The 576716-nt window shown below is 40.8% G+C and overlaps 4 protein-coding genes and 7 long non-coding RNA genes across 19 annotated transcripts in view; 5 read left to right on the top strand and 6 right to left on the bottom strand.

Annotated features, from left to right (window-relative positions):
- The window catches only part of DOCK1 (dedicator of cytokinesis 1), a 259267-nt gene extending 32490 nt beyond the window's left edge, over positions 1-226777 (bottom strand). Inside the window, exons 1-45 of one of the 3 annotated variants that reach the window (XM_038180993.2) lie at positions 226545-226760; positions 214045-214128; positions 210103-210143; positions 208345-208400; positions 206773-206869; positions 203111-203259; positions 199879-200014; positions 198277-198434; positions 197624-197705; positions 197061-197196; positions 196703-196775; positions 194428-194570; positions 192057-192182; positions 190747-190871; positions 190347-190445; positions 189128-189200; positions 187589-187692; positions 186959-187142; positions 182338-182435; positions 179247-179336; positions 178687-178787; positions 176819-176953; positions 173255-173363; positions 165723-165793; positions 164451-164557; positions 157627-157754; positions 155730-155825; positions 90763-90864; positions 84072-84166; positions 50096-50174; positions 49373-49473; positions 46120-46178; positions 39031-39179; positions 29771-29856; positions 29428-29584; positions 26178-26218; positions 24834-24924; positions 21217-21336; positions 12736-12825; positions 10152-10256; positions 6509-6650; positions 6282-6360; positions 5923-6007; positions 4229-4315; positions 586-762 (exon numbers count right to left, since the gene is read on the bottom strand). In XM_038180993.2, coding sequence (XP_038036921.1) covers positions 586-762; positions 4229-4315; positions 5923-6007; positions 6282-6360; positions 6509-6650; positions 10152-10256; positions 12736-12825; positions 21217-21336; positions 24834-24924; positions 26178-26218; positions 29428-29584; positions 29771-29856; positions 39031-39179; positions 46120-46178; positions 49373-49473; positions 50096-50174; positions 84072-84166; positions 90763-90864; positions 155730-155825; positions 157627-157754; positions 164451-164557; positions 165723-165793; positions 173255-173363; positions 176819-176953; positions 178687-178787; positions 179247-179336; positions 182338-182435; positions 186959-187142; positions 187589-187692; positions 189128-189200; positions 190347-190445; positions 190747-190871; positions 192057-192182; positions 194428-194570; positions 196703-196775; positions 197061-197196; positions 197624-197705; positions 198277-198434; positions 199879-200014; positions 203111-203259; positions 206773-206869; positions 208345-208400; positions 210103-210143; positions 214045-214128; positions 226545-226590 — 4692 coding nt within the window. In that variant the 5' untranslated portion in view covers positions 226591-226760. Of the gene's footprint in view, positions 1-585; positions 763-4228; positions 4316-5922; positions 6008-6281; positions 6361-6508; positions 6651-10151; positions 10257-12735; positions 12826-21216; positions 21337-24833; positions 24925-26177; positions 26219-29427; positions 29585-29770; positions 29857-37823; positions 38798-39030; positions 39180-46119; positions 46179-49372; positions 49474-50095; positions 50175-84071; positions 84167-90762; positions 90865-155729; positions 155826-157626; positions 157755-164450; positions 164558-165722; positions 165794-173254; positions 173364-176818; positions 176954-178686; positions 178788-179246; positions 179337-182337; positions 182436-186958; positions 187143-187588; positions 187693-189127; positions 189201-190346; positions 190446-190746; positions 190872-192056; positions 192183-194427; positions 194571-196702; positions 196776-197060; positions 197197-197623; positions 197706-198276; positions 198435-199878; positions 200015-203110; positions 203260-206772; positions 206870-208344; positions 208401-210102; positions 210144-214044; positions 214129-226544 lie in introns of those variants that run through there. The other 2 variants (XM_038180994.2, XM_038180995.2) reach the window with 2 other exon arrangements.
- On the bottom strand, positions 58621-72672 carry LOC140002758 (uncharacterized). The gene is made up of 3 exons (XR_011810179.1): positions 72489-72672; positions 63601-63683; positions 58621-62528 (listed from the first exon to the last, which is right to left on the bottom strand). It is a non-coding gene; the product is annotated as an uncharacterized lncRNA (long non-coding RNA).
- On the top strand, positions 112138-149770 carry INSYN2A (inhibitory synaptic factor 2A). Of its 2 annotated transcripts, XM_027460796.3 has the most exons (4): positions 112192-112424; positions 125207-126275; positions 140823-140894; positions 149201-149770. In XM_027460796.3, the coding sequence occupies exons 2-4, from the start codon at positions 125212-125214 to the stop codon at positions 149382-149384; spliced, it is 1320 nt and encodes a 439-aa protein (XP_027316597.2). In that variant the 5' UTR covers positions 112192-112424; positions 125207-125211; the 3' UTR covers positions 149385-149770. The 2 variants fall into 2 exon arrangements, with proteins under 2 accessions (XP_038036924.2, XP_027316597.2); XM_038180996.2 differs by lacking the exons at positions 140823-140894; positions 149201-149770 and adding an exon at positions 127993-132738 and having other exon boundaries at positions 112138-112424.
- A 62415-nt stretch (positions 226778-289192) lies between the features above and the next one.
- LOC110353201 (uncharacterized) lies at positions 289193-302981 on the top strand. The gene is made up of 3 exons (XR_003498143.3): positions 289193-290466; positions 291900-291965; positions 301654-302981. It is a non-coding gene; the product is annotated as an uncharacterized lncRNA (long non-coding RNA).
- On the bottom strand, positions 292574-295187 carry LOC119717402 (uncharacterized). Its single transcript, XR_011810178.1, has 2 exons — positions 295026-295187; positions 292574-293284 (listed from the first exon to the last, which is right to left on the bottom strand). It is a non-coding gene; the product is annotated as an uncharacterized lncRNA (long non-coding RNA).
- Positions 293063-299252, top strand: LOC119717403 (uncharacterized). Its single transcript, XR_005266862.2, has 2 exons — positions 293063-293129; positions 295117-299252. It is a non-coding gene; the product is annotated as an uncharacterized lncRNA (long non-coding RNA).
- Positions 302982-303550: 569 nt separating the features above from the next.
- C6H10orf90 (chromosome 6 C10orf90 homolog) lies at positions 303551-367792 on the top strand. Of its 3 annotated transcripts, XM_072039908.1 has the most exons (10): positions 304012-304111; positions 305705-305833; positions 334868-334956; positions 336924-338001; positions 351800-352084; positions 354007-354197; positions 355113-355314; positions 365037-365100; positions 365937-366036; positions 366876-367792. In XM_072039908.1, the coding sequence occupies exons 2-10, from the start codon at positions 305788-305790 to the stop codon at positions 366912-366914; spliced, it is 2094 nt and encodes a 697-aa protein (XP_071896009.1). In that variant the 5' UTR covers positions 304012-304111; positions 305705-305787; the 3' UTR covers positions 366915-367792. The 3 variants fall into 3 exon arrangements, with proteins under 3 accessions (XP_021129988.4, XP_005022304.4, XP_071896009.1); XM_005022247.5 differs by lacking the exon at positions 305705-305833 and having other exon boundaries at positions 303564-304111; XM_021274313.4 differs by lacking the exons at positions 305705-305833; positions 365037-365100; positions 365937-366036; positions 366876-367792 and having other exon boundaries at positions 303551-304111; positions 351800-352089; positions 355113-355252.
- Positions 367793-367910: 118 nt separating this feature from the next.
- On the bottom strand, positions 367911-380581 carry LOC119717307 (uncharacterized). 2 transcript variants are annotated; one of them, XR_005266602.2, is made up of 3 exons: positions 380444-380581; positions 375347-375438; positions 367911-371944 (listed from the first exon to the last, which is right to left on the bottom strand). It is a non-coding gene; the product is annotated as an uncharacterized lncRNA (long non-coding RNA). The 2 variants fall into 2 exon arrangements; XR_005266601.2 differs by lacking the exon at positions 367911-371944 and adding an exon at positions 371957-374440.
- Positions 380526-564227, top strand: ADAM12 (ADAM metallopeptidase domain 12). Its single transcript, XM_072039907.1, has 23 exons — positions 380526-380659; positions 397467-397600; positions 426321-426394; positions 481793-481871; positions 485419-485495; positions 496917-497094; positions 501869-501934; positions 502844-502915; positions 503952-504121; positions 505465-505549; positions 510875-511023; positions 530440-530617; positions 535566-535655; positions 537049-537244; positions 544499-544607; positions 544723-544921; positions 547927-548004; positions 550143-550251; positions 553519-553654; positions 554318-554426; positions 554885-555067; positions 560682-560809; positions 563116-564227. Exons 1-23 carry the CDS (start codon positions 380542-380544, stop codon positions 563174-563176), a joined length of 2778 nt encoding a protein of 925 aa, XP_071896008.1. The 5' UTR covers positions 380526-380541; the 3' UTR covers positions 563177-564227.
- LOC113843952 (uncharacterized) lies at positions 394848-397457 on the bottom strand. The gene is made up of 3 exons (XR_011810177.1): positions 397124-397457; positions 396695-397012; positions 394848-396617 (listed from the first exon to the last, which is right to left on the bottom strand). It is a non-coding gene; the product is annotated as an uncharacterized lncRNA (long non-coding RNA).
- Positions 564228-565311: 1084 nt separating the features above from the next.
- The window catches only part of LOC106017930 (uncharacterized), a 15547-nt gene continuing 4142 nt past the window's right edge, over positions 565312-576716 (bottom strand). For 2 of the 3 annotated variants that reach the window (XR_001191707.5, XR_001191705.5), the window contains exons 2-5: positions 574014-574176; positions 568410-568478; positions 567729-567797; positions 565312-565915 (exon numbers count right to left, since the gene is read on the bottom strand). This is a non-coding gene — a long non-coding RNA (uncharacterized lncRNA). Of the gene's footprint in view, positions 565916-567728; positions 567798-568409; positions 568479-574013; positions 574177-575205; positions 575330-576716 lie in introns of those variants that run through there. The other variant, XR_002403418.4, reaches the window with a different exon arrangement.

Below are 576716 nucleotides of genomic sequence, written 5' to 3'. Positions count from 1 at the left end.
TATAGTTAATATTCAAACATGAATATCAGATACAGTGTTTATAGTTTTCCAATGTTAGTATCTTCTCGCATATATCTTTAAAAGCTAATGTTGTAACATGCAGTTAAGATTATTTAGAAATATTGCAACTGACTGTTGTCTCGGAAAGTCTCTAGCACTTCATTAATCCTTAAAAAACTCATGCATTTGAAAGCAAAGGAGAAAATTGCAATCAGTTATTCGGTCACTGAAGTTCACTCAGAAATTCCTGCTTCGGGTCCGTGTCCAAGCGCATGAGAGCACACATTGGAAATGTCATCAATCTCAGTTTGTAATTCTAGCAAGCAAGCGCCTACCACATCCCTACATTAAGTACTCTTGCTGCTAAGCATATAATCTTTTACTTCAAATTTGAAAAGGCAACAACTTATCCACAAATATCAGAAATACACGAAAAGGTAAGTTTTAAGCAATGTTTTACAAAGCATGCATTAGGGGACACTCACATAGTCTTATACACAAACACATACACATATTCTGTAGCACTGAAGATGTTTGGAGGTTGCAAGAGGTGAATTACTGCAGGACAGTTACTTTTTATGTTACCTTCTCATAGTTTGTGAAACCTCCCATGACTGCAGGATCCACAATGCCATTAAGTAGCATAGAAAGAGGGTTAATGGGTAGATTTGGATCATTTAAATGCTGTTGAACCATATTATTGATCTTATCATTTGTTAGTTGCATGGTTTCTATTGCATTTTCCAGTGGACTAATTTCAACCTAAAATAGAAACAAAAGGATGTTTTAATTAAGGAGCAGAGTTCTTGACCTGCCATGAAACTGGCTGTCCACCAAACCACCATGTTTAAAAAAAAAATAATGAATTTCAGAACCAAAGATATTTTAACCAATAATTAACAGAAAGGGTGGTTTCAGGCACTTAGATGTTTGGCATCAACATACTGTGGTAACTGATAAAACAATCAGTACCTGTAGAGAAAGTTAAATACATTTCATTATTGCAGTACATGTTACATCCCAGAAGCACAACAGAGCAAAATATTTAGCAAGGCTCTGACAAGAATCATGTGAGTTTTTTGGAGGATTACGGAGAACATTACAGATTATGGATCGGTGAGTTTTAGCAGTACAAAGAAGAATCCAGCTTAATGTAACAGTAAGAAAGAAATGATAACTTAATGTGGATTTTCTGATGGAAAATGTAATCCTAAGAAGCTCAAAAATCAAGAAGATATTTTTGCAGTGATTGTTTTGGTATATGTCCAAGGAAATGGAGTTTAATATTTTGAAGAGATTGCTTCTATGCTATTTAGTGCGATATTTTTTTTCCATGAGGTCCCATTTTCTTCTTCCAAACTTGGATAATTGAAGTCAGAAATCAACTATCTGCAACGATTATTTATGACCAGATACTGTGCCTTTCAGAATGACAGTTGCTCATACTGAGGAAAACAAAGTATTAAAACTTTTTAAATGTTGCTAAAATAGGCAGATTTAGTGAATGAGCTAAACAGAACTAATTAGCAAGCAACCCACAACATAGACATTCCTTACTGGAAGCCTTAAGTCATAGTCTACTTATATTAAAAAAAATTATGTGGTAGGAATAGAAAAGGAAGGTTAATTGAGGCCTACAAGGAAAAAGCAAGTGTATATTTGATTACAGACTAATTTACATAAATGCTACGTAAACAAAGAAGCTCTTCTACCTGGCTATCAGTTGCTTACCATGTTTCTGAGAACCACTTATAATCAAATCTCTTTAGTTGTTACTCTTACACCTGCCATCTGATTACAAGGGTGTTTTAATTAGCATTTTAAAAAGTCTGCCTGGCGAATTATTCTGGAAGGCAGGTAGCAAGCCGAATGCTTCTGCTGTGCTGCACACCAGAGCAGGCTGAGATATGCTCACAAGCTGACCACTTTTCAGAGCCGAACTTGCTACGAGTGCAATTTTGACAGGGAAAATGACCATGTTCAACATTTCGTTCTGCAAGAACTGTTGTGAACATCATACGCTAAATTTAGGATTCTGCTATTTTTATTAATGGGATTATAACTGTATAATTTGTTGATGAACCACTGCTTTTAAAGCTCTTGAATATGTACAGAAATTAGCACTCACTGACACTTTTTAAACTTTTCTGTATGAGCAATCATGGCTCTCTTTCTCAGTCTCCTTTCTCTTCCTCTTCTTATTAATCCTCTGCTCTACTAAAAAGCAGAGTTGCAGTTCCCACCCTACTATTATATGCTGTACTTTGGACCCCGTTGAAAGCTATTAAACACATCTATTCTTGTAAACTATGAGCTTTGTGCTAAGTAGCTTTCTGGACACTACACAATCTATTTATGGCAAAGAAAAAAATAGTATAACATTGGTGTGTTGGAACATATTAAAAATTAAACATAAAAAAAATAGAGATTAGTGCTTGTGCTTTTTAAAACTCACTCAGTATAACTCAAAATCCAGTTTCTAATTCAGTGGCAGGCCTCAGCAATTTTTTTCCCTGAAACTCTTTGTGGCCAGCTAAACCAAATCAGATAGAGAATAATAAACACGTACAATGAATTCACTGAGAGATAATGAACACATTGAAAAGGTTTAGGTACAAGTTCTCAGAAATCACTGAAAAACAACAGCAACAACAAATAGATTAAAAGGAATGATGTATGTTCCTATTGTTTTTGTAACATAACACACCATATTTATTAAATTACTCAATTCACTCTTAGCACTGATATGATCTCACCTCTTCCTTTGAAGATATTCTAGTTCCATCAATAAAAGATGAATGCGCAAAGCTACTTAAATTCATTGCACTCACTTAAACATCAATAATATTTGTATCCGTAATCAAAATTTAGCATTACAGGCATGTTAACTTAGTGATCACGCTTCCAGCATTTTAGCTGACAGGAATCCTGAAGAAAGTCAATACCAATTTTGTAGTAACTACGCCAGAGCTGGGTCAAAAGTTATCCTTCGCTGTCTTCCCACATGTTATTAAGTTCCATTCTGGTATCATTTTCCAACTATGTGACTAACATAATCCTTACTTACAAAAAGCTTATAGAAAGCACTCTCTCAGGATTTATGCGCATTTCGATGACAAGCCCGGCATTAAAGGTGCATGTATACAAATTGCTTGCATAAAGCAGCCTGTTAGGCTGTGCTCTCAACTTGTAAGGAGAAGAGACTTTCATCAGATTTGCCAGCTTTTATAAACAACACTTTTTGCAATGACGAAGATAAACACAATCTTCTCTATCAGGATTATACTGAAAATACAAAATTCATTAAAAATTCAATGTGTTTTATTCAGTTGCCTATTACTGTCAAACATCACATTCATATTCTGTTACTATAGATACCATAGTAATTTTCTGCATTACTTCTGTTCATCTAAATACAACTGTCCAACATAACCTCAATGGAGCAATGAAAAAGGTTTTAATTAATCATATGCAAATTGTTCTTTTCCTTTAAAAATACGCTTCACAAGAGAGAATTAAAAACTGCAGCAACAATGTTTTTATTGCTACTTAAAAATTACAGCTGCGTAAGAATAATTTAATCTTTAAGGCACTTAATGGATACGTCTTATCTAAACAGTCTAAATGGTAGAGCAGAGAAATGCCTATTTTTGAGTTACTTTGTGGGGTTGCTAGGGTATATTTTAGCTAACTATGGAAATGAAACAAAAACAATCTTTAATTGTGAATGATAAGTACAGAAGAAATGCAGACACACACAGTGCATTCAACTTATGGCATATTTTGAATAAATTACAATCAAAATACCAAAATTCTCATTTCCAAAATTCAATTTAGTTTCGTCTCCATGTAGTAGAGTTCTCCTAGAGCACCTCTTCTCCCTCTTCATTTAGGCACATGGCTGAAGCCACAGGCTTTAATGGCTCACCTGCTGAAAGCTGGAATGCTTTATAAAAGTACTTCAAGTACTTCAGCAGACTTTGCCCTAAAGGTCTGGAAGGTTCAGCATGTGTTTCCTTGTATCAGGAGTGGAAAAGTATTACTTTAGTCACCCTTAGTCAATAATCAGCATCCTCAGCAAGCAAGTTCCCCTTGTCTTAGCATGTCAGATACAGTCACATTGATTACTTGTTCACAGAAGCACGGTCATACAGAAATATAAACTCTCCCTGGCTGTATAAGAGCCCCATTCTTTTATGTAATCTCAATAAAGCCAAATTGATCTTACCATGAAAACTGATTTGACTTCAAACCACCTCAGAATCCCTGGTAATTTGTATGCTGTCACATAGATGGTTCTCTCAATCCACATATTCTGCAAATATAACACAAACCACACTATCAGATTGATAGCTGTTATCTAAAGAAAGCCTTAAAACATCATCAGGCAAAGGAACTGCCATCTGACAGACATTATGAAGCCAGAGGAAAATTTCAGATGGAGTCTGCTTGGGGAGATGATGGAATAGCAGTGATTCAAATTTGTGGTTGCTTTGGCACCGTGACACTGATACATGCTTTAGTAGAAAAAAAAACACAAAGTGCTCTCTTAACAAAAGGAGAACATTATATTAAACATCTACCTGACCATACTGTCATTTTTCCTGCATCCCTTCCAAGGCGTTTGAGGACCATCCTAAATAAACCACATCACCTTGAGCAAGGAAAGCTCTTGCCCAGGAGGACAGTGGAGCAGAGGGACAGGTTCCCCGGACAGGCTGTGCCCTCCTTGTCCTGGGAGGTTTCAAGAGCCACTGGGGTAAAGCCCTGAGCTGCTGGGGCTGATCCGGAACTGGCCCGACATGGGACGCTGTTGGACCCGAGCCCTCCCAATGTCGCCTCTGGTCCTGTAGGTCCCAACCTGAATTTGCAGTTCTGTGATCTCATCCAAGCAAGCTGAAACCTTCAATGGCTTTACTGTAACATGTCCTCACTGGTTTTCAATTAAGGATATTTGATTTAATCTCTTTCCCTTCACACGTGCGCATTTCGTTCTCAACTGATGCCAAACATATTGGCACATGTGAGGCTTTTTAAAACTGGAATTGTTTATTCCATCTTCCATTAACATAAGAGGAGCTTTCAAAGTGAGTTTGATACACTTGAATTTTTATGACTACTCAGAATGTATTGTAAACTGTATTGTCAACACTCTGGTCTAGCATCATCTTTTTAGAAAAGGAGGGTTTCTTACTACTTAGCTAAACCCACACAGATGATGAAATTACCCATTTTTGATAAAGCAGCCAGCTAAAGAGGCTAGAGACATTGAAGGAGTCTCTGGATGAATCTTCAGTCTTAGTTGTAGGAAACCAAATACTCAGCATTGAGTAGCACAAAAATTAGATTGGAGTCTGCTACTTACAGAAAGCGACATTCTTTGCTTAAAATAATAAATTTATGTATCACTTCTTAATTGCTGCTACTACTACTTTATTATTAACTGCATCGACTAGAACTGCGAATAAATTGGTGTCCATAAAAAAGGGGCAATCAAATTGATGTAGCCTGTTCTAAGCATCTTGATGAATACAAGCTGTGCTCAAAGGGAGTTTTATTGACCATTAGATGGAAGACACGGTTTTGTAAAAAAATGCATGGCTGCAAAAAGATCGTTTTTAGAAGATGCCTGACTAGCATCTTCAGAACAAGACAAGTTTTGGCAAGAGACATCTATCTTTTCAGGTGTAACAATTTTGGACTTCTGTCTCAGAATAGTTTTTAACAAGCTTACTACAGATGTATTATTTTTCTTGGTTTAAAATAGAACATGATTTTTTTTAAATTATACTTCTATGAGAAATAATCACATTTAAGCCTAGAACATGTATTTAAATAACCAAAACATAATGGATAGTTGAAATTATCAAAATGGATGGAAATAAACAAGCAAACTCCCCAAAGTATATGTATTTTTTTTACCGCAAATTCATTGTCTGGGTTTTTCTCTCCTTTTCGAACAGGCCGTGAATACTCAAACCGTTGGACTTCATTCACCCTATAGAAACTGAAGTAAGGGAAAAGCACAATCAAAATCAAATGGTATCAATTTAGGAATTGCTGCTACACTACTAGAAAAGGACTTATGTGTAACTATAAAACACTGAATCACTGTTTTCCAGTGGGTTAGACAGAATCTATACTAATATTCAGAATAACCACGAGATGTCCTCCCATTTACTACTCTCCTTGGCTATGCACATATTCATAATACAACAGGAAGAACTAGTTTAAGTGTTACAAAGGAGACTGATAAGCTTGGAAAGATGACCAAAACTCACCTCACGATTTGTTCTGACACTGGTCTGTGAAATTTAGATGGCAAATCAAGCTTCGGCTTTACAGTAAAGCACTGGATATCTGAATTCAGGGGTTAAGAACTGAAAAGAGAATTTCCATTATGCACAAGAAGCATTTCAATGGGAACATGGGTAAAAGAACAAGGTGAGCAGCTCACACTGCCCACAGATAGTCCATCTGCAGGAGCTGCTGCACAACCCAAGGATACACTGGCCAGAGGAGTTCTTAATGTCGTCGCCTGGTGGAGATGTTGTTTTCATTTTTTCTGCATTTGGAAACTGAGTTAATAACCTTGCTTCAAAGTCTTCACGGCGTTCGTACTCCTTTCCCCGGTAAATGAAGACTTTGTTCTGGAAACAAATCGAGAGGCGAGATCCTTAGACCAGAGCTCCCAGTAATGAACCAGGATCTCAGAAGAGTTGACTCGAGCAATGGTCAGTGAGATACTTAACATTCCTAATATTAGGATATAATCAAGAGTTTACAGGTATTTTACACCAATTCAATAAAACACAGATGTCTTCCCTTAACTTCAATTCAGTGCTGACACCCTTAAGCACGTTTGCTTTTAGGCTTATGTATAAACCACGCTGAATTCAATGGGACCTAAAGACGTGGCTGCAAGGACCTATAAAATAAGTGCCCACTGAAAATGTATCAAGACAAATTATGTCCATCAAATCCAAGATCTCCCTCTGTAATTCCTCTCATCCATCTTCCACAGTTAATGGGGGAATGGATGTAAACTACAGAATTAGGTTTTTTATAGGTAAACATTTATTACAAGACACTGATGCAAGCGAGCAAGAGTAGCAGAGGAAAACATAAACACAAAATAATGCCATTTTAGTAGCAAGATCTAAAATCCTCTTTTAAAAAGACCGAGGCAACCTAGACTTCACATTAGTCTATTAGATTCCTGCCTTAGTACAGTTGTCTAGACACAGAGTAACTTTAAAAGTATTCAATATATACAATATTTATTTTAATAATAAAGAAAATTCAGATAGCCTTCATACATTCCATTTATGTAGCGAACCAACACATTACATTCTAAAGGAGGATGTAAAAGACAGCTTGCATATTGTTAACTGATCAAACACACTGACGGGAGTTGTGGTATGAACATAACACATCTGAATATGCTTAACCTCGTGATTCATTTCGGAATGAACGCTCGGGGAAAGAATTATTCAGCACTGACTCGGAGAAGGGTGTTACAACTGGGGGGAGAGAGCCAGAATAATTTACAATTGTCCAATAGGGCTTAGTTCTGCACCGCTGCCTTTTGAAACTCACAGTAGATCAAAGCACGCTCTCTCTGTCTAGAGAAGTGTATATATACCTGTAATTCACGGGGAAAATCACAATAGGAGAACAAGCTTGTATTTTGAGTTGTCTCAGCCTGCAAGGCTCTTAATACGCAAATTTTCAGCGTTTTATTGCTCGTTTATCACACTGACCAATTCGCAAGCCTTTTGTGAAGGATGCTAAGTGTTTTCTTGCACTTACAAACCGATCGCTTGGTTGGGAAGCGAAAAAGCAGCTCAGTATTAATACAGCAGCGTAACACTACTCCGCATTGCATCCCTCTGACTGCGGAGTTTACCACCGTGCTTCGACTGAAAAACTGCTCTCTGCAAATGTACACATACCGTTGAGCTAGGGCCACACCGCTAAAATGTACCCCAAATTGCTGGGTGTTGCCTGGGGCACGCCAAATTTCCCTCACAGCCACAAGCCCCTCTGCAAAATTATCCCCGACTTCACTGTACACTCATCACTCTGGAAACGCCTGTTGATGCAAGCCTTCCCTAGAGGAATATCATAAAGTATTGATTCAATCATTTTCTGCAGGTCAGTCAATCTTAACAGTGACTCCTTCTTCCCAGGTAATGAATGCTTTTTGTCTGGTAAAACCTAAGAGATTAATAAATGTTTTTAAAATTTCTTAATAATGTTTTTCTTACTCAATGCACCACAAACATTTTTACTGCCTGACGCTTGATCAAAGATGCCACACGTACAGTACACGTAGAGTTGTACAACTCTTGTTTTTTCCACATCACATCTCTTTAGCATCAGTCTTGACCCAAGACCCAGAGAAGCTCGTGCAGCATCGTGCCCGTGTGTCTGTCACTAGCATATGGCTGTGTCAGCTTGCAGAACGGCGCTGCAGACGCTCCAGGGCAGCTCTGGCTGCTGATGAGCCTGCCACTTTCCTGGGAAAAGCTCAAAGTTGTTTTGGCAAAGGTTGGCCAGCTGGAATTTGGAGGCCAAGCAGTGGGCTAACATACAAGAGCTCATCTCCCAGTTTTGTTTGATTGTCTGCACGCAATGGATGCTGAAAAATCCAGTCCTAGCCTGGCAGAAGATGTCTAGGGTGGCTTTCTTTCATCTGCAAAGAATTGATAACTTGTGGCACATTGCAGGATGCACAAATGGTACAAGTATACCTGCATTACACCAAGCCAGGGCATGAAAAGCCACATGCTTTTGCAGCTTCTTGGGATGACTCAAGAATTTTTATGTCTTCACAAGATCTTTAGGTATTTTGTGGGAAAGGAGGCTTTTTCCAAACGATGACCTGATTACTCAAAGTAAATGTTTTATTTCTTGGGATTTTTGAAAGTCTTTTCCTTCCCTGAATACTTTTTAAGCTTTGGTCTGGGTACCTGATCTTAAGATTTCTGTGAGGGAGAACCACTCTAAGAGAACTTTTTAATGAAATCATCCTGTACTGCTTTACTTTTAATGCACCATACGTATGTATTTTACATGCACCTTTAATTCACCATGCTGACCACACGAAAGCTGACAAAACCAGCTTAATCACTATTTGTTGGATTTATCTAGTGAGCCAGGCTTAGGTTTGCTGCTGGCATTTATTATGGCATCTTTGGAGTGAGTTGATGTAGAACCACGCAGTTATAATTTGGAACTCATCTCTTCGACAGGCATTTATGGGAGGAAACCTTCCACCAGCCCCTGGCGTGAGACTACATCTCTCTGTCTACCCTGGAGCATAAGTAACCTTTTTCTTCTGTTTCTTGAACCGCCTTAATCTACTGGAAGCATTCCGCAGGGGTTTGGAGACAGACTCTTTCCAAACTGAAAATCCTGAGCTCTTAAGATAGGTATGAGCAGCGAAGCGGCTAAATAGCTAATGTGTTATTTCCATGTCACGGACTGGCAAATGCCAGTGCCCAGATACTCATGACAGAGATGCAATTCAGATGTGTTAACTCCCCATCCTTATTTGAACACTAGTTCAACTCCGTAACAATCCTGACATCAGTGGAAAAAAACTTAAAATGTTATTAGATTTGCGTCACCAGCACCAGCTAAGTGACGTGTGTTTTAAATTGACAAGGCTAATGAAAATTAATGATAAAACACTGTGTTTAAAGGTATCACGCACACACTTTTGATATCAAATTCATTTTTGTGACTGCTGGAAAATGCACTCTCATGAAAACACAATCACATCTATTTGGCTTCTCTGCCGTATATATATACCCGTCAAGCAAAAATTTCTCTGTTTCTGGCGGTGCTGATTTTTACCCCAATTTATGGATTGGGTAATATATCTTCATTACCAGTGATACAAACCCTTAAGACCTATTGGGTATTCTGGAAGAAAAAGCTTCTCTACTAAAATTCTACGATTCCCTATTGGAAATTGAGAATGAAGAACTGATGATTGTTTTATTGAGCTGAAAAACAACCAACAATGTTAGGCAGACTGTAAATAACACACTGACATACCCTCATTTACTGTCACCACAACGGAGTGAAATTTCCAAAGCAAGACACCAGGCTACAGCCTGTGGAAAAAGGTAGACACTTACTCTTATGAATGTCGGAAAGCCCTGGCCGTAGTATCCAACAGCAAAATAATCTGGTTTTGGTCTTATCACTTTCACAATGTTTTCATAGAACTGGGCTTGCTTTCTCTGCAAAATAAACATGAGGAATGTTAATGATCTAAACTTTAAGCAAATTGCCTATAAATCTTTTATATATAGCTCTAATGTAATGACATGAAAGTCTCACTTGCCCCCTTTTCTTCATTCTTTCTTAGCAGATAAAGATTAATATGTTGAGATACAAGCCCCCAGTGCTTTTAAGCTTATCTTGCTGTACCTCACTATTCCACAACTAATAATGAAATTTTGATGTAGGTCATCAAGGAAACCTGAATTTGTGGTTGCAACACTGCTGATGCTGAAACACTGGAATGGTGAAGTGCACGCTGCTAAAGCTAGTTCTTGATGGTGCTGACTTCTCAGTTTTCAGATGTTATATATCATTACATCTTTCTACTATTTCTTTTCCATATTTACAACTATTTATTTGCATACGGAAAGCACACGGTTGAGAATTGAAGAAAAATATAACTTTTGAAATAAACACATGCATGTCAGAGACCATCTGCTTTCCAAGTGGAATCCTTCTTTATCTCAAATGATGAAATAATAACAAATGTGCAGCATTAGACGATCTGTTCATTAACTTATTTTTAGTCTATTACTTTTCATAAGAGAATGAATTCCGATTTCAGAGAGGTTTCTTACTGCTCCCGTATGACAGATAACAGTAAATGGCAAGAAGACTACAAAGACCCAGATCTGCCATATACTTCTCAGTTCAGCTGTAGCAAAACTGTTTTGTCATTTGTGAATTGTCTTAGAATCTAATATTTAATATTGCTTGAACAAAAGAGACAATAGGGATAACAGAAGGAAACAAAAAATCCCTTTTAATTTTTATTGTGGAAAAAAAATATCAAAACCACAAAACTTGCTTGCTAAGGTTATTCAGTAGCACTGGTAAGAAAAGCCCATCAGGTATGCAAGACGTGACTCATGCTGCAGCTTGAATTTTCATCTTTCCCTTACCAGGGATGAATTCCTAATAGATGACATTATTAAAAAAATAGCAGATAAATTCAGTTGTTTGACCTGAGAAGTGGGCAGTTCTGGATTTCCCCTAATACAAGAGGGGGAAACTTCATTTTGATATGCAAACAGAACCATACCCAGTTTATATCACTGCTTCTCCTGCAATTATGTCCCTTAATGTAAGCTACGACATGGTTGCTCTGGGAGAGAAATGGCAAAAGTCATGTAACTCAGTGTTTTTGACCATCAGCTACAAGGTACGAGGTGCAAATTCAAACTTCTGCTGCAAAAAAAGGATGAAGTAAGATAAAGTAAAGTGAGGGCACCTTCGTGGCAAAAGCTGTTCATGTTCCTGTGCGCAAGCATAAAGGAAGGAAACAGAGAATTAAAAACGAGGGTCTCAGAGTATTATCTACTAGCGAATGATTGTACTTGATGCAAGAGAATCATTTTTAGCTCAGGAGCAATCTCTACCTTTGACATTATGCAGAATATTCTCCGTTGAATACAGCCCTACAGACAGCAGCGCAGGCAGCAGGCTGAGGAAGACCTCCTTGCCTATAACAGTGCCTAAGAAATGCTCTCTACTTATATCCTTTAGCCCCTGGAGTAAAAAGCAATGTGGAAACAGGCTCCAGATCCGCTAGGCAGACAACTACAATCAGCTTGGCACTAAAAATAGTTAAAAAGGCTCAGAAACACAGAAAAACGGGAAACAAATTCAGCTCTGGAGAGCTCTGGGCAGAATGATGGACTGCTCAAAAGCGAAAAACACGTAAAGGACTGAAGCAACCATAAAATTAAGAAGAGTGGTTTTTGGCTTCACTCTTTTGTCCCCAGGAGATGCTCCTGTGGAGATGGCTCCTAGCCAGTCTCAAACTGAGGGCTGGTGTCAGCAGAGAGAGAGGGTGCAATGGCACCTTAGGCAGACTGGGATAAAACCAAAACACAATTAAAAGAAATTAAGGACAGTGTACTCTGCTGAGTGCAAAGGAAAAATGTATCAAAAATCTGAAAATCAAGAATTTTCTGAACCTAACTGGAAAGGTCTACCAACTCCTGTGAAAATGGCTGAGAAGTCAGGAGGGAAAGTGACAGCTGCCATTTATCTTGTTGGAGAAGAGCATGAGAAAAATGGTGCAGGCATAATGAATGGGTAGTGTCAAGGCAAAAATAACTGGCTCTAGACATGAATGCTTGTGGATTATTCATACCTAAAAAAAGGAACGTGGATGTGGAAAGACACTTGAACTAGAAAGAATTTTTTTTCACGTTCCTATTTACACTTAAATTCCTAATTTCCTTTTATACTCCAGATAAATCAGCTTAACATAACCGCAACATTTCTTTCAGATAAAAAATAACAATAAAAGCTTTTTTCAGGCCAGTAGTAGCCAGATAATCAACATTTGTCTAGAAAAACCAAAGCAGGCATCTATTTTGGCATTTGACAAGAAAGATTTTCAATATTACTTTAAATAATTAAAAAATATATTCTGGAAAATATGTCTATGTTATTTAACAAACCTACCAGCAGTTCACTGAGTTGTTCATAATCAAACATTTCATTTTCGTACTGTTCTGCAAGTTCTTTACCCAAGGCAATGGCCTCTTCCCACATCTGTCGAAAAAAAAATCACAAAACAACAAAGAACCTGAATTACATACCTTGGTTAAACAACGGAATTGGGATAAAATAAATCTTAATAAAAGACAACACAATGCATTGTGTCACATGCTCGAAAACACTGCATCAGATGTGCCAAATAGCTGTGACAGCATTACCCATATGTCTCTCTTTAATGCAAATCAAGTACAATGTTCCTATTACTTCAGAAATAAAACGATTCCTGCTAGCCCAACTAGATACCCAGTAATGTGTAAACACGGCCTGCCACAAAGCCACCCAGAACCTCGGGCTTCTGAGAAATGTTGTTGGTTGATTATAGTTCATAATCACCTCTCTCTCTCCCTCTAATATCTATAATCTATATTAGACAGGACAGGCAATTTGCAGATATTGCTTTGAACAATTATTCACCATATTTCCATTCGTTCTTTTCCTTCCCTTATTCTTCAACCATGAAATTCAGCAACCGCCTCAACTGACCCAAACTAATTTAACAATATCCTTCAGCTCTTCAGAAGCCAACAATCTCAATGAGCAGTAGCAAGAATGCTTTTAAATGTGTATTTTTAATTTTTTCTACTGTAAATGTAAAGAACCACTCAACCCAAAATGCTTAAATTAGCACACCAGGATACCTAAGATCAAACCTGATAATCTGCCTCTGCTGTTGAAATTTGGCTGGCACTGTTGACCTTACTTTACAAAAAAAAAAAAAAGGGAGTTGGAACGAGTCATAAATCAATTTGCTCCATATTAGCCTTTGTCTTAATTTACATCCCTGTCCACATCACCTATTCGCCTCTCAGCACCAGGCCACACGTTCCTTGCCCTGGTGAAACATGGAAACAGCCACAGCTCCAAAGTGCAGTAGGAGGAAAGAGGACTGAGCAAAAGGGCTGAAAAGTTTCCTTCCCATTGCTCCCAAAGACATCTGCCTCACAGGGAGGAAGAGTTTCAGATGGAGCCCCACAGCCTCCCAGCGATGATGGGAGCTGGGTACTGGGGGCAGAGGAGGGACATGGCACTGCTGGGGAAACCTTCACACGGGACACACTCCTGCAGCTGTCCTGTTTGCTTTAACTCACTGCACCAAGGACAAACAGCTTACCCCACAAAACCACTGCAAAACAAATACCCCCAAAACACACGGATGGGAGAAATCCTCCCATCAAAGCCCCAAATAAACACTGGGGAATTTTGTTTCTTTGTCTTCTGATTTGCAAGCCAAAATCACATTTATTAGTATTTTAGGAAGCTTTAAAAGCTTTCAGGAAAATGCTTTAGTTCTGTAGACGCTGAGACTTTAAAACTAGGAGCAAACCCTTACAAGCGGACAAGATGCACAGAGTTACTGCGCACTGCCAGCACCACCTGCTGCGTGTCGGCTCAGGTGTCCACAGCTCCTCCTGGCTTTGTGGCACAAAACCCAGACTGGGAGCTACAGTATATATTTATTTATTTATTTATTTTCCCCTAGGAAGTGGCAATTTGGAGACCAGGCAGGCTGCACACTCAGCAAGTCTTCCACCAGGAGTAACAGGCCGCTGCCGCAAAGGCAAGACATGGAGCAGGCCCCAGCTGTTTGCTCTTTCTTCCTCCCTACCCCTCGCTGGAAAATAAGGAGCCTGCTCTCAAAGGGAGGCATCTGTCCTGCAAACCAGAGGATGGACTGAAAACCTGCCTCAGCAGAGTAAGAGAGGGAAGGGATGGAAAGCAGCAGCCCAAAGAGCTGCTGATGGCAGAGATGAGGAGCCTCAAAGGAAAGCTCTGTGTAGTAACAGGAACAGGTATGGGATGTGGCAGGCTCTCAAAGCAGGGGAGAAATTTGGGCTAGGCTCCTCACAAGAAGCTGCTGGTATGTCTGGAAAGAATCCTAAAGAGAAAAAAAGACAGACACCTTCCCTCAAATGGGAGGCTGGGGCAAGCAGGGCCTGAGAGGTGATAAACTTGGCCTTGTGATTCACACAATATTTAACCCCTTCTCTGACTTTCTTCTCATTTCTACAGCAACATTCATAGTATTGTTTATCTAAGGAAGAGGACTGGAATAAGCACGAGTTAATTAATGTTTGTAAAGTGCCTTGAAGATGAAAACCACATTGGAATGACTGATTACGATCACCATAACGAGGGACCCGCATCTGCAGGAAATCACGAGGCCGTTCCTACACTCTGCAACACAAGTTTTGCAAATGGCAAGCTCACAATGTTTTTATCCCCGCTATGTATCTAATGCAGAATGATGATACTGAGTGTATTTTTATCTCTAAACAAAAATTACCATGAGCTAAATAGTACAGGCATATTTACAGACAATGGAGTGAGTGTGCTCTCACATACTAGGCTGGGCTAATTTTGACTCAGAGGGGCAACATACTCCTGATTTATAGAAACTAAACTAATATTTGGTTGGTAGGTAAGTCAGCAAGTGAAACCTTTCAAAACCACTTAACCTTTCTTCATTTTGAATGCTGTCTTCTTAACTTCAGTCATCCGTAGCTACTTCTGCACATTTTCACTTCAAAGAAAACAGCGTTACCGTCATTCTCCTTGCCTTGGTTCTCTGCTTGCTCCAGATTCAACCAGTCACTCTCCAAAACTGAAGCAGTTCTACTCTATTTCCTATTGTGAAAATATTTATAGATCATCTCAGGCAAACAGCTTTGTAGCTGAACGAGATTTGAAGTAAATGGAAATCTAAATAATTTTAGATTTACATGAGCATTGTAAACAAACTCATTCAGTTCTTCTAATGAATCCTGAATAAGCACAGACCTTGCAACGCATTTCCAAAGCACATTTGGCAACTGAAAGCCTTGCTTTGGTCCTAATGCTGCATGGAAAACTAACTGCACCTATCTTATTTTTGTCTTTTTTTTTTTTTTCCACCATCCTTGTCAGACAAGTCTGCAGCCACCCCAGAGCAGGGGCTGTGTTTCTATGGCACTCACCAGGAAACGCCTCCCCAGCCCCATCACACCCCTCTGAATACAAACATGAGAAATGAGTTTCATAAATGGCACAGACCAGAGAGCCTAAAAAATGAATCCTTAAATTAATTATGATATAGTTTATCTCCAACATATGTGCAGTAGTCCCACAGTCCTCGCGTTCTTCCATTTTAATAACCATTTCCTTACGTGTAAGCAGAGATGAATAGGAAAAAAATGGGCATTATGAACAACATTTGTTTCTGACTTAAACTACTGGAATTACTTAAAAAAATCTTTAAAAGTTAGTTTAATACTTATACAACACTTCTTTTGTCACATTACTTTAATGGAATACTTTCCAGGATAGCTAAGAGGTAAACCCACTCTCTTTCTATTCTACGGCAGATGCGTGGTAAAACTGCCCAGCTTTGGGAAAAGATTCTTTCAGGTTTTGCCAGTGTCTGAACTGGCACCCCTCCAGCCACGTAATTTGTCTTAGTGAACAGGACTTACTTTTTGTTGCTCCTGCCTCTTAAAAACCCCACTCTCTTCCTGCATCTCTATTCTGAAATCCAATTGTCCAGCTCAATCCTCCGAAGGAATGGCAAGGAGTTGTATTATAAGACTCAATTTGTAAAATGTCAAGTGCCCTGAACTCCTGAGGTCCATGAGTCAATTAACCACTGGCTTTTCTCCCCATTGTTTGTGCAGCTGGACTACAATACCTGCAATGTGGCTGAAAATAAAACTAAATCCAGTATTTTTCTCAACGTCACAGCAGCAGCAGGAACTGTGCATTTAAAACACCCTCTGAAAAAATTCTGTTCTGTACAGAGCAAATTTATTCAGGTGAGGGCAGCATGGCTGTAGCACAGGATTCTGATAAATGAAAACTATACTCCTGAAGGTCAGTAACTCCCCATCTGCTGCCTCACAGATTTCCTGCATTGGAAGTTTTCCCAGCTTTGCCCAGGACATGGCAGGTCTTCTGGAGGAATGAGCTGTGCAGGGAGCTACTACACAGGAGTTGTATGATGTGCAACTCATTAACGCAAGAAACAGTTTCTCTGGATAGTGCACCAGAGAGAGAGGTTTACAGTAGTGGAAGGAAAATACTTCTTTTATAGCATAGGTGTATGAAAAATGTGCATAGCCTAAATTAAGTTGTGCAGACACATGTTGCAAATTTTTACGGGAAAGACTTTGAGGATTCAAGAGGAGATCTTCTTATGGGAGAACAAGCAATTTAATTTATTTTTGAAGTGCAGATTGTTTGTTGTCCAGCATCCAATTTTTTTTTTTGAGGTTCTGTAACAGCAGCAAAGGAGGATCTTAACATACTTCTTAGCTCCTGCTGAGCTAACCATCAATAAAAATGAAATAGTCTAGTATATTATCACGCAATATTCTCAAATATGAGGGATGTTCCCAACACTGTTTATATTTTAGATGGCATGAAGTAACCATCAAGAAGGCTTAACATTTTAAATACGGTATTAAAACAGCATTTCTCCATTCCTAGTGTAGCATTCAACAGGTGTAAGATATACCCATTCTGGTGACTCTTTCAACAACTTTGCTCTGAACAACTTTGTTCTGAAGCCTGCTCCTTTCCTTCACAGGTTTCTGTAAGGGTTTACCGTCTGAAATGGGTACAAGCTGGACACAAGCCTCACACTGATTTTTGACAAAGAGGTGAATTTCACTGCTATCCTGTTAGATGGAAAAAAGGCATTCATTGCCATCCTAGGAACTGGAAAAAGACATTTAAAGGCAAAGCATTGCACTTACTGGGACGTTTCAAACACTTTGTGTTTTCTGGCTCCAGTAAAACAGCAAAAGCTTTTTTTTTTTTTGAGGTGGTAAGGGGGCAGGAAGGGTGGAGGAGTGGAAATGAGTGTGAGCAGTGTGCATTTATTTATTTTTTTTCTCTACAGGACCAACGCTTTCAATTTATGAAGGAGCAGTAGAAAACATTTACTGATTTATAGACTGCGGCATCCACTGGCAAACCTGAAACACGTTGCAGTTCGTAGATTTTGCCGTGCAGGGATAAGCAAGCTGCTGCCTCCTTTATGGCTACAGAGACCATATAAGCCTGTTTAAAAATGAAATCTTATCTTTGTCAACGACAACGGAGCATTTCTTGGCATCAGAAGTACATTAGCATTGACTAACATCAACCACTCCATACAGAAAAAAATTCACCCCTTTTCCTCTTCCCTTTATTACTGCCTCTATTTCTCCTTCTCACTGTGATATACTCTAGCCTAGCAATTTTCAGTAAAGTCCCTGGATTAAGGGCTTTATTGAAAATTACAAGACTTCAGGAAAACACAGAAAGAGCAAACACTTCAGAGCAGTTCAAAGGATAGGTTAGACCGCCGTGATAAGAGTGAAGATAAAGCTTTTAAGGGCAAAAGCCAAGAGAGATGAAAATGAGACTGGAAAGTGCAAAACAGTAAAGGAGAATAAACCAGCAGAGAGGAAAAAACATATACATGTCCTAGGAAAACCCAGAAGTAGCAACTTTTACTTTTGGAAAGAAGGGGCTTGGTAAAGTAATGACAGGTATTACTGATAAGGAATCAGATCCAAGAAGCTGAAGAACAGAAACTGTACCTGACAGCATTAATCACTGGAAGTTAAGGGTACACTGAGTCTTTATAAAAGACTGTGTTCAAGTCCAAAAGTCAAAGAAAAATAAGAAAGCAAGCATGCTAATCTATTAAAAAACAGAAATCAAAATGAGTGCTCTGACAAGGGTCTCAAACCACAAATAACAGGGATACTTGTGGCGAAGGCTAGTATTTTGTCCTCAGACAAATGGCATTCAGTGCAAGCCCCAATTCAGCCCTATTAAATTGCAAATTTCTCAGGCACTTCTGGTCTAGAAGTGGTATGTTTCTGTGTCTGGTGAATACAGAAGATTACGCCTTCCTCTGAATTCACCTCACCCTGCATGCTAATACTTAAGGAGCAAGTTTCATGGGTGTTCTGCACTTCAGAAGTGCCTTGAGCTTTCCTCTTGGGAAATCACCCTGGTAAGAGAATGGGATCTTGATTGTTGAGAGGCTGAACTACACATCAGCCTTTCCAAAATACTGCCGAATTTTTAAGACCAAGCATTGCCTTTTGAGAAATCCCTTTCCCCCATCTCCTCTAGACTATGTATTTCTAACCACAGTTACTTCTCAAGTCAGCCTGGCAGGCTGGAGTGAGAGAGTGCTCACAACTTTAAAACCAAACTATTAAGCTCTGTAAAAGCCTGGAAGTAGTTCTACAGCTGTCCAGGGTCAAAGGACCTTCTGTGGGCATCTCTTCTTAACTTCATGGGAAGAGAAAGCAAAGTGGTAGCATCAACAGAGGAAACTGCCAGGCAGAGGCGCAGCTTACAATTACGGTTTAAAAAAATAAAGAAGAAAAAAAAAAAGAAAAAACAAATTGGTTAGTTTACATAAATACTGTTTCAGAGGTGTTACTGATCATGGAGTCATGATGCCATTAAAGTAGCCTGGAGTAAACTTGCAAACTGCATAGGTAAATGCAAGAGGTTCGTTTACCCTGATGTTGTAACATCCCAAGTGAGAGGATTACCTTAATTCTACCATGGCAACCTTCCACTTGAAAATTTATTTTAGATTTTCATATTCTCAGCATATATTGATTTTTTTTTTCCTTTTTGTTGACTAATACAAAAATTTATCCCAACTTGGGTGACCAGAAAACGAGATAGGAAATGTCTGTAAATGGCAAGAGTGCTTTGAAAATGAATCCTCTGCTCACAAAAATAAATTAAGCAGAAATCCTATGGCCTGAGCTAGGTAAAGAAATAAGTGATCGCAGTGGTCCCCTCAGTATCACACTCCACCAATAAACTTTAAATAATGAAGATTCAGTTGTTTAACTGTGAGGAAAAGGAGTAGACACAGAATTTTCACCGCTGTTTCTTTCATTTCTGGTTGTGAAGCCTGAAAAAAATTAAGAATGGTTATTCAGTCTGACAAAGGTCTCTCAAGCGTGGATGCCGTGCTGTGTAGTGTGGAACAGGCTGAAAAGCAAGCAGCAGGTATTTTGCCTGCTGTTTATATAAACAGCTCATTAGAGCTGTCGGCAGAACTGGGTGGCTACAACTTTAAGGCAGGCTGTTTGCAACACAGATGTAAAGGGCGCTGCAGCTTTTAATTTGCAGCCGAAATGCATTGGCCTGGTGTTGGGAAGAACAATTCCCACGGACTGTATACTAGCACCATAAAAAAGTAACTGCGAACCCATAAACACGTAAAATAACCAAATAAAAACAGGCGGCTTCTGCCTTTTCCTTTCCAGAGGGGAATGTAATATTAAAATAGAGTTTTAAATCAAATCCAACCCTAATTCTAACTAGGTTCTCCTTAGCAGCTGCTGAAGGGTCAGTAGAAATTTCTGGGAAGTGGGAGCATGTTGGGGGACTGGATGCTACTCACTGCTTAAGCACAAAGGACAACTGCTCACCAGGCCCAGCCGCACGCGGAGCCTGCCTCTATCACAATCTAGAAATTACAATTTTTTAGCGTCACTTATTAACAACTTTTAACTATTACATTAAGATAAGGTGTAAGGTTTGACCTTTTAAGCAGTTTCTATCAAAACACTGATCCGACTCCGCTAAAAGCCTACTTGCATAACGTGTTGGATAATTCTCTAATTCTCCCTGACAATAACATTTCTGTCTGCACTACGTTTATGCAACAAAAATTGCTTTTAGATAAATGACCCCCTGCTGGTGTTAAACTACTACAAAAAAACAAGATTGTCTATCCGAAATATCCCGATGAAGAGATATTCACCTCTGTATTTAAGCATTGTAGGCATGCACTTTCCCAGCTCTGCTATGTCCCTACGTTTTGCTGACTCCTGAGCTGAAAACCTTCAGCTCTGTACAGGTGATACCTGCACCCACCCCTTCAGATGCAAATCCACCTCAGAAAACCAGGAGCAATGACAGGGAAGTGTTCTCATTCTCTCCACTACCCTCCTACGGTACGAACCACGCAAACATCCGTCCTCTGACAGATATTTTTTTTTGTGTGTACACAAGAAAAACCAAGGGGAGCTGAAGGACTGCGTTAGCTACTGCAACTGCCAGAAAAAGTAAGTCCTGCAAATTCCATGCATCACTTCTCTTTTATCTTCTCTGTGGCACCATATACGCATACGTTTACCCTTAACACAGCAGTTATAAATATACCATTGATTTTTATTTTTTTTTACTACTTTTTTTTTTTTAAGTATTATTATCTTCAAATAGTGGCAGAGTGTTTAAATAAAACACTCCAAATAATAACTTACAACAAGTTTAAAGCTCCCTGAAGGTCACTTGATGCAAACAATGTTTATTAGTCAACTTATAAGTTAGACAGAAAAGCAATGAAACATATTTGGAGGACTTTTTTTCTTCCCTTTTTACCTTGCCCTTGTCAAAGTAATGGATAATTTCTTGATAGAGCTGCTCTTTCAGCTGTCCTTGAGTAGCAGCCTGGTATCCATCCCGCTGGGTAAGATGTGCTGCACATGCTTCTTCTGACCACTACATCATAGAGAAAGACAGATGGAACAAGTGAAAACAAGTCAAAAGTTACGGACTGTGTCAGTAAAATTAGGCTGTATAAAATAGAAACTTTTGATTTAAAGAAACGATTCACAACCAAGGCACTAACAAAGATTTCACTGCAGCTGTGTAGCGATTCCTCCGGCACAAGGACCATTTATTAGAATGCCGTAATGGGAAGCTAATTACAGATATCAGATGGAAGGAAGCTTCTTGAGGTGGCTTCCTCTCCTCAGTGAGTTTGATGAGGCTGACTTTGCCTTGTTGATGGGTACAACCTGCTGGCTGCATGACGAACACTGGCAGGTTTATGTTGAGAGAAGCCCTGAAGCCAAGACACATCAGCACAAATGGAAGGGACTGGAGGCATAGACGGATATTAATGAACTAAAATTCACTGAGAATGTTTAGAGGCATGCAAAAGTACAACTAACTTCATACAGCCTGTTTGCAAACAGTTGCTCCTGCTATTCCAGCAACTGCCCAACAGACAAGGAGCAAGGCAAAGGCATTACAAGGATTTCTCCCTAGCTTTGAGAGGACCACGTAATTCCCTACGGCTTTTACACCTGCATATCTTACATCTGCGTAAGGGACAGATGCAACTAAAACCTCTGGACTCCACTATTCATACCGTATCTTCTTCCTCTCCCTTCCCTCCTCCCACTAATATTCCCTAGGACCTATCTGCAGATGAGACAATACTGGAGCCTTTTCCCTTGACAGGAAACTAATACTATATCCTACCTTTCCACAGCTATCTATTTTCATGAGGCTAGCAGGAAATTAATGCCTTAGAGACTCACAAAACTCTATCAAACCAAATCAAAAACCTCCATTAAATCAAATAAAATGTCTCATAGATTGAAAAAGAGACAGGGACAGGTGCTTCAATATAGCTTTTGCCTTAAGAAACCAAGTTTAAAATAAATACAGAACTGTTCGCTTTCATCTCTGAAAATCAAAGTTGCTATAGAAAGAGGACTGCCTACAAAAATAAAATGGTATAACTTTCAGAAAAGAAGAGATCCGTACAAAGATCATCAACTCACAGATTTATTCATAGAATCGTTGTTATATCATCTAGTTTTACCTCCTCTATATTATTAAATTTTATCCAGTTGTTTCAGATTTGGCCAAAATGTTTGTGTTTAACTTAAGCACAGCTCATGTTTTGTTACAGGATATTTTACAAAAGCACATAATGACATTGTCTGGAGATGAGAGGGACTGAGGATTACACCCCAATCCCTGGTAATGTGTTTCAGTGCGTACAGACTACCTGATGTAGATACGTCTGACTGCAGCTTTGAACTCTTAGTTCCTATAATCTTTTCCTTAAACGGCCACAGGAGGCTCTTTAATATCATTTTCTTCCCCTTAAGACAGTCATTTGATGCAAATCAAGCTGAGCTCTTTTTGACAGGCCAGCCAGAGAGCACTTCACATTTCTCACTGACAGAACCTTTCTTCATTTCTCTTATTATGGCTCTCTTAAAACCTTTCCTTTTATTTAATCCTTCCTAAAACCATGCAACTCTTCACTGCATTGACAGTACAGCTTTGTACTGCAAAGCCATGTCAATGAAGGAGACAAATTTCATGGAGTCTCCAATGCAATGGTACTTTTGTCAGTATGCTTCTGTTAGTTTTGAGTATCTTAATTTTGAATAAAAAATACAAATATTTTATTTTATTTCATAAAAACTCTCTTTTCCAAAGTTTTTTTTTTCACCAGCTCGCAGTAATATGGAGAAAATTATGGTGGCTCTCTCTCCAGGGACATCCTTCTTGCAAATTTAAAGGTGAAGTTCTAGAAAGCTCTCAGTCTTGACCTAAATGTGATCCCATTAAAATCAACGTGATGCAACATATGCCAATGATGAGTGTCATTGAAAATCCTGTCCTCAAGGCTTGAAATAAAAGCTCAATTGCTTAGAATTACACACACCACAATACTGCTGCTTTTTAAGCGACACTGAACTCCTTCATCCACTGCTAACTCCTGGAAGGAACAGGATATTACATTAGATATATCAATACACTTCTACAATAAAGAATTTCCAAACCATAATGTAAGTCTATTTATAAACAAACATCTGCTTCGTGATAAAAACCCACAATAAATATTACCCTTACATTTGCCATCTTCTATTGATTTGTAGTATAATAAAAGAAAACTGGATATTTATTTCCAGTAAATTAAAGGAGTATATTAAGATACTCATCCAGTCTCTCAAGATACTCTGTAAGAAAAAAATGAAATTGGCTAATCTCTAATTTAAAGTCATACGAAGCATATTGACTAACGTTTTCAAGACATAAAGGGTAGAAGTTAGAACGACATTTTATGGCATTGTTCATTCCATCATTTTTGTGGAAAGTGCAGCACCTGGGGAAGGCAATGCTTTATCTTGTCTAAAAGGCTCATTCATGTAATGCCTGGTAAGCAAGTATTACACAATTTGGCAGTCATGTTTTACGTCCCTAGCAGGAACAAGAGGGATCTTTATAGCCACAGACTCAGCCAGTTACTCGCTCCAACTTCTACCCACAGGCAAGCGACTGCACCAGTCTGCGTGACTGAAGGTGTCAAAGCCTTCTCCTCAAATCTTTAGCTCTCTGAGACGTGTCTCAGAACAGAAAATTTCATTACCAGAGAAGTAACTGCATCCAGCAGGCCGTGTCCAACAATTGCCCTCGCTTTGAATAATGCATAAAGCTATTGCTACAGTGGTTTTACACTCCAGATGAATTTTACTGTTGTTTTCTTTGAGCAATAACCCTATATTTATTTTAAAATGCAGCAAATATATTTCAGTGTCTTCATCTAACTTGTAAAAGTACGCTCTGCACCATACTTAGTCTTAATATAGTTTGGATGCAGTTTTCTTAGTTTTGATGTACAAATAATCATCTGCACATCATTTAGAAGTACTTCACTTAACACCCTCCACTTTTCAACTTTTCAAAATATACATTTTACACTATAGATTCTCTTGGGATTGTTCAGATTAAATCATAGATTGCTAAGAGCAACTCATTGCATTGAATGAGATACATTTCCTTTACAAGAGGGTTCCCATTAGCATGGCTTCAGCAATAATACCTCAGGCTTACAAAACACTCATCACTGGCATATGAAATAGATGCCTCCATATGCTACATAATTTGGATATTTAAAATATATTTATACTGCAGCTTTGCAGTTTATGACTTGTGGTCTGTACTTGACTGTACTTCCGTACATTTCAGATCAAGGTCAGTAAACCACGCTCCAACATGCACCAATGGCAATGGGTTGGTTTCCTGCATAGCAATGAATTAATTACACGTGCAAAAGATGAAACTGAAATAAGAAGCAGTGCACAAATGTTCATCAGTTTAAAGTACAAGTTCCAAGACTGGTGAAAACAAGACTACTACTGGTACTGCTAACATCATCTTCAAAACTTGCAAAGTATTTCAGTGTTTACCTTAAGAAGCTTTGCATGAAGAAGCAACGTGTAGGCAGCTTCTGTGTAGTTATCACATTCTTTGTGCAGGTCACAGAGCTTGTACAGATACCTGCAAGTAAGAAAAGCATCGGGTTCTTAAAACAGGCTGGTTATTAAATGTCACCAAATAATGAAAAATAGTTGGCTGTGGAGACTACAACAGTTCAACTCTATCTTCAAACAGTTAAATATATCTAGGGTTACTTCTTAAAGTTCATATATCTGTGGTCAGGAAACTTTCATGACCGCTTGCATTTCCACCGTGTTTTTATCCCAATGACTTGAGAAGAGTGATGAATCCAGTACAGATTTTGTGCATGAGATCTTGCTCTAAGTGTTCAGCTATAGAGACAGGTCTTCTTCCTTGACTTAAATATCAGCACATCTCTGAAAGGGGATTATCTTCGTTTGTTTGTTGGCTTGCTTTGCATGGCAATTTAAAAAAAAATAAATCTCTTACAAGAGTTTAGTAACAGAAATAGGAGAGAACTTCAGTGGGAGATAGGCAGTGAGAGACAGCTTGTCTTTGTACAGACACTGAACAGGGCAGACCCACGACCCACAACCCACAACTTCATGTGCATGTCCACGGTTACTAATCCTGCCTTTTTGCTAGATTTTATCTATTTTTCAAATCATTAAAGCGATAATTAAAACCATTTAAAACAACAGGAAGTGAGTTTACTAGAGAAAATTCTTCCAAAAAGATAACATCTGAGAACAAATTCACAAATAACATTTAGATAGCTAAAATAGCAGTGAAAGAGAAACTTCATCATTTTAGCACAACAGTCTAGCCAATTTTAAGCCGAAGTAGAAATAGAGGTCTAGGAACCCTGAGGTGTACAAAAACCACAACAACATATTACCATTTTCACTTTGTGTGAAAACAGATTTTGAAGGGTTCCCAAAAGCTTCAAATTTAAAATAAGTGTTAGTCATCAGATTATTTAATAGCCCATTTTACCCCAAGTCACGTATTTCCTACCTCACCAGGAAGTAAAATTATTTCTTTGGCCAGTTTTCTTTTGACTTATTTTCCTCGTGTGACAACACGCATTTGCATTTCCCTGTTCACTGTTATAAAACTTAAGGGGTTGGAGGAGGGGTACAAAAAAAACCTCTCAGGATCTCAGAAGGCCAATTTCTAATGCTTGCTGTTCTTAGTGATGATGAGCTTTTGAGCTTGAAGTTCAGTAGAGGTGTGCTTTTTCATTACTTCTTCCCTTTCAGCCCCCAGCTGACTGCTAAATAAGAGCTTAATTTTCTCCAATTACGCTACAGTCAATCAAGCAGAATTTGTCAGTGGTCGTGTTTACAAACCTTATGTACATTTCTTCTCTCTCGATCTCCTTGTAGAAATTCTGAAAAACAAAATAATTTCCTTACAAAGTCTTTGATTTCACAGCCAGAAACACATACGGAACATGCTAGGAATTAAAAATTCATAATCGGGTAGAATCAACCTCAAAACCGCAAAATGAAATTTGCCTCAAGTGATAGCACACAAGTTATTTAACTTACAAAATCTAATGCTGCGATGTTTCATGATGTAGCATATTAGGACTTATGTCTGATTGGAAAGGTTAAGAATTTGCGAGAGCAGTACCGGTAGAAACTGGCTTCTGGCATTTGCACGTCACACATCATTAACCATTTGCAGCTGAAATTTCGTAATATACAAAAACCTAATTTTTAAGAAACAGTTGTTCTATGGATTTAAAATTCCAAACCTTAGCTGAGCAATACATCACCTGCCCTTGAATTCTAATAGTTTCCTTGGAAATAAAAAGGCAGATTAGTGTTATTTATCTGGTTTCATATGCCACGCATTCTCATCGCTCCCTTCAGAAATGTCTGAATGCCTCTGGTCTTGAGATAAACTAGTTAACACCGCAAATATTGTAAATACAGGTTATGATAAATTGGGCAAGATATTAAAGGCTTTCCTGAATCTTATTTAAAGTTTGCCTTCAAAAGTTAAAAAAAGAAGGAAACAAAATACAAGGAAATTTATCCTTCACTGAACTACAATGTATTTCAGGGCTGAATTAAACCTGAGTAGCCAGGAAAAAATGCATAAGCCCAATACCAACAGATGCATAAGGCCAATACAAAACATTCCCCTTCAAAGAGAACCTAAAATATGTGATAGAATACACATCTGTGATAGAATATGCATCGCTGAGCTGCAAAAGACTAGTTATTTAGGGGATGTATCAGATCAGTTGACATAGCTGCTCACTAGTTCTGAATTTAACCCACAAGACACAATGAACCAGGTGAAACTACACTCCCCAGAAATTTCTAGTCTACTTTCTTTATGTTTGCTTTTTGTTTGTTTGCTTGTTTGTTTTTTACGTAGAATAGACTTCTGAGTTGGGCGATCAATATCGTAAAGCCATTTTGTCCCATCGTCCTGACACTGCTGCCACCTGCTCTGCCCCTCCACAGCAACCTGAGAAGGGGCAAGAAACCCACAGAAAGAGGAGGGGGCTTGGCCAGGAGGCTGGCACTGACCCCACTACGTTGCTCAAGGCTCTCTCCCCCCAGAGAGGGCTCCCTGCTCCTGCCCCACCTTTGGGTGCTCTTCCCATGCTCCCCGTGCTGGCCCAGCCCTGTGTGGGAAAGGTGGGGAGCTTTCGGCAGGATCCCTCCTCTGATCTCCTCTGCTATCTTGTCTGCACTCGTGTTTTGCCAGGATTGTCAGAGGCAGGAACAAGCAGCTGAGGGAGCAGATAGGGCTTTTTTTTTTTTTTTAATATTTTTTTAATCATCAGCACTGGCTTAAATGTATATCAAAACCTCTGACTTAAACTATATTCAACACAGGCAAACTTAATCCTGTGAAAGCCTGTACATTGTTAAAGGCCCAATTAAGAACTCTTTGAGCCCTCAAGTGGGAATTATGCTGAGTATTGGCTCTGGGTCAGACTCCTGTAAAGGCATAAATTTCACTTCAGGTGCACGGAGAATGATGAAAAGACTGTATTGGCCCTGGAGGGCAAATGGGACTTTAAAATCAACTTGAGGTTTTAAATCACGGCTACTGAAAGTGAGCAAAGTTCTGCCCTTTGATGCTTTCATACATTTCCCCTAGACTTCAGTGGCAGGGCGGTGTGTGGATAACTCACAGTGATTTAACTTGACGACAGTACATCACCCACAAAATTTATCACCTACAAATACCTGAAAAATTCAGGTGACAGAATCACCATCAGGAGACGCTGTTAGAGACACTTGGGGAAAACAACCCCCCAAAGGGGCTACCAGTTCCCCTGGGGCTGGCATGGCAAGAGTTACCAGGAAGGGTCTCAGGAGTTTTATAATGAAGGGAAAGAGAAATAACTTCACCGTCCTTCGGAAATTTGCCTACTTTTATATATATTGTTGTCATGTTTTGGAGCGTGTGGTGCATGTGATTTTTTTATTTCCTATCTTGCCTGGTGCGAACTGGCAGGTTTTTCTAACTCCAGCTCTGCTCAGGAGGACACCGTGACTTTTCTGCAGGCAACCAAGGGCACCTGCTAGATCAACAGCCGGTGACAACTCTCCGCGTCCCTCCTCTTTTCCCATTTGCTAAACGTTCTGATGCTTTTTGATGTGCACAGAGAGGAAAAACAAACTAAAAATAAAAACCCAATTTCTGATTTGATGTCTCTGTATTCTCTCCCATTTTGACGGGCATCATTTCATTTATAGCTTACATGATAGCGAGGCATAAAGGCTGCAGTGAGCAAGCTGAGGACATTTGCAGCGCTCGCAAGTGTTAAAAGCTACAAACTATTTACTCAGATCTTTCCAAACCAGCCTGAATGAAATCTATCAGCCATATCACGTCAGGCGATAAGCACAGTCTGTACCCCACACACTGAAATGAAGTAATTTTTGATAATGTTATGGGGATGAAAGCTATGAATGCTTAACTGCTAAGAGTTTAATGCAAAGCAACAAATCTAACTAGGACTATGTCAGAGGTCTCTAAACTTTATTTTAAGACCATTTTTCCATATGCACTGATTTTGTGCTAATAAAATCTCATACTCTAATGCTTCCAGCAAAAAGCATGATGTGTCTGCTGCCTTCAACTCTAGCTAAATGGACAAAGGTTTGTATATTCTCAAATTATTTGTATATTCTGGACCAAAGAGAAGGAAATTTCCTATCAGTGAGGGAAAAAAAAAAGTTTATTCTGCTTTCAATGAAACAATAACTCACAACTTTGTTGAAAACTTCTGAATTCAGAAGTAGAATACAAATGGGTTTGCAAACTGCATATTACTCCAATACTGTGTGTAAAGTGTTTTTCTGTATAATTTTGTTCATATGTAAATTGTAAATGTCAACCAATACCCCCAAAGGTCAGGTCCTGAAACATTCCTTCTTAAATTCTTTCTTAAAATCAATTAAGGAAATAAGAACCCATGTTTCCATAAATTCACTTTCATTAAGAGAAAAAAAAATAAGATGGAATGAAAATCTTAACACATATTCTGATTTAACTGAATTATTTTGTTAAAGGTGTAAAATTAGAAATGCAGTGATCAGTTCAGGTGGGTGACTCCTTGCTTACCAGCACATTGACAGTACAGCTCATGCGGTTCTCTTTGTTCTCGTCGTGCATGATGGTCCTGTAGTCCAACAGCCTCTCCATTAAGCGGACAACAAGTTTCACAAAAGTTTCTCCACTCTTAGCAAGGTATTTGTGTTTTCTGCAGTGCTCTAAGAGGCTGAAAAGCCAATTACATATGCCTTGTTAATCACACACACAAAAAACCTTGACTCAGGTGCAATTTTAAATATCGTGCATCATTAACAGATTTTAATTATTTCTGGGCTACAAAGTTCATTGTAGTCTAATTGCCCTCTCTCCTGACTTCCCCGTGACATAAATCTCACCACTGATCAACACTTACATTTTGTCAAATAACACTTTGTACTGTTCATCTCCTCTGCCTCCTTCCACTTCATGATCCAGTTTCGTGATGATCTCATTTTCAAACTACAATTAAACAAAGCAAGCGTAAATAATCAGATGGCAAATATTTCACTTTATTACTGTAGTCTCAATGGTTCACAGATTGGTTGGGTATCTTGGTGAGATGTTTAGCTACTGTTTTAAAGCTTGATTGACTTTTAAGAGTTTGCAATCTCTGGTATTAGACTATCCACTCTGATCTGCTGCCCTACAAGGGTTTTTTGTTGAAGAAATCATTGGTCATGTTGTTAAATGAAGCTTAAATATTTGCGTTAGGCAAAACTAAATAAGGAGATTAATGACGAGAACTGGGGCAAGGGAAATAAAAAGACAGACACAGAATGTCCCCTGCAATAATGACAACGGTAACAACAGCGATGGAAGCAAAATGCAAGCATGTTGAATGCTCTGCTGGAGACGCGAGGTAACACCTACGGCTGCTCAGCCAGCTGGATCCCTCAGCCAAACGAGCTCCCTGGCATCGTTGCCATCCCTGCTCAGTGCAGGTATCACTCACTTTGTGGCACAACCCAGTCAACCTGCTAATAGGGCAGAGCAGGAGGGAGTTGTTTCAAGCAGCTTAAGAGTAAACATTTTTATTTGGGAAGTAATGCGAACTTAAGTGGGCATTAGAACACGTTTTAAATGCAACCTGGGTAGCTCATTGTATTTTTAATGGCTATAGAGGCTTTTACTGCTGCTGCTTTGACTAAAGCCCAGGTTGGGAACAAACTCGATTAGCAAAGAAAGAACCATTTTGTGTCCACTGCTAGATAAGGAGTTGATCTAGTCGTCTAACTCCTAAATCCGCATTAAATAAGCACAGGCATCCACACAGTGATTCACTCATTGTCAAGAGACCCCAGCACAAGAACCAGGGTGATTAGGGAGGTCCTGCTGCAGGGGAACGGGATCCCACTGCTGACAGAACCGCTGGCTCTGAGTTTTCTCCCCGTCACTGTCACAACAGCACCGAACAGCTCAGAGGAGAAGCGAAGGGCCACCCGCACAAGAACAAAGCGTGCTAACATTTTGTAAATGTCAGGAGATGTTCTTTGCATCTGCAGTTAATATTAACAGCATATAATGTATAAATGGAAGAAGAACGGCCTGCCAGCACGACATGCCTTCAGCCCCAGGGCGCGTTCCCACCACTCAGGCCTAGCAGCAAAGCCCAGGGCCTGCTCCTGCATCTCCACCCAAGCCACTTCTCCATGTCACAGCTCCCCACCTCTAAGTTGTACCCATAACATAACAGCACTTCTTGTTTTTTATAAAATATTTCCACAGCCTGGAGTTTCTACTTTCCAGTGACAACAGCTCCTCTGTTAGAGCCACCTCACACCGGGGCTCTCTGTGACTGGAGGATGTGCTTTTTTGGTGGAAGTCTGTAGGCAAACTTGGACTTTTCTTTTTCCAGGGACACAGCAAGGAGGCAAGAAGCACAGCTTCGAGGACTTGTACAACAGAGGCCACATGCTAGGGATTTAGCTCAAATCTGTGCTGAAAGATAAAATCAAAAAGATCCAGCCAGCACAGCAGCCTCTTCAAAGGCCTCGCACCAGGCACCTGGGCAAAGGGAGCAGCACCCCAAAACAACCCAGATGCCAGTGCAGAGGGAGCCCTGGCCTCACCCACAACATGCCAAGCAGGGTGCCAAGTGCCAGGGCCACAGCACCACCCCAGGGGCATCTGGGGACAACAGGGGACAGGGATCTTCCATGGGGTCAGCTGGGGAAGACGAGCTGTTATCTCCATCCAGCAATGCAGCTCAGACTGATTTAGCTATAAAGAGAAGCTGCATTTTTTTTTTTAATTTTTTTTTTTTTTTTTTTTAGTCCATGCTGTAAAGTTCTGCTGGCATATTTATTTCAGCAAGGAGTGTGAGATCACATATCCCCTGCCAACAGACTTGTGTCATGATGAAACTCTGACGATAAGGGAGTATTTTTTACCACCTTAATTTATATCACTTTGAGGAGGCGTAGCTACGTCCACCACTGGTCTTGCTGCCAAAACATGCTGCATTTTGAGCTCTGCCCACGCAGTCCTCCCTCTGCCAGCAGAGGTTATCACAATGTCTCTATCAAATATCAAACAGACATTTGCCCTTAGTTCTGCCACAGTCTCTTTGTCCGAAGCTGCTGCTTCGTGCACGTGGCAAGGTAAACGTGAGCAGAACAAGAAAAAGCCTCTGGCAATAGGTGTGATGAGAAGCATCGCAGCTACCCCCCCAGCTGGACGTGTCTGCCTGTTCTCCTGGCTCCTCCTGTCCTGCTGAAGCCTGCAGCAGCTGGGAATATACACGCTCCCAGCCAAGGTCAACCCGCATACAAAACGTGGCCACGAGCTGTGGAGATGTTCCTGCTTTGCTAAGAGAAATCTTTTTTAGGCAGAACTATATACACTGGTATAAAGGATTTGTTTGTTTAAATTGTGGCAAAGAACTCCAAACCATGACTCTTTATTAGGCCAACTCAATCTCTGAATATCTTAAGTGGCTCTGCAGTAGCTCAGCTGCTGTTACTATAACGTAAAAACCCACAGGCAGATCCAGGACACTTTTTATCCCCCATTCCAAGACTCCACAATCCTCTCAGCATTCGCTGCAGTAACGTTCACATCTCCTCCTACCTTCACTGGCCACCCCAGATTTTTTTGTCCTCTGCATCTGAGTTGGGAAATTTATTTTTACATACCATATGGCAGCCTGCCAAAATTGTCTTAAGAACAGAGAAAAAAAAAAGAAAACACCTCTCTGTTCTGAGTTGTGTCGATGAGCTATCACGATGAGTAAGTGCAGAAAAGTCCTGCTCACCTACGGCTCTGTGAGGGTTCAGCATTCGGTCTAACAACATGCACAACACAACTGCAAGCCGTCAGGGAACCCCAACCAGAGACTGCATCGTGCATATAGTGATAAATCCAACTAAGTACCCAAACAACAGATATTCCATCTTAAAACAATTTGTATTATGATGTTTGACTGTTCTGAAGATGAAAACCCAAAACATCAGATTAAACCATTTCAAAGATGCTTTTCTGTACTCCAAATGATCCAAAAATTCACAGAAACGCTGTCTGGAAAGAGACCTTGAAGGTCATTCAGTCCAAACTTCCAGGTGATGCAAGAGTATTGCCAACACTAGATCAGGCCAACTGTGACCTTCTTAGCCAAGTACCGAAAATCTCCCCAGATGGATGGCTACACAGCCTCTCTGGGTAACTTCTTCCAGTGCTGCACTAATTTCTTTGTGAAAAAAATGAATGAAAAGTGAAGTGAAATAAGGTTTTTAACACCACGAATCCATTATTCAAAAAATGACAGGAAAATGAGAAAAGGAAGAATAATGCAATCCACCCCCTCTAAGAGGCAAACCCAAGCTGAAACACGTTCCCATAGTAAAAGGACGTGTCAAGTAAAATGCTGAGGCAATACGACGATGAAACAGAGAAGTCACCGAATTCATGTTCTCTAATGAGACCAGAAAGAAATTGACTTTCTATACCAATGTGAAAAATGACACTTGCTGCCAGCAAGAAGCCAGTAGGTGATGTATTTTTTAGTAAGAAATTACTCATATGAAGAAGAGCAATTACATTTGCCATACAGGACCACGAGTATTTCCCGATAACAATTTTACTTAAATTTCTGTAAATCTAGACTTTGTTGGGCTATTTCCGTAACGGCTCTCTTGGGTTGAACAGAGCTAGAGCTGTGACATTTCTGGGGTTTTAAGGGAAAGGACTGTTTGCTCTGCGATTACTCTTCATATGTATCAAGGAGGTGATATCACACAGCCCTGACAACTAAACATTATTTAATACAGTTAAAATTCCTTCTTCTCTCTTCTGAAGAACGTTTGTTGACATGGGGTGTGGTCTTCCAGGAAAGGGGAAGAAAAGGGTCATGGAGTTGCCCAAACTAATGGCTCTGGGACACTGCAGCTAGCATCTGCTGAAAAATTCTCCAACTTTCCTTCTCTTTTTTTTTTTAACATATAAATTAACACCAAGCATGCTTGCAGTTATAATAATAGAATTTACCCTCAAGCGAAGAAGCACCAAATTTTCTGTGTTCATATTACAGCCAGTTACATTTGCTGAGGTTCTTTCTGGAGGCTTAGGGGATATATCTGGCACTAATGATGAGCTAGGTTCATATCTTTCTGTTGACAGTGAAAGCTCAAGGGGTGATGTTATGAAGATAACAGGAAATTATCATCAACTTTTGCTTGCAGCTGATCAAGATCTCAGCTTCTCTTCAGGATGTGTGCTTGAACTTTAGCATGGAGTATATCCACTGCTTCATCTGTCTGCTACAATCTCTCATCTGGAGAAAACGGTGGTTACAAATCAATGTGAGCTATCTAGAGTCCTCAAGTGTCAGCTCAACTAATCACTTTTGGTTTTAGGTTTACCTAAAGCGTTGTTGGGCTACATTTGTAGCACTGAGTGACAATTTAATCAAGCTGTAGATGAGGAGGGCTTTCAATCCTCCAAGCTGCTACAAATTTGTTTAGTTACAGGATAATAATGAATTTGCCATATAAGATTCAAGTGATAGAAAAACACCACTAGAAATTAGCTCTAAAGCAGAAATAGCACACAGATACTGTAAAACTTCGTTCAAAGGCCACTTCAGAAGTCTTTGGTAATTCCCAACAGTTTCAGCTGTTCTGTCTCCTATTTTTCCACAGCACTCTGGTTGGCAAGCAGGTCCAATGGCCTTTTCATATTAAGCCATTTCAGATGTTTCTGGACATGTTGTAACATTAGCTTTTTTCCTTGCTCTTATGTGAGGAAAGAATACCAGTATTCTCTAAACAACCAGAAAGGAAATTAAAAAAAAAAAAAATTAGCCTCAGATAGCTAAAAATATTACCCATTGAAATGAATCCTTTGGGGTGATGATTTATTTGAATTTGCATGCTCAGTGGGATTACAAAGGACAATGTGCAGCGTCACAGAACCTAACGCAAGTCACTGATTTGCGTTCTGTCCTCAAATCCATGGTGTGGAAAGAGGGAGGCTAACACAGGGCTTAGAATTGGTAAAAAGACCTACCAGAAAATTACAGGTTGTAAAAGTTGATGGATATCCAGGTAAAGTAGCTATTTGTAATTAAGGAGAATTATACCAATTTGAAATTCATTGATAAACAAGAAATTACAGAGCAAATAAAAATGCTGGTATGGCTGCCCCAACGATACTAGGATTTACTGGTAAATGCTGGAAGTGAATTAAAAGGGTTTTACCCCTTCCCATCTCTCCTCGTTTAATTCTCTTCACAACAGAACATTAATTAGAGGTACTTTAGTCGCACCCATAGTTTTATTTTCACAATCACATGCATTATTCACTCATTGATTATGCATTTCTATACGACTTTGCACTACACATGCATTCATTATGCAGTTCTCTATCATTTTTCTATCTTTTTGGCTATGGCTCCATTATGCTAAGTGTTGTTGCAATGTGTACAAAATGGGACAGATGCGTTGTTTTGGGGCTCTTTCCTCAGACCATTACTTTTGCACAGCTCCTTACTCTTACAGTGTAAGAACACATGCTGGAGCTTGCATGCTTCTGCCACTGATGCTAACATCACCGGACAACTTTGACAATCCCCCTTAATAATGCTGTTTAGCCTGAAAACTAGACATATGGGACTTCTAATTCCTGCAGGCTCACTACTGTGGAGCGGGAGGTACAGCTCATTTTACTTTGAAGGATAAGGGCTGTTGAAGTAATAAGGCTGCTTCCTTATTATTTGATGAGATGTCATAACATTGGGGAAGAAATAGTAGGGTAATGCTTCTTGCTTAACCCCTTACCTTAATTCATTAATAGTTATTTTGGGTTCTTAAAATAAGCTACTTATACTATTAATTTGTACCAGAACAATTAAATGAAATTGCATTACGATGCAGTGCTACGAGACAGGGAAAAGCCATTGCACATCTCCCTGCTGCCAAAGACAGGTGTCTCCCTCTGCCTCCTCCCATGTTCTCCATGGCCTATTTGGTACCAGTTCCTGCACTCGCACCTCCCTATGAACTGGTTCAACTCAGAACAAGCAGAAAACAGTTAAATCAGCAATGACAGGGCCAGAAAAGGTAAGTTAAAGTTTTGGGTAGGCAAACAGGCACGTTCCTCTGAAAGGGAGCTAGAGGAGGCGAGAGATGGAAGGAACAGGGCACAAAAGCAGGAGGTCGGGGCTTTTAATGCTCCAAATTCCACATTTCAGCTGAATGACTGTTTCATAATGAACTTTCTCTCCTGCTGCCACCATGGGATCCATCACTCTCACCTGACCAGGCCTTGAACAATCAAACCAATTCTCTTTCATCGCTTCTGTGGCTCGGACATATTCCCTTTGATCTGGAGGGCTTGCCAGTAAAACAGGCAAAGGGGAAAAAGCGAGCGGAGAAGAAGGCATTTTCTTCTATAGGGAAGCTTCAGTCCCACACAGACTTTAGCATCAGATTCCTGCTTTGAGGTACGGGCTACTTTGAAGCCCATATAAGGCTTCAAAGCACATTAAAAGGAAGAGGACAAAAATGGGCAACTCCAGCTTTTAATTCAACCGGCCTTTAATTTAGGGGAATTCATCTTCTGCTTCTTCCTAGGGCTATATATATACTGGAAGAACAAAATCCCCATTCTGTTACTGGTTTTACCAGGCAAACCAACTCACACTGAAATAAAACCAGCCACGGGGAAAGCTGTCTGTTTATAACACAAGGCATCACAGCATAGAAGTTCTGCAAAAAAATTTCATTTCCTCCCCCACACATGATGAGGTTTGCACATCTGCTGGAGAAGTGGAGCCAATTTAAACCCTTATTGATGTGACTAATAAGGTTAGATAATTGGATTTCTGGCAGATTAGTTTAACAGCAGCCAACCATTCAGTTTTGAACTCCTCTTTGAAAGCAAGGCTGGACAATAATAATTAGTAGTTGCATAGTTGCATACATACAACATAACGCAGTGCGTTACGTTGACAGATTGAAGTATGAACACATACCCAGGTATCAGTACTATTTAAATAAACTATTTTTTATCTATTTCTATCATTTAGAAGACAAACCACTGCAGTTAATAAACAAGTTCTGGTTTGCAAGACAGATGATACAGTCAAAGTTTGGGAAGCACCTGGGAATTGCATTTGTTTGGTTCTTCGGACCGGTTCCAGTTCTACCTCAGCCTCCATATGGCACCAGACAGCTTTGATTTACACCAGGCTGTGATACTCATGGCACCAAACCTTTAGCTCTTCTGCTTGGCTGCAAACTTTCACAGGCTCTGTATCGCCAACTGGATGCTACAGGGGCTCTGTAGAAGTGGGACAGCTCATATGGGGTCTGCACGAGGTGTCCCACACACCTCTGCTGCTGGCATGCAGATGTCTCATGCACGTCAGAAGATGCGGGGCTGCTGCTGAATGGGGCTGACAAGTTACACCTGGCATCAGGAAGACTGAGGTGCCAAACACCTCCTCTGCCTCACAGATAAGGTCAGCCCCCGCATCCTGGTGCGAAGAAGCAAAAGGGGAACCAACAAGAGCGCACCAGGGTTGACTGCAGAAATTGGATGTATACAAGGCTGTGAGAGTTGAAAGACGGCCAAGGAAATTGGCTGTGATCTTCGTTCCCAGAACACCAATCTGAGAGCCCCAGCATGCACACAACTACATTATCTGCAAAATTATAAATGGATAGATTGATTATTCCATTAGACATAACTGTTCACTCCAAACACACTGAAATAAGGTTTATTACCTCTGTACCTGTCATCTCAATGTTATGCCCATAAAGAAAGAAGCTATACTGACACGAGAAATATATGCCGAGTATCTACAATCCAAGACATCTCTGACTTCAGCATGAAGCATTTTTCTTCTCAAAAGGCACAAAGAATTGTGTGAAATATTTAAGATGTTCATTTATTAAAATCAGCCAACTATTCCACACAAAGCTGGTTTTCTTCTGTCAAGAAAATACAGGGCCATAAATTTAGCTATAAAGTTACCCTCGGATTTTTGATGATCCATATAATTGTACAAATAAAAAATGACAAGTAACAGAGAGAGCATCTGACATGAAACTGTTTAAATGGCATCCCAGTGAGCATTTCAATCTTTACAGTATCATCAGAGTCAAACATAAGAAAGGATGATTACGCAGTAATTGGATAGATCCAAAATACAGTTCACCACCTTTCCATACAGCATCCAGCACAAAACAAATCAAAGTAATATAGCTGATGTCATTTCCCCATGTTTAAGTCTCTCCATGCAGATATTCCTTTATTCTGGCTACAGATTTATTAAGGGTTCGTTATGGATAATAATTCACTAAAAACATATATCATCCAAGAAAGCAAAGGCAAACATGAAGAAAAAAATAAACAACACATTTCAAACTTTATTGCAAATTTCACTAAGTCATATCCTGAACTGACAGACATTTCACCGTGTAAAGGAGCTACTCTGGCTTATATGATGAAACTACCTGGCCTAGCTAGTCTTATACTCAATCCATAAGGTAAAGTTTCAAGGGAAAGAACATAAAATGGATGATGTCAAGAAACTCTCCTCCACTCTCCTTGTCTCTCAAAAGCGGATGCTATCAGGGTAAGGTTGTATGTGCTTATTCAAGGACTTCCTTCAGCATGTTGAAATAAAATAGAAATAAAAATGCTCCAATAGTACTTTTGATTTTGCAGTGCCGATATAGCATGAAGATAGACTGCCACTGATTGGATAGCCTTTTTCCCTCTTAAAAATCCCCAAAATGATATAGAGTATCCAAATTGTACGATAGCACAGATGATAAATTTGTACAGGTTATAGTTTCTTTTGCCACATTATCAGGCTTCCGTTTATGCCCAATTCAGCTCCGAAGCAGGCTCCTTTCCTGAGTCACAGTGAAAATTTAAGACATCTGTCTTTGCTCTCCTGATGTATCATAAAGAAAGGTTTCATTTACTTCATGCAAATTTTTCCTTCAGTAAGAATTTAAAACCTTTGGATGAAAATTCTATAGCCACTCAGAGTTATAGAAAACAAACAATCCATAATTATATTATTCTTTTGAAAAAAAAAAGGAAGTAACAAATATCCTTATGTTTCTGTCAAAGAACAGTTAAATCTTTCCTACAAACTTCAAATATTTGTTGCTTACTGCTTACCATCTGGAAGCTCCTGGTAAAATGGAATTCACACTGCATCATATCAAAGAAGATGGGGATCGTGGCTTTTCGAAGCTCTGTTTCAGGGATAAGCGTCATTTCTAAGATGGGTCCCACCATTTCCGGGATGAACTTGATTTTATGCTGACCTGTAAAGAGAAACAAAGCATTTCAGAGCTAATGAACGGCTGCTGACTTAGCGGATGATAATTGTTTGAAAAGCCATATCAATAAATCCTCGTATAGCCAAAATGCAAGACAAGTCTTTTTCAAGATCTGATCCAACTGAAACGTGTTATAATTTATTCCTCAAGAGGGGAAGTATGTGATACGTATAAACCCGAATTAACGAAGAGTTGTTCAGCCAGTAATCAAGCTGGAACTTGCTGCATTTTTCACAAAGCACCTGTACTCACATGTATTAAATTTCAAGATTTTCTTCAAATACATCTTATGGATAGCAGAGGAGGCGGCTAAAAGGCACATCACTTGCATTAACTTATTTAGACTTCTGTATCTTCTGCAGTGTACAAAATGTTCTTCACGTCACTCTATCAAAATGTCACCACGAGTACATACTTACATAGCCTCAAGACATGAAACTACATCTTAGCCAAGCCGACAATATGTCTTCTTTCTCCCAGAGTCGATCTGACTGGCTAACTTTATTTCACTTTTACCTCCCCAGGAGAAAGCTGCACCTCCCCAATGCTCCCTGCTCTGTGCACAGAACAGAAATTAAACCGTAACAGGAACATGAAGCCTAATAAATATTGGACTAGTTAAGAACATCTAGTTACTGTTCTTATTGTTGAATAAAGTGTAGACAATGCAGATTACACATACTGCAAATCATCTGCTCAGCACCACCAGGGAGGGATGCTCGTGCAGAGCTGTGGGAGGGCACCGAGGAGCTCCAGGCTGAGGACCTGATGGCAGAAGTTTAGAAAACAAAAACCCATTCTGCTCGCAGCAACAGGCTGAGATTACACCATGACTTGGAAAAAGACCAGTTAACCCCTCTGGGTCTGCGCCTTGTCTCCTGTGACCTGGGACAGATGACAACTACCTAAATCAGAGAAGCAGGAGTAGATTTCTTCTCTCTAACATTTCTGAAGTGCAGCAAGATATTAGGAAGAACTTTACTGAGAGGGTTGTGAGGCATTGGAATGGGCTGCCCAGGGAAGTGGTGGAGTCACCATCCCTGGAGGTCTTTAAAAGACGTTTAGATGTTGAACTTAGGGATATGGTTTAGTGGAGGACTGGTTAGTGTTAGGTCAGAGGCTGGATTCGATGATCTTGAGGTCTCTTCCAACCTAGACAATTCTGTGATCCTGTGAAGATTCCTGTATGGAAGATGTTAGGAGTCCAACACTTTACAGCATCGTGTTAAGTCTGGAACATTATGGAGCTCATTTCATTTTATAATAAATACAAAAGAACAAAAATTCACACTGATTTGTATACCTTATGGTGCATTTGAACTTCAGCACATGCAATTGGTGAAGTTTCTCACAAACCTGATGCTATAATAGCCGTACACAATGAGAAGCATGTTTGTGCAGCCACTGCTGCAGCTCAGGCTGGGCTTCTTTTCAGCTGGGCTAATTTAAGGAGCCCTCAGCTTCCTCCACTCCAAGGCTCTTGTTTCCCATTGCAGTTTACCGGTGGTATATGACAGAAACACATTTTAATTCATTTATATTCCACTGCACTACACTGGCATGGCAGTAACTGTGAAAGTATTTAATTAGCAGTTTCACTTTTGACCAGAACTAACATAAATCTGAACAAATGTAATCAAGCAAAAATCCTTTACTGACAAAACACGCTGCTGCATTTTTATTTTTTTATTTTTAACAGATATAATTTAAGTTACTTGATTTGGCAAACTTCAGAATGCCATTAGCATTAGCAATCCTATTAGGGCAAATTAATACACAACCAAAATTGCTGCTTCGTATGACGCTGCACCGCTGGCTCTTGGTGAGGAATATCAAGTAGGAGGAGTGAAGCTTCCCCTGCCTTCCTTACAAGCATTATTACATTCAGCGTCTCAGGTGACACTTTCCTCGTGTTACGCCTGAAAAGTGTCAGAGTCGATATTTCAGAAAACAAATGATAGTGACAAAAGTTATTCGCCAGACACAAATTCAATGTCATAAGGTTCTCCGTGGGCTGCGATGGGTTTTTCATTGCTTCGAGTGCAGGGATCCCCTCAGAAAAGTACCTAACATCTCTGGAAACGTAGATGTGAAAAACGGAGAACGTGCACAAAGTTTCTTGCCAACGCACAGGGCCGGGCCTGCAGCAGGCTGCGTGCTCTCGGCCTTTCTGCTGCTCCCAGGCCGCTTGTGCATTGGGTGGAACAACCACACAGAGCTTTTACATCACCAAGCACTGGGATTTGCCAAATATTATATCTGGGAGGACCTGGGGGGAAATAGAGGCATGTGAGAACTAGAAGAAAGCAGCTGAGGGTTGTGGCACCAATCAGAGGAGCATTGGGTGGTGAGGAACCTCATGAAGTTGTACAAAGGCAAATGCAGGGTCCTGCATGAAGGGCAGAACAACCCCATGCACCAGTATGGGTAGGGGCTGACCTGCTGGAAAGCAGCCCTGTGGAGAGGGACCTGAAGGTCCTGGTGGACAGCAGGTTGACCACGAGCCAGCGATGTGTCCTTGTGGCCAAGAAGGCCAACAGGATCCTGGGCTGCATTCAGAAGAGTGTTGCCAGCAGGTTGAGGGAGGTGATCCTCTCAACCCTGCACAGTACTGGTGTGGCCACACTTGGGGTATTGTGTCCAGATCTGGGCTCCCAGGACAAGAGGTCATGGAGCTACTGGAAAGAGTCAAGAAGAAGGCTACTAAGATGTTTAGGAGCATCTGTTGTATGAGGAAAGGCTGATAGAGATGGGCCTGTGCGGCCTGGAGAAGAGAAGACTGAGCAGGAATCTTATTAATGTGTATAAATATCCGAACTGAGGAGTCTCCTTCTCTGGAGATATTCAAAACCCACCTGTATGCCAGCCTGTGCAATGTGCTCTGGGCCACCCTGCCTGGCAGGGGGGTCAGACCAGATGACCTCCAGAGGTTCCTTCCAACCTCAGCCATTCTGTGATTGTGTGATTATCAGAAAGCACTAAAAGCACAGTGGACTGGGTTAAATCCCTTGCCTGCTACATGAAACCCATCCCTGCACCTGAGGGGATGTGGCTGCTCCCCCTCCAACTAGGTGAAGTGGGAGAGGGTTGGAGCCCAACTGGCACCCGTCTTATACCATGGCATGCAGCGGCAATGTGATGGCACACGCACACACATGCAAGGATGATGTTATCCTGTGCAATGCTGTGCCACAAGACAAAGCATCAGAGTGACAACCAAAGGCAATGATCCTGCTCTGGTGCCCGAGAGCACGCACTGCAGCTGCCTGTCACACGCAGCACTTGCTGATAAACAACCGAACAATGAATTCTCCTTTTTTTCCCCCAGGAGCGCAGGAACTCCCACGCAGAGATTTAATATGTGACAAGTCTGGGAGAAAACTGAGGCCTCTCTTCTGAAAACCAAATTGTGCATCTGCTTTAAAAACCACATTCAAAACCAGTATTTTTTTGGATATGTAAAAACTCCTCCTCATAGTGACTTCTGCCTTGCTGTGAGATATGCTAGAGACCGCTCACACAACAGCAGCAAACTTGAGTTAAAATCCAGGTGCTTTCTTTATCTGATAACCTGTGTGATTTGCATTTCTCAGGTTCTCCTATTTCACTTTTGGGCCACAAGACCCACGAAAAAATTTGCTAGCAACCTCACCTCTGACATGGGCCAGCTCTGAACACGCATAACAAATACAGAGAATGTTATTTGTAATGACTTCTATGTATTTAATGCTCAAAGTTCAGGGCTATTTTTAACCCTAGCCTTCTTTCCAGTGACATTAACATCTCTGTCAAGACACCTTTTCTGACGTCAAGTCCTTGGAGGAACCGCTGGGCCGGTGACCAGCTCGCTGCAGGACAGCACCAGCAACAATTTCACTTCATCATCAGGAATTTTACTCCTCCATCTTCTAGCTGGTTCAATAAGAGCAATGCTTGCTGATCTGTTTTTCCTCCATCAACTTCATCATGAGGAAATAAGTACATTTATATATATTGCTTCTTCAACACTTCACTGTTGAAACCACTAACCATTGACAACTGGTATACATACCCTCGCATCAAACTCTGTTTTTTATATGCTGAACTGCACCACATAACACTTCTAAGTGCACGCTGTTTGATTCCCTGCATTTACCAAGACAGATACCGCAGCTTTCCTTGCGTTCCTACGGCACTTACTGTCTCACCCAGGGCTAAGGTGCCCCAGTGCTAACAGAACAGTGACTCAAAATAATGTATTATTTTAAATTTGAGGTTGTGATATGGAAGGAAAAAAGCCTACCAAGACTAATATACATTGTTTTTGGTGCACACAGGAAAATAAAAGCAATACAGTGCTTTCAGAAAGCCAACGCAGCAGGGGCTCTGCACACTGGGACTACGGCTCCCCGAAGCCGTCCTCATTGCTTCTGCATCAGAGCACTCAAATTTAAAGCCTTCATGATCAAATCTAGCAAGGTATCAGACAGCACAGCTACAACGAGGATATAAGCAGAAAATCTGTCAAGCTGGATCTTTTACACATGGTTCCCTGTTGAAAACAAAAACCTTATTCGTAAATTACAGGTATTTAACGTGTGTGTGCACACCATTCCCTATTGTACTCCACTATATAAGCTCTTTTGCATTAACTGCAGTAGGAAGGCTGGAATATTGCAGCCAACACTTCATCAGGAATACACAGGCAAGAATAACCTTTTGGAGTTTGCATTTTACTATTTAATTTCAGAAAATAAATTATACTCTTAAATGTGCATCACAGCTACTGGACTGTCTTGTTCCCAACGGGAAAGTTTTAACTCCACAAGTGTTGGATGTTAACCACAGCATTTGTGTACAAAAAATGATGAGCTAAAATGAGAATTTGAGGCTCATCCATGGCCTTTAATACATAAATCAAAAGTCAAAGTTATTTGTCTTTATCATATCTTATGCACAATGACAGAGTCATAAAAAATTATATGCTCAAGCATATGCAAGAATTATAGGTTTTCACTTTTGATTTTGTTTCTGAACATATACATTAATAATTTGACTAATGTAGTGAAACTCCTAAGATAAAAGTGTCAAGCACACTACAATCAATTCTCCTGCAGTGGTAAGTCAGTATTATTTCTTAATTGATGCTGTGACATACATGAGATTGGTGAAGAGCCAGAAGTTAAACATGATCAGCATTGACTATCTGTATTACAAAGAAGCGGAGAAAAAGAAAGCTTCTCATTATGAAAAGTACAAAGGCCTTGTTGGATTGGGGTCCTGGCTCCGATTTACCTTTCTCCTGCAGGTTTTGTTGGGAAGAGCAGCAATTTACCACCTCCCTCACCATATGAAATTTCAAAATTAATGATCCCAGTCTCCTAGGGAATCACGGACATTAGAGCTAGAAGAGGACACGGAGACATCTACATAGGTAATATCAGCTTTTAATGGAGAAACCAAAAATATGTCTAAAACTCTATCAAAAATAAAAAGGCTTTCCCGACAGAAACATTGAAGAAAACTTGCACCCCCCACCCGCTGCCAATCAATTCACAAGATGCTACTGGAAACGATTAGCATCTCCCTGTTAGTGGTGAAAAAATGAACCCAAAAGCTACCAAATAACCTGTCCTAGAGCAGCCAACATCAGCAACAGTAGTAAAAAGCATTACACAGTCTATAGCTCCCAGGTTGAGTAGAATAACCTCATGTAACAATAGGCAGATGTATAGCTATGTACACAAACATCCCTTCTCTCAGTCTGCTAAATGCCAGGAAAAGCACACAAGGTTGAAGAATCCGAAGATGCTAGAGAAATTAGGGAAAATAACAGATGAATACAGGGCTGTAAGCACAGAGCAGTGAAGGATTTGGCTAATAATTGACAAAGGAGCTGCTGGAGTCCTGAGCTGGCTGACCCAGCATCAGTCATGGTCCTGGTATCATTATCTGTCTGTCAAGTCCCATATCAGGTGTGCATTACGCTTTAATCTGGTCTCCAGGCACTTAAGTCACAAAAGATGCTTCTAATAAAAAGTGATTTCGGCTGCTCTTGGAAGGCTTTTTTCATCATTCCAGCAGAGTGGATGCAAACTCTGCGATATCAAATAATTATGAGCCCTTGCATTCCCTTCTTTTATATGTGCTGATTTTTTTTTTCCAAGTTTCAGCAACAACAGTTCAGCTAGAGATATAAGTGAAAGGGCAAACACATTTATTTCTGGTAATTTAAGGAACTTTTGATGATACTCAGACACAGCTGAAGTGTCTCCACTGTTAAGCTCAGGAAAATGAAATCTGACAGATGAGTACACTCAGGTCGCAGTAAATACTCAGTTGCTCATGAAATTCAATCCCTGTATAGCTAAATTATACCCACAGAACAGACGCAAAGTTGAGACAGGCAGCTATGCCTAATTTACCTACCAACTCCAGGGATGTCCAAGTTTCCATTCTTTGCTGATCTCCCTAAGTCATTCTGATAGAGCCAAGCAAGACCGAAAATCAGACTTTAAGCTGAATTTCCAGGCCACTGATATCCCTCGGACACGTTCATTTTGCTCTAGTTCCAGTTACTTTAGCTATGTGTATGTATCTGTGCACACATCCATGCATATTTCTGTGTGTGTGTGTGTGTATTTATAGAGAAAAAATGAGAGTAAAAGCCATTCAACAGATATCACCACACCCGCTTCTTTTTATTTACTGTGAGGTTGAATGCCATGAAAAAAAACTAAGATATGTAAACATTGACTAGTTGTGTATGTTGCCAGACAGCAAAATAAGTGTGCAGAGGAGGCTTTATTTCTTAAATCACCTGCTTCCTAAATGCCTTTTGGAAGCCTAACGTTATTTCAAGAGAAAGCAGGCTTGTTTCATCTGCATCTCGGTTTATACAAACACTGGGTGAAAGCATTAAGCAACAGGCGTTCGTGCTACTTACCCAGATTATACCACATGTCCCTGATTTCAAAACCAATCTGCCTTCTCATATCGCCGTATCTTAAAAAGAGAACAAAAACGTTTATTTATTTTTTAAAAATCTGACCAACATTCTCCGAATTCAAATGATATCAATAATAATACATGCCCTCCCTCCCCAGCTCAGCAATGCACCTATAAATGCTGAACCCTACAGAATTCAAACAGGGTGAAAGGGGAATCCAACTTGTTCAGGACACCCCAAGATGCAGCCGCGCAGCAGCAGCCTGCATCCCTCACCTCCTGTTCCTAGCTTGCCTTTGGAAGACCTCAAAATTTAAACGCCTGCACCGAATTTCCACTTACTAAAGGGAGAACACAGAACATTCACCTGTGCAAACCTCTCCTTGCCACATTTTCTGATTACCTAACTGTCCTTTGGGACACGTGGGCGGTTACAGAGATTAATTGCGAGCATTTGCAATTTTCCTAACAGTGATGGCTGGAGGAAGCCTGACAGAGAGCTTCACGGCCTAAGGCCCTATTTTATTTTTACACACACTCTTAGCATCGCGTTGTCCTAGAAAAGAAAACCAGGAGCACCTTGTGACATCTTGTACGATGACGTGCAGAATCACAAAGAAAATGTTTCTGTGCTGCAGACCAAGGGGATTTCTGTCTTGCGGGGCCAGAGCAAAACAAGAGGGTCCAGGCACTCCAGTGGAACTGGAGGCTGCTTCTTCCCCTTGCTGCTCAACCCACCTCCCACCCTGCAGGGACGCTGGTGCCACCAGCACCCCGCCACCCACGTGTCTTAATGCTCTGCTCCCTCACCACATTAATGAAAGGAAAGCTTAATGAATGGGAAACGTCTTATTGACTTCACTAATGACTGGATCAGGACCATCAACCTTCCTATGATTTTATGAAACGAGCTCCAAACAGTTTGCTATCCAGAATATTTGTATGTTGAAGGCATTAATTAAGTAACAGGATGAGCAAAACAGCAGTATCTGGCAACTTGTGGGATTTCTGGGAACGATAGTGAGGTGCCCTGTCATTAGTAAGGATTAAAAATATTTCTCTGTATCATTGAAAGTCTGTTATTATCTAACATTGAAATGCAATGTTTAGCAAAACCTACAAATTACAATAATTAGATTTTAATTATTAAATATTTAACATATTGAAATGTATACTTAAAAAGGAGGGTGAGTGTGATATTGAGTTATTATTTATATCTCTTTGGCACGGAATTAATAGTGGTTTCACAGAGCAATAAAAGTTAGTGCTTCCAAACCATACATTTATTGCATCTGAAGAATTTACTGTCTTGGTTTTTGTCACCAGAACATGATTAAATTGAAAATAATAACTTAGGAAAACATTATAAATAGAGATTTACAATTTAGCAAACTTCATTAAGTAACCACTACAAATGACTTAATCTATTTACTTATATCAGCGGTGAGTAATGTCTGTTTATTTCTTGAAATCCTTCAATGAGATATGCTGCCCCATTTCATATAAAAATCACTCGGAGAAAATTTCCATCCAGGGATCCATCTCATCCTCACAAAGAGGAGCATCAGCCCACATACAGATTTCAGAGGCATTTCCAGTCCAGGCACAGCCCCGTTGGTTTTTGCCCAGATCAGGAGTCTGGCTGGGAATCAAATGCCCACGGAGGTGCACACCAACGTCAGGCAGAGAGACAGGGGTGGGAAAGAGAGGCAGGACCACGAGCAGCCATGGTTTTGATCCCTCTGCTTTCCAACTGATTGTAATTGGAGCACTTTGAGGTTTGTAGGTCTCCTTTAGACACTTAATTATAAAGAAGAGTTTGTATCACTGATCCCATTTCCAGCAAAAGCACTGTTCATAAATTGTAACTCTAATGAAATGAGATTTACCTGGCTGTACAAAAGCATTTTGATTTCCCTTTGCAAAACTGTAACTACAATGTTATTTATGATATTTATATCGCAAGTGCAAAACCCTGAGCTCTGTTTGACATCACTTTTCCACTGAACTTGTAAATATTCCTGTTTCATCAAGGAAGCCCCATGAGTCATATGTATGTGTGCTGGATCACACGGTGCTGAAAAATTCTGTTTTAACACCCAGCGAAAGCACAGCTTCCAAAGAAAGCACCTCAAAACTCCTGATGGAGTGGACAAGTTCAAAGGGCAAAACTTTGCTGCTGGGGAAAAAAAAACAACGCAGGCACAGCCCTGAATTTTCTGGTCAAAGACTGCAACCCACACAGGGCTGCCAGTTAAAGCACAAAACCTTTTAAATCACATTTCACTGCAGCAGTGATAAACTCTTCCCATTCTCACTGCAGTATCTCTTATCATAATAACACACAAAAAGGCTTCCATTTAGGAAGTGAAGTAATACAAAATACACCCTCTCTCTCTACACAGATACATAATATATATCACACGTATAAGCAGGCTGAGCTGGGCTTGCTCGGGGAATCACAGCTTTGAAACTGTCCATTTTTGTGCATTAACTGTGGTAACCTGATTAAACCTGGAAACAAACTGTTTTTGCAGGCATTCGTTACAAATACTAATGGCACAGAAACAGAATCCACGCATGTGGTCGGAAAACATTTTCCTGGCTTTTTTCTGTGCTCGCTGCTTAGTTAATGACAGGGTCCTCAGCACTGGAAGCCCAATGACATGTAGGAGAAATGCATACATTGAAATATTCATGCTCGGGTCTTTTCTCTTTTGACAGGTTTCATTTGCTGTGGGATTTTGAATAGAAATCAGATAGTTCAAGCTCCCTGGTCAGAGGTAGGCAATGTAATCCCTTTTAACCACGCAAGCATACCAGGCTGCAGTTACACAAACCCATTCTTCAGGGATATCACGGGGAAACTGTCTGTAGTTACGAAAATTCACTCTAAAAGGCCGTCAGGGATTAAGCAATAAAGAGTGCACGTAAAATGAGATTAGAATAATCACAAAGCTAAAGTGATTTAAAAATGCGGTTTTATAATATGTTAATACTTCTGAAAAGTCTTGACTTTATGAATATCCTGCAGTATAAAATACTGTCTTCATCAGTAATGAATCATGTAATTTAGATCTTGATTCAAGGGTAGAAACACATGCAATACTTGATTCATGTTTTTAAAACCAACCTTTCATTATACCGTGATTGCATCTCAATTTGAATGGATTTAGCTAAGAAATTAAACTAAAATTATGTTAATAGACCTCAAGTTCTTGTCCATGATTTAGATGACGAATAGGACTTACTTGTTAAGTATTTTTGCTCTCTTAGCACTTGAAAAATTCTCCAGTTGTAAAGACTCTTGCGTGAGAAAAGCAACAGCTAGGTGGAAGTAGTTGTTCCAAAGCTGAAAGGCCCCAGAATGACAAGAACAGATATCATTAATTCTTTGAAACGCTTTTTCTGCCTATCTACAAAACATCCTAGAAGAATCAAAGTTATTCACATACATATTTATAGGTGAAAATAACACAGCCATTGTTTCTTCGTATATTCTCAGTACATCTTCTCATTGCATTTATGTTTCCAGGAAACATTCCCCATCTAGAAACCCCAAATGATTATGTGCTGATGATTCAAGTAAAATCAAATATGAGCACACAAATCTGGATGGTGGTGGTGGGAGAAAAAAAAAGGACCCAGAAGGACCCAGACTCAGGCTGCACGTTTGACTCAATAACTCTACTATAGCAACTGCTTTAGAAAGGGAAGGACACCCCCTTCTTTTGCTGTTCCTGAAGAAAAAAAGGAGTTTTCTGTGGTGCTCTCAGTAAGACTTGGTACTCTTGTAGGATGAGACCCACTTGACAAAAGGATCAGGAATATGTGCTGAGCCTGAAATGCCTTAACTGGACTTCCAGGGTTCACGGTGACATACACACATACAACAGAAGTATACGTTTGGGACAGAAACTTCTTCCAATATTAAGACTACTCCCCGAGACATTGTTTGGTGTTTCTTTTCTTACCTGTAACTCAAAGTTGGCTTGATCAAGAAATTTTTTGTTTAGCATATCTGCATACTGATTAATTGCTCGCAGGAAGACTCTGAAAGATCAAGAGAAAATTACATAATTACACACTCTTCAGTAGCACCTTTGTACGTTTGGCATCCCAATTAGACAAAAATCTGAGTCTGTCTGGAAAGTGAAATTTGTAGCTGTTACTTGAAAAGCAGTGTGATCTCACCACTGGTAAGCATACGGAATTATATGCAGATGTTCTCAAAATTAATCAAGCAAATTAGCATATGCAGAGTAAAGAAACAAGGAATGTTTGGGATAAAATCACTTGTCTTTAAAATATCTCATGATAATCAGGAGATCATTAAAATTTCAGTTTATTAGAAAAAGTCTATTAGTTTTTTTAAAGCTGCAGTATCTTAATGTTGTAGCTAACCTGGGGCTGAAATTGGCTGGACTTTAACTTGCAGGTGAAGCAAAACGTGTTTTTAAACAAATACGAGGCAGACACTGTTTTACTTATTGAACAAAAACATATAAAAATGCTCTTGAAGGACAGCCTTCAAAATATTGTTCAATGTTCTACTTCTCAAACGCTAATTTACTCCCTAGTACAGTTTATTGCTTCCCTGAAAAGGTTGCTTGTTAAATTGCAATAGAAGCTGACTTGACAAGCTTTAAAAATAAAACCAAATGGTATAGCATAAGTAGGTCACTCCATATTCATGGTGCTGAAAAAGAAACATATTATTCTCTGGTATCCTCATCTCCATTCTCAAAATAAACATTAGATTCCTCCTGAAGACTCTAAATTTATGGTAGGAAACTGCCAGCTAATGCCAAACGAGCTTGTCTTTTGAGCAAACTGTCTGTGGTACAGATTGATGCCTCCTGAAAGTACCAGTAACGATAAAGACCACTCATAAAATGTACAACTTTTTTTTATTATTATTTTTTTCCCCCCAATAGCAATCTTTAAGAAGAGATTTGCACTACTGGATGCAAATAACAGTTAATCTTTCTACGGGTCGACGAAAAAAAAATCAGGATTTTTTAAAACAAACCAGTAGAAGCAGTTAAATCTTTTATTGATTATTGAATTTAAGGTACCTACTGATCTTTCCTGGAAATAATAAAAAAAAAAAGACCATTAAGCTAAATGTTTATTAGCCCAAGTAAAGTAAAACCTCTAGATAACACCCAGACAGCAGCATGGTATGAGAGATTATTCATGTGTACCAAGTAAATTACATAAGGCACAACTTCTGCCACCACTGGGATGTGTCTCTGTTATAAAGCTGGATTACCCCCACAGTAGTGCCACTGCAGGAGAAGGAAAGTATCCAAAAACGAAAAGAAAAATTATGTAGATAAAGGAAAGCACAAAAGAAAATGTGAAAGATTGACGAATATGTAAAATAGCATAGCATATATAAAAGAAAAAAGCCCACACGTGTAGGTACATTTATCTATAAATACACATATGAAAAAATCCCTCTCTTTATACACTTTACATACGTTTCACAATATCACTTTTTATACCTAAAGATCTCATTTGCATCCTCACACTTGTGCCCGGCACACGCAGAGCTGCATTTGAGGAACAGCAACTCCGTGCATTATTCACCAGTAACTTTGTCAGGGGATATATTTGGAAACTTCATTAAGGGATTGTGTAAATGCGATGACTTCAGCATACACAAGAACCCGCTGCAGACGGCTTTTAGATCTATGATTCAATTACTGAGCTGTAGCGTATACCAAGATGGAATCTGAAGTTATCCGTGTAATCAGAGTATCAACAATTCGGGATGTAGACTTATGTCCTGTTTTGTTTGGTTTTGAAAGCCTGACAATAGCAGGAGATCCGCAAGGCTTCCCGGAAGGAGCAGTGATTTACCACAGCAGGAAGGGGCTCTCTAATGCTCCGCGCCTTACCAAGATAAAATCAGTTCCAATACAGGGAGGATTATGCCTACAATTTAATTATGTTGCCTCAAGACATCACTGTAATGTATTCAATCTGCTCCATCTAATTAAGCTTTGGAACAATCTCATTACTTTATATACCATTATTTTACTTTAAATTGTAGCTCTCATTTTTCCCCTATATTAATTCCAGTGCCTACAAATAAACAACAAAAAGTGCAGAATCCACTGTACCTTGCAACAGAAGAAGGACTAAACCACGACACACCTGTAACGCTCTAATTGCCAGCAAACACCTTCATCCAGCCCCTTCAGCCCGTGTGCTACCTGTGGTTGGACTGCTCTAGGAGGGTAGGTGTTCCTCCCAGATTCCTGCAGCGGAGCATCCGAAAAAGCGATGCAGAGATTTAAAGTGTTGATTTTTTAATTATTCGAGCCCCATTTTAATTTTCGTTTGATTAGATGATACACTCGCTCCTTCTGTTAGTGTGAAACGAGAAGTTATAAAGCAGAACAACCAGAAAGCAGCGCAACCCCTGCAACATCCTGGCACAATTAAAGGCACCAAAATGACTTCTCTCATGACTGAGCCCACGGAGCGTTCAAGCATCTTTCACTACCTCTGATGTCAAGAGAAAAGAAAGAAAGTTTGATGATTTTATCTCAAGAAGTTGATTTTGAGAACATATATTAAAATATTACCATGAGAAGTAGCAAGTTGTATAGCACTCCTGGACAATTTGGAGGCTTCCACCACACAGCACTCCTCCTTTACCTCGCTGTAAAGTTCTGTTATGGGGCCCAGGGAAGGAAAGGCTGGGTTTAGGTACACGTACTTTGCTGCTTTGTTGGGATCACTGACTCCTGACCACCTCGTGCTCTCTGACACGCTCACACAGAAGCAAGGAGAGGTGCCACCCACACGGCAAGCTGAGCCAGGATCTCAAAAAACAGGAGCAGAAACGGGATCTCAGAGGGTGTGTCAATATTCTGGAAATAATATGGAAGAAAACGCCATGATTTGGTTGTTCTTAGCTGGAAAATACTGATCTTGAACCGGGACAGAAGGTGCTTGAGCATCCTCTGGAAGCAAATTGATGCAGGAGAACACAAAGAACACGACCCACAGCAAACTCTTTCCATTATTTGTTTCAGGAAACTTTCCATTAGGTTGTTCTCCAGGCTTAAACTGAAGCAGACAGATAGGAGCCACCTGCTCTTGCTTTTCTGGTACCACACTGAAGAAGAGTGATTAAAAAAAAAACACGAAAAGAAAAATGGCAGAGAAATCATCAAGTTTCTGGAAAGCATCTTAAGGATGCAGATAAGTCAAATCCACTGCTGACTGGAAATTGTGCTGCAGATGTTGCACAGAAGTATTGAAACCAACTGTCGCTGAGAAAAAAAAAAATAGCATTTTCACCTGGAATATTCAAATACCTTCCTGTGAACGAGCTGCAATCCAGTGACACAGAATCAGAAGAAATAACAACAGACCTGGCAAAAGCACAACGGTCTGGCTGGCCTGCTTCACCACTGCAGTACAACGCTCAGTTGTGTGGTTTCTCAACAAGAAAGATGATTTCTCTGAAGGGATCATGCAGATAGACTAAAATTTTGCTCAGTGAATTCTTGGCTACACTCCAGGAAATGGCACGTTATTACCTGTGAGGTTTGCCACAAATCACAGTTCAGGTTTATGCCCCAATAAAATTCAGAAGTAGAAATTGTTTATGAATAATTCCAGTGTTGGTCCGATACTCTTCCTCTTTCGATGCAGGTACTTGTGGCTTGCACTAACTTCACTGTAAAAGTTGTAGAAACTGGAAAAAAAAAGTGGAAACTGGCTTCTCAAAACAGGCAGAATTAAAACTGCACCAGTTCTGTACTGCAAAATAAGCGGGCTGCTTAAAATTAAGGACATCCTTACGTAAGGGTGAAAGGCGTACGTGGGACTGGCTGGGCCAACAGGGGAGCATCAAAACATCTCCTGTGTTCAATGGAGATCGTCAGTCCGCAGTGGCAAACCTTTCCTTGGTGTAATTAATAACGAAGATCAGCGTCTAGTTGCACGTGCGTAAAGAGGAGTTGTTTTCTTGAAGTTCAGTCTTGATTAACGAAAGAAGTTATCCATGTCAGGAAGAGCCACAGAAGTTGAAACCTTGAGTGAGAGAGAGCTGAGAGCTGGGGACCGATTTTAACATCCCCTGCTACACTCATATACTTGCTGATAAGACGCCTTATCAGTTCTTTATGAACCAGGAGGAATAATCATCCACACTGGCACATGGTGGAAACTGCACAGGGTGTTGGCGAATGGTGGCACCAAAACCACTGAACACCACCGTGCCACCACGCTACGAATGGCTTGGCCTGGCTCTAACAGGGCAAGGGGCAACTGTAATGGGAACAAAGATCCCAAACAAAATAGGAAATACCTTGAGATGTTAAGGACTGGCCACTGAGAGCAGAAATTCTCCTCAATATGCTAGAGGAGCAGTGCTGAGAAGGGGAGCAGGCACAAAACTGATAAATGATGGCATAAAGTACCTCAAAAACATCCTGGGAATTTGCTGTTCTAAAGACATCACTTTTTTGTTTCCCTAAAACCAAAACAGAAGTAAACAGGTGAAGCAACCATCTGAGACACGGCTGGGGATCACGCACCTCGCCCTGCCTAGGGCAGCAGGACGGGTCGGGTCAGTCCTCATTTCTTCCACAGTTTCTCCTCATTTATGGCCCTCACTCCAGAGTCAATAAATCCATTCATGTGCTGCTGCTTCAAGCCATAAACACAACCTCAATTGCAACCACCGTGTATTTATACTGTTATTGATTATTAATCACATCCAGAGGGCTCACAGGTTTGTGGCTGCTCCCCCAAACCAGACAAAAAAAACGCAGACATTTAGGCTTTGACTCTGTAACTTTACCGTTGTAGAGAGGCCCTTCTTCACGTGTACAACCTCACCGAGGCCAGGAGGTTGTTCCTATTTATCAAATCCAGACTTGCAGTGGTAATAATAAATGAGGAAGGGACAAAGGGACTCAATTTATAAGTGTAACAGCAGTCACGGTGCCAAACACCTCTCCCCCGCTTTCTCAGGTACAGTCAGTTTTTTCCTTCTCCCCGTCTTATAATTAATCAAGTGCCCTGATTTGCTTGCTCACTCCTGTTTAAAGATGTTTTATGCCCCATTTTCTTTTCATTCCACACGGTGCTGCGGCACACCTAGCGCATCCCTAACACACAGAGATCAGCTGCCTCTGCAAAAAGGTTGTTTTTTGGAGAACGAACCTACAGAGGTATTCCCAAAACAGAACCATTCTCACAGCACGTCCTGTTTTGTCCATCATCTGATTAGATCTAGCATCCAGGGGCTCAGGTTTACACTACAAGCACAAAATTCTTATGACATTAAAATAGGGAAGCAGCGCGAGCTGCAAGTGTGCTCCCCGCTACTCCTCCTTAAGCGAACATCAAAAAAGAAGGAAAGCACCAAGGAGCAAAGGAATGGATGGATTCCCTAATGACAGAATAACTACCTAAACAAGGATATATAGACACAGCTTAAAATAATTTAGGTTTAGCTGATAATTCAATAAAAGAGAGGGAATTTGAGTGAGGTTGTAAAAGGCACTATTATGATGTCATTTCAGTTAATTTAGATGGAGGGATAATGAATGCTTTATTACAGCCGATCAGCCTCCCTGCACATCATCATGCTTTGCATGCCTGAGCTTTTGCTGCTCTGGGAGACAAATTTACTGCGCATATATGAGACAGACTACTCTTATCTTGTCAGGCTGCCTACGAAACAACAGACCTAGACCTTGAAATCCCAGAGCAAAACCCAAACCTGAGCAAATGCTCACTAAGGCATGAATAGCAATGTCTCCTTTTAAAGAGCAATCACTTCAAATACCTTCACGTTAGTTTTCGGCTTTTCAGTCGCAAAGCACAGGTAAGTTTTAAACAACTTTTCACTCACGTGTGAATTAAAACTTGTATTTTAATATACCCCTACAGGCGCTTTTTCCTTCGCATCACATACGGTATGTGATACTCCAATGACTGGGATCCTGGAACATAGAAAACACGTAATATGCAGGGACTTATTATGGACATAGGAGTCAAAATCATCGAAATGTGTGAGCGTGAAGGTATCTGATGTCTTTGCATCTCCTGCCAATCTTCTCCCTCCCCAAATTCTTTCTTTTCGTGTGCTGGTATTACCGTTCATCCTTTTTCTCACCTCCAAACTTAACAACTGCCTGGCCCCCATTAAGGCTTCCAAAATCCTTTTTGTTTTACACTTCTGTATGTAACAGTTCCTCTGTCCAGCCTACTTTCTTCTTCTTCTTTTTCTTTTGTTTTTTAGCAGTACGTTTAAAAGGTTCCTAACAGTATATTCTTTCTAATTCATCAGGCTAAAGAGCAGTCAAAACGTGGAGAGGGAAAAAAAAGAAACAAAAACCTTGATCATTTGCTTTCTTTTGAATTACAATTCCTGGGCTGACTATGATAATAGCCCAGAGTAATCCCAAAGAAGACTTGCTACTAAATACTCACATTAGCATAATCTTCTCATAATGTCTACTTCACACCAGCACAGGTGCACCGTGTCACTTTATTAACCTATTTTCTAATAAATATTTCAGAAACAGTTTTAGCATATTATCTATAATCACTGACACCTCTTCCCTGATTTATATTCCGGGCTGTGTGTCCTCTAAAACAATGGGGAGAGATGAATGAAAAATAACTGCAAGTTGCAGAAGGACGGATTTGAGGTCTGACTACGAACGGTAGGCACCGTGTAACGCTCACAATGTGTTTTTTTTTTTTTTTTTTTGTTTGTTTGTTTGTTTTTTACAAATCACCTTTTTGGTACAGTTATCTCACATGTTAAGATCAGTTTTTGCAATCAACCCTGTTGGAATAGACAGGCAAAAGTGCTACAACACTGGACAATCAAATGAGAAACATCAACAGAAATAAAGAAATAAACAATTTAAAATAAAGTTTGAACGTAGATTCCATTCAAATGTCCTTGTAGATGTACTGGATCCGTGCTGAGAACACAGTCGACCTCAAATGCCTGCTGAAATGATGGGACTTCCAACAAGAAAAGGATCCTTAGCGTGAGGATGGGAACGAGCAGAGGTAGCAGAAACCCATCGTGAAGACAAAGACGTGGCTGTGAGGCCACACCAGGACGTCCCACACCTCTGAACCAAAAGGAGCCCACGACCAGCACCTTTCTCTTCCTCAGTGTGCCCCCAGCCTGTGCCAATGCTTCCTTCCCAAAGGCACCGGTAAAGTTTGTCTCCTGAAATTCTAGGAAAAAAGATTTAACGCCAGCCATGGATATAACCTCGTGTACTAAATCTCACCTCCTAGGGATTTTTATGACGGAGTAATAAAAGCTCAGAAATGGTGTTTTCTAATGGAAATGCTACAAGACAATTTAATTTAAGAGTTTTTAGCTAAGGCTACAATACCGGGAAGCTGGCGTCCACTGTGAGCGGACAGCATCAGCATTCCTCTTCCCAAAAGTTAATATTCTAAAGAAAGACGACTTACTGAATTCAGAATGACTATTTTATTACGATACCTGGCAGAATTGCAATGGATCTCCTAGTTTAAAAGAAAGGTAATTTGTTGCAGTCCTGCTAGAAGAAATCTGCAGTCGCCTCAGCTATTAAATGAGCAGTTTTCACTTTAATGCACTGCCCAATAAAAGGCAAAAAGGCTTTGCTACGGAACACTTCTCACTGCCTGCCCTGGCCGAGTTTACCTGCTGAAAGCATCACTTCCCAGCAGCTGTGCAACCACAGAGGGGAGCTGCGAGGGCTCCCAGGCACTTGCCCAGGCTGCTGGCCAGGATTCGGCTAGGTGTTGCAGGGGTAAAATCAATAAACCCAAAGATTTTTTTCCCTGTCAAATTATTTTTTTAAAGAAAAATACAGTCTGGAAAGAGAAATAATTTTAGAAAAGGGAATATACTCACATGAAGTGTGAGAAAGGACACTGGGTAAGTTTTCCTGCAAAGGGTGAACGTCCCGTGAATTTGGGGAAAAAAAATAATCAAATACATGACGGTGTCTCAGGGTTTGCAGCAAGGGATCCTCTCTCATTTCCTGCTGACAGCACTGTCCTTTGTTACTTCGGCATTTCTACAGGTACCCTGAATACAGATGAAGGCTACTTCGGGTAATTATGGATAAATCAATAGAATCGATTTGCTACATTTCAAATTCTTTGACATTTTCATCAATCGTGCAATCAATTGTTTAGACAATTGCAGCTGGCTAAATAAATCTCATAACGCTTGGAAAATAATCCTAATTTTTTTCCTGTGGATATTTAATTACTTTATCAAAGTCCATCACAGAATACAAACGAGGAAGAAGAAAGGAATCTGCAGAGCAGGGTGTGCAAAGGTGAGTTGAGCACCACATCAGTGCTGCTGGTGTCATAAATCCAGTGTGCCCCACTCAGTTGGCTGGAAAGGACTTTTTGCTTTGTCCAGTATCCAAAATGTGAAGTTAATCATGATGCCTGATGGCAAAAAACTTCCCTGGAAGGGAAAAGGAATTTAGCTTTTCGCCCTGTGCCTTACCGTTACTTTTGTAGCCTCACTACCAAGAATCCCAACCAGGAGATGCTGCCCGGAGTAGCCAACTCTCATAAAATTAGGACCAACTTTGACAAAATTAGGACCTCCTTCCTCCCCACCCCACGTGGTAAAAACACAATCTTCTGGTGAGAGATGTGAACGATGCACCTGCAGTGGCTGCTCTGCTTTGCTATTCCACGGACGCTTACGTTGCTGGCAGCCTTGCAATGGGATCACTGATGCTAGAAACGTATGGGGGGAAAAAACACAAAAAAAACCTTCCTGGAGCTTTAGGTAAGCCTGCATTTGATCCAAAGCATTGCTCCCAAATTTTGCTGTGACACAGAACATTTCAGGAAGGCAGCGGGGTATGTGAAGGAGTGAAGCGAGACGGGAACAGCGCTCCCATCCCGAGCAGCCCACTGCTCACGTAACCCAGCTATTAACCTCTGGAGAAGATCAGCGCTTTGCTATTCTTCTAATTTCTCTTGCAGGCTCCTGTCTGCAGCGAGGAGACACGGCTGGAATGGAAGCTTTAACACGATGCTTCGATACCTTCAGCACAGCGCCCACCAGGGCCCGTCCCACCAGTGGTGCTCAGCAGATTTGGGGCTCACGTGGAAGGGGGCAGGTTAATAGCAAAAAGGGGCAGTTATGCCCAGCAGTGCTGTTGCAAATTTAAGGGAAGGGCAGGGCTCCAGTGGGGAGGATTTTGGGGAGGCAAGGTGCAGGCAGAAGCAGGAAGGCTGAGAGAAAAGGCTTTACCTAAAGGCAGACACAACAGGAGGGTGCGTGTGGCTGGCAGGGGGAGAGGACAGTTACTCTGGAGCATCCATCTGGATGCTGGGTTTGCTGGTGATGGTTGTTTGTGGGTTTATTTTCTTAGTTTTTCATTTTACATGGTGACTCCCAGCTCAGTAAGGAAAGGGTTTTCGCTTCCTGCCCAGGGTTCGCATTGGAGCTGAGCCTTGCTGCAATTAGCAGCCCCAGGTGATCCGTCCTGAGCAGCCCCACAACGTCCCTCTCATACATAACATTTTTTCAGTTCTGGCGCATCCCTTATTTTGGGGAAGCCCGGAGACGCTGATTCCCTCTGACTGCCTTCAGCCTTCATTTCGTCCTTACGAGGCACGTGCTTTCTGCAGTTTAGAAGGGCTAAATAATGCTGCAGATAAAACAAACCTTCTTATAACAAACCACAATGGAAAGAACAATCAAACCCATTTTTTTCACTCCCCAAACACGCGTGCCAAACACAAGGAGAGCTCCAGGGCAGCAGAGGGGCATTTCGGATGCCGTGAGCAGCCACTGCTGCAGGGAAGCATCGTGCTCTGGTGCAGCATGGCCGTGGTTTGAAGCCTTCGGATGCGTTCGGGGCTCTGGAGGACCTGGCCCTCCCTGTGCCATGCCAGTCCTCCCCAAAATTCCTCCCTGCGATTTTACAACCGGCAATTCGCTGCTGCCTGGTGAAGTCAACACCTCGGAGGCAAATGCAATCAGGGTCACAAAAAAAATAATAAAAATGGCCAAGTGCGTCAATGAGAGAGTTTCTGTTGAAATTGTCAAATTGTACAGAGTTGTGCAATGTAATTGTGGCCACTGAATATGGCCGTACCCCTATGAGTGCAGCCAGAGGTATCTTTTTTTGTATTAAAGACTCTCCCCTACCTCCACACCGAGGATGGAGACTGAAGAGATGAAGTTACCACTAAAGCATCGCCCACCCTCTAGAGAAGGGACAATACTAATAGGACAATAATATGGTCTTCAAATGGGAAACTGGTAATTATTTTAATGCCCTGGCTGCAGGATTCTTCCAACCAGATCCTCCAGCATGAGATCTGCTCCTTTACCATTTCTCTCATGCCATACTTCATTTTCTCTCTCACTGTTAATCTGAGGAAGCTCTTCAAGACACAGAAATACGCTATATAGGGGTAAGGTATTTTTAAACCTACAGGAAACGATCTGGCTTTTGAAATATATATATAGCGTCTTGGAAACCCTTTTTTAGTACACCGTAAGGCTAAACTTTTATTTCTGAGAGATGAGTTTGCACGACTGGGTGATGGCTGTGGTATGTTGAGTCTTCATCTCCGCAGCAGCTGACCCATATCAAAGTTTGGTTTAACACAGAGATAAGCGTGTCCCCAGTACTAGGGCAGCTCTATTCACTGTGTCTGAAATAGGGAATTTTGGATTTGGAAATGACCCGAATTTGGAAAGTTCCTGACTGAGAGCAGAGCAGAGCACTGTGAACCCCCTGTGAGGACAGGACAGACAGCCAAGCACTTCCCACAGCAGTGCCATTGGGATGATTTCCCTGGACGGGGTCAAAGTCTAGTTGGGCAAAAGGCTCGCATAACATTTATGCACCATTTATGCTCCTTTTATGCTCTCCTCCGGCCTGAATTGCATATTTTGTCTATCTCTAGACATGTAATTTATAATGCCAATGGCACTGAAGCCGAGCAGCTTCTCTGCGAGTAGCCTGTAATTATTTTATGGGCTCAGACGGGTGACAGGAACAAAGCGAGAAAAAAAAAAATCTATACCAGCCCCAGTGCTGGGAGTTTTTCCCTTTTCAGTGAAACCAACAAAACATCCACAGCGAAGATGATTTTTTAAGGCGATGGTGGCACAGGCAGCAATATATAGCAACACCTAAAGCTGTCATAATCTTATCCGGCTTAATATTCTGTAATGAAAGAGTATCACTTCGCTGTTCAAAACCATGATGTGTACTTGCCAGAGTAACCAGAGGAGTGGGGCACTCTTGGTATCCAGCAGCCTGTCCCCGGGGGCTGTCCCTGGCCCCCAGCAGCACGTCTGGGCTGGGGAGCCCTGGCACAGAGAGGGGCTGGGGGCTCCTCCTGGAGTGCTTCAAACCCACCAGGACCTGGGGCTGGGCACCCAGAGGGACTGAGCTCCCTGCCCACATCAGCCAGGTTGCAGTTCTGTGGAGTCTCGTGCCAGGACATCTGTATTACAAATCCACACGAAGCCAATACACGACTTGTTTTCTCCCTCCACTGCAACGAGGTTTAAGCAATAATGTATGTCTAAAGTCATACACCACCAGCTCGAGGCCCGTGACACAGTGTTTGAGCATCCCAAACTTGCAGCAATTATACCCACCGAGTGTGGGATGGGCTGGGATGCAGGGAGAGACAGCGACATGCCCCGTGAGGACGAAGACTTGTTTGGATGCAGACGGATTCTCCCCACTCCCAGTAATGAAGCTGCTGTTGCAGCATCGCTCGGGCGCCAGCAGCAATAAGCCAGGAGGGAGCTGAGCAGCACGCCGAGACTACCAATGGGTCCTTCTGATGGAGAGGGATGCTGGCATTACAGCCAGTCATGAAGGACAGGGAAATGCTGCTTGTAGAAAGGATATTGATGCTTACCCAGATGAGACTTGCCAGCGTCCATCTGCAGCAGACATTATGGGAAGGCTGGCAAAGGCGAGAAGCTATATAGGCCAGCACCAAACAACTCCGGTATTTGTCAAAGGTTTATATAAGGTAAGAAGCACAGCTTTCTGGACCTTTTCCATATCCTAGCAGACAAATTAAAGCCAGAACGGGATGCAGTTTGTTCAGATTTTTACATATTTTCAGCTTTCACGTCAGTAGCACACAGACTGCGATCGCTGAAAATGGGTACCCGAAAGATATTAAAAGGGGCTGCAAGTGGCACGCAGAGCTCCGGCAGAATTTATAGCGCCTTCAGTCAAAAGTGGTAGCATCACAGCAGCAACACAAAAGCCTGCACTAAGGTTTTGCTCACACCGACAGCCAAGAAGATGTGGGAAGGCCTGCTGAAGATTTAGGGGATGTTAAAACGGAACGTGTCCTATTTCAGCTTTCCTCATCATCCCCAGGTCTCTGGTAGATAACAGGATTTTATAAGAAAACATGTAACAAGTTTTTTTTATACATTATTGCTAAAATTACTTCAGTACTATTTTCTGAAAATGCCAACTCTGAGATAAAGATTCATTTTCCCCGTATTTTCGGAGCCTTTTCCTTTTTCTCTAGCTTTATGGGAAAGAATAACACCCCCTCCCCTGCTATTTGGGCCATGTAATTCAAATTTTACTGGGAGAAATAATGAAAAGGGTTTTACGATCTTTTTTTAGATATACCTACCTTAATATTTAATCTGCTCTATCACAGTTGTGAAATTCTCTCTTTAGGCATACTTAAAAGTTACACATTTCCTATCACCCGTGCAACAACGTACGGGTGAAAATGAGCCTCGCAAAAAGCCATTTAGCTCCCTCCATAAGAGAGCATGAGCTGAGGAAACCATTCAAGTGCTGCTCCTATAACAGGGAATAGATTCACTTCTGCGGTGTTCGCTCTGATTTGTAATTTTGTATGAAACTGTAATATTTTTATTCCTAAGCCATCATTAAATGTTTAAGAATCAAATGCCAGCAAAAAGGGGAGGAATAAGGACTTCTGAAGGTTCTCCTGCGATGGCAACTCTGAAAGGGTTGACATATTCATCAGGAATAACCCGAATCCCTTTAGTAAGGTCGCTCGCTCGCAGCAGAGGCCAGAAGCCCCATTTGGCCTGTCCTTTACCACGTGCCAAAACCAAGGACAAAACCCCAAATTCAGGGCACCACAGGCTGCACCAGCACCCCTCTGGGGTCATGATGCCACCTGAGGGTCAAGCACCATCAGACAAGCTGCTGACCCCAAACCCGGGCACCCCACACCTTCCTCGCAGGACATCACCATGTGGGGTTCCCATCACCAAGCGCCAGGCAGTGGTGCTCCTGCTGCCCTGCAGGACGTGCCTTCCTGAGCATTTGAATCACTTTACAGGCTCTTGTAAAACATCTCAAGTTTTTCTTTTAAATAACAAGGAAAGAATGATAACAACCCGACTAACAGGATTCTTCGCCCCGAGGGAAGGAAAACCAAAATTCATTAGGAGATGTTATACCCTCTAACATGCTACGGATAGGCTCCGAGTATTTTCACAGCCTGTGCCACTCTGCAGGTCTTGGCATGCCACCTACGTCCCTTCTGTACAAAAAAGAAAATACGGATTGAGTCACAAAATAAACAGAGCTGAAGAATTTCCCCCAAACCTGAGCAGTATTTCAAACTGCCACCCACCTCCCAAACATTTCTCATTACACCGTACCACCAACTGTTGAAGACGCTTTTGCACCTCCATTAAAATACTACGGGACAGCTCAGATACAAATAATTATCGATTATTTTCTCCGTGCCGCAGTTGGATAATTTAATTGTGCAGACACACAAAGAAGAAAGAACAGCGCGGAGTCCAAATTAACCCTCCGCGCATTATTTCTGCAGGAGAATGTCTTAATTGCAATTACGCATTCAGAGACCAGCACAACACTTTGTTCTTAATTTGTATGTCGTATAATGAATAGGTTTTAAATTAGTCAAAAAAAGTAAATATTAGACTGTGACAAATCATAATTACTGCATGATCACAGCTGTATAAATTAACTTCTGCTAAGAAGTTTTCAGTTGTGGTAAACAGGCTTTTTTTTGTTGTTTTTAAGTCAATTTGTGCAGCACAGTGATTTGGGGGCTCGCCTTCTCTCATTCAAAATTACTTAAGAACACATTTATAGGGTCAGGCTCAGAGAAAAGTGGCTCTGGAAAACATAAGAACACTGTAGTGTGTTGCTTTGCCTAAATTAACGTGAAAAGTGCTGGGAACAGCAGTGTGCCAGCACAGCTTCTGATGTGCAGGCTGCCAGCTCGGAGACAGGCCCTGTGAGGGGTGGGATCTGGTGGGGGACAGACACAGCAACCCCACAGCACGGGCTGAAATCTGGGCTGGCTCAACTTTGATGGGGGGGGGGTAAAACCTTGATGGGGGGACAAAAAGGGTGCCTGCAAGTCCCAGGGTGTTGCTGGGACAGCAGGTGTTGGAGCAGTGTGGGGACAGGACCCAGCAGCACAGGTCAGTTTGGGCTGCGGGCCTAAGCCAGGGAGGGCACCTGGCTGCTCTGGAAATAATGGGGTGTTGGCTCTCTTTCAATTACAAAACCTTTTGTGCCCATCCCATTATATACGTCAGATGAAGTTAGCGAGAAGCAAAGGACTTTGTCTCCCAAAGACCTGCCCCATGTGCTGTGCATGCCATATTTCAAACTCTCCTGCTCAATACAGACAACCTGCCCTCAGGTGGATTCTGCACAACACACAAACAAGCACAATCTGTGTTAATCTAGGAGGAAGAAAGTGCAGGTACGATGATGTACAAATGCCAGACAAGGTATTTGTATCTTCTGCTTGGTGTTAGGGAACAGCTAAAGCTTCCCATTCACTCATCTGGAACTGCTGAGGTAATCTTGGTGCTGCCAGTCCCAGCAAGCTCATTTTCTCAGCCTGCAAGGAGTTTTACCACCCAAACAAACATGATTGATCCGGGTGAGAAGCACATCAGTGCTTGCCTACTCCTTCACCAGCCGAATTCACTATCTCCTCCTTTTATTTAACGGGGAGTCAATAGGGTCATCTCTGCATGTGTCCCGGGCACGACTGCTTGGCTTGGCAGCCCCAGGGCTGGGAGGCACACGTGTGGAGCTCCTGAGGGATGGGGAAGAAGGTTCAAAGCCTGGTGGGCCTGGGCTGAGACGTCTGTGGGTGCTGGCACGGTGGCAGGGCTCTGCCAAAGGCTCCTTCACTTCTGTGGGGCCTGCAGGGGAAGTCCTAGGGCCAGACAGGCCTGGTGTCAGGGCTCAGTCTGCATGGGGCTCCTCACACGGCTCTCCCACCAGCATTTGGGGTCCATTTCTGAAGGCAAACACGGCGCAAAAACCTCACAAATTATTGGTGGTTTGCAAGTATATTTTTTACTTGAGACGCTCCTGTAGCGCATTCAAAGGAAGCTTTACCTGAACTAAAGATAACAGCAATGAAGGCAAAGCTGGAAAGCAGGATGGGAAGCAGAGATCTGAAGAAATAAATCATCCACATCCATAGGCCCCTCCGCAGATGACATGCTATCCAAAAACACGGGACACTTGAGAGCCACCCTTCTCCTCCCAGCTGCCCCCATAGCACAGCAAGTGGGGAGGAAGACAAAAAGAGCGCATTCATTACGACAAAGAAACTGTTTTTAGGAAAAAAAACACCTAGATTATAAACGTGTGAAGCAATCCCATCAACACCTGCCTGCTCGGAATAGACAATTTCATGCCACACTTGTACCCCCGTGTGCACGTTCAGGATGGCTCTACAAGAAACCACATCGAAATTGGAAAAGCAGCCTTAAAGCCACAGAGATTGACGTGGATAAAAGAACTGACGAAGCCTGACTACATAACATTTATTTCAAATTAATTTTCTGCCATCCAGCTACAATAGTTCATTTTTCCCTATGAGCAGGATCTAATAAGACCTAATAGGTAATAAATCAGATTCCTAGTTTAGGGCATTAAGAAACTGCAGTGAAATGTTCTGCTAGACCAGCAAGGTCTACGGCACTCTGCTCCACAACAGCCGGGGCATTGAAGAGCCTTAAATCATCAGGCTGTCCCTCTTCAGCTCTCTGACCATTCCTGTGGCTTTGAAATTTCAGCAGAAATCATTCTTTATGGCAAACTCCATAGCTGCGAGCAAAGCAATTTAAAAATCACTTGAGGAGAGCAGTTCCTACGTACTGCTTCTGTTACCAATTACTCGGCTTCGGCATTTACAAAACGCGCAGTTTAAATAATACAAATGGGTTATCAAATTATCGTGATGTAAACAGACAGAGAAGTTGTTTCCAATCAACACATCCATTACAAACCAGCGACAAAGCAGGATTATTTACTCGGCAGCTATTCATTCCTGTTAATTTGGCACAGCGTTGTGAGAACCGAAGCTTTACGAGCAGCACGCTCCAACCTTCAGGATAATGTGATAATGCCGCACGTGTTGCCTGAGCCATCTTCTTATACAGGAGAGGTGAAATAAATGCAAGTGATAACAACATCGCAGTCACTCAGCTCCCGTGTCAAAGTACATCCACCTCAGTGGTTCACCACAGCATGCTCTGACCACTTCCATCAAAACCAACCTTAAATTTGAGTTGGACAGAACTAATCTTGCTCTTCTGGCTTGATCCGACAGGGAAATGACACACCAAGACATTTTTTGGGAGCATGTTGGAGGTGTCAACCTCTAGCATAAAGATGGGAATCCAGGACAATCTAGGTGGGACTTCACAGAAGTACGTAACTCTACGAGTCATTTGGGATGAGAATTTGTCTGTGCTGCACTCAAAGCCTAAGCACGGCATTGACCTTCCTTAGTTTTGTATACAATTCTGAATTGTTTTTCCGTTTTACGCACTGAGGACGGGAACGGTGCTATTTCGGTTAGAGTTATGGGTTAATGTTCATATAGAAAATGTTCTAGTTATCGAAATGGAGCAGAACGCTTCATGGGAAGATAATATATGATTTGAATTCCGGTCTTCGCTGCTGGTTATTCACTGCATGAGCACAGGCAAATTACTTAATCCCTCTATGAATCAACTCAAACATCTGTAAGGTCAACATAACGCAAATGATCTTCCCCAGATGCTCTGAGATTCTTATAGAAATAACGCAACTTAATATTATTGCCGCTACATAAAACTGGCACTATCCATCTTGCTTTATGGCAAGCGAGACTTTGTCGGCAACGGCACCCCTTTAGCAAAAATGAGCTGAACACGTTGGTGAAGTTTCATTTGTTAGGTTACCCAAACTGTTTGGGTAATAAATCCCAAATACAGTTTCTCAGATTAAAATGTGGTAACAGCAGTACATGTGTACATGTGCAGATGAGATTAATTTGAGCCAGCTTGCCAACAACACGTGTGTTGCAATTTGATTACGCGGTGATTTTCCACCTCTGCTAACTCGCAGGAAATAAAATTTTAAGGTAAGCTAAAATAATCAAAATAAATTCACCAGCAAATACTGTAGTGGTGTTTATTTACACGTTAACTTGCTGAGATTCCTTGGAAGAGATGCTTTCGCCCATTACCAAGTTTTCTGCTGCTCACCTACGTGCTGAGGAATGGAAGTGCTCCTGGACCTGCCAGGAAACACCTCTCGCCCTGCAGTGCAAGTCCTCACCACAGACCACAACCCCACTCCCCTTTGTGAGCACACTGCACAGAAAAACACACCACTTTTTTTTCCCTGGGACTTACTACTGCTATATTTAAGATCTCTTACTTTCATGTCAATATAAACCAGAGACATTTAGAAAAATGCTGGCACTGGGTTAATGACGTAAGAGAAGAAAATACCTAAAAGCTGAAATTACCCACTCACACCATCTTACTCATAAATTTGTTTAATTAGCTTAAAATAAACTTTAAACACAAAGATTTAATATGCTTTAAAAAAAATGTAACTGGGAATAATACAAGTCAAATAATTTAATTAGGCACAGTAATTTTTATCTCGCTACCAGATTTAGCTCCTGCTCAGCCCTTTGCAGGGGTACAAGGTACGGGATTCAGGAGCTATTGGGGTTACAGAGCACTGCCAGACAGCCCCTTGCTGTCTATCAAAGAGCAAGAAAGAGAATGGTTTTCCCCTCTTCAGTGATATCTGGAGTCCTGCATTGTGTACAAACTCCCTGTGCTCTTTTGAAAAGCCGGACTTTAATTTCCTCTTTCTTTTTATTATGGGAACTGTCTTGACTAAGACATAAATAACCCAAATACCCAGGCCAGGCACTTCTCCCTTAAATCAGTGGGAACGAGTTGCACATTTTGTGACTCCCCCCAGACCTCCTTGGTGCCCCGCAGACCCTCAGCCCTGTACTCCCCAGTAGCAGATGGCACTCGTAGGGCCAGGCAATTTATGATTCAGGGAGAGAAAGAAATGTTTAAGGGAACTGCTTTGTAAGCTGACAATGGCCAAAGGAATTGCTTACTGCAGTCGAGGAGAGCTGAAGGTACTGCAGGACACCTGGAAGCCAGGGCCCGCTGCTGAATGAACTGCAAAAACAGACTAGCAAAACCTGTCACTTTCATAAAACAGGATTTTTTAATTACTCTGTCATTTACAGATCAGTTGGCAGGATAAAAGCACCTCACAAATTTGTGTTTCAAAAAATCAGCATTATCAAGTTCATGATTAGTGAAGTTAGTTTAGAGATGGAAGGAGGCAGAGGGGCACTCCTGGTGTGCATCCCGTGCACGTGGTGAGCAGAAGCAGCTCCTGGAGGAGCCGCTGCGTGCCTCGTGCCATGGACATGCCCGTCACCAGCACAAGCGGCTGCTCCACTGGATGACAGTAAATACCGGGATTGAAATTTATTTATTTGCTTTTAACTCCAGTGAAATTTCTGAGAGGATTTGCATAGAGGAGTTGAGATCTATGACGTGTCAAACCCCAAATGCATTTAAATGGCTGTGACCACTGATGTCCTGGTAACACAACATCAGTGTTCCGATGGACAAATTTCACAGGGAAAAAAGTTTTCAAAGGAAAGATGAAGTCCTTGCCCTTTGCTCTTAACAGGGCCGATGGTGTCCAGTAGCAGAGAGCCCCTCCTGCTGCTGCACCCCCAGCCCGAGGAGCTTGCTAACCAGTGCGCTGAATTCAGACAAGCACCAGGAGAAAGCAGCATGAGATAAAACCTTCACGTGGTGATTTTCCCTAAGCATATGAAAACATTTACACCTTGCTTTTTTTTTCCTTTTAATCTTAGAAAAGGCTTTTAGGGATTGCTCTTTTCTCAGCCTAAGACTCTTAATAAATTCTGCAGCATCTCCAAACCCAGTAAGACTCGGTCAGATGCCTTATGGTGCTTACACACAGGGTTATTCGCTGCAGGGAAAGAATACCATTAGTAATAAGTAGCACTGGGACACGGGCAAAAATTAAAAAAAATGAAAAGGCTGCATCATTAGCACCGTGATTTCATTTAATAACCCGAATGGGGAGTACTCGGTGGTAATTCTTTCAGTGCATGTCAGTCATCCTCACTAACCCATGCCAGCCGAGGGAAGGCTGCTGCCTCTGCAGCCCCAGGAACCCCTCCTGCTGTCGGAGGGCTCAGACTGGGAGCCAGGCACGTTTACCTCCTCCTTGACCCCATGAACCCTGCTACTTACCAGGTAGAACAGCACAAGCACAAGCCCCACGTGAAATCAAGGCAACTGTTGTATCTCATCTGTCAGGCTTGTGCAGGTAGGGGTTCTGTGTCAGAACAAGAGAACAACTTCCACAAAAACACCTAAGTAAAAGGGATTAAATATTTTACAGGAGAGAGAGCAGCACGCTCCAATGCAAACCTCCACACAGGGCATGGTAAAAGTTTACAAATTTAAATCCTGGGTAAGTACAAATCAGGGGAACAAAAATCCATGTGCCTCAAATGCAGCAGCACTTCTACCACAGCCTCCAGCAGGGGAATTTCTTCCCCCTCTAACTTCCCAAGCAAACAAATTATCAGTTCACATTACAGCTGGTACAAGTTATAAAGGAAATTAATGAACAGCCTAACTGAAACCAGGCCAAACCGATCAAAACCAAACAAGCTAACAAAAATCTATTCAACAACTTTGCTTCCTTTCAGAGATGTACTTTAATTTTGAATGTTGTTGTTTTTTTTTTTATTTTTTTTATTTATAAAGATGCAATATAGAAAGGCTTGGTGCACGTTTGTCACTGGCACTACTCTGTTCTCCCACGTCCTTTCATTCTGTGCGGTTTCTGTCCACAAATAATGACCCTGAAATCCCAACCAACCTGAACTAACCGATGAAACCAAATCTTGCAAATTACGAGTGCCCAACGTCTGAGACTCACAGGAACGTCCCTGTGATGCACGCTGTAGGACAGACCGTGGTGTGTGGTGTGCTTGTTCATACAAACCATCCCCAGACTCAGCCTATTTTCCAATATCTTATTAGCAGCTCTGATGTTGGAAGTTAAAATACATTTTATAAGCCAGATGAATAAATCACATATGCCAGCATAAATTTTTCATGATTTCTTCATAAATTCCTCATTTCTTGTTGTCAGTTGTCTTGGCAGAAACTAAAATATATGAAGCTGTAAAAACAGCCCTCTAATTAAGACAACTGTCTCCTTCCAGTACTAGTTGGCAGCAGACGTGCCATGCATCACCCCCCGTGCACGCCGCAGTGAAATGGCCTTTTGCAAATGCAGAGAATTGAAACAAATGTGCATCACCTTTGTCTAGGTGGTTATCAGCTGAGCCACTCTCTCTGCGACACCTACTCCATCTCGCAAATCCCTCGGGGTTACATTTAATGCTTGTTTCCCACGTAGAAATTCATATTCATTACAAACTGCTTTGTTTCACTTAGGCCCTGACGGAGATTTTTGACTTCTTTGATAAAAAGACATCAGTTTACCAATTTTTTTTTCCTTACTAGATCAGAGAGAGTAACTTCAGACAGGACAAATGAAGAAATGGGTGAAGAAAGCGAGTCCTTGGCCTGTAGGGGAAACTAGAGCTGAGTCCACGCTCCCCAAGAAGAACCAAGCCCCTGTTCCCCTCCTTGGCAATCCTGATGCAACAAAACCCAGCCGTGCTGGAAGAATGACCTACGGAGGTTTGCTCTGCATAGCTAACGGTGCCAGCTGAAGGAAAGCCAAGCTCAGCACGCATTTCTATCACTCCACTGCTACACTTAACACTCCAGCACTGAATTTGGCAAGGAGCAAACCCAGCGATCCCTCCACGCTCCTCAGTACTGACCTGAAAAAGTACACGCGCTTCTTGGCGCTGCCTCCAACAGTTGGGCAACCTGAAGAGGATGAGGAATAACTCCAGAAGCAAATATGCAAATAAAAATATCTGCTGAAAGCAGTGAAAACTACAGGTTTAGGTAGACTAGGTAAACCCAATGGCTAAGAAGTAGTAACTTCTGGGGTACAGTGGTTGAACACGTGTGGTAGACCTTAAAGTGCATGACCCTGAACGAATGAGGGAAGTAAACCCCAGTAGGAATGAATTATTTCTGGTTCTAAGCAGCCGATATCTCTTAAGGAGGAATATTTTCCTTAACACAAAAACATTTCCTAGATAAGGTATGACTGAGGTGTTTGCAGAAGCAGCACCCTGCAAAACACAGTGCGACAAATGAAAAAGCGTTCGGTGCTCAAGCAGAGTTTACACAAAACACTCTTGGCTTTGTCACTTGGCAATTTTACTTTGATTTTTAAAAACTAAACGTGTTTGCTGGGTGAAAAGATACAAAACAGTCCGGCAAGAAGAACATGAGAAAACAACGTGGGAGGGAGAGCAAATATTGCAAGTGTGTTGTAGTATCGTACCTCCTTCCAAAATCTCAATGGCAAAAACACATCTAAAATTCACTCCAGAAATGTTTTTGTTTGGATATCTTTGTAAGTCAATCGTCAGAAAACTATCGACTATCTTCTTCTATATCTTACTTCTTCAATCCGGTATTTTTATTTTGCCTTGCATACCTGCAGACATGACTGGGCTCACGAAAGCTAACCCACGAAGTAACAGGTTTTATCAAAGCCCAACACCGAAGGGAACTGGAACAGCAATTACTGAATACCTGAAGCCTCAGAGGGAACATCTCAGCCTTAAGAAATGAGTACTGTCATAAATATAAATAATTTTAAAGTTTCCTATTAATACAAGATCACCTATTATTCCAACAAAGCCACTCTAAATAAATATTTTCAGCCATACCCTGAGAACAGAGCAGGGGGTTTTGAGGCTCCCTTGACTCGCCACCTGCAGCAGATCAGCAGAAAGCTTCTCCTGGCCCCGTGCACCCCTACATTACTCTCACTGCACCACAATCCCAAGTTTCCTACCCGCCGCCGGCCACAAACTCACTTTGCAAAATCAGCGTGGATGCAAGGAGAGCCCAGGAGGAGCAGCAGCAGCGCCTGCAGGCTCTGACAGCAGCGGGCAGCCCGGGTTATGCCCCATACCCAAGGAGCTGCAGGACTTCTGGAGAAAAACTTCCACCAGGCACTGCCTCTTCTTATTACCACCTCTTGTTTCCCACCCTGCCCAACCACAGCACCTGTGAGCACTGCGGTGTAATTGCTCTCAGCAGCTTTAGCAGCCGGCCAGCTGCAGCTCTTCACAGCGATATCCCCTCCGTCCACCAGGCTGTGCTGGTACCGGGGCCCTACACGATGTACCCGATGTGACCACAGGCAGCAGCTGGGGACATGAACCACCTCGGAGATCCGTGTGCTACCCACACGTTACACGTTTTTTAGGGACGTGAGATCAGGTTGGGGTATACGGACCAGGCTCACCCCCACCGAAGCCACGCTGCCCATCACCCAGAGCTATAAAACAGCAGCACCCTTGGGTCCGGGAGGCTGGCACGGAGCTGGGAACGATCCATGGCCCGGGGTGCAGAGCCAGACACCCGCCTGATGCCAGCCTGATGCCAGCTGCTGAAGGACAGCCGGCACCTGAGCCAGCATAAGGCCTGCCAATACAAATTGAGCTGTCAGAAAAAGAGCAAATTCAAGCAGGCAGATGATTCTGTTCCAAGTCAGCACTTTACTTGCACAGGTGTGGGGTTTTTCACCCCGTGGTGGTAGCTCTACCGGGCACAGGCAGGCTGAGGAGGAAGAGAGGAAGGCTTTGGGTCTGGCTGCAGGCAGGCAGAGGGGGAAACCTCTCCCATACCCGGCTGGACAAAAATCTGACAAGCTGGCAGGTCAAAGCTGCTGGCACAGCTAAAGCTGGATGCATGTACAGAGATAGTGAATTTAAATAAGGAAAATGTTTGTATTGAATATTTTTTTAAATTATTGTTTTGGAGACCCCAAAAGAAAAAGATCTTGTTAGATTAACTTTGGTGGCTTACTCGGTCATTCAAAGCACAGGAGCTCTACGCAAGTATTTGAGAGTATGTGGGAGGGCCAGCACGATTATTTCCTAAGACAAATGATTCTGTGTATTCATTACCTTCATTTCAAGGCTGCTCTAACTCTGATACACATTCAAAACTAAGGAATTTACCTTATCACTCCAACACGACCATGCCAAGACCTGCCCAAACGTCACTGTCACTGGCTGTGGCAGCATCTGCTTAACTCTGACTCCAAAATTTATGATGAAAAAGGAGAAAGATCTGTGCAGAAGGGCCTGCTGTGCCCTCAGGAGGTGGGCAGGAGACTCCTCAGTCCTCCCAGGCAGTGGCACCAACTTCCACGCCGGTGGCCGCCAGTGACCTGGCACTTCTCTTCTCTCTAAATATACTTTAAACACTTCTTGTCTTACCATCGTGCAGTCTGTTATGTCACAGCATGAACGGTTCTTCAGTTTTTCAGCCCTGGTTGTTATTCCACGGGCTGTGTTTTCTCCTAGCCGAACAGTCCCAGCCAGTTTTCTGGAATACAATTGCACATTCCGTACATGAAATACTTGTGATCCTAAAACTTAATCACCCTACAAAGGGCCTCATTGTCTGCTTGCACTCGGAGGCTGCTGCTCGCAGAAGCCAAAGAGCTCCATAATTGTCAGTCTTTAGGAAGACAAAAAGCCAGGAGAGGAACGTGTTGCCAAGGGAAAAGCAAACAGAGGTCTAGGCGGATTTTACAAAAATGTATGAAATCCGTAATTGTGCCGGTCAGTATTCTGGTAAATTGCACTGAAAATTCTTGCGGTGAAGGAACTGGGATTTGGAGAGATGCAGTGAAATTATCACCAATACTCCACTCTTATTTTTGTTCTTGTACAATTCTGTTCTTAAAACGGCAGACACTGAAAGGAGATGATGGAGAGACAGCAGAAATGGTTGTTCACTTTCCCCTTGGCCACTCCAGCGTGGGGCGGCTGCTGGCAGCGGCCCTTTGGCTCTGCCGGGTAAGAAAGCAGGCCCAAAGGGCCCAGCTCTGTTTGCTGTGTCAATCCTAAAAGCCACAACCCAGGCAAAAAGTCCCCTCAATGATAACCTGACAACCCAATGGATGTATTCTTTCCAAGACCTACAGAGCCAGCCGCACCAACTCAGCACGTGAAGGACAAACTCCTCCAAAAGCCCACCAATTTCTGGTTTCCCTCTCCCCTCGGGCTCAAAGCCTCCTGATTTCCTCCACCCCCATCAGAAAATGCACTTCTTGCATTTCTTCACACTGGCAAGGCACAAGGGACAACACCAGAACTTCCACTGTTTGCGGAGAACTTTTATTCCTGTACCTCAACAAGGTGATTAATGAAAACAGCCAAAAACAGACAACCTGGGCCGCTGAGGGTACTGATTTACCTATGGAAAGTAAATCGATAGGGATCAACATGCTAAAGTATTTCCTGGGATGTCTGCACTTCTTGTCTGGGAGAAGGGAAAGGAACGCTAATCTCAGTAATTTCTGTAGTTCTGACACTCTTTTTTTAAAAAATAAAATAGGAGAATTACAGTGCAGAACTATTGATTTCGCTGGGAAAGTAAATAAAACATTTTCTGAAGTGTGACTGACCAGCCAAAAGGTTGTGCTGGTGGTTTTGTTTGTTGGGCTTTTTTTTTTTTGAACACTGAAAGAGGCAAAGATTAATAAACCTCACCTGTGACAGAGCAGCACACATTTCACTCACAGGTATTTTAAAATGTGTGATAGTATTAACCTAAATGAAGCTGACATGGAAAAATAACAACTTTAAGTGAAAATTGCTACACCTTCAGGTTTAAAAATAGGCATCACATGATGCTAGCTTCTACCTTTACCAAAATCGGAGAGCTGCTGACACGCTTTGGGATTTAACACCTTCAGCTTCGTTTGATGACCCATTTCACGATGCTTTTATAAGAATCCAGCATCACGGGTTCTCATCCATGCCATGCACTGATTGCCAAAAAATAAAGGAGCTTTTGCACCTGGTAAGTGATGCGGACAGCATTTCCCTGTTTAGCTCTGCGTGGCTCATGGATCCGGGCAGCTGACCTGTTGGAGCACCTGAACTGGAGCTGGTAACGGGGTCGGCACAGCGGGGTGGGTGCTGGTGTCCTGGTGTAGAGGCAGCACGTCACGGTGCTGTTGGTGGTACAGAAGGCTTTGAAGTATAATTTGTTTTGTTTTGCTTTGTTTTTCTGCTCAAAGAGTGATCCAAACCTTGGATGCTCCCAAGGAACTTGGTGATCCAGGGACAGCGACAGCTCTGGCACCAGGGCTGAACAGAGCAGCCGGGCAGAGCAGGGTAATGCAGCGAGGTGCACGGCCCCGAGGCTTCACCAAATGAGGAGGGAATATCCATATGCAGCTTATCACAAACCCTCACAGACGTACAATAATGTGCCTTCAAAGGTTCACGATCTCACCTCCCCCAGCTTCACCTACAGCTAAAACTTAAAACTAAAATTAAAGGAACTCCTCCACTGAGGGATCCGAATTAAATGAAATCTGCCGGGGGTTCTTTTACTCCTGAAACCAGACCCAAAAAAAAAGTATGTAATGAAATATTATTATCCACTATTCAGTGCAGCATATATTGAGTTCTTCTCGAACTGAACCATTTGATAACTAAAGACATCAGGAAAATCAAACTGATAAATGTATTGTTTGGGAGAATGTGCTTCTGAGTACAATTAGCAGGAAGAATTTTAATGTCAAACCCAGTTTAGATTCCGGGAAGGACATAATATACAAATCATTCTTTTGCATTTGAAATTAATTTGGCAGCGCTTCTTCAGATCTCAATTAGACTCTTAGCAGAGAATTGTCACGATGCACAGCCTAATAGCCACTTGTAGCTTTCTTTCAAAACAGTAGATTAGCTCCAGGAGTTCTTCGCACCGCATATACGCGACTCAGTTAAAAGTAAGTGCAAGCATCCAGAATAATTAGTATCCCATTAAAAGCAAAAAAGCCCATGGACATCCACAGCATACTCTGGATAACGATTCTGGAACTGAGGAAGAAACCACCCATTTGTGATCTTAGCTTGCTTTTGGTTTTTGTAACCGCTAAGCAACGCTGCTACTTGTGCTGGGTTGCAGATAGCTGCAATGCCCTATTTTTCTTTTAAAATATCACATTTCGGAGCCACTTCTGGAAACGACAAACGGCGAGGTGCCTCTCAATTGCTCATTATCTTTTGCAGAACAAATATTTAAGAGTTGATAAAATATAGCAAGGCAGATGACCAGCAGTGCAAACTTTTGGCTTAGCAGCCATCCCGCAGTGAAGCCCCATGCGATGCCTTTTATGTACAAAACCACAACAGAAGCGTGTGAGCCCGCTGGACTAAATGTTATTTCAAGTTCAAATATCTCTTTAAAGTTCTCAGGCTTCATAAGATGCAGGCGGTATTCAAAATATCTTGAAGGGGTTTAAATCTGCCGCCACCCCAAGGAGGACAGGCAGTTAACGAGCTGGAGTGCTTCCAGGTCTAAACCTTGCTGCTTAAGACTTTGCAGGGAGCCACAAACAGGAAAGCCTTGGGACAGAAATAAATAAATAAATAAATAAATGAATAAATAAAAGAACTTCCTCCCTTAACATACAAAACTTCAGCTCAAAACACCAGCAATTAGGATCCTTTATCCCTTTCTTTCCAGTTCAGGAAGAGATGTTCCCCAACGCACGGTTCCTGCCTTTACAGTTGCTCCGATTTTCTCATGATTAATAAAAGGTTGAAATGCCATGAAATGCATCAGGAATATTTTCAGAAGACATTAACTGCTACTGAAGAGTGAACATCTGCATATTAGTCTAATGCTCCAGCGGTATTTCTGAGGCAAGTACTGAAAAAGGATTTATTTTTTTTTCCCCAGCAAGATTAGAGGTGCAGCCTCACTCGTGCTTCAGGGTGAAATACAGCCCCACCAGCCTTCGCCTGGTTTTATAGAGGCGGCATGGGACACAGATCTATGCTCCCAGGAGGCCAGCAAATCCCATGCACACTTTAGGGACAGAAAAGAGGTTTGTCAAGGGAAGCATAACAACAAAACACGGAATAAACAGAGTCACAGTGGATGCACGACACCGTCAGGCAGCCCGAGCCCACCTTCCTAGCTGCAGGATTTCTCTGTCGATAAGCACACGAGTGGCTGCAAACACACGAAACCCATAATTTAGGCCATACAATAACAATTAAAATAGTCACTATTTTAGTACTGGAAATCATTAGTCCACCTCTAGACCCCAGAAGCTAGGGACGTAATTTCTAACTCAGCCTGGGTAAAGTAACCTGCTCTGGAGGATGTTCCCACTGCGGAAACAACCCAGTGAAGAGCCCCTGCTGAAGCACATTCCTTCAAGGAATCTCAGCCTTTTCAGCACAGGAAGAAGCCTCTCTTGTTTTAAGCCTAGCCAAGTCCATTCATTTCATCCCCAGGCCCAGTTAATTTGACAGGTACGATACTAAACCAAAAATCCTGCAAGGTCTTTGCTGAAAAGGTCAGTGCATTATGCAACCAGGTTTTATGGACAACAAAAAAACGCCCTCCGTATGCAGAAACAAATCTGCAGGATCTTCATCGCATTTATCCATGTGCACTCATCTATTTCATTTATAAATGAAGAATGAATTTCTGGGCACACGCACGAGTTCTGAAAACTGGATCCTGAAAAAGCGACATGCACTGAAAGATGTTACCCTCTGCCTGCACATTGCCAGGAGTGGTTTTTGCCTACACAGAGAAATATTTGCCACCAAAGAAAGCAACAAAATTGTTCACATTCAATTGCTTATTTCATTGCATCCCTAAATAAAATTATTTAGTTGTTCAGGTTGCGGGTCTGAGCTCTTCAACTTTCTAAATAAGTAAGCAGAGATCAATGTATAAAGTATATGAATAGTCAGGAAAACGGTGCCAATTCCTTTCTGTTGGAGTTTTTCCAACTGCTCAGACTCTTCTTAAAATATAATTGCATTTCAAGCACTGTCTTCCTCCCAACATCCTATCTGGAAATGTAAACCAGTTTCTATATTCCACAATAACAAACACTGAGTAAATACTTGAATGATCCGTGCCCCAGATGTAAGTGTAATCTTTCACACCATGCCTACCAATAATCACTATGAATATCGTATCAATCCAGGTTTGAACTGTATAGATGCAGGTTTTCAGAAAACGAAGGAAGTTTCACAAGTTGTTTTTGTGCTTCTTTCTCCACCTACCCCATGTGTGATAAAAATCTGGCCCTGTTTTTTTTTTTATTTTTTTATTATTTTTTATTTATTTATTATTATTTATTATTATTTTTTATTATTTTTTTATTATTTTTTTTAGTTCTGTCCAGAATCTTTGGAGTCTTTCCCCCTGTTGTGAACTCCAACTCCACCCATCAGCAGCCTGACGCAGACTTTAAATTCAGGCTTTTTCCCTGGCACCTCATCTGACAGATGCAAGTTGACTGGCCGATTACATAAGAACTAAGAGCTTATTTTCATACAGTTATTAAAAACCAGGGGTGTTTTAGTTTCTATATGCCTGTATAAAGCACAGCCGATTATGGCATGACTTCAATAATTAAGCATAACTTCAGTAACCTAAAAAGCACTTTTATTTTGGCTTTGGGTTACTTGTCAGTGGGAATAACTCTCAGGCGACTGCAGACATCAAGGCTCAGAGTTGCACAAAACTTTCCTTGGTCTGTAAGCAGCCCAGGGCTTGCATGCTGCTGACGGCCAGGCACCCACACGGCTGAAGTTCCTCCCGAAGTCGCCGCAGACATCGGCCAGGTACTGCTACGACAACCACGTAGCAGAGCAGCCCACATCTCCCTGCCAGTTCCCAAAATAAACACGTGCGTTGCAATCCACTCCAGCAGCAGGATACAAAGGTACGTGTTTATCAGACGGATCTCCCCGATCGTCCTTCCTCCTCTTTCCAAGATTATATATATATTTTTTTTATCAGGCAGAAAATTAATTAAAATTCCGGAGTAGGTTTTCAGGAGGAAACCCACCTCCACCTGCCTGCAAAGCCAACGCAGCACTGGAGGAGAGCAGGTAACAGCCTCCAGATTCCTTGGGCAATGCAAGATGTAATTCCTCTGGAAAAAAAGCATGTAGGCACCAGAAACCTCCTTCTCGCTGAGAAGCATCTTATCCCTTTTCCTCCGACTTCAAAAGGCAAAACAACCACGGATTTTATGTAAATGTGGACATTAGACACAAAAAATAGAACAGGAAACATCAAATTCATTTTTCATAGGGAACTCCGCTTCCAGAGGAACAGTTGCAGATGAAAGTAGCAGCTCGAAATGAATATATCATAAGGTCTACCAAAGGAACCGATCGTCTCAAATGCCAGAAGTAAGAGCAAAGATTAAATTATTTTCATTTACAAAAACGTAAAGAGGAGCTGTTTATGTGTTCTGACTTAGCGGTTTTAAGAGGAGCCTAGTTTAAGTTGTCAGCTGCTGACAACAGTTAAAATAATTTATAAAACATTTCTGAATCATTTCTAAATATGATTTAGAGGGGAAAAAAATACAAGCAACCTGAAATCCCTGTTGATGCTTCGACAAATGGCTTTCTTCAAATTACTTGCAGATAAAACTACCGGAGTGCCTTGTTTTGCAGGACATCATGGAACGAAGAAGGTGCCTGTGAAGCTCTCCAGGTCTCCATCCTGACACAGAGGAAAAGCTCCCGACTCTTTGCAACTGCTAAGCACAGCTGTCGGCGCTCGTTGCAGAGATGAAATAATGCAGTGGCTGCAGAGCAGGGCCAAATGTCACTATTCAGCATCCTTTGGGTCAGTACAAAGCAGCTATCATATAGTAGCTGTTGACAGAGCTGATAAAAATACTTTCTTTTAATCTGGTAGTATGATGCCTTTACCTTGATAGGAATAACCCTTCCTGAAAGTATTAAAACACGTAAACCTTGCTGTAAATGTAATTTAAAGGTGTCCAAGTATCTTCAGTGGATGTATTCGTACCTCCCAACAGCAATATTGAAGACGAGTAGCATTTTCTTTTAAAGTTACCTCAGCTCGATCTTATTTTTAGGTAATGCAATCATGAATACATTTAGCAGCTCGCTAACAGTTCACCATGTCTAAAACTTCTTGCTGGAAATGAAAGTTGCAGTCGCAAAGTTCACCTCCAAGTTGCAGCCTAGAATCCACCAGCGGAGGCAGGCGGAGTGACAGGGCTCTGCCAACTCTCGAGAGATCATTTAGTCCATTCCCCTTCTCCCCAAATTATAACCAGCAGCTTAACAGATGCTTGTCAAACTGTTTTTAAATACCTCTGCTGCTGGAGACTCTGCAACCGCCCTGAGCAATGCGTTGCAGCGCTGGCTGCTGGAGTATTTCCCCCAGCCTCAAACCTGAATGTGCCTTGCCGCGCTTTATGGCTGCAATTTCTTACATTCATAATTCCACGTGGCTCCAAGAAGACTGTTCCCATCTGCTCTGCTGCGAGATTTTGTGTATCTGAAGAGCGTTTGTGCTCTTCCAGCCCCTCTGCATTCTCTCTCCTTTAAATTGAACCGAAAGCAATGGCCATTTCAAGTCCACATGTGGATCAAGACTTAATTAAATATGATTTGAATATTCTTTCCACCCACCCACCTCCATGCTATGCCCTACTACGCTATGACCTACTGCCACCCGCTCATCAGTTTTCCTTTCCGGTCATCAATTTTTCTTTCCATCTCTGTTGCACGGGCATTGTTGTTCACTGAACAACAGCAGCTGACCTGGAGCTCAATCCGACGATGAAAGGGAAAGCCACACTGTCACTTTGGAAGGGCTCTTCTCTCCCCCTCCAAAAACTCACGCTGCACGGCACCCGATGAACCCCCGCCTGAGCATCACACACCAAACAATGCCACCTGGAACATCCTGGGGGCAAACCACAGGTCTGCAGCCTTACATGAGATCAAAACCTTTGTCTCCTGATTAACAAATTGTTTTGCTGGAGCATGGGTGCTGTTTCAAATTAGATTAGAGGCCTGTACGTAGAATTAAGTGACACATCTAAAAACAAAAATGTAACAATTATCTCATTAGATATGAAGGTTTCTGTGTTCATTTCAGATAGGAGGTAATGTGGCATGACTACCTGTGTTGCTGAAGCAAAGGTCTGCAGAGCCTTGGAGGCAACCCTGGACATGGCCCAGCACCGCCTGGGACGGGATGGGATGGATGCAGCACTGAGGTCTGGAAGCACCGCACCACAGGCGTAGAACAAAGCAGGATGAGAGTATTTATGTGACTGGGTGCACATATATTTCTGCACACAAGAGTCCTGTTAGGAAATAAGGCTGAGCAAAGCGTAGTACTACATGATAAGGTGTCCCTTAGAAGGTGCAGCCGCTGCCTTCCCTCTTCTCTCCATGCCCACAGAAAGGGCCCCGAGGTCTGACTTCCACATGAGACCAGTCCTGTTCCCTTTGTTTTCTGCTCCCAGATGTACCTCACACAGAGAAACAACCGAGCTCAAAAACATTCTCGATATAATTAAAAATTAGTTCACTTCGTTTGGCTTGTGTCACAGCAATAATTTGCAGAGGTGTTTTGTCAGAGGGACACGGAACGGCGCGCTCCGAGCCAGTTCTACTTAGAGGAGCTTTAAAAAGACAGAACTTGGTCTTAATTTTTTCTCTTTTCCTTCAATAAAAGTTTATAGGTGTGAAAATAAATGGAGCAGATGGACAAAAAGGTATTTTACAACGCCGCTTCCTGTTTTTGGAAACCACATTAACTTCAACAGGAAAAATGAAAAGCACTCAAATCAATTCAGAAGCATTTACCAAATGAGCTGGTGTAATGAAAATGAACTTGTAAATTAGAGATGAACAACCCCCTTAGCACTGCTGCAGATATTCATCAACACCAGAAAGCCTTGAAGAAAATGAAAAACAAACCAAACAAAACCCCAAATACCCTTTAAATGCTACTCAAACATTATATGGGTACTGCAGTTACCCAGGAAGAGAGGAAGAGCCGAAGATTATCACAGCACATCCTGCTTCTGCTTTTCCAGGACTCGCTGTTCAGCTCGGCAAAAAGACCAGACGGTACTCGAAGGATCAGGAAATCAAAGCCCCAAGCCTAACTGAGGGCATCACATGAGTGTTACTCCAAATTTTCCAAGGGAGAAGCTGCCTGCTAAGGATCCCTTTGCGCTTTAAAGGAAAAACGTGGGGGAGAGAAACGCTCTTTCTATACCTTTGCTTATACATTTCTCTGACTGGAATTCCACAGTTTTAAAACAAACAATTGAGATCCGAACTGTGCCCAAATGAACCCTAAGAAGTTATTTGGCAATACCGTGCAGGTAATTTGAGGAATACCCGCCTCCATCAGATCTGGGGAAAGAGCCACCGCCCCAGTTCAGACCACCGTGTGCCTGGTTTGCTGGCACTGGTGTCCAAGCACAGACCTTGCTGCTCATGTTTCAACCTCCCCCAGAACTAAGTAGAGCACAGAGGTGCTCTCCTTCCTGAAGGGATGCCAGATAACATATGCTGCGAGGGTTTCCAAAGCACCTGCAACAAAATCCTCCAGATAGTTGGAGTTCTTGAAGCAAAACTGCTTTCAAAATTTTTTTTTTTAAATAAGAAAGAAACCCAAAGGGCTTCAGATCTTCCTCATCAAGCAATCTCAAAGGGTTCTTGGCTCTAAAACAGCAGGTGCTTTGCGAGCTACAGCCGCACAGGAGCGTGCATCCACAGCCCATGGATGTGATTCAAAAGATGGCTACATCCACCTCACGTTTACTAGGAGTGGATTTTATTAGGTGGTTAAGACAACTTCAGAAGCTGGGATTAAAATTATGGTGAATTTTTATAACGAAAGTAGGAAATGTAGTACAGGATTTTATGTAGGTAAACACTGGCAACTTTATAGCCCCGGTAGCTACCAGTGAGCACATCAGAGATTTCTCCAGGCAACTAGTAAATAAAATGTTTTTCCTTATACTTTCATCACAGCACACATTAAAGCATTTGACGCTCTTAATGAATGTCACAAACATAAAATATTACATAAAGGCGTGTTCAATAATGACAATGCTGCAATTATGAGCAAAAAAACAGGGATTAGAAATATTTACAGCTTGTCTCTTCATTACCAGGCTGATGGAATCTGGGTATAAATGCCCTTTCAGTTCTGTCTTGTTAATACCACTGAAAACATCTGAGAATATAACTCCGTGTCAGCATACAGTAACCACTAGTTTTTGAGGTCATATGCGAAACATTATTTTATTTTATTTTATTATTTTTATGTGTAGTTCCCTACTGAATCTGCAGCCTCTTCCAAAATTTTGGCTCTCTGAATGACGCCACCCTTAATTTGGGGAGCCCCAAACCAGGCCCTTAAAGCATCCTCCTGAAAAGGCAATTTTTAAATAATTATTTGCATCCCAGAAGGAAACGAAAAAACCCTAGCTGCTGCATTGTGTTTTACTGTTTCCAAGCAACACTGTTGTTTCAGATCAAACGTGAAACAGCCATCTCAGTCAGCCACAGAGCTTTTCCCTCTGTACTTACTTATTCTGCATCATGTTCATTATAACCCAGTCGAAGGGATAGACGTTCTTCCCAATGAGATTCTTGAACATGATGAATGTTTCCATCAGAAAATCCTAAAACAAGAGAAAATATTTGGAAAAGACTCCTCTTACAGATCAAAAAAAACACACAAGTGATAGTGTCAGTTATTAATGACTAGATTCAAGAGGTGCTTTATTGTTCTGCTTCATAAAAAAAGCCATTATTCATATAAAATAAATTTTACTAAGTCATATTTCTATACGATGTATATAAATTCTGCAATGATTCCGTTTAAGCTTTTCAGAAATGGTATTAATGGCAATCCTACATCGTGAAGGACTCACTGTATTACTCAGGAAGAAGCTATGAAAAGGAAGCTTTTGCTGAAAAAATGTTTTCTTTTCTATACTGTAGGTGCATGCGCTGAGTCTCTCTCTGTGCACGCAGACTGTATTTCAGCACACACGTAGCAACACATGCCTGGCATATACTTGACCTTTTTGGAGGTAAAAATAGTTAAAAACATACGTAAAAAGCTAAAAAGAGTAAGGCGTTAATTTTAATCTTATAATTAGAGTGAAAATACTTCCTGGCACCAGTTGCTGAGTTTTCCTTCTCTTCAAGTACATCCTGCTGAAATTTTCCCTTGCTGAAAACAAAATTATGTTTTGTTTTGTTTTGTTTTTAAGCCACAGCTCGGAAATGTATTCAGGTGAGTGTTGTGTTACCCACGACCTCGAGTAGCTGGTAACACTGCTTCTGGTTTGGCCATCAAGAAGCTACGAGAGACTTTCTCCCTAAAGGGAACAGCAGTAATTGCTTCTGCAAGTGAAAATCTGACCCAGAACAAAGTTAATTTAGTAGCACAAACCAATTTATTTCTACCCAGATATAAACAAACATCTCTTTGGAACAGAAACCTGATGTACTTTACAATGTAAATCATCTTCTACAATTTGGGAATCTATAATTGCTATCTAACAATTTAAGTGATATCAAATGTCCACAGTAAGATAGAGAGAGGGGAAAAAAAAGGAGTTTAATGCAAGCAGTCCTTGATTCACTTCACGCAGAGATAAAAATGAACTTTTATTCTCGTCCAAGGTTAAAATACTTTTCCTTTGCTACAGCTCCTCGGTAACTGTATTAATATTGTCTATCTTTTAAAATGTCAAATGTCTACAAAAAAAAATAAAAAATTACATTCAGTGGGCTTCAAACTAAGGCTGTTTTTTTATGTAACCTTTTCAGTGAGAAACAAATAAGAAGTTACTGCTCTTACACAGGTTTCTTCATGTGCAAGAGCCAGCGTCTTTGCTAGATATTATCTTATGACTCGTTGTTCTTTTAAAACATTTTTCCTGGCTTGAAATTCATCATTGGTGTGAAACAGGGAGATGCAGAGACCCTGAGGGCACAACACTGGGATCAGGAAGGGATGTGAAGCTCCTGGCTGCTCGGCCGGGCCCTGTGCATGGCGCAGGGTTTGCTGTGGGGCCTCACAAGCACCTGCCCAGGACCAGGCCAAAGAGGGCCAACAGCATCCACAAGGCATGTTTTCCCCCCAAATCTACGACATTACTTCAGTAAACTGACGTGTTCTTTCACCAAAACCACTCCCAACACAACAACATCAAAAAAGATGTTTTGACATTAACAGAACTGAGGTGAAATTTCCAAGTGCTTGTGGTTAATGAGACGTTACCGGTGCGTAAGGCACAGCTCGGCCCGGACACACATGGCTCAGGAGAATGTGTCTTCGTTTAGCAGATCAAACTGCATATTTTGCTGCTCATTTTTCACGAGTTTGGTGAGAGAGTTACATAATTCCTAATAATCACCTTGCATATTTTGCTGCCCAAGTACTGCTTGGTATTTATATCAGGTGCCTGCTCCCTTCCTGCGCTGGGGGTGCTTCACAGCTCAGCAACCCAACGCTTCTGTGGAAGTGGCACCATAGGAAGGGTCATCACCTATCCAAGAGAGATCTGGCTTTTTTTCCTGCTATTTTGTGACTACAGACGCATACTCTCTTGGTTTCCTGCAGCAAACCCCACCACTACTTCATTTGCTGCTGGTTTTGGCTGTTGAACCTCTGCATAATTTGCTGATCAAGCTGCATGTGACACCGGATGAGTTTTCCTTTTTTTTTTTTGGATGATTCCTATTTGTCACTGACCTTAAATGTTGTCCTACACGGGGCTGAGCTGCTTTGCTGATTCAGCCCTACATTTTTATCTACTGATATTCGCATTTTAATAGTCCTACTTTCACCCAGGTACTTTAAGTAATGCACTGTAGTAACTAATGTAATTATTCATCAGCTAAACAGCTTCTGACGCTTACCTGTATTTCATGTACTCTCAATCCTATGCTCTTTTTAATTCTATTTTTCATATAAAAAAGTAAATGGTTTATATGGGATAACTCCTTAATAAGAGCAAAATCCAGCTTTTGCATGGGGAGTGGGAATGGACGGGGGAGCTACCAGTCCATGCTGTGTTGCTGTACAGCCTGTTTATTTTCAGTATACCTAGAATCAGAACAAATTATCCTGAACATTTGAAAGATGATTGAAAAAATGTACTAAAGGAACAAGGGAACTCCTGATGTCTTGCCAACTGCTGATACAGATACTGTTCACTGTCCCAAGGCAGCAGAATTCACAATAGATGGGATCCCTTCACAATTCCCATCCAGTTACAGAAAGAAACCAGAGCAGGCTCAGCCTTGTAACAGGGTAGGATGTGACAGAGGCTTTTTGGCTGAACCCCCACTGAGATCCATCACAGAGGCAGCCCCCAGACAGGCAGCTCTCCAACCCCACGCAGGGGTCCCACCACCATGGGAACTCCAAGTCCTACGCTCACACCACAACTCGAAGTCCTAAGGGATTTTAAGGGGAAGGATGGAGGTATACCAGATGGTGATCCTAAATATTATATGGAGCTCATCTTCCTACTCACTTCACTGACCCCAGGACAAAATCTCAAATGCCTTTAGGAGGAATATTTCTTAAAATATTCAACGGAGCAAAACATTAGACTTTCTTTTTGTCAACTAATGTCACAAATTCCTCAAACAACTGAATCTGAAGTCTACCAAGTAAAAAAAGGAAGTGAAATCAGTTAGCTCCAGAAATAACCCCACTGATCGTGGATGAGGTTTCATCTCAGGATGATAGCAGGCTTGACAATAACAAATTCCTCTTTGAAAAGAAACACCTTAATCTGAAAAGCTTCTAAAATTGAACCTAAACAGTATATTCTACAGGGAGAGATAAGACTGGTTTTATCACATTCTAGCTCATCTCTTCTAACATTTTAAGGCCAAGAAAGACCATTATAATAATCTAAAACTGACACCTACCTAACACAGGCCATAAAGTTTCATCTAGCAGTTCCAGCACCGAGCTTATAACTTCTGGTTAAGCATGAGCACATGCTGAAGAAAGATATAAGGGTTTCAAATGGTGAGGAAGCAACCACAGCTTCACTTAAGTTCATCATTTAAAATGAAAAAAAAAATGAAGAAAACGCTGTGTGTTTGTTTGAATATATTTAGTTTCAGTTTTAAATCACTACTTATGCCTTTGTGGTAAGACGAAATACTCTGTAATAGGAGAGGCAGGTACCAGCTCTGTATGTAGGGACTTTGGGTTCGAATGAAATCAGTTTGGATCTAAACTCTCAAGAGAGGCAAAGAGCACTAGCAGAAGGCTCAAAAATGACAGGACTAAAAAGAAATGGGGAAAAAAAAGCATAAAAAGTTAAAACTAAGAAGGAGAGAAGGGCCTGCTTTCCACCCAAAGCACATGATATCAGGTAATATATACATATAGTTCAGTAGCATCCCACCACTGAAGACAGACAGAAAACAAAAGCGTTAAGAGGAACATGGGAAAATCTGAACCACAGCACCAATAGAGGTAAGGGAGGCAATGCTCCTGGGAGAGCTAGTAAACCCTCCTGTACTGAACAAGATGTAGGCTTTGAATTAACACTGAAATCCCATATAAGAATAAATACTTAAGAGAACTGTAACTCCCTTTTTGCTACTCACTGAAAAGGTTATCTATCTTTTTTCATACAGAGAAATTGGGTTGTATCTTCATCGTTTTGTCCTACATGATGAGTGAATGGGGGTGAGGTTTTTTTTGTGTAAAAAAGGTAGTTTATTCACTGAGGTTTCCTTTTCTCACAAAATTTACAATGTATTGTCATTACACATCTGCCCTTCATTTATATTATTTACATTTTAAAGTCAATTTAAGATATTATTACTTACCACTAGCACACTACCTATTCGGTGTTTCACCAGCTTACTGCATACTTTAGTTTCCACTAACGTGCATCATCATTTAATCAACAGTCTCATTAAAACATTTAAAAGACACATTTCAAGAAAAGGTACAAGAACTATTACACCAACTGACTAAGCTTGGATTAGCATATCTGCTCCTACAAACCACAGTCAGGTGGTGTAACAAGCAGAAAATAAGCAATCAAACAGCATATATGCTGATGGAAAATAAGATTTTAATAATATGGAATAAGCCCATCCACAAAACCCAAGAACACGCAGAACAGGATGAATATACAGGGAGTAAGGACAAAGGAAAAAAGTGATTCATCATGTATCCCAAAGCACTGCATAGCATATAAATCACTCTCTTAAAACAAGCAATTATAAATAGATCACTTGCCAAACTTCAAATGCATAAATACTCTCTTGTTTTCACCAAGAAAGATCTGACCCTAGAGAATCACCTCAGACAATTTACAAAAAAGTGACTTTTAAATAAACACTTTTAATTCCGTTAGAATAATCACAATTTCCTAACCAATTTTCTTTCTCTGCATTTTATCATTACGAGGTTAGAGAGCAAACTGCTTTTACCTTTTCCTTATAAAACCCTGTAATCAGTTCGCCTTTTCCAGAGCTATGTGGCTTGAACCACTTTAAAACTACAAAAATATTTGCCTTCATTAACCAGGAGTGTTAACTCATGCCTTTTTTACAAATAAAAACATAATTTCACTGAACTAGATACATCTAGCTAGGGAATGCTTCGCTGTTAGAGAACAAGTCTTATGAGGAGAAGCTGAGGGAGCTGGAGTTGGTTAGCCCAGAGAAAACGAGGCTCTGGGGAGAACTTTTCACCCTCTACAATTACCTTAAAGGAGGCTATAGCGAGGTGGGGATTGGGCTCTTCTCCCAAGCACCAAGTGATAAGATGAGGGGAAAAGGCCTCAAGTCACACCAGGAGAGGTTTGTGTTGGATATTAGGAAAAATGTCTTTACTAAATGGGCTGTGCAGCACTGGAATAAGCTGCCCGGGGAAGTGGTTGAGTTGCCATCCCAGGAGGTCTTCAAGAAACGTGTATATTTAGGACTTAGAAGTAAGGTCTAGTGTTGGACATTAGTACTAGGTTAAAGGTTGGACTGGGTGATCTTAGAGGTCTTTTCAAACCTGAATTATTCTATGATTATTACTGGAAAACCAAGTGGGGGAAAAAAATTATCCAAGGACGTGCTTAAAGAAGCCACAGCAGACTAACTGGGAAGCAACCATTTAATATCATGATGTTCTTCTATAGGTCTTTGCAGTTGGACTTTGTCTTCATTCTCCTGAATCTTCAGCTCTGTACTTCACTCTTCTACATCAGATACAAATACATTGAGCAACAGAGGCTCTAGCACCTGATCTGAAAATTGGCACCAGGCAAAGAGCTCTAGTCTTGCAGAACAGAAGCAGAGGTAAGGAGAACAAAAATTAAAGGCAATAAGGAAAACTGGAAAGTCCAAACAAAGAAATTACACAAACAGAAGACCATGGGTTTTGTACCGTTGGGTACAGAAGGAAGAAGGCAATCTAAATGAAGGCCACCCTGAAGATTAAAGCAGAGATGAAAGCTGCCTGAAGTGCCGAACAGAATCCCCTGCAGCAGAGTGGGCAATGTAATACTGCTGATCAGACTTCAGGTCATCTGCTAATTGATGGATCTCAGCCAACAAGTTTGGTCACTACTTTGCAGCATGCACTTGCCATATGGCAATGATAGTTTCAGGTCATTAGAGAGTTATCTCCTTAGCTATAAACTCTCTTCTATTATGCTCTAATTAAGTTGTGTTGTAGGATTAGTTAGACTACTGAACGACCACGAGAAGACAAATTTCAATTATTATTGCTTATTTAACAACTGAGGGCATCTTTAAGGTTAAAATGCTTTGTATAAATTTTAAAGCTAGCAGGTCTGCAAGTAAAAGCTATTTAAACAAATGAAGAAAATTGGGACATCTGGGAGATTTAATGCTAGAAGTTCTTTTCCTCAAGAAAGCTTTTTTTTTTCCCCCGCTCTCCTTAAACAAAACAGATTTTTAGTAATGACTTGGAATTACTATTTCCTAATACTTTCTTTTAATTACCTTACATCTAATGTCTCAGAGCTTGCGTTGAAAATATTGAACAGCTCCAGAGATGAGCTGCATTTCTGTGTGCGGCAGGAAGGTTAATTTGGTCCTTTGCAAATTCAGAAAATGTCACAGTGCTTTATTAATTATTTTTAGATTACATTTGTAACTTTAAACATTTTGTCCACACTTCATAAGTATATTTAAAAAACGGGAAAGAAATACAAACACAAACTAAGCTGTCTTGTGGAGAGATAAAAGATGTTACACTTACCACAACATCTGACCTCATCTTTCCAAAAGTCTTGATTAAATGAGCGTAGTGATAGTCCTCCATTTGCCTTAGAATGGCAGTCATGCAGGCAACAAAACTTCCCTACCAAAGACAAAAATATAAACAGGTCAAGGATTTAAGATAGGGCAACATAATACTTGCTGTCAAAACATGCTAGAGAGCTCCATGTAAGAAAGTCAATAGACTTCTATTGTTTAAATTCATCGATATGCAAAATTATGTCAAGAAAACAAAAAAAAAATCTTGAAAAGTTTCGATATCCAATTTCATAGCTTTATCACCAACTTCACTGAAGATTTTGCAACATATTTTTTCATATAAAAATTGCTCAGGCATTAAAGGCTTTGGAAGGTAATAAACTACTGCTAAAAATATCACACAGTATCAGTATTTGCATTTGGGAAGTCAATACTATGCTCAGGGAAGAAATCTCTTAAAATCATTATACTGAGCATCGCAGCCTAAGCCCGAGTTTAAATTTATTGAGTGGTACTTTCAGATACTGTGATGCTTGAATAAATAAATAAATAAATCATCTAAACCCAGTAAATTCCACGAAAACAGGATAACAAACCTCCCTCTCTCAAACCATGGAAAACATAAGAAGTGACAGAGAAGGTTTAATCTTTCTGGTACATGAAAATATCGGTCAGGACTCAAAAGCATATTATTATGAAAAACCCCTTCTATTGCTACTGGAAGCTCCAACCCCAAAGTAACATTTTTCTGTGCTCATGCTCCTTCTGGGACTATGCTAAAGACGTGTTGACTGGTTCTGGTATTACCATTCACACTTTTTCTGTTATTTAATGAAGAAAAGAAAAAAAAGAGAATTATTCAAAAAAATAAACGATTTTATATGCGGTTTGATGAAACTGTAAATTCACCTTTCTGTGCTGTACTCAAGGTTATTCTATATCATGCATGGCACGACACAACATGCAGTAAATTTCTCTTCTTTCTAAGTACAGCACAGAGTTATTGTTTTTATTGTTTAGCTTTAAGATCTTTATTATTTTCAATTTAAAATATTTATTGCTGCATCAGGCCAAGTAATTGAGACCAAATGCAAGATGACATCAGGTTATCCGTGTGCATTATAAGCCCTCCTATTTACTCTCCAACCCCCAAACTCCACAAATTAAGCACTCCTTCAATACGCTTTTCTCCTACGTAGTGGAGTTTATACCTAAACTCCTACAGAGCTGATCATGTCCAGGCAGGAGCATTCGTTTTATTTTACACTACACAACCGTCTCTGATGAGTTTTTAGGCGTATGCAAATGATGAACCTGAAAGGGAAGGGCCACCTGATCCACTGATCCACTACATCAAGAGAATTTTCTACAAAACTACACCATGAACAGAAGCAGTGGCTGCATAAAAGATAATGGTTACTGCTGTGGAATGTAAATAAGACTGGATCATCTCAAAAGAAAAAGGAAAGGCAAAACAATAATTGCCAAGTCCATGTATAACAGGCACTCTACAGAACAGACACCATGAAGAGCCTGTGCCTGCTGGAAGACTTCCAGTAGCCCACTTTCAGGCCTATTTCCACTCACGATGTCATCAGGCAAAGCGATGCTCCACTGAAATTTAGTCTTTTTTAAACTGGCTACTGAAGCCTGGACTCCAGGTGTAATTCAGTCCATTCTCCAAAGGGCCCTTCTCCAAAGGGCCTGGGGATGGCTCCTAAAGGCTCGGGAGAGCTGAAGGCAGCGTCTGTACCTGATTATGGATGGCCTCTCACTCGATGACTCTGCACTGCCCATTGCTTTGCAAACACGAATGTGCATTTCCTTCACATTACAACACTATCCACGTATTTGCAATCTAGTCCTTTTCACATAAACCACCAGTAAATGTCCAACCTCTGCTTCCTTCCACCTGTGTGGTTCCTATAACCACCTAATAGCTTTGATGAGTGCTGTTTATGTGCCCTTTTGAGGTGTAATTTAAGTTACTAGACTTGGCTGCAACAGCCAAACGACAAATTTCATACCTGAAGAAATCCTTATGGCACCCTTGCATATGAAAAAAGGGAAGCAGGGCACCCGTTAAGCTTTCTGACACATTTTAATGAGCTACACCCATCCATGGATGAGTTTCACTGCCGTTTCCTTCATGCTGGATGGCGACCCTCTCCTCTCCATCAGCTAGCAGTGAGGACCATTGCTTGCAAACCCCAACTCCCCCTTGTGCCAACATCTTGCCAAAGGATCACAACCCTTCTTCTATGACTGTCCCCATAAGCCAGGAAAGATGGCAAGTCACTGGCGAGAGAGCTAATTACATCCGAGTGTCTTCCTAGTAAGCACAGAGAGATTGGAAAGGACACATGAAAGTTTAATGTCTCCTAGTTCAACACACGACGTCTACCGAACGCGTGGAAATGAAAATATGAAAGGTTGCTGAAAACCCTGACTGTTTGCTGGAGAAAAACAAATACGGAAATATAAACAAGGTTAGAATTGCACATGAAGCACAAATGTGAGGAAATTCTGTAGCACAATTAAATGGTAGTTTAAAACAGAAAAAAATATATATATAAAAATTACAATAACAACTACAGAAACCTGTCTAATACTGTAACGTCAGCTTAAGCTGAGCCCCCAGACTGATTCCTACCTGAATGTTTAGGATCCTTGACATGTTAATCAACATTATTTTTCATTTCCCTGCATAAAACAATGCACCGTTCCCATCTTCTTAGTATTACCTTGATAACAAAAACCTTTTCTTTCTTTAATATCATATTGTCCCCTTACACCTCCGTTGCACTCCATACACACCTCTCCCCTCCAAAATTCATCTTCAGATCCCCACCTGCTAAAATGTGATTAAGGCCCTGCTGGTTAGGAAAATCTGTTTAATATTACAAAAAGTATACTACCAGTCTTCTGCTTGCTTTTCATAATTGTCTTTGCACTTTGAGGTATCATTTGCAGCCAGCATGCTCTTAATTACAACACTAATAAAAATTTGTAATTATTTATAGGCAATATTTGTATTGTAGGTATTTTAATATGGCCTATTAACTATTTAGCATTAGCTAACAACAGTATTAAATTTTAATCTTTAGTTGATTTTTAGTCTTTAGTTGGATTCAGAGACCGTTGTTGTCTTCTGCCACTCCAAGCAATACAAAGAAGAAAAAAAAAAGGAGAAAAAAAAAACTAATTGTCTAAAAAAAATCAATTTCAATTTTAACTTTAGGAGCAATTGCAAACCTACATTTATACAACAAGTACTGCAAGGGCAACATAGGGGCCTGCCATTGCCCCGTGCAATTATTAGCTATTTATTCATTGAAATAGTGTCAAGGCTTATTCTGAAAACCCTTTCGCATCCTTCCTTACTAGCAAAGAGTAGAAACAAACACTGGAAATGAAGTATTCGAGAAGAAGAAAAAAAGAAAAAAACAATAACAACAACAAAATCAACCACAGAAGCTGATTCTTCTTCAGAAACAATGCATTATTATTCAGACAACACGTTGTATATAAAATGACAGTGTAATTCTGAAATGTAAACTTATTTCTAGTTCCTCTAAAATACAATTCCGAATGAAAAGTTGAAGATGCTCGCGAATGCTCAAAAAGTACTTATTTTCTTAAATTATCTTTATAATAAAATAACAAACGTTTCAGAGGGCCCTTTATTAGACATGGATAGGGAAATTTTAATATAAAATAATCCCCTCAAGTAATAGTAACGCTGAAGATTTTCAGAACGAGGAGAATTCCTTGCCATGGAGACAACATGTGCCAATGCTTCTTTCCAATGGGGTAAAACATATGATTTTAAATAGCCTTGTACGTGTTCTTCCATGGAAATCTCTAAGTTGGAGAGTGGAAGCTCTTTATGTATAGTGAGAAAATCAAAGAGAAATCAAAACTAGTTAAGGGAGGTTTCATTATCACTTCCCCATTACAATGAATCAGAGATCAAATTAAAGAAACATAAGTTAAATTTATATATATATATATATATATATTGCTACTTTTTTCCTTATATGGTTTAAGCAGCTGAAAGAAAAAAAAAAATCCAAGAAGGTTAAACTGAGCTTCTCACTAGGTTTTGGCATTCACAACATTTTCATAGAATTTACTCTGGTGAAAATGCCTGAAACCCCTCACATGCCAGTTTGCAGGGACGTACAAATGAAGTTTTCTCTTTGCTTACACATGCTGTGTATACATGTACATTAACAGTAAGTAAATAAAAAATCAGTGGTTCCCATTTCTAGAGCTGATGAATAAAACTGCCACCACTTCAGGACTCACAAGATAAAAATTTATCTTTTTGTAGCTGAATTTAGCTTTTCAGTGACTCCTGCCAAGACTGGCTGCCACATAAAGCCCCATTATAGTTTCCCACTAACTATAAAACACAACGGGTCTGCAAACAACTCTGGTCACTGAAGTAAAAGACTTTTTTTTTTTTCTTATTGAAAAGATGACACTTTTCCATGGCGGAGGAGTCCCAACCTCGGCAGGGCTCTCGGGGGGAAGCAGCCTGGGCGCTGTGTGTGTGAGAGGCCGCAGAGGAGCTTATTTCTTAAGATACGTTTTTAGTGGGCCAATGCTCTTGAAATTGTTAAAAAATAGACGTTGGGGATGTGAAATAAATGTAACTTGGTTATGTTCTTCAGTTCGTTGCTTCGTGTTTTACCAAGAAGGCCAGTTTGGAAGCCACACAGAAAAGAAAAATACTCTAAACCACCCTAACGATGCACTCGATTGGGAAGGGGGTTATTCTGGAAGGTGTTTTATTTTAAAAGGCTGGTTCAAAGCAACAAGTTTGTGTTCAAAGACATCTGATGTGGGCAGTTCTCCTTGCAGAAAGCCTGGACAAGAGCTACCTCTGCAGCCTCCTGGCACGGCCAGGCTGGCGGCTCCCCATCTCACGGGGCCCCGGCGAGGACGAAACTCAGGCAGCACAAAAAATAACGAAACAACAAACCACCTGTGAAAGCAGAGAGACCTCCTTGGCAAGAACAGCGAAAAGGATCCTCGCAGACCTAAACCTGAACGCAAGACCGCGATAATTTAACTGGAATTCATTTTGCGAGAGGCGTATTTATGGGACTCTTGATGATATGCACACTGACAATACACACAAAACCTTCGTAGCTTCAAAGGGCCTGGCGCTAACTCTGGTAGAAGGCGAGCACAAAATTAATGAGATATTTTAACAACACCATTTATCATTTTTTTTTTCTAAGGCTCTTTTTCAAAGAAGTCCATTTTAACCAAAAATGTTTCATTTTAAAAAGCTCTAAAGAGTCTCTGTTAAATAGTATGCCCTTCAATTGAAATCACAGTGCTTAAGATTTCTGAAGGTCAGTCCATTTATTTTTGGTTTCCTAAATGTGATTGCCTTTCCCCACGCTATGTAACGAATTACTTCACTGAAAATCCAGAGAACTGCCCTTAAATCCGTTTCAGGTATTTCGCCTTATGCTGTTATTAATGCTAGTACAACACACAAAAACAGTATTTATGGGTATGGCCAGCATTCAAGTAGGGGAAAAAAAGGAAAAGCCAAAAAAAAATCTGTTTATATGGAATTTAGCACACACGCCACATATAGTACAGGCTGTAACATCTCCGCAAAGTGGTTCTGGGATCTAGAATTACCAATTTTTAATGTAACTATCCTTGTTCCACAGCAGCCAAAGCTGCCCTCGGCCTCGATAACTCAACCAACAGGGGTGTGAAGGCATCTCTCTGGGGACAGGTCGCTTGCCACTTTTGGTCTTTCATGCCAACAGCATCAGGAGCAGGCTCACACACACCAACAGAAGGAGCAGTGATCTCTGGACAGATTTAATGGGGCAGTAAAAAGGTTCCTGACACCAATACAAACCTCAAACAAACTGTCTTCCTCACACCAGTGAGAGCCTTTCATCTTGTTTACTTTAGATTTCCCAGCGCAGAATGATGTTAGGAAGCTAATTTAACTATAATTATTATTATCGCCATCTGAAGTACTCTCCAAGTGAAAGACGTATGTGTTCTAGCACTCGGTGTTAGATAAATGGCAGGGGGAAAAAAAAACACACTGAACTTTCTTGGAAGCAAACTGAAGTCACCAAAAAGCTAAAATAAAACAGAGCTGGAGAACACAGCCCAGATGCAGACACGTGCACAAAAAGCACAGGATCGTGTCCTCTCCGTGCTTCATCCTCAGCATCCTTCATGCTGTGCTGTGGCTGCTCCTGAGTTATGGTTTTAATGACTTTATGCTGTCACAAGGAAAAAAACAAGAATTTCCAGACTCTTTTTGCACTGTAAGCTTATGGATCCCACACCACGAAATTTTACTGATGGCTAAACACTTCTGTAAGCCTCAATGTTAGCTAAAGCAATCAGAATCAATTTTAGTTATCCAAGACGATCAATGCTGAGAGCCATGGAAATAAACTACAATTAGGTTGACCAGATAAAGAAGTTGTGCAAATAAGATAAGATAATTTAAGTTGAAACAGGCATCCTATATTAAAAATTATTACACCACAGAAACATCAGTAATTGAGACAGCCCTACAGGTAGTAGGGATATTGTCCCTGAAGCAAGCAAATCATGCCTCAGTAAGGTATCACCATGACTTATCATGGGAATGCTATGGGAAGCTGTCCTATTACCTTCTCAATGAACCCCCTCTTCATACAAGACAGGTGACCTTGCTTCATCAACAGACTTCTAAAAGAAACAGCCGTTTTTAAGACAAATTATTTCATTTTTGATGCTTCTCATTTGACTGTTGTGATATAAAATATTTAAGATCTGGTTTATTTAGGGGCTTGGAAAGCTTGAGAGAAAGATCAGAAATATATGCAATCAAAATTTAATTGGTAGGAGCACGCAGATTAGATAACCTTGGGTTAGAAAAGGAACTTGCAAGAAGAGGTCCCTGGGGAAGCTTTTGAGTTTCTGAACCAATTTCTGCCTTTGGTTCATATCCACATAAATCATCACGTCATGCCAGTGGGGCTGTCCTGATAGGAAATATTCAGGACAAAACAAACAGTGGGTATGCAGAGGAGGCTTGATGGGGAGGAGGCTTCACGTGGAAGGCAGTCTCTTATGTTGAACTTTGTTCTCATCTTTTGGTTCAGCAGAAGGTGATGTAGTCCTTGCAGACAGGAATTAGGGCAACTCTAATCAACGTTAAAAGAAAGGCAGGGCTCTTTTTCACATTTGTATGGTGGGAAAATGAAAATTTCATTACAGTCAACTCTCATTCCCTCCTCCACAAAAGTAGGAAATCTGTTTTGATAGAGAAAGATAGCTCTGCTGAAGTGGTCTGCTCCTTTATTACTGCTTTTCTAACTAAGTTTAACTTTCTGTGATATTTCACGGTATAGTAGCAAAATTGGTATTATTCATACAAATCCACATGCCATTATGGTGAATAAGAGAAATACAATTTCAGGAGTTTGCATTTTAAGTCAGACTTTCTGTACCAGTATCGACAGACAAGAGGAGCTGAAAAGATGAATATCTAGTAGTAGCAAATGGGGTTTCATGGAAGTGAAATTGCTCTTCTCTGCCTACAGGAGTCTCTCATCTTACCTCCCTCTTCACTCGTAATTTGGCTCTCAAATCGCACCTGCACCTCTCCAGGACAGATGCAAAGACAGGGGCTGGAGGAGCCTGGTTACTGCTAATCCATCTTGCAACTGCCACTCGAAAGCTAGAGTATGATTCACCAGAGGAATGAGAAGAAGCACGATTTCCATTACAGAGCCTCAAAAGCAGAGCACAGAGAGCAGAAGCGATTTACTCAGGGTCTGAGCAGGGCCCTGGTGGAGCTGTGAGCAAAGAGCTGCCGCCCACCGAGCTGCCACCGCCGCACACCCCAGACACACTGGGCCAGCTTCCCCCTGGCAGGAATCCTCTCCTGGACACTTTTCTCTTTATCATTCGTATACGTAGGTTGTCTCTCATGCGGGCAATCTTACTTCATCTATAATTTGTTCAGCTTGTTATATTTTGCAAAACGTGTGCCAAGTTTGCCACCAGCAGAAGCAAAATTCAGAAGTAATTCCTTTTAGACAATGAAAAGCAAGAAGTTCAGATATAAATATTTTCCTACAGGCAGTGCTGGAGGCTGTCTACAGGTATTTACAGAAGCAGCCGTATCTATATTTCATAAGGATTCGCTATCAAATAACAGAGAACAATTTAGCACTTTGCATTTAAGTAAGAGGGGAATCCAAGGAACAAAAGCAGATCAAGGAGGACTGGAGTTAAAGCAGCGAAGGCCTTGTGCAGAACCTGAGGATGGTAACACGAGGTCGCAGCTCCGAGAAAGATACAATTCTTCCCCATGACATTATTAAATTTGAATGTTATTTCTTACTAATCTCAGAGTAAAACAAAATACTTTGGGGGGATTTTTCAGACTACCTTGCTAAAGAATGTACAGCATCAAGAAGCGTAGCAAGTATCAATCTCTAATATACAGTCTAAGCAGAAACAGCTGAACATTAATATTGTGGAAAACTAAATTCACTTCTTTTTTTATTATTTTTTTTATTACTGTTTCAAATGATGACCACAAAGTTCAATATAATACATCCCAGCAGGACACAACTGATGAACAGCTATACATTTCCTCCTGCAGAAAATAATGCACCAAAATCCCAACATCAGTAGGGCTACAGGGCACTATCAGTTTGGTTATGGACAAATTGAGCCTTTTTTTCTGAGCTGGGGTCAATCACTACCTTCAGGAGCACAAAAGCAGGCATTAAACTGCTGGTGGAAACACAGAACATGGGCAAGACATGGGGCACGTGTGGGATCACAACGCCCAAGCTGAGCAATCCCCTACAGACCTGCCCCACTGCCAGGTCTGCACCAAGGCACCTCCGTCTCCCACCAGAGTACAAGGCAGTGTGGAAAATAAGGCAGCATGCAGTAGGTGTCATTAAGAAAATAGCACTTGTTTGGTTACGGGCACTGGGGGTAATACAAGGCGATTTCTGCTTTCCAATCTTCTTGACAATTCTCAGGGTAAACAGTAAATGGGAGCAGGGCTAACTAGTGGATATGAAGGATGAATTCAAAAGGCGTTAAATTGAAATATATTTCATGTATTCTTAATACTTTTTTAAAGAAGAGTATGACAACTGAAGACCTAATCAGCTGGAATAATCAAAATTTAAAAAGCCATTTTTTAAGAAAGCCAAATCACAGAACTGAAGCAAGTAACTGGCCAGCCTAGTGCGTATATCTTTTAGACATAATGAAACCAGGTTACGGCTTCTGCAGGCACACAGATTTGTAGTTATTTTAAATTCATTCCCTCCCCTTCCTTTCCATTTTTGCTTCTCTTCCATTTTCTCTTCCCTTCCCTCTTCTCTTCCAAACCAGGACATCTCGTTTCTCTTTTCTCTCCCATGGAAAAGCCAGGACAGGGGGCACAATTTCCAAACCCGTGAAGGACGGAGCTCAGGCACCCCATCAGGCAGAGGCAGCCAGGCGATGAGCAGTGCTGCCCCCAGAAGAGGAGTTACTCGCTTACAAAGCTCTCCTGGTTCCAGATGAAGCTAATTCAGGTTTCTCAGTGCTTGCAAGCCTACCAAAACCAACCTAAAAACTTCAATGAGAATGCCTTCTGTTCTGAATAACTCAGTATGATTCAAGTGTAAAACATGTTTTGATAATTTTCCTTGTGATATCCAACACGCTCAATATATTCAAGTAATAATAAAGCCTTTTAAAGTGCTGGTTTTCCACCACCAAAATAAATTTCAATTTATAATTGAATTTCATTTTCCTTCCAACATCATCTTGGCATAAATCATAAGGGAAAAAAGTAAATCCCTTCACAAATAAGAAGTCATTTATCATTTTCTAACACGGTAACACTTAAGCACTAAGAATAGGATTAGATGTATATTCGACTATGTAATTGCTTTAATACACAGGCAGTGTGTGCATGTGGCTAACAACAGCAACTTAAGTCTAGAGATCTTTTTTAATTACTTATCCACACCTAAATGAGAACTAATCTCTCTTTGAAAAAGCAATTTAAATTAAATCCAAAACAAGATTAAAATCAGTGACTTAAAGCATTCCAAAGCAAAAGCAACTTCTTGTGTCCGAGGCAGCAGAGCTGCAGCCCCCGGCCTGGCAGCTTGGGAGGGGACGGGGACGGACATGTCCTCTGACAGACTTGCTCTGCCACAGGCCGTGTCCCCTCTCCTTCATACAGAGCTCGGGACAGCACCCCATGGTGCACACGGTTGTTCTGTACTTAAAAAAAATAATAATTCTGCTCAGGGAGAGGTGCTGCTGAAGTGATCGGTCAGGCAGCAGCGCCTCAGGCCCCTCACCGGGCATCATGGCCTGCAGGTGGGAAGGGCTCGTGGCACACAGGAGGCTGAGCAACCAGAGTCGGCAGGAGCTGGCCCTGGCAGAGCAAGGCTTTCTCCCGTTTTCCTCCCAAAATGCCAGCATTACAACTAAGCAGGACCCGTTCTACATTTTGTGAGGCCCAGCTCCCCGCCCAGGCTCATGCCCCATCCTAGCCCTGGAGGCGGAGGGCCACTTGGCCAACACAAAGTATGTTCAAACCTTCGTATATCAGAATATAAAAGTTCAAAGTCTTCGTATATCAGAATATAAAAGAAATATCAAGAAAGAATAAATAAAAACAAAACCAGTGCAGGTGCTGAAGTGAAAGATACATGGAATGAGTTTAGAAATGCTTTCTCCCCTGTCATCTTTGGTGACTATTCAGTCATTTCATTAAAATTTCCTAATATTTACGCACTTTATACTTCCTCTTATGGCTATAGCATGACAACAAAGATGAGGGCAGAAAAAAACATGCATTTTTTTAAAATCACACAATGTAAGCTGTCACAGCTCGATGAAACCAGTGGTGTTACATTAATCTGTGCCATCTGAGCACTCAGCTTGCTTTTTCCCAGGACACAAAGAGCAAAAGAGATGGTAACCAGGCCAAAGATGGGCTGCAAGTTTCTATTTTTAGATCTGTGTCCAAGTCCAGCTCATTTTTTCTTCTTCGTATACACCCATGAGACGCTATTGAAAACGGTGGGTCTGATTCTCAGCGCTGTATGCTTCCCTACACACTCCCCGCTGCCGGTGGAGCTGCTCCGTGTGAACAGCTCTGTCTCCCCGATACAAGCACTAACAAAATTTTAGTCATTAAACCTGCAGAAAAGAAGCTGGAAGTCAGCACTGATGCGCTCATACTAAGGCTACGAGTATGTAGCCTTACAGACTCGTATGTAAGCTCAGATGTTCGACAAAGTGGGAAAAACAACAATGAAATGTGTGGATAAAAGCATCAAGTTTGTAAATGTTTAAGTGGAAAGTTTGAGGACTATCTCCTTAAAATGTACAAAAGCTAGCAAAATGGAGACAACGGAAAACGTCATTTAAAGTAAAGAGGTTCTAAATGGAAGAGTTTCTCTACTGAGACAGAAAATATATTAAAAGTCTGAAGATGCATTCAGCTCATGCACATGTATACAGCTGTCAGGTTCCCAAGTCCATTCAAAGACAAAAATTAGCTTTTGTTTGGAACATTTTTCTCTACACTGAATGTTAAGAAGTCACTTCGTATTACCATACAAATCTCAAGAGATGCATAAAAAGTTAGACACAAATCATACCCTTCCTGCCTTTGTATGCTCAGATCTGTGCAAAATATTGTGTAGCCTCCACTACTTTAAGATAGTACAAGCTTATTTTTTCTTCAGATTTTTAAAAAATAATTCTCAAAGAGTACATTGCAAACAGGATCTGCTAAATTGTCCCACTCAGCATGTACATGTCAAAAAAGGCTTATCTATTGAAAACTCTCCCTTCTCAAATCACAAACTTGCCGACTGCGGTCCTACCAAACCCTGGATTACTTTGGGAGGCCTGAATCATGTTAGCATTTGGATAACAATAATATTTTTAAAGCAGATTAACTAATCTTTTTGCAAGGAACAGTCCTGAAAAAAGAGCCAGATAGGAGAGTGGGAGAGGAAGGACGGCTGCACTGGGGCAGTGCTGTCAGCTTCTTGGAGAGATGTTCGCTCCCATATTTGAATCCCATGGTTTATGCAAACTAACCACAAATAATTATAGGAAACTAGGGTTATTTTTTATTATTTTCTTGAGAAAATGTATTTTTGATACAGGTATAATCACCTTTACCACATCTTTTCCAATACTTAAAGATAACAAAACTTTAACTGAAATATCATACTACCTAAATATACTAGAAACATGAAGAATAGGAGATAAATACAGAGTACCACAGCCTAGGAAGAAGAAAAAATACCTGAGATCCCCAAATATCCCATTTAATTCCAGGGCCTGTCTTCAGGTGTCAGAACAAAAGTGTAAATATAATTCCTACTTGAAAGTAATAATAACATTACTTTGACAGTTCTTTTCTTGAGAAAGCATCCAAGCATTTAATACCATTGGAACTATTTCCTTTTGGGGCAGAATATTTTAAACCATAGCAGAGAAATAAAGCAACCTTGATTTATGGTGGAGCCTGCAACACTCACATCCACTTTTGCCATTTGACAGTCATAAGCCTAGGAAACAGCAAGTAAATTTTATTGGTATGGCTGAATGCTGCTCATTATGGGTTGAGGAAGTAAAGTTAAGGATATATATATTTTAACAGCTTTAAAAATACCTTAGAAAAACTACTTAAGGTAAGACAAAATCGCTTTCAGGGCTAGGGAAGTAAACCTGAATAAAATTAGTCTATTCCTATAGGGAATATAAGGTATGCGGACATTTTCTGCATTAAAAAAAGTACAAACATTACCCAAAGTCATTAGCCAGAAGGCAGGAATTAATATGTTTATGATTCAAGCCAAGTGATAAATATGCATAAATAAAAGGAAAACACTCATTGCATCCCTGTGAATTATTAAAACATTTTTTTGTTCCCTATTAAACGGAAAAATTAACGTGCAAGTTTTCAGTTTTTTCCAATTACTGGCCAGGCATTTTCACCTTGTGCATTTTGCTAGCAACACCTACAATTAAAAAGTTTTTCCTTCTTTTCAAACAGATCTTTCAAGTTCAACTCTGTTTAATTACAATATTGTGACAAAGATCATGCGGGTAAGTTCTCCACAAAATGAGCTCCTATGAGACACAGAGGAAAGGGTCAAGTTCCTCTGCCAACTGTTTCCTTAGGAAAAAAGGGAAAAAGTAGAGCCGTGACAAAGCAGAAAAGCAACCCCTGAGAAGCCCTAACCCTGCAGGGGGGTTCCCTAAGGAGCCTCAGCAACCTGCACACCACCAGCCATAGCCCCCAGACACGGGGCTACCCTTAGGCAAGGTGTCTCTAGGGCCAGCCCCAGAAATGTCCCCTGATGTGATGTGTACACTGGCAGGAGGCCACTGTGCATTTAGTACCACTCGCAGTCCCCCACGGCTTTCCCCTGGGGTATCGAGCCCCTCAGTTGGATGATGGAGTGCTCCAGAGCTTATCTGTCATCTTCTAACTGATGCGAACTAACAAAATTACACCTCGAAACAAACCTCGTTAGCTCATCTTCCTACGAACGTAGCTCACAAACAAAGCTCTGGTGGTGTTCATTACACAGCGAAGATTGCATTGCAAGGTATCATCATCTCACGGAGGATAACATGATTTCAATGAACAAATACGGACCCTGCAGCTCGAGGGAGACAGAGCAACAGCTCGCTGCAGGTACAGGAAAGGGCAAGAGAAACGACAAGTGGATGGAGAAGCTGCCTCTGGAGAAGGGACCACAAGGTCCAAGAGTCTTTCACGAAGGCGGAGGGGGGATTTGTACAGCCAGAGGTGTTCAAAATCACAGAGGTGGGGGATAAAATGAGTGCACAGCTGCTACTCGCAGCTTCCACAGCATTAGAACCAGCAGACAGCTGTTGAAGTTAATGGGAAATGAATTTGAGGCAAATATGAGAAAGTACTTTTTAATTTATGCATTTATTTTCTAAGCACAGGGAGCGGTGGAAGTTGCAAAGGCAAGCAGCAAAAGCAAGTTCAGAAGGGGACTGCACAAATCCTGGGACAAGATGGACATCTGGAGGATGGATGGACATCTGGGGACAACGTGCAACCAACAACGAAGTAGAATAACTCTAAACGTGGACATCACTTGTTAGAACAGATATTTAAAAAAATAATTAAAAAATCACCAGTTTTACAAAAATCACCCTCAACACTAAATCTCTTCCCGTGTTTTCAGACATCTCCGACTTATAACCACTAGGGACTTCCTGAAGAAGCCCCCAGGGGGTCCTGCTCACCCCCACCCCTTCTCAAAGCCCACCCTCCATAACACGCAGCACGACCCACGCACCCCGCACGCCTCCTGCCAGCCTCCAGCCTCCAGCCCTGCCTCTGCCGGGAGGGCAGCGCCTCGCAGAGCAGGCTGAGGTGCTGAACACAATGCCAAAAGCCGATCCCTTTAGTTGCACAAGCTTAACAGAAAAGGAGATTTTCCAAACGTAAGGAGAACATTTCAATGGAGACCTTGAGATTTCCAGTGACCTTGTTTCCGCTGAGTTCTGTACAGAACGGGGAAAGAGGAGTAATTACCCTTACATTAACACTGATATTCTTTCGTGTTGGAGTTCTCTAAAAGAAAATGAAAAATCCTCTGGCTGTTGGCTGCAGTCCAGTGGCTTCAGCAGCAACATTTGCCCACCGTGGTGGCTGAGCTTCGCCAGCGCTACTCTTCACGCAACCTGTGCTCACTGCACTGTAGCTCTTCAGGAGGATTCCCTTTCATGATAATTAATTCATCTCCCAACCTCAGCTGCTCATGCTGAAACACAAACACCGTGCTCTTCGGGCACGCGGAACCTCAGAGACTCCAAACCAAACCATGCCAGATGGCTGCGGAAAAGCAGCACATCTCAACTTCCCAGAGAGAAAGCCTGGAAAGATGAACTCTGCGCAGCTCTGCCCACAACTCCAGCCCGGCCCCAGCTGCTGGGCTTCTCCTGCTGCCCCTCGCACATTTGTTTCACCCCCTTCCCTGTGGGTTTCACCACAACACTGCCTGGCACCCTCCAATTTAAAGCATGTCCTAATTACGTTCCTCTACTGCTCTGAGTATCAATATTCACAGTGCTGAACTTGCTTGAAAATTTAAAGAAATCAAAATGTGGTGCTGCTTGTAATGGTTTGTATTTAAGTATCCTGGAGATCACTTTTTACAAAGGACAGAGCCATTTTTATTGTACTGCCTTACCAGGAGCCACACAGCCGGGATTAACGAGGACTTCACTTGGCCTTCGCTGTCAATCAGAAATTTAGTTAATGTCATTATTAGGCTTCCCACATTTATAATCAGACTGCTGCATAACACAGCTTAGTCGAGTATTTTGTGCTTGTAGGATTTCAGGACTTTTAAAAATAACTTCTTATATTCCTTTCTTAAGGTAAAACTTAGTCACATACATTTTAATACATAAAAGAATTAAGTCTTTGCAAGCCAACCATGAATTTAGCATATCCTTATTTGCTAACGCTTACATTCCTAGGTTATTTTATTTAAAAAAATATATTCAGCTGGAGCACTGGCACTATTCAAAGCTTAACGTATGATTTTTCTATGTAAATATTTTACTTTAGTACCAGCAACAAAATACATGTAGATATGAGTATTTTGCTCAAAGTTCCTAAATTCCTTCAAGTCTTCCAACGTGACGTGCTCCTATTAGGTACTGTACTAACAAAGTGATGTTTCCAATAATTTTTGGTTGGAAAAAAGGGTTTTGGTTTTTAAAGAAACATTGTGTGCTCCTACGGTAGTTTGCATGGCATGCTATCACAGGAATGTTTAAGCTATTGTTTGTAAGAAATATATAGTGGATAAAAAATGCATGTTTAAAAAAAAAATCCCGAACAGCTCTCTGTTCTTTAACTACTCTTTCTGTAGTAAGAAATGGTGCTAGAAAGGCCACAGTGACCAAGACCCTATGGAAGTTTTGCCTTCCCACAGCAGGGAATGGACTGTGAAATTCCTTATTTTTCAATTTGTATCACATTCGTTCCTAAATTTGTGGTGGTCATTGCAATTCACCGCTAGACCTGAGTTTCCCGTTCCTTTTTCTCAAGATGCCCCTCATTAAATTACAGCATCACAGCTCCTAACTGTGAGTATGTGCCTAAAGGCTTGGGGTGCTCATGATAAAGCAACCTGCCTCTTCATATCTATTTCCAAAAACTGGCCTCACTCCTCTACCATGTCTCAAAATAATTGAAGGTTTGGTGCCTGCGTAGGGATTTTGGAAGCTGCATTGAAGAGTTCATTTCCAACCAGTATGGCCCAAATATTTAATTTTGTTTTAGACTCACGGAACCGCCAGAAATGGTGTGTTCAATTTACTTTCGACTATTTGCACTCTTCACTTTTACTTCTCCTACCTAATTTTGTATGATTTTCATTTTTCATACATTTTATTGTAGCTTGTTTTTTCTGCTAAGTAGTATGCATTAGCACCGAACTGCTATGTGGGCTTCTACCTTTAAAGGAATATGTAAAAGCACGTAAAAGCCTGTATTTTTATGCTTTATTGCAATATTGAACTATTGCAAATTTGAATCTAGAAAACCTTACTGAAGGCTTGGGATTTTACAGTACCTTATAACATTTAATAGTTCTCCAGCTTGACAGAAAAGTTACATCAAATCCTCCTTCTAATGAAATCAATGTTGTATAAATAATATATTGCTCCACCAAAGAGCAAATATGAAGCAGATGAAAGTATTCCCATTATTTGTTACATTTGCCTTTCTTTTGTCAGTACCTTGAATTCTAAGGCAGAATTCAAGCTCGTTCCAGATTTCATTAGGTGCTTAAATCTGAAACCATTTGTTTGAAAGCAATCAAAAGTACGATCGGATTTTTTATTTTTTATTTTTAATCAGGGTATTTCTCCCTTTGCCGCAAAGCAACTGGAGATACATCCCTGCGATCTGCAAAGATAATAAAATAAACAAGGCAAAACAAAATATTAGCCAACTTGGCATCTACTCCTTTAGACAATTTCCCCCACACTTACAGTTTCTCAAGACATCTTAATAAGAATATAATTTCACATTGGCTCTTACTGAAGAAATCAAACACGGTGATTTATTATTCAGATGGGCACAAAGGATTTCTGAAATGCAAAAGGAAGGGCTATAAAAGCACAAATCATCAGTAATGACGACAAGCTAAACTGCCTTTCAAATATGAACAAAATGCAGCCATTTAGGGTATCATACATCACGGTCTCCCAGACCCTCATTTATTTCCTAGCCGTACAGACTGCATGATAATTTAAGCAGTGCAGAAGTCTGCATCTGGTGAGAACATCTTTATTGCGAGGTGATTCAACAACTTGTATGCACCACACGAGACTGTTCCACGATCTCCGTCCTTACAAACCAACCAACCAAAAACCCACCACCACGAGTATTTCCAATCATCAGGTCGGTTCCCTTCCCAAAAACACCTGTACACTTCTCAACTAGAAAGGGTGAAAATATGAAAAGAAGCCTCCCACCCCACTCAGCTTCCCCTTCAGACGAAGAAGGAGGACCTAACATCTCCAGCAATTTGGCCTCCTAACGAGACAGCGTCCAACCAGAACTTGAAATGAAGAGTTTTGGCTGCTAGGGTTTGTTGTTGCATTTTTCTCCCAATGATGCGTAGAAAGGGAAATTAAGAGGCCCAAACCCTGCTCGTATTCATACTGCTGAAGTACAGAAATAATCATCACAGCTAATGATGTTACTCAGCATTTCCCTTCTTCGAGCAGAGCACCCATAAGATGCAGTTCCCTTAATCAGCTGCTTCATATTTTAGCTGCACACGGGTATTAGGGGTGCTGTACACATAATCTTAGATCCACTTCATCTTCAAAATGTTCTTCTAAGTTCACAGATGTGCAATTGCTCGCCAGTTTTTGCCCTGCGTGCCTCCGAGCCCTCCCTCCTCCGTCAGGCAGCCAAGTGGGCCGCGTCCTCCCCCAAAGCTGGGAGTGCCTCTGAGGGCGATGGCAGGAGGACCTGCTTGAAATTCAAGCCGAGTTTGCATTCACCTCAGCTGGAGGAGAGCAGCATACTTAACGCTCCTCCATTTTTCTTCCCCTGGCAGGTTGGAGTAAATAAATAAATAAGAGATCCCAAAAGGAAAGTGACACGGCTATCACACGCGGGCATGGAAGGAGCGGGCCCGTTCATGTGAACAAAGACTCAGCAATAGGAAAGTAATGGCCTTCAGCAAGGGTGGGATGATGGCGCCGGTCCTAGGTGACTATGGACTGAAAAGGCTCACAATTTTGCATGCCTCACTGTCTCGGATCAAGTAAATCTCACTCTCCTTTCAGCTAAAAGGGAGGCAGTGAGGTCCCGCAATAAATTAGACCAGTGCTAGCTGATTACGTATTCCCCGTGACCAAGCTCCTGTATTTACTGTTAGCACTGAAATTAGCTGCCTCTAAGAAAGTCACTTAACCTACAACAAGTGGTAGGCATAAATTATTCAGGTTTAAACAAAGAAACAAACAAACGACAACAAAACCCACACCTCCCAGCGGCAGCCATCCCACTGGAAGGATAGATAAATCCTCTGGGCAGCTTGAGGCATCGCAGCCTCACGGGGACAGAAGCTGAGCAGCACCTTTTGTCACAGGACATGACACCAAATGTCAGTTGTCCCATGTGGAAGAAGAGGTCTGGGAGGACAATGTGGCAGAAGGAAGCCCTGGAGGATGGGTTCCTGCTGTGATGGTGCCAGGCCGCATAGTGCCCTCGATCCTAACTCTTCCAGGGCCGGCATCGCTGCCCTGCCCTCATTCACTCATGCACTTGGCCCCACATTTTCTTTGACTTTTCCCCTTTCAATATAACCCGGTCCTGGGTTCTAGTGCACGACACACATTTTAAACCAGGCTAAGTGTAAATACCAGCCTGCACGCTGATTTGGAAAACGGCTTTGGTGTGGGTTATCTTCCCTTCCGTGCTGGCGTCAGCTGGCACACCTGGCAGAGAAGCAGAGCTCTGGCTGCCACTTGCTTTTCCCTGAGCTGGATGGGAGCGCCTTTCCTCAAGGACTGACAAGAACTTCGCAGACTGTTCCAGAAATCGACATTTCAGCGCTGCACTGCAGGACCTGCACGTTCTGGCGGAGCGTAATCATAGCGAACACCTGCTCAGAGCACACGCGGCTCTCCCAGGCAAGGGACGCTCGCTGCGAGCAGCCTCACGCTCCCCAGGAGCTAAAACCCTCGCAGCTGTACCGAGCACAGGAAACATATGTCCCAAACGCTGGCAGCCAAAAGGGCCCGTGCTGAAATCTCCACGCAAGCACCGCACCAGAATTGCAGTCCTGAGAACCAGCCCCTGAGAGTTACCCCCTCCTGCCTGCCAAACACCAGAAAAAAGGCGATATGGCAAGATAGGACAGCCCGTTAGAACAAAATGGATTTGTACTTTAGAAATAATAATAAATTGTCTTTTTTTTTTTTTCTCTTTGCATCTTACCAGGTTGAGGTCAGAGCTTTCTCTCCCTGTTCCAGCATAATTCTGACCTGCAGCAGTTGCACTCGGCATCTTTTAAAGGCTGAAAAACTGGCAAGGGGGATGATGAAGCATCTCCATTTCCCCCGTGTATTTACTTCTCTGCACTCTTACAGTGATGTGAAGCACGATCATCAGGAATCCTGTCATTTTTCACAAACCATGAGTAACTGAACCCTGTGTACAAGCTACAAGTACTTTATACCAACAGTGCTTACACACATGCAGGACAAGCAGGAATCCAAAGGGCAACAGGAAAGACCTTTCTAATTCTCATAACATCTACGGGAAGCACTGTAGAGTTGCCTAGCCTTATAAATGGGGCATATGCATAATGCTGTGCAAGAATAATCAGCCCTGGGACAGGGTTCTCTAACTATGATGATGGAGAAAAGACTAACTGGAGCAGCAGCTCTTTTAACTGCTGCTTCTGTCGGAGGGCTTTTCCTTGCAAGTCGCTGAGGTTATGCAGCGGGAGTGATTCCTTCCAGCAGCCGCGGTCTGCACGTCGTGTGACGCAGCTGGCATGGTTCACGTGCTCAGCTCGTGAAAAAGTGACTGCATCTAGTACAGGTGATCTATGTCTCCTGTCAAATTAGCACACCTAGCTAAAAGGTGATCACCGCACCATTTCATTTTACCCCTGCTTATATACTGGCTGTATAAATAAACAAGTTTATTTCAGTATAAGAAAACAACACAGAGGTCCTGGGGTACAGCAAATCAGAGCTGCTGAACTGGAAAACAAACCAAAAAAATAAATAAAATTAAATGCACAGTGTTTGTTGTTCTTTCAAGCAAACTGATATTTAAGTTCTTCCCACCTATTTCTTTGGAAAAACATCTCCTCTGAGATACCCAGAGAGATCCCAAATTGCCACCTTAGCCGTGCCAGCAGCTCGTGCCCTCGTGGCACGGCTCGTGGGGCGAGCAGCAGGCGATGCAGACGGCGTGCCCTTGGTCCTGGTGAGCCTGCACAGATGAGGGATGGAGGGCGGCGGGCCAGGGGAGCACCTGGACAGGTAGCAGGCAAGCAGAGCAACTTAGCTGCCCTCTGCTGACGGCCTGCTTTGTGAAACATTCCTCAGATTCAGTCCTGCACGGCTGAACTGCGGCTCAACCGTCAGGGATGCCTGTGAATATCTCCGTGCTCCCACACTGATGCTTTACATGTCGAACGGGTCCGGGAGGATTTCTTCACCCAGCGCCAGGCTCTACCAGCAGAGAGCCCTGGGTAAAGACAGCAAAGCTGGCACAAATCAGGCAGCAGCAGCAGCAGCAGCAGCAGTGTGTGTTCGCTGGCGCAACGATCTGCGTGGTTTGCTCCAGCTATTTCACCCCAGAAAGCTGCCCAGGAGCGGAGGCAGTGCTGCTGCTGCACCGTGCCGGGGCTGGCGATGCACTGACCCTCCGGGCACCCAGCTCGGGCGTCTCGCCCTGCGGTGACACGGCCAAGGCTTGGTGCACCCTCAGCGGGTGGCAGTGGGGTGGTTTTTATGGCAGGGCCCGTCCAGCTCGTCCCGCTCTGTGCAGTCCCTAGCGCAGGACGTGTGGCCCTCAGCATCGCTGGTGGGTGGCTGGTGGCGAGCGGGCTGAGGAAGTTTCAGGAGGCGGTTAAAAAAATAATAAATAAATAATAAAAATAATGATAAAAAACGCTTCTTGAGCAGCACTCGGGCTGGAAGCCTCCCCCCCCACTACATCCCCTCCCCTCATAGCCCGGCTCGGGGCCGCCCCCGGCCCGGCCCCCGGCTCCTCCCCGCGCAGCGCGGGTCCCGCTCAACAAGTTCCCGGCGGCGGGCAGGCGGCCCTCGGCCCCCCCCTTTCTCCCCCCTCCATCCTCCCCGAGCCTCCCTCTCCCCGAAACGGGCTCCTCAGCCCATGAGGGCGCCGGGGGAAGGCGAGGCGGCGGCGGCTGCCTGCAGCCAGCGCTCCCCAGGCCGCCGCTGAGGGGCCGGCTCCGAGCCGGGGGCCGCCGCCGCCGCCGCTCCCCTCAGCGCCCGGAGAGCGATGCAGCGCCCAGGGAGCGCCCAGCACCGCACGCCCTGGTGAGGACGCTCAAGGTAAGGGATGATGAGGATGAGGATGATGATGGGGATGATGATGGGGAAGGGAAGGGGCAGCCCGGTTGGGCCCCGCTGAGGGCAGAGCCCCCCCCCCCGAGCCCCAGGGGCTGAGCGCCCCCCTTGACCTTGTGGCGCTGCACCGGGGGGGACAGCAGCGCCTGGGGGTCGCCGAGGGGCAAGTTTGATAAGAGCTGTCCTCAGCCAGTTGTTATATCGCCAGGGAAGCGATATTTGGTGGTGAGGTGCGCGAACCAGGGGTAACAGGTCTGGGCTGAGGGAAACGGGGGGTTTGTCCCCTCAGTGTGGGTGCTGCTCGTGTCGAGGGCGCTGCCACCAAGGTGGAAAGCCAGCCGCCGGGTGAGAAACTACGAGCCCCAAATCAGGTGGCAGGCGAGCATCCTAAACCCCGTGCTGAACGCCAAGGGATCGGCAGGAGAAATGTCGAGCGTGGAGGACGAGGAGCTTGGCAGCGCCGTACTTGTGGGGCGAAGCCTGGCGGGGCTCGAGCAGCGTGCCCCAGCCTTCCCTCCAGCAGCACCCCTCGCCAAGTGCCAAAAAAAACACGCTCTCAAGTTCAAAGCCAGCTTTTTTCCAGCATTAGAAACGCAGCCGAGCAGCTCGGATGGAAAGGTCTCGGTGCTCGGATAGCCCTGGTTCTGCACCCAGGGGCTGATTCTGCCCGGCCGTGGCACGGAGTCCTTGGCTGCGAGGGAGAGCGATGCTGCACCGTGCTCAGCCCAATATCTGTAACGAGCAGTTACGAAATAAAATCGCTGCCCGGAGTTGGAGTTGCTGTTGCATTTAAAGCATATTGTCTTCCCCGAATGAGCTCATTGCTGAAGGCTGACACTAAAGCACTAAAGCAGCTTTTTTTTTTTTTTTTTGCTTTTTTTTTTTTTTGTGGTGAGGACGTCACGATGCCCTTGGTGAAAAATGTGTTCTTTAGGGCTGCGTAATTATTAATCCTGCGTATTTTTAACGAGACGCTCGAAAGATGTGTAATCTGGAGAGAAATCAGTGCGTTTCCCCCAGATTGATGTGCACACACACAGGCTCACCGAACAAAAAGCCAGCTGGGCAGCAGCAGCACCAAGTATTGGCGACTTATCGGGAGGGACAGCACTTAACATTCACGGCACCCTTCCCGCTAATTAAGCTCACAAACAAGTAGCTCATAAGATCACTGCTGCGTTTTTTTCCCCGGTTAACTATTTCACCGACAGCAGTGTTTTGGTACAGTAGATGCACAGCCTCCGTAATGAATCCGGAGTGAAAGGAGCAGCCAAGTTCCCTGCAGATTAAGAGGTAGGGAGGGAAACGGAGCTGCCGAGAAGCCCGGGAGCCTGCACGAGTGCCGAATCACAGCGAGGCGTCCTCCTGACGTGCACTACCGGGGAGCGAACGCTGTTGGTCACCACAAGCCAGCGGTGCCTTCCTGGGGAACCCAGGCTGCTCACGCCGTTCGGAGGACACGCCGCCAACTCTAACACTGCGTTTCTCCTGTTCTGGAGGCATTGAAAGCGACCTCATAACAGTGCCGTGCAACACCGCTTCTGCCTGCGGCTGGTGGGCGAGCGAGAGGCAGCGAAAGCTCCCGGCTTGCCAAAAAGCTGTGCTGCAACGCAGCCGGGCTGTGGTGGTACCTCAGGGCGAGCGGAGGCAGCCTGGGCAGGGACAACTTGGGAGGTGCAGTCCCAAAATCCACGCGTACCTGAGGGAACTGCAGTGAACCTAGGATATCAGAGAGCGGAGCCGCATACCAAGCTCGCTTAAATTAGCGATTAAAGCGGGATTATTTTGTGCCTTATGACAGGCACTATTTAAAGAACTGCTGAAAATCTGTGCGAGATATTAAAAAGCATGTAAGCAACAAATCTGGATCTGTTTCAGAGTGCAGCACTGCCTTCTATTTTGTTTGCTTAGTTTTCAAATCCAATAGGCTGTAGGGAAAGGAGACTGCAAACATATTTGAAGTATAAAAAACCTCAGTGTGGTGAATTTGGGGGGTATTTGCTATGTAGCCATTTGAAAAGTGCTGTTTGCTTTTATTCTGCACAGAATCATACTGTCTAACCTATGAACGTGCACAGGTGCCACTCATTAGGTACTAAGTTTCAGATTATTCTGGACTGCACAGAATATGATCAGAGCATTCTCTGATTTTAGTGGCACGTCACTTTGAAGTCAATTTACTACAGTGCTACGACGTTCAGGCAGGAGATAGCTCTCTGCTGATCCCTTCATACTTCCACAGCAGTTCAGCCTGTCTACACGTTTGTACAGCATGGGGGTGATCCATGCCTTGAAAGTCACCTGCTGAAAAGTCACCAGGTATACGTACGAGCACAAGTCTCATAGGCAACGATAGCAGGTTGTAATAATAATAATTCAGTGACCCAACAGCTGCTTTTCATGTCCTCCTCTTTGCTTATTTTCCCCCCTTTAGTGGCAGGAAGGCAGCAGGCCTGACTTTACTGCAGCGGTAGTTGTCACAGCCAAAGCCAAGCTGTAAGTACAGAGGCGTACGGAGGAGTCAGAGCCATTTTCCCACTCTGAGTGAAACAGGTGGGCTTCAAAGCCCTGGGTCTGAAGAGCTCTCGGTCCTACAGCACCTGGATGCAGACGTGAACCTCTTAACCCAGCTCTACAGGAGGAGATTTCTGTCCTCACAGGGGGTGCAGAAGTTCCTCCACATCCATGCACTTCGCTGATCATTTGGCCTCAAACTCAATCCATACCGAAACAGCGAGTGAAACATCTCACAAATGCAAAGGCAAATGTTAAGACAAAACATTTGATGTTGCAGCTACTGGAGGACAGGCTGGAGAAGTCCATCTGTAACCAGTAATAGGGTCACACGTGGTCAGGTATGTTAGAAATTCAGCTGTATGGCTTAGTGGGGCCAGGTTGTAGGAGGATTTCATAGAATAGGTTAAAAAAATGCGGTCAGATATGTGGCTTTTGCACAGAATTCACCAACCCTGCAGAAAGAAAACCTGCAGTGCCTGGCACACACTCACTTCTCACAATAAGTGAACACTGGAAGTCCTGCGTGAAGTTTTTTTTCCTGTAGGTGCTGTCTGCCTCAGCTGCATGGTCCCTTTCTGGCAGCAGTCCTGTGCACCGAAGCGTGCCTTCCTCCCTTCCTGATTTCCACCTGGCCATCCTGCTCCTCCAGATGCAAAGCTGAAGTTTTCCACTCATCTCCAGAGAGGCCATTAATTTTTTTTATTATAATTACTTTTTTCTTAAAGCCCAAAGACCTTTTCCTCTACGTGTATTTACTTTCATTTTAGCTGGTACAGTGATTCCTTATTTTTTTGTACTGAAAGAATACTGGCAAAACCCCAACCTCATGCCACCCATGGGGAAGAGAAGCAAGGGGTTCATGTTTTTTTTTGCCTGTGTGTGTGCACTACAGCATGCCTGTGCACGATGCCCACATGGTTACAAAATTAAACCATTTTAAAAACAAAAGCAAAGGAGGATGAGCCTGTATGGTCTGGAGCTAGGAAGTGTTAACAGCTAAGAAAGAAGGATTTACTTGGTTTGTGCTTGCTTTTTTTAAAAAAAAAACAAAATTGTTCCCTGCTTGTTTTACAGCTGCCCTTCCTCACCTCTTCATTTTTTTAACCTCCAGGAAAAACGCAGACACCTAGTCAGTGATTCAGTCATACAAGAGACAGTCCTCTGAAACAAGCCATGGCAGTAAAACCCGTGTTGTACTCCCCAAAACATCCAGCACAGTTTCCAATAGAAACTGTCACCGTGTATTTAGTTTTGCCCTGACTTCTGAGACCCACGCAGGTGAAACACAGCCCACTTCACAGCAGCAGGACTCAGAAGTCGTGTTGGAGTTCAGTGAGACACACGACGCAGACGTGAGAGCCCACCACTGTGACCACAGCGTGGGGGGACAGACCCGACCCGTCCTCAGGTAGGGTGCTGGGGTGGTTTGGGGGTGCCTGAGCACGGCCAGAGCACGGAGCTGCTCTGTGCTGCCCACAGATTCACAGCAGCCAATGCTCACGCCAGAGCTGCAGTGCTGCTGCCTGCAAACGAGTCAGGGAGATCAAAGCTGCTGCAAGTTACAGAGCCCAAGGAAGCCCCAGGCACGCGAACCGTGGCACCAGTGACTTTTTAAAAATGAGGAAAGAGGCTGTGTAATGCCTGATAGAGAAGTGCTTAAGCAGGGGTGCAGTTTCAGGACTGCATGGTGAAGTTAGCACCGTGGAAAGTGGTTTGGGTCTCGTTAGCTGCTTCTGCTCTCCTTGGGAAAAGGAGGAAGAAGAGAATTTAGTCAAATCAATAGCATTTGGACACTCATATAGGCATAAGAACCAGCATTTACAGCAAACCCAATCTCTCCTTCATATCGTTAGTAATTGGGTGTTCATGCCCATTTCGTTGTTACATTCATTATTCCCTCCTGCAAATGCAATCAGAAATGGAGGAGGAGATAGCTGCAAGTGCAGACATTTACATTGGGGATCGCTTTAATACATTTTTGTGTATCAAGGCCATCAGCAAATAAAACGCTGCAGTATCTCTGAGGAGCTGACAAAGGGACAGACAAAACATCCCAGTGCTGAAGAGAGGAATTCAGCGAGAAATGCCGCCCGAACTGCCTGCTGACACCGATAACACTGATCCCTTCTACGGGCTGGGCCTCACTGTCTCCATTCAAGATGAATCTGTGTATTTTAGGTAGCCCTAGCTGAGCAGGCTGGTGAGAAAAATGTGTTATATCTTGCATTCGCACTTTGTGCGAGTCTAAAAACACACAAAGCCACAATAAAAATGATGCAAATTATCTGACTGGTAGGCAATTCTGGTGCCTAGAGCGTTATTCAGGCAATTCCGATTAATAATAGGGGACTTCTCAGCCACAGTCCTACAGTTTCAGATGAGCACGGTACATAACTCAGACTGACAAAAGGGCCATATAAATATCCCCGAGAAGATCTCTAATGATTGTTGTGATGTGCTTCCTGATCGTCCGTGCCACAAATAACGCACCGACAACACCAAGTGTTTGTGGAGATCTTCCTCCACATCGCCTCCCAGGTTCTCAAAGCCCAGAAGCAGTTCAGTTTCCATCTCCGTACCACCTGTGCGTGCTCTCATTGCTCTCCCCTTCATTCTCCACGCAGTTCTTCCTGTACTGAACCAAAAACGTTTCCCCTGGTGACCTGGAACAAGCACTTTCACCTGGGTGCTCAGCAGCTCCAAGCCTCGTCCCACATTGCTCACATGTGAGGAGAAGTTGAGACCTTGGGATTTGAGGTTTGGGACTTTTGCACAGGTGTCTGAATTAAAGACAACTTCACCCCACACCAGAATTCAGCTCTTCCTTCACGTTATTTCAACAGCATTGGAGAACCAGCTCTTCTGAAAGAAATCCTGCAACATTTGGGAATCTTTCTTTCTTGCAGTAGAGCAATTAAATGTCACCCTGCAGGTAACCATCGTTCAGTTTTGTCCCAGCCTTTCCTGTTGCAGAGGTCAGGCTGATGTGTGCACCACTCTGCCTTCCCCACCACCAGCAGGCTCAGGTCTCAACAGAGCCAGAACCTGCTGGAGACTAAAACTGTTCACAGATGCCCTCCTCAAGAGGGTGAAAATCACCCAGCGTTTATTTCCCAGTGGCAGCACTGGAGTTCAAAACTCAGATTTCCTAGAATGATGTTATTCGTCAATTAATAACAATTAATAACCTGCTAAAATGCCTGGTTTGGGCCCGAGCCCAGCGCCACGGTGCCTTCCAGCACCTCCACAGCAAAAGTAAAGCTGTAAGGCTCAAGCAAGGGGCTGGAACCTGCTTCTCTAACTTTTCCTGTCTGTATCCTCCCCATCACTTGGAAAGCCAGGATGCAAACAGACAAGCTGAGCAGAACTGCTTTCCTTGTCATCATTTGGTACTTTTTTTTCCCCCTCTAAACACTCACAAAAACTACTGTTGTTTATGGAGAACAATTAGAGGTCGGTATTAAAAATAACGCAGATTAAGAACTGTCCTTAAGTTCTCGTTTTTACGCTTGCTACTTTAATTATTTAAGAGAAAGTGCCATAAAAATGACAAAAGGCTTCCAGTGAAAGTAGGCTGGCTTTTGGGCTCCTGGAAGACAGCGGAGTAGAAGCAGAGCTATTTGCGATTCTCCTAGCAACACATCCTCAGCAACATCCTTCCACTACAAGTATCAGCTGTAACACTGAAAGAGTTGCCATGTAAATCTGGGCAAAATAATGCTAATAAACCTTTACTCAGATTTTTATAGCAGCAATAGCTGCATAATACATTAAAACCGAGCATAATTCTTGTAATAGCGCCGTGCCATCGTACATTCTAGCAAACGTTTCATATTGTCAGCCCTCTGAATGCTGTGAATTGGCAGGGAGTATTTCTGACACTGTATTTGTTCCAACATGAAGGAAATGGTTATTAACTCCGGCCACAAGGGTCTGTATTATGTAAGTGCAGATCTCTTACTAGTGTGAGTTGTACAAACATTTAGGGAAAAGTAACCCTTATTGTACCAGATTTTATCGCCACCTTTTGATCTTATCTTATTCACCAATATAGGAAGCACCAAAACCTGAGTGCTATTACAAATTTGGGTTCAGAACACATAGCAGATATCAAAGATGTAGAAGATAAGACGTAGCATTTGTGTACTCAGGGAAACTGCATTGTAAGGAAGTTTTAAATAGTTTATCCTGCAATACGTAGCTTCTCTATCTAAGTTTATTAAATCACATATTTTATTTCCAACCACTTAGCTGTAAAGTTAAAGCTCACAAGAGCATTTAAAGGCATTTATTGACCACCTGAGCCATTATCTGGGATGTGACTTTTATATATCATTCGTACAGAGCCTACCAATGGGGGGAGGAAAAAGAAAAAGAACCAAACGCCACGCGATTGTGCTTATTCTGAAGGAAGACTTTAGGGCAATTAAGAATCCCTCCTGTGTCACGCTGCAACTGGCTGATCAATAGACAGGACAGTTCTGTTGGAGCAGACTTTCCAAGACCATCCTGTCCAACTGCTCAACCATTTCTGGAAATCGTACTGCTGAGCATCACCAAACATTTGTGGTTTACAGCACAGTGCATTATTTCTAAGTAATGCATCCCAAAGCTGTTTTTGCAGGAGAAAGTTCCTGAAAAGTGAAACATCAGCTTCAAGTCAGCAGGGTTTCAACTTTGTTTTTGTCTGTGGAAGCTGTAAATTCTTCTCAGGAAGACAGAACAAAGGTGAAACAAAAGCAAAGTGTCTCCAGACCACAGGCTGCAAAGCACTGGGTTGGGCAAAAGGTAGCAGCGCTCTAATTCATGGAAGTGGTGCAAACTTCCCAAAGCAGGGAGATTATAAGGCTACCGCAGTTCGCCCTCTGCTTGATAAAATACAGAATCCATAAACGCAGCAACGAGAATGAATTCGCTATTGAGCAATAAATAGGGAAGTTCAAGAGAGAAAATTCAAGTTCAATGCCTAAGGGTTTCAGAACAGATTTAAAAAGAAAAAATAGTTTGACATTTACCAGCACTGCTAACTTTATTATTCTACATGAACAATTCTGATAAAAGGAAGACGGAGTGGTCTCCACGTCAGTTCGGTGTGTCACTACACGCAGTATTTTTTCCCCTAACAACCATCTGGACTTCGTAACCCACAAAAATGGGGCATACCTTACATGTAGCTAGAGGCCAGATTTCACCCTCAGAGCCGAGTATTAAAAGTCTATACGCATTTGTAACATCGGACAAGTGTCTGCAACAACTAATAACTGGCTAAGATCATTATTAACTTCCAATTAATTTCTTTTTTATCAGTCCAGTTTGTTTATTGGACTTTACTGATTAATCTTTAGGACATTACTACATGATTTTGAGGTTTGTATGATAGAATGGCCAGTTAATCTAACGATCGGATTCCTTCTAAACGACTGACAACGCTCCTCAGAAAGCTGAAAAATGTCTGAAAGTTGGGGAAAAGAATCTACTTAATTCAAAATTAAGAAAAATTATTAGATTACATGTAGAATATCCTCAGCTTGCTGTCACTGGGCTACGTGACAGTATATTGTGAATCTACCTAGAACAGGATTCCATCTCCTATTCCTTCATGGGAAGTGAATCCCAGTTTCTTTCAAATGTCTATTTTTAAAGACAGAAATGGACTATAGGCTATGCATGCATTTAAAAGACAACTTGTGGACATAAAATACTTTTTGTAAAACAAATACACATTACTAAACTTTATGATAATATTTAGGTGCATAAGAACAGAGCTGGATTTCTTATAAGGAACTATAGCCTTGAGAAGCCTGAAGGTACGTATCCCCAGTGGGCTCCCCTTTACACAGTGAACTCCAATCGTTTGCAATCCCTTGTCTTATTTTTCCTTTGTGCTCTTAACACGTGCACAGAAGTTTACAGCCAAATCCCCAACGCCTTTCCAGGCTGGGATCTGGGCCTTTTGTCTGCATGCAGAACTTGGGAAGTTGCACGTGGTCCGTGCAGTTTGCTAGCACGTTTACGCTTTGAATACATTTCTGTGTCAAAAACTGACAGAAATCAAATTCAAATTATGAGGTAGGTTACAAGTCTCCTTTTCCATCATTAAAAAAAATCAATAGAGAAATCCGGCAGCTTAATTCCCTGGGTAGTGCAGTGACTTTGAGCAGTTTGGGCAAGGGGACAGTGAAGTCCTGTGCAGATGTACTTGTGGTCTGCCTACCTCGTAAGTGAGGCACGAGCCAGGTAAGGCAGGTCTTCTTCCTGGCCATGCCCAGCACCACTTCTAAACTGAGAGAAGGAAATCCAGGCAGTGTCAATGAAAATGAAGAACTGAACAGGAGACATTTATTAAGTTGAATAAAACATGCTCCTGAGAACCTGAAATAATAAAGCAGGTGCTTTCCATGGCTTAACTAGGAGATTCTGTACCAACTTCAGGCTTCTCTGTGCATCGCTTTATTATTATTAAACAGTTTATTTCCATATTCAAACATTAGGGAACACTGCTTAAGTTTAATCAGCCAGGAGTTTATAAACAAATCAAGGCTAAAAACTGAAAAATAAGCTCTGTGATCATTACATATTCTGCTTAGCAAATCATGTCACACAATCAGGGTTTATTTAAGGGAGCCACAGACAGAAAGTTTCAATGTGTGCTCTCTGTTGGCATCTGCAGCCGAAATTCAGATCCCAAGCCTTTACTAGCCCCATGATGCGGGAAGCCATAAGGTTTGCAGTGCTCAAGCAAATTGAGGATCTTCATCATCAGGATTACAGATAGATAGTTTGGGAACTGGAAACAAGTGATAATGAGGTTTCCTTTTCCAGTTTACCCATCCAGGTGCAGGCTGTGCCCATGGCACGCTCCTGTTCCCCATGAAATCAGTATGAATTTTGGCACTGAGCTTAGTGGAAAGAGGGGAGAGCTCTAGCACCAGCTGAGCTCAAATACAGGTGAGATGGTTAAGCAGCACTACCAGAAGAGTACATTGTAGTGTCTGTAAACCAAAATTGCAGTCAACACCTTGTCCAAAACATAAATGAAACAAAAAGTATTACGTATTTAACACAGAAAAGTTTATGTAACTCTAAATCAACTCTTGGCTCAACCACTCTGCTTTCCAGCGTGCACATCCAGTTCTCCTTCAACATGCTGAGAACTGAGTAAATCTTCCAAAAAAAATCAGCTCTCGTTCCTTTGGTGGTTGTCAGTCACAGCTGCTGATAAGATTGTTAGTCCAAGCTACCGGAGGGAACAGAAAACTCTAGATTAACTAAATCAATCAGGCCCGTGCAATTGGGAAAGGGAGACGAGCATTTTTGAAGAATCAATTTTTGGCTATTAGAGACACGCTTAAAATTAACTGCAACACCGAATAGAGTGCTGCATTTAGCTATTTCTACTCTGCAGAATATCACTGGGCTCCTGGTTTCATCTAGGTTAGCAGCTCCATTAATAACATTAATGGAGATAACGTAATTCCGCCAATTAAGTCATTCCAAACAGACCCAGTGATCCACATTTCCCAAAGATTGTGGGATAAAGCAGTATCCCAAATAATCTGAGATTGTTCGCATGCATTCTAATAAATTATCAAACCAATACTTTAGCATAAATTGTGTGCTGGTGGAGCCTACTGTCAAATAAAGTGCCAGAAAACTGACTCTGCCAGGAACATTGACAACTCTCAGGTATCCTAAGAGATGTTTGCAGTAAGGGACTTCCAGATCTACCAACCAACTTTTGTGAGCCTCTTTTCTGGGTAAAAATGCATCCTCTTTTCAGAAATAATTCCAATATTTCAGGTGGATTTCACGTTTTTCTAAGGCAACGTACCATATCTGGTAAAATTCCCTAATAGTGCAGGAACCCAGATGAGCAGATTTGAACATATGGGATACAATGGCTGCTGTGTTACTGTATTTTTTCTTTTTTGTTTTTGGCAAACTTTCTGACTTATCAGATCTATGGAAGTTAAGATAGACTTGCTTCCAATAGCTCTATATTTATGGAAGTGCCTTTTTTTTTGACACTAGTTTTTACAACATATTTTATCCATGTGCAGTATATGCCTGTCAAACAGCAGGCTGACGGATGCAGAGGTTTGTATCCTACAAAGCGCTTCGTTATCCAAAGTGTTGTAAAATTCCACCTTTAGATAGCTGGATACATTTTCTACCAGCACAGCTTCTGGAAGCTGGGAACAAATGGGATTCCGTACACAGGATGTGTCTCACGGGTGTAACTTCACCCTGCAAGTGATATAAGACAGCCCCAAACAGCCAGCGTAGGATACTGGTGTTCACACAGCCCAACTGGCCCCTTATTTAGGTTTTAAATTGGAAGAAAAACTTTGTACCATTCCTACGTAGTTCACTTTTCTGAAAAAAATATCTAAACGTCATGTTTTACAGGCGTACAGAGAGCTGAGCGTCCACACCCAAGCACAACATACAAGAGATCTCCGTGATGTAACATTCAGCTTCACTTTTATCTTTAGGCTCCCTTTCAGCAGTTCCTTTTACAATCTTTTTCCCCGTAACGAGAGGGACATGGTCATGCTGCTATCAGACACTCTGTTCATACATACAGACTCGTATGTATCTAAGAAATCTAACTGAAATAGAGTATAACATGATAAAAGTTTAAGTGTTGACACGTTTGCAAGAGATTTTTGAAAGCTGTTGGATAAAGCAGAGGCCCAGCCTTGCAGCGTACAGGTTGTCTGCCACACTTTCATGTGTTCATATTTCCAAGGGTTATAATTACTTTTTTGAACACTGTAAACATTCAGATTTCCACTGAATCTAACTTCTTATCTTGTATTAAATTAAAACTAAACACAGCTTAGTCATAGGCATTCACTTGTACCGCTGAGCTGATGTTATAAAACATACCCAATTGTGGCGCTTAAGTCTTCAAGAGTTTCAGATTTTTTATTAATGGGAGAATTTTTATCAAAAACTTATTCCAAATGCCACGCCTGGAAGTCCCTTTGCTCATTATACCTCGTACTCCCAGCCCCGCTGAAGGTACAGCCGTGTTTAAACAGGAGACACCCGCAGAACACCCGGATTAAGTGAGAATTGGGTAATTCAGTAAATCTCAGCATTAGGGAGGAATTTGCGCAATAGGAGACTAAAAATGACAACTTCAGATGAAGTGTAAAAATGAGGTCTTAGCCATCCAGTTACTCCAGATCCCACATGATCTGCACAGAGATAGAGCTGCTTTTTTCCCTTGCTCTGTGCTAAGCAGTTGGCTTCTTTTCATCCTTGAGGAGGTGCTCGTATTTCAATAGCAGATTAAGTCATTGCTCTGACTCATCACAGTTTTCGTTGTTTTTTTTTCTTATTTTTCAGTACTTTAGGATACTTTAGGATAAGAAGCTCTGTTATAAAGGTATATTGTGCTTCTAGTAAAGGATGGCTTGTTTTGCATTTGAAGCAAAACTAATTTCTGCACTGCCGCCTTCTTCCAGAAACTTTCAAAGACCATAAACTTTATGCACACAGCAGGACCAACGCGTTGCTAAAAATTCACCTACATCCAGATTTTATGTTTAGCTATGAGGTAGATTTCAAAAAAAATTCAGATACTGACATCTGCAATGAGAAATTAGATAAATCTTGTGCCAGGATGCAGACTATAGTGCACAGGAGTCAAGTTTTCTGAGCAAGCATGCTGTAAAAATAATGCCGGTTTGGTATTTCTTGTCCCCAACATTTGCATTAAAGGAGAGTTAAGGATACAGTGCTACAGACTTCTCCCTAAATATACAGACTTTTAAAAATTATTTTCTCTTTTACTTTTTATTAACTGTGAAGTAAATTGAAATAACCCGCTTCCTGAGTGCCTGGGTTCCCGTGCAGCACAGCCTGCGTGGGGAGCCAGCCCCCACGGAAAAACCCTGGAAAACCCCCAGGGTGTCACAAAAATGGGGTTTCAGCCCCCGAGCAGGTGGTTTTGTCACCCTGCAGAGGTCACAGCCTGCTCCCTGAGACCAGGTCTTAACTGATCTCATAAAGCACGGCAAGATAAAGGCGCTATTTTTTAGTAAAAGACCAAGATCTAGTACCTAATACCAAGGATTATGAGTTAATGAAGAGAATCCAGCAAAAAAGGTGGTGAGTGCCAACCTCTTTAGTGAAAGCACAGGAAATGAGCTCAAATACAAAAAGTTTGGGGAAAAACTAGGGGGAAAACCTCGTAGTTCTGTTCTAACACGGCCTTTTTGAACTGTTTTTGACTGCAGGCATCATGGTGAGTAAGGAGCCCAGCAAATGCTTACTCACCACCTCGGAAAGCGAAGTTGAGCCAGCAGCTTCGCTTGCTCTGGAGATGAAATATGCTCTGGATCCCAACCGGCAGATCAAGAAGCGCAACAAGGCCCTGCAGGTGAGATTCAAGGACATCTGCGAGGCCCAGAACGAGCAGCGGGACAAGCAGCTCGCCACCAGCCAGGACAGCGAGAAGCGAGAGGCGAAAGCGCTCTCCTACAAAACGGCCTACCGCAAGTACATGACGGTGCCCGCCCGCAGGTCCATCCCCAACGTCACCAAGAGCACGGGGGTGCAGACCTCCCCGGACCTCAAGAAGTGTTACCAGACCTTTCCCCTGGACCGCAAGAAAGGGAATATCATCAAGAGCGCCTCCGCCGTCGACGCCTTCAAGGGCGAGAACAACGGGTTCCTGGTAGACCTGAAGGACAAGGAGGGCAGGAGCTCGGGGGAGGAGGGCCAGTGGGGCAGGAAGGCCGGCAGCCTGCAGACGGCCGAGTTCATCTCCCACGTGGGCGAGCGGGCGTGCGCGGGGGCTTGGCAGGGCGCCGAGCCCCCCGGCTGCCCCCTCCACAACGCGGCCAAGCCGGAGCCGGGGAGCGAGGAGCCCGGGCAGCCCCTCCAGGGGAGGGTGTTCAAAACGGAGGTGGCCACCCTCTACCTGCCGGCGGGCGGCGCGGACGCCTCGCAGCCCGAAGCCGAGTGGTCGCTGTGCCCGGCGGCGGGCGAGGAGGACAGCAAGAGGACCGTGCACCTCAACGGGGTCCAGCCGCAGGCCGCCGAGGCGCCCGCCTGCCCGCTGCAGGCTCGGTGCCCGGCCGGCGAGCGGCACGAGCGCAGCCCTCGAGGCGACGCCTCGCCCAGCTGCCAGGCCGCCGTCGCCCTGAGCGAGGAATGCCAGCAAATCGTGCCTCACACCGAAGTTGTGGACTTGAAAGCGCAGCTGCAGGTGATGGAGAATCTGATCAGCTCCAGTCAGGAAACCATCAAGGTCTTGTTGGGGGTCATCCAGGAGCTAGAGAAAGGAGAAGCTCACAGAGAAGGGTGAGTACGAGGCTTTTAAGCAACTCTAAGCTGGTTTCTGTGCCTTCGGTTCTGAATTTGCTCGTGTGAATTTGCATCTGCCCTCCTGCAGAGCGCCGAGATGTGCTTTGTGTTATTCCTCATGCATACACGGTTTTGCTGCTTTAGGAGTCCCGGAGAAACCTGCCAAGTGTATTACATTTCCTACCTGCACGTCCCACCAGAACGTAATTAGGTAGTTGTTTACTGAAAGACCTGTAGGAGCTTTTCTGCTCCAAATCTGCAGAGCTGTAATTAATGAGTTTGTGCCCACGCGGGCACCGAGGTACTGCAGTCCCCTAATGCACACAAAGCCCCTCCTGAAGGGGGATTACTGGGGGTGCTCATCCATCAGCAGCCCGAATTAACCACTGTACCTCACCTAGCAGGAAGGACAGGGTGAGTCTTGGGTGAGAAACTTCGCTTTTGAGATAAAGGGATATAACTCTCAATATAATTCCATTAGGAGCATGCGGGTTTTGTTTGCTGTTTTGTTTTCAGCCTTCTGAATTCTTTAAGAAAATGAAAACTTTGAGTATCAAGTCTTTGTAGCATTCGCACTACTCTGTATGTGACAAACTCTCGGGCACAAAGGAAGAAGTTTTGTTTATCGCTAAGTTATATAACTTATCTCAACCTTCAGTGCATTACAAGTAGTGGTTGCTGCAATACAGCATTTAGTCCTTACCCAGAGACTCCAGCCTGTCTCCTGCGTTACCTCAAACACTCTTCAGACTTGTTTGCTAATATTTATTCATTTATTACCCTTCAAAATGTGTATGCACTGTTTGTTAATTAAGTCATAACTTATCAGAAGAAATCTAGATTTTAAAAGCAGAAACCTGTGGCTGTTGCTACTTAAGGCAGGCTGTGCTTTAATTTCAGTCGAAAAGGAACAGCTGAAGTTTGTAATCCTTCCTCTAGGAACATGGAAAATACCTTGTTAACCCTACGATCTCAAAATGTTTTTCAGTAAAAATACTACAAGCAGCTGTAGAACAAACTAAAGATGCTAAGGTTGTGTTGAGAAAATTGTCCAACAGCTAAGATGATGATGATTATTATTTTGAATATTTATTTTATATATTAATTATTAATTATTATTATTAATTTTAAATATTATTTGAAATAATCTGTCAATACCTGGATCTTTAGACTGGGAAGCTTCTTGACCTACCAGAAAGCAACACACTTTCAGATTTATTTAATTTTTATCATTACTCAGAAAAAAGGATTCCTCTGACTGTATTAACTTACAGAATCTCTAAGAGAATCGGGGCAGTGGCATGCTGCTTGTCAAATCACAAACTACAGAAAATTATTTTGTTGTCCTAACTCATCAGCTGATCACCCTGCGTGTGTGACACACTCACACCTACCCAACAAAGTCACCTGCTAGATACAACAGCCTTTCCTCCATGTACTTTCATGCCCATTTTTTTCTCTTTTCCCAATGATACTGGAGCAATAGGTCCACAAATGCTTATTTTTCTTACCCTCACTTATATAAGGGTAATGTTTAAATGAAACCCATTTATCGTATCTGATTTTAGGAGGGTTCCCATGCCCTAAAACACTGGACCCACCTATAAACCCCAGTTCTTTACAATATCTGCATATCCAAGGCAGTACAGATCTGTGTGTCAGAGTCTGCGAGACTATATGATATTTGTAGCACTCCTTTACTTTTTCCCCCCAGGTTCCTTGGCAATGGTGAGATGGCCCTTCCTCACCACCTAAGGACACATCACACGTTTTGAACTCATTTCAAACACGTTCTGGTGCGTGGAAGAGGCAATTAAGATGTTTTACCGAGTCTTTGATGTTAACTGCAAAATCATAACCGGTGGCAGTTCCACCAGCAGTGGAGGTTAATTACAAAAACTGGAGGCAAGATATCTACAAATCAAAGTAAGGCTTCGGATGGGGAGTTGTTTTAAACACAAGGACATACAAAGGTACTGTTTTAAAACTTAGCAAGAGCAGAAAAGAGCTCCTTAGACCTGCTTGCAGCTCCTCCTTCCTATGCTCTAGGCACACCCCAGATGTGCCTCCTCTTGTGAAGGTTACAGAAATGGTGAAGGAGGAAAGGAGAGATGCATATTGTATCTTTCCTCCTGGTTTATGAGTTTCTGTATTCCAGATCCATTGAATTTTCTAGCACCTGGGTGATCTTAAAGGCGACTGCAGAAAGGAGCCCAGCACTACGCCTGGGCCGTTTCTGTTCTCCATTGAGCACATCACAGAGCTGAGGGACCCCTCTGTTCCCAGACAAAGCATCAGCACATCATTAACTCACACCATACCTTTACCCTTACTTCCCTCAAATTAGGCAACTCCTTCAACAATAGGCTGCCCTGTACTTTTATTCTAATAAATCTTTCCAATTATTGGTTCATTTCTACAACGTTTTGCCACCATGACCAACCGTGGTGTGAACTAACCATCACTGATCTTCTCAGTTTTGGCATGTTGACATTTCTGCCTTTACTAGCCCCTGACTCCTGTTAGGTCATTTTACAACAAGAAATTGAGAAATATTACTGCTCCAGCTCTGCTTTCTCTAGCACATGCAAGTCTTCCATGAACCAACCCAAAAAAGTCTTCTGTGTTTGTGGCATTTCCTGCTTTTCTTACGTGCATTAACTACCTTACACACATGGAGAAACAAATACAAATAACACACTGCTGGAAAAAAAATCGCTACCACTCAGTCAGATTCCTCTCCCTTCAGGAAAATCGGTGTTCTCTAAGTGCTGTGGTAGTGCCATGGGACCAGTGCTCAGTGGATTCATTTTCACTAATATGCTGTAGGTCCTGAACTGCTATTACTGCAATTCATCACTAAATGAGTCTATGCCAGCAAAACTGTATCAGCATCTCTGAAGATAGTGGTAGCATCCTTTGGGTGAATATCATCCATGGATACTTTGCAAAGTGTCAGGACTACATTATCGGCAATTAGCAACAACACACAGCCCTCGGCTCGGCTGAAAAGCGACTGGAAAAGCAGGAGGAGGAAAAGAACATCTTGCCTTAACACCTGGCAAGGTGCAGAGGGCTCTTGTTGCCCAAATCTGATGCTTCAAGCATCAGCGTGAACTCTGCTCTCTGACCTGGGGTCAGGCCCAGGTGATTGGTCACAAAATGCAAAGTTTGGGCCATTGGGAAAAAAACACAGGGTGCAGCACAATTATAGTGCATTAAACCTAAACAGATTTGGGGGTAGGTTAGAAAGCCTTACTGCGAGCTTGTGACATCCTCCACGTACTCCCACTGAAGATTATCAAAGCTGTATGCTTCTCGTGCACATCGTTATTTAATAAAACTCGGCAAAATGGTGATTATATCTTACTATGTGGGAGCCTCTACCAAAAAAAAAGGAAAAAATTTTACATCACAGCCAAAGGCTTTAACCAACCTTTGTGTTAAGTCATGCATGGGCAAAAGTAGCAGAGCTCCAGCTTCGATTCAGACTTCCAAGAGGAGGGGGGAAGTGCTGAGTATTACATGCAGCACGGGGCGGCGTTAAAACCCAACACAGGTTATTTACAGGAAAATAAAGCAAACGGAATTCAGAGCAAACTATTAGCAATCTGTAACAGCTGCAGACGCTTGTCTCTATTGAAACACGGTGCCCTCGGTTAAGCGAGGCAAAATTCTGCTCTGTTTACCTGTAAGGAGCCTCACCGAGGCCAGTCAGAGCAAAATCCAAGTCACTGATTTCCAAACCCGGCCAAGGACGGCACAGCCCATGAAATATGTAACAGCGAAGTATTCGGAAGAGGAACAGATAATCGAAAATATTTTGCAGCTGGAGAACACTGATGACCTGCCCTTTAAATCTTCTGCGTGAGAAGTAACAGCAATCACAGCCCTTCTCGTTATACCACAAATCAGTAATTTTAATAAACAAAGTACTCAATTCGCCGTACAAAGCTGAGTCACAGTATTTTGACTCTGCCAGGCCAAACGCTACGTATTAGGCAACAGCTAAATGAGCCTGTTTCAGAGATCATTTATATTCATTTGTTAGCAGGCAGTGGTTGAGGAATTTAAAGAGCTCTCAGCAAACACTGCTGCAAGAAGCAGTCCCAGGCAGCAGCAGCAGCTCAGCTGGCTGCTTTGAAGGGGCTTTGAAGGCAATACGAGCTCCTGGATGGGATCTGGATGTCATTTCACGTCTCCTTGCAATGAATACAGGATATTTGGGTCTCTATTATCATTTTTCAGCAGCCAAACCGTGTTTGCTTGGATGTTTAAACCGAAGAGGAGAGGAGGGCTCCAGGCAGCATCCGCGCCCAGCTCCTGCTGTAGCAGCACTGCCAGCGCCCACCCAGCATCACACAGCCCAACGGCAGCTTGTCCTGACTCAGGAATGATGGCAAATGAAAGTCAGGTAGCCGAAGCAATTATCGCCCAGCTTGTTTGCTCTCCTCCTTTTCCAGAAGCTGCTCTGAGCACAGTCCAGCCGTGCAGCTCAGACGAAGGGGAAAGAGCAAACACCGGCAGTGACAACTCTGCTGCCGGCCTCAATCCGCCTACGCACGAGCCAACACTCTTAAAAACTGGCAAGTTCCTTATGTCACATAAGGAGAAGGGTAAGCTCAAAAAGCTTACAAATACAGCCCTGAAAAACACAGCCTTTGGAAATAATGGAGTAGCGGCAGAAATGATATGACATGGCTTTGTTCAGGATTGTTTTTGTTTTTTTTTTTTCTTTAACCTCTCTGGTTTTGTTTTGCTTTTTCAATTACAGACATAGCACAGGAAACGTTTAAGAAAATTGTTCCTAAGAGAAAACCTGGAAATGGAGGAAAGCAATCTGTAGATAAGCTTAAAGGAAGACAACTGCACTGTAAAGTAAGATACAAAAACCCAGAGAACACAAGCAGCTTTATCTGTGATGCCCAAATGACATCACGTTTTGCATCGTGGTAGTGCAGCCAAGTTGCAGGACACGACACCAGCAGACCTTTGAAGTGCAGGGGCTGCAGTGACTGGACTTTCCCCTGGGGGATCTTCACAGCCATCCCTTTGGTCTGTCCCGGGGAGCTGCCAAATCCATTCTGGCCATTAGTCTGCCTGAGACCACCTCCTCAATTTCTTGCTAATCCCTTTACTGTAAGCACACTGGTTACAAACCCTTCCTGAACTAAACGTACTGAGACATCTGGGAGGCTGTAACAATTCACCTTCCTGTGGCACACAGGACATCTCTTCACCTTCATCCTCCATAGCCAGGGAAAAGGAATGATTTCTGCACAGATCAGTGCTTCGTGGGTCTTGTGACTCCAACCGATTGCTCTGACTATTCTGCTCTATCCGTGTATCATTCATTGCTGTTTCCACCAAGATCAGCCTCACCTGGAGCATTCCATTACTGCAGTGCAAATCCATACTCAAGTAGCATTTTATTTTCTGGCTCCAACAACTCCCTCCCCCCTTTCCTTGCAGCCATCCTATAATTCCTCTCTCTCTTTGGTGTAAGCATGCAGATATTTCTAATTACGAGGAGCTAAACTGTCAGCTCTCTCCTGTCATTGCCCCACAGGTGCATCACTCCCTAAACTCTGAGCCACACTCAAAGGGCACTCCATGAAAATTCCTATTTTTCCGGGGTTAGTTCATTAAAGCAGTTTTAAGACCAACTCTTACACTCACTAAAAAAAAATGAGAAGTTGGATATGAACAGCTCCCAACTTGTATTTCACAGTACAGTGTGTCAGAGATCGTCCAGATTTGATGGGATTCATACTCTGTATACTTTTTTTTTCCCTTCAAGAGTTGAACAAATGTATTCCATTGCTCGTAATCAAAGCTTCAGATCATACTGGCAAGGAGGATAAAAAGCAAGGGCGAACCTTTAGGTTTAAACCTTTAGGTAAAAGACCTTCTGAAACAAATTTATTGGGGCTGAATGCTTACTCCGTGTGCTCCAGAAACAACAGGAGGACTGCTCCCAGTCTTGGGGCACAGCAAACTAAACATACCGGCTGTTAGCTGCAGGTACCGCACAGCACAGCTGGAGAAAACAGTTTGGTGTGTTCAGAAAAATTATGTGATTTGTATCTGCTTGCTATTCACCAGGTTATACAAGCCAGATGAAGGACCCCACCTGATTCAGGGGGGTCACCAGCCCTCCAGGAAGGGAAATCTCCGCTCCACTGTTACATGGGGGCAGCTGCACTAACACAAAGGGCAATAAAAGCAAATTTCCACATTCAAAAACAGAAACACCGGTGAAGTCTTACAATGAATGACTGAGAAAAAGTGTAAGCAGGCTCGTGTTCATGCTAAATATATCCCTGTGAGTTGCGGCAGATCATAAGGGAAGCTCTTCCAACTGTCACCGAGCTGTCCAAATTACATACCTGCAAGGAGAGCTCTGCTAAATCAGTCTTTTAAAGAGGATGTTATTTAGGTACTGAATTACCAGTTTTCGCTTTACACAATTAGAGTAATCCTTTAATAACGGCATTTTGAATGCCGTAGTATTAGATTCCAACGAGACAGAGCGGTGAGCCGCATCTCTACCCAGTCAGGTAAAAATGAGCAAAATGAGCTTTACGGCCCCAAGTTTCTCGCTGCTGTTGGTTCTGCAAGAGATTCATCCCCAGATTTCTACCTGACACCTGCTTCTGAGCCTTATGGGCGTGAACAGAGTACGTCTGGCGAAAAATGGATCTTGACTATGGGCAATTTCAGTAAAGAGGTTTGCCCTTAAGAGGGGCTTTTTGTTTTTAAAATGCTCCTGGCTGCCCCCGCTCCAGAGCTAAGAAAGAAACGTGCAGGTCAGTCCTGCGGGAGGACACCTTCACAGAGCTGAGGGACAACGAGGAGTGGAGCTGGACTCAGATATCCACGGCTTGTTTCAGAAATGGGAGGGAAACACCTCCTATGCCAAAGAGCTCCCAGACACACGTCTGTTTGTCTCCCCCCCAGTGTCACTGCTGGCTTTCTTCCTCTATTACAACACCCAGGTCCTGTTCTCAGCTCAGATCTTAAAAATCCCCTATCACACTGCTTCGTATCTTCTTGTTGTGGCTTCGTTTTGGACATTGCAAATACAGAGAGATTCTGAAGATGGATGAATCAATAGGTAATGGATTTAAGGGACACGGCACAGCCCAACACGGGCACGCCTTTGCTGCCTGCAGGCAGTACCAGGTTATTCTTCCCACTCACCCAACCATTTTTCCACGTTATATACAAGCACTTAGGAAAGGAGCACTTTAATAGATCACAATTCACACGTTTTCTGCAGCAGCTTATTGTCATTGCTCCTTTCTGCCTCTCGCTCAGCAGTAGGACAGGGATCTGCGGGGTCCCAGGGCAGCTGTGAAGGCAAAGTGCCCTTCTGCAGGCTGCTGGAAGCCTCTCCAGCACCTGGAGCTGTGCCTGACCCTCTATTAACAGCATTTGGGCAGCAGGATGATACAGGGGGTCTCACCACATCACTTGTTGCATGAATAAACTTGAAGAGAACAGCCCATTAGATGAGGTATTCTGCTCTTTGTTTCCTACTGGTTATCGGTAAGAAGATGAGAGAGGATCTGAGCGTGGTCTAATAACTCAGCCAGACTGGGCTGCGGAGATGAGCAGAGGTATTTGGACATCAACAAGGCAATTTGCACTCCAGAATACTTCAGCCTGGCATGATTAGGACATCGCTGTGGTAAATGAGATTTGTTCCCTCCACTGCCATCGACACGAGCCCGGAAAGAACTTGTGAGCTGGGACCTTGCTGAGCATCTGTGTGCAGAGCCCTGGCAGATGCAGAGCTGCTTCTCCACCGGTTCTCCTGCACTGCAGTGAAATCAAACCATCAGGTAGGGAAATGAGAAAACAAAGTGCTGGGGCCTGCAGAGACCTGCTTCCAAGGGCCTTCCTGCTGCTCCTTCCTGCAAGTACTAAACTCCTTGGAAGCACCACTCAAACAGCAAGAGCACCGGGCAGCAGCTGTACTAGGCAGAAGTTTGAGTCCGGCAGGAGCCTGGCACCTAGAGAGGTCTGAGGGCACGAGCACAGCACGGGCTTGCACAAAGATCAGCCCTGCAAACCCCAGAAGTTACATGCAGAAGGCGTTCATTTTAAAATAAGGTGGATTTGGGGCTGAGAGAGCAACAGGGACTTAGAATAGGAACGAAACTACAATAAAGGGGGCTGCAGCACGAGGTTCACAAATCTCGCAGCACCCAAATGATGATGCTGAGGTCCAGAGCAATCCACGAGGGGCAAAGCCAGACCTCGGGGTGTAATACTGAGTAAGCTGTGTGACAGATAACCAAGCACGCCCCCAAAGAGCTGCCAGCCAGAGATAAAGTTGGTGCTCAGCCAGAGCCAACAAATTCCCTGAATTATTGATACACAAACTGCTGACATTTTAATTATCCTTCTCATTTTTTGGTGATATGACAGAGAAACAAAGGCGTTCAAGAGAGATGCCAGACCTCAAACACTCGTAATTCCTACAAGATTTTCTGATTTCACTTGAAATGCCTTTTTAATTCTTTTGATTCACAAGGTTGGGGTTTTTTGTTTGCTTGTGTTGTTTGGTTGGGTTTTAATCACTAGGCAGCCCTACTGAAATATGGTGGTTGTTTTTTATTGTGTTTTTAGCTTTGTTTTTTTTTAAACCCTCACTCCCTAACTAACCTGAGTACAATATAAAAATGTATTTACGGGGTGAAAGCACTTGAATTGCTGTCTTGGGAGTTATGCCACACGCCCACAGCGCAAATACCTCAAAAAGAAAATTAGTCATCTGCTTCCAACTGTCAGGACTGGGGAAAAAACAACAAACTACTGTCTTGGAAACAGCCTAAAAAATCTCACCATTGAGCTCCGCTACATTTCAAAGTACTTTCAGAGACCAGATGAATAATATGAGCCCTGTAATAACAAGAAAGATAGGGGAAAAAAATCTGGAAAATGATTCTGCTATTAGAGCATCACGCAATTTCCACTTCCATCCTCCACCATCAGTTAAAAACAACTTTCAGAAATGAGTTACTGAATTTGTGCGTAGTTTCTTTTGCTTTTTTTTTTTTTTTTTTTTTTTATCGTTTTGGCTATGTTTTTAATGTTAAAACGTCCTGGTACCCAGCAGGATAACCCTGAGTACCTACAGCCTCCCTACACACCCCAGAGCCAGGACAGCTTCTGCCTTCCCACCTCTGCACGTGTGCTCTGATCGCACAGGCACGGAGCTTTGCAGCTGCCAGGTATCGTGGCCGTCCCCAGGAAGGTGCTGACAACTTCAGAGCAGGATGGGAAAGCTCCACCACAAAGGCAAATCCCCACTACAAGTCCACGAGATTGCTAAAAAACGGGGCAAGAGCTGCTGGCTGGGTGGAGCCGATAGTGCTGGAGGTAGCAGGGAGCTCACGGCCCTTTTGGGGCGCTGCAAAGCACAGCTCTAACAAAGAGTGGCTTCTGCTCACAGCTGTAACACCCAATCTATTTTAAGTGCAATTAAATTCCACATAAGACAGCCAAACCTGAAGGAGGACACACTAAAGCACCCCTTTCTCTAGCTGCTCTGAGTGCTCCAAGGACCCTACGCTGCTCGTCACAGCGCTGTGTGCACCAGGATGCTCCCAAGGCTTGTACTAGGGAAGAAAATAAGGTCAAAAAAAAACTCCAGAGGAAAAAAAAAATAAATTTAAAAGTAATTAAAGCTTCAGGTGAAAGCAGAGGAGAAAAAAACGTAACATCTGAGATGGAACAATTCAGTGTTTGCGTCCAGACGTAGGCGAACTAAATGTTTAAGCATCAAGTCAATCAAGTCAGTCGCTCTGGGCTCAACGCCGCTCTTCTGGAGTTATTTATTCTTTTGGCTGTAGCACTGCCAGCTATAAATGACAGCTGTTGACTGCTGGTTTTCAGCGTAATAAGAACACGGCACCAGGAGGGCTGTGTCAGCTTTTCCACTGACCCACGGGGCCGGGGGCTTCCCAGCAGAGCTGGCTGTGAGCTTGCTGCCGGCCCAGCTGCAGCATCCCCGCACGCGGCTCCTGCTCTGAACACAGCTTATAGGGCATCCAGAGGCAGCTTAATCCAGCAGGAACAGGACTTTGCTGATAGAAGGGTGTTTATAGGATGCAGCTTTCCATCCCGATACAATGCCACATCTTTCCTAGGTTAGACTAAGACCATGGCTAAGCAGGATTTAGCTTCATCGGCCAAACCTATCGAGTGATCTTCCTCTATTTATGCAGCTAGAACATGGTTATTCACACCACAAGGACGACTACAACACACAGAACATCGGGAAGTCATCTGATTCTGCCAGAAGCTGAATTATGTTAATAATAAGGGTGGACAACTCCCTCCTGAAGCCTGGTTATCAGCCACGTTACCCTTCAGCGCTTAACAGTAAATGCAAGTTTTGAGAAGTTCACCACTACGCTGTTTATTTTTAAGGCATTATTCTGCAAACCCAGGTAACGTCAGAGCATTTAACTCTCTGTGCTCTGTGTAGTCCCAACAGGAGGATGTAACAAAACTACTCTCCAAACCACTCTGTAAGATTTTCTTCGTTTTCAATACTTGCTCAGGGTACTTGGATTAGTGCCCCCTCCCTCGCCACCTCCTGAACCACAGAAGGATTTCAGTGTACACAGACCTAAACTTCCCTCTCAGCACAGCCAGGCCTCCAATTTATATTTTCAAAAGCCTACCCAAATGCAAAGATGGTTTTAAGGTGCTGCAGTTGGTATTTTCAAAAGACGCCTCAAGCAGGTGCACAAATTCGGCATTTCTCAGGGGTTTTCGAGGTGTGTGTAATCCCTTCGGGCTGCTCTGAAATTCCTGCCTATTCTTAGCAACTGCCAGTCCATATCAGCAAATGGCTGCTCTTCATTATCATATTTTCCTACTTGGAGGTGTTAATTGAGGTTAAGCTCCGGTTGTGCCAAGAATGCTAAAAGAAATGCAAGCACGTAAAAGCCTCCGGAAAATAACACGCAGCGGAGCTGGCAACCACACGTGAAACACCGAGCCTGGAGAGCCCTCTGCTCGTTTACCCAGCTAATTAGAGGCAGACACAGCCAGCAGGAACCTCCATGGATGCTCCTCTAGCACCTATATCCCCAACACATGGCACTGGCCAGGCCCATCTGCACACATCCACATGGAGGCAGAAAGACGAGGCGCAAGGTACCAAAGCACGAAGCTGCTGGATTTTTTGTTAGGGGAGATTGAAAGCAATGTAAGCCAAAAGGGCAAAACCAAAAGCTGGTTGTTCAACAGCCACAAGTTTTGTCCACCAAAGTTCTGAAACCTAGCGATTCGTACACATAAACCAGTGCAGCATTCCCAAACCCATGATGGTAAAAGTGGGCAATGAAGCTGCAGGGCTAATAATGTAAATAACAGTAATAAAAAATATAAAATAAAAGTAATAACTTTATGTAAAAATAATTTTTACATAGAAAATGTAAAAATTTACATAGAAAATGTAAAAATTATTTTTACATAAAGTGCATTGCTCACAGGAGTCCCAGCTCGAGGGAACTCCTGGCTCCCAGGCACCCCATTTTGGATCTCAGGCAGACCAAAGCCACTCATCAGTTCGCTAAAAAGCAAACAAATTTTCTGTAGGACCCTTTGCAAAAAAATTCGCATTTACACATTTAAATAAAAATTGAAAAATACTTATGAGTTTATACCAATGAAGAAAAAACTTACTGGTCTATAGCCTGAACTCTTCTAAATTATTGCATAAGGGAGATAAGAAAAACACTTGAAATACTCCATCCCGTACAGAAAGCACAACCCGAACATGGATGTGAGCCCAGCACCCAGAGCGTGCTCACAGAGCGGTCGTAGCAGTTAGCACTGAACCTCCAGCTGCTCTGTTTCTCAGCAAGTTGGTTTTTACTTCCCTGGGTAAGGTCTGTGTGCAGAACCACTGTGCTAATGGTAAAATCTTTGCTGGCATGAGGTAGGTAAATTCCATGCCAGCATTTCTGTAGATAATTATGTGAAAACAAGAAAGTGAAAGCCTGAAGCCCTGGGGTAAAAACAACAAATTTTTTTTTATAAAGAGTTTAATTTGTAAGTAATTGCATTTGTGCTGTACCACCTCTGGTACAGCACAGCCTTGGCTAACGAAGCAGCATCACCTGAACCGGAGCTTGAAAGAAAAGCCCTCCCTGAGAAAGCTGAAAAGATTTAGGGAGGAAAATGATATTTTAAGACAAGTTGATCATAAATTGCCAAACAACTAATTGTGAACAGGTCGGTTTGGGGGTGGCAGTGAGGCTAAAAGCAACAGTGCTGAACCGGGCAGCTGGGAAATGGGGATTTCAAAGCGATCAGATCATTTTAATGCTGATATCAAAGGGCCAGTTTTTATCAGGTTGAGCCTGCCTTATACCATAAATTAAGAAATATGGTTTTAAGAATTAAAAGATCACCATATGCTTCAGAAATTAATTTGGATAAAAGTCCTGAAAACAAGATTAAAAAATAAATAAATCAAAATTGCAAGTTATGGAAGCAGGACCACAGTTCATGACTGACCTGGCACATCCGCAGTAAGACCAAACGAAGTATGGCTTTTGCTAAATAAGTAAGCAGCCTACTAACTTGGGGTGAGCTTTTCACAGCCAAAACATTTTGTTACGATGGGCACGGTGCTGGTGGGAGCTGGCTGGATGCCTCAGGGACTAGGAGCGCCCACAGGTACACTTCTTTGTTACGGAGCATCCAGAGAGGGCGGTGATTCAGAGACACATCCAGTTGCTCTGAGAAGCACGTTGCAGAGAGCAGAGAGCCCGGCACGAGCAGCACAGACCAGCAGCACGGTGCAGGAGCAGCACAGGCTGCTGGAGAGCAGGAGGTCATTAGTCTACAAAGCAGCTAATTACCTGTATATTAAAAGGTACTTTGCAGGCTTGCACAGAGAAATAAAAACGTCCCAAGTGACATCTAATGAAAAAAACTGGCACCCAGCACGGCGCGTTTATGTCTTTATCTATCGAGAGGCATTCAGCCACCCGTGCTGTTCCTCCCAGGGTGGTTATTAACTACCTGCGGGAAATCACGGCTTCCAGACACGGAGCTGTGAAGTTCAGGGGCTGGGTCTTTCAGCGACGGGTTTTAGGATTTGATCAATAGCTTGGAAAAATAATTTTACAAGCCCAAGTTTAATGCAGTGGTGCCGAGCCGAGTGCCTGCCTCCAGGAGAGTCTTAACGGGGAACTGAGAACAGGAACTACTTCAGGCCTCCAAGGACCAAAAGCAGCATCCCGCAGTGTCTCAGTGCCAGAGATTCCCTCGCTGCCTTCAAGGTCACACGGAGGGATTTCTTCTCTCTTAAAAACATAAGTTTTAGGTAAAATATGTTATGTCCTTATAAGGAGCCTAATAAGCTTCTTAAACAACACTCAAGGCTTTTTAAATAGTAAGGAGAAGTGACGCAGCGTAGGTATTTAGGAAATGCTCATCTTCTGTGTTAGGGACAGGCATATAAACAATTTGTGTATCATTTTTCATTAAAATTGTGCATTAGAGAGGCCTGATATTTTGTTAAGTAAAAATTAAATCAGTATTTCCACAAACACTGTTTTTTTCCAATGACTGTTACGGTGCCAGGGAAGCAAGAAGCAGACCCTCCATCCCCAGAACCTGAGCTCAGCAGCATTCCCTTAAATTACTGCTAACCCGATCCAAAATCCTCAAACTTCCAGAGATGAGATATTTCCCCGTTTCTTTTACAAGTAACTAGGAGCAAACGGCAGATACCAGTCTGCATTTTACACAAATTGGAATAAAAAACCTTAAAATGATTCTCTAGTTTAGATATGTAAGTCTATAAAAAAAAAGGAAAGTGCTACTATGTAAAAACTGACTTTGCAATTTTCATTTTAAAATCTTTTGCATGCAAGAACATTTGCGTTGATATACAGGCTGCTTTGTTCCTTTTAATTTAACACATTTATTTTAATGAAATTTCCGTCTGCGTACAGACAAGTCCTTGCAGAGGTGACAATACTTAGGGAAAGTAAGAGCTGGACCGTGCCTCAAACTGAAGGGTGACGAGAGAGGTGCAGGCTAGGTGAATAAGGGAAGTGTTAGTTAAATGGGATGGTCTTCCTCTGAAGATATAGACATCACCACAACCAACCAGATGCCATTTCACATTATTATGCTCTGTAAGTCCACCAGTACCTAGGAAAGCTCTATGTATTTGAGAAGACAAGCTTTATGTAAAAAAAACAGGCTCACTTAACTTCATTTCCTTGTTGTTTTCCCTCTTCATCGCTGCACAAAGTATTACTGAAATAAATCTGGTATTTTCTCCTCCCAATCACTAATCACCTGTTTTCCAACCAGCAGCATCTCATGGCTCAGTGAATCCAAACAGGCTATTTTTGATCCTGTTTTCTTGCTAGACTGGTATGGTCAATACTAAAGTTTAAAAAAAAAAGTTCTTATTTCTATGAAAAGCAATGACAGAAGGCAAAGACATGTTAAAATAAATCGGTTTTTAATGACCTCGTGCTCTTATCTTTGTAGGCTTTCGTATCGGACTGGTCAAGACACGGCTAATTGCGACACGTGCAGGAACAGTGCGTGTATCATCTACAGGTAGGTTAAAATCCTCATCTTCCCACTTCGTACTGAATGAAAGTAACAATTTTATTCATTAATGCAAGATGAAATGGTAGCCTTCATTAAAATGGTGTGGTTTTTTTTCAATACACAGAAGCAGATTAAAAAACAGAAAATAAATTTACCTTCACTAAATTACTTATATTAACTGACATCTGCTTTCAAGCCTAAAATGACACATAGATGACTGTGGTCAGTGCCCTGCTGCAGCTCTTGGATGTGGAGTGCTACAAGTTGTGAGCTTCATTGTCACGTTGCTAGAGATACTTCCAATTCCTGTCCAGCAGCTCCACGTGCCAAATTGATTTCATAGCAGTAACAGCCGGACTCAGGAAGCAATTTTGAGATTTCAGAGCACAGATAACCAGGTACAGATTCAATTTAGGTAGTTTAATCAGGGAAATGACATTACTACCCAGGCTTTTACATACTCTTACATTTGTAGTAGGTAAGTTTTTAAAGCATACAGGGCAAATACGTCCTGCTCAACACGAACAGCACACATCTGCCTTCTTCAAATCAAACCTGCTCAGTCTTCATGCAATGCACAAGTGAAGACTCGCTGCATGCATACAAAAATCCCCTTTAACAGACTCGTTTTGAAGGTGTACGGTTCTGGAAGGTGAATACAGGTTGGCTCATTACTGTCAAACCTTCAAACATGACAAAACTGCTTCGTGGCTTTGTTAAAGATGTGTTATACCTGCTAGAATTTCTCCTCCAGAAGGAAATAGTTGGGAGTTTACTCGCTAGAACAGAATCAGGTGCAGACGGTGAAAGAATACGTTTCTGTTTTCTCTAAAGCAGAGGTTCGCCTCCTAAAGTTTATCAGCCAAGAGACCCGTTTTGCCCTGTACTATGTAATGAATAACAGATAATCAGTGGGCATGACACGAAGCCATCAGGAGTTTGATGATGTGTTTCATACTGACAGCTTAATTATCCTCCTCCATTACAGAGAGTCTTAAAGAAAAGCAACTGCATGTTTACATGTGGTGCAGGTAAGATGGAAATAAACGTGACTCAGATTATCATTCTACCAGGAATTTCTTCTCTTTTCTGTACAAAGGGATGAAATATTCTGAGAACTTATTTCTAGATTTCCTTCTGAAACGTATCAGCAGGTATTTCAGAAAATCAGGCAATATAGTGCAGATGAAAATGTATAAAGACTGTTATTAACTAAAGATACAACCTAAAATGAATGTACAAAATGCTGTCTGGGTCTGAAAACCACTTCCCACTTTGTTTGTCCACTCGGTTTCTGATTGAGGTGGAAGACCTGCACCTATTCATACATTACACACAAGCTGCCTAGAAGTGAAAGAAGGAAGGATGGAAAGCTTCAGCTCCATCTTTTCTCCTTCCCAGCTACCTAGGAAAGAACAAGGTGCTGTTCTGTGCAGGGGAAGGACCCAATTTATGTATTTCTCCTTTAGACAGGCATTTAGCAGCAGAGAAATAACAAAGGCCTCTCCTACTGCCTGGCTTGCTCATTCCATGCGATTTCTTTCCCAGAGCAGACAGGGAAGTTGCAACACAGCACTCTGTCATCAGAGGTGCTCTTTTTGTTTCGAAAACAATTTTATGTTATTTTTAAAGGGCTTGATTTCTAGTCAGCAGGTTTAAAAGGAAGGAACTTACCCGTTTCTACCTCTTATATGCACTGCAAATGAAAAGCACGCAGCCATGCAGATTTGAAGGGCTTCCCTCCACGCGCATTACCAGCCGGCTCCCCAGCATTTCCCACCAGAACAGCCATTTGGACTGAAGCTGTCGATGCAGGGCATTCGCCTAAAGCAGTGTTTCCAGGGGAAGTTTTAGCAAAAATCAGCTCAGCTTTTTGACACAGTAGGAGAATACACGCTGCAGGCAAGAAGTCTAAAAGCAGAAGACAGCGCAAAACAGGGGAACTCTGAGAAGGCTGAATTACTATGACAAGATAAGCAGCCAGAAAGGATAAAAGAGAAATTCGCTGATAAAACCACCACTAAGACACATTGCCTTGTAGGATCTTCCCCAAGTCAAATACCACAGTGCTGGAACCTCCGAACAAAATGAAGCATCTCATTAGGGAGGATGCGAAAGCTGCTGGTAAACCTGAACTCTGCGTGCAAGGATACAGGCAGCACCCCTAAAGGATTGCAAGACAAACCTTGCATACAGGTACAGTTAAGAAAGAACACGTTTTAGGGACAGAAATTAAAGCGCATTCTCCAACTGCTTTTATGATACTAGGAGAAGTATTTTTACCCAGCTTGGACCCACTGTCCTCCCTTCACACAGGCAGTAGACAGGGGAGACCAAAGAAAATGTAACCAACCCCCTTACGGGGCAAGTCAAGAGCTCAGAGAATTCTTAACATTGTCCACAATTGTCTTTGCTTTCGAAAATGCAATTCAATTTTTAACACAGTAACATTAAAAAAAGACACTTCGGAGGTCTTTCAAAGCTCTATTTTTAAACTGAAGCATCTTAGGGGAATGAATCAGTTGCCCTACTGCCAATCCAGCTACCTGCTGTGGTGTCAAGTGTAGCAGAGATGAGGAGCTAGAATGCAGAAACAATCACTGTAATTAAATTCTGCTCCTCAAGATGACTTCTCCGAATATTAATACGATCTAGCACAAAAGCTGAAGACAATGTGGAAGACACAAATCACTGTTGTACTCTAAGCTATTTTTGTTGCTTTTTATGTGCAAAGATGCTCAGACTTTTAGTAAACATTTCAAGTAGAGGATTTTGAAAGGAGTTATTTTGCATATGAAGTATGTATTTTTTTTACTAATATTTCAAATCTATTCTTACATTGTCTTAATGTTGAAAAGAATACATACTTCTTAGAATTAAAGAAAAGTGGGAAACCAGGTTACTTTTTCCTTTTTTGATAAATAGGAAACTGTTCAAACATGAAACTGTTAAAGATAGAAGGTCCCAAAAAAATTAAACTTTCCTACTCCAGGAACCAGCAGGAAAAGAACCATCTAAATTTGATTCCCCATTCCCTCAAAAATGTCCTTGTTGCTGCCATAGGAAACAGGCTCAGGAACTTGATGAATTCTAACCCAGGTCAGATTTCTTCCATTGCATGAGATGAGCAACATTAACTGCATCCTCGTCCTGCAGCACACATCAATTCGCTGCTTCCACTGCCAATTAAACACCCATTTAGCTGCTCCCATGAAGGCTGGGAAAGGCTGGAGCAATTACCCCAAAGGTTTCAGCAGCCTGCTGTCACCGGGATCCTAATAGGGACAGGATCAGTCGTGCCACGTCTCCTGGAGCTCTAGGCTCAAAGACAGCTTCAAGACTCTTTAGCTGCAAAGTTATCAACAGAGCTTTTAATGACCAAGCCCCAGCTACACGACAACAGTCTAAACTAGTAAAAAGAGTTTTGCAGCATGTCTTTGTAGTAATTGCCGGACAGCGGTTAAATTAGTAGTCAAAAAATGTCATCTTTAGTAAAAATAAGCCAACTTTTAGTCAGGTGTTGATGTGTCAAACATTAACCCACCCCATCAGTATCCACATCTCATAACAAAAGGCCTCAAAATGGTTTCAAAATCATCCGTCTTTTACAAACTATAGAACAAAACTTATAGAAAGATACAAAAAAAATTACCCGTGTATCCTTTCCAAACTCAATGCAGATTCACTATCATTTTTAAGGAGAAAGGATAACCCTTATTAGGGTAAATTGTCAGCACAAAGTCAACTTAATACTGAGGTCTACCAAGATCTTGTTATTAAGAAGAAATCGCATTGATATGCAGAAATTGTACTAAATCTATCACACCCAAACCCATGTGCACTCAAATCTTCACAGGCTGTTTTATTCCGTGATTATCTTTTAGTGGAACTGCCCTTTCCGTTTCTATTTAAATTACCATCCCTCATGAATTTTAATCCTCAGAAAGGAATCTTTATGAGAAAATGAGTCTTCTGTTTAATATTTTTGTGCATTATTCTACGGCCTCTATCAGGAATTATCTCTGTGAAGGAGCATCTTAAGGAATTCATGCTAGGCTTCCCTCTGGTCAGAGAGGTCACAAATACTCTGTAGTTTTTACAAGGTTACTTTAGCTGCTGGAAATGATCAAATCTCTAGCCAATTTCTGCACAGGGGGAACAAACAAACTTACATCAGGACTGCACTACTGGAGCTCCTGGGAAAAAAAAAATTATTCAGAGCTGCAGCAACCATTAATTTGGCTGTTTTTTAGTCCTTCAGGATTTTGCAATCATATTCGCTGTTTTACAGTATTTAATTTTGTCAGTGACATTTTAAGGCACGCTCCAGCTATTTAATTGAAAACCTATTATTAGAATCTGTGCAATTTAACACTCACTAAACCAGCAGCTGTTACAGGTTAAAATCACGGTGATGCCAGTCAAGCAGGTAGCACAGAGGCCACGTGGAAGTAGTTTAATTGTAAAGGTTCAACATAATGATAATTATGAAAATACGTAAATATGGCATGCAAAATGAAGTAAGACAAGTAAACAAATTCCTAAGATGGTATCAGTATAACAAAATCAGATAACTGAATAACCAGACTAGGAATTTTCACCTTTTTTTTTTCATTTCCTACCCACAGTAATTAACTTACGTTCTTTCTCACCTTACTTCTAAGCCTGTGAGATGTTTAGTTGAAGATTTTGATCTTTACAGCTTCCCAGCACTGACAATGCTTTGGATCCTAGGCATCTGCGATATTCAGGTTGAAATGGAAAATTTAAAAAAAGAGATTGTTTGCAAGTGTATTGAGCTATTTCTCAAGTTATTAGTGCTTATCTGGATCCTGATCTTCCAAGACATGGCACACACTAACTCCATGGCATCCTATTAATGCAACCCAGAAGCAGAGGCAGTGATGTTCTTTAATTCCAACTTCGCATAGCCTGCTGTAGAGCTAAACCTCTTGTCAAATGCTTGTAGGATTTGGGCCTAAACATTACAAACTAGAGAGTAAAAAAGGAAACAGAGAGAGTGTCAAGTCAAAGGAGAAGGGTTGTGGTTGAACAGGAGAAAGGTTGGGTTTACCCTTGAGGGGGATCGCAGCCCCGAGCCTGTGCAAACTCCATCCTTGGAGATTTCAAGAGCCAACTGGGTGAAGCCCTGAGCAACCTGGTCCTGAACCTGAACTGTTCCAATTCTGCAACCTTACAGAGCCGACATACCAGACTGTTAGCATCCAGCACCTTAAACTGATGCACATTAATAACGTGTGACTATGTTAGGAAAGATGAAAGCCCATCCGAATCTCCAAGCTTGTTGCTAGATCCGCTCCCACGTCCCATATGTTTAAAACCAAGTGGTTATGACTCCTCAAACTGTTTTCAATCCCTTACACAGCAACAAAATTAGAAAAAGTTCACTCTCCTGCCAGCATGCAAAAAATAAACACTCATTAACATAAATTCTCAAAATCATTAGAGAAGCCACGAAGCCAAGAAGAGAAAACCCACCGCACCAGTCCCTAATCACAGGGCTGGGATTCAGCAGATGGGGTTAAGCAGAAAATAAAGCAGGATGAGCGAGTTGGCTGCTCAGAGGGATGACAGCACTTTTCCAGGCATCACTCAAGCATTGCCCGCTACCTTTCTGCGGTGTGCCTCAGGTGTGGCAAGCCCAGCTCCCTGACACTTGCGTTTGAGTACATCAGAATCAATTCCTCCAAGGTCTGCTACTTCGGTTTACAAGGTCTGATACTATTTGTTTTGTTTTTGTAGGGCTTATTCATTATTGTTGGTGTTCATAATTGTTGGCCTAACTGTACTTATCACAGGGAGGCCTCAACACATGAAAGAGGCCATTCGGGAGTGAAACAAACCACATGGCATAAAGGAATTAAAAAAAAAAATTGTCAAGGTCAGTGAGAGGAAACCTAGAGATGCTTAGGATACAGAAGTATCACTCAGCAAAGCAATATCTTCAGCTGAGCCGGGTGACAAGAACTGGTTCTCCAATACAAGGTTTGGGAAGATGGGAACAGGCTGTAGAGAACATCCACTGAAATATAAAGAAGCCACAGAGATCTGTGACACTCTCTGAATTTAATTGTATTCCATCTGTTGGATAGATAGAAAGTTAGAAACCCAAAATAAAACCAGCTACAGCTAATTTAGACAAATCTGAAAAATCACAGAATAAGGTTTTTGTGTTCTTACTGCAGCACAAACAAGTCGACATGGAATTCTAAGTTTGCAAGCAAACAAATCATTTGCCTCAAAGGAACAGTTCCGTTAGGAAACCTGCAAAGCTAAATAAATTGATCCTGATAGATAACAGCTCTCCTGCAAAATGCACACAGTTACAAGAGGTAAAATACATTTCCTTTCACGCTCTTTAGGGTTTTCAGAAGAAAAAAAAATATTTATTTTGATGTAAATAGATAAAACAGCCTGCAATGAGCTGCAAATGGTTTCATGCAGTAAAGAATGACAGTAACGGGGTTTTTGTCATACGAACAAGAATTAGCAGAGTTCTTCTCTTGCAGTCCATCTTTAATAAAAACTGATTGTGAAAAAAAGGTATTCTGCTCAGAAAGTTGCTTTGGCTTTTACATTTTTTTTTTACATCAATTTTGAGTAGGTCTTAAGAGAGTTACTGAGTTGAAGACTGCTCTGCTCTGTCCTTAACGAGGATGAGTATTAGATGCAGGGCTCTTAGAGCGTGCCTCTAGTAACAGCAGATCTGATGCTGTTGTCTACAGCAAGTTCAGTGGTCACGGGGCAGTTCTAAGGTGTACCTGAAATTTAAATATATATATATTTTTTCTTTATTTTCAAATGTCTTTTTACCACTTAACAACATGGAGGCAGGAAAAATATTTTGAGTATTTCAACTCTTATCTAAAAAACTTCCCTGACTATGGGGGAGTTTCTCCAACCACTCCAGATGACTGAAATGCTGTTTTACTCATTATGTGTTTAACTATTAAACTAGGTTTAACTAGTCTTACAGCCAGATTAAAAATAAATAAATAAAAAACCCAACACCTTTACAGCACCTCCTTCTAGGGACTTCACTGGAAGTCCTCCTGACAGGCAGACTGTTCACCAGCTCTGGGAAAAGCCACCCAATAACCCACCTCATCCTTGCAACATCCCAAACATTTCCTACCAGACTTCTGATTTCTTCTCCTCTGATCCAAGAGGAAAATAAAATCCACCTAAATCCCCAGATGGAGTAAAGCAGCATAGCTTCTCTGATACCTTACTCCAAAAATGCAACATCAGAAATGACTCAGAAAACAAATTTAATAGCTATTAAAGTGAGCTGACATCCAGGAGCACTGACCTCGGATGTTTCTGCAGCACTGAGGTATCCGAAGCAGTCAGTGCAGAGTCAAGGGCAGCCTCTCAAATGCCTCAGAAGATGCACTCAGTCTCGTAGTTTTAGAATATCGAGCAACACGTAGGGAAGGAAGATATTACACTATTCGTTCCATAAAACTTCCCTAATACCAAACCATGACGTTTAAGGTATTTGAATGTACATGGCCTAGATTGGTTTTTTGAGGATCAGATAAAAGTAGTATTTTGCTGAAGTTCATAATGTGATTTGTTTTCTGAGCTAACCTTGAATCTGTAGCTCTCTATGTTGAAATAAGGGTTATAATTTCATCGTTATTATGTTTCTTAATTGCTAGCAGGATTGTGTAGTGGAGAGTCCTTAGAATTCAGGAGGCGTAATCTGGATCTTAAGTATGTTTTTTGAATGCATGCTTTAAGACTAAACAAGTGTTTCCCTTATTGCTTTTTTAATATTTTTATTTATTTAGCAATTATTATTGCTATTAAATTTTAAAAGCAAATGAAACAAAACAAATACACACGAGCTATTACTGTAACACGTCCTTTCCCTGCTACCTACAGATCTGATCAGCTACATAAACGAGCCTACAGCCCCAGCTGTTTTTGTCTCAGCACTCATTCAGAGGCTGAGTAGGTCGTATTTTACTGTCCTTGTTACAGGGCTATGTGTATATGCAGCAGGTTCGCAATGTAAAGGAGAATTAGGTTTTTAACGTATTTATTTTTCAGAGATGAGTACGTACACATGGTGGTAATTTGGTGAAATTAATCTAACGGTGAAACTTGCAAGAAACAGCTAAGGTATACGAGTGGCCAGGTCAGCCTCCTTACCTCTCGCCAACTCGGCAGCTTTTTTCAGAAGAAAAAGTTCTCTGCATCTAGAGAGCAGCAGAGCGCCCAGGATGTGGGAAGTGCCTAGATTATCCTATAACAGCTAATTGCTTTTTTCTTCCCAATTTTAGCGTGGAATTGGATTTTAAGCAGCAAGAAGACAAACTACAGCCAGTTTTGAGAAAACTTCATCCTATCGAGGAAACTCAGGTTGCACCTTTGCCTTATTCTCAGGAGAGCTACTCCTCCACTCCCAAGCAAAAATCCAAAACTGAATCAAAAAAGCACGGAAGATGGAAACTCTGGTTCCTTTAACCAAGTCCGTCCCATGTGGAGTTCAAGGCCTTCTCTGAAGAAGATGTGGGGTTGTGTCCATCACCTACAACGGGATCTCTGCAGGTTGATCCGTGCTGCCGGCCGCTGCTGTTGGGAGGTGGCCGGCGGCGTTCAGCTCTCACCGTGTGTACCAAAAAGGCCTTTGTACCTAGGAACTCGTGCTCGGGAGCAAGGCGGTCCCTGACCCCTTGCCAGCTTTTACTTGCGGTTCACCAATGTGGGATGTAAAACCTGAATTGCGATTTGTACAAAACGGAAAGTAAAACTATTCCCCCCCCCTTAGATCTGAGAGCATCACATTCTAACCCGTTCAGTCGTAGGCTGTCATCCTGTGCGCAGCGCAATATCACTCTTGTTTTAAAGCCTTCTGGGGGTTTGGTTTGTCGTCTTTTAAACAACGAGGGGAAAAAAAAAAAAGCGAGCAAGCCTTACGTTTGCAATGGTCTTCAGTTTTACAAATCCATGTTGATCGGGGAGTGCAGTTTTCAGCACATATATCCTGGACAAAGCACAATTTTTCATGTGGTCCGAGACCATGAATACTCTCTAAGACGTGACTGTGTGTATATTTGCCTTCATGTGTTGTAGACTTCAACCAAGCTATCACATTTCGACAACGCACCGTCATTTCTAACCTAGCTATGTCCTCACCACCAGAAGAAGCCTGCTGCTCTCCTCCAGCAGGCGAGCGGCTAGAAATCTCCCAAATTCAGGACGAGCCTTTAACCACACCAAGCTGACAGGGTCAAGGCCACAGGACAAACCGTCCTAGATCTCACTTTTAATTTTTTGGTACCCAAAAGGTCTAAATGACACATTCTGGCACAGGAAAAAAAAAAAAAAAACACACAAAAAAGAATAACAAGCTCTACCAATTGCTGGCGTTTGCCATAACGTAGGATCTTTTTCTAATGCAATCTTTGGAAAACCTCTCCATTACTGCAAAAGGCACCATAAATTTTATAGCACGCATTACGCTTTGAAACCTGCTTGGAAGAAGCAGCAATTTTAAGAGCTATTTATTTATTTATTAATTTATTTATTAATTTATTTATTTACCAAGCTTCTCAGATGGGTTTCCCAACCACCACATTAGAGTTTCTACCTACATCTACTAATTGTACTTAATAACCAACGCACTTAGGGAACAAATGTGAATCAAATTTCTTTTTTTTTTTTTTTTTTTGACACTTAAAATTTTGCTCAGAATTATAAACTGGAACCCTTCCCCTTAAGTATTTGTTACTGTCATTAAAGTCCTACCAAAAATGATGATTTGTGGAAAAAAAAATCTCCTGCTGGAAGTGGCATGGGACCAGGGATATCTTTTTTTTTTCTTTTTTTAAGGAGTTAGGATCATTTGAATCATACAGTGTCAGAAACTGGGTTACTCTAAGTTGGTTTTGAAATTGCACACCCTGCAGCAGGATTAAGATACAAATTCTTCAGTCTTTAGGTGGAAGAAAAGTAATCACAAGCAGAGGAGCTTGCACGTAGTAGCAAACTTTAAATGCTTTCACTTACACCTTTTCTTAGCTCGACATAAAATTTGGAAAAAAAAAAAAAGAAGGAAAATCACATGCTATTTGGTCCGGGGAAAAATAAGAAAAGGAGGTTAAAAAGGAAACAGAAATGCAGGAGATGTTTATGTCCACCTTGAAGTTACTTTCAGCGTGCTTCAATGAAAAAGTCACCTTTGTAGTGACTTCAAGAGGGCTCCGAGTTCTTGTACAAACACAGACACTGTCCCAAAATACGGCTGTGAAAGCTGAAGGATTAAGAAAAGGTGATTGGTCCTGTGTACCAGGAAGGAAGTGCAATTGTTTCATCTGGAAAAATGTGTGTTCCATGTATTTTATAGTGTTTTTAATTAAATACATAGAACTGTTTACAGGGCAGCCCACCTTATGCGTTCTAGAAACCCAAATATTTCCGAACAAGAAAATCTATTTTTTTTTCCTAAAAAGAAATATCAAATATGGACATGACAAGAAAATACAACAATATTTAGTATTTCAAAATACCAGTAATAACTTATAGACTCATACACGCTACCATGCCATTTAGTTTCAGTAATTAAACCAAGCATCTCTCAATGGCAATCAATTACGAATCGTTACCGTCACCTCATCAGTAGCTTTGCCCATAAATCTATTCTTAACGTTGTCGTGTGCAGGGACTCTGACACCAAACTCCACTATTTCTGTGCGGTTCCTGCCCCATCCGGAGACCCGTATCCTGTAAGCAGTTACTGTCAGAGGGGAAGTCACTGGTGAAACACACAAGAGCTAAAAGTGGAAGCTCTCACGGCGTGTTCTGTACATGTCCAGGCTATTTTCTTAAGAAGTTGCAGATTTTTAATTTTTTACATTTTTTTAACGATGGAAAAGCTAACATACATAGTCTTGCTTACAATTACATACCGTGTTATATCGTACCATACAATGTAATTTGTAATAAAATGTTTTTGCAAGTGTGTAAGATGTATCATATTGTATTGCATTTAGAATCACTCGGGCTAGGCACCGAGAGCCAAACCTGCTTCAGGAGAGCTTTTAGTTAAGCGTGACTGACACGGAGCTATCTCCACCCTAATGTAGGGGATCCTATAAACTGCAGGTATGAGGTTACAGCAGAGAAAATGCATCTTCACTTCCAGTGTGGCACGTAACATGGCTTTGCTGAGTTCCCTGAGAGCACCACACACTTTCACACACTGATTTGCTACAGGCACTTCTCCCTGAAAATTATTTTTAGCCAATAGATGCCGCAGTGATTTTCTACTCCTTGTTAGTTTCCAAGTCCGTCTAATTTCCATGAAGCGTCAGCTCCATTCTTTGGTTTAGAAGCATTAGGAAGCACCACTCCTGTAAGTATCACTTGTTTTCTTAAAGGAAAAAAAAAATCACTGTAAAAATAGCTTAAAAATCAGGATAACATGAAAAAAAATCATGATTAAAACTGGAAAATCCTACCATCAGTACAAAGTGTTTGCTTTTTCTTACCTCAGATGCAGAGGTGTCTATGCCGTTAATTTCACTCAGGGTTTTAATGGCTGATCACTTTTTCTAAATCAAATGGATTCGTTTTCATGAACCCTTCCTACCTACAGTTTGGAACTGCCATGCATTGTAACCTGCGGAGTTGAGAGTCACAAAGACAATTTACATCATCTAGCTTCAGCCCATCTACAAGGTAAGCTCCAGAACTCTCTCTTGTGACCTCCAATTACTCAAGTTTCCCTTACAAACTCCTTCTGGGAAGGCACGCTGCCTTGGAAATGCCAGGAGACAGAGAATCCACCACTGTCTTTCACCTGTTACTCCTGTCTCTCCTGCGCTGTCACCAGCTCTTCTTCCTGCCTCTGACAGGCGTCATTGCCACCCTACAGAGATTCTCTTCCAGCCCTAAATCTTCCCTGAACTTCAGGTGGCTGGAGGCTCTCACATCACAAATCACTTTCTCGGCTTTCTGATCATTTCTGCAGCTCCTCAATGTTGGTCTCACTGCGTTCTTTCCCAAAATGTCTCATGGGAAAAAAAAAAAAGAAAAAAAAAAGCGATGTGGGAAATATTCCACTCACTGGTAAAGCCACCAAGTCCTCTCCTACCTGGTCACACATCCCAAGAGAATTCACAGGAGCCTTTTTTCTGCCGGGGGTTTTCAGCTGCCTTTTCCCCACAGACCGCGAAGTGATTTTCAGAGCTCCCAAGGACAGAGGCTGGCAGGAGCAGAACCACTTCCCACCCCTCTGCTCTTAAATCCCAGCTGTATTTTCTCTCTGGAAACAAGGAATGTGATTTGTTCTACAATACAGAGGAATCGAGATGGTCTACTCAATAGATTCATACACCTGCCACCTGAAGCATCTGGGTTTACCGGGGGCTGCAAAACACTGAGGAGTTGGGAGCACAGCGCTCCTCAAACAGTGCCGGGCAAGGGAAGAGATTATTTCAGTTATACTTAGAGAAAGAGCCAAGAAGTCTGCTCAATTTACTTTTTTCAGACAGTGCATCTTCCAGAAGGGAAGGTCTCGTGATCTGGCTGCAGGTGAATTCACAGAAAAAATAAAAGTATCTGAATCTCACCTTCACTGAGAACGACCTGCACAGCTTCACTCAGCAAACAGACCAAGGGAAATCACCACCGTGAGACTTCCAGAAAAATCTCGCCAGAAATAACAAGTAGTTACATGGTGAAATGAGTTTTTTTAATTTTAAAACCTCACTTGATCTGGCAAGGAGGGAACAAACGCTAATTTCCAAGCACATAAAGTCACCGCTTTCACAGAAGACTGAAAGCCTTTAAAGGGTTTCTGCCCCTTCTCCAACATTTGGATTGAGATACAGTACGAGTTACCAAAAATCCTTTCTCATTCCCTGGACCAAGGTGGAATACCGACAAATTGTACACAAAAGAGGCAAATTCTATTGGATTTCTGCATGGGTGCTGGCTCAGCACCGCGGGGCCGCGCACCCACCTTGCACCAAAGGTCAGCACCTCCAAGCAGGTACGCCCAGCACAGCCATCTCTCAGGGATGTTTTTCCAAAGGAGGCTGACCCGCTAACACTTGTATCAGCATCACACGTACAAAACCCCATCCAGATGTTGTAACACAGAGCAAGCTACTGAATTATTTACAGCGTCTTTAGTAGGCTCTAATTATACATTCTCCTGTAACAGCAAATTTGGTGTCCCGGGCTCCCCTTACACTAAGGCACAACCCAGCCTAGCTCAGGAGCACGTCCAGCTCAGACAGAGGGATGGAGAATACGATGGAGACTGAAATAGGAACGGGAACAAGGTGGAGAAATGCTCCCTGCAGGACACCAACAATCGGCTCTGCTAACACAAGGAGCAAATCGCACAGGCGCTGTAGTTTGCTACTTCCAAAGAAGTTATTAGTTCAACTGTGCCTCTCTAAAATCACTCATTTTTAAACCTCCTTCCTTCTCCTCATCCCTTGTGATTAATTCTCTACTACAAACTCCAGGTAGAACTGTTCTAGCGGCAAGAAAGGAAAAGTTAATGCGTAATTCCTGCCTGATGCTGATCCAAGAGGGGTCAGGTTCTGCCTGCTAATTAGCGGCTGCATTTTAATCTCCGACTTTGTTGACACCACAGAAATGAATCGCTACCGGTTTGATCACAGGAGGATTCCTTCAGCACAGGACTGAATCTTAAGCTAGCAGTAAGTACTCCTTGAAGGACCCGGGCCTGTTTATAGGCATCACCTAATTACAGCGTGCACGGATCGAGTGACTTCACGGTGTGCTCACGACCACCACGGGTATTTCTGACACAACCACACTGAGCTGGAATACGCACAGGAGAAAGTTTCAAATCTGATTAAGTTCAAAAGGAATAATTAACATTTTAATACGGTATCTAAATAACGTTCACCAAAAGAATAATGAATTCACACTTGAACTGCACCGAAGAAATTTCCCATGCGTGTGTCTTAGAAGACTGACACCTACTTCACAGCTGGGGACAAAGAAGAAAGTTTCGTGCCCTAGCACAGACAGATATTTGAATATAATCTGTTCTGCATGTTATTAATAATTTCTGGGGTAATACAGAAAGTTACAACATATAAATCTTATGATTTTTTCACTGTTTGTAGAATCCAACCTTATATTCTGGAAGAACGAGAGCCACTCGTAACTGGGTTTTGCTCTAGCGAAGGACTTGGTGATCCATTATCACTTTTTACGACAAAAACTATGATTGCAAATCAATGTGATGAAAGGTAAGACAGGAAATAAAAGCTAGTGGATGAAGCACAGAAGACAGAACTAACATTGTAGTATACCTGAAGACACGAACATCACTGTGCCAAGTAAATGGGATGGCAGCAGGTAAGATGTGAAGAGGAAAGAACTCTTTGTAATAAGAAAATATCACCATGTACAATTACACGGAAATAAAACAGGAAAAGGGGAGATCAAAAAGAAATAAGTGCTAATGGACTTCCCCATCTGACTAGCAGATAAGCACTTTTTTTTAAAGGAAAATTCAGGACTTCAGGTGGGCTTCACGACAGCAACAAGTCCGTGCGTTGAACTGAACCAGATTCACGTAGATTCTAACAACCACTCAGAAAGATGAAAACCCTGGTCCGATGTGACCAGTGCCCCCACCACCACCACCTATGAAAGCCACAGAAAACCGACAAGGCGATGCTCTCCAGCTTACCGAGCACACGCAGCCAGTTGCAGAAGGATTTGATTGCTTTGGATCACTTGGGATTTAAATCCTATTACAGCCTGGTTGACAAAGATGCGACAAAGGTATTTAAGTTTTCATCAATAGACACTTACAATGAGCTCCGAATCACGTCCCATGGAAATGACTGTTCTATTTACTGTCCTCAATAGCTTCTCCATGATTATCTGGACATGGCGTTGTGTTGGCCCCTAAGGAAAAAGAATAAATGAATGGTAACGAGGTACAAGAGACACCAATACAATTCAAATATTTATGTTTGCCTTTAAAACCACCTTTCTTGTGAAAGTTAAATAAAGCAGCACTTACTGCTACTGATCAAAGGCAGAAAATTAGCCTCTGATTTAAAGAAGACCGTGAAACGTCTTATTAATACATGTTCCTAATAAATTTATTTTTGCTGTTAAGAGTTATCTAAATTAAGAGCAAGTCCCTGGAACTAGCAGCAATAACCATGACACTTAGTTACTTAATTTTATTTTCCTAAGCCATTTTTCCAACATCATAAGTCCACAGTCATTAGCAAGTTCTGGGGGCTGATTCTACAACAGCTCAATTAAAAGAAACTAAGAAAAGCAAAAAGAAAAAGTTTAAGTAAGGAACTTCGATTTCAGTCAATTATGTCCAGTTATTTTTTGTCTTGTATGTAATCTGCTGTTATTTTTAGAAGAGTTGAAAATAGGGTGTTTGGCACAACTGGCCTTTAAGAAGAGTTCAGAAACCTCATGCAGGATGCTGCACACAGGGATTGAAGCCAAAAAAAAAAAACCTGACAAGGAGTTAAAACCCATAATAAATGAACATCACTCCCAGCCTATACTTCATAAACGGATTTATTTCTTAGTTTTCCTTAGTCTGAAGGAGCAGACTTCAAAAGGGGAAGGTGGGAAGGTGAAACAATTCTACAGCCAGCACTTGGAAGCCTTCTCCCAGATAATTATCTAAATAAAGCAGCATCTTCGTGGTGCTTCTTGGCTGCAGCACAAACATTTTGATGAGCCATTCTCTTCCTTGCCCTTGGATCCATATAATAACCCCCAGCTTATCATCTCATTATGCTTAATTAGCAAAGGCAGACATGCATATATGGAAAAGGCATTTGCATATTTGAAGAGCGATCCATCACCTGTGCAGACAGACACAGCTACTGCTTCAATACGGGTTTTTCTTCCCCCTGCTGACAGAGCTGTCTTTGGGATAAAGCACACAATTCTGGTACAAGGAGCATCTTCAGGGCTAAAGGCACCTCGGCACCCTGCTCCTCTCCACCCTTCAGCTCTCCCTAATCTCTAAGCATCTCCTCTAAGCATCACCCACTCTCTGAAGTCGTGGCACAGAACTTCTTCCAAAAAAATAAAAAAAATAAAATCAGATATCATATAAATAAAATAAAACCAGAAATCCCCTCAAAATAGTCAAATAGGATGTCAGGTGTTATGTGAGGAGGTGACCCCAGCGGGGTCAGAAGCAGAAGCAGCCACCTGCTAATCCAGGTCATTTCTTGCGGGGTGGAGAACCCTGGTGTGTAACCTTAAACAGCACTTTAAACAGTTAAATTTCTGTGTTTACAAAAGCAGAAATTCATGTATCTGGCCTCATGGGCCAGCATCAACACATCTCAAATGTGTGTTTCCCAGACTGTGGGGGGTTGTTGGGAATGGGGGATGGAATCAAATACTTTCCAGCAGGCAGAGGCTAGACACTGTGTGAGAGGTTGATCTCCTAAGTGGATGCATCCTACTCACTGTGCAACCAATATCTGGAAGAGAAATAGGATTCTGTAACTGGAGCTGCTGCAGATACAGTAAGAAACATCCAAAGATGTCAAACCACACATCCCTGTTGTTGCATACCTAAAAAAGAAGTCTTCCAAAAGACTGGTAAGGAGGAAAAAAAAAAACATCGAAGTGATGAGGAGCTACCTGCTGAATGGGTTCTACCACCATCCACCCCTTTTAGATGCTAAGCACCGCAGCAGCGCGAGATACTAACCACATCTTTCTTGTAGAGCACTTCCAGGATGTTACTCAGCAGCTGGCAACAAGCCTCCAGATCTTCTTGTCTTTCCAAGTGATACTTGAGCTGATCTGTCATGGTTGGCAGCAAGATCTCCCTGCAGTCTGCACACAAGACACAAGGTTACACAAGTTCAGGACCTTCCCCGCATCACTGACATAGCTGAGCTGCTCTGGTGCTCACACGAGACAAAAAAAATTAAGAAAAAACTTCCAGACTCCCAGTCACCTGCATTTCAACCCGGGAATAGTCCCGGACAAGGGAAGTGATTCAGGAAGCAGAGATAAGGGGAAGATAAATCACAGAGTGAAATAATTCGGCTCAGTGTTTCAGCTCCAATCAAGGAGGTTTGGGAAGCAAAGTGAGGACTGAGAACTAGAGCAGGTATCACCATGACACTGATTTAATCAATGTAAGGAGTGTACAAGCTGCAAATTGCCCTGCACAGACAAGATGCAGGGACCTAGCACTCAGTGCCCCTGGGCCACTCCTGCCCTAAGGACACAGCTCCCAGCCCGCCGGCAGCGTCCTCACAGCGGGGAGGAGCGGAGGTAAAACCCCTCGGCCTGTCCCCATGCCCACCCCAAATAAATCTGAGCCCAAAGGAGAGGACTCCTGTTTATCAGAGCCTGGCTTACTCCTAAAGGAATTACGGTGATGAAATTATACCACGAATGCAGCCTGCCTGCTACCAGCCTACATTTTGGAGGTGAAGGAAGGGTGAGCACATTTTATGCCCCTACCCTACATAACAGAACAGGCACAGACAAAAAATGAGGCTATTCCAGATCCTTTACCCTACAAACATCAGTTCCCAAACCCCTTTCCTCCCAACCCGCCCACCTATCTCCTGCACATCAGGTCTGAGCACCACTCAGGCTCCTGCCCTTTAACCCGGGGGGCCGCTCTGCCCTCGGAGGACTCCCCAGGAAAGCTGTCCCCACAAAAAGCCAGGAGCCTCGGCTCAGTAACACGAGGTCACCCTGCAAGGACCCACAGAGGTCCCCGGAGCGGTTTCAGGGCTCCCAGCCCGAGCACAGCCAGTCCCGGCAGCTCGAGAGGTGACTGCTGCGGGTGGGTGCTGGGCAAGGATGCACAAGTGGGATCTCCACTCACAGAGCACCTGGAAGCGTTGGTTTCCTCCACCTGGGAGTTTGCTATTTAATTAGCAACCTCCTGGGGCATTAGGTCAATTTTTTCCCACCGAGAAGCAGGCACTAGTCCCTGCATATTATTGACATGGAGAAATACATCCAGCTGTAGCTTCGCATCCCCTCGTACCTTTTTCCTTGAAGACTCACCCAGTAAGCAGCAAAAAAAAATGGATTACAGGAGAAAATCTAGTAAGAGAAACATCACCGCAAGCCCCCGTTATTTGTTTGCAGCTGCACTATCCATAAATCTGTAGGGGAATCCAACCCCCAGGTCTGTTCCCTTCCTCGTTCAGCTACCTGGGGCATTCCTACACGCCGGGAGCCACCAGATCACCACTGACTGCTCACTCCATGGAAATCGGGAAGGCAGAACTGCAGCTCTGCCCCTGGGGGTTGGATCACGGGGATCTGATCCAACCCTGTGAACTGATTTGTCATACTCTTATCTGGGGTCACACAGCCTGCACCAAGGACCAAGCTCTCCTGGGTAGCAATTCTGGGTGCCACCAGCCCAGCTCTGCCTTCCCCAGCACGGACTGGTGAACATCCATCTGCCCCTCGCTGGGTACCTGCTGCACCATGCAGGCTACGGGTGGATAAAGCCAAGTGCCAAGGTGTCCCGGCTACTTCACTATTCCATAAAAAAGCCAGATCCTTCTCAGTTCAAAACCAAACTCCTTCGTCCCGCTGCTTTCCCATCGCACGATGCTTTTAACGCTGAATCACCCAACGCATCCCGGCATCATCTTGAGCAGAAACCGCTACTGAAACTGTTCCATAAACTATGTTGAGGTTTTCCAGCTACCTCCAATGAAACACACAAGACCTGGAAGGCAATAAAATCCTAAGAGGGAACCCCACCAAGACACAAATACCTTTATTTACGCACATATCCATATAACACGTGTATTGCAGCAAACCTAGTGCTATCGGAGTAGAATCTTATCTCCACTTAGCGCATCCTTTGCCATAAACCATCTTGACAAACTGCGGCTTGGTCAGCTACGTCCTGATTATTTATAGGTACAGAACGGGGAAAAGCTGCCCTTCCTCAACGTGCCGGTCACAAACACCTCCAGGTACTGATTAATGGGAAGCCTTGATACACCCATAGCCTGGGGGCTCCTGCCCAGAAGCCAGCTGTGAAACCAGCTCAGGAGCACGATGCGATCCCACAGCTGTTCATCCTCGGCTGCACAAGTCCAGCCCACGATGATGAATGTCACAGCAGCGTGCGGCGAGAATAAAATATTCATCTTTATAAAGGGACACTCAGGAAGCATTAGCAACTCCGGAGCAGCCAAGCACAGCTTCGATGAAACACTGACACGGGATCCATGCTGAAGCTAAACACAGGCAATAAATTTGGGTCAATACGAAGCATTTCATTTGGAGAGACGCTGATGAATGTCTTTCTTTCTTTTACGGTTCATTTTGCTTACGTGGACAAACAAAAAAACTGTGCTTAATAACTGTGCTTCTGCTACACAGCATGCAGATAAAGACTGGAAGTTTAGCCATAATTAAACAGTAAGAATTCGTATAAATGCTATATGCTCTCTCCTAATATTTAATAGGCCAGCGGTTTCCTAATGGAGAAATCACTTGTTTTCTTCCCTAACTATTTAAGGATACAGCAGCCACACAGCTCACTTGGTAATTAGCTGCAAGTCATTTGTAACGCTGAGCAACAGAGAACGCAAACATCTCTACAGGACAAAACAAATCCGATAAATCACTATTTATATAAAGCTGGGGTTTTGAAGCTTCCAAAGATAAGACGATTCACTTAGCTACAAACCAAGTATTTATACGTTTAGAGCTGAAAAACTGCACTAGGTTATTATAAAACTGCTGCCATGAAAATCCAAGCCATGAATTCCCATACACATTTGGGCAGAGCCTTACAGGAGACACGTAGGACATCCAGAACTGTTTCAGGTACTGAAATCAAGAGAAACGTCCCGTGTGTCAGGATTGATGTGGGGGTGTTTGTGGAGGGGAGAGGGACACGAGAGGAAGAAGAGGCACAGGGCTGGCTGCAATCAGAAGTTTGCTACTTTACAAAAAGGGGGTTTTTTTGCAAACCATAAGAGGTCTACATAAAATACTGTGATAGCAGTAATAAATCTTATTTATGCATGCATTTACTTGTATACAGCCATACATATACATACAATTACTGTATATTCACATATCTTACATTTATACAGATGTATACATAAGATTATGTATGGCTTATATAAGGACACACTGCTAATATATACCCAGGTCCTCGTTGAACAAGGCGTATCCAGATTTCTGAACCAGTACATTTGAAGCTCTGTTCAAGTCTGGTAATTAAACGACTCGCTGAATCAGAGCATTAACCACTGAACTTAAAATCACTGCATGCAAGAAGCTGAATTCCAGTTAGCTGAGATGAGCGCTGGGGTTTTCAAAGAAGCGTCCAGCCCCTATGCAAGAGATTTTCTATTAATTTATATTCTCTGTACAACAAATAAACAAATTAATAATTTATTTTTTTAATTAAATTTTGCTTGACAAAAAAAACAGCAAGATGCTACTTATGCTCTTCCAGTGGAAAACTCGTACTTATTTTGCTAATGCCATGCTAGATTATTGGTAAGAACATGGAGAAGGGAAAAAGGCAGGTCCTATGTACAAAACAGACTTGGAGCTTGGTAAGTATAATCCCTGAAAATAGGCAGAAGCAGCTGTTCTCGCATCAGCTTACATCGCTGGAAAATCTTTTCCTCTTGGTGGTGTTCGAATATTCAAGGACAGGAGTCAGGAGCACGAAGATGTGGTACACGTGTCGCCTATCCAGGGGGCTGATTCCTACCTGAGGGCCTCTGTAAATAGCCACGAGCTTGGAAAATATGCTCCTTGAAGTCACCGGGCTCTTGTTCTCTCATCAAACACACGTACACAAACAGACACACACACATGCTCTCTCTCTCTCCTTAGCACAGCTTTGACTGCCTAATCACACGCTGATTTTCCTCACTCCCCTGGGTATAAGGGCTCGATTATGAATCACTGTTAGGACAAAAGCAATGGAATGGAAGGAACGTACAAGACTTGCCTGCCAAGGCTGAAGAAAGCTTAATAAAAGTAAGTACAAGCTCTGCAGTGGAGAGAAGTAACCTTGAATTTCAGAAGGGAACAAACGAGACACACAACGTAACCAGAAAGCAAGTGAAATTTTACAAAAGGATTCAAAAATACTTTTAAAGACACACAAACCACAATGCAAAAGTAGATTCATATCAAAAATCCCAAAGCCTTGAGATTTTAATGACGACCACCGAAGCATCCATCACTCAAGCAGGATGCTTTATCATTCCTCACACCCCTCTCGTCCCCACATCCTCCAAAGCCTCCCGAATTCATGTATTTTGAATTTTTATTCTCCTTGAGACACCACAAATCAATCTTCCGTGACTTCTCAGGGCACAGAATTAGTGCATTTTCTCCACCTACACTGATGAAATGCTGGTTGGTTTTTTGGTACGTTTTACAGCTTTCCATCAACTCTGCAATCTTGTGCTGCATATTGCTTTTAGAAAAGAAAATCTCGTTCCTGTGACATGATACAGGATCATACAGCTACTGATATGAATTTGGCTATCAGTTTAAAAGTATTGAATAAATGAGGAGGAGGAAAGGCAGCAGAGCTCTGCTTCAGTAACACGAACTCAACCCAGCAGAGCAGGGAAAACCTGAGCACAACAAATGCTGTGGCTATTCATTTAATTTATTTTCAAGTGAATTTTTATTGTTTACAAAAGCTTCCCGGTATGATTGATTCTCCAGGCTTTACGCAGACCTATCAGCAGCACCAGAAGCTTTGACAAAATGCTGTGTTTATTGACAGAGAACACCCGAGGCCCTGCACAAGCACACGCAGCCGTGCCAGCACTGCACCCAACTCTGCAAGTCCCCTCCTGGGCCAGGCTCCATCCCCCTGCACGTGGCACTGCCCCAGTATTGCTGGGCAGCAGCTGGAGTGAAACGAGTGCCCCACGCAGCCCGGATGGGCCACAAATGCCTGGGCTGCACTTGGGGTACACGTGCCTTGAATCCCCATCACACCTCAACTGATGCATGTTAGACTTTGGATGCTCTTACCCATGTTATTTCAATGTTTCCTCCTCTCCAGAGCATCACTGACTTCTACCCTGAAGACCTTGCTTTCTAAAGGCAGCTAGAAGAAAGAAAATGCGCTGCAAAGAGCTGAGAAGGCCAGAAAGGACACACGTTACAGTAACATTACGTACACATCAGGGAGAGCAAACATTACAACAGCCTCAGGGAGACTTGAATTATTTTACCCAAACTCCAATCCTGTGATTCAAATTAGATAAAATTATGTCCCTCGTTTGGTGTGGCTCAGAAGGGTTGAATAATCTCAAATGGTCTCAAATGTGAAGGTGAAGCTGAATTGCATTTGGAGTTGCTGGTGCAGTGTGTTGTGATTTGTCCAGTAGCCTGTTTTAAGAGAGCTTTACCCCTACTTCCTCACCACCCATAGCTGCAGGAAGTAAATTCGCAATTTTTGTGCTACAGACCCACCTGAGCAACAAGGGGAAACCCTGCTGAAGGAAACTTCAAGCGGCAAGAGAGAGCAACAGGTAGCACTTGTTTCTGTAGTTGTTAGGACCAGGTCCATACAATACTCTAACTTCCAGCAGTGCTGCTGAACGGCACCAGGTGGGAAAGCACAAAGCTTTGTGAAATTAAGGAGCATGTGCAGCACAGACTGTGTTGGCCTTATACTTTTTTTTTTTTTAAACTAACCTTAAGAAGATAAAAGTTACAGGTACGGTCAGACATTAGCTGATCTATCAGTACAGAGCCAATACACCAAGACTTCTTTTTTTTTTTTTTTTTTTAAATTGGAACCACAAAATTTTGTTATGTCAGCACTTTGTGTCACGTCACCAGCATTTTTGATCCACAGAAGACTCAAATTTCCTTTATAAAATTATTTCCTTTCCGATTTCCTTTATGGCTGAACCATTACCTATTTGCTCCCTCATTAGCTTCTTCTGACAGCTCATAAACATTTAGTCTAGGTTAGTTTAACTTGTAGCTATCTAAAAAAGAACAGAAGGTTTCACTTCAAACGAAGCAATCTGTAGGACAACCACTTGAAGTCATCTTCCACAATGTAAAGGAAGAGAATAAGGAAGAACGGATGAAAGGATTAAATGTTGTGATAAAGGCTTTATATGTTGTTTTACTTCAGCTAGGGTACAGAGTGATGGGAAAGCAAGGTGTTTCAGAAAGGATGGCCAGCAAGAACAGCCATTCTTTCTGCCAGACTTCACTGAGCACAAAAGCTTTTGGCGAAATTATCACCATTGAAGTTATAACGCATGCCAATAACACCAGATACTGAGTGCCCTCTTAAATGAAAAATTACAAGTTTTTCCTTTCACTTCTTTATGATCTCTAACCCGCAGTAAGTGTCAATTAGCATCTCCTCCCTGATTTTAAATTTCCTTGTCCTGCTAATGGAACAACCCTCATTGGTTACAACCTCTGCTGCTTTCGGTAGCAAGGACAAACCTTACAGCAGCAGAGGTCTGGAGACAATGAGTAATGTGACAGCTTCAGAGCTGCACAGGCTCTGCTTACCGTGCTGCGTGAAGAGGTCACTGTGAACTATTTCTATCAAGCAGTACAGCTTCTGAATTGTCAGCCGGCTCACAGGAACGTTCAGGATGAATTCGGTAAAAAGTTTGCTACATGCAAAGACACAGGCGAAAACATATTAAACATACTGCATGACCATATAAGCCACAAAATTTTAAATGTGGAAAAAAAATATAGTTCATATTACAAGTACTGATTATGGGTAAAACAGGGCCGAATCCCAACATGTCTCATTTGGTGTATTTTCAACAATATTTTTACTACCACGTTTCAAAATTATGATTTAGATCAGAAACTCTACACTAGATATTTTCCCTAGGGCCAAAGAAAGCATAAGCGTACACATAACTAAGCTGAAAGCTCAGGCAAGCAGAAGCTAGACTCCAGCTTCCTCAGACATTTGGAAAATTAGTTTATAGTTATATAAACTAATGTAAAAGTAATAAATATGAAAAAGTTTTTAAAAGTTTATAGTTATGTAGTTTATTTCTACTTTATCTTTTCATCCTTTTGACAGAACATGGAAAATATACAGTTTGCACATTTATACACACACAATATATATTCGGTAACTGATTGTGCAAATCAAATCAGGTAAAATCTACATTGCTAATTTTTATTTCAATGTAGACACCTTGAGTATCACTGGGAGAAACTCATTTTTTTCCTCCCTCTGAGTTAAAAGTGGTCCTAAACAAATAGTTTTGCTTTATTATTTTTTTTGTTCTTGCTGTTCTAAAACATCTTCCCATTACGCTTTTCTATTCATTATTAAGAGCACTCCTGTGTTTATATGATACTGAAATGTCCATCCATAAGTAAGGCTCACTGAACCAAAGCAGAGTTATTATTTACCTCACATAATTCAAAGAATGATGCATTAAGTATACAGCTTTGAGTGTTTTGCAGTCCGTTACTTGACTGATAATTGTTGGTGTCTCATTATGTGGTTTTACTAGTCAAGACTGCAAAATTTATCAAGGCATTTATCAAACCCTAATGCCCCACATTACTTTATAAGCAGGACATGTGTGTAGTCCTGCAACTACTTGAAAAAAAAAAAGGTGATAACTGAAGTGATAAAACATCTCAGGTGCTCATATTTCATTGCCTTCATGCTCCAAGCCACCAGTATACTAATAAAGCAATACATTAAATATATATATATTATAGATATATATTTATAGATATATATTCATATAAAATAAAATTCCAGATGAGGTGCACAGTACACTCAATTCTTTAACTACTTACCTAAGTTCTTTAGGATCAAATACTAATTTCACATCATTGACAATAGCTGGCAAGTATTTAAGTGCTGCCCCCTAAAAAAAAAGAAAAGAAAATAAACAGGACTGAAATTCATGATCCTTAAATCCAATGGGAAGAGAACGAGAGCAGAATTACACGTGTAATTGCTTTGGCTGAACGATCCCCTCTGCCTTCAGCTGAACCCCACAACTTGCTCTTAGCCTGTTCTGTTTGGGGTAAAAGTTTCCTAACCTCCAAACTCCAGGAAAATTAAACTTTTAAGATTAAACAGAAAAGAAGGATGAGGCAATTCCATGCTGTTTCATTCTCCATGCTGTTTGGGTTGAATTTTCCTTCCACTAGGTCAAAAGCAAACAAAACCCCATACTTGTCATCCTTCCCTTCTCTGTAGCCAAACGGTGGGCCCTCAATTCGCCCTTGGGCTTGCGGTAGCCTCCCCATTTCACAGTACAAGATGGGAGGATACATAAGAGCCAAGTCCTACTGACACAGATGTTAAATGTTTGGACTATTTCAACTGATTCTGTTGTTAAAGCAACTATGGCCACGTAACTTTCTGGTCAGACTGTAGTAAATGGACCTCTGGTAACCCCAAAGCCAAAATTCAGTTTGTCATTTAAATTACTGTTTGTGTAGATGAAGTTTTTATTTCCTCTTCCATTTGCAAATGGATTGAAATGTCTCATTTTAGCACCAAAAAGATGAGATATATTCTGTGTAAGAAATCCTCATTCAGAATATCATTTATTGGTTTTAACCTCAGCTGTAACAGCTTATGAACACACCCAGCTTTTACTGAGGTCTCGCCGGCGCTGAAAGGCAGTAATTCAGACAGAAACCACAACTGCCAGACACTTATTTCGCTTTGCTTTGCATTTTATCGATCCTACCCAACGGTTTGATTACAGACATCATTTTGCTGGGGATGATTCACTCCTCGTGCGGCAGCCGGGTGCTGGGTGCTGAGCCCTGGCAGTTTCCGTCGCTGAGAGCCCCGTGTGCTCCCCGGCCTCCTGCACTGGGAGGCAGACGATCCCTTACACTCTTCCCTTTTATCAATTCCTTTTCAGCCTCAAGGCCGTGGTGTGATGAGTTATTACGCCGTACAACTCCAAGGTTGGAGGGATTGAAGAGACAGCAAACTTCTGCCCGGCTGTGGTTGCTCGCAGGAGGAGGACGAGCCCACCAGAGCAGGCTGGAGGAACACTGCCTGACAGGCACATCAAAACGCCTTGTCTGTTTTCCCAATAACCACCCCTTTCTGCCACAACACCAGCAATTTTAAATCAAATGACCCTGCTCTTGAACGCGCTAGGTCAATTGGTTGATTACAGACACAAGGCCAGCTCGGTCCTAGCTGTTAAGCAAAAGGGGAAGAAAATACTTTAAAACCCACCATCAATCAAGTATTTTAATCATCTTTCCAGCTAAAAATACAAGTACCATTAACGATTAATAAGTACTATTTTAGAGTAAAGTTCAGGTATATTATATAGCATAATTATTTTAATTAAATCATTTGCATAGCTTAAGATTAGAAGAAGTATCAGTGATACAAAATACATCTTTTCTTGAATAATGCATGAAGCAGCTATTAATTTGCATATTCCTCAATAAAAATGCAGATTAAAATGATTTTGGTTAGACGGCTGAAGGAGGAACATATCCGTGGCCAAAACCACGCCCCAAAAGGCAAGTTCAGGCAATTCGTTTCTGTTCATAATGAAACAAATTCTTGATGAATCTTATGATGCTCTTCCAAAATGGGCACAAGTGGCTGGAAGCGAGCAAAGCGCATGGCCCTGGCCCTGGCAGACACCCTGGAGGAAAACACCAGGTTGTAGCAGCTAAACAAAATTCTAATTAAACCGTTGCATTATGAGAACTCATGTGCACGCTATGCCCATCTTCAGATCAGCTCATATCCTCTCCTGCAATGTGAATGAACAAATTTGTTTGCCACCGAGTGTTCGTTATTACAGAAATTCTGCTGAAACTGAAAAAAACTTATGAAGTGAAGCTTTTATAGCCCGTGCTGTTCCCAAATTCTGTCCATCAACCAGAACTGAGTCAATACCCAGCATTTCCCACTGTTTGCTCAAATAAAAGCAAAATGTATGTTTCTGCCGCGCCGATACAATTTTAGTGTTTGCTTTTTGTTTAAGAAATGTAGTATTATTTTTTTTAACCTGCAGAAGCATTCACAGAAAAAGTGGATTGAGTGGGGAAAAAAAGAGATTTGAATTCCGAAGGCACCAGCAGGCTCTGCTTCTACAGAATGAGCTCTTCAGGAGAAGATGAAATCTGTCAAATAGCTCCGAGTGACAAACAGAGAAAAATTGCCACTGCTTGCTGACCACTTCTACCTGAGCAAACCTCAAACATGTCACAGGTTAGCTGCGAATTTCAAGGCATTCCAGCTCCTATTGGCAGTCCATTTGAACAGTCGAGCTTGATTGTCAAACGTTTCCACGTATGCTTAGCGGACTACTTCCATGCTCAGAAATCAAGCTCATAACTGTAATTATGCAAATAGTCCCATTATGCACAGGCTTATGTGTTTTGATGGATGAGGACTCTAATGACCAGTTATAAACCGCAGCCATCGCTGTGTTTTTATTTGCTTATCATTCAAATGCATGTAGCAATAAATGTTTAGTAACACGCTAAAAAGGAGCTTTTATTTTACATCTTGAATTACAATTTCACACTGCGCTGGCACAATCATTAAAATTAACGCTTTAATGACTTAAATGAAGCACTGTCAGGTGAAACTCTTTAAAGCATCAATTTAAAGCCTGTACTTACAGCAACTATCAGCCACTTCGGTTCTGCTTTATGGGCAAACCAGATGAAGTTCAGTATCTTCAAATTTTAACAAAATTGTGCAATTTCTAATGTCTCCAATCTCTGATCTCAACTAAATGAGTTATAAGACAGGCAGCTTGGTGGTGCAGCTAGGGTCTGTAGATACAAATTTATTTATGTGGCTGTGTAGGAGAACTGCAAAAGTAAAGAGCAAGCTTCACTTATTTTTTTTGGAGCAAAAGAAAGAACCCCCAAAAATGCAGCACTAACTTTAGGATGTCATAAGCTTGAACAAATGACACTTGCAAGATTTTAAACAAAATTTATTTTGAATACTACGCTCCAGGTTTTTGTCTTGGATTTATATTCATCTCTTTATCCTACATAAAAGCAAAAATGTCATTTTGTCAAGCCTTTCCTTTCACACAGCATAGCTAGTCTCACAATTAAGCATCAAATTTCTTTGCCAAATACAGTATGTTCTAATGAACTCTTTTTGTTTGATGAAGCAATAAATTTGTTTTACCTACACAATCTGTACACGACTTTAATGGTAATTTCCATCTTTTGTACCACTCACCAGAAAGCACATACCTTCTCCACAAGCATTATCCCTGGCTGCAATCCTATTAAGCTCATAAACCCAGCCAAATTAAGCCTTGTCAGCAGCTGGATGAAACAATTTCCAGGAATGCCTACACGCTAGTTTTGAATTGCCCCAGTCTGCAGCAGTCCTTTGTTCCAAATCACAACTGAACCGATGCCTGTGGCACAAAATGCAGCGTAAAGCATCATAAAGCGTCATCACGGGGAAAGAAATTATTCTATTAGTTACCAGCGTAACAACAGACTTTCCCATACAGGTCCTAAGAAGCAGAAACCTCAGTCCACGGACGTATTTTAGTAGTCAGCTCATCTAAATGGAGTATATAAAACATTCAACCTGTTGGAGAAGCCCTGCAGACTACTGCAGCCCGTTTTGTTTTCTCCTGCTGATGAGGACGACCTGAGCAGCTTGTAATGTATTTCTGTTTGAGTACTTTTCTGTGGTTTAAGCAATAAATTATTATTGTGTATTGTTAGAGGAGAATAGGCGATGGATACTGAGAAACACGCGTTGTGCTAGAAGCGACAGGAGTTATAAATCCAGGCACAGAAGAGAATTCTCATTAGCGAAATGTTATCATCTTCCCTCTGGTTCTCTGCGGTCACATTACCGGATCGTTTTTATACGCACACCTCCTTTATCAGGATCATTTAAAGCGTACCAGCCTGCCTTTCCCCAGCCCTGCCGAAGCGCAGCACCAAGCCACGTGTACCAGCAAACAGCCAAGTGAACTGCAGGAACCCTGCTGAGAACAGTTCAGCTCCCTCACACAAACACAGCCGAAATCAGACAATCCTCAGAAATTCGATGCAGCTGGCTCAACTGCCCTTGTTTTTCAAAGAGATGCAAGAATAAATTACCAGGAAGCATTTGCATTTTTATCTAAACTTGAAACATCACGCTAGGCTTCAGCTGAGCTCGGGCTTAAACAGTAAAAGGTTAGGGAAATAATTATCATGCACCAATTAGCAGAAAATAGGAACAAAATCAGGAGAGCTCACGACATGTGTAATCATCACAAACACGTATACGTGCTGAATGCTGCACACCTTCATCAAATAATTCTTAAAATCAAGCTACTACCTGAAAAAGCCAACAGTTCAGTCTGCCTGTGTCTCAAACCACGACCACAGCCCCCCACCACCGCACAGAAACACTTCTCCAAGCCCCAGGCCAGCTCGAGGCTTAGGACAGCCCTGGGCAAGAGATCAGCTCGATGCCCTCCCCAGCCACAGCAGCCTCAGCACTGCAAAGCCTGGATTTGGGGGCACTGGAGCACTTGGCAGGCAGACAGGGGTTTTGCTTACTTCCTTTTCCCTTTTAAGTCCCGAGAAAAATGTAGTCAATGCGGTGTCCCTAATGCAAGTTATCCCTACTTGTAGTCAACAAAACCTCTAAATGCCACTCTTTATGTGCCCTACTCAAAAAATACTCTGCATTTTGTTTCCTCAAGACTAAGGTCAGGTTTGCAAAGTACCTTAAATCCTCACACAACTCCTGCATTTTTCTTCTGATGCAACTTTTCCCTTTTCAAGGCTTCGGGTCCGTCAATAAACAAGGGGTGGTTTAAATGCAAATTCTCAGGTAACTGAAGAGCTGAGCAGCAGCCTGCAACAGCTCATCGGCTTCTGCAAGGACATAAATATTTGAATAGATAAAGAGCAATTCTTGCTAGGAACACAGGACTCCAGTCATTCATTCTGCCCCTCGCAATGTCAGCTCGAAGGCTACTTCCTTCAGATATGCTGGGAGAAAACAGGCAGCCCAAACAGGAGAGTTGTAAACATCCAAACTTTTCCATGGCAGCCCTGCTTCACGCTGATAAACTATCCCGACACATCACGGTTTCTGTGAGGAAATAAAGCAATATTCTAATGTGTGAATGAAGCACCTGCCTCTTTAATGTGAAGCACCTTCATTTTCGGGGTAGGTCTATTCAGCGCCTTATCTCTCCGAACAGGCTGATGTTGTGTACATTTATTTAGCTTCCCCAGTGTAGGGCAGAAAGAAAAAAACTGGGACTGCTAAAGCTAGATCTACTGATCTGAACTGAAGGACACCCCCAGCAACTTCCCAGTGTGTCACCCAGCCGTGCACTGCTGGGGCTGCACCTCTTGGGCAGCCGTGGACTTTCCTAACCTCTTCCTGACCTACTGACACCGCCTGCCTCCGTGATCTCCTGTGAAAACAAGCCTCAAAAGTGAAAAACTTTCCCTTTCAAACCCATATCCTCACCTGTTTACTGACACCTCACGGGTTTGCCAAGCAGTTTTCTCTCCAGAAGCCATCCTCACTCCTCAAAACCCACCTCACAACAAAAGCACGGCATTATACCCCTACTCCATGATTTCATTCTTTGTAACAGAAACACAGTTCTGGTTACTGAAAGAATTACAGCGCTTCAGTGGATATTTGAACACAATAAAAGCAATCTCACAAGCTGCAAAAAGCCAATACTAACAATTACATATTCTAAGAGCGAGGTAATTAGAGTCCAAAGGAGATGAAAGTAACGAATGAATAATGAATGAAAGGTTGGGGAGGCTTCTGAAAGGCACACACAAGCACACTTCTCAGGCAGCCTCACACGCTCAGCTCTTGCTTCACCTACCAGTGTATTTATTTCATGTAGGCAAATGCACACAGGAGACGTGCTCTGCACAAGTTTGCAGAGATCTGGATGTAAAACGCCAGAGACAGGGACAGACACTGCTGTAGTGTGATTTCTCTAGCCTTTGCTAAGAACTTGGTCGTCTTTTCCTGCATCTCAGGTGAATACAAAGTTAATTTCGGAGGTACTTTTTGACTTTTTTTTAATGCATAATGCTATTGAAAAATTAATAAAAAAAAAAAAATCTCATTCGTCTGCCTTCCTGGAGTAGCCCTCACAAGTGAGTCACAGGAAAATAAATCTGAAATTTGGATCCTCAATCTGAAAACACCCAGGTTGCAGGGCATCAGAAGGCATACTGGGAGTCCATGGTTCCAACTTAACAATTTCCCTTCAGGATGGCTGCATCTATTCCAGCTCGGCAGCTTTATTTCCCAGTACTTTTGCTGTGTGCCCAGCAGGATGCCACCACCCTGTGACCTGTCTGTACTCGGCTACAAAGGATCTGTGGCTTTGACTTGGCTGTTTTCCCACTCTACACCTCCCAGCTTCCTGCAACAGGAGCCTTCTGCACAGACTTTGTACTTTGCCACTGCTTTCTTTGCCTCCCAGCTGCTATATTTTTTTTTCCCTAATGCATAGACACATCCTAGCAGGAAGAGTCACCCTATTCCCACACCAACCCCAGTTCTTAGTCCCGTTCTGCCCATCTTCCAGCTGATTCAGCACGGCTGGGTCAAGAGCTGTATCTTTCATAAATTCTCTTGGGAATCACAAGGAGAACAATAAGGTGCATCTTACCAAACGTGTGTTTACTCTGGTTTCTATACTTTTTCCTAGTGAAAGAGATTCATTAGAAGAGCGTGAGACTGACACAGTGACCTCCTACTGCTCTAAATGATAGGAACAGTAGATTTTGCTCTCTAATGCTTCTGCTCTGTGATATTAGCAGCCTTTTCATTAGAGGTCAGAGACCACGTTCCCAATTCCATGAGTCAGCCAACTCTCCCAGAAGTTGACACCATATTAAAGAGAGAAAAAGTGGAACACGAGGGGGTGGGGATGGAGTTTCCATATAAAAAATATGTGCTAGGGCTTAAGATACTATGTTGAAGTTCCTGAGAAGCCTAGGATATAAATAATTGCATAAGGACACGATCTACACTGCCACCAGCATCTTAAACGTGGTATCTTAAAAATCCCTTATAGATAAGGTTATATGAATTAAATAAGTGAAACATCATTTAACACCTAAGTTCCCTTTAAATAAAAAAAAAAAAAAAGTGGGGCATTTACAGCAAGGAAGTCAAGTTGCTTGTTTGAAACACGTTCTTTAGACAGTCAGAGACCCTGCATTAGAAGCATTAAGTATTAACCGTGTTTGGAGATAGAACACACGTTTGGGCACAAATACAGCAGATGCTTTCTCAGACACCTGATTAGGGTTTAGGATGCAAAAATAAAGCCAAGCTGGAGGCCTCCACATACCTTCACGATGACTGTCTGGTCGGAGATGCTGCTCATCATCTCATTGATGGACTTGAAGAGCTGCAGTAAGGACTCCCTGAAGTCTGCCTCCCCCTTGTTCTCATAAAGTCTGAAAAATAATTGGGTGTCATAAACATGAGCTGGCTGAAAATGGAAATACATGTTTAACATTTTGTTCCAGTGACAGATGACAGTTCATTGTGTGACTTTATTTTCATTTTTATTTAAATTCACAAATGTTTCTACACTGAACTAAGAGTTGTCTTTCACAGGAATCTAAAGAAAGACTGACCAGGCTGGGCCAGCAGTAACTAAAGATTTTTATTTGGGAGCTCCCTATCTGAAATGCCACACTCAGTATTGCTCCTTACGCCTTCACGGCACCGCGAATCTCTCTGGCGACCCAATTCCATGTGCCCACGCAGCAGCAGGGCAGACTCCTCCACCCTGCACAAGAGCTTGCAGATGTCTGGCAGCCCCGATGCCAGGCAGCTCGGCGATGTGGAAACCAGAAAGCACCCGGACAACTTGCCTGCAGTCATTACAATCTACCAGGGGCCTAAGGCGAGCGGCCTCAAACTCTGAAAGGATGTAGATGCATCAACCCTCTGCTTCCACGATACTCCGTACAAATGGGAGAGGGCTTAATGTGTTTCACCTCTGATTTCTGGAGAGCTGACACAAATCTCGTCTCCCTTCTCGTTCCCTTAATACACAAGATGAGTAACCCACGGTCTGCGAGGCGCCTGCAGGCAGGGTTTGCAGAGGAGTGCTGTGCTCTGTCAGCTCGCTCTGCTGGATGATTTCAGGGGAATAAAACTGCCCTGGGATACCTCAGGAACACAGAAGGGGAAAAAAGGAGCAACCAAGCTAAAGAACTTGGTACCCTCGTGCTCCGCTGGTTCAGTACAGCATAGGAATGAATATCTTTGAAGCTCCTTAGTGTTTAAACACAGTAGGATTTGGGGTTCAGAGGTAGGATGAGATCATTCTCACTACAAAATGGAAAAGAAAGAGGAGACCACTAGCTCCATACAATTATTTTTTTAATTTCTTTAATTTTCCTCTTTGGCAATAGGTATGATGGACTCACATAAGAGCTGTTGACTTGTATTTTGCACAGGCTGTTTGGTTTCATAAACCTCAGAGTAATAAAATTATGCCACACGTGCTTAACGTGACCAAAACCCAATCACTGCTTTTAATCCAGGTCAACCCTTAATTCGTCTTTGTGCACATCCGATGGATTTTCTCCCTTAACTCCTGGTTACCCACTCAGCTTTGATTGCCTCCAGGTGCCCCAACCTTAAAGCCCTTTGGACTTGCAGCAGCCCCACCAGGCTTCCCCTCTCTTTTGCTCCATTTTCTTCTGTGGTCAAACCCAGCAAGAAAAAACCCTTGAATGTGATGTGCAGCTCAGAAAGAGCACCATGGGCACTCCATGTCTACAGTCTTAATAGGATTTCTTTGTGTCTGAAAATAATTAAACTGTAATTAAAAGTTCCTGATGGACCACCTGTTGCAGAAGGGAAGGGGCATACAGTTTTAAAATGAATGTGGAAAACAGGATGCTCTCGCTGCTTTGCACTGAACCCAACGTTTATCATTCCTAATGCTGTGATCATAACCCTTTTGGAGACACAGATATTATTAAAAGCTATTTAACTGCTACACAGGGGAAACACGTGCTACAGAAAAATTATTAAATTGTGTTATTTTGTTGTGCAAACTTCTATTCCCCTTCCAGGCTAAAACTGGGGGTTGTACAGGACAAATTATTTGTTAACTCCCAATTTCAATTACGGATTTCCGTGTTCTCCTGAACACACTGGAGAGGGGGAACTAATACTAATAAAAGGAGTAACTAAACTTGACAGTCCAATAAATCAGAATGCTCCAGACAAAAACCTCTGTGATTCAGGAAGGAAAGTAATAAAAATAAACAAGTTACAGTCACTAATATGTTTCTATTGCCAGTTATTTAGCATACATTTAATACACCTGGTAATACATAAAAAACCATTGCAGTTTACCATTATTGTACCAAGTTGACACTTCCACCACTGACTTCAAAGTTTTAAGACTGCTGTATGTGCTACATTGCCACTGGAATCCACTGAGTGAACCAAAAAGGTATTTCTGAAGCTCACAATATCTTACCTTTAAAAACCTCAATACACCAAACAACTGGACTTGCCATCAGGCTTTAATTAGTGAACCAGGTATTTACACATTTACCCAGACCCAAAGCTTGCCTCACGTTTCTAAAACGTTGCATTCACTCAGTCTACTTCCATCTTAAGGTTAAAAATACGTATTTTTTTTAAAAAGGTTGTTTGCTTGTCAAGATTTCTCAGTAAAATGCTAATGATGTTTCAGAACACTTCTACGTTATCATCATTTCAATCACACACCTCAGGCAGGATTTCAGTCTCCCAGCAGAACAAATTGTGGTGCCATTCAACATTCAGCAGCTTTGCTGATTAATCCCCAGTCATTGAAAATTGCATCTCCCCAATGCTGAAGTGCTCTGAATTAGTGCTTAACAGGAGAAAACCCAATGGCCAATACTAAAGGGTCATATTGTCTCTAAATCTAATCTGCAGCAAGAGATAATTATTTTTTTCTTTTTTAAAATGATTTGTAGGACCTCCAACAGTATAAGTGGCATTCGGTATTTTACGAATATCACAGCTGGAATCTTAAAGAAGCAAATTACATCGTGTAATTCACGGGAAGGTTGATGGAGCTGGTGACTTCAGAGCTCTAAGTAAATCCCTTGTAATAATTTTGCTACAGTCTGTAACAAGTAGTAAAAGGATGAATCTAAATTAAGAAGAACAGGTAACTTGTTTGTAACTTCTTTTGTATTTTGTGTATCAGATAGAGTACTGATTTCCAAATTAACTTTGGGTAATTATTTAGAATTGACTTTATGGGCAGACACTCGTTGCAGAAGGCCCAGGGAGTTGTGGTGCACGTTACCATGTGGGAAATGGGCTGAGGTAGGAAAAACCCTCCAGGAGTCCCCTTCCTTCTGCTTCTGCTACCCTGACAAGGGCACTGTAGAAATCCAAGTGATTCTTTTATTTAAAAACAGTATCACCATGCAGACTACGCCCATCTTTCTTTCCAATTTCCCTTCTTGCTCACTGACCCTGAAGAAAATATCTCAGAAGATAATTTCTCAGAACACACATCTCCTGAGTAGCTTCAACTTCTCAGTCACGATACCAGACAATTATTAACCACAGTTAATTATTAAGTTAACCAAACACTGTCAAGTGCTACTCGTTAGTGATCTAGCCTATAGAGAGCTACAACACAGCAAGGTTTTACTACTACAATGCTCTTTATAATACGTGTTTCAGATACACATTTCTTCTATTTACTACTTCCCATGCAGCTGGGTTCAGGATTAAGGCAGTCAGGCTCACTCAGGCTGGTTTAAGTGTCACCTAAACCAAATCCTAGCAACTTCACATACTTCTTAGAGCAGCACAATATTAAGCAGGTGTATATCCAGTCAGAACTGCAGGTATTTTCAGCATTCACCATACTTACTGATTGAACAGTATCCTGGAGCGGACTATGAACTTGAAGATGTACTCCAAAGCTTTCATGGCTTTAAAAAGCTGGTCAGTGATGCCACACTTCTCAGCGTTATCCACGTATGTTTTTAAAACTTTAGTCAGTTTTCTGTTTAAATACACAAACACAGAGATGTTAAAAGCGTATTCACAACAAAAATGTCAACACTGAGAGACTGGAAGGAAAATTATGTTTGCAAATAGTGCCCTCCAAGTTTCAAAAGTAACTATGCAACTAACACACCCATATTGTGCTCTTGCTTTTGCTGATAATCAGCTGCAACCTGGTCTTGGGGGTGGGAACACAGACCATAATGTCATCCAACATACATGCAACACAAAGTCTTGCTAAGATTTATGTTATGCTGGATATACAAAGATGTTCAGGTTAATAGCCAATTATAAAGATACAATTACTAGTAACAGTCAAATTATTAAGATTAAACACAAATGCCTTGTTAAAATTAAAACACTTAAAATAGGAGTTTCTTCTTTACTCAAGGATTTCCCTTTACATAGCGTTGCCCATGGATTTTAGGCTAGAATTTGTGAAATTTATTTCTTAAAAATTGCTATGGCAGCAGCTGGAAGTTCTATTATTCCACATTTTAAAACATAAACAAACTTGGAAGCAATACAATTTTTAAAACAATACCATTCTGACTACATCATTCCTAATGAATATAAACCTACCTCCTATTCAAATGCACGAACAAGTAATGCTGCTCTAAATCCTTCCAGCTACGGCGCATGTTTCAACATGCACGTTCAAAGTAAGTACAACATTATGTATCACTTACACAAAACAGCGTGTAGACAGACATCTTGTTACGTGTGCATTTATTTTGGTAGGAGTAAGCTGCTTAAGAATTTGAGGTAGGCACCTACATATTCTCAGTGCGACCTCTCTTTACTCAACTTGTGCAATAAAACACAAGTTGAGTAAACCTGGCAGGGAAGGGACAGGGATCTGTCAAGCCCACGGTCACAAATTAACCCAAAATTGTAAGCTCTTCCAGCATCCCCAAGCATAAACCTGCTTCTACACCTCTCCATGTAAAGAAGGGTTAGGTGCCCGCCCTGTCTACCAGCAGAAAGGCCAGCTTAAAGCTCTTGCTGAGGAAGCCAGACGCTGCAGGATGCTTCATCCTTGATGCGCTTCGCACGAAGGCAGCAGAAGTAGCCGTAGCTCAGTGAAGTGAATGGAATATCAAAGATGTGACTAAAGGCACAACTTCTTTGCTATTTTAAATCAATATTTCTCAAACATTTCTGCTCACATAATAGAGACTGCATAACAGCAAAATGCACAGCAGGTTTGCTTGTCTGTTGTTTTTTTTTCTCCTCCCAACACCAAAAAGATATCCATTATGTATTTTTCTCCAACATGAGCAGCAGCAAAGGAGCTATCTGCCAAGAAATACTTAAGACAGGAAAAGTAACAGACCTTTGTTCTTCACTGCTTGCTCTCCAAAGTGACAGGAACACAGATGATATAGGGTAAAACATCAATTTAATGCACCAAACAGGACAGATTTGAAGAATCTTAAATGGACGCTTACTTTCTCAAGTATGATGGGAATTGCTTATGAATATTTTTATTACAAAATATTATTGAAATAGTCAATTACCCCCTCCTTCAGTACAAGAAAATCAAGACTTCCTTCTTACAAATGTTTTATTAGTATTATTTTAAAAGAGAAAGACATATAATATCCAGTCTTCTCCAAGAAGCTCCTACCCCACAAGTTCTGTGGGCAAATTCCTAATTAAACAAGTAACTAAATTACTGAGCCAGTTGTATTACACCCCCAATGTGAAAAAATAATTTTTAAAGCTTACGTGTAGGCTAATGTAGCACTGAAATGCTTCTTAATGTAGGTTTCCAGGACTGGATTAAAATGCTGAAATTTTCTGTCAGCTATCAGCCCAATGATAAATACCTGAAAAATTAGCATAACTATGGCATTATCCTCAAAACACTTGAATTCTGTACATTCAGTCACTGTTTTCAGATAAGTATAACAACATGCAAAACAAAGAGACTTTGGTTTTTGATTATCCTCCCCATGTATTCATATTCTCCTTTTCTATTCCAAACCAAGTTTTCTGCTCCAAGTAGAAACTTGCTGTTTCTGTCATAAATTCTGCTGTGAAATCACTAAAATACTTGGACGTGATTGCTTCCATCCTGTCTGGGAAGATGACAGGATACAAATACTTGTCAATCAAGTGCATCTGAAACTTCAAATATAATGAAAACTTCCCGTGTGTTTTTAACCAAAACAAAACTAGCTAACAGCCAATACTGCTTCACTGCAAAACTTCATTCTTGCATCTACACATTTATTTATTCAGCATTACAATATCTACATTTTTGTCTATCCACAACACAGACTTACCAAAGCATCAAACACTAATGTGTCAAACGTCTCACTCTCCGAGTTCTCCATCATTATGTTAAAAAGTGCATCCAATGTATCTTGAAGGAACTACAAACAAACACACAAGTCATCACGCTGGAGAGGAATAATGAAAATCTGACTTCACAGAGGCGTACACAGAAACACTTGCTTTCATTTATATTTTATGCAAGACATTTTCACAAGTTAGCTGAGAAAGGAAAACTTAAAATCATTTGCTGAAAAACAATGTTTAGTTGATTATCTATACATCCATATCACCCCAAAATAGGAAAAAAAAGGTCAGAAATCACACTTGGTACCTGAAAACGTTTAATCTACATATGGTAGATGAACAAAACGTATTTCAAAACTCAGTTTCAACAGTCAATGGGATCATGCAGTTTCTGAAAACTGATGTTTCAGAGCACAAACCAGACAAGCAACTCAGTCTCATGCCAAATTAAGTCATCCTCAGCAGCTTTGAGCTGAGCAGTAAAAAACCAAAAAGTGCAGAGCATATTGCTTTCCACAGCTGCACAGGCTCAGACCCAGAAGTTCAAGGAAGAGTGTACATGCAGGCATGGGACACCGAGCACACAACCCTCTGCCCCAGCCCTACACCTACGGGTCTCTATCCCTGCCCCGAGGAAGTCTTCGCTAGCCATGTTGACCTGTGCAACACGAGAGTAAAAGCAGATTAGCGGCAAGGGACAGAAGTTGAGCAGAGAGATAAAAGCTGTTTTACACACATATAATTACAGCATTTCTTCCCAGTGACAGCAAGTCTCTTAGGTATAAACTGTAGCTAGTCGTGAATGCATTCAGTTCGATCAGCACCGGGGTCTGGCTCTGAGCATCTCCTTCCACCAGGAACAACACGGGCTCCCCCATGGCAGGATGAGAGCGGCCACAGCCACGGTTGGTGTTTGGGTTGGTGGAGAGAGAAAGGCTTCAACTTACTGCTGGTTGAGACAGATTTGCCAGAACAATCCTGAAACTTTGTTGGTGGTGGTGGTTGCTTGTTTGTTTTTTCTTTAAAAAGTAGACAAGACAAAGGGTAGGTGGGGAGGAATGTCTGAACAAGCATTATGGGATTGTTTTCTGAGATTGCAACCCCCAGGAGGTATTATGTATGCTATGGAAAACACCTGGACTCCCACCAGCCTTCAAGACTTCTACCTGCACAATGGATCTCCTAGGCCAAATGGGATTCATCACCTGGGTTACACTGAAAGAGTACAGCTTTGTCAGGAGAAGTTTCTGTCTCAGTTTGAAGAGAACGGACACAACCAGACCCAAACCCCTGCCTGGCTAACTCTCTTCTGAAAACAAAGGATTGTTAAAAACCCGTGCAATGACTGCTCAAGTCTTTGTTTCATGTTTAGGCATCACACATTGACTTCCATGGGTAGAGTTCAAGTTTTAAATCCATTTACAAGGACTTCATATAACAGCAAGGAGGATGCAGGATGGATGCTTTTGTTTTAACAGTGGAAGCAAAACTTCTCAGGTAGGGAACTAGTGTGGATAAGTTCTGGACTATTAGTTTATTTTCTCACATCCCATAGACTCTGCTCAAATGATTGAGACAGCACCTCTGCTACAGGAAGATGGCAATTACAGATTTCATACAGTAGTGAAGCAGTTATTCTGAGTAAGGACCTTGGTGATCCCTGCTTCGTGCTGAATGAATACCATTAGGCAGCGATGTTGTACTGGAGTTTAAAAATAAATAGTTTAACAGAAAACCTGGATATGTTTTATCAAATATATACTTTCTGTAGCACACATAGCCTGTGTCTGATGTGGCATTTAAAAACATGAAGGACAAAAGAGCTGAAAGAACAGACAGGAACAGTTACTAACCAGGTAAAGTGCTACTAGCATGCAACAGAGCAGGCTACACCAAGATTTTCTGAACGTTACCGTAGGAGATAAAGCAAAACAGTGGTCTTCTGAAATGAAGAAACACGGTGAGAAGAGCAGTATTAAGTGTTCACACCTCTGTACTAAGCACACAGCCAGTTCTGCTCAGACTCCCACACACTAGGGGGAAGTGAGTGAGATGGAGAGATGAGCAGCTGCCGGCTGGAGAACTCCCCCTGACTCTGCTCTTACTTGAGCCCTGTTTGTGCCGCATCCTGGTGCCTCTAAAATCACTGGTATCCATCAGGCACCGATCTGCTGTACGCTGGTGTCATTTGGAGACAAGTGAAAATTACAAATGACACCACTGTGACAGCACTCGTCGGAGCTGGTATCGGTGTCAAGTTTTTAGCTATCAAATGATCCAGAACAAAGCAGCAGCAGGGAGAACTGAGAACCTTCCCAAGACACAAACCACACCTGAGATCCTGAATTTATCACTCTCAATAAAGAACAGTACCAGCAGTCTCAGATGTTTTAGGTTGCTTCAAGACATCACCATGCTCCTATTAAACACATTAAAATCCAAATGAAGTAAAAACACCGTAGGTCCTTAAGGGTCACCTGTCCCCAGCACAGTACATCTGCTGACACTTCATTATATTTGATTTAGTACAACACATTCAATGAAGTCTCAGCCTACTCTTTTCCACAAATAAATCTGTCTTTATGCAGGTCCCTGCAATCACTCAGTGGCCTTGGCAAATGTAAATACCTTGGCTCAGCCAAGTATTTTCAGGAGAAATAATTTAAAAAAAAATTACAAGCAGCACACAGTAAGGTGCATGCATTCCACATCCTCCTATTTAAAATATGATAAATATCACCATGTGATAATTCCAAGATGTTTTAATCTTGAAAAAAAAAGACAGCCTTTCTCTTCCAGTATCTGTATATTAAAACAAAAAAAAACAACACTGAAGCACAAAAAAAACACCTTCATTTCTAGAAATTTATTTAACATCTGAAATGTTTTTTGAGGGAAAGGAGAAGGGGATTTGCATTCCTGAAGGCCAAACTGTAGCCAGGTATCTCTTAGGTATGTGCAAGTATGTGCAGTATGGTTACAGGGGAGAGAAAAGAAAACAGATGAGTACCTCAAAATACAGCCTTTAGCAAAATTATGACACCAAATTTACTTTTAAAGAAATTAACTTGTTACCTTCACCACTTCACCACCATCAACTTTCATCAACTGCTTCAAATTCTGCTGCAACAGATTTGTGTTAGATCGCCATTTCAGAAGGCCCAGGAGGTCCACTAGGAGTAAAGGAAAAAAAATAAGAATTAGATCATGCCAGATATTTATTTCCACGCACACACCATAACTGTGTTCAGGACAAACAGGCTTACTTCGATAGGTCAGCCCTTTTCACTGGCCAATAACATATTTGTAGGGTACATCTGACACTGCAGACAGGCAGTGCAATGCTTCTGGCATGAAAGAGTTGTGAAAGGCTTTCAAAAAAAGCAGACTGATTTTGAAGTGTCAGCATTAAAATCTGGGCCAAGGAAGCCTGATCCCGCGGTTTTAATTTGCTGCATACAACAGTTGTGTGTTTAAAAAAAGATGCCAAACTGGAATTAGTCAGCCACCAACACAGTGATATCTACACGGCTGCGATTCTTCCAGAGTGAGTGCCTCTAGCTTCTTTGCTCTCTCTGAATACAGAGAAAAGAAAATACGCCAGCACAAGCCAAACAGTTGCACACCAAGCTAATTCAGAGGAAAGCTGTCTGCTTAATAACTCAGAATGTCCAAATGACTTGGATGCTTCCAAGTGATGGACTAGGCTGTGGCTCAGACCATGAAATGAATCAACTGCAATGGTCTCGTCCCCAAATCCTACATCCCACCACCAAGTTGGTGTCACTTCATCATTCCCTGATAAATACGAGACAAATTGCAGCAGGCAGGTTCTCTCCCTCATTAGCCATGAAGAGCCACAGCGCCATTCTCCAGTTTCTCATGAGACAGCTCGCAATTGTGTTTCAATCTGCAAATAAGCACGCTAGTAAATATTAACAGCCACTCTGCAGCACCACTAAGTTATAGCCACTTGTATATTTTCTGAGATGCAACATGAATTGAAACAAACCCCAAACTCCAAGCTCGTCATGCCTTAGACCCAGAGCAGCTTCTAGATGTTCCCCCAAACCTTTCCCTCTAAGGAATAAATAAAATCATCTCTAACGCAACAGACTGCGGTTCTCCTTGGGGTAACTTCCCTCTGAGCAGCACTGACACCAAAACAAGGATTCTCTCTCTTTGGGCCTAAAAGAGACTTCAAAGCTATGGTGTAGTTAGAAAATCCTTTTTTTTTTTTCTTCTTCTTTTTTTTTTTGGTAATGCAGTTTACAAGAAGTCTTTAGGATGAAACCGAAGTCTTAGAAACTCAACTTCAAAAGAAAAATTGCTTCTGGAAGAAAGCTGGAGATGCCTCCATGAGTTATCCAAAGCATTTCTTGAACATGTTTATAGCCAGTGGCTTTCCAGCACTAAACTGGGTTTCAGTCTGACTTCTAAAAAGGCACCTGCTTGACAAAAGAAATTAACTGAACGAAAGCCAGCCCGCATCTCTGAATAGCATCGTGCAATGCCCCAAGAAAGCAAACCCACGTGTTCTTGCAGTGTGATGACACAGCAAATACATGTGAGAACAGAAAAAGTCAACGTAGTCCAACAACCAAAAAACTAAGTTACAGCATGCAGAAAGAACGTGTGTTCACTGTGACTGCGAGCTGTAACCCCAAAGTAACAGCCAGCCAGTTATTCCTCCTCTCTCAGCACACCCACATCTAACACAACAAAGTTAGTACAGAGTAAGAACATAAATCGTATTTCAGCCAGTAGTAAACAGCAATTACTGTAGGCACCTAGGTCAAGTGAACTTTATATGATAAGAAAGTATCGGAGGAAGAAGACAGAGTGAGGATGTTCAATTGCTCAGGGTTAGAATAAATATCTAGCCTACCGGTACCCAATAAAAACTTAAAACAGCTTAGTGCAACTTAGGATGACATCAAATTTATGTGAAGATCTTCTTTTACATTTTATTTAACAATAGGACAGTCCAGTTTCTTGATTACATTCCTACCTTGACCTGTATGCATGCAGAAGTTTCCCTACACAGATACTCAAACTTTCTTCAAAACTGCTTCGCTGAAGTTAGACAGTACTTGCAACCTGATTTCATTGTTCTTTGAAATAATCTTCCCTCTAAAGCGTTTGCTTTTTTGCTCTTAATGGCTTGCTTTATTTTAATTCTGTATTCAAATCAACTTCATTTTTATGCCACTAAAACATCCGAATTTGCATTTCATATGCATAACTTTTTTTTAAAACTTACTAATTATACTGAATGATTAAGTAAAATTCACCTCAACTGTTTTCTGAAAGCTTAGTCTCCTTGGTTCTTTGAAGTCCTGTCTCTGGATCAAGAGCAGTCACTAGTTTTCTACATGTTTGAATCCTTCATGAAGGGAAGAAAACACAAAAAAGGGCTTTGAATAACTCTCGACGCCTCGGATGCTTCACAACTGCCACTGCATGGGTAGAGCACCAGACAGCTCTCCAGCTACTGGCAATCAGAGATGTTTTCCAGCAAGACCATTAGAATATTAGAATATAGAAATTAGAATATTAGAATTTCAGTTCTATTCCCTTCATCCTGATCAAAAAAAGACATACATCTTGATGGTCTTGTAAGGGGCACTGCTAAGATTTATATCCACAGGCAGCCTTCATGTAGAGGGGGATGCCACTTCTGATGATATTTACCCTCCTCCTGCTGGTGTCTCCAACTTGTAGATGGAAAAAGAAGATTCAACAAACAAAACCACCTTGCCTCTGCTGGAGTATACAAGGCCTCAGTTTGTCATAGCTCAAGAGGCTACTTGTAAGAAAGAAAACAAAATGAACACATACTCCTGGCTTCATCGTGACATCAGGAATGGATGCAAAACAGACCTCGCTACCTTTTTTTTTTTTTTTTAACATGTATTTTAAGCAGTCCTTCTCCTGTGCTTATACTGCTGTTCTTCCTAAAAATTAAATTGAAAAAAACCTAAGACGACAGGCAATTTGTTCCTACTAATATATTCTGCTACGGATGCTCAGAACATCAGGTACTAACAGAACAGCAACGTTAACGACTCGCAGTTCATAAAGAATGGAAATCAAGCAAGTGTTCAGAGAGACTGCAGACACAATCTGTAGCATCAAATACAACGCAGAAAGAATTATATGATCCACTAACATAATTTCATAATTATTAAAAATAAGTTTCAAAGCAAATTCTGTGATTCTTACTGAGAGTAAAGAAAGAATTGTTACAGATGATCAAAATGAAAAAAAAAACTTTGATAGGCAAAGATAATCATGGATTTTTGTTTCTTTTTAAAGTTAAGGGAGCAATATTATCTCACTTGCCTAAGAATACATGAGGACTGTGTTTAGTAGTGCTGTAACACTTTGAAGAGGCTTTGGCAACTCAGAGAAAGTTTCAGAGACAACAATTACCAGTAACATTAAATTCTGATCAAAATTCAATGCAAATTGTAGGTAAATTAAGCACAAAACAGTGCTCGGTTTTCATGTAAGTAGCAGCTATGTGAAAGCAGTCAATAAATGGACCACTGCGAAATATTTCCAAATACTAACAAATATTTTCCTGCTACAGCAGAAAAGACTGAGGAGAAAAGCCTCACGATGTCAATCACAAACCAGAAGAACACGCAGTTCAATTCCACGTGCTGGTTCCTGCGTCGTACAAAGCCCCCCAAATCACTGCGTTACCGTTCAGCTCCCATCCTGTACTTGCAATGAAATTCCAGAAATCATCTCTGCATTTTTTTTTTTTTTTGCTAAGCATCCTCTTAGGCTCCAAGACTGCCAAACTGCAGTGCGTGTGATGTGCTCTGAATACCAAACACTTGGGATGTGCTCTAAGAGATGGCACTGGAAAAGACTGCAATCACACTGCGAGGTGACTACATCCAAGTAGTTACCTTCCCCCTGGGCAGGGGGTGGCCAGGAGAACAAGGCATGGCAAACCAGCATGAAAAGTAAAGAGGGGGCACTGGCTGGAAGCATGAAATGTTTGCTTTGGTGGCTGCCACCAGCACTGGCTGCTGCAGCCTCTGGGCTGACAAATACACAGGTAAAACTTCTATGAGGCCGTTTTAAAAGAAGCAGCATACACTGAGCATGTCCCCAGCTTTCCGTGTTCCTACGAACGTTTGTGAAAAGGAAACCGACCTCCAAGCAGCACAGCCCCATGCACACACCTGCCTGCCTGACACAAGAGTGACAGCACTTGCTTCTGGCAGAAGATCCAGAAAGCACTGGATATTGCACCTTGGAAATAACACAACAGATTACTTAGGAGCACGGCCATGATATCTTCTCCACTCGAAAATAAACTCACCCTTTTCCCTGGTGCTATTATTCATATCCACACAGTAGGAAAATGTCACAGAACATGTTTTCAGTATATTTCAATATAAAAGTCTCAGTTTTAACCCTGAGTACCCGTTTGCCACAAACAGATACAGAAACCTGTTTACTTGGAGACAAATAAAGCAAAACTACATCCACGAGTTGCACACTACACTGGGGGCAGATGCTTTTGCTGCATCTTGACCGTTTAATCCAGGACAGCATGTCAAGCAATCCACCATCCCTTCCAGAGGCAATGGGACAGATGAGATGTCTGCAAGTCACTGCATACGGTTGCACTCACGCTGCAAGGGACAGAAACCCAGCAGTTCTATGAACTTACCATTCTGGGTAAGTTTTGTTGAACAAACCAGAGTAGAGATCTGGAAAGAGTCTTTGCTGATGGTGCAGCTCCCGAGGTTCTGCATGCTCTTCCCCGTTGCAGAGTGTCCCTTCTCCTCCAGCTCTATTTTAGTCGATGGCAGACTTAAATACGTTGAGGCATCCTCCAGCTTCTTTGCTTCTGCCTGCAGCAGTGTTTTAAATACAAGACAGAACAGTTTAAACAACTTGCAGAAAGCCCTCCTAATAACAAAATGTTGTTCTTTACCCTGGAATTTCTGCAGGTTGGCTCCAGAACTGGAGTTATCTAACAAGTCTACACAGCTTAGAGCCAAGATCTAATATTTAAAGATCTACGCAAGTAGTTTTCCCCAGCCACGAAAACCCACACAGATAAAATTCCATGGCAAGCCTAAGAAATTCAACAGCTAAACCATTCCCAAGAAAACAGATTCAAAGTTCAACCATCAGTCTGCCATACTGGCAAATTGCACAGTATTTAGTTGCTTTAACTAATATAATATTCCATAACAAATACCTTACTTGCAATTGTCTAACACAACAGTTCACTGAAAGTAAGTAATGCTCACACTTAGCTAGCAACTATGGAAACACCATCTCAAAATTCTACCTTATAGACTATAAGGTCGTGTTCTCCATCTCTCAAAGTCGTTCCATCGTATCTCATGAGCTTCACAAATGCAAGGGCAAATATTTTCTCAGATTTATCTTTGGCTGTTAAAAAAAAAATACATAATTAAGTATTCGATGTTAGTACAGACACTTCACCTAAAACATAAGAAAAGAGAGAACATAGGAATGATACTAGTAAAGTTTCTCAGATGCAGAAAAGGTTCTAGAAATGAGGAGTCTTTTATACATCACCTAGAACCAAAAATTGGAAAAATGAACGTCCATCTGGCCACGCTAACCCACTGCACAGCCAAATGGAACTAGCTAATGCATTCAGTTTGCTCTCATGTTCAAAATCTAGCATCAAGAACTGAAATAACATGGCAACAAGGGTTAATATAAATTGCAAAGTAAATTTAGAAATAAAACCAGAAGGAAAGTGCAAGCAACTTAAGATAGTCCAATAAGCCTATGAGGCAACACTGGGGCCCTAAAGCAGGACATCTAATTAATATTTAAACAGTGACCAACCAAAGTTTTTGTACCACCACACAAATTTTTCTTACTCTCGCAGTCCATAGTTCACAGTCGTAATTTTGACACCAATTTCACTAATTTTCCACATATTGTTTTCATTAGGTGGTATTATTCTATAAACTAGGAGAAACTGTTACTAATGACCAATTTACAAAATACAGCTTTAACTACCCCTTATGATAATGAATTCTACATCGCACTAATGGGTGTATGTAAGAAGTATTACACACCTCAAAATGCATCCAATGGATGTTACCCCATCACCACTAAGTCTGTGCACGTATTCTACAGCAAAAATATTTTGCTGCAACTTTTGAAAGACGTTCTTGTCAAGTAAGACAGCCACTGTAATTGCTATACGTAATGAATGTTATCATAACCAAGACAAATCCCCAAACTTTACTACAGAATAAGTGCTGATATATGGAGGATGTCTAGCTGTCTTGGCCAGATCCTCAGCAGCTCAAAGCATCTCAGCTGCCAGCAACATTACAGGAAAGCTGAGAAGAACCACAAGCTCAAAAGTATCTTTCACATCAACATTACTTCAAAACAACCGCAAATCAGAATAGGAACCAGGAACGGAAACCAGGTTTCTTAATAGCTTCAACTACTGATGCTGCTGTAACCTCTCTTTCAGGTTCCTATTTCACATGTGGGGCTTCTTTGTATTTAAATACCTTTCCTACCACCTACCTCTGAGATGAGCAACACCACAACCCTCTCAGTTGCTAACTGCAAGCTTTACTCCCTAGCCCTTTTATTTGGCTTGGAGAAATGACCGGGCAAGAAAGGAAAAAGGTGATGTCAAAAGGTAAAAGCTAGAAAGAAGTCAGAAACGGAAAAGCTGAGATGTTAACATTAAATAAGCAGGCAAAAGCTTATCCCCACACCAAAGCAATTACAGCAGTCAATTACAGACAGGAACTTCATGCCTGTTTCAGGACATTTTGGCACCAGACACTGACAGGAATCACAATGAAAAGGACAAATTACTCACAGTCCTGCGATGACCTGTGTCGGAACGTGAACCTTAAATGGCTGCGGTTCACGTCTTCAATAGGGATTGCGACCTTCACATATTGGGAGAGAAGATGGAGAAGAAAACAGTCGGCACAGTATCTTCAAATATCATCTACCACTACCAAATCTCATCTAGACGTTTTTCAACACTAGCCTTGGATCTTTATAAAATGTTAACATTAAAGACAAGCCTCAGTTTGCCATCAAAGACCTCAAAAGGTCACAAACTCCCCAGGAAAATCAACAATCCTTGCACTAAGAAACAGAGAAAGGACAAAGCAAGCCTGTTAAGTTACCCAGCAAGATCTGGAGATACTATGGCTGACAGGGACGTGATGGCTGTAACCTCAAAGCATCCCTTATCAATACCCCGAGCTCAGAAACAAGCCCACCTTGAGTTTGATTGGCAAAGGCAAACTTCTTACAGTGTCAATTATCTATGCACTGCTTGTACTCCTATTAGCACATCTCTGATCCCCGTGTAACCGACATTGCAGAGATGTAACCAATACTCTTCTCCCCCCTTACTTCTGCTAGAGCTGTTGTATTTTCTTAACCATTTCCACTTTCAGGCCCTGTGCTGTTTACTGCTCCCCAACACCACGTCCAGGTTTCTGTGACTCCCTAACAGCCACCTTCTGGCAGTGCATGCAACCAGAGCACCCCTGGACTTGAAATGATGTGGGGAGCAGCTGTGAATCTCTTCTTGATGCACATCTACTGCTCCCATTGACTACAGATCAACAGAATATTTTTCATTAAGCTAACGTCAGCCTCCTACATAAAAATCAGCATTTAAGCTAAAATGTTATTACCAAAGCAAATTCAGCAAGCTTGAAGCACAATCAGCCAGATCCCAAAACAACGATGAGTTCAACAGTATGGCAGTTATATTTTAACCTCAATATCCTGCTTCTTTAGGTCAGCTTCATGGCAAGAGTGAAAACCATTCCTAAACAGATGGTGCAGTGCCCCCATAACAGTCATCTTGACCAAAAGGACGAAATAAAGTTTATTATGCAATAAAAGTGTAATCTATTTTCCAGCTGTCTCTGAAAGACTTCCTTTTGTTCCACTACAGATGACTACAAGCATTCGTTTTCCTCATTTTGCTTCTCAGGACTTCCCATTGAAACATGTACTTGTGTCATATTAACCCAGATGGATAAGTAATTGTAACTTATATATATATATACCTTTACAGTTTCAAACCAGCGAGGCTGCTTTACTTGGTAATATATTACTGACTTGTATTCTGAGATGGCTTCATCACCAGCACCAGGAAAAATAACACTCTTGAAAACACAAACAGAAGAGAAAATGTTTATGCCCATCTTAAGCTCCACTCTTCAATTCAAGTAAACAAAAAATAAGTTCATAAGTAGATTGAAATAAGACAGAATGGCTCACTCAAAACGTCCCATGAAATTAATATCAAATTGCACGCACTGATAGCATGAGGTGGTCATGATAAAAGAGAAAATTTTGTTGTCTATAAAAAGTCCCTATTTTTATATTTGAAAGAGCTCTAAAAAGATGTTGAGAAAGATTAGACAGATACATATAAACCAGCTAACATTTAAAAAAAATTAATACCTCTAATCTTTTTCCATCTTCGTCATAAACAGACACTGTAACTTCTACATTTTTTGCTGTTGTTTTACTGCCTTTGTCAAAATCTCCCTGAACCAACGTTACATAGATATCGTTACGAACATCACCTAGAAGAAAAAAAGGACAGTCAGCAACAATTTTCATAGCCTGCCTATTGAGTTATGAAATTGTGCATAGAAACAACAACCACCACGTTTTCAGAAGTAACAAACATATATATGGCAAAATATTTAAAAGCCACAGGGTCTTGAACATTCAAAATTTGTAGCTGTTTTAACTAAAACTGTATTAAGACTTCTAAAACCTGACTTCCCAACTCAGAGTGCACAAAACTGAATCTAACAAATAAAGCAACCAAAAATAGTCACAATTATCTCTGGACTAAAAGAACACTACATCAACATTATGTACCATATCACTCCAAAAACATCTCAGTTCTCTTTGTTTGTCTCATTTTTAAATCATTAATTTGAAAGGATAAATTTAAATTTCATCGTTAATTTACCCCATACACAGATATTTTTCAATTTTAAAATATGACAGCCTATACAGGTCTTCTGCAACATGGCATCAGGAGTTGGTTTGATGTTTGTACTGGTTTGAGGGCTGCAGGGGCGGGTTATATTAGATTTATGTCTTAGCACAGTCCTCAGCTTCACCCCAATTAAATTAAAACTTAGAAAATGGAATTATTGGAAATCCCATTTCCCAATTCAAGAGGTAGATAACTTAAATAGATATTTATATCATAAACAGGCAGATAAATAAACACCAAATTTGAATGTCCACAGAATGTATGTATAACAGAGACAGTCTGACTTTCTTTCAAGTACATTATCCAAATCTAGCACAAACCTTAAGAGACCTGCATATCTGCAGATCAAGCCATTTGCTCTGAAAAATCTTATCTACTTTCTAGTTTGGATTCATCTCGGGAGATGGAAATTTTACATATGCCCTTGCTAAGGAAAATAATATCAAGCATGTCTTTCCCTCACTGGAAACAGAGAATTTCCATCATCACCTTGGTAGCATGTCTTTGCTTAGGGGGAAGGGACGTGGTTATTACTTTAATCTGTTTCTGCAGCACATGTGGCAGGTATACCTTTACCATCAAACTATCTGATATTTATTTTAAGACAAGATCTTTTGATGAGGTCTTATTTCTAACACATACCATACCCCAAATTAACATTTTTGGTGTTCTTTTCCCCCCAAAATCTTCCATGCTTATGGATATGGAAAGAAGATCAAAACATAGCAAAGCAGAATTATTTCACACAAGAGCTTACCAGGCATAATAATCTCAGGAAATCCCATTTTCCGAGCCACTGCTGTTGACCTATCCACTAGGTGTGGAAACTCTTTTCTAATTTGATGGATATCTCCTGGAAGAAGTTTCAAAGTCACCCACAAACCTGTTGTGTAAAAACCACAATTATTAAACTTGAGCTTTTTCCTAGTTATTGAAGAAAATTGTGTGTTTGTACATATTCTAAGAGGACACATCAAGGTAGCTGTTCGTTACCTTACAAAAAATACATTAACGCATTCAGAGAAACTCAAAATAGAGCTCATCAAGCAGAAATATGAGTACAACACAACCAAGTCTGATTTTATTGAACTCTTTAGAAAAGTGACATCTACACCTGGAAACTAGGTACTTAAAAAAAATGGAGACCTGAGCAAGATAAGGATTTGTGCCTTTGGAGCGATACCGTCTGGAAGACATCTTGGCAGGGAGGAATTAGGGCACGTGTTCAGAAGCAGGTACATGCAGCTTTCTCAGGGACAGGCTCATAAAGCCAGAGATTTTGGTGAACACTTCACTACAACGGGTCTTAATTCAGAAGGAAAACAGGTTAGCAGGGCCTTAAAGCATCAACTGGAAGAAGAAAAGCCGTCGGTCAACAGCTGACCCCTCCGAGGCCTGCACTGCAGACGCGCAGCGGGCCTGCAGGGCCCTTAACACGAAGCCGGAGTGAAATCAAATTCTTCCTCCTCGCAGCACTGTGAGAGCAGACTTCTCTCATTTCAGGCTCTTCAGACTCGTACACACAGGGTCTTGTAGGAACACGGTTATTAAGCCATTAAGAGAACTGCCTCAAGCTTTGAACTCTCTCAAGCTCTTTCTAATGAAACGTTTATCTTCCACAGGAGAAAAGAAGGAGAAATGGCAAATTTTTCCACTGAAAGTGGAGTTAAATCTTACACCCACCCAGAATCAGCACCCCAATGAAGACCTCGACAGCTAACACATACCCTGAACTTCACCTCCACCACCCCATAAGCTGGTTTCATTGCCCTGACCACACCGACGACAGCATCAGCTTTACTCAGCTGGTATTTTTCTCCTCAGTAGTAGGAGACACTAAAGCCAACGCTTGCCAGCTAACATCAGGCACTCTTGTTACATGGGAAAAAAAGACGCTAAACTGGAAAAAAATGAAGTCTTACACACTTGGTAAAGCGACTGGCAATTAAGTTGAAGCATGAAATAATTACAGCAGCAATTTTCTGGGAAAAAAAAAATCCCAAAATTAAAATCTATGAAAAAAATACCCCAAAAACGTTCATCTATAAAACAAATTGTGGGTTATCCTGTTACACACCCAATTAACTACGCGTTCTTTTTGTGGAGATTTGGCAGCTCGCTTTCTCTTCCACTAAAACCTCTTACAAATGGCGATGCTCTGACTTGTTGCCAAGGACAGTTCGAGCAGCTGCTATTTCATCAAGCAGTAACTGTACCCACAGCGACCGGCTAAGCAGCGGCTCCTCATCCTTCCTGGTTTGCTCGGGAGGTTTGTCTTAGGGAAAGAATTGAAAACGAATCCAAGAAGCTGCAGTGAGTTTGCTCCTTTCTGATGCACACCGGTCACAAGGGAAAAATAACGGGAGGGAAATCAGATCTCAGTTTTCCCTTTAGATAAATGAGGAATTAAAAAAATAAATCAATTTTGAGTTCTACTTACTGTAATACATGATCTTTCCTGTGTCAATTGGTCAGATACCTCCTACAAATCCTACTCCAACACAACCTGGGAGCTCTGTGCAGGCCTGCCTAACAGTATATTAACTCAGACCAAAAAGATCAAAGCCAGTACAGTAATAACAGAACCACACAGTTCACTTTTTAAATTCTAGGCACATTACGAAGTGCTGTGTACAGAAAAGGTAATCCGGTAAAGACCAAAGGCAAAAAAAGCAAGGCTGCCTTGTCCTGGGGCCATTCTTCCCCCCTGATGGGAGAAATTCCCCGGTCATCCTGACGGGAAGCCAACTGCTGCGAGTGCAGCTGCCAAACAAGCAGAAGGAAAGGAAGGAAAGGACTATTCCTTCCTTCAGCACGAGGAGGGCAAAGTCCACAGCTCCGGGGCACAAGAGCCGACTTCCTGAAGCAGTTTCCAGCCCAGAAACACAGAGGTGTCCGAGTGATGGACACTGCAGAGAAAGCACTGAGTCTGTGGGATTGACACCGAGGGGCAAAAGGCCCGGGGCAGGAATAGGAGAATGAGCTCGAAGGAAGAGGAACAGTGCAAATATATTTTCTGCTACCAAAAAAAAAACCACTCCTAACTCCAAACTTATAATAATCCCACGCCACAGACGAAGCAATGAGCAATTTTACATACACCAGCATACTTAAAGAGCAGTACATACCCTGACCCTTGTGGTTGACTTCTTTAGCAGCAATCACTTTGTTTATAACAGTCTGAAGGAAATCATTCTCCCCTGCCACCCTGGGTGAAAAACGGGATGATATGTTCAGCTGCTTGTGTCGAATGGCGTCATCCAACGCTAGCCTGGAGGATGCACATGACGACCAACACCAGGAAACAAAGGGTCACAGAAAACCAGAAGTCACAGCAACAAGGGAACACAAAGATCATATCATAGTTGTGACAAAGAGTATTTATTAGTCAACGCAAGACAAAGGACAGGAAAGGTAACAAGAAAGATATAGGAGACCATTAATCAGAAGAACGCTGATCTACTGGAGAGAAGTACAGCAAACTCGCGGTGTTACTTCTTCCTGCAGGAACGTGCATGCACAGCCCCCGCAACACTTCATGAGGATAGGAAGGATGTCTCCCACCTGAGAATCCCCTGTTAAGCAGTGAAAACCTATACAGGCAGGCTTTGTTTGTTTGTTTGTTTTTTATGTAAGTATTTAGCCTGCAACACCTCCAGGGTCACTTCAGTGGTTCTCTTAAGTGAAGCAGCAGTGCACACTGTCTGAGGGAAAAGCTGCTCAAAATCCAACAGAAATGGCATAGGACAAGAAAAGCAGATAATCCAAACATTCTGTTAAACTTGATGAATAAATGAAAAGATGAAAACTATAAATAAACGCCAGCATTAAGTGTCATTTAAGTAATCTTGCCAAGTGCTTTTGACAGCCATTGTGTTGGTGGCTAGTGAATGAATACAAACAAACAAAGATATGAAAACAGAGTCGCATGTGGTACAACAGAAGCAAAGCATGGAATGAGAAGAAAAATGTGGCTCATATACAGCCTAAGTCTACATTAGAAATAATGACACCAGTATTCATTGCGTGCTTTCACATTATTCATGCTGTTTGGAATATACTTTTTCAGAAGAATGTTTTAATCTAGTGCAGCAAAAAAAAAATCACATTGTACATCTTTTCAAATAGCTGATTTATATATACAGAAAAAATAAATCAGTTTTAATGGAGCAGAAAACTAGATGTTCCATTAGCATCCACTTTGATACACAAAGATTCATTTTCATTGCATATTTCCACACTCACTAAAAGAAAGCTTGCTATTGTTTACAATACAATAAACATATCATGAAAGCTCTCTTCCCTAAAAACCTCTATTTCCCTTAAAAGATGGAATTATGATTTTCACAATAACACCCTCTACACCACTCCACTGATGCAGTTACATACCAGTAAAACCATTTTAGACCTTACGCATAAATCCACTACCTGCAGCACCTCACAATCTGCTCTACATACCCACATCGTCAAACCACAGGAGCTTCCTAATTTAGGCCTTTTTGCCAAAATTAAGTTAATTTGAGGCTGTATTATTTCAAGCTCTTTGGGTGTTTTTGTTTGTTTCTACTATTAGAAACCCTCTGAATACCCATTAATCAAGGAATTTGGTTAACATGTTAATATAACTTCATCTTTCACCATGTTGACCAAGAGCAATAACAACAAAAAACCTGCAACCAAGTTGCTAGATTAGATTCAAGGATGGAAACAGAAAGGTCTGCAGTTCCAGATGACTGAAACCAAGACCAGGTCCATGCAGCAGACTGGTCTTTATTGCCTAGATCAACTACAATATGTGAGCAGACAAATCTCCTTTAGCATCCAACCAAGATACTTCAGGTTTCTGGTAAAGTCTCATATGAAATAGCTGTAGCATGAGAAAGTATTCCAGAACGTATATCAAGCCAGCTTTCAAATTCTCAGCCTTTGTCATCTTTGTACAACAATTACTGTGGCCCCTGCCATGAAATTATAACTGCTACCAAGAAAAAGTTGTATCTTATCACTAGCTCATTTCACAGAAGTCCCCTGTCATGGATGCTGGAAATGCTGCTGGTCTTTTTCAATCTTAGCCAGACTTAAACCAGCAATGTAACTTCTTTAAGCATTTCCCCTCTCAAACATTATAACCCTGACATCTTTAAACAAAAAGAAAACAAAACTGAGAATGCATGCCTTAAACTCATTAAAAATTAAAAAAAAAAAGTTCCTAGTGCTATCACTATTATAAATAACAATTCTTCTCAGTAATTTCCCATTAAGTACTATCCAAGATAAATTATCAAACTGAAATAACTTCAGAATACCTACAGAAAGTTTCTTTCAATCAAAGGTTAAACTATAATTAAAAAATAAATCATAATCCTTCATCTCTACTTATTCTTTAAACTATTCCCTACTTACGGCTGAAAGGGTATGAAGTGCTGTTTGTCCTCATCATCAACTTTTCCATTAATTATGTCGGTAACATCCATTACTGAAAATGAAAACAAAGAACACGGAATTTAATGATCTACACAGGATGAAGGGTTGTGAGGGGACACCCTGAGGGTCAGGAAACAGTGATTCAGCACAGGGATGAAGCTATCAACTGCACAGTTTCAGGATATTCATACAGCTATAGTCAGTTCTGCAACACAGGAATAAGCCTGAACAAACCAAACAATTCTGAGTTTATAAAACACCCCAGGAGTTTCAAACCCCCAAGTTTCTGTGCAACAATATGACATGAAACACACAGATACAGTGCACAAGAGGTTACCTGCTACTCCAAAGGGTCGCCGGAGCCCAGAGGTTAGCTTCCTCGTGTTGTTGTCCCTCAGTTCCATCCTGCCCACTCGCACAATTTGACAGACAAAACTGATTTTGTCTCTTTTCAGGTCTTTGCTGCCAAGGTCCTAGAAATATTAGTTTCATTGGATTACTTTACAATAATGGAATTTCAAGCCTCATTTCAGTACGCAGAAGAACGTTTGTTGCTCACAATTTGCCTTCGTCATTCTAGCCTCTAGCACAAGAGCTAATTGTTCTCAGAATTAAAAGAATAATTGTAACAGGAGTTATAAGTCTTATCCTGACTTCTGTGTGAATTAGTTCTTAGGAGGCCAAATCATTTCCAGTAAGTTCAAACTTCAGAGAGCAACTTCAGCTTTAGCAAGGTGTTCAGAATTTTTCATTGCCACTTACGAGAAGCGTCTCATGTGAGCCTTCACCAGCAGAGGTAACTCTGCTGATCACAAACAGCTTGTTAAACTCCTGAGTTATTCACAAGACGTGAGAGAAGCACTTAAAAATTTGCAGGCTGAACCAGCCCCCCAGACTTACCGTGAACACTGCTCGGAGGTTATGCAATCTGTCTATGTCTTTGGGGAGTCCAGAGCTCGACCAGCGCACCAAGTAGTTTTCACTGAAAGAACAATGTTTTGAAGACTTTTTTGTTTAAGTGTCTTCCTTTAACATAAGGAATATAAAATCAACTGCAGAATTTACACAAGTCTATCTTAAGCCCAATCTATCCATGCTAACCAAATTAGTATTTACTTAGTAGACAGCTGCCATTTCCCCTTGCATGCATCATTTATGAACGAAAGCAACTCTTCAGCAACAAAGCGTAAGAATTTCTCTAAAGAAGCAGGGGATGTAGAACTCTAACTCTCAGATTGCTGTCAAAGCTGCTGTTAAGTGAGGACACAGCCTCGCAGGTGTGCTCACGTCTCCTTTAAGGCCAGCACTTGAGGAACTGAAGACACGGTGTGATAAGGAACAGCACGACCCTGCAGGGTACCCAGGGTGAAGGTCCCTTGCCAGATGCTGTGCTGAATACAACCATGAAGTGCTGCTGCATTACTTCCCAGATAATCCTGTCCTACACATTTCACAGAAATTTGACTTCCATAAGCCCCCTCATCCTGCAGAACTGCCTCACTGCTCTAACTGAGGACGCACAGATGAAGGAGCACACTCAAGAGTACACTCACCTGATAAATTTTGATTCCAGGGGATCATAGAGAGACATCAGGACTTCAGCATCTTCGCCTATTTTGCAAACTACATTTTTTAAATTTACAAATAAAGCAAATGAAGGAGTGGCAGCAAACTTGGCTTGTCGGTTGATATCAATATTCTGTTTTTGAGACTGTAATTGAAGAACGGAAGAAAATTAACTTAGCCTAACAAATATCTAACCATTATGAACTTGAAGTCTTCCTAAAGCCTTAAAGACAGAAAAATATGGGTTATCTGTTGAGTGTCTACTCCCATCCTCTTTGTTTATACTTGAATTTACAACAGACTGCATTTTTTGGATCTATCTTGAAGTGCCACAGCATAAGGAATAAAAAAAATGATTAAAAAAGATGTGTTGATGCATTCACATATTAAAAAAAAAAAAAAAGGAAGCTGAGCAAATGGAAGAAAGAGAGCCTCAGATGTACCTGACAAGAAAAAGAAACTCATTCTTTTCTCTGCCTGCTGTGGAAGGTACAGAGCACCAAGACAGACAGGAGAGAGAACAGTTTCTACAGGTTACCCACCCCTCGTCCTTTAGCTCCTGTGAACTTTCCATGAAATGCTTCACCTAGACAGAAGAGAGAAGCACACATGGGACAAAAAGGAGATGGGAGGAAGGGCACTGGAAGCAGAGAGCCTCTTCCCATTGGCAGCAAAGCGCTTTGACCTCTTGTCCCAACCCCAGGTCCCCTGCTGCGAGGACCTGGAGCTTTGGCATCAGTTTGCCAAGTCCCTAAACAGCAGCTGATGTTCAACAGCAAGCTACAAACCTCCTCTTAAAAGGCTGTGAGCAATGTGAAGAGACAAGACAGAACAGGATGTCTAGATGATGGCTGCATAATTTCATATACTCTACTTCTTACAAAACTCAAAGCCAGGCTATGATCATGGAAACTGGCTGAAGTGGGGACAAAGAAACAACTCTGGATACAAAAATGCATTGATTTCAATTCTGTTCAAATTACCATGTTTCTGCACCGTGTTTGGTGAGGGCTGCAAGTGTGTCTACGCCCCTTACAACTCAGGGAGACACGGGAACTTGTCAAGCTGCACTGGCACGCTCATGAGCAACGTGCTTCACTACCTCATGCTGCTGGGAAGACTCCTCACAATGGAAATGTTTTTCCTTTTAAAAATAAAAATTTGAATTGCAAAGAAGTTGCCTGTTCAAGTCTGAGAAAGTCTTTACGTTTGCCCCTGTAATTCAGCAAACAAATTTTTCAGGATTGGCATACATAAATCCCACAAATACAAGGACACTGTTCTGGGTGATTCTCAAAAATAAAATCTCATGAAAACCCAGCATCCAAGTTCATTGCAGCTGCATCTCTAAGGCAAGTCTAGCCGATTTATTGATATGTCTATACCGTGATTTCTAATAAACCCTTTAAAGGGAAAAAACACAGAAATTAAAAAGCCAATGACATGAGTCCTTACAAAACATTTAAGCCTAGTAACTCTGCATAAAAATATCAAATTCTTCATTACCAAGGCTAATAACAACAGTAACCTAGTTAAATTACAATCGTATGTTTCAAAGGGAAAAGCTACAGTTGCTTTCTGCATCTTACTTTTTCCTCCAGCAGTCTCTCTTCAACTTGCTTGGAAGCTATTTCGTGTGCTCGAAAAAGGCTTATTGTGCTCGTCTGCTCCGGGTCCAAAATATTGCCATCTTCATCTCTAACGACCAGATCTAAATCAAGAATTCTGAACAAAACCAAAACATGCTGGTGAGTTAACAATGCTCAGGTAAATGCTTAAAAGCCACCTGCAAAGTGCTAACGGTTAAAGTTGTGTGCACCTGATATATGGTAGGAATCATTATCTGACAACGGGATAAAATAATTTAACACATTGCCAGCCCAGGAGATAACCACTCCCGGCTGGAAGTCACTTTTTCCCCACAGCACAGAAAGAACTGATGTAAGTTAAATAGCACAACAGCTGGGGAAGTAATTTCTTAAGGAACTACATTTGCAAGAGAAGTTGTCTGCTCCTCTGATTCATCTGACAGTTCGAACAAACAACATCTACATTCACGCCACATGCAAATCGGTCACTTCGTTGCTTCCCACTCCGTGCTCTCCTCCACAGCAGCATATTAATCATGGTTTAGCAGAAATCTACAAAAAAAACAAGAAGGCAGAAGATGTTTCTCTTTATTTAAGGCAGCAGCCAGATTTCTGGCAGCAGGGTGTTAACATCCACCATTATCTTCTGCAGTGGGGAAGGCTTCTGCCATAATCAAACCCAGTCTTAGGAAAGATTTCCTAAATTTTTCCACTTTACTGTAGTGTTGGCAGTGGAACCCAGGATAAAGAAACTTCCTGTCTAGGTTGCCCTGTGTTTCCCTACCGATCTTCTCTGCTCACCTCCCCTTCACTATACATGGTCCCAAATATCAGCTGCTAACCTGTGGTCACCCCTCATGAGAGAGCTGCTGTAACTTTGTCTTTGAGATGTTTCATCATTAAGCTTAAGTCAAACTTGCAGAATCTGCTAAGCCACCCAGAGGCTCGTGGTTTATCAGAGCAAATCCCCTTGGGACACGACCTGTAAGCACTGGAAGAGAAGAGCACGAGCTGTGGGTAGCTCCTTACCCCCCCGACGAGAGGGAAGCGTGGAGGTTTGAAACACCGCACTGAGCAGAGTCAATCGAGAAAACCTTCTAATTACTCACACTGCAGTAACTGGAAGGTGGATGAACATCACTCACACAAGTCACAGCGTGCAGGCAGCAGCTCATTAAGAAACACCTCCTCAGCTCCACCTCACAAAACCTCAGCAGCCCCTGGCCCACCAAGCTCACAGACACGCTTCCTACTGAGAATGGAGCTTCATCACTAAAGCCTAGGAGAAAAGCAGCCCAAACCATGCTCCTTGGGACAGCAGTCACAGCAGGGGATGCGCCTAGTGGTACCCTAACTGTATGGGCGGAGGGTGAACAACAGCAGAGATCTTCTGCAGGAGACACCCAAGCGGACCAGAAGAAAGCGTAACTCAAAATCAGAGAACAGCCTCTACGCACAAGCAGGACAAGGATGTCTGCACAGATTGTCAAATGAACAGCAGCAAACACTACTTTGATTTCATTTGTTTTATCCTTTAACTTGAAAGCGATGCTCGGGAGAAAGAAAAACGAATTTTTTCCTTAAACGTCCCAGTTACAGATTTCTGCAAGCGAACAAGGAAGATGTTTTCCCAACAAAATTATCTGACCCAATTTCAGGCGAGCAATATAAATACAGCTTCATAAAACTACTTTTACTTCCTCGGTTATTTCGACAACATGCAATAAAATTGTCATCTTTATTTATAGGAAGATCTTACTTACAAATCAGCCTTTCACAAAACAGGAAAAGTTAGGATATGATTAGATCAGAAAACATTTATAAAACGCATAATGAATTCTTTCTGTCCAGATAGCGAAATCATCGCTCGTGCTTCTTGGAGACAAAAGTGAATCTATGACTACGCTGAGAAACATATGGGATCCTTGCAGTTGTGGGGATTTACTCAGAAGTTCGACTGCACTCTGCAGAGAATGTTCTGATCACTTAATTAGTCCATCAGCACATTAGGAATAGAAAGCCTAGCACAAGATGTTCTATTGTATTTGAATAGTGAGCATCTGGAGGTTATTCAGAGTAACTTTAACCATCTCCTCAGACAGATGGTAAAATACAGTAGCCGAACAAATAATATCAACAACATCTGGTTAATTGTCTACTGGGGTACAACAGCCCGTATCTCGGATTATACATGCTAAATTACTGACTGAACGGGGTTATTGACTTTTTTTTTTTGAATTGTGGCTTTTGCTGATAAAGTGCATGAATAGGAATACCACAAGTTTGACAGTTCGTAAGGAATAAAGTACAAATAGCTGAAACCCGGTGAGTTATTTCCATCACGAGGAATTTAAAGAATGGTTTGCTGAATAGTTTTTCAGTCCCCAGTGCACAGTACTACGACACTCTCTCAGCATTCAAAATATTCCCTCAAATGCTTTCCTGATTTAAGAGGAAGGTATGATCCCTCACTTTTCAGTCAAAAGGGAAACTCTACGGACAACTTATATACAACCTATATTTAAAAAAAATAAAGCTTTGATCCAGATCACTGTTTGGGAGTTATCCTATAATCACATGTTGATTCAACTGAATTACTAACATACCTGACTTTATGCAACCTATTCCGAGGTCATTCCTTTATTTTTAATGTGTTTTTTTTTTTTTTTTCATAATTTTCATTTCACTTCTTTTTTTTCTTTTTTTTTTTTTTTTTTTAAATCTGGTAATCTTTTCGTACAAGCCACATACTACATAAACAGAGCAACAACGAGCCAAACTCTGCTTCTGAGCCAAATCCTTCAACATCACATTACAGCATAAGTGACTTCAGGGCACACACAGCTGGTGGCATTGAGAAGGCAACAACTGTTTATGCTGCACAAGCAAACAGAGTTTAAATTACATCTTGAACAGAGGCACTACTTGCACTTTTTTACTGACCTTAAAGAAAAATCACAACTTCATACCAATATAAAATGTATAGTGTCATGAAGCATTCTGTATTGATTCTACTTTAATATATGATTTTATATACTCAATTCTATACTAAAAAGACGCTATATCAACTTCATTCTTTATCATGCTGTAACAGGAGTTTTAATATATTAGTATTATATTTGCATAAATACAGGAATAAAAAAACCTGTAAGACATCACTGATAGCTAAGGTGTAATATACAAAGCTGATCTGGTTTTCAGCACAAACACTTGGAAAATATTGCTCACAAACCTGTTTCCGTAATCAATTTTTGCAGTCACTTTCTTTTTCAGTTCCTTGAGCTCATCTTGGGGTAGAGTCCCAGAGAGTATTTGAGATCTCCACTCGATAAGATCATATATCATGTGGCGTACACTGCGAAACATTTCCCTGTTATCTTGCTGTTTGGAGGGGAAAAAATGGGTAGAAGTTAGTTCTGAAGCGTTCTGAACATCCTTTAAATACACGTAATAAATTACTATTAGAAAATATGCATTTAAAAGGGTACAAGGGAAACAGGCATTGAATGAAATGATGCTTTCTTGGTTCATATCGTCCCTTCTGTTAGTGACTCTCTATAACAAATAGAGCAGAACTAAAAGCAGTGCATTGTAATAACAAGAGGTTCAGGTTCTGCAGCACTCCTTGTGCAATGCGTTAGAGAATCCTTTTCTCACCCACCACCCCTACAAAGTTAAATCTTCAGAAAAATACTTCACAGTTCCTCAGTGAGCAAAGCCAAGTGCATTTGTACCTAACGAGTGCACAAACAACATCTGAAGGCAAGCAGAAAACCAGGAAAGCCCAAAAAGTCTTACAGAAAAAGTTAAATACCTTCATTGTTTACAAGGAGCGGAACTAGGGATATTAAGGGGTGCACAACAGCACGTGCAAACTTTCCTTGGCAACACACAGCTAAGTGAGAACACAGGAAGAAAAAGCTTCACACTGAAAATGGCCTTTTCCAGAGCATTTTATACTCAGAGACTAAAGACCAAATCTTCAACCACAGAAGAAAATTTGACATTGGTCTGAACAACACAAAAGTACAGTTTTAGTGCAGTTGAACAGTACTGTGCAAAACCAAAGTTACAGCACGATGGCCTGTCTTTATTGTGAAAGACAATGTCAAGGAAAGGACAATGCTAAGGCTCTGAATGCTTTGATCTTACCCAGAAGCAATCTTCATAACCCTCAAAATCTAGCTAAGCCCTTAGTTCAATACACTCTTAAGAATACATCTTCCTAAAAACCCTACATCACCAAATTACTTAGGCTACGCACAGCTATCCTTCGTTCAGACTATACCTGGGCCTTATTTGACTGAAAGCAACTAGAATTAAATAATTAAAATAAAGTTTAAACACTCTGCTACCTACAAAAGACAACAAAAAATTGCAGGTGCAGGAAAAGAATATGACTCCAAGACTCAGGGGGAAAAAAAAAATATCTAACTGTGAAACGTAAAGACTTCAGTCTGTTCGGATTACCAAAAAGCTGACTTGATTATAGTGTGAGAACCTTCACAGAGCGAAAATACCAGTTATTAAAAGCTCTTTAATGTAGCAGAGAGAGACACAACAGGCTCCTGTGGCTGGAAGCTAAATGCAGACAAATTCAAATGAGAAAGAGGTTCATGATTTTCAGTGCTGCAGGCAATCAAACTACTAAGACGAAGAACATGCCACTTCCTCCACTATCTGCAAATCAGAACTGAAAGCCTGTTCAGCATTCAAAAACAAACTGTGGGCTGAATAAGGGGATAGCCATGGTCATTTTGTGACGCTTGATATGCAAGATGTGGACAACGCAGAACATCCTTCCAGTCTGTAACTGACCAGTCTGACACCTGTTATCTCCAGTTAACCAAAATCAAAACCCTTGAACCTCCCATCTCAATTTATACTGAGATATAAATGATGACACAGAACTCACCCAATGATGTACCTACTCAAACTACAGCTGTATCCACGACTGGAAGCCTTTCTGCCAGTGAAAGGAGGCCACTGGCAGCATCCCATTTGCCTGCTCCTGAATTCAAAGCTCTTAGTGAAGCAACACTCCTCAGCTGCTCATGTCTCCACAGAAATAAATACACAACCATGGAGATGGTACACATGAGCAGATAGACCAAGTGATTCCCACATTAGGGAAACTTGACAACGTCCTCAACCAAGTCTTTGCAGGTTCTGGAAGCAGTGTTTCTCTGGCATGAAGCACTACCAGGTTACGTATTAGGATAACACACACTCAAAAAGAGACATCAGGGCCAAAACGTAATCTGCACTGCCTTCGGTAACATGCAGCAGTGGAACAAGAGGTAAATACTAACACAGGTTTCACCATCTGGCCAATATACTGTTTACCAAACAGTTGGTTCTACTGACATTTTAATTTTCTCTCTGTTCTATATTCATATTAATTATTAAAAAAAAGAAAAATCTCTCTCAAATGCTCTTACCTTATCTCTCTCAGCTTCTCCCTGTGTTCACTGCACTGTTGCTCCTATTTCACTCCTGCCCGTTTATTTCTTCCCTGATCCTCAACACTTTACCTCCCTAGTTTCGTGTCACATTAAAACTCTTTACATATAGTGTTTCTTTTCATATAGCATATTGTCCTTCGTTTCATCTACTGCAATGCAGGACCACTTCCAGCACACTATTTTTGATCTTAACTTTTACTTTCATGGGTATGCTTCAAACCAACTTAAATCTATAGGACACTTGATTAGCTGCAATGGGTTTTGGGTCAGGTGCTCAGAAATACTGGTTTCTGTCTACCTTCAAATAACCTTTAACTGTAAACCAAGTATAAACTAGGCACATTAAAACTGTAGTTTCTCATTTCTTGCCATCGCCAGTTTCCGTGTATTAAGAGCAATAGTCCTTAGTGCTAGCTCGTGGTCTCAGTAACGTTATAATATTCACTCCTCATTATACAGCTTCTGTTTTTATGATTGAAGATTTCAGGAATATAAGGAACGTTAAAGGAATAGATATTCTGCATTAAGCCAGGCTTTAAATGCAACACTTTAACGTTCATATTATTTCATGATAGTGACCTTACACAATCAGAGCATGAGAAGTCAGAGCTAGGGTACCTTATCTTCAACAATATAACACTGGTTTACGTTTGAACCACCTTTTTTTAGGTTTAAGTGAAATAACTTATACCTTACTTATGACTGCGTTCATCTGTGCAGTTTCATAGCTACTGTATTTTTCTATTGACTCATCTGAGAACTTTGAAATGCTTACTGCTATAAATTCCTAGGAGTATATCATGTGTTTAGAACTTATATAAAAAAATACTAATTTAAAGCATGCAATTTAAGGTCAATATATGTGAAGTAATTAATCAACTTCAAGTGCAAGAACAATGACATGTAAAAGGCCTGCATGGACGAATCTTCAAAGGTAGAGGTTTATACCCACGAATTTGACATCAAATATTCAAATTTCCTCACAAAGATTAACTGCCCTAACAACTGCCCTCAGAATAATCTTCTCTATTTCTTTACTGCAATTGTCTGTAGATTTGGAAAAATCTAATCTATCATCTCAAAAAAAAAGTTGGTGTATTCTGGATAATACCACTTCATAAAAAAGGATTTTCCATCTAGTCAGTCATAATTGCTCAACAAATTACTGCTGTATCAAGGTATCACTCTAAAAATCTGATTCTGCCAAGAAATACGGTGTTCTAGAAAGTATTCAAGCAATCACTACTGAGATTTGTGCCTTAACACAGGTGATGCTGAATACTGCTTGAACATTAAACAGCCTTCAGAAACAGTAAGAGAAGGAGAAATCCACTAACAGGTTCCTCATTCTTCTCAAGGTACCTTTCATGGCATCACTTTTGTCACAAACCATGGAGTATTGTGTGTGTTGAATGGGATTGGTACTCACAACGTATAACTGCCGCCATATTATGGACCACTCCCGGAGCGTTGTGGTAACCTCCTGAATCAGCGGGAGCTCATTGGGTATGACTGTTTCGTGTTGTCTTAAAAAGACAAGAAAAAAAAAGTCAGAGTTAAGTAACAGCTTGGGGTAGGACAGCAGAGTCATTTCTAGGAAGGAACCGGTCATTTCCAAAACCAATCCAGCAATGACAGATTCAAAATAACACCACTGCATATTCATAAGCTAGCAAAGAATCTATCATCATGTACAGGAGAAGCAGCACACGCCACTACCGCCCTGTGACGTAGAGGATATATCTGTAAAGGATATATATAAATAGGGTTGAGACTACGCTATTGAGCTCACTACTTTTTCCCCACTTGTTTCTATAGTCACAAGACACCAACACATACCTCACCATACCACTCGCTACTGAGATGCTCATACACGAAGCAGCCAAGATATAAGCCAGATGTACAGCACACACAATGCCACAACGCCCAATTGATTTTCAAAACTATTGGTCTTGCAAAGAAAATGAAGCATGCAGGTCGTTACCATTAAGTTTCTGTATGGCTTGTTTTAAAATTGTGCCATCCAAGGATGAAACACCAGCCAGGTCTTTTAATATTTCAGAAGTAGGGTACTCAAAAGTAGTTCGGTAATCAGCAAGAAAGATGTCATTATGCAGCAATCATATGATTAGCAGTTTTATCATTTACATATTTAATAGCGTATAAAAATAAATCAGGCACAAAGGAATATAGTATTTTAATCCTGTTACATTACATTTCATACCTAGCTAATTATTTATTAACTTCATTTTTTTTTCCTGATTTTCTACTTTTTTCTTAAGAAGTATCTTTTACACCGATTTTTTGAACTTTTAATCCATGTCCAGCAATGCTGATTTGACATAGAAGGATCCAAGATTTTATATCTGTTGAAGCACTAACTACTCATAGCCTCACACATCAGGCAGGAGGATCAGAAGCCAACCACCCCTCGCTGGAAGGCAGCGCTTCAGCAGAGCTTCTCTGCAAGGTAGGAAACAATGCCTGGATAACAGCTGTCAGTGAGGGGTCCAACCCCTCAAGATTTACTGAAGGGGGAATTAAGCGACTTAAACTTCATCTGCATAAAAAGGAAGGTATCTCGAATCAAAGCCCTCTTTTAGCAGACCAGGCTGAATTATTAAAACTCAAGGGCTGGAAGATAAACGAAGCTGGGAAAAGTGAAATCTGAACTAAAATGGAGATGGGCTGGATGAATTTTATCTAAGTAGCCACGAATCAAGGGACTAATAAAACCTACAAAGCAAACTGGTAAATTCTGTGCTCTTCCAAAGCTCTTCATCACTGCAGAGCTGCTCAGCTCCATGAAGCTGCAGCTAAGCTGGGTGCAGCTCCGACAGCAGACCCCTGAGCCCAAGGTGAGCTGCTTGTCAAACACACACAGCACTGGCATAAGCTCAGTAACTAACTGGAAACAAGTGCAAGTTATCCGATAACGCACTGAGGTTATATCTATACCAACAGAAAAATGGATTTTTGTGATTTTTCAAATGAAACTCACCCTTTTCCTTCAACTATTGCTTCCTTAAGGTGAATATAGGAGGCGGGAAATATGCCCTTTGGGAAGGAGAGAAAGGAAATAAGTTATTTGAAATAGCCAGGTGCACACAACATATCTATTCCCTACCAACCCACCAAGATACATTGCCAGGTCCACACAGAGGTGTTCACATCCTCTTAAGCATCAGAATTTTTTTTTTAAATGTGTATTTAAACATTATATTGCAGGCCCTTTTACAAAGGTGTTATTGCAACCTCAACAAGGAGAGACTCCACCACACTGAAATGAGCAGAGCTGGCCTGTTCTAAGTGATCGTACACATGTGCAAATTTGGACAGTCTTGCTTTTGAAAGCATTAAAGACAAATTATTTGATATAAATGTATTCTAGAATGACATTCCACCCATAATCCAGGTCCTGCCATTTGCTCTTCCTCAGGTCTAACCAAGCTTTCTTCTCCTGCTGTAAGGTATCACTTCTGTTCCCCACGTGTTTTCTCCAAGGTTTATGGGCTCCCAGTTAAACAAATATGGGTTGAGAGCATGCATCACACTGGGCTGCCTGGCTCATTTGGGGTGACACAAATAGGGACACGTGGACATACAGGACACAGTCACCCGGCATCACAACCATTAGTTCACAAACTTTGTATCATGTACTGTCTATCATCAACTTATCATTAGCATTACAAGCCAAAAACCTCTTCAACAGACAGTACAACCATTTTAGTGGTTGCAGCTCACTACAATATCACAAAATCAGTTTGTTTATGTTTTTTTTTTAAAAAAAAAGTTACTACGTTTAGTTTCCGTTGTACAAATTCAGCAACACCTGGAATTAATTTAAGCCAAGAGGAATGCATAATTTCTGCTTAGGCTGAACAAGGCACGCTCACGAAATATGGTTTGTAAGAAATTTAGTCTATCTCCAAAAAAAGAAAATATCAAAATAGAGTAGAAAAAACATAGAACGGGCCTGGTTAGGAAATGGGTGGGATGAACCACAGAACTAACTCTGTTCCTACATGTCTGAAAGCACAACTTAAAACATACCTCTGCATGCAAACGTGCAAATTTTGTGTGTTTTAATTTAAAATTAAAAAGAAACAAAAGAAAAATCGTGCAATTCTGATTAATTGCTGACACAAAGTAAAGCAAAAAATAAAAATAAAATTAAAAAAACATTGCAAGCAGCACTCATGCTGTTTCCTTCACTATTTCAGGAACGCTGCTATAAACAGCAGCCCTTTACGCACACTTTGAAGCCTAACAACTAGGCAAAATTGCACAGCAGAAGATTACTGCCCCTCTCATGGAGAATGACTGAAAATCACAACGTGGATCTCATCGCTTCCCAAGACGGAATTGCATTTTACAAGCAATACATTGTTTAGCAGATAGCAGAGCAAAATGTCAGCCTTTAAGGAGATCAACTAGGCTGTGAAGCTCTTAACTTTTTACAAGGGCAGGGACTTTGGCACACAAGTTACTGCAGAACACGGCTGATACACACCCAGCCAGAGTAACCATGCGTACATCCACCCTTACATTGCAAAAAAACAGATATGCGAGTCAGTTTTCAGGCTTTGCTGCAGCAAGCTCCAGTTAACTGGTAAAAAAAAATCATATTCAGCACGGGTCGGCAGTGCACCCAGTTAAGAGGGCAGTGGAGACACACTGGATCATCACAAGGTGGTAACACGGCGTGCCCATGAGCTCAGCTACACCACACAGCCCTGTCCATTCAGGCAACACTTACCTTCTTGGATTTCTTCCTTAGTGTATAACCTCTGTACCAACCTAGGAGGAAAAAGGGAGAAAGCGTTGAAGTGTTAATTCATGTGGCCCAACAACTGCTCCCTCCCAGCTCAACAGCCCCTTGCCTTGTGTGGCAAACATGATTTGTCCCCCACCGACACACTCCTGAAGCTCAATTCTCTACAGAATTCATATCCCAGCTACAACAAAGCTTCCTCTGAAAGCTACAAAATCCGAGTGATGATGAACAAAGTGATGGAGAACGCTGCGTGACAGAGGTGGTATTTTACGTGATGTGTTTAACTGTGATGCATTTCCTTTTAATTGGTAATTTACCAACATAAATGAAACCAACTTAAGAGCATTAACTTCACAGGTACATACTGTTCACCTAGTTTGAATTAAAAACCTATTTAAATTCATCAAATGCAAGTTCTCAAGCGCAGACTAGCCATTTGTCACCTCATCAGAAAACCAGAATACTTTGGGATTTACAGTTCACAAATCAAAACACAAAAGCAGGAGAAGGCTCTGATGGAGTTTGTAAAAAAATAAAAACACGATAAAGAACAGAACAGCTTCATAAAAACAATCAGAAATAACAATCAGAGCCTAGGAACAGGTAATTCAGAGAGGGGAAAGGCTCTGTGGGTCTGAAGTTACTTGCACACTGCTCCAGGGCATCCCGGTGGGGACTGGCTCTGCACAGCATCGGCATGAGGACCCCAAGCACTGCTCCTTAAAGCATTTAAATGCTTTAAAAACCCCACCACTGGGAAATGTGACAGGGAAATCATCTCTAACCAACCTCCCCAAACACGCGGCCTGTTCACTTCCACAGCTCTCCATCCACTAAAAGAAAGTTCTCCACGTGCAGACGAGCACTCCGAAACCCACCAGCTCCCCCAGAGACATGAAATGAAGGAATTCAAGTCACAAAATCGCTACTTTTCTTCAAACTGCAGCAAATCCATCTGTCGACAGACCTCAGCAAAGAATGGGAAGACCGAGTAGAGCGGGGCTCCTGGGGCAGGCCTACCCAGCCGCCACACCGGGACGTGCATGAACGGGTGTCAGTGACACTAAAAAGGTGGCCCTGCCTAATTTTAGTCCCTGATAACCTCATTATTTTTTTTGGAGGGCAAAAATAAACAACATGGAGAGCAAAGAGGGCAAACATCTGATGTCAGACACCTCAGTGAAGTACCCAGCAAACAGCCGCAAACGCTCCTCACTTTATTTACTGCCAATTTGGTTTCAGACACAACGCCAGCAAGAGGAGGACAGCCTGATGCCATCCGGATTTTTGAAAGCGACCTGGGCTTTTAAGTGGCTTGGTTACGTGTTACAGGGTTTCCAGCCTCCCCTTTAAAAAGCTCACGGGATTTAAGGGCTGGAAATGCCCAGCCAAGGAAATGCCCACCTAAGAAATGAAGCAGCTGGCTCTGCTAAAGCTGCAAAGGCACAGGATGGGAAAAATTTGGCAGGTTCCGCTGTTTCTCTTGAATGATGCACCTATATGTTCATTTTGCCTATTCCACCAAAGACAGAGAATTAAAAAAACAAAGATCAGGCCAGCGTTACTTCAGAAAGAGGCAAATATTTGTTCTGGGACATCTGCTATGGAAAACAATCTTTCTCTCCTGCCACATGAAAGCTGTTTATGAAGTCACCCGGCTTTGCTGTCTGCCTTTTCCTGTAAGGTTCACATTAAAAAGTGCGAGAGGAAGTTTTCTAATTGAAAAATAAAATCCTCTGCAATTCCACCTGAAAGAAAAACATTAATTTGGCTTTCAAGATCAATTATTCTCTCCCTGTTAGTGTGAGAAATGAGCTCCCTCTTTTCTTTGCTTCCTGGCAGAGCAGAGGCATTGAGATTTAACAATGAGTGCTCACATTCATTACCAATATCTTAACATCGATAAAAATCCGGGCTGCCTGCAACAAGCCTCAATCTTTACACAATCTGCACATAAAGATATTTGTACAAACCTTCAGAGAAAAAGATGTTTTCTTTGATTAAATTTTAAGAGATGAAAGCGTTTCGGTAACAAATTGCAAAGCTCTGCATTTCCACATCGATCACACAACCTCAGAATGGCCGAGGTTGGAAGGGACGTCTGGAGATGATCTCGCCCTCTAAGCAGCACTTTAAGAAGTTTTCAGCCAGGTCCCTGCTGCAACCCATCCCACTGGGATCCTACAGAAGCCCTAGACATCGCCCACGAGACCCAGCCCTCATCTCACCCATTCTGTCTGCGGAGAGGGGACTAAGATTTACCATTAACACTTCATCATGACAAATAGGATTCGGAGAAGCAGCCAACTACAAGCTCCTGCTCCAAACCCGAGGGACACGGACATCCCCTGACATGAGGGACTCGGTGACCGGGCCCCTACAGCCCTCTGGGGCACCAGGAGGCTGCAAACACCAAGACACCTGCAGGGCAAGCTGCACACATTCTGGGGAGAGGAACCTGGAGATCAAAAAGCTGAAATAATTACCCGATAATGACAGCTCTGTGGGGAGAGGTAACAATTACAGCACCTCGTTTCCCATCACAGCAGGTAAGTAATGAGCAACTGTTGTATAAAACCTTTGGAAGAACATTAATTTATTTGCATTTCTTTTAACGTAAACTCATCCCATGTGCCCAAAGCCAAACAACCATGAGCTGAGACCACAGAGGCCTCTCTGTTATTGAAGTCTAAGGGAAAAAGCGACTCATCCCCACCATCCCATTAAGTTAGCAGCAGCCACGGTTTCACATACCCTATTCGAGATTCAAAGTTTCTCCCACATTCATCAAATAAACCCGTTTACTTATACATAAAAATATAAAGCTGCACAGTATTTAAATCATTCCATTTGCATGTACTTTTTTTTTTTGCATTAAAAGATGATTATTAAATCATATAATATGAAACGATGGAAGGACTACTTTGCATAGTCACTTGCCATTGCAGTGGCAAGCTGAACCCTGTAAGGAAATGCCAACCGAAGAAGAAAATTAATGTGCTCATAGTGATGAATAAAGCTTGTTACTTCTGTTGAAATAACATCAGTTTAGTAAATGTAACAATAAAAAAACCAACAACTATTAAGGCAATACCTAAAACAACTTTATCACACAGATGTACCAGATCAGTGTCACCAAAACCAAACAAGTTGCATTCGTACATTAAAGCAACTCACACTTGCACAAGACAAGAATTGTTACAGTATTTTCAGCGCAGACAGTTTAGTTAAATGCTACTTGTACCTCTCCAGGCTGCAGCATGCCTTAACGTTGAAGTCAAGGATATAATGAAAGAGCTGTATTTTACTTGGCTCACGACTGGATCAAGCGAAAGCAGAGAAGTGCTATGACAATTTTCACATTCTGGTGATTATCAAACTCAGCACTCACATTCCCTTTTATATGGATCAAGGCGGAAAGATTTTGGTAAATGTAACGCTTCTGCAGCTTTAATGTCAAAACAAGCAAAGCATCTGAAAAGCCTGAAGTCAGTCCGTGGCACTGCAACACATGTATCCATCTCTTCTAAGAGATGTAAATAATTTAGGACCCAGGTGACTTTCAAATTCAGATTAAACTTCTTTTAGCAGCAGGCTCCTTTGCATTACCCATGGGTATCCCAAAAACATCTATCATTTCTCTAAATGTGGGATAGATACTGCAATCGATCCATACAAATAAAGCTGTGAGAACATCCATCTTTCATAGAAAAGGAAATGGGTATTCACCAGGTATCGACCGCACGCTTCTTCGTTCACATCTAGCATTGGATAATTCTGGGCTCATTAAAAATAATGTGTTTTGTCCTTTAGCAAGAAAGCAAGCAATTCATCACCTGATAATATGGGACGATAAAGTCACGAGCAGAAAAGCAATGAAATTGTAAGAGCAATGGTTTGAAAATGCAAGCTTTGCAGGCTTACCTTCATATGTTTCTAGGATGTGCACAGTGTCGCCGATCTGTAGGGAGAGTTCGTCTGGTCCCCTGGCATCATAGTTATAAAGGGCTGGACAGAGAAAACACTGCTGTTAGCACATGCAAACACAGCTTTCAAGATGTTTACTTCTCAACACAAATGACTTTATGATGCATTATTGCCACGTTCAATCCTTCTGTACAGCTTCGGCCACCTTTGGTCAAGTTCCTCATTTCACTCGTATCTCCTCATGAGCATGTCTCAAAAGCCACACGTCCACTTTTTAAAGATAGTCTCCCAGTTTATTCATAATGCTCTGTTTCTCCATAACAATACATTCAATTTCTTGTTGGCCTTGTCTGCTTCCAGCACTTTGTGGCAATCTGATGCAGTTCTGTATGAACCCTGCTCTTGCAGGTTAACATGCAGCAAACCTATAAAACGTCTTCAGAACACCCCAATTTACACGGCTGTATCAAGGAATGATTTCTCAATCGTTCATAAAGTTACTGCATGAATACCGTATTTAAAAACAACACAACCCCTTCTGGGACTCTGTGATTTCAGAAATCCCAAGTGGCAGAGGCAGCCCCATTGATCCCTGGCACTGGTGGGAGTAGCCAGCCACCCCCCTCGTATCGCAGCACTGCCATGGGGTCACACCAAGTTATCTCCAAGCTTTCTGCCATCCCTCAGCCAAGTTCCTTCTCCTTCCACACCAGTTTCCAGGGACGGGGGCTGCGTGCAGATCAGGTGCTCCAGGCACTCTCTGGGATGTTAAAGAAGAGAAAGCCCCGGACACATCCCACGGGGAGCAGAGCAGCCTCCCCACCTGCAGGATATCCGCAGAGCTCACAGGACGGCAGCTACACATGCCGTGCTCATTACAGGTCACAAAAGGCTTCCAAAAAAAGCCTCCAGCTGAAAATCTACAGCACGAAGCCAAAAAGCAAACTTACACAGCACCGTGCCACCAGCCCCAGGCGCATCTCTGCTCACCACAGCCACGTCCTCCAGGAGGACATGGCCCCCCCAGTAGGGCCAGCCCCTGAAATTCCACCTAAAAAACTGGTAGCTGGTGAAAAACACTTTCTTCATCTCAAATCTGATTACCAGTTTAGCCCCGAGTGCACGAGCAGGGCACAGCCAGCAGGTCCCAGCATGGGGACAGGCCCCGGCTCCCCGCTCAGCCTCCAGCGATTTGTCATTTGCCAGGGTTTATCAAGTTCCAGCTTACGGTGCTGACAATAATGAAGACACGACACGCTTCGTTGGTCCTTCTCTGAGTTGTATTCCTCTGGCTGGAGCTCAGAAATAAGTAAATAACATCTGAGCGCAAAATTGAAAAGAATACGAAACGAAAAAGGTAGGAAAAAGCAACAAATACAGAAGAGAAAACAGAGGGATCCTAAAGAACACAGGATCCTAAAGAATACAGGGAAGGACACTCAGGTAAAAAAAGTACACAGATCAAGAGGACTGCAGGACTAATAATAACAGGATTTAATGAAGGTTTTAGAAAGTGATAGTTTTATTGACATCAAAACAAGCCCAGCCAGCTATTCCTGTTTTCATTTTTTTATTAGCTTTTTCATTATTACAAAGAGATAAATCCTCGCTGCCAGGTATCTGGAGCAGGATTTCAAAGCCGTAATTGCTATTCCATGGGAGGAGAGCGTTCTGTGAGAAAACACGAACCAAAATTACCATTTTGAACTGTTCGGAGCAGAGAAACATTAAAAAGACCTGTACGATATGAACTCTTCCGACCTTGGATGGTTAAAGCTCAGCTCCTAAATCACACACACACACACACACACAGAATCTCTAAATCCGGGCTCCTGGGCTTTATTTTGCTTTCTTGGATGTCCCAGCTGTCACCGCAGTGAGATGAACCTTTGGGTGCTCGCCGTGTGCAGGAACAAACCCATCCGAGGCCTTGCGGCCCCTGAGAGCAATCTCGCTGCCTAATACCAGGCGCCCAAATCAGGAAAAATTCACACCCTGACAGATTGAAACCAGCTGAGTACCATGTTCACACTTCAGCCAACCATTTCTCAAGCATCGAAGCTGAATAGCATTAAGGATCAAAGGCAGCTGTGAAGAAGAGACAAAATTGATACCCAGGAGTGCGAAGCGCTGCCTGTCACAGCGAGGAGGGTCAGGCAACGTGAACGTCACTGTAATGACCACTTCTTGGGACTGAAGATGACAAAAAGCCATCAAGAAGTAATTACTGCCCACGACAGCTCCCACTGACCTCAGCTGAACGAGTGGTGGCCATGGAGGGAAGACTTATTAAAAAACACACACACACCTGTACACCGAATCAACGTTTAAAACATGAAGTACTTTAAGTACAAGTTGCTTTAAAAAAGAAAAAGGAAAAAAAGTTTGGCTTAATTTGGAAAATCCAGCTCTCAGCACGACAGATTTTCAGCTTGGGGAGTTGTAAGCTGAACGAAGCATTAGGAATATTTGCACCATCTAACGTCAGGCCTGCCCATTGTGCTTGAATTTTTGGAAAACGAGCTACGTAGCCTATAACTGGGCTCCTAAGATGTCTTTGCAACAATTCACAAGCAAGGAACACGCTTACTTAAGCACCAAAAGATGCGTGGCTAAGCCAGTGCAAGTCAATCTCCCGGTTACTGTGGTCTAACACAGCATCCCCACGCTCCTCTTCCCCACATGGACTGAACTGGCACGACCGAAGCAGCTCCTTTCCTATTGCAACTCAGTACCCTGCTCCTTATCATCTAAAAGAATTTAATTTATAATGCCTTTTCTCCTTAAGGGATAGACTCATGTCAGAGAAAACTTAAGCAGCCACGCACAAGAGCTACCCGAAGTACTGGGGGCACACGGAGGCTGCCTTCACCATCCTCCTCCTTCCAAGCAGCCCTGCACACAAGGGCTGAAATGCCAAAAGCAAAGGATCAGTGTGGGCACCAAAAGAGCAATTTTTCAGCGCCCCGAGTTGATAAAGAAAGGAACAATGAACAGGGCATTACAGTAATTGCGTTAAAAACCCATTTACCTGTAAAGAATGGGAAACAAACACCGCTGAAGAACCGCACTCATTAATCTGCACGTGTTAGAAGAACTAGAAAAATGAAAGAGAGGATGGAGGATAAAAGGTAAGAAGCAAACAAAGGTAATACGCTAGGGAAGTTTTTCTCTGTATGAGAGCTGAGATAGCCAAGATACCATAAAAATGTGACCATGCCCTGGAATTACTTCACATTGAAGTTTGTATTAAACATTTCACACTTGGGAAGGAAAGCAAGCTGCCATTGCCAAACTATCAGCTTTATTTTACACCCTTAAAAAAAAGACGGCAGCACAGGGCAGCGAGATGTTCCGCAGCACATCTGGACCTTATTGCTACCTAGCACGGCTTGGTAAACTGGGGAGACTTTGTAAGGCCAGAAAACAAAAACAAAGCTGAAGTCATTTTCCTTCCAGAAGCATAACCACTGCCCTGCTGCTGTATCCTTCAGGCAGAGATCAAATAGGAGAGGATAAGATGCTCACTTCTTCCTGTCCTAATAAAAAAATAAAAGAATTCTGGACTTATTCTAGATTCTTTCAACTTCTCGGTTTTGCTACTCCCACCTTTGAAGACAGACTCCTTAGTTATGGAGTTGAAGATGCCCACTCTTACCAGCTTTCTCCCTCCTCCTTCCTGACACTTAACTCTCATTCAAAATACTAAAAAAAGAGAGATGGTCATCGACTCTGATGGCATTAACGATGTGCCGTAACGCAGAGGTAACCAGAAGCACAATCAAGAAAATATTATTTTGAATCAAGTCCACTGAATGAAACGCATCACAGGTGAGAAGCAATCAGACCACCCAAGCTCTTCGAACCGGTGTTTGCAGAACAGCAAGGTGCTGATTTAGACAAAATGGAAACGTAACCAAGTCTTGGCATCTGTCATCTGCAAGCATGGACTCACAGAGCAAGTGACTTTTGACATTCCCTCAAATTTCCTGCACTTTGACATTGCTGTGCATAAAATGTGCTGAAGTACGTGCTGGGCACGAGAAAGCAGGAAGAGTTAAAGAGTCTGGGAGGAGGAAATAATTAGCTCAGCTTACGGTCAGCGCTGGCACAGGACCAAGCATGTACGAGCCGGTGATGAGTCAATGTGAGGCTGTTTAATTGGGCTGCAGCAGCATGGGAGGTGACACGGGAGGGACGCTGCTGCCACCCCAAACCCTTCAAGAACACAGCCCAGCTCTCCCCACATGAGGATGGTGCCAAAAACAATCCAGCCCCTTAACACCAGCCCCGTTCCTTCCAGCTCTGCCCCGTACCACAGCAGCAGGTCCCTGTCACGCCAAGCATACGTTGGTGAAGAGGGTGTTTTCTCGGAGGCATTTCGGCAGCAGTGAGCTTCGTGTCACAGCTATATTTTAACAGCCGTTCCAATGGACTATAAAAATCGAGTTCGACACAATAAAATTGCTGTCGTGCTACTGTGGAAATGGTTAGCAAACAAACAGCCCCTGCAAGCCACCATTCACCGCAACACGGAGCTGACGATGCAGAGCAAAAAGCCTCAAGCAAGGCGAAAATGAGGTGATGGGAAGGAGTTCTCATTTCCTACTCTGCTCTTCCTCCTCGGTATTTCTACCAGGAAACAACAACATCGAGATTCCTGCATCGTTTTCTCAGGAAAGTTTATACAGTGGGAAGGAGAGAAGAAACTGTGAGCTTTTACACATCAAACCTCGATCCATTTGTTTGCGCTTGCCATCGCCGTATTTGTCTCCCAGTCCTTCAAGCTGTCTCCAGCAGCAAGTACAAAGAGCGAGCACGGATCCACAGTCAAACAATCCCCGAGGAACTTGTTCTGCTTTCTCAGAAATCACAGCCAGCGAGAAGAATTACCTGCTAAGAGCTGCAGTGGGATCCACCAACACTTTTTCTTCTCCCCAGCAGCTGGGCTATCGCAGAAGGAGGCACCGCGGTATTTTCCTGAAGTTGTATCTTACCCAGGAGTTAATGTGAGAGTGCAGCCACGGATGCTGCTCAACCAGCGCCGAATACATTAAAAGAGAAGCGCGGCATTTTGCAAAAACAGGGAAAAATTGTTTTTTCTCCGAATCAAGAAGACACCACATGACTCGGGTGGCTTTCAGGCTAGCAAGAGAATCGCCTTAGCAGCTAACCTGAACAAAGAGTCCCTGTCTGAGGCACTCGGGGCTTTAGGGCCAGGCTCTCCGGGCCAGCCCCGCTGCTGGCAACGTGCTCCCTCCCGGCGCTGCCACGGGGGAATCTGCGTGGCCACACAAGCCCCACATCACCCAGGGACAAGCCTTTTAGTGTATGTTCATGCTGGAAGAAACAGGGAGAAGAAAAACCCAAATTCCTGCTCTTTAAAACCTGGAGTCACTTCTTCCTCTCTCCGTAAATCAAGCATACAAACCTCCTGGAAGTAAGGAGGAATGAAGTAGGGGAACACGTGGAAGATGTGCCCATGCAAGCTCAACTCCTCACCTTTCTGCTCAGCAGGAACCTGGACTTACAGCTGCAACACTTCAGATTTACGCTTCCTGCATCTGCTCCTGCACGTCCCCAGCCCGAGCTGTGGGCACTTGGACTCAAACGGGTCGGAAAACAAACAGGGGCCTCTGAGGGCAAGGTATCAATGGAAATCTGTTCATGCACCACTTCAGGAATACTTTCAGCTGGAAGCTCAAACACCAGCTGAACCACAAAAACTTCTAAAAACGTAAACAATAGCACAAGTGAGCGATTCTGCTAACTTTTTTAGGATGTGCTCATCCAGCTATACCCAAACAACCGCCTTTTGTTTTCCCTGTAAGGCTCAGCACCCAGTACTCCACACAAATTACTCCGGGCACTCCTCGAGGACTCACTTGCTTCTCCAGGCATTTCTTTTCCACCTAACACCTTGCTAAGGAGACGTTCCTCTCTGTTACGAGGCTGCCTGTACGACCAAAACTCTGGTGAGCAGTGCTCCGGGCACACTGCAGGCGGGCAGTCCATCCTTAGTGCCGAGATCCCCCCTCTGCAAACAGCAGGGGATTCTCCCCGACGTGTCCAGAGCTTTATCAGCCCCTGAGCTCTTTAGGGCAGCGATGATCAGGGCTGAAGCCAGGCAATCTGAAGGGACTGCAGCTGTTCCCTTATCCGGAGAAATGTCTGCAATTTTTTTTAATCCCTTAGTTACAGCGAAACGTAAAAAACCAACAAACAAACAAAATGCAGTGTTAAATACCAAGAGAATAGTTGGCTCCTCACCAAACCCCCAGGGATGCTGGTTTTGCCCCTCTGAGTCACGCACTGTGGAAACTACTGCCCGGGACATAGCTCTGAGCCACAAAGCTTCAGGGCAAGCACACCCCTGTTCCCATCAGGACACCCCAAACACTGCAAACTCTGGGAAAAGGCTCTTCCCCTACTGCTCGCAGCCCTGGCAGTGCTGGCACATCACTGCGCTCACTTACAAAGGACCCAGTGCTCACAAACAGCAGCTGGCAAAGCCCAGGCTTAGAGGAACTCGGCGTTTGGCTTCAGCTTGCTGCTGCCCATCGCATGGTCTTCTTCTTTCTGCCTGCCAGCCGCTTGGCTAAAATAAAAAAGAACCCCCCCACCACCTTTAAATCAACTTACAGATGATGGTAGCAGTAAAACAGTTGTTTTAGTTACACCACTTAGCCTTTGCACTGGGGATTTCAGGAGGCTGCTCCACTCGTGGTCACAGCAGCCCCAGGACCCACGGGAGACGGCCACGACCCAGGAACCACGATCCAAAAAGCTGGTGGGCACGAAAGAGGCAGGCAGGACAACAGCGGGAGGTGAAAGAGCACATTTAGTGCAGATGCATTCTGCTGCCCTAATGATTCAGCCTCCATGCACAGTAAAAAAGGGTTTAAAGTTGGTTCCTGGAAGGAAAGTGAGCAGCTCGAATAAGTTTTCCATCTCCCCTAGGTGTAAATCTCCGAAGACAAACCCCGTCTCCCCCCAGCACATGGGGTGACACCACTGGGTGAGTGGTGCCAGGCAACCTCATGCGTGACCACAAACTGGGAGGAAACAGCAAAGAAACCCACAGGAGGAGCCTGTCCGATCTCTTATCTTGCGACAGCAGCCTAAGATTTAGGCACAAAGAAGTCTGAAGGTTCCCACACACCCTTATCTGCGACTCTTCTGACTCACAGCGATGTCCTCAGCCATATTTCTACTTAATAAAATCACAGAGAAACCCCTCTGCGAGAGCTCATAATGCATTGGAGTAAGAGCCTCGATAACCTGCAGCCGTTCCAGGGCCACGATTTGTTCACTGGGCTCATATTAAGAGCAGATCTCTGGAAGCACGCGGCCTTTTAAATCATTCACCATCCGTGTCAGGACTTGGAAGCTCCACTTGGAAGCACCAGCAATATCCATCTGATTTCTTCTATCATCCCTTTTTATTCCACATCCAGAGCTCAGGGCACGCCTCCCCCAGCAGCACCAGCTCAGTTTGGGGAGGATCCAGCAGCGGGAGCTCCTCGTCCAGCACCAGCTTCCTCCTTCCTGGCTGCCCCGCTGCGATCCCTGAGCGCACGCTGCTCCGTGACGTCGGGCTTCAAATCCAGCAGTGCCGGCACTTCCGTGCTTTGTCTGGAGGGAAAGGAAGACACGCAGAGCACGCACGAGCTTCCAGGAGGCATTTCCATGCCTCAGCAGCCTCTGGGGTGCGTGGCAGCGCCGGGTCTCCGCATTTCGTGGTCTGAACGCTCTCCAAAATCCAAGCACCAACCTTTACTCAATGACGCCCACCAGCACGCTGACCTCAGGCACCTGGGTCCATTCCTGTTCCGAGATCACACAGCGGATCCACAGAGCTCGGCTCTTCTGCGGGGTGACAACGGCATCTTGCTCCTCCAACTCCTTCGGTAAAACCAGCTGCAAACCTCTGAAAACACCTCAAAAAAAGGTTTATGCTAAAATAAATTTCAATTTTCCTCCAAGCTAGAGGAAGAAAACTTCAGCAACTCATTGAGGAACTCATTAAAACATTATTCCAAAAAAAATAAATAAATAAATAAATGACTATTGCCACCAGCGGCTGCTTTGGGAGAGCTTCCGAGGTGCAGCAAGTAGGAGAGGAGAGAGGAGCCCGACGTGGTTATCATGGCAAATGCTTCCAAACAGGATTAGCACGAGCTCCTCGCCCGAGCTTCGATTCCTTCACCTGGGTTGGCTTTCAGGCACTCATCCGAAGCGAGGCACATCTTCAGGTATTTACCACGACGTACTGGATTTCAGTCCTGGGGGACTCCTGAAGGATTAGCAAAAGCATATCCTGCACGCGGGCCACGGCCAGCGCTGGACAAACTCCAGAAACACAGCTATTTCCAAAAAATGCTTCTCCCCGTGCTTGCAGGCTGGAAGGAAGACTTCCTGGTGGTGCTGTCCTGGCTTCAGCTGGCTTTCTGTTTACTTCCCCCTTTCCTCAAAGTTTTGCCTACGTACAAAGAAGATGCATTCATTTCACACCAATACATACCAAGAAAGCTGGGCCAAGTACGGCAAAACTAGGATTGTCTCAGAGTGCCTAAATCTAACATTTATGGCAAGGAACGGCCAAACAGGAGGACTGCAACACGCACTAAGGCACCACTTGGAATTCAGGGATGGTTTTTGCTCTGAATTAACACCAAACCCAAACCCTTCGCCAATCAGGACCTTGTCCTGCCGTCACTCCACACTCATGCATGATGTAAAACTTAAAACCTCATCGTGCAAAGATTCCCTCTTCCCTTTTCCTTCCAGGAGTGAGAGCATTAATTAATAGTGGATAAACTCTTAGAGCAACGGAGAACTCGAGATCTCGAGGGTCCCTTCCCAGCCCTGCAACCGGCTCCAGCAGGCAGGGAACCTGAAGGCGCAGCGCAGGATCACACACGAGCCCCAGGCTGGGCACGCAGCGAGGTTTGATGTCTCCTGGAGAGCAATCCTGCACGTGCTTCCTCAAAATAGCACCGCACTGATAAATACACGAGCAAACACCACATATACACACATTTCCTCCACTGGTTTTGGAGGTCACGGCACAGCACTGCTGGGACAAACCCAGAGTGTGCAGGTACCTACCCTGAACGCCCTTACGGACAGCTCTGAACATCACTCGCAGAATAACAGCAGTAAAACATCTTCCTCGACTTCCTGAAACCCTTTCCTCCTCCGTTTTAAGGCAAAAATCTGAAAGCACAGGACCAGCAGCTCTCGCTAACGAAGGGAAGGAGCCACCGTCTCACCACAGCTGCAGACCGCAAGCACTGCATTTTGTGCAAACCTGAAATCTGCCCTCAGCAGCTTCAGCCCCTCCTCGCACAGCAGAAACAAAGAGCCAGCACTCACTTGGAGGAGCTCCCGTGCTCTCAGATGGCATTACTCTTACCGAATTCCTGTCCCTCTGTTCAAAGAGCCATTACAAGGGCACACCTGAGGTTGCAGGCCATGCACACCTTCGTAACTCCGCTCCATCCACCAACTCGCTAGGGCACTCCCTTAGAAATAATAATAAAAATTAAAAAATACTTTTGTGTATGCCTTTCGAAAAGCCATCCCAACTCCAAGAGGCACTAAAGCGCCTTGACCTGGAAATCTGCCGATGCCCCTCCTGTTTCAAAGCCAGGCAGGTCAATTCCCCTGTCACAGGGCAACCAAAACTGACCAGTAACAAGCGAAAACGCCAATTTCCAAAGGTGTGGCTTGCAGTGAAATCCCTTCTTTTCATGGGTTTTGTTTGTTTGTTTGGTGGTGTTGCTGTTACTTTTTTTTTGATGTTTTGCTTTAACAGTGCATGTGGCAACATGAAACCCACACCGAATTCTGTGCACGTGGGCAGCTTGCAAGGTCCTGGCTAAGGACTGTGACCTACAGATGCCATCGCAGGTACCTGCAGTGCCCCGTACACCCAGGGAAAGCCCGAGAGCACCCAGGTGAGCCACAATCACGGGATGAGAGATGAAGCAGAGCCGCACATCACACTGAAGATGAAGGATTGATGATGTCAGGAGTGGAGAAAAGCTGCTTCAATGAATCTGTCCATTTCCCTGTTCCAGCAGGCCCCCGTATGTGCACCCCATAACTCCAGCACCCCGCTAGACCCACAGCCTTCCCCGCACCGAGCCCCAGGCCCTCTGAGGAAGTGGCACTGCGTCACGCTCACAACTGCGCGCCGAGATAAGCTGTGTGCCGGCGTGGCAGCACTCCTCCTCGAGGGCTGGCCGCTCAGCTCGTGCCTATCCTGGACATCGTTTGGGAACTCCACACCGCGGGACGAGGCTGGCCGAGCAGGAAGAGCAGTGTGCAGAGCGCTTGCACCCGTTGCCTCCGTCATTTATTCCAAGCACGTCTCCGACAGCAAGCCTTGGGATGTCAGAAGTTAGCAGTGCACAGGAACATGCTGCTCAAAAGGGAAAAGTCACACAAAGTGTCATAGGTGTATCGTATGCACACACTTGTACGTACACTGCACGTACCAGGGCTGGGCATCGCTCAGAGGGCAGCTCAGAAACAGCCCCGCTCGGTACGGACGATGTTTCTGTCCTGCTGTCAGACCACGCTGTGCCTCTGTTAGCCTCCAGCATCAGCCGGGGCAAGTTGTTGGGAAGAAAACTCCTTTAGTGCTCCCCTCACCTCGCCAGCGCTCACTGCTTCTGCTCCAGGACTGCCTAAAACTTATGCTCTGATTCTCCACAACCTGCAAATTTCACAACTAACCAAAAAAAAACAAAATCTCTGAAGTCTCTCTGGGTACAGAAGTGCCCTTTTTAACTACATGCAGGTGTGTAAATTGCACGTAACCAGGTGGAATATTAATCTTCATCAGGAGGAAGTTCAGCAATGCAGAAAAGAGGCAATCATCTCCAAACCCCGCATTTAACGCCTAACAGGGAAAACTGGTGTTCAATTAACTTCAAATCCCATTTAATCTCTTTGTAACTCCTTCCAACTCTCGCACCCTGCGGTTCATCAGAGAAATACCGACACTAAGGATCATCCTCCTCAACTAACTTGAAGAAAAAGAAAAAACTATCCGAGGAGAAGCAAAGCTGTCACAGAAACCAGGACAGAACTCCCAAGGGCAGCCGACACGAACAAAATGCAGCCTGAGCTCCTCTCTGCTGAGGACCCGGAGCCTTTTCAAGGATTAGGGTTTCAGAACACTTCCAACATGAAAATAATCCCGTGCTTTATGAAACCAGGAAAAAAAATAAGTTGTTTTTTTTTTTTTTTAATTATGTTTAAGTCTAGTTTGCCCACTACACATCCAGTTTCCCACATGGGATGTCCACAGATAATCAGAGTTCACCCCAAAATGAAGATCCGCCCAGCTGCTTCCACACCTTCTCACTCTCACCGTCCCAAAAGCAGCTCCCGGAGCCTTGGCATCCCCTCCATCAGAGCCAGGTGCCAGCCCTATAACACAGCACTTCTCCCCGGTGTCACTGGGTTTACAGCCCCACTGTATGCCATCTGTAGGGCAGCATTTCGGGAACACCCTACCTGTCCCACACCCCACCACAGCCGTCTGTGCACCAGCCATCCACATCATCTCTGCATCCCTGGCACCAAATTTACAGCACCCACACCACGAAGCCAGTTTGTTGTTGTAGAGTTACACTTCCTAGGGATGTACACACACAGAATTCATCCCTGATATTCACTGGGGCTCTACGCACCCCCACAAATTCCCTTTTTCCTGCTCAATTTGTTTACACCAGGCTTAGCCGTGGGCATACACCAGAACTACACAGAGCTGAGCAGCAGACGCTCCGCTTCTCCTTTCCAGCTGGAACAGCCAGGTTTGGTCCTTCCTTCCCCAGGACAAAAGCTCTCACCCGTGCCAATAAAGTTTTCTCCTCCTCAACCCCTAAAAAAACCCATCTGGATAAAACAAAACGCCCCGGTTTGAAGACGGGGCCTTCCCGGCAGCACGCACTGGGGCTCAGCTCCACATCCGAGAGGCGTTTCAGCCTCCGGCAGAGAACAATTCCCCTCTGTTTTGGGGCGGCGGACGAAATGGATCCTCGGGAAGCAGCCAGAGGGGAAGCCCTTGGATTTTCCTGCAGATTGGGGTGCCTGTTCCTACAGATTGGGGTGCCCACTCCCCTCGCACAGCCCCGTTTTGGGGACGCGCACCCCACAGGGTGGGCTCTGCACCGCCCAACGCCCAGCTGCGGGACGGGGCGCACATCCTGCATAAAGAATAAATATATTTTTTAAAAAACTATATATATATATAAAAATACAGTGGTGCAGGGCTAGCTCTACACCCTCTCGGGTCCACAAGGCTCGAGGAAAGAAGCAAAAAAAGAGCGAGAAAGAACAAAAAGCAGCCCCTCAAAAATAAAAAGCGAGCCCCCGGCCGAAGGGGCAGCGGCTGAGGCCGGCCCGGTCCCCTCGGGCTCGGCGCAACAGGCGGGGACGGGGAGGGAGAGGAGGGGGGGGGAGGCGGGGAGGGTCCTCACCTACGCCGTATTTTTCCTCCCTTTTGGTGGGGACCCAGCGGGTCATGGCGGAGCCGGGGGTAGGGGAGCGGGCGGGGATGCCGGAGCCCCGCTCCTACGCCGCCATTTTCCAACCGCGGGACGGGAAAAGTTTCTACCGACGGCGGAGTCATGTGGGGCGGGCGGGGCTAGCGCCATGGCGCCCGCCCGGGGACACGGGGACGGCCCCGGGCATGAGGGGAGAAGCGGGGGGACCTGTGGGGTCCGTCCTGACCGGGGCTCCCCTTCCCTGCCTCCCTCCGGGCGTGCTTCCCCCCCGCCGAGGGAAGCGGGCTGAGGTGGTGCCTCGCCGTGGGATTAAATTCCGGGCACCTGGGCACATTACTTTGCTCAAAAGTTTCTTTTCTCACCCCAAAGCAGCTGTGCGGGAGGCTCTGTGGAAAAGCAGCCCGCTGGCTCTTCCGGGGTGGGCAGGGAGAGCGGGCAGCCCCCATGGGAGCAGCCTGGTCTGCCTCAGGATGCTTAACTCCCCAAAAGTCACTGATTTTTTCACAGAATTGTCTAGGTTGGAAGAGACCTCAAGATCTTCGAGTCCAACCTCTGACCTAACACTAACAAGTCCTCCACTAAACCATATTGCTAATTTCAACATCTAAACATCTTTTAAAGACCTCCAGGAATGGTGACTCCACCACTTCCCTGGGCAGCCCATCCCAATGCCTCACAACCCTCTCAGTAAAGTTCTTCCTAATATCCAACCTTTTCTCAATACTTCTTGGCTTCTGCTCTGTTTTCTGGCCCTGGGGCCCTCCAGGGTTTATGACAGAATCATTAAGGTTGGAAAAGACCTTCAAGACCATCTGGTCCAACTATCAAATGCCTGGTTCTGCCCAGAGGATCAGCCCTAAAGCAAGGTTTCCACTCGTGTTTCAGGGTGTCTGTGTTTGGGCATTGCTGTTTTCAGGAGAGCACCCACCGTTCCTGAGTAAATCCTCAGCCATAATGGTCAGAAACCTCGTGATTTCTAAACCTAAATAAAAAAAACTGGCCAAAACCCAGCCTCTCTTGGCTAATTAGCGTGGAATAATTTGATTACAAAAGAATGAAGAATGGAAACCATCTTCTTGATCCCAGTCCCTGTGCTCCTGGGAGTCTGAGACCCAGGTTGTGTCTGCACTGAAGGAGAAGGCCCCGACCGCATGTTTTAGAAAGTAAATGGGCTCTCTTTGAAGATCGGGGCTGCACATCTCTTTCTGCACATATTGTCTTACATCACCGGGAATGCAGAGGGTCAATTTCAATATCCCAGGCTTTGAGATTGAGTATTCAGCTCAGATCTCTGAAGGTTCCTTTTTCCACGACCCTCTCCTGTTCCCATCCTTGTGATTTGTTTCCCATGTCACCACCTACACATTCAAACTAATCAGGATTTCATTGCTCCTGTCCCGCTGAACTCAAAGGCCGCGGTGATAGGCCCAGTACCTTCATGCATTATGCCCTGGAGAGAAGATCAAAGGGTTTTCAAAGTCGGCTTCTTGGCTTATCAGCCTTATCCTGAATTAATGGGTAAATGATTAGACTCTTACCAAAGACAAGTTACAAGTGAGCTCTTTGATTTAACAGGTTTATTTTTTATAAGATAAATCAAAGTGAATTAACTGAAATAATGGGCATATTTGTTCTGTTCTTATAGTCATCTTTGTTCCTCCATGCACGCAAAAGAATGAGTGAAAGGGAAAAGCAGTGCAGCAGTAGTATTTATTTCTAGTCATGAGTACTTTGCAGTTATGTACAGCCTCAAGTTGTGCCAAGGGAGATTTTGGATATCAGGAAGAATTTCTTCGTGGAAAGGGTGGTTGGGCATTAGGATGGGCTGCCCAGGGACGTGGTGGAGACCCCAGCCCTGGAGGTGTCTAAAAGACGTGTGGCCATGGTGCTTAGGGACTTGGCTTAGTGGTGGACTTGTAGCATTAGGTTAAGGCTGGACTTGGTGATCTTAAGGGTCTTCTCCGACCCAAATGCCTCTATGACTCTAGAGGACTGACATGTTCTTTTCTGTGGTGCTACCAAGAAAATACCTGCTGCAAAACTGGAAAAAAAGCAGCTCAGGCATTAGATGGTTTAGAGATCTTTAAGACTACTACTTCAATAATCTGTTATAGGGAACCTGATTTACTTTCATTTAGGTTACTGATAACAAGGAATCACTTTCAGGAACACCATGGTAGCTTTGCAGATATGGAATGTGAAAACATGATAGCAAGCAGCACTGTGATGTTCATTTTAACTTTGAGATACATTTAATTAGCTCATAAAGTGTGCTGTTGCTACACGCTGTTCTTCCAGAGCCCCAAGATTCAAATCTGAAATTTAATCTGGTTTGCTTTTTTCAGTGTTGAAGGATGCTAAAAGAACATGTCCCTTCAGGAGAAATGTACTGCTGACAGCCTTCCTTCTGGTGTTAACTAAGGGTTAAACAATTATTATATAGGTTGGCACCACTTTGTTTAAGTGTATGTATATATATGCATGACATGGGAATTATGTATACCTATGATTATGTCTCTAAGGTAGGAAGTACTGTTTTCAAGAGAATGAAAATCAAAAATTTATTTACAGCTTGTACATATGAAATTCTTGTTCTGTGTTGCAATAGCAAAAGTTATTTTGATGTCAGTGAAAAAAGGGGGTTGTCCTATTGTCTGGTCATCATCTGTAACACAAACAACACGAGTAATCCCATGACTAACGTAAGGCCCCGCTGATACTGAATGAGGTTCCATATTCATTTTATTATGTTCCACATTTTCATTATAATGAAAACTTGTTACAAATGCCATCAAAATTTTGATAGCCAGTAAAAAATATTCCTCCTAGTTCACAATGCACGAATATCCCAATGCTTGTTTTTACAGCTAGGGAAAAAAATTGTCATGGGATAGGACTATAATATCGGGAAAGTAAAAGAGTTTTATTTTTCTCCAGCAAACATAATATAAAGTATCCTTATGAAAAATATTTTTCATTAAACTGCAAAGTGTTCTAGCTGACATATTTTACATACTTGAGCATAATATGTTTCTTCACACTGGGCATGTATGTTTTTCATTTGCAAAGAGGAAACTGAAAAATGCTTCTTTCTTTAAAATCTGAAAGCTTTATCACATCATTATGTCAGCTCTTTGGATTCTCACCTTATTTTTTTAATGCATCCCGTGGAATTGGAGGCACTTCTCTTGGAGCAAAGAAACATTCTTTTTCATAACATTAACTCCAAGAAATCCAAATGCAGCATTTGGCCACAAATGATACTTGAAATTCATGTCAGAGAGATTAGGAGTATCTTTGGAAAAGGATGAATGGAAAGAGAGCAGTCATCCTGCATGAAATATATTTGCAATAAATGAGAGAGACTCTTTAATGGACAGATGCAATCAAATTGTATTTCATACTTACTGCATATGACTACACAAGAGGAATGTTTGTTCCATCTCAGTTAAGCATCACTCTTTTTTGTAATATGTATATATTTTCATTGTCAAGCTAAATAGGTAAATTCAATGTTTTCAGTCAAAATATGTAAGTAGTTATGCTACACATACAATGCAAATTCCTTTTGGAAATATTCCTCCCAGGAGATGACGTGGAGGACTTATAAAATTGTATAATAAATAACTGGTTTGCTTTTCTATTTCTCTTAAATGATATTCTGCTGGAAATGTTTTGTTTCCACTTGAGATGCTCGTCATCTACATTTTTCTGTACAATTTGCATTTGGGGTGAATGACCTCTCTGTCAGGACCATTTCTGTGACGAATGGCAACCTACGTTCCATGTTTGGGTGTACACAAAGAGTTTTTATACCTGATGGAAAGGCATTTTTAAAAAGTATTGTTTTGCTACAGCATATTGCTCTTCATCAGAATGGAAATAAAATCTAGTTTATGAGTTTGCGCTACAAAAATGGCTTCAGCCTTTTAGCCTTGGTCTTACATATACCTGATATATGTATGGATACCTTGGGGATCTCTTCCAGTTGAGCATGCGCATTTTTCAGGGAGAATTAAGAAGTCAAAACTAAATTGCCTTTGACCTGCTCGTTGGCTTCAGCCCAACAAGGCGTGGCTTTTATAAACCTAGACGGAAACTGACGATAGCTAGAGGGAAGTTTTGTGCTCTTCCAGGCTTCACCCATCTGGTTTATAAGCGTGCCCAGTAATCTTCCCCTTTATCCTTACGGAATCATTTTGACTATATATGGGTCAGTTTTAAGCCTTTTTTCTAGCAGAATGACACATTTGATAACCGGAATGCTAGATGCTGACCTTCCAATTTCCAACAGAAGTATTCAAAGGCAATATTGATATAGGAGTATCAATACGTGGCATACAGTGCATTCATCATGCCAGTTTAGTACCTTTCCGATGAGTTAGAGAGCATCTGTCTATCCATATTGCTGACTTTTAATCAGCATTTGCTTCCTTCTTGCATTTTAATTTTTATTTTTACAGACTCTGCAGCTATTAGGAATATAAAGACTGATTAATTATTTTTAAGTTCAGAAGAGAGATAAAGGTATTCATTTATTAAGTAAGATTTTTGATTAAACTGTCCATGTTTTAGCCTAAAAAGAATGAGGCTGAAAGTGACTGTTTCATAAGTTATGCTCCATCCAGAATAATGTAGACTGTTCTTACTGTACTATACTGAAAGAGATATAATGAACAAAACGTCTTCAGTGGGTTTGATGCTTAAATGCAAATGTGTGAACATCTGAACATCTCCTAGTTACTCTTTATAACTACACGGGTTTCCAAAGTGATGTATTTTAGGAAGGCTATCATTAGCATAGATACAGCTTAGTTTATGCCCTGGCATTTCATCTTGTGCTCCAGAATACAAAAAATCAGATGAGTTTTACAGTGCTACAATAAATATAAGTGGCTTCATTTCTGCTCAAGGGGAAAATCTGTTTTCTGATCATAGCAGAGTGTAAGATTTTACATTCTTCAGAGAAAAAGCAAGATGAGACTTTACGATGGGTCAGTCTCTTCCATCCCTGTGCGCTCAGCACAAATACCATTTACGTTTGTAGCACATCTTGTTCTGGAAAAAGAACAGCGGGCATCATCTCAGGTAGCGCGTCTTTGATTGACTGCGTGGATTTTGGACGCTGGCGCATCAGTTCCCGTTGGGCAGGATGGTTGCCTTGCCAATACGACCTTTCTCAGCAGGGTATCAGAAGGGCACGCCACCTCCTAATTCCCAGTGCTTGCAAATGGTGTTGGGACCAAGAGGAGCTGGAGCAGTGTGTTTATGGTACAGCCACGCTGGAGAGGAGAGATATTTGTTCCCACAGGAGCGTGGGAGGCTTGGAAATAATGGTAGCAATTTCAGGTTTGTCCAACTTCATTGCTGCCCAAAATGCCTCCTAATCTGGCTTTAATGGTTTGTATTTCCAACTGAAATGTGGAGCAACATACTATTATACATACTATACACATACTATTGGAACAACTACAGAGTGATATGTTGCATTGGTTCCTTGTAAGAGCTGGACATTAACCCTTACTTAATAGCAGTGGCCTCTCGCTCAAAAGTAAGTGCTCAGGAATATCGTGGCAAGCTTTGCAGCTAAAGGAAAGAGCGGTATAAATGACTGCAAAATACAAGCTAAAATAGAGTTTACTGTTGGTTAGTGGCAGCCTGATCCTCTGTGCAATAACTTTAAATAACCACCAGTGTAAGGTTTTATGTTTTGGGCTATTGTTTGTTTTGTTTTGCTTTTTCTGTTTAGTGTTTAATGCTACTTTTTTCATATATTTGATATTTATAATCTAAATGAGGTTTTGAACTCCATTTACATGCTCTTAAGCAAATTCAGAAATAAGAGGCAAAGCAAACTGCTTTATGTAACAGCTTAGTGAAGAATCCTTCCCAGAGACCAATTGCCTTTATAAAATTCCAACAGGTGTAGGTTTAAAATCTAACACACTGTGTTCAAAACAATTAAGAACAGTTTTCCAAAAAATAGCAAGAAAGATGTTTTCTGCTAACTGTATCCTGGTAAACTCATTTTTATTGTAAGGTAGATAGTGATCAGACAGAGTACAGCCTGAGATGAAAACATACATTATTCCTGCTCACAAAGCACTTATGCGGTACCTAACATTTAGAAAGCACTGAACAAATATTAACTCTTTCTTGTGAGCCAGGAAGGTGTCCTTATCTCCGTTTGCAGTGGAGAGGCAGCTAAGCTAAGGCCAGCTTTTTAAAATGTGACAAGCATTCAAAAACTGAGAAACTCAAAATACCAGACCACTTTGGTCACACCTCTTGATTATGTGATTTTCCTAAGGCCAAAAGTGACACATTAGCCAGGGCAGGGTTAGATTTCATAATTTCCTCGGGCTGCAGGCAGTGTTCCCTCTTGCCTTTCGATGAACGATACGAGATGACAATGAGAAATGATGGTGTAAGGACATGATGGACTCCCACCTGTTATAAGGGCTGAGAAACTGGTTACTGAAATACTGAGTATTTGGAGCAAAAATGAAAATGATTTTGCAGAAAAACGCCTTTTCCTGGGCAGGATTCATAGACATGTCCTGCACGTCTAAAAAAGTGTTAATGTTGAAAGAAGAAAAAAAATATATATATAAAAAATAAAAACTTCCTATTAACTTTTTATTATTATTTGAGCCCAGTTTTTGCTGCTTCGCCTTGATTTGGCTTGAGTCCTGCAGCCCGACCCCTTCCAAAGGGGGTGATGGGCTGGGGATCCCCTCTTCCCAGCTGTCTTAGTGCCACTGGCCCAGTTGCATTTAAAAAAAAAGCATCCACATTAAACCTTGTGTCTTATATCTAATTACATTGATTAAAGTAGCTTAAAACAGCTTCTCCAAAATGAAGCATTATTTATTGACCTGGGACCATACAGCAAGCAAAGAAATCAACCACTGGCTTTTGGTCGTCTGTAAACATTAGCCTTTCCTCCCAAGTTTTTGTTTATTTTAGCTCAGTCAGAAAGTTTAGAAATTAAGCTTTTTAAAGTTTCTCTTTCCAGATACCCCCCACAGTTACTAGCTCACACTCTTTTAACTTTGAATTTTCCCTGCCTATATTGCTGCACATATTTTAGGAATTCTGCTGCAGTATCCTTTCAACTACTAACATGTAATGTTAGCTCGGAAATAGAAAATACTTTGTGACCAGGTTCAGCACGACAATGTTGAACTTTCCTTGATTGTAAATATTCCCTTCTGAGATCAGCAACATTTTTTGTCCAGTAGTGTAAGATCCAGGATCCTGGAAGAGCGGAGACCTATGCTCCGTATGGGTCTCCAGTGGGAGGCACCTTCAGCTCCCCACACCAAGCACGGGGCTGTTTTGCAACTGTGCTGCAGTTGGCTGCCACGCATCAAATGGTGTTCCTTTGCTATTCCTAGGAAAAAAAAAAGAAAAAAAAAAAAAAAAAAAAAAAAAGATAAAACTCTGAGTGCCTTCCTTTTGTCCAAGTTAGAAAAACAACTCAAAATTCTCTCCTGTCATGCTGGGAAAATGTCACTTTTCTATTTTTGTGAGGACACTGCACTTAGGTGAGTTAAATACGGTGAGGCTGGCTTCTGTATTCAGGAGCTTGCCCTGGCTATGCCCAAACTTCAACTCGCAAACTATTTATGAGTTGTCTGGAAACAGCAAGTGGCGAGCTCTGCTCCTCACTGTAATCATCAGTCCTTGGTGTCACCCCGAGAAGCTGCACGCAAACGTGGCCAGACGGCGGTGGCGAAGGAAGCGCAGAAGTCCTGCTCTGAAACTCAGGAAATCCTCCTCATCACAAGCCTCCACCTGAAAAATGATGGTTTGCTCATTTGAGAGAGAGAAACACTGACGAAAGGAACCATTACCCGGTCCATTCTGAATGATCTTCATCTGCCTGTCTGTATATGAATACGGAGTACCTATAAAACACATACATTGCCATAAACTGCAATAAAAGTATTAATATTCTGGACAGGAATCCAATTTTATTTTTAACCAGCATTTACAGGGGATTGTTAAATCTTATAATGGACACATTGTCTAGACAGTTTTCTCGCTGGCCAAATTAATTTTTTACTTTGATTGTTTTTAATGTATTTCCTGGAACAGAAAGTCCCAATAATTTGTTTACAGCCTTTTCTGGAAACTATCAGATTTGTAATATTCAGAACTGATATTAATTTTTCTAAGGGAAACCATGTATTCCTGGAGTCTGAACGTTGGAGGGGAGAACAGGTAGCTGTACACTCTCTCAGATAGTTATATAAAAAAAAAAGTTATTAGTTTTTTTTTTTCAAGTGAAACATTATCAGGTGTATCATTTGGAAAGGAGCAAAGCTTTCTTTCAGTGATAGCGAGCTGTTTCCGTCCGATGATTTTCATCATGAATTACTGTGTATAAAATGAGCCTGTGTATTTCTGTATTTCGCAGTGGAAAATCACAATTACAGCCACTATCGGACTCGCTGCTGCTACATCAGCCCAAGCATCAAGGCAGAGACCGTGACACGGCTTACAGGCCCTGCAGTTTCAGCCTCAGCAGTGGTCTTTGTAAGGCAGGGTAAGAAATTGTTGTGCAGCATTTTGAAAGCTGCTGCGCGTGTTCCCTTTTCACCTGGCCTTGATCCAAGCTCGCTGAAAGACTCACATTGATTTTGGTGAGCTTTAGGCCTGGTCCGGCTCTTCCATCAACAGCTTTCAGGCTTCACATCTCTCAGTCATAAGCATTAAACCAAGTCAAAACGTCACGAGTTTGGACAACGCCATAGGTGCTGTGCATAATGCCTGTAATGTCATGGTTTGGTTTGTTTTTTAATGCACTTTAATAATGATGTATTACTGCCTTCCACTTTCAGGAAGTGTAACTGATTCATATCAAAGGCATAAAAAGAATGGTAAGACACTTAAAAAAAAAGCCGGAATAGATGTATGAGGCTGAATTGCCACCAAAGGCCACGAGTTTGTTTTGTGGTTTGTGCTGTTTGTTTTTTAAAGGTATTTTCCCTACCCCCTCCCCCCCCCCTCCATTTTTTTCCCTCTTCCTTCTTTTTGTTCTCTTTAGCGTCACCCCCCTGCTTTCTAAGAACCTCGCCATCAGGCACAGAGGAGGAAGTGCAACCCTTCAGAGGCCAAATAAAGCAGAATTAGTCCTTCCAGGAAACCAAACTTCCTGCCCCTGCGGAGCTGCAGTTGGACGCGCCGGCTGCCTGCCCAGACGCCTTCTTGCTGCTTCTTCAAGCCTCATGGCCAACACAACAGAGCCAGGGAAGGCTGTGTGATGGAAAGGACTCTAATTGCAGCACCAGGTCTTTGCTGAGGGTTGCCAAAGCCGTAGCACTTAGAGGGTTTAAGTTTACTTAGAGAGTTTTGTAAGATTGCAGTCCTCCTGTAGACGCTTGTTCCAGGAGGCTTCATTGCACCAACACACCGGGCTCATCTGCTGGTAGGTTTTTCAAGGGTAGCACCACCAGGTACCTTTGCCTGTGTAAGGCAGCATGGTTTCCCTAGCCACACTGCCAACCCCTGCATCTCCCTGCCTCTGAATATCTCTGCCACCTTCCAGTGCAAAGGATTGACTCTGCAATTGAGAGAGGTCTGCGGTTATGCGCGTGGGAACAGTTGTCGCATTTTGATGGTTCTTTTAGTGCTATAAAAAGTGAACTTCTAATTCAACTTCAGAGCAAGAAATATTTTTTTCTTGAACTCTTTGTATTTATATAGCTATCTGTCTTTAGATTAGACAAGTAGATACAAGAATTGTCTTGTAAAATTGTAGTTTCCCTTTAATAAGCCACTCTGACAGGCAATTATTCATGCAGTCTGCTCTGTGCTAAATGTTTTCTCATGCTGTGCATCCCTGTCTCTTGATTGCAGGAATGTGCTCCTGTGAATTATAATTATGAGTAAATATGAACTGGTATGTTTGAAATGATTTACTAGAGCTTCCATTGCTACATGATATTGATTCTGTTCTGCTGCTTTACAATGATACACTTCTAGTGAATGCAATTCATTTTTTCACTCTTTGGATTTTTAAGCTTGCTGTTTGTATTTACTGTTAGATATTTAGACAGAAGTTGGAGTTACAAGGCATCAAGTACTTCTCCAGTGGCAAATAATTTGCTAATGATTAAGTTTCAGGGAAAAAAAGAAAAAAAAAAAAAAGGTGTTAAAATTTGGTCCTGTGAAAATTAATGTATTGTACATATATAACAAGACAGGTCAAATTCTTCATCTTCCTAATTATTCCATTTTCAGCAGCTACTTTTGGACAAAGAAAGGCACTGTGGTTGTGAATGTTGTCTTTAGGTTTGCCAGCTTTCAAATGGAATTTCAGATTCCTGGTATCACAGCTTTATTTTTCCTGGGTAAGAATTTGGAGTGGAACTTATCGTAAGGAGCTGGAGTCTGGCTCAAGTTCATCATCCAGGATGCCTCATGGACACTGCAGAAAGAAGAAATCTACAGAAAGCACTCATCCCATTTATCTCAGATGTGTCAGGATGGGATAAATCATCTCCTAATGGCGCCCATCCTTCTCCTTAACTAGACAGCCCATATAGACTGTATAGACTGTAGACCAGACAACTCTTCTCATGCTAACACTTAAACTACATTTACCGGTAATTGAAAATTCTATGGGATGAGTATATATGTATAAAGTTAAAAGATCTGCTGCTGGGAGAGATTTATGCAACCAGCACAAGTCGTGTTTAACTTAATAAAACTGACATTCAGTCATGATAAAAGAAAATCCCGATCTCACTCAATGTAGATCTATATATATTTGGGCCATACTGAGTAAAAATCTAAAACTATGTAAAAAATACGTGCTAATGATGTGTCATTTGGCTCTTTGGCTTCAAAAATGAGCTGTGTGATAGAATTGCACCAGTAAAGCACAAGAGTAAAAATAGCATCGGGGGCCTTATAGGATATAAAATGTTTTTACTCCCAGGACTAATGCTGTTGACTGAAATGTCATGCTTCCTCCGAGAAAATATGAGGTTATGTAGGGTTCAAAGTTGTATTTAATTTTAAAAAATAATATTGCTTACATGGGGATGTTAAAAACAAATCACGCCAAGCAAAAATGATTAGTTTTTTAATTAAATTCTAAATTCTGAATTAGGAAGAAGGGAGGGTAGTATATCAAAGCATCTAGAATTTACTAAAGCATTTGACACAGTATGTCACAAAACTGTGTTTGACAAATGAATCCAAATAGATTGCATAGAAATGCAATTATGAGGACAAGTAATTGGCTGAAGAATGTGCTAAGGAGTAGTTGATAAACATGAGAGCGCAATGCTGATCCCACACAGGATTTTATTAGGGTTTCAAGAGGCGGTGTGGAAGGAGGTTTCCAGTGCTACGTTGCAGAAACATCTAACTTTCTGGGGGTGCATCCGGCATAAAAGAGGACTCAAGAAATTACACAGAAGGTCTTTCCTCAGAAGGCAAGTACTGCTGCCTCCTCTAGCCGAAGGCATGGGTGGGCAGCAGACATCTGGACCTGGATTCTGATCGCAGATATACTCAGTTTACATCCACACAGCATTACCAACTCAGCCGAATTATTCCTCTGATTTACAGTCGGTGCCCAACATCACCTCCTATGTAAGGTTTTCACCTTTTGGAGCTGTTTCCCCACAGCTCACGCATGCAAATGCTAATTAAAACATCCTGGTTGTTCGTGGCAGGGCAGCGGTCGCTTACAGACCATGGGCCATGCAGAAATTTCTGACCAAACGTGGCACTGCTGACTGGCTGCTAGGAATCACGAAGGAGAGGAAAATTTCATTGCTATGAGAGCTGTACGGCGAGATGAAAAATAAATGTAAGTCGCTCTGTGTCAGCTTAGTGATTGCCTTCGCAGTGAACAGCAAACCTGAGTAAAATATGAGATGGGATTGCACATCAAGGAAGCAACAGGCTGTGGGGGGAATAATAATTGCCTTACTCCACGATATCACCTTCTGTGTTCAGTTACAGCACCGCAGAGAGAGCACAAAGTATTCCAATTCAGGGTTGCGGTCCCAGTTTACACTTTATAGTGTTTAGCTTCAGTGTAAACGATTACACAGGTGCAGAGGTGCTGAATTTGGCTCAGCAAATACAGTGCGGTTGTGATGAGCAAGATGGGATATGAAACAAACAAACAAAAAAAAAATACAACAGCGCTCTGGAATATATAAATAGACGAAAATGAAGCAAGAGCTCTGTCTTATTGCTCAGGCTGCAGTATCACAGTGGTCTATTGAGCAGTACAAAAAGCTGAGAATATTTATCAAAGTGTTCCATCGGTTATTATGGCTTAAAAAGTAGAGCATTTGATATAGGATGGGTTGAGGATTCCAGAGCCTATATTCTCGTCGAAGTGAACGAGCTCCAATGGTAGGTGTTTACTTAGATTTTCATCTAGTCTCCCTTTGTGATCACTGAAGGGAAAATAATTAATCTCAGTTTAGGATACGTGCAAATTGGTCACGTAGGTAGTGTAAGTCAGTCTTTTCCTATTGCACAATGTTAGCCTAAATAATTAGGCACAGCAGAGAGCTGTTCCAGCCAGTGGAGTTGGGTGCAATTCTTAAAAATTGTCAGCTTTGTTAGCTACGTGGTTTACTTAATAAGGCTATGGGTAGTGGTGGCTGCTATTTTTTTTCCTCTATGATTGTTCTACCTGCAAAAAACAACTCCCATTCTATAGGATCCACATTTTAGATCTTAAAGTACGCCATGCAAATTACAATCAAGCTGGTCAAGCTTCAGCTAAATAAATAAATAAAATCTTCCTAGCAGTATTGAACTGGTAGAAAGAAGTTTCCCAGAGCATTTGTCCAGGATATATTTCCCTCTATAATCATTGGTTGATGGAAAGCATTAGGTTTAAAGAGCTGCTTTATGTTTTTGCTGATTCCCAAGAGCATAAACCAGCTCCACCTGCCCCAGTTCACCTGGGCTGGTAAAGCCCAGAGATGAGGCCTGAGCTCATGAGCAGAGGTGACTATTTCCATTCGTAGTTCTTTTAATAAATTAACTGTCTCAGTATTTGATAATCAAAGAGCATAAGGACCTCTAATGATCTCATATTCTTCATTTTTATTTCTAGATCAAATGGGCACCAGCGCTGAGCAATGTATTGTCACTGTTATGAGTAACGACCCTGAAAAGCAGACACTTCCCTAATTTGCTAAAAATAAGGTCCTATGTCTTGGTGCAAGCAGTCTCTCTTTCCTTTGGATGATTAAATACAGTCCTGAGATGTTATGTTACTTTAACATACGGCCTGGAAAATTCTCTATTTAACAGAGTAGATATACTTCCTAAAGCTCGGTCTTTAATCCTATTTCATATTTGGTGGTCTCCTAGGAAGAATATAAAACATGAATAGTAGAGGCATAGTCATAAAATAAAGGAAGTAAAAGGGTTTAACACTGGGACAATGAAAACAGTTTTCAAGCAGTCCTTAGTGAAATCAGTTTTTAATCTGCTAAAAGTAGAACATACATTTACAAGAGTCTGTTAAAATGGACAGAAAATATTGTGAAATAAAAAGCTCCACGGTTTATCCAGTGTGTTACTGTTTGGTTTTATGAGAATTTTGAAATTGATGGAACAAACATCATATGGATGTTCTGATTTTTATTCTACTTGGGAAAAAAAAAAAAAAGCCACCTTATTTTCTCTATCTATTCAACCTGATAGGGCTCTGTATCTCTCTTCAAGTTATTTCTCTTCAGTCTTAGTGATAAATGGCACTTTGCAGGGAGCAGTCATAAAGCTCTCATAGTTTGTTATACGTTGTTTGTACGTGTTTTAATAGAACATTGTATCATAATAAATGTTCATGAAAAATTATATATGCCAATCAGTTGTACTAATGAAAATTTGTAAAATAAATCTTAGAATTCATGTATGCTTTGTACTTTCAGTGGATTCTGTTTGGTAGACTGTAGTGCGGATATTTCATTTTTCTGTCATATTTTTTTTTAATTCAGATTTGTTTTTTTTTAGACATACTTTTCCGTGCAACCTGAAATCATTTCGTCCATCAATCCATGTGTCCATCCATGCCTCCCTCCCTCCTTTTCAGTTTCCAACAGCACTAGGAGTGGGCCCCCGAGGTGTGCATCTTCACTCCATTCTGGGGGTGCTGCTGCAAGCTCCTGGGGGGATGCTCTGCAGTACAGCACAAATGCAAGGTTGAGTTTTGACCTGTGAAGAGCACATTCATTCCAGACAACTTGGCTGAAAGGTCTAGTTACTCAGAGAAGTCAAACAAGATGTGTTATATCATTATGTTCTCTCTAATGAAGTTAATCTCCATTTTCCAATTAGGCTTTTCTTTTTTATCAGTTCATACAGTTAATAATATCTACAATTACTAATATAAATTTTAGTTAATAGTGTCTATTAACTACTGACTTTATAAGAATTTATCTCACATTTAAATATCTGTGGTCATAATAACTGAAATAATTTAGGACTAAATGAGTTTTCAGCCTTGAGCATTTGATAGATTGCATTATTTCTTTTTGTTATTTACACAGCATCATAGGTATGGAAGGCACTTTATCAGGAGCTCACAATTTAAATTACACCTAATGCACAAGTACTATGTTATGTTGCTCATTAGTTATGGTCCTCATAAGAGGATCATAAACAATGTGTTGGAGACTGCTGGCATTGTTCATTTTTTTGTTCTCTTCATTTTAATCATCTGAAATGGTGATCAGGAAGGAAGGTCGGTAATGCAGTGCTGACCAAAAGCAGTCTGTTTCTGAACACAACTTGTGCATGTGTACACCGATGACAGTGCACAGCTTTGGTGTCTTCATGCATGCCCAGATCGTGTTTTTCTGTTTTGAATATATATGCAAAAATCAAGATTTTTCTTCATACACTTTTGTTACTTTAATTTCAAGGGGAGTTCCACATGTGAGATTTAATGAAGCAAAAGGAAGATCTTTAATTTAACTCATAAACCATCCTACAGCTGGCTAAAAGTATCCAGAGTTTATGAGATAAATATGCAATGAGAAATCACATTTAATAGGCATGCAATGGTCCTTTTCATCTATCACTCACTTTTTTAGGTATTTTATGGCCCTAAATAGGCCACTAGATTTGGACACATACACTGGGGCTCTGCTGTCCATGCATTTAATCAAGTCTCTGTTAAACCAGAAGAATGGAGTGGGGTGGGGTGGGCTTTCTTGGAAAGAACCAAATAAAGGTATTCAGGAGGACTACCACCTCTCCTGGTCATGTTTTAAAACAAAGCTTAAGTCCCACTCAATTCAGTAGCAGAGCGGGGTCAGGCACCTTGTGCTGCCTATGGCAGGGTGTAGGTACTGCCATGTCCTAGCCATACACAGGCCTCAACACAGCCTGGGACCAGTATTGTGCTTTGGTTCCCGTTCAAGTGACTCCAGTAGTGTTCACACCTGCTCTGGGAAGTTGGGGCACCTGACAGAGTGGCCTGGATTTTGTTCTAAGGTCCAAGTGTCAAATTGCTGGGAGCCCCAGCTCCTCATTTCAGGTGTTGCCATAGGGCCTCAGGCCAGGCCAGGCCTTTGATTCAGGGTTGCCCCACGTTTTCAAATGAGGAAATTTGGGTGTGCTTTATGAGGAGCAAGACTGACATTTTTTGGATAAATCTAAACCCTAGGCACTGAGAACCCTGCTGGGTTTTGCAGTGGAGGTCACAACAACCTCTGAGCAGTCCCCAGGGCAGATCATTGAGGCGAGGTGACAGGAGCCCAGTGCTGGACCACTTGGTCGCGCATGTTGCTGTTGTTCTTTAGGTCTTTGGGTACGAGGGTAGGATCAATCCTCCCTTACTGTTGTCTGAAAACATTACTGTGTTCCCTTCCTGAAGGGAATTGAGTTTCTTTGGCTTCTGCTAGCAGACCCCATGCCCCTCTGGCACCAAGATGAGGGCTGCTTGCCGATGCAGCTCCCAAAGCATGTGCTCACCATGCTGCTCATGCAAACTGCAGCATCAGCAGATTAATGTCACTCTTCTTAATCTGAAATATTATCCTCTTCTACTACAGAGTGAGCTGAAGACAGGACCGGACGTTACATGATGAAGGGGTTTCAGTAGAGGTTTAGGATCTCTCAGAAGCTCCTTTCTTACAAGCACCTGTATGTCTACAGTGTCATATTTCCATTTGATTTTACTTTCCAGTGGAAAAGCTATACATTTGCCACACATTTACTCTGGTTGGTTAAGCAAATGAGTCAGGAAATGAAGTATAAAGCATAGTGGCATGTAGGACAAACTCCTGAACGGATGGTAATTCTGGTTGGTCCCAGCTGGATCTGGCTGGGTGCTTCTACTACCAGAATTTCCATAGCCATCATTTTTAAGCAACAAAATGAAACATGCAGTGCAGCCATATGAATGTCATAAAAAATCAGAAGACAGTCCAATTACAGTTAATCTTTTTTGCTATATTGCTCATTGTTAGGGCTGGATCACTTTCTGGCTTCAGATAGTTCATGGAACTGTGGTGCCTCACACTCACTGAGGATCTTCATCAGCTTTCTGTCTAAAAGAAAACAATATGAAAGTATGACATAAAAGTAAAAAAAAAAAAAAAATCGACTGAAAATTGGTGAAGCATCTGACCTCCAGAACTGGTCGGTATGCTGGGAAGTTCTTACCTCTATTACATGTTCACGTTCTGTTTCTTTGGTGGTGGTGGTGGTGGTTTTCTGCCCATTTTCTCTTCCATTAATGTCTGCATTGCTTCTTCTTCTTCTTCTTCTCTTAGTTTTTTTTCCTCATTCATTACATTTCTATTTTCATACTAGGAGTTAATGTAACCTATATTCTTTCACATTTTTCAGGGGCATTCTTTCCTTTTCTCTTTTTCTCTGTTTATTTTTTTCTCTTTACTTTTTAGTAATTTCCCTTTTTTAGTCTTTGTATGAAGATTATATTAAGTGACAAGAATAATGTTAAATAAATGAGATTATATTAATGAACAGATCTTGTCACATTTCCATGATTCACAGGAAAAATATTCACACTGGCTGATTTTTCAATTAAATCACTTTCTGTTTTATCTATTCAGCATATCTTTATGAATATGCATAACTGTAATGCATTTAAATTGTTTCACAGTCTTTGTTAACCTCAAAAAGCCACAAGCTGCCTACTAGCAAAATATGAGATTTTTTACTTTTTATGTAAAAATCAGAATACTTTGTTTTAGCCTTGATATCCTTTCAAGGAAGTGCAGGGGATTAGATATTTGAGAAAGTGTCTTGATTCTTTCCAAAGATAACAGAATAACAGACTTATTCTTTTGTTGTTCAACCTATTTCATCTGTAAAGTATTATTTTTTCCTCCCTATAATATCTCTTTTTCCCAAGAGGACTCTTACCACTAGCAAGTACATCCGAAAATGCCTAGTAAAGAATCTGTAGAAAATTAGCTGTAACTTCAAAGATACGAGAAGTATTAATTTTGAAGTGAAAGATTGCTGTTACCCAAATACAAAGGGAACCTTTGGGGAATGGAAGTTGAGTTTCTTGAACATTTCTCTCCTACGTCTGTGAAAGAATTACAAAGTCTGGCGTGTGGGTACCAGCAAGGTCTCTTATTTCAAAGCCTGGAAGAAAATGTTGTGTAGCTGTTGCTCTTTTAAAATGAAAAACTTCCATCATCAGCTGAAAAACTGTACCACCACAGACACATTCCCAGATGTTGTCTTTCCTGGAATTACCGAAATTGCTTCTCCAGTGAGATTTCACCGAGAATAAGATGGCAATGCAGCCTGCCATGTGTGCCACCGCAGAGTGAGGAGGATCTCTCTTTCCCCTTGAGATAGGAGGCTCCTAATACAAGGCAATTTGGGGAATTACAAGGGGAAATTATGTGGGCTGCTGGTTGTTGACTGAACGCAGCCATATAGTATAGACATACCTCCTCTCACAGGTTCACCACTCTATTTCTCTCCCTGAGGTATTTTAAAGCTTTTCTCTGAGAGACCGCATTAAAATTAAAAAATAGAGAGACTACTGTAATAATACATATAATATATATTTAACGGAAGATTAACATCATTTCAAACTTATATCTTCATATCTTTCTAAGGCCATTTGCTAATATGAAAAATGTTATTTTTCATTATAAAACATGGCATTTTTCGTACTCGATAAGTCTAATTAGAACAGCAAAAATATTGACTAAAAATCCAGAATATTTTATCTGAGATTTTCAAATTAATCAGAAAATTTTGCATGACATGAAAATAAATTAATCCTTGTCCTATTTCCTTTATATAGCTCCTTTTCATACATAGATGAGCAAACTATTGAAAGATACTGGCTTAATCTGTTAGGAGAAAATCCAGACGGATGCAAGCACTATTACCCAATCAATGACATTGCTGCTAAAAATATTTTTGTCCTTCCAGTGAGAGAGCAGAAATCACCACTGTGCCCTGCTAAAGAAGGCACAGCAGCTTACTGGGGAAAACACCTCCACCAGTGGCAGGCAGTGATGACAACAGACCACCACCTTTGGCCACCCTTTGCTATGACAAAATTCAAGGCTGAGTTGAAGAGAGCTCTCCTCTTTCCAGGACTTCTTCTATATGCCCATGGGTGGCCCTCAGAGCTCCTGTGTCCCATGGCTGGTCCATTCTGAGGTCTGGGGTGACTTTGTTCTGGTGGATTGCTTAGGTTAAAATTAGTTTAAACATCCCTCTGTCTATTGCTGACTTCTCATTTTATCAGAAATAAATGTAACTAATCAATATCCATTATTTGGTTAAATTCATTATTTCTTAATTGCTCGCAGGGTGCTTGCCCTGCAGTGCCTGCTATGGAGCTGGAATCCAAATAACACTCACGTAGCACTGCTGGAGCCAACATTTTTCGCAGCTACTCCATTAACCCTCAAGATGGATGTTTTGGGGGGAATGATAACACAATAACTGTAGTTGTGAAAATCGCACCACCGTGTTTTAGAATGGAAGAAGAATTGACTTTCTGCCAAAAGTTTTTGATTTTCTGTGAATGTTCTTCCCTAAAATATGCTTGAATTCATCCCCTCAAGGGTTTAAACAAATAAGATAATTAAATAGATCCTTCACAGCAGAGACCAACTGGTGTGATGGAAACCTGTGGTTAAGCACAGATTTCTATTTGAAAACTGTAACTTTTTACACACCTCTTTTATCTTTCCTCACCCATCTTTTACGCTTATGAAATTATTATATGCTAATGACAGTTCAGTTTTGAATGCAAAGTAGGAATTTGGGCTCCAGCTCAGGACTCAGATTATGAACGATGCTAGTGTAAACTAAAATTTCCTTCTGATCCTGAAAAAAACTCTTATAACAGGTCCTATACAAGAGCATCGCAACTTCTTAAAACTCCAGGAGAGCACCAGTGTTGTATGTCCATGCTGTGTGACCCAATCCCACACAGTTGCACACCCCCTCTTGCACACTTTCCTTGGGTTTTAAAAATTGCAGGTTTTAAAAATTGCATCATTTCTTTTGCAAGATTCTCTTAGGATACCAACGCATTCATTGGTTTCCAGCAGGCAGGAGAAAATGGGGAAAATAAAGCATAATCATGTATGGAATAATGCAAAATAAAGTCAGTTTCAGGAGTCAGCTGTAAGAAATTAAGAGTCTCAAGTTTTGGCTGCCTTCTTTCAAGGAGAGGTTAATTGTTTAAATTTGGAAATAGTATTGCTTGCAAATATTTATTGAGAGTAACTGTACAATATTCTAATGCTGTTTTGTGACCTTCCGAGTTATGGAAAAATAACTCCACTCGTTACCAGGGCAGTGAGTGGGCTCTGCATGCTCAAAGCAGCGACTATCCCTTGTCTCAATCCCAACACTGCAGGTAATCTAAAGTAATCTAATCTCTCCTGAATCTAAGGCAGGACCAGGAAACCACTCCTGGACATCCAGTTTCTGCTATTCCAGGAAAAAAAAAAAATAAATAAACTGGAAATTAAAATAATTTAAATATAACAAATTATTAAGAGTTACACAAAATGAGAGAAAATGAGCAAATGATCTTAAAATAAATAAATAAATAAATGAGTGAGTAAATAAAGGTGCGAGTCTGCTGGAGTTTCAAGTAGCTATCTTTGAAGATTTTTATGTTCTACTCATCTTTCCTGGTGCAGCCCATTGGGAATCTGTAGATGAGCGTTCAGATCTTCATCTTCACAAAAGATGAAAGGAAGAGCCATTCAGTGGTGAGAGCTGGTTTCTGAGGAGTGCTTCTAACCCCATGTAACTGCAGTTAAATTATAGTACACAGCATTATTGGCTATGGGGCAGTACGGTACTCGGTGCTCTGCAAGGCAGGATAAAAAATAACTCCTGCAAACAGTCACGGATCAGATAACTTCATAACACTGGTGTTGTTAGGTGAAAAATGAGTTACTAGGGATTAATTGGGGCAGTATGATGCTATAAATTAAAGGGACATGGTAAAGATCAGCAATAAAGTATAAAAGAGGCTCTTTAAATCAGCTTTCTAATTGATCAGGATAAGTTCTGGGAAAAGATATGAAAGGATTTGAGCAGCAGAAGTCTGTAAGCACATTCTGCACCTCAAAAAATCTTGGGTCTTCTTCATAATTGAAGAGATGTGCAGAATGTATCTCAAGAACTGACTCACCTGGCTGGGTTTTGGCTGGCAGGGCAGCAGAAGTCGGTGACTCAAGAAAAAGAAATGTTAACTCGTCAGCTGGTACTGACAAAAAGTTTTCCTCTCTTTTTTGGTGGATATTATGAAATAAAAATAATAGGAAAGCTTTAGTCACCTCTGCTCACTGACAAACCCACGTGCCTAGAGGAACCGAGAGCAATGGGCATTTATTGTGCAGGAATTGCTGTGGGGCTGGTGAACACCTGAAGTGTTTTCCTTATGTTTATCTGAGCTTCTTGTGTTCTGAGCTTGAGGTTTGTTTTTTTTTTGTGTGTGTGTGGCAGCTGTGCAGCATCTTAAGTTGACTCTAGAGGTACGTGCCATTGGAATGGCAGCAAGGCCAAAATAAAGCTCATCACCTCTTAAGCAGCGATAAAAGTGAAGATAAATAGAAGTAGCAAGCGTCAGTGGCCACATGCGTTATTTCATCTTTCTTCCATGATCCTGTTATTGCATGGAAATTTAAAGGCAGGTCTAATAGGAACTGTATGTAGGACTTATGGTGAATGGGGCTGTGAGGATTCACACTTCCTTGCCCACCCTGCGGTGGCATTAGAGGATGCAGCAGGCAGGGCACGTCTCCCTCACCCCCTGCTTCAGACTCCTTCGCCTTCCCTGCCACTCACGGCATTTTCAAGCTCCATGAATTGTGCCATGACAGCAGTTCCCCCTGCCTGCCTGATCGTGCTAATGGTTATTTCTGATAAATCGGTACGGTTGGCTTCTCAGAGGGCATATGAGAAAAAGAGATGAAAGGGCAGGCATTAAAAGTGCCTCTTCGGAAAGGGCTCTGCTGTCTCCTGACGTCCTGCCACCACATATTTCTACCTGCAAGAACAGAAGAAAATTATAATTCCGGAATGGGAAAACCTCCACGTGCTTCCTAACTGCTCCTGGGGAGCGTTTAAGTGCTATTTAACCACAGGTTAAGTGCTGCTGCCTTAGGAAAGTATAAGTACAACTTTGCATAAGTACGGGGTCTGCTCTTAGGGAAGTGCTTTGCGGGCAATCACCTCTTCATAGACAGCTATCGGGGAGATTGGCTGGCACCTGAACTGCCTAAAACAAGTTGTTCGGCAGTTGAGCTATTAAAGAGTTCAATAAATTAAAAATGGAAAAGACGTACTAAATAATCTAGGTAATTTCCCTAATACAAGTATAACTTAATTTTCTACATCTGAAGCAAAGCAGTTCCCAACACTTCCTTTGGGAGCCATCCTAATGAATCTCATTGCCAGAGAATTTTCCCTCATATTCAGCCTAATTTTTCCCTGTCTTAATTTAATCCCATTACTTCTGCTTATGCCCCTTCTTGCTCGACTAAATAACTCCGTGTCAGTTATTAGGTAAAATTTCAGAAGTGCCAATTAATGTTCATTGCTTTGGCTGCGATGCCGTGGGCAGGTCTGCAAGACCTGGCTGGATTTGTGGGATTGCAGCAATGCGAGTTTGGCTAACATCATCATCCCAGACACTGCTTTGGTGAATTTGTGCTATCTTTAGGTTGAACAGAATGTGATACCAGCTTTTTGTCATCATCATTGAAGTCTCCCTTTCATTAAATGGCAGCACAATGTTTCTCGTTTGCTCTAACTTTTCCTGTAATATGATATATATTTAACTGCTGAACAGTGAACTGGAAGAGATTGGCTCTAGCAGCTTTTATAAATATCCTTGATGCACAGATGTTCCAAGAACCTATTTTGCATGCTTGCCTGACCCAGTTTCCTTTCAGTTTTTAAGGGCGATTCCACCTGTTATATCCATCTGCAACTCTTCTGCTCTCTTGCCCATGAATATATATATATATATATACATATTAACTTGCACTTTTCTACAGCTTAATTTATTAGATCCCGTGGTAAACTCAGCAGACAGGCAGTGTGCACCTGATGGAGATGGTGAGAATTCATCCATGTCCTCAGTACCTCATTCAGGACTTAGGTAGGAAGTGTCCCACCCAACGTGACAGCAGATCTGAAAGAAGTGGAAGCCCCCAGTCAGCCAAATGACAGTGCCCACGGGCATTGCCCTGGTTTCAGAGCCCACAACACCCTGTGCCCTCACTGCCTTCCCTCCTGCCAGCGCTTGTGATCTTTTTTTTGGTGGCAAAGTCACAGTAAAGCCTCGGAGTCCTACGCAGTTTCGAGGGCATGAAATTGCTTGCTGAAACTTTCTGCAGAAGGCAAATTCACTGCAGTGGGAGCACTGCGGGAGAAGCATGGAAAAGGATTGCCTGAAACTGCAAGCTCTGCAGTCACTGGGTGTTTGCTGAGATCTCCATTCACCACGTTACGTGGGTGGGAGGTACCAGACACGGATGTGGAAGCCTGTCCTTATTCCTGCTGATGACCCTGGATCTTTCCAGAGATTTAGAGACTACTTTTATCTGTCCCCTTGGGCCTTATTGTGCTTCCAGTTCAGCAATGTAACAAATTCTGTAATGCCATTATTCCATATAAATTGGCTTATTATCCTTTTGAAAAGCCCGAAGATCTGTGTTTGCCTATATTGATATTTCTGCAGAGATCCACGTGAAATTGTTTCAATGCATTATAAATCTTAAAAAATAAAAATAAAATCTCAAAATAGAAATAGCAAGAATGGATGTATGGGGTTTTATTTATTTATTTATTTATTTTTAGGAGAAGATAGCTACTTCAGCTGGAAAGAAATGAACCTGAGGGTGATTTTGCTAGAGCATCGCTTATGTGTCTTGTCCTGTATACTGTCTCCAACACAGCAGACATCCTTCCTGATCTTAGAAGGGAAATGAAAAGGTGCTTAAACTTAATGCATTTTAAAATAATTAATCATTTATTATATATGGCTAAGCTAAGGAAACAGCAGATCAGTGAAAAGGTTTTTTAAGTTCTGAAAACAGATATATCTGGGTCAATGGCTCGATTTTCCTGACATTTCTCTGACATTTGTAAAAATTAGAAAAAAATTCTGAAAAATTAAAAAAAAAATCACAAAGTATCTGAAAATGAATACACCTGAAAAAGAAATTTGGGGATCCTTCATCTTCTTATAGCAATACAGTATTACGAGTGATACAAATAAAAGGGCTGATTGGAAAGCAGAGAAAAAAAAAAAAAAAGATGTTCCCTCCCCTCCTCTTTTTTTATGAGTGCTATTTTTTTACATCCTTATCCATTTTGAGTATTTGAGATGATATCCTCTGCTACACAAACAAAGTTCTTTGGTCATTTATCACAGACAGAAATGCACGTTAGGTGCAGGTCATTTCCCCCGTGATACATGCATGGTACTTATCCAAAACTGAGGTCAGAAAGTGGGCTGGAGGGAGCCCTCCCAGCAGCAGCAGCAGCAGACGATGCTGGCCTCGCACCTCCAGATCTGCACGCTTCTACCAGGGTGGGCAGGCAGCTGCTGGGGGTCATGAGTGGTCAAAATGGGCGTGAAAGAAAATGAAAATCTGTGATCACGCTGTCAAATCTTTTGTGTTGTTTACGTGAAGCAGAGAATAAAGCTCACCTGATGTTTTATTTGACCTTCAGTTAAAGAAACAGAAGGAAAGGTAAAAACATACTGGGAAGGGGCAGAGGGAAAGAGTGCCTGAAAGTTGGTACCTGGTTCTGTCATGGCTCTCCTCACCGGAGGTGAGTAAGGTATGGTTATTTTTATGATAAATCACTCGAGTTTTTGCCATCACCTGATGATAGGTTCTCTTCAGGCACCCATTACATTTTCAAAGAACCCATTAGCTGAAGATGTTGTTTCAATTATTTTGGAGGCCGTTAAAAGAGAGCTGCTCTACAACATCAGAAACCACCTTTCCCTCAGTTTGCTCACTACCTGAACCAGACAAAAAGGCCTTGGAGAGCACTTCTCAACTTTATTAAAGCTTTTTCCATGTACATTACAACCCTGTCCCCTCCTGCCCCACATCCAAAGCCCCAACAACTCAGGCTTCTCACTTAGAGGATTACGCTTTAAAGAAGCTGGAAGATTGAATTCTTCACCCATTTCCCTGTTTAAGGAGTATCAGAGCATTTGTCAATTGTTGACGAGATGTGGAAGAAAAGGATTTTCAATGTGTCAGTTACCAGGATACGCTCGCTATATTCTGCTTTTCCTGGAGGATGAGGTTCTGCTTTTTGGCACTCAGGTCCTGCACAAAGGCAACGTTTCCACATGGAGCTGCCCAGGTCTGGTCAACGCAAAAATGAGTCCGAGCAATCTCATAGAGAAACTGAGCGAGCATCAGGGGATCCAAAGCAATGCAGACCAACAAAAGGAGGTACAGGCATCCCATGTGGGCAGAAACAAGCATCGGATCCACCCTGAATGGGAAAGAGCAGAGCTTCAACTGAGCTTTAAAATTCATCTGAATCCTTTCAGAACACCTTGCTTCGAGAAATTGGAGCAAAACCAGAAGCAAGCTGAAGTTTCTCGCTACTCAGAAACCAATTTCAAGTGAAGTTGGGTTTTGTAATTTTAAGACAGATTTCCTGGGAATCCCTAAGGGCGAACCTTATCCAAGCAAAAGCAGAATGATGGATGTGCTATCTAGGGCACGCAGATCCACATCTGTGGATATTTTAGTGAAATAAGATTAAATGAGGAGAAACTGTATTCTTTTTAATTTCCCTTGGGTCTGGTTAAACCACCAGAGGCAGAAGCTTCCCTAGAGGTACCGATTGCCCAACTGGGAAACTGAGACAATGCAGCCACCTCTGAAACTTCCCTTGTGGGCTACTGGACGTTGCCACGGGATGGACCCAACATGAGCATGAAGAGGACACTGCTGCCACAGCCCCATGCAGGAGCTCAACCACAGCCCTTTTCCCCTGCACCAGCCCCACGAGCTACCACCATAGCCATGGGATTTATTCCTGCAGAGGAGACCCAACCGCCCCACCACGGGGCTTTCAGCAGCTCCTTTGCTGTCTGTGAGTGCCAGGAAGCCTGAGCAGCAAGGCAAAGCGCAGGGCGAGCAGTACAGTAGAGCCTACTGGAATAAAAAGCTACAGTCATTAATATGGATTCCAGGGAAATTTTATTTTTCATGAGCTTCTTTTCTCTTTCTCCACGAGCCCCCAGGAGATGGCAGATGTTTTCGAGTATCACATGGAGAGCAATGTGTCTTTTTGCTTTTTTTTATTGTGAAGATTCCTCTCACTTGAAAGGACTAAAAGGGGAAAATCTTTTTTTCTCTTTCTTTCTTTCTTTTTTTTTTTTTTTTATTTGTCAGATGCCTAACACAGATCTCTTCTGCCAAACGCAATCAGCATTTCTGAAAAGTTTGCAGCAGAACCGCCTTGTAGAGCCTTTGCCCTTTCAAAGGGATGAGCTTGTCCATTAAAACTGACTACAGAGAAAGCGTCGATCCCTTATCTTCTTCGGGGGTACAGCTCATGTGACATAAAATATCAGGCTCAGTGAGACTGCAAAATGTTTGCGCTTCTTTCAGATTGTGCATTTATTCCATATACATTATTGTCTACTTTCAAACCAAATTCAGAGCAAAACACCTTATAAATCAAATCTACACATAATATTTGAAAAAAGGTCTAATCTCGCAGTCTGTAACTAAAGAAAGATAGTACAAATAAAGCCATTGCAAAAGCTGCATTGAATTTCTTCTGTATGAATCCAATATAAGCAATAAAACACTGTAACAATGTGCAAGACCTCAGAAGAAAAGTAATGGGACATAAAATCTCCATTTTCCTAGCTATTGCGCTACTCTATCTCAGTATTGCATACACATCTACTGAATTCATCTGTAATTGTCCCTTCAGTTCCTTCCTGTTGATTACTTGCTTTCCATTAACAATAAAATAAATTTCTTCCTGTCCTGCATACAGACATAAGGGTGGCAAGAGAGCATACTTTTTTTTTTTTTTTTTAATTTTATTTTTATGAAAACCTTTAAAACTCCAGCATATTAATTCACTGTGCTAGTCAGCTGCCTACATGCAGAAGCATCTACCAGGAGGTGTCCCACCAGAGGCTGAGGTCCATGCTACAAAGCTGGCACCTATAAATACAGGAAAGTCATGCTAGAAGAAATACCAAAGCCCTGCTAACTCTGTTCCCTCACCCAACTTTTATTTTAGCTTAAAATGTAAGAAATAATTTACTTCTTAGCAAATATGAGGGCTGATTCATGAAGTATTCATTTCCCCCTACCTTGGTGTTTAAGGTGGCTCTATTTTTTTTTTCCTCCTATTCCCATGGAGAGGAACAGACAGCTAACGGTACTGAATGAAAGATATATGAACCATAAAATTGCTGGAGTATCTCTGATGTACATGTTCAAGTCATCAGGCTTTAGTTCCTTTAAGGTATGAATAAGGACTCTGACTATTCTCGTGTTTGGCTCTCTGTAGAGGGGTTTTTATTTTAGAGGACAAAAATGTCTTTTGCATATTTCCATCAAAGTAAGCAGAAATATTTTACAGCGTGATGAAGATTATATTTCCCAAACCTAACGGGAAGGCTGCCCCAAATTAGACCTTGTAATATAGGTTGTACAAAAGGAAAAAAATATATATTAATTTTAATGTCCCTTCACATCTCACTGTGCCTTATCACCTTCACTTGGTGTTCACAAAAATAAAATGATTATGGATGCAGAAAAAAAAATCCTTTTAGTATTTCTCATAAAATGAGATACATTAAGGTCTATCAGAGTCTCCTAACAGCTATAACAGAGAGAGGCAGCCCGAAGCGAGCTCCAGACTAATTTTGCAATCGGTGTGTTATACAGTGAGAACATGAAACAAAGAGCTTGAAGGAGGGCAAGATGATGATGGAGCCCTTCCTCGGTATGTGATGTTCCTTTGCCCATTCCCAAGAAACAAGGAAGAAAGGTCTTGTGAAAATTGTCAGCAATATGAAAGTACATTATCTGGGACACTAAAGAAAAGAAGATCATAACTTTTGCTCTGTATCCTCTCTATTCCCATGGTGGAAAATGATATAACCTTAAAAGTCTTTTTCTCGTTTTATTTTTTTGTTTGTTTTCGCTTGCAAAAGTGGAACAGTGACAAATCTGAAGTTGCAGATAACCGTATTTTAAAAGAAGCTTCTAATAATGATATATTTTGCTTATACATGACCCAATGTGCAATACTACTCCCTGTGGCCATGGGGTGAGAGGGGCTCCTGGGGCTCTCTGGGAGGTGCCCAGGTTGCTGCACGGCTGCAGGGGGCTTGTCTGGAGTTGGGGGCACAGCATAAATGTAGGAGGGGAAATTAATTAAGAAAACAGTACGAGGAAAGTATATAAACCACTGACATGAAAGCTTCTCAGTGCAAATAATATTTGCAGAATTGAGAGGTGAACTGCTGGCAGTGGGGGAGTGCCAGGGAAACCTGTCAAAGAGAGGAGACCAGGAACAGATGTACGAGTTGGCGAATACGCAGCTGTGTGTGAGAACCAGCTAAGAAGTCAGTAGACCTGAATATCCTTCACCCTCCAAACAATTCATTTATCTCATTTAACTTTTTTCATTTTTCCCTCCTAAGAGGTCAAAAGTCCAAAGCTTCGTGCATAACTCATTACGTGGAAGAACCCCCCAAGCCGTTTCAGTCGGCTGCCGTTGCACGTACCCCAGTTTTCCCTCGCACCGTGCACATCAGGGATGTCTGCAAATAATAAACCACTTGCCGTAGCACAAAACCCAAACGGACAGCTGGACTGGACTTCACAGCTGGCATGTGGATGAGGCACGGCACTCCAGAGAGAAGCGGGGAGCTGGAGCAACGCGACAGATCGGCTGGGCCGTGGCGTTGGCGTGGATGGGAGCGCAGGGCACGGCTGCTGTGGACCTGCCACACAAGGAGAGGCTGAAGGCTTTTGCAGATGCAAGGCAGCAGGACGTAAGCCCGGGGTTCACTGAGCACGCAATTATGTGTGAGATTCAATTATGAGCTTCTGAAGGAATCCCTTCTTCATCCTGACCGGTACTTATATAAGTTCTGCATGATATGTGGCTTTCTTCTTGCATGCTAAACTAGAAGAAAAATCCCCGTCAGAATAAAAGGTTCCCCCGGAATCTGGTTCCTGGTACATTTGTCTTATGCAAGCAGCTTCTAGGAAGGGAATCATCCCCGGCAGGCGGTTACTTTTCTTTCCGCATCGATTTAAAAGAAGGGACAAGAATTTTTCAAAATCCAGTTCATCATTTCCTTAACCACCGCAGTGACATCTCTCTCGAGAAAACACACACCCATTCCATCATTTTGAATCAAGCCTGACACTTGCAAATCACATTTGGCTGTCACGCATTTTGACCCAGCATAAACTCCACAGCTTATTTTGACAGGAATATATTCCCTTCCCTTTTTCAAGAGGCAGCCGTAACCAGCCCGGAGGAAGCAGGGGCTGCAATCACTGCTGCGCTCTGGCCAGGAGCCTCCCTCAATGGGAAGTATCTGAAAGATGTGTAAAAATGACAATTCAAACCTTGAAGTTTTCATCAAATTTGAATCAAAGTCCTTCTTAAGCATGTTAGAACTGTAAAATTTCTATTGCAATATTACAAGACCATGCTTATGAATGTAAATGGTTTGACCTGCAAGGCTTATCATCAAACCTGCACACCTGTAGATGTGGAGAGGAGTGGAGGCACCACGGCACTAATGAGGCTGTTGAGGACAGGAGCTAAAATAAGGACCTGAGCCCATATGACAGAAATCATCTAAACCCCCCTGTCTCTTCTGGACTAAGTGATCTTGGAGGGCTCTTCCAACCTAGATGAATCCGTGATTCAGAAATATGTACATGGACCACAGGTTAAGCACATACTGACCATAAGCATAGTTATTTAAAATCAATTTGTCACTTGGATTAGAATATTGTCTAAGTTCTTTTTTCTTGAAGGCATTTATTGATTTCTACTTTTTATTTATTTATTTATTTATTTATTTATTTATTTATAACAAATGTGAAAACTGATATTTGAAAAATAAAGTGAAACAGTGTGCTTGTATTTCAAATATCTTTTTACTCTCGTTACTTTACTATTATTATTATTTTTTATAAATACTTCTAGTAACATATAAATGAGAGAACTCTTAAGAAGGGGACTAATACTGTTTGTTTTGAGAGGAGAAAATTCAGGAGAAAAGATGATAAAAACGGGGTGGTGGCACGAGGCAGATCCACAGCTGCAGTTGGTAGGAGACGTTTCACCAGAGAATTGAGCTAATTCCTGCACACACCAGAGGAAGAAGCAGTCTGGGGGACAGAGGGCAAAACAGAAATGGAAATAAGCCAATAAATGTTTTTTGTTGTTAAGTCCTCTCCCATATTCATTTGGTACAATTTTCCTGATTATGCCTCTTTTTATTTATTTATTTGCGGCTGAAAGGCTGGAAAATAGTTTTGCCTAAAATGCTTTTATGCATATGTGTGAACAGCACAGAGAGACCGAACACTAATGCAGAAAGCCATCATCTGGGCAAGGGATGGGTGGTTAGAGAGAAATGAGGTTTCCAAGACCAGACCTCCGAGGTTAAAATAAACGTGTTGTACACAAGAGGAAAGCGCTAGCTGAAGAAAATAAAGCTTTTGGGGAAAAATCATTGATAAACAGTGAATTTCTGATGGTGGCAGCAGGGAGTGTGGGTTACAGATGGGCTGCTTTGCCCCCAGCTCCACATGGTGTGATGGGGGGATTGCCACCCCTGTGCCAGTCCCTGGTGGGTTTTGGGGTGCTACGGCACATTTGAGGACAGCAGTGCACTGCATTGTCCTGGTACAGCTCCTTCCACCTACAGACAGTGCCTTTGATGAGCAGGGGCTGTCCGCACCCACTCCAGCTCCCCTGAGCTACATCACGGTGCTGCGCCCTCGTTCTTGTCCAGTGATGGATGGCACAAAGCATGATGGCGCCCTCTGAGCTAGCACTATGGGCTCACAGTCTGTAAGCTTCGCTCATTCTTCATTTTTCTTCACCATGTTCCCTTTCTGCAGGTATTGACGCCGTGTGAGCTTGCGATGGATCCGAACCAACAGTTGTGTAGCCACGTTGTCATCCTGCACAGCCAGGAGTTATCACACCTGGTGAGAGGCAATGCAGAGACAGGCATTTACGCTTTAATTCTGCCTTTGAAACCATCACGCAGGATTTTGTGAACATGTTTCTTTGCATGGGAGGAATAAAGAATAAAGATAGGGAAGAATGAAAAACAAGGCTTGTGTTCCAGTATTATATTCCTCTGCTCAAACACTGCTAACCAAACAAACACACTAAACTCTGCCTATAATAAGCACAAGCTCTCCATATAAAAAACATCAACCAGCTTTTTAGAATCCAATTAATTATTAAACGACCCATGAAGATTTTGAATGCATGACTAGCTTTTATGCACTTATCTGATAAACTGAATTTCTCTGGTTAGTTTATGCAGATAACCTCAATTTCTTCTTTTTTCTTAAAATATTTTTGAAGGATTGATGAGATTATGCATTTGTTTTGAGGAAGGTATACTTTTCTGAGACGTGACACAGAAATGAGATCTCCAGAATAAGAGGGCTGATGATAAGTCCATCCTTGGCACTAAATAAAGCTCAAATTCAATTACTATTAGAGTTTATTAAGAAAGTGCTGCAGGAAAAGTAAGCACATTTGTCAACATACAAAGAAAAACCAGGTGCACAGTCATACAGCCCTTAAAACTAAGACAGTTTCACTAACAGGTTAAACATGTAAGTTTAAACGGGTTTACTTGTGTAAACCTTTTCTTGTGTAAACCTCATTACTTGTGTAAACCTTTTGCCAACTTTCTAAGCCCACCTTCGAGGACTCAGGGCAGGTTTACTGCTCCTGGTGTGTACATCTGGTCACTTCCCCAATCTTTCACCGCACTGATAAAAAGAATTGATAATACAGGGAAGATATTTATCAAATGGCTCCGATTGCCATTTCTGTGCAAAGATGCCAAAAAGCTGCTGACGCTACTTTGTGTGTTGTGCACTGTCCCTGATGGTGTACAGCTTAATTCGAAAAAGCATGTAATTAAGTGTGTGTTAATTTTTCATTTCCATAATGAGCTTTTATAATTCTGTGCAGAGCATGGAAAAAAACATTTCCAAAATAGAAGTGATTTACATCGCGGGCCTTCCTGAGGATTGATTGCGGCTCGCAGCGAGCTGCTGGCAGACGGCAGCCCTCTGCCCTGCTCCGGCACCCCAGCTCCGCCGCAGGCACCCCGTGCTGGCTGCAGGGCAGTGCCACCTCTGGAAGTGAGAGACAAAATGGGATAACTGGGTGGTAAATAAATCCATTTCGGACACTTAGAAAAGGCTAAACTGTGATTATTTATCCAGAAAGAGAGCGAGTATTTCTTTGCTACCTGGAGTCTGTGAAGTAAACCTCCAAAGTCTCAGGTGAGACTCCAGCTATCACACAGGCAGAGTTACCAGGCACATAGCTACTCTTCCTGTTACTTTGGGGAATAATACCCCCAAAATCCCACTCTTGCCCATACAAGGCCTTACTGAAATCAGTGAAGTACTTTGCAAAAAAAAAAACTGCTCTCAAAGTCAGTGTTGGAGCCTTAGTATTGCAGGTTCTTGGTAAGATATGAGGAATGTCTGCAAAGGAAGCTGTAGGAATATGAAATGCTCCTACAGAAAGATGGGTTATGTATTAGGTAACATCTTTAAAAAATCATTTGATGAGAAAGTACATTATGCTTCAAGAACTTGGTCTATGCAAGCTTTCCTCTTCCTGGCACAGGATTCTTCCTTTGTTCATCTCCAGCAGATCAATAGGTAAGCTCGGTCCTCTGTGTTCTCCTCCTCTGGTAAGGCAGTAAAAGCAAAGCCAAGTGAACTCCAGTTCACTTGGAAGTGAAGTGAGGGACAGGCAGACTTGCTGCTTCTCTGCTGGTTTAAATAAACTCGGCCGCGACAGAAAATGCTGAGCGCATATGTGGAAGATCTATAAGCAGCAGCTCAGTAAGGAAACAAGGTGCTTTTGAACACCAGATCGTGAATCTAGAAAATAGGCATGGCCATATCAGGACTGCAGAATTACTTTTGTTGTATCATCGCCTTGTTGCTTATGGGATGATGATAAGCACAGATTTCATATAACTCCAAGCCTGCATTTTGGGATACTGGTTGCCATATGCTTTGAAAGCGGTGTAAAAGTTCTCCTTTGGACTGTACCCTAGCATAAAACTAGTAATTTGTTGCAGATCAAAAAGAATGTCTTGGTTTTGATCCTATAGTTTACTGTTCCAAATAAGTGATTCTGTATTCATCCTTCTAGGTATCCTCAGTCTCTTCAAGCAAAAGTTAAAGCTGCAGTTCTAATGGGAACAAAGCTCCACCAGTTTCCTGGATCTTTACCTGCTTTTTTTCACCCTGTCATTGTTAATAAAATACAGACATTTTTAATGCTCTTTAAACACTGATCTTCCATTTAATTGCCCATTGATCCTAATGTCTAAATCCATAGCTGCTGCAGTGAGGTATATCTTCCTGTATATTGATAAATCCATGTTTTTACGATTTGTTATTCAAAAGAAATCCAGGTTCAATGTGAGGCACAGGTTTATGTTATAGTTTTATTTCTGTATAAATAACACAGAGCTCACGACATACTGCTTAGCCTGCCTTTATGCTATCAGTTTACAGCTATGCTCGCACATTATTCTTGCTCTTATTTTTTTGCTTTCTTCATGAATAATGAAAAAAGTTGGCCTTGTATGATTCCTACTCGTATATTAAAATGCAGGAATTTTATCGTTTTATTTTCTGATGTAGAATGTGGTGAATTCTCAGCATGTAAATAATCTTCATTGATTTCCTTAGTGCTCAAATATTGTCTGGCTTGAGTTCTTCACATGCAGGGAGACAAGTCTCTTCTTCCTACTAGCATTCCTGTAGTTCAGGTGCTGATTTATTTTTCTTCAGAATGAGATTTTGCCAGCCAAGAGCAGGACCGAAGAGGTCCCGTCTCCAGTGCCATGAGAACATGCAGGCACTGCCACAAGGTCCGGGGCACTGCTGCTGCTCATGGTGGGAGTGAGGGCAGAGCAAGTGGCCCAGGAGCAGCCCAGAGAAGGATGCTGCCCATGTGTTTTTTTTTTGCCTAGCTCCCAGCTATTTGGACATACGGTAAAATTCCATTTAAGGCTGTTTAACATGTTTTCAAATGTTCTTTCTGTCCCTGGAAGTGTCTTCATTAAATTTTATTAAACTCATCCTCAAAAGTATCTCATGGCAATGAGACATAAATGTGAGCTATGAATGAAGTGAAAAATTAATTATATTTTATTCATAATTTCAATGATTTTTCATCAATTAGGACTTTAGAGAAAGCATAAGAGGAGACTGGAAAACACAGAAGTGCATATTAACTTGCTGGTGCTGAAATTAACTCAAAAGCTCCTTACCTAATTGTTTCTCTGAGTTACAAACACCAGTTTCAGTTTAGAGAATAGAAAAAGAAGCCTGTCCTCAGTTCTGGGAAGCCAGCTAATCTCCCCAAACATGACACGCAGCTCATTCCTAAGAAAGAGCTTAAATCAGAGGAGAACAACAGCTTGACCCAGAGCAAATGAAAGTCAGGAAGCAGATACGCCTGAAGGACAGAGCTGATTTTGAGCCATCCACTCCCCTTCCTGCAGGGCTCGGAGACCTGAGAGGCTACAACCTGGAGCATTATGAACTTTCCACCCTGCTCATGGAGCAACCCCTCTGCTGATGCACAGGGGCTGTTCCAGCTGCTACCACACAAGTTATGGTGTGACTGGCTTACAGAAAAAGGTGCTGCCAGTGCTAAGCTTGTTATAAACGCATACCTACCAGGGTATGGCTGCAAAATGTTCCTTAAAGATTTTATAAAACAGGGTATGTAGACAGTGAAGGTTCATTAAACAGCTGTACTGTTACCATTACGCAGATTAAAGTTCACAGCCTGGCTGATGTGGGCAGGGAGCTCGGTCCCTCTGGGCGCCCAGCCCCAGGTCCCGGTGGGTTTGAAGCTCTCCAGGAGGAGCCCCCAGCCCCTCTCTGGGCAGCCTGTGCCAGGGCTGCGGCACCCGCCCAGCACAGACGTGCTGCTGGGGGCCAGGGGCAGCCCCCGGGGCTCCAGCTTGGGGCTGAGACCTCTGGGCGGTAACCCTTTAGCTTTTAGATCCAGTCCTTGTGCCCCATTCAGGTACTGACCCAATGTAATGAACAAGGGGTCTTTTGGCAAAGCGTGGGTTCTCCAATGGGGCAAAACCCATTATCTTATATTATATATATTATATATTATATTATAATATATCTCATATTATTACATAATGGGTCCCTCATTTTTTCATCTCTCAGAAAGGGAAATTTTGCCAAATAATGGACAGAAGCCCCAGAAAGGACAGTTTCAGGTCCTGTGTCTTGCTACAAAGGCAGGTGTTGGAAGTATGCCTTCAACATTTTACTCCATGGACATTATATTAGGGAAATGCTCTTTTGTAATAACACTTGGTAAAGCAGTACTTGAAGCCCAGAATGATATATTCAGAATGGGAAAAATAGGATATTTACCCCAAGGGAAATCACTTTCCCTAATTGCAAAAGGTATGCACCGGCCAAGTTCCTAGCATAGCCATTACAAGCACCTTATATGATCAGCATCGATCCTCTGCTATATGTTCTTCAATAACTCAGTCTTCCTGTAACTGCCCATTATTGTCCAATTTCCTGCTAGGATGACCTACTATAGCTGCATTTTATATCTTATTCTTCCAGTCTATAGATCTGTGCTGTTCTCCATGTTGTTTTTTAATCTGATTAATAGATTCAAGCTCTACATTTATATTATCTTGTCTAGCACTTGCTTTAGTCATATCAATCAAGTCACTTAAAATAAGGTAGTCTAACGCAGTGTAGCTTATTCTTCTCAGTATTATTTCCTTCTGCCATTTTTCATCCTTGCTGCTCTGTATACCTTATTTTCTTTTAAAGCTTATGTGGATAGCCTGTTTTAAGAAGTAATGTTTTAAGGACTAAAGCAGGATGCCAGCTGCGTAATATTTTATATAGGTTTTGCTACTAACAGTGCAATGTTAGTGCAGTGCAGGAACACCCAATATCAGCCCGGTTCTGCTGTAAGCCATGTACAGGATGATTGTGTATGCAAATATGGAGACAGGGCAGGCAATTTAGATATTGTTGAAGAGAATTAGAAAGTTTTTGTTGTTTGTTTTTTCAGAAGTACTACTGCCAGACCTTCCCCTATAAATCAGGCATCAAAAGGCATGAACTTTTGTGATGCTAATGGCTAAAACATACCCTCAATAAAACCTTGTGATGGATAAAATATACTGAAGATGGCAAGGGAATGGCATGGAAATGGCAAGATACATTTCTGATTAGCCATATATATTAGGATTTCTTCTCTCCTTACCCAGATAGGTCACATATAACTGTACAACATCCAATGCCATAAATAAAAACAATTCTAAATGATGGTGCTTAATTTCATTTTTAAACTACAATAAAATTAAAATGAATTTAATCATCCTATCCTGTTTTGTAACAAATAAAGCCACTGTGACTAATGCTGCTATACACAGTACCAAATTAATTTTAAATTAAATCACTCTTGCAAGATCCAGTAAGTTAAGTGTCGACAAGGAGAGCCAGCAGCCCTTTCTAAAACATCATACAGCCTGACAGGTCACTGCAATCTCTGATAGCAGACACAGTGCAACACAAGGGGAAGAGGCAGGGCCCAGGCAGAAAGCTTGAGCTAGCTCAGCTTTGGTTTATTAGGAATGGAAATTTTCAGATGGATATATTCATATATATTTTTTTATACAAGATGAGATGGATTAGTAGTGCATGCATTTCTAATTGAATTAATGGATTACAGCTGCAATTCTTACTTTACATCTTTGGCCTCATTCCTTATGAGTTTTCTTCACTGTCAGGTCTCTCATTTTTCTACCTTCAGCTGTGGGATTACAAACAATTAACAATTTTAATAACTATTTTTTGCTTTTGCAGTGGGCTGTGCGTGTTGTTATCCCATATCTTCAGAACCTGGCAGTGAAAGGCAGCGGTTTGTTTTGGTTTTGGTTTCTTTACAGCAAACAACAAACCCATGTGTAATGAGTACGTGAAGGTTCGGGGTGGTGGGACTCCATCTTCTGCCCTCACTTGCTGCACTTGTTTTCTCCCCTCCTGTAGTGCAGCTCACTGTGTCAAGTCCTATTTTGATTAGAAGGATAGAAAATGTAGCGCTTTTGCAGAGTGCTTTTGATTAGCTACCAACAACTAAATCATTCGGAGGCCTAAATTTAGAACCGATTTTGGTTTGAGAGCAAAATCCCTCGCAGGGAGCAGGCAAAGGGCCCCAGACAGTTCTAGGCCCAACCAAGGCACTGCGAGGCAGAGCTAGGCTGCTGACCAGGCCTGTGCTGTGACAGGGTGTCTCCAAAGCCCACCATCATTCCTCCTGCTGCCTTTAACTACCCCAAATCCCCACCTGAAGCCACTACAACCTAACATTAATTCAGAGCAAACACAGCTGTGTCTGAATTCTGCAGCCCTTTTTGCCCAGAGGCAGAAGGACGTGGGCCATGATATCAGCCCTGCTGTCTGTAACCCCACAGTGGTCCTCTGCTAATCCCATCTGCGCTGCCCGCCCTTTGTGCTGCACAGAGCTGCCTTTCTTTGCAGAGTGAAAAACATGGACTCATTTTTTTCATAGTGGGGTTTGTAATAGGCTGTGAATTGTTTGAGAAAGAGTAAACTTCTTCAGAGATTGGAAACGGGATAAACGGTTTTGCAGTCTTTCAAGGAAAATGCTTATCAGAAAGACAAAATGAAAGTATTTTCAGGCAAAGAGGTATGACAGAAAAAATCCTCCATATGATAATGACTGTCATTGAATTCACTTGAAGCCTTATGTGAGAGCAGCAGGAGCGAAGCTCTTCTTATCGCTTTGTTTTAGGATGCTCGGTAGTTTTGGTGTTTACACCTGATCCACTCCAGAGGAGAAAATCACCATGCATTGTATTCAAATGCTAAAAGCATTAGAAGTTTTAAAAGATTTCTGTTCTTAAAAGGCAAACACAATCAGGTAAATGTGGAAGTGACTCTGAGATTATGATAGTCACATACACAGGAGTTGTTCACAATTTATTTATCTGAGAGGAGCCATTATGTTTCTGTGGATGGCACATCAGGACTTTCATCCTAAAGAGAATCCAACGAGCTGAGGAGGAGCTTGTTCATGCCTCCTCTTGGAGTTATTTCCTATCCCACCTCCTTGTCTCTTGGTCTCCTGTAGCACGATGGTGCCAGCAGATGCCCATTCACATTGCAGTTCTCGCAAAAACCAAGAAGCCATTGTTTCCCAGTAGGTTTTGGGAGGCTTGAAGAGGCTTTTGGCTGATGTAGCAATTAAATAACTACAGTTGAAGGAGACCTTGGCATCATAAAAAGCACTGCTAGTTGCATTTTCTGCCTCAGGGATTGTTTCTGAGAAGGTGACAAGCTATATGAAGCTGTACCTGAGTTGCCCATGAAGAAGTAAAAAACTGCATGTCATCAGCATTTCAAAAGAATCTAAGTTATCACTTCATGAATTCAGAGTAATCTGTTTTACTGCCGTGTAATGCTTTATTGGATCCATGCAGCCCCCTGCAGATAAGCCCAGAAATGCTGCATCACCTGCAGTGGAACATCTTTCATAGCAGTAAACGTTAATCTCATTATAAAATAGATTAAGAATTCACAGGCATAAATATCTGGCATAGAACACCTGTAGTCATTTTACCTTTTTTAATAATTTATTCTTTAAATACTTAAATGCATATTAGTTATTGCAGGATCTGTTGCATTCACAGAGAAAAGGAATAGGTTAATTCCCAGTCACTGGAGCTTATATACATTGATTATGCACTAAGAGATAAATCTACTTAAATGTTTATCTTTCTCAGAGAGTCCTAGGGAATGGCTTGGAAGCCTACAAAAATTTTTTGGTCATGTGAAGGTGCAGGAGGGCTGGGAAGGAAAGAAGTGCCCTGGGCCATCCTTGGCCACCCACGCGATGCAGCACAGGGCTGACGCAGGTTTCCCCAGGGAGAAATGCAGAGGTGATCCTGTCCCCCACATATACTCTTTGGGGCTTAATTAACATAGTGAGAAATACAGGATAATTGATGAAAGCAAGACTCTGCTTTCCCCTGAAGCTGCTGCTGCAATAGCATTGCCACTCAACGTGGCTGCGCTTTACCAGGGCAATGCCTCTATTTGTTACGAAGTAAAACAAATCAGGGATTTGATTGATTTACCTTGCCCTTGTCCAATATTAGCACTTGGCTGGCTTCCTTGGACAGTGGGAACATATGGACAGAGCCCGGAAACACCGCCCAGGATCCAGGACATAATTAGAGCAGAACAAAACGCTGCATTTCATGGCTAGCAGGGAAAGCCTTTCCGTGAACAGCGGGGAAAGCTGCAGACGCAGTGCCCATGCTGGGAGCTCAGTGTCTGCAAGCACAGGGATGGGAGTACGCTCAGCTCTCAAGGGGAAGGCTCTCTGATGAATTCATCCGGTGTACATAGACCCCCTTTTGAAATAAACCAGTGCCAGGGCAGCAGCCTGCTGCACGGAGCAAGTTCTGGTATAGATGAAGTTGTAAGAGTGGAGGCTTTGCTGTGGTGTGTGCCTGCTGTGCTCCATGCAGACCTCTGGCATACCGCGGTGCCCACTGCTCGGTTCAGGACCAGGCTACACAGTTCCTAGCAGACACAAGAATGATGCCGTTACACTAAGTACATCTACAAATGACAACTTTTGTCAGAGAGAGCGAGTTTCCTTAGGTATTGCAAAGCTCTGATCCCCCAAACGGATCGCACACGGTAACCTTCTCTGGTGCTGCTCGCTCTGCCCCATGAATGGATCCAGCATGGAAATCCTGGGGTTTTAACACCACCAACATAATGATTTTGTACAACAGCATTAGTGTATTTCTCCGTTCAGATTATTTCTTGTATTCAAGAACATTCTGTTTTTCATCAGTTCGCTTGGTTTTCCTAGGTTGTTGTCAATTTTAGCACGGAAGCTAGCCTTGAGCAGCCCAACATCCCTCCCAAGGCAAGGCGTGCACCTGCGCCACGTCCTGCAGCACGCGGGGCATGTACCCGGGCTGTGCTGTGTGCAGGCACACAGGCCTGTTCTGAATACATTCATTGTAGAAAAACTTGTTCTGCTGCTTCATTGTATTATCCCAAATGTTTTCGCTGACTTCAACTGCTCTGATGACTCACGCAGAGGCAATTGGCCTCCCAGAATAAAACGCTCTTGTAGCTTTTTTTTTTCTCTTCACATAAAAGACGAGTGTTTCAGCAATTCTGCTTCAACAGGATTCTGTTTTTTAATTTATGTAATACAAGTTCAGTGTGATCTGGAACGCGTTATCCGGAAGACCTACGTTTATATATAAGCAGGCGAGGACGGTCTCCCACTGAAGCAGTCTGGAGGAGGCAGTCACAAACCTTAATAGGCCATCTAAATTTGGATGAGATATAAACTTGTCTCCTGAGACAGTGTTATCTCTGTACAGTTTCTATGGTTGCTAGTTAGGGTCATTCTACTCCTCCTCATGAAGGCTGCCTCTGTGGAAAAAAATCTAATTTTTATAATATGAAGTAATACTGACACGTTCATATTTCAGCATAAATGTATTTGACCTGCAGACCGACACTTTCCAAACCATGGGGCTGTGTTAACCAGACAGTTCTGAAGTCTGACGATTTGCAGGGTGATGAAGAAAGGCCATTTGTGTGCTCAGGACCACATCTTCTGCACAGGACCGGAGCACACCGTGCAGTGTGACATGGGATGGGCCCTGCAGAGGAGGTGCTGGCCCCACAGAAGCCAGTCCCACCTCACAAGGGCTGAGAGAGGTCAGCCCTGGCTTTTGCCAGTCACTGCAAAGCAAGGTCTGGATTGTTGTTTAAGTTCCATTACATTACATTAAATGTAATGCAATTACATTTACAGTACATTAAATGGTGTCTGTTTATTTTCGTTTCACCTGTAGAAGTGTGTCTGGCTGGATTTGGGACCAGAGATAATGCAAATTAAGAAAAGAGAGTTCAATATTGTAAATCAAAATAATGTATGGGAAATATCTATGAATACAGCTCTGGATCTGTAAGAACACAACTGGCTTTAAAGCAAACAGAATTATACAGAATTAGTTCTTGCAGCTTTGTTACACATGAGGCTCTTCTGTTAAAGAATAATTTTACAAAATGTACTCTGTGTAGGAAGTTATTCTTTACTCAAGTGTATATCTTATCTTTTCTAGCTATAAGGACACTGCAGCTATTAGATGCTCACTCACTTACCAGTTGTGTTAAGGAAAAAGATATTGCTTTTTTCAGCAAAAAGTTCTGCAAAACTCCCGGGCTCTGGAGACTTTCTGGAAGACATTTAAGCATTTTTTAAAAGCAGAGTTTTAAGGCTGAAAAATACAGCGACTTAGATTAGATGCAATGCAATAAGATACTTTTTTTTTTTTTTACTTTTTTTTTTTTTTTTTCAGAGGGCTTTCCACAGTGTGAAATAAGGTTGTTTCTTTGAAACAAGAGCATGAGAGATACCTGATAGCCATGGGAGGATGGAGTGACACTATACCAGTGGGTGGTACATGGACCAGCTGATGCTGTCACTGACTTGGTGGGGCAGTGCAATGCTGGGGACATGGCTTCTGCACGCCAAAATCTCTCTTTGGAGCTTTAGATACAGCAGGCTTGAAAACTTTATCTCACGGTTTGACAGTAATTGAGCGGGGAGGTGAAAGGAGCGAGTTAACAGCAGCTCCAAGCAGCTTTCAGCACCTGAACAGAAAACAAAGATGGGTCTGTTCCTCCGGCGGCTTCTCTCAAGCACAAAGCGCTTGGGAAACTCTGCCTGCAACTGCTAGGGGAAAGATCTTCAAGCGATGCTGAACGTGTGCTCAAGAAGCACTGGGTGCGAGTCTCTTGTCTGGAATCTGAAGACAGCCATATGGCGAGAATCAACTTTGTGGAAAGTAACTGAAAAAGGAAAACTTTAAAATGCTTTGCCTGCACCTGATAGACACTGGAGAACAAAGACGTAACAACTAGCAAGTAGAAGGTAAAGATAAAGGTATATTTGTAGTTGCAGGGACAAACATTCATCTGTTGAAATCAGAAATGTTTAGATCCTAATAGAAGCTTTGGACACTATAACTGATACCACAGAAATAGTAAAACTCTGAGTTATAAAAATATTAAATTTCACTGACTAATGCTTAACTAACACAGACTTGATGAATGTGCTGGGGTAGTTTCTTGGTAGCTATTTGCCACCAAGAAGAACCAAATGGATGTGCAAGGACCCATCCTTGCAGCCTCTGATGGGTGAAGACCTTGCTCCGGGAGCCAGGACTGCAGCACGAGGCCCTGCCCGTTGTCATTTATTGGTGAAACAAGAATTTCTCCACCACCAAAACTTCAGCTTGTCACTTCAGGAGTACCCCCGATATAATTACTTTTCCTATCCTTCAAAGTTCTAGGAAGAAAATAAACAATATCAGAAATACAGATGTTTTCAGTGTGGGCCTTTTGTTTCACTTATGCATACCTAATGAACTTTCAGATACATTGTGTGCCTTAAACAATGCGAGTCCTCTCATGTTTGGGAGAGATTATTCTCACAAAAGAGAATCGCTTTGTCAAAACAATGAGAATAAGAAAGTTTTCAAGATTAAAATGTCAGGGAGATAAACACATTACTTTGAACCGTGTTTGTATTCCGCAGCTCGTTCAAACACTCAGGCGGTTATCTTCCAAAAAGTAAACACGCATGAAATCTGATCAGCTCTTTATTGTACATGGAATAAATTATGCAGGGCATTGTAATAGACTCCTATATAGCTCATTTACACATCTTTTGATAAATGTAATATGCAGATTCCCGGTCCTTTGTGAGACATTAACCTTCGTGCATATTGATGCTGTTATTCTGCAAGGTGACAGGCATCGGGAGACCTCCGTGTGTCTCTCTGAAAGCAAGCAAGCCCCCTTGCTGGGGAGAGGCCTGCTCCAAAATGTACACATGAACGTTCTCTAGCCTTTAGTCTTGTCATGAATTTTCCTCTCAATGTCAAAGAATTAAAGGTTTCAGCTAATTTTAATAGTGGTATCAAGTGGACAGGCTGGAAGACCTGAAGTTAGTGCACAATCCCAACACTGTTTGGAAGGAAGTCAGGACTAATTCACTAGCCCCAGGAATTACTGAAAAGCTATTTTTCTGGTGCTGGATAATAGAAATTCACTCCTGTTGAATGGCTAAAATCTTTGAGGATAAATGATTTGGGATACTTACCTCAGTTTCAGACACCCAGAGCAGCTATTTTTCAGAAAGGGGAAAAAAAAGGAATTTTCTTTAAGTGTCTCAATTCAGCACACTGTATGTGAAGTGACAATCTCCACTTGCAAAATGCTTGCAAGGGTAACTGCTGGAGGCTCTTCACAAGTACCTGTATGACAGCAGTTTTTGCTAATGTTGTCTGGTAGGGCCCCAATGCAATGTAGGCATGTCCAGCCACAGAACATTTGCTGATAAATGGGATTGAAATTATGCCTGTGCTCTCTTTGCACAAAAATGTTCCTTTTCCTTATTTGCCAGCAAAATAAATAAATAAATAAATAAATAAATAAATAAATATGAGCATAAAAGAATAAGCAAATAAAAAAGAATATTGCTCTCTAAAGGTGAAGATTTTTAGGTTTTTATTTGGAAAGAAGCAAATCCTAAGGAAATCTGAAGGGTTACATTTTTATTCTCATTTAAGGTCAAGGCTAGCAAAAAAGATATTTTGTCAAAGGAAAAAACAAACAAACAAACAAACAAACAAAACCACCATTTCATAACACGTACTGCTGTTTCCCTGAGTTAATTGTTGGGGTCAGAGCACTTTCCAAACGCCCTTGGCTGGACAAGCCACCCGGAGGGATGCTGCAACCTGCTTCCACCTGCGGCCGGGATCAGCGCTGTGCTTGGCTGGTCTCTTTGTGTGTCCTCTGTGACACCGGAGTCACAGAGGAAGCGCTGCTGTGGCAACATGAGCAGGACAATGCACTAAAATTGGCCAGCAGACCCTTCTGAGTAATTTCCTCTCATTTTAAACCTATCCTATGGGATAAGCTCAGCACGCGTGGGCTGCTGGATGCAAGGAGAGCAGCAGTCTGCTGAATTACATGTGTCCTGCTAAATAAAACAGCTGGAGGACTCAAACAGAAGCTGCCTTTTGCTTGGCCATGCAACTATTATTTCACTCAATAAGCTGTGGATGGTTATTGCTACCCAACATCCCCAGGACTAGACATCTTCTCTTGGAGCCAGGGTTTATGGCTTCATTCAGGGAAATTAGAAAGGAATTGAGGAGCTGGGGAGTTAGGAAAAGAGGAAATGATTTTTTCCATAGATCTTCAGAGTATTGAAAAGTCAAGTTATAGTTGATAATGAAACAGAAGTGTTCCAAATAAGCTAGAACTTGGCAAAAGTTCAAGCAAAGTTAGGTAACTGCGCTACATAGGAAAGAAGCATCTTAAAAGCCACAGTATCATCAGAGTTTCCTTGGCATACTCCTCACGCATACGTATCAGGAGTTAGTTACTCCAGCAATGAACTTTTCAGCTTAATTAACTCTCATTCAGACTGTCAGGACCTTGAAGTCCTTTGCATTGCTCTAACACTGAAAAACTTCTAACGCGCTTTGCCAGAAAGCTTGAGAAATTGATGACCACGTGAAAATCTCCTCGTAAGTTCGCCGAAGGAGATTTAGAGACTTTGGCTGGTGCGCTTGGCTCTGCGGTGCCTCTTCTTTCCTCCCCTCGTGGCAAAGCTGCGGCCAGCATGCAGGGTCAGAGCAGTAATTCTATTAAAATCATGATCAGGCCAACAAAAATAGTCACTGGCTCAAAAACCACAGGATTAGATGTTTATAGATGTATAATAAATAAAGTGATGTTAATTGTTTTCTGGTTTTGGGTGTGTAGGACGTGCTTACTTGGAAGCCCTGCAAATGTGTGCACAGCTGTAGGGGCTTGGAAGCTGCTCCACTGGTTAAACAGAAAGGAAAAAACAAGAACAGGAAAGCAGAGCACAATTGCTTGCCTTTTGGAGCAGCAGCTTTAGGAGCACATCCGAACCGGTGAGACTTGGCAGGACTGCGTTATCGGGGGATTCACTCCCAGTGCCTGCCGGGGTCCAAAGACTGCTGTGAATGGGGAAGGACGGACTTCAAAGGGACTCGGATGAAAAAAAACCAATTAAACAAACGTTATTTTCTCATCCCTTGTTTGGCACATTGTGGATTAATGAGCACGACCTGCCGACGAGCCCCCAGACTTGGTAGGGCATTTGATAACTGCACATTTTAAGTGAGATCTGCAGCTCGGTGGATGTGTCTGGTGCTTGTCTCTGAAGGGAAGAATTACTCACCCTCAGAATTACTTGCTGGCTGCTAGCATGGAAAAATGGTCTTTGTATTTCTCTGCCCTGGACAGGAAGGCTTTCAGATGTTTATTTTAGGTACCAATATTTCCCTGTTAAATGATATATGAAGATCTGACAATCTTTTATGGATGCGTTTTCACAATGCTCCTGTGAGATGAGTAAATGCGGTTAATCTATTTTACAGGCAGGGAGCTGAGGCAGAGAGAAACCAAAGCTCAGATGCGTGGAGATGCTAAAATGCCCTGTGACACTGACAGAGAACTCAAAAGCTCTGTTTTTTCATTTTTGTTTGTTTTGTTTAAAAAAAGGAAAAACAAACTCGTTCAATATCCTATTGAAATGTTCCAGCATCACCCTAGGTAACTTCATCAACAGCCTGTCCTTCTGGCCAAGGAAGGAGACATCAAACCTTGCACATCTGCTGGAGTACCTGATCAGATAATCCAAACCAGCTCCAACAGAGCCAAATCAGAAACAGAGAACAAAATCATCTAAATCACATAAACTTTCATCCCCTGTACCGTCACAGCTGCTGCTGCACCACTGCAGACCCTACAGCTCCAGAGCAGACAGGTGACCTCCCATAATTAACTTTACACTCTTAATTAACCTTCCTCTATATGAAATGGTATAGCCAAGAGGTCTTCAGAAACCCAGAACCCCCCTCCAATCAGGGTATATTGCATATTTTGGAAGGATATTCACAGTCTGCTTGCTTATGGAGCTCTGTCCTGACCTACTTTGAAAGACACTTCTAAAATAGCATATTTTGTACAGCAATAATTGAGTAAGCAGACTGAAAAATAATGCGGTGGTGCCCATTTTCCACAGTTGCACAAGCACTGTAAAAATGTGCCTATTGATAGGAAAAAATAAATTAATCCTTTGTTGCAGACAGATAAAATCATCAATCAGAACTGAAGAATAGACAACATTAGATAATCTTCTATGCAAAAAGCACCCAATAATATTTTGAACTATAAATTAAGAGGCAAAAATGTAATCTAGGAAGAGGAAAGAGCAACAGTTGTTTCTCTGCTGATTTTTTTTGGTGTCTACTGCCCTTTTGGTACAGTCCTACATGGATTTGGGGGCAGAGGAGGAGTAGGTGGCTGGCTGCCCACTGGGGGGGTTCCTGTGCAGAAATGCTTCTTGCTTCACAGGTGTCCTCTGCTTCAGATGTTGTAACCAGAGGAAGCTAGAGGGAAATTTTGGCTTTTAGCTGTCTCTCTCCCGATTTTAAAACTCCATGCTAAAATATATCAAATACAACTCTGGGAATCTGTCATATCGCTGAGGCTAATTTAGAGGGAAAAAAATACACATATGCAAACCAGATCTTTTATGAAAATTGCTGCTCCACTCATGACGATTGAGCCAAGTGCTGTATACTGTCCCTATTTCCTCACCCACTCCACAAGTTTGATGTAAAAATGTACTCATTAATCGTGGCTTTTTGCAGGCAGCGGTGCGTTCTTGAATTAAGACTTCCTGTTGATAATTGATCTTCGCAGATAAGCAGAAGGTAGAAGCCAAGCAACACACTAAAGATGTGCTACTGACATCCAGCCTAAAATTATCACAAGGAGCAGGGAGAAAATCGATGGCCAAACCCTGAATTTGCTGGTCTTGGAGCCTGCCTTTAGAACCATGCAGCTGTTTGTGCGGCAGCTCGTGATGTATATAACAATCTGAAAATTATCCTCCAGTTCCCAAGCAACCACTTAATCGGAGGGTGGGGCATGGCATTTTCCTCTGACCTTCATGAACCACTGGAAGTTTTAAAAGGTAAGGGGAGTAGTTTTATTCTGGTTCCTCAGTCAGCGTTTATCTACAATGAACAAAATCAATACAGCGCAGAATCTACATGGGGTTTTGGATGAGTGGGCTGTAAAAAAAACCCACTGAAATGTTTAGAAAAGGTCAAGTAAAAAAATAAAGAAGCAAGACCCACGTGGCAAAAACTCACCAATTTCCACAGAAAGCATCCTTTAACTCTTTGTGCTGCTTTGGTGACTGTAGTACTGGCTATGACTACAGATTCACAGTAGATGCTTGGCAAAGGTATATCACTTCATGCAAAACCCACGATCTAATAATTTGGGAAATTTTTTACAGCCATTTGCTCTGCTCCTGATAAAGGTGGATCTACTGGCTTGTATCTCATCTGGTTAATTAGTAGTATTCTGCCCCATTAAGTACGTGACAAATTGTACCTCATTGGCATAACAGAGAGTACAGAAAATTCTCTAATGAAAAATAGAGAGAGCTCATGTTTTTACAAACAGACTTTCTTTTCCCTCCCTTTTATATACTGATAGATAGAAAATTTATAATAGATACAGGTTGAGGATAATCTAAGTTGCCTACAGCAAGAAATGTGAGAATGGGAAGTATTTTCTTAACCACATTACCTGTTATCATAGAAATATTGCAAAGCATTTAAATGAGCACTTGCAAAACGTGCGAAGTTGGGTAAGACTCGGGGCGACACAGAAAAGAGATTTTGCGGGGCACATCATCTCCTAAACACCTCTGAAGGTGTTTAACCAAAGAAATGAATCGTGGCTGTGTCCAGACTGGCTGAAATAGGGCCTGGGACGGAGCTTTGGCAGAAGGCTCTGGGCCAGTAAAGCCCAGGCACAGGGTGCAGGCACACTGTGCTTACAGGATTGGGAATTTTCCCCCTGTGAGATGTCAGGCGGCTGTCAGTTTATTGCTGTAAAGGCTCTTCCCCGTGTGAAATGCATACGCTCTGTCAAATTGAGGTGAATAACTAGCATGTCTGGATACAGCCATTGGGAAACCCAGCATGTGCAAACCAATTCATCTCAGTGCAGCAGCAGCAGCTCATAAAATACTCATAGCTTAAAATAAAATAATACATTAAAAAAGGAACAACAGTACGGCACACACTTGTAAGTGACTACAGAAACGAGAAATTACATCTAGGTGCTATGCATATTGAAATAATTTTGTATTATCTTGTTCATAAAAAAAGAACCCCAATTTGCTTTTACATTTTGAGGGGCAAAAAGAAGTTAGCTGCAACAACTCTGAAGTGACAACATGTTTATTCATTATTATTAACCTAACAATTCCACCGTTTAAAATGAGACAAGGGATATTATCTTTGTAATAAAAGGCAATTGAGAATCTAAATGAGAAATCAAATGTTTTTTTCAAGCTGATTTATTGTAGATTAGAAAAACTTAAACCAGATGTAAACATGAATTGATGAAGCATGACAAGGGAATCACACCAGAGTGACAAATATCTGACTTGGGCTGTTATAGGTGCAGATTTGCATTAGCTAAAATAAATTGATCTGTAAGCTTTTCTAAAACTTAATTAATGCTGCAGAACAAAGATGGAGATCAATTATCAGCGTGGTGTCTTGGCACAGAAGAATTGGAACTAAATTAACCATCCAAAAAGGTATATTATCAATGTCATATTGAAATGATTATTGTCATAGGATAGAAATGAATCCCAGTGCAAACTGAACACTTGATCATGCACAGATGTTGGAAAAGCACAAAGAATATCCACAAACTAATTTTGCCTTTGCAAAATGTTCATATTCTACTAAAATAAATGAAAAGCAAAGGACTATTGATGTACAGACATGGAAGTTTTTCTAAGTCTACTTAGGAGCAGGTGTGACTAATTTATTTTTATTTTTATTTTTTTTACAGAATAAAATAATTTACTGTTGATCTGGTAAACAGCTATCAGGAAATTGTTAGTTACTGTCACAAATTTTACACAAGTATTGAATTAGTGAGACAAAAATGCAATTTCCTTGCATCTGGTAACTCTATAGGTACTTTCCGCTAGTTTTTCCTCCTACTTCTTTAGAGCAACTTTATCTGTTTAGGTCTGCAGAGTAATTAATTTGTTTTATATTAGATGTTTGTGCAGAGCAATGTTTTCTAAACTATGAAACGCCCACAAGGAGAGCACGTAGAAATGCAAATTTCTCGGTTCAGAAGTTCACACACACAGATAAAACATTCAGATACACAGGGTGAAAAGCTGTCCTGCAAGACATACGGGGAATTACTCTAAATTCATTATTTTACTGCAGCCTTTACATTATTTGTAATGAGCATTAAAGTATTCTTAGTGGAAGTATACTTCACAAAAGTATGAAGTCTTATCTCAGAGCATCCCAAATGAGATTCACAACTCCAAGACTGCTTTCTGTACAAGAAATATAAATAAGTAGTGCATCAGACCCATTGCATCTGAATGCCTGCAGATCTTCACAAGTTAACATGCAAGATTTGGATTTCCTGTGATCATTACAAGGGAACAGATTTAAGCTATTTCTAGTTCAATTACTGACAACTTGGAATTCAGGGAAGGAGGGATGGACGGATGGGTGGATGGATGGATGGATGGATGGATGGATGGATGGATGGATGGATGGATGGATGGATGGATGGATGGATGGATGGGTAGCTGAGTAGACGGATGGGTGAATAGGCAGATGGATGGGTGGACAGATGGGTGAACAGCTGAATGGGTAGGTGGATGGTTCTGTGTTTTCTTTTTCCTATCTGATAAACTACAAAAAAAAAAAAAAAAAAGGCTAAAAATACATGAGAGGGCATCCTGTCATTGGCATCATCTTCTCCATGATCCCTATTTTTTCTAAAAGCATGACAGTTTCGCCACCTCTCCTTTACACAATTTTATTTAAAGGAAATACCTCCATTCCAAGTTTTTTTTTAGTGTCATTTGCCCCTATTTTAAAAGTGCCTGGATGGTGGTGTAGGAGGCTGTTGCACACTTCAACCTCTGCTTAAGCAAGGCGCTCAAATGTTTCTGAGGCAGGAAGTATCACAGAGGTGGTTTTAGATCTCTTCAATCAATTGTATTGATCAAACAGCACTCTGTTTTAAATTCTGAGCCTGATAACCCTAATTTGTTTATAAAAGGGTCGCTTTGAAGATAGTCTTTATTAAGTAGAAAGAAAAATAGCATATCATTAACGTGAAGAGAGCAACATAGACAGCTAAACAAATACCCCATCGCTGAAGACACCTGCTGGTGTTAAACCTTTTCAAGAGAATGATTAGGGAATCACTAAATATAAAGGTATTTGTCCTTTGATCAAGGACTTCTGCTCGAGTCCCAACCAGATAACAGACAGCTTCCTCATTTGGTGTATTCACTGAATAGCAATGAGCGTGTGCACACAGTGCACTGGAGAATTCAGCCTCAAAAAATGTAATTTATACAAGCGTTTGCCTATCGCCCTGCAGCAGGGGCCCTGTTCCCAGCAGGGCCCCCACGGCGCTGCTGTAGCTCGGGATGACCGCGGAGGTCCTGAGTCTCCTGGGGCTGGTTCGCTCAGAAGTTCACCCCGATCATCTTGCGGGGAGCCACCCACAGAGAACTGGATTGTAAGTTAAACGCCACGTCTCCTGCTGGGCTAATAACTGTATTAACAAAAATGTGAATAAATAGTATTTCACCTCTCCTGTGCTGCTGCATTGGGTACTGTGTGTACACAACCCTACCAGCTTCATTACACCTTGGAGAAAAATAATACAGACTCAAAATAATTCTTTCCCCTCTAACAGTTCTTCTCTCTCACAGAGTATTTAAGTATGTTGGCTGATCATGGCTTGTTATTTAGTTTTTACAGTTCCTTTGAAGTCATCAATATCCCAGCTTCATTTTGTGGCAGAGCTTGCTCAGGGGAGAGAAGAAGGAACGTCTCATGCATTCAATTCCACAGCTAACTGCTTATTTGGAGCTGGATCCTGTAACCCTTAATCAAGCAAAACTGCTGTCCTTAGCGAGAGAGTGTGAAAATGCTCCAGGACGCTTCTTTTACTTGTTTTTATCCTGATACTCATTATTTGAAGATTACATATCCAGTAAGTTGAAAAATAGGGGGTTGTTTTTGTGTCCCTGCAAGAGTCATCTCATCTCAGACAGATAAGTAACAGGAGAGAATGCCTTTCCCATAGATCACAGTGAATTGCATCCTAGGTGCAAGGCTATGCTGTAGACTTTTTATTTCCATTCTCTTCTAACTATTAATAATGATATATGCTCTTTGAAGTACACTCTGCTTACACATTAGAGAGCATAATGTAATGGCAATGACAACGTGTAAGGTAAATCTGGATTTGTAAACATATTTCTAAATGATAAAGCAGTTACAAGCAAAACACAATAACAATTTTGGTCACCCAGGGTACCATTGCTGACTTGTGGGATTATTGGAAGATCCCTGAACAATTAGATTAAAATCACCATAACACACCATTAAATTATCATGAAAAAAAAAAATGAGAATGACAATATTTTTATTTTTTTTTACAAACCATTTAAAAAAATAATTATAGCAGCATGCCAGCATCACTGAAATACAGTGACACAAGAGAGATTTGTAAGGCCAATACTATCCATTCGGTATGTCAGCGTAAACTGCTCGCAAATCAAACTTCATGCCTTTAATGAGATCGGTGCCGTCTGTGTGGGCCAAGCTGTCTAACGTGCGTTCACACTTTGCTATTAGGTTAATGGAAAGTTTCAGTTCAGGGAGTGCGACAGGAATAAAAAGGACCAAGTTCTGCTGCACAGGGCTGTTGGATTTATTGAAAAAAAATCTCTCTCCTACCTCTGTTCCTGCATCTTCTGAGCGGCAGGTTGTTGGCCTCACTCAGAGGGACGTTTTTCCTTTGGTTAAAAAAAAAAAATAAAGAATAATTCCAGTTAGTAATGGCTAATTGATGGCCAATTACTACCTAAGGTGGTCTGTGTGCAGAGCTGGAGGAGTTAGCAATGCAGGAAGGCAGGTGGTGGCTAACACAGTTATACCCAGGACTTGTGTTCTTTGCACTAAGCTAGCCATCTCAAACAGATGGGCTGCTGGCTCAAAGACCTAAGAGCTTTTCCAGAGGTCCAAATGACAGAACGTGACCTCCCTGATGGGACGGAAAGGTTGTAACAATCCTTGTCATCCTCTGAAATAAATCTGCCCTGCTCCCTGCCTGACTTCTCCCTTGCCATGCCCTGCCTGAGCCTCCAAGGAGCATGGACAAATACACATGAAAAAAAATGAGAATTTTTCAACGTACAATAAAAACCTCTACCCAGCTGCTGACCAGCAAGCTCATGATTTTGCAGGGTAAGTGCTCCACTGCCTGCAGCTCTGCTTGGTCTGGTCTTGCCAGCTCCTGATTGAATAGGAATAAGAGCAAGCAGATTAGGGGCAGAGAGGTTGCTTGCAGGGGAGGAACTGCAGGTAGCAATGTTTTTTCTGTGTGTTTTCCTTTTTAAGAGCTTCGGGAGCCATGAATGCTTCAAACAGTGGAATTTAGACCGTATCAGAAGGGCAACAAATGTTATGTTAGCTACAAAGTAAAGTGTATGAAAAAATGCATTTATAGTGTTTTCATATATAATTATTCAGCATGCAATTCAAAGACAGTAAACAAGAAACAAAGAGGGGTACAGGAGTGAAGGAAGGGGAGAAAGAAACAGAAGTGGGAATGGCCCTCTCTAAGTGGATGCAAACTGATTTCACTGCAACTAATGCTATGCCACTCTCCTCAGCTCACATTTCTCAAAGCATCCCTCAGGAATGAGCTCCATGAAAAGCACCAGAACAGGTGGAACTAAATTCTGTGAGAAAAGGTACAGGTGGTGGGGGCTCTGCCAGCAACCCCTGTTGCTTCTCTCCCAGAGAGCATTGGCACTTGGAGCATTGAGGAGGCTGGAGGGAAAATCTGATGCTCAAACCTCCAGGCATTATCCCTTCAATAAAACTCAAACTTAACGCCATGTCAATGCATTTAGGCAGGTACAAAGAGGAAAAGACTCGTGCTTTCTTCAGGGTTAGCATTTTGCTTACAGTCACCCACAGTTCGTGTGAATGAGGAGCAGGAAAAAGTGCCTGTACAAGCAATTCGAAGGGTACTTCAACAAGATTGGACTTGTACCTCAGAAGGCGGCAAAGAAAAAAAAACACCAAGACCCCAAAATGAAAGCAACGCTCATATTCTCAACCAGAAAGCAATGACTTGCTTCTCAGTCAAACATTTGAATGTCAGCTTGGGTAAGGGGCTGACATAGTTCAGGCACACTTCTTCCTTCTGGTTCAGTTGCGTTTAAGACTCCTGGAGAACTGCTAGTAACCTAGTTTGAAACTATGCAGTTATCAGTGCAAAATGAGGGCAATATCAACATAGAGTTATTTTTTAAAACTAAAATTTGCTTTTTTACTAGAAAAAAAAAAAAAGTTTAATTCTTGGTATTGCTGTGCTCTTTTCCAAAACTCACTGTCAAAGGCAACCCACATTGGATGGGGCTGCCCAGGGAGGTGGTGGAGTTGCCATCCCTGGGGGTGTCTGAGAGAGGTGTGGATGTGGTGCTTAGGGACCAGGTTTAGTGGGGTATTTGGTAGGGTTAGGAGACGGTTGGATTTGGTCAGCTTGAGTCTTTTCCAGCCTAAATGATTCTATCATTCCATGATACTAACAGCAAAGGGCTGTGGGTGTGCCCACAAGTTTTCTTTGTGGGTCACTTCAGTCCTTTCTGGCATCAGTGCCATGTGAAGAATTTCCCTCGGTACATCACGGATGAGATCGGTGAGGTGATGCTGCTGCCTGGGTGCATTCCTCCATGCTCGCCTGGCTCTCTGGGAGACAACTCGGAGCACAGCAGGAAAGGAGATCAATCAAATGCAGCTCGTGGATCAAGGTTTGGTGGCTGAAGTTAATGGCAAAAAGCTCTTTGACTTTACTCCTGCTGTTTCAGTGGGTGGAAAGAAGGAAAATGAATTTCATATCTCACTTAAAAGAATAAATAAAAAAAAACATCAAAGCAGAAGAATTGTTCTTTACCATTGCACTCCACTGAAAATAGTGAGCCTGCTTTGTACAGAGCAATTAGCAGAATATTCTATTTAAGGTTTGATTAATGGCCAGACTGAAGAAAAGCATTGTGGTTTTTTTCATTGGGGTTAATTGTGCCTCATTCAAACAACTTAGAAATAAATCTACCACTGTTGTTCTTTTCTCCAATTGTGATTTTTTTAGCTTTCATTACAAGGTAGAGCTACTTCTTGTTTCTGTTGCTATGGAAGTCTTGTCTTAAGGCTCACCAGAGAAAAGAGTTTAAAAATGTAAATGGGAGATTGACTGAAAGACATTGATTATTTCTACATAAAGTGCATTATAATTTTAGTCTCCTCTAGCAATACTTTTTTTTTTTTTTTTTTTTTTTTTTTGGGTACCAGAGTAGAAACTGAAGTAAAGTTTCAAAGTTCTAACAGAATTGTTACATCAGGAAAGGATTATCTCAGTAATTAGCAAGATATATATATATATATATATTTTTTTTTTTTTCAATTGCGGACAATAATGAAAATGGCAAGGAGAGCTGAGTAAAACTTACAGGCTCCATCAATCCAAAAAGTAAAAATATCTATATTTTTTGAAAGTTTGTTGTTGTTGTTGTTGTTTATTGTTCATGTGCTTTAAAGGGAATAAAAGCTTATATCAAATGACACAAAGAGCTGAAACTTTCACTGGTAGGAATGATACAAAAGTTTGGATTAAAGCTAAGTATGTCTTGACTTACACTGAGAAATTGAGAAATTGAGAAATTCTATTTGTAGAATTTTGTACTTGTTAAGTCCAGAGTTTTGTAGCAAGTACTTTAAAACCTCATTCTTTATGTGTTGCACATATGGCTTATTGTTTTTTTCATTTGGTTGGCTTTTTTTTTTTTTTTTCCGACCAGAAAATGCTTTAATTCCATAAGAAAAAAAAAGAAAAAAATACAACACTGAAATTAGCTGTGAAATTGTGTTACAAGAACCTGCAGGACAAGTTAGCTATAATTTTTTTCTGTGCCATATGCTGGCCACTTGAAGATAGGTAGGTAGCTGTGTTGGTAGGTAGGCAGAGAGGCAGCTAGATCTATTGACCTGTATAGGCATTGGAAATCAGTCTGAAATATCGTCCTGTTCTGCAGTCGAATCACAGCAAAACTGTTCAGAAATGTTCAAAGTGACTATACCTAGATTTTATAATCTTTGTGCATAGAATCTAAAGACTTTTAGCTCCTTAGATACACAGACTGTTTGTAGCAATTAAATTTCTGTGTTATTCTAGATTAAATCAGAGAGCTGGGGTAAGCATTTAGAGAAATGCAATACTGGAATCCCTCTGATACTCAATCAGAGTAAATTATATTCTTAAAATGCTCAGCAACTTTTTAAAACAGATTATAAACCCCTTGGTCACTCAGGTAACCTAGTCTTTTATTAGGAAAATACCCTGAAGCCCCCAATAACCCAGCAGTAACATTAACCATTTCTGGAAAATGAGAGAAAGGGGAGAAAAAAACAACAACTTTGAGCCATTCATCCACAGCAACACGTTTAGTGTGTGCTACAGCGATGTGTCCTGGTTGTCCTGGGCAGCCTGGAGCTGCGCAGGATGGAGCTGGTGATGCAGCATGACTTTTCTGCACCTGTGTTTCTTGCTGAAACTATGCTTTGTAAATTGCCACTGCTTCTCTCCCTCACACAGTTTAGTAGCCACACATCTGTGCTTGGCAGCACGTGGGCATTCCTCCTGCTTCCCTGTTCTAGTCCTGTCTCCATCCTTCGCCTTAATTTCAAGCTTACCTTTTTCTGTGTCCTTCAGCTCCCTGCCTGATGGGTGGAGCTGGTGGCTGGCCTGCTGGAGCCATTTCAGCAAGAGAGAGATCTGTTAAAATACTCAAAAACATTCTCCTGGCTTTAACATGGCTATTGAAGCTACCTAAATTATAGCTTTCGCTTGATGCTCCTCTCAGAATCTCTTTGGTTTCTCTTGTTTATTTGGACATGACATCAGGCCTGCAACCTTATTTTGTTCAATCACCAACATAACAAACAAGTTTTTATGCATGATTTGCTCATTAGCGGCTGCTTCAAACACCCCATCTCCCGGTACATAATCCAATTTTAAAAATAATTGGGAAGATGATGTAGCATAATTAGCATTCAGAAATCTGTTTTAATCCATATGGCTCTAGGTCAGTTCAGGAGAAGTAATTTCAATTAGTCATTAATTGCTGGGGCTGGGGGGAGCTTGCAGGTTACACAACCCTGCGGTATCGCCTCCTGCTGCGGGCGCCTTGGCCCGACGGCTCCGTGCGGCAGGGAATGTGATCCTCCAGAAAGTACAGGCTTGCCAATGATTCACTTGGCAGAGCTTTTCTCTTCGATTTATTTCAGATGGAAGGATCTGATCTTGCACCTTTTAAAGTTGGAGCAAGTTTAGCAATTTACTTCAACGGACGCAAGATTGGAGCTTAAATCCTGGGTTAATGCAGGCTGACACGGTCGTTGGAACCGGGCTCATTAGAGTTTCTGTGGTTCTTCCGTGTGTGTATGTGTGCATGCATGTGTGAAAGTGGAGTGCTAATGTTAATACCTTGGCCATACACCAACCGCAGTAATGCCACATAAGTAAAATTCACCCTGAAGCCTCAGCTGGAAGAGCTCTTCACAGCCAGGATTGTAATGCAGTTGATGAGTGACTCATTTGTTGCATTGCAGAAGTGGATACTCTTCTGTAAGATCTGCTATTTATTTTATCAGGATAAGCACCTGGCAAAAAGTAGCATTCAACAGAAAGTCCCAAGGAAACAAATCAGAACAGACATCACCAAGGTAGGGAATATCTTTATAAAACTGCCCTGTGCAGATGCACGGGGGTTTTTAATGCTATGCAAATGACTGTTATGTAGAAGTCTAACAGGCTGTAGTGAAGATGAATCATTTAAATTAACTTAATCGCTACATATTCTGTGAAGGTGTTATCCGAGAGTCTCGGTTAGGTATCATTGCTAATGGCTGACAAGTTTAGAACATTGTTTTGAAATTCAGAAGTCACAAAGTTTACATCTGATGGAGAAGTAAAATCCTAGTAGCACAACAGCTTGACTTTTTATTTTGAATCTTTCATTTAATAACTCCTTGGAGAAAAAGAATGACAGCATTGGGATTTATCTTCTCACTTCAAGGTATTTCACAATTCATCTCAAGAAACTCTGAAGTTTTCTTAATGTAAACAGAATGAGTTAAGATTTGTAAATATATCCATTTTTAACTTGTTCCTTGTGCTCTTTTCAATTAAGTACACAGGGACGTTACCATTATCTCATTGCTGAGTTAGCCAACAGAGTAACACCCTTCCTCATTTGTGTCATTTAAATTTAACAAAAACCACTCTTGATACAGGATGATGTTGTATAGCTGTATCGCGTGCATTTCTAAGATGTCTCATCCATCAGCTCTCACAGTTTATGCCCCTGGGGAGGTGAAGTAACTTGGCCATTTTTTGGGTCCCGCTCAGCTCCAGAGCAGGCAGCAGCACCAGTGATCATTCCCACTATCTCCCACCTTCTTCTCTGTGTTAGATTTAATTGTATTAGCTAATCCATGGATTAATTGGGTCAGGTTGGCAATATCTCTTTATGGTATAAAGTAATGTAGGAGGGCAGAGTTTGAAGCAGAGGGTTGAATCCTCAGGCTTAATGAGAAAGAAGGCTTCAGCATACGTATTTAAACAAGGGGTTATTGACAGAAGGAGAATGGATGTGAGACATGGAAACACAGCAAATACAGGAGCGACCCAGATCACCTTGACCACAGCTCCTGTGGGCAAATGTCTGCTCCGGCCTCAGGCAACCAGGGGCTGACAGGAAGCTTCTGCATTGTCCCTTTTCCCCCATACAAATCCAAAATCCAAAGGTTTGGACTTGTCCTTTCTATCTATTCCCCCTGCAGAGCAGCTGGCACACCAGCCTGCCTCTGCCCTCTCAATCTTCCTTTTCCTCCCTCAGTAATTTTTCCATGCAGCACCTCCCTCCACCTGCTCACCCAGCTCGCTCACAGAACCACAGACTGCCTGAGGCTGGCAGGGACGTCTGGAGGTCACCTGGTGCTTCAGCAGGGACACCTACAGCTGATTCCTCTCCAAAAGGTCCTGGTGGGTTTGAAGCTCTCCAGGAGGAGCCCCCAGCCCCTCTCTGGGCAGCCTGTGCCAGGGCTGCAGCACCCGCCCAGCACAGACGTGCTGCTGGGGGCCAGGGGCAGCCCCTGGGGCTCCAGCTTGGGGCTGAGACCTCTGGGCCTGGCCCTGGGTGCTGCTTCAGCACCCAGGAGCCTGGGTCCGTCCTCTTAACACCCTCCCTTTGGTAGTTATAAACATGAATAAGATCCCTCCTTCTCCAGGCTGAGTAGTGCCAGCTCTGTCAGCCTCTCCTCAGAGGAGAGGTGCTCCAGGCCCTAAACTATCTTGGTAGCATCCTGTTGGACTCCAAGTTGTTAAGAGGTGGCCCTCCTTTGGACTCTCTCCACTATATCTAGGTCTCTCTTGTTGCAATTCATACTGGTTTTATGCAAAACGGGCTTAATTCTCACAGAGCCACAGTGAGCCCATGCGTGTGATGAAGGGCTGCGTGTTTATGTTCATGATACTCTTAGCTACTATAAATTATACGCGTGGGAGTGTAGTTTGCAAATTCAGCAGTCTTGTATGGTCTCTCCACCCACATAATTTTATTACGAGTGTGTCAGCTTGGTGGGAGCTTAGTATGCCTGGAGGGAGAAGAAGAGGAGAGCCCAAAACACAAGGGTAAGGGTGCACGGCAGCTGCCCTCCACCTCTCCAGGCATAGGTGTCAACAGGTCTACAGGAGATGATACTGGCCCCTGGCTTTAATTATAGGAAAGTGAAATAATGCTAAATAGAGCAGAGACAAAGAGGGGAGTGCAATGGAGGGAGTAGGGTTTCCCTCACTCACTCTGCTCCCAGGGAGTCCTGCGAGATCAGGGGGTGCGAGGCACAGCCATGAACTCAGCGCAAAGGGCAAGAAAGCCGGTCATGTTTGGGTATTCATTGCCGGTGATCACACAGTATGCTTTTAAACCTATCAAAAAATGCTCAAGTACCGCTGCACTTCTTTATGGCTTTAAAACTGATGTAAATTTACATGCAAATTAGGTGCAGCCCTCAAGCTCTTGGCAATTTGCCACTGCAGCCTTCGATATTGCCCCTGAGTAGATCATCTTTTATGAGAAAGCCATCAGTCATCCCACAATACTGTAGGAGGATAATTTCCTTGCATGAGTTGCATAAAGATGGCACTGCATATTTGACAGAGCACAGCCCGTAGCGCTGCACTACCAAAAGCAAAGAGAGGAAACAGTTTTGCTTTTCGGATCTGGTTGGCTGGTTGGTTTCTTTTCTAGGCTACTGAGCAACTGTAGAAATTGGAATTAAAGGATTAAAACAATACTTTTTTTTTTTTAACTGAAATTCAGTATTCTCACGTATGTGCAAGTGATTGAGATCTTTCGATAAACAATACAATTTAACTGTTGTGTACACTCCCTGATACCACTTATTACAAATGTTGTATTTCTTTCCACTTCACTGGCTTACTGGTTAAATTTACCTATCTGTAAAGAATGTCACAGAAAAAAATAACTCCTGATGGTGAAATCCTGAAAATTACTGGTCATCCCCGCAAAAAATAATTTTTGAGAGGAATTTCTTTATAAGAGTTGTTACAATTGCTTACTGCTATAAACTCCTACTGTTTGCTTCTTGATTGCTTGTTTTGGTGAAATGTTAATAATGCAGCAGTGGATAGAAAGAGTCGATAATGAGGTAATGTGTATTTATGGGATATATGTCCAAATGATCCTTAGTGCATGGTTGTTTGAAAATAAATAGTGTATTGATTGAAACAACTATGGAACTAAATGGTATTCCAACACGTGGTGATAGCTGATAATTACTTAGAAGCCATTTTTTTGTGTTAATACAGCAACTATTCTATTTTTACCTTCTTTGTATAGAAAGGCAAATCCACTTAGAAAAATATGATAATGATTTCCTGGGGTTTCTGTATCAGTTTGATAATTCTCCCACTGATGAAAATACAATATTCATACATATTTTCTGACACAAGAATATCTACATAGTCCCATTTCAACACAGTCAATAGCAATTTGAAAGAGGTTTTAAATAGAATTTAATGTAGCCATATCACTAATACTCTATTAATACCACATAATCTCCTGTCATGGGAACAATCAATGGGAACCATCTCCACGAGCTCTACATAGGTGAAAATATCCAAGAGAAGCCTTAAATTTGGGAGGTGAAATCTTCCATGGCAATGTTTTTGAAACACTGGAGTTCTCTCTGTGTAAGTGAGATTTGCACATGCAGAAATTAGAAATTTCAGGTAGCCATTGCTACAAGAAAAATACAAGTAAGAAATAAGATCTGTTTGTGAAAAATGTCACGTAACTTTAGCAGGCACTTTTGAAGTGATGTTCAGGGAGAATGAATGGTTCTTTGTAAATAAAAAGCCTCTTGCCTTGCTTATGTTATGCAGACTGTAGGTTTTAAATATTTCCCAAATGGCTTATTTTGGGTAAATAAATGGAAGTTATGAGGAAGATGATAAGATAGGAGAGGAGGAGAGGGTTATCAGATAAATGGGTTTTCCTTTCTGATTTGATGGACTCTGATTCAAGTTCTCTTTATATTCTAAACCCATCAGACAAAATTCCTAAAGAGAGGAAGAGCTGATAAAGTTTATGGGGTGAACAGCAAATGGAAAAAAAAAAATCAATTTTGTTTGCTAGGATGGTTTGCAAATATGCAGTAAATTAAGAAACCAGGTTCAATCAAAAATAAAGCAGTAATAGGCTTGTTTGTCTGTTTGTTTTTCCATGTCAGAATAAAAATTAAAAATGAGTTTTTTTAATGTTAACTAATTATACCCTGAGCTGCAGTCAGTGGAGCTGGGTTTTACCAAATGTTTGGGATGCTGGGGTGTTTTAACCAAATATTTGGCATTGATAGTTGCCAATGGAATACAAATCCCAAATATTTGGCATTGACTCGCACAAAATGATGTAAATAATGACTTGATAATCTGTTCTCAGCATGAAGAAAATACTCTCTGCCTTGCCTTATAATCAAGGCATCTTACAATTATTAGCAGCATTGTTTTGTTGTCTGATTTTGCAGTTGGAAAAACATAGAATAAAGAAACCTGAGGATGTGTTCACTCTCCCAAGTGTGACATACCCAAAATGTAACACAAAGCCTCCTCTACTTGACTTTACACTTTAGGTTAAAAAAAAACTTGCTACTAGGTCACAGCTAAGATGACCACAATATCCTCTCTTGTAAGCATTTCTTTCAAGTGCAATTGGAGGCATAAAATCTATAGTGATCTATAATACTCTATCCCCTGGTTTCTTTTATAATTCATCAGACCTTTTGTAGTTGCTATCATCTACATTGAAAGCTTTGAAACTACTGAACTATGAAGTTAAATCACATTTAATTGCCTGCCCGCAGCATCAGAAAGGAAAAAGTTGAATCATTTATTCACTTATAAACACTCTCTACACAGCACATGCAGCCTGCTAGATTTAAGAACAGATACTTTAATACCTGCTAGCTTAAAATCCAAATGAGCATTACACAAACCTATAAGCATTTAGCAAACAATTTTTTAGCATTTTTTTTTCTCTCAAGGAAGTCAGAAAGAAGCATACAAATATACCATTTAGGTAATTCAAAGGGCAGTTGCATTTTTGCATAGGAAAAATCAAGGTTATGGGGCATTTGTCGAAGCAGTTGTAAAGCCAACCCAGTTTCTGTAATTGCCAGCACAAGTCTAACAGTGCAGCCTGCAGCAGTTGCACCACTACAGCTCTGTGTTTATTGATCCCTGTGATTCAATGTTTTTGCTCATGGGCATAAGTCAGCACTTTCAGCAGATCAGCACAATGGTGGAAGGATCAATCATTACTTTCCCCCTCCTGAGCCATTTTAATTGTGATATCAAAGATGGAGTAATCCTTTCTTAGGTCAGAAGATGCATTTGAAGCCAGGACAAAACTGTGCTATAAAAGCAGACAGGCTCTGGTATGCAGATCGAGAGGAAAACTTCCTAATTCCACGAACTGACCTGAAAGCAGCAGCCAGTGATGCTGAGCTCAGTTTAAATTGTTACAACAACCAACTCAATAAATAAAGTGGTTCACTTCCCTCACCTCTCCCTTGGCAGCAGCTGAGAACTGAAAGACAAACCATCTCTGCAGGACAATGGCGCTCCAGGGAAATTATTAAGCTCAGGCTCACAGTCTTTATTTTGACATTCGAGAATAACCCAGAGTGCAGACATGTTACCAGACATGTGAGGGCTGATCTCATTTGAACTTTAGCTGCGTCTTTTTTTTTTTTTTTTTCCTTTTAAAATTTCTTTCCTTCCATCCGCCAGTGTTTAACCCGTGAGAAGTAATTTCTTTAAAAATAAAGGTCTTCAGAGCCCAGCTGTCAGTTGTTGTGATTAATGGAGAGGTGTAATTAGAGGCAGCAGAGAGTTGTGATAGCAGCTTGTCAAAATGCAGGAGCGCTGCCTATAGCGGGATTCATCGTTTTGCTCTTTTGCTTGGAGGTGTGTTTTCTTCATCTTTAGTTGTGCTGGATATTAAGGCATTCGTGCTCCACGTGTAAGATTGCTCTATAGCTTATGAGTCTTTACTGGTTGCTCTCCTATGGATGGGGCCAGTATGGGAACTGCTGAGTGAGGTAGGGAGAGAAAGGAGTTTTCTTCAGGGGCTCTGTGCTGGCCACACCATCAAGACATTTTGTTTGGGTGCAAGGTAATCCCTTGATCTTCTCCCTCCTCATTTTGGTTCCTTTTAATCCTAAGAACAATTCCAAGGAATTTAAAGCTGAGAAATCCAGAAGATCTCCTGCTGTAGGCTTTCATCCCCCTGGAGAAAACATCAATGCTGACCCAGGCAGCCTCCTTCTACAGAGAAGCGAGGGGAAACTTTGAAGTGGGCCTGGAGAGTCAAGAGAGGAGTTTTGTCTGGGAAACTGCTTTGGAAATGTTGAACTGCTCAGCTGCCACTCAAGAGATGCCAGAAGGACAGAAGAAACTGTGATGTCCCTCACTCCCTTTGGGTTGCAAGTGAGAGATGGGACATAGCTGGGGGCTGGCTGGTGATTGTGATCTAGAGACCAGCCACATTAATGCAAGGGCTTCAATTAAAGGATTTCACGGGAGGGATGCAGAACTTGCCCCCGAGGTCCTGACTGAGTGAGGAAGGCAGCTGCTGCAGGCGGGGGGGCAGCTCCTGCCCCTCACCACAGGAGCACCACGAGTGGTTGTAACGCCGGGCATCTCTGTCCTGCAGCTGATGGAAAGGTGAGGAAAGGGCTCCCCGGCCTAATTAATTTGGAGTGCCCTGAAGATAAATCAAGGCTGAAAACACACAGCCTGCCTGAGCACTGAAATTACATTCCAGGCACATAGTTACTCAGCAGCTTTTATGTGGGGATCCGCAGCACAACCTTACAGCACGAGCGTGTCTTCCTGGTCGCTGCTGAGCTGTCAGGTTGCACACCTGGAAACAGAAGGTTTGGGACCCGCTGCAAGATTAATTCACTGCGTATTGGTGAGAAATTTAGTTATCTTGATAAAAGACCTTCACAGGAGCCTTTGCATTGTGTCCAATAATGTCATGCTGTGCTGTGGGAGTGCCAGAAGATGTCAACCAAAAGCAAGGCTGTGGTGTAGGTGTTCAGTACTGGACCTCGAGACTTCTCATCTGACCCTCACACAGCGAAACATAAGCACAGGTAGCTCTGGATACTTTGATCTCTCACAATGTCCTTCAAAACTAGCAAAATGTCCCCATTTAATTTTGCATTTAACTGAAATCACAGCAGTTGGCTCTTTCGTATCAGTGATATTAAAAAGGCCTCTGTGTACACAAATTGGGTAACACATCCTGCCACTTCATTTACATCCAGAAATGGGCAAAAATTCAAAATCTTTGTGCCTACATTTAAAGCGAAATTTGGAGTGAGGAATCTGTGACCGAGCTACTCAAAAGATGGGAGCACTGAGTGGAAAAGGTACACGTGTAAATAAAATAATTAGGAAAGAAGTGTCAGCGTACAAAGCAGGGGAGGAATGGAATAAAAGAAGGAAAGCAAAATGCAGATTCCCTGAGATGGGAACGCACAGCAGGTGTTTGGACAGTAAACAGGCAGTAGTAGATGATTTTATGGCAGTCCTACAGTGAAATGAGGTCATGCTGCAGACAGAGGCAATCTAGTGGACAAAGATAGGTGCCTTTAAAAATTAAGATGTACAGAATGAGGTTATTGGAGGTGGAGCTGGCATAAAACTGCAGAGATGGATGGAGAGGTATCAACAAAGAGGGAAAAGGTAGGAGAGAGAAGAAAGGCAGCGTATCATGCGTTCCCTGCAGAGAAAACTATTATGACTTTTAGATAACTTTAATAGTCCGAATCCTCGAGATACTGTTATCAGGAGAAGGAGCTTGAAATACAGCACTAGATAAAAGCAAATCACAGCTCTGACATAACTTGTGTAATAGCATCCCCCCCTCTGTAAGGCGATGCTGAGAAAGTTCAGATTTTGATCTATTGCTGCCTTGTGCTGGGTGTGATCCAACGTGGGGAAGTCAACACAGTTTGATACCCAGCAAACAACTTTGTGTTTTAAATCTAAAGCAAGGCAACTTTTTGGATTAATATATATATTTTTTTTTCTCTGAAAACCAGAAGTTGGGATGGATAAACTGGAACTGGAGAGAAAAGAAGTGGTTTTGTTCTGATGTGCTATGAAGCACTTGTGCTTCCTCCCTTCCTCCCATCTCCCCCAGTTTGGGAAGCAAAACCCAAACTGTTTGCCACAGATCTTTTTCCTTGCTTCACATAATTTATATATATGTATATGTATTGGTAGAAATGGACCCAGGCTCCCTTCAGCAGCACCCAGGGCCAGGCCCAGAGGCCTTGGGCCTAAGCTGGAGTCCCGGAGGCTGCCCCTGGCCCCCAGCAGCACGTTTGTGTAGTTGTATAACTATATAAATATAAATTAAATTATGGGTACTTTGCTACCCATGCCGTCCCCTTTTAACTTTTGCTCCTCTCATGTGCTTTTATCTTATTTTTTTAATTATTTATTTTTTTTTAATGCATAAGGTGACCCCAGCTATTTTCTAATCCATATAAACATTCATTTCTCTCCCCCTACCCAGGCCATTGGAAACCAGGGAGTTATTGTGTGAGAAGCAATCACAGCAAACGCACTCCATGGGTTAAAGGTAGGGCTCCCCCTAATCACGGCACCATCCCTTCTGTTCAGGGCGCCAAGCCAGTGTTTGCTGTCCTACCATTTGGTTTCATTAGGAAGAGAAAGCGGTGGTAGAGTCGAGTGGCTCTCTGATGAGACCCTGCTTGTTTCTTATACTCGTTTGCACTCCCATTTTCCTGAATGCAGCAGGGTTTGAGCAGTACAAGGCAGCATGCCCTGCTCCTTCTCGAGTCAACATTCAGAACCCACAGTGTTTTCTTTGGTTTGTCTCTGGGCAGTTCTGGGCAATGCTTCCCATCTGCCTTTTCTTGCTGTTTCTCCACTGTTTTTTCTTTCTTCCACAATACAAAACGCTTCCCAAGGTAACCTCAGAGAAATCTGTGCACCTGTGTGTACTTGGCACGTAGCAGTGGTTTGCACGGAAGGTGCTTTGTTCATGCATTAACCCAGCTACCTGCCTTATCGCGAGCACTTGTGTGCTGGTGGCTTCTGAAAGGTAGGGTTGTTCTTTCAGCTCGTGAATTAAACCAGGGCTAATCCAGCTTGTGGGAATAATCTGTGATTTTCTACCTGACCTGGACAGGCTCTCATGAAAACTTGCTACAGGCATGCTCTTAATAATGGTAGGTTTTTCTTTATTACTTATTTCCTTAATTTATGTATTTCTAGTTTCTGTGCCATAAGTCAGAATAGTTGAGAAGAAATGTCTTCTGAAAGCTAGCTCCTGTCGTGGGTTCTTCCCTGAGAAAAGTGGCGAATCCTTCTTGTTCATTGTGGCTGAGCACATAATAAATGTAAACACCGTGTTTGCTTTGTGGAAGGAGGTAGCAAACTACCAAAGCAGCCCCCTCATAATTCATCTCAAGGGCATGTTTAAAGCAACAGAAAAAGCTGAAGCTTGGCTGTAGTGATGAGACTCCCAAGGTTATGAAGGGAACAGGCAACTGCTGCTGTCCCACAGCCAAATCCACTCTGACAAGACTGGAGGAGCACTCCTTGTGGGAATCTGTGCTTAATCAGGGGGACTAAAACATTTTCTGGTATTTAGCTGGAACAATAATCCTGTGTCTCACTTCTTCCCAGTTTCTGGCTGAAACGGCTGGATTCCTTTGCAGATTTTGTGCTGCCTTTTTGTGTTTTGACAAATGCCTTAAGGGGAAACCAGCTCGAGGAGGTAGGTGTTGTGGCCAGCTCTGAATGCGATGAGGTCATGAGGTCGATGAGGTTGGTGATGGGGTCATTCTCACCTCCTTGTAGTGTGTGCCGTGCTCCTGCCCTGCTTTCCGCTCCTCTTCTCATGGCAGGGTGGAGGGGAGAGAAGAGGGAATCCTGAAAAAAGCAGCACTAAGTAGCTAGTAAACGAAAATGATCGTTTTTAAGAGTGGTTCATGTTTATTGTATAACGAAGAGGAAAGAGTCCTTTAATTAATATTAACAATTGAGAGAAGATTAGAGCAAAAATACCCTATTAACGCTTTCTCTAATCCACCTATAATTCTATACCAAGCTATCAGTGAAGCACTTAAAACCCCCAAAAAAGCTTTGGTAAGAACCAGAAGGCAATTGTCCGCTTCAGCATCTCAGACATTTGGATGTGGACGTAATCCAGCTACGATTGTCCTTCATTCCTCTATCACGGTGCTGCTGGTGGTCCTGGACCAGGTTGGTGACTGCACAGCTTTGGCTCTCAAAGGGAGCCCCGTGGTGCAGCCAAGCACTGAAACGTGGGAGCTGCCACTGAGCATGGGAGGAAATTTGCTCCTGTGTGACAGGAATAAGGCTGTCCTGCGTTCCCTTCAGTGATCTGCCCCTCTGCATTAACACACAAGTTTCAGCATTATTCAAATAATCTTGATTGCTTTGTCTGGGGAAAAAAAAAAAAAAAGCGTATCTGATCACTGCTAGTTCGCATCACTTTTTACTTAAGTTCGGAGAAGGCACAGCTCTCCAGTGAATTAATTAATTTCAGTCAATTTTGACAGACTGCTTAAATCAGCTTAGAAGTGCCACAGCTGAGTAAACCCATCTAGGAGTTTATGATTGCTCCTTTTCGAAGGATCTGCTCAGTACCAACAGCAACTGGAACAGTGCAGTGAGGAGAACCACTTAATTAAATAACAGTTATGAGAGCAGACAATGGTAAATATGTACGGTTCCTATAATGAATTTGATACGAAGCTTTAAAGAATGATAAGCATTACTTTTAAACATTTATATGTTTTTAGTTACATTCAGGATTCAGTGGGAGATGTAAAACATCCTCCTCCATGTCACAGACCTCATCACACGTCACCTTTTGAGCTCAGCATGCAGCAGGCTCTCCTCCTGCAGCCAGTGTGCAGCTGCCTCTTCCCAAGGCTGGGGTGCTAGTCTTTCTCAGACACTTAGATCACACACCAAAAAATATTATTTCATTCATGTGGCCCATCACCCTTACATATGCCAAACTGACACAAACTCTCTGTCCCAAATAAAAAGTACATTATAAGTGCAGACACCTATGAGGGTGACCTCTAGACCAAAAATTTCTTTATAATATCAGTTTGAGAGGACATAGCCTGTGGATCTTCTGTGAAATGTGGCTTTCTTCCATGCCTGCTATTTAATTATTTTTAAAGAGCAGTAAAATCTTAGAAAACTGTGTTGTTGTTATATCTCAACAGGTCCCTCTGCCCTTAACTTTTGCAGAAGGTATTTTCCTATGCTCTGTTTTGATTATAAGAGAAAAAAGTTAAATGCAGCCACCTCGAACTTAAACATGGGAATGGTATTTGTATTATCCTTTCAATTAGTCCTGTGTTTTCCTGAATCTCGGTGCCTAATTGTAGCAGCCAACCTAATTGACCCGTTTAAGTCTTAATTTACCGGAGGCCTGCCATTGATGCGACGTCTCCAGAAACTGCGCCAGTCCTAGCAATAGAGGCAGTCAGAAACTGTTGTCATCTCCTGGTTGCTCTTCCTTCTTGAATCATTTAAAAAGGTCATGAATTTCTTAGAAAATCAGAAAACAAAGCACCGACGAGTAAAGAAAGCCCTTTGTAAGTTTATATATGGGAATCAATTTACTTACATGAATTGGGAAATGATGCTGTGGCCAAAGGGAAAATGTGAAACCCCATACACTACACAATGAAATTACTTCTTGTTGCTCATTGTTTCAGGTCGAGCAGGTTACTGTGCCTGTAAATTTCTTTTACTACGAGGCACAGTTGCTGCAGATGACAAAGCAATCAAAAACTACACACCTTGGGGAGCCTTGGCAATTTACATGGCAAAGCAAAGAAGATGTGGGCTTTGTGCCTCCTAGCAGCCAGCAGGAGGCTTTTCCATCAGCCCCAGAGAAGCTGAGATTTCATCCAGAATAGCTTTGAAGAGCTTTTGACTAAAGCAGACCCAAAGAAGAAGTACAGCAAGAGGAGATGACAATTAGCAAGTGAGAGTGCAGAATATGGTACTGGGCTTGTGCTGATGCTTCATGGTAGTGTGTGGTTTTCATTATCTTACTTGGAAAAAAAGAAATCATTTCTGTTTTTAAACTAAAATGAGAGAACCGAGCAGCACAGGTATACTAAGAGGTTGCTCTAATGCAACCATTACCCAAGCAATTCCAAAGCAGTAATGGGCAAACAGGATTTTCTTTCTTTTCTGTCTGTTCTGCCCCCTAGACTTCTGTTGGAAGTCAGTGCAGACTCTCGGGCTGAGGATGTGCGTGTGTGGAGCACACAGGCTGGATCTGCTGGCTGACCATGAACAAGGGCAGTGGAGCTGAGGGACAGGCTCCCTGCAGAGGCTGTGCTGTCCTTGATGGTTTCAAAACTCATCAGGGTATAGCCCTGAGCAGCTGGGGCTGGCCCTGCCTGAACTGTGTGGAGAAGACAATTTGCTAACCATCAGCTGAGAAATTTGATTGATATTTTAAAGGTTTGCTCCTGCTTCTCATACACTTTTTTTTTTTTTTTCCTTTTCTGCTGACATCAGCTCTACCTGACCTGAATGGAGGCATGGAAGTATGAAAGGAAAACATTAAGTCGATATGGTTCGAAATGATCTATTTATTTTGGTGTGGCTGCCAAACGGAAAATCACGGCCCCATCTGTGCTGCAGTCCCGGCCAGGCGTCTCAGCTCATTGGGATGGGCATTTAATGAAAGCTGAAGTGGCAGTAATGGTGCCAGAGAATTCACTGGGAAAACATGGGTGGCTCTCAGAAACTGAGGGAAATGCAAGGTTATGCTGAGGCTCATGAGGGCTGTCCTGAGCCATTAGTTCCTTAACCATTATCCCTTTGTGGGTTTGTGTCCCTGTAGGAGCCGCAGCAGAAGTGACCTTTAAGGGAGGCTTTGAAGGAGGAACATCAGGTCTCCTCTCGGATTTGAAAGGGGAATGCTTTCAGTCCATTAAGAGTGGCATGGAATGCAATTCAAAACTGAGAAGTATGACACAGCAGCAGCCAAGCTGGTATTAGTATTGGAGCAGAGGCAGGGATCAACATCTCCGTAATAGTTTGTGTTCGAAGCAATAGGGAAGAGCAGCCAGTGGAGGGCTGCGAACAGAAGAGTCATTTGGCTGAAGCAATGAGCCAGAAAAATTATCTGTGAAGAAGGATGGCTGTAAGTGAGGTGGCTGGGGATTTGTCAGGGTCAGAGAGATGCTTCTAATAGTCCAAGACAGAGGTTAATCAAGACCAATACAAGCATTTTGCAAAGTGCAGTTAAAAAGGCAAAACTCTTAGATCTGTTGTCTAAGGAAGACCTCACAAACGTGCAGGAAAAAGCACAGGGGCTGACTAACTCCAGCAGAGCTTATATCGAATTATTAGAACTAACAATAGGACCTGTCTCTTCATAAGCTTGGTTAATATTGCTTCAGGGAAGCAAAGACAATATTAAATGTTTGTATCTATGTAGGAGATCGTAACATCATCTCACTCTGTTTATTATCATTTAATTCTTTAGGACTCTTAAAATTGTAATAGTCTTCTGTTGGTGATGCAGTGACGAAGATATAACCAAGTCCAACTGTACTGCTAATCAGGACCCATGAACAGCACAGCCTGTTACTGAATATATTTTATTAGCATGAGCCCAATTAATACCAGATTGTTCATTAGGAATCCAATAGCTTATGTTTAAATGTAAAAAAAATATTTGGGAGATAAATATTTAAGCAAATAGAGGCTATTACATGTGCTTTGTCAGTTGAGATATTTGGCATGTCAATTTATTTTTCTATTTATTACAAGAAACTAAAACGAGTCAAAATAGTAAATGCTTCTTCTTTTTACAAATTGCCCATGAAGTGAATCATTAAGCGGTAGGCTGTGTCTGCCGCGCAGAAGAGTTGCTCTGCGCTGCTGATTGCTGTGTTCCAGGCTGCGCAATAAAGGCAGTTCTTCATAATTGTCTCTGCTACAATAAAGGAGAAGTATAATGACGAACTTAGGTTACATTATTTTTTTAATAGCAGAAAGGGAAGGGATTTTTCACTCCAAACAAAGCCTCTTCTTTCTCTCGCGTCTGTGAACATGAGGTTGTCCTCAGCACAGTTCACAGTAATGAGTAAGTAATGAGTTGAGGGCAATTCAATGATGAGGCAAGTAAGTTATATAATCGGGTATTATATGGTCACCTATAAAGGCATGGACAAATCTACCATTGCCTCTAAAAGAGCCAAAATTTCACCTACGTCATAGCAGACATTTGGGAGAGTAACTTAACTGCAGTGAAGTACTCAGCCAATTTTCAAAATCTTAGAGTCCGTGTGAAATGCAGGTTGCCAATTACTATTTATGTTCTTAAAACAAAAGGAAGACGGCATTCATTGAAAGGTATCCAAATGAAATTTAGAAACATAGCTTGATGAATAATGATGCGGAAAAAAATTGGGAACAATTGCTACAGAATTGCTGAAGTCCAAGAGCGCAGTTCAGCTCATTATTGCTCTGTGAGAGCTTGTCAGGGGGGTTTCCTCCCCATATTTTCTTGTCAATTTAGCAAAATTGCACCCCCAGATCCCTCTCCCTTTACCATCAATCCAATTTTAGATTGCCTCTTGATAAATTAAGGAATTTCATCATCTCTTGGGGTGGCTACAAAAGGCCATGGGAATCCCACAACTGGGTTCACTAATGTGTGTGCTGAACCCCCGGTCACCTCTCAAAACCACTCTGAGCCTGCCCCTGATGAAGTGGCCTTGTGAGGGATCCAAGGCTGGACCGCAGCCGAGAGGGCTGTGACCTGGACTGAGCAAAAAGCTGGATCTCCTTGTTTCCCACTGGTTTTAGCGTAGTTGAATGTGCTTAGTATCTTGCAATGATGTGTTTTACTATAGAAAAAAAAAAAAGTTAATAACACTCCATGCAAATATTTAGTCACTTGATGTAATACATCTGAATTTTGAGCCAGCAAACTATCCCTTCAATCCACTTATCAGTATTTTTCTCTGAATTTCTAACTTCAATTATTTTCTCATCATTGCGTTGGTCTTCCCTAATGCATGGATTACATGATGGAGCAGAAAATATGTTCTTGTTTATTCAAGGGAAAAATTACACAAGTAATTTTATTGCGTGTGTTTATAAGCAAAGGAACTTGCTTAAGAGGATGTGATTTCTAAAGTGTCTTCATATGTATTGCAAACATAAAAGAATTATACAAAGAGAGTACTATGATATTTATTAACAGATAATATTTTTTTCCCTTGATTCAGTGCTGACACAAAAATAGCCTTGCTCTTAGGTTTAAATTATGCTTTAATTAGGTTGTTATAAACTCACCTGTGACTTTATTAATCTTGCAAAAATAATGGTTGTTTCATGTACGTGGTGGCTGGAGAATAATAGTTTGTATTTGTTTAAAATGCTTGTTTTGTTAAATTAAGTGCTTAAACTAATTAAAGACATTTTTTGGGATGTCTCAGCTTTAACCTACTAAATGAGAGGCACAAGGAGGTACACATAGATACTTGCTTATTGCCCATAAATCCACGCTTATTACAACTGTAAACTCTGGAATACAGCTTTATGACTCCCATTTCATTGAAGCCTATATAGGCTATTGCTAATGCTAGAAAAAAAGACATTTGAATAAGAGCAATTTTGATTTTTGGGTTTGATTGCTTTTAATTGTGAATTATGTTGAAGTACTGTAGTCATTATCTTAAAAACTATTTAATTAAATGTAAGCATCCAACTGTGCGTCTTTTCAAAGAGCCAAATTGCTCTAAGATCTTGAACGGAAGAGTAATATATATATATGTGTGTGCAAGTATCACAGGGCTTAAAAAACATTCTCTCCTCAGGTTGCGTGTGGGTTTTTTGTATTTTTTTTTTAGAATTTCCTTATTTTAGGGTGTCTCAGTTACAGCTTTAATGATTCTTTTAGTCTCTATTTCATGTATGCAATTTGAATTCCTGAAATAATAAGCAGCAATTCAGAATCACAACACAGAGGATCATATCTGCCACGTGAGTCTTTAGATCCACCTTACAAAACTCTTCCACCTGAGCTGATAGCTGATGTGGGTGGACATTAAGGATAAGACTCGGCTATGGGGAGCAATATGCAAACATCCTGGGCAAAGAGGGGGATGAAGACCTGAGTCCTGATCCACGCAGTCTGTCAGAGAGGAAAAAACCTGATATGCTCAGACTGTTCTGTGCACTGCCACCAAATCCGAGCTCTTTTGCTCTTAATTTTTCCTTTTCAGTCTCTCACTCTCCTAATTACGTTTTCTCCCCTCAGAGAGATCATTGTCCTCCTTCCATTTTCACTCCTTTCCCCATATTTGCACCAAATTGATACCAGAGCCCTATCCAAATGTCAGTCCTCTCACTCTTTGTTCCTCACCCCCCTGACACACACACACACAATTATTCCCCATCTCTCCTGTCTGAACCTCTTTCTTTCCCTGGTTGCCTTTTTACTCACGTCTTCTCTCTTGGGTTTTTCATTTTTCAGTGTCCTTAATCTTGCGTTTTCTGCCACTCTCTGGGATGAGCTTATCTCTTCTCTCCTCTGCCTTTCCCTACCCCATTTATCAGGAAATCTGTCTCTTGATTGCCCCTCTTTTTCCCCATTCCCTATGTCCATATGCCGTGTGGGTCTGTGCCCCCTCCAATGTGCGGACACCTCGCCGGTTACACAAACCAGCGAAGGTTCAGCTGAGGCTCCTGCCCCAGACTTCAGGCATGTCTGTGAGTTAATGACTTGAGTTAAAGGATCAGCATTAACTTTGAATTTTCTGGCTTTCGACTTTTCTTCTCACAGCTTGACATTTTTGTAATGCTTTGTTTTCCTGGTACTTCAAAAAAAAACAGATGGGGAATAATGTCACAGCAGAATGCATAACCCTCACTTTGGCAAGCCTGCCACCCCATTACCACGGCTCTCTGGGGCTGGTTAATGTTGTTATCCTTGGCTGTCCCGGAGCATTTCCCCCTCCTGGCACCAGCTGCCAGAAGAGCCACCGCTCTCTGTCGCATCCCAAAGCCTGCGTGGCCACCTTGGAGAGGTGCCACCATGGTTAGGTGGCAGCAGTGGACAGGCCTCTCGGCAGGGAACCCACGGCCTTGTGGTGGTGCCTAAGAACAACAAAAAAAAGCCAAATAACTGCGGTGACATGCTGAGAGACAGCCAACAAGGAGGGGTCTGCCCATGGGCAGAGCGGAGGATCGATTCGCTAACCTCCTAGATGCTTCTCACTGATTTTCTGCAGTACCTTGACAGAAACCAGATACTACAGTGATAGCTAATTTAAAGGTATCAATAGGCAGTCACACTCCAATCTCCTGAATCCCAAATCTTTTCCTTAGTCACACAACCACCGTGTCCCTCCTCAGCTACCCAATACGCTTAATCTGTGCGATATTACACACGTCTGCTTTGAGCTGTGACAGATTGGGGCCATGCAGACTGTTTCAGAGGTATGACCCAACTTAGTATATTCTAGGCGTGACTTCAAGTAATTATGTACATGGATGCAACTTTGCCCAAAGACATTTTTTTTATGAGCGGTGAATATTTACTGCAGGGATGTGGCTCTGCTAGCCCTCACTGGAGCTCTGTGTGCTGTACCTCGCTGGTCAGGGAGAGGTTGTGTAGCTCCCCCATAGCCACATCTCATCTCAAATGCCTAGAGGAAGCAAATGGAATTGAAAATGCTTCGTTTGAACTTGAACTGAATGCCATCATCTGGATGTTTAAAATGGAGTGGAATCAACTCGATCTGAAAAAAATTGAAAAAGTATAATTGGGGTTAAAGTGTTATTGGGTCCTCATCAAATGCAATTAGAGGGAGAATATTCATGTTGTGAATAGCACACCTTTAATCTTAAAATATTTCAGAAGCTCCATATGTGTGGTTTTTTTTTTTGCTCTGCATTTGCAGGAAAGTTCCAGCCTAGGTTAATAATATAGTAGCAGTACTTCACAATGCTCTCCAATGTACAGAAGTAGCTATTAAACTGTCAACAGCACTAAAAGATGATATTTTGATGGCAATGGATAGGAACCCCATCTTCCCGCTCATGCTACTCAACATTTCTGTAGCTTTCAAGCACAGTCAACCACAATTTGTCACTGACTTGCATACGTGACATTGGCTGAATAGGTAGTCTGAGCTACAACTGTGTCAATCAATTTTTTCAGGCAAAATGCACATAGCATCAGTAGACAGCCGTTTCCTTTTCCTCCTCTGTAGCTCTTGATTGCACTCGTTCCTGCTCACCATCTACCTGGAGACCTCTAGAGAAGGTGCTGGACATGCCAACTTCACTGCTGAAGCTGTTCTGCTGATATCGACCTGCATAATCCCCCTTCACAGCTGCAGCCAGAGATATCATTATATATACAGAATGAAGATCAAATTCAGTGTTGGTACATCCAGCAGGGAAATGTTTCAAAGGACCGAGCTGGCCAGTATCTGCCTGGCTATCTATCTTCTCCTTTTCTGCCCAGCCTTGCCTTTCCTGTTGCACACATCCTAAAGGATGTTTTAAGCACAATGCAGGTGAAGAAGTAGTGTTATTTCAGGGGAAAACATATTTTTTGGCCATTGTTAAAAATCCCATTATGGGAAGATGTGACCTCAGCAGCAATCACTGCGTCCACTACCTTGAAACCCTCCCGTACCTGCAAGCTGGAAGAAACAACAAATTCTGGTTTGTGTCAAAATCTATCAGATTACCATAAACTCTTCTGTCCTTGCTGCAGTTTTAAACTGGTGACCCTTTGTCATTCAATCCCATCTGCATCAGAGACTGAACAAAGTTGTGCATTTCTCAACCTGAACAGTCTAGAATAAGAATGTCAGCAGCAGAAATACGCTCCACTTACAAGATCTCAGGCGAAAGAAAATGATTTCATAGTCTTGTACGCTAAGTTGTTTTTCTTTCCTGTCTTAACCAGCATGGTGAGAAAATGGTGAGAGGAAAATGTGTGCACCTGGGTTATTCTAGAAGGGCCCAGCAGCAAACATTATGAAGTCTGCCATGAAATGTTTATCAGTCTAATTACCATTACAATGTAATGGTTCTCTGGATGAATCTTGAAATCAAGTGCAAAACTCTTTGATTTAAAGATTACCGAAATCACTGTACTCAGCTGACAGGAAGACAGGCACTGTAGACTTCAATAAACTACTTGAACACAATACAGAGCTAAAAGGATTTTAAGGAATTTGTTCTTATCTTCTCTACATTTCAAATCTATGCCTGCTTTGAGTCTAATAACTTTGTATTACTTGTTTGACGAAAGCATATCTTCTGGAAAGGTATCTAGGAAATGTAGAGGTCACTAATGCACTCGGTGGGTTTTTCTAGTGAGTAATCTCCTTCTCCATCAGAAGTATGTACCTCAGAAGTACTTCTACTACAAGTATTTGCTGCTTGTAAAACCCTTGTACACTATACTCGAGTTAACTCTCAATATTCTTTTCAACAGCAAACCAGCTTGAATCACATATTTTTAAATCCTTTTTCCTTAGCAACTCCAAATAATTTCTGTGGCTATTTTTTAAGTTCTCTTACTTGCCAGCGTCCTATTTAGAATATGGATTAAAAAAACACAAATATAATGTTCTTGATGAAAAGCTAAAATATGCTTTTATTTATTCCAGTAATGCATTATATACCTTCACAGGTAATTGACTTAAAAAAATCCTTCATTGTCTTCAATTACTAGTTTTGTCATCAAATGATCAGAATTATTATTATTTGTTATTATTTTCAATTATTATAGATTCCTAGATGGTTGACACTGAGGAATATAATGGCCCTTCAGCTGATTATTTACAAAACTGTGAATAATAATTTAAACGTCACATTGAAAAATATCACCTTCTAACTCCCCTTTAAAAATGATGCTGCCAGGTATGAGTGATTTTTTTTTTTTTTTTTAGTGGATTTTTCATTGCAGTTTTTTCCTGTATCCTGTTTTTAGAACAAGAACGTTTTGCAAGCCAGGTGTTAGCTATTTAGCAGTCCTAGAGGTCATTACCAAAATATGTGCAAACCCACGTGCGAGCGGCATTCTCGGAGATCTCCTCTTAACTTTGCTTGAGAAGCACTCAGAAACAAAGAGCCCGGCTTCAATATTTAAGTCAAGGAAATGAAACATTCATGTGCTGCAGCGAGATATTGTTGCTGTAGCTGAACCGACCCGTGCCTGCCTGCCTGAGGTTTGGAATGCAGAACAGGATTTATATTCGGGCCGTAAAACCTGCGTTTAGGGACACAAATTCCCACCAATCAGACTAAATAAATCAGCGGGCCCAGGTTTTATCATCACAGATAACCCTCATTAATCCAGCAAGCTTTTCCCGAAGACAAAGGACAAAATGAATTGCTTCATTTGCGCTGCCTGAGCGGCATGCTAATGTGGGGAGGTGGAGGCATGAATAATTCATGGCTCGCAGCCTGAGCAGGCAGCCCCTGGTTGTCCCTGTCACCACCGCAACAAGTGGCGGCCGTCCCATCGCCGTCCCAGCACCCAAATGCCTTCTGGAGGGAGCAAAACCCTCTGCCTGCCCTGTGCCCGTCACGGCCGGCTGGATTTCAAGGTTCAGCCTCGTGCGAAATGGACCCAGGAAGCTCAGTCCTTTGTAACTCAGCTGTACTTGACCATAAACTACTGTTCGTGGAAGGGAGCCGGGTGCCTCGGTGAGTTTGTGAAACTTTTGACGTTTTCTCAAGCTGTTGCAAACTCTTTCCAGGTGATGGTAACTTTAACGTGTCGTGTTTTGCCAGGCTGCCTAAAACCTGCATGCATTCTTTTTGCTTTAAATGATTTAAAGGAGCCTAGGAAGGCGTGCAGAATCTTCAGATTTAAATCCAGGAAATATGTAAACAAGTATCTACAGAACTGACACTGGAGTTACAGTCAAGCCTTCTTAAATTTACTTGTACTGTTTAAATTTTCAAATCCCTGTAGCACACTACTAAAACAAAATATATTTATGATCCAAATTTGATTTCTTGCAGCCAAAACTGAGACTAATGTAACTCACTGTCAAACTGGAAAATCTGAAAGCATGTTTGTTACTCTTCGTAAGGAATTTTGGTTCCTTTCTGTAAGTGTAACTTGTATGGCTGCTTCTTTTTTTTTTTTTTTTTTTTTTTTTTTCAGCTAAAGATATTTCTGATTGGTTTGGGAACAGAAACTGGGGCTTTCCTGCTATTCTTACAATGCACTAACTATTCTGTTGTATCATAAAATAGTTGAAAAATGTTAGTAACTTCCCCTCTTTTTCTAAGGATATAAAGGAGTTATATTTTGCATATAAATCATATGGCATTGATGAAGTAAGTGTAGACTTAATCCTTCATTATAACACCAGCACTTTTTGCTCTACTATTCATTATCAGCCTACCTACCTATAATATTTGTCTCAATTGTTTGCCAGATTTTTGTTGTTTTCTGGTAGTGATACCATCAGCATTTCCTGCGAGCTCTCAGGTAACTCACTACTTGGCACAGTTAAAAAATTGATATAAATAATCAGCTCCCAAGAGGAGAGGCTGTGAACAGGAGCATGAATATGAAATGAATCATAAATAAGTTTTGATTGTGGATAATAAGCTCTTCCTATTTTTATTTGTTTGCTTTTAATTAGATAGTCCAGATTCTGCTGCTTCTACTTTATTTTCTTTGTTTTGATCATAAAAGCATTTTATTTGACATCCAAAAGACAGCCACATTTTGAAGGGATAAAAGTACAGCACAGTGATATCTAGTGCTGACAGTAATTAAATGCCCTGTGTTTTAAACAAAAAAGGAAAGAAGAAAAAAGAGGTGAAAATAGGGATATGTAAGTAACAGGAGAAGTGCAAACAATGGATGTAATCCTGCACTCCTTAATCATGGGAGTAATCCTTATTCACGCAGGTAATCCTATTGGTTTCAACAGACTCACATCAGTAGGTGCAGTAGCATGAGGCCCATATTTTTCCAGGAGATAACGACGCCTGTCTTACCTGGATGTTCTGTAATGTAGTTTTAGCAACACCGTTTTTAGTGGTGTTTGAATGCATTAAAGTGATAATACTAAATTATACTTTGCCAAATGTCTCTTTTGCTTCTAAAAGTGTAAAAGAGAAAAATGGAATAATGCATTAGATGTGTCAGTAAGATGGTACGAACCCAACGTACTTTATTAGAGAGGTGCTTGCAGTAGAATAGCACTACTCACCTTGGTAACTGTATGTGTAGATTATTTTGTGGTACATGAGGTACATAAACTTTGCTTCCTTTAGGTTGGAACACAACTTCAGCATAAAGTCTCTGTGACACCTGATGTCTCATAAAGTACATATGGGTCTCCATAAAAGTGGTGTTGATGAACATCGTTCACCTTTCTGCTATAAAAGAGCGTGGATTTTGTGGTAATGTCCTGTGAATACTGTTGGTTTTTTTTGCTGATACATTCTCTGACCTTGCCAAAATAATACCTTGGGAATAATGCATTTGCATAAACCTTGTGGTGGTGTTACCCCGTGCTCAGCCCAGCACGGCACTTCTGTGCTTTCCACCCCAAGGCTGTGTAGTGCGTCCCTGCAGCCCAGGATAGGGCTGGGGAGCACCTGTGTGCCCTTCCCCAGGCAGTGCGTTTATTAATGAGGGAAAACTAATTACTTAGAAGCTTTCAGTGCAATGGGGTTGAGAAGTGTAAATAGTCATGAGCTACGACTCTGCGAGTCATCAGCCTGTGTTTGTGCTGGATGCCAACCGTGGATATGAAAATCACCCTCCAAACATTGTGGCTGTTGCTGTGTGAAGATGCTTATTCTATGCAAATATTCTCTTGTATGCACCCCAAATGGATCAAAGTACAAATGAAATAAAAGCATAATGGATGATGGTTCCGGATGACATGCAGAACTTGCGCTGAAGTGAAGTTGGTATTTGGCTTTTTGTTGATTGCACTGAGATATCAGACACCTCTGCACAGAGATGTCCTAGAGAAGCAGTTGAATGCTTAGGCTCCATGGCTTTACGGGCAGTGGAGGGCTGGAGGCGATAAAATGACCAGTGCCAAGAGGCTGGAGGGGCAGGCTGGCTGGCTGCTGCCGCCAGGGAAGGCCTGGAGTGACCCTTAGCTGCAGCATTTTTTTTTCCTTACTCCATTCAGGTCCCAGCAGGAGCACTAAGTCTCTCCAGGTAAGTCCCTTTCTGGCCCCTGTCCACGTTCCATGGCAGGAGCAATGTAATTTGTAACCCTTAGAGCACCCTGCAAGCATTGGTTGCACGTTAACTTGGACTTCATAACCACAGTTCTGAGAATATTTTTTTCTAGATCTGGTTACAAAAAAAAAAAAAAAAAAAAAAAAGAAAAAAAGAAGTGCTCTAGATGGCTCAGCTCATTTGGTACCAGTAATCATGTGTGCGGTGATTTGGGACAGCCTGATCTCTTCCTCTGTGCATACAAGCTGTGTATAGGAAGAGGCATTTTCCATAGTCACTGACACATCATTCTCATGCCTTTTTTCGGCTGAGGGTACCCGCGTCTCCTTGCTTCCCACCCAGGACAGAGGGCAGGGGGATGGATAACCTCTGCTGTTTCCTCAGGTCAGAAGCTCTGTAGAGCTGAGCTGTGGGTCTGCACGCTGCAGGTAATGGCACAAACAGGTTCTCTGTGGTTTGGCAGCGTTCCCTCCTTTGTGTCAGGCATACATCGCTGCTCTTTGGGGTGGGGGCAGAGGCAGCACACTGTGGCAATTCACCCCAGCTGCAGGCACTGCTGTGACTCCTCCAGTTCCAAGCCCAAGGCGTGCGTACAGGTAGAGGAAATCTTCTAGTTGTTGTTTTACAGCTGGCAGAGGAAGCAGAAAGACTGGAAAAGCCAGCGTGCAGCCCACACAACATGCAGATTGAGCAACCCTGGGAGTGTGGCCCTGGGAAAGATGAGCACCGGTGGAACCACTTATTTCGGTGGAACCACTTATTTCACTGGTCCCTCGGGTCAGAGCCCTGGAACAAACTTCAGCTGATGTGGCGTGATGTGGTCACTGGCTGTGGAGCTGGAGATGTGCCCCGTGGCTTAGCATGTCCTCATGTTGGGACTTCCAGGTTTGTTGCTTGTAGGACCGTGGGGACAGCAGTGCCACCTGTGTGCCACTGAGTGTCCCCAGTGGAAGGGAGCCGTGAACCACTGCGGATGATTCAGTTTGGTCTTTATCCTTATCAAGAGACCAAACCAACACAACTGCCCTAATTATACGTTTATAGCTGACTAGTAGCTTCTAAGCAACTTCTAAGTGGAGGAGCTGAGCTGCTGTGACTGTACATACTAAACAGGGCCACAGCATAGATGAAACTGCAGTGCATACACTCTAAAAATAAAGGCATTTGCTTGTCCTCCGTGTGTTCCTTTGCTGTAACCCAGCTCTGTGACTGAAGCAGAACTGGAGGAGCAGCAGCACTCACTCTTGTAACTGATCCAGCCCAACCCCAGGCTGATATCCTCCAGGGCATGTTTCAAGGCTGTTCTTCTTTCATACAACATCGCTCTTGCTTCATGTGACATTTCTGTCTCTGTCTCTCCAGAGAGGGAGAGGTGGGCAGAGGACAACCACAACCAAGCCCGTGTGTGTGGTCCCCAGCCCGAACCTGTCTCAGGTTGCAGCCAGTGATGTGTAACGTGCATTCATCATGGTCGTGTGTGATGGTGTAACATGTCAGTCTCACTTCCCGTGTCCTGTAAAATTAATGAGGTGAAAGATTCATCCTCAAGTTTTGAATTGCATGGTTCTTGGGGAAAGTTTGCTTCTTCCTCCCAATGGGCTAATCAGCTAAGGAATTAGCCAGGCTCCTGAGCAGTTGCTGTTGTGTGTGCACCCAGTCGTGACACCTAGTGATGTCCAAGGAAGATTTGATTTCTTAAGCAGAAGAGCAGGCAGGATGCAAGGGAAGAGAGCCCCCACATCTTTCCCGGCTTACTGCAGATGATGAAATCATTCAGAGCTACAGGAAGGGATGCTCTGACCCTGGATGTCAGCCTTATGGATTTAAATGACAACTACAGAAAGGTCACCTAATGGTTGAAAGTAATTGCTATCAGGCAGAACACGACAGCATTTGGAGAAAACTAAGCTGTAAAGTGCATTGAGGGCCACACCACGGCCTTGTCACGTAGACACAGCTGACAAACAAAGCGTCTCCCCCAGGTCTGGATTCGCTATAGTAAATGAGTAAAATACAATGATCTAAAACTATTTCACAGCCTCCAGAAGGCGTGCTAACTACAGCCTATAGTACATGTTGCTGCACAGTGCTGTGAGTGTGCCCAGCTGGAAGAGTGTGTTCATTTTCATTCATTAGTTGACAGTGGTGTCTTCAAAACAATCTCTGGCATTATGAGCAGTAAATGATGGGATGGTGTGCTTATAAAGGTTAAAATATTGGATTTTTACTATAACTTGCTTATGTTCAGAAAAGCTACGTTAGGATTATTATTAGGCACAGGAGTTTCCCCCTAACCATTACAGTCATGAGCAACTGCTGGGAAGTGTCTGATATTGCCATGGTTTGAGGCCCCAGTGAGAGATGTGTTATCTTTCAACCAAGTCTTTAATTGTTTCCTGAGTTGATAAAAGAGTTAATCTATCACTGGCAAGATTTTCACTTCAGTTGTGGGTGAATCTTACAACATCTTTCTGGTTGCTGTCAAAGGCAAGAGATCTGTGTGAATTACTGTGAGTAATACTGTGCTGTTTTTCTGTAGCAACCATTTTTTGGTGTTTTCACATCTCTTGGCAACACATTTCTGCAAGCTTTGTTCTTGTGAAATTATGGTTATGATCTGCTCCTCTGGCACGTCTGGCACCTGAGAGTCCACCAGGAGCAGCTGGAAAAGTCCTGCACAAATGCTGGTAGCCACAACCACTTCTGAACATGCACGAACTTTCTTCTGCTCCCTGCAAAGGATGCAAAGCCTCCCACTAAGTGTTGTATCCTTGTTATGGTGCTTTATCATTAATAATTACGGTCCTGCATAGGGATGTGTCACAGACAATTAAAAATATGTCTTTGTTGCCAGTATTTAGCCCTTTCCTAATGATCAGATTGTCAGTATATGCTTTGTAAGAGACAGAGGAGGAACACACACATAATAAACAGTGACAAAATTAACTATTGACAATTATTTTGGTAGCCTGTTGGAAGATGAAGAACAGAATCAAGAGAATATATGTAGATTTTCCCTTGTAGCCTAAGCCTGGATAAACATGTGAAAACATTTCCTGATTTGCGTGGCTGTGAATGAATCTTTTTGAAGGGAGGGGAACCCAGTGAGTCCTACCTGGCTGAGACTGATAGAAAACACCCGAGGATGTGTAATACTGGAGCGGTGTCAGGCTTTATCAGACCTAGGCTGGGAGATAAGGAGGGGTGTCCTGAGCCCGCACAGCACTGATGCAGAGCTCCTTCCATGCAGCGCTTCAGCCAGGTAGGTGGAACGAATGCATTCACAGCTGTCAGACAGTCGTGCATGTAAATCCTGCCCATAGCTCTTTTGTGTAGCTGGGGCTGGTTTGGCAATGAGTTTAAAATGCCATTTGGGATTTTTTTCCCCATTAATATCAGGCTTTAACAGGCAAAGTTCTCAGAAGGAGAGCACTTTTTTTTTTCCCGTGTTGTCAGGTTTTGTTAACGGATCACTTTTCAGGCTGAATTGTTCTGAAGGCAAGGTTTAATCAACAACTATGTGGCTGGCTCGTGCTTTGCTAAAATGTGGTTCAGCTGTCCTTCTCCTCATATGACTGAGTGAATGAAAATGAGAGACCCATTAAAATGAAGGCGGGCAGTCACCTTCATTAATAACACTGCGCAGTACTGCGAAACCACCTGAAAGTCAGTCTGCAGCGAGGTTCAGTGCTAGCTGCAAAAACAGCACAACATTGCTAAGCACAATTTCAAGAAGAAAGGACTTAAAGCAAGGAGATTTCATGTTTGTTTCCTATATCAAGAGCTGGATGTGCATGTTGAATTGGATACAGGGTACTCAGGGTATGATGCAGCATTGAGGGCTCTGTGGATATCTCTCCTCTACGCTCCTTTCGATAGTTGGGGGAAGATACAGAACTTAATGGGAGGAAAGAAAAAGCTGCCTACCAGAATGGACACAGCAAATTGTTAACTGCTGCTTCAGATTTAAGGGGGTTGCTATGGTTTCTTTTATAAAAAACTGCCAGCCATGGCACTGAGTCCTGCAAACAATGCTGCACGTAGGTGTACAGAGGTGCATCCATCACACGTGCAGCACCCGCCCGCGCGTGCCGTGTCGAGGCAGCGTCCGGCACGCTGCTGGGAGCTGGGCATCCTCAGGCTCCCTCCCTTCCTCTCCTCCCCTTGGGATTAAATTGTTCCAACACACATTGAAAACTGCCCGGTGGTAACAGCCTTGGCTTGCTGAAAAGTTCAATGCATAGCAGGACATTGCTAAAACACCCAAACTTATTCCCCTGCCATCTTCTCCTCTTTTTCTTATCTCAGATTTCTGAATTTCTTAATGCTGAAATTTTTTAGGGCAAACGCTGCTTCCTTCCTTTTTTTTTTTTTTTTTTCTTCTTTGCCTGCACAGTGCCTAGAACAACAGCTCATGACCTAGTTCTGTCTTTTAATTGCTACTGCAATATGAATTTTAATTCCAGCCAGAGTCCAGATGTATTGAGGATATGGAGCACGTGTTGGGGCCAGTGCCATTTATCTTGTAGGCCAATGTTTCTCAACCCTTTGAATTCAAGGAGTCCTTAACCTTTCTGAAAAATGTTTAAATCATCACTATGTATTTCACTGTTTGGTGATGAGAAATGGAGATAACAACTGTTAATCTAAATGCTAATATGTGTTTTCTTTTACAACTTAGCTTGTTTCACTGTTCTTTAATTTTGAACTAAAAATATTATTGGGGATGAATGTGAGCCTCCAGTACCCAAGTGAACAGGGCCACAGGTACTGATAATTTCTGGGAGGTCATCCTATAGGTAGGGAACCCAGCTTGTAGATACATTTTTATTTTTTTTTTCATCCTTTTCAAACCATTTTTGATGACTTATGGACATTGGTGGTACAAAGAGAGTGGGTCAGTTCTGAAATATGGGTATTGTGCATCTGGTGGAGATCATAACTCGACGAACGAGGTATTAGATTTAGCATACTCCAAAAGATAACTTTTTGGAACAATTTAAACTTTGCTTACTTAAAGGACCTTAGACTTTATTTACTTCTCTGTGCTTTAGAATAAACACTGGCTACACTGAGTGCATTCTGAGCATCCCACAGATTTCCTCTATCAGCTGACATTTAGCTGTTGTGCTTAGCTAAGAATTCCCTCTCCTCTACTGAAACGGGTGGTGATGGCAAGTTATCAATATGTTTTCTACAGACTGCTCCAGAGAGGGCTTAATTTTAATCATTCTGTAATTGCAACTTGTGACAGATGTAGGAATCCTCCGGGAGGAAAAAAAAAAAATACACATATAAAAATGTAAGCTGTTTTAGGTTAGATTATATCTTGAATGCTGGGATCCCCTAGTATTCAGTCAGCACAGAAGTGTAATTGTTCATCTTAAGGAAACTGCAAGATGGAAAAAAACAGCACTTTCTGATGTACACACAAGCGTGCCTTACCCAGAACATGCACATAGCAGTCATGTGTGAGAAGAGGATCCTTTACATTATGGCAGTGGATGTAGAAGGCAGAAAAGAAGATACAGTGATACCCTGGAGAGGCAGAGGAGGAGAAGAAATCTCAAACAAGTCCTGAAATGTGACTCAGAGGAGCCCAGGGACAGGCAGAGCATGGACACATCTGGGCTGAGCATGGTCTTTGAGAAGGCACATGGAGAGGGGCCTTACTTTCAGCATCACAGCATCCCCATACCCAAAATCTACCCACCAGACCCTGATGTTAGCTAGCCACTGCCAAGCAAAAATTTAAGAGCAGGCACTTTGAATTGTTACCAGAGTGATGTATTATAGATATGATGTATAATGCAACTTATTCTCACAGTAGACATAACATTACTGCCATATATTATTAGTGATATTTGATGTATAATGCAGCTATATTTAATTAGCTAACTAAAATGCATTTCCTGCCAAGGAGATGGTGAGCAGGAAGGGAAATCACTTTCTTGGAGATATGCCTTATAGCAGGGAAAAAAAGAAAAAGGAAAAAAGAAAAAAAAAAAAAAAAAGGAAAAAAAAAGTGAATAGTGCAATCTGAGAGACAGAAATTTAGTGCATTAATGCCCAAGACCCCCCTGTGGTACCTTATAGCTGAAATTTCAGAACACAAACCAGCAATTTAGCTGTAAAATGAATCTCTCTAAAAGGAAACCTGAATGTAATCACATTCTAGAACAGCAAATTCAAATTAATCTAGAAGTTAAGAGTAAGATAGCACAAAGCCTCTCCTAGTGTTACTTTTGGGAAAAAGGTTCCTCACCCAAAGGGCTGGGGACTTGCCTTTAGCACACATTCAGACACAGCCCATGGAGCTATCAGTGGTACATCTCTACCTCTAGCATCCCCTTGATGCCCACCCTCACAGTGTCAACGTGAGATCATTAAAGAAGGTTTGGTTTTCTCTCTGTGGAGGCAGGACACCGGGATTGTTGGCCAGCAACCCATGCTGGTCTCTCAACTCATCTTCATGTGGGTGCAGCAATTTCTATGCCACCACACTGCCCAAAGCCAAAATCTGCCTCGGCAGCATAGCATGCAGAGCCCTTCCCTGGCAGCTGAGCTCTTGCAGTCGCCCTCGCGTACATCTCTCCGGTGGGACACGTGGGCTGGGTGTGGGAGGAGGATGTGGCAGATGAACCCAACACCGCTGCAGGTCCCTCTCCTCTCACAGGTGGGAAGATGAAAGGGCTTCTAAATGGGTCTCTGAGCCATCTTCCATAAAAACAGGGAGCTTTCTCTTGCTTAGGGCAACTGGCACTGCACAGGGTATGTGTGTGGGGAGTGCCCCAGGTTGGGAACCCCAAATGTGGGGCTGGCAGGTTGAGGCAGAGGGCAGAGCTGTTTTGGTGGCTCCCACTGGGTGCTCGTCCAGCACACAGAGCATGAAGCCATGCCCCAGGTCTGAGAGAAGCCAAGGACAGGAAGGAGTGAGCAGAAGGAATTTCCAGCTGGGGAGGTTGGGCCCTTCCAGCCCTCCCAGCTGATAGATGGTCAAGGCAAGGTAGTGCATAACGATTTGGTTTTAATCACATGTGCTCATTTACTGTCTGGGTCTCCAGCGTGCAGCTCTGCCTCTCCCTCACATCTCAATTCTGCTTTATTAATTTTAATGTTTCTTCTCTTCCCCTTTGTGCTCCTCAGGTAGCAACAGTGTTTTTGCTTGTTTTCGGAATCCAGCAGTAATATTTCCTGAGACAATTCATTTCTTTAATTTGTTGTTGTTCCGGTGCCCAACGCTTCCCGCTCGTGCAGAGCTCTCCCCGGACTCGAGAGCCTCTCTGCAGTACGTGCATCTTCAACACAGTTCATTTTAATCAGAACTCCCGGAACTCTGTAATACTTCAGGCCAATTTCTACAGTAAATCTGAACGCATTCGACACAAACATGTGCAGCCGGTGATCAGACTTAATTGCCAACAGTTTCACACCCACAGAATCCTTGCTTGACTCCACATTCCTGGAGACCCATCCTTCCCGGCACTGTTTCCAGCAGGAATCTCTCAGTTGCTAGGAGATGGAATTTTTTATGCACTTAAACATGAAATATTTTTAGTGTGAAGTGGAGAAATACCCATAGAGTATTCTTATGAATATTTTTCTGTATGAAAATGGAAGGACCAAAATGCAGTGAGAAGCAAATCTCTAGAGGCTTGGAGGCCAGGTTTGGTACAGGTACAACCCAGGCACTCAAAATATCGCTTGAGCCTGTGTCTGCTGCATTTACTTGGAGCTCTGACAATTACAGGTTGTCACAGGAGACTTCCACTTCTACTCCTGACTCAATTACCAAGTCTCATGCTTCTCGTAATATTACCATTGCTGTAAATAAAGTCAAATCATTCTCTGCTTTCTTTACCATTCTAAGGAAGAAGGAAGTGGCTGGCTTCTGGCAGCTAGCATCAAATTGAACCTAAGCTGCAGATGAACTCTTGGTTGCATTTGAATTAAATATCTTCTCAATAAATTTGTGGTTATTGATGCATAGAGTTTAAAAAGCAAAATCTACCATATTTACTATCTGTTCCAAAATTCTCACTAAAAGTTCATCTAGTACAAAAAGGCAAAAAATACCATGTGTTTAGATACTCTAAATAATTTTACAGATGAGAATCCATAGTAGACACAGTACTTTAGCACACCATCAGATTATGTAGAGTGTTACTTTGCTTTCCATAATGCACTTTTTCCTTATTCAGCCTAATACTTGTTTTCCTTTTTGCGTGTTATTACATGCTGAAAAGATGTTTACATTAAGCTGTTCGTGACTCTTGGTCCTTTTCCTAAGTGATTAGCTGATTGCAGCTCAATAACGTTTGAGTAGCTTAAATTAGTTCTTGCACTTCATGTTTGTAGTGATCTGAGCCTGTCTATATACAACTTCTGAACTGTGTCCAATTCTGGGACTCGCTAAACGTGCATGTGTCAGGCAGGCTCCACTTCCAGTATAAGTGCTTGCTTTGCTTTCTCTTGCTCGTCTCCTTTTCCAGCTGGGGTTGCAGAAGCTGCCTGCAAGAAAGAGCAGCAGCAGGTCATCCCTGGGATTGCTCTCCTGTAGGAATGGAAGCCCTCTAAGCTTGGGATTCCCAAGCCATGAAGTGCATGCCACAGTGCTACTAGAACATTGCATGAGTTGTTCCCATATGTCTATATGTTGTAGAGGTCCTTACCCTGTGATTTTACTTGCCTCTTTCAGCTCAGATGAACTTCCCTGTCTTAGGTATTTACCCCAGTCAGCTGCAGGGCAGTGGGGCTGATGCACAGAGATGGGGCTGGATTTAACACTGCCAAGGATGTATCAGAGATTGAGGTGCAGGAGAATTGAGAAATATTTTGAGGTCCTAGGTAGGAGTGGAAGGTTTTGCTATGGGTGAATAGAGGAGAAGGTGACAGATGCCTTATTTGCATGTGTGCGTGCCTCTGTGGCATGAAGCTTTATCTTCCTTTAATAAGTTAACCAGGGGTGATAATACAGTGTTTGTAAATAGGTGGTGGTGGGATGGAAACCCCACAGAATAGATGTGGTTTGCAAACAAGGGCATATGTAGTGTTGTAAAACTTGGTACCACCTTTGTGGGTTTTACAGCAGCAGAAGGAAAAGTCTGGGATGCACTTCTTGATTCTTATTTTTTTAAATCTACTTTGTTAAAGTACTTTTTGTAGTGCAAAATGCCTGAGCAGTCCCTGGAGCAAAGCCTTCCTTTTAGCAGCAGATTGCCTCCCCTACTCCTTTATGTGACTTCTTTCATCCTATGAATCCTGTGTTGCTTTGCCTGGCTCACCCTCCAGCCTGGCTGAGAGGGTTTTTCTGGGAACTGGGAAAATACACTTTTGAAGCTCAGGTCAAGAGTCCATCTCCTGTTACTTTAGACCTTTTAATGAGCCATTTACTTTAAACTAGAGAAACTAGCTGAGACACCTGGCATGGAGGGGGTTTGGGCTGTGGATCCCAGCAACTGGGAAGAAGATGGGAACTGAGACATGTCCTTCCCATGAGCTCATCAGCTGCTGTGGGAGCTGCTTCATCAACCCTCTGTTTATTTATCTATTTATTTTTGTCTCCAGAATGTGAGACTTTTTGCATGGGGGACCAGGGCACCTCAGAGTGCCTTCTGTGCTCAGAGGCAGAGCTGGGCCAAGGAGCTCACAGCTCAGCCTGGTTACAAACAAGGGGAGAGGGGTGAGCACAGCACCTCGGATGCAGAGCTGAGGTATGGTGCTGAGAGGGAGCAGCACCTGCAAGAGGACAACTGCTTCACGGAAATTAAACTTCTCCAAAAAACACAGCTCTACATAGACATCCAACCTCTGCCATGTTGTGGGCTGTGCATCTATGTACCAATATCCACCCAAAGTCAGACAGAAAGAAAATTATGTATTTACATAGAGATTTCTGCCAGATTCTGCCTTTTTGCAGTAGGTGCTGCTGGGGAGAGGTGAAATATCTGGGCAAACAGTGCCATCGCTGATGCTTTGTGTTAGGAGGGCTCATTAACTCCTTAGTAGCGTTTGTGAAGATGAAGAGTCTTCTTTTCACAGTGCAGGAGTTTTAACTGTGCCCTGGCTAAAGATTACCTCAACCTGCTATAAATTGAGCTGTTTCACTAATTGGTTTCTTGGTTCATTAGCCAAATTGTGTGTATGAGGGAAATGGAAAAAGCTCAGGATGAATTTCCCTTGCAATTCTTAATTTAAATGGTGAATAATAATTTAATGTTGAACAAAACTTGTTATGTGATTTGCAGTGATGGAGCTAATTTTTTACTTTGGGATGTTTTGCCACCCTTAAAGCTCTCTGGGAAAATGATCCTGAGCTGTCTCATTCTGGCGTGGTGTGACACCTGGTAGGAAAGTATAATCATTATGGTATAATGTAGTTATGTCCAATTTTGTATAGAAACACTTTATCACAGGCTGTTTCTCCTCATATATTATTGTAAGTAGTGAGAGAGCAGAGACAAACAGCAAAAATCTTAAAACATCAGCTTAATTGCAATGATTGGTGGGGCCCTATTTCCACTATAGCTATTTAAGTAACAAAAATATGATGTGTCCCTGGTTTATTCTTTCCAATGCAGTGCACTCAGCTAAAAATCAAAGATTAACTCTGAGCAGCTAGAGCAAACAAATTCTACTAATTCGTCAAAGCAAACACTGCAGAATTTAATCTGTTTTATGAATTTTCCACCATTGATTGTTATGGCATGACTGGGGCATGGGAGGTCATTTGTGAGCACTGAATTGCTAGTTGTGTGACAGTAAAAAAAGAAGGCTAAAAGAAAGGTTAAATTAAAGAAGCTGCTAGAAGCTATTTTTGTAAGATGAATGTATATTATCTAAATTAATAACAGTAAACCTCCAATTAGCTGAATGTTGATGCAGAATTACAGCTTTATAAGGTAAATACATGTTTTCTCAAGCCAAAGGGTTGGGTAAGAAAATAGTTGGCTTGCAAAGTGTAATAGGGTTATAGGTAGATGAACGTTTGCTGTGAATCAGGGCACGGTGACCTCACTGCTGTTGCTGACAAATTTTACAATAAATCCCTCACTGCCTCCAAACTGCCCTGCAGACAATGCACCTTGTTCTCCAGAGTACCCTCCCATAACATGGGTGGGCAAAAACCTTGAATGTGCTGCTTTGTTCTTCAACAAGCAGCTTCACTTTTGTCTTAGAACAGAGGTTTATTCTTCAGCTCAGCCTATGCTGTTTTGGCACAAATAAATTTAAAGTGGGACCTCTAAAGTAGTTTCTGCTTAATTTATTGAATATCTCTGTAAATATATCTCAAAGAGAATAGCGGCTATGAACTGCTTTTGTGTCTTTTGCATTTTATACAGACTAAGATAATTGAATTATGGAGTTATTGGGACAATTTGCTCCTTGGGGATGGTAGAATCTTTTTGCAGATTGGTTTTATGTGTAAGGTGGGTTAGGCTCTTAGATGCAGCCTCTTCCAGTAACACACTGCATTTGCTGGCATTCACAAATATTTGCAGTTTACCATTTGGCTGTGCATGGGAGTTTAAAGTCATTATGACCTTGAAAATGATCAAGGAAAAAATCTATCCTGAAAACAAACATACAAGAAAGAAAGAAACAAAAAAAACACTTCAGCATTTTCTTTTTAGGTCTTCTCTTCCTCCTTTGCTAGAACATATAAACTTATTTGCCAGACCCCTGAATATTTCTAAATGGTGCCCACAGTGTCTCTTAAGAGGCACAGTGATGGGAACATACCAACAATGCTAGGTCAGAGTAAAGATCCAGTTACATTGTGATCCCAATTCTGGCCAAAACACTGAGGGCAGAGGATACAGCGTTGTTCCTGGCACTCCTTCTTGATGTCCTCGGCCAAGGACCAGGGACCTTCCTGAGCTCGGAGCAGCCTCTCCATGATCTTGATTAATGCCAAGGTTGTACTTACCTTCCATAAGCTTGCCTAATTGCTTTCTGAATTTGTTCTCTATGTAGGTTTGTGGCATTTAGGTTCACAATTTAATTGTGTTGTGCAGAAAAAATATCTTGTAGTCTGCATGTTAAATAGTCTAGCCAGTAGTTTTAGCCCCCCGTTCCTCTTCCCAAGCACCTTTTGAAAACTGTTTGTGATTTATTATTATTATTATTATTATTATTATTATTATTATTATTAGGCCTCTATCATATCATTCCTCTTGACTTTGGCTGACAAATCCCAACTTATTTATTCTCCTCCGATTTTGCAGCATAGATCCCCTTTCAGGGCCATTCTGGGACAATACTGTTCTTTGTATACTTCTTCTATTTAAGCAAGGAAATTGAGTTTTAGTAGAAGTTGAGGTACAGCTGTGTACATTTTGCTTATTTATCCATTTTCCTGTATATTTTCCTTGTTTCTTGGCTCTGCTCATTTGTCAGCCTGATCTTCTGATATTTCTATATAATTCATACTGTTTTGTTGTTGTCTTGCATGGTGTCCACTGATTTATCTTAACCCCATCATATTTCTGAGATGCCTGTGATATCAATATCTGTCTTTTTTAAAACAAACAGACATTCTGGGTTACTCAGCACTTCTGTGCTTATTAGAACTTGCAGAGTATTGCTTTGGTTGCTATTTTAATGCTCCATGTATAAATGCAATCTTACTTGTGTTGACTATTCTTTGCAAATTTTATTTTATTTTTGTTGACCTGAGACTCTCCTTATCCTCTGTGTCCGAGGAGATTTTTATATCCATCAACTTTGCTGCAGTTTTTATTGGAGGAGGAGGGAAGGTGGGGTGGGGAACAACACTCTCTCACCTTTTGAAGCATTACCTGTGCTGTTCTGTTCTGGGGTAGCCAAAGCCAGGCTTTTCTTGCAGGCCTCCTCCGTCTCTAAGTTTTCCCAATAAAGCTTTCATCTTTCTTTTTCTCTGTTGCATTTTCCTGTGCATGGTCTGCTCTATTAGGATGAGACTTTTTTTTTTTTTTTTTTTTTCCGCTCTGTATCTCTCTGACTTCCTCAGTTTCTCTAACTGACTATCTGAGGAGAGATCATTCTCCTTCTGAACGCTGTGAGATGTATTTCCAACACACTTAACCAAAGACAAATAGCTATATATGTTGCTTGACCCAGATCAGTGGTTGGACACCAGCCTGCCTTTTCCGTAATTCACTTTTTCCTTGCTTTGATCCCCACGGATGTTTATTTTACATTTCTAGCAATCTCCGAGACATTTAGCAAAGGCTTTGGATATAAGATGAATTCCAAAATCCATAGCTTCTCCTCATAACATGTTTTTGAACTGAAATCCTCTTGAAAGGTCACTTGAAGGCTCGAAATGCTTGAGCATTTAGATTGTTGTTGATTTTTCTAATGGTGATTGACTAACCATCAAGCTCTTCTACCAGTAACAGAATAAGTGATTGTATTTTCCTTTCTTGTAAAGCCCACTGAACTTCTCTAATATAGCTGCTGGTGCAACTGCAGTGTGCACAGATGGGTATCCAGGGAAATGGCACGTGGGGCAGACTAACCAGCTCAGAAATTGTGGTGCAGGGGAGATATCACTTTGTATGTTTGCACTGTTGTTAAAAGAAAACACTAATCCATTTCTAAATGTTTACGAAGAGTGGTTCATTTTCACAAAATATGGGCATGGCAGCGTTTAATGTACAACAGCTCTGTACAACCCCAGTGTGACCTTATGGTAACTTCTTTTTTGTTGGTAGTTGATCTGTGTGGGGCTCAAGTGAATGGTCTTGCTTATCATACCAGTTACATATTTTAATTGTTGTACAATGACTGTGGATATGTTGTATGTGATAATTAATTTATAGCTCAACTCTTGGTTTAATATTTCTTCACCAAGTCTGTCTGAAACATGGTTTATTGAGTTCACAGTTCTACAGGCAATCCCAAATACTGCATAATTTCACAGACATTTTGTGGTAGATTATAACTCCGAATTGACTTACAAACGCTTGAAGACAATTCCTTTATAAAATAAATAAAAATAGAGCTGTCTCCCCCATCGTATTAGAGAAGATCAAATTGCTTCTAAGACTACTTACAAATGTTAAAAAAAAAGAAAAGAAAGAAGAAGTTATCATACAGCTAAAAACTTCAGTATTTTTCATATTTTAGCATTGATCTGCCTATGTGTAAGTTTGATGCAGTTTTAATTAGTCTCCTTTAAGCAGCATGATGGGGTGTGTAAATTTTCATGTGTCATCTTGGTACTCTTTTCTCTTTGAAATCAGTATGTCTCTCCTGCTCCACTTTTAGTTTGTCCTTAAAATACTTTTCCATTTAGCTTCCAGGCTTTAATGATCCATCTCTGCATTGACAAAAATGCAGAGTATTGAGTTATGGTAGAAAAATGTTAGTATCATATGGTGATATTTTTTCTTGGGAGAATATAGATCATGTAAATAAGGCAATCATTGCTGAAAAGTTAACTTCAGATTTTTGGTTTCTCCAGTACAAACTGCCAAGTCTTTTCTTGAAAATGGAAGATCATAAGCACTTTTGGGAATTCAGTAGCAAAAATATCTAAAATAGCTCTGAGTATCCCTTTGTGAAAAGCTGCAAGTCTGTTTTTCTGTAATGAGTGGTTTTAAAGAAAAAGCAGGTTACTCATCCTTTCTGGAAAAGAATTAGCTTTATCTAAGGCAATCAGTGTTTATTATTACTTCTGCATTTGGAGAAACAAATGAAAAAAAACAAAAAACAAAAAACAACATAGTATCTCAAACTTCTTGGTGTTCACCACAATTAAATAAAACTTTATCCTTTGAAGAATATGTAACAGATCTTTTTATGTTCTTATCAAAGGTTTTTCAGTTCTGTATAGTTTTATATCATCTTCTACTTGGCAGCCACATAGCAGCCATTTACTTGCTGTCTTTTGATTAATTCTCTTACTATTCCAGAGCATAATATACCTAGTTTGTTTAGAGAAAGGGAATATGTTTCATATTTAAAAATACCTTTTTACTGGAGTTACTGCATCCCAGGAAATTAAGTTAGGTCTCAGTCCCTTCCAAATCATGCAAGTCAAAGGTGCCGTCTTACTCGTCCCTGAAGAATCATTTACAAAATGTCCCCAGGAGGAGTCTAGTTTCTAACTGATGACTTTACCGTATAGGGCCTAACTGTTTCTAATCTTACACATTGATGGGTCTGTATTTTATGTCTCCGAGCCACTGAAACTGTTAACTGCCAAATTATCCTCCACTGTAATATGTGGGTTATTTCTCCATAAAATGGACTGACTTCACAAATGACAATCCCTTCCTGCCAAGCTCTTGCATTTTAAGCCATAATTATTTCTGGCACACGGTGCCGTCTGATGAGCCCTTGTTAATCCGTGTTATTATCTCGGATAAGCTGCTAGTGCCTGGCTGATTTAAGACGGGAAGGGCGAGCAGAGCGACGCGAGGGAGCCTGAGTCCCTGGGCCCTGGCTCTGCTCTGCGGTGCAGCCGGCTGGCTGCGGCTCGCTAGGGCCAGCTTTGAACCGCTGGGTTTTTCTTTTTATGAGCCATAACCTCCATCCAGTCTTTAAAAGAAATGACTCAACACTTTCACCTTCTGAAAGGGAAAAGCTGTATTTTGAAGTCTATAATGCATGAAGGTGTCGGAAGCCTAATCTAGTATAAACTGCCTTCAGTCAGCCCTCTTAAGCACCAGGGAAGAGAAATGAATATCTGAAAAGCACCAAATAACTACAGTTGCACTCAGATTTCATGGCTATATGTGATAGAGGTCAGTGACATAAAGCTGTTTATTTCTTCACAGAAAGCAGTGTCTGTTATCAGAACTTGCTGAAGGCAAAGGTATTGGAAACTCCTCTGTCAAGGCAACCTGCTCTGCTACAGCCTCACGTTGCACAGGGGCTTCCTTCCCTCCTTCTCTCTCAGTTACTTTTGACCCAGATCCTGGAGATACCTTTGGGGTTGGCTCCTTGGAGCCTGAAGTTACAATAATTCGGAGCACGAAGTTACAATAATTTGGGTTTAGTGTATTCAAGATCTTCACCCACTAATTAGAAGCTGTGGTAGAAAAGCAGGGGCTTTGGAACAGTCAATTAAATGTTGGAAATGTCGGATCTGTGTCTCGGTTGGTTTCAGGGAAGTCAATAGCATCTTACTGATTTAGCTTTACTTCTTTAAAACAACAGGGAACTAAACAGGCAGTGGTGTCAGAAGGGGGAAATCTCACAAATCCCAGCATTATCCTATCACTATAGCTGCTGCACCTGGAAACATTAACTGATACCCAAGATACGGGGACATCAGGTGCTCAGTTTTGGTGCTTGCTTTAATAAAAGAAGATAGAAAGGCAAAACACCGCCACCCAATTGTGGATTAATAAACTTTCCTTAAATGTTGAATGAAGTAGATAAATCTACATTTATATACCTGTCAGCATTAACATTCTGGCCAGGGTGTTAATCCCAATATTACTGTAACTAATGCAGTACCACATTTAGAGTAATAAGACAGTACTAAATCAAAGTGACATAGACTAGACTGACCTTCCAGAATAATGCTTTCAGTCTAGAGTATGAGCTACGTCTTTGCCCTTTTATTTAAAATAACATAAATCACCAGCTGAAGTGTTTGTTTACATGGTAGATCACTTTTACTCCATTAATTATTCAAATAGTGTATTTATTCATTTATTGGTGTCTTTTTAATATATATATATATATATTATTATTTTTTTTCATTCTTTAAAAGAAGGGCAATATCCTGAAAGTCTGTGATTTGATTTGTTTCAGAGGACAAGATGTTTAACCCAAATGAGCATAAGCTCCATCATGTCATCTGCTACTCCAGGTATCTCTGCAGTGTGTCCACGTGTAACATCAGCACATGCTGTAGGATTGCAATTAACAGGATATACGAAGCAGTGTATAAAACAATAGCCCTGAATTTGCTTCTTCTTTCTTGCCATTATTTGACCTTAGTGTTTCGAGAGGTTACAGCAGCACATGAATTTTGCATTGATCCTCTACAGCTGGTTTCAACTGGTAGGATTTTAATTTCCAGTAAATACTTCAGTTGTAAAAATTGGCCTTTTACTTCCAATTTCCCTGAACAATGCAATACTCAATAGAATCAATACCTGTGTGTACACATCTGTTTATCACCCCCACAAAGTAGATTTCATGAATGTATCATGGGGAACAAAACACAAGATTTCTACGCTTCCAGCAGGAGAATAGATGTCCATGCTTTAAAACAAAATGTTACTGTTTTGTGACCCTGTTCTCATTCTCATGGTGGGACATCTCTCAGGGTGCTCTCAGAACACTTTTATGTGTGCCCCAGCAAGAGCCAAGCTGTTCTTTATTTTTCCTCTTGGCTAACAACTCACCAAGATAACTTTTCTTTTTTTTGAGTAGAAATGGAAAAATGTCAGATCTGAACGGCTGAATAATAGCTGAAGCTACCCCCTGCCCTAGAAAATCATTTAAAGGTAATGGAAGTTGCATCCAGTAATCCAATAAAGACATCTACCTGAGCTTATTGGCCTCAAAAAAATTAAGATGATGTAGTTGTGCTGTGAGAAAGGGGAAAAGCCATTACGTGCTGCTTGGAGAAGTGAAATCTTGATTTCTGGAAGGAGGGATAACATGTTCTGGTTAAAACTGCAATATTTCACTGGACTCTCTCAGCTACCTGCAGTGGTTTTGTAGTGTCTGGGCACAGTGCATGGAGGGATGGGAAGGGCATTTTCACAAGGATTCAGAAACCAGGTGGAACTTGGCATTGGGGTTTGCAGATGCACGTATTAACTGAGTCAGCTAATGTGACTGGCAGTGAGTAACCCACTAGCACAATGCATGTGCAAGTCCATTGCAAGAAGGTTGTGTACATCATTGCAACCTAATCCATAAAAATACAGGCTGTTTCACAGGATTTTTTCTCTGGCCCTTTTTTGTAGGGTTAGAGAGGGCAAGGAGGGGGAAAGTCATGCTGCATTGTGAGAGAGTTCAGCTGGGAGCCAGCCCAAAACAGAGCATGGACACCCTGAAATACAGTTTACATGAGGACCATAGCAATGCAGATAGGCTGCAGTCTTATGGCTAACCCAAATTTCCAGCTGAAACTTTCCCAAGAGAAGATTCTACCCCAATCTTTCCTTTGCCAAGGCATACAGGATTGCATTGGCTCTCCGTGTGAGGATGAATCTCCCCCAGTGCACAAAGGTCGTTGCTCTTGGCTTTAGGCAGATCACCACCTGGTACGCAGGAGCCATCCCACCTGAGCCTTGCACTGAGCAGCAGATGCATCCTGCACGGGGTAGTGAGCGCTTAGCGTGCTCCTTGCTAAGCCCCAAAATGCAATTTATGTCCTGTAGGTCATTCTGCAGCTTCTAGCGGGAGAATTTAATGGTAGTTAATGTAGGAGAGAATCTTGTTGATGAGCAAGAGGCTTTTGAAAGCACACGCGGCAAAGCCTGTCTCCTCTAAGTAGTGGATTTGAGGGGACCCTTAGGATCAACTCTCATCCCAGAGCGCCCAGCAGGAATACTGGAATTGAGAGGGGCCAGAATGTGGCTGGGGAGCTGTGCTGGATGCAGAGTGCTGCTAAATTATTTAATGGCTTATGCCCTGGCTCTGGATCAGAGATCGTTGCTGAACAGAAAAACTGTAGGACAAACAAAGTGGTGGTGGTAATCATCCGTAACGACTTAATTTTGCCTTCGATAGATAGTTGCTTCAGCAGTTTGTTATACCAACGTAAGCTGTTCAGTTATTACTGCACAGCACATTATTCCAGGTATTCTCTGTAGTAAAATTTGGATTTCCAATGCCATGACTATCATAGCAGGCAAATTAGGAAGGTGACTACTCCAGTTATGATTTGCTATGTGACTTTAAACAGGACAGCTGTATGTGATTATGTCTAAGGCACAGCAGTACCGAGGTCAAGCAGTTATGGCATCATTAGGTCAGCCTTCAGCACTTAACTTTCCTTTATGGTTTTGAAAAGCCTCTCAGTTTCCATAATCTTAGCATGAGCTTTCTATATTATTATTTTTTTTAGAGAATGAAAACAAAGAGATTAAATTGAAAATAGAGGCTATCAAGAAAGAGGTGGGTATGTGAGCAGCAAAGCTGATGAAGCCCATGAGTCAGTACCCCGAGTCTCGCCCTGGTGCTGCTCCCTCCCCTCTGCATCTCCTCGCCCATCCCATTTTATCCGTCCCCAATGCCTCCTTGCTGCTCCTGACAAAGAGCTGTGGCCCCTGTGGCACTGTGGATGTCCTGGCTGGCTGGTTTGTTTGCCAGTCAGCTCTGGGTCATGCAGAGGAGACCCACTGATGATCTCTCTGTGGTGGCCTCTCTTTTCTACAAAACCATTTTATTTATTTATTCATTTGTTTGTTTGCAGTAAGCATGCTGGAGATCAGCTATTGACCTTTCTATTATATTGGTTAAAACTGCCCATGAGCTCCAAAGCCCCGGGTCAGACAGACAGAAAGACTGAACACAAATCAAGTTCCTTGATCTGAGCAGACAGCACAATCCAAAAGGGTTTTGTTTGTTGGTTGGTTGGTTTTGCTTTGTTTTATTTTCCTTTTTAATTGATTCACCTGCAGTAAATTAATAAGAAAGATATCAGGACTTCTAAAACACAGGGACAACTTTCTTGCAAGCATAGCCATGTCTTGCTGTCCAGGTGTTTGTGTGGCTATAGGTATGGGAAAGACTTTACTCGTAGGAGTAGCTCCTGCGGGACAACCACTGTGAATATAACCATTCATATTTTGAAATGTTTTCCAGATTGGCCTTGTATCACAAGGTATGGAGGAGTGAGTGTGTGTGTTATGTATGCAACACCATAGAGCAGGGAAGTCTTGAGGTGAATAAAGGAAAAAGCATTTTCTTACCCACCTGTTGCAGCTCTGATACAATAATTTGGGACTGGAGCTTTTAGTTGTGCTCAAGGAATGGCAGATACGAAAAATCAGGAGTTTGGGGTTGTTGCTAGGCAGCAGGTTCTTGCTTCCCTGCAAAAGCAGCTGTGGCTGCTGGGTCTGCCCAGGCTGCTCGGGCAGGGGGCAGGGGGTGCTGGCGAATCCCAGCCCCACTTGCTCTCATTTGGGTGATATCTGCCACCAAAAGAGAGCCTGCAAACTCTTAATGTCATTCCTTGCCAAAAGTTAAGGTTCTGAGGGTTTTTACATTTAATCATCAATTCTGAGCTTTTCTGCACCTTTCATTTCTGAATTGTAAGTCTGATTTAAAAAAAAAAAAAAAAAAAAAAAAAAAAAAGACATTTACCAGTTATCAGTTATGTTGAACCATTGAACCTAGTGATAAAAAGAAAATCTCCTCTGCCCTGTTTTGTGTTCCTACTGCTGTGTTTCTGTTTCAATCTCTAGAAGGATCTGTGTTTCCAAACGTGTTGCAGCGCAACTCGAAAAGGCTGATTTTCAACATCAGACAAAGCACGCCTGTGTGTTAAAAACACACCATAAACAGAGATTTGTTTTATCTTCCCTTCAAAAGGCAAGCGTGGGTATTATCTCACCAACTGGAAAGTTTTACGTGGTAGAATAATTACCACGTTCACCTGCATGAAGGGTGGTTAGATTTAGAGTTAAGGCAAGTCAGCGGTGACTGAAATCAGTGGGAGCTGCGTAGTCTTCTTGTAAAATAAAAGGCTTCTTTTTGCTTCGTCATAGATCTGGAGACTTGGAACTCTAACTTTTTAGGCTTTGTACTTATATAATCCTGCCTATTGTGTTCTTACCCTGTGAACTCTGAATTTTTCTTTTGCTTCTAGCTTTCTGCATCCACTGTTATCAAGCAGTTTCTGATGTCTGTAATCACAGCAGTTAATGTGAACAACTTTTCAGAAATAAATACTATCCCAAGTGTTATAGAAAACTGAATGCTTCCATTATATGAAAGTAACATGGAAGATCTATTTTAAATCTGGCATGAGTGGTGCTGCACTGAGTTTAGTTCTGTTGTACAAATTGTTTAGTGTCAAATTTTGCTCATGTGAACATCCTTTTTTTTTTTTTTTTTTTTTTTTTTGTGCTTTGGAAACACAATTGGACTAACATAAATGTGTTGTGGAATCTCTACTCTTGATGTCTTGACAAAAGCATCTGTACCCACAGCATCTACCAGTTCCTGAAGCTACCACTGTATTAAGAGTATTAACAGGAAAAAAAAAATCAATAAAACAAAATCCCCGCAGCAGGATATATATTGAGTCACAAAACGCATGCATAGCAGACAGTGCACAGGTTTTCTCTTATCCTCTTTACCATTTCTTGTCCTAAAGTTAGGCTCTCACAAAAGTAGATGAAAAGTAAGAAATATTGAATTACCTCTAGCTCCTATTGTACATGAGCAGCGTTAGACAAACGCACACATTTTGTAATTGCTACCAGTTCTGAGTAACACTGGTAGAATTTTTATTTACAAAACTCATTTGTACCATCAAATTTTGTGTATGTTATGGCCTTTACATGAACACACGTAGCAACGCTAAAATAACTCTTCATAAATACACTTTTTGGCTGCAGCACTGCTTTTCCTTTGTTTGCTTATGCACAACATTTGTCATGTTTACAGTCACTGAAGATTTTTTTTTGTCTGTCTTAAACATTCTTGTGCTTTCAGAAATGAACGTGGTCACTAAAATGCGGATGCATTAATAAAATGTGGTGAAGGAGACTTCAGGAGGGGTAGAGCACCATTTTCAATAGCTCTTTACGTATGAAATGTTTCTGTTACTTGCATCTTTGTTTTGACATAAGCCAAATAATGGTACAATAGATACTAATGAACCTCAGTGCAAGGTTCTGAACTAGGAATGGTATTCAGAATGCCTTTAAATTACAGAGATAAGTGGGTTTATTTATTTATTTATTGCTGCTTATGCCCAATCTCTCACTGTTTTTGCAAAATCCTTTTAGGAAAATGTGTCCAAGCTACACAGAGTACCCATTGCCCAGAATCCCAGTGAAATATACGGACAATACTGCTTTTCTTTTAGCAGTGCAGAGAGAGACCAGTCCACCAGTCATCAGAGCAGGGAAGCCACAGAGCTTCAAGACCTCCCTTGCTTGGCTCAGCAGCACTGGGGAGCTCAGCAACTCACTCCTTGTCCCAGCTTCTTCCTTCATCTCCCATAGGAATAGAAAGCTGTGACACTTATGGCATCTCTTCCATTTCTACAACAAAACGACTGAAGGAAAATTATGAAATAAATGGTTTTACCATTACATGAGAGTATCCCTCATGATTCAACCCAGTTCTCCATGCCTTAGATATCATACCCTCTAATACCCCATCTTTGAGCCTCCCCATTCTATTCCTACCGTATTTTATAAAAATTTTGGAAGTGCTCCAGAAAGGAGCTCCAGTGCCATGTTATTTAGACTAAAGAAATCAAATCTATGTCAGCTTAAATCTTCCTGTGTACTTCCATTTGAATCTCTGGCCTGAGTTATGTCCACACAGCTGGGCTTCGGCAGGTTTGCTGAGTTAGTTGCTGCGTCCAGGAGCTGAGATTTGTTAGCTTGAGCTTATGCTGCCTTGAGAAACCTAGGAATGTGTTCCTCCCCATACTGCTGAAAATTTAAACAAACAAATGAGCAAAACCAAACCCCAAACCCCAAGAAATAAATAGAAAACAAAACAAAACTTGTGGAGGAGAAAGGTGAAAAGGAAAAATTAAGAATATTCTTAGATAACTCTGTGTGTGTGTGGTTTTGTGTGACAAATATGCTGGGGAAGATTCCCCACTTTATTAAGTGAAGATAAAGAGTAATAGAAATGTGTAATGAAAACACAGTATTTTTCTCTTATGCATAGGTTTCGAGATATAATTCCCGTGCTCTTTCTAGCCCCCTGATGAGCACCTTGCTTCTAATGGCATGGATAATGAGAGATTTACGACTTCTGGCTTTCTGATAGCAGACCAGAACTCATTTGTCCGTTCCGTGGCAGATCCTGTAATCATCTCTGCAGGCAGTCAGCTACAGCTTCAAGGTGTGCAAGCAGGGAGAGATAATTCAGTTAACAAATCTCACGATGCTGCTTGTAATAGAAGAAAATCCATCCTGACATCTTAAAAAAATATTTTTCTATTTTGTTTACATAATGAATCCTGTTCACACTGAAGTGATTTCAGGCTGCGTTGCTTAGCCTGATCTGAAAATCTTCCCAGCAAAGCTGCCTTAAAATACTGTTATCTTTGTACAACTGTGTTCAAGCACTTTCTTTTGTGGCAAGGTACTTGTTTATATTGGGTTTGGCTTTTTTTCACTGCAAGAAAGATTTCAAGAAAAGAGCTGGCAGCTGCTTTCTCTCCCTTTAAATCTATACTGCATTTGACCCCCATTGTAAGTAGGTGCCTGGTACTTGTAACAAGAGGTGCAGCAAAAATGCTGTAACAGGACTGATGTACTCTCCCTCTGCCATCCTCTCTTGATGGGTAAGTACAGTGTGGTTTCTAGCTGCGTTTGAGCTATCAGGATGACAACGTGTGCTCCTTAAGTATCTTAACTTAGAAAAAAATTGCTGTCTGCTCTTACATGAAGGTAGCTGAATGTCAGACCCCGTGGAGATGAAAATCAGATGTATTTTTATAAGAGCATAAGGAAAGTAAAATCCGTGTGTGGCTGTGGGGTCACCTTCCTGCCTGCCCATGCCTGTGCCCCACCTTCACTGGGATGCTGCCATCAGACCGTCATCGGTGTGACACAGCACGTCCTTCTTGGACTGGAGATCACTTCTGAAGGCTTAGGATCCCTGAAGGCTTAGGATCCCTGAAGGAGGGCAGGACTGCGCCTGCGCCAGGGCCTTCTGGAGATGCATCACTGTCTCCACTAACAAGCAAACCCAACATTCTCCAGCAGATTCCCTATAAATAAATTTAATATCAGCAGGAACTTAAGCACAGTGAGGGATTTTCAGCACTTGTCTCTCTACTTTTAGTACTGTGCATGTGAACTTTAGCTTGGTTGTTCAGATTTATTTTAGAGTTGACAGCACTCTCTGCAGCTTTATGGTATTGTTTCTTTATGACACATGAAGAAGACCAGGAGAAGTGGATTTGGTTCTGGTGTTTATTCTGACTTGGCTTTCATCTTAGGCATATCTGTAATGTCTGGATGTTTTTTTGGGATGACTCACTTCAGATTTCCAAAAGTGAATTATGATTTCTTCCAGCCCTTACAGAGAGGGAAAGCAGTGAATCTTTAACAATGACACTGTGTTCCTCAAGATTTCCACAGGTATTTGAATTAAATAAGTCACAGGAAAATTTAAACAAATATGATGTTTTAAACAGAATTAGGTATAAACGAATTCCTCCAAGTTGGTTTTAATAGTATGGTTTAGCTGCAGATAACTTAAAATACGAATAATGCATAACAAGAGAAATAGGCTTGAAAAACATTTAAAGTTATGCCAAAAACATAGTGTTAATTGAGTGATTGCTCTTGGGCCTGTGCCTAAGCCAAGCCATCAATGTCCTCTGCTCCCAGGCCCTGAGGGGGAAATTTGTGTGGTTTGGGGCACCAGTTTGGAGGCTGAAATGACCCCAGCAGCCATGGACCTGGGAGAGAGTCCAGTTCTCCTTGGAGGTCTTTTAGGTTATGGGCTAAGGATCAACAAAAAATGACATTTTTTAGTGAAATGAAGAAGTTCTCCCCTTCTCATACTGGTGTGTATGTTCTGTGATGCTGTTTTACTGTGTTTTGAGGGAAGTGCTGGAGGCTCCAGGAGTTCATTTTGAGGTGATGCTGGCGGCTCAGAAGAGATGTCAGCTGTGGTCAGCATGGGGCTTTGAGCAGAACAGAAGAGATCAGAAGCACTGACATGCGTTTGAAATTTATCAGCATATGAATAGTAAGGGAATGAAACATGCAACTTTCATGACAAAAAATGGAGAGGAGGCCAGGGCGAGTGCTCTAAAGTCATTCCAGCTCTGCCTGGTGTCACTTTGGCTGTCACCAAAGGCCACCCCAGCACGGCAGTCTGCATGCTTCCAGTAAAGACCTGCAACACTGGTACAATAGCGTTATCCACAGCTTGTTTGCATGCGAGTCTCGAGTGCTGCACAAAACCTTGGTTGGCTACAAACCAGGCTGTCCCCGTGCATGCCAAATACTCACGGTGCACTATTTTTCACCAGCACCCTCACCTTTGCAATTTATCTGTGCTTCAGCAAGCTGAGTCCTGAGTACATCTTTTCTGAATCATTATCTGAGCTGGCTGCCAGTTGGCCTGAGGCAGACATCCAGGCACTCGAGACTGGGAGAATCGGTTCCAGCTGCACTCTGTAATTAGGAAAACCCTGGTCTGTAGCCGGATGTCCAGATGCCTTGCCAAGGAGCGTATCATTTGGTTCAACAAACAGTACGGGGGGCGGGGGGCGGTGGTGGTTAGGGGAGTGAAGATGCAGTAGGACAAAGTTCATATGCCAGGAACTGCTCCTGTTCCTCGCCATGTCTCTGGTTCGTTAGCTGGAGAGGTGGGTCGCGGTGGGAAGGGAAGGGCTGGGGAGGTTAAGCAAATCCTTGGGATTTAGCTCAGTGAGAAATAAGTTTCTTGTTCTCCCCACAGAGACAGAAAGTACTTGAAATGCCATTTCTTTCAAGCTTCTTCACCAAGGAAAGACTGAACTTTGCATTTCATTGTTTAACAAGAGTTACAGTGCTGTGTGTTTTGTCAGCAATGAGAATCTGCATGAAAAGTCTGCATGGGACACATCTCAGCTAAACCCTTGTGCTCTCTGAAGAGTCTTCGTTACAAACACAGATTCAAGCTCTCTCTTTATTTTATTTTTATTTTTTATTTAAGGATTTTTGCTTGTTCCGATGACATTAATTAACAATTCTGAAGCTTCCAAGACTATAATAATGAGGAAGTTACCAGAGCTTTTGCCACCACTGTCATTTATTCTATTTCAGCAACCAGATTAAATGACTTTGCCAAAATTTTGAGTGTTTTTCAACAATAGGATTCCTATAGTAACATAAGAATGTCATTGAACAGGATAGGATACAAAATACAATGCAAAATTCCTCTCTGGAAGATTAAGCAAAGAAAATACATATTCCCTTTTCTTCTTCCCACCTCACTTCTTCCTATATCTCCTGCTACAGAAACAGCTACTTTTTAAAGTTAAATGATTGAGAATTAACCGAGCTGCTTCAAGAGGTCTGTGTGAAATCAGAAGGTCTTACCTATTGCTATCCCAGGAGGTTACATTTTTAAGAATAATTTACAGATTATACATAATTTACGTGGTGGACTTTGACAACTTGTTCTTGGTTGACCCCATGGTATTCAGTAATTTCTCTTGTGCTGAAAATACATTTGAATGAAACTCATGAAAGACCATCTGGCATAACATCTTTCTAGGTCTGATTAATCTCAAGCCAGAATTTTGGATTTCTTTGCACGCTTCTTGACATTCACAAGTTGATGTTCTCCTGTTGTAGCTTCTCAGCTCGACCTGAGACAACTGTGGTTTTCTTACTGTAAACTATTTGAGGAAAATGTTGATAGCAAAGTTGCTGCCTTAATTACATCCGCTTTGTTTGTGAAACCTCTGGATTTCTTGAGGTCTTGCCTTAACTCAATCCAACAATTTCATCTTTATCCTTCTCTGCAAGTTATTTCCTATTTAGTTGTTTAAAAAAAGTAGGAAAGACACCATATGTGGCAGGTTTTCGTTGCAAAAGTATTCATGTGTAATTCAGCAGGGTCCAGATATGCTGACAATGCCTTTCCATGGAGCCCACCCAGCAGTTACCACTCTGCTCCTTGTGGACATGTGTAGACTTTGTCCCTTCAGGACCCACCTTTCTGGTCCTTCTCTGAAGGAGCAACACCTCCTTTTTGCTGCACACCACAACAGTGGGGAGCAGGCTCCAAGGGAATCTCACCCATGATTTTTGCCACCAGGTATCATGATCCAGTGCTAGGTCAGGTTCGCTGCCTTTTTGACTGATTCAACTGTGCATTATTTCTTTGCCAAAAGAATGTACAACAGCCCTTCCATTCCAGCTATGTTCTGGATTCTTTTTTTCCCCATACTGTGGCTAACAAGTCCAGATGTTTTCTCTGTTGCTTAAGATTTTTTGTTGCTCAATGACAAGAAACATCTCTTTTTTTTCATACCAGCTACGTATATACATAGTGGCACTGGTGTCTCAGAGCTGTGCCAGCAAAGTATTAAAGTATACTTCATTAAAGCAGAAAGTTCATCAACCTGTTAGTGTTTTGTGATTGCTGTCTCAAGGTGGGACTCAAAGAAAGCAGTTGGTAGGGGATAGACCTGACACTTTCCCCCTCTTCCGCTTCTATTCTTTATCTGTATGCAAAGTGATGCATAAAGCCTGCTGTGGTGGGTATGGTTTAATGGGCACTTTTTTAAAGGGAAACTGATTTATATTTCTTTGTTAATGTATTGTTACATATAAACTGAAATTCTGCTTGCTAAAAAGAAATCAACTCTTGTGGTAGACTGACTACATTAAAGAAGGAAAAAAACAATCTTACCAGTAGTGTGACTTGTTGATATAAAGAAATATCCAGTAATGTCAGGAGATTTCCATCCAAATAGAGAATTTACCAAATAGAAAGTAACAATTTGTGGCTTAAGTACTGACAGCAAACGTAATACATCGTTATAGTGTCCTAGACTCTCTGTTATATGACAATTATTTCTTTGTAAAGGACTGTAGCAGAGCTAGCCCTCAAAGGAAACAAAAGCTGATCACAAAGTTAGAGGTTGATGTAATGATGTAAGAGGTATCACTCAACCGGAGACGTTATCATGTAGCATGTGAATATGATTGAAAATTACTATACTTGTTTAAATGTGACTTAGTCCAAATGAAATGGATCTCGTAGCAAACCAGGCAAAAGTGAAATTTGTTGAAGCCCTTGTTTTACATCTCCCTTAATTACTCCAGACACATGCCTAAAGCCAGGTAAACCAGTAGCAGAGAGATTCAAGCTGTGATCAGCCCTGAACAGATTGTGAGCCTGTCCCCAAACACCTCTTCGCAACAGGATCCCAGCAGTGTTTCAAGCTCCTCTCCTGGGAAGGAGGAGAAATGCAATCCCTCCTGTAACCAGCTCCCAGGGCAATCAGATCACTTACCAGAGCTTTTTCCCTCCTGCCTGTGCTTGGTTTGAAACCACACTTTATCACTCATCTCCTCCAGGACGCTGATGATAACGTTTCTTTCCCTGCATTTGTTTCCCAGGAGCAGCACAAAAACAGTGGGGCAGTAACAGGACATGCACGGGCCTCCAGCAGGAGAGTGCTGTGGAGAGAAAATCAAGCTCCGTGGAGGTATGATAAATAAGTAATGGGTAGATAACAGTCAGCAGAATGCATTCGGGTTTAAAAACAGTCACTGATGGCTGAGCAGTGTGCTTGGACTTGGTTTTGTTTAACTGGGTTCAGCCTAGGCAGCCAAAAAGCCAAATAAAATGATGTTTAGGAGGCTGCAGTTCTGTGTGCTCTTGGAGAGGAAAAGAGATGCTTGTTTTGTGGGGGGGGAAAGGTTGTTAAAAACCTCTCAGGAGACTAAATTAAGTGGTATCCCAAGTATCAGTACACTCTGTCTCAGATGTTCTCTAGATAAAGCCTGGGGTTTTCAGTTCACCACAATTACTTGGTGTTAGTGCATATTTTTTTCACAAGATGCAGTGAGGCTTGAAAACTCCCAGTGAGCATAGGACAGCTGGTCAAACCTTAAAGATTCATTTCTTTGCCAAAGGTTGGGAGGAGGGAATAGTATGTATACTCAAGCAGAAGAAGTGAGTTATCTAATATTTGAATTTGAAGCTAATAGAGAACATTTTTGACATGCCTTTGGACTTTTGCAAGAAGTTTCCAACTGTACAGCCCTTAACAAAAGAAAAAAAATGCCAAATCAACTGCTGCAGCAAGAGTTGCATCCACAGAATGAAGTGTTTCAAGGAACATTCTTTTTCCGTGACCTGTAAAAATCTCAGGGAAGTCAAGAGCTTTGGAAGCTATGTGAAGATCTTAAACCTGTAGGTAGAAGTAAATGCAGTGCTGAAAATATAAGGCAAATATTGTTACAAGCCATGAAAGAAACAAAGAAGGAAGAAAATGCTTTCCCTAGGGCTGTGAAATTATTGAATTGTCAAAACCACAGGCAGCTGGTTTAAAGGGTTGATAAAATTTACCTGACGTTTCACCTCGTTAATAAACTCTTAATCTAACTCTACATATTTGGGTTCCCAAATCAGCCTTCCCAAGAGCTACAAAGGAGACATTATTCTGTGTTATTTCCCGACATGGGGGACAGGAGCTCGGCAATGGTTTTCCTCTTGGGCTTCAGTGCAGGGTGAAATACTTGTTAAGCACTGGCATTGATTAGCAGATGATGTAGATGCTCAGATATGATCTGAGATGAATGCACAATAAGCAGGAGCAGTCCAGGCCAGCAAATGGCACCTGAACCCTGAACAAACTTGAATGAGCTTTCATTATGGAGCAAATCCTCAGATTTCTGAATGACAATTCAGTGTTTTGTTTTGTTTTGTTTTGTTTTGTTTTGTTTTGTTTTCTGTCAGGATCAGGAGATCTAGGAACGTGAGTCAGGAGCAATCTAATCAGCCAGTTTACAGCACCAAAGAGATGCTTTACTGCATGTGACCGATATAACCAGCTTTGTGGATAACGGCAGGAGATTTTAAGCTCAGGTTTACTCTCTGTTAGATATCTTTAACATACAAGCACCCCTTTTGTCACATCAAGTGAAGTAATGTATGGTCTATCAAGATGTTTACTGTCATGGTCAGACACATGGACTTGGGCCACTGTCAGTCAAACTTGGACATATGTGGTTTTACAGTTAATAGGTGTCAACAAGTAATGACAAGCAAGAAGGAACGGATGAATTAAAATAGCTCTTGTAGTCCTTGTAGGAAATTATATCACTTTTGTGAAGGGATCAAGGAGAAGCTTTTCCATGCTTTTAACCAGTGAGGTTGTAGAGCAGCTATGACCCTGATGCCATGTGCTCTCTCCAGTACATGATGACACACATGGACCTTTTTAATTCACAAATATATATATATATATTTTACATTGGATGAGTGAAACCTCACAGACAATTCAGAGCTCATTTCTTGAGTATGTATTTTAATAATGAGAGGAGAGAAAACCTAATATGAATAGAAAGTTAACAAAATATTTTGAACAAGGGTACTATATGGTAGATGAGAAATAGTTAGGTATGTGATGATAGAATATGTTGATAATTTGGATCTTTTCATTTTCAGGAATCTCTGTCATCAACAAGTACAAAATTGATTTCACCAATAGTCATTTCACAGATGATTGATGAGAATAAATCAAAAGAAAATTGGTCTGCTTTGCTGATGCAGTCTGCGATCCCACAGCCCAGTGCTTATCACCTGAAGCAATCTTTGACTAACCATGATTTGGTCAACATTAACAGTGCCTTTATGGTACTTCCCAGCAGATTAGAAATTCAGGCATCCTTAGATGACACCACCTCTTCGCTGGACTCTCCCACCACAAATGAAAAACAACGTCAGAACCAGTGGAAAGGGTTTGCCTCCATAACTATTACAGCCAGACGTGTCACTGAGGGCTCCAGTGACCCAGCATGGAGATCCAGGGCCGTGCCAGAGCCCCATGCTGCATCCCCCATGTTGAGCAAGGTCCCTGTTGACCTCCACCACTGGCCTCCACCTGGCCAAGCAAACCAAAATGTCACTCCATCAAGGGCATCTGAACGTTGCTCAAAATCAGGTGAAGAGCTGCGTGAGAGGTTTTCCAACCACAGAAACAAGGAGAAGGGTGTGGGTCTTCAAAGCAGAGATGGGAGAGACAAAGTACTGCCTTCGTTCATCTCGTCTGTCCACATTCAGGTTTCTCAGCAGTGTCCAAATACTATCTATTACATAGACAAGTCACTCAACGTGTGCCTTGTCCAGCCTCGAATTAAATGCCAAAAAATGCATAGATCGACATTGTCCTTCAGTATAAACTGTAGTTCGTCTAGATTAACAGCAGATGGAGTAGATGGCATAGCTAATGGAGAGCCAATAGAGGAGATGCTTCAGACAAAGCTCCTAAGAAAAAACAAGGCTCCACTCAGAACAAACTGGAGTGCAGGTTTAACAGAAAATAATGTAATTAATAAACAGACAACAAATGAGGGCCATTTGGGTGCTAAATACCCTTTGAAAAGTGTCTGTGCCTCTGAACTTCGAGCGTTTGATATACCCAAAGGACCTAATACCATAACAACAAAGCAACCTGACGATAAGCAGTCTGGCAGCTATCACGCTACATTTGCTTTCCATCTTCCTAATTCCAGTGATGAGGCAGGTAAGTAATTTCCATAAACCTCAGTCCAGTGGAGCAGAGGTTCAGGCTGGAACAGACCCACCACAATGATTTTACGTGAGCAGATAACAGTAATCTGCTTCTGCAAAGGCATGCTGAGTCAGAGCACAACCCAGACATTTTCAGTTCCAGGACTACTATGAATATATTTGCCATGCTAGTGATGCATGCTGTTCACCAGATGACAGAGAAAACTCTGCCTGTGTTGTCAGCATGAAACCTCTATTTTAACCATTTATAAGTGTAATTTATTTATTTTTCTCTCAGCAACATGCAAGCGCTTAGCCCCCAAAATAATTGTCTTTCTGGAAGGGCTGGATTTCAAGATGTGAGATTAAGAATGAGGTTGCTGTGCTGAACTTGGTTTTGTGCTCCTTACAACTCAAAATGATACTGCTTTTGGAATTTGTTATTTAGAAGGCCATAGTAATAAGCCTAGGTGTTTGTAAGTGATGGCTCCAGGTAAATGTTTTGCAAATCTTTAGCACATTTGTTCCATATCTCTCCAAGCATTTTGCAAACATAAAATTTTCTTCGCAATGTTGCTCCCAGGAAAGGGAAAGATACCATGGGGATTGCTTTGTGCCCAGAGTGGTATAGCTCCTGCTGCACTGGACTGCAGCAGCTATTTTACAGTGCACTTGAATAACCACAGCTGAGTTTATTGACTCGCCAGAAAGGGAGCGTGGATGGGAAGAATGTCAATGAGTCTGCTTTTTACCAAAGGCACTAAGATTGAAACTTACCCCCTGTGTATCCTGCGACCTTGGGCTACAATTAATTGCAATTACCTTGTACTTACACGTCCTTTTTCATCTAAGGGCCAGTCTGTGAGCATAAGCCATCTCCTAAATTTCATTTGTACCCACATCCTACCAGCTTATAAATGGAGGAAAAAAAAAAAAGAAAAAAAAAAAGAGAGAGAAAGAAAGATGAGGAGTCGCATGCTGTCTGATGGGCTGGAACAAGGTATAAAACCTGGACCCTGCAATTCCTTTTCACCTTGCCGTTACTTCTGCACTTGCTGCTCTTGCAATTATCAAGAAATAAATAGCAAGAAGACACTGCTTTATTCAGAGGCCTCCTGTTTTAACACTAAAGAAAATTATCAGTATGTTCAGGGTCTTCCATGGAGAAACGTTATTGTATAGCAGCTTAATTTAAAGTAACTATGCCCTTCTGAAATTATCGTAGGCAGTACTATGTATTCAAGGCTTTGTTCAGCAGCACCCAAAGTCTCCCTGTGATGCATCACAGAAACAAGGATTAGAATAATATTGAGATTTGTCATGGGCTTGGTTATACAGTGGTCACTGTAAAAGGATCACTTTTACTAGAAGTAACTAGAAAGTGAAATAGAAGATTGCTTGTGATTTGCCAGTTTTATGGAAAAAAAGGAAATAAGTGAGGTAACTGGCTGAGAAATACTGTTTTTTGAAAGACGACTTCCACCATTTGTGTACACAAGAATACAGGTGTAAATAAATATGGGAAGTGTTACCTTCTTAACTGCTTCCACCATTTGTGTAAGCAATAATGTAGAATGTAAAGATATATGCTTCTCTTGATCAGACCTTTTGTAGTATATAAGAAGGTGTTTATCAGCTTACTACAACTTTCCTGTGTGAAATTTGTATAAACAGCCAGTATAATGCTTCAAAAGAACAGCCTTTCTCACCAGGATTCCCAAAGTAATGAGCTCTTGCATAGCTGTCAGCCATTAAATGTGACAGATCATGAGAAACTCAGTTAAATTCATGAGACATCCACACTGCACATTAAAATGAAAGGCATTTGGCACAATTTTAACCTGGGAGAAAATGAAAAGCTGAGTTCTCCTTAGTTTGAAAAAACAAGGAAGTGAGAGAGGGATCTGTTAGGTCCAATATTCTTTTCTGGTGTAAATCTGGTATGGTCCTACAGATTTTATTTATTTTTATTTTTATTTATATATATATATATTTTTTTTCTAGACTAGTTTTAATTACCTAATGGCATAAAATCTGTAATGGGAATCTTACTTTCTTGCTTTGTGCTTTGGCATTTCTGTGTATACAGCTCAAAACTGCAAGACCTGTATAGCATGATGCTGCTTTACAAGCACAGCAAAGTGACAACTGCCCCATCAGCAAAGTCCCTTATACCACCACAGACTCCCAGGTACTTTTTAGGTACTTTTTCCTCCAACACTTACTATTTCAAATCCATTCATGTTAAGGTCAGTTATATGTTTATGCAATTAAGTTTCTGTGAAACTAAATGTTAAAGAAGAAAGATGAACTAGCAAAGAAGAGGCAACAAACAACTTTTGACACCATGTTAATACTTTAATGTAATTATCTCACGGATGAAGGAACTGCAGAGAGCTCTTTGTCCATCACATTTCTGATGACCCAGAAAGTTTGAGTTTATATTAGTTTGCAGCTGTAGGCAATAGCTTCCTGCCAGCAGAAATTCAAGTGGTAATCATATCACCATGGCCAAAAAATAGAAAAATAGACTTTTCTGTATGAAATCTGTAAATGCAGTTTCCAGGATGTATAGGCTGTCTTATTAGTACCTGAAGAGGAATGAGCACCCCCATACTTCTGTTTCACAGGGGCTAGCTTTGCTGTTTCCTATGGGGCTGGTTGTCATGGTCTCTTTGGAGTGCCTTTTCCTAATTTTTCTTGTGACTTCACTAAAGTAATGACAACTTGCCTTATAGTATTACTCATACTATTTCATGCTGAAATCCAAATGTTCAAGACTTGGCTTTACATGGACCTGGATAACCTAACCTAAGGCACTTCTTTCAGCAGGAGGTTGGGCCAGATAATCTCCAGAGGTATATATTTCCACATCTTACCATATATCAGAAGGATATTTTAGGCATATTATGAAATGTAAATCCTGGGCTCCGCTCATGGTTGGTAATTATACCTAGAAATCCCAAACTCTCAGTCTTAGTTAGCATTCAAAGCCATGCCTTGTGTTATATCATCCCAAGGACGGATTATAACTTTGTGACTTCATCACTATGGACTGTGTCATCTACTGGCTCCACTGCTTTTGGTGCTTCACTTCCATTAGCCAGCAAGAAATTGGACTCTTAAGTGCTGGAAAATCCAGGTTGCGTGTGAAGTCAGTCTTCAGCTGTGGGAGGGCATAGAGATGTAAGAGGTAATTGAATTCACTTTAAATGAGTGGTCAGCATCTAAATCTTGTGGGGAGCATAAGGGGCACATGTGACCACTAATGAGAAATGTCCCCACTGAGAACCACAGGAACCAACTCAGAGAGATACAGCCAACATAAGCATGGGCCAGGCTCCGTGAGGACCTTGTCACAGGCAGTCGATGTGGATCAGCTGGCCTTCAATCACTTCTTCTAACAAGCTGTCAGATCTTGCTAACGCTGCTTTTAAGTCAATGCAGCAATTTCCTTTACTGTCTATAGCTAATGTCTCATAAATACAAGGTAAGTTAAAAATGAAGAGATTAGTCTTGTTTCTGTTGAAAACGGGAGCATTTTTAATCTTAATTTCTCACCTACCCTTCATGAAGAATATATTCCACATGAATATCTAGCTTTACATCCATCTTTTATGATATATTACCTACTTGATGCTATGCTGAATTATTAAAAAGGAGCAAGGAGAAGGAAAAGGGGCACGTTTACATTCGTTTTAACCTCTTGATTAGACAAAATCATCACTTTTATAAATCTTACATAGCCAACATCTGAATTTATCTGTTTAAGCTTAGATCATCATAAATGTCTTGCTGCCTGAGCACCTTCACAAACCTCAGCTTTGTTATAAACAAAGTTTTGTTATAGGTTATTTCTGCTAGCACTTCAGCTCTTATAATGTCTACACCTGTGTTTTTCTTTTGTTGATGTGCCCAGAACTGCCAGGTAGTGTTATTAAGGAAAAATAGCTGTGATGGAGAGAAATTTAAATCCAGTTGAGGTGGTGGGTGCCGCACGGGCTGCCACAGCCTATGCTCAGCTCTGGAGAGCATGGAGGATGCAGCGCTCACCTTGCTCGTAAGATAGCTGAAAGTGGGGCATGAGGATTATGATGTGCTCATGAGTCAGCGTTTGGAGGTGAATGTGATGCAATGGGGATGGTTGTGACTGTGGGTGGGGGCGGCAGCATGTGTTGGGCATGGGGTAGTCTCGGGGGGGCTGCCCTACCAGCACCCCTTCTGCAGAATTCAGGAATGGAAAATAGTGGTAGCTGGCAGCACTCAGGAGGGGGAAAGTACATTTAAATCAGTGAATGAAACAGAAGGGTGAGCTAGTAGTGTTGTTGCTTATATTCTTTTCCCAAAGAGAACATTAGGTAACTTGAAAGAATAATTTACTTAATTAAAGCAATAGGAGACAGCTTATAGGGAAAACTGGTACCTGGCATTTTGGGGTGTTGAACAACCCAGATGGTTATAGATTTCTGTTTCCTCTTAAAGAAGGGTTTTGTAACAAGTGCTGAATCTAGTAGGATGTTTGCTAAGGAGGAAATAAGTAAATATTAATTTGTTTCAAGAGTGTATTTCTTTTTTTTTCCTTTTTTTTTTTTTTTTTTAATATAGTGTTCATAGTTACATATATATATGTATTGATACTTATATTGGAGTAAAATCAAAACAGTAGGTGCTGTGGGATTTCAATATGCTGCTATCTGCAAAACAGAATGTTTTAGTTTTAAAAATCTATTGAAAGCTTCTGGTATTTGAGACGTTTGTATATCAGGCGAATATTTGGAGGTCACCTTTAAACTAATATACACTAATGGAAATCAGTATGAAATCTTAAAAATGAAGAGTATTAGTAGTGTTTACTTTCAATATTAAATAGCAGTTGAAACGTTGCAATGAATGAGTGTGGCCTACCTGATGTTCTCACCTGACTTTCTGCTTATGGGAAGTCACCACATAATAGCCTAGAATACAAGGTTAGTGCATTTCCATCTGTATATATGTACACATAAATATGTATTATATATAAACAAGATATAATTAGAAGAAAGTTGTTTCTTGCAGTATGGAATTTATTGTATAGAAACTTGAGTACCTACAGCTGATGCTAATTAACTCTCCAGCCTGAGAATGTGTAGAGCAGTAGTGATGGCGAAGACAGGAGAAATGTGAAATATGTCACAGAAGATTTTACTTTAGCATGCACCTGCTAAACATGAGGAGTCAGATCTTTGGCTGATGTCTACCAATAGAAATATCTGCTTTCAGAGGAGCTACGCTGATTTACATCAGCCGAGAATCTGGCCAGGGACATTACTGACTTGGCATTATGGACATAGCAGCTGGTGCTGACTTGTTAAGAACAAAGGACCACATGCCAAAAAGCCTATTAGAAGGGTCTCCTTTGATGTTTCACTTCATCTGGTATAAATTTAAAATTGAGGAGGTTGTCAATTTTCTTTAGTCTAGACGTTTTGTGTCATTGGATCTTTGTCACACTGCAATGTGACCTTCGTGTACTGTATCAGACGCTGAGAAGCTAAGGATTCATCCTAATAGATGTTGAAAACTCAGTGAGGAATTGAAGCCCTCAGTTATGAGTGACTCTAGAAGATGCTCCCACCCTTCAACACAGACCCCAACCTGTGTGATGGGCAATAGCAGTGGTGCCTCCTTATCTTGGAGCTTTTTAATCCCTATTTAGAATGATGTCCCCTATTCTCAGGAGGGCCTTTTCACTTCTACAGAGTGAACTCATGAGCTTTGGTCCTAGTTTCAAACACTGACTGCCAGTTGCCCCATCCCCTGGTGTGACAAAGGGAGGGGTGAGGAGGCTCATTGGGTCTAACAGAAAAAACAATAGAACAGTGTTGTGGGGCAACACTCCTTACTCTACTTATTTAAAGAGAAAAAACTCAGGGACTCATAAGACTGATGTGTCCTTATGTCCCATTGTATGGATACTGGCTTCCAGTGACAGGACGGGTGCTTCTGTAGTGGTTCATTAGATGTCACAGTGATGCTGGCTGTGATTAGTGCACTCATAGGTTTCTATGTGGCAATTTCTTTAACAATTTCTCTGCAGTTTCAGGCAACAAGCAGCCATGGACCTTTGGGGTTGGTCATTATATGTCTGTAGTGATATTATGGACAGAATTTCTAGAAACAAACCTGCTGAGTTAGCATTACTTTCCCCAAGACAATCATATTGTTTGCTGAAGACCCAAATTAAAGTTAAGCCCTCCTGGTTTTGGTATGTGAAAGTTAAAGATTTCATTTTTCTGTTGTTCTCCATCTTGTTCAGAGTAGGTGAGAAGAAACCATTTCTATGTTGGCCTGCCAGAGTTGGTAAAAACGTGAGACAATTTGAAGTAAAAGGATCTGGAGGGGGCAAGTCACTTGTCAACACTCAGGGAAAGCAGTAGATACTAAAATAATAAAAAAAATGATTAAAAGAAAGAGAAGGGCTATGTGTATTCAGTGACTGTGTTACGCCACTAGAGTAAAGGGCCTAATTTTCCCCTTCTTCGCTCTTGGTTTAGTGTAGGAGCAACTCTTCTGCAGTCTGCAAAATGAATACTTGGCTCAGTCTGGCTGTGGTAAATTATCAGAAAGAGCTGAACAACTAGGTGTCTTAGACATGATGAGAATACCAAGTGGTCAATGCATTTCTCACTCTGCAAATCACCATTTAAGTGTTTTAAATCAGAATGATATTTTTTTAAAAAGTCACACTGCATCAGATTACTTCTTGAATCACTACAACAGCACGCGATAGCTTCTAAGATGACATCCTTAAAATGCAAGCATGGACATCCAACTCTGAGATTTTGTTATGCAGGTGTTACAGAGAATGTCTCAGAAGTACAGCAGTGAGTTTTGAAGTTTTTTCAAGAGCCATTCATCTGATTGTTAATAATATGAACAGAGATCCTCTCTGTCTAAGGACCAGTTGCCTGGAAGTCCTTGGCTTGTTAAAGACACGGCTTTGGTGTAGCATGGCCAAAAGGCATGACAAGAAAAATGATCATTAAATGTATGACTCTAAAATCTAAGATCAACTTGCATCAGTGAGAAAATAATTATCAGGTGCTTGACCAACTTCCAAGTTATAAAAGGTTTCAGGAGCTGGACTCAGTGATTGTTGTGGGTCCCTTCCATCTCAGGATATTCTATGATTCTACGAAAGGTTTAATGAAAAGGGAATATTTTTCCTTTTATGCTGTCCCAGCACATGGGAAGCAAAAGGGAAAAATGCTAACAAAATATACAAATGCTATTCTTGACTAGCTGGGTATTGGTAAGGCACTGGTGCAGGCAGTCGGATCAAATAATGTGGGTGGATTATTTCCTGACCACTGAAATATTCTGCAGCAATCGCACACGCTCATGAGTCAGAGTGTAAGATGATCTCCTGCAGGTGCCAGGCAGGAGCGTTTCCTTTTGGCTGCTGTAGTCATTACAAATTACGCTCTTGTTCCACCAAGCCTCTCCATGCGCCGTAGGAATCAGTGCATCACATCCTGTCCTAAACACCACATCGCTAGGTATTAGCTCCATATTTAAAGTGGCGTCTGCTTATTTAACACCGAGAGAGAAGATCAGTGAATTATTTGCAAAGTGTTTTGAGAAAATAAATTGGAAGTCGCCACAAAGAGACTTATTGCTAGGTGCCGTTGATTAAGCGCATTATGAGATTGTTTGCTCTAAAGCCAAGGGTTGGACTCCACTCTAATTTTGCCAAAAGCCTTCTGTAAACAAGCTGCTTCTTGACATCAAGAAGCTCTTCCTACTTTGGACTGATTATAGGTTTGAAGCCTAATAGCCCTTAGGTACACTTGATAAGCTTTCCCTTTTAAATGATTGCAACTTTCTATAATCAAATATTAGCTTTTACAAAAAAGACGACATATTCCTTCTTAGGAATGTGTCCGCAGCTGTCAACATCATTTTAAAATCCCAAGAAAATAAATAGAAAAGAAAAAAAAGTGGTGTGTTTTTTTTTTGTTTTTTTTTTTTTTTTTTTTTTTGTTGTTGTTTTGGTTGTTTTTTTAAGCGATAATTTTTTAATCTAGCCTTTTAGCTTGAGGTGTTACTGATATAGCTGAGATAATGAAGCCTTATCCTTGCTGGGCAGGGCTGTTTGAAGAAGCATTAACACAGGTACAATGACATCTTCACAGGGAGTAGCAGCGTGGCTGATTCTTTTTGGTTAAGCTTGCAGAGTTGTTTTGCCTTTCGGTCATGACAGCTCCAGAACTGGAGCTGAGGACGTGGCCAAACCCTGTTTTTCAGGATCCAGCCTCAGCTCTCTATTGGAAAGTAAACCTTGTTAAGTATTACATTTTGATTAGGGAGCACAGGCAGGGCTACATTTTTGTCAGGATTTTTTTTGCGACATGGATAGTTTCCATGGATGTTAATGCTGAACAGTCCTGACACTGCCTCTTGCAAACAAGCCATTTGACAAACATCAAAAGGCAGTTTGGGGCATAGGTCTCGCTGCTGATCAGCAGAAATTTTAGTAAAAATGTCTGAATTTTGTAGCATTCCTTGCTGACTGTAGCTTGTCGTCTGATTAAAAGCAATGTCCTTTCCTCAGCTGTGATCTGAACGATAAATTATCCTTCCTATCTTCCATGCCTTGACAAACACTGAAATAACTAATAATATTGTCACTGCTCTCAGTGTTTCCATTTTTCTGTGTTACCAGCCTGTTGAGATGATGCAGTCTGTTTACTTATAAGACCGTATGGCTTAGCAATGGTAATGCTTGGTGCATGATAGGAATTGAGTCATCAGTCTTTGTCATCAGTAGGCTGCAGTCTTGGTTTGGATTTTGCATCACTGCTCATACAACCCACGCCTATGCAGGCCTGGGTCTAAATCTCCAAAACGGTAGAAGTTTCTTACATTTAAGGTATATTAATCGCTGACCCCGTCTGCCTGAGGTATTGGCATTGTCAGCTTCCATTACAGAGGTCTGGGAGAACTCAGCAGCCCAGGGCATGGGAGTTTTACTAATAGAAAAAAAGAGGGGAAAAAAAAGGGAAAAAAAAAGTAGTTGGTGTATGGTGTATAACGTAGAGCCTACCTACAGTGGTGATGCTTGATCTCATTAAAGACACACAGGGAATCATCACTGTGTGTCTCCTTCCCCAGCCATGTCTTGTCAGGCTTACTTGGTGGTCGTGGAGGATTTGTGGTGCTGTGCATCTGCTAAGATGAGCTTTGGCCATTTCAAAGAAGCATTTTGTCGTGAATTATCAGAAATCCACGGTGAAATACAAGGAAGAGAGTTATATGACAGTATGAAAAGCTGCTTTATCCTGATGTAAAGTGAAAAAAAAGGAAAAGAAATGTAGTAACAATGGAAAAGTGTATGCTTGCCTGAATTGACAATGTTTCAAGGAAAGGCAAGCTTAACCTGCTCTAATACAGGGTCACTTCCTGTTAGCAAAACCCCCTGAAGGGAGGGGAGGAAAATGTAAAAAGATACTTTACAGTAAAACAATATGGTCATTTTACTCAGAGATCAAGGATTCTTTGACAAAAATAAATAAATAAATAAATAAATTTGAAAATCTAGTCTTGGTTTTACAGAATATTTTTAACTCCTCCAACATCACGTGATTTTCAAGTCATTCTTGAAGAACTGAACTGTTGTCTTTTTGGTTCTTGCACAGAGGCAAAAATGACTTCTCTCCAGATTCAATTATGATTTTGTTCCTTAACTTTTTCTCCTATAGGCAGCAGAGCTTTTACAACTCGGATACCTATTCACTGAATTTTACTGACAGCGTCATTCTGCTTTCCCTTTCTTCGAGTTTTGTTCTGTTGTATCTCCCACGGCATTGCACTTGCATGTCTTTGTTCATTAGTTTTAAAGTCTTTCTTCAGCTCGGATAATAGAAAAAACATATATATTACTAGTCATCCAGTTGCAATTCTAGTTATACTCAGAGGGGTATATATATTTCCAGTTTGCTGCGTGGGGATTTAGATATATGATTCCAGATAGTCTTAATGAGAGTAACAGCCCTAATTCCCCACACGGCATATTAAAAACGGATCCTGAATGTACAGAGGGAAATTCTGTGATCTTACCTTTCAGTACCTTTGCTTTTTCTTTTTTTCTTCCCCTGAATATCATTAGCATCTGCATTTGTTAGTTAAGGTAATTGACAGCTGCTTTGAGGATGAGAGAGTTGGTCTTCGGAGCCCATGTCTGTGTTGCTTTGCTGTGTTTTCCTGGGGATTGACTGCACCTGGGTGTATCTTTTGAATTGAAAGGTTAATTCAAGAGGGAGTTAGACGAAAGATTTTACCAAGTTGGCTCTGTTATTATTCTGGTTGCCTTCAATGTCAGACAAGAACAAGGTGCACCTTTTCTTATTACCTTAATTAATTACAAAAAACACCACCACCACCAACAACAAAAAAACCCTATTGCGTATCTAATAATTGATCTAATGACTAAGATTTAGTTATAATACTAATACAAGATCTAAGGTGGACAATATTCATGCAGAAATGGTGCAGTTTTCTTATAGCGGAATTTCTTAAAGATTTATTTATTATTATTTTTGTATTATTCTTAGACAACCTTGTGTTACAATAAAATACTAAGAAACAGCCATTAGTTTTTTGTAATTTCAGATCACATTCCTGTTTCCATTCATACCTGTATTTTGTTTCTGTCCTAATGATATGTCTTTGCAGGGAATTCCCAGACCTTGTGGGCAGAATGCCACTGGTGGCATTTCCTTTAGCAGAGAAGGGGTGCAGTGTGGAAGGGAAGGCTGTCTCCACTTGAGCTATATACTAGAAAGTTCCTGGGGCTTAATTTCTCTGTTTCTGAAGGTTACTGTACTTACACTCAGCAGCCAAGTTTCACAAGTAGCTGGTCTGATAGTTAGGGGTAAATGGAGGATGAGTGCTCCAGGTACCTCTTCTTTCTTTTGTCCATTTTATTTGTTTAATGTTTTTTTGACCCATGTTTTCAAATATTACAGAGGAGTGGTGGCCAGGAGATGACTCCTCTAACACCTCTGGTCCCCAATATTTTTTTTTTGCCACCTTTCAGCCTGTTCTCATCCCCCTGATGATAGTTTTGGATACCGATGCCTAGCAGTAGCAAATAGCCGATACTGGGAACACAATGGTGGTTGTTGAGCAGTAAGACAGTCTGGTGAAGAAGCCGTTTGGCTTCACAACACACGCATTTGCTGTGCAGACCATTTCTAGATATGAAGGCAAATGATCTCCTACTGCGATGCTGCATTGGAGGAGCAGGAACTCTTCTGCTTCCCACTTTCTTTTTGTCTCCTCTCTGCTTTCTGCCGGCCAATAAACTATTTTAATTTAAAAGTTGATTTAAAGAGATAATCTGTTTTCCATTCAAGCTCTTTCTGTGGCTGAGCTGCCCTCCTTCCTCCCACCCCCCCTAATTCTAGTGTCTTGGCTGCCTTTGTGAAAAGACTTCCTTCTCTGCTGCTCTGCAGTTACTTAATGCTACCTGCTGCTTTCTTCATCTTCTCCTACTGTGCTGCCTGTTTCTACCTCTTGCCACAAACACTCTTTGATGCCCATGACACCATTAATCGGTCTCAATGTCTTTTCCCTCTGCATGTCATGAAACACTTGCAGAAACACAGTTTGTAACCGCAGGTACAGGATCGGTCAGGGACTGAGGGAGCAGAGCACTGCATGTGCACGAGCTCCAGCTGAGGGGCTGTACAAAACTGTGTCTGCCTGGTTTGTTGACAGTATTTGCATCAAAACTGTTTTCCTCTGAGAGGAGAGAGATGGGGTTTGACAAAAGAGAAGGCAAATACTTGCGATGTGTGAAAAGCAAGGAGAAAAATCGGTTATACCAGAGAGAAGAGGGAGAGCTTGGATTGCTAGATTAGAATATGTGAGCTTTGTGTGCACTGCCTTGCTTTGACCAGATTTTCTGTATGGATGTGAAATTTCTTAGGATGTGGTTCATCTCAATGAATTTAATTAGAAAAAAAGTTATTTTTTTCTCTCCATGCTGACCTTCTGGGATTCCTCACCAGAGACTCCCCTGGGGAGCTGGCTCCTCCCTGTACTGACAGTTCAGTTTACAGAAAGAAATGTGAAATTATGTTAAAAAAAAAATCTGCTCTGCTTGTTAAGGAAGAGGCTAGAAGCTGTACCTTAGTGTTTTTGATTTTCCCCAAATTACAGGAAGATCAGCACAAAGCATGAGTTATTCAGATCATTAAGGTGTGTAGGAAACCATCCTTTTGTGGCAGCATTTTTCCCATCTAATTAGGAGTAAATTAAGGATTGGGAAAGTGACTTGAAAATACCCCACACCTCACTGCAGGATTTAATTTTACCTAATGACTATAAGGAAGGGTTTAACATAATGTGCCACTCCATCCTTTCTTTTCAGTTGGATCAGAGGACAAAGACAGAAGCAATCTTCTTCTGTCCTCATCTGAGACACAGGGAAGAAATGTTTAGAGAGGGGCAGCTGTTGGGAATGAGTCAGAGGAGAGTGGAATTATGTGGCCACTTTTTAAAGTGTCGTGAAATGCCAGTACTCTGTAAAATGTCTTATGTCCACGTAAAAAATGGGACAATCACTACCTGGTGTGTTTGTCTTTATGGTTAGGACTGAAACCAGCTGTGTTGGGTTTTTGTTTGTTTGTTTTACCTTGCACTTCCAAGTTCTCCCAGTTGCCTCAGTTCACCAAATTTTTAACAGCTATCGGTCATTTCCACCTACGTAAATCTTCAGGTCTTCAGCCAGCCTGTGACTAGGACAGCCATTAGTAATTTTTGCACAGTATTAAAAAACAAGAGCAGAGTCATACTGTGTTCGTGGCTGTGTGGGTGTCTGCCTTTTAGGAACCTCTGGTAGTGGTTTACAGGGACCTAAAATAGTTCCCATCTGCTCTTTCTGTCTTTCCTCCCCCTGGCTGATCCTGATGCCCTTTCCATGCTGTTCCCAATTCTTTAAATTCCCTTTCCTGATATCTTTATTATTACTTCCTCTTCTTTCTGAACTTTACCTAAGCTGCACCTATGAGAATGGTCACTTCTATGTGCTCATGTACCCACGCTTTCCATTTGCTAGGGTTTTGCAGGCTGTAGTGATGGTCCGTTTGAATTGTCTTTCAAGGTTTGTGTAGCAGAGTGCTCCGTTGCTTTTGACATGGCAAGGTCCTGCAGTTGCAGATGCTGTGCAACATCCTTCATGTGAAAACAATTTTAGGGGAAAGTGAATCTTATACAAATTGGACCTTTTTGCTGCTGGTTCCTGCCATGGCTTTGTAGACAGGTAGAACATGGACCTTAACATGTTGGAGATGAGTGGTGCTTCTGAGGCAGGCACCCCACTATGGAGACCTTAAAACCCTGACCCCAAACCCACATGGACCTCAGCTTTCATCACAGCCATGACTGGATCCATAATTATAATTTTGACCAGGTTTAGCCAATCTGAAACTTTTCTCTTAAGTGAATAAGAGACAAGGGAAAACCACATGGCATACATTTGCATTAGAGTTTTCTTGATTCCTTCCACACTGTCTATTGGACATCCATTATTTAGAATGAAAGCTTATTTTTATGAAGAGTATGCTCTGATTATTTCTATCAGTAACATTTTGTTGCAGTACAGCTGCATGGCAGTCATGATAATATTTGTATCAGTTACAACTTTTAAAATATATGGCTAAAAGCAGTTTCCAGTTTTGCTGGAAATCAAAATGATGAGGAACAGAGGGCTGAAAACAACAATAGAGTTCTCATGCTATAGATTTTTTTTCCCCTGTTTTTCACAGGAACACAAATGTTGTCTGGAAGCCAGAGGAAGCAGTGCACCACCACGATCAGAGGCACAACAGCCTCTGCCTCTCTTCTGGATACACCATCCAGAAGGACAACCACTGCTGGTGGCTCATTGAAAAACAAAGATCCCTCCAAGGACACCTCCATACCCAAAGAGATCCAAGCACAGGGCATCCTGAAACCAAGAATGTCTGTCTCCAAAAGTATGTGCAACACAAAAACTTCATCAAGAGTCCTCTTGGAAGAAAATGTTCACAGGCAAAACCAGCTCCTAAAAAGTAAGGTACAAATCCTGCTGTGCTTGTTAGGAATATGGTTTCAATAATAAGATGAGATCAGTCTCAAAGAAAAAAGTGAAATAATGGAAATTCAGTCCATTTTTGTCCAGCTTTAAGTGCTGAGTATGAGTCATCTAGTGAGAGATCCCATCAACTAATCAAACTGTATACATTGCTATGGTTAATAGAAAACAAAATGAAAATGAGAAAGATGGGTTTACTTTGTAGGTAGGTTCAAGAAAATCTTGAAAAAACATTAAAACTGCAGAGTCAAACACTCCCAGTCCGACCAAGAAACACCGTAACCAAGGTTATTTTTACAACCTTGTTTAGATACCATTTACCTCTGCAATCTTTTTTTATCAGCAAGCTTTCACTACTTAAGCAATACTTTCTTCTAATTCAACAGCTCTATGTATGTCTTACTTCCCATGGAGATGAGTAGCAGAACTTGTGCATAAGAGAGTTTTGCAGAAGACAACTGAATCATATTGTAGATGAATTTGGCTTTAGTATCAATACATTTGTAAGAAATTTACTCTAACTATACCTTAACAATGCTGCAATGGTCATATATCCCTTTTTCTTACAGATTTCTTTCTTGTAGGCAGGTAGGGAAAACATTTTCATTATTGACTATAAAGGTAGAGAATATAACACCCACTTAGGTAAGTGAAACCGATGTTCTGCTTTCAGTGCAGGAAGTTAAATCATGCCACTTCACTACCCAAATGTGACTTTGTTTTAAGAAAGTGAAGCATCCATGGAGATTTATTAAAGATAAAGTTAATTGACACCTCTGAAAACTTCACTTATTAAAAATTTTAATTTCATGTTCACAGGTTTCAGTTTTCTTTTTTTCCAAAAAATATTATATTAACAAGAGCAGTATTAGGGAGGAAATACAGTTCAGGCTTTTATAAGGCAGATGTACCCAAAACAGATCATTTTAACTTTTTTTTTTTTTAAGTACAATATAATATGTACAATATGTCATAGCGAGGAAAATATTTTAAGTTTATTGTAACCAAAAATTGAAATAAAACAGTAATGGGCTTTATTCCCAGATATTTAGTTCTAGAAATCAAATTATTTGGCAAGGAAGAAGTATTCCAGTTTGACTTTTCAAAACACTGCATATGGACCTTTTCTGAAGTTAATTTGTTATTCTGGATTACATTTAATTTTCTCCTCTAAATGAGAATCTTGTCAACTGTCTGATTTTTGAGTACATCCCCTCTTTTGGTCCTAACTTTTGAAGGAAATATCAGTAAGAGAGCATTAAAGCATAGTCCTAAGAGTAGAAAATCAACTTTTTTTTCTTGATGCAGGACTTTGTGAATTGACAGGTTTCATAATAATGTGCTACAATGTATATTAAGTCCTAGTTTATTAGTTTTTTCATGGAGTCATTCAACTGGCTAATGAACACATAGAAATGTTAGAAAGCAAACCATATTATCAGCAAAGAAAAAAAACAAGAGGAGGGTTTATGAAAACCTCCGTGTGGTCAAAGAGAAATGATATGTGATTAAGATCTATAACATTATGTTATTTCCTGCGATACATGCAATGAACTGAAATAAACTGTGAGCTGCAGCATGATAGCCTCTGCTTTCCATAATGCAACCGTATTAGAGAAGCGTCATGCTTTTGGGAAGTGACTACCATCAGACGGAGCTAAGCATCAGAGCAGGGTAATTATGCCTCGATGCAGTGCCTGGCTTAATGTGAAAGATACTCTGGGTGTCACAGGGCAGTGAGTAGCACCTATGATTAGATTTGATCTATTCTGCTTAATGAGGCCTATTAATAATACCTTGGCATTCTTATTTCAGAAATTGCCCTCTCTGTCTAATGAGGTGGAGAACCCAATAAAAAATTAACCATGCACTCTTAATGAACTTTTAAATCTCTTGAAGGTGATTACGAATCTTGTGGTTCAAGTGGCAAAGCGGAGGAGCACGAGGAGGAGGAGGAGCGGGCTGGAGCCAGCTGGGAAGCTCTGTCTGCACCTCGCCGCCTGGATGCCGCTCGCCAGAGCCGCAGCGCGCTCACCCAGCCAGATGTCAGCCCCGAGCCCGAGAGACCACCCACCCCACTGACACTGAAGGTAAAATACCCGTTATTTTTATGGGTGGGCTTAATGTGGAGAGTGAATTTTATTTATTTATTTATTTTCTCATGGATGGTGTTGCTGCTGGGAACTGGCTGGGGGCAGAAGTTGGCATGTCCTTGATTTTTCTCCTTTCTGGTGATGTTTGGTTGCTTTCATTATTTGCCGAGACTTGCTGGGTTGCCTGGTTGGGCAAGTCCCAGCTGCCATTCCGTGGAGAACCGTGATAAACATTGTAAAAATTGGGGGTTTACAAGGGTCCCAAAGGTGCTTGTGAAATCATACCCTGAAACTTGCACTTTCCCAATTTTGCGTGACATCCAGTGCCACCAGCAGCTGCCGTAGGCATGGCTGTGACCCAGGCTGGTACTGAGCCACATCAGCAGATCCAGTGTTTTCCTCCTTCTGGTCCAGTGCATATGTAAGAGCAACCTCTGCTCCTGTCCTCTGCCTTGAAACATTCCTAAATGTTGAAGCAACCTTTGACTGGAAAGCATTTTCTTTCTGGATCATCCATGAATGGATCTGCGTGATAATCAAAGTAAACAGGAAAGTTTGTGAACGGTCAGTGACAAGCTGCTTTGGAGATGGGGTGAGACAAAGAAATAGGCAAAATGTCAAGAACTTGAATATGGGTAACTTATAAAATGTGTAATTCAAAACCTTTTGGATATGTTTTCTTATTTTTATTTTTTTCCTATAAATATTCTTTGTCTGATGTGGAAATATACACGCTGAGGCAGCTTTCTAACAGCAAAAGGGAGCAAAAACAGATCGGAAGGCAGTTTATGAACTTTATTCAGACCAGCAATGATTTTCATGGGGAATCTCTTACTGAACCCACTTAGATGAATACCATTTGTTTTTTTCCTTCCTTTTTCTAAAGCTAAGTGTTTTCTCTGTTTCATTTAGGAAGCGCTAGAAATTCACAAGCCTCAGTTCATTTCCCGTTCGCAAGAAAGGCTGAAGAAGCTGGAACATATGGTCCAGCAGAGGAAAGCCCAGCAGAATGATGCTCCTGTAAGCAACCAAGGAGCGCTTCTTGTTCGCAAACCTTCCACAACATCTGCCTCAAGCAAAAAAAAGCAATACACCATCCCTCACCCGCTCAGCGGTAAGTTGAATTGTGACCGGTAATGGTTCTCTACTTGTTTTTGAAACCTTGCCATGTGTATAGTATTTCTGTATTAATGCTGTGAAAAAACATGAGACCTGCTGCTCCTGTTTCACCCTGCTGGTGTGCCAACATACGTCCTGGTGCTCAGAGAATAAATCCTCTGAAACACAGAGACAGGGTTAGTGGACATGGGGTGCTCCATGGCAGCCTTCCTTGGGGGTGTTTTGTCATTGTCACATTCAGCACGATGCAGGTTGCTGCTCGTTATAGACTCGTTAGCAATTATTGGCATTTTGTACCTGCCACAGCTCACAGAAGGACTGATCTGGGGTGAGAAGTCCCAGGTATGGGGACAGGTGGGGTTTGGGTGTAGGAGTCCCAGTCTGCTCTTCTCAGCAGGTGAGCTTGTCTTGTCTGCCCAGCAGCTGTGTGCACGGCTGCTAAATCAGCACATCTAAACTCTGTGATTTCCTAATTTGAATGATTAGGCTGTTTTATTGCCCTTGTGGTAAACAGCCTCAATATCCAGCAGCTCCCTCCCAATAGCATCTCTGTAAATATTATCTAGGCACAGGATGCTAAACAAATCACCCACATTTTATTTTTTTTTTTAATTGCCATCTGGCTTTTACTTAATTCAGTTGACAAAAGAAAAAAAAAAAAAAGATTTATTTGGTTGGCATTCCTCTTAACTTTTTGGTTTTAAACCATGTCTCTGAAGCCACATTATTCTGCTGAAAAATAAAACAATTAAAAACATTAAATAGCCATGTTTATGATTAAGTCTGTCCTCATCCCTTCTTCTGACAAAGCCTAAGCAAGCAAAAATACACCCAAATGATCTAAAAGACCAGCGATGGTCTTTTAGACCATGGACTTTAGGATGGAAGGCTAATGACTCACAGAGGTCAGTAACACTCACCAAGTCTCTCAATGAGAAGGTGATTAAGTTCTAATTAGTGTACTAGTTTGCAGTTTTTAAGACAACTACATCAGCTCTGCTCACTCCCCCTCAAAATTATGTTATTTTTCTTGGCATGCTTAGCAGTGGGGAATATTATTTGCTATCGCTAAATCTATGCTGTTTGCTCTGGTATGGTGGCGTCTAACTTATATACGTAATGGGATTTCCAGTACAAGCTAAATAAGCACATATAAACAAAGCACAAAACATGAAGTGCGTGTTAATGAGTCAATAAAATTTATTCCCCACTTCAGTTATCCAAGGTAATTTGTTTGGGTTCAGATGGCTCAGGGCCACGCTGCCCAGCTGCAGTGTGGTGTGGGGGCTCTGCCCCAGCCCCAGCGAGGCCCCCAGGCTGGAGGAGTTTGTCATTTGTCTCTGAAGAAGTGGCAGATATCTCCTTCTTTGTTTGGTCATCTTAAAAATCCCCCCAGACTGCTCTGCAAACACTCTGTGAAACAAAAAGTTGAAAGGTTAAACCTCGTTCTCCTTAAATGATGATTAATTTTTATGCTTGTTTAATGAGCAATAAAAGCATAATATTGAAACATATTCATTATTCATTCAAGTAAATTACTATTTCCCTCTCTTAGTAGTTGGTCATTAAAGATAAATTTGTCTAAAGAGAATCTTTAGTTTCCATAACTCATCTGCGTTCATGTAGCCGCATGTAATTTCCTATTTGTAAAATCTTAATATTTTTATATAGACAGAAGTGTCACATGTCTGTTGTTGAAGAATAACTGTAATTAATGTTGTAAATCCTAGATCTCTGATAAAGCACAACTGTGTGGGCTGCAGTTCAGAAGGCTGTGTGTAGGAGTGTACTGAGCATATTTAATTTGCTCTGAGTCCTGACAATTGGTATTTTAGGACTTCTCCTCGTGGATGCTATTGTGCAGAAGGATTAGTATCATTAATGAGTCCCAGAGCACGGGATCTTTGTTTAGTACAGATGTTCCTAAATTTTTTTTGGCTGCACCTCTTTTAGAAGAGACAAGGGTTTCCCCTGCATGCTTGCCGGGGTGTTGGATGCCTGTGTCCTGCTGGTGGCTCTGCTGGTGACAGCCTCTGTCCCACCGTGTTCACAGCCTGCTCCTTCCCTTCTGCCTGCTCCTCAGATGGGAAGGAAGGGAAGTTGTCATTTATTGTCATCATTATTCTATATTCTCTGGAAAAGCCATTTTTGCACATAAAATGTGCTTTTCAAGTAAGGAAGGGCTTTGTGTCTCATTTAAAAAAAAAAAAAAAAAAAAGCCAGATCCAGCTCATGAAGCAGCACTGTGACTGGGAGGGCAGACGGGAGATGGAGAGGGAGGAGAGCAGCACCACCTCCCTTGGCACCAGCTTCTTGTTTTTATGGGTCTAATGAGACCGTGCCCTTCCCAAAGCAGGCTCCCAGGCTGCATGTCTACCTCATCCCTGTGCCAACAACACCAAAAGCTGCCTGCCAGCCAAACTGGCTGAGCAAAGGCAACATGGCAAGGTTCACCCCTGACTATTGCACTGTTTCTTAGCCAGCTCTTGAAGTGGCTGAGAGCCTGGGATTTATGGAGATCACAAAGTGCCCAGAAAAGGAAAAATACGATCCTACATCAAGTTGTGCCTTCAGGTCCAAAGACAAAGTCCTAAATGCCACCACCCTCTCTGGCTACACCCAGTTGTAGGTCAGTGGTGGTCCAGGAGCAGCTGTGACACCAAAGCCAAGCAGGGGACGGGCCTGGTGGCTGCTGCCCAGTGTTGTGCTATTGCAGTCATAAAGGCCAAACCAGCTATTAGACATCAGCAGTCCTTAGAAGTCAAGGGAACTGGGCACCAAACACTTCTGAGCATGCAGGACAGTGGCTCTGCCACATCTCCACAGCCTCTGGTACTGATGCTTCTCCTCCTTGCTAGTCTGAAAAACCTCTGCCAAACCCAGCCCTCCTGCAGCTTTCTTGGTCTCAGAAGCAGTCTGCTCTTTCACAGCAACATGCATTGAAACCACATTTGAAATTAAGAACCCAGGAGAGTAAAACGAGTACCTGGAAACTTGCTTAGGCATACAGCATCGTATTGATGGCATCCCTAGGCCTCAGGGTGTGAGCTTGTGGTTGCTTCTCTTCAGCCTGATAGCTTCCGCTTTACTCTTTCTTTTGTCTTTGGGATGTGTGGAGAGGTCTTTATGGCTTCGAGGTTCATAGGGCTCATTGCCAGCACACCCTCATGCATTTTCCAGTGATTTTCATAAGGGCAGGTTGGCTGGGGAAGGTAATTTCCACTGACCCCGACACAGCGACCCCAAGGATGGATTATAAGTGCGTTTGTGGCTGGGCAGGAGGAGCGTGTCTGTGTGAACACCAAGACGCTTGCAGAGCACACACACCACAAACACTGGCAGTAATACTAGCTATCCCCTTCCTTTTCTGCCTCCAGAGGACATGTCCTGGCCCAGTTCCCTGTGTGCACGTCTGTGTCCATGCGGAGAGAAGTCAAGGTGGGACTGCCCCATCAGATGGCAGCCAGCTCCTACTCAGGCATAAGTGAGGGGGGTTCTGCAGCCCGAGATGTTTCCCTTCTGCACTCCATAAATTTGTCGCTATTTCATGTAATCTCTCCAAAATAAGCTTGTTACGTGTGCTTCTCTCCTGGCTTGCATTATTTCAGTGTCACCCAGAAGAAAGACCATGACCTTCAGAATTTTTCCTCTGCCTAAATTTGTTCTATCAGGCTAAAATATCTTTATTGATAAGATGAAATTATCAGATAACACATTTTTCCAATGTTTTGACAGTGTTGTTACAACTTTACAGTTTCTTGAAGATGAAAGAAATAGCTGGCACTCAACATCATTTCCATATAAATACCAACATCTGTGCAGCTTCCGTTTACCTTCTCATCCTCAAAAAAAAAATCCAAGTTGTTTATGATTTTTAATTGTAATTCATGAGTAGGATTTTATGAAAAGCTAAAAGTAATCTTGGAAAAATAAAAATGTTTATCCTGTAGAAGATTGTATCGTCACGAGAGTGCTTTGAAGGCAAAGAACATGAGACTCTCACACTAGCCTTTGTGCTGGATAATGTGTAGTGCTGCATTTTGAGAGTGCTAATTAGTCCAAGATAGACTACTCGGCTGTTGACTATGTCGAACAAATTAGAGATCCCACTGTGACGAACTGAATAGAAACAATGTTCAAATAACTGGATTTAAATCTCGAAAACCGTAATGTAATTACTTCAGTGACAGGACTACCAGCTGTTTATAGGCCTTTAAATCTGCATAATGAACAGCCTTCTGATCTTAGTGTACACAAGCACTTTCAGAGGTTTAAAACATTTCTCAGGCACATATGGTTTTTTCATACCTTCCATTTTGCTCTCCTTTGGGAGGGTGGTGGTTCGTTGGAAATGGCACTGGAAGTGGAAAGTCGCCATTCAGCTCCTACCGATGTGCCTGCTGGGGTTTGTATCCAGTAATACTCCAAACCCCGTATCTTTAGCAATATTTTGGAAACAAGTTTATACCTCCTCAGCCATGCTCCTAAACCATTCCAAAAAGCCTTATTGTAACTTCAAAAGCCTGGAGGGCAAGGGATTGCTGGTTTTGTTTGTGTTTTCAAGGTGCCTGTTGGAGGTTGTTACTGGGACTGCAGATTCATTGGGGAGAGGAGAAGACAACAATCAGAGAATTTGCACTAAGAGTGCAGCCAGCAGCTCCTGCAGCGGTAGATGTGCATCCTTGTGCTCTTCAGATGCCATTGGTGGCTGATGGGATGTTTGCAGCCTCCTGCCCATCTCTGCTCATGTATGACTTTAGTTGTGCCATTGCTCAGGTTTCTTTTCCCTGTCAATATTCATAGCTAGCGGTAGCGCTACTGATCCTGTTGGCGCCTGGCCACTTAGTTAAGGTTGACAGTTCTGAATAAAGATTAAGCTGCAGTCAGGTAATTGAATTAGGAAGAGGGATGACCTATTTTTATGATATTATTATCCATCACCTTGATTACAGCGGTGCCTGTGAGTCAGCTAGACGTGGGCGGCACCTTGCAGGGCACTGGCACCAGGGGACAAGGTCCTGTGGGGACTTGCTGTGGTGGCAGGGGAGGAGGTGGGTGTAGTGAATGGGCTGACCTGCACATCCCTTCCACGTCCTCATCCTTATGAGTGGGGGGAGAGAGTCAGCATCTGTGCAATGCAATAGTAACAGGAGAGAAATAGGAAATGTATAGGAGAGCCCAGGGAGGTGAGCAAGAAGGACAATTATAAATAAGCAAGACTGAAGTCAAAAGCCTGTGAAAGTGTGCTAGAGTACATTGCCAATTAATATCAAGTGGAGAAAATCCAGCCAGCATTGCAGGAAGCTTTTTGGGCATGTAAAAGCCCAACTTTCTGGGTTTCTGGAGCTCTTTACAATGGGGTGAGCATCTGAGAGAGGCCCCTCAGCACAAGGGGTCCGTGTCCCAAGGTGGTGCCAAGGAAGGTGGAGATAAATTGGAAAATCTTCAATTATGAAGTTTTCTGTGCAAACAATTACAGTGTTGAAACAATGCGCATTATAGAGGGTGACTCACAAAGTTCAGTCAAATTGCTGGGGGATAATTTCATTAGGGTCTTGAAGTAGCCAAATTGAAAACTGAATTTTCGATGAGGGACTTTTTAATCAGGGAGTAAGAGGTCTGATTTCATCCATGTTTATAAGCTGAAACTAAAGAAAACAGGACTGAGAGTATGGTGCAAGTTTTACTAAAGATGGAACAAACCTTTTGATCAGTTTGCCAAATCTGTCATACCTTCTTCATTAATGCCTTTTTTTTTTTTTTTAATGGAAATTATAGGCTTTTCAATACTATATGCTGTAGTCAAACAGGAATGAATTGGGAAGGCCAGGTTAGATAGTATTTATTTATTTTTTTTCTGGATGAAGTCCAAGAATATTAAAATGTCATTTGGATAGAGGGGACTGGTCTCCCATATCATGCGCAAAATTAATTTATCATTAAAGTATTTCCATAAACCCGTAGTTTTTAATGTTTTTATAGACACTAGTGACATTTTCCTTTGCTAAGACTGAAATACTGGGGAGGATCAGAAGTCTCAATAGCCACAGAGTAGGCCACACTTGAACAGCCCATGAACCACCTGTCTTTGGGTCCTCTTGGTAGAAGGACCTCTGTAGACCTTCAGCATTTCTTGGAGATGAGCAGAAATTCCAGGCAGTCTTGCCTTCACACTTTTATCTAGAGGGTTACTGCATTCTTTTAATGAATAACACCAAAACATCATCTATTGACTGCAGTTGATGTAATTCATTTCATGAAGTCATTGACATGAAATGTGTAAAACTTTGGGCAGTACCCTGGGGTGTAGGCACTCTTTGGTTTCTCTGGATGAATTCCCAGTCAAGTGCTACAGGCATGCTAAGCTGAATGCCACCTTGACATAGATACAAGGTTAATTTATTTTTTTAGGGGACTGTTTATTTTGAAAGCGGTGTTTAAAAAAAAAAAAAACAAACAAAAAAAACATATATCTTAGAACTTGTCTGGGTGAATGGGCATTTGGTGAACTATTTTTTAAGTTCAGTGAAAAAGCAGGGAATCACTATTATCAGTGCTTAGCCTTTCAGGAACTGACAACACACCCTCAAAGGTACATTTTAGCTCCTAACAGTTTGAGAATTCACATTCATATTAGTGGAAAATGTATATGTATTCTGATGGGCAGAGTTTAGCCTTTGATTTTTATTTATTTTATTTTATTTTATTTTATTTTATTTTATTTTATTTTATTTTATTTTATTTTATTTTATTTTATTTATTTCAATTTAAGTGTTTGAATGAGTTAGTGGTAAACAGGAAGTCAGGGGACAGTTCCCACACACCCTATTATCTGTTCTTTGTCTAAACGCTTAATAACTTCCAGGCAGGAAAGTTGCTCATCCTGTCTGAGGTGCAGTTTACCATGAGTTAAAATATATTGCAGTGATGACCCATTTACCTTCATTTACAACTTGCTGAAGTAGCTTCTTTCCCCTGCCACGGAGATCTCACAGACCATTGCTCCACACAGAATTGGTATAAATACTGGAAGCTTGGTGGTTTGACAGTGTTTGAATAAAACACCAAGGAAGTTCTTCATGCCTGTCTATACTTTTTTTTTAATTATTATTTTTATTTTTTTTAATTATTTTTATTTTTAAAATTATTTCTAACTGTGGTGCATCACTGGAAATACCAAATGTCTGTTTTGAAATCCCTTCTCTTTTATCCTTCTTTATCATTTTCTCCAAAACCATTACAAGGCTATGAGATCTGATAAGAAACTTTGATAAAATGCAATTTAGGAGTCTATCAGCTTGGGGAACTGTCCATTTTATGCCCAACCTGGGCCTTGGTTTGGTAAAATGAATGTTAATTCAGGTCGTCATGGTGTGATTGGCAAGTTTTTATAGCACTGAGTACGTGCTGCTCCTCCTCTTGGAAATATGTTTTGTTCAATCCTATGTTCAGTTCTGAACATAAAAATCATATGCATGTTTAAACATTGGTTAATTTTCTAATTTAAAACATTTTTTATTTATATTTCAGTTAATTTTAGAATTCTCATCCCAAAATTCCTCAAGAACATTATTTGCTTGATACTTATACATGATTTTTTTCTCAGACATAGTGACCTGAGAGCAAGCTGAGAGATGCTACATGAGTGTTTACCTGTATAAGTGTTACCCTTTTGACCTTGTACTGCTTCACGAAGGGTGTATTTATAACCAAGGCAGATTTATTATTTTTCTTGGAGGATTTTCCCAAGAATCTCTTTTTGATTCCTCCTTCAAAGCCTCTGGCACAGACGCATATAGATTCCAGGTAGAATCATGGGCAGTGATGAGCCTGATACCCTTCTAGATGATTTCTGTGTCATCCAGAGAGAATTATTCTCACAGGTTCCAGTGGCTCTGCATAAAAGATCTGGAAGATTTAATGTGTTGTTAATGTGGTGTGGGCTGTGCAGGTTTCTGCTGCGCCCAAAGACATACGAACAGCCAAGGAAATGTTGGTCACACCAGGGACTGCCCAAGCATCTCCTATTTTTGTTTCAGTGCTGCAGAGAACCCATGGTGACGGTTTTATATGATTTCAGACTGTGGTCCTGTGCCATTGTCCAGGTTAGAGGACATTCCTTGGGGAAGGGATGTGTCCTGCAACCATGACCTGTCAGATGAGGTTTGCAGCCATGAGCAGCAAGGGACTGTGCTGGGAACTGCACTGGTCCCAGCAGGATGGTGTTGTTGGTCCCTAATCCTTCTGCAGGGTCACAGAGGCAATCTGCTTTATGAAGCATTAGGATTATTTGGGTAGCTAGAGCACCCAAGTGTTTATTCCTTTTCAATTAATGAGCATGTAAATGAACATTAAAACACTAATTAAAAAAGTCAAATTATATTTTTCCAGTAAATCGAGTATGTTGCTTGTGTCTACTGAAGATGTAATAATAATTATTAAGCCTAGATAAGCACTGAGTGGAGAAAAGTTATTCCTAGGGCAGAGGAAGCTTCACGGCCTCCTCTCCTTTCACAATTTGCATTTTGAAAGCAGTACCAGGTTAGAATAGAAACTGCTGCATAGCTCCCTTTTATTTTTACGTGGAGATAGATGAGCTTCAAGGGCACGCAGCGTTTTCCCAAGCAAGGCGGTAATCTGAGCACGGTTTTGCCTCTGGGTGTAGCCCCGTAAGCTGCTGGAGGCTGTTAGGTTGCTACGACAACTCCCATAAATATCCCTGAAACATTTGGTGTCTTCAACAGCGTGCCCCACAAACCTGTTGGGAAGGGGGCTTTTTTGGGTAGTGGCGGCTGGGTTTGCTCCGGGCCAGCGTCTGAACTGGGCAGTTCTGGAACAAATTATTCGCTGTATTTGTTTCCTTGTCTTGATTATTCTATTTTGTCTCTTCAGTGAGATGGCAGAAAGAGGCTGACGCGGTGCCTGCTGTGATATATATTATGTCTTCTAAACTTCCTTGGCAAATGGAAGTGCTTAAAAGTTTGCACACATTTATCTTATACATATGTTCTGCAAAAGCACTTGCAAATTCCTCTGACTTCCAGCTTAATGTGACTACTCAGGGCACTGCACCCTGTCCTCCGTGCCTCCTGGCTGCCCACCCTGTACAAATGACATGCAAAAATTATTCGGAGACCATTTTAGCAAGCAAGGTGTTAAAATTACCTATTCCTGGGACCCACTGACTATGAAGATCAGTAATTATTTTCCTGTATCAAGGGAAACGTTGACTGAAATTATCTCCGATATCCTCATAGTTGATCAGCAAAGAGTAATACAATTTTCCTCCCCCTAGCATGCAGCATAATTACTCGCAGCCCTGTAAAATAGGTGTAAATCGAAGTGGAAAGGATGGTGCCAAGCCAGGATCCTGACACACGGTGGCTGGGGACATGGCCTGTAGCATGGGCCTCACCTGCTGCAGCCCTGCTGGCAGCCGGCGCTGGGCTGAGCAGAGGCCTACACAGCTGCGTGTGGCAATGACGAGAGTCGGATACATTTAAAATAAATGTCTTTCCCTTTCCGGATGGCAGCTTTGGGACCCAACTGAGCTCCAGATGAAGTTGTTAAAAGCCTTTCTATTGACCTATGCAGATCTGACCTCAAGTCATCGGAAGTTTAATCAGGAATACCATAGCATGACTAAGCGGAAAGTGAAGCTTGAAATTTCAGTAAACACAGATTCATCTAATATTAACTTTATTTTCCCTCTGCTAGATAACCTCTTCAAACCAAAGGAAAGATTCATTCCAGAGAAAGAGATGCACATGAGATCCAAAAGGTATTTCCACATCACCTTCATACACTGGGGCTGGTCCGTCATACTTCTTTGCTGTCTTTTCGCGCAATGCTCAAGTTTTTATTCATTTGCATCAGTTTGATCTATTTGGGCCAAGCCTGCCCTTTAAGCAGTGTCTTCCTAGGAGTTTCAGACAACACAGAGTGCCCATACCCTGCAAGAGACATCCCTGAGAGAAGGGGCTCCTTCCTTTTTGATCCAGTGGGAATTTTGTCATTGTTTTCAATGGGAAAAGATCAGACCAGAAGTAACCTTTTTGAGGGCAACTCCTGTAATATTTAAAAAGGGCAAATAATGTCTTTTTTTTTTTTTTTTGATAAAAGAGGTCCTAGTGACAGTGAAAAAATATCAACAGATTACAGTCTTCTATGGATGGTTTTCTTAGATTTCAGAGAAATGCCTGAAAATAATTGCTCAGTATTAATTTTGTGACATAAATGAAAAAAAAAAAAAAAGGAAAAAAAAAAAAGAAAAGAAAAAAAAAAGCGTACAGGCCAAATTCTGTTTTGAAATCAAAACCACTTGCACTGAGCTCATTAGAAGCTTCCCCAGAATTATGCTGCTGCCATGAGATAACCTGATCCCATCTTTCTTTACTCCTTAGCTCAAAATCAGCACAGTTTTTAAAGAATTCAGATGCTTTTAATAACATTATTATTAATAATTTATAATTCTGGTGCCATGGATCTAATTCAAATACTCAGAGATGCCCATTAATGCCAAGTATTGCATTGGAGGCATACATTTCCAATAGAAGAATAAGTCATTTGCAAGTCCCAGGGATGACATGTGAAGTTAACTTTCCAAATTCATTCCAGGATTTATGACAATTTACCCGAAGTAAAAAAGAAACAAGAAGAAAAACAGAAGCGGATAATCATCCAGAGTAATAGATTGCGTGTGGAGATCTTCAAAAAGGTAATGATTTATTGTGAATGCAAAGCACAGCTCTGTAATCCTTCTTGCTGCTTTAAAATATGAGTGTCTGACCACTAGTCTGTAATTAAATCTATTTGTGGCTTTATTATCAGTATTTGTGCAATTCTCTTCGCTATCATCCTCCTGGGCCCTCAGCACCCCTATGAGGCAGAGAAGGAACAGTGAGATGTAGGATGCTCAGACACCAGGCCCTGTGGTTTTGCAGTGATTAGCTTGTTTTCTTCTCTCTAGCAAAGAAGTTTTCTAGTTTTCTTCTCTCTAGCCCTGTAGCGGGTGCTGGCAGGAGAGGCAGATACCTGTGTTCACACCGGCCCAAGGACATAGCGCCCTGGGGAGCCTCTGCTATCATGTGCAAACTCTGAGAGCAAAGGATGTTGTTCAAATCTTATCCTTGGGATTGGGCACTTCCTCGGCCTTGGAATTGACAGATGAACCTCATGTCAGAATAAGCACCCAATACTTTATATTTTAAAAATTAGTAATTTGTCCTGGCAGAAATCTGCCTTAGTGCAGTTAACCTACATGGAGATCTGATGCACTGCCAGGTAATCCTGCTCCGTGTCATCTACATGTAACAATTTTTCCTTAAATGCTCTACTCCTCCATCTAATCACACTGTTCCTGTCCAAGCTGGAAAAGCTTACAATGCTTTTTTTTTTTTTTTCCCTTTTCTTTCTTTCTTTCTTTATTTTTTTTAAAGATTTGAGATCTAAGGAGGCTTGTATCATCTCACAGCATTGCTCAGGTTTCTACAGCTGTTTCCACCTCATGTAGTTTAACACTATCTTAAGGTTGTTTTGCATTGTTTTTTTTCCTAGCAATTACTGGACCAGCTCCTTCAAAGAAACACTGAGTGACAAAGGATTCTTTTGCCGATCATCCTAATTGGATCTCAAATGCCTTTGACTGCTAGATAAGCCATAAAAGTTACTGTTATCTTAATTACCTGGAGGTATTTTTCTTATCTTTGGCTCTTTATAAAAAGAAAGATCATTTGTATTTCAATTGAAATTTTAAGGCAACTTTCAAGCAAGCAAAATGTGGTCTAAAAGGGAGCTCAGCTGTTTGAGAGCATCAACTTATGGTCAGTTTACCCAGAGGAAATAATTTTAAGAATTTTTAATGCAAATACTGAATTACAGTGGTATTGTTTATCTTAATCTTTTTAAAAGTATACATCTGTGTAGCAATAGAACTGGGTTTATAAGACCTGGGAAACTTATTTCTCTGAAGTGTTCTATTAATTGATTTCCTGTGAGTTAAATCCTCAAACTAAAGAAAAATGAATATCATTATTTGTTATGTTTAGAAACTAGCTGAAATAGCATTACCACATAATCATAGCAGCAGCAGTTTCACATTAATACTTAACATACCAAAAGGGACCAATATTTCATCTCTCTGAAGAACTCTATTCCTGTTTATGTAGTGAATCTGCATAGCAAGTTTACCTGTTTAAAGGCGATACTTAAAATTTTGGTTTTAACTGTTTTTCATGTTTTTCATTGTAATATGTATTTTACTCCACTTCTGTGAGCATTAAGTATTTATAGAAATGGCATATTAAGAAGCAGTGCCAAGAAGTATGTTTGCATCAAAACTGCAGAACTAAAACCATCTGCAGTGTTTCCTCCAAAAATATTTAAATCGTTATTTGTACATTTTGGAAGTAAAAACAAGCAGCTTACAAACCAATGGAATTTATTTATGGAATAAAACACAAATATAATATTTATCCAACTGCTGTGTTTTTATTTGGTACTGTTAAATATAACACAATTATTGAAACTGCTTGAGAAGTCATGCCTTTGTCTGCCACAAATCCTATGGTAAAAAATATTGCCCATAAAAATCATTGCAAGTGTTAACCTCTGTTGCATGAACACTCAATTGAATGTGTTTGAATGAGGCTGGAGTTTAGCCTTTGATATCTATGCTTTATTTTTCTAATCCATCCCGAGATGTAAGGTCAACTGTTTTGGAAGAGTGATGTTGGTGAGCAGAGCTCTGGCCACTTAGATAGCCTCCAGCTGCGTGACTTGTGCTGGACACCAGGAGCCTGGTTGTATCTCATGCTCTCTCTCTCTGTTACATTATTTTTCCTCTTTGTGTTTCAGCTTCCGAGCTTGTAAAGTGGGATTAATGATGTTAATTTTTGCTCACAGAAAAGGTAGAGATTTATTGAACAAATACACTGCATTCCAGGTAGATATTTTTAAGTACTCGACAATTGGTTCGATACATTTTGAGAGAAGAAGGTAAGGAAACGCTTGTTGTGAGAAAGGAACTGCCAGGGCTCTTGCCCAAAACAAGTCTTTTTAACCAATCAAGTAATGCTGTACTGGGGACTGAGGTCAGGGCTGGACCACACATGGCTCCAAACAGGGGAACTTGTGAAAGGGACTGCGAGAAGGGACATCCTCCAAGCTTCACGGCTCAGCTGCATGGTAGGTCTGCTCTCCTGTGGCTTCATTGATCCCTCTGCTGCTCTCCAGGAAAAACATGTGGCCTGCCTCGAACAGGAGGGCCTTTCTCTTCAGCAGACTTCTGGGGCTCCACCACACAGTGATAAATGTTAGCAGTAAGCACACCCACACACATGGTCTCCTAGACTGGATCTGAAGGATTATCTTTCAAGCTTAGTTTCAGTTAGAGCTCACTACAAGAACTGAAGACATTTCCTATAGAAGTCAGTGCCAAATCCCCTTTGAGTTCAGTAGGAACCTAAAATTTCCCCCCTTGGTTCCTTAACCTCTAGTTTCTTCACTTTGGAGGAATGCAGCTTTGATTTATTGGGTTTGATGAATCAGGAGCATTGCTTCTCACACACATCCATAGGGGAATATTATGTACATTTAAGCCTGTTTTACTGTATCTACTTAAACTCACTTGTAGTCCTTCCCTAGAGCCACAGCGAGGCACTTTGGTATGGAGACAAGATGTTAGGTCTTTGGTCCCTATCCTCTCAATGAGAAGAAAAGCAGCCTGGGGCAGGGATTTTCTCTGGTGTAGGACTGACATCCTATACCAACAGGAGAGGAGAGCCCTGAAACTTCTCCTAGTTCTTCTCTGGCAGAGCAGAAGACCAGGAGCCTTCCTGGTTGGGAATGAGAGAGTATTTTACAAGGAAATGCAACATTTTTCTTGTAGAATGCCAAGAAACTAGAGAAATGGGTCTTAATCTAACCATCTTAATCTAACTGCCCAAATATATCCATCCCTCATGCCCATATAATTTTACATGCCTATGTAAATACATACATACATATTTGACATGTTTCTCATCATCTGGCTGGGAATCACAGAACCGCAGCCTGGCTGATGTGGGCAGGGACCTCAGATCCCTCAGGTCCCTCGCCACCCGAGCGGGGTGTCCAGCCCCAGGTCCCGGTGGGTTTGAAGCTCTCCAGGAGGAGCCCCCAGACCCTCTCTGGGCAGCCTGTGCCAGGGCTCCCTGATCCACACAGTACAGAAGTGTTTCCTGATGTTTAGCTGGAACTTCTTGTGCTCCAGTTTTGCTCATTGCCTCTTTTCATTGAACAGAGGAGCTGATCCTTCTTAGAAATCCATTACATCCTGGTGAGAAAAGGAAACATGAGAGCAACTGAAATGAGGCGTGACACGGGTCAGCTTCCTTTCTGCCCCTTGGCAACCCTGTCAGCAGGCTCCCTGGGGCAAGAGTGGCTTGGTTTCCTGTCATTTCTGCTGGCCATCCTCAGAGATGGTACGGCATTGGCTTGCTGCATCCTCGTGTCACCTTGCTCATGGGTAGCTCCACCTTCTCTGTCTTAATGTGCTGTTCACAAAATCTTTTGGCTTTGGAGAAAGGTTATTTCGCAATGTTTTTTATTTTCTCTAAATGCAGCTTTCAAAATCTACAGGACAAATATGTGGCAACTTGAGGTGGGAATTGTCTCCCATAAATAACCTTGGAAGTACACCTAGTGAACAAAATGCCTAATGCAAATCACTGTCTGGGAATGCTTTATATGATATGAAACCTTCACTTCAAAATAACAAAAATGATCTCTGTTGCAAACCTAATTTCTCTTACTGGGCCTCAGAAAAGAAGGTATCTGGTAATGTATCCAGCAAACAATCCTGACATTCATTTCAGTTCTACAATCAAGTCATTGTAATAGAAAATAGACTATACAGGAAAATGTTACTTCAGAAAAACATGGGCCTCACAGGCTTAGCCCTGTACAAGTAGGCATCAACTTAATAAACTTTAGAGCTAGGAACAAAATTGACGTAATTTCACTTCAGACTCTCAGGCATTTCAAAGGAAAGAATACATTCACCGTTGGACAGTACGCTCCACAGACAACTCCCCAACCTGTGCTGGAGAACACCCACATTTGCTAAATACTGGAATTTTCCTTCTCTTTGGATGCTGTTTGGGCATGGGTTCTCTATCTGTCAGCCCATGCTGTGTGTCTTCACGGGGGACGCGTTTTCTTGCTGGTGCAACTGCACGAGGATTGACACTCAGGTGACAGCCACTGCCGCTTGTTCCTCAGTTCCTCACTGACTTTCCTGGTTTCTCATACTGATACGTACGTGCATCCGAAGCAGTGTTAACGAGTTCTAGTCAGGGTAAAATGCTGAGATGGTTTCAACATGTTAAGGCTCACCACCTCAGCCTTTTCCCTCCTAACCAGAAGCATCAAAGTAGGGCTGAAGTTGCGCCTTGCTCAAAATGGTGCCCACATGGGGGACACGCAGTGGTTTAGGTGTGTGAGACACATTTGTCTCCACGTTGGCAATATTAATTTCATCTGACAGCAATACATCATTAAGGGCTGAAAGTCACTGTAATGTAAAGCGCTGAGGGTTACAGTATTCTGGGGATTTATTTTAAACCCAAATATTTTCCTGTGTACGTGTATGCAAGTCATTAGTTACTTCTTCAAGTTTACTCAGCTGGTCAGATAGAAGAGGAGACTGTCTGGGTAAGGCTTGCTCGGAGTTTTGTTGTTTAGTATCTGGGATTGGCCATGTCAGCGTAATGTTTTTTGTGAGAGGGCTGATTTACAAGGAAAACAACACAGCAAAGCAGGGATAAAGTTTCTGGCAGCTCTCTCTGGAGGAATCCATTCCTGATACATCCATCACAGCAAGAGCTCTGTGGCCAAAAATACCCCAGCTTGCCTCTTCCGCAAAGATGTTTGCTCCTTTGACTCCAAGGACAAAAATGCCTGTGTGCTTTGATGGGTGGGTAATTGTCTTTCCGGGAGCATTGACTGGCCACTTGTTCACTGACAGAGTAGATCAGTACACAGGGTTGTCCCACAAGGTCATATTTCATCAAGCTCTATGACTTCAGCCTGTGTAGTTTATTTCTCAGTACGCTTCTTGCTGAGCTGGGTTACAGCGGGCTGGATGCCTGGGAGGTGCTCTCTCTGTGCTCCCCCGCGGTCGTGCCCACGGGTCAGCACCAAGCAACGGGGGGCTGTGAAGTCCCAGCCCCCTCTGAGGCCATTCCCAATTTGCAAACTTCCTAATGAAAGGCGATTAGAAAGCAGGGGCACAAATGAAATGCAAGAAGGACACCTGAGCATAAAGAAAAGCATTAGGATAAAAAACGGTACTGAAATGTACTGTAGAAAAGTTTAATATAGGAATGCAAATACACATCAAGCTTTGATTTAAATACATATCTACCACTGAAATCACAATCACAAAAATCCTTTCCCAAAGTCCTTGCTCAGAGAGAGGAGCCCGTGCTGCTTGTTGGGTGGTGCTGGCCTGCCTGCTGATAGTGGCATCATTCTGGTTTGGCTCTGCAAGCAAAACTTGTTTCCCAGCTGAACTAACTGGAAGTGTTTGGGGAGGTCCTGGTTTTTTCTTTAGCTCTGTGTTTAGCTTTGGCAAAACTGCCAAACTGATGAAAAAAAAAAAAAAAACATGTCATGTAAAAACACACTTCTACATTGAAAATAAAAAAACATTCCATTTTTCTGTCAGGCGTCTTACTTATCCTAGTTCTCCTTGGCTCCTTACCAAAGCTGTAGGAGGTAGAATTACTTAATATCCATTTTAGATGACCCACAGAATAAGATAATGAGGTGTATCATCTCCCTAGCAGCTGCAGAATGATTAAAAAATGAGAAGAAACTGCACAAATGTGCTCATGGTACACACAATTATATAAAATTAGTAAAGAGGAAAAGTGGAATAAACTGCTTGAGGTTCTTGTTGCATAGATAGGATCATGAAAAAGACTCCCTAATTGCAGAGATTTTTTATTATTACTATTAGAAATTGGTCACAGTGATCTATTGTTAGACTTCATGTTTTAAATACTTTTACCTTCTACAGTACCCTGCAATGACTAGACATTAGTACACATATAATTATAGGAAGACCTTTATGCAAACACTTATTAAACGTAGACTGCTTCATGGTTCTAGAGTTACTGCAGGGCTGCACATCACTTCAGAAATTGCAAGTAGAAAATGGCAGCATTTTTTAAACATGCATTAGCTTCGTTTTCTGACTTGTGTCATCTGATAATACACTATCCAACACCTTTTAAGAGCAAAGCTCTTGCAGTTCATGAAGTTGTACCTGAGAAATTGTTAGACTTCCAATTTTATTTCAAAGTTTTTTTGCTTTTTTGCTTTTTTTTTTTTTTTCCAATTTCTCGTTCTCAAAAATAAGTGAACTCCTTGTGTTCCCTTCTGGGGTGATGTGATGAAAGTTAATGAAGTTTGTGACAAAAAGGGTGGTCATGGGAATGATGTCAGTCCGAAACTGGGTTAATCGGAAGATTATCTGATACCGGTGTCTGAAGGATAGGTCCTTCAGCAATCATTTTAATGAATTGTAATATGTAAATGTGGCCAGAGAGTCAAAAACAAAAACAAGAAAAAAAACAACACATGTATTTGGAACAGGAGAAGTCTGTTTCTTGTAGCTGGGATGTCCTCACTGCAAAAAGTAGGAGGGCGATGGGCTGGAGACAGACATGTGCCATGATTTGGGGGAAGAACAACAAGTAAAGGATGATGCTCCTCTCCATGGATAAATAACGAGCTGGATGCTCACCGTGGCTGCCCAGGCAGGCAATGACAACAGCACAGCCTGGTTTGAATACCTGCCCTGGTGGCGGTCTTCAACAACAGTGCAGTGATGTCAGCGACAGGGAATTACCAGTCTATTCTACACTGCGGATTTATAGAGAAATAAACCAGCTCTTACATATTATATCCACATTAGTTCTTCGTGACTAATGTTATTACAATGAATACCAGAGGAATTAGTAATGAATACCCACTTACTGTAAAGTGTCGCCAAATATATACTTAACTTGTAATGCTACTGGGAGCACATATATAATTTTTGTGTTTGTTATTATGTAAAAATATAATTTTGAGGGCTCGTTGGTCTAAATTTAATTATGTAATGGCATAAGTTAAACTGCATGAAAGATATATAATTATGGCTGACTGTTCTATCTAATACTATTAGCAGATATTACAAAACCAGCATTTTACTTCTATTTGTTTTAGTTCAGAGAGATTTTACGTGCTGTGTTTATGACCCAAAGCAAATGAAAGTTTTGCATCAGAGTATAACAATCAGAAAATGTCTATGATAAAAAGAGCTCTGTTTCACTCTTCCTTTCATAAATAATATAAGATTAAGACCCGATTGATTTCATTCTCCCATGATACATACCATAGTACATTTTAATGATTTCTCTCAACTTTCCAATTAGAAATATTTATTTTTCTTTAAAAGCATCCAAAAATATGCTGTCCTTCTAATTTACTGTCCCAGCATTTATGATGATGGATGTTGCATTGTTTTGTGGTTTGCAGAGGGCTAGACAGGAATGTTAAAAATATATGACTTCATAATTTTTGGTCTGAGTTGAATACTATCCTCTTGTGAGACATGTAAAAATTTGTGGTCCTTTTTTTCTTTTGTTTTCAGGGAGACAGTGAAATTCGAAGCAATGGATCAAAGTGCTTGTTCTCAAAGTCTGGTCTGAAGTCAGAAAAACTTATTTAATGGGTTATTTGTCATATTTAAAAGATTTGTAGTGCAGGAAACTTTTCTGCCATGCTCTCAGAACTGTTCTCTCTGATACAAGGATTCTGGTGCAGAACTATCACTTCTATAAATGACTACTGAAATAGGTAGCAAAGCCTAAAATGATGTGTTTTCTGCCATGAGAAAAGAAGGAGGTATTCAGGTCCTCAGGGAGAGGATGTTGGATGCCCAGAACTTAGAGCCACATTACTCTGGTTTGGACTTTCCAGGATCTTCTATAGCAGGCTGTTGGGCAGAAAATCCTTGCTGCTTCTTCCCACATAGCAGAATTCCCTTCTCGGTGCAGTAACCAGGGGCTGATCATGAGCAGAACACCAAACTAGAAGAGAGTGCAAACGATGATTTTGCAGAATATTAATTCCCACCTGGTAACATCGACTACCCCAGAGTGCCACGTGTCTTTGCTGCAGGGGAGGGTGAGGGTCACCAGTTGCAACAATAGCTTTGGCCAGGAAAATGGCAGCATCAGAAGGAAAAGTGTCACTTCGGGGCTGCACAGCCACGCTGGACCCCCTCTCTGATTTATGAAGATAAGCACTGGGGCACGGGGAGGCTCCGCTGCCGGGGGTGGCCGTGCTCGCAGAGCTCTGTGTTTGCATGACCGAGGGTTTATGCTACAGGAAAAGAATGTAACGAGGGAGCGCATGAGATATGGGTTTTTGTGTTTTAACTGCTGAAGAATTTAGGGGGTTGCTGTTGTTGTTGTTAAGGTCCTGTATCCTTGGAGCGGTGGGTTTCTTTGTTTGCTCTCGCTTGAGCTCCTCTTGGCTTTTTCACCCTTGGCCCTGTTACAGCAGGCTGCAACAGTCTCTGTGTAGTTTCCCTATAAAGTAGTATATAGAGCTTAATCAGCATTAAAGCTGAGCCTACTCCCCTGCTTTGTTAGAGAAAAGGAGTTGTTTTCCAAAACAGTGTTGCAGTGGGGGGGTAGGACAAACTGGGCAGAGCAGGGAGGCAGAGGAGGGTGACGAGCACGTGTCACTCGCCACCGGCCCCGCTGCCCCCCTTGCAGGTGGGAGTCATGCTAGCTGGCAGCGTTCTCCAAACACAAATTACATTTTATCCCTGAAACAGGTTACAATTATTGTCTCATTTATTAAATATGTAAATAACTTCAGGATGGCCATGTCAGTTTTACTTATATTTGAAGATCATGTTATAATGCTTTAGCATTCACACAAAGTGAGGGTGGTTTAGTTTCTTCTGTATCTAAAAAGAAACGTACCTAGAAGCACTTCAGTTCTGGGGTTCTGCGGTCAGTGATGAGGTGAATTCAGTATTGTAACCTCTCCATGGGATGTAGCTGTTCGTGGTTCCCTGCCAGCACAAAGAACCGTGTTACTTCAAACAGCTCACGGGTTTGTCTCAGGAGGGAGTCTCTGCTCAACCAGACCAAACCCAGCTTTGCAAGTTTGTGTGCAGCAGAGGAGATACTGAGAAAATCCTTGGTCCTCTAAAGAGGTCAGGAGGAGGCTATGCCTGGAATCAGGCTGAGCTCTAGTGGCACTGGGTGCCCACCGGCTCGCCTGAGCAGGGCATGCAGCAGCAAAGGGCAGAGCTCCAGGGCAGAAATTTCGGATGAATTTGGCATTGTGGGACTTTTGGGGCAGGAGGTGAAAAAGGCCATGACCAAAGCAAGGACCTGCAAGCAGGAACGTAGGAATATATCAATAGCACGAAGGTAGGATTGCTGACCTTGCGTTGAATTTCATGGGCTTAACGCCTTGCTGCAGGCTCTGTGCACAGCTTGGGGCAGCATGACAGCCCATCAAGGCGTGCAGGAATGCGTGCTCCCGGAAGATACGGAGGATGGAAACTTGCCCTCCCAGACCAGAAAATCTAGAGAATGCAACTTCTCCCAAGTATGTACAGCAAACTATTCAAATCCATGCAATAAAGCAAGTATTTCATTTCAGCGTGCAGAGCTGATGGATGCTATTCTTGGGAGCATGCTATTTTGTGTCCGAGCATTGTGGCAGAGGTCTGCAGAAAGGCTCTGTGGCAAAGGGTCAGGCTGTACTATGCCATATCTCTGCCTGTTAATTACAGAGTACTGCAATCTGCCACTGCAGTCACAATTCAGCAGGATCTTGATTTTGCAGCAAGTTAATGAAGTGAGGGAAGACTGGAGACACAAAGTCTCAGCAGCTGGCTAGGGGACACACAGATTTCAAAGGGAAAAGGTTTTTTTGTTTTGTTTTGTTTACAGTACAAAGCAAAAACTTCAGCCTGGAGGCCTCAAAACTGTAGATCCCTGTAGCTAAGCCCAGACAAGTCTTCATGCCTTTTGGCACATATGGGAATAAAAGGACTCAGATTTCTGGATAATACTCGATGCTGTGATTACAGTGAGGTTTCCTGGATATCCAAAAGGAGATCACGGCTGATCGGGGAAGATGTGAGAGCAGTGTTACAGAGGTGCTTTCTGCCCACCAGAACCTCTCCCCTTGAAATAATCTTTCAGTTGTCTGAAGGGTTTATCCACGCTTCATTAACTTCAGCTATAATGCAGGGATGCAATTCCTGCTGTAGCACAGAAGGGTAGCAAACACAGCTTTTTTCTTCATATTTTAGTACTCTATGCTCCATAGTGTACCAAAGTCCACCTCACAAGTGCCATATAGTTTGTTACTCCTGTCTATACTCTAAAGTTCTGTTTATACCTCCTGTCTAATGTCACCAGAGCATATGGTATCGTAGTCTGAAGTTTTTAAAACATGTTCACTCTTACTTTTTTTTTTTTTTCAATTTATTCTCCCCCTTCTTTTTATTCATGTTGTCTCCAGCAGCCCCTAATTCCTTCTAAAATTTCCTTCTTCTTTAACCAAGGGGAAACTGATGGAAGTTGATGTTTCCCTCAGTGTATCTCCTTTCTTTTAGCTGTCTGTGCAAGCCCTCATGTTATGCTTGTTTCCAGGTAAGTTATTCCATACTTTATTCCATACTTGTCTTTTCCATATGGCTCTCTTCTGACTTGACCTTTCCAGTGCCCTGTGAACTAAAGCTCCCGCCTGAACGTGTAATTTGATAACCAGAGGCCGAGTGCCTGTATTTTGATACAGTCAAATATGAACTGTTAAAAATCAAGTGTACTTCTTACATCAACATATTATCAAAGTGAATGCAAGCTGAGGGTTAAGCCCCTCCAACCCGATCTTTTACAGTGACACAGTGACACCAGGCAGGGGCAGGGATGGCGGCTGGAGAGAAACAGAGGCCTACCTGCGGCCCTGCTTCGGGGCTGACCAAGAGTAAGGCCAAATTGCCAAGCACCCCATGGATGTTACCAATTCTCAGCCTCCTGCTGAAGGAGGAGTGTTAAGTGTTTCCAAACAACTTCAAGGGGAAGCAGGGGAAGAATAAACAGAGGCGATGCAGTTGACAGACATGCCCGAAGAGGGCTCCATGATGGCACCTCGGCCATCCTTGATCCTCGCCTCTCCTTTCCTGAGGCTTTCCTCTAGCCACAAGTGACCCACAGCTGCAGGGGGGGATATTTCGTCCACACATCCCAAATCATAGAGACAGTACAGCAGACGGATCTGTGGTTTGGGGTTTTTAGCTGGTGCCTGGCTTACTGTTCCTGCAGGGCAGAGGCTGAGCCTTAAAGCCGAGCGCAAACCAAGCTGCCAGCATATGCCACCCTCTGCCCATATCTATAGGGAAGAAATGGCCATGTGTTAGCTTTCCCTTTCCCAGGGAGATAAAAACGAGGAGTGAAAAGATTATTTAGCTGTTCACATCCTGCTGCTATTGTAGGACAGAGAGCAGAGTGTGTTTTGGAAAGAAAAGCTACGCGTGGCTGAAGTAAAGAAAAACTAAATACCTATGCTAAGGAAGATAAGGAGAACAAAAATGAAAAGGAAAAAAGAAAAAGAAAGAAAGGAAGGAAGGAAGGAAGGAAGAATTAAAGAAAGAAACCTTAATGAAGCAGTAGCAAAAGAATCAAAGGTAAATAAAATCTCAGACAGTGAAACCCCCTACAGCCACCCCCACACCCCGTCCCCGAGAGCGCTAAAGAACAAAGCTGGGCAGGAGGAGCGGACAGCCCATCGCCCGCGGGAGCAACCTGCAGGATCGGGGCTGTGGCCCCCTTTGAAGCAGCCACACAACCTGGATGCAATTTTCATTTCCTGCAGGGAAACTCAGCCTTGTTCTTCTGAAGTGGATAAGCCAAGCCTCGTAAAACTAATTGTGGGAGGTGGTTTGACATGAGAAATGAAAAGTCAAGGTTTGGTCTCTCGTAGGCACATAGTGAGGCAGGGGCACTTCAGATTAACTTCACTTTTCTTTCTTTTTTCAACAAAAGAGTTTTGAGACTGCTGTGAAAATGTACTGTTGTTCTTCAGAGTTAGAGTAACTACAATTCAGTAGCATTCCTTTAAGGATGTTGTTAATAAAGTATTTGGGGCTGTTTTCTGATAAACTATCAATTTATCAACTTCAACCCCATAAAATTAGTGCAGTAAAATGCAAGTGTTCTTTTCTTGTTAAGTTTTGGGGGAGGAGGAGGAGGAACATTGATAATATCTAGCTCATTCATGCTAGTGAATGACCAAGATATAATTGGCTCCACATTCTCTGTTAGCAAATATAGTCACTCAAAATAAAAATACTGCCATTTAAGTGAAAAGCTACGTGGGATTACCAAAACTGTATGTAAAAGTCCGTAGCCCCCTTTGACTGTTTTTTGTTTGTTTGTTTTTTAAGTGAGGGAAAAAAAGCTTCAAAGCGTAAAAATGTCTACGTGGCATTTATGGTGGCCTGCCACAAACAAATCTTCTGGTTTAATTTTCACATTTTTAACCAGTGTGCTGTGTGGATTATGCATGTCCTTAATAAGATAGTCAATGGAGTTCATTAGTTTATATTTTTGGGGATTAAACATTGCTGAGTTTAGATGTTTTTACAGAAATGTAATTGATCCTGGGGAAGCAGGGATAATTTAGCATTTTGGTAATTAAGGCTATACATAAACTGCTCACAAGGATAGGGGTTGCCCGGGAAGGGATGTGATGAAGAAAATCCATGCTGCCAAGATAAGAAATGAGGGATAGATGTAGACAGCGTTCAGAATTGAGGGCAACTTGGGGTGAGTGGTCTGGGGTGGAAGGCTGAAGGGAGAGGTGGAAGAAAACAAAGGTTTTAATTGTGGGGAAAAGCAGCTGATAGGAGGCCCAGCTCTTTTCTAGGTGTATTTGTTCCAAGATGACCTGACATTACCACTATTATCCCATGGACGTGCCTGTCCCACAGGCGGCCCAGCAGGGGCTCAATGGCTTGAGTCAAGCACAGCGCGGGGCTTTGGCTTGGGAACTGTGGGATTTGCGTCTGCTGAGTTTCGCCTGAGCTGGGGAAGGCATCGTCCAGATCACTGTGAACAGACACAAATATGTGCACCCCAAATAATAATAATTTTTTATTTTTTTTTTAATAGAATCACATGGCTGTTGTGCCTGAGATGTCCAAAAACCTTATTAGGCCACCTTCAGCGGTTATTCTGGGTACAAGGAGCTTGGGGTCAATAGGCAGAACTAAGTATCAATGCCCAAAAAGTGAGACTGGGGAAGAATCTCACTGAATAAAAAGCAAAACTGCACAATAAGGGTTTCCAGGACTGGGATCTTTCTTTTGGTTGCTCTGCAGCATTCTGCACAACATGTGGGCATTATATGTATTTTGGTGGTACACCAAGGATTAGATAATCTGTATTTGGTTATTCTCCCAGACAGTCGGTAATGATAATTTGAATGAGGAAGATTTTAAAAAATGCATCTGGCAACTCTGTGGGCGTGTTGTTGTTTCTTTTTTTTTTTTTTTTTTGAAAAAAAAAAACACAATATAAAATAAGTTTCTGGCGGCACCAGGAATAATTAGGAAACCAATAAATAATCGCTGAGCTCGAACACATGCAGATGACTTTCCAGAGGAAGCAGCCAGGGCTGCGTGTGCAGCAGAAAATGGGGAAACCTTGGCTCGGGGTGGGGTGTGTAGGGAGAGGGGGGGGATCCCGGGGGGGGGGGGGGGGTAACCGGGGGGGTGCTCGGCGCTGGGGGCGGCGGGCGCTAGGACCCGGCGGGGGCGGCCTCATTTGTTCCGTGGCTGCAACGGTCAGCGCATCCCGCCTGCCAAAAAGGGGGGAAAAAACCCAAAAAACACACACACACGACTCTCTGAAAAAAAAAAAAAAAAAAAAAAAAGCCAAGCAACTTTTTTTTTTTTTTTTTTCTCCCCCCCCCCTAAGAAAGCGGAGCCCCGCGGCAGCCCGTGCGGCAGGAGCAGGAGGGGTTTGGGAGTTAACTGCATGCAGGAAATCTCTCACATCCTGAGTCCCGGCTCGCTCCTCGCCGTAACTGTATATTATGGTGCTGCTCTCCAGCCCCAGCTGATGAAAGTTTGTCTCCCTCAGTCCGGGCTAAGATGTCAAAGCGGCTCCGTGCGGGGCAGCGGCGCTTCCCTCCTCCGCGCCCCCCAGCCCAGCTCGCCGTGCTGCTGCTCAGCCTCGGCTGGCTCCTCGTAGCATCACCCAGAGCCCAAGGTAAGTTAGCGAGAGCTGGACGTGCACACCGAGAGCTTTGGAAACCTCGTAAACCCTTTCCTCAGCCCACGCTCCGTGTTACGGGGACACCGGCAGCCTCCCGGACAACGTGAGCTGCACCGGGGGGCTCTCCGCACCCCTCCCGAGCCCTCCTCGCTTTGCTGTCCCCCTCTTTTCCCTCCCCTAGAGGCCTCTCTGCCCCTTGGGGGCCCGTCCTGGGACCCCCCCTCCCGGTCCCGGAGCGGTCAGAGCCCCGCAGGCAGCCCCCGGCTGGGTGCAGGGTGCGGGATGCGGGGTGCGGGGTGAGGGGTGCGGGGGCTCCTTTGGGGTCTGGAGCCTGTTTGCAGCCGGTGCGAGCTGCCCTGCCGGAGAAAAGTTTGCTCGCAGCCCCGCTCATTCAAAGGGAGCGCAGGCAGGCAGCACTGGCTGCGGTTGGAGCATTGGTTTGCAGCCCGGTGATCCCCTCTCACAGCCCAGAAAGAGCGACTTGGCTCTGCACAGCAGCTCCGGGGCTCATTCGGGAATCGCTGGAGCCCCGGGCCCTGTCCTCTCCCTGTAGCCGCAGCTGACAATGCATATTTCGTGCGAGAGAGGGAGGGAGATCCTCTCGTATAAATATCTTTCCCAGCGCTGAAGAGCACGCAGATCTCTGCGTGTTCCTGCAAACTCGTCTTGGGACTTTTTTTCACTGCAACGTTAAACTTTGGACATGTTTGTTGGTCTCCAAATGTATGCACGGAGACTTTCTCTGGGACTTTGGCTCTGGGCTTGCTAGGGGAGAGGCAGAGGTGTGCTTGGCCACACGTCAGCCAGAGCACTGACATCCTAGGACAGGCAGAGCAAGTGATGCATTAACCTGGGATTTACATGAATTGATTAACAGGACTTGAAACTTTTGCCTCTGTGAGGGATCCTAACTTCTGTCCTTCAACATTTGTATTTCTTTGCTTACACCAAGTCAGTGTGCTGGGGAGAAAGGCTGCAGAAAGTCTCAGGTAGATGAAGAGCCATCAATCCACAGTGCCCCTGTGGCTGTCCCCACTGTGTGGGCAGGGGGTGGCTTTGGGTGGGCTGAGCATCGATGTCCTGACCTGGCCATGGGAGCTGCTGTGGCCAGACCAGCCCCTCCACGTGATGGAAGCACGCTAGGATGGGGTGCACCTGGCTACCTGCCCGGGAAGGTTTGGGGTGAGGGGCTCCAAGAAATGAAGAAATGAACATACCCCAAAGTAATGACCTTCTAATAAAATTAAAGGCACACTGTGGGTGGCTGAGATCTGACATTGAGATGAGAAATGGTGAGTGGCGGTGGAAACCCCATCGGCTGTATTCTGGGATTCCCTAAGAGCCAAGCTGAGTCTCTAAGGTCACATTTGCGCTGATGAATTAAGCTCTCTGAAGTGTACATCAGTTTCCCGTCCTGATGCTAGGTGTCAAGCAGCAGTGGTGCTCACTGACCCTTGCAGCTCAGTCGGATTTTCCGGTTGCTTTGCTACATCCCTCCTGCTCCTTTCCGTTACATGTCCATAACTTGCTCTTTTGGATCTGTAGCCAGTGTGCTCAGCAAGTAGCCTTTTTTTTTTTTTTTTTTTTTTTTTTTTCCTGGGGAAGTAGAGAACAGCTTGAGCCTTGCCAGAGCGTGTGTGTGCTGCTTTCTTGGTCGCAGAGGTGCTGAAAGTTACAGCCGCACACTGCTAGACCCAGCGGAGCTGCCCAGTGATGAAAAGCCCTCTTAGCTGTGCTGGCACGCGTCTCCTCCGGGTGCTTTGAAGCCCTGCGACTTCTACCTCAGCTGGCTCCACCGCCGTGGCTGCTCCAGGCCTGGTGTCCATGATTTGCAGTGCTGCCAGGGCGTCCTGACTGTTGCAGCAACACAAGCCTAGAGATTAAGACGGAAATTTTAATTGTGATACGCCTTGAAAATCATTTTTGAGATGCGGTTGTTTGAAAAGGCAAGAGGCACACATAACATGACAGCTCTCATATTAAACAGAAATTACCGGGTTATGAGCTAGACAAGTAAAAGTGGCCTCGCCTCTCCCTTTCAGAGTGAGTTTCCTTTCCAATTTTTATGGTTTCACAATTGCATTTTCCAGTTGCCAAAATCTCCAGCTCTTGGCTGCTGCCTGAAAGGACCCCATGGATGACATGGAAAACTGACTGAAGTACCGGCCTCAACAAGATAGGAAAGCTGGTTTTGCTTTGTTATCCTAGAGGGGAATAACGTCTGGAAGGTTAAGATCTAGTCTTATAGGTTTTGACAAATGCCTAAAATTCAATGTCTGTGTAAGTTTTTTGCAGAGTCAAGGCTTTTGTGTATCTATCTACAGGGCAGACAACGAGGTGATGGTGTGTAAAGGCAAAGTCCATATTAGTGTGTGTGGGGAGCCTTGTAAATCTCTTTTAGATATTAGGTGTTAGCTGCAAGAACAGCAAAAAAAAAAGAAAAAGAAAAAGAAAACCCTAAAACTGCAGTCCAAAATTCTTCACCTTCAGTTAAAATAACTTTTCTGCCAGGTTTTATTTTTGCTACTGGTTGCAACTGCCTTGGCTGTAATGGAAATAAATTACAGGAGGAGATAACATTCCTTGTATCGTGCCTTAACACTGATCTCTCCAACATGCCTCCTGTTTTCAAACTCATTTTCAAACACTGTCTTCTTTCAAACTGTTGGACCTTATGTGGCAGATATTTATGGTCTGTGTATACTCACCTTCTCGTCTGACGATGATTCCTATCAGCTCCCCTGCAGATAGCCTGGCACAAGCTCTCCGCGTCCACAGGGCTCCACAGATCCCAGCCAAAATACACCAGCTGAGGACATTATACCTGCTTTTCCAACCATTTTCACATCGTTAACTCTCGAGTTCGCTGGTGAGCAGCTGGTGGCTTCTCATCTCTTGCTTTCCTTGAGATATTTGGGAAGGGCACATCCAGCCACAAAGAGCATCCTCAGCCTAATGGCTGATGGGCTGTGTTTCGGCTGCTTTTCACCTTGCTCATGGCACAGGAGCTGCATCTCCAACCGCATGTGAGCAACCACAGCAGCCCAGGCCTGTGTTTATCTGCTGCTTCCACTGTCACCTGCCACCGATGCTGTCGATCACAAAATTCTGTTTTAAAAAGGCTGAATTCACATAAGGGCTTATTTGGTCTGCCACCAGCCTCGTTCAGACCTCACATATCCTAATCCTGACAGATTTATCACTGGCAGTCTCTATGTTTTTAACATGTCTCATATTGCCAGTGCAATTTGTCCAAGGACTCCAGCTGGGCTTTACTTTGTCGGCGAGCTGGCGGGCAGCAGCAGCGGGGCACGAGGACAGGGTGCTCGCACCAGCTGAGCCTGGCATCTGAGGATGTGCCTGGGGGAGGATGAAGGGCTGGGTGCTGCCTCGACTGTACCCACTCAGATTTTGCTCTTCATGTTGCATGCACTTGCGTCTCATTTAGCCTTTCAGATTATTCCCAGGAAAAAATGTGTCATCTCCAACATTTTACAGTACCAAAAGTCTAGGTCCCACCTGCAGAGGCTTCTCTTCCACCCTGCTGAGTGACCAGGGCAAATCTATGACAAACTGATTAAAAAAGGCATGGCATGAGTAAATCTGTTAAAGGCTTGCAGTTGGTTCTTTCTAGGACAACACAACAAAAAATCTGTTTTCTTTCTGGTGAACACCAGAGTGAAATGCTTCAAGTGCCCAATGCAACAAGGTTGGGCATCTTTAAATGTCCATTTCAGCCCAAACTGTTCTATGAACTGTATTCAGTCCTTGTCTTTTTGATAAAAGGGTCACACAATACCCAAGGAAAGGTGCTGTTTTCTCCGTAGACTTCAGACTCAAGGGGAGGTCTTTAAAAGACATTTAGATGTTGAACTTAGCGATATGGTTTAGTGGAGGACTTGTTAGCATTAGGTCAGAGGTTGGACTCGATGATCTTGAGGTCTCTTCCAACCTAGACAATTCTGTGATTCTGTGATTCTGTGTTTTGTTTATTACCCGCTGTGATTTGGATGCTCAGCTAGACGGACGGTGCCTATCTGTCTGGTAATGCTATTCATTTTGACCAGTCCTACAATGCATTGTCATTATCTCAAAATAGCACTTTTCTGCCTTTTTTGGGGTATATTTTTTCTCATCTGCATTTTTAAGTTGGTGATTGTCTTTTATAATGAAGTGACTGGTGAACTTACTACTGGGGGATTCGTGTATTACTGAGCCTACTGTTAAAATTATCAAGAAAAATAGTGTCTAAGGTATGATATTAAACTGCAGAGTTACCCTAATGTCTATGAATTCACACTGGGGTGTAGGCAGTGCTACAACACCACTGCAAAAAGAGCTTGAGGTGCATAGAAGGCTTGTGTTAGTGGAAGAGACCAAATGGTATTTGTTGAAATGAATGAATGTTCTCAGCATTAGCTATTTAGTGTCACATAAGAGTTGGAGAATACATTGATACTGAGTGTGGTGTTGTCATCGGTGTTTCAGAAAGTGACTTGATCATCGGCATCATCTAACCAGAAATGTTTGCTCCTCTGTTAAATCACTTCATGTTGTTTAATTAACTTTTTTATACCACATATAAATGGTGTTGCTCTCCTCCATGATTTGCAACTAGGATGAGAGATATTGGGTTGGAGCAGGGGTAGAGGTTGTCCATCCACTAAGTCACAGTGATGAAACCATCGTTTGGATGAACATATCCTTTCTCATCCAAAATATATGAGCTAATAAGGCGAGAAGTGGAATGTTTCATGGCCTGTTATGCATGCTGGATAATACACAGCAAGGCGTAAAAAGCTGGATGCAGAATTTGGCACAAAAGGATCTTTAGCTAGTTTATTCTGAGATATTTGTCAAGACAAACAGTGTCAGTGCTTACAAATCTAGTCTAATGGTATATGTCAGATGCATTAACTGAAAAACATTTTTCTGACAGTGGTGAAAGTTTGCTGTTTTCTTGCTTCTATTTAATGTTTTCTAATTCTGAAAACAGCTGATCAAGCAAGAGAAATAAACTTCATGTGTGACTGCTTACCTTTGAAAGAACATATCAGAATATAAACATCACCAAATCCAAGTGTTTATGGGATTTTGTTTTGATATAGTGATGTAAAAAAAAAAAAAAAATCAAAAAATCTGGACTTTGTCATAATGCTACACTAAATGAGGCGAGCATATGGGCCTGGCCACACGTGGAGCTGGGCATCACCACTGTCCTTACTCAGCAGTGCTGTCTGTATACGTGCTGCAGATCCTCTCTTACTTCCATGATTAGAAGAAGTGAGGAGGAGAGCAATTCTAGACTATTTAATTTGCATTCCTTCTCTGCCACTGAGAGCACTGCTATGACAGCTATAGCTGGGAATGAAATTTGGCCCCTGCAACTTCTCGGGAAGGATATAGCATCTCGTTTGGACTCATGTTCTTTTGTGAACTGGAGGTCATAAAACTGTATTCAGGCTAAAAACTGCTTGTGCCTTTTGACACAGACTTTAAAGCATGAGATAAACATTTCAAGTGAAATTGTATTTATGGGTTCATGTATTGCCTCTTCAGAAAGGAAAATTTATCCCACAGAAGAGATACTTTGGGTAAAGATGTGTGTTTGAGGGGAAATGCAGTGTCATTGCAGAACTCTTTACCCTTTGGAAAGAAGGAGCTTGTCTATTTTGCATTACACAAAATAATAATATATTTAAAGATTGTTTGTGAGTCTGATCTTTAGTTGTGATAATTTGCCTCACCTCCATGGATGTGGCTCCTTTGTACAAATTGGTGTTAACACAGCTTTCAGTGCTATTCATTTGGAATCTGCCTGAAGGGATCCAAAGATGTGTAGGTCTGATGAACGAAGTCCTGTTGGTGACATGGGAAGATATCCTGGATATTCTTCCCTCCCTGAGGAAAGAGTAAGAATAAATGTTCGTTACTCCTGTCACAGAATCACAGAATCATGTAAGTTGGAAGAGACCTCCAAGATCAGCTAGTCCAACCTCTGAGCTAATACTAACAAGTCCTCCACTAAACCATATCGCTAAGCTCTACATCTAAACGTCTTTTGAAGACCTCCAGGGATGGTGACTCCACCACTTCCCTGGGCAGCCCATTCCAATGCCTCACAACCCTCTCAGTAAAGAAGTTCTTCCTAATATCCAGCCTAAACCTCCTCTGGCACAACTTTAGCCCATTCCCCTGACTTTCTGTCTCATCTCATGAAGAACTTGTGAAAGTCGAGAGTTATGGGCCAATGCAGTGCATATGTTCTTGTAAGGTTGCACACATAAACCTGAACAGGTTAGGTGGCTTCAAGAACATCAAGGAACCCTGAGTTTTGATGGCTCTTCCTGTTTTTTGGAAGATGAATGACAAAATTTGGTGGTAACTTATGTCAGCATGGGCACACTTAACTGTTCATTGTCCCCACTGTACAATACAGGTAGCAGGTATTCCCCTCACAAACAAAAACTCATGATGGATATTAACTCCTCAGCTCAGTAACTTGTTTGCTAGGATTGGGAAAGAACCACAAATGGTTTCCCATGAACATTCACCTAAATTAATACTGAAATTTGCTTCAGCTGGGTTTGCTCTGCTTTCAGTGTGATTTCCCAGAGAACATCTGAATGAATGATTTGTGTGCATGTGACGAGGACAATTCAAACTCCCACTCAATAATTTTATTCACTGGTGATTGTATATTGTATACAGGATAGAACGTCCCTCAATACAGTTACACTAAGGATTCCTTGTATTCAGTGAGGGAGGCTATTAAATCATGGGGGGGGGGGAAAAAAGAAAAAAAAAAAAAAGGATTGTCCGGTACCTTTTAAAAGACTGAGAGGAAATTGTATTTTGGGGAGTAAATTTGAACTGAATTCAGTGGAAAGCAGCATTTCTCTGGAGGGGAGCAGCTGGAGAGGAATGCTGGATCTGGGTTTTCTTGTTATTATGTGCACTCATCACTGAAAAGTGAATGCATTCACTTTCTCTGCTTTTTTTTTTCTTTGACATTGGAGCTCTATGCTGTGGTTGTGTCTGTTCTTGTAAAGCACACATTATTATTTCTCCACCCAAATCAGTGTTTTTGTTAGGTGCTGCCCCTCTGAAGGGTGTGAGGCTGAGTTTACAATCTGAATGGGAATCTCTGGGGCTGGGATCCTCCGTTGGGAGGGAGCAGCAGTTTAAGAAGAAGCAGATGCACCCAGTAGCACCTGTGCTGGGCTGATGCTGGGCTGATGCTGAGTTAAGATAGGACATCCTTCATTATGGCATCCTGGAAATACCTGTGTGAAAGGTAGTGTGCAACCCTCGATACTTTTTTACCTCTTCTTTGACTTTTCCTGTTTGTTTTCATGAAACAGAATGGCCAGGACATTTTATATGGTGTGCATCAGGACTTGGAAACAAAGAACGCTTAAGATAAGGTTTCCAGTAAGAGGATAAAAGTTCTCCAAAGCCGTCATGTTTCTTCTTTTTTAAAGCTGCTTTGGGTTTGAATATTGCATTTATAATTTGCCCTCTCTTGTAGAAATCAAGCACTCAGCTCTTCCCCAGGGGAACCTCGGGGTAACCACCCATCACCTGGGGTGCCCTCCAGTTCAGTGCTGCTCTGGTTTTAATTTCCCAAATTTCAAAATGTTCTCTTCTAGAAAAAAAAAAAAAAAAGAAAAAAGAAAAAAAAAAAAAGGCAGCTCTGTCTTTGGACTGGTCCTGAATAGCAATTCCTCAGCCACACACAACAGCATCGCAAATGAGGCTGGGCAGCTGTTTCCTAAATATAGTATACGTCTATATCCTATACCCGGTAATAAAGCTTGGTTTTCACCATCTGAAATGTCCTGCAGCCTCCCTGCCCCCTCCTGCAGTCAGTGGCAAATGTTCTCCCAACTCCACTTGTCACATTTTGTTCTGGAGAACAGGGAGGATATTGAGATATACTGGCTTCTTTCCTTGAGTGCATTTCAATATGTATTTTGTATAATGAGAGCCCAAATCCTTCTCGCATTACTTATGCTTTAATCACACTGTGCTCTCCCAAGATTGCTTTAATCGCATTTGCATCAGCAGGGGTACCTCTGTATGATGAGCAATATTTCATCTGCAAACAGAGGAGAAGCCCAATCCCGGGCGCATGACAGGGAAGGAACTGGCTGTCCTGGCTTTCTTACAGCACAGCTCTCCAGCGGAGAGTGGTGCAGCATCCTAATTTGAGGGGTAGATATTCAAGAATTAGGGAGAACAAAAGCTATTTTTAAGGTTTTCTTGAGGATCTGTCAAGTGTGATAGTTCCCTTTTAATTTTCGAGCAAATGGCTTTTTGACATGTGTTAACTCCAAAGAAGTGCAATGCTGCCGAGTGCAGCAGACATCATTTTGTAGTTTAGCCATGACATTACTGTATATGAGAACTGAAAAGTTATATAGATATTACACCAATATATAAACCATGTGTGTTAGAAAGACAAGTTCAGTTTTGAAATATTTGACTTAGCTATGCTTTTCACTTTCAATCTGTGCCAAACATGTGCTTGAATGACTGATGGAGTCATATGGTTCCCTGAATAAAGCACTTTATTGTGCACAGACTTAGAGCCTTCCAACAGTTGTATTACAGAAGCTTGAAGATTAAGATGATCCAACTGCTTAGGGGGTATGTTTCACAATGAACATTTTCTTTTTCTTTTTTTTTTCTTTTTTTTTTTCTTTTCCCCGTCTCTATTTTTCGCCTTGAAATGTGTCACTGGTTTGTCCAGCTGGCCGCGCAGTGACACTGACCACAGCAGCCCTTGCTGGTGACGAACAGCGAGTTACCTTCAATTTGCAGCTTTCACTCCCGTGTCCACGTTGAAATGCTGCACACGTGATTTCGCCAGAGTTTATGGGATGTCGGGGGGGGGGGAGGGCTGGTTCCTGTTGCAGATTATTTCCTCTGCAGAACTGGATTTAGGAAGGGAATAACTCCTGCAAGAACAAGTGATGACAGGAGACAGTCCTTAGAATTATAAAACTGAAATATTAAAAAGCGTGTTTTTCAGGCTGTTTAGTTAAAGGGAATCAGTGTCTCAAACTCCGATTTCTCATCTGAGCAGTCAGTTCTTGTGAAGCTGCTTAGTGTGAAAGATCAAGTGGACACGCTGCAAAATCACACCCAGATTAGCTTGAAGTTGACAAACGTGTCAAGCTGGAGAGAGGATCCTTTTTCATTAGACACAGGAAGAACAGAAAATTAAACTCAGAAATGCGTGGAGTCATCTTGCTGTTGTCTGTGCTCAGGTTCAGCAAAGACCTGTGCTGACTTTTGATGTTTTAAAAATCTGGTACATGAGAAGTAATTTTGCAATGTGAAGAAAAGGAAAGATTCATGCCCAAGAAGATCCATGGAATGTTTTTTTGAAAGTTACTCGTGCTTAAATGCCTGAGGTCTTGGGTGTAGGAAGGGGGAAGGAGTGAGAGCAGGAAAACATTGTGTACCATTAACTGGCTTTTTTTAAGAATTATTTTTCAAGGCAGGCCATGAAAGAACTGATTTAACTAGATTTTGTGGAGAGAATCAATGTATTGCTCAGATGTGCTAAGGTTAGTTTAAAAGGTAATTTATGGTTCAGAACTAATAAAAACTTTACTGCAAGAGATAAGATTTTTATTTTATGCACAGTCAAACCTTGCTCAGCCTTTTGTGCTCACACACAGACGAGGGCAGGGTCTGGCATACTGTGTACTCTTTTAAAGCCGAGTAAGTGCTGTTAGCAGGTAATGGGAAAAAATCAGGCTGGTGGGGCTGTAAAATTTGAGGACAGACAGTTGGCTTTAAGGCAAGCTACTCCTTATTGTATCCTATGCAAGTTACAGGGTGTGTTGGGTCTGTCTGGGATGGAGTCACCTTTCCCTGCAGCACCCTGCTTTCTTTAAACACTTTGACCACTGTGCACTGGAATTCTTAGATTGTTTTAGTTTGCAGCATTTTAATATTTATTATTACATAGTAATATAATCTGACTTATTGTTACATTCATCAGTGACAATTTATTATTATTCCTATCTCAAAGAGAGTGCCATTCTTGAAGATGGCATCAGCAAAACTTGTGATCTGTGCCTGGCTAATGTATGGCTTGGGTAATGTTTTGCTTTTTCTGGAAGATGTAGTAAAATAGAGAACAGGAAGCACATTCCCCAAAACCAGGATAGATAGTTGAGATTAATTTAATTTAATTTGTTATTTTTTTTGTGTGTGTAATATAGTCTGATTCCTAATACTAATAATTTCCATTAAAGCTTTTTTTTTTTTTTTTTTTTCTTTTCTTTTTTTTTTTTCTCGATTCAGGAGAGCTGAATGTTTATTTGCTCAGAAGCTTTATATTCCAATCTAATTTTATGTATGGCCACTTTATACTCTTGCCATTTATAAATACATCACCACTGGTGATGTAAACACCATGAAGCTAAAGGACAACCATGGGCCCTGTCATCTGTGCTTTTCTAGATTGTGCAATTAATTCTTTTAGTTATCCTTTTGCAATTCAGTCTTTCTACTTCCCTGATTGCCCTGGCAGCCTTTCCAATCTGCCAGTTCCAGGCTGAATTCATCTTTTGTGAACACAGGTGATAAGAAATGCCCACACTATTCCAGATGTGCTTGTACTGGTATATACTGGTCTGATATTCACAGGACACACCTCTTCTGATGCATTGTTCCAGAGCTGTATTTGCTTCATATGATATCAGTGCTGGATGGCTCCTGAATATCATGTACAGGTCCTTCTTGTTTCATTTGTCAACACTTTGCCCCAGCCTTCAAGTTACTGATTCTTTTGTGTTATTCCTGCCCTTTTCTGTGAAGTTGCCATCTCCTAACTTGGAGCATTAGGTGTGAGGAGGATGCTTGTGGACATTGAGTAAAGGTTGCTGATGGAAATACTAAGCCTGATCCTAATGCATCATCTTCATGAACCTGGTAGAAACCTTCCTTTGCTGGGCTGGTTGTCGAGTTGTACTTGGTGGGTAATCCCTACACCTTGTCCAATTTCACTCCCTTCTTAATTTTCCTATGTTAATACTCATTTGGAAGGGCAAATGCTTGGTCCTCTATTCTCAGTGTGTGAGCTTGGTAATTATGGATTAAATAATTGTATTTTGAGTCTGGAGGTGATAACAGGGCTGTCCCAAATAAGACATGCAAGATTGATTGCCAGTGGTTGGGCAGGTGCTGGGGGCAGCCATGGTTCCAGCCCTTCCTCCATAGCCAGAAATGCCCCATCTAAATCATGGGTCCCACTGGCAGCGAGCTAAGCTGAGGAAGATGGAGAAAACGAGGGAAATGGATGAAGAATGCCATTTCTGTCTTCCATGATATTGCCAAAGCCTGTGATACAGAGCAATGCCATTAGTTGCTCTCCGTTTGCTGAAAGATTGCTCAAGTCTATTGCTCTTTTCTATCCTGAGATTATTCCGGTGATTAGCTGCTTTGTTGCAGAGAAAAAGTAGATAGGCTGCAACTTCCAACTCTAAGCCCATTTGTGATATGGAAGGCAACACGAGGATAATTTAATTTAGCTTTTTTATTTTCCTTTATCTTGGCTGGTGGCAGTGCACAGGGGGGCTGCAGTTGGGGCTGCGGCCAGGCATCCTGTGGCACTGGGGAGTGGGTGATGACTGTGATGGGTGCAGGAGCTGTGGGAAGGCAGCACAGAGCCATGGGTTGGCTTTATGGTAAAGCTGTAGGTTAAGAGATGGGTGGTGTGCACCAGCTGCCCCCCATTTGGCTGCTTTTTGCCATGCCATGCCATGCACAGGCAGCGTGAGCAGGGATGCGTGCTCCGGGCAGGCAGCTCTGTCCTTCCCCTCCAAGCCATCTCATCCAGAGCCACTCGGTCTGGGGAGCGCTCGCCTCTTTGTTTATCATAAGGATGAATAAATTGTGCTGCCTGACTAAAAGCGTATTAATTTTAAGTAAATGGGAATCTGAAGTGTGTCTGGGCTTCTTCAGGAGGCAGTGGCTGTTAAACAGAGATGTCACATCACATGCGTGGAGTTTATTTTGCACAGAGCTTGGGGGAACCGAAATACAAAGAGAAAGATGACAACTATTCTTAACTACTTGGCCAACAAGTCCTTGCATGATATTGTGAAACAAAAAAAGTTGTAGAAGTACATTGCAGATGAAAAATGTGTAAGCAACACAAAAGTCACTGACAGATAACATCTACTCGTCTTGCTATTTGTACAAAGTGTCTTTTATATTCCTGAAAAAAAAAAAAAAAAAGAAAAAAAAAAAGAAAAAAAAAGAAAAAAAAAAAAGAAAAAAAAGAATAAAGGGCTCTACACCAGCTTGTGGGCTGCTCGTGGATCAAAAACATTACCTTCAGTGCAGGCTGAAAATAGAAAACAGATAGATCCGACTGTGAAGTTTTCCATGTGAACAAGTGGGAGACGAGCTTGCACCAGGAGGAACCAGGCAGAATTTCACTGAAATGGAAAATGAGTAGGTGAGGAAGAAGGTGCATGTGACACAAAAGATGGGAAGCCTGGGTCCAATAAAAGCCTCTAATAATGCAGATGGTCTGATTTTCTTCCCCTCTCATGACACGTTACTGAAATTTGAATTCTCTGATTTCCCTTATTACACTATTTATATTGCTGCAATACCAAGAGTCCTGGTAGAGAAGAAGCCTCCTTATTAAAGTAATGCAAACAACTCTAATGGCTGCAGTTTCAAAGGAATCTTAATGAAAACGGGTAAAAGAAACAAAGAGTGGCAGAGAGGAAATACCAGCACATCCACATGTAAAGAACTGTGACACTGGGACCTCATGTGAAGTGACCAAGGAGATCGAAACCCTCTTTAGGCATCCCATCCCAACCTCTCCATCCCATCCTCCTTTCCATCCCATCACACTCTTCTCCTGGAAGCTCTCTGGGAGGGCTGCCCTGATACTCTTTAACAGGTGGCCTATAACCAGCAGAGGACTGGAAGTGTTTTGCTCATCCAGGAACTGACGAAGTGTCCCTCTCTGGGACAAATTTGGTGTTTCACACTTGGGCTGAGGCAAGGACCATGTGTGCCAAGGGCATTGCTTCAACTCTTCAAGGCTGCCAGCAGCCATCCCACCTTTCTACCGAATCTGAAGCCCAAACCACAGCTCAGATTTGGGGCTGCTCTGGGACTGCACGCCAGTTTCTCCCATTTTTTTCAAGGCTTCAAATTCAACCTCTATGACTATTTAATTTTTAGCCTGTCTCTATTAAGTCTGTCAGGTTTTGTTTGTTTGTTTGTTTCCTTTTCCTGACTTTGAGTCTTTCTCTACCTAAGTCTCATGACTGTGTCCTATTGTTCTGCTGGTCTGGTGGCCCGTTAGATGCTGTCATCTTTCCCATCTCAGATAGATATGTGGGAGTCATTCATCATCAGCTGTGATCCCCTGTTTTTTTCAAGGCATTCTTTGAAGCTTTGCAATCAGACTTCAGAATCCTACATAAAGGATTTACTTTGTTTTTTATCTTCCTCCTGTTTTTATATTGAAAAACTGATCTAAAGTTTGCCTGTCTGTTATACAGATTGCTCAATTTTGTAATCTTTCCGAAATATGCGTAGCATGTTAATGTAATGACCTTACATTAAAAATGAAAAAAATAAAAAAATCACTATTTCATTTACAAAAGAAACTGTAACTTGTCCTCACACTGAGGACATCTGGGAGTTGAGCAAATGCATAACGTTGGGCATATGCTTAAGGGCTTTCCAGAAGGAGGCCACACCAGTCGGACGCAGTGCATTCTCTGCCTTTGCAGGAAGCTGTGATTTTTATCACACGCAATAATTTAAATAAAAACATTCAGATAAGCAGCAAAATGTTTGGCTGAAGGAAAGCATCTAGACAGAAACTGATCTCATATTTTCTAAAGGCTACAGCTTCAGAAGAGTTTGCGAGCCCTAAAGCTTGTCTGTTCTGCTTCCCCCGAATAAATTATCTTTCCCAATAAAGATATTACTGCTGCCTATAAACCTGTCTTGATGTCTGTCTCCAGACTATCAACACTTCTACACAATATGCATTTTCCAGTGTGCCCATAAATAAGCATGTGTGTAAGATTAAATTTGCTCATTGTAACCTTGCTTCTTTATGCACCACAAGCATCACTTTGTCATGTAAGTGATCCCGAATAATAGAAATAGGAGGGGCAATACTGAGCTGCACTTTGTGTAGATGCGATTCCCTTTTCATGTGATATTTTCATCACAGTGGCACTTTCTGGACCATGCTGTATAAGAAGGGAGTAACGCATCTGTGCACAAGCGCTGGTCTCTCCCTTTTCCTTTTTTCTTTTGTTTTGGGCAATGTAGGGATATTAACGCTTTGCAGAATTAAGAGGAAAGGCAACTTGCACATAGAGGAGTACAAGAAAGACTTTGATGCCTCCTGGTATCTGGCTGCATCTCCACTGTAAGGCTGTGGAAGTGATGCAGACAGCGTGTCTGTGGGAGGAGAAGTATGCTCAGAGGGGTTCTTAATACTTAGACTGCACTGAGCTTTCAGAGTGCAAATCCTGTAAAATAATACAAGGACCTGAGTCATTCAATTCATATAGCTGAGACTGCTCTAGTGAGCCAAGAAGAGGAAAAGAAATCAGGGACAGAGCCAAACTTTTCTCATTTCTCTGCGATATGCTTCATAAATTTCTCTTCTGTGAGGGGAGCTTCGTGTCTCATCATCAGAATAAAGAGCAGTGAGGTTTCGTGCAGTCTCAATAGTTATTAATTAAACCCTCCAGGGCAGGTGAGGAGGTATCCCATACCACTACACAGGGGTGAGCCCAGTTGTCTGCAGGGTTTGGAGCATCACTTCCCAGTTCTGGCACTACATCCTCCTAGACCCCTGTCACCTGGGCTTTGCTGAGAGCAGGGTGAGAACCCTTTATTTGCAGGAAGACCCATATTGCAAGCAGCTTTCCTCTCCCCAATATACTTGATCTTTTAATCTTAGCCTTCTGCTGGTGTTTTAGGGAAAGTATATTTTTAAAAGCATGCTTGAAAATACAGGAATCATTTTTAGAGCACCTGTGAAGGCTCAGCTCTTATCTTCATGGGGTCTGAGTGCTCCAGAGGGCTCAGCATGTTGGTTGGTGTGGCAAACCCCGCCAGCATTTTGACTTTCCCATGGCTCCTGGAAACCATCCATATTTTCTCTTCTAGATTCATCCTCAATACCATTTCCAGGTCTTGTACTAGAGTTTTTGGTTTTGTTTTGTTTGTTTGTTGGCTGGTTGGTTGTTTTTTAGGACTCTGCTCTGAGAGGCACAATACCATTAGTCTGTTTAGTGAGAGGAGAAATGGTTGATAAATGTTGCATGCAAATAGCTTTTTGACGTTGTAGCATGAATCGAAGTAATTTGACTGTGTGGGAGTAGAGCATTATTTCAGTGAGAGGTTATATTCTCTTCCAGACTTTTTTCTTTTTTTCCAATATGAGTGTGCTTCCTTGATGTTATTGGATTCTCGATATTTCATGACCTCCTGGCATGTCCATACAGAAATGCTGAGGCCACTAAGATAAGTAAAATTCAGTCTTTTGTTGTACTCAGTTCAGACTTGTTCAAATGGAGTGCAACCACATATTTCCATGTTTAGCAGAGTTAAGATGGTGTGTTAAAAAGTGTTTAATACCTAGGATTAAGTCTGGTAAATCTATCATGTACAATAAGCTTGGAGCTTTCAGGAACCTGAAGCAGGGTTGTTATATCTGTGCTGTGGCTCAGACTCACAAAACGTGTGGACCCACTGCAGAAATGGGAAGGACATAAGGGTTAGTCTGGGATCATTATTGGTTCTTCAGAGCACACATTATGCAATGACAGGGTTCATTCATCCTAGGGGAATTAGGTCTCCAGTTGCACCCCATGGACACTGCCCTCCTTTCCGACATCGCTGCTTTGGATTGGAGCCAGTGTGCCTGAACCTGGGAAGAGAGATGGGGAGAAGAGCCCCAGGAGAAGGGATTGAGGGAGTGGAATGAATAATGAATGAATTTCTTACCTTAATTACTGGAAAATAGACCTGATAAAGTCTTATCTCATTTAAATCCCTGCAGCTTGCTCACTCTTAATGATGACACTGAAATGACAACCACATAACACATTCCCCCTTGTTGTCATCTTCAATGAAAATAAATAAATAAATAAATCATTGATGTCATTATTAATATAACACTTCAAATGGCTGGTGCCAATACCTGTCCACATTTTTGACTCAAATATTGAGACCCAACTCCTGGTCATTGCATCCTGGTATCTCTGCTCCTCACCTTGTCCTGTGTTTGTGCGGTGCTGAGCACCGTAGTTTCAGAATGGGACTCTTAACAATAAAAAAATAACTTAATAAAAAGAGGTGAGAGTAATATATGAAAATGCCTGCATGAATAATAGCAACTTTTGCATATCTCAAGGTATATAGAACAAGAATTACCTATATAGTTTTAAAACTGATTTTCAGATGCTGCATGAAATTGCTTGCTGTTCCCTCATCAGCTGCTCACTGTCTCTTCTGTGTGGTATTTGAGTTGCTGATATAGAAATGCAACCTCTGATCAAAATGGAAACAACCAACACACACCCCTTCCTGAACCCCAGATCTCTTACAAAGTTGTGTAGGTTTGGGCAATGGTTGTGTGAGCCCACAATGTTTTAACGTCTAATGCTTCTTCCGAATTATTTCCTTTTAAAGTATGCTGCCAGGTCCCTTAAATGACAAGCTTCGCATTGTCAGATGCTGCTCCCTACTAACCACAAAGTGCTTCCCCCTGTTCCAGGTGAGAACGTGGAAAGCAAATTGGAGTCCTCAAAACAGCTGACGCCAAAGGACCCACCAAAAGATTATGAGATAACATCTCCCGTCCTTTTGAATGGAGAAAAGTGGAGACCAGCAAACAACATTTATTCAGAGGTTAGTCTTTGTTTTGCCTGTTATTTTATTCTGAGGTGTATTCTGAGCTTTGGGGGAAATTAATGTGCTTAATTCATCATAGCTATTACAAGCATATTTTTTATATTTTACTAGAGGATCTGCACTCAACAATTTTTACTTTCCTAACTTAACAAAATGAAGGAGATCTTTGAAATTAATATTTTGTTGTTGTTGTTTGTTTTTATACTGTAAAATTGCATTCTTATTTCAGATTGCAGAAATGGAAGGAAAATCATATTTTTAATGAATTTAACATACATTGCTTGAGATTGTATAATACAACAACAAAGTAGCCACCAAAATGAGGGAGAATAATCTACCACTGGTTTTGACTGAACAGAGATGGTGTCCCCATCTTGACAGACCCTGATAAGCTTTCCTCCTTCTTTTCCTCAGCCATTGGCTGGTGATATGGGTGGCTGTTTTTAGGAGAAAAGGCCTGCTTTCTGTCTCCAGAGCCTCCTCTTCAAGTTTGGAAGACAAGTTGTCATTGCTTTTATTATCACCGAGGATGTCATGGGAATCCCTTACCCAACATTTCCAAACCAGCTTTTTAGACCCACTGTTGTTCTGGCTTCTTTTATATATATATTTTCTAGTAAGTGTGAGGAGAGAAAAGTTAAATTTTCAAGCAGTCAAAATGCTAACTAAAAAAAAAAAAGACACCATCATAGAAACCATGAAAACAGCCTGAAGAGCCCATTAGAAAAAACTTTCTTTATAGCATCAGGAAAATGTTTCATAGAGAAATCCTCTTGGCTACTGCCACTGTCTGAAGGACACAGCTTTGAGTTGTGAGGCTGACAGACAGAAGTAGGTGTGAAAAGACATTTCAGACAATGGGTCTGACTTTCAAAAACTGTTTTCTGGGTGAAAATTTTGCTTCCTTATTCTTTTTCACCCTTCTAAATGGGAGAGAAAGGCCAGTCCCTGGTTTGAATATCTGCAGTGATGAAAGGGATATCATTGTGGATATATAATAGCTTATCTTAGAGAGATAACACAGATGGCTTGGTCCTACATGTATGTGCAACTCTATTTTTAGATCATTTAATTAGAAACAGGCATTTTCCTTACAAAGTTCGTCTAGCTACTCGCTGTAGCTTTCTGAAAGACTTACAACAGAGTATCTTTATGTGAGTAATGATAATATGATTTATATCATTAATTTGTTTCCCAGAATTGCTTTGAGTTTAAGATGAACATTAGAAAAGATTTGTGGTTTGGTAGAAAGATCCACGTGCTGTATCAGCACTTTTTTTTTCTTTGAATACTTCTTTTCCATGGAAACTGTTATAAATTAAATGCATAGAAGTGCAGATCAGGCTGTGGGAAGAACAACAGCATTAAACTGGTAGAGAAGAGTAATGAATAGCTTGTCACATAAATATTGATCAAAAGCATAAAAGCTAAATACTGTTGAATTCAATGGTTAAGTAGGACCTATTGTTCTTCAGCTCATTTCAAAGTGTTCCCCTATTTTATTTTAATTTTAATGCAGTAAAAATAAAAAGTACAAAGTACTTGTAACCAGGGGAATGGTATTGCAATAGAATATATGGTAAAATAAATAATGTAGTGGTTATAAAAATGCCAAAGTATTAAAGTTATTTGTGTATAGATAATTGCCTCGCAATGAAAGCCCTATTCTCCAATCCTCTGGTCGTAAATACTCTTGCTTAACAATTAGAAACCATGTTAGTCATTTAGTGTAGCATACACTTTCTTTGTGATCTTAAGGATAAAAACATCCTTTTATTTACATCAGGAGTCACTGCAATATCTGTTGGGATATCTCATTCACAGTGCGTCATGAATTGTTATTAAGCTAATGACTTTCTTCTTGAGGGCCTTCTATGCAGTACACTGTGCAGAACAGAAGCAAAAAAAAAACATGTTTCTGCTGACACTAGTCCCGCTGACTAGTCACACAAACACAGTCTTGTTCACTAGCAAGATTAAAATGTAGTTTATTAAAGGAAAAGGGGGGAAAAAGTTACTTATCTGTAACCTAGTTTTATTTTAATACACTTAGTATATACTTTTTCAAGGACATCTAATCATACATAATGATATAGGTACTATCTAAACATGATGGTTAAAATTAATGGCAGGAAAAATCCAATTTTAAAATCAGACATGTAATCAAATTATATTTAAAGAATTTGGGTTTTCCCAAGTATAAATGCAGTGCTTTGTTTCAAGAGAGAACCTATCATTTGTTGGGCAGACTGCTTTTTTTTCTTTTTTCTTTTTGTTCCCCTCAGCCCTCTCAAACTGTAATTACAAGAAGCCAAGATCAGGATTTTAGTGTGGTAGTATTAGTTCAGAAGTGCTATCTTTTTCTTTCCAGTTTGGAAAGGAGTGTATGTTCATGCAAACACTTCATATAGCGATGTGCATTTAAAAAAATATGTGTAATTAATAGAATGTACTAGGGAAATACATACAGGTTTTTCCAACTGTACTACTCTGTTCATGTAGTTGATGGTTGCTAACTCTTCTGGCATCCTTTGATGATGTCAGAAAATTTAGATAATTTTCAGTTGGACTATTCGAATGGTGCTCAGTGACATTCTTTTGTTAACTAGATATAATGTTCTGTTGCTAATTCTGAACACGCTGCTAAAATTAGTGGCTACTATTTGGAGTATCCAGTTGTTGCTAGTCAGGACTACTGATGAGTAACTATTTGTGGGTGTGTGACTGCACAATCAGGACCCTGAAGTGTTGTGCAAGGTCGCTGTGTGCTTTCAAACAATAGCTGTCCATATTCTATGCAGATGTGATTTCCGTCTTCTCTGAAACTTTGTGTGCAATATAAAAGGTGTTGATAGATCATTATACTAAATGCCTAGTTCCAGTTCACTTCCCATTTCTCTCTTTCATCTGTTCATAGTTCTGTGTTTACTGTCATCTCTTTTCACAGTGCTTGGTCTAAACCCAAAAGGGTTGGGTTCTGGTTTTCTTATTTATTTCTAAGGTTTGAACAATTTCTTTTTCAATTTTATATTATTTGAATGCAGAAAAAAAAAAGAAAGAAAGAAAGAAAAAACTATTTTCCCCACTTGTTCCAGACTGAACATTTTTCTTCAAACTTGGCTCAAGACTTAAAAATCAAGCCAAGTTTGATGAGAGTTGGGTAAGTGATGTTTTAGTACACAGAACACTTTAGGGAAGATTTTTAGAGGACCATCTGTTTGGCTTCAGCTTTTATCCTCACACCCTGTTAGGGACACACACTGGTTAATGTGTGCCAGATCCCACTATCACAGGAGTTGTAGGTCAGGTAATAGTGCTCGCCTTAGACCAGAGCTTGAAGCACGTTCCTTCTCTTTGAGACACAAGAGCTAGGTGGGAAGTATTTTACATGGGCATTAAGGGCTTTTTGGTTTCACTTCTACACTTAAAAGGTTATAACTGTGGGAAGTGGTGTCTGCCCAGTATCTGAGACCTTCCAGGGCAGATGTGAAATCGTTGTAATGCTGAGAGGCATCCCAGGGTGGCATTGCCTGGAGCTGATATTTGTTCTCCTGGAGCAACATCTTGTTGTGGAACTTGGCACTCTCTCCTCTAACCAGGGCTCCATCCAGATCTTAAAATGCATGAAGTTTCTGGGAAATTGAAGGCATTTTGTGCCTTCAATGAAACAATTTCATGAAACAATTGATTATACAGGTAAATGTAGAGTCTTGAGGTCATACTAAATTAGCACAGATCTTTTCTCCTCAGTTTGGTGTCATCTGTCACTCAAGTGTAGTTTTTTTCTCTGGTGGTGGCCATGCAGCATCAGTAATATCATTGCTGGCACCTGCAAGGACTGAAATATGATCACAATGTTGATTCTTGCAGGATTTAGTCCTCTGAAGTTTCCAAAAGCTTACAAGCAAGTTAGGTGCAACTCTCCTTACTGGATGATGCTTTGCATCTTTCAGTGCTTATGCACATACTTCTGTAATTCTTTGTGTCTCTCTGAGTGCAATATTAGACTGCTCCATACACACATGTATGCTCCAATCAGGCTATGATTACAATTCAGAAAGATCACTTTGAACGCAGATGAAGCTGGGCAGGTATTGAAGGACCCATAGCCATGCAGCATGCAGCTGAGTGTGGTTTCTGAAAAGCCCCGTATGAAGCTAGAGAGCCCTGAAATCCTTTAGGTTGCTTTGAGTTTGCAATTTGTCAGTCCAGGTTGCTTTCAAATAGTGCAGAGAAATAGTTTTTTTAGTATTAAATTTGGTCACATATTGGGGACAATGAGCACATTTTAGTCTGCAACTTCTTAAAAATAATTAGCAACGAGACACTATATGCACATGATGTACCTGTCAATGGATTAGACTCCTAATCTGCTTGTATCATAGTGAGTCTCACCTGTCTCTTTTTTTTAAAGTACTATCACTGATCTCAATTAACAAAGGGTATATTGGAAAAGCAACTTCTCCCCAAGCTTGCAGTCAGACCTCTTATTGGGCAGTGGCTTCCCACACACCAGCACCTTCTGGTCTGTTGCTACTGGGGTCAGAGACAAGCAAGAGAAGAAGATGCCAGTGATGGGCAAAGGATGGGGAGAGCTGCCGAGGGTTTCCTGTTGAAGAACAGCTGTGTTCAACACTCACAACTTTTAAATCCAAATATATCAGAAATTCATTTTACCTTGGGGAGAAAGGGGAGGGAAAAATGGGTTCAGGGAAGGCTAAAACTGCTTCGCCAAGCCAGAGATTTCAAGGCCAGATTCTGAGCTAGTGTGACTCAGTTTTCTTCCTTTGGCTGGGCTGCTTTAAATCAGGTTTGTGGATTGAAACCTTAAAGCGTTTTCAAAAATGGAGATAAGGAAGATGAAAAGACAGAAAATTCCTTTTCTTGTAGTAACATTATATTCTTTCTTGGTGTTATGTTACACTTTGAATCTAAACTCTAGCAATGAAATTCAAAGCTAAAGATGAAGGCCATCTATAAATATATACTTAGACCATAATTCTTCTAGTTTTTAACTGTACGGTTGTCACAGCCCAAAAGATTCTGCATGTAAAGTGGCAGAATATTACCATTTCTTACTGCTTAGTATGCATTGCATCCCATTGAGCTCGCAGAGAAGCGGCTTTTCTGCCTGCCTCATTCGTGAAGCATCGTGTTACGGATTGTGTTCATAAACAAACATCAGAAGTTTGATCATCGATATGTCATTTTGGATGCTGATTACTTGAATCTTGATGTGAAATTCTTTGCTGTCTGTAAAAGCATCATCTCCTTGGACAGTTGTTAGCTATCTTTATGATTCTCTGGGTTTATCGGATGTATCAGAGGTTACACTGATTCTTTTCACTTTTTTTTTTTTTTTCCATGACTTCCCTATAAGGTTCTAATCCAACACCTGCTGAACAAAGGTTTTACCACCAATGAAACAAAAAAGTTATTGGAAGGAACAAGAAGAAACTTTAAATGTGTTAAAAATTCACAGCAATAATTCTGGAGATTTGAAAATTTATCAGAATCTGCGAAACAGCAATGATCCTGTTTGATCCCATCCTTTGCTCTTCCCTCACTGCATTTCTCTTGCAAACTAGCAGAGCAGGCACAGTCTGCCATCATCCAGTCCATCATCTTGAGTTATGTGCGCACTCTCCCTCCAGTGCTCTTATGAAGTTTCTGGTGCACCCAGTGGAAAGATCCCAGTTTAACAGGATCTCCAAGCTGGTTGACATTTCCCCTCTTTTCTGCACCTCGCCATCTTCTTGCGTGACTCCAACTCAGGGTTTGATGCAAGGAGTACAGCTGAGAGGCCCTCTATGTCAGATCATTAATTTAGTGCACAGCCTTTTCAAGAGCAAACCCATTCAAGTTTATTTCATAACTGGCATAGCCTTCGTGCAAGTGATAATTGTTTATATTCCCTCCAACAGAGCCTCCTGCTGTTCTTTTTCATTTGAAATAATTACCAAAGTTTAGACTTCCAGACAATTGTATTAAGGGGAATCATACAGCGCTGCTTAAACAAGTCTTTGAAGGCTGAGAGGACAGCTTTCATAGCTCTTTTACATAGTTGTTTTACATATCTTAAGAGAGAGAGGCATAAACAGAATTTATAGTCCACTCCATATTTTTATGACTCATGAGTATCAAATATAAGAGGCAGAGCTGTGCATGCTGCTATGGCTGTGTCATCAGCTGGGAATGCAGCTTGGCACAGACAGCCTCAGTGGTGTGAGAAACTGCACTAAACCTTGATAAAGTTCTCTGGGAGATCTGCTTATTGAGCCTTTAATTAGTAACCTGTTAGTCATTAATTTAATAGCCCGGTAAACAATCTGTTATTTCTTTTGCTTGTTATTATACCTAGAGCCCTGCCTTGTAGGGCCACTGTGAGAACTAATTAATTAGAAAAATATATGCTCTATTATTTAATAACAGTTCTGCACTTGTTTAATTCAGGAATAGCGTGATTTTTATTTATTTATTTATTGTGGAAGCTACTGGGAAGGAAATGCCCAGGTCCTCCCAACCCTGAAGCTGCTTTCACAGCGCAGCCACAGGAAAGCCAGCCTGAGATGGGGTCAAAAAGTTGTTCAGTGGCTCTTCTGCCACACATGTCTGGTGTGGGGTGCATGGGGAAAAGGGGCTGTGTCACCTCCTCTGTTCTCACTGAATTTCTACAGCTGTGCTAGTAGGACTGGACCGCTTTACTGGGTGAGAAAAAGCAGCTTCAAGCCGTCCCCACCACCTTGTCTCATGCAAGAAAGGGTCTTCACAAAAGCAAACATCTTCTTCTCAGTCAGTGCCTCACCTATGTTCAACCAGTTGATTAATCTTATCATTTCTTTTAGGAAATTAATACAAAACAAAATGCTGGGAGGTGCACCCTGGTTCTAGGTACTTGCTGGATCCTACACAGCAGCTACAGGGTTGATGAATTCCTGGAGCTGGGACCACCAATAAAAAGTTTGTGTTGGTGATTGAGTAGGGGAAATTCTTTTCTCTGTCTGCACTGAATCAGTGCCCTGGTTTCAACGAGATACACTAGTGTTCATTTCCTGCCTGAAACACTTGGGCATACTGGGAAGTGTTAAGCAATTGGGATTCATCCCAGAAAATGGTCCATTTCATTTTTAGCTTAAGTGATACAGTGTGTTAAGTTTGTAAAGTTCTGTGGGATAGTTCAAGCACAATATAAATAGCAGATAGTATTGAGAGAGATTGCTGCTTCAATAAAGAGAAAACCTAGAGCTTTATATAAACCTTCCGCCAGCTTCCCCCACACATACCCCAGCCCCCTTAGCATTTTGGAGCCCTCAGTAGGGTGAATTTCCCTTTCATGAGGTTGTATCACGCTGAGCTGTCGGGAGGAATTTTGTCATACTTGGCCAGTGAAGATCGCCAGTGATATAATAGTCTTGGGCAAGCTCTGTCTCCCCGTACCACCCGGGCTCCCTCTGCCAGCAATTGTATACGATGGGGCTCTGCAGAAGTGCTTTGCTGTGCTCACTGACTTTGACCCACCAGCTATGAGGTAGTGTCTCAGATCTGGGCTTGAGGAATCTGCTCATATGTTCCTCTGTAAGGTGATGGGGCTGAAGTGATGTTCTTAAATGTGAGTTTTCAGCCTCTTATTTAAAAAAAAAAAAAAAAAGGCAACAACAGACAGATCACACATTCACTAAGAAAACAGAAAAACAATTTTGATCTTAATGATCCAGTTAATGATAGTAGCCCTTTAAAGTGGTATTGAAATCGAAAATAAAGTTCTTGCAATTATGCGGCATTATACCGATTTTGTAAAGTGCTTGTACTGAGGCATTTTCATATTGAATTAATTTAGCTTATACTTGGCTATTTCACATCTCTTGCAACAGATCTTCTGAACGTAAGGTATGAATTTCAGTGTTGGATTAAAATAATGCTTTACTTTCCAGCCCTGAACATGTGATCATTCTTTTACAGGAAAAAGGAGAATCTCCCTTGTTCTTAATTCTTATTGAGATTGCCTTGGGTCAAGCTGAAAACAGTGTAGTCCCTACAGCAGGCTCTCTCCTGCCATACATCCTCCTGATAAGAGTCCTTTTCATGATAGCAGCAGGACTAGGGACATTTCCAAGGACTAAAAGCCTCTGAGCAGGGGATGACCATGACCAAGAGCCATTGACATATTCTGTGATGAAGACCCTAATCTCAGGAAGCAATAGTAAATTAAATTGTACTCAGTGTATGCATATTTTAGGGATGAAGGGGTAAATTTAGCTGGTAGATCTACCGAGTCCCATTATCCCATTAACCCTGATGGTTTTGTTGTTGAATTATAATTCTATTTGAATGTAATTAAATTGAACCCCAGATGATCTACCTCTTATATAAGGATATTTCTCGTTCCTCAGAGTTCTAACAGAAACTCATAGTGATACTATGCTGTTTAAAACTTGATAAGAAAAATAGAATTGATAATAAGCCTTTTTAAAATGCAAAAGTAATATCTTGACAATAAAAAGGATTTCAAAGTGTTGCTATTTTTCTACAAATAAAATGACTGCTAAAAAACCCGCCAATTATTTTTGAAAAGCTCATATAGATGAGGTAAAAATAATCCATATCCCTTAGATATGGTAGCAGAAATTTTGCATTCAATTCCTGTCTTGAGGAAATTGTGTGTCCCTTTTGTGCAATTTTTTTCCTCAAGGACACAGTTTTCAAGTATTATTGAGCTTTCGAAGCTTAATTTAACAAAGTGATTGCAATTTACGGCATTGTAGACACAGTGGAGTGATGAAGCTTAATGAGATAGGAGACAAAATGCTTTTGGTGATAGTTGTGTAATGCATTTCCATGTGTATGATGCATGTGCAGTGCTGCCAGAGTCTGCAGGCGTTTTACTGCAGGCATTGAACTCATCTGTATCCTGCAAGGATGTGCTTGTGTTATTTCTGGTCAGCGTAATGCAAAGTCTGCTAGTGATACTGGTTGCAATGGAGTGTGTTTTCCCACACCAATACAGCATCTAGATATTTATGGTCACTTAAATGGGGGCGTTGAGTCTGCAGAGAGGTCTCGTTGCCGCTCGTTGTCCATGGCGAACCAAAATACATCAAGCTCCATTTAAATCTGCAGCTCTGCCTTTGAGATTGCCCTTTCATCCTCTGCCCCAAATCCCAGGATGCTTATTTGTTGTTTCCTCTGAAGTTTGAATCATGCTCAGGAAATGAAGTGCTCGTAGGTCCTACCCTCATTCCTTTGCCCTTACTGTGTCTTCTGCCTTAGGATCAGCTTTATTTTCCTTCTTCTGAATGAACTTGTTCCCTCTTCTCTTTGGCCATCTCCCTCCACCAGGAGCTGCTGGGTGGTTCCTTGGCAATGTTTTTCTCCTTGTTTTCCTTTGTTTTTCTCCTTCCCATTGACCGCAACCTTTTTGACAGGCTTCAGAGTCCTGCACTAAACTGGTCTTATTTGGGAGAACCTGCCAAGCCCTTCCTGGCCAGTAATTGCCATCTGGAGTGCTTTGCCTCGTGAGGTGGCAGTAGTTCACATCATGTTTCGAAAGTGAAGCCAGTATATAATTTTAATATTCGGGAGAAATATATTCATAACCTGAGTCCACTTAACTGAGCACAGGAGCAAATGTTTTATGTCAAAGCTGCCTAGCTATGGGAGGATCAGATCTTCATAGAGATGCCTAATTTTTGCACACTGGTGGATGCTATTTTCCGGTACACTTCATTTGTGTGAGTGTTGGAGATGGCAGGCTCCTTTGGGCAGTGATATTGGACGAAATCCTACACTGGTGTCTCTCAGATGACATTATTTACTTTAGTTTCACCCATTCCATCATCTTTCCCTAGATGTTTTTGCATTAAGTACATCTTGTACTGAAAAAGAAATGCTGCTGAAGGAGGTCTGCTTCAACTCCTGGCAAGTGACAATGAGACAAAAGCTCAGAGATGTGTTAATCTAAACAGCCGTAGTATCCCTGCCCCAAAAAGGACCGGTTCCTTGGCAGATACTGCATCTGCCTCTTTCAAAGGAGAGGGGAATTTCTGGAAATGAATCTGTTGCGGGAAAAGCCAATAAGAGAAACTGCGTAATTTTGTCCTTAAAGTTACTTCTGGAATATTACCGTTTAAATACTGCACCCTCCCTTCAGCCTGCACTGGCATAGTCAGGGTGCATTTTCAGCAACAGAAGAAAAAGTGGGATTCCTAAATCAAGTATCTCCAACAGAAAATGCCTTTCTCTTGGTTGCAACAGACAGAAACATTGTTTAAACCAGACTTTTTTTGGCATTTACTGGCATTACTAAGAAAGAGTTGGCAAGGAAAGTTGGCAGAAGGAGATGAGTTGGATAAGCTTTAAAGATTTTTTTTTTCTATAAAATGAATATCCAGAAGCTGTGTAAATGTATTTTTTTTATTTTTATTTTTTTACTTTAAAAGCATATAGAAAGACGACATATACACATTTTTGATGAAATGGCATCTAAACTGCCTGCACCCTCCAAATTCAATTCTGTCAATTAAAAAGATGGAAGGAAAAAAAAAAAAAAAGACAAAACAAAACACCTCAGGAAATCCCTAGAATGTTTATTCGGGAACAGACCAGCCTGTTACAGTCATTAGTTTGCAAAGGTATTTCTGTTATAGTCAGAGGGCAAAGTGAATTTTAACCTTTTATTGCCAAGAGACGTCATGTTTGTTAGTAGAGTAACTATTGAGATACATTGAAGCATATAAATTAGTGTAAATTAAGAGAGTGGTGTATGTAAAAAAAAAAAACAAAACAAAACAAGATCATAAAAGTACATCCCATAGAGAGAAATTTAAATCAAATGCCTGTAATTAAATTTAAAGTTCTATGTTTCATACTTTCCTGAGTCCCTATTTATTACTTTAACGTTTCTGGTTGTAAAAAGTTTTAATTGCAACAAAAATATATTTCAAAATATTGACCTCCATTTTCATTGTACATTTTAGTGCAGAATTGCTTGCAGACTTGGTATGTTGATTATAAAGGAAGAAAAGGAATAGTGGTGGACTGGTTTAAGCTGTGATCTGTGGGAGCCCTCCAAACACATGTGGTTGTTTCCCAGGATCCCCATAGGAGGGAGAGAGGAAAGGAAACCACTGCTCTGTGGAGACGAAGCACTGAGAGCCTGGGAACAGTGCAAGTCACAGAGGGTAAATTTAAGATATGGATAGAAATGGTTTCTTTTTTTTATTATTATTTTTATTTTTTTTTAAGATGGAAACCTAACTTTGTATAGTCAAACATCTCCCCTTTTATTGCCTTGACCTTTTCCATCTATAAAATGGGAATAAAGTTTAATCCAAGCCATGGGACATAAATTTGATTTTGGTAATGGCCTTTTCAGATTAAAAAAGTTATTTGTATTCATACTCACACACTGTACAACTTTTAGGGAGCAAGGATTTGCTCTTCTGGGGGAAAGATGAATGTCTTGCATGTGTGGATAAATCACGCATGTGTTGTCAGAACAAGGGAACAAATATTTTCAAGATTTTAGTTTCCAAAGAATTAAAGAGGAGGAGTGTTTGCAATGCTGAGTACAAGGGTTTTCACTGTTACAATCTTAGAGGCAATTTAAGAGCAGCTTGTAAGTACTATGAAGAACACTAATTGAAATTTTTATAGTATACGATGAGCTATATAAATCAGTCCAAGTCCCCTTTAGCACAATCACCTTTCTTTGATGGAAATGACAGTGACATGAAAACACTGTTTTTTAAGGAACATTTGAGAAACATTATTTTAGGGTATTATGTATTTTTCTTTCAAGTGCACATTTTTACTGCCCTCAAATGTACAATTCAATCATCAAGCATCAATTTATTTTTAAAACACAACTTATTAGTTTTAATACACGTCCATGCTTCTTTTACTGACTAATTTAAAAAGAAACCTCAATGTGTATGATTGAAAGCAACTCCCAGTTCAGCCTGCACAGAGTAAGTATTTAGCAATTTCTCCAAACCTTTGTTTGAGATGGAAGACAATGTCAGCTAGGTTTGGACAATTCCTTTAAAAGATATTCCTGAGGCTTCCTCACTGCATTGATGAATATCCCATCTTCCTTCCTTCCTTCCTTCCTCTCCTTTCTTTCTTTCTCTTTCTCTTTCTCTCTCTTTTCTTCCTTCTTTCCTCTTTCCTTTTTTTTTTTTTTTTTTTTTTTTTTTTTTTTTTTAGGGAAGTATCAAAAAGTTTTTAACAGTGTTCATTGCTAAATAATTTAGAGGAGTCCAATCTGCTTGAAGTCTCTTTCAATGTTATGGAAATGGGGGTGTTTCATTTTGTTTTTTCAGTTGCATGTTTGTTTGTTTCCCAGCAAAACCTTCACTTTTCTTGGTGAAAGAAAAATCAATACACCACTGGTAAAACACACCAAGACACATTACTTAAACTGAAATTATTAAACTGAAAAATTATTAAATTAACACAGTCAAGGAAAATGACTTGGAAACAACACAGTATGTTTTTATTGCCTCTTCAGCAGACACCAGTTTAAAATTTTTACATTCTGCATTTTTGTATTTCATACGTATATTTTCCCATTATAACAATGAGAGTTTCTAAAGTTCCTCAAGAACAATTTTGAAATTGTTTTCATGACCTGTTCCTTTGGAGCGATGTCTGGCTCCTGACAGTCCACCGTGAACAAATGAGACATTTCTTCAACATTGAATAAAGTCATACGCCAGTTTATTGCTGTCTTTACCTGTCTCACAAAATCATTTCTCTGTATCTCTTGGAATGTGCAGATTTGATTCTTCAATTTTATGGAGTTTTATCTTGTCTGTTGATGCAATGTCACCGTCACAGTCTTGATATGGGAAAGGAAATAACTTGTCCCACATATTTAGCCTAAGGCAATGTTTGTATGTACAAGGTATTCTTATCTGTGAATTTTGATTTACAAATCAAAATTTGATTGAGTTGTGTTGGAGGAAGTTGATATACCTTCTTTATCTCGTTTATGGTGAAATTTAGGTTTCCTTAACACCAGAGTTTCTATGTAAAAGCAAATAACTGCTGTCTGAGGGAGTAATACAGCAGCTCTCAGCTAGGGCAGTTCAGATTTAGTTGCTCAGGACTCAGGAGGCCCTTGTAGGTGAGGATGCTCCAATGAGTTGTCCGTCTGAGTTCCTCTCTGAAACTCTCCAAAATCCTGGCAAATAAAGCTTCTCATTTAAGCTTCGTGATATGGCTCTGAAACCCTCCTTTCCCAAACGTCTTAGGAAATCACCACAGTCGGGGAAACCCTACAGAGCCTTTCTCTATTTAATGTTGCCAAGCCTGAATGAAATTTCCAAAAAGATGATATATAATTTTATACTTGTCAGAAGACTCTGGCTGGCTCCTGTGCTTCAAGGTCCCATTCTAAACACACTGAGTTTGTTGACACTTCACGACAGTGCAGTAGTATCCATATCTGGCAAACATTTACTATTTATACAGATGCTAATGAACCTTTTCAGAAGCTTTCTTCTTTGCACTCTGCTTACCTGTATGAGATAGGAGTACAAAACCCAGGTCTGGTGCAGTGTGCCAGTATTTACCAGGGTAAATTTTTTTCCTATATTAGCATCAGTAGGGCTTCTGCTGCTGTATTATATCCTGTTTGGGGCAACTCTCTTCATGAAAGAGACAGGTCACCTGGGGGAACACAGGAAGGAGTGCAGGCAATGGTTAGAGGTCTGAAAGCATGGCCTGTGGTGAGGAGTAAACAACTGGGTTGTCGGTCCAGTTGAAAGAGAAAAAGGCTGAGCGGAGAAATAATGAATCTTCAAGTATGTAAAAGCTGCAGGAAAGTAAGAGGCAGTAATTAGTTCCTGTGCCACTGTTAGATATGCACCCTGTCTAGCAGCAACAAGAAGAATGGCCTTACAAGGCAGCAAGTAAGAGCTCAGTAATGAAGATAATGAGAAAAGGATGTATTTACATGCATACAGTGAGGAAGGGAAGCTTTGAAGTCTCTGAGTGCACTTGGTTTTCAGAAACACCAGAGAAACAGCTGCTAACGAGAGAGGTATAGTTGATCCTGACATGGGGCAGGAACCTCTGAAGTCCCTTAATCCACTTTTTCTATGATTTGAAGTGAAGCGAAGACCATTCTTTCTCCTTTATATAAAAATCTGCTTTGAAAGACTTTATCATCTCTAGATTTCAAAGAATAAGATTTGGATATATATATATTTTTTATTATTATTATTTTTTGATACCTGAACACTTTCTTCACAGGGAATATTTCAATTTCTTGTCTAAGATGAAGACTCTGTTGACCCATGTCTTTTCTTTCTCTTCCAATTAATAACTTAGCACAGTTTAAAACCAGATTCTAAATAGTATATAGGCAACATAAACTATAATGCTGTCTCAACTGGGTGAAGAGAAGATGTTCCAGAAGAAGTTGAACCTTTTGTTTGTGCTGCTTTAAATGTTATTATTAATTCAAGGACATGCACTGAAATCACAGAAGCAGATCGGGATGCCAGGGAGGTTGGGATATTTATAACCTGAGGAGGTTGGGTTTAGGGAGGAATTATTTAGGGCTCTGGAAGGACTTGTTAAATTTTGTGTTGTGCTGCAGAGTTCCCAGGTAATCACAGACAAGTCAATTAGCTTCTCCCTGCCATAGCTGCTCATCTGTGAAATGGAGATTGTGTTACGTCTCTGTCTCGCAGACTGGTGCCAACTTATGCATGGGGAGGTTCTCACTTGAGCGGTGATAGAGGCTGGTATAAACACGCATGACAGTTTTAGAAAACAGTAGTAGACAGCCTGAGGAAATCCTTTCTTTCAGGAGTTTTGGAGATTCGGGAAGGAGATATAAGCCATTCTGTCGAGACAGGTTACAAAAAAAATACAATGCCCATGTGAACTGTTGACTGTGCCTTGTAATAACACTTACCTTATTGCCACTTTCCAAAGGATATGGTATAAAATATTGTAAACAAACTTTCATGGGAAGATTAATCTTTTGAAAGTCTCTTTTGTACATCTTTTTGGATTTTACAGAAAACTTGTTATGCAGAAATATCCAGGCTTCACCAAAGGCTTTCTGGGAGTATAATGCCATTAAACAATGTTGGGTGGCAGCAGCAGACTCGTATCTGTGTCATCTGTTACTCTGAGAAGCATCAAAGCTTCAAAAGCTTTTCAGGAAGGGGGAAGGGAGGAGGGGATTTAACTGCAGTGCATCATAAATAGACCAAATCCTGAGATGACAATTTCAACTGTTTACAATAAGCAAGAAGTAATTCAAAACACATTCTGGGACATTTGGGCTGTAAAGTCCTTCTGGTAGATCACATGGGCTGTGTTTCAGAGCTGTTTTATTTTAATTAGCAGTGAACAGAGACATGGTGTTTTTTATTTTTTTTATTTTTATTTTTTTCAAAGGATCAGCTGAATGGAAACATGTTCAGTCCAGAGCTGGTTGTTAGATTTGTATTTATTTATTTATTTTTAATTTCTTTTTTTCCTCTCAGTATCTTTTCTGCAGCTTTATATTAGAAGCTGTGCAGAAAGTAGATTGGATGCTGAGTGTGGCTTATCTGGGGCAGGAAACATGAGGTTGGCCTGTTGGAAATTTTCAGGTGTTCCACATATTTGTTCACTCTGTGCTCCTCAGTGATGTGTCTCTTTGTGGTAGCACTCTTCCTAATGTTAAACTGAAAATATATGTGGTTTTTGTATGTTTTTAAGGTAGTTAGCTTGTTGTTCTAGGTTGGATAGGAAGGCTCCTCTGTGTCTAAAAGTGAGAATTTTCCCTCACAAAACAATAAATCTATAAACCTGATGGGAGTTCAGCCACGTATGGCATAGTATATCCATCTAGTGCGAATACTGAAATCTTAGTCCAGCCCAGCGGACATTGGTGTATTCAAATTTCCATTCCAGTTTAAAGGAGGAGGGGGGAAAGAAAAGAATAAAATAAATAAATAAATAAATAAGCAGAGAATTTGAGACTATCACCAAGGTTTAAATCAACATGTTTTCGGAGCTTTACTGCATTTGCTTAGGAAAAACTGTATACAATGGACTGTTTCAGGTAATCTTTATTAGTCTCTTATCTTTGGTAATTCACTGGCTTCAGGTATTGGGGCAGGCAGGCAAAAGCAAAGCAGAACTGGTACCAAAAAATGGTTTTACAAGAAGAGTATGTAGAAGCATACTTGAATGATATGCATATGATATGCATAAAGGCAACTGAGAGCTGTCCAGAAAGGCAGATGGATGTTGCACTGTCCTGACGGGATGATCTGGTAGCCTGAATTTGCAGGGGCAGATTTTCGGAATAGATCCTGTTGCATACAGAATTAAAATAGAGTTTGTAGCATGCAACTGTACTTGTTCATCATCTTCTAGCTGCAGGAACAACTGCTGCTTTCTTCCATAATTTCAGTGCTACTGTCTGGTCTATTTTCCCACAGCTCCTATGGGTATTCAGCTCCAGCATCCACAGGCTGAACTGAAAAATGTTCTTACTCCTTCTGTGTTGTTGCACTGGTCCCTGAGACCGAGGCTGGGTAATTGAAACGTTTTATGAGCCTTCTGCAAAATTGGTGGTTTTTTGTTGTTATTGTTGTTTTCTTACCCTGTGCAGCCAGTTCAGCAAGTAAGCAAGAATATTTTTGTTCATGGTAGAGCAGCTGAAGGTGACAGCAAACTTTCCTTTATACTTCTATCACATGTTGCAAATGCCTTTGAGATGTTTCTTTCTTTGTTATCTTAAAATGCTCTGCTATATCGATTTTTGCTTTTTCTCTAAAGGGCTGAAAATTTCAGCAGTAACCCTGAAGCTAACTGAAATAATTGATTATCTGTTTTTAACCTCCTCTTCAGTTATTTACCTCATGTCCTTCAATGGAGAAAGGGTGTGCTATTTCTAGATGATTTAGTGTAAAGGAGATCTTTGTTGAGCTTTAATATCAATTTATATAACCTTGATAGAGGGGTTATTTTTTAGACCCACAGGTGTATCTGATATGTCATATGAGAGCTTGTTCTAGAAATACCATTTTATAGCATTTTTACTGAGCCTATAAGCAATAATGAAGTAGATTTTCTATAAGATAATTTAGAATTGAAAATACTTAACAATATTATCCACAGGAGGAATTAAATGTATATTAGCGTTCTATCTTCTCCTAGTTAAATATCTTTTAAAATGTACTTTATAATTAATAAATACATTTTGTTTACATTTTCTTACAGCATGTTAGTGGAAATGGCATTTTCATCTGTGTTTTGTCTTTGTCTTTGTGGTAAGAAATATTTTGGTCATTAATATTTTTGATCTCTGGGTTATCATTCAGATTAAAGCATATGTTTTTGTTCTAGGACATATTTTCTTAGATAGCTTTTCTGAGCTTTCCATGCTGCTTTGTGTCATTTATTTTCTATGAGAAAGTATATGTATAGATGTGGTATCTGTAAGAAAAGTATCTTTCAAATTAAGTAGAAAAATGTGAGATGCTGCCCACAGGTTGGCAATATCATTTGCTTTACTAGGAAATCTTCAGATCCTTCTTTCTCTTAGGGCACATTCCAGAACATAAAAATGATTAATGTGTCTTGGAAGTACAGCTTTGGAAAGTTTGTCAAGTTATCTTGAGTAGCCTAAGATTGGGGTGAAATCTCCCCTTCCATTAGTTTAAAAAATATTAATATTTGATCTGTTTTCATATAACTCATTCATCACCTTCAAAAGATCATCAGAGACAAATTACAGCTTGAAAGAGTGGAAATTAGACACCAGCTCCTCACTTCTGGTTCACATTCCAGTATTTGTGATGCAAAAGGGAACTTGAATCCAGAAGCACATCTGTGATTGCAATAACAAATTAGCAAAGAAGATTTAATCTGAGGCACATAATATGAAAAGTTGTTTAGAGAGAATGAAGTCTGAGCTCAGAGATCTTGGCACAGACCTGGTGCAGTGGAGCAGTCTGATTGGAGGGGAGCAGGAGCGATCTGAAAGTGAAGAACAGCATGTGAATTAAGCCAAATAATTAAGTGATTTAAGCATTAATCTGGCCAACCCTCCGAGTTCATTCAGAGAAGCAAAATACATATCATTGCTTCTCTGGAGATTGTTGCATTGTCAAGGATTCAGCTTAGCCAGGATATTTAGACCTACCCTTTACTTGCATAAAAAAAAATCTTAAATTTCTCATTGTCTGAATCTGATTGTATCTTTTTGTCTTTCAGTAAGTTTCATTTAGTTGCAATTACTCTGGCTTCAAAATCTTGAAATCAAATAAATTAATGAAAATGGAAAATCAGAACTCTTTCCTAATTAAGAACTGAGCTTTTCAAGGAATATGAAAGGATCTAATTTAGAGAAAGATGTTTGGAGAGCATGAAATGTGGCTTGAAGGAGATACATGTGCGTTTAATATAACTTACTGAGCACAGCCAGATTTATATTGACGGGAGACAAAAAGCATCTGAAATCCTCTTTCAGTGATAGAATAATTTATGGGCTTTCTTGGAACGTTTGGAGTTGACTCTCAGTTCAGTGAAATGGGTGGCCATTCCGGTTTGGTTCTTGGTGGACAAAACTGTTGCAGTATTTTGTGTCAGTTCTTTCTGTGCTAGATAGCTGAACTATGGAAACACTGGGAGGGCTCTGACTGTGCTTTTTGTTTCTGATCTTCAACAGCTTTGCAAACCTGTATGAGGACAGAAAAACCTCCATCCTGAGACTGTCTGAGTCTCAGAGTGCTGTGAGGATGCTGGTGGCACTGAAGGGTTTCAAAGAGTGCTCAGGTAGCTCAGATAACGTCCATAATAGGCACAATTGAGTTTCTATTGACCCTGAAACACACTTCTCTTGATCTGCCAATTCCCCAACATACACAAATACGTTGTGCCTGCAGCAGCCACGTGTAATTTATGCAGCTCATCCCTCCTCAGCATTCCAGACAACTGCTGTGGAGAACATTTTCAGAAATAATCTAGATGATGTGTCATTTCTTATCAGAAGCAATTATCATGGTAATTTTTTTCCCCACAGTGGCTAGATGTTAAATCTGGTTGTGGGTTCCCCACAAATGTATGCTGCAGTAATTATGTGTGTAGAAGGAGAGAGATGTTTCTAAAGAGGTTCAGGTTTGCTGTTTGGCTCCAGGTCTGTTAGAGCACAGTGGATGTGTGGGTGGTAAAACTGAGAGCTATTAGATGGGAATACTCATAGAAAGCGTGGCAGGACAAGAGGAGTAAGGTGCATAAAATATAATTACAATGACATGTAGTCTCTGACAGAGTCTATGCTTGACCTTGATTTTTTGAGGAAGGTAGAAGACCACAATGTCGTAATTAAGTATCTGGTAGAAGGAGGTCACTGTCCCCCTTGTCCTTATAGAAAGGAGAAATTTTAAAATTACACATGGTGGAACAATCTACTAAGCCCAAATGGGATGTACGAAATCTGCATGGCATAGTCCTCAAAGAAGTTCATGTACATTTAAAATTGGCAAATATCAACAGCTGTTCATTCACATTATAATTACCCAAATTGCAAAGGACTGTCTGCAACAAGTTCTGTTTAGTAACTCAGACTACCCAGACCCACTGCAATTGCCTTCTAGCTGCCAGCTCTATTAAGTTTTGTTTTGTAACAGTTTACTACAGAACAGACATGTTTGTTTTCTCTGCACAGCCTTCCACAAAGCATTGTTTAAGCAGCACATAATGTATTCCAACAATGAGGTACTTTTTGCTCCCATCTGTTTGATAGCAAAACGAACAGTTGTGATTTGTACGTACAGTGTAAATACTGTATAATGACTATGGGTTTACTTTGAGCAAAGTCCAGGTTATTTCATTCCTGTGCCAGGTTTTAGTCCCTCTTTGAGTTAGCAAGAGACTTCTGATGTTGGGGCTGATCTTTTCAGGTGCTAAACCTACTTTTAACAGAGCAACCCATCATCGAGCAGGGTGGTGGTAATAGGCTGCCACGAGCAGCCCTGACAGCACAGCAGGCACCAGGAGGATCAGATGCCATGTGCTTTTCATACCTTTGAGGCTGTCTAGTCTTTTCCAACTCGAAGGCAACATGGATACTCCCCCAGAGGCTAATACGGCAGTGGGTATTTCCATTTTATTCTTCTAGGGTAACACAGTAAGGAAAAACAGTGGAGGGGAAGACTTATTTTTAACCAGCCTTTTATCCTTCTCCTTTTTTTACCATTAAAAAGACTTTTGTATTTACAGTTCTTTCAGAAAGCTAAAATGTGCACAGATGCAATCAGCCTCCTGCCAGGGTGATGGAGAGCAGACGGGGCAGGGGCTCTCCAGCCATCTCAGTGAGCGTGTGGCAATAGCAAACTCCACACCTCTCCACCAGACTCACATTAAAAATCACTTCTCAAGACCTGTTTCCAAGTTGGAGATTGACCAACTATACTGATGCTCTGGGTAGAAAGTCCTTTGCTTCATGAAGGCAGGTCCTCACCTGGATTACAAAATTTGGTGGCATCAGGTAGATTTATGGAGATTGTCCTTCAAAGGGGCGGCTGGTCTGTTTAGGATACAGCGCAATAAATGAGAACTGGCTGAAAGCATATTGTGTTATTTATTTTTTTTTCTTTAATAGCTGTTCTTAATACAAAATTGAGTTCGCAGTTTGGTGCAGTCATCTCTATTCGGTCAAAAACATATGTTGTTTCCTTTTCCTTTCTTCCTTCCTTTGTGAATCGTGAATCTAACGAATCGCCTGCTTCCAGATGCCGAGCAGACTCCTTGCAGGTCATCAGGCATGCAGGGAAGTGTAATAAATACATGCTGAATGTTGGTTTGTGTTGGTTTGCATCCATCCTGCTGCAAAGATACAGGAAGGGCTTCAATACTTCACATTGGCTGGTTTGTGTTACAACACGCCACCTTCTCCCAAACCACATCCTGAGGCCAAGGATAGCATAGCTCGCTCCTGATCAGCTTTTTCAGAGTATTGGCAACACCAGCTCCATTGTCATAATCCACTAATTTTTGTTCACTGAACTTGTTTTTAGGAACCTCTGAAAGAGTTTTTTCAAATTTTGTCCCAAAAAGTGAGCATCAATTTTGACCTACTCTTAACAAGTATAGTTCAGCAGATAATTGCATAACTATAAAGCTGGCCCATTTGCTCTTTTTAGTTGTAATTGCATAGAAAGAACACATTTGACTTTTTTTTTTTAAACATTTAAACTGTGTAGTTACTGTTAATCCTTGTGTTGCTGGCCATATGCACTTAAATATGTTTTAGCACAACTTCCGTGCTTGATAATGCAAATATGGTGCAAATGTTGAACTCAGTTTCATGCCTGACTTTCTACTGACACCAAATAAATTCATAGCGTAACAAGTCAGCCTCAGAAGATGCAGATTTCTTTAAAACATCAAACTGGTTATTTTGGATTTCCTCCTGGAATGTTTGATCCATAACGTTATGACATTCTGAACATGTTTTACTAAGGTTATTCTTTAATTTAAAAAAAAAAAAAAAAAAGTAAATCAGGAATACTTACGAAAAGGCTGTAGCTAAATTGTAAGCAAGCTTTCCTTTTCCCAGAGCAGTCATTGGCTTTGTATTTCTGCATGGAAACCAGGAAACTGTGTGCTAGAGCTGTGTAGTTTTATTGATTTTGGTCTGGCACAATTAACTTCTCAGTTTCCTCTTTCTTGAGCGTTATTTGCTTGAATTTTTAACTCTGCACAGGGATGCTGGGACACCAACAGTGAGCAGGAATCTGTTAATTTAAAAAGCCTTTTATTGAGATTTGTAAGAGCTTTGTCAGATGTTGCCAAATAACCTGATGGCCAGAGGCTGGGATTGTGAGTGGTATAGAAGCATTGCAGCTCTCTCTTTATTTAATTTTTATTTTTATTTTTTAACTTTAATTGAACATCTTTTTAGTCTGTGAAAGGAAACCTGCTGAATTTGGGTCATTCCCAAGATTGTCCTACAGCTCCTGTTTTATGCCCATCACATGAGCTCTGTGTTCGTGACACTCCTCGGAGTTCTGTATTCTTGTAGAGAAGAGGCAGAAGAGCTGCTGTCTTTGACCTGTCCCTGCCTTGGGACCTCATGTGTGATGGTTTCTGCTGGTTTCTGCTCTGCCTTGTGGTGTGCAGCTATCCACACGCAGTTGGCTGGCGGTGTAGGAAGCAGGAGCAAGAAGAAGATGGAAAAGAGTGACTACCACCAAGAAACAGGTTGATTTGCTCTACAAGAAAGAAAAAAATAAAAAGGAAAAAAGGAAAAAAAAAAAAAAGAGTTTCAGATTAGAAACTGTCTTCCAGATAGAAGGAGCTTGCATCTGTTTGTATTGCCAGCAAGAAAACAAACAGTAGATCATTTCATTTTCGAAGAGTCAGTGCATCTTAGAGCTGGGAACAAACTTGGAAGTCCTTTGGTTTTGTGCATTACTGGAGTAGCTCAGACAATTTGTTAAGGGGCTGTGATTCTTTGCTACTCCATTAAAAAAAAGATCTGCCACAAAACCCTCTGTTCTCTTTGTTACTACTCATTATATACAGCCACAGGGATACATGCTTGTCATTTGACAGTAAGGAAAGCACAGCTGAGTTCACTGCCCTGAGGAACTTGCAAGACAATATGAATTAAATGTTTATACTTTTCATGTCTGCATGAAATATCACTTGATTTTGGAGGTGTTTGCAAGAAACATAGCCTCTTGTGTTCACTTATAAACCAAAGCCAAAAGAAAAGAAAGAAATATTTATCGATTTAAAAGTAATGCATGCAATTTATTGTATTCTTTGTCACTGGAAATTATCTTAAATGTATATACTTTGTAGACAGCTTGCACTGCAGATTATTGGATTGGATTCCAGTTATCATGGTAAGATTCCCCGGATGGTTTTATTTCTTATAGATTTTCCAGCTTTTCCCCCTATGTGTACTACAGGTTGTGGAGGGGTAATATCAGCTCAAGGATCTAATACCTGTAAGCACACCTTTTAGATTGTGGAGGCACCAATACAAAACATCAGTGTGCAACAAATAAGGGACAAAAAGTTATTTTCTCATAGATAGCACAAAATGGCATAGAATTTATCCCTACAGGAGATAATGTACTCTTTTCTCAGTTAAGCAATTTCTAATTCCTGATGCTAGCTCATCAGATACAAGAAGAAACACCTAGGATTGTATGGCATGTAGCTATCTGATGCATCTCAGATGTCCATGACTTCCAGAGCTATGTTTAAGAGATAGCATAAACTTATGATCCTCGCAGTATTGTTTTTGTTTGTTTGTTTGTTGTTTTTGTCGGTGTGTGTGTGTGTTTTGTTTGTTTGTATGTGTGTGTTGGAATTTATCTTTTCAGAAATGTAGAGGATAAAGTAAATGTGGTCATATCCTTGGAGTAATTCTTGATGCTTTTTGCTCAATTTAAAACTCTCTAGATTAAAAATTACCCCCAAATTTTCCCCAGGTAGAATACTTTGGCTATCGCATCATCTACTCTTGTTTGACCCATGTCAGTAGTGGGGCAAATCGGGTTGCCAAAATGCAAGTCCTCATTGACTGTCTTCAGCCAACAGTGAGTGGGTAATTTCTGCATGAATAAGCTACATGTTTAGTTTAATCCTAAATACGTACTGAAGTTCTAGAAGCACTTTCTGGTTTCTCTGCACTTTGAAGACATCTCCTCCCTATCCCTCTGTATTCATAAACAAATGTTGATTTGTTTCTGCATTCAACTGCCTTGTATAACACTGTGTTAAACCACCATTCGTGGCTACATACATGGCAGAGCTGGGCTGCCTTCACGGTAGCTAGTCAGAACAAATCATCCTCACCTCTTGTATCTTATGGGAAAAGTGTACTTAGGCTGCTAAGGTCTGCTACATCAATGCATATCTCTGACAAGCTTTGGGCAAGACTGGCGTGGCTTCCAAAGTCTCTTCTCTTGTGCTTGTCACTGACAATGTGATTTCTTTTACTTTGAACTAAAGCCCAGTCAAGTAATTATTAAATGTGACATTTTATGAGCTTTGCTGTGTTTTTATTTTTGGTCCAAGTTGGATGTTAGGAAGCTTGGTGCATACAACTAATTGCAGTCAGTTTGCTTAAAAAGTAGAAGGCTTTTCCTTGCAATCTTGCCCATCTCAACCCATTTCAGGCTAGGAATGTCCCTCCACTGATGTGTGAGGACAATTCATGGAGTCTGTGGCCTGATATGTCTGTCACAGGCACTTCAGAGATATAGGTCAACTTGATGGCACATGCAAAATCAGCCCTCTTGCAAGGTTGGCTTTAGTGAAGCTAGTAGCAGTTCTGGAGGGAGGGGAAACCACTTTGTTGGATTAAACAAATCTGCCTATTTCAATCTACCATGCAAGGATATTACTGAAAACTTAATTTGAAACCAGAGAAACAAAATAATCCCTTTTGGTTCTATTTCTTGTGCTGATCCTTATTCTCAAATACTGGATTTGGATATCCGAGACAGCTGAAAATGCATTTGGCTTTCCAAATGAATTAATGCTTCTGCTTTGAGCTTATTTACACTCTTTTTCTTGTCTTTAGATATCTCCTTTTATTTCTATTATGTAGTTGCTGGAATATTTCTTTTCTTTAAACTTTTATGTGGTGGTCTAACTCATATATCTTAATCCAATAAAATCCTTTATGGAGAGGAAGGTGTAAAAAACATATGCACTAGGACTGTCTGCTTCATTGGTTCTCTCTCTTCAGATGTAATAAGAAATGACTCAAAATATTCTATCCCAATCTCAACAGTCAGTATCAAGGGAAAAGCTAACAGCACTGCAACGTGATTACAGTGCGTGCCAAATCCACAGCCCAAAGGAAGAGATGATCCAGCAGTGATTAAGACTTTTTCCTAGATTACTGTGCAGAAAAATATGCTCAGTGACAACTACTTTGTATTGAAATTCCAGAATTGGGCATCCCACCAAGGTGAACAAATCTACTCCAAATGGATAGCTACTAGTATTTCAGGCATAGAAAACTGTGTGTGTGTTTGTGTGTGTGGCTATTATATCAATATTATTAGAAAGCACTTCATGAAAGCATGAGACTTTCAAGATCTGCTGCTGAGGCTCTATCTTGGTATTCATGTTGATGTGATAAAACATGAGCAACTAAGGGAAATATTTATATATATATATTACTGCTAGTTTTGAGCTACCATTGTAATGTCTTGATGCCTTCATGGGAAGGAAGTTGCCTATTTGCTCACCGCTGTGTTTAGGGAGCACGTCTTTAAAACACTTTGTGTGGTAGGCAAAGACAGGAGTTTGAAAAGTTATCCACATGCCATATTGGTGAAAAGTGGCAGAAGGGGTGAGTGAAGCAAAAAACAAGTTGAGGTGCGAGAGCTAGGCTCAGCTGGAGGGTTTAGCTGTTTCCCACAGTGGATTTCAGGTGTTCCAGCCCAGAGATGACTCTGTGGTACAGTTGGGCTGCCCGCACCCTCTCCAGGCTCACAGGGGAAGCCCTCAGTCCCCAAGCCATCCTTTCTTTTCTCTTTCTAATTAAAGATCTGGAGATCAATGTGAATTAAAGAGTGGGAGGCTAGGAACACTTAAAAGTACTTGAAATCTTGTATTAATTAAACTACCTTTACGTGTGCATATTGATTTTAGTTCTGTTGTGGGAAAACAAACAACTGTGACTCAGAAACAGGCTACTGTCTCACCAGGTTCCAGTTGTTCAAGAAAGCCTATATTCATTTATTATGTGTTTTATCGGAGAGTTCTTGCTTGGCTTTAACTAAAAGTTAATCACTTATTGTTTCACTTATTTCAGAATATTATCACTATGACCAAACCAACATCCCTTAGCAATTATTTTCTCTGATTCTTAAGAAAGTCTTGTTCTTTATAGAAGTTTCAGAGCAGAAGAATCTGTGTACTCATAATGTACTTTTTTATTATTCTAAACAGAAAATATAAAACAGCTATCTAATATCAGTGTTTACAGTAATTGTCATTTCATCTTGCAATTCGGTTTGAAAAATGTTGATTGTAAGGAGAGAGTACTACAAGTTTCATGAGACTTGAAATGAGTTTTTAGGGTCTCGTAGCAGAACCCCATAAATACTTTAATGGAGAGCTCACCAGTACAGTTGGGAAAAAAAAAAAAAAAGAAAAAGAAAAAAAAAAGAAGAAAAAAAAAAAGATTTTCATTAATTTCACAAGCGTATACTTTAGCAAGGAAGAAAAAATCAACAACATCAAGAACAAAAAACTCTTTATGAATGATCTTTGCTTTTCTTTCACATTAGAAATGTATCATTTTAAGTACCTATGCGTTTCCAAATACCATAGCACCTGAGCAGTCTGTAATTTTTACTGTATTTATGCTTACGACTACCAGCCAGAATAGGAAAATGTATAGTTTCATCTCTTCCCCAGATGGCATAAAAGAAAATGAGCCACTTGCTTGAAAAATATTTCTATGATAAATCAGGGATCCAAACCAGGGTCTCATGCAAAACAGTCCAGCATCCTAACTGGAGACATTATTGTATTCAATAATGAGTAGTTTCAGCTTTAGGAATTCTCTGAGAGATAGTTTTTGTCTTGTAGAAGTCTGTTTTATTCTGCAGCTGCTTTTTTAACTTTACAACTTAGCAACATCAACTGACTGTCAAATAAGTACCAGTGAGAATTCATGAATAAACATGGTTATCATTTACATACTAATGGAGGGCCTTTATCTGAAAGGAACCCATTTCTGCTCCTGCAATATCTTAATTATTTACTGTGTTATATTGTAATTAATTGTATTTTACTCTCTCAAAACTCTCTAGTATGTATATCTTACAGGGTTTGGAACCAAAGCACTAATATTAAAGTGGTAATCAACATTGTCTCCAAATATTCATGCCAATAAATGACTCCCATGTGTTTGCTGAATGCCAAGGATAGGCTGAAGCTTTTATTTAGCATTCTGGAGGGATCTAGTTCCTGCAAAGTTCACGTAGATGCAGAATTTCAATATTGTTGCTATTTTGCATGGGAAGAGGCAAACATGTATGAATTTGCACGAGCAGTGGGGCAGGACACTGAGAAGAAAGCAATGGTATCACAGTCACAATCTGCACTTAATAATGCCTGAGAGCACCGGGGAGTTGTCAGCTATTTTTTATTATAACAAAATTACAATTTTGTTTAGTCTACGACAGTCTCCTCATAATTTCACTTTTTAATAAACATTTACAATTTTCCAAATCATTTAAAAATTCTTGCATTTTATGGGTGGGGTGCTCTGACCGTCACACAGCCAAGGCTCCATCACGGCACCGCTGTAGCAATCACACATTCAGACACATTTCCCAATAAATCAATTAAATACAATACCCCTAAAGATTAGACTGGCTCAGTTTGGCAATTGGCTGGCGTAAATCTTCAGAAAAGCGTATTGAGCGTGCAGAGGAACAACTGATTTATTGAGCTACTGTCAGAATTTCAAAACAAGGAAATACTGTCTCGCAACCCTGTAAGTTTGTTTAATGAAATGTAAGTTAAGTGTAAACGGTCTTAGAATATATGTGAGTGCAGACTTCTGGATTAAGAGTAGCTAGCACATTGTAAACTGTGCTTTCTTATTTGGTGCTCTAAGGGCCCGTATAGGTGCTCTGCCCCTCCCGCTGTGGTTAAGCACCCCACTCACAGGAGCAAAGGGATCACCACTTTGTGCAGGCTTTTCTGATGCTCATTCACAGCCCCCAAAGTAGTGAATTCACCTTCAGATACTTGAGATGAAAAAGAACTTGTTTTACCGTCAGGGGAACAACAATATGAAGATTGCACGGAGTTGTGTCGGTGCTGAAAATGCAATCCAGATGTCCTGACCCCTGCTCCATGCTGGAGTGCAACAGGGATTTCTGTGCGCTCAGCTCTTGATGTCTTGTTTAGAAATTTCTCTTGCATGCTTGTATGTGTACAAATACTTTGTCTATTGTTCTCACAGAGATTCTTGATAATATTGTCAGCCATATTTCTAATTGCTCCAACACCAATTCTTTTTTTATCTAAATCTTATTTTTTCCTTATGAAACTACATGTATTGAAATATGTAGCTGTTTATAGGGAACAAGTAGTTCAGTATGACAATACTAGATGTTTAGTTTCCATGATGGTCTTAGATCTGCATCACATGTGGGGTCCTTCCTGCACGCAAATATTTAACATGCTCAGCCCTAAGGGAAGAGCTATTTCTGTTAGAGCCACCCTGCTGACTGTGGCCACAGCACTGCAGGTCTGCTCTGAGGGCAGAGGCACCAGCTTCCAGCATGGCTAACAGAGACTGGAAATGGTCATGCAAAGTGCAAACCTCATTACCTTGATCTCAGTTCAAAAGATCCTACAGCAAGACTGAACATTAATAAGAGATTATATTAGCGTTTAATCTCATTGTGCTATTATACGGAGAGGAAAGAGAGAAAATTCAGAACCGTATCAGGTATCTCGTGGGAATGATGTGGACTTCATTGCTATACTGATCTTCAAGATGTGCTCTGGTGTGGAATGATGCAAGTTCTCCAGATGTCATGGTGAGAACCATGCTGTCCTGAGGACACCGGTGTGAAGCCCCACGTGTTTGCACTGCACCAGGCAGGGCCAGATCCTGCAATTGGTGTGCCCGGATCCCTGGTTGGGAGAGGTGCTGGCTCTGGTTTTGGACTCATCCGACTCTGTTCTCCTCTTGCAGAATCACCCAGCCCTGCTGCAGGTGGTGGTACAAGCTGAAGGAAAACATCTGGTCATCCAGCTGGAGAGAAACGAGTGAGTACCCTTGGTGCATGTTCATTCTGTACTGGTATTCTTAGAGCGGGATGTTAATGTTAAAACTGCAGGATTGAAAGTAAGCTGGAGGCGTGTTTGCTACTGGTCCCTTACAGAACATGGCCCCCCTTATCTGAGTGTTGTGTTCCAATTTGATTGTAGGCATTTGTGTTCTGCTAAGAAAGCAAGGACCTGCATTTATGCGGGGCTGAAAAGAGAAAAGCTGCCTCTCACTGCTTTTTTGTTGTGTTGATCACTGTTCCTCTTTGGTTTGGGTTTGTCCTCCTTTCCCACAGTAAGACTTTTATTTACAATAATGTGGAAAACTCTACAGTCTTTGGTACAGTTTTTGGAGGACTTATCCCTCCTGCTGCTGCCTGTGACCATGGTTCCCAGCGGCCGTGGGTCAGGGAGTATGAGCCAAGCAATGGGGCTTAACCCCTGCTGGACTTTTAAATGGGAGCTCTGTGGGTTTGTTGTCAAGGGGCTGATGATGGGATGGATGTTCGTGAGGCTCATGATCAAAGCAGAGCTTGAATATCTATTTGTGGGCTGTAAGTATTGCATCTTCTTCTGTGTCCTCTTGATGACTCATGCTGATGTGCAGAAGCTGTCAGTGGTAGACATGAGGGGATGCTGCATGGAGGGTCCATGGGATGGACAGCAGTGATGATGCTGTGAGCAGAAACCAAGCCCTAGCCATGTGAGCTGGACAGGGACCAGCCTGGTGGCTGTGGGCAGCATTCCCTCTTGGCTTTTTATAAAATGCTTTTTATTTCCAGTCATTTGGAGAAACCCTAACGTTACCCAGCTGTGATAGAATCCAGTTCACTTTATTATTCGACATTAGGACCAAATCATGAACTTTCCTCACATTATTTTCAATGTTTCTTTACTGTTCCTTTGCTATCCCTGAAAGGAATGTAGATCCCCGATGCATAGGTTGCTCTGTTTGAGCAACTAAAAGAGGATTTAATTCATTTAGTAAACAGGAATTTAACTTTATATTCTCTTAATCTTTGTCAAAGGGTGTGCCTTCCTTCAGGAATGTGAAGTATGCAGCAATTGAGGAAACTATTTGCATTCCTGTCAGCGATTAAAAGAACATAAAACTGCTAATACAGGCCTTGCTGAACATACCAAACTCTCTTGTACCTGTAATAAAATCAGGCTTAGAAAACTGTAAGATACAATCTCCACCTTTTTTAAAAACAGAGATGACAGGACTATAAATTAACTCTCATGAGCATCTGTTTGACTAACCAGATTTGGAGAATTCCAAGCCCTGCTTCTTAAGAAATACTTAGTTATGGTTATTTTCTAGTTTACCTGTCTCTGTGGTGGGGCATCCACCAAAAGGTTTATGTTCTACAAGGGTTTTGTATGGTGACGACAACATTAGGCTCCTTGTCTGAACAGGAGCTTCAACGTACTTTTACTATTGTAAATCACTAAAGTTACCCTTGCCAATGTTTGGGGTTTGTAGCATATGAGGCAGTCACAGATCTCAAACCACAGAAAAAAGGTCACAGTTTTGCAAAATCATTTTCCTCTTTTTTCCATTTAGCATTACTAACTTTTATTTTCAAGACAAATAATGGGCAGAGTTGCAAGTCAGTGCGGGTGTGTGCGCGGACCTGCTGACAGCGTTGGGTGCTGAGTCGTTGCCACCACCAAGAGGCGAGTGGCAGCAGAGGAGGTGAGGGGAAGGAACAACATTTTTTGCAACATTTCCATGCTGTAGCTCCTGCCTGTGAGTGTCTGAGACTGCAGGAAGGACCAGCAGATGTGCTTACAGACCCTGTGTCCTCCAGCCTGCCCATCTTCCCGAGGTTGGTTCAAATCAGCTCAAATATCTTGAAATCCTTGCTGCTCTGCACTGGAGTAGCCATTAAGCCAGCATGCTTTAAGTAGCAGCGTGCCAAACACAAACATATTTTCTTGAGTAGTAAGTGACAACAGATATGAAGCTCTGATACGTGTGCTGTTGTTTTACTGCAGTTTCATGTAAAGCATGCTGTTCCTTGGAGGGTGGTAGGGGTGGAGGTGGACGGGACCCCTAAATTACATAATTTCTGCATTGGGTCATGCAAAAAAAAAAAAAAAAAAAAAAAAAAAAAAAAAGAGAGAGAGAAAACAACTGGATATGATTTTCCATACTTAGTAGAAACAGCTGCTTTGAGTAGCCTTGACATTAAAATCCATTTATCGAAAACCTTAGAGATTTTCCAAACCTTCAGTTATATTCAAAATATGATTCAGATGTATTAGGCAACCCCAAGTGGAGACTGATGTGTTAAACCATCTGTTATCTATGGAAATATTTAATGTCAGTTTGATGTTTTTCTGATTTTTAGATTCAGCAAAATGTGTTTGTATTTATAGGGCAACATGTTACAGTTAGTTTTGGAAGGGTTGCTGGTACCTAAATTCACCACTCAAGGTTTAAAATCTTCTCTGTGTTTTCCAGCTAAAGTGTTTATTTATTAAATAATTTGGTGATTAATTTTCAGGCACTGCACATTTGTATTTGCAAAAACAAAATTATTTGCCTTGGATTTACTTTGTCGATTGTAGAAAACTGACTAGCAAGCTTATGTCGCAACGAACATTTATTGCTATGATTTATTTGCAAAATATGATTGCACTCTTGAGGACCTTGAGCTCTGTAGTACCTTAAATGTTTTAGAAACACTTGTCATATAGAGAGAGATTTCCAGAACCAGCAAATCATCTCTCAGCTGCAAAATAAACCACCCTTAGGAGCAGCTGGCTATCCTGGTGTACATCACATCAGTAATACTGATGCACTTCTGTGGTGCAAGGGACGATAATGTATGCACGTAGAAATTCCTTTAAGCAGCATGTGGATCTTAGAGGAAAGTTGTCTTAATACTGTGAAAATGAATCAAAACCCCCATAAGATTAAATCTGAGTTGCAGAGTGGAACAGTATGTGACTACTTGCTGTTCTTCTTCAACTGGAAACATTTTACACTGTCAGAAGTAGGTCTGAATACAGCAAAGCGCTTAAGTACTCTTTTAACTTTAAACATATGAGTAATCCAGGTAAAGTCAGCGGAATTACTTATTTTCAAAGTTAATTTCATGCTTAAATGATTTGCTGACAAAGGTCATAATTATGGATGTCAAAGAAATGTAACTTTGAACAGATGTTAGAGAGCTTTTTCAAATCCATGTACAGCGGAGTGAAGGGCAGTTAAAGATAAAAAGCTGAGATAAGTGGAGGACAGCAGGGAGGTAGGACGGCTTTGCCCTAAGGACGTCGGCATCAGCTTCACATCTCAGGTGTGTCTTGGATGGGTTCCTTCTGGTGGGAATGTGTTCCCCAGCTGTAAGGGGCAGCAGGTCTGGGGGAGCTGTAAATGGAAAGGCAAAGCTCGAGTGGCTCAGAGTAGCTGTTTACTGTTTATTTCTACATAACCTCATGTTCCTTTTGGTCAGATTTAAAACACAACCTTTAACAAAACAGCATAAAAAAGGGGGAAATATATGAGGTCTGTCTGCTGCCTAGTTGCCCCAGTGAAAAATCTTCTATTTTATCAGGAGGCAAAAGCCACCCCGGGCCATGCTGTAAGTCTCCATCTAATCCTCTAAATCCCCTAAGATCCCAGGACCTCCAGAAGTTGAGAGCATCTTTCACTGTCCCCCTTGCATGTTCATCACTTCTTCACATCAACACCATACTAGGGGTGTACTGGGACATACTGGTCTGGCATCAAAGTCCACTTTGAAAGCTTAACCCCAGGTCAAAGGAGGTTCCAGTAGTATTCCCTTGGTTGCAAAAGCAGACAATAAAATTCTTCATGCACAGTGTCCTGTCCCAGAAATCTTTTTTTTTTTTCCTTTTTTCTCTTAAAAAAAAAAAAAAAAGGAAAAAAAAAAAGAGGAAAGAAATAAGGAGTTCTCTTTTCTTTTCTATCTCTTCAATTCTGCCTGACCTTTCTGAATAGGAGTGCTGATTGGGGTGCAAGTGGCATTCTAGCTGCATTAATTTAGCAGGAAAACAACCCATTTCCATGGCCAAAGAAAGTAGCTGACAAAATCTGTTAATGAATTGACACGCTTATATCCAATCAATGCCTTGAAATACAGATAGAGAAAACAAATCTAAACAAACAAATGCCAACCGGAGAGGCAGGACCTCTCAGAAATTACTTGCTGTACTTGCTGCTGTAATTCCGTGTTGTAACTTGGCCAAAAAACAGTGACCCTTGAGTGTTTTATCTGCAAATGCTGGAGCCAGCAGCTGTACTGCAGCATTTCAGTGCAAGCTGACAGTTGGGAATTCTCTTTAATTGACATGAAAGTTTCACTTTAATGGAAGTAACGATTTTTCCCTTCCATCCTGGCAGCAGTCAGAAGGCCTACACCACAGCAAAATGTGAAGATTCAGCTACTGCTGGTGCAGAACAGCTGGTGTCAGTCTGTGACACTAAGGGTACACGCGTGTGCTGTAGGATCGTGGTGTAAGGACAGAGTCTGTAGCGTGGGCATTGAAATACTGAGATCTGCTCAGTAACAGTGAAAGGTAGCACAGGATGGTATCAGCAATGGTGGTCAAGGTTTTGTGGTTGGGGCTGTGTGCTTTTGGAGGCTTTTGCTGCGTGGTTTTGGAGCCGTTTCAGTGAAAAGGCTCAGATCCATGAGGGGAGAAACTACTGCTTTCTTGAGCTGTTCTTCCTCTCCTGATGTAAATATATGAACAGAAAGGAAAATTAGAGAGGATGTTTATAGGCTGAAACAATATGCTGGAAGTGGAGGGGATGGAACTTCTACTCTGGAGACCTTGCTGTGGCTGAATGTCATAACCTCTAACATCACCAAGCTTCTCCTCTTTGCACATCCCAGAAAACAGTGGGGCAATGGGCCTGTGCTGAGGCTGTTGTAGAGGACAGAGGGCTGTGTCCTGTTCATGGTGCAAACCCCAAGTCCTGGGCGAGCACATGGGTCAGGAGAGCCTGTATTTGTCCTGCAGCCTTGGAAAAACTTAGACACAGAGAAGTTTAGCATTTCTGGTTTTATCCCAGAATTATAAAGCTTGTAATACAAAAAAGCATGGGGAAAACAAAAAGCCTGATGGGTAGGTGCTGTTTTCTTGGTGTATATATTTTCCTGAGAATGGTAGTTTCCAGTGCTGCATCAGTTGACAGCTTTGAACCAACTTAACACAAGGTTTTGCTTGCTCAGTGTCTGTCACTCAGAGCAACCCTAGAGCTGCACCTTCCAATTAAATATATAACAATAATAGAGAGGAAAACGTGCGTGCTGGTGCAATAAATTTAATAAAGAAGTGCCTGCTTTAGATTTTGTTCCCCAGATATACTGCAGTGGTAGATTATTATATTTTCAGAACTGTGTTTTAATCTCCCCATGTACTGCAGCGTGTGAGGTTTTCAGCATTTCATTTCAGCATCACTCGGCAGAGAGGTCGGGGAGGAGAGCTGGCTGGGAGAAGGCAATAGGAATGCGTGCTCCCTCCCTCCTGCTGGAGTCAGCTCCATCGCCGTGATAATAAAAACACAGGCAAAACATAATCATCTGTGACTGCAAAATAAATAATTAGGGGAGAGACAAGAGAGAAAAACAGCTTTCTGGAAGGCCTCTAATCTCCCCCTGATGGTCGTACGCCAGCCCGTGTGCTGCAGAAACCTTGGCTGCCCAAGGAGCAATGGCCAACGCCGAATCGTTTTTCAGGCTGGCAAGTAAAGCAGGGGTGCATCCAGCTGGACCCAGGCTTTGCTCACAAAGCTCCTGGGTGTTCCTCACATGTTTCCGCTATCTGCTGCTCAGGCAGGTTTCAGATGGCTTTTGTTTGTTGTGTGTTGTTGTGTTTTTTTTTAATTTGTTTCTAACAAGAGTGAGCAGCATTTCAACAGCAATGAAGGGGAAGCATTGAATTCTGCTTTGCAGCATCACACGGCCTGTCATTACCCAGGATGTTTGGTCTCCTTTACACAACACATGTAGTGATACCAGGCCAAAACCAAGAGGATTCTCCTGCTTTTCAGAAACATTTGTTTATATTGCTTTCTGGCCTCAGAAAGACAGGGAGGACTGTAAATGGGTTTTCAAGTCAAAATTGAGGCTGAGCCTGCTTTTAATGAATTTTCTGTTAGATATTTTCACTTTGATGCTCAGTCCCAGGGGTCCAATGTCTTTGAATGGGAGCAGATATGTGACAGTATGTCTAATATCTCAAGAATTTGTTTTCTTTTTGCATGCAGTGGCATTTTACTGGCACACGCTCAGTTTCTAGGATCTCAGCTTCTCCTGAAGGCTTTGCAGAGAGAAACTAAGAGTGTTGCCTTGCAAAATTTTGTAGGGAAAGATGCCAGCTATTTAATTCACTTGTAGTGTTCACTGTTTCATGTATTTATTTTTAGAGGGTTAGGAAACACAGAGCACACTGAAGTACAGTTCTTCAGATGAGTTCTCTGTGATTTCATGTTGCTTTTGGAAATGAGGAATCAAAAGGAACAATTCAGTTCTGCTCATAACCCCTGTTTGGGAACCTGGCCCCACCCCCACCAGCACGGGTCTGTGTGTCTCTTCCAGTGTGGACTTTGGCTTCCCAGATTTTGACTGATCTCTGCCAAACTGTCCCAGTGCTTGCTGCAGTTCTTTGCAGTAATCTCAAGCGATGGTTTCTAGAAGCCTTTATAGCTCTTCTCCCTCTCCATGCCTGTGTGGTTGAGGGGCTCTCTCAGCGTGCCCTCCCAAGTCACAGTCCAAACATCTGCTATTGATTTCTTGTTGTGAATATTGGGAAACGGAAAAAAGGTTCTGCAATACAGATTAATGTTTATAGAGGGTCAAAGTTTTGTAAAACATAATTCTTCTTCTACATCTGAGTGAATACCCACTCAAAGCTTTCCTCCTCAGCGGAACACGAGATGCACATCTGCAAAGAAGTGAACCTTGTGGTTTCCCTAAAACACATAGATTTTAATATGACAGATATCTCTGTGTCAGATTGCTGCTGTTGTGTGGCACCTGTTTGCATTGCAGTCCCTTTAGGTGATTGTCCCTTCCCTGAGTTTGCACCCCCAGGAGGAGGAAGAGGATGGATGACCCAGGAGGAGAATGACCCATGTCCTGGCAATGCTTGTCCATATCAGTGCAAACTGGGAAAAAAATCACAACAGTAAAAAAGTGCAAGTAATGGAAGGTTTTCTCAGCATTGCCTTTTTTTTTTTTTTCTTTTTTTTTTGGGGGGGGTGTGATATTTCAGGTTCATATCCTCAAGTTTTCTACTCCATTACAAGTTTAAAAAACTAACTAACTAAATGCCCTGATAGTACTGTCACAGACATGGCAAAATCTGTAACTATTAGTGTTTTGAGCTTCTGGGACTTACTTTTGTACCCCTGTAACCTTCAAGGAAAAAGAAAAATCTGAAGAACTGAGTGTAGGATGTTATTAAGAGAATAAAGAGAAAATAGCCATCCTGTTCTCCTGAAGAGTTCATACTTTTGTTTCTTTTCAAAAACCTGTCAGGAATGGAGTGCAGGAACTTTCACATCAATTTTGATGTAATCTGGCTCTCTTTTTCTCCTATTTTTCTTCTATATTTCTTCTTCTTTTTTTTTTTTTTTCATTCTCTCTCTCTCTCTTTTTTTTTTTTTTTTTTTTCACCCTTTTCTCAAAACCCCTTTAAAAGGTGTTTCCAGGTGTATCTGAATTTCCATAGACAAAGCAGGACAACACTCAGTGTTTTGATCTTTCCTGTTCTGCTCAGGGAGCAGGTGAGGAGGCTGCTGGGCTCTGCACTCTGTAAAAACATTTGGGTCCTCACAAAATACGGGGAAAGAGGAGGGCCAGTGCGAGGAAGAAATCACTGCCTTGTGTCAATAGGAGAAGAGTGCGTCCTGTGGCTGTTCTTGGGCATGGTGCAGTTCAGCTCACTGATGTAAGGGTTCTTTCACATTTTTTGAAAGAGGCGTCGGTGACTCAGGCCGCAGGCATGTCTGTGGGGCTGCCTGCTGCAACAGCTGCTGCTCTGCACCTACTTGCAGAAGGTTTTCCTCTTCAGGAAAAAAAAAATATAATAATAATAAAAGAAGAAAAAGAAATGAAAAAGAGAAAAAATGGAGCAAAAAAAGGAGAGAAAGAAAGAAAAAGCCAGCTGCGAGGTACTTAAGGACAAGAATCTTCTGCATGAAGCTGGATTCAGAGGCGAAGCAGATACTTTCCTGGACGCTAAACCCCAGACGCTTTCCAGAAAATGTCAGTTCCTGTCCAAGTGACAGAGCAGTTTCTCAGGGCTGCAGAGGACGGCTGAAAGTGCCGCCGGAGAAACAAATGCCCACTCACGAAGCGCGCTGGGGCGGGAGCACGCGGCCGGGGTGTGCTGGGGCTGCTGCCAGGCGTGCAGGCCCCACGAGCTCGCTCGCCGGCAAGCAGGGATGGCCGTCCTTAGGTGTTGCATCTCCTTCCCGCAGAGCCGTGAGGATTAATTCCTTCACGTTTTGTAGATGAGAAGCAGCGTATGAGTGCTGCGTATTGCAATATCAGCCAAGAGGGATGATTCAAAAAGCAGAGCCTGTATGAAGAGTCCTAGCGCAGAGGAAATACATATATGGAAACATAAGCTTGGCAACGGGACACGTTTTTTTCCCCTTCTTTGATGTCTGGCCTCAGTAATCCAGACAGATTCCTTCAAAAATTGGTCCAACTTATTTCTGCGCTTTTATCTTACTACCTGCTACTTGTTCATTTGAAGTAGCTGCAAAAAGTATCGAGTACCTGGCTGTATGTAGATGTATGCTTTTTGCATGAATAAGGTAACTTGAGTACACTGTAACACTCCCCCTAAACGGGACTGTTCTTGGCAATTTACACTTCCCGAGTCCTCTTGGGATGAGAGCAGAGCTTGCCTGTTTCTTCATCTGACCCACATATTTGCACTTTCTCAGTGTGGTTTAGTCCAGTAAAAGCACACTGTCCTCCTCCTATCTGGTGCTCTTTTTTCCCCAAGGAGAGAAAAAAAAAGAGTTATGTTCAGTTACAGCTTGACTTAGGGTTCAGTTTCAATGCAGTCTCTATTACGTTACATATTTTATTAGACCAATATTCTGGAATCTGCATTTTGCTGGTGCTTATTTGTATAAAATGATCGTATCTGATTACAGATTTTCTGTAACAAGAAGGAATAAGAGGAAATAGGCATCTCCAGCTCTTGGATCAAAATAAGTAAACTTCTGGCTTCAGAAAAGTTGTACATGACATCTATAAAAATGTCTAAGCATGTTGCTTAGTAAAACTTAATCAGAACTACTCTGATCAGAAATCAGAAATATGCTCTCCACAGTCTTCAGTGGAATGGCAGCAGATTTACCTGAGAGAAGAATTTGATACATATGAATAGTATTTTTATTCTGGATAGTATAAAATGAAAAAAAAAAATCTGAATGAAATTAGAAAATAGAAGTTGAGATATTTCTACAATTTGGCCTTTTCTACATTCCTAAGAACAATGGAAATAATTTTATACTGCACCTCCAAGATAGTCCAGAATTTTTCTCCGCTTCCCTCTCTGATGTATATTAATGAGGTTTGCAGACAGGTTCTGTCTTTTCTCCTCGACACAGGTGCTCATTTCCACTTTGTGCTATCCATCTCTCCTCTTCCAAGTGATAGGTAAAGCTAACTCTACATTTTCCCTGCCTCCCCAAAATCATTTATACTTGCTATAATTTAATACCAAGGCAGCAAATGCCTTATCAGTTTTGAAACAGCGGTCTGGATAATTCTAAGCAGATGTCTCTCTTTCTCTAATCACAACATCAGTTATTTCTTGGTCAGTCTTGATTAGCTGATTCTTACATAATGAGAAAGCATAGTTAATGGCCACTTGTATGTGGGTTGAACATGCTGAAAAGAACAGCTTAGCCCCTTGAGAACAAGAGGCTGATGAGCCAGTAAAATCAAGCTAAATGGAATGAGTCTTCATTATGAGTCATTAGAAAAGATGACGCTTTGGCTAACAGATGAAATATCTTTGATGAAGACCAGTTGTAAAAGCACAACTTAATGCTTAATAAATGTATTGGGGTGACTCATAAATTCAACGTACACATTTGTTTCTTTGCAGTACGTGTCAAGTCCGGTGCAACACCATTTCCTGTGTTAGATGTGTCCCCTGGCTGGATACGGCTTTAAAAAAGACACTCTTACAATCACTGGATGAAAGACGACTGCACGATAACTTGGCAGAGGATTCAAAATGAAAATAAGAGTGTTCAGACCTACTGCATTTGGCTGGAAAATGGGCAAGTCTCCCATTATGGACTGACTAGTACCTGTTAGGTGTATTTGATTAGCCCTAAACTTGGCTAGTTAGATCAGAGTGGATTGGTGGAAGCTACATGTTCCACAGACTCACTGAATAGCTTATGCAGTTTTAGTTGGACAAATAATAGTACAGTTTATGACAGAATCATCTAGGTTGGGGAGAACCTTCAAGATCACCAAGTCCAACTGTCACCCTGACTTATCAAGTACCATCCCTAAACCATGTCCCTTAGCGGCACATCCACACATCTCTTAAGCACTTCCAGGGATTGGGACTCCACCACTTTCCTGGGCAGCCCATTCCAAAGCTTGAAACAGCAGGGATCTATGAGACAAAAATGTGCAGTTAGGGTATTCTGAGTGCTACACAAGAAGTTAAAAATGTATCTCCAACCTGTACATAAACAACTACTCCTCTAGTATCAATATTAGTATTGATATTAGTAATAGAATTAATATTAATAATAATAATATGTGGATAATATAATTAGGTGATGTTATTAGGCAAGAGATAGTGTGAGATAGTGTTGGGGAAGCATGGAAGCTGTCAATGATCGTAACAAATGTTTCTGAAACTAAAATATTTTGGGAAGGAAGGTGGTAGAAGGTTTGCTTAATTGTTTGTTTCTTGTTAAAGACGTGACTAGTTCTTTCTGCCTGCTGACATTAAAGAAAACAAAAGCAAGTAGATGCTATTTTCACCTGTACTTTGGTTAAGGTTGAAGAGAAGTGATGTCTTTGTTCATAAAGGAGTTGCATCATTTTTTAAAATCTTCATCACTTTATTAAGTGAATGTAAATTTTGGCAATTAGTGTCTTTGCAAACTATTTACAGGAATACTGCTCAAGTAGAACAAGCACTATACTTTTTATGAACTCAAAGGTGTAGTGATTTAGTATAACATCCTATTTTAGAAAACATTTCTCCTTAAAAGATTTTTATCCAGCAGTTCCTCTTTGATCTTTTTTAAAGAATAAGAGCTGTTATTTTCAGAAGAAAATACATTTTCAATAAATTTGGAGCAATATCCATCGAAATTGCAAGTGACAGTTCCTTGAGAGAAGAGGAAGAGTCACAGGTCCTGAATATAAAGATGGGTTTACCCTGACAAAGTTTGCCCATTCTGTTTTACAACTAACTCACATTTTCTGTTGGCTTAGCAATTTCTTGGGAGGAAACCACTCACCATTGTCTGAGCAGCATCAGATGGACTGCTTTATTTTTTGCTTTCCACAAGGTGCATTTATTTGTTTCATAGTAATTTAACCCAGATCAATGCTGCTGTCCCAAAGACTTCCTGTCCTTATTAGTGTAAAGACTCACATTGTTGTGGACCCGAATTTTTGTAGAAAGAGGAAGAGAGACAAACGCTTCTCAGTTTCCTGCCAGTGCTTTGGTGCCAGTGCAGCACATATCCCAGGGCCAGACACTTCCTAAGAGAGGACACCACTGCCACCACTGGTGAGCCCCACAGTCTTGGGGTTCAGCACTGGGAACAAAAAGGCCAGCAACAAATAAATATGTTTAATAAGTAATGAATTCACTTAGTAGGAAAGGGCAGTGTAGAGAATGAATTGTTTAACAGATTAATGTGAATGTCTTTTATATTTTATAAACCTCCCAAGTCCCTGGTGTGCTGAGCCAGGTTTTGTTTATGTACATGGAAACATGAAATCTTTTCCAGTCCCTGTGCAAATAACACAGAATTGGACTTCATTACATTGGCTAATTTAACAAGTCCTAGGAGGCTTTTTGTTACTCGGTAATAGAGGAGGAGCCACAAACTCCAGAACTGCTGCACCAGCACAATCTCTTTGAATGAAATAATCTTCCTTACTTTGTAAGCTCTCCGTGAAGAGTTTGCCTGGTGGGCCTGACTTCACAGCAAACACAGATTTGGGCTTAGGGTCCTTTGGGGCTACCCAAAACACTGAGCAGCAGGTGAGAGCTCCGGTGGCCAGCTCCAGCCCAGGTTCCTGCTGCAGCATACTCTAATATCAGTTACCCAATGAATAGCTGTAAACATCCAATTTTGGTGAAGCTATGATTTTTAATGAAGGATTTAAAGATCTTTTCTTTATAACACAAAGCCTTAATATTTTAGAAGTGGAAATTTATTTATCTCTTGTAACTAGCGGATAATCATGTGGCACTGAGAAGCAAAGCATTTTAAACTGCTGATATTATTTCTGTTATGCCTGTTAAATAGAACTAATGCAAACATCCCATAAATATTTTAATAGCTTTTTACTGTATTTCTTTAGAAAATGTTTAAAGAGCCACCTAATGTTGGACAGAGATACTTCTTGTGCAAACCCTTGTTAATTCCCTTTTAATGACTTATTAACATTATTTAATTGAATATTGATACATTTAGAAGTCCTTTAAGCATCCTATTTTATTGAAGTTTTACGCTCACATATTGATAAGTAGCACAATGTAAGATCACCGATTAATTGCATCTTTGCTTAATTCCATTTGAACTACTTCAACATGAAAGACAAAACGTAGGTACAGGGGAGCTCTCTTTTTTTGATCAACTTTCTGTATTTCATATGCACCGTTTGTACCACTTAATTTAAGTTCATTTAAATTCCCAATATGCCCAGTTAGTATGTGTGTGATCACACTCACAGAGCTTGGGGGGTCTAAATATTTTACTCTGTGAAATGTTCAGTCTTTTATCTCTTCTGTTATGAATAATTTACTTGTTGGTACAGCTTCAGAAGTGAATCCTGTTCTGTAAAAGCATATATGTTTTACTGGGAACAGTAAGTATCACAATTATATTAACTTTCTCCTTGGAAAATGTCCTTACAATATGAGAAGTCTGCAGAGAGGTGCATGCCTTGTCTTATGTTACTTAGCTTAATAGCCAGCTGCTTTTCTTGTATACTACCACAAGCACTGGCATTACCATACATTTTTAATCATAACATGGTTGCTTTTCTCATCTCAAATGTTCTTTGCTTCTTTATAAACATTTTTTGCAAAGTTCACACAGGGTGAAAATCACTTCAAGAGCAAAGGGACTGTGGCAGATCATGTAGTGTACTGAAACCACATCTCTAGGGCTTTTGCAGTGCAGGATTTTTGTGTAGGCTTTCTGCAGTAAGGTGAATAGGTGTAGATTTCCCTAGTGTTTACTTACCTTTTGTTAAAACAATTAGAGGTGTAGCAGTTTTATTGAGTTACTTTTTCATGCATATATTCATTTACACAATTAGTTGAAACTACAATATCACTTTCACTTGAGTACTCTTACTGTGTAGGTTTTGAGCAGTCTGACAATATCTGCAAATTAAAAAGAGAAGGTTATCCCACCATCCTCACCTATTTTCAGTTCAGCAGGAAAACATTTTCAGTTTTGGCAGTAGAACTAAAGGAGAAAAATCTCTCTTTTGTTGGCTTTCTCTCTTATTAAAAAAGGTATGGGTTTTCCTTACAGGTAGACTATGGGTAGAGTAAGTAACCTCTTTTCACAGATATACCTGCCCTTGCATGATCTTCAGAAAAAATCCAAGCAAAATCCACAGAAGTGGGATCAGACCTCAAGATCGGACCTACTGAAGGTAGTAGAGAATTTGTGACATAGGCTGGAAGATCTAAGAGACAGTGTTAATACTGTGAGGGTTAGAAATTCAGGAGGATTCAGTCATTCTGAATGCAGATGTTTTTGGATTTGCTGATACTACAGGATCACAGAATTAAATCACATATCTTTCATGCAATCATTAAATCATTCAGTAAGGTGGTTCCTCTTGGGAGCTCACAGCACAGTAAGAAGCACTAGAGACAAATATCTGCTTCGTGGAGGTGATAGAAGAGAGAATCACAGAATCACAGAATCTCTAGGTTGGAAGAGACCTCAAGATCATCGAGTCCAACCTCTAACCTAACACTAACAGTACCCACTAAACCATATCCCTAAGTTCTACATCTAAACGTCTTTTGAAGACTTCCAGGGATGGTGACTCCACCACCTCCCTGGGCAGCCCGTTCCAGTGCCTCACAACCCTTTCAGTAAAGAAATTCTTCCTAACATCTAACCTAAAGCTCCCCTGGCGTAACTTTAGCCCATTCCCCCTCGTCCTGTCACCAGGCACATGGGAGAACAGGCCAACCCCCACCTCTCTACAGCCTCCTTTAATGTACTTATACAGAGCAATAAGGTCACCCCTGAGCCTCCTCTTCTCTAGGCTGAACAAGCCCAGCTCCTTCAGCCGCTCCTCATAGGACTTGCTCTCCAGAGGCTCAGGAAGGCAGTACACTTAAGACTCTTCTAGGAAAGCTTCTCTTGTACAGTAAGATGGCACAGGAACTGCTGTTGATGAAAACAGTGTCACTGTGGTGAGCCTTGGAAGTCAGGATATCATGGATGCATTCATACAGACTGTTGAAAATTGTTTTGGTTTTCACTTCCAGAGAACAAAATTTTTTAAGATTTTTTTTTTCAGAATTTTTTACTACAGTCAAGGGATAAGGAAAATTAAGATAATACCTCATCCCAAGCTAATGAAGAATGGTAAATACATGATTGACAGTGTGACTTGGGGACTAAAATATTTTGCACACTCAACAGTTTGCGCTTCAACACCAGAAGTTTTGCACCAGCTGGGATGTAGAGTGCCCACCTAGCATTGGAAGAGGATGTTGGGAAACTGTCTTTCCTACTAGGAAATTATATCAGGAATGAGGTATACCAGGACGAAGGAAATCAACATGACATAGCAGTGCCTAATTAAATATTGTACAGGAAGAACAGATGAGGTCAAGGAGGCACATTACTCATCTAATGTCATTTTAGTTTGTAAAATTGTGATAGTGTCAGCCATGAGAAACTCCTGTGCGTTCTCCATATCATTATTTTCAGTTGTCTAAATGAAAAAGATGCTTTTAAAGAGAAAAATAGAAAGAAAGACAACAAGTAGAAGCGGGAGAGAGAAAGTTGGTCACAGGATAGATTCTTTTTCATTCTTTAATATGGCTTTACAAAACCCACGTTAAAGAGGAAAGTACTGCCATAACAGAAAAATGGAATATCTGCTATAACAAAAACAACAAAAAAAAAGGGGGGGGGGGAGGCGAGAACTTAATAGTTTAACAGATTGAAAATATTCAGATTCTATAGTAATGTCTAATTTTTAATTTTCTCATTGATCTTGGAGAAAGAATTTTATTGACATGAGGTTGGGCTCACTGATTTTGTTTGTTGACATTGATATAGAAGAAGCAGCAACTTGGTGTAGAAGAAGAAGCAACTCTGTTTTCTATGTGAAAATACAAAATAGAAACATAAGATTTAGAAGCATAGGATTTTGTGAAATGGAGCACAGACAGGAGTCTTTACCTGTACCAGCAAATGAACAAAGGCCTAGTAAAGGAGTTGAGGTGCATTCAAAAAAAAATTAGAGGGGTTCAAGTTTATAAAGAATTTTAGGATGCAATTTAAGATTAAGCACTAATGCAGCCTCTGAATCAGCTGCATGCGTTTGGTTCAGCGGGAAAACAGGAACTCCCCTCAGACACATTTCAAGAAGAGTTAATATACTATTCAGATATTTTAGCAAAAGTCAATTCTAATTTATTTCTGTATATTACTAATGTCATTGCATGAATTATTGCAAAAGATCTGGAGATGGTTGTATAAAAAAAAAAAGGTTAAATTAGAAAGGCCTAGTATTTTTCATATCTTGTCAGTTATGACATTTAATCTTAATTACGTCTGAATTTGACTGATTTTCCAATTGCCTGAGTTTAGCAAGAGTACGTTGTTGCTAGGACACAGCTACTTGATGTGATACATCTATCATCAACCTAAAAGAAAAATTTTAAAGACTGATTCTTATATTTACATTCACAAACATACTCGGTGTCCTAAATGCATAAGAACTGTAACACTCATTCTTAAATAAAAACATCAAGAGGAAATTCGGAAATATTTCCTTTTTGAATGTGTTGATGGATAAAAATGCAAGAGGAGCATGGTGAAGCCTTATACTTGTTTCCACTGATTCCTTAGTCATGGTTTGTTTATCATTTTAATGTTCTCAATAACGAATTTGTTTTGTTCTGTTTCTTTTCTGTTGCATGTGAAAAGCATCCTAGCACCGTTCATTTCTGCCACTGATTTGTTTTCTCCTTTTGAAAATTAATCATTAATGCTTAAGAAAGGTTGCAGACACTGCTGGCTCTGCATTCCCTCACAGGGTATCTCTGAATTTCTTATTTCATTATCATCATGATATAGGGAGTTCACTGCATGCATTCATATGGACCCCTAACCATACATGTAGTAGTTATATTCTATGTTACAGATACTGATTATACAGTCATGACTTCCGAGGCCTGTTTTTGTAACATTTTGATGGGAAGAGTTGAGGCTGTGGTTTTCAGTGGGCCTGAAAGAGCTGTGAATACCTGTGTCAGCAGCAGTGAGTTGGTTTCTGACTCTATTACCCCTGAAAGGCCACAGTAAAACTTCTGTAATGATGTAGGAGTTATATATAATATATAATGATCAGACTTGTGATATTCCCTTCATGTTTGATTCATGTCTCAGAAGTACACAGAAGCTCTGCAGGGGGCATGCCTTAGTCCTTGATAATGTAGAAGTGTAGGCAGCAAATGTTTGGCTGTGTTGCTAATGTTTAGCAAGCAGCATCTTTCCTGTTTCTTTATTTTTACACCTGTGACCCAACTCTAACAGTGTGCCACAGCTTTGGATGCATTAAAAGAACAAATATCTTGTCCTTGGTGACCTAGCAGGTGGTTTTTTTGTTTTGTTTTGTTTTGTTTTGTTTGTCCTGAAAGACAAGTAGAATGAAAATGGATTCATTAGGACTCGTGCATTAGCTAGAAATCTTCCAAATTATGGGCACATTTGAATCCCTGTACATTCACAGTGCGGCCTGGCTACCTGATAAATGAGCTCAGTACCACTGTAATATTGGTTAGTGATATGTAGGATGGCAGCATAGTTACAGGAGCTGAGCTGGAAAATCCCTTGGCTTCCAAGTGTTTTGTCCTGCAGGCAGGCATTTCTGGAAAAAGTCCCTAGAGCCTGTTTTTTCCTCCTGAGAAAATAGTTTGAAAGAAAATGTTTGGTCAAGGAGAAGTCGGTAGTGTCATTAGTATAAGAAAAAAATGGAATACCCGGGTACAGCACTTGTTAACAAATGAATCAAATACATTTTATGGGACTCCAATGAAATCATGAATTTGAACTGAATATTGCACACATTTTTATCTAGGAAATAAGAGAGCTTTCTAGAACATGTTAGAACATTTCATTTCACAAATTTATAGATAATTTTATTCCAGAACTTCTACAACTTTTGCTTTATATCAGCTTTTTTCTTGTTGAAACTTAATATTTCAACATAGCAGCATAGTGCAAGTCCAAGGCCATAGTAATGTGTTATGAGAACAGTTGGAATATCATTCATCTTTAGAGTTCAGGAAAAACTAGAAAAAGTTTGAAATTTATTATAGTAGAAGACAATGACTATTTTACTAGGGACATTTAGGACTGTCATTTGCATGAAATTAAAGATGTTCTCTTATAAATTTATGTATGAAGTTCTGACAATCCACATCATTTCAGAGACAAAGATTTAGAATTTGATACTGGAATAACATTTGGTAGATATATTGCTAGATCAAAGTCTGTTGATATTAATATGAAATCTCAGTTTTCTTTATCTTTTAAGAGAGACTTTTTTTTTTTTTTTTTTTTTTTTTTTTAATCCTGGAGCAGGCTGCAGTAATCAGTGGTTCAGCAGGATTTTAGTGCACCCTGTACAGGGAAAGGTAACACACTATTTTAGCACTCTGTTGTTGCATGGCTGGATATGTTTAAAAGGTCTCCTCAAGTGGGCATTTTGAAGTGAGAATTCAGGGTGAAAAAACAGCTCCTCTCTCCAGCACAAAAGCTTGGTATGCCAAAAAATAAAGGTCTTCTGCTTTAAGGATGAAGTAGCAATTCTTACCATAATACAAATTCAGGTGCCGTGAAAGAATTTAAGCAGTAATATTGTAAACAAGTAAAAATGAATGGATTACATTTTACTACTAAAAAATTCTCATGTCACCACCCTTGTTAGCATTACTGACTTAGCTTGATTTTTGTATTAATTATTGAAAATTTTGGTTTTGTGCTTCCCAAAAGAATGCTTCATTGTTGCATATACAGCTGACATCTTGCAGCTGCCAGCACCCTTTTTAACAAATTCCATCTTCTTACTTCTCTGTTATAATGTATGCATCAGCTTGCCAGAATGGCACCATATTACGATATTAGCATGGCAGAGGTAGGTAAAGGAAGTAGCAAAAGTTAGGCAAAGCTGAAAAATAAGATCAAAGAAGCCAGTAGAGTAAATCTGTCATTGACATAAATTGGTATAGGGCCATTGATTTTAACTGAGCTATGTTGATTTACGGTAGTAGGTGACTTCATTCAACATTTATTAGAAAAAATATATTAGAGTGAATAGGTGTAATGACCTAGCATTCATCGTTAGCTAAAAGATTAATTGATCTGATGCTCATCTTTGCTTAATAAGTTTATAATCTTGATTTCCAAAGATGTAAAAATGTCCATTAATATCATGGTCTGCAGTTATGATAAGCAGTGTCCTCCTGACTGTAACACTGCTGTATGATTGCTTTCTTCATATCTATGGCTACTAATCTGGTCCCATTTGAAGATCTTTGTATCATGACATCATTGGAAAAAAAAAAGTGCTCTAGACATCTAGTTTCACTCCTATAGCAATTAAAAACACAATAAATCATAGGATGTTTACAGAACATAGCTATCACTATAGTTACCAAGTGTAACTATAGTGAATGATTTCCAGAACATCTGGATGGATGTGGATAATGATATGCAACTGTAACTTATCTGGATGGGACCGTACTTAATTTATGTGAATACTATCTCTAGATGGCTCTCTGTAGAAAGATTGTTTGAGCATAAGGTTTCTTATTATCTTAAAATTTTCTATTGATTTTGGTAGCCAGTAACATGGGATCTCCTTTTTAATATGGACCTAGATGAACAAGTGCAAATGTCTGCAGGTAATTTGATTATCTGGGCATTTTCAGTTAAAAAATCTGCTGCTGATGGAGTGATCTAAGATGATAGTAGCAAACCTTTGATCTCTCCTGCTGTCCTCTTGTGGCACAGAAGAGCTTTGTGGCTTCTGGGCTTCTGCTCTGGAGGCTTTTGTTTTAATATAAGATTCTGGGAATTTCTCAACCTGAGTTGATTGTAGCTGAAGTTATATGCACCCTTCTGAAATGAGCATTTATTACCAGGTGATTCTTTACAGTCCTATATTCCTGAAATTCTTTTGCAAACTATTATGCCATGCATCTTTATCAAGCAACAACAGTTTGTTTGTTTGAGGAAAGAAATGTCAAGATTAGTTCAGGGACCTAAGGTCAACTTTTGTGGTGTCTTGTGAGGGGTCTCCTGGGTTGTCTGACTGGTAAGTGGTAGTTAAGGCCTAAGACCTACTGAATTCGAGTGGGCTCTAAGCATACAAATGTGTCAGGCTTCCTGAAAGCAAAGTTACAATCCATTTTTAATACATAACAAGTTCTTATCTGCTGAATAGAAAATACTACTCTATCGGTTACAAATTATTTGCAGATGGTGCTTTAGAGTATTTCTGATACTAACATATTGTTTTTTTCTACTTGTCTTGAACTCAACTTTTCAGAATATCATTTAAGACATCAACTTGCAAGAAAAGGTGTATGCAAGATTTGGTTAGTATTCCAGTACAGATCAGTACTAATTATGTTAGTGCAGGAAGTCAAAATAAACATTAAATTATTTTTGCTTTTGTGCCCATACAAGTCTTGTGCAGTGCAATGACTGATTTCTTCAGGGGAAAAAAAACCTTTGAAGATAGTTTTGGGTCAGTTCCCTGCAATCTGTCTAAGTCAAGCTTTTAATATCATTTTCAAGCATGTTTCTTTGAAGAAAATTCTTGACCTCATAGATCATCATATTTCACTGTCACAATTATAATCCCCTTGATAATTAGCCATGTTTATTCAATTTCAGACATTCTGCTGCTTTATTCCTCACTTGTAGGAAGCTGATGATTGGAAATGCAGATTGGGTAGGGGATTGCATGACCTCTGGGACAGACCTGCAGTCCATATCTAGCTGCTCTTTCTCCAAAGGCCTCTCCAGAATTGGTTTCTGTGGACTGATGCATGATCCTGAGCACAGGCCACCCCTTTCCCATGTGGACCATGTGGGGGCAGAGCAGGGAATGTGACTTACACACGTACAATGTAAAGCATGCTCAGAAATCAGAACCCTGCGGACAGTTCTGGGCCCTCTCAATGCTGGTGAAGATTGTAATTAGGATGAGGACCATAGTGTGTGGCTTTATGGAAAGGATGTGGGTGTGTCACTGTATCAGTGATGTGACCAGCCAGGCCAGAATGGAGAACTTCCATAAAGGCTTTGGAAATAGGAGGTCTGATCTCCACAACAGTTTTGTTATGGCTTAGGGAGATTCAGCAGTTGCATGTGGTTGCCAGTCTAAAGTGGTTTGGATTCCAGTGTTTTGATTTGTTCCTTTAGCTGAAGAGTTTGTGTAACTTAGCTGTAGCTGAACTCTCAAGCATGCGAAAAGGCATAGCGTGAAAAAGGCTTGGAAGAAGACCCAGCTGTTTAGCAAGCAGTCCGAATCATCAGTCGTGAATCCTTTCATTTGCCTATGGAGGAAATAATATCAGATTAATAAATGAAGCATTCAGGGTCTGGCTGGGAGGTATGAAGGATCAAATAACATACGTTCTAGGCAAAGAAAACTCAGACTGTAAATGGAGCTAAGAAACCCTCCGAGTCTGAGCAGTACAGGCTGTGTTATAACCTGATTTGGTCAGGGAATTAACAATTGATCCTTTTAGGGACTGACACTGAACTGTTGGCACTCTTATGTGTCTTCCAGCAGCTTTTATATCTGCGTGAGACTTGTTACATTGCACACTCAAATATCTTCATCTAAAACTCTGTAAATGTAAAGCTGGTCTCTTTATTATTATTATTATTATTTTTAATTATTTTAAAGGAGAATTGGTACAGTGAGATGGATGGTTTGAAACAATGGGACAGCAGCAAAGATGCATTTGCTGTTTATTTGAAAGTGTCAGTCAAGCTCTAGTGCTGTAAGGGACTTTTCTAAAGATTTTATGAAAGCCCAGATAGGGCAGTAAAAGTGACTTTGCTTGTGCACAGTTTTACTTGTGGAGATTCAGAATTATTCGTCTTTGAGGATCACAAGGAATCAGTGACAGAATATAAAGGCTGTGCATGAGATTTTCCAGTACTGACCTACTTCTTCTCTCATTAAAATCACTTTGAGTTTTGCCATTGACTTTTCAGGCAGAGTCAGGCCAATATTGTGTGCTAATGAAATTGCTTTCCAGAAAGCTTCTCCAGTAGTTTTGTCCAACTGTTCCAAGCCATGGGTCACAATATGATTACAAAAGTACTGAGGAGCCTGTCAGCATTGTGAAACGTACTTCCTAGCCCTGCATGGCTCAAATTTGCCTCTCGTAGGCTGTGGCAGGGAGCAGAAACCCCGCAGATGGCTCATTTCGACAGAATCTGTGCATTTGCCTCTGTGGTCTCCCTCCTCAGGTCCAGTGGAGCAAAAGCACAATGTAGAGGAGCTGGGCAGAAATTCACAGTGGGGCTGCTCTGCTGCTATTGCCCCATGCACCAGGGAGGGGTTGCATGAGACTGGTAGTCTCAGGGTATTCATTGCTTTATGATCAGGTGAGCTTTAAACACATAAGAAAAACTTTTTTTTCTTCTAATTCATTGGTAATTTCTATAATGGTTCAGTGTTTCACATTATCTGGACAAAGGGGAGCTGGGAGAGCTCAACCAGAGGCTCACAGGCATAATGGGAAAAGCTTTCCTTTGAGGTTCAATGCATATCCTTAAGTAAGAGCTTTACCTGGATCAGGTTTTTCCTCAAGTATCTAGAGGAAATGCTGAATAAGCATAACAGCTTAAATGGATGGAAGCCCAATTTTCCTAATATTAAGGGTAGAGTTAGAGCCAGGGATTTGGTTTTGGTCTAAATGAACACCAGGATATAAAACCAAGACCATAAGAAAAAACAGAATTTTAAACTGTATGCTTTAAAGTTAATGAATAGTTACACTGTCCGGTACATTACACAGGAAATAAAATCTCTGTTTCTTTTCAGCGTTTTATTTTTGGAGATTTTGTTGCTGGTTTTTGTTTGTATGTTTTTGTTGTTGCTTGCATAATTTAGAAGTCAGAAGTCCATAAAAGGAAGACTTGTGCATTCAGGTAATGTGGGGGGATAAAATGCCATTTTTCAAAAAAAAAAAGTCGAAAAAAAATTATGATGAGCCAGTGAAAGCCTGAGAAAGCAGCAACAGTGTGCCCTCCAGTGACAAGAGCTGCTACAGCAGCACTAGTGACAGTCTCTTGCAAGCTCTCTGGGGACTTCTGTACACAGGGAAGCTCAGGATGTTAAGATGAATTAATCAAAACTACAAATTTAATACAGACTAAGTGAAAATATCTACATTTACTCTCACCACTCTCCCTTCTGTAGATGGTTTCATTCAGATGTGAATTGCACTTAATTTGCTGTAATCTTCATACCCTTGGACATTTACAGAGTTGATTTTGGCTTGTAGACTAAATTATACTAGAAAAAGAATTGCAGTTTCCACATACATAAGTAGCTGTCATTTGTAATCGTTTCATGTACTTTGATGGATAGGAACAAGGAGGTTTGTGCTATGTTGTACAGAAGACCTTGATTTTACAGCTGGAGTCCAGAAGGTAGTGAGCTAGTCTGGGGCAGGATGCTGGGAGTGAGAGGGCTCAGTATACTGCTACTATCTTGCACTGGAATTACTCCAAGAACTTAACCCTGAAAGAAAATAGACTGCATCGCGAGAGATGAGTGGAGCTGGAGATCGAGGAGAACCTGACATTACCACCTTCCTCAGGGCGAAATGTGTGTGCTGGAGTGAAACCAAAAGGACCATTGCAAATGCAGGTTTTTGTGCTAACATGTGCAACGAAAATTTGTTTGTTGCTGTAGCACTTCCAACCCAACATTTGTCAGGGAGACACAAGTGTTTCTTCTGCAGAGTACTCATCTGTTTTTTCTTTTCCACATTGAGGCAGTATTGTCAACTCCACTGGTTTTATTGTGAGTATCATTATAATTGTGTCCTCATTTAGGTTTTCAGCACTTGAGTGCCCTAAGGGCATCCCTAAAAGACAGGCAGTCAAAAGGTAAATAGAGATGTGTTTGTATAAAACTGCAATGACTACACAGCCAAATCCTGTTCTGCATGGAGAGGATATAACCACTGAGATGTCACCAAGAGGGTGAATGGGTACTGAAACAGGCTCCCCAGGGAAGTAAGAGGTCATAGCCCCAAGCCTATTGGCATTCAAGAAGTGTTTGGATATTGCTCAGGTATGGTTTCCCTCTTAGGTTGCTCTGTGTGGAGTCAGGAGTTGGACTCAATGATCCTCTTGGGTCCTTTCCAACTCAGAAGCCTATCATTGTATGATGGGGCACACCTTCACAGTAATTATGCACTTTCTCCAGTATTCCTCCAAAACTTCTTGATGTTCAGGAGGAGTAGACAAGAGTTGGCTTTTTTTTTTTTTTTTTTGGACCTTCTTTTATTATTTGAAGTCTGGGAATTGAGTCCCTCAGCACATACAATTGTATACAAAGAGAGAAACCCCTGAACAAACAGGAAAACAAAACAAAACAGAACAAAGAATGAAAGAATGAAAGAGTCATGTTTTGTTGATCTAGGTGATGTGAACAGAGATTTATAAGGTTGTTTGAGCAAAAGTTGAATGGCGTGTCATCTCACACTGCTGAATAATTATATTACACACAGAGTCTGCCCAAAACACATGAGGAGGGAAATCCTTTCTTTCCAGTGAAGTGAACTGGTCATATGGAGAACAGCTGGAACTGAACAAGACATTGATTTAATAAAATACTATTAGTAGAGACACTACCTTACGCTGCAATGGCAGTATTTTGGAGTGGCACTCAAAGTAGTTGCCAGGTAGGAATCACCAGCTTTTTTGTAATAATTTCTTGGCTTTACTTCTGCGCTACCTTTTCAGAAGGGAAAATTACATAGAGACTTTAGCTTAAATAGTTGCAAGTAGTTATCTTTTGCATAAAAAAGAGATATTTTCTTAAAAAAAGATATTTTGAACAGGCTGCTATACATCAACATTTTAGCTGATGTTTTTAGAGCTTTAGAGTAGAGCTGTTTGCATGTTGTTGTTTTTTGTTTGTTTGTTTGTTTTTTCTATATCTTCATGTAATTTTGAAGAGAAGTACTTGGTTTACAGAGTGGACGAAACTGTAGGTTTGCATTAACTAGTTCATGGCAGAGAAGATGGAAGCACATAAAACCAGCTTGTCTTCCCAGATGGTGGGAATGATAGAGTTCCTTTAAGCTAAATTAGTTCTGAAGGAATTAAATATTTTGATTTCTAAAGTATGTCACTCAGTGTGCAAGTTCTCTTTGGCGTCTACATTTGCTTTAATTTTTTTCTGGGAGTCTTCTAGGATCAAGAAATAAAGCTCATCTACATTGACTGACAGCTATTTAGGATCCTTAGTGTAAGTTTCTTTAGCACTCAGGAGAAAATTACTTCACATGAAATAATGCTCATGAACCTCACACGAGGTTCTTTGAGTTAATTGTCAAAGTAATAATCAATAATAATAAATTAACATGAGCAAATTTTCTGAAAAAAAATATGCTGTAAAGCAGAAAAGAAGTCAGTTTTTGGTTATCTTCATGTCCAAAATATCGTATTCTTGTTGAAGTGTTCAGCTTGTGTGAACCCTGAATATATGAATAATGTTGATTCCAGTGGTACTTTTGCTTATGGTTATGCATGGAGAAAGCAGGCCTAACAACAACAACAGAAATATGTACATTTTTCCATGATCAAATTGGTTGATGACATCAGCAGATACAACCTACTATGCTCAAAGGATTTAGGCTGTGCATATCTACATATTCAATGCACCTCATATCATTATTTACTTAATTTGTTTTCCTATATTCTTTGTAAACTCATTACGTTGATTAAACTTCAGGGCTGATCACAAGGTGTGTGGGTGAGGGCATGGAATGGGAGGCATTTGCATGAACCTATAATAGAAATGGATCTAAAATCTTAAAACTTTCTTGGCGCTGGTGAACAATTTTTGTTAGGGAAAAAGACTTCTGCTGCAGTGGCATTTCCAAAACAAAAACATTAATTTCTGCATTTGCTTTAAATTGCTTGTCACGGTACAGTTTTCTCATTTTAATTTAAAAATAATAATAATAATAATGCAATTCTGTTTAAATTGATGATTAAAAGAAAACATAAAACTATGAATAAAAAATGTACCAGACATGATAGCGCTAGTAATTCCTGATTAGAAATCACTGCTACAGCTGTTACAATTGTAGATCAAATTTACAGCTCTCTGAAGGTGTTATATTTAGAATGGTTTCATTTGGAAACCATTATCAAACTCTGAATATACTTTGGGGGTTTTCTTCCCTCCCTCCCTCCCTCCCTCCCTTCCTTCCTTCCTTCCTTCCTTCCTTCCTTCCTTCCTTCCTTCCTTCCTTCCTTCCTTCCCTTTACTTACAATCATCATGTTGAAACAGTTCCTCTTTCTGCTTTTCTTGCTTACTTCCTATTTATGGTATTAGGATTGCAGCAAATTTATTCATTACAGGGAAGGACCATACATAATATAGAATTTGTGCTATTTATCAAAGCCTGAAAAATAATTATGGAATTTGTGCATGAAGGAATAGAATTTACACATGTTAGTAGGATGATATTGTTGTTTACCTACCAGAAAAAAAATTGTTTGCCTGAGGCTAAAAAAGTGTAGTATTTTGCAAGACACACTTATCAAAAACCTCTGCTAACCTTGTGTGAATTCTTCAGTGGATTTAACTGCCAGCCATGCTCTTTTCTGGAAGAAAACAAAGTAAAAAATAAAATAAGAGCCTTTGGTAAAACTTGTCTTCTTTTCAGTGGTTTTGAGGTATGCAGTCTCATTCTGACCTTTCAAATAATTGCAGAGATCTTTTCAAAGGAGCTTGTCCTCGTGATTGTACAGCTCAGCCAGTCTGGGACTGCACTGAGCAGCTATTTTGGGTATGATGTGGCTGTTCTGAAGAGAAATTGCTCTGTCTTTGGGTACATGAAAAATTTAAATGCACACTAGTCTTAACTTAATTTCAGTGGAGGTTTTTGTTATGAAGATTTAACCACAGCTTTAATTCTACTGTCTTCATGAATCTGTCTACTGAAAGTTGCCATTTGAAGCCAAGTCATTTTTACTTGGTTGCAATTCTGCTCTGTTTTATTTGGATTTGTAAATATTTCAGAAAATGAGGGTATTTCTAATTTAGTTAATTCCCAAATTATACAGCAGAAGGTTTTAGACCAAATCCTCCTCTCCTTCACAAAACACAAATAAAGAAAACACAGCCACAGTCCCATGGTTAGCCTTAAATGGGTATTGCAGACATTATGTTTTGCTTTTGTAAATCAGTGGGATTTTCAGTGGTGGTCATTCATTCAACAAGCAGAAAGAGTGAAAAAAATCATATATGTTAATAAAGACATTTCCCCTGCAAAACCAAAGTGAATAACTTCCATCTGAACTAAATCTTTGTAGACTTTGGTCATGATAGACTCCATCCCACATACATCCCAAAAGACATGAAAATAAAACACCAAAACCTCTCCCTTTGGATGTTGTCACCAGGGAGGAACCTTAAAACTTCAATACAAATGTTTGCATTTCTTTGAGACAAAACATACATACAATCTTCTAGTTGCACAACAGCTAAACTAAAATGAATACAAAATGGTATTTTATGACTTACGTAACCTCCGGCTGTTTAGCTGAAAAATATATGCTATTTTATGCAATAGCAATTTGGAATGCTATAAAAATAATTACTTTAAAAATCTATACTGCACATATGCAGATGGTTAACAAACTCTGGCTCACTTACCAGATGAAAATGATATTGGGAAAATCCTTACTCTAGAGATAGTGCCATTCCATTATAAACGTGCAAACTATGCAGAAACATTACATCTACATTGTTTTCCAGAACTAACTGTATCTTAATGCCAGATGTTTTATTCTTTGCATATCTTATTATAACTTAGCAATTACTGTAGTTTGAGTTTGTCCAGACTTGGAAAGGAAATGTGTATTTTAGATGCACTAGCTAAATGTTCATCTGGTAGAGACTGAAAAGATTTTAGCTGGTTGATCTATCTACCAGCTCTCTCCTGATTATTCCTATTGCCTAAATATCATGTATCTCATTTTGTTTTGACCATACAAGGATTAAAATCATGGTACTAGTGGCACTGCAATAACCTAGGTTTTGAGGACAACCATGGAATAAAATCAAATTTCTGTTGCCTGGATAGAAAATTATTTAAGTACTAGTTAGTTAACTGATGTACTTCTGCTTGCCTCAGTAGTCTCATTGGTTCCCATTGCAGCCTTTGCCTGGGTTTGTCAGTGACACCTAAGACCACCTGAAAATTTCCATTCTGTTATAGGCCCAAAGTTAGATTTTACTGAAATCTGTAACATTTTAAATTAAATATTTAGATGATCTTTTAGAGGTTAGTATCCACTTATTCCACAGAACTACTTAATACTTTAGAGTCTTCTTTATATCTTCCCTTTATACAGAATTGTTTTCAAAGGAAACAATACTGTTTCACTCTACCTATGAGTAGCATCACATACATCAGACATTTGCAGCTATCCCAACAGACACATTTTTCAGTGAAACTAAGGTTTTAAAAGTCATTTGTTCAGTTAAGACTGAAACATAAGCAGTAAATTTCCCATTCTCCTTTTCTGAATACACTTTTTTCCCCAAATTTATAAGGCACAAGTAAATTCTGTACTATATAGAGGGATTTTTATCATGAATTAAATCTGTTTAAGTTGTCATCCTTTATCCTTATTACTGCGTTACTTAATTAGTAATTTCTGAGAACAGCCATAATAACTGTCACAGATATTATAGGAGAGTCATCAGCACTCTGCATGTTAATAAAATTTTAGAGTTTTGTTAGTTTTCCAAGTGTTCCTGTTAAGCGCCAAATGCTATTGCCAGTGTTTTGCCCACAGTATTTCATAATTGAAGGAAATCTTTCTTTAAATAAGTACGGACTGCAATTGTAGGAGTCTTCTAAACTGCAATACATATTCTGCATAAGTATGCATTAGGAAAAGAATCTAAAATATGGTTTAACAAGCATGTGACAATAAATTAAGGAAATACATTTTGATATGTGAGAAAAATTGGTTTCCACAAAAATACTCATCTCCTCCTAGTCACAGCTGTGACTTTTGAATATGTATTAAGCTCAGCAAGGATAGCTAAGCTAGGAATTTGGCAGTAATAGTGTATTCATAAATATACATGAAATGTGAAAAAATAGTTTACAGAATTGAAAGTGAACATTGGAAAGGGTAAGCGTACATACTCTGAGATAAAAATTGAGATTCATTGTCAGCATATGATACCTTTCCTTTTAACTTATAAATGTTATAGTGTCATTAGATTTTCTCATATATAGTGCATTACTTATAATTGAATAGTGTATTAACAATTGAATGGTTGTTTAAAGGAAGAGAAAGAACCCACTACCAAGGCAGTTTAAGTTTAATATCTACTCTCCAACAGAAACAACTCATTTAACATTCAATGAGATATCTTGGCTTTTTCTCTCAACTTGCTTTACCTCCACAAACCAGATGGCAAATGTCTCCCTGAAAGAGCCAGTGGAAACAGTGTCTGAATCTGCCCGCCTACTATTTGTCTTGTCAGTAAAGGCGAAATTATAATAAATTTATGGTTTTCTACTCAACACTTGTAGCTACAATTCAAGTCTTCCTCTCTTGCATTCTGACACTTCATTGGGCCAACCTAGATTGTACTTATTCTGATGGAGAGGAGGGAATGAAATGTATTTATTGACATTGAATTTCATGTGACATCTTCTAACATCAAGCAAATGCGTCTTTGACCAGTATTTGATATTCTCCTGCAAATTTTTCACTTCCATGAATAGAGATATGTTCATGTCCATGGCTGTCATCCGTGGTTTGAAGGCAGAATTATCTTATAAAGAGATGTTTAATATACAAACAGTTTTACAACATTCAAGTCTTTGTATTTAAGGTAGCCCCCCCAAAATGATCATTTGTTTGTTGTTGTTATTTTTTGTTGTTGTTGTTTCTTTGTTTGTTTTAGGCTTTTGGTGTGTGTTTCTTTTTGTTGTTTGTTTTCTTTTTTCTTTTTTTTCTTTTTTTTTTTTTTTTTGTGTACCTTATATCACCACTAAAAGCTTTTGAAATGAACATTGTACATTGCCCTCAGATTTTTGGATTTTTTCTGCGCTGTGTCAGCTGGTAAGAGTCAAGAAACAGGAATAATGGAGCATATGGATATTGTTTTCATATTTCTTCCTGTGAAATTTATTTGGCATTAATATTATCATATTAAGAATTTGATTACTGGCTGATGAAATAAAAATGAGGTAATAAGTCATGTCTTCAGTGAGTTCTTGTAGAAAGAGTAGGTGTGTTTTAAAGAACATATTAAATTTTGACAAAACTTACAATGGTACAAGAATTTATGGTATACATCAATGCTAAAGGGGAGACCTTTGGAAAGAAAACATTCTGCAAGAGGGAAGGTAAAATACCAAGACAGTAAATGAAATTGATCGGTTGGATTGTATTTAGTAAGAACCACTGATTGAATCTTACTTATTTTGTGTTGCACACAGATCAATTTCTTTAATTATTTATTATTTAATTAATTTTATTTAACTTGCTCCTTAGCAAATTTTGCAGTGGAAAAGTGCTGCAATTGGTGGCTTTAAAATATTTCAAAACCTAGGTAGGAAATTCACTGATAAAGTAATCATAGTTCAAAATAACCAGTGAACTCAGAGCATCAGTAGCGTTTTCATAGATTTTCCTGAAAGCATCACCCCTATTTTCAGTAAGTGTGGAGGGTGAACCATAGGGAAATCTGCTGGTTTTGATATTTTTAGATTACATGCTAGATAGAAAATAGATATGATCTGTTCAGAGAAACAGATTAGATTTTGTTCAGATAAACTGTAGCTATTCCACATACTGAATTTTGAAAGACTTGTGTCAGGGAAATACTATTTTGTTAAAAAAAAAAAAATAGTCTTATGGTCTGCAGTGTCTCGTTAAGCTGGAATACCTTGCAGGCAGTGCAAGCAGTCAGTGTGCACTCTGAACACCTTTATCTGCTACTTGTCCATTTGAAAAGCAATGTCCAATTTATTCATCCAAATAAATTTTTTTTTTTTTGAGAGAGAATTCACATTAATTCTGAGCTTTTAATACATGGACTGACTAATTGCATTTTCAGACCACAGTATAATTTAAAGAAATAGGTACGTACTTATAAAATCAGCTTTTACTTCTATGTTTTTTAACTTGCATCACAATAACCTAACTGATGTTTAGTAATTACAAGAAACATGCAAAATAACAATTGTGAAGGGTTCCATTAAACCCAAAGAGGAAGAAAACCTCTGAGACGGAGTTATCCGATTTATTGCCAGCAACACTCTTCATGTATGTGTTCTCTGCTAAAGATATTGGTAGCTTTCATAAGGCCTTTTGTGACACAGGAGTTGAGATCTCACTCTTTTAAGTTTAATTTTTAAAATATTGGTACTCTGTAGAGTCCTAAGTGCTTTGGCATTCTCTAAGGTCCTTTATATGTTTCTGCCTATCCCCTCCATGGGTGCAGTAAAAGGTGCCAGACCATCCTGCACCCATGGCTCCTAACTCATCCTGCATTGTCCTGGGACATGCATTCCCAGCAGCCTTTTGCACCCTGAAAAAAACAAAACAACAACAAAAAAAACCCAAACACATCTCTTACAACATCTGATCTCTTTGTTCTTGCTTGCAGGAATAACATTTCCTTCCACTTCCATGTTGGATATTTACACATAGATGCATTTAGGATATGAGATCCAACACTACAGTTGTATTTTCCAGTCTGACCTTTTATTTATTCCAGGCCACTGGATGATGTTCAGTTGTGCCTGTGCTGGAGCAGCTGGCAGATTTAGCTGTCCGGGGCATGCTTTTTGCTTGGCAGGACAGAGCCAACTCCCTGGGCCGCCACAGTGCTGCCTGACATTCCTGGTGAGCTAACTAAGACCTTCCACAGAGGTCCAGAACAATCTTCCTTCAGTATTTTTCTCTATTATTTTTTTTTCTTTGTGAAGCTCTTGGAGCTGTTAAGCTGTATCTCTTTCTTTGCTCTGTCTTACAAGTATTCTAAATATCGTTTGAACCACTCTCCAATTTGACTCAATTTTCTGTTATTTTGGGGGCATTTTTCTTGATTCTCTCAATTTTGGGTAATTCTTTCAGTTGTCTACTTTTTATTATATTCAGAGACTTCGATGAATTATTTTCTTAGGTATGATCCTGTGTTCCTCTACAGTCACTGCTTTCCAAGAAAAATCTCCCTCTTCTTCCTCAGTGCTCTGCAAGCATATTCTGCATTTATACCTTAATAAGAATATAAAAAACATAACTGTTATGGAGATGTTTCTAACAGATCAATGTCTTTGTATTTTGTTGCTCTAGTACACCTCTTCCTTGAAGTAGCCCAATTAGCAGTGTAGGCCTTTCTTTTAAATCTCATAAAATTCCTTCCAAGTTTGAGTAAGCTGCCTATTTCATGTTTACTTCAAAGCTGTTGATCACAGTGCAGAATAACACAATGCCTGCTACAAAAACCCTGTGGAATCCCACTAGGAACCAAAGAAGAGCATTCTTTGCTGACACTAATTTTTCGAGTTCTCTTGCTTCACTAATCCATCTTTCATTTTGAATGTCTTGAACACGGATCTTCAGTCAGTACACTATACTATACTAGGTCAGATGCTTTATAACAGTTTAAACCATGTAATCATCTTTATAAAAGCAAACACGTAATCATATCAAAGAATGAATTCAGATCTGTTCAACATGACCTATTTTCCTCAAAAAAATGCTGACAAAGATTGAGTTAAAAAATTTCCTTTTGCTTATAATTGTTTCATAGGTCTCAGACTTTTTAAAATGCTAGTTCGGTGGCTTTCTGCCTGAATCCATGTTAAGCTCTTACATTCTTGACAGGGAGAGCAGCTCATAGTGAAACCCCTGCAGGCGTAGTGCTATTATATTGCTCTGCAAATAGGAGTAGGTGAGCTGGAAGTCACACTCAGTTCAGTGTCTTCTGCAGCCATCTGATAACAGGTGAAAGAAATAAAGGTCAATTAGAGATGTGAAGTAAAAATAAAAAGCATAGCAGATGGAAGCCTCTGTGATACTACTTTAAGAAACAAGCTGCAAAGATGTTGTTATTGAAGGCTTAGATATTAAACAGCCTGGATTTAATAGAGCCCCATCAACATTTCTCTTGCCTGTTGGATTGGCCTCATTATCATCTTCTCTTCTTTTGAATTGAAATACAATTGTACTATTATTATTATTTGCCTATAATTTTTAGCCTGTTGAACAGTGCCTGACTGGCTTGGCTTAGGGTTTTAAGATGTACTCAGCAGTTGGTCAAACTCTGAGCCCCTTGGTATCAGAGACAGAATTTCCATCACATATTCCTTTCTAAAACCTCAGTTTCTTAATATAGGAAGTAAATGGGTACCATTCAGATAGACATAATAGTGCAGAAGAAAGGCTGGAATAGAGCTGAGGAGAAGAAAATGCTGAAGGTATGAGACAGAGTATAATGGAAAGCTGAAGAAGTCTCTTCAGTAAGGTGCATCCAAGATGATAAGATCAGAGTCTATAAGTGCAAGAGCAGACAAAGTCTCTTTCTATAGAATTATTTCAAAATTTAGAGCTGGAGACATAGCCATTAAAGGATGTCAGAATTGAGGTCTGGCTGCTTTGTATTGCCTTTGTATTGCATGTCTGTACTTTACGAATCACTTGAAAGTCCTCCTGAAGAACAGGGTATGATGTATTAAACATGTATTAAAAACATGCTTTGCAATACTAAAATAGGGAAGATAAGTTATAATTTTAATCTATTTTAGGTGGTAATGTAGAAGGTTATCATTCAACTAATGAATTGATATTAAAATTGAGAAGTAATTTGGGTATCTCCTATGAAAAATAAATGATTTTGAAAGCTCTCATTTTTTTGAATACTTTATGTAAGAATTGTTTTTACACTTGAAAGCAAAGGTAGTTATTCACTTGTAACTCATCCTGTGAATCTGAGTTTTGTCTTTTGATGAAATGGGACCAGGGTGATAGATAAGAGTGTACATGTAATAATAATCTTTTTAGATGAGTGTTTGGAAGCATACTGTGAATGAGAACAAAATAGAGTCCATTTTCTGCCATTTTTCTTTTGTGCTCATGCTGTTGCTCATTCTTTCTTACTGCTTAAATATTTTTTTTAAAGGAATGATTACTAAATATTTTAATAGAATATCTTAGCTGTTGAAGGTTGTCTAAAGATACTGCAGCATGAATACCTTACAGTACAATATCACATTTGTCTGAAGACAACTGTCTAAAAGGCTATACTGGAGTTTCATTTGGAAAGCTAAAGATAAAGGCATTGATGCAATCCTAAAATAAATTAAGATGTGTATTTTTATATAGATAGCAGTAAGTATATTTTAAGTTCCTTAATTAAGTCACTTGTAATGGCATACATTGAGGTGGGTTATTATTTGGGAATAACTTTGTTTTCACTTTTTCCTTCTGTGTCTTCTGTCTCACCAGAAATACAGTTCTGTTTATTTCCTAAATTCCTAAGAGCTGTGCAATAGCCATAGAGCCTTTCTCTACTGCTGATCTGATGGTATGGTTTGCGTTGGAATTAGCAGTAATCGGAGTAACCACCTAACTAGGATTTTGCATTATCAGAATAGTATGTGATGTTATGTAGTCTACTCAACTTTGCCTGCAGCTTTAGCCAATATACATATATAAATGCCCGTGCATACCCATGTACAAATTCCCTTTTCTCCTCTGACTGGAGTTCTCCATCATCATATCCATGATGTTACTGTCTACTGTCCTCTTAGGCCTGTTGTGCAGGTTTCTTCATCTGACCATAGAACGTCCTTGCTTCAGTATTTGTCCCCTAACACTTCTACAACTTTAGTATTTTTTCCTTTTCCTGTCTTGAAGTTGCGCCCAACTTAAGCTTAGTTTTTAATTAGGAATTTTATTTCCTTTTAAGAGCTTGCATTAGATGTCTGATTTAAAATAGATGTAAAATTCTTCACGTAGTGTAACCAGGAAACCATGTATTTTCTAGCAGCAAACTCCATGGGGATAAATGTTGAAGATCTACATGTACCACTGTCTAGTCTGCTGTACTGAGGCATGACACCCTAAGTCCATTTCACAGATGAGGAAACTGAGGAATAGGACATATGAAGAGAGCTTTTGAAGGTACTTCAGTAAAGGAGTTAAGGTCAAACCCAAAGAGTTCTTGCTGCTTATTTTTCTCTTTTGTCTTCCTCATTAATGACTATTCACAAGTATTATTTCAGATATTTCTTGTTTAGTTGACCTTTAAGTACCACATGTACTATTTTTTCCTTCTTTTGTTTTTCATCATATTAAGGAAACTGCAGTGCATGTTTCAAGGATGGTGGATAAATAATTATTCTTGTAAGGGATAAAAAGGTTAAGTCTATCATAGCACTTCCCAGTATATCCAGCAGGGATGGGTAATTATGTCAAAGGACATACTCTTCAATTTTCTTAGCAGTCTTCATGTAAAACGGCAAAACTCATTCAGCTTCACACAGTGAGATACAATTGTAGTGCAATTCCATAAGCAAAAGTCTGCCAGTAGCTCTTTGTACTTTAACCCTTGACTTATTTCATTTTACAGTGACGGACTGATACCTTTACAAAAACCTTCACCTATCATGAGCACCACCCTTAGTCTATAGCAGTCAGACTAAAGGCTTTTCTTGACAATTTTAGTCTGTCTTTCTTTTCTCAGGCTTATGTTGAAAATTCTGTTCTGTTATCAACTGATGTTTTAAATCCACTTATAGTGACTCAGCATTTTACAAACCCACACACAAGTCTGAATACTGTTAGTATTATTGAAGCTCGAGATATTAACTTTATAGAACAAAGCAGTACAAAATAGTGAACTAGCTGCAGTTGCATGTTTAATAAGTCATAGCGGTTGGCTTGAACTGACTATGAACATTTAGGGGACCACATGGAAAAGATACTTGTAATCTGGAAATTGTGTAACCACTGACTCCTCAGAGTACCATTTGGACCACTTACATAGGATAATGATCCTCTCTTGTACTGTACCACAATTTCTATTGCTCCTCTGCACTGCTTGGCTTAAGATACTGGAGAGCCTGAATGTTATGGAGATCACTGCTACCACAGACTGCTGTTAGGTAGCACGTGGGGTTGACTTGGAGAAGATAGACAAGTGAGGAACTGTAGAAGCTAAACATCATTTCCATGGTGCTGATAAATTGCTATAAATAACCTGTGAAGTCTCTAAACTTTGCTTTGTCTCTAAGGTTTCTACAGTCTTCTGTTTTTTTTTTCAGAGACATATTTTCTGTGTCTTATATTTACTTTAAATGTATCACAATTTCTCTATAGATTTTTTCTGTTTTTCATTGTGTTGACCCATCAGCCTGATATTCAGCAGCTCAGGGCTTGCCCGTTTTTTTGGAGGCAGGAGCCAAGTAGTCAGAGGACACTGCTTTCTTAGCCACTTGGGCCAGATGCCAAGTGTCTGAAGATAGTTGTAGAGAGAGAGAATTGGTAAAGTTGTAAGAATTAAGAAGCCAGATTTTATTTTGTTTGTTTTTTTGTTTGTTTGTTTGAATTAAAAACCTTTTATCTTTCCTGTGCCTACAGATTTACTGTCAAATTGTCTATGTTTCCTTCATGATAGGTTGAGCCATACTTTTGCCTCCTGGTGTGTTGCTTTCATGCTCAGAGGAGTCAGAGTTTTCATGATTTTCCTGTCTTCTCTGCATGGATGCAATAGCCAGTGCAGTCCAGATCATGATCTCGCACTTCATAGGTACTCAGAAAACTAGTACTCCCTGTTGCTCTTTGTGTCTTAAGGATGGTTTCTTTGTTTGTTAAATGGGCCACTGTTATGAGTCACTTAAAAAGCTTCAGCCATGTGCTTAAAGACTTCTCTGAAAAAAGCTGGAAATGAGCATGTGTTTTTACTTAAACGGGTGCTGAAATCTCAGTTGGATCCTAGCCATAATACTGCAGTTTCCTATTTAGTTTTGTTAGGCTTTACCCATTGGGAAGAGGAGGAGATGTTTTTCAAAACAGGAAAATGAAATTGTACCCCCATACACACCATTGGCAGGAGAATAAAGGGAAAAGAGAAAAATTGAAAATACTCTTCACTGCAATTCAAATTGACTAGACTTCATTTTCTTGGCCTTAGTTCACTGTTGGGATATTTGATGCATGCCTACATCTGTACTGAGACAGTTTAGCTCTCCTATGTATTATCTGATATGATATGTTTCTGGATGTCTGTCTTAAATTCTGTCCTGTCTGCTGGCTTACCCCTTTCTTCTTCTGCCTATGGATGAGCCATGTTTGCTATAATGCTTTGAGTGAAATACTGATCCTGATGAAGACAGCTTGGCTTTTGACTCCACCAGACAGGTTTTTATCTCATGTGTCAGAAAGCAACTGCATGACCTGTAGCATCATCTACACCAGCCAAATGTGAAATCAGTTGTGTGGAGCAGCTACTATGCTATAATGAGGGAAATAATTTCTCTGTGGAAATAAAATATTCATGTTATGGCACACCTGCTTTCTAATAGAGACATACAACAAGAAAGGATTTGTCAGCCTTTCTTCTTCGCTGTTACCCCCAGCTGACACCTCATAGTAAATATGTGGTAGGTTCAAGGCTTTGCTATAGCAAGAGCTGTGTCTTCATGAACAAACAGCACTCCTAAACATTGATGTTTGCACAGAGAAAAAAAAAAAGGTCTGAACAGTCCACCTGGAGCTGCATCAGTGAATGCAGGCTGACCTGTAATGTGTTTGTTACACATCACAGCTTTGTCTGATATTGTAGCCCTTACAATGACAGCTTCTCTTCCTCCCCCAATTTAGGTGATCTTTTTTTGTAGATATTTTTAAATCTATACCACTTGAAAGATGTTGTTTTCTTGAGGATTTCTCTATTAACCATTATGTTCTTCACATCTGTGAATCTAGGAGCAGATAATTATTAGGAAGTAGCAGAGCTTAAAAGGATCATGGCACAATTTTAGTTTTGCTGGTGGGCAAAAATGCACAAGTGGTCTGTCAGTATGGACCACAAAGTGTGTCTTTCTGTTACCTCAGTATGGTATAGATGCCATAAGCAAAATGTTTTCTTCCTTTAACTAGGAAGTTTTCCATAGCAAATCAGCAAATAAGTGCCATGATTTAGCAATTTTACATGAATATGCCTTTCAGATTAATCTTCGACATCATGAATTTGGTGCTCTATGGGAAAGATACACTGCCACAGAGGGAATTAGTTCTATTATTGTACTGACTGCAGTTGAGAAAAATAAGCTCATGCCTTCGAGAGGACAGAAGAGGAATATTCTGGGAAATAATTTGAACTGATATTGTTGGGAGGGTAATATTGCTTGACATATCTGTTATGACAGTGGAAGATACGATGAAGCATGAAACAGGAAAGGAAAAGACAGTTGTTAGGCCAACGATGAGATGAAACCATACTACTTATGACAGCTGTTGGCAGCATGATATCACTGTCCTCAAGCTTTCTACTAATCTGGAGTATTGGAAACTTCAAGATCATGTTTGTTGTGTATTTCTAGAGATCTTGTTAGGGGTAATGCTCTCTGACAACAGCCAACTGTAATTGGCCACAGGGATTCTTCAAATAGCAACAAACATACAAAACGTCATCAGTTTCTTGCTGATCCTTTCATAGAGTGTTTGGTCATTACTTTCATACTGGAACCATTTGCTTCTCAAAAGTTATAAGACTTCCTTGTTTCCACACCATCAAAACAAAGAAATATGTGAAGGCATATAACCAAAAGCAAACTCAGTGAAATGCAGGGGAAAGCCTTCTCTTTAGTAAGGTGCAGTCGCAACTGAAGCTGGTCTGTTGTGTATCAAGCCAGATTTAAAAAAAAGCTTTTAAGTAAACAATATATTTTTTAGTCTAGATAGGTTGGATCATCTAGATATTTAGTTTGGATAGCAGCAAACTGTCCAGTGGCAAAACCTCACAGAAAACTGGTGTGCCTTCCAGACACACTAGTGGCTATTTTTCTGCCACCTAGGCTTTCAAGGTATTTTTGCTGAGGTTCTGCTACCTTTCCAGCTTTTACCCATCAGGAAGTTGAGACAAGCCAAACACTCTTTGGTCAGGTCTTGTTAAAGTTTAAAATGCCTTTTTGGCAGCTCTCTCCGTATCTTGGCAGGTTTGGGTCTCTGTAGCAGCTCTTACTTTCCTGTTTCAGTGACACTGTACTTTGAGCCTCTCATCTATCAGAAAGAATATGAAAAATTTCCTCTTAGGAGAGCAGATTTCTGGAATTCCAGTGCACTGTGATGTTTTTTCTTCTTTGATATGCTACAATAACTGTCTCACATTGAGTTCAAAACAGTTTCATTTGTTTACTGCCTGATTTTTATCCAGTGATTCAATCTCTTCTGCATTCTATTTTTTTATTGTTGTATCTTTTTAGGCTGATATGAAACACCATAGTTCAGTAGAGGATATGCAGTTCTGTTGAATTGCACTAATATTTAGGAAATATTACTTCCTGTTCACTTTGTAGGTGTGTCAAAAATATGTTTATGAACCCAAGTATATGCATACAGTTGATGCACTCTGTAAGAATAAAAGGATTTTTCAGATCAAGGTAAAGAAACTAGAGGACCACCTTCCAAGGAAAACTTCCTCATAGCTCTCAGTGCTGAAAAAACAAGTATCTTGGGCTGCAGACCAAAGCTTATCTCTCTTGGCATGTTACAGTATGGGGAAACAGCACGTCTCAGAAGGTCGTGCGAATTGCAAGCCATTGCACTTTCCAAAGTACATCTGGAATATTCTTCATCTCTGGAACATGACAAATTGGAGCAGACCAAGGGGAAACCCAGGACCTAGCAGATAGGCCTTAAAGGGCAGAATCGTGCAGAGGTATTTCATTAATGACACCTAAAAATGGTAAGGCTCTGATAGTAGCAATTGTCATAAAAGCTCCTACCCTACCCAAAAAACAGGCAAGGTACATATGTTTTTTAATTGAAATGAAGGGCCTGACTCCCATTTGGATAATTAGGCCAAAATGTGGATGCTCTGAACATGCAGTGAAAATTAAATTGAGAAAAAACAACCATTTCCCATAAAAATAGTCGATAGGCAGGGAAGAAAAACAGTTAGAGCAGTAGAAGCATGTCTCAAAGCATTACTGACACTTGGAAAATTGTACATACATCTTTTGTGGTTGTTGCTTTGATTTTCCTGGGTGTTTATTTTTGTTTCTGTTTTTCTTTTATTCCTTTTATTGCATTAGTTAGCTGTCTGAAATGCCAGACTAACAACTTGGGAACTGTTGAAGTTTGCCTGCAAAATGTGGAAGCCAATTTTAGTGCACCCATCTATAGCCTGTCCACTTCGTCTACCTCAGTCTTGCTCTGCCTCCTCTCTCCTAATACTGTGAGAATAGCTGGGAATTTATACACTATCTCCTTCCTGCTCAGACTGATAACAAAATAGACAGTGAGCAGAATTGAGGGGCAAAAGGGGAATGTGGCTAGATTGAGCGAATTGGACTATGATATCACTGTCTGATCTGCAACAAGCTCATTTTTTCACAATCTACACATCAGCCATCAGTTGCTAAAAAGCTTTCCATTATTTCAGACAAGGATCTAATTAAAACCAGAAGTCTAGAGGGGAAAGGTTCAGTATACCAGAACATGTTTCCCAAACTGTTGAATTCCCTGCTATTTTGTTAGTAGTTCGGATTGTGTCTTCTGCTCCCTCACCTAACTGAGCTGGGTTAAATCTTTGTATTCATTATATCTAGCTCTCCCTGACAGCCTGGCATCTCTTCTGTACTGCCTGCTTTCTCTTTAACCTTTGCCGACAACGCTGTTGTAGGCTTGTCCAGCATTGGGTAGCAGACAGACACACGAGCATTACAAAGTCTCACACCTTCAGCCTGTGATTCGTTGTTTGGGCAGCTGGTGCTGTACTGATAACGTTTTATCTCCTGCTTTTTGCTATGGAAGTATTGTAGCAAACTCCTGTGGGGAAACACAGCCTAACATCTCTCATCAAACCGGATAGAATCATGATTTCCGTGTCACTATTGCCCTAATAACAGAGCCTGGTTTAAATTAAAAATATATATATTTAAGGTATAACAATGGGCAATAAACTGTCACATATTTTCCTGGACATAAATAAATTAAAAGGATAAAAATTCAGCAATTTACAGGAAAGTGCAATAGGTAATTGCACATTAATTATCTTGAGCCTTTTGTTGTGTCTTGACAGTTCTCTTTTGGTGACCTCTTTCAGCGGGGTTTACTCTTGGGCTTTTGGCATTTTACCTCTCTGTTAAGAGCACTTTCTTGCTTTATCCATTAATATCCAGCACAAAAGCACAGAGGAACATGTGCTGGTTTGTGTCTGACTCATACTCAATAAAGATAATTCTGAGTGGTTTGGAAATAACCAGGAGATAAAGCAAAAAAAACAATCTAATCTTTTCATTTAATTAATTAACATTTCTTTTGACGTTGCAGATTTAAGGTTGCAATATTTTCCTTTTGGATATTGACAGCCATTAATGTATGGCTCCACATTCTCTGGGTTTAGGTTTCCCCAGTTTGCTGTTGTGGGCAGAGGTTTTGGTGCTGCCAGAACAGCCTGGTCCCAGGCGCTGCTCTTTCTGTGGTCAGGAGGAAGCAAATACAGGGAATAGAATCACAGTCTTGTCTTTTTGGACTGAGGGCTACGTGTGCCACAGCCGAGTCTGAAGACTGTAGGCAGAACTTTTAACCTTATGAATTGATTGGTCAGGAGCGCTGTTTCTTTGACCAATATGCATAGGCAGGGGAATACTTTTATATCATGGCTTGGACTTGCTAAAACATGGTTAAATAATTTACATAAAATCCAAATCTGCATGTGAAATAGTCTCATGAGTCAAGGGTTTATTCACTGCAAATTCATTCCGTGAGTGGGAGGAAACCTAAACTGTCTTGGGTAAAACGGCCTTCATAAAATATGGATCCATTTCCTAATATTTATATCATATTCATCTCATTATGGTTTTTTGTTTTCCTTTTTCTTTCCTCAGTAGGAAAGTACGTCACCACACCCTTGTTAACTCTGCTTCATGTGGATCTTAATAGCAAATTACAGAGGATTTTTTGTGCCCATATTGTTAAATAGACTCTCTCTGATTTACCAGATTATGCATTATAACAGGGCCATTAAAAAGGCATGTATCTGTAATTGCTTTTTAATCCCATTTGCTATTTATGGGTAATTTTAGTTTCAGAGTAAGCTGAACAGTCCTGTAAAAACATAAAACATTTGATGATAAAGGTGTGCCAAGGAAAGTTCATCATACAAGACATTATCTAACTGAAGCACTGTTAAGGCTCCTAGAATCAGACAGGTTTCTATGTACAATGCATTATACTTGTACAAGTCAAAGTCAGTGTTATATTAATTACTACAAACTCATAAACAGTCCATTATATATACATATATGTTTTTTTTTGATCATTGCTAACAATTTTGGTAACAGTTCCAGATATGACAGACATAGCCAGGTGCATGAATAGTAGGAAAAAAATATGTTTAAATTGGTATTAACTCAGGGCTCTGTGGAAATGTATGCCTTACATTTATAGAGCAATCCAACTTTTTGCATGGAAACCATCTTGTTCCCAACACAGATGAAATTGTGTTAGTTCAGAGGTCTCCTAATGGGTTTTGCAACTTTCAGCATATCACTTATATCTCAGCTTAATTAAAAGGGTTCTCTGGAATCCTGTTTAGTAGTGGTTTAGGGTAGTTTATTGAAAGGAGATTTGTTTCTTCGCTCTGGCACCTTCTAAGATAGCAACACCTACGCAAAATAAAACAAAATAAATGCTGCCAAGATTTCTCCACTCAAGTCAGTAGTAGTAGTGTACATCTGCCTAATTAAGTATGAATAACTCTTTGTGGTGTAAAATAATGGGACATCATGTGCCTATATGTAATAAACAAATACGAGAATGGCAAAAATCTAGTTTTTTGTTTGTTTTGTTTTGTTTTAATGCCTGCCTTGACTGATTTCCTTAGAGGAGACGGATTTTTCAAAGGATAGTTGCCTAAGTGTCTCAAGTGTCTGAAATAATCATTCTGTTTTAACAGTATTTTTAGCATGTACAAAAGCATATAGTGCCCCCAAAATGTCTGTGTGAATGTGTGTGTGTATTCACATAGCATTTCTGCATGTGTGACTCAAGTCTGTATATGGGAATAGTTTGTATATATTTGTGTGAAACTTTATTTTCTGCCAGATGAATCTACATTAATTCCTTGAACCCTGAGAAACAAGATTTTGCAGTGTTAGATGGGAAAACATTTCCATAAAAATGAAGCATACTTTTAATTATCTGTAGTCATTTCGATGAAATCTATAATGAGCTTGATAAATGCTGATGCTGTAGGCATCATTTTTTCAAATGACAGTAAAACGAAAAATATCTGGAAAGGCATTGTGAGCTTATACTACATGGTATTTTTGAGGTCTTGGTTAGTAGGAATAATTAAAATGACTTATGTAAGATAAGTGTCATATCTCTGTCAGCAACTAAATGTTAAATGTTATTATAAACTAATTACTTCCTTGAATTGAAAAGAAAATTATTATTTAGTGTCTTAACTGCTGAAGTGTCTGTTCCTTCTTTCACCCAACATCTCTACCAGCATATTTTCAGTGATTTCTGTGCAATAAGATGCCCGCAAGCTAGGTAAGAAACATGCTGGGACCCTGGGCCATCAGGAAAAAAAAAAAAAAAAAAAAAAAGGAAAGGAAAGGAAAGGAAAGGAAAGGAAAGAAAAAAATTTCTAATGTCAATAATTTCCTAAATAAGTAAAAGTTGAAGAGCAGATGCTATGAGGTTTTTCCTTGTGTTCCTAGGACAAGACTTGCTGTTGAAGCAGGAAGGAGGGTTGCTCCTGCTCCAGTACCGCTGCCTGCCTTTTCTCCCTGTGTCTGCCTGCTGCAGCTCTGCTGAGCCACTCGCCTCACTAAAACCAGAGGCACTAATCTGATGCTTACCTGCAGTCATTTTCTGTTGAGTTAATGTGCTTAAGTGGTTCAGAAATGGTCCTAATGCATGGAAGGGTCAAGGAATTAGATACAGTTGAAATGCACAGCAGAAAGAGAAGTGAAAAACAATACCCAAACAAATGAAAAAGCTAAAACTATTTTTTTAAAACCTCTTACCCTGGTGCCCAGATTTTTCTGCCCATTCTTCCTCTCCTGCCTGAAAAACATGAACATGGAGCTTGACCAGAAACAGGGATGATGGCCATTGTTATCTCTGTTATGGGCCCCACTAAGTCACATCTGGTGGAGCTGGTGGCCTGGCAACTGCTGGCCTCATATAGTGAGTTGTGCTACCCCCAGATTTGAGGGTTTTTTAAAGAAAAACACTGATGTGGTTGTTTTGATTTTTCTCATGTGTCTTGCTTACTAAGAAAAATGTAATTCCTGCTTAACAGCATAATAACAAACATAGGCATGCAAGAGGTGATGAAAGGAGGGCTATGGAGGAATAATGTGGGGAACAGCAGGGGGAATGGAAAGATGATGAAAGGCTGAGGTATAAAGCAAGGATTGTAGGAAAAGTAATTAAAATGAATAAGAAAGAGGAAAAGAAGGAGGAATATTTCAACCCCCATCCTTTTTCTTTCATTCCTCCACCCTATAAACTCACTGGTAGCTTGATACCCTTGGCCCACGCTTTGTTCTGCAAAGTTACCAAATTACCTCATCCTAATTCCAAATCATATGTTGCAGTAGAGTTAGTTGGAAATGAGGCATCATCCTCTGAGAGTATCGTCTAATGTTGTTTGAAAAATCACTCTGGGCTTTCCTAGGTCACCTGCAGTGCTGTATGCCAACAGCTAATTCAGTGTTGGGGATGAGGCCATCGGCAAGGGCAGGAGCAGCCCCCATCCTTGGGGCTGGATGATGGAGGGTGTGCTCCTTTCAGAAGTGGCTCATAAAACATGCAGTTACACCTTTGTGCAAGAAATGGTGCCGCTAATGAAGCCAGAGAGTGGCTGTTTTTTTTTTTGTTGTATTGGAAGACTGTCAACAGGAGGCCATGATCTCACAAAGCTTTGCTTGCTCTGGTTAGAATAACCCTTACAAACTTAAAAAACACACGAGCAGTCCTAATCGGTCTCCACACAAGCATATAGGTTACTGAGAGAGTGGGTATCATATTGGCTCTCTTTTTTGTTCCAGTAAAATTGTACTAGGCACTGGCATCACTGCTCTTACCTATTGACTTCCACAGGAGCAGACTTGCCCTCTTCACATGTTACTTCAGTAGTATTGGTCACTATTGGGGGTAGAATATAGGATGAGGTGGACCTTTGTGCTGCCAGTTTATGGTAATCTTTTGGCTTTTGCACATGCTTGCATTTAAATGAACATGCATACCAGATCCCTAAGCTTGAGACCAAAACAAAGGTTTTGCATAAAGGTTTCCTCCTACACCTCTGCTTTCTTCACCCAGAATTTTAAAATGTTAGTGAGAGAGGCAGTGAGGCGTAAGGCAAAATGAAGGGGTATCTGTAAAAGTCAATGGTGTTTGACAAGTGAAATTTGAGTACAGCCTAATTAGGGCAAATACCTCATTCTTGTGGCAAGGAAAAATTGTGGTTTTAGTAAAACAAAAATATTATTTCATGTTTCACTGAACTGGCAGAAATTTAAGTTAAAAATGCAAATACAAGCCTGTGGGCATGCACTCAAAAGCAAGAAAAAGTTACGAGGATGTGATTTTCATTGAGAATCTAAGAATAAACCTAAGCTCAATGACTTCTTGTTAATGTTAGAGCCTGGCTTTCTAACTTTGTAAAAGCAGTGCAGACGCTTGCATGTAACCTTTTGTAATCCCACAGTACATTTTACGTTTTGTTAGTTAGTCTTTAATAAATTCTGATTTTTCATTGGAGTTGCTTAAATTTCTGTGTTTAAAAATTTTACACATTAGGACTACTTTTTCTGGATGCTTTGAGTTCTCTACTCTTCTAGAAATGTTCAGATGAAAGCATAGTTAAACAATTTGCCTGATGACATCTGTTCAGCAGTATAATCTTACTTGGCTACAAATGACATTTAATTGGATGAAACATTTCAAATAGACTTTGACAGCTTTCCAGCCCAGCATCTCTGAACTTACAATTTAATGAAAATATGCCATCCTAGAAGTGTCACGGGGACTATAAAGAATTTGTTTTATGAAAGGCAGCACTGTGAAGTTAGAAAAGAATGCATTAAAATATTATGTCTGCCACTTGTGATATATGTACTTCTTAGCTTATGAAACATCTCAATATTTTCTAATGATCTTTTGAGCCACAATTTTGCTGGTATATCCTGCGTCGCTTGAACCAGTAACTGCTATGCTGTATCCTGCATGTAAGATCAGTATGTTAAAAAAGCCCCTACATTATCTCCTACAAGTTTTAGTGGTAGAATAATAATAGGAAGTATGCATTTCATAAGAAACCACAGTACTGTCATCCATGGAAGGGGAGCCAGAAATTTCAGAGCCGTGTTAGTCTTTAGTCTAGCCAAAGCCAATTGAGAGTACTCAGAGCTGTGTAAATTTGTCTGGGTTCAGCCTGTAGTGCAGCAGTGCACATTACTTTTGATCTTTGCCATAGCTACTTCGGAGATGTAGTAGTTCAGTAGTTATTTCCAGAATAATTCTATAACTTTTGGCATGTTGCTTCAAGGTTTCATGGCCACTGCCATTACTCCAAATTAAAACTCCTCAGTGTAGCTAACAGTAAAATATCTCTAAAGAAGTCAGACTACATAGTCTGCCTAAAAGGAGAGGACTGTACTTTTCCATCAGAAATCAGTTAGCCAATGAGCCCTGTCATCCCTCCTTAGCTGAGAGCAATTTGTGGCCAGTGGTATTCTGGAGCCTTTAGTGAAGGTGTTTGCTTTTTATGGCAGGCTGCCTGGCTGAGCCAAAAACATGACCTCTATTATGCTGCTACACAGGAAAGCTCAAGGAAGCAAGGAGCGATATCACTCACAAGGAGTGATAATTCTAGGATTAGAATTATGGGATAGTTCTAGGATAATTCTGTGAGAGAGATGCTGAAACTGTCAAATGTTGCTGTAGTATATTGGAGTTGGTCAGTGAGAGACAAAGTCAGAGCGTCTTGAGGTTCACACAAGCTAGAGGGTGGGAAACCAGTTCTGAGTCTGGTTTTTGGCAGATGCAAGATGAGTAGTGTGAGTCCAGGCTCCCACCAGTAAGCAGTACCATTCCATCTTCTGCTGGAGGAGCGTCACTATATCTGCAAGCTTTCTTGTGAATACCCTAAAATGGAGTTTGTTTGTACAAAAGCATTCCATGTATGGACTGAAAAATCACCTTGGTAGACAAGTAGCTCAAATAAACCCTCACAGATATTCATTCAGGGACCTAATTTTAGTGAAAATATTCTTCCTTGCTGGGGTTTGCTGCTTTTACTATTTGTGCTGGCTGTGCTTTTGGAAATCTAGATATGTTCACTTTTATTTTTACTTTTATTTTAGACTCAACACTAGTTGCATCTCTTATGAAAATTCTTCAACCTCTTGAAGCATTTCCTGCTGCCACAATCCTGTATAGGGTAGCAATCTTCAGGCTTTATGCTGGGCTGTGGACAATCTACGATCATTACACACAGAAGCCTAATCACGTTTTTTAGTGGAGAGTAACTTTTTGGGGGTCCCTGACTCAGGTACAGAAACAGCATGATTATTATTTCATCAGATATTTTCCAACTGAATATGACACAGAGTGAACCCTGCTGGTATTCATCTCATTCCTCTTTTCATGCCGTATGGGTCACTATAAAATTTCATAAAATTTCCATCTGAGTTGTAGGCTACCTAACACTGTCCCTTTATGACTATGCTGAGGGTTTTGCCCAAGCCTACACCATTTTAGGGAGAGGACATGCTTTTACACATCTGATTTCTTGGAAAACACACTGTGCATCTTCTTCTAAGGGAGAACATGCTTTCACCACAACACTCATTAGCAGTAGCCACTTCATTAATCTTTCGGAATTAGAATGAAAAAATAAATACTATGGTTTTGGCAAGTAAATGTTTGCTGTAAACATTGCAATGAGTGATGGAAGCAGAGTGTGCAGCCGAGAGCCTGAAACAGCATGGGAGGCCACTGATGTGCTTAATTTCATCTCAATCTTTCTCTATTGAAGATTAGAGAGGTAAGGGTTATGGTTTATTTTCCTAGCAGTCAGGAAACAAGAGAGATCTCAATCACTCATTGATTGCCAGCTCAGGAGGTGGTGTTCTCCTTTAGTAGTTCAGATTTGTTTGCTTAGACTCTTCCATGGTTTTCTATACATGCAACCTCAAGTAGTGCCTAGTTCTGAAGACAGCACTTGTCTTTAAACAGTGTGCTCATCTCTCTTATCTCCCCATCCCAGCAGACTGCAGAGCAGCTCCCCATGACAGTGTCCATGTTCTAGCATGATGAGGGACAACTCAGAGCATGTTTCTACCATTTGACATTGCAGCAAGTCCTTATGAAAGTTTGCTCTTTTTGTGTCAGACACTATATCACTCATGCAGGGAGATGAGGGTGGGATTTTAACACGGGTTATATGAATTTCTGCATCCAAACAAGTGTGTAGAAGTCCAGATACCCATTTTTAAATGTAGCGTATGACCAATTCAAATCATTTATCCACAAATTGTGTGAAACAGGCCAGAGGCTACTACCATAAACTTTATATTGAAACTTCGGATGCTTGGTTGATTCCCTAGCTATTATAGTTTTATTTTCCTCCCCTCTTTTCCTCAGAATTGTTGTGCTAATTAAGCTTTGTGAATTTTAATCTCTCAGGTTCTTCAATTATGACATTGCAGTCCCTCTATGGCAACACACTGGAGTGTAGCAGATAGGATATTAAGAAGTGGAGACATTCAATGGGAAAATGTCCAAAAGCCTTTCAAATCACTTAAGATAATTAAATAAGGGGAAAGAATGTGGCATGTTTAAGAATATGTGGTGGTTTTACAAATAGGATGATGTTAGGTGCCTATGCATGGGAAACTCATTACCCATGCTTCACTCATTTGTTATGTTGTAATGAGAAAGAAGAATTGAAAAGTGCCACCACTGAGCTTACCTCTCTGAATATCAGGAGGTTCTTGCACTGAGAGAATCACTGCAGACGCAGCAGCCTTAACATGCTTATTCCTCTAAATATCCATTTGAAGGAATACAATTGAAGAAATAACAGCTAACTCCACTGTACAGGTCAAGGTGACCTGAAGTGTGATGCTGAAGAATTGAAGGAGTATGCTTGGTGTCACTAGGCAGAGATGTAGATGAAATTTTTTTTATAACTTCCTACACGGCATCCTGTTCCGCTCTTCTCATCTCCCCCATTTGTAGGCTAAGTTTAAAAAGCACAGCAGGAGGGATTTTAGTAAGAATTTGTGTAACAGAATAAGGCATTACTTGGACAGGGAAGAAAACAGGTATTTTAGCATTCAGAAGGAGGAGAAATAGTAACGAGCATAAGTAACGATCAGATGTCTGTCTGAGCTGTAGGCAGCATGTCTGCAAGAAGGAAAGTAACAGGTTTGAGACAGCCTTGAACTACCAGTGGCTTAATAGGACCAATGCTCCTATAGAGTAGGTAGAGCAGCTGACTCACTATTTAAGAGGTCTTAATTCAGTGTTTTTCCTAAAACAACAGTTCTTGAAGTAATGTAACTACATTAAGATGTTAATCAAAACAGAAGTTAAGCAGAAAAGCAAAATCAAGAGCATGAACCCCAGAGGTATAAAAGCATATGTCCAAAGCCCAATAGGTTCGGAGTAGCTTCTCTGTATTTTTAAAGCAACCATATCAAACATCCTAACCAAAATGTGCATTGCTGTGATGATGGACTCCAGAAGAGAGATGTGTAAGTGTTACTATATTTGAATCAAGATATAAGATGAGGGTTAGGGGCTGCATTTCCACAGCCACCCATCCTTGCCACAGAATGAGGAGTCAGAGTTGCAGAAACAAAAAACAGTTCATACATGCCCATACTGTCAGTCTTGTAATGTGTATGCAGAGCACTCAAAATCCTTTCTTAGGCATGTCAGACCTCAGATCAAACAGTCTACAAAGCTGTGTCTCAGATTAGAGGCTAATTTACACATCCACGATATTTAAAAGAAAACACAGAACTTCTAGAAATTTCTTACTATTCCCATTTCAGGCATGAAATTCTAATTTTCAGGCATGAAATTAGACATTTTATATAATTGTCCAGTTCCTGCTGCATGTTAACTTGTCTCAAAGTCCTGGTTAATGACTGGTGGCAGTAGGTGGATACCCCACATCCCCGGGAGTGTTGGGTGGCTTTGAGCTGCATGCCACAGAGCTCCTGCCTGAGAAGAAGCCCCAGGACCCTGCTCACTCATTAGTACTAAGAAGGCAGTACTAGCAGAAGCAGTGATTCATTTAAAATAAAAGTAAAATAATTTAAAAGGAGTCTCTTCTTCCTGCCCTGATTCCTCTCTGACACAGAGGCCAAGTTTTCTGCTCTGTGTCATGCCAGAGCAAGACATGTTCCTTGTAAGATGCATAGCAGGGAGTCACACATCACACAGGACTTTGAAGAAACATCTACCAGACTGTACAGATATCATACTGTCTGGCTATAAAGCAGCGGTGTTGAATCAGTGTCAGTCCAGTCTCATAAAACAGCTTTGAGAGACAGGTCCCACTGCCTGCAGCTCCATTTTGATGGGCGACAATGTCGGTGTCTTTCCCCTTATATCTGTAATGTAAGGGGATGACCTGGTACAGTGTGGGTGACCAAAGAAGTTTCATCCTAGGAGGCAGATTGAAAAACAACCCTGTGCACTCCAATGCTGTTAGAAAGAGATTTACTCTTTAGTCTTTCCTCTACATATTTCTCCTATATCACCACGGGGAACCCTGGTGCCTGCTCCTACTGTGATAATGCTTAGATTTTTCCTGAGCAGCCCTAGCACAACAGTACACAGTTCTTGTCATTTTTTATAGCCTGTCACGCTATACTTGGCACATGGATAGCTAAGGGAGAATTTGATAATAATCTGTACCTCTCTGAATGATATATGTACCAAGAACGAAAAGCAATTGTTTCAGCTAGTAAAAGAAGTGTAACTAGGAAAAACTAGAAAAAGCTGAATATCAGGAAATGCATCATGACAGTAACATTTGTTGGAACGTGAAGTAATCTCCCTTTGAAAGTGGTGGGATCAGCATTGCTTTTGACATTTGAAGCTCAATGAGACAGAACCAAATTTGATCAACAGCATACTTGGCTTCCAGGGAAGCTGTCTGCATGATCCACTAGATTTTTTCCATCTCTAACTTTGGCAGCTCTGTCTTTCTGACAGTCCCTGGGTGATGAAATATCATTATAACCTTTTGAAATAATATATTGGTACCTAGAGAGCAGAGAGTGACATTCTCATTTGCAAGTGAGAGACAGTGTGTTAAATTACCATTCCTTTTCTTAAATGGATCAGATAAGGGTTTGCTGTGTTTAAAACAGGACATTTCCCCCCTCCCTAAACAAGACTCCACTTCATGGGGGCAGGAAATGTAAGGGTTAGAAGTTTAAACAGCATTCATCATATTCCCTGAGGCTCAGGTTAGTGGAAGTTGCTTGACACCTGAAAACATTTCAGCAGATTTGACAGGTAAGCTTCATGCTGACTTACAGAGGAAGACTGTGCTGTGTCTGTCATAGATCAGGAGGGATAAAAGTAGTCCTGTGCCGTCGAAGCTTCTACTTGTTAATTCAGCTCCGGGAAGTGTGAAAATATCCACGGTGCTGACAAACACAGTGACTAAATACATAAGTAATTTAACTCAAGAATCACACTTTCACATCTTTGAAGAATTAATTAGAAAGTAGTGGTGTTCTTTTAATTGATTTTTTTTTTTAATTGTATCCAGCAGTTGTTGCTGTTCTTGATAACATTTGTTTCCACCTCTTCATGCAGTGCAAAAAATTGATAATTGTCTGGTACTGCTGAGCATTGTAGCTGGCAACATTTGAAACTCCAGACATGGTGATGAATTGTGCTATGATATATTAATGTTATTTTGATCCCTGCTCTTTCAGAATTACATTGATCCAATTAGGTTAAGTAGCTTGCCATCTAAATTAATTTACTTTCCTCTATTAATCTCCTTTGCTGTGGGTCAGAAACAGAAATGTAAATCAATCTATTACATTGCATATCTTTTTTGCGGGAGGTAATTAAATTACTGAGTAGATACATATGTTAAATTTGTTGTTCAGTATGTTAAACATCATTGCCATAATTGCAAAGTGAAGTGGTGCACGCTCAGTTGTGGAATTTGAGTGCTTGTTACACTTATTTCTGATAACCTTTCAAGAAATGCCAGGACATGACTTGCTGTCCCTGGATACTAATGCTGTGTGCTTATTCTGCTACACAGCTTTTAAGATATTAAACGTTTCTGAAAGTGGGGATAACAGATTCTTTCTCTGCCAGAAATTGTTGGACTCTCCAGCGACATGTCTTGTACAGGTCCCCAACCTTTACAGCGGGGAAAAAAAATCTTTCCTCTGGCTTGCTCTCAAGCCTGTGCTAGCACCATACGTGGCAGGAAAACAGATGTCTTAGCAGTGATGTCTTAGTTAGTAAACCGAAAGAGCGTTAATGCAGACCCCTGAAAAATCTTTCTCATTTTCTTAAAAAGGCCCTTCAGCTGTACTCGAAATTTCCATGATTTGAAATCTTACTTTGGCTTCTACATTAGGGCATAGTTTAAGTTTTATTAGGTTAGTCCAATAGCGGGACTCCGTCATCTTGGTGTTCTTGCCAGCCTTTTACTACTCACACAGGGAATTCTCATGTTCAGTTGGTGTTTTCATCAGCCTAGATAGGAAACTCATCCTGATGAAACATGCCTGATAGGGAGATGGATGACAGCAACGCCAGAAGTTTGCTCACCTGCTGCAATTCCTCACTTTAGTAAGTAGAACTGTCCATGAGAGACTCAAATGAAAGTGAAGCATTGATGCAAGGGAATGAGATCCAGTGCTTGGAAACTGCACAGTGACAAAGCCAAGCTAGATTCAAAGTGCTCTGTTTTTACACCGAGTGTAATTAACTGTTAAAAACTTACCAGGCTTGTGATAGCTTCTTCATCATGCGAGATTTGGACAAGGACTATGTACAACAAGAAAATAGACAATCTGGTTCCATCACAGCCACTGAGGCAGAAGAATAATTCAAGTCAAATGAGCTATGTAATATGACAGGTCAGAGTGCTGATCACAGCGCTCCCTTCTGGTATTAAAATCTACGAATCCATGAAATATTTTCTAATCCTGTGCCTTAGGGTAGAACCAACAGCAGAAAGGTCACCTATATCATCATTGCTGTCAAACACTTTGGAAATAGCAGAGCAGCGAGTTTATTGCTCAATCACTTTGCCCTTATGCTACATCTGTTACCTTATCCCTTGCCTGAATTTTGTCCCATTAAATAAAAATTGCTCTGGTATCCAATGTGAAATAACGTTTCCAAGAAGTGCACAGCAGAACTCTGTTGGCTTCAGCAGCAATGGGATCTTACCTTTTGCCTTGACAAAATTAATGAATGCCTGCTAAGCACGGAACTTGCAGTGTAGTTATATAAATAATAATGATAATTAAGAAAGCAGCTGCTCTTTGTGATAATGAGAATGACAGTAGGAAGCAGAGATACAGCACACTTCATTTCAAGCAGCCCTCCCAGTGGCTGCAGGCCCATGGGTTGAGATAAGTGTGGGTGTCAAGTGCCACCCGAGGCACCACAGGGTGCCAGAGCTGTCCTCACAGGGCTGCTTGGTGAAATGGATGGAGCATCTAAAGTGACGCTGGGTGCTTGCTTAGGCAACCGAGTCCTGCTGTAGGTGTGGTGGATGGCTGAGATCCAGAGCAGTTCCTGTACAGCCTGCAAACCACTGCAGTGTTTTAACATTTGTTATCTATTAATATGCTAATATTTCTCACCAGCTGTAAAATTTGAATTGAGAAGTTGTGCTTGAATACTTATTGTGCTGACCTTTGCTGTCTTCATCCTTTTATGTTGATATTTCTTTCTTTCTCTCTCTTTTTCTTTTTCTTTTTTTTTTTCTTTGTCTTGTTTCATTCACCTTTTTTTTTTTCTTCTACTTTAAGATAAGGACTCTTAAAATGGTTTCCTCTCTAATAATTGTACAGTTCCTAGCACAATCAGGTCCTGAAGGTCCTCATCTTGGCTGAATGTTAATATATTCCAAATAAATCATGACAATAACAAGAATTAAATGTTCATTCATGTTCTAACTTTAAAGTTTATATCCATTGCAACAAATGAGTACCAAGACTATGTATCAGTTCACGCAATATATGTGCAGCATTAACCAGATTTCAATTTAAAAAGTCTTTGTTCAAGTGAACATCCCAAAGGAGAAGAGCATCTCTGCGGTGGAACACAACTTTTTGAACCCCTGTGCCAAAGATTTTCTGTAGTCTGAACTCTAGAGTCCATCAAAGATGATGGTGGCATTTGGTTTTGGTTACTTTTATATTGCTTTTGCATTTCACTACAATGTCTGTCAAAACTCAAACATATTTGTGCTGAGGAACATAGTTTTAATGCCTATGTTGAGAGTCAATGTGGATATGTATTATTCCTTCTGGCCTTGTTAGAAATGCTCTTTGGATGAGGAATTGAAAAACAGACCAATAGCAGACTGTTGCCAAGGCAGGGGCTGCTTTCCCTGTTCCATGTGTTTACTACAAAAGGAAACTTTTCATAGTTATCACACACATACACTCTTTCTGGGCATTTCTGGAAAACAGAAATTGCAAGTCAAAATTCTTGGTATCATTGTCAAAGACAGGAGGGGAAATGTGGACTGCGTGAGAACGAAATAACTTATCACATACAGGATACTTCACTGTCTCCTGAGACATCATTTCAAGTTGTTAGATTTCCATTCATGAGTATCCTTTTCAGATGCTCAAAATAAATGCAGTAGTCTGACTTCTGTAATTTTCTGGAGGTGATTTTCCTTAACTGTCAATGGAAGAAGTTTGTTGCATTTACTGAGAGCTAACCTAGGCTCTGCTGGTGACTTGCTGATGAAAGCAGTACACTGCACAACAAACTAACAAAGGGAAAACATTTCCCTTTTCCAAAAAAAAACCCAATGCTTAACAATGTTCCCCATGTCTAGATTTAATGCAAAATGTGTTGAAAATTATATAGAAGAGTCAGTACCGACATGTGGTGGCATACAGACTTCATTTGGAAGACAAAGCAGTCTGGAAGCCCAGACTTTTCACAATTGATGAAGGAAGTGCTCATGCACTGCAGCTTCAGTGTTTGGAGCTATATTTTCTCTTAGTTCACACACAGCCCCGGTAGTCACTGTATTGTTAATGTTGTGCTTTGATTGCTCTCTCAAACAGAACCATTAAAGGACAAAGTCAAGGTGATGTGGCCTTAATATTACCTGTGTCCTCTGTTGTTTTTTTCCTTTTAGGGGCCTGTTAGCCAGCAGCTTCACAGAAACACATTATTTGAAAGACGGCACTGATGTGGTTCTCTCACGCAATTACACGGTAAGGCTGGTGTTTCATGGGTAGATGATGCTTCATCATTAAAACCCAAAGTGCTCTTTTGCTGGGATCTGAGCCATGGGATGAAAAAGCGATATGAGTGATCTTTTTTTATTGTTGCCTTCAGTACCTTTTTGACTGCTGTGATCGCACACATCAATTTTTAGAGAGAGACTTTAAAGGGAAACTGTGGGGTTTTAACCAGGTGACTTTTCATTTCTGTAGGATTTATTCTGCTTCTTGGAAATATAGCCATTAAAATTTTGTAATAAGGTAGCCATTGTTGAGTAGTTAAGGAGGAAAGTCCTGGTTCAGTTAGGAAGAAAGCCCCAAGTATCTGATAAGCTCATGTCAGTGGAAGGCCTGGGTGGCTTTCAGCACTGGGAATCCAGTTTGGGGAGAGACGGTGGTTTGTTCAGGTGTATTTTTTATCCCATCCCATAAGACTGCTATGGATATATGCGTATATGTGTGTGTGTGGCTAATCAGCTCCTTGTTAAAATCAGCACAAAAAGCTTTTTATCATAAATAATTTAAACTGCTTTTTATAAATAAAAAATGCTTTAAGGCAGTAATGTTTTTGTCCTCTGACAGTAGGAACGCCTTAATTAGAAACAATGCAGCAAGTGATTTTAATTACAAAGTTTATCTTTTATCTGCCTAAGTACTTCCAGCTCCTATGAAGTATTTGTTACGTTACATTATTTATTTATTGACATAGTCTGAAGAAGCATCATGCTTTCTGTTCCCACCCATAATGGGCTTTGCTGATATCAGTGAAAGGTATTATTTCTGTGCATAATATTTTACTTCTGAAGAAGCATCTTCATTATAGCCCCAGACCTCCCAAGGAAAGTAATCATTTTGAAAGCTTGCAGTGCTTTCTTGTTTCCTGGGTGCTCATATCTTCTTCAAAACCTGTTCAGTAGAAAATAGTCATTTGTTTTAGAAACAGGGAAGCTGTAGACACTCCTTAAGGAAGTAAAAAATACACAGTACTTTGTCAGGGTTAACTATGTTAACATGAATATGAGTATGCCTAACGATAGCTAGGCTTTTCTTACAAAAATAAGAAAAAAAAAATAAAAACTGTTTAGGTAATGACAGTAAGTCCTGAATAATACTAGCAGTTCATTTTGCTGCCTAAAAGTTTTTTTTTAAACCAGTGAATTCATTTTTCATTAAATACTGCAATATGGTTTAAAACAGATAAGTCTCTCTGATTTTATTTCTATATCTCTTCTTTACTGACGACATCAGTATAGCTTGAAGTTGAAACCAAATCCAATTTCTCATTGAAAATTTGCTTAGTCAAATTCTGCCTGGAGGTCAAACCAAGGTGGCTTTGTGGAGCTGTAGCTTTGGGGTTTCTTTAACACATGTGTTAGTGCCCAGGTTATTCTTCTGCTCTGTAGCACTTGAAAAATTTGCAGTTGTCAAAAGCTGGTCATAATTAAATGATCTCAAGTAAGGGTAGAATATTTAAGTATGACAAATCAGCCATGGTAATTATTTGTTTTTAGGGGGCTATCCATTTCATATACTGAGATACAGAAATGAAAAGCTTTTTTTTTTTTTTTTTTTGGGGGGGGGGGGAAGGGGAGAGGAACCTCTTGCAGTTCAGTGGAGTTACTGAGCTAGAAATCAATTTTCTACCAGTCCAATTGCAGGGCATGGTCTGATAAGTTTACATTTTCAGTACTGAACTTGCAGGAACTTTGGCTTCATACATATAGTGTGTGGATCTCAGAGAAGTTGTGAAATGGGCCACAACCAGGAGCTCAAAGTTAATAAAATAACAACTTGTGTGTGGAGAGGGAAACCAATCCAGACCTTTGCCATATTCACTCTTTGATAAAGACAGCTCTCTGCAGCAGCAATCTGCATGGGACGAGATATCAGCTTGCCCTTTCTGTTTCACTGAGTACTTTGGTTAACACCGGTGATGCTAAACCCCAAAGACTGGCAGCATAAGAGCTCTGAACTGCATCTCTGCCTTGTACTTAATTTAAGTGACATGAATAAAGCTACTTTGTGTTTGGTTTTGCACTGTTTCAAGGTCGCTGTATGAAAGTCAGCATTTGTTTGGAGGGGGTTATTGTTTTTTCTCTCTTACCAACTGGATGAATGTAGCTGACAATATTAAAATAAAGTGAAATAGTTTACTCATGCTGAAAACCTTGACATCCACAGCAATTGTTACTGAAGTGTCTAAAAAGTTGGATGACTTCCTCCATTTCATTGTCGCTTTATCCTTGCTAACAGGTTGCTGGCTCATTATGGGTACTGGTGATAAAGATACCCAAGAGTAAAACACTATTACCCTATTTCTGTCATTCTGATCACCGAGAAAAGCTATTGAGACTTGTATTAAGAAAGTCAGATATTGTTGTGCTGTGTTCAGTTGCTCACATTAGAAATACAAATGCTCTAAACAAATATTTTTCATGGTATAACCTCATTTGCAGAAAATATATATCTGAATCATTCCATCTTGCCCAGCGTTTTCACGGTTATTGCTTTCTTTAACAAAATCAAGGTGGTCTTTAGAAGTCTGCTATGTGAGGCTTTGTAAGTGAAAACCATGCCCCAACACTGAAAAGGTTAATTAATGCAGCTAGATAGATGTGAATGAACCAAGTAATAAAAAGGCACAGTGAGGTGACTGTCAGGTTGAAGCATGAGTGATAACTTTCCCTCGCACTAATAAGATAGGAACCTTTTACAATGGTATTTTCAGTTTCCTTGTGGCATTCAAAGGAGCCATGAGAAAAGAAACGCTGGACGTGACACAATCATTGCTTTCCAGTCTGTCACATAATTGGGAATGTAATATAACCTTTAGTCAACAATAAAATTAACCTTGATTCCAGACAGATACGTGTATGTGCTGAGAAAGTATCTCTGTTGTGGGTGCTTTTGCAAGCAGTGGATTATTAAGGAAATACAATAACCTAGCCACAAAATGAAATTGGGTTGTTGCCTCTCAAAATAGAAGACCCTCTTATTCGTGGTTGCTCTTAATAACATGCAGCCACTTAGCTGGGTAATTCAATAAAAGATTTCCTTTCCAATTTGCTTCCCTTCCTTTCATTCTCGCTGTGATTTTTTTCTCAAACTGTAGGGTTGGAATTAACTTTTTTATACCTCCCTTCATACATTGCTACCTTTATTGATCTACACAGATATGAATGATCTTATATATAAATATGTGTGTCTGTAGAAAGTAGTAAAATGTGACAGCTGATTTGTTCATCTGATTAATTTTATAAAATATTCTATACTGAAGCTTTAAATAAAATAAGATAAAAACATGGGTCCCATTCTTTATGGTATAAACACACCAAAGGTTTCCATTTTGGAACCCCTTGGATTGTTGATTCAGTGAATATTTAGTGGGTCAGGAAAGATGCTGTCAGTGTACTTCTGAATGTTGAAGCCTGAAATTGAAAATAGCTTTGAGATAAAGGGTTTGGAAATCCATGAGAAAACAAGACGGCAACATAATATTTTCTCTCTCTCTCTTTTTTTTTTTTTTTTTTCTAATCAGGGTCACTGCTATTACCACGGCAATGTACAAGGGTACCCCGACTCGTCAGTCAGCCTCAGTACCTGCTCTGGACTCAGGTGAGCCAAAGTTTTAGTAATGCTTGAGCTCCTTAATAAATCATCCTAGTACCCACAAGGTTTCTGTTTTACCTTTTAAAAAATGTACCAATATCTATTTTTCAAATGGTCCTACAACCTCTGTAAAATCATTTATCTTGTTGCTCTGAAGCGAAAAATGGAATAGAAAATGCAAAATCGGGGTTGCCCATTTTGAGGCTGGCAGTGCCCCATGGCCCTGTGGCCCACAGGCCAGTACTCCTGGTCCTCAGAGCTGTTTTATGAGCAAGGGCAGGACTGCGCTGCAGCTGTGAACGGGTGCATCAGCCAGCAGCCTAGCCATTAGGAGGCTTTGCTTTAGAAATGTGGCTGTGGAGCTCAGTAAACAGCGTTCATGGCAGGTATGATGCTCAGCATTAGGATTTTAGCCACTTGTTAACAGAAAAGTAGCAGATTCATGTTGCTGAAAAGAAAATCTCTTCTGAGCTGGAGAAAGGAACAGGCTGACAACATTTTAAATACACAATGGACACAGTTCAGGAAACAATTATCTTCCTTACTTGGACAATCAGAGAGTGGTATTTACTCACAGAGCTGTTCCAAATCACTGTAATTAACTGTAAATTGGCTCTAGTGTTCTCCCTGGAAAACCCAGTTTTCCTGTCAGGTTTCCAGCTGTCGCAACCTTTTCTGAGTTTGTTTAATTTATCTACAAACAGCATGAGTAGCTGGAGTCTTTTTTCCCTTGATTTTGCATTTTGTGCAATAGTGGTATTATCAAGGCTATTATACCAGAGCTCTGGAATGGAGAGCTGCAGAGAGAACAGTTTGTTACTACGACACCTCTCCCTGTTGTTTGCTGTAGTGGGTTGGGTTCCAGTGGCTCATTCCCATATGGAGAGGGATTTTGGGGGCACTGCAGTATGTATCAGGCGGGTTCCACAAGCTTACTCTAATTAATGCTTTGCATAGAGCATGGCAGCCTGTGTTCACCAGTCATTCTTTATATGCAAAAATATGATGCAGTGCTTTAAGCAATGCATGGGTAAAGGGGTTGCATTGCTGCAAGGTCCACAGGGAAAATGTGTGCAGTGTGGGAAAGGGTCTGCACCAGTGTCTTGTTCCAAAGCTACCTCATAAATTAGAAATGCTCAGGACAAATGACCCTTCCCCACAATAAATGCATGCTCTTTCTTCTCTAATTTGCTCATTCTCTTTTTACAAATGTTGAGCTCACAGAGTCTTTTCCCAGTTTTAGGTAGTAAGATATGTCAAGGCAACATATGCTGGCAGAGACATTTTTCTCTCATCTGGCACCACTGCAGATTAATCCTCAAAGTACAAGCCTTTATTAGGCTCCTTCCCCATAGGGAAAGCATAGCAGCATCTTTTTCAGTGCAATTTTCATGACAACTGATGTTTTGCTCTAGCAGGAGAACGGAGGATATATCTCACTATCCATGCCCATTTAACTGCTGTGTTCACTGCTGAGGTTGTTCAAGAGAGCATCTATGAGTGATAACAGCATGCGATAAGGGTGCCTGTTGAGTTACTCCACAAAACTCATTTCACAGCCTGTAGCCAATAGTAATAGCTCCTAGTCATCATCTGTGCTTGATTTGAGCCAGGGGTGTCTAGTTGTAAGGCTTCGTAATGCACCGCCAGCTTCTTGAGCCATCCAGGCCCTCTCTTTAAAGCTGGTTGGGAACAAAGGGCTGAAATGGCTGCGCTGAGGCCCTACAGCACTGAGCACCTTTCAGAACATGGCCCACAGGTCACAATATTCCTCTCCCACCAAAACATTACTGCAGCAATGCATCCTTTGAGAATTCGGATGGAAAGTTTTACAGCATATGATCCAGTCTAAAATAACACAAGGAGAAATAGGACAGTTCAAAACTACTTCATAGCTCACTTTACTGACACCTTTGCTGCTATTGGATCTTGAAAGAATATTTATGAATAGGATAGGATAAGATGGGATGGGATGGGATGGGATGGGATGGGATGGGATGGCATGGGATGGGATGGGATGGGATGGGACGGGACGGGACGGGATGGGATAGTGTCATTCCCCCCAGTTTTCTGGAGAAGGGACGCTTTTTTCCCATTTCATGGTAAGGACAGCAAGCTGCAGGGGTACACGAGACAGCATGTGGCTGCACAGCCCAGGAGAGGACAGTCCCTGGGGCAGCCATTTCACTGGCAGCAAGCACTGGAAGGAAATGCTGGTCTCCTACTCAGGGAGGCTGTTCCTGGCTTTGTGACAGTTTTTAAGTGAATTGGACAAATCTTTCTGTCTCGGTTTCCCCATCTGTGAAATTCATTTAATGATTCTTACCTACCTCACATGGCTGTTACATGAGGGTAAAGTTTAAGTGTCTGAAAAGCATCTAGTGAAAGGAAGTGCAAGCTGTTAGCTCACTGAAATCTCAGAGCACTAATATCCTCCCGCTCCTGTTAGACAGGCACCTTGGGCATTGTTCCAGGTGAGGAGGGGTAGGAATAATCATCTGTTCCCCCAGATTAGAAGAGTTCATTAAAAGACATGAAGCTAGTCATAAAGAAGAGGTTCCACATTTTAGCTTGCTCTGAAGCCTGAGTGCTCAGCGGTAGTCAAAGAAGCAAAAAGGATCATAGGAATTACTGAGACAGAAATAGAGGATAGAACAAAACCCCTCATTACCACTTTATAAATCCATAGTGCACTCACATCTTGAATTCTGCATGCAGTTCTTGTTTTTCCCTCCCTATCCCCATCTCAGAAAAGGAAGCATTATATCCATTATATATGTAAAAGATACACAGAGGGGCAAAAATGATGATCAAAGGTATGGAACAGCTTTTATACAAGGAGGGAAAATAGACTAGGATTTGTCAGTTTTGAAAGGAGATGACGGAGAAAAAGGGTATGATAAAACTAGGTTGAATGTCATGCTGGAGAAGGGACAATTACTGAATATTTTCCATAACCCCAAAATTAGGAGGCATCAAATGAAATTTTAGAGCAAAGGAAAGTACTTTTCTATCCTTCCAATAATGAAGTTGTGAAATTCACTGTCACAGATGGGTGTCAAAGGCAAAAATATCTGTAGATTCAATACATGATGAAACAATTTGGGGAGAGGAGCATCTCCAGAACTGACAAACCCAAAGACGTCCCTGACACTCATGCTGCCAGAGCTGGGAATACCTCCTGGAAGGTGTTTGTTATGTTCCTACATCTTACCCCTAAGTATCTGCCGCTGGCCAGAGGCAGAGGCAGGGTGCTGGGCTGGAGCAGCCCTGCTGTCAGTTAATATGACCACTAAGTTCTTACAGACACAGTTGGGCATTTGACACGTTGTTAGCTTATAAATACAATGTGATTATCCTGCCTGTCACAAGATACAGGAGGAATAAAGTGTGAAATCTGCAAACTAAGACAGATTTGACTAGTTTATGTTTTTCAGACAGGTAGAGGAGTGAAATATAAAGATAACTGAAAGGTAGACTCAGTTCTGTTAAACACAGACACCCACGTACTCCAGCTATGTTACATCCTCTCAGGCACAACATTCGAGTACCTCACTTCACATAGGATTGCAGTGGCATAAATACTTGGATTGACACTGATAGCAGCCTAAAATGCAGGTTAGAGGGGAATACAATCATGCCACAGTCTGTGTCCTGCTGGCTCCTCTGGAGGAGGAAGAGGTGAATGGTGGAGAGGAGACAATATATGCTGAATGTACCAAAAGGGAACAATGGGTAATCAGGATTTCCGGGGCTTCCATCTGGATAAGAAAACCAATTAGATTGTCAAAGCTTGTGGGAAGGTGAAGGGGAAGGTGACCAACCAAGTAAAGTCATTTCCTTCCTGTCCTGTGGAAATGCCCTTCTGTTTATCTAGCTCAGAGGCTCTTCAAGTATTTAGCAAATAATTTTTGCCTGCAGACACCACACACATCTATGATAAATCTGTATACACCTGAATGATTTTTCCCCTATTACTTTCTCTGAGAGTGCAGGAGCTGGCACATACACACAAAAAAAGCCTGAAGAAGACCACAACCTCCATGGTCTGTGCTGAAGGCCAGGGGCTGGCAGGGGAACATGCAGGCCCAAATGCACATACTGAGCGCTTGCTCAGAGACTCCTTGGTACTTTAGGGATACAAATCTCGTAGGAAGACTTTTCTTTCCAAAGCAACAGAAAGCTCTTGAAAATCTTAAGACTCTCTCAGCATTACCTAATTGCCAGATAATAAGCCCATTCACATGTATAAAAGTATTCAGTCATTGTACGTCCCCATCAGTGACTGAAAGATGCTGTGTCCACGGTGACAGCAATGGGAATACGGCTGCAAGACACAGTAATTATTAATGGGATTACATAGCTATGCCAAACGAGGCCGCCAATACTACAGCCATCCATTTGTCAAATGGCCTGGCCAAATTCACTGCGTCCCAGACACAGTCAGCTGAAGAAGGGATTTAAATACGGCACTCCAGACATCAACTATTTAAAAATGCAATGGAAGTAGGAAACCAGTGAGGGGAAAAAAATAAATAATAATAATTCCTCATACCTCTTCAAGCATATTTTCCCCACAAAAGGGGAGATTTCATCCAAAAAAGAAGTTAGGAGAAAATCCCTACTGAGAAAAGCCTGGGTTTGGATGTGTGCTTTCTCTCATATTTTCTGAAGAGCTTTTAGTTCATGTAAACATCTCACATGGTTTGTAAGTTATCTGACCGTGAAACTACTGGAGGTTTTGAGCTTTACACTAGAAAGCATTCAGTTTCTGGGTTTCATGGCTTCTGTATTCTCTCTGTTTAAATGGTAAACTGCTGTTTACAAGTGGATCACTTCTTTGATCTGAGATGAACATTATGTCCACTCTTTGACAACACTTTTTGCATACAGTCCCTGGGTACACGGTAATGCCCCAGGCACCACTGCTGCTGCCAGAAATATAAGAGATGATCCATATCTGGTCATTTGAGCCTGTGTCTGACAGGATTCATTTATGTATATATAACATACATTACTATATAAAAAATAATTGAGATATAAATAACATTAAAATACTTGTTAATGTATTAGTAATAATGTTTTAGATTTATATGTAAATGTGTATATAAATATATATGTATTCATACATTTTATGGCTTGAAAAAGTCCCAAACCTCAAGGTGATGTGCAAGTTTAAATCAAGCTTGCTTTTACGGCTACACCATTTGCTTCACGATATTATAAAATGTGCTCACTAAATGGGTAGTGATGCCAATGTATTTCCTTCTTAATTTTTCTCTGCTGTCCTTGGTCTGCCTCGTCATCCTCCCAGTTAAGCTCACATGTGACACTTTCTCTGATAACACAATCAATGTTTCTTGCCACCCAGGTGTGGACAAGGAATTGCATTACCTTTTTTGAGTCGGGTAACACCCAGCTTAAATTCCAGGCATCAGTTGCAGACCAACATGCATTCACTCTGGACACATCTGTCTTGCACTGAGAAAGGATTAAGTGCATGCTACAGTAGTCTCTGGGTATGACTACATTTTCGATGCCGTGCTATAGAATATATTCTCAGGTTAATGAAAGGCATTGGCTGGAATAAAACATGTATTTGACTAATGATGTGTCTGAGCGAGAACACCTCTACCACTACTGCAATATGTGAAACCAATGCTACTGCTCTAACCTCCCTTTGAGATGCTAGTGTTTGTTGATTTGGGCCAGACTTGTTGTTTTAATAGAATTCTGATGTGCAGTATACCAGTATAATGGTATTGCTTGGGTCTCATGTGATGCTCTTCATCAATAGATCATTATTTTGTGTGCTTACTAAAATTTAACCCATTTTGCAGGTGAGGAGCTGATGCAGAAAGAGGTGAATTGCTTGGCCAAGGCTGCACAGGGGACATTGTTAGAGACAGGAGTACTTCTGCCTCAGGAGTACAGTTCCCATTCTCTGTATTTCCCAGTCTTTTAAATTAAATAAAGACCAAACCATTTGGAAAATATCTAAAGAGTACCTAATGTATTAGAAGGGTAAAAAAAAGTCTATCCATCATCTTGCTCAGTTATTCCAATAGTATTTAACTGCAACTAACTAAACCAGGCTAAAAGTGAAGGTTTTATTCACTACATTTTTCTCCCTCTTTGTTTGTCTGCTTGTATGCCTGTGAATTTGTTAGACACATAGGAAAAATAACTAAAAATGCCCCACCACTTTATGGGTCGCCTTCTGATATCACACACATTGAGAAACGCTGCAGTGTGTAACTGCTGTACCTCTGTCCAGGGCAGCTGGAGGGCAATACTCCAGGGCCACAAGGCTCCACTTCTGTTATCTATGCAGACAAAACTCACTGAAATCTGTGGCAGAACTGTGGGACCTGACCCTTTTCTTTTGAAGCTGTACCACTAATTGTGAAATGGAGACTCTATAGATCTTTAAGTAGCACAAGAGTACTGCATGGTCTTTCACTGTGGACAGAGGCAGACTCAGTGTCAGTATGTGGTGTGAAAGCTCGACAGCTCTCTAGTCTAACTAATTTCTTACAAACTGAAAACATCTACATTCCTCTTCCAGTGGTAATAGGGCTTTTTATTATTATTGTTTAGAAATGAGTATAACTTTGTGCTTCATTAAAACCAAATGGTTAATTGCATTCATGAATATCAGATTTATTGATTTACTTAACTTTCCTCTTACACTACAGCAGAATAATATATCACAGTTTCATGTAATGCTGTCCTAGCCAAGTTTTACTTCAGCATCACAATTTCTCAGACAAGTATGCATTGATGGTTTATGTTGGCAGAGCCTTTGCTTCTGCTGACAAGTTGGAAAAGAAAAATCCCGTTTATATTTTGAGATTTCCTAAAGCCTATTGATTTATGAAATACGGCTGGCCTTGCATTAGGTTTTGTTTTGTTTTTTCTTCTTTTTAAGAGAAAAAAAATATCCCATTTGTTTTTATTGCTGATTTAAGTAAAGGATTTATTCTATCAAATTGCATTTCACTAAATGAGAGATTCCTGGCAAGGCAAACAGCAAAGTAATAACAAATTCATTACTTAAGTTATGTTTTAATTTCTTGTTCTTTGAGATGGACAGAGAGTTCCCATCATAGCCCATGCCATTTACATGGTCCCTGTGTGTCCACGTGGCATATAATGGTGTATACTAGGCAAATACCAATGAGTTGTTCATGTTTAGAGCTGATTAGCAGCAAAGTGGATGTGGTTTATTCAGTGCTGAGCACCAGACATGAGCAGGGTTCAAACCCTGCTGAGAAGCAGAGTAAAATATTAGCTCAGGCTCAAGACCACACTGAAGCTGCTTCCAGTTGGCGCAAAGCCTGTGAACTGATGTCTGGACATGCGGTATGGTATAGATTTTATTTTTTGCCCTCTCTGCTACTGGTGATGAAGAGGAGAACTTGATTGTTTTAGATAGGAACTAAATTGTCTCTTGTCTTTCCTGCTTAGCTGCTTTGGGAGATCTTTCTGACTTCCTGGTATCATTATAGTTCGGGACTGGAGAAAATACAGGTGCCGTGAGTTAGATACCTGGAGACCAAATAAAATATATTATATATATATATATACATATATTATTTTTTTCCCCAAATATTAATAAGCTTTGGAATTCTGGTAGTCTTTTTCCTGATAGAGGCAATGATAGACATCGCACAGATTTCTCCAGAAGTTTGTCTTAAAGAATAGTTGTTGCTTGAGCATTCACAGAGCTGCTGGAATCCCTTTGGAGTTCCTTGTGTCATTTTTGGCTGGGGTTTTATAGTTTAATACACTGTCTGCCTTTTTTGAAAAGCATTGTATTACTTAACTCCTGAAAAAATGGAGAAGTCGCCCCATCTTGGTCTTGGGGGAACATAGGCTGCCTCAGGAGCATGCGAGAACAATGTACAAGACAAATACACAGAAACAGCATAGGAGTAACAGAGGCTTCTGTGAAACACCTGACCAAAAAAAAACAAAACAAAACAGTTATGGATTTATTTTATTTATATCAAATTCTCAGTAATGAAAGACTGGTGGGTATTGTTCATCCGATCCTGCCACACCAAAAAAGAAACTGTCTTTTTTGACCAGTTGCATTTTTAAGGTGCTGTGCTTGGCAGTGATCAATGGGGGAAAATGCAATTTTAGGAAAAGAAAATTAGCGAAAAACAGAGAGCTGGCCAAGATAATTCATATTTGATATTCATTATCTTATTACAGATGGTCACAAGCCAGGTGCAGATATCCTGTAGGCAGCACTCAAAGGATAAAGGTGCTTTAAATGAAATGTATACTTTCCTTTATGTTGAATCTGCAGATTTCTTTTTTTAGCAGGGGATTTTTTCATATGTAAAGGATGGCACTGTTCTTAAAGGCTCATGCTGTCCCTTGGGATGGGAGTTTCAGTGACAAGTTGAATAGGCTGCCCTAGCTCTCACATGCTCAGTAGAAAACAAAATTAATCACTCTGGTGTCTGTGTTCATTTGTCCATAACCCCTGCAGCAAAAGAAATGAGAGGTAAAGAAGTTGTTAGTTAGTTTAGGCAGTAGCTGGATGTACTAGAGGGTGTGCTAGAAATGTGGCATTCGGGGTATTTTGGCTATGAACTCTTGAAACCAAGATGTAAAACCCAGTGAGCAAGCTTTATCTATCAAAAAGATACTATCAAGTCTTGCCCACTTTAGTATAAATAATTAAAGAATTTTTTTTTTTTTTTTGAGCTAAGGTTTTAAGCAGGATGAAGTTAATATTAAAAATAAAACCTACATGCTTATACGTTGTTTTGGAGTTGTTAGTAAAGGGAGATGGCCAGGCTGGCCCATTTCAAACAGTGACTAATGGACTTCAGCCTCATATTGCAGGTTCCAGCAGCTTCCAACATAAAATGATTAATTACACAAGGGAGAGACAACCCTTACTTGATTATGCTGATTATAGAGTTGATGATTATTGGAGCAAAGAGGATATATTGTCAGAGCTTCCTAAATTCTTCAGGGAATAAGGCAGATCTGAAAATAATGCCTTAGAACTGTAGGGTGTAAGGTTACCAAATCCCAGGGCAACCTGCTTGGAGGTCTCTCATATGTCAGTCATGCTATAGCATATCCTAGCTATAGCTACAAGGGTTGCTGTGATAAATCAGGCCTGATTTTCCAGCTATCATCCATCGTACACAGCATGCCTTTGTGACTGGTATATTACACATCTTACCTGGTTTGCCAAGGGTCCTAAGGAAGCTGCAGATGGATTATCGGAGACTGATTCTTGTTTCAGAAAAAAAGTGTGTTTTCGGTAAAGCACACTTCTTTCACCGGAGATATTCCTGTGAATGCTGTTGCACAGCTTTCGTATTACTGTGGATTTCCAGTCTTTCCCTCAGACTTCTAGCTATTATAGTTCACAGTGAAATGGTCATTTGTTGGCTTGGCTGAACTGATGAGAAGGATGTTTTGCAAGAAATGGGCTGTCAGCTTGGAACTAAAGTTTCAGTTAATTGATTAGGAGTTTCTTCATCATATCTTTCTATGTCCTGAATAGCTAGGGCAGCTTTTTCCAGATAATTTTACTTTTTATTTTTAAATCAGTCTTTATGGTGTCATTAACCTGCTCCTGGCTACTTCCTCTTTTTCTTCTTTTTTTTTTTTTCTTAAAGCCTTCTGCAGAATTTTATGGAGACACATACTGGTCTCACAATGGTTGTAGTACCTCACCTTTGCTGTAGTACAGACAGAAATAAGAAGAGCAGATGCCTCCTATAAAGGAAAAAAGAAAAAAAAAAAAGAAGAAAAAAAAAGACAAACTAATAAAATGTAGCCAGCTATGAGCCAAAAATAATAGCTGTTTAGCAAAGTGTAGAGATAATATAGAGCAATGTCTAGAGAGGAATTGAGGAAGAACACCTTGGCCAATTAAAAGTTTCATATGATTTTTCTGTAGATTGTAATGGTACTGCTGAAACTTTGCCAGTACTCAGGGATTTATGCCTTCCTAATTTAAAGACTTGGAAAAATCAGTAGTGCAGTGCACTATGCAGTGCATTTTCCAATTGATAAATACCTCACACACTATATAAGAAAATGCTTATCCATATTAACAACAAACAAATGGGTTTTAAAAGGTCCATTACTTTGGTCACATAGTTACCCAACAAAAATGGATATCCAGTTAAATGCAGAAATTATCTAGGACTCTCCTGTGTAGTGTGTGCTTGGGATGTGACACTTGCATATTAGACACCGAATAATAAATTCTTTTCTCTCACATTAATTTCTACCTGAGCCCTGTCTCTAAACCTAACCTGTGTCTTCTTATGGTATCATGCCATCTGGATATACAGCATAGCAGTCACTTACTCTGTGCTGCTTCCGCCAGCTGACTACTAATTCAAGTGGTATTTTTAGAAATCCTTCTTTATGCCATATATTTCCAGAAATCTTACTCCCAGCATGAGCAGACCATGGACACCCATACCATGCTATTGGTTCTTCTTGTGCTCAGCTGAAAGAGCATCTCTGTAGCCTAATGCCAGCAGGAGGAACTGAACTTGTTTTACTGTAGCAGTTCAGAACAATCAAGCAGAACCCAGCACAAGAACCCAAGAACAGCTTCTATTTGGTCTGGAGTATACAGGCAGAGTATTTTTTGGTAAGGAGACAACACATGAAGCCTAGAATTGGCTATGTGTCCCAGAGTCTTCCACAGGTTTCTTGGAACAAGGTGTTGAATATCTTTCTAAACCCCTATTTCCTCTTTGCATACTGTAGCTGACAGTAATGTGACAGGAGTGCTTCCATTGTTAAAAAGTCTTTGAGATTCTCAGCATATGATATTACAGTAAAATTATTATTTGGGGGAGTAAAATAAGTTAAACAGGAATCCACCAGTTAATATATCTGAGTTTCTTTTTACTGTCCCATGATGTAAAGTTTAATAATCCTTTTTGATACGTCTTTCATCTGGCAGATGTGATGCTTGCATCAGCATTTGGTTTAAAAGGTATCTGCAGATCATAATGAATTCTTTTTCTCTATACCTTTTCTTATAAAAGCATTTCACCATGCTTTTGTTCACTACTGTTTGCAACCGGTCCTCAGAAGCCCGCACATCATTACTCTAGTAAGCAATGGCAATGCATCACTGGGAGAACGGAAAACACATAAAATACAAATGTAATTTTGCTCTACAGCACAACACTTCAGAAGAGGAAAATTTTCTTTGAGCCATTCCTTCTTGTAAGGTGCAGTGTGCTGCAGTGACAAATATACAGCTTTGATGTTTCCTGCTCCACCCGGCCATGACATTGTAAATCAGCATTTTTCTTTTTCGTATTCCGTCATTATTAAAACCTGTTGTAACCTTGTTGAAGACAAACATAGATTCATTTTTGAAAGCCACGCATCTTACTCTGTTCTCTTGTGCTACAGGGGAATTATTGTATTTGCAAACAAAAGCTACATTCTGGAGCCAATAGAAGGTGCTACGACTGAACACAAGATCTACCGAGCAGAGAACTTGAAAATAGGTCCAGGATCTTGTGGCCACCAGTTGGATATCTCCGCCATGAGGTCTCACAACACAACACACCATTCTCAAGCTGGCAGGGTAGGTGGATTATATAGTTTTACACTAAGTACCTTTCTGAAAGCATCTTCACAACCATAAATATTTGTTCCAGCCTCATTTCCTATATACCTACTGAGCAAACCACTAAACCATACAGTCATCTTGTGTTGATGATATGTGCTTAAGAACATGCATAAATTTAATCATACACTTACACGATTTGTTAAAACTTTATTGCTTTTTTTTTGCTCTTGCATTGTATTTATACATTCTTTCTGGTAATGAGATGGCACAGAAGTTTGTGGTTTCATATTATGGTGCTGTATTTTGGTTCATGTATGATTATAGCAACAATTTATGAACCCATAAGAATGCTAAGCAAGGTCTGGAAAAGTTCTTGCCCACCCAAGATGGAAAAGAACATGATAGCTGTGATGCTTTGCAAATAGTGTTTTAAAACCTAAATGAACCTTTACGTTCTAGAAGGAAAGTATCTTATGCAGACAAAACAAATTCTCACCATATTATTTTACTGAAGTATTATTGTAATTGTTTTAATGTAGGAAGAAATGTCCTTAATGTGAAATGCATCTAGCTCATGGAAACTAGAAAATGAAATGAGCTGAAAACCAGGAAGAAGAAATACTACAATAACTTCATGTGCATTTTGGAAGGGGATTGTAGAAAATACTGTTTAAGGTGTTCAGAAATTCTACAATGTTACAAAGCTGGCCTCAAAATTTATTATCTGTCACATACTGGGGTTTATAGTTAGGTGTACTACTAAGTCTTCACATTGAGTTAATTGTTAAGGAGAGAAACCTAAATGGCATCACCAGATTTTATTTATGTAGTAGAATTAAATTGTTTTATACTTCAGGAATATTAGGCATTATCTGTCCAAATTTCTTTTTGTCTAAATGAATATTGCATTAGCTATTTCGTCTACAACTTTATTGTCTTATATTTTTTCTCAGAATGTATGAAGTCGCTAAGGTTGAAAATATTAGCATTAGTCTGTGTAAGCTTTGTTTATACTTTCAGCTCAAACATTCTCTGTTAATGTTCCCTGACATCATACACATATATGTGACATGACCTTTCTGTTCTTTCTGGGAAACATGGCAGAACAAAACCACAGCCTTCCAGTTTGTCCTTCTATAAATGCAACTCTACCAAAATGGGCTTCCTTTCAACGAAGCTTCATATATAGGTTCCTACACTATGCCAGAGCGTTTCTGCAGATCCTACTACAACCTAAATAAAAAATAAAAAATGCATTTTCAAATTATTTAACGTGAATAGGAAAGTTCTTTTCACATCTTTTTTAAGGTTTACCCCCAGATGTTTGGGACTTTGCAGAGGTAATCAGAGTAACACAAGGAAACTGAAATAAAAAGCATGTGTATAACTAGCTGATGCAATCAAAACAATTTTACAATTACCTTCATGGTTCTCACATTTTCTTGATGGCTTCAACTACATGTCAAATTTCACCTTAAATATCTGAAAGATATCCTTGCTGTGGTTCACTGGACGTAATTATAAAACCTGTCAACAACCACATCATAGAGTTAGGTAAAATACATATCATGAGTATGCTGGATACGCTTTTAATGTATGAATTCTGGAAGTTGTCAAATGTAATGTGTGGACTGAATTTTCACATTTCAATGTTGTCATCAACTAAGCAAACTGTCAGGACACACTGAATAAGAATGAACTGCAAAATATGGAGACACGAGGCTGCTCCAGATTACACTGGGTCAAAGAAGTAAGCACAAATCCAGCATCAGGTTTAGGGCATGATGAAAATTTTAGGTTTCTTGGCAGGTTTTGGGGGAGCTGCTTTTTTGCTCTTTCCCCCCGCCCCCCCCCCCCCCCCCCCCCCCGAACCTTCACTTCAGATACCTACACTAAATGCTTATTGAGCAGAGCCAAAATGTTTGATCAATGTATCACAAATTTAGACTAGCCTTTAGGTTAGATTTAAGTACAAATCAATGATGGAACAAACAATAAACTCAGCTTCCCAGATCCAAACAAGAAGTTTAATAAATCAAAGCAAATAACACAGCAGGTGTGTGTAGACACAGTTTTCCCTGTTAGAGCTGTGTCTCTATAAGTACTGGGTTATGTTACAAAGCAGGGGACTGTCAAATTGCAGCAAGGAGCATGTCTTCCAGTTGAGCTCCATTGAGACAGGACCCTACAGAAAGCAAGTCTAGTATGTAAGGCAGTCCCTACAGTATGGCTTTTCTCTGTAGCCACACAAAATAGCCATTTGTGTGGTCCTGGTGGATCCCAGAACAGCTGTTTTGGGGAATTAGATCACAGAGAAGGAGAGGGGCTGAAACATTGTGCTGTGAATCTAAGCGATGCCAATTCCCAGGCAGGAGAGCACAGGGAATATATGGTGGCATAGGACAGCAGTTTTGCAGTAGGATCAGGTATGGAAGAAGCAGAGGAGCAGGACAGCAGTCAGCTGAACAAAGCGTATTGTCTCCCATTGTGAATATCTGTCATAGCTGTATTATTGACTCTTCATTTTAATTCTGAGTGATTCAATCAGTCAATGGATTGTGCGTTGATGCAGTAGGCTGCAGAAACCAAGCTGAAAGAAGTGATAATTAGGTACATTTTATAAATAAATATCATATCCGAGGAATACACATAGCCTTTGGGCAAATCACAGGAAAGGATTCGTTATGCAAATCAGTCACCGGAGGCTTATATCATTATACCTTGGTAGTCAATTTCTCTCAGGCTAACTCTCTCCGGTCCAAACAGTTTTATTTTTGGTAAAAAATGAATGGCTTGCTGACTGGTGTAACAGAGCCTTCTTATATCTTTGCACCTGGATAATCATGTCTCATTTTTTTTGCTTTTCATTTGGAAGACTAGAGGCATCTTGGGGCATGTCTCTAATCAGGACTGCATAATAAATTTCAGATTTATATTAGACATTCAGCGTCTGAGAGACCAATTCTGCCACAAACAAAACCCATATGGTCATTTGCCTTCCGTGGCATCTCACTCATGTCCAATATTTTGCAGAGAGGTGAATCAAGCTCTGCCTAAACCCTACAGGTTCAGCTGAGCTCTGTAGAGATGTGGCAGGCCCTTTACACTGCACCTGCTGCCGTTACTGAAGCAGCAGGAGCAGATGTGCTGGCTGCTGATGTCTGCTTCCCATCCAGCACACCACCAGGCACTGCCAATGCCCTGCGTGGCAGAGGAGGCATGGGTACATGCACCAGGTCCATGCACACACCATGACCCCATGATGGAGACAGTTGCCTCCAGCAGAGCCAAAGAAGATGACAGGGAGCTCCAGTACCAGGAGAAGGTGTAAGAATACCTACCCATGTTCATTTGCCAGAGCCCCCGATGAGTGTAATCCTGCAAAATGTTTGTACCATTGATGCTTAGTTCATTAATGACAGCTTCTAGTGGTTTCACAGCTCAGAAATACCATCCAAGTGGAACTTAATATTTTTTCAATTCCTGTAGTTTAAAGGCTGTGTCACACTATTAAATATGAGTTTTCTAGTGTTGGAAAGTTAGAGTTACCGAAGGTTAGTTACATCTGGCACTTTCCTCTAAACATAATGATTCTTGTAAAACATTCAAAATCATCAATCTGCAGATAAGAAAGAGGAACACTTTGCTAATGTGAAGAAAACTTTGTGAAAGTTGGCTGGAAGGTGATGTCCAGTACTGACTTAGCTTCATAGGGGATTGCATAGTTTGCCTTGGAACACACTGTTTGCTTTTGAAAGCTTTAGTCATTTAAGGTTAAAGAGCACTAGTACAGTTTGAGACATCATAGTCATTAGTAGGTCATACAACTGCTTAAGGTCCTTAAGTTCTGGCACGAAGATCACACATACTGCTGGGACCTCTGTTCCCTGACTGTTTTATTCCAGAAACAAGGGAGGAATAATAGGATAGATGTTCAGCTGGTGTAAATCACAGAACTTCCACAGAATTTAATAGGTCACTTAAATTTAGGGTAGCAAATGAGCTGTCCTATGATTAATAGCCTTAAAAAATCATTTAATTTTTTTCAGTGATCCTTTTGGAGCTAAGCATTATGATTTTTTTGGACCTGCAATCAGAACTGCAAGTAACACGACATGCATGAATACACAGATGCAAAATTAAATATAGGCTATTTTTAAAGCATTATAGTTTGCTTTCCCAGACACTGACAGTTTATTTAGCTGGTTTTTTTTGTTTTGTTTTGTTTTTTTCTTCTGTGGTTTTGTTCTTTTTTTTTCTTTTTTTTTTTCTTTTTTTTTTCCTACAGAGTTTATAAGTAGACCACTTGATTGATACTCAATATTCCTTGATTACTTTATCCTGCTTTACTTGATATCCCTTTACAACTCATTTTTCCTGGTTGCCCATTTGTCTGTTGCTTGAAATGTTTGCTAAAAGTTATCTTATCGTTTCTTTAAATGTATCTTGGAAATAGCAAAGGTCTTTCTGCTGGAGATGATATTCTCCTGCAAGGAAAGATAACTCAAACATTGCAGCTGCAGAAACCTGAAAGGTTGAGAGACACTTTGCAGCACTTTCCTGCTTGCTGTGATCAGATCCTGGTTGTACAGGTCTTTTTTTGCAAGCACCACATGGACATGAGGAGAAGGAATGCAATAAGAAATTGTACACCATGAAACCTTTGGAAGTCTGAGATGTTGTATATCTCCTCTTGCAAAAACGTTGTTTAAATGAGGAAGAGCTGATTCCAAGGGTCACATTGAAACAACAATAAAAACAACCAAACCTTTTTCATCTTCTTTGGCAGTACAAGAGGGAGACTCTGAAGACAACAAAGTACGTGGAGCTTGTTATTGTGGCAGATAATCGTGAGGTAAGAGACTTAAACATAAAAATATATGGGAAGCACAGGTGGGAAATGGGTTTCCACGGGATTGCAAGTAATGTGCTTCAGATAGAATATTGTAGTTTTCACAAGTAATGCTTCTAACCTAATTAAGGCTAAGCAATGGAAGGCACTATTAAGATAGATGACTGCTAGTCATTTGCAAATGTTTTTTGCAATATTTTGTAAGGAATTTGGCACTCATAGATAACTGGGATGTCTGGCAGAAATTCAAGACAAGGCAAATAAAAATTCACAGCCCAGGATTTCCTTGAGCTGGTTAAACCATTGCATTTCCTGCCTGCCCTTGGTGTGATTGTCACTGTTCAGAAGATGCTGTAGGATCCTGCATTTCCTTCTGAAGCAGTACTTTACCATCGCATTGCACAAAGCCTTTCTGACAGTTTGGAAGCAGAGCTTCAAAGCAAGGAACCAGGACAGGCTGTGCAGATGTGTTTCAGTGAGCTGAATGGCAACCAAAGATGAGAAGTCTTGCTTTGAATTATTTTGCTACTTACATTTTTGTTTGTTTAAAAAGATGATGGTCTTTCACTCTCCTTGAACACAGCTCATTAGGGAATAACAATCACTCTGCTGGCAAAATAGCTAACAGAAGAGCCCTTTCTTTTTCACCAAACCTCAGTCCTAGAAAGCTTGCTATGTAAGACTTAGGGATTTTAAAATCTTTCTATGAAGAACAAAATCCTCTCCCATAGCCTGTGTTTATTCTGAGGCAGATATCAGTTCCGTGAAAGCCAAGAGAAATCTGCCGTTGTCCTTTGCTTGCTCCCTGTAATCCCCAAACATCACTGACAGTGCCATCAAGAGTAAGGTGGATGCTGGGGAGAAAAGCTGCTGTATTTGTGCTGCTAGTACATTGATCCTTTATTTTCTAAGTTTCAGAGACAAGGCAAGGATGTGGAAAAAATTAAGCAGAGGCTGATAGAAATTGCAAACTACGTTGATAAGGTAAGAACATGAGGATTATTCCACTTCTTCAGAAATTACTGCACATTCTGGAGGACATTGTTGTGAGATTTATGTCTGTCTTATGAATATAAGTTAAGAAAGCTTCTAAAGCTTAAATTTGTACCTCTATGAAAAGAAAAAGAGTTTGACTCAGATTTACTGGTAAGAGCAAGTCATATTTCTAGTATTTCCTTTCATACTACAGGCTGTCCCTGGCCCACACTCCCAGCATGCTCACTACACTCAGACCATCTCCTTACACACCCAGCTGATGCCATGCAGGTGCAAAACATGCAGCTGAGAACCTGGCCTCTGTCAATGGTTCACCACCTGCCATCAGCCCATCAATAACAGCAACATGTGTTTCCTGCTGCCTCATTTGAGTGAACACACCTGCTGCTTTCCTAATGCCCCAGTATCTCAGAGCAAGGTTTCTCTCCAACCAGTAAAAGCAAAATAATGATAATAATAATAATAATAAAATAATAAAGTTTATTTTAGATGTGCTGCATTGCCAGAAAAATTAGGAATGTTGTACTCAAATTATAGCTAAGGGAGTCTAATTTATCTGAGAACTTATCAAATGATGCTTCAAGGACAGTAACTCAAGGAGAAGTGTCCGTGATTAAAAACAAGCTGATGAAGGTACCTCCACCTCTTTTGTAATTGTCTTGCTGACTTATTACTGGAAGACAGGCATTTATATGTTACCTGCTCAAAATTAATTTTGCATGTTACAATATATTTATGTTTCATGCTTAATTTATGCTCAACAAATGGCAGTGTTGTCCAAATGGCTGTAATGCATATAAACAAGACAAAGATCTAGTATATGCTTTTCTCAGACTGTCAGCCAAATCCAGACTTGATCAATTCCTGAGTCCTTCTTCACATTACTCTTACCTTAGAATTGTTATCTCTGCATCATCAGTAACACTGTGCCTGCTCCCCCCTCACAGCAACTGTGGCATTTACTAGTGTGATAACAGAGTAGCCAACAGCTCTATAATTGTTTTTGTTTCTGTTTTCTCATTAGTTCTACAGGCCACTGAATATTCGAGTAGCCCTGGTTGGAGTGGAGGTGTGGAACGACATGGATAAGTGCTCCATTTCTCAAGATCCTTTCACCAGCCTCCATGAGTTTCTGGACTGGAGAAAGCTAAAACTACTACCTCGTAAACCCCACGACAATGCACAGCTAATAAGGTAGAGTTGATGCCAAATCTAATATTGGCTGGTATTTCAGTGATGTGAGAGTAGCTGCACTGTATTCTTCTTCAGTTGTCTAAACTATTGGGATGACTATCTGTGATCCTGAGGGTTTGTCTTTCCCCTCCACAAACACAGAAGTGCTTTGCATGGCCCTACAGCAGATGCTCCAGATAAATTTCCTTTAACAGCTCTGCAATAGCTGTTACTTGTAGGCATTTCCTGAATACAACATGCATGGAAATCTAGATGTATAATAAGCCAATAAGGACTTTGGGCATGAATTTGCAGCCGGTTTAAGGTGGTCTCAATCTCAGCTGTTATTGAAAAAGGCAGTCCTGCCCTCTCCCTTAAAGTAGACCTAAGGCGGTATTATTGTCAAGCAGATAGTGACATTCTAAGGTCAGGTTGGACAAGACTTTGAACAACTTGATCTGGTGGAAGGTGTCCCTGCCCACGGCAGTGGTTGGACTAGGTGATCTTTAAGGTCCCTTCCATGCCAAACCATTCTGTTTTTATGATCTGAATCCTGCTCATTCATAGAAAGACATCAGTAAAATTAAAAAATGCGGTCTAAATCAGAAAATTAATTTGAATTTGTGACTTACAATTTAAATTATATATATCTTTTACCTTGCTGCTGTTTCCTAGATTGAACTGAGTAAAAATGCTCAAATCAAAAGCAGTCAAAAAAAAAAAAAAAAAAAAAAAAAAAAAAGTAAGAATAGCAGCTCTTTCTTGATCCAGGTATTTTTTTGATCAATGAACCATACTATAGACAAAAACAGACCACATGTCTTAATAATTAAAAGGAGCTCACTTTATTCATTGCACTGATATTCTGACATTATCTGTAGGGGAATAGAGTGAGTCACTCTAAACTCTAAACTGTCACAAAGTATTTTATTATATGTTTTAATACTTTGTTTAGAATGATTAAATTCTATGTTTTGTATTGCAACAAGTAGCACATAAGCTTACATTAAAATAAGCCTTCCTTGAGCTAGAGACAGTATTTTTCTGTTTGCGTTTCTATTCCCAACATCAATCAGGAGAAAAAGAAAGGAAGAAGGGGTCTTGTTACAGCAGTAAATCCAAAGGATGGTGATCAAATGGATCTTTCTCAGAGCAGGGTTGCTGTCATTGTCAGTTTGGCAAGTTGGCATGACTAATCTGTGCTTTTCATTGTTTTCAACCTGCAAATGTCTGGAGCTGACACATTTGAAACAGGATCTTTGTTTGAGACTGGCAGAAACACAAGACTGAAAATAATAAGGGCGGTATCTTGGCACCGAATGTTGATTCTGGGATTCTTCTTTTCCTTTTTTGCCCTCCTGCAGCGGGGTGTACTTCCAAGGGACTACCATTGGCATGGCGCCCATAATGAGCATGTGCACTGCAGAGCAGTCTGGAGGGGTCGTCATGGTAAGTGGTAAAAGCACAGCGCTGGAAACTGGCCCAAGTGGTGCAACATGATCTCACGTGTTGTAGTGCTGTATTCTGTACCAGCACATCAGCCCCTTTTGTCCCATTTTCAGTCTGAATTATCTGTATCTACAGGCAGCTTGCATGTAAAGTTTTTAACTCATAGTTTCCATACTGAAAAATATAATAATAAATAAATATATATATATAGTATTAAAATATAGCACGACTTCTTTGCAAGAATCTTCTGCTCCTACTGATCATTAAATCAGGTGAAGAGGTGCTATGAAGGATGAGAACCAGAAGATGTATTTGTTATGCACCTGAGTATACTAGCATTACAGGCAACAACAGTCTACCCTGAATCTTTCGTTATATCGATTTTATTCTGGATTTACAGAGTTCCCTGTGTAAGACCTTACTCTCCATCTTTGTAGCACAGTGGTTTTGTTACATTGCCAGACAACAAGCACAAACAATGGCAGCATTTATTCTACCTGAATGTCTCTCAGAGAGTATTGCTAGTAATCCTGTTGCTCAATGCTACATGTAATGAACAAACAACTAAACATCGTAGTCAATTTCTGCTACTAACTCTGGAATACTTTCATTTAGAAAAAAAAAAATAAATAATTTTGAACAGTGCTTTTTAAGGGTGAGTGAAAGCAGTTTTGAATTAACTAAGCTTTTCAATTCAAGTACTTTAAATAAAATGAGGTGTGGACTCCAAGAACTTGCAGGCTACTAAGAGGCTCAGCTGGTGGCCTTAGAGCTCAGCTCCAGAGCAGAAAGTAATGAAGCCCTACAAACCTCATAAATATTGTCTACTTCTGAGTTCAGCTTGGAAGTGCTGAAAGCCCTTATTTTTTTCTATGGTTTTGTCTAGGCTTTCCCCACATTAGCTGATCCAGCCATTCTCTCCAGCTCTGCTGGATGCCTCAGTTACACATCCCTATGTAAACAAGGTGGGAGTTGAGAAATGCACGTTGCTCTCAGAGGTTGCATGATCTCAAACCTCCCAGTTCTTTGAAGCATCATGGAGCCAACCTGGAGCCCAAGACACTAAGGTTTTTGCCTCAAGATTAAGCGGAGTAGTCCCAGAGATACAGTCCCTTGAAGCCCCTGCATTTTTTGCTTCTCAGTGAGCGTGCAAGTTGAGGTTGGTCCACACGCAATGCAGGGCTCCTCTGTGGTCTTTGGGACAAGTAGGCAAGAAGCCAAGCTGAGGAAATTTATGCATTCATGGAAGATGATGTATTGATGATCTAGACTGGGAGGATTTATGAGGTGAGTGGGAAAGATGAAGAGTAGGTAAGAGTGGGAAAGAACAATCAAATAAGTTGGAGAAAGTCATGTCAAAATTGTAGAAAAGACGTAAGCTTAAGTCTCTTGGCAGTTTTAGAAGCTGAGTCTCTAGTCAGTGTTTGTTACAGCTTCTTGCTGGGTACCTGGGGGCTAGATACGAAAGAAAAAGGAGGCAAAGAGGAAGGAAAAGCTGGGGGAGTCTCCAGATGCACTTCCAAATCTTGGAAAAGGCATAGATGAGTCAACCGGCCCCATTTTATCCATTCTTCCCTCAGGGTAGCAGTCACTGCTTCAGCTTTATCTGCAGAGATGCTCTTAATGATGCCCTTAATGATGACTTGTTTGGTCTTTTAATTTATAACGTAAACTTTAAGATATGCTACAGTATTTTTCTGCAAAGCCAGTCCTCCTCACTGTGGAAACTGGTGTTTTAAGCAGAAACAACAGGAACAGCAAAATCATTCCAATAACAAGAAAACAAGAATCAGCATTTCTTTAAAGTATTCTCAGGGCTCTGACAGAGAACAGACTGATTTATATGTCCAAGAGAAACCCGGTGTCTGCAGAGAAATTGTAGCCAGGCCACAGCTTCAGTTGTTCAGGGGAGTGTGTTGTTTCCCAGAGATTCCCACCCTAGTGAATTGAAACTTTTGAGGTGCAAATTAATCCGATGCTTGCACATCATAACTAGAGATGTTTTCCTTCTTTAGGCAAATCCTCAAAAGGCAGCCAAATCCAAACAAGCAAGCACTCCCTCCAAAACCTGGAAGGGCAGCTGTCCAACCTTTCCCCCCAGATTAGCAGAAGCTAATTCAAGTATATCCAGAAAAGTCTTGATACCTACCAATATATAGACAAAAATTTTAAGTCTGCAAGATGTGCAAATGAAATAGTGAATAACTTTTAACCTGGGAGGCTTTGGTGCTCAAACATCTCAACACTGAGCTACTGAACATTTAGCTGTTGTTATCATTTGACCAGCCTCTTACCCATCCCTCTCCAAACACCCAACCCCAGAGAGTTCCTCGCTTTGAAAACTGTTCTAAAGAGTTCTGAAGGAATAAACAATGGAATAAGTGCATGAGAAATAGCTTCTGAATGTAAATCTGGAAAGAGTCGACTGTGTGTGATCTGATTTTCCTGACTGTTTTGCAGTTACCCACACCTATTATACGATCTAAATTCCCCTGTCTGAGACCCTGCCTCTCTCTATTTTCTGTAGGGCTGAATTCTCTCGGTGATAGGTGACCCCCTCTTTCACACTATTTAACAGAAACTCAGGGTGGGAAGAGTGCACATCTGAGTATGAGACAGTTTAGGTGCACCAGGAGCATTATCATTTTATTTCACTGTGATGGTTCTGTTGTGTTTTTTTACAGACCAAACACATTTTGACATTAAAACAAGCCTTTGACATATGCTTCAGTCTTCGTTCTGTTGTTTCTAAACAAATTCATGGATTTAAAATTAAGATGTCACTGAGTTGCAGTAACATAACATAGAGTTTTCATTCATGTCAAATTTCTATTGTCTTTAGTGGGAATTTAGGTTAAGCAACAACTGTGGTACAAGGGCACTTCACTTTTCAATGAATAGCTTACATGAAATAAAAGAATATTTCAGAAAACGTGCACTTTTAGAACTGAGTGAACCTACTTGGAAAGTACCAGTGTCAGGTCATCTAGCTGTAGGTGACAGACTTTATTATTGAGGTTTGAACTGAATCCCAGTGGAATGAAGCAGAGTTCAACTGAAAGCAGCTGCATGCTTTGTGCAACAACTTATAATGTCTTAACAGTAGTTGGTTGCTTATTCAGTGGTTGTGAAACTGTTTGGTAATGAATTTTACTACTTAAGTTAGCTTTAAAAGACCTTGGTGGAATAAATCAGTCGCATTGCTATTCATTTCCTAAGTACTTGGGAAACTTAAATGGTCTCAGTATCAAATGGGACATGTCACTGTTTGTTTTGATAATCTTCATTTATGCTGTTTTCAAATAACCTCTGTTGCTGAGACATCACATTCCTTGTTTTAAAAATCCTCTCTAGAAACTGATAAAATTGCATTCCAAGTGGATCTGAGCAAGTAATGAGAACCGCATGGGCTGTAATAAATTGTTTGCCTATTCAAGACCCAAATTACATTTCAGATCATTTGTTGCTCTAGTTCTGGAGTGGACTGTGTGAACTCTTCCTTTTATTTTTAATTGCCAATATTGGAGACACTTAAATGAACAAAATCCCTTTGCAGTAAGCAGAAAAGAAACTGGCAAATTGAAGAAAAATTGAGCTCAGTTTGTTGTCTGTGTAGGTGGTTCAAAACTCAGAGGAATTTCTGAGTCTGGACAACATTGCACTAATTTTAAGGCTTTGCTACAGTGCTTTGCTGGTAAATTATGTGGAATTATATCATTGTTTTCATAATCTTTGGTCCTCAGTTGTTTTCCAGTTGAGTGAGGGGTTGTGTTCCTTTTAGGACTTCAAATTCAATTTCACAGAATACACTAAATATTTCATAAATTACTGTAAGTACAAAGATAAATCAATATGTATGTGACTTGTATCTAGGTAAGACATCTCCACACATGGGCATTGTGCAGCAGTATGTATTTTCTTGGTTATTACAGATTATTTTGCTTCATATGTTTACTTTGATTTTTCTTTTACTAGGACAGGTTATACAGATTCTTTCTTCAGGTATCTTAACATATAACTGCAAACAAATTGGCTTTTATGTTAGTCACAGTATTTTGATATCAGAATTTTAATATTCTGGGGAAAAAAAAAAGAAGAGATCCTTATGCAGAAGGGATATTTTATTTATTTATTTATTTATTTTTCAGAATTTGATCTCTTTTTGATTTTGTTTTCTATTTAAGAATTGATTTACAAAAAATATTAGTTCAGACAGATGAAAGAAGAAACTTTTAAATCTACTCCAAGACATGTATTAAGGGCTTCATTTATATATAGTTGATGTCTCAGACACTTTTACCTTTCACTTCTTTTTAGTCTAAAGATTGGCTTAGATGATACTAAAAGAGTTATTTAAGCTGAATATATTCATATACGCTTTTAGAGCAGGCAGCTGTACATAGTAATTCCATTTACTGAGTGATAAATAGTAGATCATGCATTTATATTACATGTTTATGCCTTTGGGGAAAGCTTTTATATGAGCAGAATGGATATTTTTTCCCTCAAGGAAAGTGATCGATGTAGAAAGGTCTCTGACTTGTGGTTAGGCCAAAACATCAGTCCAATCAGTAGCCTATAATCAGACCATGCAGGGAATTTCTTAGAAGTAGTTGTCCAAAAAAAAGAAACCAGAATTTCAACACAGATTAATGTTAATATTTCAATTTTGACACTTGCAGCATTTAGAATATTCATAGGTGTTAAGTAGAGGCCATTGAAGTTTTCATCCTACTTTGTCCTTTCATTTTTAAAAGAAGGTTTTCAAAGGTCACCGTTTTTTTTCCTACAGGGCTTATGGATTGTTCTTCAAATTTCTGATATTAAAAAAAAAGTCTGATGAAGATTAAATAGGTCCACTAAATCTCTTGCTGCATTTTTAGTTTACCTCCTGACATGAAGGATCTTCTTGTTTCCCCCCATCACACTCATCCTATCCCATAAATCCTTATCCTTTCCATTGCTTCCCATTTGGGTTATTGCTTTCTGCCACTGCCTTGTCTTGGGAGCTACTGAACACGGAAATTTTAGGCCCTCGGTAAAGAGATGGCTCAAAAGAGATGGTTCAAAGCTGCCCTATGGTCTCAAATGTCTGGGGAAAATGGGTGGCCAGAACTGATAGGCTGGTCTGAAATTCCCAGTCTGCACCTGGTACATGTGAATTAAATTGTGTGCATTTAACAATAGTGTTACTACAGCTGGTAAGCTCATAAAGCATTTTGAAGAATGAGCAATTGGACCTTAAACAGGAAATGTGCATTTTTAATGTTTCCTTACCTTGACTTTGCAATTTTTTTTATTTTTTATTATTATTATTTGTTTAAGGATCATTCAGAAAACCCTCTAGGTGCAGCAGTCACCCTAGCTCATGAACTGGGCCACAATTTTGGAATGAATCACGATACGTTGGAGAGGGGCTGCAACTGCAAGGCATCTACAGAGAAAGGGGGTTGCATCATGAATCCCTCTACTGGGTAAGTGCAAGCGTGAGCACTGGTATCTTGCAGTTTTCAGGTTTTGTTTTCTGTCTCAGGTACTTTTAAATGAAAAAAGAAAACTTTCCAAGACCTGTCAAATCTCCTTGCAGTTATCCCCCTCAAGCTGAAACAATTATACTTCTTATCAGTATAAAACATGTACCATTGTACTTTTCCATTTCCTTGTTACCAGTGTGAGAGACAAAAATGCCATAAGCAGGTGGTTAAGTTTTTTTAAAAACCAAACTGCATTGCAAGTGATGAATCAGAATATCCTCCTTGCTCATCTTGCCAACTGAGCATCACAGTCATAATAGGAAATGAGCAATGTCCCAAGGCCAAGACTAAGATGATTGTGTAGGAAATAAAGTAATGCAGGAAATATATTATTATTAGACTCTCTGCAAAGCCTTTGTCTTGCACAGAGAAGGTTTTTAGTTTTGCACAAACTTTTGCATTTCTCTGTCTGTTGTAAGTGTGTAGCAGTGTTAACCTGTGAGCAAATTGGGTCTGTCAGCTTAGTGGGGTTAGGCCTGTTCAGTGGCCAGAGCAAGATCTTCAAAGGAAAGACAGAAAGCACCATGGAAAATAAAGCCAGTGAATCTGTGGCTGATCATCTCTGAGTCAGTGCTCTGCTGATGATAAAGGCTTGTATGTCAACAGAGAAGCCTGGTGGTTTAGTAGACATGAAAAGCACAGGCACTGTGAGCAGGGTAACTAGTTACAGCTTGCATCTCTGCATTTTAAATGCTATTAGAAACTTAATTATATAATGAAAGAGTTCTCCATGTCCAGATTCAGACAAGAACCAATGGCATGAAATTGAAGTAAGAGAGATGAGGTTTACCAAAGCTTTCTGATGGAAAAGTGGCATGTTGGACTAGTTAGCCTGCAGAAATGTGACTGTCTGACTGGAATCTGGTAGGAACCAGTCAGACAAATATGCAGCATCTTGTAGGTACAGCTGGATTTGCCTTGGGGTGAGCAAATGGTCTAGATGATCTTCTGAAGTGTCTTCCAGCTCCAGCACTCCCTGTGTGTGCTTAAACTTCATATGTTGCTTGAAAACCTCTTCTGGGATATTTGATCGGGTCAGCCTCTGATTGCTCTGAGGCTGCATGTTTCTGGGAAAGGAGGGGAGCAATATGGGAGAGGGCAGGGAGTGTTGGGCGGGATTGCTCCCTGCTGGTCAGCCAAACAGCAGCTTTGGCACTTCTTCAAAGGCAAGCTGTCACCCTCCTTCAAGGCAGAAAAAGAGATTCTGGCCAGAGGCCAAGCACAGCAAGTTGAGACAAACAATGAAAAGAGAGTTGTGTGCTTGGAGGACAATAAGAGTGGTTCTACAGTTTGGAAGAGAAAAATAGCCAGGCTCTTCTAAAACAATAGGTAGTAAATATCCCTACGGAATTGCATTCTGCAGTACATCAGGGCTATTAAACACACTGTGAAAACAAACTGAAGTTGGAAACAAGGCTCTGAAGTGAGGTGATGTGATACCTGGTATGCAGTGGGCAGACAAGTCTGGGCTCTGAGCTCCTGAAAGATGCATTCAAGCGTTAGTCATCTCAGCTGAACTACAGGTTGGGCATCCAGTTACTCCACGTTTGGAAATAAATACAGGAGATGCAGTCAGGAAAGAAATTTCTTGATACTCTGGTTCCATAATGGGAAGATATCTCTAATATAAACCCAGCTAGCTTGTCTCTGGTTCCGCCTTCTGAACCACAGTCCTGTGAGATTATCTGGAGGTGTCCTCATCTGCTTGGTGTGCCAGTCCAGTCACTTGTCTCTGGCTATGGACAGAGTAAGGTTGTACCTGATCAGCCTAATTCTCACATATGAGTCTAAGAAACTCAGCTTGCTTTATGCCAGGGTTTCAGTAGCACCATTACAGGTTAAAACACAATATATATTATAGGCTAAAGGCCATACTGCCTTAGCAATGCCCTGCCCAACACCAGCACCATAGGTATGACAGCTTTGCGAGGGGGTTAGCAGGTGCACTTCATTCAGCTTTGTAATGTTGTCTTTGGATTTTGACCAAATTTTGTCTACATCTTACGCCTAAAGAAGAGTAGAGGCATTCACAGAAGAGAGTAGGCTGGTTTGTTTGCAGTGACTATTGATTTATAAATGGAAATTTTAACATTGGGTTTGTAGCCTTAGGCTTTACCTTCATGCTGTGCTGTCAATCTGTAATAAGTATTCCAAGAGAATACTTTACGCCTTAAGCCAAACTGCATTTTACCAATTTAAAATTAACACTTTAAATATTTACCCAACAACTGACCAATGGTAATATTTCTCTGAGCACCATTACCCAAGAATCACTGAAGAATTTTCAGCTCTGGAAGCGTCAGGTAAGAGAAGGCCAAATTAATATCCCCTGCCTGAAAAACATTCTCAGAATAAGAAAAACATCAAAACAAAGAACATCTCAGGGAAGCTAAATACATTTGGAGAGACAGCTTGCTCTCTCTGTATACTCTTTGGCATTCTGTGCCCTTCTAAATTCTGTTGGTTTAAGCTAGAGTTAATAAGTGCAAGAAAAGGGAAAAGAAATCCTTGGGCTGAAGCTAGGGTAAAAAGTATGAGCCCCTGAGAAGTCCTTATCTGATATCTAAAAAGAATAGAAAATATCTGGGTTATAACAGAAATGCCTCTGCAAACTTGACTTTGTAGTCATTTGTTTGGTTCTGCAGCAAAAAGGAATGTTTGAAGGCTTTTTACTTAAAAGTGATTTCATTAATTATTGCCATCTTCTTTCAGTTCTTATGTTTCAGCCTTTGAAGAGGTTAGCATTAAAAAGTCATCTTGGAAATTACTTCTTGGTGGAAAAAAATCTCAAGGGATCAGTGTGGAATTTAAACTCTGTTGGATCTATCCTTTAATGAGCTTCCTATAGCTTTCACTCTTCAAAGATACCAGCAAGATGTGTACCATTTTGTGTGAGCAACAAATGCCTTAAAGACCTGCTACTTTAGCAAAATATATTTCGTATAAATAGAATTAAGCATATAAAACCAAAACCAGAATTTACGGCACTCTAGATCTTTTTGAGATCACAATACCTGCAATGGAAATCACATAAATCCCATTGCAGAAGTTTCTGATTTTGCTGCTGTTATTGTTGTAAAAATAGTATCAAGAAGGAAATATTTAATACTAACACATTGTTCCCATTTTATGCATATGTTTTAATCACACCCTTTCATTTCTTTTAATTGTTTTGACTATGAACTGTTTCAAGTGATAAAGAAGGCAATAAGGAGTCTCAAAGAGATTTGCAAATCTTTTTACTGAGATGGCTGTATCTGAAAACAAAGGGACTAAGCTGAATCAGCAAGGCCATTTCAGTATTCCACTTGTTTTCCAAGTATCTCCCTAAATTTTCCACTCTTAGGGCTGCAAATATTCTTCCTGACAGCTAGATAAAACCAGAAGAGTTATAGTGAAACCCAAGGCATTACTCTAGATATATATCACCGCAACTAAACACAGGATTTATCACAATCTGTGGAGAAAAATTATGCCAGTTAACAGGGCTTGTTTCTTTAATAATTTTGGGAATGTGCTCCTTCATCAAAATTATGCACAGTTATCTCCATGGTTGTTGAAACAACGTGAGTTCCCTCAAATTAGTTGGACGCTTAAGAGATCATAAATGCTTGAAATTTCTAGCTAGCCTTAAGGGGAGTAATATGTTTTTAGCTAGCTTTCTCCCCTTCAGTAAACCCAAGGGCTTATATTTCATCTCACCCATGTGTCTATATCCTTACCAATAACATGCTCTTCTGATTTATATATGGGGGACTTATACAGCTCACTTGTCTTTGGGGCAGTTGAGCATACTACACATTCCTTACCACTAATAGAAAGTATTCCTTGACTTTCCATGTTTTCCACCTTGTTTAGGTGTTAATGAGAGCACAGGAATCCACAAAGGACACAAAGTCTCATCAAGCACATTCAGGTGCTTGATCCTGCTGTAGTTTCCATCCCTCTCCAGAGCCCCATGATTTGCCATGAAGACAGATTCTTTCTTTGTCATCTCATGGTTTTGTCTTGCTCTTACCAAGATCAGGAGAATTCTTGTTGTTGTTTCATCTCAGCCAAAATTAACTGACATGCCAGGAAGGCTCTAGGATAGAGAAGTTCAATTCATCTCTCCTTGCACTTCCATAGTCAAAAGCAGTTTTTCACCATACCAATAGAAGAGAGGATAACTGGATAAGGGCTGCTCTGCAGTCTCTCCTCCAGTTCCCTTTGCATCTGGCTAGGGGAAAGACATTCCCTTGAATTCTAGGATCAAGCAACAGCACTTTGTGTCCAGTCATTGTGTCCAGCACATGAAGCACAGCCCAGCAGCAGGCCGTGCAAGTCTACTTTGACTCTTATTTCTACCTTGGCCATATAATGCTTCTCTTCAAAGACTGTGATGAAGAGACTAAATAAATACAAAATAATTAAAAATAACAAATCCATAAGAAAAAAAAAATATACCGTAAGCACTATTGTTTCAAGATGTGGATTCAAGGGGTGTAAGTTTGTGCTCTTCTGGAACTGCAAAACCTGATGTGTTGAGAGAGGGCTTGGCCCTTGCTATCTGCCTGACAGACATTTGAATGAAAAACTCTCCCTTCATAAACTTTTGTTTTAATCTAAATTCCTCGGGAGTCCTGTTTTTCGTTGCCTTGTCCCAGGCTGTGTGCTGGTTTGTATCCCAGCAATGACATGTAGCATTAGGGACGGGAAGCCACTCGGTGCCACGCAGGAAGGTCTGCGCCAGCAACGTAAACAAAGAAGCAGCTTCTCTGTAAGGACTTCTGTGCACAACAACTCCACTTTGTCATGTTACTTTTAGTGTGATGTTCCTTTTGAAAAGTCAAAGAATGAATTGAATCCCTCTATGCCTGGCCTTTTTTTTTTTTTTTTTTTTTCTCTTATCTTGGATCTTGTGTTGCCATTTCCATTTTCACAGCTAGAATTTAACGTCAGCATATCTTTTTGATTTGGTCAGGTTTTAAATTCAATTTGCTCAGATAAATATGACTGCATTTGTTACAGGGAAGTGGAGCTTGGACTGTGAATTTGTAGTGGTGGAAATGCCTGTGATTTGCCTAGGCTGCAGAATAGCTTGGGGCTCTACTGGAGCCAGGGGACCAAGTTTTTGTATAGTGATCATAAGTGAAGGAAAAGGAGAAATGAAATTGAAACCAATTCTTCAACCTCCCAGCTACTGATCATCATTTCACAGGGTTTTTTGTGGAACTGTGCCTCTCAGTATAAAATAATAATTAAAAGAAATAATAATAATTTTGAGTAATTGTTTTTCAGTCCACAATTTCACTTTAATTATTGAGTTTTGGAGGCAGGGTTTGGGGAAGGAGAACAATCAAGATCACATAAAGAGCACATAGTGGAAGCTGAACAAGGTAGGTAGAGAAATACTGGTTCATTTACTTTTGAAATTTGGAGATGATCTTTTTTTTTTTGGCTTTGTTTAATAAATCCGGAAAGCATCCACTGTTATGAGAATGTTTTTAAGTAAAACTGAAACCTTTATGGTTATAATTAAAACATACAGCCAATGGGAACGTACAGATTTGTGAATGAGAGTGAAGGCAAATGATAATTTGTTAAAAATCAGCTGGGTGATAGTCCCAAACTAAACTAACTGAAGTATTGGTGAAGAGAAATGGGGAAAAAGTAAAGATGGGAATCACCATCAGAAGGGTTTCTTTCAGACACCAATGAAAAAGAGCATCAGTATATGCTTTATTTAATTCCCTCTAGGAACAGGGCACTGAGTATGGTAGTTACAGACAAGTCAAGGATAAGTGAAATATTTAAGTGGAAATATAGTGTTCTTTCCCTAGTAATAGTACCAGATGTCTACGTGTATGATGTTTCTCCATGAGTGGCTAAAATGTGGTACCAAGCAAGACCATAAGTAGCACAGAAGATATAAATGAAAATGTCCTCATTTGCCCAACTAGTGATAAGGTGGTCCGTGGGTTTATACTGCAAGTGATGTAGGCATCCAAATGTTAGGTTAGGAAGCATTTGTTCTTTGTTGTGTGTTATAAGCCAGTTCCCAACTGATTTGAAAATGTAGGTCTGCATGATCTGGGAAGAGAAACTATCCCTGAAAGGCGGCTTTCGTGCAAGTGAGAAACAGTAACATTTGATGGTTTACTTTCATGCATTAACTTCAGAGGACAACAGAAGGTGCATTACTCTAGTTTGTGTCATTTATAGCATCTATTTCTGGTGGCAAAGGAAAATTGGTTGCATTGGCTACTCTCTGTTTACAGCCCTCTATGGTATCAAGTTTATTATCACCAATATCTAAAACTGCTCTTTACTTGCCTTCTCCTCTGCACCTCCTCTCTCCCTCCCCCCCAGCTCCCACTCCTTGTTCACATTGTTGAGAGTCTTATTTTGTTTTGTTTTCTGGTTTCCTTATCTTAAATGGCCTGATACAGATTCTGAAGTGCTCAGACTTTCAAGTTTTCCCCGGTGTTTGTTGTCAATGTGAGGGCAGGGCTAGCAGAAGTTTCCACGCTTGCACATAGCTTCAGGAGTCCAGTCATCACTTTGCACCTTCTTTCCCAAGCTGCCAGGGTGCAAGGGTGTTTCTGGAAATAGTCCCCAGTGCACCTGAAGTGTCACAGCTTGAATTGGGTATTTGTTTTCTCTTTTGAAGTAAAACTAAATGGTCATAGACATGTGGATTACAGAATCTGCATACAGGGTTTCTCTGCAATAGCCATAGGTATTTCTGATTGTCACATTACACCCACAGCAGACACTGAAATATTGGTTTGGGATGAGAAATTGGTCTGTGGATCCGAACTCCAACCTGGTTTATTCCTGTGTGTCAGTTTATTTGCACTGCTGGTGAACTGGACTAGCATTTAGTGGGTTATCCAGATAATGGATATCACCCAACTTAAACAAAAGATTTGTTGGGGCAGAAGAATGATGAGGATTATTTAGTGATCTCCTTGACAGCTCAGGCACACAGTTACCCTGGTGCAGTTGGGATAGCTGTGAACAGCAGGGTTGGGGCAGGATGAGGACACACTCAGCAGCTTCTTCATCTCCCTTCACCATCAAGGACAGTGTCTGGGGGACCAGCACTCCCTCACTGAAGCATGTTGCAAAATCCTTTGATGGTGCTGAAGGTCTGTTCTTCCCTTGTGGATCATCCATTGCCATTAATGAGATTTAGAACTGCACATCAAAGAAAGCTACTAACAGTAACGGTTATTTTATAATGCATAAATATATATTTGCATGATATGTGGTTGTGTCTCTTGGAGAAATATTCTGTCCAGTAGCTTCAATTTCAGAGGCTTTTCTTTGGAGTTATTATTTTATCTGCTTTTGTTTGATTTTTGTTTTTAAACTGACATATAACAAATTGTATTTAACTGTATTATAAGCATGTAGTTAAATGCAAAAAGCAAGAATTTAAAATTTGGTAAGGAGAAGATAGGAACGTACTAATCATGTGTACGTTTTGCTATTTTTAGTGTTAGTTTCCATCTCAGTTCTTTTTGAAAAATCATTTCAAGGAAAGAGGATACAGGGTTGCCTTGCTTTTTGTTGCTCAAACCCAGAACTTTTGTAGTGTACGTACCTGGGCTATGGAAACGTACCTCCAGAGCATGCTGGCTTCAGGAGCCAGTAGGGTGTGCTGTGAAGTCAGCATCTTGGTTTTGGTACCAAACTCAACTTGAAGCAAAAAACCTTTAATTCGTCACTTCACAAGGCTTCGCTTCACTTCACTTCACAATAATAAACCAACTCACTAACTAAATAAACAAAGTGCTAAAAAAATAATATATTAAAAAAAAAATAGGCAAAAGGTCATGTGGGAAATGTGATGGAGACCAGAAATACAGTGTGGGAAAGGACTTTTTAATTTACTGGTTGGTGCTCTTTTGTCCTTTCTAGACATCCCACAGTACCTTGTAGTTGCAGAGCTGTTAAACATTAAATAATCAAACCATTATTAGTTACACGGTATTTCCTGACCCCTCACAGTTTGTTTTCAGTTGTGCAGACCTTACTTTGCATTTTTCAGTCTGGCAGCTTAGAGACTTTAAATTGAAGAGTCAGCAGAACTATCTGCAATTACCTCTGTTACAATTTGAAGAAAATGAAATTATCTTTAAGATGTAAACAGTTCCTAATTAAACTCTGAAGCTGTTTATGTTTCCAAACTGGTCTAGAGCTGAGCTCTGCACAAAGACTTCTTCTTCATTGTCTTCTTCCTTTTTTTAATAAAATTGATATACTGATGTAATAAATCGTTCATGACAGAGCTAGGTCTGTTGTGCCAGCAGTGCAACTGCTTTTTTTTTTTTTTTTTTACAAAACTTAAGCAACATATCCCTACGCCCTAGTAGTTTAGCACATTGCATTCTGGTCCCTCCTTTAGTAGAAAACAGTCATGAGATTACAAAATGGATTTATGTCAGTCTTTCACTTAGCTCCAAGTAGCCTCATGTCTGCAGTGCATTTGGCATTCTTTTTTTGTTAGTAATTTCCACACATTATGGAAATATTTAGTTGTTTTATTAAATAAGGTCTACATTGAAGAATTAGTAGCATTGGTTAAAATACATGACATTTTCCTCAGTCCTTTACAAGAGTGGATCACTGTTGACAATTAATCCACAAAGCTACAGGGCAGGTCCTTAATTTTTTTATTTGAATTTTTATTTTATTTTATTTTATTCATTATATTTATTTATTTATTTATTTGTTGTTGTTGCTCACATCTTAGTAGATTTGCAGTTAGAAAGGAAAATAATTTACTTTTTCGTGTATTCTAGAGGAGGACTCATATGGATTTACAGCATGCATTTTCTGTAAGTGAAGCTGACAAGGAGAGAGGTTACTTCTCAAATGAAAACACATTTTACTTCTGGTCTGATTATTTATAGCAGATACTTAGGGACAAGTCATGTTTTCTACTATGTGATGTATCCAGAATGGGTACAGTTTTACCGGCTTGGATGGTGGTATGTGAGAGTTCAGCTGCATTTTGTCTTGTCCGTGTACTATCCATACAAAACATAGCTCTATAAGGGACATTTTTCTCCTGTAGTACTGCTATTGCCATGACCCATGAGAACAAATCATGTAAGGACATTTTGCTTTATCTTAGCTTTCTCTTTCATCAAAAACAAAACAAAACAAAACAAAACAACAGCATTTCAACCTGCAGGGATAAATCTGCAGTGCAGGGCATGGAGAATTAAGTGTACAATGTCCCATTTTAATTGGTGTTAATAAATTCCAAATTCCCAGAGTGTAATTGGAAACATACCTTAAAGGGCATATTCTTAAGGTCACTTGAATGCTCTTTTTTGTACATATGTTTTGTGCCCTGAAGCACTTTAAGGAATCGGTGTTGACTTGGAAGTCTGAGTCATTGTAATTAAATGATGCCTACAGCTACATTTGCCACAGTTGTCATGGGAATCACAGAGTCTTTTGTGTCTGGGATAGATGTGCAAAATGTTTAAAATTCAGAGAGAGAAGAAGTCCATTTTACCCCACAATTGCTTCCTGCAAAGCCAGTCTCTCTCTTTTTTTTTTCTTATTTCAAAGTGTATGACAAAGCCCCAGATGCACTTACTGTAGGATTCTCATGGCAGAAAGGCAGGTAGGCTCCATTTCAGCTTTTCAAAACTGAAAACCACAGCTACAGTGGTGAGATGAAGATAAGAAGCCACATATTTTAACATGAAATCACAGAAAATAAAGAGGTGAAATAACTTTAGTCTCCTAAGGAGCCTTTCTGGCTTCTTCTAAAGTAGCATGAAAATTGCATTCATATTCATCAGTGACGTTCTCCTGGCAGCCAGACGGCATTAGATGTGAAATCCAGGCTACATTGAAGTTGATAGGAAAGTTCCTATATGTTCAGGATTTCATCAGGATCTTAATAGTTTCCTTTAATTTTTTTGCTTGCTTAAGGATCTCAAAGTTATAGTTCATGGCTGGATCCATTATTTTGTCTTGGCTTGAGATAATTACATGTATGGTGGTACTCTTTTATTTTATTTATTTTGTTTTGTTTTGTTTTATTTTATTTTATTTTATTTATTTCATTTCATTTTATTTTATTTATTTGGTCCAAGCTGTGTGAAGAAGAAAAAGGAAGCTTGGATTGTTAATTTCTGTTTAGGATTTAATTTAGGTGATGTGGGAAAAAGCTGTTCTCTCAGTGCACATCTTATAGGGTACACACCGAGAAGGTGGAAATGACACTCTAACACCCTTGTCATACCAGCTGGCGTTTCCATAAGCTTCATCCTCCTAATGCTTTCTCAGGAGCTTTGTTCAGAGATGTTTCCCAAGTCTCTTCACCTTGACCCAGCTTCTTCCTCGTGAGGGTTCTGGCATACTCTGAGCCTTCTTCCCTTACCTTGTTGTCATTTGATCTGTTCACTTGATCTGCAGGCTTATTCGAGCCCAAATTCATCTGCTGAGTCTACTACATAAGTACCCAAAGTGTGGCAGGTCTTTAAATCAGGCTGGTCAGATGGGTCACAGCATCACTAGGAGGATAACTGTGCTTCTTCTGGGTGTGGCATATTCTGAATTGTGTTAAGGATTCACACAAAGCAGGACAGGAGACTGTACTGGTGAAAAAGCTAAGTGTGCATAAATAAGTATTGTTGATTTTTCTCTGTTACCATTTGGGTTTGATACTCCCCTTTGCTTGGTTTGGCTTGGTTTTTGAAAAATAATTTTGTTCTGCTCCTTCACCATGCTCTCTATAAAAGCGATCCTCTCAAAACCCAGTTCCCAAAGTCAGATTTATATTTTTTGTCAGTCTGCTTCTGACCTATTTAAAAAACAATTCCAATGTTTTTCAAAGGACAAAATCAGAATGTAACTGTCTAAAACAAAAATTGATTATAAAATCACATTGGGAATAAATGAAGTGTTATCAGGCCATGAAGCTTTCCTAGCATTTCAAGCCAGATCAGCGAGTGCCTTTTATCTAACCAGAAATCAATGGGAATCTGACCTTCAGCAAGGTATTTTGAGCAAGAAGATGGAGCATTTATCTTTATTTGCTTATCTTGTGCTGAGGGTGCTGTGTTTTCTGTGACAAGTGTAAACACGGAGAATGCGGGTCATGCTTCTTATCTGCAGTTTCCTTCAGTCTTGGTAACTGATGGAGGCATGGGATGCCCGCTGCCTTGCTTTCCTTTAGCCTGGGACCAGACCTGACCTGACCTTTTTATCCCTTCCTCTTGTATATGATTATTTTTTTTTATATAATTTTACTGTAGTCAGCATTGGATTCACATCAAGTTTTAAGCAGTAGATTGCGAAACCTGAACTCAAAGCAATCCAGCAAATTTTTATTAATGAGGTAGTGGTCTAAAAGGAAACAGAGCAAGAGATGAGCCAGAGGCAAATTCAAACTGATTATAGCTACTTTCCCTTGCTGTCCAGTTTCCAACAGGAAGAACAGTTGTCTGAGTTCAATTCCCATGGAGCTTTTGCAATGCAGATAACTCCAGAGTATCGTCAGAATGCTGTCAAGATTGATAAATTGGTTTGGTATTGCTTCACCCACTGAACACAGAAATGAAAGTCACAACAGGCCTCTCAACAAGAAAAAACTTCTCTGACTGTACATTTGTCAAAGTAAAAGTAACTGCTAATAATGTTTTATTTGGCAGTTTTGTGACTGCAGAAATATCAAGTCATGACAATGTATACTGTATAAAGCCATTAAGTGTTGTTCCTTTACAAAAAGTATTTTCTGGACCATCCAGTCATTTACTTCACCACTGCTTTCTGCCCTCAAGTCCCACATTCAGTACTATAAATCTGCTTTTCTGAATATTTCAGGTAGTAAAATTTTCACTTTCAGTTTAATGGGAGAGGTCAGATCTCAGCTGGGGCTATGAGAATCCGGCCTATGCACCTGAAGTAATATTACTTGAATGAAGCCTGGGAATCTGCATTATCCCCAGGGCTAAATTACAAAGATCCTAAAGCATTTACATGTGAAGTTTAAACATTTACTTGGAAAGACTTTATTTCAATAACCCTGGAAATTTCATTGTAGTTCAGCAAGCCACTGTCACTACATATCAATTAATTTAATCACTAGTGTGGCATTCACAGTTATTTACTGGAAGTATAAACACTACCATGTAGTGAACATGACAAAACTGTAGGAGAAATCTAGGCTTGCTTTTAAATCACTGACCATGAACTCAGACAGCAAGAGCTTTGATGTCATGTATAACTACATGGCCCAATTCTGTGCTCTACTTTATTGATGCTTTAGGGATTAAAACTATAACAGAGGAGCAAGAGAGTGAAAAATAGGCTAGAAAAATAAGTATGAGTTGCCAGACACCTAGATGCTTTTGAAGCAACTTCCCACTTCAATACTTAATATATATGTTTAAAAAAAAAAAAAATGAAAAAAGAAAAAACAAATCTGCTGTATGCAAAACATTTGGGTGAGAAGAAATCTGCAGCTACTTTTAGGATCTCCTTTTACTTTATTGTGCTTCTGAGATCTACTTTAAAACTGTCTGTCTCCCCCAAAACTACTTACAAATGAAGCCATTGTTTAAATTATAGATTATCAAACCCTGCATGCTATGGAGGTTGCCTAATTTTAAACAGTTGCTATTAAAACCTGAGGTGTATGAAGTAATGTGTAATGACAGAACTTTATAGACTGAGAGATCTATAGTATTTGAAAACCTATTTCAATATCAAAGAGAACTGGATTTATCTCCTGCTCAATACCCTACTCTGTGAGGTTCTCTATGATTACTAATTCATTAACATAAGACACTGTATAGAACAGCTGAAGTTTCTAAAAATGTCATCTAATAGCAAATTCAGTTTTGTTCTGCTAGGCTCATATCTCTTTGGAGACCAGAAAAAAAGTTATTTTCAAGAGATGGAGAGCAGTAATAATGTCTAGGAGGTTAAAACCAAGGGGGATATCTTTTTGTGAGAAAGAATTATGTCAATTAGATAAGGAGTTAGAGGAGGTGGGTAAATTGTCATGGTTCTTTGAAATCAACACCTCAGTGGGTCTAAAAACACTCATTTCACTTGAGTTTCTACATTCTAGGGTGTTACCGTTGTGTTATTGTGTCTGCTGCTGGCAATTTGTCTATAAAAAATCATATCAATCATATCATACTTCAATGAACAAAAGCAAAACTATCTCAGTTTTTCAAGTTTTAAAAGTTGGGCTTAGGTTCCTATATAAGACGGGGATTTGCAACTGAAACTCTACGTATTCATGTTTAAGTAATTCTGTGAGGTGTGAAAAGTTGGAAAATAGAGGAAATTTCTTCTCAGAAAGAGCAGTCAGGTGTTGGGATGGGTTGCCCAGGGAGGTGGTGGAGTCACTCTCCCTGGGGGTGTTCAAGGAAAGGCTGGACATGGTGTTTAGGGACATGGTTTAGTGGGTGACATTGGTGGTAGGAGTATGGTTGGAGGAGATGACCTTGGAGGTTTTTTCCAACATTAATAATTCTAGGATTCTATGAAGAGGGAGCTCACACTTTCTTCTACCTCCAAAACAAGGATCTGAGTTGCTCTCTTCCTCTCCAGTTGAAAGTGAGCCACTGTGTAGCCATAAATCAATAATTTTGGAGACTAATTAAGTCTAAGAAACTAAGTAAAACAAAATATGGTTATAGTCTGCTTTAGAAGGCATTCCAAAGAGCAAGTAGACTCTTGGTTTCTTTTCTCCAGATACTACTGACAAATTTTTACATTGAATATTATTTGGATAAAAATAATAGGCAATTTAGAGCATAGCACTAAAACCCTGAGCTTTCCTTCCAAGAAAGTGTCTTTGCATGTAGGCTACCCTAACATATAAATGTGTATATAGATAGATAGATAGATAGATAGATATAATTTTTATTTATTTATTTATTTATTTTTTGTTTATTTTGACATGGAAACCTTGATGTTGTTTTCAGTTCCCCATTCAGTGGGGCAGGAGCTCCAGGATTCCCAACTGAATGTCAGAGCCTGTACTTCTGTGGTGAGGTTCTATAGGGAAGGGTGGCAGTGAAGGCAGCTGCTTATCTCAGGCACCTCTTGAGTTAAAGACAATGCTGTTGAATGGTGCTCTTGCCTTAGTCCCTCACTCAGGAAAGAAAAGAAAAAAAAGAAAAAAAGCAACAAACAAACAAAAAAACCTACAAAAAGATAAAAAAAAAAAAAAAAAAAAAAAAAACAGGTCAGTGTAACTGTGGATCTGTAAGGATCCTGGTGTCAAGACAGACACTACGAGACACAGATGTTCAGTTTGGACAAGAGTTTTCGTGGAAAGTGTTGGAAATTCACTTGCTTAATTAGTGAAATTTCTAACTGCTCAGGGCTCAGGGTTTGTTAATAACACCTTCATGCTCTTAAAAAAATAAAATAAAAAATTGCTGGTGCCTGAGCTGTTTCCAAATATGGCGTATCAAGCTTGATTTTTTTTAGCGTTCTGGACAAATCCAGGTCCCATTTTTCTGCACCTTTGGAAATTAGCTAGTCAACAGTTGTTTCAATAAGTAAGTGGTGGAAAATCAAAATGCCCTTTTAAAATTAATATAATCTCCAATTATCATATTACCTCAGGGAAGAAGGCCTGGTGGTACTTAGTAGAGCTCTTTGGGGCTGTTGTGCATTTTAATTGAGTGAATAATTGTAAAACACTTCAGGGCCTTGGGTAAAAGGCTCTGTATAAACATTGCTGTAATGCTGAATAATCAGGTTGTGATATGAACTAGAATAAATGAACCCTATAAATAGATATATAAGGTATGTATTTATATAATGTGTGTGTGTACATATACCAACCTTTTGGAGATAATGTCAGTTACTTTATGAATGTCTTACAGTTCTTAAGTAAGAAAAAAATCTGAGATTAGATAGCAAAATTCAAAATAATCATAATGTTCATTTCCAAGATACTGTGAATCAGCAGTTTATCATCCAATGCAATATGCAGAGAACTGCCAGAAGTATTGATGGGGATACCGCTTCAGTGGTTCTTCTTGAGAAACAGCGAAATGTGTTTCAAAGGGAGCCTTATGTTTTATGGTGAAGGAACATGGAGGAGGCAGACCCAAGGTACTCAATGTTCAGGTACCTAAAGATGCAGCTAGACATCTACAAGTTTAGAACGAAGGGAGTTTCACTTCCGATGGCTTTCCCAAGGTATCACTGCAGTCCAGTGGTGGGGCTTAGAATAGAGCAGCGATCTCCTGCAGCCCATCTCAGTGCCCCTCCAGGCATTTTCCAGCTGGAGCATTGGATGAGAAAGACAGAAACGGCAAATGCTGCTCAGCAGCAGGATCTGTGCTAGGGCTATAGCTGATCTGCTGTGTTCCCATGCATCAATCAGCAGCCACTCGCTTTCTCCTGAATACCTTGGCTGTCTTATCTCTGAAAACTGTAATTTTCTGAGGCAGTGATTCTGACTTTTTCTGTGCATGTATTCTCTTACTCTTCAGTGCATTAGGAGGGGAAATGCCTCTGAAATGGAGATGATGGAGATGAACTTTTATAGTTCATGCAAAAAAGAAACTATGCTGGGCAATGCAGTGCTAGTACAGACAAAGAATTCTCTTTTCTTAAAAGGGACTTGACACTTCCCATGATGATGCCACTTCACTTAGTTAATGAAAGGAGCCATCTAATACAGGCTAAATGCAAAAGTAGATAGAGGAAACTGGCATTTGAATGGCTTGAGTGCTTGAAATATAAATGAATGGGACAAGACCAGACTCTGTTTATAAAGGAATCAATTACCAGCCATCATCTTACTACTGTGAATCTCTCATTTGCAGGAGCAGTCAAAGCTATTTTTGCTGGGAACTAGGGTAGTCATTGCTTGAGATTACATGCATCTTTTAAGCACTAAGGAGACATTGAGGAATGCTGTGGATTCAAGAGGGGTAGAAAGACTCTGAAATTACTTTCCTTGCTGTAAACCCACTGAAGAGACTGATGTAGTGCCAGGCACAATTTGAGTTCTGCAGAGTTGTACCCACAGCAAGAATGGTTCAACTAAATGATCTATTGTGTATTAAATTTACAGATTCAAAGAGTGTAGCAAATGTGCGGGCTATTCAGCATGCTAGAATAGGAATTAGGTTGGACTAAAGTGGTATCTGAGGGTTATTCCAAAAGGATAAGTGCCTGGGGTACCACAGAAAACACAAATATCTCTGATTATGATATTGAAATCTTAGAGGCAGGTCAAGGATTGACTTTACTGAAGAGACACCATGATGTTTTCCCACACAAAGGAAATCCTTCCAGGTGAGGACTGAAGCTTGTTCACAGGGTAGTGTGCTGAAACTTTTTAGAGGATGACTATCCTTCACATGACTAGTCAGGATTTTTCACAGCCTCTAGATTCCTTTTAACAACATGCATAATGCTACCAACATCTGATAGCTTTTCCCATCTGCCAAGGTTATCAGACCTCAAATGAAACAGCTTAAAAATTGAAAAGACAGCCAATATGTAGACTAACATCAGTGAGCAAAAACTGTGGCTGTTACATTGGATTATTTTGTCAAAGAAGGAGAAGGAGAAGAAGAAGAAGCAGAAGCAGAAGAAAGACAAGAAGAAAAACAAGAAGAAAAACAAGAAGATGATGATGAAGAACAGTTATGTTTAATGGTTAATATCATGATATTAATGATCAATTATCATGATATTAATGATCAATTATGCTTCCAATATACCAACTGACATCAATTGATGTGGTATCTTCTCTCGTATGTGTGGTTATCCTTCAGGTGTTCCTCTGTTTCCATTTATTGTGTTTTTCTTCATTTTTACTTTGCTTTATTTTGGGCTTACTTGGTAAAGAAAAAATATTTTCAGAAAATTTCATCAAATAACATGTGCTGCACTGATGTCAGCTGAGGAAATCAATGTCAAGAGCAGGAAAAGCCAGAAGATGAATGGATCTCTTAGTTCAAAATAGGAAACAGCTTGAAGTTCCTTTGGGGGGGAAACAGAAACCTCATTCATTAACAATGACATTATTTCACCTCTGGTAAAGAGTAAGGATTCTGTTCTCCCAGTGATGGACAGACACATCTCACATTCATGCAAATGACCCTGAGCATTCATGGATACAACGGAACGGCCCTTAAAATACTGGTGATTTTGACTGGCAAGCTGTTCTTATGGACTGCATGTGGCTCAGACATCTGGCACAGGGAAAAATGCATTATTTGTATTCCTGAATTGATTTCAGACTGTGTAAGGTCTGTATGACTCCCTGCAACTGTATGACTATCCTCTCAGTGGATATCAAAGTAAATCTGTGTCACTGAAGTGAAGGATCTCGCCTGGATGATGCAATATTCATTTATTCACACTTTGATATGAGGATCAATTCTGATCAAGCACTCATATATTTTGTAGAGGATTTATCACTCAGATGTATCTGTGGTTCTTGAGGTTGTTTGATAGAAGTGTACATCCACCTACTTGATCATAGTCATGCACACAAAACTTTGTGCCTTTTTTCCAATCAAACTAAGAGTGGGACAGGAACTTGTGGTGTTCAGTTAAGATCATCTCCATTTGCTTAATATAAAAAGGTCAGTAGACGTTTTCCCAAGTGCCTTTATTTTCTGTTTCATTACTCTCAGTACCTTCCATTTCCTCTTGAGCCAAGAGCTGCAGCTAGAAGCCTGACTCCTACCTCATGCTATTCTGAAATTTGTTTATCTTAGACTCTGTCATTTTGCCTAAACATTAACATTTTCCAGAAATCAGCTTCTTAAGTGAAGAGGCCTATTAACTTTCTGAAGTCATATGTCAGTGAACCACAGAACTGTTTAGTTTAACTAGACAAGCCTTGTAGTGGTACATGAAAATTATTTTCTTCTTAAGAGTCGTGTTTATGTCATTTACCAACAAGCCGGCTGTATTACTGCAGAATAATCTGCAAAAAGGTAATTTTAAGAGGGCACAAAATTAATTCTGTTATGTAGAGTACCCCTAACCTTTCTACAAGATCCTAATTAGCTAATCCTAAGCATGGGAAGTTATATCATGTCTGCAATTGTCAAGTATTTCTTTTTTTTTTTTTTTTTTAAAGAAATTATCCATTTTTGATAGCAATAGGTATCACCATCCACAAAGCAAGCTTTTCATTTCAGAATATTAGAAATAACAGTTGATTCATCGAAGTCTGAAGCTCAGCAGTGCAGAACTTCCATCTATTATCTTGCTTGTTGGCAAGGATTATGCCCTGTCCCTAATAATACATGATTGATACAAAGCGTTTAGTGAATAAAGTCCAGTCATTATCAGGTTGTCTCCCTGTGCTGCTGTAATGTTAAATTACCGCTTGACTGTGGAGCAGCAGTAAAGAAGGTCCTGGGTCTTAGGGGAGATAAGGCAGCTTGAAAGCTGTTTTTCTGCTTGGTTGTGATCCAGATTCAATGTAATTGTGTGCACATCTCAGTGCAGAGAGGGCACAGCAGACTTCTGTAGGATATAACTCTGATGGCCAGACCCAGGTGTCATTTGTCTCATTGCTTTGAGTCAAACTGCAAATGTTCATTAATGAGAATGGAATTACGTCCTCCATCAAAAACCACAGATTATCTGGTGACATTTGTACTCCACTGGATCATTTCACTAACTGTCCATGCATTTTCCAAAATAAACCAGAGACCCTAGGTGCCTGCACAGCAGGGCCAAATTCTGCTCTCATCAATATGAATTCAAAACGTGGGTATTTTCAGTAGCGTCTTTATAGTCATCCAGATTTCAAATAAGAACTGCATTTGGTTTAATCATTAAATTCCCAAGCTCAACTTTGGTGAACTGTAGAAGCAGGTTCTCACCAATTAACATGTTGTTGTTTCTTTCTCTCTCTCTTTCCCTAAAAACATGCGGGAAGTTTGCCACTCCACAGAGCAAGATGAATGAATTTGCCATTTGAGGCTACATTTTCCAAGACTTTTTAGGATGTTTTGCAGTCCGCTGAATGTTAGAATCCTCCCTGCAAGCCTAACATTTCTTTAGGGTCAGGATCAAAATTTGCTCTGTAACTACCTGCACAGAAGGGGGAGAAGGAAATCTAAGTACGAGTGCTTCCAGTCTTTACCAGCAGTTACAACTTTAAATGCAAATGATGAAAATTTCCTTGCTCATCATCAGAAATTGTAATAAACACTTTTGGCACGATTTCACAGTGAATTGTTATATCTCAATCTAGTGTTAAAGGGTAAAAAATTGAACACAGCCTTCTTATTTGTGCACAGGTGTGCTTAAAGGTCAGCAGTGTGACAGGAGAGAGATGTTTTCATCTGATAATGATTTTTTTTTTTTCATGAATTTTTCTTCCAGCTACCCATTTCCCATGGTATTCAGTAGCTGCAGCAGAAAGGACCTGGAAAACAGCCTGGAGAAAGGAGTGGGAATGTGTCTGTTTAACTTGCCTGAAGTCAAGGAGTCCTTTGGTGGACAGAAGTGTGGGAATGGCTACGTGGAAGATGGAGAGGAGTGCGACTGTGGGGAGCCTGATGTAAGACACCACCTGTGAATTACTACTCACCTCCTATCTGCTGGGTTTTAACAGTAGAGAAGTTCCAGAGTGGGTTTGGCATGTTTGGTGTAAAGCAGAACTTCCCCTTCTCTGCTCCTATCTTATCAGCTTAAGCCTCAGAGCCCTCAGAAATGCAGGGTTTCTGCTTGCCTTGCATTTGGGTTGCTGAAATTGCAAAGCATTAGTTAAACATATGCTCAGTTTGCCATTAAGGAACAGAATCTCTCATGGTTCATCCAACAGACTAGCCGTGAGTATCACGTTCCTAGCAATAGAGACGCCTGTACAAATAAGCTAATAACCGAAACCCAAAATAAATTTGTTAACATCACTTAGATTTCTCAGGATACCACACATTAACTGAAAGTTCTCTTCCATCTATGAGAAGCTACTGAATTGATACTGCTTAGGTGTCTATTTTGTTGCAGCCAGTTTCAGGTTTTAGGTACAACACCTTTCCCTCTTTTGCTATGAGATTTTTTTTGCTGTTAGCCAATTACCCTGCTAACAAAAATAGCCTTTACTGACTCCCAGAAAGATTACTACTACTTCAACAATCATTTCGTTTAGTTTAGAGAATGTGTCAGAGGACTGCTCAGATCAGGAGGAGATAGGCAAAACCTGGGGGTCAAATAATATCCGAGCACACATTCTTATCCCTTTGGTTCCCCATGTTCATTGGCAGTATTGAACTTCTCCCAGATTATCTGAATTAAATACATCAGCAGATGAGGGATTTGTTTCCTGTGATAAATACAGCTCTGCAGACAAAATAGATCGGGGCAGTTAAAACACTGAGATATTGCTGTATCCTGTCTATACAGTGTATTGGATTTACACAAGCCATAAGGATTTCCTGACAGTTCACTCATTCTTCAGGGTAACAAGGTTGGAGGAAGCAGGCTTATCTTCTAGTTTAAAGTCAATAGAGTGCAAGCAGCTTGCAAATGTCTTTCTAACCCAGTTATCTTTCTCATTTTCACTTTTGAATGATAGCAATACCTTTTCAAGTCAAAGCCACTTAACATCAGCAAGCACTGACTTGATTTGCCTCTTCTTTCTATGTTTTTCTTTTTTAATTATGATGCTAAAATGCACCTTGGGTCCAATTACAATAGTTTGGATTTTACTGCTATAATCCAAGTGGTACCAAATACATATATAAATATATACACATATACATATATTAGAGTAGTTAGCAATTCACTCTCCAGTCATTTAGACCAGCTGAGTTTTGTCAATAGTGGTGCAGTACTTTATGGCATGGAAAGCTGTACAATAACGTGCGCTAGTTGTGTTATATCGTTGATCAGAATTAAGTATCTGTCTGAATATATAGATGTAGATGGTGGGTAAGGGCATTTCTCCTTTACTCAAGAATCTTTTACCCTCAGAATTTTGATGAGGCGTTGAAGAATTCTGTGTGTTACTCGCCAAGGAAAAACAGCTCTGCTCTGTCCCCCAACTAAAGCATCAGCTCCATGTTGAGATCATCAGGACAGCAATGGATTCATAAGGGCTATGGTACACATCCCACCCTTCAGACAACCCCGGGCACAGTGATACAGTAGGGACTGTTTGGTTACCTTCACACATCATGGTCTCATATGCATCAGATGCTGGTCAGCTTCTTGAGTATAATGGAAGCTGGTGTGCTCACCACCAGGCCAAGAGTATAATTCCCAACCAAGGATGATATTACCAGTTTAGCCTAATTTTCGATTGTATTTTAATGTCCAATATGCTGTCCAATGTCAGCTGTACAGGAAGGAGGGTTAATATGGATTATACATACAAAGACAGAAAAAGGCAAAGAACAACAACAACAAGCAAAAAAAAAAAAAAAAAGTGGGGGGCAAAAAAAAAAAAAAAAAAAAAAACAAAACACAAGAAGGCAAGCAAACAAACAACAAAAAAATCACCATTGTACCTTTGGTCCATGAGAACTGGAAGGTGACAAATGTGGCCAATTTTATAACAGGCTACAAGGAAGATCAGAATACTACAAATTGGTAAATGAGAAGTCAGTTCCAAACAAATTACTGGCAAATGTAATAAAGAGCTACTGCCTGAGTAGCTGTGGCATGCCAGGGACTGTTCTGAGTCCTGCTTTTGTGCCAGGACGACCTGCTTTACAAACTTATCACTGAGCTCTGCAGGATTTAGTAAGTAGGTGGAAAGGGAAGATCCAGTTATATCAGCCTGTTTCAAAGGAGCTTTAGACCAAAGCCTCTTTAGAAGACTACATGGCTATAGGATGAATGAATATTGCACAGACAAGAACTGGGTTAAAAGACACGAAATATAGGGCAAATGTAAATAGTCAAGTATGGCAGTGACATTATCTGTGTGATGTGTCCTGGAAGACTACACAATTCAGCATATTCATAAACAGCCTGAGAAGAGGAATAGTCTAGAACATGCTGATGGTATTAACTAGGCTGGTAGAGAGGAAAGCTGGCTGTGAGGAACTGCAGAAGAACCTTCTGAGATGGCTTGACTGGGCATTAAGGTGAAAAATGGGATGCAGTGCAGAGTGATGCATGTTCCAAACATCACAGATAGGATGATGGACTCTGAGCTGACTCTGACCATAGAGGAGCAAGACTTCTTACTGCAATAAATAGTGTGACGAAAATGTCAGCTCAGTGCTCAAGGGTAGTCAAAAAGGTAAATAGGCTGTTAGAAATTATTTGGAAGGAAATAGGAAAAAACAACCAACCAAACAAACAAACAAAAATTTAAAAGAAAAGCACCAGAAAGCCACGATAAATCTGCTGCATGATGTGTCTGAGACAGCATGTGCAGCTTTTTCCTACCTCTCTCCCTGGTCTCAATAAGGATAAAGCAGAATGAAAAAAGGCTGAAAGAAAAACAACCAAGGTTGTTTAAACTTTTGGAGGCATTCTGCCTGGAAAAGTAGAAAATGAAGGAAATAGTGACAGAAGCTGATAAAATCATGAGTGAATTGGAAAGGAGTGAATAGGGAGCAATTGCCCCCGGCAAGAACTGTGCAAATGAAGTTAGCAAATGGCAGGTTTCAAACAAGCAGAAGGAGCTGCTCCCCAGACTGTGTAGCTTACTTGTGAGTTCCTTTCCACCAAATGTTGCAGGTGCTAAAATGCATATGGATCCAAGGAACCCAGGAGATGAGGAAGGTATCACATATCTGTGTTCATATTCTTGTCTGCAAGCATTTTCTGCTGGCTGCTGTCAGGGTGTAGCAAGGTTAGATGGGTTAGGTGTGGCCTATCTTGTATTCTAAGGAAAGTGGGGGTGAAAACATGGTGTCATGTAGGTGATTGCATTAGTCTGTTTAAGACACTCTGATAAACCCAGATCTACACCAAGAAACCCACCTCCCATCATTGCTGCTGTAGCTAGCAGTGACTAATAATAATAAACTACGACAGGATGGTAGTTTCAGGTGGCTGCCTCCCATCTCTCTTCCAGCCTCCAAAAACCCTGTGAGCCTTTTCTGTTTGCTTGCCTGTTTGTTTATGTTAAAACCATTCCTGACAATTTAATAGCCCAGGCACAAAAACTATTTACCAAGCTCATTCCCTGCAATGAGTAATAAGTGAGTGAGCAATTGGAAATTTGAAAGGCTGCAGCAACATCATTCAGGGAGCTGTGTCTTTGTCCCACGCTGCCTGTGGAATGCCAATTGCTTTCCTTGGGTTGCTTTGTGGATGGCCTGATGATGGGGTATAGGAGCTGACAGTTTCAGAAGTATGTTAATTGGATTGACATCGCTTTCCTTCACTCTGCTTTTCTCAGGTTGCTATTGAGATGAATTTATAAGATCTTCTTCTGTGCAGAGGAATGTTACTTCTTAAATACAGCAGCTGTGCAGAAATATTTGTGTAGCCTGCTGCCTTCCAGCATGATCAAAAATAGGTGCAGGAAGTTGTTCTGCTGCTTCAGAGCAGCACAGTTATCTTTGTATATTCAGGCAGAAAACAGTGAAATTCGGAGAATCATTTTGCTCATCTGCGAGTGCAATGGCAGCCCTATCTTCCAGCTGGAAAGCTTTACAAAAGCCAATAAGGTAGCAAGAGGCTGTGAACATCATTCTAACCCACTTATTTTTCCTGTGTTCCCTGTATTGTTAGTGATCCCTTGTTAAGTCAAACTGACTTAACACAGCTGAAGAGCAATTTTATCTGCTGCTATTTTCGTTAGAGAGCTGAGATTCCAGTGCAGCTGATGTAACTTGCAGCTTGTGAGTATAATCTCGGAAAAAACAACTCCATTATTTTCTGAAACTTCTTAACAGCTCATTCTACTGAGAATAAAGTTTGTAAAAGCCCATGCACAGCCATCTAATCCATGAGTGTGAAATTGGGATGTATCAGTTAGTAATAATGCAATTCATGCTCTTCGCAAAGCTCTATTACTGGAATACCCCAAGAAAAGATTACATGGAATGGTGTCATCATCTTTCTTTGCAGCAGGCAGCAGACTCCATGCAAGACAGAAATTTGGTGAGCATCTATCACAAAACAGAGAGCTGCAGTGGTGATGCTCAGTACCTGGGGCATAAGTCTGGGATCTTCAGCTGTGGTGAATTCCACAGAAAGTGATTAATTCCACTGAACTTAGTGGAAATAAAACACCATACTGTTGTGTCAGGATCGGTAGCAGCACACTTGAGTTGTTCGTGGTATTTGGCACTAGACCCCTGGCTAGAATAAACCAGCCTTCCTCAGTGGCTTCTCTGGTTTTACTACAATTACTGCAGTTGTAGGAAGGAAGGACGGACAAGACTGTTTGGATCAAGTTGTAGAATTTCATACATAATTCATTAATTCATGCCTAGCTTTTCTTGGCAGGGCTATAGCACCTCTTTGAGAAAGTCAGCCTCTCTTGATTTACAGCTCTTTGTGACTGAAAATTGTCTGCTTTTAATTTATCCCCCGTCTAGGAATGTACAAACCCGTGCTGTAATGCAACTACCTGTACTCTGAGACCAGGAGCAGTGTGTGCACATGGACTTTGCTGTGAAGACTGCAAGGTGAACTGATGGAAACCTTTCTTGTTTGTGTGGGGTGGGCACAATTCCATAATCTTCTCAACAGCAGACGAGTAAGCAAGAGCACAGACCCAAATTAACATCACTAAGTATTAAGACCATTACCTTTCTTGTGAGCAATTAAAAAAATGATCAAACTCTAACAGTTACTGAAAGGGCAGACTTTAACAGTGCCTGTGCTATTTGTAGCCATTTCATTTCTTCATGCAAAACCTCTTCCTTTTCATGAACTTGTATACTTGACTGTTTTTCATGCTCATGTGGATGTTGTGCTGTGGCAAGCAGTCGTTAAATGATGGACCCTCTTTTTATGGGAAGACTCTTGAAATATTAATTTTGTCAACAGCATATATATTTTTAATGGCTGAGCATCAGCTCTTGTGGACTCCTAATGTGCTATAAAAAGCCAACTTGCTGCAGGCATTTACCTTCTCAAATGCTCACACCAACTCTTGCATATGGGCTAATAAAGCATTCAGCAAGTTTCCATTGTGTCTGTGGCAACCATCTGCCTAAAAGCTCAGACCTGCAAGCTGTCAGGACAGCATCAACCTGCTGCAGCATTTTCCTAGGGAGGATTACCTTCATGTGTTTTTGCTTTTCACCAAAAACACTGGTGATGCAGTTAAAGTTCAATGGTGCTCCCAGAGCACACCTGTCTCTTGTTGCTGGTGATGCGTGAATGTTCAGACTGGGATTCTTTTTAACATTCCCTAGTTGCCTTCACCTCTGAACAACAGAGTTATCTAGAGAAATTGGGACAGGAGAGGAGTAGTTTTTTGGACTGGTGGTATTGTTAAGTTGAAGAAGATCTTGAAGCCTGTGAGAGAGCAACATTTCCCTGAGCTATCAGGGAAGCTCTCAGGGAGTGAAACCAGCATCAGGTGAGGTGGTGACCCTGTGAGTGACCGCTCCAGCTGGAGCTGGAGAGGTTCTGTGGTCATCTGGCTGCCCTGGTCACTGTGGTGTTGTCACAGCTGGCCCCAGCACAGAGCAATCACCTGGGATTGGTGCTGTGTGGATGGCAAGGTTTCTGGTCTGACTTCCCATCAGCACTAAGGAGCATCCTTTGCTTTACAGCCCAAAAATATTTCAGCATCTGCGTGTTTAGGAATGGTTGCAGGAGGTGCATTGAAAAATTTTGTTCGTATTTGAAAACTAACAAGAGGCTGGATTTACCTTCTGACCTGAGCCACTTTGCAACATGGATCAAATAAATACATTTAAAGAGTGGCGTAATCCTTATGCTGTCCACTGCAGTCAGTTGGTGCAGAGCCAGTGGAAAAAAAAAAAAGCTGTGTGCTGCAAGGGTTACACCGCTGCATAACGCTTATTGATTGGAACGACAGCAGTGAAGGTTTTGTTTGTTTTGCAGTTAAAACCAGCGGGGATTTCTTGCAGAGAGTCAAGTAATTCCTGCGATCTGCCAGAGTTTTGCACGGGAGCCAGCCCTCACTGCCCAGCGAATGTGTACCTGCACGACGGGCACGCGTGCCACGGGGTGGACGGCTACTGCTACAACGGCATCTGCCAGACCCACGAGCAGCAGTGCATCACCCTCTGGGGCCAGGGTGAGTCCGGGAACCAGGAGATCTGCTTGTCAGACTGCAGGAAAAGTTGCCTGTGATTATAGCTGGATTTGGGGGAATTTTATACAGTGCCAATCTGTGCTTATTCTTTCCTGAAATGGAGAACTGAACAATGAGGGAATCATTTTGTGATTCATTTTCTCCTTGATTTGCAGTCATGTTCATTTCTTGCAGCAGGAGGTAGAGAGCGGCCGTAACTAGGTTCATTCCACGGCACCACTAGAAATGGCTCTGTGAACTTAGGCAAATCGTTTAATACTGATTGATACGGTCTTAGTTCATCCTATAGATTGCTGAATGCTCCTGACAGAGGTAGAATTCACATCCCTTTTCAGACTGCTTCCACCTGATCTCTGAGTTGCTCATCCGCAGAATGTCTGCTTACATCCCAAAATAGAGTTCAATATTTAACACTAACACGAGATTCTCACAGCCCCGTGTGCATTTTATTAATTGGTGTTACTCTGTAAACCTGCCTCCTGATAATTCTCTTAGCAGAGCATGCACTGAAGCAGAGATTTTATTCGCCCATGGGAATTCACTCACTTTTTGCAAAAATCTAAAATGATGAGCTCTTAAATTATCCTAAGCAGATGATAACCCAGGAAAGCTGTTCACCTTCTACCTTTTTGTGGCCCTCCCACTGACATACCAGCATTAGCTCGGCATTTTGCTGTTGCCTGTTGCCTCACTTGGGACAAGTCACATCTTCAGCATCACACTCGGTCCCTTTTACAAATGGGAAAATATTTTGAACTCACAGGGAGAGGTGATATTAAGAGCTACATTTAATTATTTCTTTTAAATTAACTTTTTTGGCTCCTTTAGGTTCCTTCAATTCAGTATCTAGCTGTCTTTAACTCTATTTCAAGATTTTGATATCAATTTACGATGCACAGAGGTTTCCCTTGGTCATAGCCCTCATCAGAAGTCCACTGAAGAATTTATCAGTAATCTTCATAAGAGCTCAGACCACTTTCCAAACTTTTCAAATGAACATTAAAGCATCTCAAGAAGTAGTGCCAGTGATGCAGATAGCAGAGAGACATTAGCTTGCTCGTGTGGGTATAGGAACACGTTAGAAGAGTTCCAGTTCATAACGAAACTGCCTACGTGGAGAAAGCCATGCATCTCATGCACTCCTCCGAATCCCACTCGTGTCATAGAGGTAATATGAGCTCATATAGGCATGTGCAATTATAGCCTCCAGTCTTAGTCATACTGGGACTTTTAATCCCCTGGATACAGAGATATTTCTCTCATATAAAGCAAAACCTCCTTATAAACCAGTTTCCCATGCCATGGAAAGTTACTCAGTCAGACTGTTAGTAATTTTGGTTGCTTAGAAAAATTCAGCTAAAGGTCAGAAAGCTGTATTGCTGTAGCTCCCTTGCCAGGTCTGTTTCCTAACAAAGCACGTCCTCCAACACCCCCGGGCTCCCCAAGTTCTTTCTTGTCTTCCTTCTCTGGGCTATTCAACATGGGCACTGCTGTGCATGCAGTCTCCGGCGGTCAAGGCTGTGGGGGTCTGCTTCTGAGACAAATGACTTTGTTAGGAACAGGGCTCAAATGGTCACAACAGACATTAACTGGAATACCCTTATTATCTGAACCTGAACTGCAAGCCTGAGCTCTGAACTCACTGGTGCAGATATAAATTAGAAATAATACCTGTAAATCTTCAAACTTCAAGCAGACTAGATTTCAAGAAAGAAAGAGGAGGGAGAAAAAAAAATAAATCAAAAAGAGAGAGAGAGAAAAAAAAAAAGGCTTGTATTCTGAATTTAAAGACCAGGGCTGTAAATATCTCCACCTGCTCATACTTACATCTTGTTGGAGCATGAGCTGGCAGAAGAGGGCTGGAATGGGAAGAGGGGTGGGTGGGCCATGCAGCTGGAAAAAGGAGAAGATTTCAAATCTTGACTGCTTTGGCAGGACAGATAAGAAAACTGTTTCCCTCTAGCTCTGCTTGCAGCAGCAGGAGGGATTTGACATATCAAGTTGTTGTCCCTGGGCTTTTTATCAAAAAGTTACATTTGAACCTTTAACCCGATTGCTGTAATTGATTAAAATTTGTTTTTAACAACTGTGTGTGTTGGAGGTGGGATGAGGGAGTAGTTGTGGGTTTTTCAAAGAAAATTTTATACAGTAAAGGGAAAACAGGACATAGGTCCTTTACATTAGTTTCCTTTTTCTTCTCCGTAAGAGAAAGCTGTGCAAAATACGTTAACTTTTCTTAAAACTGCATTCAGTATATTGAATTTCTTATCGATGTGTTCTCTTGTATATCTTTCTTCATTCATAGTCTTACAGATGCCCAATGATAAATGTCAATCTTAATATTTTTAGCTCTGAAGAAAAATAATGAGTTTGTCAGAGATAGTTTACATTAGGCTGAGCACCAGGAATCTGTTTCCAAAAAGGAGTACTCGCGTTTCATCAGGTTTCTTTGTTACTTTCAACAGATAATTTCTGGAGGAAAATTGGAGGAATACTTTTTGCTGTTCCCTATCTGCAATAGGCTGGAGAGCTCTGAAAACAGCCATAAATATCAAGTTCATTCCAGGCTGCTCACAGAACACACAGATTCCTCTTCTCCCTTTCTTGCATTAGTTCTCGTTGTTTTTATCTTTAAGGAGCAGTATGCATGAGGGGCTTGTGACCTTTTTTGTTTCATATTAAAAAATTTCACATTGCACTGATCTGACCTATTGATAGTGGTGTGACAGAGTGATAGATCGATAGTAATGCATTTGTGTAATGTCTGGTACTCCACTGGCATTTGCAGGGAGCACCGAGATACACAGATAAAGCTATTTAAGAGAGAGAAATTATTGATTACCAAGGAATAGAAGATTCTCAGCTTTAAACTCTTGGCATTTTCTGCATTGACAAGAAAGTGATTCTTCAGGGAAGAAAAGGAAATGTTTGTCACTGTGTTTTCCTACATTTCCCCAAGAGGGAAAAAGCAATGATTTGGGGGAGCCAATGGCAGGCATTGACTTAATAATTAGAACATGCTTAAATCTGTTGCGTAGACATGGCCATTTGTTTAGGCAGGAACAATCTTAATTTTATTGTCAATATTTGTTACAAAGGCCTGTCAATGATACCAAAGCTTTGGATTTTTTTCCAAGCACAACCCTACAAGCAAAACGGGCTTTCCCATCTAAGTTAAGCAGCAAAGCCACTGCTATTTTTTGAAGGAATACATATTTATCTGAGTACTGCAAAATTTGAATCTCATTTAGGATAACCAGTGAAACCAAACAGTTTGGGTCATTGCAGATTTACAGCAATGCCTTTGCTTTTAGGGGTGTGAAAAGCATTAAACCACGTTCTCAAAGCTAGCGAGAGCTGGCATCCTCCTTACATGCAAAAATAATAACTCAACCCCATCCCACTTTTCAGAGACTTGACAGCAGGGATCACCAAGAAAGGCCAAGAGAAGCTCAAGGAAGTTTGCTGGGATCTTCAGTGCAGTAAAACAGACTTAATGAGATATAAAACCTAGGTGCAAACCACGTGGCACACACAGATGAATTTTTATGCTTTTATTTATTTATTTAATCAGTTTGTTATCACACTACAAATAAGATGACTCCCATCTGAGTGTTTTTGTTTTTTTTTTTCCCCTCCACATCATATACGCTCCATAGGTATATAATTTTAATAAGTCTGAGACAATGTTGGGAGGTGAGTCTAAATATCTTCTGTTTCTGCTTGCTGCCTGATAACCGAAGTTTCTCTGTTCTTGCAGTCAGCACCATGGTCAGAAATTTCTCTCTTCTCTTTTGGGAGACTGTGACAGTGCTTTATCCTCCCAGCAGGTCTTGTGCTGGTCTGAAATGACACAGCATTTCTGCACTGCTTCTGAGAGGGCAGAACATTTTTTTGCAATCTTAACATGAAAGAAGTGCGTTTGTCAATATACACGTTTGGAGGAAAAAAAAAAAAAAAGTCTCCAGGCTGACAACTGCAGTGGTGAGCTTTGACCTGCAGCAGTTTCAAATGGTTGATTTAATCCCTCGAATAAGGCTCAGCATGGAAAAGCTGACAGGACCTTAATTACAGGGTCACGATACTATAATTATCAACAGCAAAGTGAAATAAACTCTGCTCATCCAGTTCAAAGCACTTAATATCCACTGTAAATCTCACAAATCATTTTGTCTTTGCCTGTAGAGGTAGCAAAATAGAGAAAGACAGGACTTTCTGCTGCAGTTTATGTGCTGCAATCATGATAAATGGGTTTCCTCCAGTAATGCAACATTACAATTCTCTTCCTTAAGCATCCTCTGAAATCCTGCTTTTAACTCGGTAGCTCCATCTGCTCAGCTTCTTATAGTTTGCCATGTTTTCATTTATAAAAATGTCCAAATATTGTGAGATAGCAGTCAGGAGAAGGAGCAGCCATCTGAATCCCAAGCAACCATGTGTTTTGGTTTGATACAGAAGACAGAAATTGAAGCTAGATTTTGGTTTCAAGGCCCCAGATGATCACTGGGTACCAGGTGTTTTCATACACAGACTGCTCCAAGCATGGCAGGGGAGCATTATTTTGTCCTCCATGACATCCGTTTTCTTGTCAAGTAATATTGGTTGGAGTTAAAGCTCACTAGCTGAGCCCTGCAAGGATGCTGCAGATGTGTTTTTCTTCCTGCAGGCAGCTTTCCATCACACGTACCATGCTTGACTTCTACAGTCAAAAAAAAAAAAAAGAAAAAAAAAAATTCACTAGGTGAAAGGGAAGGTAAATACCTTAAACTCTCCGTCTTTCAGCAAGCCCTTTACTTCCTTAACATCATTTTTTAATAAGCATTTTATAGGTCACTTACAGGCAAAACATGGGACATTCATTTTGCTTTTGGCAACTCATGGAGCCACACACTGCTCAGAAAAGTGTGTCTGCGCTCTGGGCTGCTGCTGACACATCCTCCAGCCACCCCAGTGACACTCCACTGGCTGAACTGGTTGGGGTTCATGGGTCCCAGCCAAAAAAAAAAGGAGACCCATCGCAATTGTGTATTGTCATGGGGTGAGGTAGGTCTGAGGAAGTCAAACACTGCAGATGTTGGAGGAAAAAACAATTATTTTTTTCTTGGACTTTTACTTACAGCATGTTTTTTCTTTCCTGCCTTCCCTCTCCACTCTGAAGCTGGCATAGTGTATGCACATGTTAATGTTTGCATCATGCTGAATAGTTAATGTGCCTGCCCTGGAAAGACGAGGAGGAATCTACATGCTGAAAATGTAAATTTTACTTTTGCTTTTTGCACAGTGCCTTGTCTGGATGCTTTTGTTGATTTTTTGATTATTGCTTGTGGTTTAATGAAAAGAAGCAGAAGAATCCTGTGCAAGTCCCTTTAATAGCTCCAGATTTGAGTAAAATTCTGAACTCAGCAAGCTTAATAGTAATCTTCCAAAGAATTTTAGGCTCTTGTCCTTCTCTCCAGGGAACCAGCAACTCACAGTCTGTTCCTTCTGTGCCCTGCTTTCTGAGTTTTCCATTTTCAGTATGTAAAAATCTTAGAAGGAAAAGAGGGTGCCATCTTAAGCCTCTCCAAGTTTTAAGATTTTGTCCTTAATAGCATTAGATTGCTGTTCGGCAGTATATAGTATTAGTCAAGCTTCTAACTGTGAAATGCAGATAATTAATTGAGGCTTTAATCTCTGAGTTATTAGTGAAAAGATCCATGCTATCTGGGAGTTTTACAATCATATTTGTATGTTCTTCTTCAGGAATTTGACCCCCTTTTTTAAAGCCTTCTTCCTCTTTGAAGGCTTTCAAATCTTCAGGATAGTTTAAATAAATTATATGTTTTAGCCACAGTTATAGGCATGTGCACTTGCAAGTGGCTCAAAATATTTGAAAGATGGAACATTAATTCTGTCCCTATTAAAGATCAGGGAACACTGAAAATGGTATGTTCTCAGCCTTTAGGCTATCACATCATTTGTTGTCAGTTATTTTTGTTTCAGTTTCACTGATCTATCAAAAGTACAAAAATGTATCTAGCAGATACATGCCAAGAGAGTCAGCCAATATATATCCTTACCAACTTGTCTCCTCAAAACAAGTCTGTGTATTGGAGCACTTGAAATGTTGGCAATGACTTGATTGTGCTATTAATTATCTTCATGGAAAGAAAATATGGGACAGCAAAGGGCCCTAATCTATCAAAGAGCAGCAATTATTTGCTGGAAACAAAAGCTACACTTCACATTAGAACAAAGGAATGAAATTCTAATACGGGGACTAATTAAATATTGCAACAGTCAAGCCACAAAAGTACATCCTCCACCTCTTAGACATTACAGATGAATGCATGGATGTAGAAGATATTCTGTAGTTGATCATAATCTGGGAAAATGGACATAATATTATCTGCATAAGGGATTAGAGTAGATGTTCTAATAGCACCTTTTAACTTCTAAAATGTGGGGATGAGTAATCTGTCTGCACACACATTTCCAGTACTAATGCCATCAGAGAAGTTCCAGTTCTGTTAGGATAAGTATTACAAAAGGCTACGATAGATAAGAACCAGATGCTGTCTGTCTTCCCAGATTCCTAGTTCCACTACCCTGGTAGAAATGATCCTGGTTTCAAATCAGCCTTTCCTCTCAGGCATGGATTTACTGAAGATTAAGGTGGAGACAGGTTCTTTTCCTCTCCCCAGTGCATTAACTTGATCCAACAGCACCATATTCTCTTTGCCACGTCACACTGTTGTGTGACATTCTCATTTGCAAATGGATTTTTTTTTTTCTGGTTTCTTGTTGTTCTGAACTATAGTTAAAAGGGCCTTTCTTGAAAACTATTTCCATTGGCTTCAGCTCCTGGGCCCTTGCTAGAATCACATGGACCCCTGTAAAAGGAAGGGAGTGAACTTACCAGCTGGCCCATGTCTTTCTTCACTAAACCAGATTTGGCATTTGCTAAAAGTTTTTGTGTCCTAGGAGGATTCACAAGAGGACCATCATGTAGGAACTCTGAAAGAGAATGAGTTCAGCATTGTCTACTGCACAGGGCTGCCAAGAGAGACAAAGGACTGTGGAAAACCCACACATTCAGGCTCTTCAATTAGCATGCTGATCCAGCACAACTGCTCTGCTGTGCTTCATCGACATGCAGATCACATCTTACCTTCCCCTAAAACATCACTGGAGCTCAAAGAAAATTATTAAAAGCACCTTGTACGAGATGAAAGTTCTGACTAGGTTTCGTTTCAGGTGCGAAACCTGCTCCTGGGATCTGCTTTGAGAGAGTCAATTCTGCAGGTGATCCTTACGGCAACTGTGGCAAAGACTCCAAGAGCTCCTTTGCCAAGTGTGAGCCCAGGTAGGGTCTCTTGGTCTCTCCTCACCAACACAGGAACTGATGTGAGGGTGGTGGGAATGGGTATATAACATCTACAATGATTTCATTAACGTTTCATTTTGTCTGTTTCCTCCAGAGATGCGAAATGTGGAAAAATTCAGTGTCAAGGGGGAGCAAATCGACCTGTGATTGGTACCAATGCTGTTTCCATAGAAACCAATATCCCCCTTCAGGAAGGTGGAAAGATCCTGTGCCGTGGTACCCACGTGTATTTGGGGGATGATATGCCAGACCCGGGTCTTGTGCTGTCGGGAACCAAGTGTGAAGATGGAAAAGTAAGGTTCTGAAACACTCCCAGACAGGGAGAACATCACCACCTTCCTGCTGCATAGTATTTTGTACTAAAATGACTTTTTTGCTTTGGGATTTCTTTCTTTTTTTCTTTTTTTTTTTTTTTTTTACCCCACAAAGGAATTGGTTGGCTCTTATTGTTTCTCACACTGAGTCAGATGTTTACTCCCTTCTTCTGGCCACTGTTCTGGATTACAGATTTGCAGATGCAATGAAAGTTGCATAAATTAATAACTGTTGTTTTGATTTGATTTTTTAAGACAGCCCCAAGTTTCTATCCAGTTAGGATAGAGGTTCCTTGAAAAATAAGTACAGCAAAGTACACTGCAGAATAGTTAATGAAATTCTGATAAAATCATGCTATTCACTGGTGAAAGCAAGACGTAGAAATTAGCATTGCAGTTGAGTTGACGTTTATTCCTACCTAAGTTCAGGGTTTGGTGTTCGAGGGTTGGAAACCCCCATGCCCTCTAAGTGTCCTTTGCACTGCTTCAGGGTGCTCAGCTTGCTATAAGCTCTCAAATAAGTGTTCTGGCTCGGTGAAGAGATCTTGAAGACTCGGTAGATTATACAAATACATAAAATCTGGAGTAGTTTGGGGAGGAGACAGTAACACCTAAGAATTAAACAAATTAAATCAGAAATCAGGCGAGCAAACAAAAGGGTATTTATTTATTTATTTTTCACAGAGCATTCTGTGAGCTCTGTTAGTGGGTTGCCACAAAATGTAAAACAGTGAATGTGTTCAAGAAGTGAATAACTAGCTTCACTGGGAAAAAATACATCAAGGGTTACTTAGCACTTCTGGCATAGAAAGTCCCCATACTGCAGGTGTGTGCTGGGGACGTGCCGCTCTGTGCTGCTGTGCTTTTACACAGTTGCTTTTGCATCCGCTACTATTTTCATGGATTTTTCTACCAGTGCTGCAAACTTTCTCAGTGTGTATGGCATTGCAAAATTATCATTAACTTCACTTTAGATTTCAAACTGTATTTATCTGATCTGCTGATTATGCCACCCCTCCTCTTTTTCTTGCAAGAAAAGCTGTTTCTGTAAGATCTATTTTAAAAATATAAACCCGTTTATGTTCAGCCATCAAAACTGATTTTTGCAATCATATTTTGCAAACATTCTGATTTATCTGGCATGAATGTAGTCCAAATTTCATGTGGCTGTCTCATTCATAGGCTTTCTTTGGAGAGAAAATGAACAGAAAAAGGTGGGAGACAGCCATGAGTTTAAAGAGGGGAGGAATGGAAAAGAGTCCAAGAACTATTGAAATGAAGGTTTCATACCCTTAGTGGATTACTGGCAAAGAGGAAAAAAACTGCTTTGATAATTTGTGGTAAATTCAAATAAGCCTCTGAATTTCTGGATGCTTTTGAATTATGTTGGATTACCACTCTGTATTGGGAACGGTTTTAAAACATGTCCCTAGTGCAACTCCAGTTCTGGTACAGGAAAACAACCCTTACACAACATTTCTAAGTCAATCTGTTATAAAACTTCTTTTCAAAGAAAATTCAACGCTGGGAAAGAACCCCATTATGTTTTACTAATGAGTATTTAATCTTTCTAATCTATCTAATCATACACATGCACACTATAGAATACGCAGGCTAATACTTATGAAATTGTATGTTTTACTTTGAGGACATTAGTGCGTTTGTATTATGGATTAAGAATATGAATTTAAATATTCTTGAGTTTTCTAAGCTGAAGATACACAATTTGAAATGCAGCCATTTTAATGTGATCAAAATTCTGTGTGCTACTGCACTATGAATATTTGAATTGTGAATACTGCTGTAATCAGACCATATTCTCTACATGCGTGCATGTTGATGCCAATTCACTCTAATTTCCTTTCCATTTTTCCTTCTCCCCAGGGGATAAGTGCCCTGATTAAGCATCCCTGTCGTCTCCTTCAACACTTTTCCCTGCTTAATGCTAATTATTGTGACTGACTTTTAGTACTACTGAACTGAACTGCAGTTAAACATGAGCAAAATTGTGCAGTGACTTTTTTCTCTCTTTCTTTCTTTTTTTTTTTTTTTTCTGATCAATAGAGTATAGTAACAATCATTCCAGTTGCATTTTTTTTTCTTACAATTTTGAATAGAATAAATTCTCATTACTGACATCCTTATCAGCCATTTGACAGTTTGATGGTGTTATTAGACAGTGCCACTCTTCTTTTATACCAGTTTTCAGCTATATTGGCAGAGTAAAGTTGTCCTGACTGGACAGCAAAATATTTTGCATGAGTACATTGCATATGCTACTAGTTTACTTCCATTACCTGTCAGGTTATTATTATTACTTTATGAATCATTGTTTTATATTTGACATCAAAAATTTGTTTAGCTTAGGGAAACTGTCAGTAAGATCTCAGGTTTGCTGATGAACAATAATGAGCCATACGTATCTATAAGCTCAGGTGAATTTTCAGGCTGTCCTGGGGCAAGTTCCACATTGGCATGTAAGGGATATATCGAGCAATTGATATCAATACAGTTATGCTAATTTATGGCACAAGGGGACCTGAACTGAGACCTACTCAGTGCATTTCTTAGTCCTCAAAAATGCAAACTGCTGTGTTGTTTTTTTTAATTGACTTGAAAGAAGAAAAACAAATAAAGAAAAAATCAGTGGTTCCACCCGAGTGAAACTCTGCCTGTTTAGTTACACAAGCTCAGCATATTAACCAACTTTGAACTATGACTGAAATTCAGTATTGGCCAGGGCACAATATTTAAATTCCACAGATTTGGACGTAAAAGGTCCACAAAGAAGAAGACATCTACTGCTGCTGTCCTTATCTTTTCATCAACATGCTGTCAATGCAACTTGTGTGTTGGGAAATCTTCAAAACTGCTATAGGAGCCATTGACAGATGGACAGATGTAAAGAGTTTGAGAGGGACGTGGTCTGTGGTGAGCACCAGCAGTTCTGCTCCTATTAAAACCCCTCTTTCCTTATTTTGCAGATTTGTCTTAATCGCCGGTGCCAGAATACAAGTGTTTTTGGTGTACACAAATGTGCAACAAAGTGCCATGGACGTGGAGTAAGTATTATAGGAATATTTATTTTATTTTTTTTTTACAGTCAATAAACACTAGACAAGACATGATTTTAAGTAATACATTTGAGATATGTGATTCTTTGTAATATATCAGTCAAAGTCATTGCAATATTTTTTTCTTATGTATTTCAATTTTCCATGTCCCTTATATGAACTACAAGAAGTGAAATTATTTTCATTTAACAAAGGAATATTTATCAGTTAGTAATTATCTTATTCTTAATTAACAGTCTGTGATAAAAAGGAATTTTCTCATCCTCAAAGAAATTTGTCTAACCTTCCGTCATGAAAATTTTCCATTAACGTTTCAAAAAAGACAGTTTCTATGTGGGTCCAGAAAAGCTTAAATATGCATTTGAATTGAGATATCTCAAAAAAGTATTTCCAAAATTATGAAAATAAAGTATATAGATGAGTTTCATGGTATTAAAGTGATAGAGAATGAAACAATTGAAATCAGTTAACAACAGCAAAGTGTTTTGAATGCTAGTTTATATTATGAAAATGTTAATCATGTCAAGCTATGCCTTATTAACCTTGATTTTCTAATGATCTGTTTGTTTCTGTGAAAACTTCTGGAAACGCCCTGTCCTGTCCTGTGAGGGGATTTTAATTTACTTTATTTTATCGTCCCACATTCACAAAACTGTGCAATGTTAATGGTGATGCATCTTATCATTGTGCTGGAATAAGCACCAGCTTAGACAGTCATCTTTATGCCTGTGTGATGGAGAACCTACAGTAACTCCTGAGTAGTCATAAAAGGATTTCATGGAACCATAGAAAGGACCTCCTGGAGTGCTTTAATTTAAAAAATAATGCTTACCAAATTATATTTTCAAATATCTTGCTGTTTTTGAAAAGTAAATAATTTCTTTTTGCATTTTGTATGACCATAGCAAGGCTAAGCTATGTGAAGGATGCTTTAATACTCTGCAGACAGAGCCAGTATAGTTTTGATGAAAGCCTGCCAGCTGACCTTGCAAGAAAATGCATATTTGCAAACTTTGTGAACTAACTCATGTCTTATAAAACCATCTATTGTGTAGCTTTTCCATGATGGTGGCCGATAAGTGATGAACAGTGTTAGCACACAATTAAGGACTGCATTGATAACTAGCCCTAAGCCCAAAAACTTGCCTTAAAAATAAATTTGAGCATCTACTTGCAACTGTGCTTTCTTTGTCCTGTGCAGGAAAAGTTTTGGCCTGTTCACATTATGTATTGTTCACTTTATGTACTCAGCTGATACAGCATGGACAACTAGCCCCAGTATTACTACCATAGCCACTACCTGGGTGTTAGTGAAAGGGAATAAAAAGCAGCTCTTCTTCTGATGGGTGTTCCCACAGGAGTTTGGGACCTCCTGTGGGAATAGCCGAGTCTACCAGCTCCTTTCTTCTGTGCAGGGGGAACTGGCTGCTATTGAAGATGGACTTTGGTCTCTTGGAGCTCTCTTACTCTGCAGGGAGCATTAGGTCAATCAGGTCTCGCTAGTTTTTCCTTAGCCCTGATAAAAACCATCAGAACAATGAGGACTGTATCTTTATAGGCCATGCAAATAGGATATCTAGGATATCAAAGGGAGTGTTTTCTCTGCCCTGCTTTCAGTTCCACACCTTCCAGCAACTGCTCCAACTGCTGAAGGCTCTGAGCAGTGGACAAATCAATGTGCAGCCTAACACAAGCCCTTGATGGGTAGGAGGATTCAAATGGGCTGACAAAACTTTACAGTATTAACAATCTTGTTCCTGGGAGGGCAGAAGGAACAGAAGTTAGAAAGCAGGTAATGTTGCTGCTGGAGGCAAAGAGAATAAGACTTAAGAGGTGTGTGATTATCCTTATTGTGATTATTGAAGTTGTCAACTGCTGCAACTCAAACTATTACCTGCCACATAAATAATAATACTTTCTTTTTTCCTTGCTCTCTTGCCTTTGGAGTTGCTTTATGCCATCTTAGCTGTGGCAAGGAGCAGGTACCAGTACATCTCCCTTGTGACAGGAGCTTTATTTCTTTCAGATGTGTCACTATCTGATTAAGAGGCGGTATTGGCCAGAGCCCTTCTCAGATGTATAGTATAATACTTTTCATGTTAGGTCATCTTTCTTTTCTTTTGAAGGTCTGCAACAATAAAAAGAACTGTCACTGCGAGGCTGACTGGGCCCCCCCCTACTGTGACAAGCCAGGCTTCGGTGGCAGCGTGGACAGTGGACCCATAAGGCAAGCAGGTGAGTAGCAATTCATGCTTTACCTGTCATTTCCATAATACAGAATGCAAATACAGAATGCTGTTTTGTGAGTAACGAGCTTGCAAGATTGGCATAGTCAGTAAAGTCTAATGGCTTATTCTATATGCATTGGTGCCAGCTTGAAAATCTAGTGAAGCAAAACCAAGGCCAGCTGAGTCCGTCAGTTTTCTTGCATAACTAAAGGCACAGTAGTCCCAGTGAGTCTCATCTTGTGTCATCTTTCTCTTTTTTTTTTAAGATATGTGGTCATGTTTAGAAGCTCCCTGAAATGGTATTGATCTAAGCCGAGGGTGAGGAGCTAACTCCCACGCTCATGCTAGCCCTGTTGCCATGGTAGATGAACATTGCAGTGCTCTGGATTCACGCTGAGATATGCCAGGCTCCAGAGCATTTTCCAAGAGTATCAGGACAGAACAACCTTATTGTATGCATGGCCTGTTACTATAGCTATGTGCCTAATGAAAACTCAATATATAGATTATACATGCAAAAATTGTGCATATTCAACAATATATTTGATATCGCGCTTCTAAGAAGGACCAGCTTAAAACTACATTTTTATAAATAACTTCCACACATTCACCAGGAGTTTCCTACCATACAATAGTAGCACGAGATGCACATTTTCTGTAATTTGTATTTCAGTTTCCCGTTGTTCAGTCTGTAGAACATTGGCATCAGTATCTTACTTCATCTTTGGCCAGCTTCAGAAGGAATTATTTCTACACATGGTGCAATTTTATAGGATTTGATGATCATCACCTGCCAATTTTTCTCCAGAGTACTGTAACTTTAGTGACTTCCATAGAGATATTTCTGATTTATGTCTGAGCAAGTGACAGGACCAGCAGTCTACTCGCATATACGTATATAACCTAAAACTTGCTGGAAAGTGATCTGCAAGTTTTCATATGAATAATGCTATTCAAAACCAAAATGGATTGTATTCTCTACATGCCAGATCCTGCAGTGAATTGTAATGCTGGATTTATGACATCACAGTCATTTCCATTACAAAGCTGTGCATTATGATTTCTCTGTTGAAATGTCTTTTTTTTTTTTTTTTTTTTTTAATACCTACCAACTGGTAAGATAGCAAAGAAACTGTGTTCAGGCACCGAACAAGTGTGATCACTTGTGTGTTAAATGTTTTTCTGTTAAGATATGCTCTAAAGCATTACAGTCCCTTTTCAGCTTATCTTGTATCAAAGTATCTAGGGAGCTACAAAATATATTATAATAACGCGCTGCACAGACAAAGCTAACTGCAAAAGGCAAATATAGGGTATCTTTTATAATTCTTGCATTTTGTGTTTTGGAAGCCAACACTTCAATTTAATAGAAAACCGTGTTAACAATAGCTTAATGCAGTGTGGTATTTTGGCCATTTTTCTCTAAAGACAGGGCTACATTCAATAATTCTGGGAATAAACAAATATGGAAATTGCTAGAGGACCTAATTTTCTATCCCTGACATTTGAATTTAAATATGAGCTCTTGATGGGGTGGTTTGGATTATGATTTGAGTAGTCTGCACATCTCTAAATCAAATTACAGAAGGATTAGATCAATAAAATACATTCATCTTAGTCAAATGTGGCACATGGTCTCATTAGTATTTAGTAACTGATTTTACCCAGCTGACTCGGAGTAAACACATGTGTTTGACTCCATATTTTTCTTATAAAGAAGCCTTACATATTTAATTGTTAGGTAGAGAAGTTAATTAATTTTAATTGCATAATCTGAGTTTATTAATTTTATTAATCTTTTAGAAATGGTGAGGGATTTACTGTTCTGCAGTGCTACAGAGTAAAAATCGCAGCACTTCACACCCCATCGAGCCCCACGTGCAGCTTGTTGAGTCAGTGCTGCTGACTGTGTTCACCATTTCGGCGCGAGCTGAGGCCAGTCGATGAGAGCCAGCTGGCTGAAATTCAATCAGGATAAGACCGAGACAGTGATGATAGGTTACCAGAGCAAAGATTAAAGATGCATCTCCTACTGTGGGAGTGTGCACTTTTCAGGTCGGCAGTCCTGCAAAATCACAACATCCTCTCCTCCAGGCGATGATCGTATCACATAGCAGCAGCTCTGATGCTTATGGCTTACCTCTTCCTAAAAATAAGGCTTGCTTTCAGCTGCAAGTCATCTAGTCAGGACTTGCATCTCCACTGAGCCTCACTTAGGTCCCAGCAATGTACTTAACGTAGCTTAAAGCACTCTGAAAACTGGAACAAGTACAGGAGGCTGCAGTCCCTTGCCTAGGCAGCACATTCCTCTGAAAGCACACAGCCCCAGTGCTGAAGACACTCCTCCAGCTCCTTGATTGCCTCCAGATTAGACTTGACAGCCACCTGGGCTGGACCACACCAGTCCAAGTGCAATGAAACCCCAGTTATAATGAAAATCTAGTTACAAAGGAGCTAGAGCTACAGCTTATGCTTGAGGGACAGCGTATTGAAGACGTTGCACTTAACCCACACCATGAGCTAGGTCTCTGTTTGGTCCTTCTTCCCTTCCTCTCCCCCCTGCCCTGGAAGTAGGCAGCCCATGAGGAAGGAACCAGCTGGCACTGCTGCAGACATCCCCCCTGTGGGTGTCCAGATGAGGCCAAAAGCCCATAATATATCATGGATCCCTTTGCAGATGACATCTGGGCGGGACCTGAACACAAGGGAGGAGGGAGTACACACAGATGCTCGTGTTTGGACCAGAGATATGATAAGTCCATTCAAATCGGCCACGTCTGGTGTTGGCTTGCAAAGTCAAAAAGACTGGTGCCCGTTCACCTGAGACCTTGTCTTTTCCAGCACCATGCTGCCACGTGGTTGTAGCTGCTGAAGTCAGAGAGTGATAGCAAAGCATAGCTCACAAACTAACAGAATTACACAATGTCACCACCAAGAATTACAAATGAGAGTTTCATTACTTCTTTTGAATATCTTGTTACCATTTTCTTGACTTTTTTCCAATCTCTGCTTTTTAAAATCATAACGACAGCTAAGGAGCAGACTGAGACTTTCTGATCAAACATATTTTAACTATTTTTGCCCACTGTTAAATAAATAACCCAAAATCAGACTAGGAGAAATGAGAGTTTGAGTCTTTAGCACACAGTTTATTCACATCACCTGCACTGCAATTAGAAAACCAGACAAGGCAGCAATGTCCTGCTCCGTATACATAACACATTTGAATAAAGATGGCTCCTAATAGAAGCAAACTCAATGTGTTTTGTTGCAGATAATAAGAGTTTAACCATAGGAGTGTTGATAACTATTCTGTGCCTTATCTTTGCTGGGTCAATCATGTATCTGAAAAGGAAGACTTTCATGAGATTACTGTTTACAAGTAAGAAGACAACAATAGAGAAACTAAGGTATGATCATTTTGCCTAATTATACTGCCTGTTGTTATTATCTTTAAAGATATTTGTAAAAAAAAAAATAGCTGTAAACATGGCAAATCTCATCTTAGTGTTCATCACAGAATGGTCTGAATTTCTTTTAGAAAGAGCCAGCCTTAAAAATATTCACACAGTATTATCAGAAGAATTTTTCCTGGTTTAACTTTACTGATTGTCAGTAATAATGTGGGTTTTGGTTTGACTATATACCTCTTTTTGTGATTGGAAAAAAAAAAAAAAGTTCAAAAAATTGAAGGAAGTCTTACCTTCATATTCATTTGCTTGAAATGGTCTCATTATATTGCATGGCCTTTTATCTAAACTCAGTCGAGTGAGCTGAAACTTTCATATTTGAGGTCATTACTGTTTAAATGCTAGATTCATTAGAAGAGTCTCTTGGGTGTTACAAAGCTGCATTTCCACAGATTGCAGAAGCTAATTTAACAGACTACTGGTTTCAAAAAAATCAATATTTATTTTTATTCTTGCAGGAGCACTAGAGAATTTTTACTTTCCTTGTTTACTATGAAAAGTCAGAAAGACCTTGCAAAATCTCATTCTGAAAAGAGGTTACTTTTTTAAAAAAATGCTATAAAGCAGAATGTCGTGTTCAATAAATGTATGCTTGTATTGCAGGTCTGTGAGTCCAACAAGGCCTTCCAGTTTGTCTGAGCCTAATCACATTCACACCACATCTCTCAGTAAAAACCTCATCATGAAGCCACAAAATACAAACATACCAAAAGTAAGTCCCTGGGTAGTTAAAAAAAAATAAAATTCTGTTTTGGATTTCATTTAAGTAATTTATTCTAAATCAATTACGTTACATCAGTACATACTGATATCACATAGAACTAAAACATGCAAAATGGGAGAAGTAGGCCTCAGAATACGGTAATGGCTTCCAGGTTTTGCACAGGTGGGGATGTTAAGCACATGAAATAAATTCTTGTCTTGGGACAGAGTCAGCTGCCTTACACCAGAACGCCGCATCTAAATGGTGAAGGATTAATGCTTCAGTAGGACTCTGGAAGCTGTTAATCACCATTCCGGTTGCAGGGGAGGTGTCGAAGGTAGATGAAAGCAGAGCAGAAGAGAAAAGCAAATGAATAATGTGACTTTTTAAGGAGTAATGCTCATATCAATGCTTGTATCAACTCCCGAAGTTTATAGCTGTTTTCTGGGGTGGGGTTATTTCTGCAGAGAGATGGCCCGAGACGACCGCTGCCGTATCAGATCGTTGACATTAGCAACCCCGTGAAGACGGATGATTTGCCACCATTAAAAACACCACAGCGAGTCCTACCACCCCTTCCCCAGCTGCCATGTCATCAAGCTGTGCCTGAAAGACCCTTGCCAGCTAACCCCTCACTGAGGTTCTCCCAGGTAACCACAGTTTTTCTTTTAGCTTCTCTTCTGTTTAACACTGAGTGGGTGAACATCTGCATGTGATGAATAGGAATTAAGCAGTTTTCTCATCTTTCCCACTAGCCTTTTGTCATAATATTCTCTTTATACACTTTACACTGTTGGGAATGTGGCATAGATAATTTAATAAAGATTCCTTAAGCTCTCATTTTGCTCCAGAAGGTTATACGGGTTTCTGCCAGCTGTGGCAGCAATCCTAAAGATGAGGATCCTGAAATCTCTTTCCCCCACTCAGAAGACACAGCAGTATGAACAAGTTCCACATTAGGGGCAAACACAAGCTCATTTTGTCTGCTGCCAAACCGAGAGGAAGCCATAGCAGTTGTAAGCAAGGTGTCAAATACAGTGATATAATTGAGGAAGAAAAGTTACAGACATCTTGCCCGAGAGCAGAAGGTATTAGCTTGATGTAGTTCTGCTCTGCAGAAGGGTATGTAAATTGCTTTTTTTTTTTTTTTTTTTCAGAGCACAGATTTTTGTCTACACTTACTTCACTAAACCTATCTTTCCTCACAATGTTTAAATAGAGCTAATAGTTTTTTTTTGGTAATAAGATGCATCTTATTCAGGGTAGCAATATTCAGGGTAGATGAAGTTGTCTGTGCAGTTGCCTATATTAAAACGTCCTTTTCTTGTCACTAACTTTTCTCTTATGGTTGCATTTGTAGCATGACTGTGTCTTAGAAAAACAATCAGGCAATCAGCTAGTTCTGTTTTGTAGACGTTTTTCTATTCTGGATAAAGTACAAAATTAAAATGAAATGAATATTATTATTGCCAAGCTATCTTAAACGAGTAGCACACTGGTGCACTTTCTACAAATCCGTACTCAAACAGTTGTGTCTTGAGGAACTGTGCCTACCGGTAGGCTAGCTAGGATGTCCAAGGACAGTGTTTTCTTCATGCAGCAACCTTGTGAGCTACTCCAAGACACTTTCCCAATGATTTGTAGAAGGATATGTCTATGAGAAACAGTTGTTGAATTGTAGTGCTTTGAAAGGCGAGTGCAGAAAGAACAAAGAAATAAAGAGGGATGAGACAGTGCTGAGCTGCCATGCCAATGTGCTTACATATTTTGTCAGTAAGAAAAATGTTAAAAAACATTTCAATTTGGACTGTCTGAACAGCAAATCACTCGGGTTAGATCAACTTTTAAAAGTAGGGAAAGTTTATTAGCCTCTTTCCAATTAGTTAATCTTTTTCTTCTTCACTTTTCCATCTTGCTAGTCATTTATCTCCAATTTCAAAGGAGTAGGAAATATTGATTCTTTCAAAGCCTTTTTTTTTTTTTTTGAAAACTGGACTGGTACTGGTTTGTGTTGTTTTTGTCTTTAGCTCCAATGGTTTCATTGTTTATTTTCTTGCATTTATTGGAACATTCTGCACCTTTCACATTGTTCAAAGTTAAGATTTTGAGCACAAGTGCTTCTCCTATTTGTTAATCAAACTGTTTCCTTTAAACAATCAAACAGCAACAACAAAAAAAAGTATCTAGCAATTTACAAGCTTATGCTGCCTCATGCTAGCAGAAGACAGACAGAGAAAAGGCATTCCAAGAAAAGGAAACATTTCTCATTCTGACCTGCCCAGCCTGTCGCAGCCCAATGCACCACTACATGCCCTTCCCTTCAAACCTCACAAAGTGCAAGGTAGAATACTAGCTCTCTGGTGCCATAATTACCGGCATCTGACAGAGCTGAAACTGCCAAAATGCTTTTTCAGTTTAGCAGCTGAAATTAATTGAGACTGTTACTCCATCAAGCAAAATATTGATGTTTTCAATTTTCAGTTGCAGCACAAAACAGTAATGAGACAAACAGTGGATGAACTCAGGGAAACTTAGTGAATAGGCAAGAGTGGCTTCTTTTAACATTATATCCCTATCATCAATTCAAGATTATCAGAAATAGCTGCTTTTTATACTCTAGGAATACAGAAAACACCACAAGGGAAGCAAATTTTTTTCTTCCCATGTTAGCTATCTTACTCTCTCAAAGCTTAGAGAAAGTAGCTTTAGAACAGTTTTACTCTAATTTCATAGAATATCTTTCCTGTGTTGGAAGGGACCCACAAGCATCATCAAGTCCAACTCCTGGGTCCCCAAAGGACCACCCAAAAATCAGACCCTATGTCTGAGAGCATTTTCCAACCACTTCTTAACTGTAGCAGCTTCCTAACACCCGGCCTGAACTGTCCCTGTCGCAACTTCAAGACGTTTATTTAATATAGACAGCAGTTAAAGTATTCCTTCAACACTAATTCCTTGGAACCACATCCATCAGGTCATCAAGAGAAAGCACTTTAAAAAAACATTGCTACATCCTTAATGTCATCTAGGTGCTCTGTGCTGCAGAGCACTGCAGAGGAGAAGAGAAAACCATTCACTTTGTGGATGGCTTCACATCTGCCTCAGTTTCAGTCAAGCTCTCCCATCTGAGAGATATATCTGAGCACAAGCTACTTTCCTGCTGCTCCTGGCTTACAGCTTTGGGTAGCTAAGGCACAATGGTATACTATAAGACAAGTCTTCTTCCCTCTAGTGACTCTTGAGGCAGAAATGAATGGATTAGTATTTTACAGTAAATTTTCCTTCTAGATGCAAGTAAATTTAAAAAACAACAACAAAACAGCAAATTAACTGATGCCAACTTTAACATTTAACAATCTTTTGACTGATAAACAGCTTCTTCTTCCTACAGATGCTCTCACGAGGCAAACATACTTTATTTATGGGCCAGATTCACAATCAGTATAAATCAGCACAGCACCACTGAATCAAGAACACTGCACAGGTTTATACAAACCGTGCATTCAGTCCATGCATTCTGATTTGATCACTTCCAAACTTCCAATTGGTTTTGCTACTGGTTGCATTCAAGCGTAGTTTCTGATACTGTTATCTTATTACTAAAATATATCATGTATTTTACAGGTCAGACATATTACAGGAAATATGGCTTTGTATTTTCACTTTTTCCCCGCTAAATTGGAGCTGGGCTCACCTTCTGCTCTTTCTGCCACAGTTATTCTTGTTAATACCTGTCCTATGTCATCTCAGGCCAGATTCAAACACAGTGGGCTAATACAAATGAAGTTCTTACCTAAATAGATTGAAGAAGGCAACCTTTCTCACTCAGTGCATTCCAGGAAAGAAACTTCTTCCAATTGCTTATTCAGAAATGTGTCAGTAAAAAAAATTTAAGCTACACATGCCTGATGACTTTGTAAACTCTGGATGAAAACCGTGTTTTTCTCTCAGCTTGCCACATTAGGCCCGTCAAGCCAATTTTCTGCCTCTTTCTTAAGCATACTAACTCAAGGACAGTGTTTTTACAAACGCTTGGGGAAAAAATATAAAAAATAAAATTACAGGTGGTGATTAGACACAGGGCATAGCTAATAAGAACAAACAAACTGGGACAGTTTTCATCTCTTTTTGTTCATTCATCATTACCAGATCTTAAGCTCTTCAGATCAAGACTCACTTCTCTAGACTGCCGAGCCTGCATCAGTTCCCCTTCCCAGTACCTAAAGCTCTCTTCTAATTGAACAGTGAATACAAATCATGCAATAACAATTAAGAACTGATCAAGCAAACAGATGAATACTCATGTGATCAGACTAATTCAAGTGATTAATTCAGGTGTACTCAAGGAAAAAGACTGCTTTTGTGGAGGCAGTTAGGGGAATAAAAGCTTTAAAGTGTTCAAAGATGCATTCCTTATTGCTGTCTTTATGCTGCTGTTGTTTCTGTGTTTTACTGTTTTGTGTTTTTTTTTTTTTTTTTTATGTTGCACTACTCAAGGTGATGAGGCTGCAAATAAAGTTGTATATAACTTTCTATGCAATAAATATAGTGACTTTTAAAAGCTTTATTTTTACTGTAAATCTAAACCAGTTATTAAAAAGTTATCACTTTCTAATGCTAACTTTTTCCATATTGGTATCCTTTACTTCAAAACACACATTAAGGTTTCATTGTGTAAGAAGTTTAGTGCACAAAGTAAGCTTTCCTAAGAAATCCTGATGGTAAGATTTCTTTTCTTAACAGTTTTAGGGTTGTTCAGTTCTGTATCGCTGGAAAGGACTGTGTTTTGAAGAACTTCCTTCTCTAGTGTTTAATTAAACTCTGTGACTTTCTGCAGGACAGCCCTGTGAGATAAAGCTACACTGTGTTTTAACAAGCTGATATTTATCTCAACATTTACCAGGCCTGATTATTTCAAGAATATCTGCAATATTTTTCTCCCCCAGAGATGGAGCTTTTCCTTTCTCACAAGCTGCTTATAGCAAAATATTTTATTTGTTTTGTCGTGAAAAAGTTCTTCTGGATGCTGGTCGAGACTAACTTTTATACAGAATATGAGATTTGGTTACTACAACAAGTTAAAATAAGTTTTGTTTTTCATGTTGCTATTTCTCATTCACTTATGAACTAGTACTTATGCTGAGAGTAAAAAGAAATGCAACATTATATACAGCTTTGAAGTATAGCTTGTGGTAAATTTGAAGTGATTACATACAATATAGATTTAGTTAAGGTCTAAATTTTGCCTTTTTTTTTTTTTTTTTTAATCAAAATGCTTACTGATAGTCACGCTGCACTTCCTTTTTGGAAGAGTCAACATTTATCACAAAATGAAAACAAAAGGATGCTCAGTATGAATAATTAAAACTTGTACTTTATTTGTGAGTAATTCACGCCTCTTGTTTTCATAACATCCTTCAGAAGATATTTAACTAAATAACGCATGTAAACTTTTCTTGTTTCTTTTTGGTCAACTTTGCTAATGATAGTTATGGCAAACTAATAGTGATGAGTAAAATCACTCTGTGCAATGTTTTCAGAGAAAGCATGACAATGCAGTTTGAAAAGCAGATGGATCTGGAGGTTTTGGATACATTTGAGAGTCTTTGTGTGACCTGAACAAGTCATCTAATCTATCCCAGTTCTTCAAGATGAAGACCACAGATAGATACACTACCCTGTTTGCAGGGTTTCAAGGACCACACAGAAAAGACATTAGCTCAAGCCCCATAGCAGATGACTTCTGTTCCTTATTAATAAATCATTTAATTCCACAAAATGAAAGCACAGCAGCATCTCTAAACAAAAGTTTCCACAGATGCTCCCAATTCAAACCAGACTTAGGCAGTTTGCTTCTGTGGTCATCTAAACTTGTATTATAAAGTAATTTCTAGTATTTCCACCTTTATATATGTGCATATATATATATATTTTTTATTTATTTAATAATTTGAAACTGTATGTATTCAATCTGTGTTGTTCTTCATTTGCTAGTAATTTACCATTAATTTCAGTATGGATGCACCCAGTGTTTTTGAAGTTTTTTTTTTTTTTTTTTAAAAAAAAAAAAAAGAAACAAAATCCCTAAAGCTTTGTTTTAAAATGTAGGTGCCTCTTTACTGGAAATACGTTATGGCTTACTCATCTAAACATATCTGGTCACAACTATACTGAACTTATCCTTGCTCTTGCTCAGGAGTTGCTATGTTAAATCCATTATGTCAATTATAAAGACTAATATGATGACCTTGTGTTTTATAACAGGAAAACCACAAGCCAAACCCCCCTCGGAAGCCTCTACCAGCAGATCCTCTGAACAAAGCTCGTTATAACAGTGCGTGCACCCCAGTGCTTGGACACACAAAAGCTGTGCCTCCCATTACTCCTGTAAGGTTAGTTCTCCTCATCAAAATGGCTTGGCTTGTAGCACTCGGTTCAATAAGGCAGGTCTAAATTGTCTTAGAGCAGATCCTCTGTGCTCTGAGGAGCTGAGCTCTGCTGTATCTATTGCTGAGGGCTACGCGACAAACATTTTCTACCTGCTCATATAAAAGCATGCAGTATTGGACTGATTCCCAACAAGAGTACACTAGCAAAATTGTACTGACTTCCACAGGACTATGAGAATTTATAATGGAGGTCTTACTGGAAGCAGCTGGCAAAAACACTGCCCAATTACTATTTGCAATTCCTTGGAAGAGAAAGGAGTTAATAAACACCAGTTTCTGAAAACTCTTGCAGGGAAAAAGAATAAAAATAAATAAATAAAAACACTTAGCCAGCCCCCTTACAGAATTAGGCTGAGAACCAAGTGCTGCTGTTAAAATTTGCCACCAATGAAAGCAATTTTCTACTCACACATTCCACAGTAGAACACTACTTTAAGTCATCTGAATATAATACCCCAAATATTCAGAAAACACATAAGTTATATTTATCCAAAAAGGAATGTTAAGAATAAAAAAATTAAAAATCTAGAAGTGAAGTGACTATCCCTACTAGTGATGGAGGGGGAATAATCAAGATTTAAAGGCTCAGCAATGCATACGTGTCCTGTATATGAACTATTTTATCAGATTAAAAATATCTTATTGGCAAGCAATCTTTGTAAAAAGGTTTTGCCATTATGTTATATTTCAAAATTATCAGAAGGTAATCCATTCCATAATGGCAATGAAGTTGAAAGAACGAGGAGGAATGCAGGGATTTCGTTATATAGGAACGAGCGTGTTGGTGTATATACAAACATATAAGTATGCATGTAAAGAGTATGTATGTAAATGGAAGAATTCATAGTAATTAAATTGGATGGACAACTAAGAAAAAAAAAACAACAGGTAAATAGTTGCAGCAGAGATTTTCAGTAGGTCTAGTACGTCATAAAGGCAGATTGTAGCTTCTTTTCTGACAAAAAAAAAGAAAGCTTGAGTTTTGAAAACTAAAGAAAAAAAATGCTGTTAGGCAGTGCAGTCCAGACTCTTCACATGATGAAAACTATGTGTCAAGATTATTTTTCAGATCTGTGTAGTCCCTAGAGAAATACATGCAAGAGGCAAACAGTTTAGTTGTAGGTAAACTCTGATATGCCAAATCATAGGTCTCAGCAGCACAGAAAGCTTTAACAATCCTGTCAAACTTCTTTTAAAGTAATTCCCACACCCCACTGTCCAAAAAGATCATACAGTGATATTACACCACAGTATTGTTCTATAATAGAGACAGACTTGCCATTTATTTTTTTGAGCATTAGTTAGTAACAAACTTGCTGATTTCCTTCCATCTTTTTGTTGCTGCTTTCTGAGATTACTCACTTTCTGGTAACAAAATGTTTAATATGTCAAGACTTTTTTTAATTGATTTCTCACAGGTCCATACTAATTGTACAATAATTAATTATCGAATATCACCATTTTCTCCTTCTCTAATAAAGAAACATCCAGCCTTTGATGGATTACTCTTAGGGACTGTATACAAAACTGTATCTAAAATTTCTTATTTTGCTGCTATTGACTGTTTAAACAACAATTCCAATTGCTTTAGAGAAAAAAAAAAAAGTTGAAGTCGTTATTTTCTTGCCCAATAGTCTTCAGCTTCCTATGAATAAAAAGTAAGCTGCAGGGAAGATGAAAGTAGTATTTTAAGCCACAGGAATTCTGCTAGTGAGGCACTTAATATTGCTTAGAAAAATTAAAAATAGAATCTAGTTAGTTTCCTAATACTTGTAGAGAAAGACCATAAGAATGCACTTTGATTAAGTCCCTGGCTGTGCCTTCTAGTAAGATAATCTGAAAGTAATAATACTTCCAGCTGACTGCTTCCACTGCTTTAAACCAACTGCTACTCTGCTGCCTTTAGTAGAGTTTTTGCAAAACTGGTGAGCACCTGGAAAAGTAGAGTTTAAAGGACAAGACCTGAAACACTAAGAGAGCTTATCCCACTGGCCAGGCATGAGTTACCACCTGAGTCCAAGGGAGGAGTCTGCGGGTACCACTTCAGCATATTGAGGGGGTGTGAGTAAGCTGTAAAAGGTGTCAGATCTTGTCCCAGTATGGCAGCCCCATGCTATTTGCCTGAAGTTAGATTCGATAGCACTCGCTGAGAGGTTTTTACCATTCCTCTACATGCCTCAAGCAAGCACTGGCCGTGAGAAGTACCAACAGTTTAAATAACCATTTGCTATTTTCTTTCTTTCCAACAGACCTGCTCCTAAGCATCCACCACATGTATCCAGGTCCAGCAACACTGCTGATGTGAAATGACTAGGAAATCTGACACCTTTATTACAAAAAGTGAAGACAGAAGTTTGCACTATCTTTAAACTCCAGCTGGAGTTCATTTTTGTAACAATACTTAGAATTTTTAATGTTTAAAACAGCATTATTTTTAAGAATTCTGAGCTACTGCCTTTGGTGCTGTGCTGTGCTATGGTGCTCTGTATACTTGCTCAGGTACTTGTAAATTATTAATTTATGTTGAATATTTATTACAGTGCAGTGCACTGTAGTAGATATTTTTACCATAGCTGAGTTTTCCTAAAAAGGAAGCCTTTTTTTTTTTTATTTTAATATTTCAATGAACTTGAATAATTCTGCTCTATTGGTCCTATGTAGGGTGTTTAGTTTTGATGAATCAAATGTATAAACAAATCAATCTCAATGGTTCACAGCAAACTCTTGAATAAGTATGTCAGGGTAAAAAAAATCTCCCAAAACATGGTGAAATGTCCAATATTGCACACAGATGTGGAATGTGTGTTCTTACCAAAGTATCACTCAGCATTAGCAGTTGTACTGTAATAGCAGTTTTCATGTTGCTGTTTGAAATGGTCAAGAAATCTGTGCTATGAGAGAATGTCTTCTTTTTGGACAAGTTCTCTTACTGAAGAAGTACTGTATATCACAAAACTGTATTTTTTAACCTCATTTTCCTCAAACACATTATGGTTAGTACGTACTGATGCGGATATCAGGCCTTCCAGTGTCATTACCTTTCTGATGCTTTGGTAATTAAGTTCAACCAATACTCACTATGTTACATGCCTATACTGTTTAGACTGACAACAGATTACACATAAGGGGTGGGGGGGAAGCCAAGCATTACAAAGTTGCATTTTAAAAATCAATTATTATACTTAATTTCTTTTGCCTCATTGCTCTGCTTATCAAATGTATTTTGCATATTTACTACTGTTTTGTATTAACTAAAATATTGTTCTGGGTTTCTTACTTTTCAAATCAAAATACATATTTTAGAACACGGACTTTGGTTATCCTAAGACATGGAAATAAAGTTTCATCTCTTTACTATTTACTACTGTTTTGTATTTAACTTCTAAAATATTGTTCTGGGTTTCTTAATTTCCTAAACAAAATACATATTTTAGAACGTAAACTTTGGTTATCCTAAGACATGGAAACAAAATTTCATCTCTTTACTGCGTAGTAACATTACATCTGATCTCTTCCGTACCTTTTTGGTAGCACTGCTGAATACAGTTGTTTCACATATGCTGTAATAAAAACAATTTTCGCATATCAGTTGAAATAGAGGGAGAAGGAGCTATTACCTTACATAGGTTAGTTTCCTCATTGCCTGTATTTTGTTGTTGTTGATCTTTAAGCAAAAATAAAAGCATTGCTAGAAATTTGGATACCATTTCAGTAAGTGTAATTGCATTTAATTCTCCCACTTATTCCCCGTTGTGGCAGCATAGCACTCATGTTTATGGATAAACTAAATAAACAAAAATAAACCATAGTTTACTTTGTCACTAGCTAGAAAAATAAACCACAAGTAAACACAAAAGCATTCAATTCTTAAAGCAACCACAACAGCAACACCGGTGCTTCACGTATGGAGAGCTACCAACTGTGAAGTAGGATGCCAACCTACCCTAGGCTTGGCAGTGCAGCAGAAACCAAAATTTCCACATAATATTGAGAATGTGTAGATGATAATCTTTGTGTATTTGAGATATTTTGTATTTAAAACACTTTTCTTATGTCAGAAGTAGCATATATCTATAACAGGATGTAGAGGGGGAAGGAACATCTATGTGTTACACATGGCTAAAGCTAGAGCTTTCTAGTCTTCTGGAAAAAAAGAAATGTAATTCTTTATCCAAGACAAAGGCAAGCAAAACCAAACATACTCTAAACTTAAAACCAATAAAATGTAGTTATTGGCATACTTCAAGCTGATTTTTTAATAGCAAAAGTGAGGAGTGGGTTATGTGCACAGTAATCATATAACCTGGAATCCTTCCAAGTATCAGATAAGCAAATACATTATACATACTCAGATACAAAATAATCCAGGCCAAAAGGGATCTGTAGCTTTTGGAGGTGGAGGAAAATAAATAAATAAATAAAGTTATTAAACAAAGTTATTTGTTTAGATATACATACATTTTTTCTCCCAGGATGTGAGTAGTAGTTGGCTGTGTTTTTTTCATACAAAATTAGTGACTTTCTGATCAGACATGCAGGTGTCATGTAAAATTCCATTGCAAAAACCATCTGAGTGGTTTCACATTCTTAGGGACAGTGTAAGCAAACAAATTACCATGGGATACACCAGGATGTGAAATTCAACGTATGTTACTCTGTGACAGCTGCTCAGTGTATGGACCTTTAGTATCTGGTTTCAAGGAAGTGCTGTCAACACAGGCTTTATGCCCTGTCATAATATATTGAACTATCTCTGTGCTCCGTAAACTTCCAGTTCTATATTACCTTCAAAAATATACAACATCCGTTCAGTTTTTATGGTGACCCACATCTCTTCCTGGGAGAGATCTGAGCAGAGCATGCTGTTGTCTCCTCGTCCTTTCTGATTTCATCTCCCATGCACATATTCCATGCTCCTCCCTCAGCAGGACGCATAATGTTCCTGATCCAGATAACTCTCCTTTCCAGGCAAGGCAAGGCAGACAAGAACACAATGTGCTCTCCCTAAAGCAGTGCATGACAATGCTGCTATTATGCTAATCAGTAGAACTGTAAGTACAAAACACCATAAAAGAAAATGAATAAATGCACAGTAAACAAAAAGAAAATTGCATATTTACCTCCTTACCCTCCAGCAAATCTCTTGGGTTTAGTATTCTTAGATTAAAAATAATAAAATTATCAGAGTAGTAATTTATTTTTAATTTTTTTTTAATTCCCAGGTATATTTTGAGAGCCTTTTCAAAGGCTCAAAAAATAAACAGAAATGTAGCTTTTTTCTTAGTTTCAATTCTACTTTCTTCTGATCATTTGAATATACAATATTATCTTTTATTAATTTCCAATCAAGTAAATGAATTATTTAATTTAACTATAAAGTATCCCATATCAGTAAACAAATCCATTATTTATTTTAGAAGATTCCTCTGAAGTGTAATTTTATAAACTCAGTAATGCTCATTTCATCCTGCACACTGACCATCCTTCCAGATAACTATACCACACGTTATGAAAAGATAAAGCTGTCCCATACATTACAGGTAGCTGCACTTTTAATGTAATACTTTTAAGAGAGAAGCAATAAAATCTAGAGTATGTTGAGATAATATTTTGAACTCATGGAATTCAGTTAGTTTGGAAGTAGAATATCTAGTGGCATTATCATGACAAAGATTTGTTTCTTTTTAAGAAGCTCCTCCCCTCCCATTTATTTATTTATTAACTCTAGACAAATAGGATGGTCTTCTAACTTCAGATTTACCTATCCATACAAGGATGGCTTTAAGGCACTTTGAGAAAAGAAGCATTATGCAAGTACTGTATGTCTGTACAAATGAAAATACATTTTTAATGCTTTATTACATTGTACTTTTACATATCTGAATTTATATCTTTTAATGTATTTATGAATACACACCTTTCTGGCATATACCATCAGCACAAGAATAATTTTATGTATTTTTAAATATAACATTAAGAAATGTGACCCATGATTGTGAACAATCAAACTAAGAGCAGGAATAAAAATCATTTTAGAAACACTTTAAGGCAGGCTATCTGAAAATACAGCATATATTAATTTGAAAAGGTGCTATTGTTGAAAAACATAGGAATGGTGAGTAATTTTAACAGTTTAATATACCACTGCAGGCTGTTTGGCTCGGTATGAATGCAGATAAACCAGCACACTGTTTTTATGAGCCATTCATTTACAATCCACCAGTTTGCTAAGCTTTTCACCATCACTGCTCTGTAGCCAGTTTTTACCAATGTAGTAGGCTTTAACTTGTGGAATCTTCCACTTGAAGGTACTTCAATCAAAACCAATCTGGTAATTTGATAGCTGAGCAATCTGCTCATTATTAAGTACTCTCTCTCGATAAACACATTTCTAACTGTATTTGGTGTTTTCCTTACATAATTATCCAAATGGTTAAAAAAAAGCAAGATTTTTCTCAAAATAAAATACAACATGCTGGTAGAAAAGCACATCTTTCTTCATGTAAGCCATTTTAAAAAGCTCCCACCTCTCTGTTCTGAGGGTTTTGGCAACTTTGCAAGTGCAGGGGAATCATTACCTACAGACCCTTTCCATTGTAGAAAATGTAAGCTATGCATAAGTAGTACTTTTATTGGGTGCTATTTATGTGTGAAGGGCCCTGTGGGGAAAAATAAACATCTGATTAGGTAATACACTAGATAATGCTTTATTTGGAGAAATGGGCCATTAAAAAAAAAAAAGGGAGGGGGGAGAGGACAACATTAATTCTGCATTTTTCAATGCTTGACTTTGCAATGGTGATGTTACTTGACTTAAAGACATCTTAAACTACTTTGAAAACTCTGAAAACAGAAATCATACCTTATGGAATCTGCGACTCTTTACTTGACCATTCTTTTTCATCAGAAGCAGCAGCAATAGATACGCTTCCTGAAACAGTGGGTAGAATACAAAACATGCATTTGATTATCAGTGTCACAGGTGGAGCATCTCAGCTCCATCACATCCAAAGCAACTTTTGCCTCCATCCCGATGCCCATGACCCCATCCCAGTTTCACCCATTCTTCTGACTTCTTTCGTCCTCATTTCCTGCTCTGGGCTCACTACCACTGTGAAATTGCACCCCGTTCTGCCCACCTTTGACAACTGCCTGAGCTGCTGTATTTTAAAGTCCACAGCACATAAAGAACAAAAAGAAAACTAAGTTCTATAATTTTCAGTAGCTTCTTTTGGAGATTTCAATTGTTATTATTTTCAAAATGCTGAGTTAACAGAATATCAGTATATTCCTTTTCTTTGCAGATACTATCTTGAAGTAGAAGGAATGCTAGAAATATTTTCTGATTTTAAAATGACCTAAAAAAATGGAACAGAGGAAAACGTATCCTAGTATTATGAACCTTTTCCTTCTTCTAAAGCTATCTATACATAAAAAGCAGTCAGTAATGTCACAGAGAGGTCCTAATATATTCCCCAGTAAGGCAAAACTTTTCTGTGACACTTATAGAAGCCTCCTTTAGTAAAGTGTTCAAATAACTTACTTTTTTCTGGCAACTTGTCCACTTCATTGCTTAAAACAAAGACGAATTGACAACTGGCAGTAGTGGCACCTTTGGGAAAAACATAACAAACAAAAAGTAAAGAGAAAGTGACATTGTGGCATTTTGTTATTATGAAAGGTAATAATTTCTGACTATGACACAAAAATAAAAAAAAAAAAATAGAAAAAAAAAAGAAGTTGAATCTTGGAACAAACTTTGTTTTTTGACAGAGTTAGCCCTGTATATCTGTACATGTTATTCCTTGGATACCTGGTAGCATGGCCAATGTATTTCATTTACACAAACAGAAAAAAAAAAAAAAAAATTTAAAACAAATGTTTGAAATTCTAGTTGAAGTATTTTCATGATATAGCATGCAGGCAACCATCAGATACAAAACTGTGCTTTAGATGAGATAATTTAAAATTTATATGTACTACTCACAAAGCTTAGTGTCCTATTATCTTCTAGGATGTCTTTCCAGTGTGAAAATTTAGTACAATTTGTATAAAAACATGGCTACTTGTCATCCATTAATAACAGTTCATTATTATTTCTCTATTTCTATGTAATCAACATGGCCTTCTATTAAAATTGGTTTGATATAAAAATACAATTTTCTCTATTTAGAGTTCAGTTCAATGACTCATTCTGAGTATGCTACATACAATAATATTCTATGCACAATAATGCAAAATTTTGAAGTACATGAAGGTATTACATAACACCAGGCTAAATCAAATACAAAGAATAATGTTTTTACTTCTTTAAAAGAAAAACTGCCTTTTTCTGAATAAAATTCAGTAGTGGGAATTCATGTTTACATCCCCAGCAGTGTCACTGTCAAACAGAACTAAGAAGGAGTTTTGTCTTAAAAGACCCCAGGTAATTCACATCAGATTATTTTACTATTAAAGATGCAAATTACTTTTTCATTTTAAAAGATAAAAGATTAAGATTTTTTTCCCCAAAGATAAATCAAGTTAATTGTAGCCTAGTACACTTTTCTGAAGAAATATTAGATGCCCTAACACCTTGAATATTTTTCAGTCCTAGAACAGATTGTAAATTTGCTGCACAAGCATTGAGCTCATGATTTGAGGTGAAGAAGCATCTCCTTGGAAAATTTAAAGGTGAGCATTAACAAGGTTGGGTAAGACATGCTAATTTTTTGTTTACTAGAGGGACAGTCATGAAAGTAAAAAAAGGTCCTGAAGATCAGAGAGAAGCAGCAGAGAAGAAAAAAATAATAATAAAAAAATAAAAATAAAAAATCAGTGTTTCATTTCCAGCAGCTTAAATGCGGTTTGCAATGTCCTCAGGGGAATGCCAAAAAGCATGTTTGTGTATTTGAATTTCTTGCTTTACATCTAGCTCTGCATGAGAGAGATTTTTGGTTTTGTTATGAGAAAACAGTGGCTGTAAATCCCACAGATACAGGAGAACATTTGGAGGAGGAGGCTGAGCTCCACAATTTAATGAGTGCCGAGGGCCCAGAAGACTGAACACTAGAGGTGAAACAGGCAAGTTACAGCACTTAGCTGAGGTCCAGTATTCACATTTTAACTTTACTGGTGAAAAAAGCACTCCTTTGCCTGAGTCACCCATCTGAGTCACCCATCTCTGAGCTGGAAGACAGAGAAATATCAGGCTTTCCTCTTAGCTTTTTCTTCTTGTCTTCTAACAAATTGACCAAGCTCCAAATAAACAAACAAAAAATCAGAAAATTGAAGAAGGAAATACATTTAAAATAATAAGCCAAGAGCCAGAAAATCAATATGTAGAAATTATTCACATCTGCCTGTGATACCGTCCTGTCTTCCATGAGTCCTTTACAACAGTGAAAGACATAAACAACAGCATATTCCATTTAACAATTAAAATAAAAGAAAGCTATGCTTATTGCAGCTACCTCATTCTTACCAGTAGTTTCTGTTCCATTCTCTGTCAGTGCCAGAGCAATTTCTTCATGATTATTTAGTACCGACAGCCATAATTTTAACAAAGAGCATTTTAGAAATTACATTACATGACGTGATACCTGTCATGTCCACACTGTGCAGGCCCTGCCACGACTACAGAGTGGAAAGTGAACCTCAATGTTGAATACTTTGCAAAATCATCAACATTAGGAATAAGAAGCTAAAAAGTACTTGAGGGAACAATCCTAAAAGCAAGCTGCTCCAGCAGCAGTGCTGGGAACTTTCTGCTGGAGCCCAGGAAGGCTCACACACTGAAACAACAACCCTGAGTCCTCTTTGAAACATGTGATACATATCCTGTAGCAATCTAATACAGGATGATGGTGGCTGGCATTAAAGTACGGACTAAGGTATTAAAGAAGAATAAAGCACCAAAGCATTTAATACCACTGTTGTTACTTAGAGCCCACTTGAGGATGCAGTGAGGAGTCATTAGATTAGTGCAGAAATCATTAATTTTATTTTGGCAGTAACTAAAGCCTGGTAACATGGAAACTGCATCAAACAGATGGCTGGAAAGAATCTCTAGGTAACGCCCACGTAGTCTGCACCAGGCATACATGCTTGTATAAAAGCACAGGTCGGGAACAGCTGCAAAACTTAATCAAACTCCTCCTGCTTTATCACTGATATAATTTTGAAATGCATTAGGAATGTATCAAAAATATATTAATTCAGTGATTTTTTTTTATGTTTCTTTTCCTTAAAAATGTGTTTCATATGAGTTTTGGACTATTTCTTCCTTTGCAGTTATTTTCAACCTTCCACTTTAAATCGCAAACCTAAATTAAAGAAAAATAAGAGCTCAGAAGAAAACAAATCCTCCAGATTTACTAGAGAGGAGAGACTTCAGTCTTCTGAAGCTTGTTTTTCCTCTCTCAACCCATCTCTGGGGTGTGCAGGCACTGCAGTCTGCCCACAGCCCCTGCCCTTTTGTGGGTGCATGCCATGCCACAGCCCTGTGATGCTCACGCTCACATTTTACTCTCCACTTCTCCTCTGGGCAGTCCTGTACAGCCTTGGTCCTTCCCCATACTGAAACCCCTTCCCTCACTTATTCCCTCTTTGGGTCTTCCGTCATTCATTCCTCATTTTGTTGCATCCTCTTTGTGCTCAGTTGTCATTTCGACAGACTTACAGCTCCCCTAGCCAATTTTATATAAATCCTCTAGATGAATGAGCTTCTTTTTTCCTTCTGACTTCAGCCAGGCCTGTCTTTAAAGTGTCAGCTTTGTTTTTCCAAGGCATGTGGACTTGCGCCATTCCCCAGGCCACGCCATGCCTAGCTCAGAGGGGCACACTCGATATTTCTGCAGGCAAGAAGAGCCCCCAGTCCCTGGACACATGCTGTGGGTACGGCTCATTTTCTATGCTGGTATAAAGCCAAGTTCCAGATTTGCTACTTGAGTAATTCCCAGTGTCAGCTCACAACTCCAGCACATAGCAGCAGATTTTGCTGGGGTACAGAGAGACCATTTTTCTCTTGCCAGACCATTTTTTTTCTGCCATTGAGGCAAATCCCAAACCTAGTGGTAATTACAAAGGGAAATCCTATACAATCCTCTTTGAGGAACCTCTTCTACTACGCACGGTTTTTGGTGCCATCAAGTAAGAAGGATATAAAACTAAAGAAGGACTACAAAGATAGTGAAGGGCCTAGAAGGGAAAAGGTCTGCACCCAGAGGTGGTCGGGCACTGGGACAGGCTGCCCAGGGCAGTGGTCACAGCACCGAGCCTGAGGGAGTTCAAGAAGTGTTTGGACACTGCTTTCAGACATAGAGTCTGTTTTTTGGGTGGTCCTGTGTGGAGCCAGGAGTTGGACATGATGATTTGTGGGGGTTCCTTCCAACTAGGGATATTCTATGATCCTATTATTCTAATTTCTGGTATGAATATTTACAGCCTCAGGTGTATACTAGTAAGCACCAGAAGCACCATCTTAAATAACAGGAAAGAAAGTTAAGTGGATTGATTGGACTTTCAATATGCTCCCGTTTCAGATTTCTCTTCCCTTCCAGCTTTGACTTTTTCAGACCGTGGCAAAGCGTTGACCCCTTGCTCCGTTCTGAAATGCTGCACTCCCGCTGCTGCCTGTCCACGTCCCCCATGTGCACCCTGCAGAAGTTGCTGAAGGCTGTAACCGAACTGTTTTTTCCAACTAGAGGTCTGGCAACAATAAAAACAGTATGGCTGCAACAAAGTCCCAGAGAAGGTGCTGAATTTGGTAGTTTTCCAAATTATATTCATCTCCAATGGCAGTCTGAAGTCAGACACAGTACAAGCAAACGGGCCAAAGCTTAAAGAACAAAGGTTATTTCTAAGTGCAGGACAGTTCTCAGAGATGTGCTGTCCCACACCTTTCCCTTTCTTTTCAAAGCTTCTCACCCCCCAACTGAGTAACCATGTGCTTAGGTTACTCTGGGGAGCAGAGTGGTGTGAGATGTGGGACAGGGAATCTCAGCACACCCAACAGCTCTCAAACAGGACATCACTGGGAAGAAAGGGGATTTGTAAGGAAAGGGGTAAGGTTGGGGTAAGGAAAACCCAGCCTCACCCTCAGTGCTACAAAATAAATAAATAAATAAATAAATAAATAAATAAAAATAGAAGATTAAATTCTAGCCACAGTGCACAGGTTTTTCCTGACACCCAAACTTTTATAACACTTCTTAAATTCATATTATCTTACCTGAGAAAACAATTAGGCAATATTTAAGCTTATCCTACACATTCTGTCTTCTCTTGCCCCTTGCTCTGCCTGCATTCCTACAGGAACCTCTATCAATCTGATTTTTTTTTCTTAATCTAAGCTTGTTTTACAGGTCATCAATTTAATTTCTCAGTGCTTTACGTTCTCTACTATTCTCAATTAGAATAACATTATATCCATCAATCCTTATCTCTGAATCTTCAGCTTTTCATTTAGCCTCCCAGCAGTCTTGATCGGAGCTCTTCAACACCTTATCAACTGCAACCATACTGATTAAATTATACCATCCATTTACTAATATTTACTGAGCCATTACTAAATATGTCCAATTTTGTTTGCTAATGCAAGTTTGTGTCTCTCTCTGATGTGAAACCAAAAACAGGCAATTCTGCCTATCTCCTGTTTCATGAAAGCCTACAAGTAAAACAAATTGTCATACTTTTCATAAAACTATACAGCTTCCAATTTTAGGCAAGGAAGACTCTCTCTCATGTCCTTTATCAGCTACTATTATGGTAATTTCTCTTATCCCGTTTCTTGTTAAGGAACTATTGTTTCATTAATGGTAAATTAATGAAATACAGCTAAAGAGGAGAGGTCTAATTACAAAACCATTGCAGTGGAGGTATCACTGTCCTCTAGTTGTAGAGATTATTCTGTTTGTTCTTTTTGTATTAGCAGGGTTTCATCCACTCCCCCACTTTTCAGATGTTTTCACTGTTCTTCACTTTCCTGAACCCACATCAGTGGCATTGCCCTTTCAGGCAAATAATTTTCCATTAAGTAGAAACACAACCTTGCCCAAAGGACTCAGAAATGCACCACCGCAGGACTAATGTGAATGCAAAAGATTAACCTCTTTACGTTTGGGACAATGCTGTCTTCTCTGCAAAATGTGGAGATAACACCTACCTTACAGCTGTCGTTAGTTATCCATTCAGTAATGGGAAAAAGTCCTCCATCTGCAGCTGAGTACAGGACCTCCAGAAGTCTGGCTTCCCAAGAAGCACTTTGTGATCCCAGGTACTCAATGACATCCAAGTGGTCAGCACAACTAGCTAACATCAGACTGAAACTTCAGAAATACAGAAGGAAAATAAATTAACTTGCTGCAAAACCAGGACATCATTATCACTGCTGAAAAAAAGAGTATTCATTACCATGTAAATTTCTGACAATACGAGTAAAAATGCACCAGTGGTAGCCAAACCCTAGTATGTGAGAGACTTGAAAATGCTTGACCTTAGAAAGACAATGAATAATATTGTGTATTCACAATATTATTCACAATATTATTTGAAAAGTCTGACACACTGCTAATAGCTTTCTGAAACTTCTCGAAGGGTCACCTCACTTCAAAGGACAGAAAGAAGAGGGACAGGAGAAGAGAAGCAAGCCCTGAGTAATCCACATTCAGATCTCAACTCCCCTACTGCCTTAACTATCCATCAGTTCAGAAAGGGAATGTCATCACAACATCCCAACCCTACACCAAACACCATTCTGAATTTCTACTCAATTCTCAGTTCCCAATCTGGTGCTGGACACTGTTGAAGCCTAAATGACCTGGAGTGAGGCCTCTGTCCCAAAAAGGAGGAACAGTGGCTCTGAAAGCAGGCTTCTTTCTCCTTGCGTAAACCCTTAAAACACCCTTTTCGTACTTAAAAAGCAAACATATTTAAGATGCTTTTGTTCTTCAGAGGCTTGTTACTGCATTTCTGTACTGCCTATTGCTGGAGGTTAGTGGCACTAAAATAAAACCAGCAGATGGGATTCTGTGATAGTTCTTCAAATTCTTCAATACAGTCAAGCATGTGTGCCTGGAACAGCTTTCACCAGCTGCTTAATGTCTCCATCAGCTCTCCAGTCAAGCATTATCTCCAGCACAAATGGTAAGATCTTAAACTCCTCAGCGTTTCTTCAGTGAATGTCTAGAACTGCCTTCACTGTAGGATCATAGGATTGTTAAAAGTGTTAGGGACCTGAGGACATCTCCACCCCAGCTCCTGCCCAAAGCAGGGTCAGACCAGGTTCCTCAGGGATTTAGCTACTCTGCCCTGAAAACTTCTGACGATGAAGATGGGCCACAACCTCTCTGGGTTACCTGTTACACACGGTACACATGGATGGCTTGGCCATCCTCATGGTGAAGAGCTTTTCCCCACATCCAGCAGAAACATCTCTTTCAGTTCATATCTGTTATCAAGTCATTGGAGGGCTTTAAGCACCTATAGGATTAAACAGACTGAAGGTGTCAGTGAAGTTGAAAACATTAAACTAACAAATGTTTATCTTGTATTTTCATCCTTATCCTTTTTCTCTTTTTTACTGCATAGTGTCCTTCAGACATTCTCAGCATCATTAACTCTACCAGCCACATCACACCAGTGCTTCTTGGATCATCCACTTCTCAATTCAGTTTAAAATCATTCTGGTTCTCAAAATCTTAACCAAACAAGAGAAATTTAATATAGGCAAAATAATTTTTGATCAGACTAAGAAAAATAAAAATACAATGCCAGAAGCATATAATACCTTAATGCTGCAGCTAAAGAAATATCAGTGGTTTTTATTTGTTTATTTTCTTAAAAGATTAGACTATCACATTTGTGTTAATTTTCAGCTAACATCCTCTGCTACTATGACTCTTATCTGGTCCGTCAGTGTGGTTCCATTGTGATACTATATGTTTATATACAGTTTATATATATATATACACATATTTATCTCAAAAATGAAGAATTCAGGACTTAAAGAGATCTTCCAGGTCACAAAGTCCAGCCTCCTGCTATTACAGACAACCATATTATTGTATGCCTTTCAAAAATCTAGCACACAGTCCTCAGTGCAATTACATTTTTCCCCTGCTAGCTAGCTAGTTATTCCAAAAATCTCACTATGCTGATGTAGAAATACTTCTTATTTTCCTGAGACAGATATCTTTGTTTGATTCTGTGTACTCCAGTCAGACCCAAATCTGATTGGTGCTTAATTATCCGCAGTTATCTCTCAGAGGTTACAATTAACAAAACTGTAGGACTCTCTCAACTAATGAGTCTTCAATGCAGTGCTTGGACAAATAAAATTTCTGTGTCAATCACTTTAAAACCAAGTGCCAGTTACCACTAGTAGAACTTTTCTGTTTGTTTTTCAAATGAGAAATAATTTACATTGATCACAGTGCTTTTCCCAGTTCGAGGATATATTTATCCCACTAGTAAGCAGACCTACCACCATGGAAATGAATATGCAAAGTGTCAGCTATATTATGGTTAAATTCACATCAAAAAAGCTTTGTTGTCTTGGATATAACAAAGTGTAATTTAATTCAAAATATAATATTACACTGGCTCAGCCTGTGACTGATACAATAATTCTACACTAGATCAATACATTTACTAAATATGCAGTAAGGAATGTAAATAAAGCAAACTAAGCTGTACACAGGATGCTGCTGTGATCACTGTTCATCCTCCTCAACCAGTCACAGTCTGGCTGATACTGCAGGGAACAGGTTTGTAGGAAGAGCTGCTCATGGGGCAGTGCTGAAAGCGTTCAGGATTCAGACAATTAGTCTAAAAAATTTATTTTAGCTAACAAAAGTAGCAATACTGT

The sequence above is a fragment of the Anas platyrhynchos genome, chromosome 6 (assembly GCF_047663525.1).
Source record: "Anas platyrhynchos isolate ZD024472 breed Pekin duck chromosome 6, IASCAAS_PekinDuck_T2T, whole genome shotgun sequence".
NCBI classification, from domain to species: Eukaryota; Metazoa; Chordata; class Aves; order Anseriformes; family Anatidae; genus Anas; species Anas platyrhynchos.
The sequence above is the reverse complement of the archived record's forward strand: the minus strand, read 5'-3'. Positions and strand labels throughout refer to the sequence as shown.

Coding starts and splice junctions, on each gene's coding strand:
- INSYN2A (XM_027460796.3), top strand. CDS start 125,212: ATGGTGAGTAAGGAGCCCAGCAAATGCTTACTCACCACCTCGGAAAGC. Junction 126,276..140,822: donor GGAGAAGCTCACAGAGAAGG/GTGAGTACGAGG, acceptor TTATCTTTGTAG/GCTTTCGTATCGGACTGGTC. Junction 140,895..149,200: donor AGTGCGTGTATCATCTACAG/GTAGGTTAAAAT, acceptor TCCCAATTTTAG/CGTGGAATTGGATTTTAAGC.
- C6H10orf90 (XM_005022247.5), top strand. CDS start 303,946: ATGCCTTCTGGAGGGAGCAAAACCCTCTGCCTGCCCTGTGCCCGTCAC. Junction 352,085..354,006: donor GCAAAACCAGCTCCTAAAAA/GTAAGGTACAAA, acceptor AATCTCTTGAAG/GTGATTACGAATCTTGTGGT. Junction 354,198..355,112: donor CCACCCCACTGACACTGAAG/GTAAAATACCCG, acceptor TGTTTCATTTAG/GAAGCGCTAGAAATTCACAA.
- ADAM12 (XM_072039907.1), top strand. CDS start 380,542: ATGTCAAAGCGGCTCCGTGCGGGGCAGCGGCGCTTCCCTCCTCCGCGC. Junction 511,024..530,439: donor ATCATGAATCCCTCTACTGG/GTAAGTGCAAGC, acceptor TTTTTCTTCCAG/CTACCCATTTCCCATGGTAT. Junction 553,655..554,317: donor ACAACAATAGAGAAACTAAG/GTATGATCATTT, acceptor CTTGTATTGCAG/GTCTGTGAGTCCAACAAGGC.